Source organism: Rhinolophus sinicus, chromosome 9, assembly GCF_057876585.1.
Source record: "Rhinolophus sinicus isolate RSI-liver-muscle chromosome 9, RSI-T2T, whole genome shotgun sequence".
Lineage (NCBI taxonomy): Eukaryota > Metazoa > Chordata > Mammalia > Chiroptera > Rhinolophidae > Rhinolophus > Rhinolophus sinicus.
In genome coordinates, this window is record NC_142509.1 from 11286700 (window position 1) to 11845905 (window position 559206).

Below are 559206 nucleotides of genomic sequence, written 5' to 3' on the forward strand. Positions count from 1 at the left end.
TAAATTTATTATCTCTTCAAAAAAAAGTAAAGCAATTTTTGAAGTTGAAAGCCCACAATGTACAGCGGCTGACAGTGGAGCTGCTCTGGCAGAAGGTGGTGGGAAGGGTAGTGGGCAGAGCCTGGGCTGCCCTGCTCCTTCCTCACCCAAGGCGTCTTGGTGTGTCTTCCATTTGTTCTCTGCATTGGGACACCACTGGCCTGGCCCAATCTTTTTATTTCCTAGCTGGAAAACTAAAGCCCAGGGAGCCGGGCTCTCCTTCTCTGGGTCTCTCTTTCCATAGGACATATCCAGGAAGGGCTAAATGCACTCCCCAGAAGAAATAATACACCCAATCCTTTTGAAAGATTTATTTTTAATTAAAAAATAAAAGTTATCTTCACATATCTGTATTTCAGCTTCAAGGATGACAACTTAATGAAGCAAGAAAAACAAGGCTTATCAGTTCTTGAGTCACCTGACCATCTTATAATGGGTACAAAGGCACGCGTGTCTTCAAACAAACAAACTTTATTCAGAAACAATTCTAATAACTCAGAACTCCCTTCCCCCAACTCGCTTTTGCCCACCCTCACCACCCGCCCCCCAAAACAACAACCAAAACATTAAATTCTCTTTTAAAACTACAGAAATAAGTGCTGAGTCAGCAAGGAACCTGGGCAAGCTGCCCAAGTCCTCCGTGTCTCTCTGCTTTGATGACTGGCTGCCCAGAGGCTGGCAGGGAGAGAGCCAAAGCCATCCTCCACCACACATCAGGTGGGGCTTGTGCCCAGCCCCACAGCCATCACCCCAGCTGGGGCAGGCAGTCCCAAGGCACTATCTCTCTTCAGCAAGGGCATCCTGTGGCTAAAGCATCCTTTCAGGAAGAGAAAGGCCTAAGAGAAGCAAGTCTTCCTCAAATGCTTGCGATGAAAATACCACTGGATCTCTTCTCCCCCAGTTAACCAGGCTGTGGGAAGTTTTACTCTCCCTTTCTCCCTGCCTTTTCTCTTTCCCTTCTTCCCAGTCTCCCTCTCCCCTCAAAGAGTTTTATTTTAGCTTGATGGTGGGGGTTCTGAAGAGGCTATTGGCAACTCCTGGGGCTGGCCTGGGGGCTCTGCCACCTCTAAAGGGACATCACATGCTTTAGGTTTCTGTGTGTCACAGAGCTCCTCCTGTCCTTGGGAGGGCGCAAGGTGTTCCTGGCTCTGGGCCTGGCTGTTCATCTTCTCTTCAGCTTCTATCTCTTCTGAAGTGGGGATGGAGTTCTTCTTGGGACGACCTTTGGGTTTTGTGGGTGCTTCCTGCCCACCTTTAAGAACCTACGTGGGAGAGAAATGGTCATTAAGTCTAAGAAATAACTCCTTCCCACTTTACCACTCAACAGCATCTATACCATTCCTTCCCAGTGGTGACAGAGTTCAGCAAACAGTATTTTCAACCCATCAGCTACAGTCTAGAAAGACGCCTTCATCCTTCAAATGTACTTTTAGTCAATATCATATTTTAGCATTAAATAAAATGATCACACACACACACAAAATCCAACTTCAATAATAAGGAAAGAAATAAAATTAAAATATTAATGTGGTATCAATAAAGTTGACAAATTTAAAAAAAGACAATATTTGTAACAAGCAGGAAAATAAACACTTTCCATAGAGTTGAAGAAAGATATAAAGCAAGCAAAATAAGAATACCCCAAATGGCCTTTGCTGATTTCAAAGGACTTGCACATTTATTATCCTGATGTGACTTACACAAGAGTCCCATGAGGTAGGCAGGAATACTTTTTAAAATATTTTTATGCTACTTAGGAATATAACAGACACTTCTTCCTCCGCTGACTCTGAACCCTGGTGTAATTGCTGACTTTCTGGGCAGCTAGTGAGAAGGGTTTCAGGCGGACCTGGGTTAGCACAAATAATTAGGGGTGGGGTGTATTTTTGCTACTTACATACCTACCTTCCTCTTATCTTCCCCATTTGAACAGAAGCTCCTTGAAAGTAAATCCTGCTTCTATCCCTGGCTTTACACTCCAAGCATTTAACTTCCAACTAACCTTCTATACAGTCATTAAATATTTATTGACTACATCTCCTTCCTGTAAGAGCAGCAGAGGTGCTGAATTACAAGAATGAATGTAGTAACTTGATAAACCATAGTTCTTTTTTAGAAAACAGCTTTATCGAGATACAATTCACATACCATACATTTCATTCATTTATAGTACACGATTTAGTTTTCTTTTTTGTAGTATAGTCAGAAAATTGTGCAACTACATACCACCAGAATCCAATTTTAGAACATTTCATCACCCCCAAAAAGAAACCTCTGCCCATGAGTAGACACTCCCCATTCCCTGTTCCCCAACCATAGGCGACCACTATTCTGTTTTGTCTCTACAGAGCTGCCTATTCTGGACATTCCATATGTACATAATCATATACTGTGTCATCCTTTGTGACGGGCTTCTTTAACTTAGCATAATGGTTTCAAGGTTCATCCACGTTATAGCATGTACCAGTATTTCATTCCTTTTTATGGCCAAACAGTATCCATTGTATGGGTATACCCCATTCTCTTTACCATTCACCAGTTGATGGGCACTTGATCGACACTTGGGTTGCTTCTACCTTTTGACTATTGTGAATAACGCTGCTATGAACATGGGTGTGCAAATATCTGTTCAAGTCCCTGCTTTCACTTCTTTGGGGTATATGCCCAGAAGTGGAACTGCTGGTAACTCTGTTTAACATTCTGAGGAACTTCCACACTATTTTCCAGAGGAATTACATCATGTTATAGTCCAATTAGCAGCATGTGAGGACTCCAGTTCTCCACATCCTCGCCAATACTTGTTACTAAGCCTTTTTGATTATAGCCATTCTAGTGAGTGTGAGTGGCATCATTGTTTTTGATTTGCATTTCCTTGATGACTAATGCAGTTGAGCATCTTTTCATGTGCCAGTAGTATATCTTCTTTGGAGATATGTCTATTCAAATCTTTCGTCCTTTTTTAAATTTGGTTCTATTTTTATTATTGAGTTGTAAGAGTTCTATACATATTTTGGATACAAGTCTCTTAGACACAAGATTCACAAATATGTTCAACCATTCTGTGTGTTGTCTTTTCACTTTCTTGGTAATGTCCTTCATAACACAAAAATTTTTAATTTTGTTGATGTCCAATTTATTTTTTCTGTTGTTATTTGTGCTTTTGGTGTTATATCTAAGAAGATTTTGCCTAATTCAAGGTTATGAATATTTACTCATATTTTCTTCTAAGAGTTTTATAGTTTTAGCTTATACATGTAGGTCTATGATTCACTTGAGTTAATTTCTGTGTATGGTATGAGAAAAACTATAAGTCTTCAATAAACACCTCCTTTTAGCTGGGAATCTTCTCAAGCACTGTACTTTCTACCCAAACACACAGCTCTGAAGGGGACCTCTAACAAGGTATAGATGCTGACAGAATCCACCTTTCGGGAGAAGACATCCCTATATTTCTTTTCACATAAGTCACTATCTGATTTTGATTTCAATTCAGGCTGTTGACAGCACCTAAATGTGCCAAGATGGAACTTATATGTTGAAAGCAGCTTCACTCAGTATGAAAGAGATTATACAAAATTAAGTTGCCCCATGTATTAACCAAGTTATAAAAGGGCAGGTCTAAGGAAGCCACCTAATTGGCAAAAGAAAGTCCAGCCCAGCAATTAGAGAACACCACCCACACAGCTTGGATCAACCCCACCTGGCTGTTTTCCTACAGCACACACAAAAAATGCAAAACAATCAGACCATTTTCTAAATGGAATAAAACATTCCAGCGCAAGCAATAATTAGGAGATAACTACCCTCTTGGCTGCTTTCCGCACTCGACCTCTGGCCCCTTGCCTTCCAGCACACCTGAGACATGCAATTATCTCACAACCACCTCACAGCGGGAGCTGCACATTCTCATGCACCCTGTGGCTCTCCTCCCAGGATGCCATGCTCCCCAACCGTTCCTAGAGCCAATTTAGTTTCTTTGGTCCTGGGAGGCCAGACAACCCATTGCACACAAGGTCACATCTCTCGGAAAAACTAGCACATCATCTACTTTTCTTAGCCGTGCCTGCTAACAGCCCTCCTCTGAACTCTAAAACCAGGGATCCCAATGTCCTATTGCTAAGGAGGTCAGGACAAGGCCTTTGCTTCCTTCTCAAGCTGCTCAGGTGGGGGACAGGCCGTTTGACCGGAGATCTCAGAACACCAGTTCAGGGAGGGGCCTTCTACCTCCCCCATTATTCAGACAGGAACCTGAGCTGAGCAGACAGAAGTGGTTCATCACGGTCAGAGAGCAAGCCGAGGGCAGGGCCGGGACTTGAACACAAAACCCCTGACCATTCGAATCTAACACTCTTACCAGTATCTCACTGTGCATAATATGTGAGGGATACATAAAATGTGCCACTGTTATGTCTGGCTCCACTATTTATCTGCAATTACCCAATCTCCCAGAAGTCCCTATGCCATAGACTTATTACCCGGAGTGCTTTGTGCTCCTTTTTCTCAATCTTTATCTGCAGCTCTAAGGAAAAGTGAGAGCCATATAACTGATGACTGTTTCCACGGAGCTGAGATGCAAGTTTGGATTCTCTAGCATGAAACTCTTCCCAACACACTGTTTAGCAGACTTTCTCCACTTGAAGATGGAATGTTCCACTTACCACAAGCCCAGATGCTATGGAACTGACGGGGGAAAGCAGGTGGAATGAGAAAGGACAAACACTCAGGACTACTCTTAACCAGAGTTCCAAGGGCCTGGCTTATCTCTCCTTGCCTCCAAAAGTCTAGATTCTCTGGAGACGTAAATTTTGTGAATAAGTAAATAATTTTTAAAATAATAGTAACAAGAAGAATAGCAGCTAATATTTCTTGGCTAAGTTTTACAGGGATTAGCTCAATTAATACTACACCTTTATAAGGCATATATTAGGTATTTACTGATGAGGAAACAGGCACACAGAGGTTAAGTAACCTGCCCAAGACTACATAGATAGCAACGGGTAGCAATTTCACGGAACTGTTGGTTATCCGGAGACTTTCAGTGCAAAAGATGATGATGGAACATGGCATGTGGCCCACCCAACCCTGTGACTGGGCGAAGGTTGTATCCATCTGGATCCCCTCACAAAACAGAATTCTGTTTGCATTGTATTTCAGAGCTTTAAAAAAAAAACACTGAATAATTAGGCCTGTTGCAAAACACTGTGAGTCCTACTGGAACTAAAGCCAAACAGAAATGGAATAGAGGGTGAGTGTCCCATCTCATGTGCAAGATTAAATTTACCCAACCCGCTATAGGTTACAAATGCTGCCTGGTAAAAACGAGTCAGAGATGCTATCTTGGTTTTGGCAGCACTGTCATTGGCAGCTGTGCGAATAACTCTGAGAATCAAGTGCTAATCTTTTTCCAGTTCCAATTAGGTTACTAGCCTTGAGACATCTTTATTACCCAATTATCTTTTTCTTTTCCTCCCTAGTACTTGAAGAGATAGCCTTGAAAGAGTTTTACCAGGAAAATATATGAAGCAATCAGGATCCCAACAATGCCACGCTGTTCTGGGAGAGTCAGAACTCAGATCCACAACTGAACAACAGCCCTCACATTGTAGCTCCAGCCATTCTGAAGCACTTTGAGTGCCCCCCAGATACGCCCGTCCCTTCCTTCTGCCTGAGCCATGCTTCCCACCTTCACTTGGCACATTTTCATCATCTGCTAAAACTAATTCAGATGGCATCCCTTCTCTATGCTGATTCTGCACCGTGAATCCTTCTGCTATTGCCCTGGTCACTCTGTAGAGTTACTAGTTTACAGTTCTGTCTCCTCCACTTGACTGATACCTTTTTCTAATTTTATATTTTAATGGGTAGGTTCATGTCTTATCTTTACATCAGTTCCCTGGTAAAAATAAGTGCTCAATAAATGACTGCGGAAGTTATCTGAAAACTAGGCACTCTTGCGTTCTCAAGTAACCTGAATTTGGTTGGCCTGTGACATGCTCTCTGAGGTTAAATCTGCTCAGTTCCTTCCATCTTGTTCTATACAACATTGATAACCGTCAATAACCGGCCCACAATTGTGCCAGCAGCACAGTGGCTGGTGAAAAACAAGTGACGTCTGAGGCTCAGGCACACGCGTCGTCCCACAGGCACTGGGCGGTGCTGGCAGAGATGGCAGCCTGTCAGTTCGTTAATCATCTGACTCATGAAAAGATTGCTGATAACCAATTTCAACAATGCCTCTGCCACTCTGAAGACATTGATTTCAATGACGATGATTGACGAGGAAGGAGGTGGGTGGTAGAACTTGCACAGAAAGCAGTGAAGGGACTTACCCAAAATCAGCCAGGGAGGGGCAAGCATGGGAACAAGGCCCAGTTTCTAACTCCCAAGTCTGATTCTTTTAACGATCAATCCCCCAAAAGGTTTCCACCATAACTCTCATGGGTGTCTTAGGATTCTAGAAGTTTTGGAGTGACTATATATTTAATTGAATATATAATTAAATTCATCCTTCAATTACAACTTCTCCCTGCAACTGTCCCCAATACCTCTCCTCTGAACTCTTATGGGGTTCTAAATCTTTAAATAAACAACCAAACTTAATTATAATGTGCTCCCTAGATGCTTCCTGGACCTTGATTCTCCAACTAGACCATAAATTCCATGAAGGCAGGGTTATATTTTATTCCATTACTTCCTATAGTGCCTAGGACAAGCAAGGCATGGTTCACGAGACACTAATTGCACATTAGCTGATTCATGTAATATATGTTTGTACATGCAACTGGCATCTCTGCCTCACTGCAAGAGCACTTCGTGAGCCACGCCGCCTCCATCTGAAAATCATTCCATCTTCAGACTCAGGTCCCCCCAGAGGAAATTATGAGATTTGCCCAGAAATTCCTTTCTGGGAATAAAATAAATGCTGCCTTGTTGGCTTTTTTCTACTTTTCCCATTAATATTCATTTGTGATTTATTTTTTAATCATTGCTAACAGGCATAGCAAGAACTAAAGTTTTAAGAAAAAAATTATTAGACAAAAACATAAAATTGAGAAAATGTCTCGATATCTATTAAAATATCTATTAACTTCTTTTTTTTTTTTTTTTGGAAAAGTAGGTGGGAAGGACCTCAGTTATTGGGTAGTTGTGGGTAAACTTCACATTCCAGCCCTTGAAACACCAGAAAATATGGCTTGGGACCAGATGGGTTAGCAAATTAGAACGTCATCCAGGCAGGCGTGGACCACCTAGTCCATATGAGAGGAAGGCCCAGTAAGATTTGGCAAGGATATGAGAAAGGCCCAGGTCAAAGGCCCTGGGGTACCTGGTCTCTAAATAGAGCAGCATTTCTTCCCACCCTCATCCCACCCTGCCTTTTTCCTCTGGGCTTTGATCTTGTCCCATGTGGTTTACAAAACTGGAAATCAAACACTTAACCACTCTGGAAAATTTTGATTTCACAGTGCCTCTAAAAAGGGGGGTGGGTAAACTATGATGAAATTGAGCTCCTCAAAATGTAGATATCTATTCTTTTTTTAAGATATTTACTCTACTAAGTTCATTTAAAAACCAAAGAACAAGTAATTAGCTAGGCACTAGAGCAATATTAGGGAAACCATAGTCATTCTACCGTGTGCATGAGAGAGAACTAAGTGCTTGTTAACACGCACATTCCCACCCCTGTCCTGTGTCAGAGAATCAGAAGCCTGGCAGGGGCCCAGGGCTCTGCATTTTTACCTGTTACCCAGGTTCCTTTGATGCTCACTAAAGTTTGAGAATCACTGCATTAGAGGACGCACAGCTACCAGAACAGATGTGCCCTATATGTCATTATAAACAAAGAGCACTGACTTCTATTCTTAGCTATTGGTGGGAAGGGGAAGGAAGTTGTTACAGGTGGGGTTAAATCTAGCAACTGAGAAGCTTGTGGGCTTTCATTTTATTTCTAAGGAAACTGTGAAAAAGAATATCCTTCTGGTCAGGAAATCCAGGTCAGGAGGAATGGCTTGTCCTTCTATTCACACGGCCTCCCTCCCAGGCAGCACCATAAACGGCCTTCTAGTCTCTGGTGCCCAAACCACCAAATGGTCCTTCCGGCCTTCTTCCCAGCCCTGAAGGAAGAATTTGTCCCGTTACGATGAGCCCGTGGTTAGATACACTCTCTTCTTTCTTACCATTTTCTTCCATTTCATCCTGCGATTCTGATACCAAGTCTTCACCTGCAGTTGAGTAAGTCCCAGAGACTGGGCCAAGTCCAACCTAGAAAGCACAAGACACAAAGGAAGGATCAAGAAGAGAGGAAGGGCAATAGAGATGGGGTCTTGTCGACTGGTTCCAGGCACTGCTACCAAAACTTGGCTCCAAATTCTCAACTGGTCTCTAATTGCTTCACCTTAGTTATTTCTGCCTCCCTACTTCAACTGCAAGAGTAGAGTATGTCTTCTGCTTCTTTTATAATCACGAAAGTGCCTATCACATTTTTAATCTAGAACTAGGGTTCATCCATTGTAGCTGCTCTAAGTTGTTATAATGCCAGATTCCAAAAGAAACACTAAATCCGTGGCTTCTCCTGCTTCCCATTCTACTGCGAACCATGGTTCTGCATCTCTCCGTAGCCTTTTTTTTTTTAAATTTTATTTTATTAAATTTATTGGGTAATACAGAATTGTACATCTCCGTAGCCTTTTGAAGAGTTCTGAATCTCAAGCCATTCCTGGGAAGTTGGAGCAAATTCCAGCAACATGGCAACGGTTTCCTGAGTATCACAGCATCCGGACTACGTGCCAATCACCTGACGTGTGCTATATAATTTATTCCTTTCACAACGCTGTGAAGTAGGTATAATTATTCCCATTTTACAGATGAGAGATCTGTGGCGCAGAGAGATTAGAACCGCTCGGCAACCATAGCCAAATCCTGTCAGCTACTTGTTTTTCTAAATGTCTTACTGGAACACAGACACACTGACTTGTTGACATATTATCGTCTATGAGTGCTTTCGTATTATAACGTCTGAGTTGAGTAATTGTAACAGAGACCATAGGGCCCACAAAGCCTAAAATGTTTACGCTCTGGCCCCATACAATAAAACTTTGCTGACCCCTGGTAGATGGTCATAGAATAAGAGGTGGAGCCAGAATTCAAATCTACTTACGTCTAACTTGTACGTCTCCTCTGGTATACGGGCTCCCCTCCACTCACTATATTTTTTGTGCAAATTAGATCTGTCAAAGAAAAGCTCTTGCTCAGGCTTTCGTGGAGAAAATGCAGGGATGCTACACCACAAGGAGCAGCAAGCAACCTGAATGGAGCGTATGAAATGAAAAAGGGAAGCAGGCTTCCAACCTCAGTCCTTGAGACTGTAAGGGTTGACCTATGTTGATAAGAACTCCAGTGTGGACTTGTAAAGCAGCAAGTTGGGCCGAGCCCCCTTGATACAGCTTGAGCAGTGACCACCACTTACGAAGATTCCCCAGGTTTCTGAGGATTGCAATTTGTGGATCTAAGGTCTATTATCTCCCACAGGCCTGCACAGCCACAAGGCTGAGCCATGTGAGTTCTCTGCTGCAACTCTCTACCTGAGGGGTAATGAGCAACATCTCACCATCAGGAAGACCAGTGGGTACAGGCCATGAAGGTTCCAGGTGCTGACTCTTGGCACTCCCTGTTGCAGCTGCCCAGCCCCCTAAGAGCGCACGATTTAACTCTCCAGTAATAAAAACAGTCTTCCTTCAAGGGACTTCAGGACCTATCTTAAATTTGCATTCACATACACTTGGTTGTCCCAGTAAAAAAGCTACTGGAAGCTGACAGTTTTATCGAAAGCGATTAACAGACTGAAGCTAATAAATTCTCAGTGCCAATAGCACTCAGCTCTCCCCACTAACAAAGCACTGCTTCCTAAGCAGCCTTTCATTAAGAACCAAGGACCCAGGGGGCAATCCCACAGACTTCTGTTCTCCCTGGAGACAGGCCCTCCCTGGACTCCCACTGTGCCTTCCAAGCCCAGTTCACCTGAGGCCATCAGGTGCGTTTGTCAATGGGAGGTTCAGTTCACAGCTCTGCCACTGCTTAGTAAATGGTATTAGCTCACTTGGGAAAAATGCACCCTTGACTCACTCTGGCTACAGAAACACACTTCACTGTCATCAGTTTTCTCTCATTACCTGCCACCGTTACAAATTCTCACTTCCCTGCATATTCACTTAGAGGGGGTCACCTAGGAAACTGCAGAAACAAACAATGAGGAAGAGGCAGAGAGCTGTGGGAGGAGGGAGTGCTCATGGCCCTGGTCACGTACAGAGGTGAGGAACTTCGGAGTGGGCAGGTTAAAGCGGCAGCTTCGATGCTAGCCAAATGGTGTCCTCCTCCTCAGGCAAGTGAATCAATCCTGTGTAGGTCACCTGAGAGGTGCCTGGGCAGGTATCAGGAGTCCCAGAAGGTTTATTAGGAACTAACGCTGTTAAAAAAACTCTCTGACTTCTAGAAAATAAGCCTAAAATTTCACCCATGCACATTGAAGCCCTTTCCACATACCACCACACAATGCATAAATAATGGTGCCCACTCCACCTGCGTGCCCAAGTACATGAGGCTCTCCATTATATGCTGGGGGCATCAAAACAGTAATTTGATACCTAGAGATCCCATCTATTAACCCCCAATTCACAGACCCATCTCCACTGTCTGCCCAAAGGCACCCCAAATGCTCATGCCCAAAACAGAACTTACTCTTTCTCTGCAAAACGCACTCCGTTCTCAGCCTTCCAACTTCAGTTGGCGGTATCCCTAGTTACCTGGTGGCCCAATACAGGAACACGGAATTCTCAACTTTGATTTCTCTTTCTCATGGCAATGTCAGTTCTGTCCATTTCATCATCAGAATTGCTCTCCAATCTATTCTCTCCTCCCTAGTCCCACTGTCACCACCTTCATTCAGGTTTTCGGTGGCTGTCCATGGACTCCCTGGTGTCCCTGCTCCATCTCTTCCCTCGCTAATCAATCATTTATGGTGTCACCAATGTGAGGATTGTAAAATGTCAATCTGGCCATGTCGCTTCCAGCTTTTAACAGCGGCTGATAGGTGGTCTGAACAACAAAGTGCACATCCTTCAGCCAGGCATCTGAGGTTCTTTCTACCTCTGCAGCCTCATCTCCCACCATGCTCTATTCACACCTTAAACTGGAGATGTCCTGACCACTTGCAGTTCCCTCAACATGCCCAGTGAGCATGCTTCTGTGAGTCTGGATGGCATTCCCTCTGGGGAATGCCCTTTTCCTCCTGGAATCAAAGGTCTTCTGAAATGTTGCCTCCACTGAGCCACCTTCTCTAGCCCCACTGACACACTCAGCAACACCCACGTGCTCCCACTGCCCTCGGTCACCTGTCGGCACCAGCACCCAGCTCACTGTGTTGTAGTATTGCAGTCACTTCCTTCCCTGTGATCTCTTCAAGAGCAGGATTCTTTTCTACTACTTTGTGGACACTTAATCCCTGCCACAGTGCCCGGCACATTAGACCCTCAGCAAACAGCTAATGAGTGCTTAATTAATTGAATCAGTTAACAAATTCTCTTTTAGTCAGTTATTTGCAGACTCCTCTCTCACTTAAATTTTTATCAAACAACTACTAAATAGCTTAAGAGATACATCTGAGTTTCCTGCCCTTTCTCCTTAACAGGACTGGGGTCAAACCTGACATAGACAAGGCAATGAGTGAAAGAAGAGAAAAAGGACCCAGAAAACCCTCCCAATAAAAACAGAATCATAATGAGCTCAGCCATCTCTAGAATGAGTTTGAGGAACAAGATAAGAAACACACTCTTGCATACTTTGCAGTTACGATATTAAATTAAAGAAAGGGGGTAAGGTACTGAAGTCTCTGAGGAAAGCAGGGGTCACAGCCACCCTCATCAGGATCTCAAAAGGGTTTAAAGAAGGGGATCTCGTCCAGCTCCTCCTGGGTCTCAGTCAAGTGGTTCTCACTTGCTGTCTATCAAATTCACCAGGACATCCAACAGCCCCTTAACTGGAATGATCCCAGCCCATCCATCAAGAGCCAGGCAGCAGACAAGCCCAGCTGGAGAGTGAGGAGAAGACTGAGATCACGGATCCCAATTCCAGATCTAGTCCCACTGCATCTGATCCTAAGTGTACGTGGCTTTAAAAACCAAGCCTGCTCCTGGTTTGAGAGCCTGGGGAACCATCCACCAAACTTCACCTTGCTTGTTATACTGGAGTAGTTAACATATGGAGAGGCAGTAAGGAGTACAAACTCAGCAACAGGCCGGCTCCCATGGGCCAAGTGTGATGAATTCACACGGGCTGGGTTCTGTTCAGTGAAGGCTGAGATGATGTGAGCCAAGGAATAGATTCCTGCCACAGTGTGCTGCATCTCTGTTGACAGCCCTGTGCCTGCGCATCCCACTTCGAGAGCAAAAGGAGTCTCCCCTCCTCAAGGGCCTTAACTGCAGACAGTTCCCTCCCCGTGTCCTCACCTGTCTGGGGTGGACAAGTACTTCTGCTTCTGGAATTTCTTCTCCAGGCCCATGAGCTGAAGCTCCGTGAAGATGGTACGACTGCGGCGGGGCTTCTTCTGACGGGGCGTGGGCTGCTCCGCCTCCGACTCACTGCTGCCTAGAGCTTCGCCAGCTGGGGCCTCAGCAGAGGCAGCCTCAGCAGCTGGGTGGCGGGACAGTGCCTGGGCAATTCCTGGGGTGGCAGGGACCAGGTGGGAGATGACCGTGGGTTGTCGGGTAATCACCGAGAGGAGAGGATATGCACGGAGGGAAGCGGGGCCTGGAAGACAAACAGGGAGGCAGGTCACAAACAGAGCAGGGGTGGAAGGAGGACAGGGTCCTGGGAGGACCACTTGCTGAGACTGTTTGACCAGTGGGGCCTCCAGATCATAAGGAGGTATGAATGGAGGAAAGGGAAGAAGAAGCAACTCAAAGCCCCTAGTGGCTCAGTGGGCAGGACACGTGCTGATTTGCTCAGCCTGCTGTGTGAGATATCCAAGTCCCCTATGGCCAAGAAGAGGTCACTGCAATCCCTCTGGTTTTAAGTGACTCTTTCCCCTTTCTTTCTCTTTTGAACCCTTAAGTTCTGGTTTCCAAGACATGGGTCAACAGGGCTGAACACATAAAAAGAAGCAGTCAGGAAAGACCAGAAACACATACTTGAGAAAGTCAAAATAGATCTGTAACATACAAACTGCCTGCGAGCCACCTGTGGTCTTTATGAAAATACATGGTGGTAACTATGAATGCCTTTTGGCAGGTCTATACCTTGAATCACATTTTTCAGAGCTGGAAGCATGTTTAAAAGCTATTTAATTTAACTCCCTCATTTCAGACATAAGGTAACAGTCCCATAAAGGCTGAGTCACTTGCCTAAGATCACAGAGCTCAGAACAAGCAGATTCAGGAGACAAAGCAAGTTCTTCTGGTTTGAAGTCCAGTGCTCTTATCACCACATCTTGAAGCACATGGATACATCCATTGAGATGAGGAGGGCAAAAAAGATTTTAATTCACATGAAAACTCAGACACATTATGACTATCTGCCTACAGCACTGTGTTAAGGAGGATTCCTACGCTGGGTCAGAGCTTGGCTGAGGAAAGAGAGCTGAGGTTGATTAATGCTGTCTGCCATGGGCATGCAGGGGGCGGGGGGACACGGTAGCAGACGTACTAGTTATGTACCACTCCTGCTTTAGGAATTGCAAGGCAAGAATATTTTTCTGTCCAAGAATCTGTTACATCTTTAAAGTTCAAGTAAAAAAGCTCTTCCCAGAGCGGCCAGATAGCTCGGTTGGTTGGAGCATGGGCTATGAATGACAGAGATGCCAGTTCGATTCCCGCATGGGCCAGTGGGCTGCGCCCTCCACAACTAGACTGAAGGACAACTAGTTGGAGCTGATGGGCCCTGGAGAGACATATTGTTCCGCAATATTCCCCAATAAAATTTTGGAGAAAAGTAAAAAAGTTCTTCCCTTTCATAATTCAACAGTATCAGGTTTAAAATGTCCTGACCATTACCTATATAAATCATTTTACTCTCTGGGCCACAGTTTTGTCATTAGTATAGTGAGTAAAAGAAGATCATTTCGAAGAATTCTTCAAACTCTAACATACTGATACCACAAAAGCACCTCTCATCCCAAGCCAATCGTGGGATCTGATGAAAATCGAGAAGACTCGGGGCTGTTCTTTGGGACTCAACCCAGCCCTGACGACTCACTACAAGGGCAGGGCAATCACCAGCGCTAACAACACTCACACTGGCTCTGGGTTCAAACCACCCAATGTCACAAAGCACCTGGTGCCACTTGTGTTAACTCTCCTCTGGGTTGGCGTTTCTCTTCTTATTCACCGGTATGCTTCTGTTTTGGACCCAGTCATAGTTATTAAACAGATGACTTCTTTTGTTCTCTGACTATACTTCTAGTAAAGCTCAGCAGAAACCACAAAATTGTTAAATAATGAATCACCAAGGGCTACGACTTCCAGTAACTCTCCAGCCAATGTTAACACTTGAGGTTTTGTGTTGTGGATTCTTTTTAAGAAAAGAAGAAAAGCACCCGAGAATGATATTGTATAGCAAGAAAATGAGGATACCTGGGCCAGTGGTTTTGGATCTCCCAGTGTACATTATGAAATGCTACTTGATAAAAGTATCTGAAAGTTTCTTCCATAGGCATAGATGTTTCTCATCTCAAATCATCACTTTACTCCTTTAATTTTGCCACTTCTTTCGAAAGGAACCATCTTTCTATATTAAGTAGGCTAATTTATAATCTGGAAACCTGAGCTTATTAATACAGGAAATGACTAGTTACCTACCTGTAAGTAAGGTTTTTAATCACCAGATTTTCAACTTTCTCTTGAATTAAATAATTTTTTGCCTAACATTGAAAAATATTTTGGAAGTGTGGTAATATTTAGTGTTGGCAAGGATACGGGAAAATAGACATATTGTTGGTGACTGTGTAAAAGAGTATAATCTTTTCAGTTATTTTTTTTATTTTTCAAATACAAATAGTTGACATTCAAGATTATTTTATATTAGTTTCTGATATACAGCGTAGTGGTTAGACAATTATATAATTTATGACATAATCGCCACAATTAGTCTGGTACCCACCTGGCACTATATATAGTTATTATCATATTATTGACTATATCCCCTATGCTGTACTTTACATCCCCATGACTATTTTGTAACTAATTTGTACTTCTTAATCCTTTCACCTTTTTCACCCACCTCCCTAACCCCTCTCCCATCTGGTAACCATCAATTTGTTCTCTGTATCTATGAGTCTATTTCTGTAACACAGTCTAATCTTTGAGAAAGACAAATTAAGCAGTATCTATCAAATTACTGACCAGGCAATTCCACAATTTAAGACTTATTTGCTATGTGCACAAAGATTTATGTATAAGTATATTCACTGCAGCCTTGTTTATAATAGTGAAAAGGGGGAAATAACTTACATGCCTATTAAGCGGGAAATGGTTAAATTGTGGTACATCTATAGTATGGAATACAATGTAACTGTTAAAAAGAACTACCTATGTAAACTGATAAACTGCATATAAACTAACATGAGAAAATATCTAAAATATATTGTTGAGAGAAAATGATGGTATAGAACAATTTGCATTATCATTTTTAAAAATCTGCATGTGTGTCTGCATTTATACATGCATTAAGTCCAGAAAGTTAGTCATTAAACTATTAATGGTGATTATCTCTGGAGAAAGAATGGGTATAAAACAGGGTGACAAGGAATCTACATGTATTAATCTAATTCTGTATTCAGTCTTGCCATAAATGTTTACTGAGCACCTACTATGGGCTGTACTCTGATCTAGAGGCTGGGAATATAGCAGTGAAAAAATATAAAGTCCCACCTTCATGGAGCTGACATTTCAGTCGGGGAGGTAAACAACAAACAAAGAAATAAATATATAATGCCAGGTAGTAGTAAATTCTATACAGATAAATATAGCAGACTGTGAAGATGGGGCAGGTATTTTAGATAGGGGAGTCAAGGGAAGGCCTCTATGGAAAAGGTGACATTTCGGCAGTTAAGTGACTCAGTGGAGCCTCGTGAAGATACAAGGAAGAGCTCTCCAGGCATAAAACCAACTCATGCAAAGCCCTGAAGTGGGAATGAGCTTGTGTTCGAAGAACAGAAAAAAGGCAGAGTGAGCAAGGGGAGAAATCACAGGAAATGAAAAATTGGAGAAATCTGCTACAGTCAGATCATATAGGGTCTTGTAGGCTAGAGAAAATAATTTGGATTTTATTCAGAACATGACCAAACCATTGACGAGATCTGCTCTGGGGAAGGATGTGATCTGATTTACGTCTTTAAGATCCCTATGGCTAATGTGTGCAAGACTGTGCGAGAAAGTGTGCAAGCAAAGAGGAAGTTAGAAGGCAAGGCGATATTCTAGACCAGAGGTGACGATGGCGTAGGCCAGAGTGGGAGCAGGTGCAGTAGGGAGAGGTGGTCAGATTCAGGTGTACTTTACATGTAGGATTGAAAGAACTTGTTGAAGGACTGAACGTCGGCTCTGAGAGACAGTTGCCATGTGATGCCTTGGTTTTCGGCCTTAGCAACTAGAGGAATGACACTGCCATTTACTAAGATGAGAAAGACTGGGCTAAGAGCAAGATTAGGTGGGAAATTTTTTTTATAAGCTGACGATATCAAGTGCTGATGAGGACACAGAGCAACTGGAACTCTCATACATTGCTGGTGGGAATGCAAAATGGTATATATAGCCTCTTTGGCAAGCAGTTTGGCAGTTTCTTATGAAGTTAAACTGTATGTTACCATATTACCCAGTAATTCCCTCTCCTGGGTATCAATCCAAGTGAAAAGAAAACACAACAACCTATATGTAAATGTTTATTGTGGAATTACTAGTAACTGCCAAAAACTGGAAACAATCCAAATATCCCTCAATTGGGGATGAATAAATAAACTGTGATACATACATGCAATGGAATACTATTCAGGAATAAACAGTGAACAAACTGTTGATACCTGCAACATCCTGGATGAATCTCAAATGCATTGTGCTAAGAGAAAGAAGCCAGACTCAAAGGGTTGTCTGATTCCATTTAGAGGACATTCTGGAAAAGGTAAAATCAGGGATGGAGAAGAGATCAGCAGTTGAGAGGTTAAGGATAGGGGACAAATTTGACTACAAAGGGGTAACACAAGGGAACTGGGAGAGAGAGGTGAGTGAAGTGATGAGATTGTTTTGTATCTGAATTGTGGTAGTGGTTATACAACTTTATGCATCTATCAAAACTCATAACTAAAATAGAGAATTTTCCACTAAAATAGAGAATTTTCATTGAAAATAAATTTCTTTAATAAAACAAAAAATAGTCAATACATATTTTAACTGCTCCTTTTTTTTATTACCAAAGTAACACAACTTATTATTTAAAAAAAATTAAAACAATTCACAAATATATAAAGTAGAAGTCTCCCCTCACAGCTTTCAAACCCAAATCTTAGAGACAAACTTCATTAATTGGTCCTTTGTATAAACAAATGTACACATGTTCCAAATATAGTAATATGTATGCTAATCGATTGGCATACATAGTTACAAAGTGTTTACTTTGTAAAATACAAATATCACTTTGTTTTTTCTAAATGGATAGTCAATAATCGCCAAACCATATATGGACTAGTCCAGTGACTTAAAATGCCAGCTTAAGACGTTGTAAGTTCCCAAAGAAATGAAGTTGGGAAATTTTTGTTCATCAGAATTCTGAGAGACTACTGGAGAATTTTAGTCATCAGAATTCTGAGAATCTCCAGAAAAGCAGCCAAGCTGAGAAAAGAATTACCTTTCTGAAGGGCTGCCTCTGGGGAAGTGGTCAAACAGGGAAGGCAACTGGGGTGCTGCTACATGAATGTGTGGGTGTGAGGAGAGGAGGGGGCTAGTGGAAACCACATGGGGTCAGAGAAAGGATGTATTTTTAGAAGCTCCCATGAGTCTGCAACACTGGAGAGTTAGTAATGGCTACTTAGAAAGGATTTCTGGAAATCATTCTAGGGGGTATGTTGTGTAAAATCCATGAATATATGCTCATTTAAGAAAAACTAAAGATCTTCATGTTCCAGCCTCCTTGGTCAGACTTCTGTTGTCTTTGAATATAATTCTGTACATACACTGGGCCATATGGGTCCCTAGAAATAGTTGGGTTCTATTATGTATACATGTGTCTGTTTCTGGATTCTGTTCTGTTCTATGAAACTAACATATGAGCCTTTATAGGACCACTCCACTTTCATTATTGCGGGTTTTTAGAGAGTTTTGTTATTAGGTAGAACAAGTTCCCCCCCACCTTTATTCTTTTTACAAAAATTTCCTGACTATTGTCATTAATTTATTTTTCAAGTTGAATTTTAGAATCAGTTCATTAGTCTCTTAAGCAAATCCCACTTAAAACGTGATTAGAATTACACTAACCTTATAGATTAATTCAGAGAAAGACGATTCTTTTTATAATCCTGTCCTCCTGGTAAACTGAAAGCAATTGATGTTATTTTTTAAATGCCTTTTGAATATTTATGCAATTTGGTCCCATAAAGCTTAAACCTAATGAAAACCTTCACACACACAAACACACACAAAAAAACGTATGATGAATGATAGTGATTTAAGGCAACACCTTTCACGGAAGTGTGTCGTTTCAGGACTCTTGATGCAACACCCTGATGCAAATTCAGTGACAAAACTGCACTCTCTCCCACAGCTGAAAGGACCTTCCGATGCTGAAGGCACACACACAAGGCCATTGTGATGCTGATCAATGTTTGGGGGTGTGAGGACGGCCACTGTAAATAAATATAACTGCAGTAGTTGTGAGTTTGGGGTATGTGGTATGTGTCTCTAGGGTTAGGCAGGAACAAGCATGGCTGGAATAGGAGTCAGGGTAGGTCACGTGTGGCGCGAAGCATTGAGTCTCTGGAGAGGCAAACCAATGGGGCACAGAAAAGTGAGACAAAATAAGACTTCAGCCAGCTGCTTGCTGTCTTTTCTTGTTTTAATATATGACCTGATTTCCAACAAAACACCACTGGCTCAGAGCTTTAATTTCACAAAGCACTTGCACACCCCCATCTCCCAGTCACACAAAAGTACTATGAGATAGTCCAGCCATATTTTTATAGTTTAGCAAAAAATCAAAGTTAGGTTTTAAAACTAGGGGAAAATTTCTAAATTAGAGCCTACATTACGGGGTATTTTGGTTACTGAGGAGGCAGGTAATATATAACACTATGTATTAAGTATGTCTTTCTCTTTTCCTGAGAATTCTCACTATGTGAAAATGTTGACTGAAGACAGCTGCCTCCTACTCCTGGATCATGTACATACACTTGTGAAATTCAAGCACATTATCTGCTACTGGGAGGGAGTAATGACTGTAATAAACCAAAGACTTTGTTTAAACAAACATATTTTTGGTTGACAAAAGGAGTGTAAACATGACCGCAATGAATGCGTCTTCTCATAGTTGTTTTTCTTCAACCAATCCCCCTAACCAGTGTTTTACTGTAGGTTGGATATCATATAACTGTGCATATCATATACCTAGAAATAGTTCCCTGCCAAATGTTCAGCCATTTTGAGGATCTGTTTTTGGATCAGAAAACTTGAGTACATTAGTAGTAGGCTGATGCCAACGGACATGCGAGGGAGTTTGGAGAGATGTGGGACTTGGTAGGTTAAACAGCATTTTCCATTGCACTGATTCTGAAACTATGTAAGCTCATGGATATGAACATACTTGGGCCAAACAAAGACACATCGCATTGTTAAGTTCTTCATGGCAGAAGGCAGTCCTCTCCAGCTACAGCTGTACTTCAACTTCAAAGCAGAATCCCCAAAGAATAGATTTTGCTCCTACACATCTCCTGTTCCTCAAATGGACTCTTCACACTCACCCTTCCGGTTTACACAGCAAGGGCCAAAGGTCTGAGGGGATAAGAATCTCCAAGCTGCCTGCTTAACTGATTTATGTTCCAGGAATGTATGACCTATGTATCTTCAGAAAGCTTCCGAGGGACACAAGCAACACACATGAAGACACGGGTACAGATGTATTCAGCTAACCTGAAAGAGAGACTCAGTGGGGATAACTGGGTAGCTCTGGCTGTTTATTGGGGAAAGTCATAAAACCACGTATGGGAATTATTCCCATAGGCTCACATTCCTGCAAATTGCCTGGTAATGTTGGGTAGTGGAAAGAATAGGACCTCTACCAGTGACTCATGGAATGACCAAAGGCAGGTTACCAAACCTTTTCTTGGTTTCAATTCTGTCTTCTAAAAGAAGGGCTAATAATAGTTCTCCCTTGTAGGTTACTGTGAGGATTGAATGCATTATCTTATATCAAGCACCCTTTGGGCATTTAATTGCTCCTAGTTCCCTTTCCTTTCCTCCTTTCACTTTTGTTGCCCTATACTGCATGAGTGTGCAAAATTAAAAAGTGGATGAATTGTCTTATCTGTGAACTACAAGTGTATCTTCTTATCATCTGTGCATCCATGTGCAAAGCAAGATTCAGCAACATGAGAATCTGCCAGTTTTTCTTTGCTAAATGGAGGTCTTCAAATGCCCGTACAGCCAATGAAACTGAGAGCAGCAAGAGGGCTACAAGAAATCAGCGGAAGGGCCAATCTGGCCAGACATCCCCCTAGAGCTATCAGGACTCCAGAAATAACTGCTGTGGCTTTGAAGACATGTATAAAAAATTCACTGAACAGCATAGCCCTACCCAAAGTTAGGCATCAGCAAAGAAGGATGAATTTGGTGGGACACAAGATGGACCCAAGTCAACTTTTAAAATTGAAGGGAAAACAGATATGGGGGACGGGGGAAGGCTTAATTAATTTTCCCTGCCTTATGCTGAAAGTGGACTAAGGAAAGGCTGAGCTGTGGGTAAGTGGTAACCAGACATGAAAGTGCAGTCATTGTTTGTCTATATATGAGTAGATAATCTGAAAGCATTGGAAAGAAGGGGGCAGAGGGAGGAAAGAAAACATAAAAAGGCTCTGAGTGGCCTTTTAACTTTGTGATACACTAAGTTTCTAGCTCAGCAAGAGTTAATGAAATAGACGTAGTCTTTACAGGTTGTGGCTTTGTATGACTAAAGAAAAGAGAAAAATGTTTCAGGAGGCCAACTCAAAGGCTTACAAAACATCTTAACCATTAACTACCTCATTAAAGGGGGAAGGGCATTTTGATGGGTTACGTATAAATGAATTAAAAACATAGGGAATAAATTTATTTCAAAATTCACATGAGACTGCCATAATATAGACTCTGGAATGAGCATCTAGTTAAATAAAAAAATTAAAAAGGTTGAAAAATAAAGGGATGGAGGGGTAAATAACATTTTGGGGATTTGGAAAAATGAAGAAAGTTTGGAAAATAAGTAGAGCATATCAGAGCACCCCGGGTAGGCTAACTGTATCATCAGGGCATCTTTTCAGTCTTGATTTTGCAAAGAGACAAGCTCAAGTCTCATCACGTTCAACCTGCAATGTCGTCAAACTGCAGACACCCACAAAAACATCAGGCTACACTGGGAGCTAAGGGAACTCAAACAAGCTAGTCTGGCAGATAGGTTAATGGACTTTCCCATCCTGCTGAAAATGCCATACCATCCCAGTGTGGTCATCATTCAGCCTCTAGCCATCACCATTCCACTTCTCCCTCAGCCAAGAACACACTGGAAATGGCATTGTCTTTCTCCTCCTGGCCATTCTGCTCTGTACATACACCCACACCTGCTTTCATCCATACCTCATAATCACTCACTGACAGAAAGCTTCCCAGAGCAGCTGTTGTTCAGTACAAAGACCGAATTAATCACTCCTACCTTCATGCACCCACACCATTTTGTGTCCTTACTCACCCTTACTTAACTCAAACCTTGTAGTAAGAGCTAATTTGTTTACTTATCTATTGCTCACTAGAGTGCAAACTCTTTTAAGACAAAATCAAAAAGTGCCTCTTCTGAGTGTTTACCTCTACACCTTACTTGAACTGATTCTACCTGGAATCAGAAGATTAGGGCTGAACCCAGGGTTCTCACACCTTTGGGCTGTAAGTTCTTGCTTAAACTACACTTCCAAGCTTCTGTTTTTCTCTTCCATAAAATGGCAATAATAATACTTCTCCACAAACTTGTTGAAGGATAACATTGGATAAAGGTTATGAAAAACAGTATTTTTAAACAATGAAGAACTATACCAAAAAAGGCACTACTTTTTTTTTTTAAATTTTTTTCAAACACTCAAAAAGCACTAATTTCCCATATTTTAGAGATGCCTCTATTCACTAAGAAGTCACAGCACTGCTTTCTTTTGCTGACCTTTGCCTCATATCTTGGGCTTCATAATTTCGAGTTAAGGTCCTGGTGTCACAGGGACAGAGTCTGCACAAAGCTGACCAGGCAGAATCCTCTGGTTCCCTGTCACCATCATCAGTGAACTCTATCAGACAGCTACTTGGCACGGTGCTAAATGCTAGAGACAAGGAGAGAAACAATTCTTCATCTTCTCTGTCCTCAAGAAGCTAATTGTCTAATTGGGGAAATGTGACATTAAAATAAAAGGTAAAGAAGAAGACAAAGGAGCATGTGGCAAATGTTAAGTGGCATATGAACCAGTGGAATTTAGGAGATTGCTGCACTCTAGAGAGCACAGTGAATAGCTGTGAAAAGAGGAGGATCTGGGTTATGAGAGGAAAGGAAAGAATGGACTCCAGAGGCACTATCTAGGAAGAACCAACAGGATCTGGAAAACCACTGGATCGGGGCAGGAGAGGAGGGGCAGACTCACAGGCTCTAGGAGTAACTGCTGGAATCAGAGCACCTCTGCCGGGTGAGAATATTTGGGGAGAAAAAAATAAGGCTCATAGAGGCGTATGTAGTTTGAGGTAACAATCAGATGCCCAGGGATAATACCCAGCAGGCAGGGAGAGTCACAAACTGGTACCCCCCTCACCCCGGAAGGGCTCTGAGATGGGGATGCAGATTTTCACAGAACTAGAGATGAAGAGTTGAAAGTAGAATTCATCTTCTAAGAAGAAAGACTTAAGGACGACTGAGCCCTGGGGTATACCTTCATCAGTGGGGCTGGAAAAGGAAATAGAACCTACTAGCAAGACAGACATTGTAGCAAAAGAGTAGCGTCAATGAAAATGGCCAAAGAAAATTTCAAGAATGATAAACTTTCAACAGGGTTACTCACTAGCAAATCGTCTGACAAAACTCTGGAAACTTCCCCCCTTCTCTGACATTTCCAGACCCGTCTTCTTGATGTAAGAATCTCCTGGGGAAAATGTACATAACGTCAGAGCACTGGGCACAGTTTCTAAAAAAATACCCACAGATTACCTTTCTGCAAATGGCCCTGTGGGTCAATAGGTAAGCTCCTGATTACTCAGAAGGAGAATCGTCTGCCAAACTCAGAATATTTTATGCCAAAATGTAATTTTCTAAATCCAATTTAATTTCTTTTTTCTCTCTAAACATTCTAATCCCAGCTTAGATATAGTCATTATAGCTTTCCTGTAGTTGCAAATAATTAGAAACAAAGTGGGATAAAGAGAACAAAAATTCAATTCAATAAATTATGGAATATCTAGTGTAGTAACTGGGCCAAAAACAGTACATATGCGAGCCTGGTCATTGCCCGGCTCATGGTCTGGCCAGGATGGCAGCCAGTTAAGAAAGAAGTAATGTGCTAGAAAGAGCATTCAGCAAGAGGATTTAACCAAGTATAGGTGGTCAGGATCCCCCTGAAAGAGTGTCGTTTAAACTGAGATTTGAAGGATGAGGTTAGCTGAGATTCCAATCAGAAACAAATAGAGAATAAAAAGGAACAGGTAAAAGTATACGAATTTGCCAAACACTAGATGTAAAATAAAAAACAATTAAGCAAAACAAAAATCACAGGAGTAGAGAAAATAGATGAAAAGGTATTTGGGCTTTACTAAAGAATACCTACACAGACACTTCTACCAAAAAGACAAGCAGCCAACAGATATATGAAAAATGCTCAACTTCACTAGCTATTAGGGAAATGCAAGTCAAAACCACAATGAGATACCACCTCATACCTGTTAGAAAGGCTATTATCAACAAGACAAGTAATAACAAGTGTTGGAGAGGTTGTGGAGAAAAAGGAACCCTCATATGCTGCTTGTGGGAATGTACATTGGTGCAACCACTATAGAAAACAGTATGGAGGTTCCTCAAAAAATTAAGAATAGAATTACTATATGACCCAGCAATCCCTCTTTTGAGTATCTACCCAAAAAATATGAAAACATTTATCCGTAAATATATACGTACCCCTGTGTTCATTGCAGCATTATTCATTGTGTCCTAAACATGGAAACAACCGAAGTGTCCTTCGGTAGATGAATGGATAAAGAAGACGTGGTACATATATGCAATGGAATATTACTCAGCCATAAGAAAACATGAAATATTGCCATTTGCGACAACATGGATGGATCATAAGATTATCATGCTAAGCGAAATAAATCAGGCAGGAAAAGTCAATGACTTCACTCATATGTGGGATATAAAACTATAAGCAACAAATGAACAAGACAAACAAACAAACAAACAAACAAAATCACAGACACAGACAACTGTTTAGTGGTTACCAGAGGGTAAAGGGGGAGAGAGATGGTAGAAGAGGGTAAAGGGGTTCAAATATATGGTGGTGGAAGGAGAACTGACTCTGGGTGGTGAACAATGCAATATATAGATGACGTATTACAGACTTGTACACTTGAAACCTATATAATTTTACTAACCAATGTTACCCCAATAAATTTAATTTAAAAAAAAAAATAAGAACTTCTGATGTTAAACTTGGTTCCACTGAGTGGGGAGAAGTGGGACAAGCTCTCTGCTGGAACAGGAAGGCCAGTCATTAAACAAGAGCACTCTCAAACCAGTGTGTGGTAAGCACCTCCCCCCCAAAATATAGTCAATGATCAGCATATTTCCCTTTGCTGTGATGACCGGCATAATCCAGGCATTTTCATCAGGATGTCTCACTATGATGCAGTCATATGATTTCCATAGTTAAGTCTATTCTTAGTAAGCCCTTATTTTCTGATAGAAGTCTCCTCTTAAAGGTTATATAGCTAACAAATCAGGGGACGAGAACTATGATGCCAGAAGGATTCAAACTTTGGAGGAATCTACCCCATCAAAGAGAGGGGGAAAGCGAAGTTCTATTTGGTGGAAGGATCTTGTTAGATAGAATGAAAAACTTCCTCTCCCTCTCTCTTTTGCCCAAGCCACTAAAATCAAATGGCAGCCAGTGTATCCCCAAACAGTATTGAGAACATTATATAGCAGACATCAATATTTACTCGTGTTTGAGTCTAATAAGGGATAACAGTAATAAGGGATAATAGTATGAATAACAGCAATAAGAGTCTGCAACACAATGAATGTGAATCACGTGGACCATGGTATCCAGCGGGCCAATCAGAGCCAAAGACAGTTGCTCCCTACAGCAAGAAGGCTTTCCCCTTCCCTGCACTGAGCCAAATCCTGTCTGTTAAGTTCCCCTCTGCCCTTAATGCCTTTAAGTTTGCTTAGCCTTCAATCCATAAGGAATTCTCTCTTTCTCTAAATTTTCCTCATCTGTAAATGGTGAAGTTTAGATGGTTTTTAATTGTCCCTCTTTGGTACCAAGATGCAATGATTTTATGCGCTATTATACTAAAGACAGTGTGTCTCTCCAACATTTCTCAACACGATTGTAAAGTTTTTGCACTCTACCTCTATTTCCCACAGTGTACTTCCCATACTTTGCACAGGATATCAATTGAACAAATATTCGCTGAATTAAACAAGTGCTAAGAACAAGAGTATTAATGAATGCACACAAATCTTGTCCAGCACTGTTAAATCTTCTCAGTTTACAAGAGTGATAAACTATTTACTCATCTGATATCCCCATAGATGATCCAGTTTGTAACTATTAATATTAGAGGCAAAAGAAGACCTTTGCATAAATTTCACCACACAAAATCAAAACTTTGAGGCCTTGTGAATTGTAGCAACTGACACACTGAATAACAGAACACAGAGATTCTTTTTCCTCACCCAGCCTTTGATGGATGAGGCAGAGGGTATTAAACAAAGTCACACAAAAAGTCAATGTCTGAACTAGGACCAGAGCTCAGACCTCCAGAGGTAAGGCCAAATGTTCTGTTCTATATTGTCACTATATTGCCTTTTTTAGGCAAGAGCCACCAAAATGCTGAGCACTGTTTGGCCTCGGAAACTTATTTTCCTCCTCCATGTGTTTTTTTGTTTTATTTTTTGTTTTGTTTTGTTTTTTTCTTTTATGGTTACCTCTTTTATACTCTGCAACCCAGTGTTAAAAAACACTATGATTTTAATAATCTGAGAAGACATGGTAAATATTACCTTGGAAGTTTCTGGGCTTTTGAAATTTTTTTTTCAGCTTTACTGAAATTATTTACAAATAAAATTGTATATATTTAAGATGTACAACATGATGATTTGATATATCTAGACATTGTAAAATGATTACCACGATCAAGCAAATTAACATAGTCATCACCTCATATAATTGCTTTTGTGTGATGAGAACCCTTAAGATCTACTCTCTTAGCAAATTTTAGGTATACAGTACATTACTATTAACTATAGTCACCATTAGGTCCCAGAACTTATTCATCTTATAACTGAAAATTTGTACCCTTTGACCAATATCTCCCCATTCCCCCCACCCCTTAGCTCCCCGTTAACTACTCTTCTACTCTGAGTTCAACTTTTTTAGGCTGCACATATGAGTGAGATCATGCAGTATTTATCTTTCTGTCTGACATGTTCATTTAGTATAAGGTCCACCAGGTTCATCCGTGTTGCTACAAATGGCAGGATTTCCTTGTTTTTTAAAGCAGAATAAGGTACATACATATCTCACATTTTCTTTATCCATTGATATTTCAATGGACACTTAGGTTGCTTCCATGCCTTAGCTAATGTGAATAATGTTGCAATGAACATGGGGGTGCAGGTATCTCTTCAAGATAGTGTTTTTATTTCCTTATGCATATATACCCAGAAATAGGACTGCTGGATTATATGGTAGTTATATTTTTAATTTGCTGAGGAAACTCCATACTGTTTTCCATAGTGGCTGTAATCATGTGGTTTATTTTTTAAGAAGCTTGGAGTGTATCAGAGGGGAACATCTGATATATTAGCAGCCAATCCGAAAGACTGCTTGGAAATTTCTCTTAAATTGGGCTAATAGGCGCTTAGGAAGAGAGAAAAGAGGAAAGAAAGTAAGGATAAACCTCTGATTATATTACAACTCGGCTTGCAACATTGGCACTGATTTGTTCATTAAAATAATTAATAATAGTAATAGTAATAGTAATACCACCAACCTGAGGTAAGGGCCTTAGGAAGCATCAGTCTCTCCAAAAGAAGAGAGGCTCAAAAAGCCACTAACTCAATCTCATGTCTCTTAAATGCTACCTATAATATCAAGGCAATGGACAGATGGGGGGGACAAAAGAAGGAGACTTTGGAGCACCACCATGGGCCAGACTTTGTGCATGCGCACTGTGAGTGAGGGCACATACCTGGGATCTGAACAGAAATCTGTTTGAACTTAGCCAAGCTCTTTTAATTACATCATCCTGCCTTCCAAAATGTTAAAACACATTTACCAGGCGCTTTCCTTGCTGATATTCCACTGTTCCAGACAGTTGAGGTACATCCATACCTCATTAGAACCTTCTGCTTCTTCCAGGGTGTGCTGATGAGTTATGCACTGCTATTAGCTCATATTGCACAAGAAGATTTAATATGTATCTCAGAGCCCCCATAATATTCATGACACAGCACCCAATTCCCAAAAGAAAAAGGCAGGTAAAGGATATATATTTGTTTCCTGTTAAATAACATTAACTTTTCCCAATAGGAAGCAATATGTTTCAGTGTAGAAAATTTAAATCTATAGAAGTATATACACCAAAAAAATTTATGTATATTCATTCCCACATACAGAAAAACCAGTGACATACACAGCTTTCTGAAAGATGAAGGAGGTGCTATTGGAGAGGCTTTGCTCTGTCTGGAAGAAAGATGGCACTACGGTTTTAGTCTAGGCCAGAAAAGAGGACAAACAGTTGTGTTTCCTGGGGAACGGCTTGGGTTTAAACAACATATGACATTCTGAAATCCACCTAACACAGAAATAATGACCCTATTACCAAGACCAAAGAACTGAGCCAAGCTACACACATGGGCAAAAAGAGTTGTAGCCAGATGCCCAGGTATTTTCTCATTTTCCATGAGCCATTTCCCCATTGGCCATGTGAGAAGCAGAGCATTTTTATAGAACTTGTAACCATTATTCCTAGAGACATATACCAATATTGCTTTGGGTTTCCCCTAATTAGTCAAATTTATTTCCCCAGTTGCTAAAAAGTTAACAAATGCTGTAGAAGTGTAAATGCAATAAACAAATAAGTACTCTTTCTCCTCAGGAGATTCTGAGCTCAGGATTATAGGCTCAAAAATTGTTATTCTATCAACAGAAAATAAATAAGGTCAATAAACTGTAGTGTAGAATGTTACCAAGATTACTACAAACCACAGATTTTTAAAATAAGTATGTATTTTTAAAATTTAGAATCCCTTCTGCCTATTTAATAAGATGGAAATCAGAACAAGATTTTAAAATTTAATCAAAAAATTGAAAAGAATGAAAATGTCAATGTACTAATCCACATATTCCACTTTGTATGTACTACCCTGTTTCCCCGAAAATAAGACCTAGTCAGACAATCAGCACTAATGCGTATTTTGGAGCAAAAATTAAGACCCGGCATATTATAGCATATCATTATATTATATTATATTATATTATATTATATTTTTTATATTATTAAGACCCGGTCTTATATTATAGTAAAGTAAGACCAGGTCTTACATTAATTTTTGCTCCAAAAGACACATTAGAGCTGATTGGCCGGCTAGGTCTTATTTTCAGGGAAACACAGTATTATCAACTGAAAAGGCCAATACAAATGTAAGTGTTATTATTATCTGACAGGGGATCTCTGCACCAGCACACTCCTTCCCAGAACATCTCCCTTCCTACCATCAACATTACAAAACCCAATTCCCACACCAAGTACATCTACCAGCAGAGACTCACGTGATTCTGCCACAGGCCCACATTCCTCCGACAACTGTAATGTGTATTCATCTCTGTTATACAGATTTGGCACAGAAAAGAGGATTTTTGACAAGAGCAACTTTTAGGCCCCAAAAGAGAAGAACTGGAACATGCACTTTGCCCTGTAGGCACGGGCTCCTTCAATCGGGCCAGGACTCTCTTCTCGTGGCCCAACCCTGCAGACTCTCATCCCACAGCCCACTTAGGTCCTTTCAGGCCAGATCCTGCCTTCCCTCTCATCCATCACATGTGTGAGAGGGTGAGATGAGGTTGTTCCCGGGGAAGCGCCTTCCCTGTCCTGGGGAACAGAGCTGAGAGTCAGGGCACAGCAGTGTCCCTCTCTGATCTGGCCACGTCTACATTATTACCTCACAATTCAGCAGAGAACGAGCAGAAGGCAGGAGTGTTCTAATGTCTTTTAAGTACAGATAAAGACACTGGATAAATATACTCCTAGGACACTCCAAAAGCCTCCAAAAATAGCCTCAAGCAGCAGCCAAATTATACCAAAATCTCAGTGGAAACCATCCATTCCCAGAGCAGAGAAAGAACCACAGTTGGTCTTTGATATTTTTAGGCATGTACTGAAGCTATTAGAATCAGGTTCAAGTTGTCACTTTTCTTAGTAATTAAATATAAGCTAGTGGTGACAACTTGTTAACCCACTCATTTACTGATAGGGCTTCTACCTAATTAGGTCAGAATTCAAGGGGAAAATAATCAGGCCTAACATATCAACTCCAAGTATAGACTCTACAATTTCTTATTATTCTTAACTCGCAGGGATCTATAGAATTCTTAGTTTCAAAATTCTTTGGGTATTATAACTAAAGATAATCAATCAGAAACACAGCCAACTCATTTCTTTCCCAAGTAATTTCTGAAAAAGTTTCTGTAGGAAGAGGCTGTCCTGCCAAACTTCTCCATCCCAGCACCACCATTTCTCCTACTTCTCAACACACTAACATTTGCTGTCTTTCTTAACCAACATTCCCACCTTCGCCCCTAACCACACCCTGCTCTCTCCACAACAACCACTGAGTGTCACCCATCTGTCAGGGCTGGGTAAACAATCTTGGAAGAAGACACCAGCATGATTCCCAAACACAGAGATGAAGTGACAGAACCCACAGAATCACAGTGTGAAGATTTAAAAAGCACATTTGGCCTTATTCTCCGGACCAGCCCCTGGCCCTGAACCCACCTTGTAGACCAAATGGAAGTCCTTGTATTTCAAGTGCCCACATGGAGAACAGCCAGCCCATCTAATGCAACCCTTCCTGTAAAAGACAAAGATAAAACAAGGGGCAGGGGGTTCTAAGAAAATCCGTATCTCTGAAACTGGGTGGGTCTTTTTTGGCATGGACTCTGAGTAGCCTAAAATGGGAGCTAAAAGCCCAGGTGATGTCAGACCCCATAATAAGCAGTCTCAAAAAACAGTATCATTGGAACATGCAGGAAAATTAGTGGGACTTAAGCCACCCATTTACTTCAAAAACACCTACGGTCCTCTATGGCTTCAGACAGGGCTTCTAATGGCATGTTGGCATCTTTTCTTCAGGAGGATGGTACAAAGGAAAATTGGGGTGACGGAAGAGGAATTTATTAAATCAAGTCTTGATAAATTTTTGGCTAAACGTATCTTGCGCATTGAAGGATATGACGCCTTAGCTTACGACTCTCTGAACAATTTAGTCATAAGAAGGAGCCAAAGGTTTCTGGACCCAGTGTTCTGTGATCTGGGAAATGGTTTATAAGCAGCTGGTCTTTCTTGAGGAGCAGGAAGAGATGCTGAAGGTGATCGTAGACGCATTTAATATACAAGTTATAACAAATGGACTCAGCAGAGCAACCAATATTGCTTATCCGAAATCTCTGGACAGCTGTGGGAAAGAGCGCTTGCTGCTTGCAATCGTTCAAAGAGAGCATTTCCTGTGACATCCTCCAGACTTCGCTAAAAAAAAACAAGGGGAAAGGCTTTTCCTGATGCTTCTGGGTCTAAAAGGGGAAAAGGGCCGTTAGGAGAACTGGTGAACCTGACCCTACACAATGCAGTCACCGAAAACATCAGCGTCTGCGTCGTTAGGCACACTTAAAACTGGTCATTATCGTCATTAACACCATTACACATTTATTAAGAGCCTAACTGTGGAGCCTATCATCGGGAATAAACTGAGAAAGTTAAAAAGGACCCAAATCACTCTTGCTCATAAGGTTTATAATGGGGCAGGGAGGGGGAAATCATCTCAGTTGTTTTTTTTTTTAAAAGATTTTATTGGGGAAGGGGAATAGGACTTTATTGGGGAACAGTGTGTACTTCCAGGCCTTTTGTAACAGTGTGTACTTCCAAGCCTTTTTTTTCCAAGCCAAGTTGTTGTCCTTTCAGTCTTAGTTGTGGAGGGCGCAGCTCAGCTCCAGGTTCAGTTGCCGTTGCTAGTTGCAGGGGGCGCAGCCCACCATCCTTTGTGGGACTCGAGGGATTGAACTGGCAAACTTGTGGTTGAGAGCCCACTGGCCCATGTGGGAATCGAACCGGCAGCCTTCAGAGTTAGGAGCATGGAGCTCTAACCGCCTAAGCCACCAGGCCGGCCCTCATCTCAGTTTTAAATTAAAATATTTATTATTAAATTTAAAATAAATTAAAATTAAAATTACAGAATTAAATAAAGATACAAATGAGCAATATTGTCCTACTTATCATGCCTTAAAATGAAAAGCTTCATGCCCTGAAGGCAAAAAGAACAATAAGCCCATTCATTAACTGCTATCTCATTATTTGGGACTATGTTGACAGCCCTATTGTTCACTCTAATTATTTTTGGCCTAAACTCTTCAGCCATTATGAAAATCATTAGTAATAATGCATTTAAATTTCTCACACCTAGCTCAGGTAGCATTTTCCCATACCTAGGATACCTGTAATCAAGGCACAGGGTCTTCCCTACGCTAGCACATGACAACAAGCACAGTACAGTTACAAGCAGACTCTGATTCTCCCACTGCTGTCATCCCCATGTAAGGCTCACACATGGCTTGAAGACACAGATGTCAACACAGCATTAGGGAAGCCTAGGAAAAGGATCTGTGGAAGTTTCCCATCCAAGACTTGGAGAAGAGCTTCAATAGAGAAAGATCTCCGGTTGTTAAAGAGAGAGCTGTACGCCAGCTAGTAGCGTAATTAATACTACAGAAAGAAGGCAGGGGAATGAGAAGGTTTACTGGCATGCTGCGAATTATTACCAGAGTCCTACATTAGAGTCAAAGATTGGACTTATGTAATTCCTTTATCTCAGAAGCTCTTAGATAAGCCATATAAAATAGCTTAGTCACAGGGCCTAAATTAAATAATATTCAGAACTGAAATGAATCAAAGGTCATAGAATCTTTATAAGCCTACAGCTAATTTAGAACTTAAACTTAATTTCAGAAAAATCGCCATTTGCCTTTTTCTTAAAAGAAGAATATACCTTCTAAAACCTCCCTACCTTACTGTAATGTAAAGGAAATTCAAACTAGTATCACACCAAAATAACCCCGAAGGTAGATACTGTCCATTCCTACAGTCCCTGCTGTCACTGGACCTAAAGAACAGCACGCTTCCCCACAGTGCCCTACGCCTACCCCACACATTCTCGCTCCACTGTCACTGACCTTGTTCAGGCCCTTCAGCCTTTATGCCTTGACCACTGAGACATCTTTTAAACTGGTCTCTATGTCTTCAAGCTCTATGGTCTTTCTAAAAAATACTTCTCATCCTCGCACTGCCTGCCTCAGAAAGCCTTCAAGGATTCCCCAAGTGTCTAGAAGATAAAGTTAAATTCTAGGAAATGGCAATCAAAAACGCTGGTAAGACAATAGTTTAGTGGTTACCAGAGGGTAAGGGGGGTGGGGGGTGGGAGATGAGGGTAAGGGGGATCAAATATATGGTGATGGAAGGAGAACTGACTCTGGGTGGTGAACACACAATGGGATTTATAGATGATGTAATACAGAATTGTACACCTGAAATCTATGTAATTTTACTAACAATTGTCACCCCAATAAAAAAAATAAATAAATAAATAAATAAATAAATAAATAAATAAATAAAAAACCCTGATAAATTGAAGTGGGCCACAGTTCACCTTTCCAATCAAATATCTACTAAAACCTAACATGCTACTCAATATATTGTAAGAAACATACTTTGCCCACTCGGGCCTCCCTCCTCTGCTCACCCTGGTCCTATCAATGGTGGTTACAAGCCTAGCTCAACAGCCCTGGTCTTGAGTTTAACTCCACCACTTCATACCTTGTGTGACCTTTGACAAATTTCTTTAACCTCGATAAGCCTTGGGTTTGCCACCTGCAAAACAGAGATAATAATAACACATAGCTTACATATAAGGGTACTGTGAGAACTAAATGAGATAATCCACATGAAGTGCTTAGCATGGCGCCTTGGAAGAAGTATGTCCTCTGTTTGCCTTTCAAATTACAAAATTAAGTTAATTCTTTTCAATTCTTTGAGGCAAAACTCAAATTCCACCAGCAACTAGAAACTTTTTCCAATTATATCTAAGGATACCTCTTCAAACTCTTAATGCACTTGAATTTCCAATCATAATTTAGTAGCAAATAACTTTTTTTTAAGCTTGTCATTTTGTTTTTCTCTGTCTAAAATACAAACTTCGTGTTGTCTTCTGTGTCTCCTTCAAAACTTATTTCAGGGTGGGGGTGAATAATTGGCACTCAATTAATAGTTCCTAACTATCCCAAGCACAAAAACATCTCCCTATTCCAAGCTTGTCTACATGTGTTTTATAAACTACTTATGTGGCACACCTTATGTTATCACTTAAGTTATCAGCATTCGGTTTCAAGCTATCATCAAGCATCTTAAGGACAGAAGTCCTGTTTTATATCTGATTATTTTCCACAGGGACTCCATCCCTATGAATCTCAATCGCAGTTGTAAATTAAAATGACCTTGGGAGCTCTTAAGAAATATGAATTCCCAGGCCCCACCCACAGAGATTCCGATTTAACTGGCCTGTGGGGGGCCTGGTGATTCCATTGTGCAACCAGGATTTAGAGGTAACTCATCACCAAGTACAAACTACAAGGCCCAAAATTCTTATTGATTTACTGACTGGCATGCATATGGACCACAATGAATCCTACAATCTTCCTGTCTCTAAGTGAATGCACCCGTTTTCTCTGAACGTTGTCTTACATAAGCCTCATCCCAGCTCTCACTGTTTTCCACCTGATTCCACCTAGCCCATTAGCCCATAATTCAGTAACAGAATTCCCATATAAGCACAGTTCCCCCAAAGAAATACAGGACTATTTGCTGAGCATAACCTCATCATGTCCATATTATTCTCATTTATATGAGATCATCTCTGAGATTCTTTATGGATTCTCAGCTCAACATGGAGGGTCACTATAACACAACCACAGAGATTGTGAAATCTGCTGTATTACAGACCTATTTCAAGCTGGTCCAAGAATGTACATGGAAAGAATCTTGTTATAATGCAGGCTTATCTATAATGTAGCCATCTCTCCAGATTCTGGATAGTGATTAAACTCCCTTTGATTAGCCTGAGGATAGTAAAGGTCATTGCCCATCTCTTAGGGTTCACGTGCAGCCATATTCCATGGGTATTTGTAGAAACCTTTGATTAATAACACCTAAATATTTACTGAGCACCTGTGATATACAAAATAGACATGGTCTCTCCACTTAGGGAGCTTGTGAGAGAGAGAGAGAGAGCGAGAGAGAGAGAGAGCGAGAGCGAGAGCGAGAGAGAGAGAGAGAGAAAGAGGAAACAAGACAATAAACAATTAAACAGTCACAACTTGAGGTAAGTACTATGAAAGAAACAGACAGGTTGAGTGATGAAGAATATCTGGGTGAGGTTTGGGGGTGAGAAGGCTGAGATAGTTCAAGTCTCTTAAGAGGAGACCTTTCAGAAGAAATCTGAAGGTTGAGAAAAACCAGCCACGGAAAGAGTGTATCAGGTAGTAAAACAGCATATGCAAAGGACCAGAAACAAGAACAAGCTTGGCATGTTCTAAGAACAGCAAAGAGGATGTGAATGAAGCACAACAGGAGTTTGGAGAGACAGGCAAGGACCAGGTCAGGCAGGGTGAAACAGGCTTTGTAAGACCATCCACAAGCAATGCTGTTTAAAGGCTCCCTTCCAGGCCATGTTAAAGACTTCAGTCCTTGTCTTAGTATTCCTTTTTCAATATTTTTATCCAAAATTTGTCTAGAAACAGGAAAGGTATTCTTATCAAATCCTGTTATGTCACAAAAATGTAGTATGTCACTTGACAGGATTTTTAAAGCGTGGAGCGAGCTAAAATCAACACATATCAATACAGGAGTCCACCCTTATCCATGGATTCCCTTTCTGCAGTTTCAGTCACCTGCGATCAACCGCGGTCTAAAAATATTAAATGGGAAGTTGCAGAAATAAACAATTCATAAGTTTTAAACTGTGTGCTGTTCTGAGCAGTGTGATGAAATCTCACACTGTCCCACTCCATCCTGGCTGGGATGTGAAGCATCCCTTTGTCCACTGTATCTACCTGCCCATTATGTATATGCTACCTGCCCGTTAGTCACTTAGTGGCCCTCTCAGTTATCAGGTCAACTGTCATGGTAACACACACACACACACACACGTAAGTATGTTCTCACAAAATAAAGGGTAAATATGTGAGGTGACGGGTGTGTTCATTAACTTGATGGGGGTGATCCTTCCACAATGTAAGCATATAACAAGCCTTCACATGGAACACTGTAAGTATCGTACAATTTTATTTGTCAATTATACCTCAGTAAACCTGGAAAAAAATAACGGGCACAAGGCATAATAGATGAACGTGATTATCATAGTTTTATACCATCCATTTATTTTTTAAAGGACTTATTTAGGAGTTAGCATATGCAACGCACTATGCTATACTCTGCAGGTAACAAATATGTATTTTAAAAAAACACACACACAAAAATCCTCTTGTCCAGGAATTCATAATCTAGTAAAAATACAGGTAAGTAATATACATAGGTACCCACAGAGCAAGGCATTCAATTAAAAGTGGAATAAAGAATATAATCGTTCTAGAAATTCAATAGAGGGAGTGAAAACTTCTGCCTGGAATATTGAGAGGATGAGATGGAAATGAGCTACACTCTGAATAACAGAGGATTTTGATCAGTAGAAGGAGGAAATGCAAGCATTCTGGGCAGAGGGGACATTGTGACAGAGGCATAAAGATAAAAACATTACGACAGGTTAGGGAGGAAAAGTCACAGAAGATTACTAGAGACTAGCATCAGATGTGAAAAAGCGTGTCTATACTTTTAATCTCTGTTACCTTTTGAAAGTCGTTGTTTATTCTATGTTCTCCCCAAGAGCCTAAAGGGTATGTCTGAGCTTCCCATCCTATTATGTGTTTTACCAAAACGATTTTTATTTATCATCTTTAAATGCAAAGTTTCATTGTCAACTAGGAAACTGTTACATTAGTCCTGGGAATAATGGCCTAACCGAAGAGTGGCAATGAAGAGACAGACAAAAAAGAAAAACTACACAGTTTATGGAGATGGATCAGAGGTAGGGAGTAAAGGAGACAAACCAAGGATACTTCAGAGCTTTGTGCCTGGGAGCAGGCAAATGGTGATCCCATTATATAAACGATAGATGTGAAAAGAAAGACCTCCTTGGGAGGGAGGGGCACAGGAGAGGAGATGACTTTGGTTTCAGACTTATAGACTCCATCATCTAAGTGTAAACCCATCACCGCTGCTAGACTATCAACTCAAGTGAATAGCCTACTCTCTACCTATTAAGGAGGGCTCTTTTATTATACGATAGCTGGAATGTCTCAGAACTGCTCCATGTCCAGGGGAAAGAAATGCTTCTGCCCAAATGCTCTGAGGCTTTAAACCCCTCTGAGCATTAAGGGTCTGGATTTCATTGCATCGATGGAAATCTGTCTCAGATCAAGCGATGGTCACAAGGATGCACACTACGGATCAAGAGGATATATGTATGAATGTATATATAACCCACATATTTTTTGCATACTTCCAAATTGCATTGTTTATGCAGCTGTTCACAAACTCAGCTTCTCTGTTTATTTTTGTCCTTAGAGGAAACAGAGAAGAGGGTTCTGCCTATTAGGCAAAGGGAGATCAAAGAGTCCCCTGCCCAGCCTGAGAGGGTATTGCACTAAAGCCTTCCATCTGAGCAAAGATCAAAACGAGCCTGGTGCCCTCTGAATGGCTTCTCCACCAGCAAGCTTACAATGGCACCTGTTGGAATCCTCCTTTCACTGCTCACACCAAATGGACAGGCTTTGTGTTTTCCTGGGACTGAGACATGGAATTACAGCTAGACTCTGCAAAGAGGGAAGCATTTCCCACCAGGCTTAGTAGGACATTACTCTCACAGAGCAGGTAGCATCATTGCTGTTTTATGAACCAAGGGGGAGAAGAGCCAGGAAAGGTCAACTGACAAACTAAAGTTATCCAGCAATTTATAAGTGGACTTGGGAAGCAGACGGCAAACCCTCGCTTTCTCTCTTGGGCCAAGAATTAAAAATTGACGCCCTCTGCATTTTCTTTCCCTGTCTCTACTATGTGTCACCCTCTTAATTGGTTCTATCGCCGGAAGCAAGATGATAGTGACATCTATTCCCAGCACCATTTTGGTTGGCACAGGAGACAAACTTGTAACCTGCCCTTGTAACCTGTGAACAGGGCACTGTTCACCACGTCTGCCTCCTACAGTGCCCTCACCAATTACTTCAGGATGTGGCAATAGCAGGCAAAATTGTAACAAAAATGGCAGCACGTGTGGCGATGGGTCTTAATAGTTCTCCTTTTAGGAACTTCAAGGTGAACTGGATACTAGATTGTCTCTCATGGAAGCTTTGATCAAATCATTACTTGGAGTTGGTTCCTGGTTCAGCACCCTAAACCTTGTTCGGGTGCTGTCCTTCTCCCTGCTGACTTTTCTGTGCCTTCAGAAAAGTACAAGTTGCCATTTGATCCAAAATCCAGTTGCAGTGGTAGCAATCAAGAAACAGAGTGGGGGCTAAGTTACTGCTTTCACATCCAGGCACCCACAATTCCACATGAAATCTGCCGAAGGAAACGCTAGTCAGTGATGAACATAAAATGGGCAGTCATGTGTGGTAGGAGGGACACACGCTGCACAGTGTCCACTGGCCTGGGAAACACCCGTGCTGAGTGAGCACTGTGGCCAAAGGCAATAGGGTATGTTGGGAAATAATAGTCTAACGGAGGCTGCCATTGGAAGGCGGAAGGGTGAGAAGCCGGCAGCAACCTCATGGATAAACTGGGAATAACACCAGAGGCAGATCCAGATTTCACACAGACTTTAAATATGGCTCCTTCCAAGAAGACAATGCAGGGCTCACCTACAATTTCAATGATAAAAATTAAGTTTGCAACACTGCCCTGGTATATTCCCTTCTATTTCTTCCACCACCCACTCTGTAGGCAAGAAGTAGAAGAGAGGAAAAAATTTCAAAGTAATCTACCGACAGTGACTACCATTCCAAACAGTTAACTCCTGACGAGGAAACCCAAGGAGGCGGAGAAAGCCATTGGAGCTCGGAGCTCTGTGAAGCAGTGGAGACGCAGGAGAGGCCATTTCAACTCAAGGCCTACAACGTCTTATTCCAAGGTCTGGTCTTACATATATGCCAATTTCTCCAAATAGTGTATATTTGCATAAAGAGTGCTATCCTCCTCTGAACAACTTCCTTACTGTGTACTGTTTGAGCTCCTCACCTGGCCAGAATCACTTCCTTCCTGGAACATCTTATATTTGATAGACTTTAAGCTCCAGGTGGGTTTTTGTTGTTGTTTGTTTCTTTGTTTTGGATCTCCCTCAGTTTCTAGAATCTTATCTTACATTTAGACATTCAATTAGCAACTGATTGATTTATCCTTTAGAGGATCTACTAGGAACATGTCACAAAAAGAGTTAACTAATCAGTTAATCCTTTGATCACTAAAGTCTCAGTACTTACGAACATAGTGAAATGTCTCCTTTAACTTCTGAAACATTAAATTTCACAAAAGTGTTTCAGAATTAGCTCATTTTTCTCTTTATAAAGTCCTGTAAATGAGAGGGCACTATTATTGGCCCCTTTCACAGCTGGGGAAATTGCAGTTTTCCAATATTAAATGGCCTGCCTAGTCATGCACTGATTTTTACATCAACTCACCTAATCGTTCGTCCAAACATTTGTTCAGAGCGTATTATATTTATACAGTTGACCCTAGAACAACGCGGGGTCAGGAGAATCGACCCCTATGCCGTCAAACATCCGTGTATAACTTTTGGCTCCCCAAAAGCTTAGTTGTCTCTTGGTATCCACAGGGTATTGTTTCCAGGAACCCCAGCAGATACCAAAATCAGTGGATGCTAGGGTTCCCTACATAAAATGGCATATAGATCAATGCATATACTCGGCCCTCCACATCCACGGACTCCCAATTGAAAATAGCATAGGTATTTATTGAAACAAATCCACATGTAAGTGGATCATGTTGTACAAGGGTCAACTGTCCTAGTATGGGACACCCAAGAGTTTACATACCTGCACTTTCTCATTTACAGTCCTGGGGAGTAGAGATTATTATGCCTTTTTTAGAGATGAGGAAACAAATGCTCAGTGTCTAAATAATTTGTTCAAATTTACACACTTACTGCTGAGGGATTAAGAATGCAAACCAGGTCTGTGCCGTAAAAAGCTGTAGGTTATTATTAATATACAATGATGCTTCTCAAAGAAACCTTGAAAAACAGAGCCAGAACTGAAAGCCAAGCTTCACGACTCCAGGGCAGCAATCATTTCACTTCATCCCAAACTATTATAATTTACAATTGTTCATACACTTCTCTGTAAAGATATTGATGTCTTCTACATATTTGTTTTTTCTTTATCCATCTTCCATATCATAAACCTCAATCTTTCTACTTTCCTTTATGCCAAAAAAAGAATCAGGCGCTCTCATCTCTGCCGTGCTAAAAAAATGTTTTCTGGATTTTCATCTATCTCTAACAATTTCTCTCTTTACTATCTTAGCCAAGTTTCTTGCAACACTATATTATCTCTACTTTCTCATTTCACATTAACTCAAAAAGTTTCTGTGATGCTGTTTCTGTCCCAATTGCAGTGAATATATGTCCAGGTCATCAACAACCATTGCCACTTCTACATGCAGGTCGTGTCTCTGAGGTGTGGATCATGAGTCTGGGTTCCTAACGAGCTGCCAGAAGCTGCTGGTGCTGCTGGCCCAAAGACCACACTGCGTACTGCTGCTCTTGGACACTTTTCAGTTTTTAGTCAATTGCATCCCTCAGCTGCATCTAATACTGTTGATCACTTATTCCTTTTGAAATTCTCTTCTTGACACTCTTCTGATTTTTCTTTTCTCTCTCCTACTGGGGCTTTGCTTAGGCTCCTAATTCTCTCCTGCCCATTAAATCCCGGGATGCCCCAAGGCTCCATCCTTGGCCACGCCTACGAATGCCCTAGTTCACCAGCTTTTGTCTGTATGATGGCAAGAGCCTCCTAACTGGTTCTCCGGCCTTCAGCTGTCCCTGTCAACATCATCCTTCAAAACGATTCTCCCCAAACCCAAATCCAACGGTTATTCCCTTGCTTAAATGCATGCAGTGATTCTCCAGAGCTTATAGAATAAAAGCTCCATGACATAGGCCCCCTCCCTTTCCAACTTCACCTCACAGCACTTTCTCTTCACACTTGACATTCTATTAATACTGCCCTGCCCACAGTTCCCAGACATATACCAGGCTGTCTCAAGCCACTTTATCTTTGGTTATATTCCCCCTCTTCCCTGAATGCCCCCAGCCTCACCTCCAGGATTCTCATTCCCATGGCTAATTCTTATTCATCCTTTAAAATTGAGCTCTGGTTTTCTCATCCATAAAACCTTCCCAGCCTTTTCCTGCTACCTCCTACACAGAGTTAAATCCCTTCCTTTGTGTTTGCATGGTGCCTCCAGGCTTAATCTTTCATATTGCTCTACCAAGGAGTATTTAAATTGACATAATATGTTGGTATCCCTTTACTACTTAGTAAGTCCTTTGATAATTCATCTTTGTAGCAGCTCCTTCAACAGGGCAAAGAGTAGGCACTCAATGAATGTTTTTTGAGCTGACTTAAACCTCTATTTGTCCTCTGCCAAATGAAGGTGCTTACTAGATGAGCAGTCACTAGTACCTTTGGCTCTAAGGGTCTGTGGTTCTAATCAAAGAACCAGCTCTCCAGATTCAAGAAAAGCAGATGGCTTACAGTCGAGCTTGTTCTCTTGGCTCTCCAGAACCACTTGTCATTCCACTTTGCCCCTCTAGTTCAATCTGACAGTCTTCCCATGAGAACAGTAATCCAAAGAACAAGCTGCCTAACTACACTCCCAGAGAGCCTACAGTGCTGAGGCATTAGATGTGGCAAATGCAATACTGATGGGCTAATCTACTGGGTGGACGTGAGCTGATCCATGGACCATCATATCAGTAGTCTGTCATGATGTTCGTTGAGCAGCTACTGACAAAAGTGGTTACATTTTTTCTCTTTCTGAAAGTATCTATAGAGTTGAACTGCAATCCCAAAATAATAGGTTAAGGGGGTAAAGTCTTCTGTTATGATTTTCCCTGAGCCACTGTGTTAAAAGAAAAAAAACACAGTTACCCCTCAGCCTTCTTCTGAATACAAGAAAACTCATAGCCACCTACGCCCCTTCCCTCTCAAACCCCATCACAGCTCTCTTGAGGTTTTATAAGCCAAGTATTAGAACTGAAATCAAAGTCAGCTTTTGCCAACATGCTGTACTGTGTTCTTTACAAAGTGAACTAACACTTCTTGATCTCCTATGCAGATTCTGATTAACTTAGCTAACAAATGATGAATGAACCAGAATCAAAAATACTCACACATGAAGCTCTAAAATTCTAATGGGAACAGCAATGATGTATTTTTTAATTCACCTGTTGCAGTTAGGAATCTAACACTTTACAATGAACGTGAATGGTTAAACTCTCAAATTTACTTCAGCAAGCATTTATTGAACATCTGCTTATAACAGGCAAACAGGCAAACATTTGTACATAGGTAATCATATTTTGCATTTTCCTAAGTTTCCTATTTGATATTTAAGAACCTCCACGAACTTTACCAATGAGCATGATATCTCTGCTCAAAAAAAAAAAAAAGTTAAAAAGAAATTAAACAACTCACCCATGTCACTCTGGGGGCTCACAATAAAATTAAAAGTAAACTCAGTATATCCAATGAGCCTCCATTCCTGGTAAAACATAAAGCCCTACTTTCATCAAGTGGCATAGATAATATCCTGATTATCCAAGGCAACAATGATGAAGGGTGGGGCTGGGAAGAATGGATTTATGAAGCAATAATAAGTCATGATTCAAAAACACACAATTCCACCCTACTGGTTTGCATTGTCCTTAGGTTGTTTATGCAGGTTTACTTTTGAAATACAACTTCTAAAGATGCATTTCAGATAGTATCATTAATAGTCTATTACATTTCATACAACTATTCCTACAACACTATATAAAGATTGGTGATAAAAATAATTACCTGAAGGTCATGAGTTCCATCACAAAAAGTGTTCCATTATGTTCATTACAGCATTCAGGAACAGGAACTCCGTTTAGCATTGTTCTGCCTCTGCTAGAGCATTCCTCCCTGCCTGCCTGTTCATCCTGCAGTCTCACTTTAGAGGTTGCCTGCCCTAACTGCTACCTCAAGCCCAGTCAATGTCGGGCGCCCCTCAGCACACCAACCTTCCCTCATCACAGAATTTGTCATATGATGTTGTACTGGTGGCTTCATATTTACTCGTTTGCATCCCCCACGAGAATGAGGGCAGGAACTGTCACCAGCATATCTCCAGTCTCAGCACAACACCTGGGGCGGGAGGTTGGGGGGGGGGGTAAATGAATAATAACTTTTTAAATTAATGAACTCTAGTAGAAACAATAGTTAGTGTTTAGCTTTTCTTTGTTTTAATCAGAAAGTTTAATGTCACTCCAACATTTAAGGGTTACATTAAATTCACTAAGGTTTTTAATGTAGACATTGTAAGTTTTTGATAAACTTGTTTAGAATCTGATTTTGTATAAAATCCAAAAAATCACAGCCATCTGTTCAATTTCCTATGCACAAAAAGAGGCTAGCAAGCTCATTAATAGTTTTATTTGTAACGGGTCAGTAGTCTTAAATGATGCTATAAACATTTCAGGGCATTTTTCAATGTTTACTAACTTAGGCTAGATTCTTTCATGAAATGATGTTTAATCACAGTTATGTGTATTAGGTGACTTACTTCTTTCAGTTTCTTAGCAATTTTCATCTCCGAAAGTTTTAAAAGATCATGCAATTACTCTGATCATCAACTTCATGGTTCCTGAAGGTGACAAGACTATATGTCTCGATTATATGGAAGTTTAAGGAAGAAAGGAACGAATGTTGTATGACAAGGGGGTGTGAAGCTCCACGAGCTACGCTGGCACCTTGCGGGTAATTCCACCAGGTTTTCTCCTGGGGCAATGAGGGGCTAAAGGTTCAAGGGCTCTGGTCTTAGGAGGTGTAATCATTGTCTACAACTGCAAGTTCAAATCCCATGTCCTGTAGCACTCAGTGTCCTCTCAAATTCCAGCATATTCTATTACTCCAATTCCTTTTTCATGTTTAAGCCGTTGCGAGGAGTTGCTATGCACTGTTTAACAGCTGCCATTTAACTCCTGTCCCCCAACCAAATAGGTTACACTTTAGTCTTGTAGATGAACTTGAAATGAACCATTATTCCACATGGTGCAATACAATCAATATGAACTTAGAGAATTCAAGAAACAGTAGATACTTTTCTATAGATAAATAATGCCTTAAATTTAAGGATCCTAATGCTGGAGCAGACCATTCCAGATTATAAAGTCCATTAGCTAAGTGTAACAAGCCACATATTATAAATTCTTGAACCAAAAATTTAAACAGGTGGGTGGGGAGAGGAGCAGCTACTTCTGAAAACTGCAGGTGTATGATCAGGATGGTCCCTAGACAGGAGAAAGTTCGATTATGTGGAGAAAGCAGAGATGGGTTGAGCAAGAGAAAAATATATTGCCTAAAGTAAGAAAATCACTATAAGGAAACACTGGGCAAAGATAATTCTCAACAGTTTAGTAAATTTCAAAACCACACAGTTTTTTTTTAGCACCTACTATATGCCAAAAATATGCTAGATGCTAGAGACACAAAGAATAAGGCAGAATCTTGCCTGATGGAAGCTCAGAGCCCTACAGGAGAGGTGGTCAAACAAAAAGTTTCTGGTGGGGAGGGAGCACAGGGCAAGGGGGCAGCTGGTGAACGACGATGCTCAGCTGCTATGATTTTAAAAACTATTATTACTCTGGCTTCTTGCAGATGTGTCCCCTGCCCTTCTGATGTAGAAACATAAAGAAATATGTAGGATATATATTTATTGTTTGCTTCCATTTATTTCAGAGGTAAAATCCTTTGTCCACATGAGATTCAGGAGATTTAGCTCACTCAATCTCTACAGCAAACCCAGGAGCATTAGTGTTATACCTATTTCACAGTTGAAAAAGAGAGGCCCAGAAAAGCACAGCAGCTTGCCCAAAGTTACCAAGAGGGTGGCAGAGCTAGAAACTCAATCTATGCCATGCGACCCCAGTCCTGTTGTTCCTATGAGGTTTTTAAAACAGATTTTAAGCTTTCAGAGATTCTCCTTAAGGGGAAGAAAGTCCAAACCCACCCCTTGGCAGATGCAGAGCTCACCAGCTCATGAGGATTAGGGGAGTAAATTTCTTCCATGCTGAACCATGGCTATTTCAGGATGGGGGCAGAGGGAGAGGGCTGGATGTGGCACTGCAGGGGTGTGACAGGAGGACCAGGGGAGATTCCAAGAACATTTAAAAGCCTCACACCCAACCTTAAATGCATGGAACTTACTGCCCACTAACCCAGTCTAATCCAAATGACCTCATTAAGATCTCTCTTGCAAAGCTGCCGCTTCCTTAGAGGGAAAGCCCCAGGACAGTGTGTGGACAAGCTGTGGAAGAGATGCCTGTGCTATTCTTTGTTGACACTACAGCAGGATCCTTCCAGCTTAGTGCTTGTCTTCTAACACCGATGGGGCAGCCGTGTTGTAAGACAATGGACATATTGTCAATGTCAGAAACCAGGCTATAGAAACTAAATAAAATCTCTCCAGGGTCAACAGGGTAGAGAAAAGCAATTGTCAAAATCAAACCTCGAACTGTCTTAACAGATTTCATTAATAATTTTATTTTTAAAACAATACCAAATAATTTCAGGTGCATTGAAGCAAAAATATTATTATGAAAAGAAGCTTCTAATTTAGAAATGAAACTACAGATTCATATAGCTCTTTTAGAGCAGTGGTATTTAAAAGGCATAGCGGGCCTCACTGCGATTTTGGTTAAGTAATTTGGTTACTCTGGGCGTTGGTTTTCTTCCCAATCAAAAAAGCAAATGACCTCTAACTCTTACCTGCTCTAAACCTCTGTGCCTTTGCACAACTCTATAAATTATTTGAAAAGGTTTTTAAGGTATTTTTAAGTTGAAAAATGTTAAAAACAAAAATTTCTAAAATGTCTGCAAATAAACAAGAGTGTGGCAAAGACCATCTTATCTATATAAAGCAATAATTTTTGTTGCTCTGGATGATGAAAGCTTATTTCATGTTTAGAGAAGAAAGTACTTTACATTCTAATTAAAATTATTATTTTGAATTGTTTTATTTTATTACAATATTTATAAAACCTTTACTGTGAAATTGGGCAGATTTATTTTCCAGTTATTTTTACAAGAAATGCTTCAATTCATTTAGAAAAGAAAATATACAAATGATTATCAAGTATGGGAAAAAAATCATTAATAAAGCAATTAAAAAATAAACCCATTTAACATGTAGTATATTTCCCAAAATAAAAACTGCATTTATCTGTGCGAAGAGTAGATATAATTTTCATTACGACTGTGACTATTCTTTTCATAAAAAGACTAATTAAATGAGTCCTCCTGATCACTGGTCTTTTTAAAAAGGAATTTAACAAGAATGTTCAAAGCAGCAATATTTATAATAAGAACTGGACACAGCCCAAAAGTCCATCAGTGGAATGGGTAAATATATTGTGGTATATTTATACGCTGGATATTACATGGCAATGAAACTGAGTCAACTGCAGCTACACATAACATAGAAGATTCTTGGAAATGCAATGCTATGTAAAAAAATAAGTCACAAAAAATATATGCAATCTGATAACACTTGTAGAAAGTTCAAAAATGAGGAAAGCGAAACAAACATATGGTAAAACTACAGGAAAAAGCAGGGTCTGAACACAGAACTGCGATACTGGTTACCTCTAACAGGGAAAGGAGGGGGACAGAGACAGGGAGGGGAACAGGGCAACCTCAGAAGAAACATTTTGTTTCTTAAACTGTGTGGTGAGTATACAAGTGTTCACTATATTGTTATTCTTTATATCCTATGCAGATCTTCTAAATATTTTTATCTACTCAACATTTAATTTTTTTAAATATTAACAATAAGATGAAATTTATTTAAATCACATCCATCCTGGAACAGTACCTAAGGCAGTGAAGCAGAATGGATAAAATATTGTACTGTGTCTATCATTAAAAAAAACCAAAAAAACATATCCTAATCATTCTAGTGGTAGTTTGAGAACCTGGCAATAAAGAACTAAGTAAGGAAAAAATCTAATGAGTTTTAATAAAAGAAAATCAGAAATTAAAAATATATATATTGCTGAAGATCTACTGTGCTTTTAAAAATAAGACATTCCCTTCAATGAAATGGCAACAGCTATACACATGTCAAAGGGGTAGTAGATTGGGGGGGGAGGGTCATCACTTTGTGAGAGGTGTAAATGTCTACTACATTGTTTTGTACACCTGAAGCTAATTAAAAAAACAAAAAAGACATTCTTCAGGAGTCTAAGCTCCAAATTAGGCAGCAGACTTCCCTATGTGTGACAAAGTTTGGATTTCTCTTCTGCTCCTTCACCCATATATTTTGAGGCTTTATATTTTTATTAGCATTGCAGAAATCAGAGATTACTTCTTCTTTTTAGTTTCAGGTGCACAAGACAAAGTAATACTTAGACGTTTATTATATATATCCCTCACACTGTGTGAACCCCCCTCCCCACATCCACTATCCCTCTGACATCGCACACAGCCATTACATTTCCACTGTGTCTATTCCTAATGTTGCACCCCGCTTCTTGTAAGTATATACATACATATATATACATATATATATAATATATACACATATATACATATATATATATAAAATTATAGTTGGCATTCATTATTGTTCAGCTTCAGGTGTACAGTGCAGTGATCAGGCATCTACATCTTCCCTGAGGTGGTCTCCCAAACGGAACAAGTGTCCATCAGATACCCTACAAAATCTTTACAGCATTATTGATTACATTCCCCAAGTTAATTTTCAAAACCCCGTGGCCATCTTGTGGTTACTGACTGTTTTCTAATCCCCTCACCTTTCCCCTTATCCCCACCCCCCCACCCATCTAGCAACCGTCAGTTTTTCCTCTATGCAGAGATTATTTCTTAATGTAGTTGATCTCTACACAAACTAGAATGTTATTTACTGCTCTCATCTTCCACACTATCCCACCCAAGAAGAGGTCTATCTATTTCTCTCTGTTTCTTAATCTATTACATGAGGAGACTAATAGTATTTCACATGACTATGGTAGGAATTAAATAAGTTAATTCATGTAAGTGTTCAGAGAAGTTCCTGGTACATAATAAGTGTTTGCTGTTACATTTTTTATTACTGTCGTTTTGTGAACGTCATCTTTGACATGGAGTAAGAAAACCCATTGTATCACGTACACACATGTCTCTTAGAAATAAAATTTTACCTAGCAACGCCCATACTTTCTTCCTCTGAAGTCAGTCTCCCTTCCACTTGTACACACCCCTCTCCAAGTCCATTTTAGTGGTAAGGGCTAAGTCGAAAAGATTCTCAACCTAGTGTCTGGATAAATCCAGCAATGGATAAGAAGTTATAGCTGAAGCACATTAACTGCACATCTAATGGGCTTCATTAGCTCAAAGGCTGCCTTGGAGACTAGAAGCCTTACCCTAACCCAAGTGCCTAAATGAAAATAAGAGTGCTACTGAGGCACCTAGATAATCCTGCTTCATCCTTCCTGAAAGGCCTGGTAGCCCCTGACCCTGAATAGTTGAAAATTCCAACAGACACATACAGATATGCATTTCCACAGCAGAATGTACGTTAGCAATTAAGTGCTTTATCCAGCAATGCAAACTCTTCCCAGTGGGACTGTGGTAATATAATTGTGTTATAATAATAATAATTGTTACTATTATTACTTCTACTACTACTACTATCTCAAGGGACAGGCAACAAATTAAAGTCAAATAAGAAACATATAAAATGTCACCGAACCCTCAAACTGAAAAATGTCAGTAATTTTGATACTCCCAACCTCACATAAGTTGTCATCCTCAGATTTCCTCTGGAAAAACCAGTGAGGGTTAAAACAGCAAAGAAAAGTCCCCCAAATTCAATTGAATCACAACCAATCTACTGTAAATATTTCTGACCCCTCTTTCAGTGCAAAGAAATCTTGTGTTATTTCTAGAAAGGTTTAGAAATTTATCCTTAGAGCTAAGAGCCAGATCTCAATTTAAGGGAGTCTTTGCAAAATTCCCCACTAAACTCCCACTTTCAGTCCTTTCACACATCACAGGATAACAACAGAACTCTGGTCTGTGATGAATCAAAGGAGGTATTTTTGTGGCCTAGAATGACATCCTCCATTGTGGATCATTAATAACCTTACTTGACAACTGAGGAACGATGCTTCCAACAGTCTAGCTCAAGAGTCAGCAAACTTTTCCTGTACAGGGCCAGATAGTAAATATTTTAGGCTCCTGGGCCATACTTTCTTTGTAGAAACTACTCACCTCAGCTGTTGTAGCACAAAAGCCACCATAGACAACACGTGAACAGAAGGGTGTGGCTATATTCCAAAAAACTTTACAGACACCGATGTTTGGATTCCCTATATTTTTCATGTCACAAAATATTCTTCTTTTGATTTCTTTTCAACCATTTACAAATGTAAAAACCATTCTTTGCTTGTGGCAGTAGAAAAAGAGATGGTAGGTCAAATATTGCCTACCTCTGGTCTAGTTGCCTAGAAAAATACAGTAATATATGTCATTCCCTGGAGAATGCCAGCTTCCCTCACATTAGGTCTTTACAATATGTTCACCACACTTTTATCTTTTCAAAGCATTACATTAATACTCCTTAATCAGCCACTCCTCCCTAATACACAGAGGGGGTAGGTCTGTTTTATCAATAGCAGAAACTGAGGCATGGAAATGTCACAGAACAAGTCAGTGGAGGCCCCAAGAAGGCAGTTTTTCTGACAAGATTCACACTGGGACCTCTGCTCCCACACTGCCTCCTTACATCAGGTGCACACAATTTCCTGCATGGCACTGCACGAATACCATTACTGTATTATAATATAATAATAATGATCTTTTGTGACCCAGGATGACGAAACTCTTTAATGCATCATTAATATACATGATAATTAGGCTACATGTGTGGCTGGGCAGGCCATTACCCAATCAGAAGTCATTGGCTGCTGTCAGTTATGAGGAACGCCTCTAATAATAAGCACGTACTCACGAAGCAATTTCCAAAATGAAATAGTCCATTCTCATTTTAAAATTTGTTTTCCTACTGAGGACAACAAATGCTAAACAAACATCTAAAGATCCCTGCTTCAATAGAATAACTTGTTTGCTTACCCTAACTCTTCTTTGCCCGTTTGCCAACATTCCTTCTCACCTCCCACCTCCCACCCCCACCCATTCCTGCCCACTTCTCTCCTACTGGAACATTAACATGTGCACTTTGATTCCCTGAATTCATAGGCTTAATTAATAGAGCATTCTCAACAAGCTGGAGAAGATCTGTATCTCCAACTGAACCCTGTTTGAACAATGTTCTAAGGATCTTGGGGGACTGAGTTATACCTCCCTACACAAATCAATACCGCTCCATGGCAGCCATGATGAAATGCTCACATGACTTATCCCACCTGCTTCCACCTGGCCCCTCTCCCACCACTGAACCCAGATGAGGTTACCAGAGATTGCTTATAGGAATCTTCACTAAAAATGGTTGGGCAGAGGTAACACCCTGTTCGCCGGGGCTTCCTTCACACCATTTAAAAAGGAGAACTCCTCATCAAGAGAATTTTTCTCACACTATGAAACGGATTCACCAAGTAAAGTATTTCATCAACAGATACCTGACTTCCTAAGACATCAGTGACTAGTTGAGAAACACAATTCCAGGGAAAAAAATCCATGCAGAACCCCTGTCCATGCAGCCCTTTCCACACACGGTCATCATTACCACCTAGAATGCTATCCTAAACAAGCCCCACCAGCAACTTAAAAGCTGCAAAACAGAGGCTTCATTTGGAACTCCCCCTGAATCACAGGACCCAAACTGCTACCTTTTCCCACATCATATTCTCGTCTAAAAGAAAAGACTATCCCTAACTCTACTCTTCAAAGAAGAAAAGAACTTAAACTGTTGAGAAATCCTGCCACTTTTCTAGAACAGTTTTTGAGATGCACAGCTGCATGATGAAACATTTCCTAAGGGTAATTAATCCTGAGCAACTCCTGCAAAAAATAAAGCAACAAAGCACATTTTGTGATGCTGTAGTGTTGACCTGTTTATGCCACTCATTTATGAATTTACAAAATTCTGAATTCATATTATAAAACTGAAAGGTGTGGAGAATGAAACATACCTGTTCATGAAGACTCAAACTTAAACAGCTCACAGGCCACCCAGGTTGCAAGAGGCATTAAAAGGCAGCTCATATAATGACATAACCTACAAGAATGCTAACGTAGTTTTTTAAGGATATTTCATTTTTCTTGAGTTTACTTCACCAAGAATCGTCATCTTTCCCTAAAGGACTGTGCTTCATTCAACCAAGATGAGCTTATTATTATAAGATAATTATTTCTAATAGAAGCTATCAATTACTGAACACTTCCATGCCAGGGACTACACTAAAAGCTTTACATACATTATCTCATTTAACCTACATGACTAACCCTACTAAGTAGTTATTATCTTCCTTTTACAGATGAAGAAATTGAGTGTCAGAGAGATTAAATGACTTGCCTACGGTCACACAGACAATAAAATGCAAACAAACCCAGGACCATCTGACTCAAAACCTATACACTAGGATCACTCCACTAAATGGCTTCATATATTTGAGTCATGGCGTGTAAATTATACCAACCTCATCTTTAAGTTGTTATCTACACCATAGTAGTTCCCAAACCTGATTTTTCAATACAATCATAGACAAAGCATTTTAAAAAGAGATTCCCAGAAGTGCCCTAGCCCAACTAGATATAATTTGAAAAATTAGTCTCTTCTCCTTTTGTTTAAATGACACCAAACTAATCGCCAGAATTTTTTTTTCACTGAAATGAATAACAAGTATTTCATAAAAAATATTCCAAATCGTAATTCTCAAGGCATTTATTTGTGTGATACTTAGTTGTTAAGCATTTTCTCTCTGGGTCACAATAACGAGTGAATGAATGAATGAACGAATGAATGAATGAATGAATGAATGGGGATTCCATCCTTGACTATCCTAGAAAAGCTTTATTCAGAGAATCACAGTTCATGGATGCACACTGTCTCCAAAGAAGCCGGCTCCAGAGGCTATGAGATGAGTTAGTTCAGTGTCACGGACGCCATCAAGTCTATAATCTCCCAACTACATCACTTCCTCCAAAAACTGCACTGCTTCTTGGAATTCTTCTGGAATCACTCAGAAACCGAAATCATCACTGAGAGACTGACTGGCACACATTAAATGATTATAAATACGTATAAAGGAGTTAATAGGCTCAAAATAAAATCCTATGCAGCTGGCATATTCAATGGACCTTGCCATATACATATATATATATATATATATATATATATATGGGAGCATCCATGGCAAGGGACAGACTTGAGTGCTAATTCACATACTTTCATATGATTATAGATAGTATGGAATTATATATTGAAAGAGACAGACCTGAGTTCCAATTTCAACTCAGCCACTTACTCATGTAACCTTGTTGCTATCTGTTAACGTCCCTGAGTTTCATTCTCCTCACTTGAAAAGCCGTGGTAGTTCTATTTTATATAGTGTCTCCATTTAGTTTAAATGCCTTACTGTAGACAAGCACCTCGTGCCTGGTACATAATTACCATTTATAATTACTGTTATTTCTATTTTTCAGTGCCCTAAAAAGTGAAACAGATTCTGTTTATGCAGATAATTGTTCTAACTACCAAGGCCCAATGACCTAGTTTAAAACACACACACACACACACACACACACACACACACACACACACACCAATAGGATGTTCCTTTATGCTGTACGCTAAACTGAGGATTGAAAACAGGCTTCCAAGATACACAGCTGTCTAACATGCTAAGAGCAATAATGAGTTACCATGATATCCAGGGATTAAAAAAAAATTAACAACAGCCTGCCCCCACCAAAAAAAAAATCTCTTCTGGGCTGATTCACCAAATATTTCAACAAAATTTTTAGTCATGAGGAAAAAAGGACTTGGATTGGAGCCTTAATGAAATATAGCCTCTCCTCTCCTCTCCCCTCCCCTCCCCTCCCCTCCCCTCCCCTCCCCTCCCCTCCCCTCCTCTCTCTCTCTCTCTCTCTCTCTCAGAAGTGTGCTAAAAGTTACCATACATGTCCTAAATCCTCATTTGTCTTTTCCCCAAGTAGTTCCAAAATGAAGATCCAAGGTGGCTCTCTCAGGTTTGCTGCCAGTAAACAGGCTTTCCTGGGTTGCAGAAGCAACCTGAGTTACATCTTCTGCGTTTTATCTTCCTTATGTAACTGCATGGTGGCGCTTTGGAATGTCTTTGTTAATAAGGTTTCCTCCATTCACAGTCCCAGGCCTAGCTAGTTTCCTCACTTTATGAGGGATAAGATTTCCCTCAAAGGATTCGGGAGGCTGACAGACTACGACACAAGAGAAAGTTTCAGTCCGTTGGATTTGATCCCAGCCATCGTATCGTACACACCTACCTAGGTAAGACAAAATGCTCCTACCACCAAGGAAAGTCTGTTCACTGGCAACACATTTGATAGATCCACCGTCCTTTCAGTCATGTCCAATTTGGCCACTCTCTAGATGTGGTCATCAATTCCCGCTGACCGTGGTGTACTGCCAAGTGCCAAACAAAGTACAGTGACACTGGCTATAAATGGTCTAATAAGGGCCCTTGAGTGCCTTGATTTAGTACTTCCTTCTCTGCCTGTGTATGTACTTAGGCAGAGAGGGCTGGTTTGGGAAGGGGAAACCCTTTGGCCAACTCTTGACTCTACAAACTGTTTTACCCACACTAAGGAGAACTTCTGAAGGGACACAAAAAAACAGAGCTCCCAAAGGGCCGCATTTTTGTCAAAATGTCTTAAAAGTAATATTTCCAAATTGGAACTACATATTTTGCAAAGAAGAGAAAAATATCTTGGCTGTTAAGATAGGCTGAACACACCATCTGCCACTACGGTTGTCACTGTAATGTGGTCTAGGTTAACTTCTCCAAACCACAGGACAATTTATTATCCCAAACAGAGAGCTCTCTGTGTGATTACCATGGTGACAGTTCCCATCCCTTCCTAACAATCCCTGATACCACACATCAAAATTTTAAAACCAAATCATGGTTACAGAATACAAAGAGAACTCAGCCAATTTATACGCCGGTATCAACATTTTTCTTCCCTGCTAAGCTACATTTTGAAATTTTCAGATCTTTGGTATTCACAGCTGTCCCAAGACAATTTTTTTAAGTTGAATTGCCAATAGCAATGGACCACAGTCAAAAGCCAAGGGTGGTATATCATACCAGCAAATATTATAAAAGCAAGATGCAATCAACGGAAATTACTGTGATTTTAAACATTAAGAAGAGGGAAAACCCGTAATGACTCTTGCTTGCATGATTATTAAGGTATATTTGGAAAAACCAAGAATTTCCCAGCAAGTCCTTTGAGCCCTGGTGCCCACAAGCTCAGAGACCCTTTATTCATAAACCAAAGCATTACTGGAGGGGAACAGCAGTTATCTGGGTGGTAAATAATGTCCCCACCCAGCCAGGGTAAGTAGTGAGATCCAAATGCCAACTTCAGAAGCCACAGTGGCTCATTTAGTGAGTTGTACACGTGTCTAACTATAAAGTGTCCTCATTTCTCCACTGTGAGACTGTGTACAACAAGCTTTGTATTGAAAAGCTTCTGTTTCAGCATAAAAAAGCTATTAAGAATGCCATCAAAAGTTCCACAAAAATCAAGAGTTTCATGGATATGTGGGGGTCTCCCATACTATTATTTTTTCAATGTTTATATTATAAAAAATTTCAAACATACAGAAAAATACAAAGAATAATGTAATGAACATTTGTGTACCCATGACCAGACTTTGTCAAATCTTAATGCTTGGCCATATTTACATTAGGCCTTTTCTCTTCCTTAATAAATAATTACACAAGAAAATAAAAACCTGTGGGTAGCCTTCCCAATCCCATATCCTTGCCTCCCTGAACAATATATAGTATTAGTTTGCATATTTTCATGCATTCTGTAAGGGGTAAGTATCAATCCACAACTTGTTTTTTATCTCAGCATTATATTTCTAAAATTTATCCATATTAACATGAGTAGATCTGGTTCATTTTCATCACTGATAGGATTTCACTGCATGAAAAATATAGCCCTTATGATTTATCCTTTTTCGTTCTGAAAAGCAGTTAAATTGTTTTAGATTTTTCACTATCATAAACAAAGTAGAAATGAGTGTTCTTACACATGTGTCCTTTTGCACACATACAATGATTTCTCAGGGCGTACACACAGCAGTGGAACTGCCGGGTTGTAGGATGTGGTGTTGCCACACTGATTTCCAAAGTCACTATACCAAATAACACTCCCACCATCAGTGTATGAGAATGTCTCTTGCTCCACATCCTTGTCATCAACTGATATTGTCGGATTCTTTCATTTTTGCCTATCTAATGGGTATGAAATAGTATCTCATTTTAATTTGTATCTTCCTGATTACCAGTGAGGCATGACATCTTTTCATGTTTACTAGCCATCTAGATCTTTATGCCTATGAATTGCCCGTTTGCTACTTGCCTTTTTTCTTACTGCTTGTCAGAGACTTTACATATTCTGTAACTTAGGGAACGTTACTTAACATCTCAGCTTCCCATTAGTAAATCGGAGTAATAATACTTACCTCTTAGGGATGATACGACGTTGATGATAAAGCACTTAGTCCGGTGCTTATTACATGTTAGGTACTCAAAAAAAACAGTCACTATTTCTATGATTGTTATGAATATGAATAAGGCTCAGGATATAGAGTATTTCTAGTATTTCTCCCAAGTTTACAGTTCCCTTTGGAGTAAGTACTGCAGGACTTGGGAGGGGCAGTCTCAGCAACTCTCCCCACCCAGATGATTTCCCCATGATATGAAGACATAATATCAGTCCTTGGTTGTTTGCAAGTTACCATTAGGGAAACATGCAGTCAATTCCCCTACATATTGCTTAAACTAAACACTTCCGTCAATCCACCAGTGGCTGTAACCTCCTCTGTGAAACGACCATGAGCCTGAATTGGTGAAGTTAAAGCATAAAAAGAACTGTGGGAAGGCAGAGATGGATTGTGGAGGCTGGCAGATATGTCAATTTTAGGGACAGGACCTGTCAGGTATTCCTAAAATGGAAATACAGCCATAACTTAATGAGATTCCACTAGGCCCAAGACCACTGCATTTCCCCACATGTCATAAGTGATCCTGGTAAAGGAAAAGCCAAAGGACAATCATCATATCACTTATCACATACATAAGTTTTTTGTAATAATGACCAAAAGTACATTGACATCACCCAGGTGATAGCCAATCTTATTCAATGCACACTGAAAATACTTATCCATCCCCAATAAGAACGTGTTCCTAAGGACATGTTGGTAAGCTAGAGAGATGCAATAAAAAGGAATCACGTCAGCTACTCTGCTTGGACTCTTAACATATTTAGTTTGGTGCTGAGATCCTCCCAGATTGGCTCCTATTCAGTCGCAACTTGACCTTTCCTTGGAGAAAGGCCGGTTCATCCGTATGAACTCTGCCAGTGGAGTCAGAAAGCATATATAGCTGTCCTCCAGGCCTATCAAGTAGTCCTGACATCAGCTTCAATTGGTGGCTGGCAGGGTCCCTTTTCAGATGTACTTGTACATTATCTAACATTCAGAATTATCTCCCTCCATATTCAATTTCAACTGGCACTAAAGAAGGCAGAGATTTTCCTTACTGACTAAAGAAAGAGACCTATCCACGTATCGTCTTCAGAGCAATCATGTATGAGAGTCAACTGTAGCCCAAATATAATTAGACCATCTTCTGATATCTATCTAGGCGCAGTGCTTTCTTCCTTAAATGCGTGCCAAGTTTCCACGTTCAAGAAGTTAAATTGCCATATAAAAATGCCCTGGTGATGATGAGTAATTAGACACTGTAATGGAAAATTAACTATGTTTTTATTTAGAGCATTAATTTTAACAAGACATTTTTCTTCTAACTGTTATTAAGCTGCAATAAAAATAAATTAAATCCTGAGGGTTTGCAAAGGTTTTCTGGTTAAAAAAATTTTTTTGAAAACCCCTCTTCCTGGAACCAGAGTATTTAGTTTGCTACTACCGTATTTCCCCGAAAATAAGACCTAGCTGGACAATAAGCTCTAATGCGTCTTTTGGAGCAATAATTAATATAAGACCCGGTATTATATATTATATTGTATTATATTGTATTATATTATATTATATTATATATTATATTATATTACAGACCCAGTCTTACATTATAGTAAAATAAGACTGGATATGATATGATATGTGATACCTGGTCTTATATTATAGTAAAATAAGACTAGGTCTTATATTAAGTTTGTACAAGGTCCTGATCTGAACCCCGTTGTTAATAAACGCTAATGCCAATTCTAACACTGTCATCTGTGCTGTGGAGGAAGAAAGAACCATTCTGATCTCACAGGCCCCTAAAGCAGAGGCAGACACCAGCCAGGTGGGACAGAAGGGTTTTGCCTCATGTGAACAGTCTTCATCCAAATATTCTTAGTCCTTCTCTTATTTTCCTCCTCTTTGTCATGCTGCTTCCAAGAGAAATGCGCCACTTGCAGCAGAGTGGTTAGTGACCATTCTGTGGAAGTTCTCAGTTAGAAGAAGGCTAAATGAGCTGTGAGTGTGGGGTCCATCTCCAACGCCACAACAATAACACCAACTCCATGAGACCAGAATGGAACACAGCATTCCCCAGAAAAGAATGTAAAGCGAAGCTTAAATCTGTATGTCTCATCCAAATCCTTGCAGCCCTCTAACCATATTCTACTTAAGAGTTGGTCAACGGGCTTAGCCATAGGACCCGAATTAATTTTACTTGGGTAGAACAAGTGGCAAGCACGGTGGGGCAGGCTCACAGCACCCACGGAACTTCATGGGCTTAACATAAATGAGGGAACCTCAGATCCTGTGACCTACCTAGCTTTCAACGCTGTTCCTCTTCCTCCCTTACCTCAAAACAAAGTGCCAATAACACCTAAAAATGCTCCTGGGTTCACATTTATTCAGTCCTCCATAGTCAATGCTAAATGCCCAGCAGGAACCTGCTATATACAAGGCTGAATCAAGTGGCTTCAAGAGTTTAAAAAAAAAAAATGCTTTTTCTTCTTTTCCTGGTTCCTTTCTTGTTTTCGTTTTAGTCCCTCTTTACAATTTAAAGAACCTTTTACAATCTTCACTGCTTTTCATATAGATTCTTGTGACGTATCAAACCTAACAATCTTTTCACTTAGATTCCTGAGGTACGTTAAAAGTAGCAACTTTACACTGTCCACACTTGTATCACAAATTCTGTGTAAATTCATAGGTACAACCAACAAGCACACTAGCATATCTGTACGAAACTGATTTCATAAAAGAGCTACTATATATACAGTTTCATTTGAGTTGTATTTAAGGTGGTAAATATGACAATTTTGCTGGTGATGACACTCTTTAGGTGGAATTCAAAGAGAAAATTCCATATGGTAAGCAAAAGTATTAAACTGTCATAATGTTCCCCTATCCCAATTCCAAAATGCCCATCATACACTTGAGAGAACAAAGAAGGGCTTGTCAATGGTTCTACAGTAGTTCTGAGAAATTTTTAAATACCCCAACTATTAGTCAAGATTTAGAATAAACTTAAAAATAATGACTCGATAACAATGCCATCACCAAACAAGTATAAACATTTGTTGAATTAAATGATACTGAAGATTACAAGCATTTGGAGAGACATTTTAACTTGTGAACTAAATTTCTAATCACTTCCCCACTTGCTATTAGAAAAGTGAGAATCAGAGAAGAAACTCCTCATGTTAAAACTGACTTCTACGGAAGCCCTCAGCATCTGTATTCAACAAAGGACCTACAAAATTTAAGGAGTAATGAGACAACAGCTGAGGATCTCAAAAGAACTCAGCCGCAAATATATTCTGACCCTGGATGAGTCCTGTTTCCCCGTGCATCCCTCGATTTATTCACCCTTAGAATGGGGACAGGAGAAGCAGCTGTAATAAAAGCCTGTTTGCCTCTGGCAGAAATGCAAATGCTTGTTCATAATGATCATTTTCCCAAACCCAAGTTTACATTTCTCCATTAACATTCCAGTGCCTGACTCTCAGTTCCCAAGATCCTACAGGTTTTGGTCTCTGACTAAAAGAGAGCCGAGTTTGGGGCATCATTGGAGCCAATTCCATGAAGCAGTAACCAGCTCCCTAACTCCTAAAGAAGTCATTATACACGTCTGCACCTCATTTCATTTTTCACTGCGATGACACACAATCTTTGTGATAAAAGTGAACCCAAGGACACCACCCCAAAGAACTTGTTTCTCTTGGACCCACCAAAGGATAAAATGTTCTCAATGCTACCTACTAAGATAAACACCCTTCCCCAGATGCCCCTTGTAATTGGCTGGTTGACTGTTCCTTGGGTGTGACTGCACAGATTTATCCCGGGTGTATAACCAAGTTGGAAAAGTCTTCCTGATTTCTGAGTATTCTAACAAGAAGGAGTGTATAGCATGGACTGAAACTGTTTAAGCACAGATGTGACCCTAGTACTTCGCAAAAAAAGTATCTTCTATTTGGGGAGACTGGTCTATGATCACAGCTCTACAACTCCAGTCAGCTATTTAATAAGACTGGCCAATAAAGGTCACGGAGAGATTCAACAGAACCATTCTGCCAGAAAAGGGGAAAAGAATTAGACTATGGTTTTAGTGGAATAATTAAAAGTCATGTAGTGGTCACAGACTGTAAAATGTCCAAAGGTCTATATTCACTTCCCCCTAAATGTGAAAGTCTAGGGTAGTTCTAGGTTATAATATAAACTATAATAAATTATAAGTAATTAGCACAGTAGGTTGATTTCTCAGTATCCTCATATGAAAACTCTTAAATTGCTACATCCCTTTTTGTGTGAAGCAAGTTATTCATTTTTTCCAAACATCCCTCAAATTTAGAGACTCTGCCTATTTCTAAAGATCAAACTGAAAGAGATCCTTCAAAAGTTACTGTGCCGATACCCTATCTGCAATCTATTCTGCCCTGAGAAGCTGAGTTTCTCCAAGTGACTCTTCCTTTCCACCAAGAAACATAAATCACAGCCAGAAAAATCAAACAATGCACTCAAGAGTTAAACAGTATTTATGAGGTAGTAAACTGCACCTCATTTTTGGCCTTCAATCACTGTCAATGTTCTAATGTTTACTAGCAATCGTTACTGATTTCCAAATGGCAATATATTTCCATTCTGAATGGGGATTACTGTTACCAGATTTAAAAAACATGGTCTTGTTTTTGTTTAAATTACTTCTAAACATTTTCTACATCTCATTGATGGTCTGAATAACAAACTGTTTTCAAACGGAGGCTCTCTCTGGGCTTAGTTTTTAAATTTTATTTTAAATTTAATGATAAATGTTCCTTTAGTTTGGCTTAGAAGAAAAGAATTCCCCTTTCTCAATGTCTATTAGGCGATTTAGGAGATCTATTGGGAAACTTAAATTTAGAAACAGCTTTCTAAAACTAAAATTACCACATTTATAGTAAGAAAGGGCCTGTAAAACAAAGAATACTTTTTTTGAAGATGAGTATTCCGTCAGGGTTACTGTCTAATAATAATAAATTACTGTCAGGTGGTTATCTGCCTGATGAAAAATGTTTCCATTTCTCCGTTTACCTGAATTCATGCTCTTCTGCCTGAGGAGATTCATAAATTGACATTTAAATTACTAAATCTAAACAACATGGACTGCTTTACTCTGTAGAGGCTTTTTAAATGCTGTAGTATTCCTTCCACCCCAATTTTATGTACTTATTGTGCAGGCTGGTAATTTTTTTACCTTAGTTTTCATTATTTTACCTGACAAGTTTCAATTGTTGGTTATTTAAATCTTAAAACAGCAAACCAAAGGATGAGAAAGTCCAGTAACTTAAATCCAATTTATGCCTTTCATTTTATTTGAACTTTTTATGCATTAGTTCCACTAAAAGTGTTAAATAGTTATCTCTAGCCAGCAAACAAAGGAAAAAAAAATACGGTTTCATTATGGATGATGGATGCCAGAACTTATTGCTGTTTTTTTAATTAATAAAAAAAGACTAAGTTCATCCAATGTAAGATTTTGATCCTGAACATAACTGTTAAAAGCAACAAAAATGCTTTCAAAGTATGGTATTTGCAAAACCTTTGCAAAGTCACTAATGGGATTCCCATGATCTAATACATGTAAGGCTTTAACTGTAATCGTAAACCCACTGAAAGCTTAGGATCTGAAAGTGTGGACTATTGTAGCCAGTTTTATGGGTTTAATTCCACTGGCAAATCCCAGTTTCTGTATTTTAAATCTCAACTACAGCAAAATCACGACACATTTTCAAAAGAACAACATAAAGAAAGCAAGCGCTGGAATGAGAGGGCAAGAAAACCACTGCCAACAACCATATTCTCCCACAAACCATCAATGAACTTCAAAAGCACAAGGCTAAGCAAAACTCTTAGTTCATGGTATACGTGCAATTCACTTTTAATGCTCATAAAACATCACATGAACCATTTTATTTTCCTCTGATTTATTTCCCATACAAGGTTCAATAAAACACAGAACTTACTCAGCCTCAACTAATGACTGGATCACTGTTTTTGGAGGCTATTTATTATTCCTTTTCTGGCATGTTTTCTTCTATGATCCAATTTCGTGACTGCTAAAAGCCAGGAAAAGCTGCCTTCAAATCAACTCATTGCACAATTTCTCTAAAAACTACACTCTACCTTAAGTAGGTGTTTAGAAGTTGTTCTGTTTTGTCCTAGAAATCTCTAAGTATATAATCTTCCCAGGGTGCATTGAGATTTGTGATTAAAATGGATCCTCTCTTCAGGGATGATGTAGATGCCTGATCACTGCACTGTACACCTGACACTGAAGCTGAACAATAATGAATGTCAACTACAATTTTATATATACGTATAGTTACAAGAAGTGGAGTACAGCATTAGGAATAGAAACAGTGGAAATGTAATGGCTGTATGCAACGTCAGAAGGGTAGTAGGTGGGGGGAAGGGGACTATCACTGTGTGAGGGATATAAATGACAAATGTCTATTACATTGTTTTGTACACCTGAAACTAATAAAAAAAAGAAAAAAGAAATAAATAAAAATAAAACAAATACTTTAAAATAAATAAATAAATAAATAAATAAATAAATAAATAAATAAAATGAATCCTCTCTTTTTCTTCAAAGGGATTTGAGTTATTGTAGCAAACAATTATTTATGCTCACAAGATTCAGCCTACCTCACATATCCAACATATATGTAGACTATTCATCCCGGGTTTACACATGGCAGACACATGTGTAAAAATATCAACATCAAGGATATCTATCTTGTCGCTAAAATTTATTTGTTTCTTGTTTCACATACTTCTCGGTTTTTTAAATTCAGCATTACAAGTCTTGTTATGGACTATCAGGCCTGATTCCACCTTACAGACAAACAGACAAAATTTATTTTACAAAGGCATAATTGAGTATAGTATTCATTTTATAACCAATACATGTAGGAACAACTTAGTTTTAAAAGAACTTTACCGTGTGCATTTATACAGATATTTACTGATTGTTCTACAGGAATTATTAATTGAACCAACAGAAAATACAAGCTTTGTCCACTAGCAGCTCTTGGCCTGAATGTTCTAAAAATGTTTTTCAAAAACACTGCTACCTCTTCACTTTACCTTTTCAATGTAAGTATAATTAATGCATTTCATGCCACCCATGCAACAAACATAACCTCAAAGGTTCTTTTGGTTTGGAAATACTAAATTTTTACATTGAGTTGAAAGCACACTCAATAACTGTGATAAAAATTGATTCAACTTTTTGTTTTATTCGTTTTTTGTTTTGTTTTGCTATTTACGTTTGTATAGCCTAAATCCTCTCTTAATGCACTCGAAGTTTTTTTTAAAATACCTTTGCATTTTCTACATAAACCTATGACTTTTTCAATATATTTATTAAGTGCTCTTTATCTTTACTATTGGTATTAGCTCTGGTAGAGAAAGGAAACCAGATTTGAGGCATGTTTTTTATTATCATTGTTGTTTTTTAGTTACTTAAAACTAACGGGGGTTGACCTCCTCGGCTTTCACCACCACCGACATATTCCAGAACTATTTCCTCAAAAGGAGTTCCTTCTAAGGAAAGTTCAGAGCCTACAGGATTTTGTTGAGAACCTCAGGATACCGATTTACTTGTAAAATTCCAAGTGGAAGCGGAAAGAGGTTGGAATTAACTTAAAGTGAGAAGCAACACCACTTCCTGAAACAATGATTTAGGCGCTCAACCAGGTCAAGGGTTTGAACTTTCTGAGAACCATAGTGGCGCTGGGAAGAAGGCAGTGTCCGTCCTCCCGCTCCAGCAACCCGCACATGCGTCGCGCTGACTTCCCTTCATTTCCAACTTGGAGATCGACACCTTGAGCGGCCCTTGCCAGGCTGCAGACGCCTGTGCAACGCCAGGGGTTGACGAGCCTAGTTTCCTGCAGACGCACGGGAAAGGACTCCCCGGGGCCCTTCCTCTCCCCCTCAGATGGAAGGACAGAGGCGGTAAAGCGCTCGTCACCGGCGTGAGAGCCATCGCACCCCACCATTCCCCCAGCGGGACGCCTTACCGGTACAGGAATGCAGGGGCTTGGGTCGCACGATCAATGATGGGCACACGGAGTAGAGAGAAAGTTTCTCAAAGTAGTCGCAGGTCTCCTTGGAGAGAATCTCGTCGATCATGAAAGTCTTGTAGCGCCGCCTGGCTGCTTTGAGCTGGCCGGGCGAGCTCAGTCTCAGCTCCGCGTGGCAGTGCATGGTGAGCCGGATCAGCGAGGGCTGGCGTGCCAGTGGGGTCTCTGCCCGGCGCCTCGGCAGCGGGGGAGGTGGCAGAGCCCTGGAGGGGCGCGAAGGGGAGCGGGCACCCGGCGCGCGGGCCGCACGTCTAGATCCACCAGCAGATCAGCATCTTCGCCGCGCCTTTTTGGGACAGCGCAGCTGTCAATCAGCGCGCGCTTCCTGCGAGGCCGGGTGCGGAGTCGCGCCGAGGGGCGTCGGCGCCCAGCCCGCCTGTGCCACCCGGGCGCGGGCCTGCGCGCCGCGTGCCCGCTGCTCTCCTCGCCTCCTCCCTCCTATCAGCGTCTAGCGCTCCTCCGCCTGCCTCTCTATTTTAAGACACTCGCTTCAGCTCTCCTCCCCGCCCCCCTCCTGGGACGAGCTCCAGGTGTGTGTTTGTAGAGTGCGCGCGCTCGGGTGTGTGCGCGGTACGGAGAGCGCGCGCCGCCCCGCCCGTGGGCCTGGCCTCCGCCGGCCGCTGCTTCGGGCTGGTTCCCGCGCACCTCCATTGCGCGCGTCTCACCACCTTCCCAGCCCCGCTCCCGCCGCCCGCAACCCAGCGGGCCGACGCGTCTAGGTCTCCGGAGTAGGAGAAGTCGCGTCCTCACCGAGGCTCCGAAGGCTGCGAGCCACAGAGCTGGCGCCCCTGGCGACCAGTGTACCTTTCTCCATCCCTGTGTGGACCCCCGCCGGCCGTTTCCCGAGAACTACGGCCACCCTTCCGGTTCCCTACGCTCGCAGTCCGAGCCCAGCCCGCGCGCGCGGAACGTGGGGAGTTTGCGCCGGGTGCAACTTGACTGCCCCTCGGATATCCCAAAATATATGTGACCTTTGCCCTGTCCGTTATCCCAGCAATAAATTGTAAAAAGGGAAAAAAAGTAACCAACAAAAGCATGTGTTCTTTTTTATTTTTAAACTGCTTATAAACTTTTTCAGTTGCCGAAAGAGCCAGTGCAGCGCGATATCCGGCGCCTGCGTGTCCTTCGCTCGCAGGCAGTGCGTTCGCTGCATCTCCGAGCGACTGACACTCCCCGCAACGCGACTTTGGTTCTGAGTCCCTCGCCTCGCGCAGGGTTTGGGGAGCCGCGAAGACACGTGTTTGTTAGGCGGCTGACCTCCTTCCTCCCGGCGCCTACTATCGGAGGCCGTTCCAATCCATATCTTCAGGAACTTTTGTTTTCAGTTGTAATCGTTGGGCGAGGGGACCACCGCCCAACATCAGCGCCGGGGCGGCTCCCACTGCCCGTGTCTTGCCACCGCGCCGGCGGTCCGCGGAACCCGCCGGAGGCGCCGGGTTCCCACGATTTGTCTCCGATTTGGTGTGCGCGGGGCCGAGAGGAAAACGTGTAATAGGGAAATTAATTAAGTACGAAGATGGCCTTCTCCGAGACCGAGTTTGGAGCTGATGACATTTCCTCACTCGAAACTTAGAAGCGGCCCGAGTCACGACCGGCTCGCTCAGGAGCTGTTTGCCCAGGATCCTGAGTCCCCGCGGAAGCAAGTCGACCCGTGCCTGGGTGGGTGGTTGGACTCAGAGGGAAGGGACACAACTGGGACAATAATCGCTAGGCTTTTGGGAAAAATAGTAACAAACCGAATCAGAGCCAAGCATCAGACACCGCCCGCAAGGGGCCATTGAGGAATTTCATTCCCAAAGTGTCTGTGTGTACCCTGGAGCCCCTCTGTCCCTTCCTCTCCATTTATATTCGTTTTCCTTTATTCTCTTAATCTTGGAGCCTTTAATCTCTTAATCTTTATTCTCTTGGAGCCGCAGAGGTGGCTCCAAGGCCCGCCAGAACTGCGGCCAGGTGTCCCGGCGGCGGCGCGCGTTCCGCCGCAAGGCCCAGAGGTCGCCGCGCTGGGCGCCGGAGCGCCTCCGGCTCTGGTGGCCGATCCCCGCGGCCTGTCCGCTATTCCGCTTGGGGCCAAGAACCGCTCTCCGCTCAGCCCGGGCCTCGCCGCCTCGCGCCAAGACTGGGGTTCTCCAGGGCGAGGGCGGAGCGAGGACCGGCTGTGCCACGAGCCGGAGAGGGGTCCCGGGGGCGCGGCATAAGCGCCAGGACAGTCTTGGGTGGGGAGTTACATTTGTCCCTTGGAAAGTGCGGACTGTCGGCAGCGGCCGAGAAATGAGTTTGGCGAAATTTGAGCGCGGCGTGGCCGGGGGCCACCCCACCAGTAGCGCGGTGGACTCGAGCGCTCGCGGTCCAACCTCTCCATTCCACCAAGCGACTCTAGCGAGGGAGTGAGCGTTACCTGTTTGGACTGTCAGACCCCGCCGTGAGCTCGCGGAATGCGTGCGCTCGTAGCTACTCTCGGGGGGCCTGCCTTTGCACTGTCCTTCTTTTCCTCAACCTCTTTCCTCATCCTCCAAACTGTTTTACCCTCTCGGGCTCTTCCCTTTCCTTTCACCGCCGCTAACTCTCTACCTCTTCTCCCTCCCATTTCTCCCTTTCTCCCACTGTTCGCCGCACTTTCGCCCTCCTCTCCTCTGTCCAACTTTCCCCTCCCCCGACCCCGTCTCTTCAATCTTCTGCCCTCGCTTCTCTTCTCCCTATATTACACCCCCGTTTTTCTTTATGTTTTTTTTTTCCTTCTCTTCCTTTCCTTGCTCCTTCTCCTCTTCCTCTTCTCCTTCCCTCTCTTCAAATCCGGATCTGGAGCCACGCTCCTGTGCCCCTGAGCTGCGGTAGTCCCACACCGAAGGCTGCAGGCAACTCACAGGAAGGAACAGCGCAAAAGCACCAGCCTCCAGGCCCGGCTTGAACCAGCCTCGCCTCTGCGAGCGGCCAGGGCGCTCCAGCCTTCTCCTACCTCCCCCTCCCACTCCACCACGGGCACAAAATTCTCCCAGAATCTCCTGCAGACTGGTCCTTTGATTTGAAATCTGCAGTGTTTTAAAAAGCCAAAGATGGAAAACATTTCGATTCAACAAACCCTTGGATTTTACATCTTTTCTATTTTCTACCACAGTGGCAAACTATATCAGAGAAATCTGAGGGCACAAGTCCCCAGGTGTAACGGGGAAAGAGATTCCAGATCTTGGAGTCTGGAGCCTCCACCTCTCTGCTATTTATAATCAAAGCTGAGCTTCAGTTTTTCATTTGTAAATGTAATCATAGTACCTACTTCACAAGGTTGGCCTTTCATAATCCATGCCTTTACACAAGCTGTTCCCTTTATAGGAATGCCCTCGCACCCCAGCCCCTCCTTCCCACCTGGCCTGAAAAACTAGTCCAAGACCCTTCTCAAATGTCACCTCCTCTGTGAAACGTTTCCCCACTCCTCAAGACTGTGATTTCTACCTCTGTCTTAATGGTTCCTTTACTATCTTACTGTCTTTTGCATGTTTATTTCACCCATTGGGCAATGAACTCCTGGGGGGCCAGTTCCTTGTGTGTTATCACCAATACCAGCATACACCTGGCACAAAGTAGGTTGTCAGGAAATGTGTCATGAATTCATGAATGCATGAAAGCTGTGATAATCATATAATGTGTGTGAAAGACCCAAGCATGTGATGGGACTTCAAATCTTCACTAGTTGCACTGAATTTATCTTTCTCCTTAAATGTGTGTCTCCTCTCCTTCCTTGATATTTTTGGTTTTTCAGCAATATTATTTAGCCCAATTCTCATTTTGCTCCCATCTCCCTCTTTTCACTCCCTCTCTCCTGCTCTCAGACTGTGAAAGAGTTCTGTGGGAGGAAGCACACCCCAGCTGTCAATCACTATGTGGGGCTTTGGTCAGGAAAAGTCAGGGGTTTAGTTTCCAACATTAATGAAGTGGCTGAAACAGCAAACATCTGCCAAAAAGACTCAAACCTTTCCAGCTGCTGGAGACCCGCAAACACTTTCCAGCCTCCTGTGACTGTACCCAGGCAGTGTCTGTCTGCCCTTGTACTGGGGAGGAACACACACACACACACAGAGACAGAGAAACAGTCCAGTCTGTACCCAGCCGCTTAGGCAGGTATGGAAGGGGATAAAAATTCACACCCTCCAGGAGGCTTCAGGAGATCAGGCAGCTCCCCTCCCCAATCTGGCACCTGATTCCGGGAGAGAGAGCCAAGCCAGAAAGAAGGGGGCAAGAACACCTTTGCAAAGTTAGGATGCTCTGAGGACGACTAGAAACCAAAGAATCCCTGTTTCCCATTTCAGCTCACACCCAGTGACCCCACTCAACTAGAACATAAAATTTAATAAAACAAAATGGTTTTTAAAAATCCTAGAGTTGCATTTGAGTTGTACCTAATATCTAAGCCTAGGAGAATTCAGCCTGATTTTTTATTTAACTATATCCTTTTACAATCTTGGCCTATTTGTCCATGTAGATATTCAGAAGCAACCAGCATATAAGTCTTAATACACTAATTCATTCCCAACCATCTTTTCTTCAAAAGGGGGGGAGGGGAGAACAAAAGGACTTCTTACATGCTAGTAAAGTGTACTTAATAACTTGTATTTCAGTCGCTAAGTTTTGAAATAGTTTCAGACGTGCAAAAGCAAAATAGGGGAAGCCTTGTAAGTTAATATTCCCCTGGGCCCCAGGGCCCATGCCAAAACTGCTGTCTGCAGAGCCGGGCACGGCAGCCTTACATAACAAGAAGTTAAAGGAGGTGCACACGGAGTCCAGCTTATTTTTAATGACGATATTAATTTACAAAAACTGCTCTCATACATTGTAAAGCATCTTTTCAAGAGAAGGCACAAATGCAGTCCACTTGATAAATGGGCTTGGAAAGGTCTGGATAGGTCCTTCTATCCTTTCTCACATCATCTTTCTGGAGGAGGAAAAGTGTAAACTGGAAAAAAACATAAGACAATGGCTATGTTTACAGAGCACCGAACATTTACATGAAGAGTGAAAATGCAGTAAAACGTGAATGTTTCCAAATTTTTAGAAGATTAAAATTGTTTGTTTTACTGATTATTTCCTTTTTCAAATTGTGCTATCCTGACATCAAACAGCCCTATTTCTGCCAATAGCCAGTGTGCCTCAATTATCCCAAAGATATAGCCAGGAAAATAAAATTTAATCTCTCCTATCTTTGTCATAATGTTATGAAAATAGATATGGAAGTTTGGAGTTAACATTGAGTTTGCCTTTTCTTTCCACATGATGTCACTTCACTAATGAGAAAGCTGCAATGAGAGAGAGAAAACTTAAATATGCAGTGGGAAAGTGGAAAGAACTTCTGAGGTAGGGTTCTGAGATAGGGTTCTGTTCCCAGCCCGATCACTTAGTAATTTCCCTGACCTCTAGTTTTCAACCATAACATGTGGGTGATGATAGGCAACTCAGGTTTGCTGGAGAATCCCATGGAAGACTGTGTGCCTGGCACTAACTCAGGAAATGCAGTCTCCCCCCACCTTTACTTTGAGTTCAATAAAATAAGCAACTCACTATCAAAAACCATCACAAAAATAAAATGCATTTTTAAAAGCATCAGAGAGCCTCAGCTGTTTCAGATGTGTTTGGGGTTAGTTTTTGCTCAATGTTTAAAACCGAAGATCAACCAACAAACAAAGAGTGAGAGGAGCAGGCATAGGAACCGGGACTCTCCTTAACTAAAGTAAATGGCCCTGGTGACCAGAGTCCCTAAGTGCTACTTAACATCTGGCATATATAGCCACAGACTCAGCACATCTGCAGGTGTCAATCATTCTAACCAGCACTTCACAAGAGATTGGTTCACTTATAGTTACTTCTTTTGCGTGTACGGGGAAAAAAAACAAAAACAAAAAGGCATGATCTTGCAACTAGTTACTGGGTGACATCTCAGCCAAATCATTTCATAAAACACTTTTATTCTCTCCTTTGCCTCCAGCAGGCCTTAGATAGGTTTCATGTGAGTTTTTGTAGTCTTCCCTAACACAGGGCCAGTCAGCAACCCAGTGAGGCAGGATTTCAGAGATCAAGTGGTTGGTGAGTCGGTCATTCACATGGCCTATTATCAAGAACAGGAAGGGTCCTGTGTCAGCCAGCATAGGGAAAGACTTGTGGAGCCGGTCTGCCTTCTGAACACATGAAGGAAAAAACAACTCACAGAGAGCTTTGAATGATTAAAGAAATTTGGTGGCATGATGGTTATTAGGCTAATTCAGAACAATATTTACCAAGAACACTGGGTGCAGTGTGTCAGTCAGAGAATGTAATGGTGTCTGCTCTTCAGGTCCTTAAAGAGGACCTTTGTGCAAACTCCTGGACACAGATGCTAATCACCTACTTAGGTCTAAATGTAGAGGTATTATGTGTGTGTGTTTATGCGTGCCTGTGCCATGGTCTGTAAGCTTTTTGTTTTCTTTTGTTTTTTGAGGAATGAAGAGAGGGGTAGGAAAGAAGAATGGAAAAAGGGAAAGGAGAGAGATTTGAAAATCGTGTTTACTAAACAAATTAAAAAGAAATCCTTAATCTTAGAGGGGGGGGAAGAAAATAGAGCCACATGAGTTGTCTAGCCCAAATTCTCAGCCTAGGTTAGCAGGCATGGAAATACTATAGACTATGTCTTTTTCTAAGAAATAAACCACAATTGGAAATGTTTCTTACGATGATAAGCTTTTAAGAGAAAGTTGACCTCTATGAGCTATTTATAATGAATATTTTTATCATCAATAGAGATTACAACACAGCAAATGTGCTCAAAGCAAAATGAAGAATCAAAAAATATGGAAAATTCTGATATTAAACATTCTTACATAAAATGCTCAAAAACAAGAAAAATGCAAACATTTTCCAGATAATCCAAGTCGAATGAAATTTTGCTTAAATTTTTTCACTTGGGGATTTTTTATGCAGAGAACTATTTCATTTCACTTTGAACAGAAATATTCAAAGCCTCAAAGACAATTTTTATAGACTTCTACTGCTGAAACTTTTCCTTGCTTATGTTCACAAGTTATGAGGATGCTCAGATCTAAATAGACTATAAATTACCAAGTAAATGAATGAGCTGCTGCCAGTCTCTGTGCATTTCAATTACACAAGCAGCCTGCCCTTTTAAATGGGATTTGAAGTCATCACAGAACAGAGAATCCCCAATTCTATTGCCAGTCCACATCTGATACGTTTACTTAAGTCAATTTTTGAGTCTCTTAGATTATGTCTACATAAGCTGCCAAAACATCTGGTCATTTCAATCAGTTCAATAAAAGATTCTGCCAAGTCAGAGGTAAAAATTAGTCAAATTAGTCATTTATATAGGCAGAACAATGGGTTGTTTTCTCAGGGAAGACAGTAAGTGGCTAGAGCTCAAAAGCTTTTTGTTTCCTCTTCTGAAACCAGAACAGAGTCCATAGTTCTTGAAGGAGGTTGTGGTTTTTATCAATTAATGTTTGGAAGGTGTTCTGACAGATCTTCAGTACAAAATGTCATGGATAGGAAGATGACAGCCACATCTCTGAGACAATTCTGTGCTCATCTGAATTCTATGATCTCAAAGTTGGGACTACGCCAGAATTAAGCCAGACTGGTGTTTACTAAATGTTAAAAAATAAAAGTAGCAGTGCTAGAAATCACAGAATAATGCTTATTCCCCTGTAACTTTCTGACATTCCTGTGCACATGTGTCCTCACTTTAGGGAAATCTGACACGTGATTTGAATTACCAAATATCAGTAAATACAGCTTTTCATTTGACCCGCTGTGGCAAAACATGCTTCTATAAAATCAAAACAATCCTATCTTTTTATTTCTCCAGTCTCTTACATGATATCATCTATGGGTATTTGGAATTCATATCATTATCTTTATGGATCACGTAGAGATAGCCCCGAAGAGAAACAAATGCTCAAAGAAGGGGAGGGAGAGTTTCAGGATCCCAGCCCAACATTCTGCTCATATTACCTCATTTTCCTTTTACGTTAATGCTCTCACTCATGAACTAAAAATCCTCTGATCTGAAACGTTCTATAAAATGATTTGGTTCAGAAATCTGTATCAGAATGCAGGCTTTCACTTCAATAAATGCACTGGAAGAAGAAAACATTTTTATATTCATTTGGGAGCAACATTAAGTACAGATAACCCGCCCGTGTCTAATTTTTTACGGCTTTGTTCTCTGTGCATAGATTTGAAGTTTTTATAAAGCCATAGACAATTAGAAATAATTGTCATAACTGAATAATGTAAACTTTATATTAAGGTCTGAGATGACTCACCCTCCTACTGAACATACCAGGTACATGATCTCTTAGGCTGATGTGTGTGCATCACTTGTGAAATGTCTGTAGCTTAATTGTCAAGTGTTAATTGTTAATGAATTCGTTCTTGTTGTTTTTTAATTGTTTATCTCCTTCAGGAGAGAAAATAGCTCTTTACCTCAAGGATGAAGAAATTAAAAGAAATCAGTTTTCTAGGCAGGAAAAAAAATAATTATTGAGAAAGAGAAAGAGTTGTATTTAGAACTTCAGTACAAGGAGAATCTTACTTTCTGGAAAACTAGAAATTACAGCTAATAGCTCATACAGGGCAAAATGTCGGGTTCCCTGAAGGAATGACGATCATGTAGCCAAGGGGATGATTTTCCTTTTGACAATTTTTGTTTTGAGATTGGAGGCTGGGAGAATCAAGTCTTTTCTGAGATTAGGCAGAAGACTCTGGACTCAGAACAGCATACACTAGGGAGCTCAGAATGGGGGAGGGAGCAGAGGGTAGATCGCACTTGACTTCTTGTGAAAAGAACTAGAATTGTTTTCCATCTTTACGGACTGATTCTGCAGAGTTTGTACCTTCATTTATCCAGTATAATTTTAGAAAAGTAGATCTTATAGCCCTGAAGACAATGGCGTGGAGAACAGAAAGGGAGCAGGGCATGAGGGGGCACGTTGAAGAAATGAGAGAGAAAGAAAGCATGGGTGTCAGTGAACAGGATATGCAGATAGGGTCCTGAGAACCTCAAAATGATTAACAAATCTGAAGAAAAGTGTACAACCTTCAGAATACATACATGCGTGCACATAAACGTTAAATAGCCTACAAATAGCTTACTGTCCTGATGACAAACTACAACGTAATTTACAAGGTAATATTGTAGAATACAGAGACCCAAACAAAAGAGCCTAAATTAGTCACCCACTGTGTGTGCGAATGTAAACTGATACGAAATTTCTGGAGACCAGTTTTGCATTATGTCTCAAATTCAAAATCCAGCAATCCCAGTCAAAGAATTTAAACCAAGATTGCGGTTCTCAAACATGATTGTGCACATAATAATGTCCTAGGAGAGCTTATTTAAAAACTCCCAATTCCTAAGTCTCTTCCCCCAGAGTATTTTTGGTTTAAGAATTGACATTTTTAAACAAGCAGCCCTCTTGGTTTGGTTACTGTTTAACAAACAGGGTGCTAAAGAGATAAAAGTGGGAAAAACCATAAGAAGGAAATAGGTTAGTTGTAAAATTCCTCAAAATTGCAGAAAATGGGAAAATCTGTATTTCACCTTTCTGAACCTCAGTTCCCTTACCTTTACAATAAGTGTGCATACTCAATGCCATTGTTGTGAGATTAAATGAGAATTCAAAAAAATGGTTTAGACAGTGGCTGATAGACACATTGTTAAAAATTAATAACTGTTAGCTATTATTACTGCAACGTTGAGTGGGGAAAAAGGCAAATTTAAATAATAGAATGTATGATACAATTTAATTCTTAAAACATTGTTTATATATGTATATGTATATATGTGCATGCAGAGATGTTCAAATGTATGCTCAAATATTAACCATGATAATTTCTTGATAGTGGGATTTTGAGTGACTTACTTTCCTTTCTGTAGTTTTGAGTATTGTTTGAATTGTTTTAGAATTAACATTTACTATAGCCTCCCCCCAATATTTAAGTTCAAAAATAGAAAGGGTTCTTCAATAATATCTTACATTTGCATAACACTTCAGAGCACTTTACAGAAAATGTCCAAATAGCTTACTTCATGTGAGCCTCACACAGTTCTGTGAATGAAAAAGGAGGTGTCTTCTCATTTCTGTTTTACAGATGAGGAAATTGAGGATAAATGGTTCAGTTGAGGATACAACACACAGCTGAAGTTGCAGACTGGTCTCAAACTCAGATCTTTTGAGTGCAAGTTCACCATACTTTCTACTGGTTAATGCTTCCTCACTGATCCCAGTTATATCTTTCCCTCCAAAAAAAATGGGATTCCAGTTTTACAAATGTCTATTTTTCACTTAATCCTCCCCAATTTAAAGAAATGCTAAGCACTTGATAAAGTTCAGATAAACTGAATATTAAGAACGCTGATATGAAAGCATATTAAAGTCAGGAAATATCAAAGTTAGGTCTCTGATAGAAACCCTAACCGTGTCCTGCCGCTTTGGCTACTAGGCAATCCTCTAAATATAGACAGTTCCAATCACTTGTTAAAAGTTAACAACTTTGATGAGCAAGGAATATAAGTTGATAATTATGTAGAATGTGGACTGTCAACGATATTTCTCTGAGTTCTCACAAGTTTTTCACCGTCTAGCAATCAAGCCCAGGCATCTCACGGAGTTTTAGGGCCAAGCAGGTGGCCGAGCCTGGAATCAGGAGAGGATTCTAAGGGCGCGGCGAAGTTTGGTTTACAAGTGTGGCGGTCACTGCCCTCTACCGGATGAAAAGGAAGTTTGGCGTCTGTGCTGTGGTATCATGTCTCCCTCTACTGGCAGAAAAAAAATCGAAAACAGGCTTTAAGGAGGTGCTGAGTCGGTGCTGGTTACTGTCCGCTGGTCTCAGAACCGTATCTTGGCACTGACAAGCTCACGTGGTCTTCAGTAGATATCATTTGATGGGTCTTCAACACAGACATTTAAGTCATTGTACCAACCGCGATCAAGTTCTCTTAGGGGCTCCTTAATCTTAGTTCTGTGTCAGAAGTGTCGCTAGTTGTTAATCTTACCTAAAACAGTGAAGCAGATCAAGGGACACTCTAGATTTCAAAAGGAAGGCTCTTTGCTAGTGTTAGACCTAATATCCTCACTATCGCCGATTTAAATTCTCCATCAAAGATAATTTTATACAACTTAATTCTACTTCTGTTGAATAAGGGGTTTAACAGGGAGGATGTGAAAGCAGCACATGATAAAAGTAGAAAGCCTACAGCACACAATCACAAGACCCAGGACTGTGTCCCCACACCACCACCAAAGAGAATGCAGCTTTAGTCCAACCTAGGTTTGTGGATCTCAGCCATAAGTAACAGGCCTACTTTCCCAAGTCAGTTTGTCTCAGAGAGCTAATTAGTTTATTGTGCTAAATCTCGCGTATGTTCAGCAATATGTACATACGTTTACATTTTAATTATATATATTTTCCTACTTTTCTACTTCCTACATAGTTTAATATACCCAATTTTTATTAATTGGGTGCACTTACGGTACTCTGAATTTATAGATGACATCTGGTCTCCTTTAACTTAGGTTAAAGTTGAGGGTCTAAAAAAACAGAGTTGAGGATCCAACCAAAAAAAATGAAACTGCTAATATATGGTGATGGAAAGAGAGGAAAGAGAACTGACTCTGGGTGGTGAACATACAATGTGGGATATAGATAATGTATTACAGAATTGTACATCTGAAATCTATGTAACTTTACTAACAATTGTCACCCCAATAATTTTTTTTTTAAAGGAAACTGTAAGAGGCAAAATGTTAATAGCAGGATGAACATAAAAGAAGAGAAACAGGAAAAACTCATTTTTTTCCTACCAGGAGAGAAAGCCCTGACCCTATAAATTGCAAATTCAAAACTGCCATAGATTTTGCTATTGTCCCATCAAAAAGCTTGCATGTGACTTGCTGAAAGTACCACGAAGCTATGGACAACGATTAAAAAGATGGCAGAGGTGCTACATTCCTCATCACTTTAGCCAATCAGATAACTGAGTTTGGGGACATGATATTGTTCTATTTCAGGGCATTTCATACTACGTTCTTGAATGGCACAATTTTCTTCTAAACATTACACTATATTGGCTTAATTGTGGTAATGCATTACAGTTCTGTGGTACAGACAAATGTATACAAATTGAATACGGATATAATTTATCCTACAAATATTTATTGAGCATCCACTTTGCCCCAGGCACTGTGCTGGTTCAAAGAAATATACTGGTGCACAATACACACTCCCTGTCCTCAGTATAATAGACCCCTAGTGGAGACAGAGGATTCAACAGGCAGCTATACCAAGATATTCTGGGAACCATGGGAGCACGAAAAAGCACCTAACTCAGTTTTAAGAGGGATCAAGAAGGATTTTAGAAGGAACTGTCATCTAAGCTAAGACCTGAAGGAAAAGTATGAGTTAGCAAGGGGTAAAGGAACAGGAAGAGCACTCAAGGCAGGTGTGAAAAACATCCAAGGCCTAGAGCCAAGTGAAAGTGTCTTCTGTCTTGGGACCTGTGGTAGTTGAGTGTGGCAAAAGCATAGCTTTGGAAAAGCGAGTGTCAGGAGAGAGTGAAAGAAGAAAAGTAGGGCCAGATCATAAAGCATGTTTAAAGCTATGTTATTGATTTATATTTTATTCTGAACAAGAGACAACTGAAAGATTTATAGCGGGAGAATGACATAATCAGATTTGTGCTCCTGAAAGCCCTGCTCACAAAGTTTGTAGAGTATATATGGTATTAGAGCAGAGCAGGAATGGACGCGGAAACTAGTTAAGATGTTATTACATTAATCCAAGTGAGAGGTAATGGGCTTCTGAAGTAATGGAGATTTTTTAAAAGGAGAGATTGAAGTGCTCTTAAGAAAATAGAATTCATGAAACTCGGATTATTTTGATGTGACACCCATTTAATATCCACCTACTTAATATCCAAAATAAAAAGAACTCCTACCACAACAACAACAAAATGACCCAATTTTAAAAATGGGCAAAGGATTTGAACAGATATTTCTCCAAAGGAGATATACAAATGGCTAATAAACACATGAAAAGATGCCCAATATCTTTGGTCATGAGGGAAATGCAAATGAAAACCACAATTACGTATCACTTCATACCTACCAATATGGCTATAATCAAAGAAAAAACGGAAAATATCAAGTGTTGGCGAGGATGTGGAAAAATTGGGACCCTGTACATTACTGATGGGAATGTAAAATGGTACAGCTGCGGCGGAAAACCGTTCTTCCAAAAGCTAAACATAGAGTTACCATATGGGCCAGCAATTCAGTTGCCAGGTATGTGCGCAAAATAATTCAAAATAGGGATTCAAACAGATATTTGTATACAAATGTTTATTGCACATTATATTCAATAGCCAAAAGATGGAAGCAACCCAAATGTCCATCAACAGAAAATTAAACATATAATTCAAATATTATTCAGCCATGTATTTGAATGAAATTCTAATACATGTTACAACATGGATGAACTTTGAAAATATAAGTGAAATAAGCAAGACACAAAAGGACAAATATTGTATGATTCTACTTATATGAAACACCTAGAATAGGCAAATTCATAGAGACAGAAAGTAGATTAGAGGTTACCAGAGACTGGGGAGAGGGAGGAATGGGGAGTTATTGTTTAATGATTGCAGAATTCCTGTTTGGGGTGATTACAATTTTAGAAATAGATTGTGATAATGGTTGCACAACATTGTGAATGTAGAGATGGCACTGAATTATGCACTTAAAACGGTTTAAATAGAAAATTTTATATTATATATTTTTTACCACAATTTGTGAGAAAGAGAGAGAGAGAGAGAGAGAGTCAGGCTATCTGCAAATAGTTACCATAGCTATCTTCCTTTTATCTTCCATTCCAATTTGGATGCCTTTTTTTTTCTTGCCTGATTGTTCTGGCCAGGACTTCCAGTATTTTGTTGGGGAAAAGAAAAGTGGCAAGAGTGAGCATACTTGTCTTCTCCTGAACTTAGAGGAAAGCTTTCAGCTTTTCACCATTGAGTATGATGTTAGCAGTGGGTTTGTCCTACATTGCCTTTATTGTATTGAGGTATGTTCCCTGTATTCTCATTTTGTTGAGAGTTTTTCTCATAAACAGATGTTGAATTTTGTCACAGGTTTTTTCTGCATCTCTGAAGATCATCATATGATTTTTTTGTCCTTCGTTTTGTTAATGTGGTACATCACATTGGCTGATTTGTGAATGTTGAACCATAACTTTATTCCTGGAATAAATCCCACTTGATCATGGTATATGATCATTTAAATGAATTATTAAATTAGGTTTCCTAATATTTTGTTGAGGATTTTTGTATCTAGTGTATGTTCATCAGAGATATTGGCCTAATTTTCTTTTCTTGTGGCACCCTTATCTGGTTTCGATATCAGGATAATTCTGGAGTCATAAAATGAGTTTGGAAGTTTTCTCTCTCTCTCTCTCTCTCTCTCTCTCTCTCTCTCTCTATATATATATATATATATATATATATATATATATATATATATATATATATATATATATATATTATTTTATTTATTTTTTTTACGAGTTTGGGAAAGATTAGTATTAATTCTTCCTCAAATGTTTGGTAGCACTCACCAGTGAAGCCATCTGTTCCTGGACTTTTGTTTGTTGGAAGATTTTTGATTATTTGATTCAATCTCCTCACTAGTTTTCTGTCTGTTCAATTTTTTAATTTCATCATGATTCTGTCTTTGTAGATTACATTTTTCTAGGAATTTATTCATTTCTTCTAGGTTGTCCAATTTGTTGTCATATAATTCATAGCAGTCTCTTATGATCCTTTGTATTTCTGTGGTATCAGCCGTAATATTTCCTCTTTCATTTCTAATATTATTTATTTGAGTACTCTCTTTTTTCTTTGGTGAGTCTAGCTAAAGGCAGTCAATTTTGTTTATCTTTTTCAAGATAAACTTGGCTTTTAGTTTCACTGATCTTCTCTACCATCTTTTTAGTCTCTATTTCATTTATTTCTACTCTAATCTTTATTTCCTTCCTTTCACTAACTTTGGGCTTTGTTTGTTCTTTTTCGAGTTCCTTCAGGTGTAAAGTTAGACTGTTTATTTGAGACTTTTCTTGTTTCTTGAGGTAGGCAGTTACTGCTATGAACTTCCCTCTTAGAACTGCTTTTGCTGCATTCCATAAATTTTGATATGTTGTATTTCCATTTTCATTTGTCTCAAGGTATTTTTTTACTTCTCTTGATTTCTTCTTTGACCTATTGGTTGTTCTGTGGCGTTGTTTAATCTCCTCATGAATTTTCCAGTTTTATTTGTGTAATTAATTTCTAGTTTTATACAATTATAGTTGGCAAAGATATTTGATATGATTTCAATCCTCTTAAATTTATGAAGACTTGTTTTGTGGTCTATCTTGGGAAATGTTCCATGTACACTTGAGAAGAATGTGTATTCTGTTGCTTTTGGGTGGAATGTTTTACATATATATATATATATACATATATATGTGTATGTATGTATGTATAATAAGTTTGTTTCTATTTTCTTTGTTTTGTTCTTTAGAATCCACAAATAAGTGAAACCATATGGCATTTGTCTTTCTCTGTCTGACTTGTTCCACTCAGCAAAATACCCTCTAGGTCCATCCATGTTGTTGCAGATGACAAGATTCTATTCTTTTTTATGGCTGAGGAATATTCCATTGTATATATGTACCACCTCTTCTTTATCCATTCATCCACTGATGGACACCCAAGTTGCCTCCATATCTTGGCTATTGTAAATAATGCTGCAATGAACAAATGGATACATGTGTCCCTTTGAAGTAGTGTTTTGGGTTTCTTTGGATAAATATCCCAGAAGTGGGATTACTGGGTCCTTCTTTGTCTCTTGTTATACCCTTTGTTTTAAAGTGTATTTGTCTGGTATAAGTATTGTTATCACAGCATTGTTTGTTTGTTTCCATGTTCATGTAATATCTTTTTCCATCCCTTTGCTTTCAATCTGTGTGTGTCTTTCGATGTGAAGTGAGTCTCTTGTAGGCAGTATATTTAAGGGGCTTGCTTTCTTATCCATTCAGCTACCCTATCTTTTGATAGGAGCATTTAAACCATTTACATTTAAAGTAATTGTTGATAGATATGTAGTTATTGCCATTTTATTATTCATATTTTTATCTTTTTTTCTTATTTTTCTTCTTAAAGAAGTCCCTCTTGCATTTCTTGTAATATTGGTTTGATGGTGATGAACTCCTTTAGCTTGTTCTTGTCTGGGAAACTATCTGTGCTTCTATTCTGAATAGTAGCTTTGTTGGGTAAAGTAATCTTGGTTATAACTCGCTACTTTTCATCACTTTGAATATTTCCTGCCAATCCCTTGTGGCCTGCAAAGTTTCTGTTGCGAAATCATCTGACAGTTTTATGGGAGCTCCCTTGTAGGTAACTAACTGCTTTTCTCTTGCTGCTTTTAAGATTCTATCTTTGTTTTTAAACTTTAACGTTTTAATTATGATGTGTCTTGGTGTGGCCTGTTTGGGTTCATCTTGTTTGGGACTCTCTGTGCTTCCTGGGCTTGTCTGTCTATTTCCTTTGCCAGTCTAAGGAAGTTTTCAGTCACACATACATGAATATATATGTATAAATGATAAATGGGTTAATTAACCAGATGGGGAGAATTATCTCACAATCTATATGTACATAAAATCACCATGATGTATACTGTAAATATCTTATAATTTTACATGTCAGTTATACCTCCAATAAAGCTGAAATAAAAATTTAAAAAATATAGGTGAAGGATCTGACTAGACATTTCTCCAAGGAAGATACACAAATGACAAATAAGGATATGGAAAGATGTTCAACATCATTAGTCATCAGGGAAATGGAAATTATAACCACAGTGAAATACCATTTTATACCCACCAGGATGGCAGCTCTACCCTGTAAGTGCTTCTGAGAGTGCTAACAGGGTCTCACAAGTGCTCACAAATAAACTGGTCACTTTAATGCTCTCCACAGAACTGAACAGGTAATAAATTCGTGTGATGGGCATCCTACAAATTATTCCTCAGGAGGATGAATGGGACTATCTTGTGGAGTCAAGCATATTGTGGCTGTTTTCTTCTTTCTTAGAGTGATTTCTCTCCCAGGAAACGCCTTACAACTCTCCTGCATGCTATCTCTAGAGTACTGAATGTCTGATGGGTTTCACAACTAGTTCACCAGATATTCTTAATACATTTGAACCCCAGTACTGGCCATCATTCTGATTCTCGCCCAGGAGTTTCCTAAACCCATTTACAAGGTACTTTCTGGCTTTCCTGACGTGTTCAGTCAAACATGTTTCGGTTCCATTGAGACACAAACTAAAATGCCCTTACTCATATTACTTTTATTTGCTTAAATGATGGGTTTAATTTTACTCCTGTCTTTTCCAGAGCTGCATTATGATTGCTGTGGGTCCTCGGCAAGTTTGCTTTCATGGACTTCTTCCCCTGCAAAAAATGCTAAATATTATATTTTTAAAATATTAAAATTGTATTAAAAATTTGCATTGACATAAAGGTAAATATATGACCATTACAGAGTAAAATATTTTCTTCCACCTAAAAGTTCATTTTTTTCTTCTGATTTTAAAGGAAATTGAAACATTTTCCTGAGGTCTGTTAAAATAAATAATAATAATTTTTTAAAAAAAACAGACCAATCTTGAAAATTCCCTGAGCAAAGAAAAACCAGCTTAGTCATATAAGCAAAGTTTAATTTAACATATTTTGTAAGGTTAATTTGAGTTGGGTCATTTCTTTCTTGTGCTTCTGAAAATCATAAGCAAAACTTAACTGTTTCCCAAGGTTAATATGAGGTAAGCACGGACCAATTCCCTACCATTCAAGAAAATTCTAATATTGTAACCAATCACTGTGAAGAATAAACAGTCACTGCTTTCTCACTATATAAGCTCCTTTATAACAATATACCCCTGAGCTTCACTTCACGTTTTGGCTTGAGTGCTCCCAGTTTGCAAACTGTCTTTTTTGGAGTGTGCACAATAAACTTTTACTAATTACTACTTTGGTGATTCATTGGTTTTACTTCTGTTATTTTTAAATTTTTAAAATTTTTGACATTCCTTAAAAATATTGTGGATGCCAGGCACTGGGCCTTCTGTATCCAATATTAAGTTGGCCCTGGTCTGTCCATCTTTGTATCCCTAATTCCCAGTATGAGCCCAACCAATATTCAATACATTTTTGTGGAATGAGGTTAATATTCTAGACCAGCCTACTCCAAAAAAGTTGTTTTAAAACCAAATGAGAGAGTAGTTTCAGAAGCAATTTCTAAACTTTGAGTATGCAAATAAAAGGAATTTGGGGGAGGGAGAGAGAGTTGTTAATTTGGTGACTAGAGTTTAAAATTTCATGAGAGGAGGGGGAACACCAGGCTCCTAGCATCACTGAAAGGCAAAGCAGGAGGAAATCCAAAGACAATTTTTACCTCCTTCGGTGTTGAGCAAAGACTTGGACTTGAGTGGTTCTTACCCTTGAATTTGGACAGCTGTCAAGAAAATCCAGCAGGAAATGGGAAAAAACATGTATCAAAATACATGCCACATCAGACTGTGCAAGCGGAGCCATAGGCCCCGCCCCACCAGATGGCAGTATGTCAATGTAGAGTTGACAATGAATGACCTTGTTCTGATTCCAGAACAGAGGCACTGTTTGGATTATTACTGATCATTTTTCTTCTCATTGTCTAATGAGGACTTTTTTTTTTTTTTACCAAGAGCAAAGAATATAAAAAGAAGTACTTTATTGAAGTCCTTGCCCACAATGAGACTACAATCAAGATAGTTAAGACTTGTAAATAAAACAGTAATATTTATTAATAGTCTATGTACACAAGTTAAATCATCATCATCATCATCATCATTAATTACAAAATACCATTGGTATCAACTTTTCACTGGGTTGACCTTGGTGAAATTTCTGAGTCTTGTGGATAGCAATTAAGTCACTGGGTGAGGTTGTAAATTGTGTAGGCACAGCCTGGGATAATATTCATTCCAAGAGTAGTGCAAAGCTGGAGAAGTGCCATGGAGTTAGAAGCCTCGCCCTGCACCAAGCGCAGGTCCCAGTCTTCCCTCAGAAGATGAAGACTTGCCCAGAACTCCTGCCTGGCATCACAGCCTCCTCCTACTATCCTCTGGAGGCAGTGACATGAGCATGGGTCTCGTAGTGAGGATACCTGTATATGTTTGTTAGCGCCACTATAATGACCTACCACAGACTGGGTGACGTAATCAACAGAAACTTATTTCTTCATAATTCTGGAGGCCAGACGTCCAAGATCAAGGTGACAGCAGGTTGATCTCTTCTGAGACCTCTCTGTTTGGCTTATAGATGGCAGTCTTCCCGCTATGTCTTCACATGGTCTTGCCTCTGTAGGTGTCTGTGTCCAATCTTCTCTCTTTATAAAGACAGATTGGACTAGGGTTCATTCTAATGATCTCGTTTTAACTTAATTACCTCTTTAAAATCCCTATCTCCAACTATGGTCGTATTTGAGGTACTGGGGATTAGGATTTAAACATATGAATTTTGAGAGTACATAACTCAGCCTGTAACAACACCCAAATTCTCATCCTGGTTCTCCCACTAACAGACTGGGCAATGCTGTAATGCTAAGCAACTCACTCTTCGTTCCTCGGGCTTATTGGCTACAAGATAAGGTTGTTGGATTATTTTATCTCTGTGGTCTAAAAGTCTGTGATCAATACAATCAGTACAAGTCTGAATTTTGCAAGACCAGGAACAGGATGATTTCCAAACCAGCCACAAAAGACGATTGTCTCAGTGCATGGAAATAGACATGTGTATGCAATAGGTATTTCTATATAGTCTTGCATACATATAAACAGCTTTCTTCTACTTACAAAGGCCACCTTCCACATATACACATGCACTCAGTGCTTTCACGACAATATCAGAACAAAACACTAAGAATATTTTTTCTCCGTGTACATTGGTAATTTCCCCTTTATTGCGTCTTTGAAAGAACAAAAAAAAGTATTATATTTAAGGATCCCACAAGTAAGCAGTCTACTGGTAGTTTTCCAGTCACCATATCCTCTTTCAAGAGTCCTTATCCATGCATGTGATATTGTCTCCGTGTGGATTCTCCTGTCAGGCACCCATCCCTGTACAGCAAACAACTAGATCAAGGCTCAACTCAAATGTCACCTCCTCTATAAACTTCCTAGACCTCCCCAGAGAGAGTCACCTGCTCTTTTCTCTGTGCCCTCATAGCACATGGTGACCTTACCTGTGATAATAATAATAGTTGCCAACAGGTACATAGCACTTATTTTGTACCAGGCAGAGGTCTACACACTTATGTATAAGAACTCATTCAATCCTCACACGTACCCTATGAGGAACAAAGGTACTGTTATTATCCCCATTTAACAAATGAAGAAACTGAGGCACAAAGAGGTTAGTTAACATGACCAAGTTTACTCAGAAAGTGATAGAACTAGGATTCCAAACTACACTGTCCAACTGCAGAGGCTTAGCAAACCGTTAAGCAGTAAATGCTACACTACATTCATTGTTTTGGAATTGCTATTTGGTTACATTTCTGTCTCTCACTAGACAAAGACCATTTCTTATTTATCTTATTTCTTGCAGCCTAGCACAGGACGTAGCCCATGGTAGGTAGTCTAATCGTGAATAAATGTATTTGTCATTCAATCTCTCTATAATTTATTGAGCATGTAGCTCCTCGCACTTTCTCTCCTCCCTGTGTCTCCCCATTCCCATTCCACTCATCACCTGTAGCCCCTATTGCATCCTTTCTCCAGTCTGTAGTGCTCAAATCCAAGCAAACTACCAAGTCCATCTGTAGTCCGGTGGGGTTGTCTATGGGATTCGGCGTGGGATAAGAGATTGGTCCAGATGACTGCTAATAATTACATGCATATCTCAGCTCCAAATTTAGAAGTGTCCACCTCCCTCCCCTGTTCTCTTTGGCCCTCAAGCCACTAAGTTTCACAGAATAGAGGAGGGGAACTGTTAGGTAAGTAGGACACCCTTCCAAAGGGCCAGTCATCTAAAAAGTACCCTACACAAATGGGAAGTCTCTTCCCATAGCCCTGAAAACACACATTTGAAACGTGCAATTTTGTTAAAGAATTAAATGTCCTATGCTTCATACACAGAGAATAGGCTTGGTTTTGATAATACCTATTCTGTTTCTCTTATTATTAAAAAGTAGCTACCATTAACCAATGTCCAACCACTCTATTAAGGCCTTAACATGCATTGTGTTATCTAATTTTCACAAAACCTAATGAAGTAGGTTCTCTTTTTGTCTTCATTTTACCAAAGAGAAACCACAAGTTCAGAGAGTTTAAATAATTTATTGAGGATTCCACAGCTAGGAAAGGTCAAAATCAGGGTTTGAACCTCAGTCCAGAGCCAGAGTGCTTAACACTCCACTCTACAACCTCCTGTATCATTCTTAGTTTGCTCCTAATCTTTCTGCTTGTCTCTCATCTAAAAGAGAGCGAAACAGGGAAAGAGTGAAAGACAGAAGGAACAGGAATCAAAGAAATAGGAGCAAATTAAGATGGAAGGGAAAAAATGGGAGGTAGGGGAGAAGACATGGAGGAAAAAGAGGAAACAGAAAATGGGTGCTGAAGTTGGCTATGGCTGCACCCCATATTTGTAGTAAAGTTCAATGTCAAGTATAAAAAACATTGGGCAATCTTTTCCATTTGTTTTCAATAATAAAATTCTGTAAATGCTCTCTGTGAGGCTGTGCCCTAGCCAAAGGCTGTCCATCCAGACATGTCCTGTGGGCAGGTGAAAGACCCCAGTCCCTCAGAGTACCAGTCAGAGATTCTAACCAGCATGGCCAATTCAGTTTTTCTTCCTAACTCTGTGTTCGTTCACTTAGCAGGACCCTGGTAGCCACTATACCAGGCCTCAAAGTGTTTAGGCAAACATAGTGTATCTAATCACGACCTGGCCTCAATGACAAAGAACTATAAATTATCCCTCGGAGTTGCATGCTCCCATTCTGTCCCAGGGACCAGCTTTGTTTTATGTCAGAATGTGCCAAGGAGGTTACTTTTAAGGTAGGGCAATACTCCCAAATGCCCCTTCTCCAGATGACACCAGTGGGTAGATGAGACCAACATTTATTCATCAACAATCATCCAGGGTATCAAATTTAAAACAGCAGAATAATCTCATTCCACGCTCTCCCCACTCTTCCCTATCTCCTTGTGCACATCAGACAGACATACCTAGAGAATAACCAGAGACATAAAGCACAACAAGATGCAAACCAGGCTACTCTCTACTAGGATGTATTTTTCTCTTGAAAAATTTTGCACCTGATTTGGATGATGTGTTAGAAATGGGCCCTATATTCAGACTCTGTGTGGTCTTCACATTTCTCCTGGAAGGGGCAGAGCTGCTGTTCATTCAAAGCGTACACATTTGTTATAATCAGGGAGCTGGAGCTCTAGAGGAGAGATGAAGGACTGTGAGTTCTGGCACAGAAGACAAATTATCCAAACTGAAATGCCAGAAGCCCAAGAACTGGCAGTAGAACATTCACTAAAGGACTTACAGTGGCCAGCAACCAGCTGTATGATTGCAAGCAAATCAGCAACATCTCTTGTTCTTTCATCTGCAAAAAGATAAGGGTGGTACTCCTTGATCTCCAAGATGATCATCTAGCTAAGGAAGCCTGATTCTGCTGATCCACCCCAGGGGGTTTTCCCTGAAGAAAGAAGCACTTTCAAGAGAAAGAAGAAAGAGTGTAGCCAGTGAGTCCTCCCTGCATGAACTTGTGTGTGCTGACCCCGCCCCATGACTCCTCCCCACACTTCTTTCCTCATCCTAAGTGCCTGGCAAATGAAGGCGTTTTCAGAAGATTTTGACACTTCATAACCTGCCCTTTCTATATGCACCGTGAGTGGCTTTTGTATGTACCTGCAGCGTGGAGTGGGTGGGCATGGGAGGGAGGGAAGGGTGGGTCCTGGAGGAGGTGGGGAGGGAAGCCACCCCGCCTCACACCTTTATTGTTGCTGTTTACACTCAATGCTCTCAATAAAGAAGCTTTTTTTACAAAGAGGAGGAGGAGCAGGAGGAGGAGGAAGAAGAGGAGAAAGAGGAGGAAGAGGAGGAGCAGGAGGAAGGGAATTATAGCTTAACAGCTTTCTCTTGAAGAAAAACACCAAATTGGGTGGCCAGTTAGCTGATGGGTCCTGGAAAAACACACTTAAATAAATAAAGAGTTAAAAAAAAAAAAAAAAACACTAAATTCACAGTGCATTATTGTCGTGCGGGGAGGCCTGCAGGGTCTCTGGTCCCGCTCCCCACATAACGCAGGATATGGTGAGGCCAAAAAGGAACACCCACGGAGCCATAGGTAGGGGAGTCATACCACTACGGTCTCACTGGAGGCTGGGTTCACTGGACGTGCGACCTGCTGTCCGTTTTGTCTGCAACCCACCGACGACTCTCTTTCACTCTCCTCCACTCTCCTCGGCTCTCCTTCGTAGCCGCAGCAGTTATATTAGTGGCTAATGGCTCAATGGCTACAGCTGACGGCCAACCAGCCCCAGCTGATGGCCATCTACTACCCGAGCCAGCACCCCTCCACGTGAGGCTGAGAGCCTGTAAACTACTTTCTGGGGCTTTGCCCCCACACTCCACCCCTACAGGTTCTCGCCTCACAATCTACGCGACAAGCGTCTTCCGCGAGGGTCCCTGTGTCATATTAGCCTACTGACACCTATGGACGAAAAGAAATGGTAGTCTTAGGAACCAACAATGGCAAATCGCTTCCATCTGGGAGGATACATGCCAGCTTCTTGTCCTGGGAAAGGAGGGTCGCTGCCACTGGCACCTTTCCCAGTTTGTGGTACCAAACCTTTATGGCAGTGCTTGGGGTCCCTTGCATAGTTTCAACATGTAACAGAACAGGGGACCCCATAATAGGCCATAGTGAGAGCACATAGTTTCCTCGCAAAATCATCCCGGTATCGGGACCTCTGTATACTACAGTCACTTGAGGTGGCCACTCAGCCACCACCCCTGGCGTCACTTGCAAATCATGAGTCAAACCAGCCCCCCATGGGGCTATCAGACCCAACCACCGACAGTGGGGGCTTTTGACCTGCCAGGGCCAAGTCCATTGCTGCCGTTCCCCTGCTTTCAAGCATGTGGGTGCTGGCAGCAAAATGTTCCCATTTCTGCCGTAGCCTGGCTTTAACAGAGTCTCACTTGTGGTAACTTGTAATTGAATGGGAGCGGCCGTTCGATGTAGCAGAGCTTCTACTGGCGCAGGCCCTCCCTTCCGTGGTCTCTCATTCAGGACTCTCAGGACGTCCCATAGACGCAAGGCCCAGTCACGCATCGTGGGAGGGTGTTTTGACACCCGGAGACCTTGCTTCAAAAGACCATTATAACGTTCAATCATGCCAGCTGCTTGCGGATTGTACGGGGTGTGAAACAACCATTGCATGTCCATCCTGGCAGCCCAGCGCTGCACTTCTTGCCCCGTAAAATGGGTACCCCTGCCACTTTCAATGACTTGGGGGCGCCCATAGAGGGCGCACAGTCGTGTAAGGGCGACCACTGTATGCCGCTGATCCGCAGCCGGACAGGGCCAAGCAAACATCAACCCCGTAGCAGTGTCCACTGCTGTAAATGCATATATCGCATTGCGGGCCTTACGCAGGGGTCCAATGTAATCCACTTGCCAGCGAGTGAGGGGCACCCTCCCTCGCGTAATCTGCTGTGTCTCCCAGGGGAGCCTCCGCCTTTGGGGGCTGTCCTGGGCACAGACGGCACAGTCATAGCAGGCATCTGCTATCTCTTGCCATTTCAAAGGTAGACCCCATGTGGAAGACCCACATGGTTCGGCTTCCAGCGTGCTGTAATTTCCTATGTAGCCAGTGGGCCACATCAGTGGCAGGAGCCCGCTCTAACCATCGTACCCGTGCTAGGGCGTCTGCTTCATCATTACCTGGGGACACTAAGGGGGAGTGACCTGTGACATGCATTAAGGTCACCTCCTTTCTCTGCCCTAGGTCCCAGAGGTCCTGCCACATGGCTTGACCCCACAGTGGACGGTGTCCCACCAACCAGTTTTGGTGTTTCCATGTAGGCAGCCACAGCATTAGGCCCCGGAACACCGCCCAGCTGTCAGTGCAAATAACTAGGGGCCCAGGCTCGTGGCTGATCACCATCCACACAGCCCGTAATTCAGCCCACTGGCTACTCTGGCCCATCCCAGTATCAAACCAAATGGTGTCTGTTTTGGGCTGCACACCAATAGCCGTCCAAACAGCTGCAGCCCCTCGGCTAGAACCATCGGTAAACCAGGCATCCTCAGGTACTGGGGACTGTCCTTCTTTGTAGGGCGAGGGCTCCAAGTCCTCCCCTCTAGGCAGAGCACTTGGCTCAGCCTGGGCTACAAGCTCCACAGGCCCCAGGACCTGTTGTAGCTCTGTGCTTAAAGGGCTTGAACTAAGGGTGCTACGTTGCTCCAAGTAGGCACCCCACTTGGCGAGGGTGGTGGTCTGTGCCACCCCCGTTTTGGGTCCCTGGGTCCACGTACGGACCCACCCCTGGACAGGATACGTTGTTCTAACCAACACGCGTGCCGTTCCTGTGATGGCTTCTGTGGCCACTAGGGCTGCATACACAGCAGCCAGCTGTTTCTCTATTAGAGAGTAGCAGACCTCCGCTCCTTTCCATAATTGGGACCAAAATCCCACTGGCAACCGGAGACGCTCCTGCCGTTGCCAGAGGCCCCATCGTACCCCTCTTGGGTTACGTGAACATCAAGTTCAAATGGGCGGCCTGGGTCCACTACTTGCAGAGCCTGTGCCTGCTGCACTGCCCGTTTTGTGGCAATGAAGGCTTGCTCTATAGCCTCTGTCCAATCCCATGAGGCCCCCTTTTTTATCATATTGTACAAGGGCCTTGCCATTTGTGCTAAATGGGGTACAAACGCCCGCCAATATCCTAGCAGACCCAAATACGTCTGCAGTTGGGAGACCTTGGTCGGCCGGGGAAAGGCTTGTATCTTGTCAATGATTGCCTCAGGTATAACCTTTGTCTTACCCGACCACACAACACCCAAAAACTTGACGGATAAGCCAGGGCCTTGGACTTTTTCCTCATTCACCGCCCAGCCGCGTGACTTCAGGTGGCAGAGAAGAGATGGAGCTGCTTGCTCTAAATCAGAAACAGAATCTGAGGTTAACAGAATGTCATCAACATAATGAAACAAGGCCACAGAGGATGGGTGATCCCACTGTGCCAAATCCTGGGCCACAAGCCCGTGGCAGATAGTGGGGCTGTGCAAGTATCCTTGCGGAAGGACTTGAAAAGTCCACTGACGCCCATCCCACGTAAAAGCAAACTGCTCTTGACACTCGGGTGCAATGTCAATGGAGAAAAAAGCATTGGCCAAGTCCACTACATAGTGATATGTCCCTAGGCGGACAGTCAGACGATCCATTAAATCATGAATTGAAGGCACTGCAGCGTGCAAGGGTGGCATCACCTTATTTAACTCCCTATAGTCCACAGTCATTCGCCAGGTCCCATCTGGCTTCTTGACAGGCCATACTGGGGAGTTAAAGGGACTGTGCGTTGGCCTCACAATATGTGCCTTCTCCAATTCCAATATTGTACGACCGATCTCCTCCTGTCCTCCTGGCAGGCGGTACAGTCACACTGTAACCACATGCCAGGGTTGTGGCAACACTTGAGGAGGGTGGTGAGCATGCCCGCGTGTCACCGCTTTCACCACCCGGATCCGGAGACGGAACTCTCCTACCGACGTCTGTAAGCTGAGGCCATGTAGCACGTCCACCCCTAGAATATACTCCGGAACTGGGGAGACATAAACCTTATAGGTACGAGGAGGGAGCCTTCCTATACCCAGTGGTAAGGAAACGGCTTTCACAGTCACAGTTTTTCCCCCGTAGCCATCAATGCAGACTGCTGGTCCTGGGAACAGTTCTGGGTTCCCATAAACGAGACTGCAGTCAGCACCAGTGTCAACTAGAGCCAAAACCCTCTGTACATTCGAAGGGGACCAATGTATGGACAGTTCCACGTGGGGCCTCGGGTCCCTGCTCGTCCCCTCTGACCGGGTACCTTGGCCCCACCCCTAATCAAGCTGCAAGGAGTCGGCCTCAAGCGGCTGCATGAAGTCCTGGAGGGATACGGGTCGCGCTTTGCCCGACTCCTCCTTTATGTTTCTCCGGAATTGTTGTTCCGGACGCAACTGTTTCCAAAGTTCAAGCAGGAGTGCATTGGGTTGCTGGTCTATTTTTTCCTGATCAACCCCTGCTGCCACGAGATCACGCCACATCTGTGCGCGTGTTACTCTCTGAGGCCCGCAACCTCGCCCCTTTACCTTTGGTGTGGGCTTCCAGGTCTCAACTGTGCGGACCTCCTGTCTTAACTTCCTTCGCCTCCGGCTTTCAACATCCCCTAGGGTGGCCATGGCAGTTGTAACTTCATGGATCCGTCGCCCTACATACAGTGTAAGAATAGCAACCAAGGATCCAAAAGCACTCGCAGGTGCAGTGTCCAAAACCAGATCTCTCATGCTGGCAGTAAAAAGCTCGTCATCTGGGCCCTGCATGTTGAGGTTAAAAATAGCATTTCTCATACCCATTTCATGGATTATTTGCGTAAGTTCTGTATATGACTGCCATTGACTCACAGTGTCTGGCAGCTCGCCAGCCTGTTCCCATACGGTGCGTACCGCAGCCGTGAGCCACGCCATTAGAGAATGGTTGCCTTGGTTGTTGGCCAACCTATGGCAGTTTTGTAACCTTTGTCGCAGGGATGGATGCACTGTCACGAAGGCTAGCTTTTCCATCTCGCCTGGGGAGCAGAGAATGCTGTCTGCTCCCTCATCCCATAAACGTAACAGCCAAGCCGAGACTGGCTCTCCAGGGCGCTGTCTGTACCGCCTCCCCAGCTCCTGCAGCTCAGTGGGAGTGTATGGGGTGTAGGTAGTGAACTCAGTCACAGCTGGGTTGCCGGCAGCAACGCCCCCGGGGCCCAAAGGTTGCTCATGCTTTACCTTGTGCTTCATGATGGGCCAGGCTTGGGGGTTGGGAGGTACATTTTCTCCACTTGCTTCCTCTGCCTCAGAGTCTCCACCTTGGGGCCCCTGTTCTAACAGGCGGACCCAGGCTTCCAGCGCGTCCAACCGGGACACCTGGTCAGGCACCTGGGCCCTTGCATTAAGCACATTTTCCGTGTTGAGACTCAAAGCCGTGAGGAACATCCAGCCCACGCGGCCGGCTGTAGCCTTCTCCTCCTCCGGCAACCGCTCAGCCAGAGCCTGTAGGGCCCTCTCCACGCTCGCCGGAGAGCCGTCCATGTCCTCCCACCCCTCCTTGGGGGTCCAACTCCTGAGAACAGTGGCCACTGGACACCATACACTGTGTGGGGGCCACACATCCTCCTGCCCAGAGTCAGACGCCATTCCTACCTGGTCGGAATCTTGCTCACCGTGGCAGGTGTCTGAGTGGGTGGAGGCCTCCTTGTAAGCTATCCACAAGCTTCGGATCCTAAGGCCGCAGCAGACCAACAAAAGGAGGACACCGCCTTCTATGCCCAAGAAGGTGTGCCAGCTGGAGGCTCGAGTCTCCCAGGCAGACTGCGCCTCCCGTTCCCGGTGTCGCTCCTCATGGGCCTCCCGAAGCTGGGCTCTCACATGAACAAACCGCTCCACCATGCTTCGGTAGGTTTTGGCTGGCACCATACCCTGCTCGCTGCGCCATTTGTCGTGCAGGGAGGCCTGCAGGGTCTCTGGTCCCGCTCCCCACATAACGCAGGATATGGTGAGGCCAAAAAGGAACACCCACGGAGCCATAAGTAGGGGAGTCATACCACTATGGTCTCACTGGAGGCTGGGTTCACTGGACGTGAGACCTGCTGTCCGTTTTGTCTGCAACCCACCGACGACTCTCTTTCACTCTCCTCCACTCTCCTCGGCTCTCCTTCGTAGCCGTAGCCGCAGCAGTTATATTAGTGGCTAATGGCTCAATGGCTACAGCTGACAGCCAACCAGCCCCAGCTGATGGCCGTGCAATCACAGTTGATGGCCATTTACTACCCGAGCCAGCACCCCTCCACGTGAGGCCGAGAGCCTGTAAACTACTTTCTGGGGCTCTGCCCCCACAATTATCCTACCAACTGACTAGGAAAAGAAATACAGATGTGAAAACAGTTATTTATGTTTCAGTTTTTTACTAGTGAAAATTCTTGTCTACTATAATTAAATTGAAGACTGAATTTGCTTAAAAGGCTGGCATTTGAATAAAACTTCTAACATTATCTCTCTAATTTATCATTTTTATTCTTAATTTAATCATACATTTTGTGTGAGTACAAATGTAAAATACATTTGATCAAAATTCGTAGAACAGAAGCATATTAAAATGATATTTAAATAACATAATTTTTTCTTGACGACTAAATTCAATAACTTTAGTCTTAGATTTAATTGAGACGCTGCCACTTCAAACAAATTTTAAGCACCAGACTGTGGGTCAACTGAGGAAGAACTGTGAGCTGTGGGAAAGTTATCTTTCCCTCCCTTCACTGCCACACCCTGCCTTTCCTTTCAACAACCTGGATAGGGCAGGTAGATAGATAGAAATGAGCAGAAGGAGAGACTTAGCCTGGTTAGAAAGCCCCGTGCTGCAGCTCCTGTTTAGGCCAAGACCACTTGCAGCTGCCCTCACTTAGGGTACCAATGTCTTACTAGCTCAGCTGGACTCCAGGCTCACACACGTCCATAAATCAAAGGGATATATTGTTAGAAGGGGGGGGGGGGTGGAGAGAGTGAGAGAGACAGAGAGAGAGAGAGAGAGAGAGAGAGAGAGAGAGAGAGAGAGAGAGAGAGAGAACCCATCCTGCTTATCAGAATGTACTCCCTGCTCCTCAGGGCCATTATAATGAGTTCAGACAACCTTGGGAGCAAGAAGGGAGTATGAGGCACGCCAGCTGGGAGAATCAGAGATACTGAAAAGAGGGAGGTAGACAGTTCTACCCATAGAAACAAAAACTCGCACACAGTGTAAGGAGAGGTTGCTTCCCACTCCATGTCTCGGAATGTACTAGCTTTTACAAATAAACTTGCTTTTCTATGCTGCACAAACCTTGTCTCTTGACTGAATTCTTTCCTTCAAGAAAACAAAGAACCGAAGTACAATGTCATTCCCGGTAACAACCTCACTTTAATGACCTCTCAGGCCCCCTGCTCTCATTTTGTCCATTGGCTTTTCATGATCCCTCCTCTTTCCCCATTTCTCCACCTACTACAATTCCCAACATGGCTTGGCCTTTCCCCCAAACCTCCAATTCCCCAGATACTTCTCCATCCTACTTTCATGAAATTAGGCTGCCCTAGCGTCCATTTCCCGAGTACTACATTCCTCAAAATCTGTAGTCTATTGTGGCTCCTTCTAGCCTCTGAAAACTCTAAGTGCCATGTCCGGTGCATCAATAGAAAAAGACAGCAAGTGGCAAAGGAGGGGGTTACACAGGGATGCTCTGTCCTGGAAAGACTGGAGGGCAGTTCCTGGAGCTCACCTCTTAACCCTTACAAGGGTTATTAATGAACAGGAGTGGTTTCAGAGGAGAGTCCTCTGACATACGCCCATTAATATAAACTGATATTTAAAGAGAGTCACCCGGGCAATGAGCATTAAGAAAACTTACCATTTAAGAGAAAATTCAAGGTGTTAGAAATGTTGAACATGGAAAAGACTTAGGAAACCAAATATCACACAGGAAGAGGTATTGGACCTGTGGTTGTGATCCCAGAGGATGAAGTAGGAAGACTATCTGTAAGTTATAGAAAGGCAGGTTTCAACTTTATGTAAGAAAAGTATCCTAAAAATTTAGAAGTGTCTGTTAGTGGAATGGGCTAATCTGTGAGGTCAGGAGCTTGCCCTTTGCTGAAGATAATCAAGTACAGACTAACCTTTCACACTGAGGAATTATTTTTGAAATTTGTTCAATAACCACACATTGAACACTATCTATTGTCAAGCACTGGGCTAGCTTCTGGGATGTAAAGCTGAATCAGTTATGGTCTTTGTAGAACAGGAAAAAAATATCAACAAGAAACAACCCTATGAGTGGCCTATAGGACACTGGGCTCACCAGCCTATGATGACAAAATAAGACTCAACTTACTTTTATTTAAACTTTATTTAAGGAGGGCCCAGCTCACAGTGGCCCATGCAGGGATCGAACCGGCAACCTTGGTGTTATTAGCACCATTCTCTAACCAACTGAGCTAACCAGCCACTGTCAACTTTTTATATACTAAAATTATTTCAGCACCAATGCCCACCCGCCTATCCAGAAATTAGCCTTTTTTAAAGTGCCTCTCAGTTATTTCTTAGTCTTCTAGAATAAAACCTTATCTGGCCAAGAAAGGAGAAGAGAGGCTGTGGACAGAAAACCATGGCAATCACTCCAGAGCAAGCTACAGAATTACAATCACAGCTGGAGGGGGAAGCCATGTTTGGACCTTGGTGTGGGATTGGACGCTACTGGGTGAGGCTCATCAGGCGACATGGAGGGTGGAAAATCATTTCAGAAGTTAGTGGCTGAATAGATAGTTTTGATGTGGAGCTGGGCATGTTACTTGAACCCCAACCTTAAAGGGCCTGCTTTGCCCAGAAAACCAGGCCAAGAATGTTGACATTGCAGGGGAGAAATTTGGAAGTGAGAAAGCAGACTGTTGCCAAAGCCAAGGACAATCACTGACCCTTCTGTACAAACTGAGATGCCTCCCTTTTTGTGTGTGCTTCTTAACTGAAGTGTGCTGATGATGCCGTTCTGCTCAGGATCGTTATAGGAGCAAACAAAGAGAACAGACCATGTCTGAAGGTTCAAGACTAATGAGGACCAAACTCAGCACAGCAGAACCTACCAGAGACCAAGTCACGGAGCCTGCCATTTGAGGTAGCTCCTGGCTGCTCCATCACATGAGTTGACAATAGAATTTTCAGGAGAATCCGCTGGAGGCCTTTCTTTACGCATAAGAGTGACTTGATGAGACTTAGAGAAGAGGGACCAGCTCGTACTATCCACTCCAAGTTCATGAAGCTCAGTCAGTGGTTAACACAACCTCATTACTTCTTGGCCCTGTCTGCATTGCGCGTACTGGTATCTACTCACGTTCACAACTTAAACACCAGCCTAAAGGTCAGCATCGCCTCTGCTTATCTGATTTCCCTTTCCAATCTCCACATGTCTCCTGGGTCCAGACGCTGACGCAGGACAGATGGGATTCCTTCAGCAGAAGTGACTGCGGCTCTTTAGTGATCGGAGGTGGAATTTTACTTTACTGTTTGCAATGCAAACAGGATGCCACATATTTCAAGAACAACAGAATAATAAACCTCACAGAAATGCCATGAAGTCCTTGAGGAGGAAAAACAGCTTTAATTCCGGAAAAAAAGGCAAAAATATAATAAGGATACTACCCCAAAAAACCACTTAAGGAAGTGAGATGAATTTCTAACAGAGAGACTCAAGTAAAACCACTGGGAACTAGAATGGATGCCAAAAGGAGGTCCCTTGAAATAGTCACTATTGCAACATTAATATCCAGATGGCTCTCTCTAGGGCAGGAAAACACTGTTGGAGAAGGAAGTGGGAAGGAGAGAGGATGAGAGAAGCAACATTCACACCAGGCAAGGCAAGGGAAATCTGCATTTCATTTTAAACTGTCCCGGCCTCCCCACTGCTTGAGCCCACCAGAAAACAGAGGGAAGGAAAACAGTAACGTTGTGTAGCTGTGAATGTGTGTGTTCTCCTCTCTCCAGAGCTGTTTATCCAGTTCACTGGTGTTACCTCAGGACAGTGTATTCCAAAGGGGATCCTACCAAACACTGGAACACTCATTCTTCTTCAAAATGTTAATCTGTGTTATTCCTGGGGGGACGAGAAGGGGATGTCCTGTGACCAAACTACTTCGGAAACAGATTTATCAGAATGTTGAAGGCTTGTTTACTGCAGGGTTTCTAGACTGCTTTAACCTGCTAGTGTACACTGTGGCTTTCCAAATTAGGAAATAAGCGGCATTTCTCAAATTTCGATGAATGTGTACTACTCACAGGTGGCTTTCTGGACCTAGTGTTCAAATTGTGCCTTGGAACATTTCAAAAGCAGTATTTTACTCCTGTATCTGATCTGGCATTCAGTCCTGAGATCTGTCTCAGATTAATCTTTTCCTTCCCCTGCCACCCAACTACCCTAAACCCAGCAGTAACCTCCTGGCTGGGCTGCCCAAGTCAGGTTCTTCAACCTGAATTCCATTCTGCATACTACGCACTGCCTTATCCTTACCAAGCTCAGTTTAACTCCTCTCTCTGCCTCTGAGATCCTACAAAATCTGCACCATATACCTTTATTCTTACCCCAAAGAGGAATGAATATTTCTTGAGTGCTCACTACAGACATAGAACTGTTCTAAGCTCTTTATATATTAGCTCATTCAATCCTCTCACAACCTCATAAAGCAGGTGCTTCCTTTAAAAATTGACAAATAGGAAAACCAAGATAGAGAGAAGTTCAGTAATTAGCCTGAGGTCACATAGCTAATAAATGCAGGACCCCCAAAATAATGTACCTGCCAAAAAGGACTCCTTGTGGTTAATTGGGCTCAAATTCATTAGCAGAGTGTAGCAGCCATTGCTGACAGGGGCCTCTCACACATTTGGCATTTCAGGGGAAAGCCACAGACTGAACTGCCAGCCTCCTGTACTATGTTCCTGCCATCTGAGCCTACCCTTATAAAGGAGTTCCTGGAATAGTCTTTCAACTAATGAGCTGAGACCTGCCCCATCCAGTCAGAACTGCACAGTTATATCCTCATTTGCATCTTTGTTGACCAATCATAGAAGCTCCATAACAACAATCAGAATGTGTGATTTTGACCAATCAGGACAGTGATATTTGGAACAATCAGACTGCGCAAATGTGTATTTCTTATTTGCACATAAATGGACAAATCAGGGACTGGGGCAGGAACTTTCTCTATAAAAGCAGGCCTCCATGTTGTCTCCATGGAAACACTTTTGGTTTCCACCAGAACCTGCATTTCTCAGTTTGCGAAGTATTTATCTGAATCAAGTGTCTCCTCTTTCTGCACCCCAGTTTTGGGGCTTTTGTTGACATTAGACTGGTGGCAGCGAACTTTTGTTGACAGTATGAACTTCTGCAGCCCAGCTCCGTCAAAGACGTGCTTGCTCATAGCCACCATTCTGCAGACATCTGCAGTCTACTTGCCTCATTTCTACTTTTTCATGAAGTGTTGCCAACCTGGAATGCCCTCTTTCCTCTGCCTCATTCCAATGAAAATGCAGGATGACACTCGGTCACACCTCCCAGACTCCAGTAAACTCTGTGAACGAGTTTGGACTGTGTCCTTCCTAATAGCAACAGGGAGCCACAAGAGCATTTAGGAAGGTTTGTGACAGGATTAGATTTGTGCTGTTGATTTGTGCTCTCTCTAGAGTAAGAGTGAAAAATAGATTGGGTTAAGTTTAACAAAATCAGAGGATAGAGAAAAAGGCTAACACACATAGCATGTAAATGAATAAATTAATTTTCACAACTATGAGTTCAGTGCACTGCTCTCATCACCCCCATTTTATAGATGAGGAAACTAATGTACAAAGAGATCAAAGAATTTGCCAGTGTTTCCTAACCAGAAAGTGGTAGAACCAGGATTTGAGGTGAAACTATTTATTTCTGAAGCGATATTCTCTTAATATTTCCAAAGTGAAACTTACTGCCTCTCCTGAGTGTTTTGATACCATTCTCTGTACTTTTCTCCATGCTCAAAATAGTCCATAATTGTTTTTAAATGGACCAGAAGGGAACAGATTGGATGCAGAGAACATGTGAGGAGTCTGTTGCAGGTGAGCCACCTGGGGAGCCCTCCCGATGTCCTGAACTCAGGCAGAGGCAGGAGAGATGCAGAAAAGTGGACAGATTTGAGAACCATCGAGGACAGAGAATCCACCCAAACTGATGTTGAATGAGGTGTGAGATATAAGGGAGAAGAATGAAGAGTCAACCCCAGTGTTCAGGTTGGAAGACTGGGAGCTGTTCCGAGTTCTCATTGCATTGTGCAGGGACTAGTACAGCCGTCTCCCAGTTCTTCAACTTAAATTCTATTCCTTACACTATGGACAGCCTATCTTTACCAATAAAGAATCAACTTGGAATATTTACAAAGCATCCCATTATTACTTTTCTTTTTTAACAGAAACCTAAATTATCAGGACACATATGTTGTGTGCTAGACACAGGGCTAGGATTAGATGATTGATGGAGACACGGATAAAAATACGAATATCGAAATCTGTCTCCCAGAAAAAAACCCCACTCCATTGATAGCCTGGAAGGGTAATGGAAGACATGATTGCCTATTTATGATTTGAGGGGGAAAGAAATTCTCTCTGCCCCCAAATAATCCCTTGTTGATGCCTGAAACCCACCATTTGAGAATCCACTGAAGCTCTAAAAAGATCTTGGAGTTCACGTATGTAATCAAACATTCTAGTTTTTCATATGAGGAAACTGGGACGAGAGTGTGTCTCTCTCTCTCTCTCTCTCTCTCTCTCACATACACACACACACACACACACACACACACACACACACACACACCTCTGATAATAGAAATACTGGAGGGAAGGAGAGGCAACACTTTGAAATTCCTATTACCTTGTGAATTCCTGAGAGGCTTTCCAAAGTCTTAAAAGAAGGAATGCACAGGAAGCTTTGCTTCAGAGGCCACTGATATCTCCCCATAAGAATTCATTTCTCCATAGTAAACAGTTGGGATAGTGCTTCTGATTCTTTTCCAGGTTGTAAAGGGAATTTGTCCTCAGGGACACCATTGATGCCTCTGCTCAACCATTTGGGAGACAGTCTATAGACCTCTTTTAAACATTCAGGGGTGTAGCTATGCCTTTGTCCAAGCAGATGGGCCCCAAGTCATTGAATCATAAATCTTTAGCAAGAAGGACCACTATCTAGTTCAGCTCCCTGCCTTGAAACAGGATTTTATTATCCCTAATTTTACAAATAAGAGCCTGAATCCCAGAGAGGTTAACCGACTTGCCCAAGGTCATATCATTGGTAATGAGAACAGTCACTTAAGGCTATTACCTACTTAGAATCCTAGAGGCATAGAATGTCAGTGCTGACGTGATCTTATAAATACAGTGACCATATTTTCAGAACCCAAAACTAGGACATTTAGCCTGACAAACCCAGGTGCACCTACAGAGACAGCGAACAGATTATTTGAGCTGTTGCTGCCCTAGAAAAGGGGATTCGTAGCTGTGGTTCTTAGAGATCAGCCAATCTAATCCCCCTCATTTTATAGTTGAGGCAACCAAAGCCCAGAGAGGCTAAATGACTCGCTGGAGGTCGTAGGCAGAAATGTTTTCTGTTTTCTCAACTCTGAAGGTTGAGTCAACAGGGCGTGGGTTGAGGAGAGCAAGAAGGGGCCATTGTTCCAGACGGCTTTTCCCTGAGTGGACTGACCTAACTCCACAGTGCCTGCTTTAATTCAGAATGGGTGAACTGTCCCTGAAACTCCAGAGAAATAACAGCAGAAGCCAGATAAATCTCAGGGTCTTGAGCTCTTGCAGACGGGGGCAGCTAGGCCAAAAGGAATCTGGAGAACTAAAAGTAGTTCAGGAGAGAAACATTCTGTGGAAAGCAGATGATATTTTCTACGGTTTTCTTTTTTCTCCCAGAAACAGGACATTAGAACAACAAGCTATAAGCTAATAATAAGCTGTTTGGCTTTCTAAATTCCAATGTAAATCAAGGAAACAAGTCAAACTGACAAGTACTTAATAAGGATCTGCATAAGCCCTGGAATGAGTTAGGCTATATAAACATTTGTTATTAAATCTTCAATTTTCCCCAAACCCCTGCTTCGTGCACTGTTTGACCTCATTTCATATTTAGTAAGAGGAAAGGAGAAAGAGTAAGGAATCAGTTCAAGGTCCCAGGGCGAGTCCATTTCCTGCCAGTTTCTTTGGCCTGGAGGCCCCCAACCTCTGGACCTACACTCCTTCCCACATTGAAAAATACGTTTCATAGTGTCCTTTTAACACTGCAGTTATCCAAATTAGGACTCCAAGTAGCAGATGGAATCCTTCCAACTGTCAGCCTAACCTCTACTCTATGCAAATGCAGAACTACTCTGCAGATAGAGAAATTGCTTCCCGGAAAACCAATTTCCTCCTTATTGTCCTACGGGCTGCTGTGAGACACCCTGCTGTGTGGCATGGGCTGCTGGCCTGCTTGTTCCACTACAGAGAGTGAAAATGCAGAAAACATGTTGCTGAGAGGAGATTTAGAAGACGCATTTGAATGGGAGTTGTGTTCCCAAGTCCGCAGTTTAGAAATTGTTTTCCTGATGCTTTTTTTCCATCAATCTAGTTGCTTTGCACTCTCCAAGGCCCTGGAGCTAGTGTTCTCAAAGCCTCAATGCCTATGATACACCCGCTATTGTCAGGGTTCAACAATTACTTCATTCATTACTTCGTTCATTCATTTCCTCTTAATTTGTTTCCAAAGAACCGTAACCTGCCATTCAAACCCACCCTCTATTCTGCTGGCCAAGAATCAAGGCGGGTGGTGAATGGCTGGACTCTACAATGTGTTCCTCAACACTCTGTCCAAATTAGGGCACTTTTCTATGTCCACCATCCACCCCAACCTTCAACCCTGCCTTAGATGAAAGTGAATGACTCCGAACTTGAGAAGAGCTAATAAAAACCTGATCTCCCTGATAACATCTTCTTTAATTATTTAAAGAAAGGGACAGCCTGTTTAAAACCTCTTCCTGTTCCAGTTCTTTTGTTAAAACTCTCTTCGAGTTAGTGACAGGTTATGAAGCTGAGAGTAGGAAAGGGCTGGCCTTGCTGAGGGCGTACAGCAGGAAAGATGCTTTCTGGACGTAAAAAGGGTGAAGCGAAAGACACTTTGTTTAGATGAAAGGTATGCACACACTTTCTTTGCCAACCAAAAATGTCACCAAAGACTCCTATATATTTTAAAAATCAAAAATGAGAAGGTCAAGAGAATAGTCAAGTCTAACTTCCCTGGGAACTTGCTGGTACCTGTGAATGTTGTATAGTGAATTGGAGGCAGGTTTAAGGAGTGGCTCTGCCACTGAGTGGTGCGACCCGGGATGAGTTATTTAACTTCTTTAAACTTCAGTTTCTTCATCTGTAAATAGACATTATACTGGCTACTCTACAGGAGTGATTTGAAGGTGAAATGGGAATGGGGAAGCCATGTAAGAGTTTAGGGAGTGCCTGATACATAGTAAATACAGAGTAAATACAAATGAATTGGGCAATGGATGAATTGGGAAGAAAGAAAGTCAATAGAGTGACTAACTGGGCTGTTCTTACATTGTGTCTGGTGGATATATTTCCTTTATACCCTGGATTAGGCTTTTGAATGCCTCACCAAATTTAATAAATATGTACACTACATATTTAGGATTGGACACTACATCCAGTGGAATCTCTGGGTATTTTAAGTAGAGGTCACAAAAGGAAATTCAGATGGAAGCTGGACACGAGGAGAGAGAAACAAAAGGTGCACGCAGAACTGTGGGGTCTGCTCGCACGCTTTTGTAGAAAATGTGGGGAGTTCTGGAATCAGTTCCTGTTCCTTTCTTGAAAGAAGAAGTCCTGGGCAGAGGGAATGGAGGAGAGGGCTGGGCTGATGGAAATGGTCCAGAATGAGGCATCAGTAATAGGAGGAGAAACAAGGAGAAGAAAAAAAACAAAAACAGAAGTATGCTACCCAGTCTAATCCACAGCTGCCTTTTTCTGTCTGCCCTCGTCTCTTTCCTAACCCTTGTGTGTGCGTTAGACTGATGTCAGCAATATTTATGAAAGCACCTACCTGGGCAAGGCAGCGTCCAGGTATTGTGAAAAATGACAGGATGATTAATTTTATGTAACAGCACTTGGATAGAGCTTAGCGTGTGCTAGGCACCTTTCTAAAAACTTTTAAAATATTAACTTCATTAATTTTCAAACCAACTGAATAAGACGGGTTTTTTTATTATCTGGATTTTACAGCAGAGGAAACTGAAGCCTGATCATAATGGCTATATTTTTATAAAGTATCTACGAGGTGGCAGTGTTTGGATGTGTCTTAAACATAGTCCTCAGAACAGAACCCTATAAAACAGAGTTATTATTATTTGTACTTGACAGATAAAGAAACTGAAGTTCATGGAGATGGAGTGACTTGCTTGCAGTCACCCAGACACTAAGTGGCCTGATTCCACCATATTGCACCACTTCCTGGGTCTCCAAGACACGCTCTCTACCCTCAGGAAGCTTAGATGAGACAATGGGGAACCACGCAGTATCAGACAGATACAAGTGCCATAAAAATGTAGCAAGAATTTCGTTAAGTCTTATCCTTCCTTCCCTTTCCCATTACCACCACTTTATAGGATTGAAGCTCCTATTTGCTGTAGGTGGGGTGGAAATAATAAAACTTACAGAAAAACTTGAAATGAGACCGTCTCCCCACCTCCTTCCAAATCCAGTCTGTCACTGCCACCATTTTGACCCCTGCTCCTTCATCCCCCACCTCCAGCCACTCTCTGTCCTTACTCTTCTTTTATCTCTAAGTCCACGTGATTAAAAAGAATCATCTCTGGGAAAGGAAGGGACCTCAGTACAGGAAAGGAAGGGTGGCTGGAAAGAGTGAGAAGGGTGGGGAGCCAGGGGACACCGAGGATGGGTTCCTTGGGAAGTCCAACCCAGGCAGAGTAAGGACACAGCTGACGCTCTGAGGAAACTGCAGCGTGGCTTCCAGAACTTGTGCTTGGGATTTGCGCTGGCAGACGCCTTTTCCAGGGCAGGAAACCCTGCAGTGAGGGGGCAGGAAGGACAAGAGGATGGCAAGAACCTCTGAGCTGAGCAGTGGTGCCACCTCCCCAGCTCTCTTCACCTGGGCGCAGTAACTGAAAGTGCAGCGTTCAGCCCAGGCTACTTTGTGGGCTCTGAGGAGGCTGAGGGAAACCTGGCTTAGCAGGTTTGTGCTGGAGTAAAGCCCGGAGACTGCCCTGACCCAGGGCAGTTGTTACCTAGAACAGCTGTAAGTCACATCTGACCTGCTGTTTCTATTCCCTTCCCCCAACAGAGGGGCTTAGGTAATTCTGGGCGGACTGGGAAAGGGAACTTCTTAGCCAATGCTTGGTTGGGAATGATGAATTCAGATGCCCGGAAAGAAGACAGCACACAGCAGCAGGTGGGGAGTAAGCAGGGAGTAACCAGTCTATGACAATTGCCTAGAATAAACACTATTGTCTGCCACAGGCTTTTCTGTGCCAGCCTGGGCCTGCTGAGCTGGCATCATTTAAAGGGCCAGTTGCTGGACTAACAGAAGCAAGCAGAGATCAGTCCTGGAGGAAGAGATCATAGCAAAAAACCTGAGGTTCATTGCAGGATATGAAGAGGGCAGGAGCCTGTGGGAGTAGGAATGGGTCAGGAGATGGGAAGAAAGTCAGAGTCCAGGATGAAACCTGGGGATAAAGCCAGGTAACAGTTCAATCTCACCAAAGTTGGCTGCCTGGAGTTATCTCGATTGTTCAGTTTAAAAGAACAAGACCTGACCAGAAACCTGGCAGCCTCTCCCTAGATGTTTGGGGCCGACTTTGCCACACACCCACTGCTCTTGCATGCCCTGGAATTCACGTGCTGCTTGCAGCCACCCTGCTCGGTTTTTGTCCCTGTGATCCCTTCAATTTTTTACCCACCTCCTAAGTGCAATTCTCTATCGTGAGAAACTTGCATCCTTCTACTTGTATTATTATCTTCACTCCTCGGAAACTCAAACTGTGAAGACAGAAAGATTTCATTGCACGAAAAGCCACAGTTTACCCTCATTTCACCCATAGTGATGTAATCCATCTCCTACTTCCTGTGGGAGGATTTATGGCCTCCTCTCTTTCCCTTTAGACACCGAGTGTTGGGAAAACATACCTGGATTAAGGACCCAGTGCCCCCCCCCCCCACTGCTGTTGTTACCTAGAAACAGACCTGTAAAAAAATGTGCCATCCTGATAGGAATGGGGCTGATCGGTCTCCTGGGAAACTAACCGCACCCCACCCCCACGGAGGATATTTTAATTCAGGAATGGTAACTCAAATCTCCTTTAACAAAGTCCTCTCTTGATCACAGAGTCAGGTGGGAAATCCATCTGGAGGAGAGAGAGGAGGGCTCTCAGGGAAGACCAAGGAGATCTACTTGCTTTGTAAGAAAGAGAAAGACAGGGAGACTGAGACAGAGAGAAACTGAATGAGCCCGAGGTTGAGAGAGAGCGGGGAGGAAAATGAAAAGGAAAGAAAGGGAGAAGGAGGGAAAGGAGGGTGGGAGGGAGGGAGGAGGAAAGAGAGGGAGGGAGAAAAGGGAAACAGGGAAGAATACAGAGTAATAAAGCAGTGGTAGTAGCAGTGCGACACGATTATCACTTGTCTCTTTTTCCAAGTGCAATTTTCAACTGAGAGACAGTTATAGACAAATAGAAACTAAATAGGGCCCCAAAACAGCACGAGGTGGGGGTGGGGGAACCTAGTAGAAGCAGTGGGTTTATACTTCCTTTTACTTATTTTCCAGCCAAAGATCAATTTTATGTATTAGGAAGTGTGTGACTTGTTCCGCTGTCCTAGTATTTCAGCTCTCTTCTTTACATTTCTTCTAGTGATATCAGTACATCGTGGGAAAGGCGGCCTGAATGGATGTTTGTGTTTTCCTTGAAGGCAAGGGCCCACCTGCCCAGACTAATACAGGACATACAAACAATTAACAAACATTTCTATTTCGAAGACTTTCCCCGGCTCCCCGGGCTCCTTTAATTTGGTTTAATAGTAGCCTCTGTCATGACGTTCTTTGACTGATGCTCAGAGTCACTATTGGCATGTCCGATCTGGAAGCTGAGTAGCAAGTTTCCTCACTAAACTGCTTTGCAATTTCCCACCTACCAAGGTAGGGTACTGCCCGCCCATATAGGGGCTGGCACTAAGGTACTGAGGGAAAAGCAACTTCAGAGTTTTTGCTGGAAGTTCTAGTAGAAGCAGTCTCTTAAAGGACTTACATGCCGATTATTGTACTAAAGCATTGCACTAAAAGGAGAACACTAAATATGGTGTCTGATGCCCAAAAAGGCTTTTGGAAAAGTTTTCTCTGGGACAAGTGGGACTTTCCTTGAAAATAGACTCAGCCAATCAGATTTTTTGTTGATGATGTAATGCTCTGCAAAGAAGTTTTATTGGTGGGAACGCTCTTAGGTGTTGTGAGGGTGTAGAGTTTCCACTGCAGCTCTGGGAAAACTGTCTGTGGCTTCGTTTAAGTTTCTACTGAATTCCATTGTGCTGATATTTCCAACCAAGCTGAGCTTATATTTGGCACACATTAAAAATTGGGAAATCAAGAAACTTCCTTTTCCTCTGATGTCAAAAGCTGCTGATGCCCCAACGTCCACTATTTTGCCGTACATATCTTCTACAGAGGCCTTAGGAATTGACCAGCAGAGCATCAGTACACGACAGTGAGTAGGACATGATGCCACCATAGGTCAGGTTGTAGAAAGGATTCTTATGGGTGGAAAGGACATTAGGGAGCAGGCTCTGCGTGCTTATATTTCCATCTGATGAATTCGCAGGCACGCACTTATCTTAGGTCCGCTGTGCACAGAGATGCAGCACTAAAAATAGCTCAGAGCTTATCCCCTCCTTTCGAATGTGTCCTCCCAGCTTTAGTGCCCTTTCTCCCCGAGACAGAGCCCTGCTGTCTGCTAGTCTGGGCTGGAATTAGCACACTGGTGTCTAAGCAACTCAGGACCCCTGCTGTTGGAGGCTGCCGCTGGTACAGTTTAGCTCTGGCTACAGTTGTGTCCCTTGGTTACCTGTATCCAGGAGGCTAGGAGCACCCACCCTTAACCACATATTAAAAGGATGTCGTTGACTGATTCATGCTTTGTTATTTCAGATGGCAGGCTGTTCCTGCCCCCACCGCCTCTCCACATACACCACAGCATTTCCCTCTTGATAATCGGCTCTACCCTTACCTCTTTCAGGAAAACTCACAGGAGATCCACCTTGCTTCAATCCTCCCAACCCTTCAGTCGACTCCTTTCTCCCAGCTTCTACTTTTGCCATACCTCTTCCCAAATATATGACACTTAATTGTGGCTATCTCAAACTGTGTTAGTGACTCATGAGTATGTTTATGTAGTTCAGCTCTTTGGGCTTCTGCGTACTAACCGTATTTACTTTCCCCGCCCCCCCCCCGCACCCCCGTAGCATAGTAGAAACAGCAGTTGGTTTGGACTCGAGTGCCCTGGGAATAAAAATTGGGATAATAATACTTATATTGAAGGGACTTTGTAACATTGAATGAGATCTACTTGGTACATCAGAGGAGTTTGTCAAGTATTAGTTGAGTCTGAATCCTAGAATGTAAACTCTTTAGGCATTCTCCTTCATCTACATAGATGTTTCTGTTTCTCCCAGCACCTGGTTCCTCTGAGGACAGGAACATTTAATTAATGCCAACTGACATGCCCTGATTTTTAGAATCTGTTTTGGGATCCTCAACAAATGGGTAATTCTGGGCATCAACAAATGACAATGACAATGAGATAACACCGTCTGATAAAGAGCATCTGCCCCTGATGGTCCCCGTAGGTTGGAAGGGACAGAGTAAACTACGTTAGTGGCACATTCAGGGCCAATGCCAGCAAGATTGCAGTGACCACATTGTGATGCTCTTCCTTGTCATTAAGAAGGATCTTTCTCCAGCTATTTCCTCTTACTCCTCTGACCTGTTCTTGCCTTCAGCCGACATTCAACTAATTAATTCCAATGGAGGTGTTAACGGATAAGGCGAGCCTGATAAGGCATTAACTGATAAAGGCTTAAGGACCCAGCCTGACATGTTTCCGCCAGCCCTCCTATCACATCAGCAGAGCTGCTTCTAAAACAGTCCCAAAGGAAACCTTTCACTTGGGATGAAAGTGGATGGAGAGGCAGTGAGAGGTGTTGATCACCCCTAAGGCCAGTGATGCTGTGGCAGCTCAGAAGCGGAGGAATGAGAAGCAAGATCTTGCCTGCTGACCCCGACCCTTCTGGCATCTCTTAATCTGCTGCCAGGAGGCCAAACCACACAACTCAGTCTACTGGGCTTCTCTCAGCCTCTCAATCACCTCACTTTTCAGCAGCTTCTGGAAGGGTAACTTTCAGAAATCCATACAGACTCCACTCCGTCCTCTTATGTCCTGAGTATCAGACAGGGATACTTGTTCTGAAAGGCTTCCTGGTCCTGTTATACATAGTTCTCATTCTTGCCAGCAAGGTGCTGGCATGACCCTGAGAGTATGCATCCTTTAAATTTTACACTCTAAGTAGGTACCTCATTTGTATCCCCTGAATCTCAGCTCTGCAAAGTTGCTCGATGGGTAGATTTACACACACTCTTTATTTTTCAATTACTTTGGGACATTTAAAACACATCCCTAATTATTGCTTTATTTGCTCCTCACCTGAACCATATTAGAATTTCGAAAGAATTCCTAGTCCAGAGCTTTCCCTACATACCATGCAATCTCCAAACACTCAAACAGGCATCCACGCACGAGAGATACATTTGGCTACAGAGGTAAAAACTTCAAACTTAAAAAAATAAAAAGAAGTTCTGTGTGTTTTAAAATATCTTTTTAAATAGGCAAAACATAGGATTTTGGGTTTTCACTCAAGATCTCAATAAACCAGTGACAGCAGCTTGGTAAATAATGACAGGTTAGCCAGTCTAGGTGTTTTCTCCCATCTTAAATACCATCCCCTCTGTCAGTAACAGATGATGCTCATACACCTGGACACTACGAGGCCTAGTAGGAAAGGCTGGATGGAAGAGCCAGGTAGCTACATATGTACAAGGCTATCTTGGAAAAGCCTTTCTGAACTGCTGTTCAAATTCTGTTAGTATCTGAGTCCAACCTCACCAAACCTTTGCTTCAGGCACTGATGCTTTCTGTCCATATGCCCAACTCTGCTCCATTCCCAAGCCAGTGCAGGCCAAGGTTAGCAAGAGAGAAGCTGCCTTATCTTTCTGTCCTCATCCTGGTCTTCACTTTATCAGAGGTGAGGCCCTAGGCAACCAGATACCCCCAAAGCTGAGATCTCCCTTCCTTCTTTGCCTTTTGTCTGCATTTACTATTTTCCTGGTTTTTCTCATTTGTATTCCAGTTCTCCTTCCAGGGTAGTACCTGTTGTGAAGCCCTGTCCCTTAGTAGGACCCCGTCACAGTCTCTCTTGCTAGAAACTCTTGAGGAGCTGGACTCTTCTCTCACTCTGTTATCACTCTCATTCCAGCTACTTGCTGGTGTCCTGATCCAACCCTTCACATCACTTGGAATAACTGCTGCCTTCCTGATGTCAACCATCCATCCCCCCTGTGTCTCCACAGCTTGCCTCCATCTATGTCTGGAATGATGCTCAGTGTAGCCTTAAGTTTTCCGTGCAGCCCTGGGCCCTAATTTAGACTCCAGGCTCGTCTCGTGGGCCAGGAGTGCTGAGTTGCTTTCTATTGTCTGTCTTACCCATGGCCATTTCAGTCAGACTACACATCACAACCTGCTGTTTCTTGAGAGTGTGTATTTGAAGCGAATTGCTCAAATCCCACTTTCATCCCCACCCTACATTCTTGGCTTTCTACTCTGAATTTAATTCCTGCCTTTGGCACTGCCCAAATCTGGCAGTCTTCATAACTTTCTCCATCCTATTTGTACCTTGGCTCTCCTCCCCAATTTCTAGCCAGCTCACCCTTCTGCCTGGCGTTTGCATTGTCTTGAGGGAAAGTCTACACTGTACTTCTTAGTCTCTCAGAAATCCTCGCTCCTTCTCCTGGCCATCCCTTTCATGGCTCAGTCCACAAGCTTTGCTCTCTCTACTCCAGCTATGGTTGGACTGACATTTATGCCTGAAAGAACCTGAGGAAGGAAATAGCCTGAGGGAGAAGAGGACACCTTTCGTCTTGGCTGCATCCTCACAGCCAAGTCCATTGTTGACTATTTTAAAAGCTGTAGCAAGCATGCACATATTCTGTTGTGCGTGTATTTTTTAAAAATCAGTCCTAAAGTCACTTACTTATTTGCCATACTGTAAATTTTGATTTGGGGATGAGAAAGCATAATCACCATAAGTATATGTGGCAGAGACAGTGCTTACCAGATATCCCATATACTTCCCCACATTTCCCAGCCTCCCTTGCAGTTAGGTAAGAGCTATGTGCAAGTTCTGACCAAGAAACTATGAGTGGAAGTGTCTTCTCGATCCCTCTTTCCCCCTGCATTGACCTTGATAGCTACATGTTGAGATGGATCCGTGAGTCATCCAGTGGAGAGGTATCCCTGCTGATCCACATCAGATTTTACATAAAAAAGAAATATACCTTTGGTGTGTTTATCACTGAGATTTTTGGGTTTGTTCGTCATCAAAGCAGAGCTTAACATTACTCTGACTAATGAAATATAGAAACCTTAACCATGTGTAGGGATTTATTCCTGTTTCTGCTACCACCCAAAAATTGCCTTTTTAAAAACTTAAAATTTATATAAATCATGGATGTTTATTATGGAAAATTACAAAATACAAATAAACAAAAAAGAATGCTCAGGGAAAAAAAGAAGAAAGTAAAAAGTATCATATTAGCCAGAGATAACTATTGTTAACATTTTGGTGTCTATACTTCATATGTGTACATATAAATAAATAAATAAAATAAATGTATATTTATATATTGTTCTGGAATCTACTTTTTTATTTGACAAAATATCCTAGACATTTTCCCAAAGCAATAAATATTATTCTAGAACACACTCTTTAATCATTGCATAGCATTACATTATAGCCGTATCATAATCTATATACTGTTGGAGAGTCTATTATCCTCTTCTGCTAAATTGCTTCAGTAACATTTCTGCTCCTTTTCTCCTTTCCTGTTCTTCCCCTCCCACTCATAAACTGACTCTTAAACATCTACATTCGTGTAGGGCCAATGAGACAATCCAGAAGTAATTAAAATGGCCATGAAATTCACAAGGTGATATTTTTGGATGGGGAAGGAAAAAGTAAAGTTTTTACAATGTATTCATCTTCCTAATTGTTCTTATTTGCTTGGAGAAATCTTAATTTTTATTCTCTGAGTTGTAAGAACTGACTTGGAAAGGGTAAAGGAGATTACAGGATGAGTAGCAAGAGGAAACTGTTTAAGTTAGCATTAGATGTGGCTGCAAGAAACAAAAACAACAACAAACTTAAAGTAACAGTAGCTTACCAAGCATAAGTTTATTTCATTCTCATATGAAAGTCTGGAGGTAGGCATGCCTATATGGCACTCCACAGAGTATTAAAGACCCAAACTTCTTGTTTTCCTGAGCATTCTTTTCCATTCCCAAGGTCACCTCAAATGGTCAAATGGTTGCTTTAACTCTAGCTATCACATCTACGTTCCATCTAGAGGAGACGATATGAAGGAAGAAGAAAATGTTACTCCTTTAAAATGCATTTTTTTGAAATTGGACATACCATGCCTGCTTAGTCACTTGGCCACATATAGATTCAGGAGAGACTGGGAAATGTAGTCATTATCTTCAGTGTCCATGTGCCCAGGTAGAAATTGAGTAGTATGCTGTTGATATGGAAGAAGAGAGAATGGATATTGGGGGACAACCAGATATTTCTGCCATAAGAACCACCAGGTGATTAATACGTCAACAATTTTCAAAGGTAAATAATCCAATTACAGGTAGTTTTAGTTGAATAAAACTATTTCAGTCCCTCAAAAGGAAAATACAATAGACAACAATAAAATGTAATCAAACTCTTGCAATGAACAGATGGGCTAAGTCAATACACACTCAGTGCTTTAATCCTTACTGAGTTTCCGAAATCAGCCAACTCCTTCTGAATGAAGACGTGCTAAAGGAAAGCACAACTGATAGTCCCTTGAGCATCTCATTAGCACCTGGATTCACCAGAATGGTGCTATATAATACAGCAGGAGCTGAGAGCTGCAAGTTCCATCACACACCTAGGTCTAATTCCCCAATCCCTCAAATAAAGAAAGTGAGAAGAGTAGGCTATAAATATAGGCAAAGCAAGCCAGTCATCACCACATTCCCGTGCCTTTGCTCTGGTTGCTTCAACTGCCTAGAATTCCTCATCCATTTTCTATATGAAGAAATGCTCTTCTTCTTTCTCATTCTTTAAGGTCCTATTCAAATCCTTGCTTTTCAGGATGCCTGTTTCTTGACTCTTTAGTTTTGTGGTCCATTTATTCACCCATCAGCAAATACTGAATCTATCACATGCCAGGCACTATACTAGGCACAGGACAGGAAGTCTTTACTGGTGAACCAGACAGATCTGCCCTCAAATCATACATAACACTAATGAGATTGGCTAGTGTCGCACTTCCCCCCACGTGCTGGGTTCTCTGTCTAAACAAAGGATAAAGAGCTTCTAGAGAGCAGAAACCTGGTATTTTAATTACCAAATACTTAACAGAGCTCTTACTATGTGCCAGGCACTGTTCTGCTCTAAGTTCATTAAGTATATTGCTTCTTTTGAGTCATATAACAATCCCATGAGTTATATTCTCTTATTACTTTATTTTACAAATAATGGACTGAAGCATAGAGAAGTTAAGTGACTTGCCCAAGGTCACAAAGCTAGTAAATAGTAAAGCTAAAATGGGATCCAGGGAGTCTGGCTCTAGCACGCATGTTTAACTAATATGCCACGCTTTATTATTATTTACTCTATCTGTATTCCTAGCATTTAATTGGATGCCTGGAATGTAGCCATTATTCAATAAATGTATGTTGAATAGAAATGAGCTAGCTGAGACAAAGAAGAAATTGGACTGAAAGACCACTAAGATCTCTTAAAACTCTAAATTTGTTCCCCATTCACGTACTACATAATCCTTTAACTTCAGTCTGGAAGAGATCTTGAGGGATCATCCGATGGAGAGCTGGACTTTCACCAGACTTCATGGCCGAGAGTTCTTTTAGATTACCACGTCCTTTAAGAATCTTACATTTTTGAGGTTGAGTACATGATCCATGTTTTATAAATAACGTACCGTAGCAGGATAGATAGGATAGCTAAAAAGTTCCTTCATAGGGTAGGAAGATAAAGTACTTTCCTCTTGCATGGATAGTAGTTCTGTAGCAAAGAACATTTAGGTCACATTTCACTTCAATTTTAAGAGGCCTTGGACTATGTTCAGCACTGCTCATGTATTTGTAAAAGAGAGAACACGATAATGCTTCTCAGACCTCTAATTTTTGTAAACTTGGCTACAAAAAAATACATTACCCCCAATAGACTGCTTTAAATTACTTTTTCAGATTATACTATGGCATGACATTGTTCCCCAAAGACCTAATGGTACAGTGCCAGACTGTTGACCAAAGGCCAGCAAAATCCCCATCATCTGATCAAATGCCAGTTTAGGTCATTATACTTTGGCCCGTCTTCTCCTCCCCACAGCGTCAGTTGGCTACATTAGTCTTCACCACCCAACTCATGCTGCCTGGTAATCACTGAATTGGCAGGGCGGCCTTCTCTGGTGAGTAACGGTCAGAAAGGAGCCCTGAGTTGGGCTGAAACTGACTGTAGGGGAGAATATTGCTGGTAATGAGTTTCCCTAAGCCTAAATCAACAGCTGTATCATTTTCTCTGTAGGGCTGAAGCCAACAAGGAGCAGGACTTGTACCCTTGCGTTTGAGGACTTAACATGCTGTACATGGTTTTGACTATTGGCTTGACTCTGAAAGTTCATGATGTAATGATTTACCGTTTTGCCAAGTCAGGAATTGAACACCAATACTGTGAGATTGGTATCAAGTTCACAGCGAGTCCCCTTGCCAGCGAGCGAGCACAGTCGACCATCTACTACCTGAGTGTGGCTCCATGTGGGCATCTAATACAAGCGCTCCTTTAATTTTCTCACAGCGGAGTGAGATTCTTCTTCTTATCGCAGTTTTACGCATGAGAGAAATATATGTTCTAGTGCTATTCACACATTTAAAATATCTAGAGGTCAACAATGTGCCCTTTCCCTCAATGTTTATTTTGTGGAGAGGAGAGCTGGGGGCAAACAGTGGGTACAGAGAGGTGAGTTCATAGCACATGCCATTAGCAACGGTGTGTGAAGGCTCCTCGCTTGAAAACTTAATTTCTTCCCTTCATCCCCAACCTCTACTTTCATTCTTTTCCTCCATGAATTCTTCTAAATGATGTAACGTTTTATGTATAAGTGTTTTTTTATGTGTGCGTTATGTGTTTTTAATTTATACAAGTGGCATTGTACTTACATCTCATTCTGTTCCTTACTTTTTAAACACAAAACTACGTGTCTTTTTTTGTGTAATTTTATTGGGGAATATTGGGGAACAGTGTGTTTCTCCAGGGCCCATCAGCTCCAAGTCATTGTCCTTTAGTCTAGTTGTGGAGGGCGCAGCTCAGCTGCAAGTCCAGTCACTGTTTTCAGTCTTTAGTTGCAGGGGGCACAGCCCACCATCCCATGCGGGAATTGAAACGGCAACCTTGTTGTTGAGAGCTCCTGCTCTAACCAGCTGAGCCATCCGGCTGCCCAAAACTACGTTTTTAATATCCATCCATGTCACTAAATGTATGTCTAGTTCTGTGCTTCAAACTGCAGCATATTATTCCATAGTATGCATTCTTCACATTTCATGTATTCATTCCCCTAATTATAGACACTAAGGTGACTTTATATGTGATATATATATATCATATTTATATATGTCGAATTGATGTGTCGTAGCACATATGGAATCCTCACTTCACTAAGTACTGCCAGATGACTTTACAGGTGACTGCATCAGTTTACACTCCCACCAGCAATGCATACACATTCTTGATATTATTCATCCAAGTTTTATTTGAATTGATTTGAATTGAAAGTATTTGTGTGGTGAGACAATTAGTTGGAAGTATTAACAAAGAAAGGTAGTGAGGAGTTGGGTGAGTTATGGACCTCCTGCTCTCCTCCCCCAGGGATTTACCTCTCCCATTCCCTTATCCTGTCCTATTTTCCTTCTTCCTTTCAGATTGTTCCAGAACCTGCTGGAGGAAAATTTCTCTCTGAATCTTCTCCCTGAATTGCATCCTCCTCCTCCTCCTCCTCCTCCTCCTCCTCCTCCTCCTCCTCCTCCCAGTTTTCAGTGCACCTCAGAGTGCTCTCCCTGTTCTTGGCTGCAAGTATCCAAATTCTTCCCATTTTGTGAGGTCCAAATTAAGACCTAGTTGCTCCATGAAGCCCTTTCCAATTATCTAGCATACATGTGTCTCTGCTCATTTTGACTATCTAGCTTTCATCTGGGGGACTTGTTTTACATTCAGTTTAATTCTCTGTTATGTTCTATGTTTCCAGAGAGAGAAATCAGGCAAATGAAATGTGTAATGTTTAGCCAGCCTCATCCTTCCAGGAGGTCACTAGTTTTGGGCCTTCATTTCGCTTACACTCTCACAGCACCTATGGGAAAATCAAATATTCACCAGCAGTCTTATCTACTACTTCAAGTCAGTTTTCTATAGGATTATAGAATGAGTTCACTAATACAAGAATTATGTAACAAGCATTATTTCCGCAACGTATGTATCCAGGCAATCTTGTAAAATTCCTCTATCACTAGTGTGGGGACAGAGCCAGGAGATCAGTTTCCAGGCTCTCGGCCTCACGTGGAAAGGTGCTGGCTCAGGTAGTAAATGGCCATCAACTGTGATTGCATGGCCATCAGCTGTGGCTAGTTGGCCGTCAGCTGTAACCAGTGAGCCATTGGCCACTAATATAACTGCTGTGGCTACGCTAGCAGAAAATGGGGGCTAGCAAGAAGATGGTGGCTGAGCTAGCAAGCGCGGATTGCAGTTAGCAAGTGGGGTTGGTTGGTTGGCAGAGAAGCGGACGGCAGTTTGCAGATCGTGTGGATCCTGTTTCCTGTGTCTCCAACCCAGCTGCTAGAGAGACAATAGTGGTATGACTCCCCTATCTATGGCTCCGTGGGTGTTCCTTTTTGGCGTCACCATATCCTGTGTTCTTATGTGGGGAGCGGGAGCTGAGAACCCTCATGACACTCTGCATGATAACTAGTTATACATATCTTTATTGACTCAGAGTTTGTGATGTTAAAAAGTACGAGGCAGTTCCCAGGTGCATCTGTGGAACCCTCTGCTCAGCTTTAGCCTGTGTCCTAGTGGGTGTCATCAGTGATCTTTCAACAACCATGTGGGGACAGAGCCCCAGAAAGCAGTTTCCAGGCTCTCGGCTTCACATAGACAGGTGCTGGCTCAGGTAGTAAATGGCCATCAACTGTGATTGCATGGCCATCAGCTGTGGCTAGTTGGCCGTCAGCTGTAACCAATGAGCCATTGGCCACTAATATAACTGCTGTGGCTACGCTAGCAGAAAATGGGGGCTAGCAAGAAGATGGTGGCTGAGGCTGCAAGCGGTGCAGTGAGGGTTGCGAACAGTGTGGCTCCTGCTTCCTGTTTCTCCAACCCAACCGCCAGTGAGAATATAGTGATATGACTCCCCTATCTATGGCTCCGTGGGTGTTCCTTTTTGGCTTCACCATGTCCTGCGTTCTTGTGTAGGGAGTGGGACCAGAGACCCCGCAGGCCGCCCCGCATGACAAACCACCTGCTTGTTCCCTGAATAACCAGCATTCCTAGCAGAAAATGATCTTTTTCTCCCGCCCTCCCCCCACCAAAATTAAATGAATTGGGAGAAATACCCCTTCCTAACACTGTTACACTGCACTATTTTCCATTCTTAATTTTCACATAAAAACCCCATATTATAACAAAAATTACTAGTTGCTTAACCAAAATTGAATTTCTTCTTCTTTCTTATAACCAGAGCTTTGACATTATTTTGGATGGCATGGACCTACCTATAAAACTACATGTCCCAATCTGTTTGGCAGCTGGAATTTTGTGTGCCAGTTATTGCCATTAAAATGAAAGCCAAAGTTTCTTCATAAGACTTTCAGTAATAAGTTAGCTGACACTCCCCATTGCCCCTTGTCCTTTCTTCTTCTTCCTGCCTAGAAACGGGGTCATGATGCCTGGGTTAGGGGTGGAACAGGTGCCATTTTGGTATAATGAAGATGGAGAAAATATACTCTAAGGATGGCTGGATGGACAGATAGAAGGAGTCTGGGTCTCTGATGACATCACGGAGCTACCATGCTCACCCTGGACTGTCGCTCCCTGAAGGTGCTTTGTAATGTAAGAAAAAATAAAACCTCTAATTTGTTCAACTACTGTTGTTGTTTTTTTTCCATGTTATCTATTACAGTCGGTGTGGGGGCAGAGCCCCAAAAAGTAGTTTCCAGGCTCTCGGCCTCACATAGACAGGTGCTGGCTCAGGTAGTAAATGGCCAACTGTGATTGCATGGCCATCAGCTGTGGCTAGTTGGCCGTCAGCTGTAACCAGTGAGCCATTGGCCACTAATATAACTGCTGTGGCTACGCTAGAGGGAGGAGAGAGGAAAAAGAATGGGGCTAGCAAGAAGATGGCGGCTGGGCTGGCAAGCGTGGATGGCGGTTTGCGGACAGTGTGGATCCAGCCTCCAGTGAGAGTATAGTGCCGCCAGAGAGAATATAGTGGTATGACTCCCCTACCTATGGCTCCGTGGGTGTTCCTTTTTGGCCTCACCATATCCTGCGTTATGGGGGGAGCGGGAGCAGAGACTCTGCATGACACCCTGCATGACAAATGGCGCAGCGAGCAGGGTCCCCCGCATGACAGTCGGACTCAAATCTTGATTGTTGTTTGTTTGCCTTTGACATACCTCTTTTCCCGAAGAATCTTGCACTGGTTCAAAGGCAGCCTGATAGGAAAAAGTCTGATTATCCTGAAGGAAGGCCCAAGGAGTCTCTGAGTCAGACCTCTAGTGTCCACATACCACGCTTGAACACTGTGCCTCTCTCCCGTCTCATGAATTTTCTGTGGGTGATATGAGATATAACCCAAGGGTTTAGAGTTTTGTAAGGACTCTTTCTTCCTTGCTGGTGGGGAGTTCCTCCAGTGATAAATGCTGAAAATGCCACATACTTGCTTACCTGTCTCCCTTACAGTAAGGGTATGAGCATGTGCCCTAATCCTATCCAAAGAGATCTGGCAGTGGGCAGAGGGAGCATCTGGGAAACTTCTCTTATAAAAAGGGACCAATGGAAACAAATGCCCCTTCTTCTTCAGTGGGACTGTTGCCTAGATATGCTGACTCATCTTGTGATCAGTGACGTGGTGAGGATGGCAAAGAAATCAATGGAAACACTTGGGTCCTTGACAGGAGAGCTACTTAGAGGGTGGTATATCTTCCAGTCATACCACCAATCCTGGACACTAACTACTTTTGAACATCTGGTTAGTGTTGACCCCGTTTGAAGATATTCTGTTACTGGCACTTGAGAGAACTCTAAGTGACACAGGGGTGTCAGAATAGGGCTGGCAGTGCACTGCAGAGTTGCTAGACTTCTTTCTTTAAGTCAAGCTTCTGAATTCCTTCACCATGTATAGATCTATGAGCAACCTGCATTGCTGGTCGTTAAACATGCTTAGACAGGTCTGAATTGGCAAAGAGTATGTTTGAGGCTTTATGTTAGGACTCTGCTTTACATGCTCAAAGTGATTCTCATTCTAAGTCTTGACCTTCCAGTATTGCAGAGTTTAATACAATAACCACTGTGGGTGTGCTATTATTTTTTTAAATAGCAAAACAATTTGGATGCTTGATAAAAAGTATTTACAAGGGAAACCTGATTGTGACAAAAATCAGAATTATATTAAAAAATCTACAAACATAAATTGAACTACGTGTACGGAGTCAAACATAGTCCTAACTTTTATCACCTAATTGAAATATGTAAAAATAATTTGTAGGTTTTTAGAAGCAATTTATATCATTCAAACAAGACTGCAAAGGATAAATATTTTATTTGCTACAAGTGAGTATCTTATTTCTATTGGCCCATCCTAATATATCTCCAGATGAGATATTTGCTCCTAGTTAATCTGATGGTATTAATTTATGTTCTAAATCAGGTAGGGACTGTAGGATAAATAGGCTGAATATTTATTATTTCCATCCAAACTTTCAAATACACGTTTAAAATTGTTCTTCAGTCTCTTTTCACGCAATGACAGGCAGGAGAGCTACTTAGAGGGTCAATTCTGAAATGAACAACTCCAGATCTATCTACCTGCACAAAGCACTTGAATGAAAAGTGAAAATTTCAGTCAATCACTTGAATATGAGTTTCAGACTCATAGGCAATGCTTTGGAATGATTGAACTTTTTACTTCTCACAGAGATTTTGGCAAGATGGACATAGAGTCTTTGTTATTTTTCCTGAAGAAGATACGAAAGGACCAAGAGGAAAGCTCTGACTTATTATAGTTAAGGAAAATAAACCTATATCTCTGTATTACAACCACATATTGTTATCAAGAGTGTTAAGCTTCCTGAATGCTGAAGTGGTATTCCAAGAGGAAAGACTGCTAAATAGAGATTTGGGAATTATCTTTTAGAAGAGATTAATTAATTTAGTAGGAAATAGTGGCTTAGACTAGGGTTCTGAGTCAGTCAGAAACCAACTTTGGTCTAAATAAGAATCAGCTAAATTCTTTGTGTCGCAATTACTAGAGGGTTTTGACCCCAATTCAGAACACCCTTTCATTTTTATTCTATTAGTAAGAACCCTAGGGAGAGGGGTGAGCAACTGGTTTTCCTAATCTAACCCCCAGCAGCGACCCTGCCAATATTAAACAAGAGGTATAGGAGAGCATGTGACTGAAGAACACAGTCATAGAACCAGAGCAGAAAGGAATCTAAGGAGTGAAATCATTTTCATTTTCACAAATGAGAAAACACATCCAGGGACTTATTCTGGATGAAATCTCAGATTTCTCGATTCATTCAGTGATGTATTTCTCCAGTACACCCAAAGACTATGTGGGGACAGAGTCCCAAAGAGCAGTTTCCAGGCTCTCGGTCTCATGTGGAAAGGTGCTGGCTCAGTTATTAAATGGCCATCAGCTGTAATCAGATGGCCATCCACTGTGGCTGGGTGGCCATCAGCTGTTACTGGTTAGCAATTAGCCACTAATATAACTGCCATGGCTACGCTAAGGGGTTGGGTTGGTTGATTGGCAGAGAAGTGGACGGTGGGTTGTGGATCCTGTCGATCCTACTTCCTGTATCTCGCCCAGCCGCTAGCGAGACTGGGGTGCAGGAAGACGCCTCGATGAGGTACTGGCGGATGTTTGCTTTTGTGTCTTGACCAGCCGCCATCGAGAATATAGTGGAATGACTCCCCTATCTATGGCTCCGTGGGTGTTCCTTTTTGATCTCACCATATCCTGCATTCTTGTGCGGGCAGCCGGAGCTGAGACCCTGCATGACAGGCTATTAGGAGAGTAAAGAAAACAAAAACAAAAACAAAAGGAGATGCTGCAACTTTGTGTATCAATGATCTATAGGAATTTACTCCTAAAAGCACAGGAAAATAAAAAGGAATATTTTATAGACTTATAAAGACTTCACTAAAAATGCCAAAATATTCCCCCAAATAACAGTCTCACATGGGTGTGAAGGACTAATGCCAACGTCATGATCACTGTAAGAAACATCCTTCAGTCCTCCCAACCTTCAGGGTTCTGGCCAACGGTATTTAAAGACAGAACTGGGCTCAATGGGAGTCGAAGCATAGCATCATAGGGACTTTGGTGATGACTAGATTGGAAATGACAAGGCTGGGTGTAGGGGAAGGGCAAGAGGGGAGAGTCAGCTCGCCTTGACGGCAGCAGTTCTGAGAGAGAGAGAGAGAGAGAGAGAGAGAGAGAGAGAGAGAGAGAGAGAGAGAGAGAGAGAGAGAGAGAATCATGCAGGAACAAGCATGCATAGCCTAAGTTTCAAAGCTGGGACAGCTGGTGAAATGGATGTCAGACTCTCACTAATCTCACCAAGTTAAGGCACTCTCCTCCTATTTATTAAAGGCCTTATTTTAACAGGTAAGGCAAATTGCCCTTCCCTTCTTTTTGTTTTTCAAAAATTACCTAGTTACTCTCAAGTTTATTATTTCAATGACCTTCAGAATTTTTAGGAAAATCACCCCAATTCTGGAAATAAGGCAAGGGTGAGCAGCACATCCTTTTAATGTTACCTTAGGATTGTAGAGAAGTGTACTTAGTTTATTGCTTGCTGTTGATCAAAGTTCCCAGACTTAGTGAAATTACTTCTTAACTTGTACATTTTTCTCTGGTAGAGATGCAAATAATTTCTGTCTTGTGAAACAGATCATCTCTAAGATTTATGGCTTATTAGGAATTAATCTGTTGCTTTGTTTTTGTTTTTTTAAATCAAACTTGGCAATCTTATCTTACTTAGAATTTCTTTGTGAAATGGCTTCTATGTACTGAATTTTTCAAATGCTCTTGGATTCAGTTATAATTCTTGTTATAATCAAATAATGGTTTCCTCATTAATGATCTTTGACAAGTGTAAATTGTACATTTGTTGGATAGTTATGATGTTACCTTTTTGTAAATTATCCTTTAAAAGAATCAATTTTTTTCTGAGTATCTCTTGAAAAAAAATGTCATTGAGCTTTTGATTGGAATTCATCCCATTTCTAGATACTTGTGGTGAGTGAGCATTGGCATCTTTAGAATACTGAATGTACTACCCAAGAACTGGTCTTTTTTTGTTTCCTTAGTGTCTTATAGTTTCCTTCACTTAGACACTACACATTTCTGTTCAGTTTATTCTTCATATGTTTTTGTTGTTGTTAATGGGAATTGTTTACATTTTTATTTTCTAATTGGTTATTTTTTGGAATATAAGAAAGTTTTACTTGTGTGTGTGTGTTTATCCTATAACCTACCCTCTTACTGAATTCTTATATTATTTCTAATGCTTTTTTCAGTTTTTCCAGTATATGATGTTATGCTACATTGATAATTTTGCTGTCCCCCCACCCCCCCAGCCAATATTTATAATTCTTCTTTTATTCTTATAAAGCACATTTAGAACAATGTTGTAGAATAAACGACATAGTAGTCACCTTTGTTTTGCATAACATCATTGCACTTAGTTTGAGGTGAAATTTTCAAAAGGCACTAGAGAAAAAACATATTTTTAGTAAATTGACGCAAAGGAAAGGTATCTTTATATAGCACAATCTCCATTTTCACCCAGTTCCCTTCTCCTGTCAATATACCTCTGTGTTGAATCCTCTGTGTATTGAAGGCTAATAGGGAGCTCTGTTTCATACTTACATATCATACCAGCTTATTATATTAACTCAATATATAGCAACTGTAATGCTCTCAAAATTTACCTGGCATCTCAGACAAACAAACAAACAAACAACCCTGCTGCTTTGAGAGGTAAAAGAAGGTGCTTTTTAAAATTGAAACTGCACTTAGAGGAAGTGGTTGGAACAGGATGCACCATTCCTGCTGCTCTTTCTACCAGGGTGCCCTGTCCAGGTAAAGGGAGGGGGCCAAACAAACAGCATTCCTGTTTCTGCCAAATGGCCCTGGTCACTGCTTTGGCTTTGCCAAGGGCAGGGCGGCCACTAGAGACTCTGTGGAGCTGAAAGCTGAATACAGAATACTTTTCTGTGCCTCTTGCCTGTAGAGCAGGCTTGTCTGGCCCAGATCACACTTGAATAGATGAAAAGAATCTGTTTTTGCCTTGGCCTGCAGCCTGCAGTGGAGGCCACAAAGGCGCTTACAGACATACTGGAGTGTAAGGGCAGCAGAGAAAGGGGAGAGAAGACTTAGGAAATTTTAAGAAGAAATAAACAAATCCTCAAGAACATTTCCAGCTGATGTAGATTATGAGTTATTCAAACGGCCTCTTTGCTCTCATTTGGAGAAATGAAAATTGCAAAGAAACCAGCTACAGCTCCCCCGTGGTTTGCTGGAATCCTGTCTCCCAACCTCTTTAAAGAAATCTCAGTAAAAAGAAAGTTATCAGCTCTGAAAAGTGGGACCCTGGGAGATGAGAAAAACACATCGTGAGCAAGACGAACTTCTCCCTTGAAGCTTGATCCGAGAACTCAAGAGTTTAACCAAAGTAAGAGAAATGCCTGTTCATGCATGATAATGATGTTGGGAAACCTAGCATTGATTTTTATCAATGTGCTTTGTTTGGTGGGTAATTGTGAGAGCTAGTCCCTTTGTTTAAAAATTGTCTTTGGGGTTGCTTGAAAAGCAAGTCCTTCCTCTCTTTCTTCTCTGGTTAGAACGAATGAAATGGGATTCTCACATCTGAGAAATGACTGTGCCTCATGTTGCTGCCCTGGGAGCTTTGTAGAATCCAGTCCCAGGGATGTTTAGGAGAGACGTGTCTGTATCCCTAATCCGGGTCTGAACATGGGATTAGGGTCTGTGGGACCTGAGCTCAGGAAGAAGTTTGATCCTTCTAGTTATCAGACTGATTACTCTCGGCTATTTCCCAATGACAGGAAACACATGTTTGGGGAGAAAAATAAGTAGAGTATCATGGCTTTCACAGACGATCAGGTGAAACCTCTATATTTTCCTTCCAATTTATTTCCATCCTTGTTTCCTATGTGCTTGTTTCTGAACTTTGCTGCTGTGTAGGGTAGTGTTTTGGTATGTCTGGCATGTGGAACTGAACCCATGTGTTAACACCTGGAATGTATGTTAAAACACAGATTCCCTGGCTCCACCCCAAAACTATTGAATCAGAATATCTGGGAGGAATGTGCATACTTAATTATCTTAAGTTTTAAAAGAACTGGGGCTCTGAAGACACAAAGACCTGACTTTACACCATAGTGTTGCCTGTTACTGTGTGATCTTAGGCAAATTATTTAACCTGTCTCAGTTCTCTGGGCTGCAAAATAGGGGCAATACCTATTTGATATTGTTGTTACAAATACGAAGTACCACATGTTTAATTAATGTCCACAGTGTACCATGGAGCAGTGTAAACGTTCAAAATATGTTAGTGATTATATTTGCTATCATCTCAATAAAACTTCTTGAAGGTCAGAGTGTCCAGAGTGGCTGCAGCTCAACCACTGGTTTATACCTTACAGGACTGCTCCGTTGCCCTGCAATAGCCGGTCCTCTCACACCCTCTGCCTCAGTGAGCAAAGAAGAGCCAACTGACCTAAGCCCTTGTCCCAAGTATTAGCCAGGACAGTCTTCTCTGTAGCTCTTGTCCCCTCTGCTCCCTGCTTTGGTCTTCTCTCTCTGCCCCCTGGCTCTGTTCTGGCTTCCACATCTACTGCTTTGTTTAATTTGGTAGCTTCTTCCGCCTCCCTTTGCTGGCTCATGATGCTTGCCTCTCTCTAATCTGCATGTGAGCTGTATTTCGGCATTACTCACAATTTTGTATAAAAGACTCCCTCGTCCATTCTCTTTCCTGTGGATCTCCCAGTGTGGTGTGACTAGGTCGTCAGTCCCTTGTCAGAGGAAGGGAATCCAGACAAACTACATTATAAACCCTAATTCTCTGTGAGTAGAGACATAGAGCAGTAGAAGTAGAAAATAATTGGAGTATTTGCTTAAAAAGACTGGCCTCCTGGAGTTATAACATTTGGTCCTTACTCCATTTTTGTTTGTATTTCCTTTTAAACTCCATTCCACCCTTTTGCCTTTCAAAGCTGAACCGTGGGTTTGTGCTGAGCCTTTTCAAGAAAGAAGGTGTGCTCAGTAGGGTGTGTGAGAACAATTAAACCAGCATTGTGAGCACGACAGCTTTCAAGTCAAGGAGTTGGTTATTAACTGTTCAAAACTCGAAATGCCAAATATGTGTGAGTGTGAGTGGGTGGTTATGATTTCTCTCTCTCTCCTGCCCGCACTTCTTACACTTGTTAAGCTTCAGCAACTCGGTAATCTTCCCAAGAGAGGAGTATAGAAAGGAAACCTCTCTAGTTTAGTAGTCCTTCATAATGGTTGAGTGGAAATACAAGCAATACGAAAGAAGCATGAAGTAATAATGTTGCCATAGAATCTCAAAACACCAACTGTAAACCAATTCGTTCTTATACCTTTGTAATGGAGGGAGTCAGAGTTCAGGTGTGAGATTAAGGGAATGGAATCATTCAGTCATTTCCCCAAGGCTACTCTGTGAGTCTCTAGTGGAAACAGAACTTTAGTAAAAGCAATTAGCACGTCTTAAGTACCTGGCAGCCCTCGACATTGCCGACCCTCAGTCTTTAGAGATGGACCCCACTTCTCATAATAACTCTCTCTCTCTCTCTCTCTCTCTCTCTCTCTCTCTCTCTCTCTCTCTCTCTCTCTCTCTCTCTCTCTCTCTCATACACACACACAACTGCATAGAAGTAAGAACCTTCACTTCTCCGTAGACTCTGCCTTTTACAGAGTAAGCAGTATGTTTTGATAACACACCTCAGAGACATATTTCTTGGGATGAAGACAGTCCTGGATATGTGAATAAAAAGAACTATACCATCTCTATGGGGATTAGAGTATACCAGACCTAAATTTTGAAGACCACTGATCACAGTTATATTTCTGGGAAGTGAAAAAAAATTGAGGTCTTAGTAAAGTTAATACAATGAGCATAGACTATAAGGTAAATAAATTTATATTTACAGAAAACCAAATATAAAATATAAAATAGTAAAACCATGAGAATAAAAATAATGAATATCTGGATCAGGTATTGAGGGAATAAGCTAAAACTGAATGTATTTCCTATAATAAATTTAGGCAGTAATTAGTACCAGACAGCACTAACTGCTTTTCCAACTGCTCAGGATTTTAGTCAATTATAAAAATATAACAGTTCTACTGGAACATGGACTTTGGAACCTTTCTGGTTTGAGCAGCCAAGGTCTGGGGCCAAGGCCTGAGCATAGAACCAGTCTTTGAGACCCTCCTCAGGGCTTCCCAAGGAAAAAGGGGGAATAAGTGTTGGATAGTGTTTAAGAAAACACCTCTCCTGGGGTTCTCACTTTTTAACTAAACAAAATCCTTAAGCCAAAGGGATGGGGCATTGAGCATGGAATTCTAGGTATTAGCTAGTAGGTGAAGAAAGACATTCAACTCTCACAGGTCTGTGATGAACAAACAAATTTAGCAAGGATGACCCACAAACCATCATTAATCAGAGCCAAAAAAAAATAAAAAATCACAGCACTAGAAATGTCCAACAATAGGAGAATATTTAGAGGATGTATGGTATGAACATATGGTCATGTAAAGATAATGTAGGTAAATATTTGTTGACATGAAAAGTGAAAAAAATTGTTATGGAGTAAAGCAGATTGAATACATTATTTTCAATATAATCAATATAATCCTGTTTCTGTTAAACATATATATATGTATGTATGTATATATACATATATACACACATAAAGATATATAGGAGACATGTACTAAAATATTAACTGATTAGCTCTGAATTGTAGGATTGCTGATTTTTCCATTTTACTGCCATTTCTAATTTTTTAAACAATAAGCTTGGTTGTTTTATCATCTTTACTTTTTTGAATATAGAACACTACACATAATGTCTCTGAATAAAAATATTTTCATTTAAAATAAGCACAAAGGGCCATATTCCCTTTCACCTCCTACAGTAAGGAGAGATTCACGAGCAGCTTAGGAATTCATCAATTATTTATGTCTCCTATGTTCCAAGTGTCGAGTATAGGAATCCAGGCTAAATAAAGCTGTGCTGCATCCCAGGTTCCTCCATAGAGAAAACAGGAAATTTCCGTGGTGCCAGGCTACCAGGCAGATTTTCCAATGGCAGTAGGCTACTGTAGTTCCTTTCATTTTACCGCGGACACATATAGAGTAGCAAGATATTTTTTGAGGTAGGACAGACCTTGTTGCATCTCTCAGGTCACCTCACTGGATTCCTGCTGTTGCTGGCCACTGGGGTGGTCTCTGACACTTTAAAATTAGTTTCTGACACAGATTCCTAAAAGCATAGTCTGGCTTTTAAAAGTAATTTCTGAGAAACAGTCATTTCAGAAGACCCAGCTTAGATGTTGTGCACCAGCAGACAACAGTTTACGTAACAGTTTGTCTTTGTTCCTCTAGCCATACGTGACCTTTCCACTTCTTCCTGCTGACACCATCCCCAACAGAAAAATGCAATCTGCTTAGCCTAATGAGCCTCCTTCCCTCCTGAGCCTTAACAGAGAATAATAACAGCAGCTGCATGACTTTTACTTCATGTAAGTACTTTATTTACTTTTGTACTTAATTTATGCATCTGTCCAGTGTTTGCACAGCTGTTTGATGTCTGTGTAACCCATAGGTTAGCCTTGCTGATTTGATCTATCTTAAACACTAAGCATTGAGAAATGAAGGAGCTCCCAGTTCACTTTTCCTTGCCCAGCCTCTAGCATGGTACCATACAGATGAGATCTTAAGAGTTAGTCATCTCCTTGAAGATATTTTTCTCCCTTGGCAAAGAGAAGCGCCAGAATCTCCTGATCTGCTCAGGGAAAACATGATGGTTGACTTTGTTTTCCTAGCAAAAGCACACCATTATACTATCAAGGTGATGCTGGTGAGGTTTTTGTCTCTCCCAAAGGATTTGAGGAGAGTAGGATGTGAAACCTAGCATGGAAGCAGGGCTAGAAATTATGGAATGGATTGGGATGGAAAAATTGCTCTCTTATGGAGACTTAAGAAACTGAGAAAAGGCTGGGTATGTAAAATGCCAATGGTTTGGCTAATCAATATACCGGTCCTTAGCTTGAATCACAGTTCCTGCATGTGGATTTGTTTTTGATGCTGTCTTTTTTGGTGTGGGAAGAGCTGACTGCCCTGGGTATAGTTACTGGAGGCAGTAGTAGAACGCAAAAGCAAAATTCAAGGACACCCTAGTCTTCTACCCTCCAGCAGTGGAGGGAAGGAAAGAGGGTGGAAAGGGGTTTTTCTGTTTGGATGGGCTTTCTCCTGCAACGCACAGATGGCATTATTCTTAAATAATAGTCTTGTCCAGTTTTGTGTGACCTGGCCATCAACATATATTTATTAAAAAATAGATAACAAAGATCAGGTACAGGTTGAATTTCAGTCAGAATTTGACTGTCTCTGTGCCTCACTTTCTCTCAATAGTGCCTCATACTTGTTGATAAAGCCTTTGATTGGCTATTGAAAGGTGCTCCACAAGCACGAAAAACTTTGAATTACCTAAATTATAACTTTCTCAGCTGCTTGACCCTTCCTATCATGCATGTAGTCCTCGTTAACAAAATATTATTTTGCCATGAGTAAGATGGTTGCTGTTGCTTTTTTGTTAAAATCCATCAAGAACTAAAGAGAAATACTTTTTAAATTAGGTCATGACCCAGGAAAAAGAGTGAAGTAGGAAGTTTGTGTCTATTATCAGCTCTGCTGAAGACTGGCCTTTTATATCACTCTGAGGAGTAATGCTGTTTGTTTTCAGCTGTTTCTTTTACATAGAGAAAAAAAACTGAGTGAGGAACAGGGGGATAACATTTTGATAGGGTAGTTTTACTGTTTTGTCTGATACATTATGGTCCCCTAACCCCCAGCATTTCCAGGGATCATCCATACTTAAAGTTAAATACAAAATAACTTCCAAAGTCAAGTGCAAGTGATTTTTGAAAAATAAGAAAATGGTATATTGGTCTTCTCAAGTTGCCCAGGAAACCTAGTGTCTACTGCATTAAGTTTCAGAAACATAGGTAATTCTCAGCCAATATGTATTTTGAATACAGCAGGAAAACACAGATGTTTTAGACCTTCTGAGATGCAGTAAATTCTGGAAACTGGAAGCCATAAAAGACAAAATCGTGGGAGGGGAATTGCAGCGAGCACCCTGGGAAATCAGCAGCCGTGGAGTTGAATGACCTCCCTTTGATCTCTTGCTTTCCCAAGTCATTTTCCCATGCACTTCCTCAGCACTGGTTTCAGTTCCTTAGCTCTAGTAAAAGGCTTTGGGGTTGGGAGCATCACGCAGCAGCTGAGTAGAGTGCTGATTCAGGCACAGCTCTGAGAGAGGAGCAGAGCACTCACTGTGTTTGCAGTGAAATGTGAGTGTGTGTAAATGTATGTGTGTGAGTGTTTTCTCATGAGAAATGACAATACCTTACCACTGTCAAGGCCACCAATGGGAAATTGAGCTTCCTCCAAGTAACCTCAATTAAACATACTTTTTTTCGCTTGAACAACAGAAATTTATTTTCTCACGGTTCTGGAGGATGGAAGTCCAAGATCAATGTGTCAGCAAGAATAGTTTCTTCTGAGGCCTCTCTGGCTTGTAAATGGCTCTCTTCTTCCTGTGCCTTCACATGGTTTTCCCTTTGTGTATCAAACATACATTTTCAACAAAGCAGCATGTTTGCTGGAGAAATACAGCTTCAAAAAATCTCCTAGACCTGATTACCCTTCGAAAGATTGAGGATCTCATATATATAAATGTTATTGTTGCCTCTGTTAATTCTTTCAGGAGCCTCCACATAATTTTGCTTGGTCAGTGGAATCAACACTTTATACAAAAACATATTTCAACGCGATTCCTTTCATTTCCTGGGCGAAGTTCACATCTGACTATAAAATAGATTTGTGTTCTTCATGATGATGCTGATACAGACCTCAGACAGTAGGTGATATGCTCGGGTGACTGAGGTTGCTTTGCTGCCTCACACATTTTTTCTGACCATTTTAGAAATAGTGATTTTCTTAAGTCTTTAGTTGTATTTCAAAAATGTATTTCTTCCCAATTTTCAAAATGTTAAACAAAGAAATTTGGGAAGTATAATTATCACTGTTAATTCCCAAATTTCCTTTCTTCAAAAGTTTTTTCATAATAATGAAGTTATTCTACTTTTTTGATACCCAACTAAAGAAAGCAAGCAGGCCCATTTTACAGATGGAAACACAAAGATGTTAATTGAGTTGTTCAAGATCATATAGTGGGTCAAGACAAATAAGGTAAGGGATAACTAGCATCTCCCAAAATTTACCAAATTCCTTTCCAACACGGTAATTACTTCATCTGGGAATGAGAAGACTCTTCATGTAACCTGGTGTTAATTTTCTGTACCTTTAACTTCTATGTATCAAAACCTAATTGCAAGGTTAGACTATGAGTTTGCCTTGTAGGCATTACATTACTCATTTACTATGTAACTCTCTGCTGAATCTTGAGCTTTTCTTAGATTTTCAGTATACTTTGTTTTGATTTGATTTGCAGTGAATTGCAAATTATATAATTTTATAATTTGCTGTTGTCCCCACTTGTAATAAATGTAAAGATACATCCATAGCAATAAACAACAGAAAATAAGTGAGCATATCAATTCTGTACTCTAACAGTACTATTTATTCATTTATTTGGCAATGTGGAAAAAAATGGTGAATAAACAAAGTCCCTGCTCTCATGGAGAATTTATTTTAGTAAAAAAGGCAAATAATAAATAATCATTTACAAACACAATCATGTAGTGATAAGTTCAGTAAAAACCAAACAAAAACAAAAACAAAACCGAAACGGAATAAGGGGACAGAGAAGGCAAAACTATTTTAGATAGTAGTTGAGAAGGTTAATGTAAAAGCCAGGAAGAAGCAGCCCTCACTAGTTTAAGGAACAGAAGAATGCTGGCCTTGGAAGCTGGAACAGAGTGACTGTTAATAGATAAAGACTAGAAAGGTGAATAGGAGCTAAAGGGACTTGCAGGGCTGGGGAAAGGACTTTGAATTTTATTGTTGTGTGATTAGAAGCTTAGAGAACTGGAGAGTTTTGACCAAGGAGAATGACATTTTACTAATGTTTTAAAAGGAATTCTTTGGTCGCTGACTTGTGACTAGACCATGGAGGGGAAAAAATAAAAACAAGGAGATCAGTTAGACACCCAGGAGGGAGGTTATGGGGGCAGATGTGGGTGTTGGTGGTTAAGAGGGAGGAAAGAGATTGGATTCAGTATATGTTTTCAAAGTAGAACTGGGAGAATTTGCAGCTAAAATTAATGTGGTGTTTGAGAAAAAGATGTTTTTGGTCTGAAATGGGGAAGACTTTCAGGAAGCAATTTAGGGTTTCGTTTTTAATATGGAAAATGAAGAGTTCTGTTTTGGACACATTAAGTTTGAGATATCCAAGTAGAGATGTCACGTAGGCAGCTGGATATATGAGCCTGGAGTGCCGGGGAGAGGTCAAGGTTAATGATATACATCAGTGAATAAAGGCTATTTAAAGCCAAGGGCTGGAGGAGACTGCCCTGGGAGAGAGTGTACAAAGAGAATGGGAAAGGCTGAAGGTCAGAGCCCTGGGGCAGTCGACATTCAGAATTCTGGAAGAGGAGGAGTGACTCAATGGAGGAGACAGCCTTGGAGATACTATCTGGCTGAACCATTTAAGAACAGACATATAGACAGGTATACAGCTGATGTTAAGGTTTAAAGACTGGAAAAAAAAAAAACAGTTGTGGGAGAACAACAAAAGTTCTAAATTATCGTGATAGATACTAATGAACCAAAATGTGACCATCTCCTGAGAAGATAGGAAGTTTATCCTTTCAATGAATGCCCTAAGGATTTGTCACATCCAAGGAAAAGGACTACGGACTGCTTCATAAAATGTTGCCCAATAGTTTTTTGTTGTAAAGGGCTCAATGTTTCAAGAGGCTACTCCATGGGCATCCATATTAGCTAGAAGAATGCTACATAGAGACAACATGCCTTTTTCAAAAATCTATTTTGTTGTTCTGTTTTATGGGGACACAATATGGCACCGGCCCTTTGGGCAGGAAAAAAAATAAACAAGGCAATGTCAAATGTCACTTTGGGAAAATTCTCTATTAAGCCTGGCCAGGTCTCAGCAACTCATTTTTCTCAAGCCAGCTGTTGAGTATTCAATATGTTGAGTATTCAATATGTTGAGTATTTGGGGGACGAAAATAAGTTTGCTCTCTCTACCTTGCTCAGTTCCCAGGCTTTCTCTAAAACTCAAGGGTAGGTAAGTGTTGCAGTCGTCTGTGTGGCTGCCCTCCTTGCTGGCTCTACTTGTCTGCACCATGACTCTGCTCAAGTGCCTGGAGGGGACTGCAGTACAACAGATCTGAGATGCCAGAAGTGATCCCAGATGCTACTGCCGGAAGACAACAGTGCCAAGGCCGAGAAAAGAGGCCAGGCTGAGGCTTCCAACAGTTTCAGAGAGAAAGGGATTTGCCTTTTCTTTCCCCTCCTGCCCCTCACCTTGCGAATACTAAATCAAACCAAAGCAAATGGAGTTATTGAACATTATTTTACAGCTGGATAGGCTTTTTCTTTTTTAGGGAATCTTTCAATTTTGGGGATAAATGTATTGAATCACTAACGGTATTATTAGGACAGTGGTAATGGTTACAAACATCTGAAACAGCAAGTTCAGATGGCTGCAGAGTTGCCCAGAAGTCACAGCCTTCAGTTTATTTGTACGTTTAACAATAATATCCATTTATTCATAGGATATTTGGATGCTTCTTTCCAAGGAGAGGGTGTGCTGGCTCCGAAGGAGAGTAAAGGGCATCTGCACCCTTGAGCTTGCTCAGACACCTCTGAGACTTGGAATACACATGTGGAATCCATTTCTTCCTTCTCTTAACCAGATATAATACCAATAGGGGAAAAGTTACCAAAATGTTTTGAGACTCTGAAGTAAAATGCCTGTCATCTAATGTATGCATAGATTCTAGCTCCTTTATATATGTATTATTCACCTTCTTCATCAGCTGAGCATAAAGCATTTAACATTCAGTCACTACAGCTGAATTTTGCGGTGTGATGGCAAAACCTTGGGATGTAAAGGCCTTCCTTTCCATTCCGAAAAGAATACAGAATGTCATTATCTTACTTGAGATCAGCCAAGGGACTGGAGCCTTGGGCAAAACTTGCTTCCCATGGTGACTTGGTTTAATGTGAGATACTGACTTGCTCTTGACCTCACGGGAGGTTTCATGTTTAATGCTCACAGACAGCAGGAACAGCGCAAGCTGCTGAACCCCTCTGCATGCTTGCCCCTCTCTGGCAGAGGTGGCTCGCTGTGGCCAAATGGTGAACCCATGGAATGGTTGCAGGTTGGAGAAGAGTAATTTTTAAACTCTGGGTTTACATTGAAGTTGAAGGTCTCTAGCTTTCCTTATTTACTTTGCTGTTTCACCAGCACGCAGGAAGTGCCCAGTAAGACTCATGGATCCTAAGCGCACCTGTTTCCAGTAGAAGGTTACATCAAGACACATTTATTTAAAGAAGGCTTCTTTACAATTTCCCATGCCAGTTTGTGCCTCTATGCAAGTCTTCTCATTGTATTCCTTCCCTCGTTTTCTGCTAGAAAACATCTAGACTGTTGGTTTTTAAAGGAACTTTGATTATACTAAGCTGGCAAGAGTGGGATTATTGTACAAGATCCCTCCCTAATATCTCTCCAGGCTGTGGTGAAATCTTGCTTCGTGTATGTCCTTGAAATTCGGCTAAGTGTGGTCAAGGCCATGTTTTATATTCAATGACTCCCATTGCAATGACTAAATACTGAGTGGACCCAAATCACTGCAGTGACATTAGATGATGCAGTATTTGGCATCAGGTTTGAGGACTAGGAGTTAAATTATGTAGGTAATTATTCCCCCACCCCCCCAATATTTAGATACCAAATTAGTCAGGAGTGAAAGGTGCATATATAAAAGAAAAAAAAAGATAATAGAAAATGGTGGAATGTCAAGCTATATTCTGTTACATAGATGGTTATTTCAGGTGAAAGTGCTGCACAGCGTTTTGAGGCTGAACAAAAGGAACAGGGGAAGAACCAAGGTTACTGTCATCCACAGGCTGAGGTTCCCTGTGAACTCTTTCACTCATCTCCAAAATCTCTTTTCAGTCTGGCCCCGCACCTTCAGGTTTGCTACTTTCATCCTTTCTTGTCCTACCTCTCCCCTGCCATGTCTGTTCCAATCTTCTGGTCCGTAACTCTGAATGAAGAAGCAACCGAAGGAACTTTTAGGCCTCCCATTCCCAATAAAAAGCAATGAGTTGATTTTAGATCAAAATGCGCAAGAGATGGAGAGACGAGGATCTTCCTGACCTGCGGGGACGCTCCCTCTCTTCCCCAGCTCGGTGACAGTGCTCAGGGGTCAGCTGGGAGTGGAGAGAAGCTACTGCCGTAGTCTCAGAGGAGGTCTCTTCCCGGTGATACCGCGGCTGCGGCACGTTTTTCATTTTTGCACCGCAGCACAATGCAGACAGCCGAAGCAACCGACCGCGCCCAAACCTCTAGGGCACCATCTCAGGGCCCCTGCCGCTCCAGGCCAACCCCCGCGCACCCCAACAGTGCACGTGCACTCCCGGGACAACGGCAGGCGAGGCCTAGGCGCGCCCCCGCTGCCCGCGGCAGCGCGCGCGCTCCGCCCGCCCCCCTCGCGCGTGCTCGTGCCCGCGGCCGCAGCGGCGCGCCTCTTCTCCCTGCTGCGGGCGTCGAGGTGCTGGAGGAGGCGGAGGCTGGGCAGGCGGCGGGCTCTGGCGGGCGCGCGCCGGTGAACGGGGCGGGGGCGGCCTGAGGGCGGCGGGTGAGGGGCTTCTAGCCCGAGGACCGCGGATCCGGGCCGACTCCGCCGGGGCGGGCAAGCGTGGTGCGTGTCGGAGGTGGGGATTGTGAGGCCGCGGCAGGGAGCCCGGCGTCCCCGCCCCCGAGCCTGACGGGCGGCGAGGCGGGATGAGGCGCTGGCGCGGGGGCCGCCCGGCCGAGCCCCCGCGGCTGCCCTGGGCGGCCAGGCGCTAGGCTCGCGTCGCGGGCGGTGCTCGGCGACGAGGACGAGGAGGCGGAGGAGGCGAGGGCGGCGGGCCCGGCGCCCGCGGAAGGCAGACACGGAGCGGCGAGCGGGGCGCAGCGAGGCCGCGGCGGCGCGGCGGGGCCGCGGGGCTCGGTAAGGCGGGGGCCATTGGCGGGCCGGGGGCACCGGTGACGTGGGCCGGCGCCGCGGGGAAGGCTGCGGGGGCGTTGCTTTCCTTTTTGGAAGAAATTCTTTTTTAAAGTAAAGGTTCCAGATCTAATGTTCTTAAAAGACCATCTCGAGTTTCCCCCGTCCCCCCCGGACTCGTTGCCCCAGCCTCCCGGGGGGACCGGGCTTCGGGCCGACTGTCTCCCGCGCTCGCATCTCCCGTTGCCCACGGCATCGGCGGCCGAGGGACTCGGACGCGTTTCTGGCCTGCTGCGGTGCTCCCAGCCGGGGGCTCCAGGCAACCCCGAGTCCCGGCTCTGGGATGGCAGAGGGGGTTCCGGGGACACAGCTCTCCCAGGGGACCGCCGTGCGAGCTTTCCCCTCCGGTGCTGCCCCCGGGGTGCGTGGGGCAGGTCGGCGACATGTCCCGGGGGGACTCCCGTGGAGTTTTCCCTCTCATCTTTCTAATTGGCTGAAGTTACAGGCTATATATTGGATGATATTGGTGACTTAGTACCTCTTTTTCCCCCTTGAACTCCCCGCCACCCCAGTGTCGTGCCTTTCTCATTTTGTTGAGTAAGTATTTGTGTTGAAGGTTTTCGCAAACACATCACAAGAAACGGTAGGAAGAGAAAGTCAAGCCCGATTTCTCAGCTTTAGTCTACTTCTGAACCCTGTGTAACTTCATCTCTTGCTGAAGCTTAAAGAAGGTGGAGAGGAGACCCACAGCAGGATGCTTGGGATGCAGTTTAATAGTTAGCTTTTAGGAAATAGAATTGGGATAATTATAATTTTGATCTGCATGCAGAATTGCAGTTTGCTTTTAAAATGCTTGGGGCACTGCGTGATGCTACATGGATAGCTGGCAGCTGGGCCACATTGCGTTGTTGTCAACATCTCTTTTATTTTCCATTCTTTCAGAGTTTTATTTGGCACAGATTTCTTAGACCTCTTAAGTCCCTCTGAACAGGAGGGACTTACCTATGTAACTTCTGACACATAGGTTGCTTTTGTAAACGTTGTCTGTATTCATATTTCTACTGGAAGAAGAAAAAGCATGTGGTGCTAGACTACAGTGGCTCTTGGAGTCCAGAAAGATGTGCTAGGTTGATCCAGTAATTGGACTTGTTGCGATATTTTGGGGTAGTGGTGGTTGTGATTCATTAATATGTTTTTCCTTATTGGGTAAATTGAAATCTGACTCAGAATCTTGCCACTTGCTCCTTGGACTTGAGAGGGAAGGAAATAGAAGCTTTAATTGCTGCTACAGCTCGATCTCAAAGTTTTCATGTACTCATTGGTGTGGATTTAAAAAAAAAAAAATTAAATGGGGCTATTTGTGAAGATGGGGCGTTATGCTGTGATTTCCATTTTCAGTAATATGTAGAGTCTACCTCATTCTTAGAATTGGTTACGTGGTGAAACTTTATAGAATAAGTACCTAGTGTGGTGGGAGGTTGGAACTGTGCTCAAGCCAGTTATCTTCATACCATGGTCTCTATAGCAGGCCATGAAATAAAGCAGCACTTTGGACAGAGACTTGTCCAAACATGGCTGGGGTGGCAGCCCAGTTCACTCTATGGTGGTGTACATTGAGGTGGGTGACAGGGTGTACGTGGGCCAGAGGGGAAATGCTAGTTGGAGGAGCCTTCTTTGGTTATATAACTGTTTTGTTTTCTAGGGAGAGACTAAGAAACAGCCAGGCAGGCTCAACTGTCATTAAAGTCTTTGATGTTGGGTTGAATTCCAGTAGTTGTGTTCCTTTTATTTTCTTTTCCCAACCCCCTCTTCATTTTCCAGTCACCAGAAGCTATTCTGCAGTTGGGCTGAGACTTTAATGTCAGTACATCCATCTTCACTTCTTTCTCTCTCTCTCTTGTTCTCTCTTTAGGTGACTTATTCAGCAGTGTTTTCCCTTTCCAAGCTGGTCTGGGTGTATTTTCTGCATGGTATATATAGATTCATTGTTGATTGTAAATGCATTTAACAAATGTAAGGGACTAGCAACTGTTTTCTTCAGAAGACTGTGGTAGTCAAAGAAAAATGGCATGAAATGAACTAAATATTGTTCATTGTTTAGTCTCATAAGGAAAGAGAATGTGTTAGATCTCTTCCAGTTCCAGAATTTTGTGATTCCATCTCATTCTTAGGAAATCCATATGTAGTACCTACAATTTGAAACTTTGGAATTTTTGATTATTCTGAGGCAGATGTGAAGTTTATTGAGACTTTGAGCTTCTTTAAAGCATCAGTTCAGAGTATCAAAGAGGTCACAAGTTAGTATTTACGAATAAATCTTTTTAGTAAAAAAGTATTTTACATTTTTCTGCATTATTTAGGACAGAAGTTGGCAAAATTCAATCTATAGGCTTAATTTGCCCTGCTGCTTGTTTTTTGTATGGCCTACGAACTAAGAATGATTTAAAAAATTTAAATGCTTGAAAAAAATCAAAAGATTTCATGACATGTATACGTTACATGAAGTTCAAATATCAGTGTCCATAAATAAAGTTTTATTGGCACGTGGCCACACTCATTCCTTTATGGATTGTCTGTGGCTGCATTGGCAGTACCAACAGCAGAGTTGCGTTATTACAATAGAGACAGTATTGCTTGCAAAGCCTAATCTATTTTTTATCTGGCCCTTTGCAGAAAAAGTTTGCCAAATCCTGATTTAGGACTTTAATTTTTTTGTCTTCCTTAGCATGAGCGTTATTTCCTATCATAGCATTTTAAGGGGTTAACACCCCTGGCAAAGTACTGATTTTTGCTTTGGAGCCAGATAGACTTGTGTTATACTATAAATTTTGCCAGCTGTCGTATAAATTTTGATCCTGGACAAACTAACATCTTTGTGCCTCAGGTGCCTTCTTTGTAATCAGAATAACAATAAAATCGAACTTAGAAGGTTGTAGTGATGATTAAATGAAAGGGTATGTCAAGGCATAATGCAATATAAGATATAAGTGTGTAGTAGGCACTCAATATGTCATAGATGATGCTGATTATAAATTCTAGTCTGAACAATAGGCCTGAAACATTATACTGTGTCACCTTTGCCCCTATGTTATAGAGTTGTTTTCCGGGGTGGTATGCTATATGTTACCAAATTTTCTCCTTTACTGAAACTAGTTTAGATAACAGCTGATAATTGGAATAATATGAGAAATTTCCATATGTTATACTGCATTTTTATTAATTGCTTATTTAGATGATTAAGAATGGATGGAAAGGTAGTTTTTCTCTATTTTTTTGGAGATCCTGGTTCTTGACAATTTTGTGATACTATTCTAAGTTGGCAAACTGAATTTAAATACCACTTCTATTTTGGTACTGGCATTGTTTTTTTTGAGAAAGGTGTGTGAGAAAAACCTGTTTTAATTAGGCCAGTGTTAGGTAACTTTCCTTACAGGTGAATGACACTCTTATGTCTTCCTTATTGTTTGCATTAGCATCTTATAACATCCTCTTCAACTTGGAGTAATGAAAGTCAGTATCTTTTTTAAAGGTAGATCTAGTTTACTATCTAGAGACATATTAAGCTACTTTTGGAAGTTTTTGGTTTAAATTATTTTACAATTGAGAAATTAGCTGTGTTTTTCAACTTCAAGTGCTGGTTTATTTAACATTAATCTCAAACTAAGATTGAGCAAATAAACACAGGCCATTGTTCTGACTGAGTTAAAACAGAATTGTGGTCATTGTGGCTCTTGCAGTCCTACAAATTGTGTAGTTGCATGCGTTGGATGACGCTTAGATGCAGTGTGGTTGATCCAAGGGAGATGGAGGAGCACTGTCCTTGGTGGAACAGTGGGATGGAGGCCGAGCGGCTCTTCCATAAAATCATAGAGCAGCAGCACCTGGAAAACTAAACTGTCGGCTTCTAATGTAGCAACTCAAGAAAGGTAGAGGCCTATCTGAAGAGATAAAGGTTGAGAAGGAATATTCCCCAGTGTAGTAAAGATTTGATAAAATAGATGTTTACAGTTTCACAGTGTACTGGACAAGGGGGCCTCCGCTGGTGTTTAAAGGAGACTGCTTTAGGATAGGCAAAAGGAAGTGAGAAATAATTTCTCATACAAATATGTGAACCAGAATGTTCAGTGTGGAGGTAGAATTCTGGTTTTCAGAGATCCTATTGTTTGGCTTATGGTCATATATCCCTTTCCTACCTTATTTTGTATTATGGATTATAATATACATTGATATTAGAGGTTGTGGAGATGGAAAGCATTGAAAGGAAAGCATGTGTGATCCACATATTGTGGAAGTGTTATGATATGTTTACATTGTCTCTATTAGAAGAGGTAGGCACTACACTCTGGGAAAGAATTCTAAAATAGGTATTCCATTTTGTTTGCACTTAAAAGGTAAAATCATTATTATCTGGGATTCAGCCTTGTGATTATTGGGCAAGCCATTTAACTGCATTGTTTATATTTCTTTGTGCGTAGGATGGAAACGGTTAATTCCTGTTCCTCTTTTCATTGGGAAGATATGTGGTAAAATAACTCTTAAGATGAGTAGCATTTTCAACAACTTTGAATAACATATTATGTGAAGTCCAGTAATTACCCAGTTAAGCAAAGACAAAAAAATGAAGTAACCTTTAACAGGTAAAGGAGATTGGAACTTGAAGTCAGAGGACTTGTGTTCTTGCCTTGGCTCTGCTGTAAACAGTCTGTGACTTTGGACAAGTAATTCAACTCTCTGAACCTCATTTTCCTTGTGTCTAAAATGAGGGGTCAGACTAGAGGTCTGTAAGATTCTTGCTCTAAAATTCTATGATTCTCTGATTTTTTTTTAAATCAGGGACCATCCTCTTACACTTGACTAGTTTCCATTGATCTACCCAAGGAGAATCTGACAGTCCTTACTAGTATCTTTATATACGGTGGTCTTCCAGATTCAAGAGCAAGCCAAGGCTCCAGTAAGACGAGGGAAACAAAGTCTCTTTTATCAGTTAACTGAAAAGTATCTGCTGAGTACATACTGTGTATTTTGTTCTATGCTAGATGCAGTGGAAAATAGATATGAAATAAGGTGGCATTGACTGTCTGTGCTCAGGAAGTGTTCATTTCATTGGGAAGATAAACTATATTATGAAAAAGAATATTATAAAAGAGTAGGCAAGGGAACAGTGGGATGATCCCTTATCTGGCAGTCAGAGGACCCGGGATGTACTATTGGAGAGAGAGGATGCTTTGTGGTCTGAACATTTGTAAAATGAGCTTTATAGACTCCTTCCAAGCTTTGAAATTGGCCACATTCTCTTTGATGGCGAAACAGCAGCCCTGAATCAGCCTATCAGGAGACAACCCAAGTGAGAACTGCTTAACTCAGGCTAGATTTTTACACTCATTCTGTGTAATTCTGTGTTTCCCCAAAAATGAGACCTAGCCGGACAATCAGCTTTAATGCGTCTTTTGGAGCAAAAATTAATACAAGACCTGGTCTTATTTTACTATAATATAGTAAGTATAATATTTTACTGTAATATAAGACCGGGTCTTGTATTAATTTTTGCTCCAAAAGACGCATTAGAGCTGATTGTCCAGCTAGGTCTTATTTTTGGGAAATCATGGTACTAGATGGAAGGAAAGGGTTACTTTAATTTTCTGGAAATACACTCTAGGGACAACCTTTCTTCTGAAAAGCCAAGTATGTGAGAAGTGACAGGAGACCAAAGTGTCCCTGTTTTTAAGGCAATAAATTTGTGCCCTGGTCTCATTCATTTTTGCCTTCTTAAGCCCTTCACTCTGCAGTTATTTTCTTTCTTAAATTGTCATTCTCTTTTAGTATGCAAACATACATTATGCTTTGTTACTTGCAGCGGTGATGATTAACTGTTCCCCAAATGCCATTCTCTGTGGCTTCCTTTCAGTAATAGGACCCTCAAGTTTTACCTGGGCACATGGCTGGACTACTATTCCTAGCTTCTCTCTTACAGCTAGATGTGGCCACGTGACTAACTTTTGACTAAATAGATGTGACCAGAAGTGAGTGACGTGTGCGATTTCTTGGTCATGGAATTAGAAAGGGAGCTAGTTGCCTGCTACTTCTCTTTTCCCTGTTTTGCCAAGAAGAATACAGTCCTGGTGCACATTGTGCACCTTGCAGGTGAGAGCAACACTTTAGGGGGACAGGGTCAATAAGATGGCTCTTTGGATGAGCTTGTGGAGCAGAGCCATCTCCGAGCAATGGCCTACTCATGTGTCTCTGGATGGTTAAGTGAGAGAAGAATAAAATTCTGTCTTGTTTGAGCTACTAATACTTCAACTGAATCAGTAAATCACCCATCTTAGAACTCCTTCTCCTGCAACTTGTGATTCCCTTCAGCTGTTGCCCAGTTTCTTTGCCACCTTTTACAAGAGGTGTTTATATTTGCTGTGTTGACTTCCATTCTCTCTTTAGCCTGATCATTTGAGCTCTTGTTCTATTACCCGACTGAAGTTATTTGTAATCAAGCTGTCATGCCCTCCATCTTGCGAAAGCGGGTGATCAGTTCACTGTCTGCATTTTATTGACCTCTCACCAGTATTTCATACTGGCCTCCTACTTCCTCTGAGGTCTTAGCCTCTGTCTTTCTTTCTTTCTTTCTTTCTTTCTTTCTTTCTTTCTTTCTTTCTTTCTTTCTTTCTTTCTTTCTTTCTTTCTCTCTCTCTCTCTCTCTCTCTCTCTCTCTCTCTCTCTCTCTCTCTCTCTCTTTCTCTCTCTCTCGCTTTCCTTCCTTCCCTTCCTTCCCTTCCTTTCCTTCCTTTCTCTCTTTCTCTCTTTCTCTCTTTCTTTCTTGAAGGGTGCAGCTCACAGTGGCCCATGCGGGGATCAGGGATCGAACCTGCAACATTGGTGTTATTAGTACCGCACTCTGACCAGCTGAGCTAACCGGCCACCCCACCTCTCATTCTTTATGTCTTTTTGCCAGCTTATCTCTACTTCCAATAACTCCCCCCACCCAACTGTAAAATTTGGAATTTCTCTGGGCTTTCCTCAGGTGATTTCATCCATTTTCATGGTTTCAAATACGATTTATATGCTGATGAGGCTTAAATTCCTCAAAACAAACAAACAAACACCCAAGACAACAACAGAAAACTCTACTACTGATTTGTTTTTGTCCCTTGAGCTCTAGACTCATCTAGCTCCATTCCTTCACTTGGATGTCTGATAATCACCTCAAATGTAACATGAACCGTGCAGGACTAGAAATTACTCTCATTTATTCCTTCCTCCACCACCTATCCCAAGTCTTCACCGTCTCAGTCAGTGGCACCACCATTTACCTGGTTGTGCAGCCAAACCTTTGGACTCATCTTCCTCTCCCCCCCCCCCCCCATGTTACGTCTTGTCAGCTCCACCTTCAGAATATAAACTGGACCTGGCTACATCTCAGGTTTTTCACTATTACAAACCTAGGCTAGTCCTTTCTCCCCTGGAAAACTGCCAACAGACTTCCTATGTCCTCCTCACCCATCCCATACACAGGAGCTAAATATAATGTTGAATGTTAATCCGATCGTGTCACCTGCTTATTGGCTTCCCAGTGCACTTAACACTAAAACTAAAACTTAAACATTTTATCATGGAAACAGAACTTCCATCTCGGTCACTTACAAAGTCCTTTGTCAGTGGTTCTCAACTGGGGAAGATTTTTGCTCTTAGGGGACATTTGGCAATGTCTGGAGACATTTTTGGTTGTCAGGACTGGGGGTGGGGGAGTAGGGGAATGTGCTAGTGGCATCTAGTGGGTAGAGGCCCAGGATGATGCTAAACATCCTACAATGCAAAGGACAATCCCCAACAACAAAGAATAATGTAGTTCAGAATGTCTGTAGTGCATGATCTGGCTCCTGGCTTCCTTGCTAATTGCATCTTCTTCTGTTCTCTCCTTTGTTCACTGGGCTGCAGTCACAGTGATGTTCTTTTCCTTTATTTTATTTATTTATTTTTAGATTTTTAGCTAACATACAGTATTAATTAGTTTCCGGTATACACCATAGTTATTCAACATTTACCGTATACACCTAAAGTAGTGATCACCACTTTAGATGGTGGTCCAGCAACCATCTAACACTGGACCACGGTACCACAATATCATGACTATATTCCCTATGCTGTATATTACATTCCCATGACTCATTTGTTTCATACCTGGAAATTTTGACCTCTTATTCCCCTTTACCTTTTCCCCCCTTTAAAATTTTTTTCAATTACAGTTAACATTCAATATTATTTTGTATTAATTTCAGGTGTACAGCATAGTGGTTAGACATTTATGTAATTTAAGAAGTGATCCCCCTGACTAGTCTAGTACCCACCTGGCACTATACATAGTTATTACCATATTATTGATTATATTCCCTGTGCTTTACATCACCTTGACTATTTTGTAACTGCCAATTTGTACTTCTTAATCTCTTCACCTTTTTCACCCTTCCCCTCACACCCTCCTGTCCATCACGCCCATAAATCTAGTACCCATCTGATACCATGCATAGTTATTACAGGAGTACTGACTACTTGGTAACAACCAATTTGTATTTCTTAATCCCTTCCCCTTTCTAAACATGGCAACCACCAGAATGTTCTCTGTGTCTTATGAGTTTGTTTCTGTTTTGTTTGTTTTTTATTTTGTTCTTTGCATTCCACATATAAGTGAAATCACATTGCATCTGTCTTTCTCTGTCTGACGTACTCCACTCAGCACAATACCCTCCAGGTTCATCCATGCCCCTGCAGATGGGAAGAACCCATTCCCTTCCCTGGTGGAGCAATATTCCGTTGTATATACGTGTATGTGCCACCTCCTCTATCCATTTATCCAGGCTGTCTCTACATCTTGGCCATTGTAAACAGTGCTGCAGTGAACATAATGGAAGCAAACGTCCCCTCGAAGTAACGTTTGGGTTTCTTCAGATAAGTACGTGGAAGTGGGAGTACTGGATCCTTCTTTGTATCTGGTATCTTGTTATAGCCTTTTTTAAAAGTCTATTTTGTCTGGTATAAGTATTGCTACCCCAGCTTTTTGCTTGTTTCCATTTTCATGAAGTAACTTTTTCCATCCCTTTACTTTCAGTCTGTATGTCTTTTAATCTGAAATGAGCTGTATGCAGCATATGTAAAGGTCTTATTTTCTTATCCATTCAGCCACCCTCATTTGATTGGAGCATTTAAATCATTTACATTGAAAGTAATTGTTGATAGATACGTAGTTATTACCATTTTATTCATATTTTTACGTTTTATTTTTTTCATCTTGAAGTCCCTCTAAGATATCTTGTAGTTCTGGTTTGGTGGTGGTGTTGTTTTTCTTTCTTCTAGACTATTTTTTAGAGCAGTTTTAGTTTCAAAGCAAAATGGATCAGAAGGTACAGAGATTTCCCATGTACATCCTGTCCCCTTAAAGGCACAGTCTCTCTTATTATCATCATCCGCCAGAGTGATAACATTTATTATAGTCGATGAACTAGATTGATACACCATTATCACCCAAAGTCCATAGTTTGTATTAGGGTTCACTCTTCGTGTTGTATATTCTGTACAGAATAGTTTTACTGCTGTAAAAATCTTCTGTTCATCCCTGCCTATTCTTCCCTCACCTTCCCCCATCCTCAACCCCTGGCTACCACCAGTCTGTTTAATGACTTCACAGTTTTGTTTTTTCCTGAAGTCGGATAGTTGGAGTCATACAGTGTGTAGCTTTTCCAGATTGGCTTCTTTAACTTACTAATGTGTATTTCAGTTTCCTCCAGGTCTTTTCATGGCTTGATAGCTCATTATTTTTTTTAGCACTGAATAATATTCCGTTGTCTGGATGTATGACAGTTTATCCATTCATCTACTGGAGGACATCTTGGTTGCTTCCAAGTTTTGCCAATTGTGAATAAAATAGCTTAAGTGTCCATGTGTAGGTTTTTTTGTGGACATAAGTTTTCAACTCTTTTGGGTAAATACCAAGGAGCGTGTTTGCTAGATTGTATGGTCAGAGTGTGTTTAGCCTTATAAAAAGCTGCCAAACTGTTTTCCAACGTGGCTGTATCATTTTGCATTCCCACCAGCAACAAGTGCGAGTTCCTTTCTTACACTTGGGGTTGCCGGTGTTCTGAATTTTGGTCATTCTAATAGATGTGTAGTGGATAATGTTTTTTTTTTTTTTTAATCTCTTGAACAAGCTACGCACATACCTTCTTAGAGATTTGCAATAGTCATTCCTTTTGCTTAGAATGTATTTCCTTCAGCTCTTTGCACAACTGACTTCTTCCCTAGAGAGGCCTTTGTGAGTACCTGTAAACATGCAGCCTCCCAATCTCTCTCTTCTCTATGATCCCATTTATCTTCTTCATATTAGTTTATCATTTATTTGCTTATGTGTGTAATTAATCCCCTTCTTCATAAGCTGTTTGAGGGGTGGGGTTCTGTCTAGATACTTGGTGTATCTAGCTTTCCTACTTAATAAATAATTTATTGGTGACAGAGAGATGCCTGAGTCCATCATGGGAATTGAAGACAAGGTGTTCAGTGATAATGATAAATCAGAGGATTCATCTGGGAGCAGCAGGGAAGGTTATGATTTTCTGGAGGATGGAAAAAAAAAATCACTTGAGATCAAGCTGCTTTTGCCTTTACTTAGTGATTACTTTTGTAGAATGGAGCAATTCACCTCCATTTTGTTAGGCAGCAAAGGACAAGAAGAACATGACAGCAGGGACTTTTAGGAAAGAAAAGTTACTTCAGGGTTTAACTTGCATTTTGCCTTGTGTCTCATACCACTTGCTTCTGCACAGAGAGCTACATCTTCGTAAGACTGGTGAGCACTGCAGTTGTATAGGCCTCTAGGGAGTGTGTGGTTGTACCTTTCCCCAGTATCAGAATTCCTTCCACATTATCCTTGGAAGATAATCATCTACCCTGTACTTCTGTGTTTTCGGGTCTGAACACTCAGTTACTCATATGACAGCCCAACTCTTTTTAAAAAGAGTTCTGATTGTTTAAAAATTCCTCATTATATTAAAGTGGAATGTAGCTCCCTGAATTTCCAACACCACACAGATCTGCTTTATTTTTCACATGATAGCTCTTTAGCTGTCATGTGAAAAATGGTTGGTTCTTTTATCTTCCCATCAGCCTTTTTTCTTTCCAGAGTAAATGTACTCATTTTCTTCAACTGTTCCTCATATGGCAAAATTTTTAGATCATTTTCCAGGCCCATCCCTAACATTTTTGGGACTCAGGGCAAGAATACACATGGAGTTCCATATGCCATATTGTCTAAAAATCTACAAGGTATAAATGAGGCTAACTGATAAAGCTGTTCCATTACCTACCTTAACAAATAAAACTTTATAAGTACCTAAATGAAAGTCAGACAGAGAATTCTCAGATTCTCTTGCGTTCTGCTGCAGGACGTGGCAAAGTGCAAAGAAAGAACCTGCCTCCAATCCGAGAACCTCTTCTCAGTTCAGGCTCCTTGCTTTCCCTGTGTACATATGTGGATACTCCAGCCCATGCGCCTTTCAGACAGCAGCCCTTTGGCTATGTCTTGGGACTAGGGTTATAAATACTGATGGGGTTGTCTGCCCTTGGGAGGACCAACTCAGAGAAGAGGCCTGAGCAGACCCTGTAAGTAGGAGGAAATTCCGGGGTCCTGGTCGAGATGAGGGCGGGGGTGTGTAGGCTGCAGGTGGGCACACCTTTTAGGCCCTGAGAACACCTGCCTCCATGGTCACGGGTGTGGCCAAGAAAGAGGGAGGCCAGTTCATGGCCCTCCACAGATCCCTTTTGCTTAGGTCCAAGATATTACTGTTCTATCATAGTCAAACTCTGGCCTTGATTCTGTTTGCCAGAGCCAGTTACTGTGGAAAATGTTAAATTCCCTCTTATAGTGCTCCACATTAGACATGGTATTCTAATTAGAGCTTCTTAACTGGTGTGCCAGGCGATTCTCTGAATGTGTTACAGATGGGCCTGAATTACTGATTTCCTCAGTCCTCAGAGAGTGTTGTCAGTGACAGAGTGGCAAGACTCTCTAGGCTGATCACTACTGGCCAGCAACAGCGTGGTATTTTTTTGGTACAGGCACACTGGGGTATTATTTACCCCAGTGTGCCTGTACCAGTACAGCAATTTTCTGTATGTGCCATAAGTGAAAAAGATAGGGAAACCTTACTCTGGACTGATGTATGGTGACTATGCAGGTCTCACAGTATAAAGTGTTTTACATTTAGCTTTAAGAGCATTTTTTTAATCAAGATCATTATTTAGTCTGTCTGACCATGTTGGAGGTGTCAAAGTAGGTTTATGCCCTTTTTATTAATGAGGACGTAGATCCAGGTTAAGTGGCTTAATCTAGCTACCTGTTATAGTCTCAAGTAGGGCAGTTGAAACTAGAACTCCATTCTTCTTACCCTTATTTTGATATATTCTCTCTACTAACCCAAATTGGTTTTTTTCTACTTTTTTTTGGACAGCCTATCACCTCTGGTTCATTTAGGGCATGCAGGCAATTAAAATTTTTCAGTTTTTCTATCCCAACTTATGTTACTTCTTTATTGTTACTTTTTAGCCTGAAGACTCAACTTTCCATTTAATACCTATTAAATGGTATTATTTTTATGGGCATCAAACAATTGATCCAGTGTCTTGAAACTTGATTCTGTGTGTTTCCCATTTTGATAGCTCTCTTCCCTAGATTAGTGTCCTATTTAGTTATTACAGTGATGTTTGTCTGAAATGGTCCCCCTGAGTCGTTTCTAAAAGGTTGGATTACACTAAGACAGAAAACTGTGTAATACATTTTAGAAATAGTTCTTTCATAAGCCAGTTATTAAAAAAATTTCTGGCACTTACATGTAATTCACTTCCTTTTAATTTAATGCCCACTATGTATTGATCTTTACAAATGTTATTTAAACCTCAGGAAAGTGTGGTCACTTGCTCAAGTTACCCAACTAAGTGGTGGATTGATTCAGAATTCAAATCTAGGTCTGTTTGACCTCAAAGTACATGTGTTTTCCTCTATAAATAATGTGAAATGATTTGTAAACATTTAACTTGGGCTGGGAAGGGGATGATGTATATATAGTCTTACATTTAGAATAACTAATTCTCTAAAGTTACTCATGCGCAGGACAGTTTCCCCCTCCATCTGCTCCACAAGAATTATCTGGTGTAAATGTCAGTGTATGAGGGTGAGAAACCCTCCTCTAAGGGTTTTAAATAGTTAAGATTTTACTTGATTGTGTTTATATATTTAGCTGACTATCGTGGTAATAGGTATTAGAATATATGAGAGATACGTAACTCCTTGTGCCTTTTAGTGGTGAAGGTTAGGCCTTTTATGTTTTTATGCTTATTTTTATTAGAACTTTTGATTGGAAATAAAAAACTTGTGTAACATACATATGCAACTAAGCTGGCTTTTGTGTATTGACTTGCTAAGAATGTGACTTCTATGAGGAGTTGTGTTTATCAGTGAAAGCACAGGTTTGAAGGAATAGTTGCTTAGTATTCTAGTATAAGTTCTTTCTCTTTTTTCCTTGTTTTTGAGTTCCAAGGCATGACCAGAATCATTGTAGCATTTTCCCAATTTCTTCACAGTAACTTTCCCAGACTTGATTTTGTATTCCTTTGATTTAGGTTGCCATAACCATCTCCTTAAGTTTTATTACGTCAGTCTAACAGATCCAGAACCAACAGAGATTCCCTATTCTTAATACACTTATTAAACTTGTTTGATTTTCAGGGAACGCTTTTCTATTTTCCTCAATTCAGAATTCAGTTTTGCTAAATGGTAAATATCTGCCTTATTAATATTATCAGTAGCTACTGTTATTGCTAACATTAATATTATTAGTATGTTAGAAACTATTCTTAGCCCCTTACATGTATTACTTGGATTAATCATCACAATTGCTCCCATGAAGTACTCAGGGTACTAATTTTTTTTATTGTGGTAAAATTTACGTAACAAAATGTACTATCTCAACCATTCTTATTCTTAGGTGTACATTCAGTAGTGTTAAATATATTTCACATTTCTGTGAAACAGATCTCCAAACTTTTTCATCTTGCAGGACTGTTTATTAAACAACCATGCCTCATTTCTCCCTCCCCGCAGCCCCTAGTAACTGCCATTCTACTCTCTGTTTCTATGAATTTGACTATTTTAGATACCTCATGTAAGTGGAATTGTACAGTATTTGTTTTCTTGTGACTGACTTATTTCACTTAACATAATGTCTTCAAGGTTCACCCATGTTGTAGCATGTGACAGGATTTCCTTCCTTTTTAAGGCCGAATTATATTTCCTCGCGTGTATATACCACATTGGCTTATCCATTCATCTATTGATGGACACTTGGGCTGCTTCCACCTCCTGGCTATTGTGAATGTTGTTGCTATGGAGATGGGTGTACAGATATCTCTTTGAGATCCTGCTTTCAGTTCTTTTGGATATATACCCAGCAGAATTGCTGGGTCATACGGCAATTCTATCTTTAATTTTTTGAGGAACTGCCATACTGTTTTCCACAACAGCTGTACTGTTTTATGTTCCCACCAGTGGTGCACAAGAGTTTCAATTTCTTCACATCCCCATCAACACTTGTTATTTTCTGTTTTTTTGCTAGTAGCCATCTTAATGGATATGAGGTATTATTTCGTTGTGATTCTGATTTGGATTTGCTTAAGATAGTGATGTTGACCATTTATAAATATACTTGTTGGCCATTTGTGTATCATCTTTGGAGAAATGTCCATTCAAGTCTTTTGCCTATTTTTGTTTGTTTTTGTTTTTGGTAAAACTAGTGACACTGCGTTTTATTTGATAACAGAATATAAGGAACTGCCAGGATAGTCCTTAACATTCTGCCCTAACCAGGGTATCATTAACTTTCCAACATTGTTAGTGTAAGGTGGAGTACTTCTACCTATTTAGAGAATTAGAGAAAGGTTGAAACAAACTCTAAAGGTGAGTACTTTAAGAGGGAAAATGAGCTGGTTTACTTTTTGTTTCTTTAAAAATCCTAACCAGAAATACCCCCCATTTATAATGAAGACTATACACAGCAGCACCAAAAGGCCATTTACAAGAAAAGTTTTTCTTCAACAGAATCCACTTGAATATGTTGAAAAATGCATGTTAGCTAAAAGCTGTTCCCTAAGGAACAGGGCCATCTAAGTACCTAATTAGTATTTGCAGTTGTCAAGGGGTGGGGACGTGTAAATTTAGCAGCAGAAGACTTTTGTTTTGCCTGAAGGGAAAGTGATGGTGGCCAGAGGGGCCAGTTCCAAGGATGGGTTAGGGGTGGGAGGCACTGGTCTTGGTATCCCCCACATGCCTGTTCCGGTGGTACTCAAACTTGATTTGCACCCCACCAATCTTGTATTGGGGGGGGCGGATATCTGGGATCCACTCGGTGATGAAATGTGTTGGCTCCTTTTGGTCTGGGGAAGTGTTGCAAACTTTGAGGAAAGTTTTTAATTCCAGGGTTGCAGCACTGGTTGCTTTTCTGTATGACTGTAGGTTTCTGTTGTGCTCTCTACTTTCACATTAGGGCATTTAAACAGCTCATACGTCCCATCTCAGTTCTGGATAAACCCATGGGTAATTTCCAAGGGCATGTTGGGGGTATTTAACATTTGTTTAACTTGCAGGATATGCCAGGTATACATTTGTTTAATTTGCAGTTATATGCCAGGTATGCTTGGAAAGCATTCCCAGTGGGAAGGCATCTTTTCGAAGAAAAAAGCTGTGGTGGAGTTGGGAAACTGTTTGTTTGTACTTTCTATAGATATTCTCTGTTGTAAGGCATCCAAAAAGGCCTGAGGAATGTGGCACACCAGTGGTTCTGGTTTGCCATTAAACTGACAGTGCTTGGTTTGATGGATGCGTCCTGTGACCCTGACCAGCCAGTCTTGGAAGGATAAGGTCACTTGTACCTCTTCTAAAGCTAACTACAAGCCTGCCTTTTTAATGAAGAAGCAACCACAGTCTTTTTCAGGCCACTTTTCCTTAGATTACTGCTCCCTGCATCTTGAGGCAACAGTGAACTGTTCGTCTGTGCACCAGATACTTCACCCGTTTTTCTCTTCTTTGCCTCAGAGGCAGTGGGGCTCACAAGATGACACTGTTGATTCTGAATGGCAGCCCAACTGAGGCACAGTGATCTCTTTATGACGGCCGGAATAAAAATGTAGGAAGTCTGAGGTTGCTTGAACCAATGTCTCCTCACTGGCAACGGCACAGATACAAAGAGATGAATGCATCTCTGGGCTGCCTCATACTTGGAGGCATTCGACTTTTGCGATGTCAGTCTGGCAGGAGCCGAAGAAACGGTGCTCAGGCAAGCTCTTGGCATTGATTTTCAGCACAAAGGATGTATGCAAATACCCAAACTATGCTTCTGGCTTGCCTTGCATTCACCACTAAAATGTTTTTAGTTTTTCTCTGTACAAGGGGACCAGTGGGTTCTGTGGCCAATTGCCAGATGGTTTGCTGGGTTTCTGGGGAGGCCTGCATTGCATTCAGAACTGAGCTCTGCAGAGTCAGAGGGGCGGCCTCTGTTTGGCTGTTCAGTGCCATCTTGATGTGCTGGCACTGGTTTTCCACGATGCTCTGGGTGGCAGCTTTCAGGTATGAGGGGACATAACACCATCCAGAACTCAGCTGAGTGATGATCATGTCACCCACCGTCCGGGTTCTCGTCTCTGAAACACCTACCGTGATTCTCTGAAAATAAGACCTAACCGGAAAATAAGCCCTAGCGTGATTTTTCAGGATGACACCCCCTGAACCTAAGTCCTAATGCGTCTTTTGGAGCAAAAATTAATATGAGACCTGGTCTTATTTTTGGGGAAACACGGTAGCTCCACAAAGCATTGGTAATCGGGGTCCTGGTCTCTTTGCTGTAGAGCAGACCTGCAGACCAGAGCCTGTTGTGATTTTACAGCTTCAACACTAGGCTGCTTCCGTGCACCAAAGCGGATTATGGTTCTTACAGCTCAGTCCCTGGGTTCCATTGTATGTGCTGCATTGGGGACACTTTCTGATTCTCCTCAATGTGGCCTTCCTCAAACCAGGTGATGAAGTCCTTAGAGAGTTTGGTTCCATTTTTTCACAGGTCCCCGGTATCAGTTACCAGAGCATCCAGAAAACAGTATAATCTGACTTCATAAGACCTAAAAGGTGTTTCATTAGTTTGTGATGATCATAGAGGACAGGCGAAGACATAATCATTTACAGAGTGATTGCTGCTGCTTAACCAAAGTCTTGTGAAATTTAAACTCCATGGTATGGCAACGCAGACATTCGGCGTCCTCCTTGGCCAGCCAGTGGCAAAACTCTTGCCCAGTATTTCACAGTCAGACAAGATTCCCATTGCCCTAAGTCGAGATCTTGGCAGTCTCCTCTCTCTTCACCTGCTGTAGTCTTTTTCCTTTGCTCATTTTAAAATCAGGCTAGGTGGTTTTTTTTTTTTCCCCCCCAAGTCAAGTTGTTGTCCTTTCAGTCTTAGTTGTGGAGGGCGCAGCTGAGCTCCAGGTCCAGTTGCCATTACTAGTTGCAGGGGGCGCAGCCCACCATCCCTTGCGGGAGTCGAACTGGCAACCTTGTGGTTGAGAGGACACGCTCCAACCAACTGAGCCATCTGGGAGCTCAGCGGCAGCTCTGCTCAAGGTGCCGTGTTCAATCTTAGTTGCAGGGGGCGCTGCCCACCATCCCTTGCCGGACTTGAGGAGTTGAACTGGCAGCCTTGTGGTTGAGAGCCCACTGGCCTATGTGGGAATCAAACTGGCAGCCTTCGGAGTTAGGAGCATGGAGCTCTAACCACCTGAGCCACTGGGTCGGCCCGTTTTGTTTTGTTTTGTTTTGTTTTGTTTTGTTTTGTTTTGTTTTGTTAGAGAACTTTATGTATTCTGGGTATCGATCTCTTTCTTACTAGATATATGATTTAAAATATTTTTTCTCATTCTGAGTTGGCTTTTCACTCTGTTGATAGTATCCTTTGATGCGTGAAGTTTTTAATTTTGATGAAGTCCAGCTTATCTATTCTGTCATTTGTTGCCTCTACTTTTGGTGTCCTATTCAAGAAATCATTGCCAAATGCAGTGTCATGAAGTTTTCCCTTATGTTTTCTTCTAAGAGTTTTATAGTTTTAATTCTTTTGTTTGGATCTTTGATAAGGTTTGAGTTAATTTTCCTGTAATAGTGTAAAGTATGGTTCCAATTCGATTTTTTGCATGTGGATATCTAGTTTTCCCAATACCTTTGTTGAAAAGACTGCCTTTTCCCGATTGAATGGTCTTGGAACCCTAGTTGAAAATCACTTGACTGTATGCTAGTACTCATACTGATTTTATAGGTGATTTACATTGAGGTGTGACTGATAGACAGTATTAACACATTTTAAAAAGAGTTAACCCCAAAATAATCTGTATTTGGTGCAGTAAGATGAAGGAGGTTTTTAGAGTTGTGAGGTTTATTTGTGTGTGTGTGTGTGTGTGTGTGTGTGTGTGTGTATTCTCCCTGGTGAATAAGTGTCAGTAACTTCTCCCGCCTCCCCCAATAGGTTGCCAACTCCATGCACACAGCCAGTGATTTTCAAACTCTTTTAGCAACTAAACCCCTTTTGTCCCCCAAACAAAATCTTAGAAGGACCTCCAGTGTTCTAGTGATAACTAGTATTTTGTTAGTATATATTCATCTAAGAAATCCATGTATAATATTTACCTATTTTTGCTAATTGATGGTAACAAAAGTTTATGCATTTGTGGTTTCCAGTTGAAAACATATGCATGTTATGTTTTTTAACATTTGTTCCTGTTACATTTTTTTAAATGGGTAAAGATGTATGGGAACACCTTCAAATCAAATGTTTGCAGAATGCCTGAAGCTCTGCCGTGGATATCAGTGTGAAAAACCCTAGCTTACTTAAATATCTTTGAGGTTCAACTTGTGATGATGGAGAATCATTTTTCTCTGTGCAGAGTAAACTAGAGTGTTAAATATAAGAAGGTCTTGACTTTAGTGCTGAAATGTGGGGCTAATTGAATAGCCTAACTACTAGCCCAGACCGACTCTTTCACTTCTCTACTAAGGATCTAAGGATATATATCAAAAGCCACCTCATTTTTCTGTGCTTTAAAGTGGTTTAAACTTAGGCCAATTCACATCTTGTATTTTAAGATACTGAGGTTGATAAAAATACCAGAAATTTTGTAGTTATTCGTAAGAATTTTATTCTTTGAGATTTGATTTTACATTTTTAATATTTTAAAAATTTTCAGTTACAGTTGACGTACAATATTATATTAGTTCAGGTGTACAACATAGTGATTAGATATTTATATAACTTACAAAGTGATCACCCTAAATCTAGCACCGATCTGACACCATACATTCTTACTACGATATTATTTAAAAACAATTTTTTTTTTTTCTTTTTAACTGGGGAATATTGTGAACAGTGTGTTTTTCCAGGGCCCATCAGCTCCAAGTGAAGTCGTTGTCCTTCAGTCTAGTTGTGGAGGGTGCAGCTCAGCTCCAAGTCCAGTCACCGTTTTCAATCTTAGTTGCAGGGGGCGCAGCCCACCATCCCATGTGGGAATTGAACTGGCAACCGTGTTGTTGAGAGCACACGCTCTAACCAACTGAGCCATCGGCCTCCCCTCCTTTCACCTTTTTCACGAATCCTCCCAGCCCCCCCCACCCCCAGTCTGGCACCATCAAAATGTTATCTGTATCTATGAGTTTGTTTCTATTTTGTTTATTTTGTTATTTAGATTTCACATGTAAGTGGAATCATATGGTATTCGTCTTTTTATATCTGGTTTATTTCATTTAGCAAACTTCTTTATCCCGTCGTCTGAGATTTGATTTTTAATTTAAGTACTATATCAGCAGCATTTGTTAACTTTGTGATGGGAGATAGTAATTGTGGGTTTCAGCATTCTTAGAATAAGGTCTCCAAGACACAGATCTCTCTTAAAAGTTCTTTTTCCTAATGGAATGTCTCCCATGAAATTACTGTATTTATAATGAAATAGACTGTTTTAGAGCTGTAATCATTACTTAATTACTGTGCAATGGCAGTAATTTAGAGCCCAGGATGCTTGAAAATTGGTGTAGCTGGGTGATATTTTAAATTTAGCAACAATGAGAAATACTCATTTATTATATAAGACCTATTCAGGATATATAATACAAGCTTTGGAAAAAAGGGTTTTTTGGTTTTGTTTGAATGATTTCTTGTTTGCAATTTTTCTCCCCTTCCCAGCTTGAGATATTATTGCCAAGTTACATACCGTGTTTCCCTGAAAATAAGACCTAGCCGGACCATCAGCTCTAATGTGTCTTTTGGAGCAAAAATTAATATAAGACCTGGTCTTATTTTAATATAAGACCAGGTCTTATATTAATATAAGACTGGGTATAATATAATATAATATAAATAATACCAGTCTTATATAAGACTCGGTCTTATATTAATTTTTGCTCCAAAAGACGCATTAGAGCTGATGGTCCAGCTAGGTCTTATTTTCGGGGAAATATGGTAGTTCTATTTTTAATTTTTTGAGGAATTTCCATACTGTTTTCCCTAGTGGCTGTACCAATTTACATTCCCACCAACAGTGCACAAGGGTTTCCTTTTCTCCACATCCTTGCCAACACTTGTCTCTTGTCTTTTTGATGACATCCATTCTAAAAGGTGTGAGGGGTATCTCGTGTCTTTGATTTGCATTTCCCTGATGATTAGTGATGTTGAATACCTTTTCTTGTACTTTTTGTCCATTTGTGTGTTTTCTTTGGAAGAATTCTATTCAAGTCCTCTGTCCATTTTTTAATCAGTTTTTTTTTTTTAATGCTGTTTTTCTTTTTTGGTGTATTTAAAATGTAGTGTAGTGTATAATAATGAACTCATTTGGGAAAACAAGCAGGTTCCCATGTGTAGTTTCAGCTGTTCTCTCTTGTTGGGATACATTCTGACTTGATGTTTTAAAAACTTCCCAAAATGTATAAAACTGTATTTAGAAATGGTTTTAAAATGCTAGCTTTAGCCAGATTTTACAGCTCTTTATTTGTAAGTTGGGTTAAACTAATATCTCAGCCTTAATTCAGTAGATATTTACTACCTATTTATTGGAAATAGATTGGTAGGGGATACAAAGTAGGGGCTTTTTAAAATGCCATTTGTTATAAATTAAAAACAAGCATAAAAGAGCTAAAATAATTTAAAATATAATACAAACCTTTTTAGAAGTTGAGGAAAAATTAAAAGCTCAGGAGGTGTATTTGATTTCTAGTTTATGTCTAGCATGCCCAGTTTAGTCTTTCATAAGTAAACATTGTGAACATTTTGTCAGATTTTCATATTTTCTCCTACTTTGTGTATGAAAGGCAGACATAATTTTCCCATTGATAAAAAGCTCTATCTTCATTTTTCATATGGTGATATGGTAATGGCTAAACATAAACAAATTTAGTTATAAAAATCATAAGAATTTGAAGATTTTTTTTCCTTCTAACCACAGTAAAAAGGATTTCTGTCATTGCTAGTGGCGTATTGATTTCCTGCTAAATTAGATTCTAAGGTACTTTTTGCCTTTTTTTCATTGCACCATTAATATTCTGGGAATCATTTAGTGAGATGTTTAAAGTATAAATTATTCTGATTAACAGAACAAATTGTTTTATCAACTCTTTGCTCCTGGTAGGAAGCAGTTTTCATACATTTATTTCCTTAAGAGTATGTCCTTAAAACTATTTGGTGAATTCCTCATCATCCGCTTTCTTGGCATAAGAGAGAGGTTTAAACAGAAAATATGCTTGGTTTTTACTGGCTTTATTTCTTTTAACATTCCTGTTTAATCAAAATAGGGACTGTGGCTTCAGCATTTAGAGAACTGAATTCATTTAGCTGGAACTGTTCTTTTATCAACTAACCTCTTGAAAGGTAGGAAGGGAAGGTCTGAAACAGGAGAAAAGTTTTATAAAATTCTTCAGATTAGTTTTAGCTAGATAGTGATGTGAAAAATATTATGATATTCTTAATGTTTCAAGGTTATGGATTTTAGTAGAAGTAGAAAAAAGAAACTCTTGGTTAATGAGCATATAAAGGCACTAGGTGGTTTAGAAATATTTTTGAGTTACTGAATTTTATGTAACAAAATCTGGAATAACTTTTCCTTTTTTACTTTAGATCCTTTCTCTTCTGTCTAACCCTGTCCAGAGCCACTGTATACCCAATTTCAACAATATTTCTGTATTCCTATGATCTTTGCTATGAGATTTGTTCTTTTTTACTTTCAGCTGTATTTCTTTCCGCTGTATACTCATTAAAATAAAATAAAAAAAGAGTTTGGATCCATTTTGTCTGAGGAGTATGATGTTCAGCATAGTGTTGGTGGCTCAGTAAATTTTAAGTAGTATTTCCAGCCTTCTAGGAGCATTTGCCTTAGAAACAATTATGGAAAGTTTTCTGTGTGACGGAAACTGTTTCCTATCTTTACTGGTAAAGATCTTTTAGCATCATGCTTCAGTTGATTTGTGTTTGTGTAGTTCTCTGCTGCTAAAAGATTTTATTTCTAAGATGCTTATGTAATTTTACTTGTTGGTCAATTTTAGGGGGTAATTATTTTTGATTATTCAGCTATAATAACAATATTTTATTGTATTAGAATAGATTTTAGAGGTTGCTGTTAGCAGATGAAAGTAGTAGGAATTTACTTAAAAATTGGAGGTTTAAATGGGCAGTTTTAGCAATTAATTGTTTGACTTTTATACTTAAAGAATTATTAAAGATATAAAGGTAAAATTACTTGTATTCTAAATTGTACTGTATGTTATATATATATATTTAGGCTCTTTTTTATTTTAAAATAAATTTTATAACTTTGAGATTTCTTAGGTATATTTATTGTCGCATTTTAAAAAAGAATTTCTAGATTTATAATTCTGTATAAAAACCCATAATAAATTTCTTCACTCTTATCATGTATGATTTAGATAGAGAAAGACCAAAGGGTTTATAAAGTAATGTTGTAAGAAATATGATAATTATGACAAGAAATCATAACACCATTACTGGCAGTGATGTTCTTTGTGTTTGGCTAGAATCAACATTCATTTATGCCCAGGTAAATAAATTGTTTTATTCCACAAAAGATATTTAATAATTTATGGTTGAAGCATAAATGAAATACTATGGCCTTTCAGTTAAGTAATGCACATGCAGGCCTCAGCTGTAAAAGTTCAGTCAGTGTAGTTGTTGCAGCCGATGTCATTGAAGGAATGGGGACAAAAGTTTGTTTGTAACTACCATGGAACTGAGTATAAAGACGCCAGTGCCCTTTGAACTTCTGTGGCTGTGCATCTGAACAAGGAATTGTTTGAGGATGGGAAAAGCTGCCAGTAGACTTGGGATATGCTTTCTACGGAATTGTTGAGTGACCCTACTCCAGAAAAACAAAAAAGCAGAAACCAAAAAACAAAAAGCTTAATTGGAAGAAATTCTTTTTAGTCTCAGAAGAATCTCGTGTCCATTGAGCTAAATCTCATTAGATATTCATATTCCATGAGATAGTCTCTATAAAAATATTGTCTCCGTTTACAAAAATAGCAACATTACTGCCATTTTATGAATTGACAAGGCTGGTAGATGCTTGTGGTTCCTTCCTCTGCAATTCTTATCTTCTTTTGAAAAGCTGTCCTCCAGCTCTACTAGTCGAAAAGTCCTTCTGTGTCTGGGTCATACTAATTCCTTAGCTTTTTTTTTCTTTTACATTGTTTCAAAGTTGGGTATTATTCAGAGTGGAATCTGTAAACATTTGTAACTGAATGAGTGAATTAATGAATAAATAGGAAAAGTGTGGTGTTTTTGTGTGTGTGAGAAAATAGGAATAATGGCAGTTACGGTACTCTTGATACTCTTTTTTTAATTTCTCACAAGGTTGTTAGTCAAAATTTAGTAACATCTCTCAATATGAGAATACCATAAATACAGATCTAGATAAGATCTTTTGCAGATATAGAATAGCTCAACCTTGAGTTTACTTCTGTTGGTTGTACTAGCCAGTGTTCAGATTGGGCTCAGATAACAAGGTTTTATTTCATATGTGTTGTCCTAGGAAAGTATGAGGAATCAATACTACTATTACCATTTTGGAGAAAAGCTGGCTCAGGCTTATGTTGTTCAATTATGTATGTGATTAATTGTTGCATAGTTATATATTATTAATAAAACAAGATGTTTGTATTTGAAATTAGTGCACCGATCCACCATTTAATAGTGGTTGTGCTCGGAGGTGGTCCTCCCAATTAATACTGCATTTGTTCATTTCTTTTCATTTGCTTTTAGGTAGTTTTGTGCTGATCGTTGCTCAGCACCATAATTTGGTTTATCGGTTACGGTATGTGGCAGAGATCTGTGATCATATTGCTTAACTGGAGTCCTTGGGCTTGAACCTGTGACTTCATTAGCACCTTTGTCTATGTGAGTGATAAGGGATAAGGTGTGAAAAATTAGTATGGTGGTTATGATAAGAACGATTGACTTTTGAATAACTTTTTAAACGTGTTTATGTATGTATGGAAATACTGATTTACCAGAAGTTTAACACAAATTCTTAATTCATTGATACTTGGAGAATTTTATTCATCATACTCATATGAAAAATTACTTTGGAAGTTTAGCTTTGAGTCTTGACTTATCAGTTCCTCTTACGAAATATAACAATTTACTGGCAGAAGTTCTTCAGACTCTTTTTAGGTTTGTTTTAATATGCCTAAGATGAGTGAGGCCTCCAAGTGTTGTGATCCTCAGTGGAGATAGAAATGTAGAATGGACGGGACTGTAGCCATGAAGAGAAACATTTGATTGTCAGAGAAGATGGATGAAAGAGAGTGGAAGCTGGGAGCTGGATAGTGATAAAAAGAGGAAGATAGACTGTCCAAATAGCTGCAGATGAGCAGCCTTTCAGATCCCAATCTAAAGGAAATAAGAGTAGAATCAGAGCTAACAACTGCAGGCATCAGATAAACTTTATCCGGTAGAGGAGACAATCGTTAACTGTTGCAAAGATGAAAAAAAATTAAATTCAACTTCCTTGGATTAATTGATACATATATAGCTTTGGTTTATTTTAATTAAAGTCTTTTCTGTGGTATCTGTTGAACTTAGTTTAGACTTTAACATGACAGTTGTTTAAGAGAGAACAAGCAAATCTTTAGACAAAATAGAGAATATATTTGACACAATGCTATAAAATTGCCATGTAAGAGTGAGCTGACTATTCCCTTTAGAAAATCTTCTGTGAAATATGTTGTTACTATTTTAGACAAAAATAAGAATTTTTTTCGAATAGTGTACTCCATTTTATTAAAATGGATGGTTTATGCAGGGAAAAGATAAAGAGGAGGACTGAAAAATATGGGAAATACTGGCTAAGTGGCATTATTCACACCTTTTATATCAAGAGGAAAAGTTAGTGTTCTGATAACTAGATTTTAGCAGGAAAGTGCCACATTACTTGATTTTACGAAATGACAAATAATAATAATAAATTAAAAATAAAAATAAAATAGTAATTTGGATGAATGGTGAATAATGCTTTAGATCAGAAACGAGCAGACTGAGAATTCATTGTTTATTGTGAAAAAATTTGTCAGGAAATAATTATTCTCTTTAGGATTTAAGAAGTTATCTTTTTTCTTTTTTTGATTCATTATTAACTTACAGCACCTGGAAACAGTATTTTAGAAAACTTTATTCAACTTTTTTGTAATTTTCTTTATAAAAGATTAAAATTGAAATATGAAAGGAAAGCAATCTGAACATTGATCTATAGTTGCTAGCTGAAGAAATGGTGGCTGTAACTGGCCTTTTAATATGATAATGCCCTAACTTTTACATTTCTTCCTGTGGTAAAGAGTATGAAAGATACTTTGGAAAAATAGTTGCCAGAATTGTACCACAGAAAATTACTTCTATTACCATGAGTCACAAACTTGTAAATTGCTAGATTAAAAAAACATATTCAGTATTGGTAAACATATCATTAGTAAACTCATCATAGCTGTGGCAGAAGTTCCTAAATGCCTATATTTTATTAATTTCCCCTCTTCCTTTCTAATAAGAACCTTAAGTTTTGTTAGAAGCAGAAGAATGCCTAGCTAAAAAACTATATATTTCTTAGCTGCCTTTCTAGCTGGAGTAGCCATGTGACATAGTTCTGTCAATGAGAAGTAGGCAGAGATTTCTGGATGAGGGTTTTGGAAAACCCCTTTCCCCCATTTCCTTTTCCTCCTGCCTAGAAATTAAACATGATGACTCCAGCTGGACCAGCATTCTAGAGACCTTTAGAGAAAACCAAGAGATTTACAGAGATCTTAGCCAGCATATTCTTGAGCTGCCAGACCAACATCAGCAAGTGCCTTTCTCTGAACTACCATTTCATGAGAAGAATAAACCTCTTCACTTGTTTAAGCCACTGTAATTTGGATTTCCTGTTACATGCATCAGAACGTCATCTCTAACTGATAGAATAATTTACGTGCCCATTGTGACTTACTTCAGGAGATTTGGACTCTTCTGATAATAATTTAACAAAGAATTTTATCTAAGTTCAAATCCAGACCCTGGGATTTTTGGAATTATTTATTTTAGATTTGATTGGACCAGCTGGATATCCACCTGGATTGATATTGGTTACGGCTGGAAATTTGAAGGAAATGCAGGCATATTCATAAATAGTCGAGAATTTTCCACTGTCATTTCATCCACTCTTCAATTTCAAGTTCCTTGCGTCATCTGACTGCATAATCTGTATTGAAACTATTAGAGCTCCTTCTGAATGGAGGGGATTTCAGGTAGTTATAGCACAATTAGGATCATCTGGATTGATTAAGGACAGGAATCTGTCTGATGACCCGATCTCCCTCATATGTACCAAGGTTAACTATGGAGATTGTTTCCCTTTAAAAAACAACAAAACTTATTCAGATGTAATATACATACAGGGAAAGTACTCATATCATACATGTACAGCTCTGTGACTTTTCACAAACTGAACATATCTGTGTAACCAGCATCTAATCAAGAAACAAGTTCCTCTATTGTGCTTGTAGAATATTAGTATCCAGACTTCTAACAGCATAGATTAGTTTTTGCCTGTATTTCTATTTTATATACTCATACATAGAATCATACAGAATATACTCTTTTGTGTCTGGTTTCTTTTGCTCAGCATTTTCTGTGAGATTTATTCATATTGTTATATATAATTATAGACCATTCATTATTGTTGCTGTGCAGCATTCCATTGTGTGAGTAACTATTTCCCAGCTCATTTATCTCATCTGCTATTGGTGGACATTTGGATTGTTTCCAGTTCTTTTATTTTTATATTTTTTAAATTAAAAAGATTTTTTTCAATTACAGTTGAGTATTATATTAGTTTCAGGTGTACAACATAGTGATTAGACATTTGTGTAGTTTAAGAAGTGATCACCCTATACTTTTGACTATTCTGAATACTACCACTAAGAACATTCTAGTACATATCTTTTAGCAAGCGTGTGTAAATATTCTGTTGGGGATATGCCTTGGAATGGTATTGCTGAATCACAGGTGTCAGCAATGTATGAGAGTTTTAGCTTCTCTATACTTTCCTAGCACTTGATGTTGTCATTGTTTGTAACCTGCTCTTTCTGATGGGTGTGTATTTTGTGACACACCTGTTAAAGTCTTTTGCCCATTTTTTTCTATTGAGTTGTACGTCTTTTCTTATTGGTTGTAGGAGTCCTTTTTATATTCTGGGTACTACTCTGTCTGATATTTGTGAATATCTTTTCCTATTCTGTGAGTTATTCTTTTAGTCTTTAAGTGTCTTTTGAGGAATAGGTCTTGTTAATTAATTTTCCTTTATGGTTAGTGATTTTGGGGTACTGTTAAAAAATAACTGCCTACTCCAGTGTCACAAAGATGATGCCATTGTTTTTTCTATGAAAGCTTTTATTATTTTACCTTTTATATCTGACTATTTTCCCTTTATGTCTAGGTCTGATTTTCATCCAGAATTGACTTTTGTGTATGATATGAGGGGGCTTACAATACATTTTTTTTTTCATGTGGATATTTAGTTGTGTCAACACCATTTATTAAAAAGATTATCCTTTTCTTCACTGGACTGCAGTGCCAGCTTTGTTGTAAATCAGGAAACCAAATATGTGTGGATTGTTTTGGACTCTGTTCTATTCTGTTCTATTAGTCAGTTTTTCTATCCTTTTGTGAATATCATATTGTCTTAATTATTATAACTTTATAACAGATTTTATTAACTCTTTGTGTTAAGTTCTCCAGCTTTTTTCTTCTTTAAGATGGCCCTAGCTATCCTTGGTGATTGTCAACCGGTTAGGTGGAGTTAGTATTCATTTTGTATGCTTTATAACTTCTACCATATACATCCCTCAACCAACTGACTGAAATACTGGCTTAATACCCACTTAGCTATCAAGAGAATCCAGTTAGGACCTCTAACCTTTTAATGGATTTTCAGATTTATTGAGTAAACGAAATAATTTCTTGGTTTACACACGATCACGTTTAAAGCCAGTGCTTACTTTTAGCATAAATCACTGCAGTGTATGCAGTAATCAAATATTTAATTTAAATGTGTGTATTTAATTGCACTGGCGCTTAATTTTCTCATTTGTAAGTAATCAGCTGTTTTGTTTATTATGACCAGCTCTGTAGATGCCATGTTTGGGAATTAGCTTGTTTCAAAAAGATGAAACAGGAATAGTGAAATAAAAATAAGATGAGCCCATCTGGAAGAATTAATCATCTGTGCATGACATTTGAAGGCAGTGATCTTTGTTAGTAACAACGTGATATTGTCAGTTGGAATAAATTTCTCTCAGTACCCTGCCTTCTTTCTCCTTCCATTTCATGTTAGTTCAATTGGGGGAAATCATAAGGTTTCAGAGTAAAATAATAATTTTTCTTCAAAGTTGATCATTCATAACTTTACTAATTTTCTTTGGGGAGTGGGGACTAGAAAGGAGGAAGAGAAGTAGAGCGTCTTCTGGATACAGTGGTTACGTGTTCCAAATTCCCGTATGACACATGTCATCATACATGATGCAATATTTAAATTTGAGACTATCTGGAGAAATTGAAAATATATGATCACTACAATAACTTTGGGGAAACTTTTTTCTAGTTTCTAAAATAGGGGTCCAAATGATTAGAGCATGTGGGCCGCATGAGTATTTTTTTCCCCTTTCAGTTAATAAATGGTGAGTTTTAAAGGCTCTTGTTTAATTTAAAAATTGGAACTGGATGTGAATTAAGCCCATAAGGCCCTAATTACACCTATTTGCTTTTAAGTACAAATAAAGAATATGCCATTTCATTTATTGTGATTTTAATGTCAACTTGAACAAAAAAATTGCTTAATTATATCCTGTTTGAGTTAGAATGACTAACCAACCCTCATTTGCTCTGATATCTGGCAGCAGTCCGTTTATACAACCATGTGTTGGGCAGAAATTCTCCTGTGTTAGAGGGTCAGGTACGTATTTTTGCCTAAAGATCTCAGTGGCAGCGTTTATGGATCAGGTGTTTATTGAGTACATAGTGATTTTCAAATAACTTGTAAGCTCCAGGAATATAAAGACGAGCAAAATAGATGTGATTGCTGCCATCACAGAACTTTCTGACTAGAATTGTACGCCTCAAGCTTATAACTTGGTGTATTTGCATACTGGTGACAGTAAACAATTTCCCCCCAGATTTATTGCATTATAATTGACATACAATATTGTGTAAGCTTAAGGTGTGTAATGTGATGGTTTGCAACACACACACACACACACACAGACACACACACACACACATCAAAGTGTTTACCATATAAGACTAGTTAACATACACGTCATCTCTCATAATTAAGATCTATTTTAGCACCTTTCAAGTATACAATGCAGTATTATTAACTATAGTTACTGTGTTGTACATTACATCCCCAGAACTTATTCATCTTATAAGTGGAAGTGTGCACTCCTTGATCAACATCTCCCCATTTTCCCCACTCCCCAGCCCCTGGCAACCACCAATCTACTCTCCATTTCTACGAGTAAATAATTTTTTTGAATGCCCTATTCAGGCTTTCTACTCCAGTGAAGTATAAAATTTCTAGTACAGTGTGTTAGAATCAGATGGTCACATGTGGGCTATTTGCAGTCTATACAGAGCATATTCTGTCTGTAAGTTTTATGGCTGTTTCATGAGTACTCATGGCAAAAACATCCAAAACAAATGTGCACTGCATGTTCCTTATATATCACGTTCCCTGTCTACTACGCTTTTGCTTGGATTGGAAAATAGTGAGAATATGTAGACCTACCTATTCATAAACTATAGCCATGTTTGGTAACACAGAATATGGCCTTATCTATAGAGATGATCTGTCTACTTATATCACTAAGTTCCTGGTTAAGAAGCAAAGCAAGGTAATGAACACGGAGAAGGATCTTTATCTGACAACATTTGGATGATGACTCCCTGAGTGTCTAGGACAAGAGCAAGATTTGTACCACTTACTCAGAATTAGGTAGGTTTCATGCCCCTCCCTTCCTTGTTCTCTTTCTGTTTCCCTGTCTGCTAATCTTCAAGAGGTTAACCTCTGCATTCTTAATTTATTCTCTGGTGCTCCAATCCCTTCCCCCATAGCACATCTGGGCTTAATTTATCTATGTAGTTCTGCTTTGACACCTTTCAAACCAATGTCAAATGTGTGTCTGCCTCCCTCCATTGCCACTGCTCCTACCCTCGTTCTGATATTTGTTTTTCTCGTCCAGTTGCTGCAGCAGCCTCCTTGTTGCTTTCCCTGACTAAGACTTTTCCACGTCAGTTCATTCTTCCTCCATTTTGAAGTCTGAATAATTTTACTGAGATGCCCATGCAGGAATTCAGGGAGCTTCCCTAGGTGATATTCCCTGGTTGTGTTGAGTGTTGGGTCTAGAAAGAGGCTAAATAAAGCATACTAAGAAGAGAGAGTAGCATTTACAAAGGCTTTAATGCTTTAAATCGTGGCAGTATCATTCCATAAAGCAGGGGGCCTCCAAGAAAGATGTAGTTCTTTTAAAAGCTAATAGTCATTTACCTCTAGGCATGCAGCAAAATCAGTTATATTTATGTTGGTATATCCTAGCTTTAATTCAAATATAAATACACTGAAACCTTGTTTCTCTTACACTGTTGAATTTGAAAGGCCTGTTCTGCCATTTATACCTAAAAGCTTTTTCCTGTTAACACTTTCCTAGAGTATTTGATTCACTCTACCTTTTCATTTGGTTAACAGAAATAACTAATATGTAATGGTGATCAATGTTTTGCCCAGTTCATCAGATATCTTTGATGAGTTTGAATCCAGTGTTGAGGACGAAGTTGCCAGTTGAACTGTTAATGGAAAGCAGTATATTAGCACATGCAGCATCCTAACACAATACAGTTAGCACAGGTACCATCTGCCAATCAGCTGACCGTATTGCCTCTTAACCAGTTTTTTGACAGTAGATCCTAGTGATTTCTTCCATTGATAATTAAAGATTAGACATGACTACAGCCCAGAGTAAAGCTGTTAAGCTGGAAATAGACCAATTAGTGTAAGTGATGGTTAAGGTATTAAAGATGATAAAAATATACTGTGCATGTAAAGTTAATGTTAGTTTAGAATTGGTTCTGAAATATACATTGTCTCCTTTTCTGTGGTGGTGACAATGCTGGATGAGGCATGTAATCACACTTGCATGTTTGTGGCAGAGGTCCTTCATTGTTGTCTTTAACCTTCAATATTTTCTGCTCTGTTTCTTCAGTATTTTAGTGATAAATATATACAATTCATATATTGAATTTTTCAGTAAGATTATTAGACAAATTTCTGTCAAATGTATAATTTTAAAATGTAGCTGCATTTAAATATTGTGCTTAAGCAAATTAGATGTTTTCTGTGTTTTCATGAGTAAACGTTATCTACTAATTTTAAAAGTTTACTGTTTTTTGCCGTGTGTTTTTTACATTCAGAGGCACATTTTCTTAGGGAAACAGTTCCAAGACTTTGTGACGTAGGCTGGTAGAAAAATAATTCATTTAACAGAATTGTATTCTATAGTCAAGGTTATTGGAGCACTGTCATATTGCATTAAGAGCGAGATGCTTGATAAAAGGAGAGTCTATAAACCAGATAAGATATCTTATCACCATCACCTTTGGAGTTACTTAGTGGTGCCTCATCAAGATAGGATTGATTTACTCACCTATCTACTGTTTTAGAATTCTCTTAACCAATATCTAAGGAATCACAACTTGCTAGTTTAAAACATAATGTATTTTTGAATCTAAACCAAATTGGAGGTTCGATTTTAGCATTTAGTATAACTTTTTAATATTTGTTTATTGAATAACTAACTGTTTAAAGGTAAAAATAATGTAATGAAATTTATACACTCCTATGGGTGTGTGAATTATTGATTTTTCTCAGGGGCAATTTAGGAATATGTATCAAGAGACTTTAAGTGTTACCTTTGACCTAGTAATCTACTTTTAGGATCTTGTCCTAAGAAAGTAATATAAAATTGATAAAAAGATTTAACCAAAGATATTCATTGTCGTATATTTAGTGGTGAAAATTTGGTGACTCTTAATGTGCAACAAGAAATAGTTAATTGTTGTGTTTCCATATAAAGGAATGTTACTTAGTCATTATAGAGTTTATTTCTGACGACTAGTAACAAGGAAAAATCATGATATAAAAATGAAAAAAGTATGAGGAACTCTGTAAGAAGTTGAGCTCAGGAAACAACCAAAATGCCCATCGGTAGACGACTGGATTAAGAAACTGTGGTACATTTATACAATGGAGTATTACGCAGCCATAAAGAAGAAGGAAATCTTACCATTTGCAACAATATGGATGTACCTACAGAACATGTTAACTGAAATAAGCGAGACGGAGAAAGACAAATACCGTATGATCTCACTTATATGTGGAATCTAAAGAAAAGAATAAATGAATGAACTAATCAGAAACAGTCTCAGAGACATAGAGGAAAAACAGGGTTGCTAGATGGCGGGGGAATGGGGTTAAGGGGGAAGGTGAGGGGATTAGAAAGCACAATCGGTAACCACCAGATGGCCACGGGGATATGAAAGTCAATTTGGGGAATGTAATCAATAATGTTGTAAAGATTTTGTAGGGTATCTGATGGACCTTGTCTCATTAGGGAGACCACCTCAGGGAAGATGTAGATGCCTGATCACTGCACTGTACTCCTGAAGCTGAAGCTGAACAATAATGAATGTCAACTACAATTATATATATATATAATCAGAAACAGTCTCAGAGACATAGAGGAAAAACTGAGGGTTGCTAGATATAATATATATATATATAATTACAAGAAGCGGAGTACAGCATTAGGAATAGAGGCGGTGGAAATGTAATGGCTGCATGTGATGTCAGAGGGGTGGTAGATGGTGGGAGGGAGGTTGTCACTGTGAGGGATATAAATCATAAATGTTTAACTATTGCATTGTTTTGTATACCTGAAACTAATAAAAAAAAAGTTGGGCTCAAACAAATAATAGATAGCAATTAAAAACACAAGTCAGACCTGTATATGCAGATCTAGAAAAATCATAAAGTCACATTAAATGCAGAAAAGCAGACTGTAGAATAATACACACATACACACAGAAAAAAGTAAGCTATATATATAAAATTGCACTAAATGAACCATAATTACATTCATATATAGGCATGTATAGGCATAGGAAAAAAGTCTGTGTAGTCTGTTAATAACAGTGACTGGAATTGGAGACAGGAAAAGGTGCACTTTGACTCCTGCTTGTATTTTAACAATGAGAGGGTACTCATATATTAATCTGTAATTTGAAGTGAAGAATGAAAAAACCCCTGAAATTTAAGATTCTATTTTGTAAAGAAAAAAATCACTAAGATATAACCTGTGTTTATTTCTGGAAGGTAAGAGTCCAGATTTTTAAATTTTCTTTGTATTTTTCTGTATTTGCCAGAATTGTGTCAATTAACAGGTGTTATTTTTATAACCAGAAGAAATAGTAAGATTTTTAAAAAAGCTGAAACCACAGATAATGGCAGTTCAGTCTGGAGTAAAGATTGCTTTGATTCAGATCCTGGCCCTACCACTGACCATCCATGTGACTTTGGGGGGTGGGGTGACTGCTTTACTTTTCTTACAGGATATTTTTTAGAGATTAAATGAGATATGACATATGTAGGTTAGTTTTTACGGTGTCTGACACACATTTGGTTCTTAACATAATGTTAATTTCCTTCCTTGTTTTTGTCTTTAATATAATAGTTAAAGCTCTTCAAAACAGATGAAAAATATCATAAAACTATTAAAAAACCAAATATATTAAAAAAATAGATAGTTGAATAGCTTATGACATTGTATTTTCAGAAATAACTCTGCTACAGGATAGAAAGTGAGAATATTCATTAGAGCAAAACAAAGAGGTTTTCCATTTATGATTGTAGGAAGAGGCAGGTATGAAGCCTAACTGCTCTGTATGAACCAATTGTTAGCAATAACATACTTTTCTAAGTGTAGTTTAAAAAATTTCCCACAGGTTCAACCTGATTAGTTCTTTTAAATCTGTGTTGTAGATAAATTGCTATTTTTATTCATCATGACTAGTAAGAAATAAAAGTATTCAGGATTTCAGGACAGTAAGTCTTGTAGTAATTCAATATGTAAAATGAGATCTCTTCACTTATTTCAGAGGTTATATTTCAGTGGGTAAGATAATTAGGGAAAACAGACACCAACATAAAATTCTCAAAGCAGTTAGCGATTATATTCTCCTTACACACGTTTATTAGAAGTACAATAGAAAATACAGACACTTCCCTATTTTGCAGAGGAGTTATTATCCCAGGATTTCAGAGGAAGATTAATTGATATCAAACAGCCAATGAAGTGGCAAAGTAGGGATTTAATTCTAGATACTTTGGACTTCAGAACCACCAGCGTTGCTGTCTTCAGTATTGCTGCCTCTAGATGTTTTCACTAAAAGAAACAATTTTTTAAAGGGCTAAGAGGCTTGTGGATAATAAGTATTTCTGTAATTCCGTTTGTTTCCTTATTTAGTCACATTTCTCGAATATATTTGATGTCATTTCTGGCTATATTTCTTCCTGCAGTCTTTTCTCTTGAATTGCAGCCCTTCAAGAATACCACATTTTGAAAAAACAGTTTGGGATAGATTTTCATGTGGTAGAAAACGAGTGGACTTTGGGAAACCACTGTGGTGTGTGACTCTGAGTCAGCAGCAGGGTCTCAGCTGGCAGTCTGCAGTCAGGACCTGGCAGGAGCACCGCTCTTCTGAGTATCTACTAGGAATAAAGATCTCAGTATTAATGGCAATTCAGTGCTTTTCATAAATCTGTCAGATCCTTTAGACTCCATCCCTTTGAGTGCATTTCTACTCTGGTATATTTATTTTTCTTTATATGTTTTTCTTTTTTTTTCCCTAAAAAGCTAAAAATCTGGAATATACTGTCCTTTCAGTGAAACCATACCCTCTTTACCTTGTAGATTGGTCACTGGTCAATGTTTTTTGTGTCTCAATAGTATCTTTATATTTTCAACTTGCTGTGCAGTTGCTTCACTCATCATAGGGTATCTAAGAAATTTTGTACTACTTTTAATGAATCCAGAATGATTCTCTTTTGACTGTACCCCTTATCTAATGGAAACGTGTTAATCTCCTTATCTGATTTAGTATGTTACTGTTATCCTTGTACTAGTCATTTGTTGTAAGAGTTAATCTGAGTGGCGTTGTTGTCCTTTGCTCTCGGCTTGCTGAATGACTACGTGAGACAGGAAGTGGACTCCAAGCTCTAGGAGCGCAGAGAACATGTCAGCTTTGCTCACTGTATACTGTGTCTTACATGGCTCCTGGTAAACAGCAGGCACACAGTAAAACTGAGTACATGAGGGTAGCAGAAGAAACCGTGGGGTCATAGTTAAGTACAGCCGGAATCATCAGTCTCTTGTTAGGGGTGTGGGGCACAGGAAAAGGCGAAGGAAGATTCAGCCAGGTTGTTGCAAGTATATGGAGAAATGAGTAATAGTGATAACAATATTTTTGAAAATTTATGTTTTAGACTGTGCTGTGAGCTTTCTATGTAGCATTTTATTTAATCTGTAGAGAGTACAAACAACAACATGGCAAAAGAAATGAAAGGAGGAACGTGTTCTGGTATTCCCAGGTGAAGGGACACGGGTGACTTATGGGTAGATGTACGCACCACTTACAAAGGTGTTTTTTACAGGTGTTAGTGGAACGCTGTAGAATGATTTTCAATTAGATTTTGGTTAGAAGTAAATTTTTAAAAATTCAAATAATACTGTAATCAAAATATTGAGAACAAGACATAAATAAAAACACTCTGGATCTCATCCCAAGAAGTCATTCTTGGTGTAAAATACTGTGAGGTGGATATTACGGAATGGCAAGCTTACACAGACTTTGAAAGAAATAGGTCTTCCCTAGATGGTCAGATAGGCTGGCTGAGATAAGCTTTTAGTTTTCTTTCAATTGGATCCTATGACTTGGTCAGATTGAAGTAAGTAGTTTTGAAGGAAGATGTTTGTTTTTTTCACTTGCCTTTTATTAAACAAATTTCAGGTTAACTTAAAATGAAGACAGCATAAATGATTAAGAGAAAACTTTCCATTGACTCAGTTTAATTTTAGAAGTTTTGGAGGAACCAGTCTTTTGCATTCCTCTCCCACAAATATTTTGAGTTTTCTGTTAATTTGTGGGTAATACTTTGAAATATGAAATTCTTTTCCTATTTTGCTGTTGCGAGAGTTTTTAATCTTTCAGAAAGTATCTTGACTAGAATGCAAAGGTTGTGCTTATAAAGTTTGCAGTGTTTTAATATTAAGAATGACCTTCAAAATATGGCTGGAAAATTGCTGTATCAAAGCTTTTACATATAAAAGAAAGTATTTTTCTTCACTTAATATAGAATTGGAGATTAAATGAATTGATTTTTTTTAGATAAATTTCTTTGAAGGCAGATTAATAAAATTTGGTACCTTTTTCTTCTGAAGGAAATATTGTCGAAATAGTGTTTGCCTTCTCCTTTGATGTATGTTGTTTGTGAGGACTCTTTAAAATCCTTTAAAAAGTCTCATGGATTACACACTTTGAAGTCACCAAACAGGAAGTGTGAATTCCTGAGAAGATAAACCTATAAATGACTTTAATTAATCAGCTTAAAATCTTATGATTACCAGTGTCTAGCCTCGTGTCCAGCATTGAATGATAAATAGACTAGATCTGCACATCATTTTCATTTTTAATGTGCAAACACCCTTGGTCTTTCACTGTGGGTTGTTTACATGGGAGTGTGATAGTTTTCTACTCATTTCTGAGAATTGAGGAATAAGCATTTTATTGCTGTATTTTAATCTGTTGCGTGTCCTTTGTTAACCATTTGCTAGATGCAAAGCACTGATGGGTTTGTAGGGGAATAATGAATAAGAATTAGCTGTAGCAAATCAGTGTGTTTACAGTAGAATATGGAAGGCAGACCTGGGCGAAATGCTCCTTTTGAGCTGATAGTGAAGTCAGCTACCATCAAATTCTAAACTGAAACATTGATGTTATGGTATGCATCTCTTAAAAGGCTGATTTTAGTAGCACGGTTGATGGTAGTGATGAGTTTGAGGGGAGAATAAGATGAAGGATAGGCCCCTTTAAAATCCTATCTTAGTGTTTTGATTGGTCACCCTGGAAAATCAGTTTGATATGCCTATGGAGCAAGAGGATTGAATTAGAAATTGCTAGAATGGATCAGACCAAATGTTTAATCTCAGTATTTGATTGCCACCAGTGATATACAGTTAAAAATAGTTCTTTCTGTTACTGTGGGAGAGCATGATTTCATCTCTGACAGTACCTGAAAGGTTAAGTGTTGTCCTGTTTCTTTGAGCTGTGGTTTATAGCTTTGTCTCAATGTTTCCCAGATCCTTTTGGGTTTGTTTTATACCTCTGTTTATTGCATTTGAGGTATTGGTTTTCATAATTTTATTTCATGCAACAGGAAATAGAACTTACGTCTTTTTCTTGTTGATCTTATTCGTCATCAAAGGATCCTACCAGTATGATGGTTTTGGATTTGATGAACTCAAATCTATGAACCATCCATGCTTTCATAGATTGTTTTCTCCCAACCATTACCTTTTCAAAGTGAAGACTTTTATTTTTGAACTCCCTTTATTTGATGATACTTTAGTTGAACTTGTTTGACCCTGCATTAGTTCTCTGTGTGAAATTTAAACACTTTCAGTTGAAATCAGTACCAAAACTGACTTGAGAGCGACCCCTCCTTAAGTCAGTTTTGTAGTTCTTAAGTCAACTAACTCACCCAAGTTCAGGCACAGTATCTCTGAAAACATGTTTAAAAAACTGTGATCCCTTTGAAGGCAGGAATTATATTTTTTTGATTTATGACCAGGGACTAGTATAGTTCCTGGTCTCTGTGAGCTGTCAATAAAAGCTTGTTGAATAAATGAATGGCATATTGTCAAAGGTTTATTGAATATATGAGTTAGATTAATTGCTTGAATTGCTATTAGCTTTGTAAATACTATGAAATAACTCCTAATAAATTATTCAGGCATAGTATCTCTGAAAATGTCCGTTACGGCAATAGCAATAACTACTCCAAAGCACTAGTTATAAACCTTTAGTATACTGTTATTTAAAATAAAGAATTATGCGTATCATTCGTTGCCTACTTAAACTAGGAGAATGGGGAAATAATGGTGATGTACTAGGCTGACGGAGGCAGTAAAATTGTTACCCTCATACTTTGTTGGTGGCTTTATAAAATGGTTAATCCTTTTAGAAAATACTTTAAAAAGTAAGTATGAGAACCATTAAAACTGTTTGATTCAATGTTATAATTTTTAGAGTCTAATGAAGTAGTCCAAAATAAGAAACTGGCTACATATAGAAAGATGTTAATTGCAGAATTATTTGTACAATTGCAGACTATTATAGTGTTAAACCTTGAGTAAGTTAACTATCTCTCTGCCTCAGTTTTCTTATCTGTGAAGTGGAGATAATAGTACCTTCCTCATGTTGTGAGGAATAAATGAAATACACACACACCTATGTATATATACAGGGGATGCCCAAAAATGTATACGTATTTTAAGAAAGGAAAATACTATTAAAATTATGCTGATGGTAACCACTTGGAGCACCTCTTATAATTGCAGAAGTCATACGTGACTTGTATTCATCTTTTGTTATCGATACGTATTAATACAGTTTTTTCCTTTCTTAAAATGTGTGTACGTTTTTTTGGCACCTTCCTCTGTATGTACCTTAGAGTAGTATCTGGCATATACAAAGCACCCAAATTTGCCTGCTAAGGCTGTTTTGTTTTATTTTTATTGATGTATAGATCTTGTTTCCTGTGTCTTTTATGTAATTGTGCCGGGCATTATGTTAGGTACAATGGGAGATAAGTAAATAGAAGTTGTGATTCTTGTTTACAAGGGACTTAAAATTCATTTGGTGGCGAATACAGTATATTTCCAAATTTAGTTATAGATCAGTATGTGGTAAGTGACACAAGAAAGTTGCAAAATACTATGAGAGCTCTAATACAGGGAAGATTGCAGATTACTTTGGGTTTGTGGAGGTGGGATGGTGACATTTTCACTGAGCTTTGAAGGATAAATAGAGTTTTGAGAGATAAAACTATGAGAGGTGGTATTTCATGTGGCAAATGAGAAAAAGACACAGAGGTTGGAAAATAGGGCATGTATATAGTGGAATGGAATTATGGAAGATAGACTGAGGAGAGAGGAACATTCCCCATGTTCGAGTGGTTTGAATGCTAAGCTGAGGAGTTTTTATTTTATTCACATGACATTCATAAGTGATGGCTTTTGTGATCTGATAAGAGCTATGTTTTAGGGAGATTCAATAACTGCGAAATGATTCGGTGGAAGTAGGAGAGATGGGAAGGGGGAAAACTAGTTTTTTATTCATTCATTCAAAAAGACATTTGTTGCTTACCTCTTCTGTACCATGTTTTATGCTTTGTACTGAAGATAAACTGTTTCATATCTACTTGATCTATGAATGTTAGTAGTATTTCAAAACCGATAATGAAGACTGAAACTACCTGTTTCCCCGAAAATAAGACCGAGCCAGACAGTCAGCTCTAATGTGTTTTTTGGAGCAAAAATTAATATAAGACCCGGTCTTATCTAACATAATATAATATAAGACCGGGTCTTATATTACTTTTTGATCCAAAAGACGCACTAGAGTTGATTGTCCGGCTAGGTCTTATTTTCGGGGAAACATTGTAGTGTGGTTTTTGTAGGTAGATTAGATGTCAAATGCATTACAGAGGTGGAATGACAGGCTTGATAATTTTATGGATGGTGTAAGGGAGAGGTAGAAGTTAAAGACAACTTTTAGGCTTTAAACCTGAGTGACTTGGGGACCTATTGCGCTTGTTATTCCTAATGCACACTGGGAAATAAAGAGGATGAGCTACCGCACGTGGACAAATGATACTTTATGTTTGATTTGTTTTGTTTGAATTGCCAGTGAAATACTCAATTGGTACTCCCTAGGAGGCGATTGGCAATAGGGAATTGGAACTTGGGGGAGTAAGGACTGGGGGTGGCTAGCGATGGTAAGAATATAGGTTTGTAAATTGTATCCACAGAGGTGGTAGATGACGCCTGAAGTGAATTAAGTTGTCATGAGAGAATGTCTGGGTGTGTGTGCTGTTAGTGGGGGTAGGTGGGGAGCTGAACATTTTTTATTTAAAAAGAAGCATCCGTTTCAAAAAATTATATATAAAAACAATCTGGTAGTACAGGAGGTATATCCAAAATCTCACTACCCAGAAAAATCTTATACCCAGAAACAACTATCATTAATATTCAGGAAGATCATTCTAAATGTCTTTTTATGCATATTTGTAGATAGAAATAATTTTAGAAATCTATTATGTATTGAACAACATATTTTATTTCATATCCTGACTGACTACAACAGCCCAAATCCCTCAATTGTTTGTTTCTGACACTTGAATTCCTAAAACACTCTAGCCTGAGTCGCGCTTGGAGGAGGAACGCATTCTCGTGGCTGGGCAAGTGTGTGCCGGAGCTTGACCCGACAGGGATCCGAGGCGCCTTCCTCGCCTCGCCCTAGCCCTGGCCCTGCCTGTCAAAGGATTATAACGATAAGCTTCTTTTATATTTAGTTTTATTAACTAAATAATGCACATAGTTTTAAAAAGCAGGGCTGCCGTGAGACTTTTAAAGAAAAAACAGCAGTCTCTTGACCCTATGCCATCCCACCTAACTTCACTTCGTCTTGCTTCCTGTTCCTGTTCTAGAGGGGCAACCCTTTTCAACTCTAGTTTTTTTCTCCCTGATACTGTATTTACTGCCATATTTCTAAATATTATGCTTTTACTGGTACTTCTTTTTGTTTTATATCATATATAGATAACATCTAAATTTATTTTGACATCATCAAATACTTTTTTATTTTATCTTTTGCTGGAAAAGCAGTACCTTGAATTTAGTTTGTCACTGGGTTTTTTGTTGAATAATTCAGCCAAAATTATTATGCTGTGACTTTGAAAGAATTCTGCGTAAGAGCTTGTTACGTAGACTGTTTTCACTAAATCCAGTAGGATAATGAGTTTAGTTCCATTTATAGTGTAAAAACTGACTCTTAGCACTTTTCTGGAGATTTCATTTTTTCTTACCTTTCCACACAAAAGAAAATCTAATGAAGTGTAAGTGACTATGTGTCTATGTCCTTTAATTAAAAATTTTTCTAATATCTGTTTATTGAATGTAAGCTGTGTACTAGGTACTGACCTTTGTTTTTTGTATATATGATTTCATTTATTACTTACGATGCAGAGGTGCCAGTACCCCCATTGTATAGGTGAGGAAACAAAGAGTTAGAGAAGTTAAATAATTTGCCCATAGCCGCATTGGTGGCAAATATTGGAGCCAGAATTCAAACTTGGGAATGTCTGATTCTTAAATCCATATTCTTAACTGCTAAGTTGAGCTATACATTGTCTTCTGGTTTCCCCGAGTTCTCCAGGAATATTCTTTTCTACATCTTCTGCTGAAATGTTGCTTTTAAGTATAGTCTTTAACATTTACACAAAATTCACTTTCACAGACTCAGATAATTTCTCAGGTTGTATTAAAGATAGAAAAGATTTGTGCAGTGGTTACTTACGATTATAATGACTAAAAATATAAAAGAAAATATAAATCTCATGCTCAAGCATTTGGGGCTTGGGAGAAAAGAGAGGAAAATTAATACAATCAAATAGATTATTTACTTCTTGCTTGGCTCACAAATATTTAGTGCTTGTTTAAGTCTTGTGTTATGTACTGTGTTTCCCCGAAAATAAGACCTAATCGGAAAATAAGCCCTAGCATGATTTTTCAGGATGACATCCCCTGAACATAAGCCCTAATGTGTCTTTTGGAGCAAACCTTAATATAAGACCCAGTCTTATTTTCAGGGAAACACGGTATCTCAAGAGATTCAGAGATAAATCAAATAGCCTCTTCTCTCATGGATAAGTCAACGAAAAGTATACTGTAAGGTAATCTAAATATCCTATAAGAAGGGTAAGTTAGGTACTATGGGAATTTATTGAAGACATAAGGAAAACTTGTAGAAAAGGAAGTGACTTGAGATGAGCCTGCTGAAGGATGGATAGCCCAATTAATGGAATTATTCAGTAGAAATGTAGAGGCAGAAAATTTTGGGGGTGTGTTTGTGGAACAGCAAGTTTAGTTTGACTAGAGTTTCTTTCCCAAGTTCACGTAACTAGTAGGTGCTTGAATTGGAATCGGAACCCCAGGCAGTCTGACTCCAGAATCTGTTGTGCTAAATTGCTGTATCCTCACCTAGAAATTTGTCTAGTAACCCTTAAGACGAGAGCAGTGGTGGTTCTGTGAAGAGGTTAAGTTTGTTAGGAAATATTTACAGCGGCCCAAGTTTCCTGAGGGGTCACTGGAAAGATGAGAAGATAGTCAGCAGAGGGAAGACAGGTTAAAGGAGAACACTAAGGGAAATGGGGTTCATTTTGGTGGCAGTGATCGAGAGAGGGTGACAGGAGTGTGATACGTATGATGGAATCAGTCGGCCTCAGGGTTCCAAGTGGGGCTGTGCGAGGTGGATCAAAGATGACTTCACATTCTTTGCAACTCTTTAAAGGAGGCATTTAAATTATACTGAGAAAATTTTTCTTCTGTCATGTTATTAAAAAAAGTTACTTCTGATAGCACTTTGTGAATTTAAGTGGTAATTCAAGGTTAGTTTGTATTAATATTATAAAGATTATTTAGTATTATAAAAATCTGGATTGCTATCACTGCAATTTTTGTCTTTAAACTGTATTGCATTAGGTATATTTTCAAGAATGTATAGTTCATACATGGAAAAATAGAAAACATAAAATTAGATCAGTAATGAAATATTTCACAAACTTAATGGTGTCCAGTTATTTCCACTTGTATGAGGCAGTTATATGCTCCCTTCTGAGTAGGGGAGAGTTTGATTTTGTTGACTAGCCATTGCTAGCTTGTAGCTGGGGGAATGCGCTTGTAGTTTAGGAATTCAGTAATTTGGTTTAAATATTTGATGGGTATTAGTTATCTGAAAGTCAAATTTTAAGATAGGAATCATTGCTCAATAAAATTTAAGTTTTAGGCCTGGTTTTAGTTCTACATTTTATGTGCAGGAAATATGTAGGAAACGAAGATTATAAAAACCAGTCCCTTCCTTGGAATTTATAGTCTGAGAGGAGAGAAAACAAATTTGTACAAACAAGATACAGTGACAGTTGCCCAAGAAACTACAAAATGCTATGGGATCTCCAAGTCGGAAACATCTAGTTTTTTTTGAAAATTGTGTGTATATATCTTGTTGGTTTTTGGGAAAAAAAAATCATGAAGAGTGGCATTTAAGTTGGATCTTGAAGAGATGGCTTGGTTTCAACAAATTGAGGATGGTTTGATGGAGTAATGTGAGAATAGACAGGTGGAATAGTGTAGAGCATATTTGGAAAATGGCCAGCAGTTTATGTTGGCAACAATGTGGGGGTTTATTGGAGATAATGTTAAGGCTGACATGCTAAGGAGGTTGCACTCTGTTTTGTAGGTGTTTGAAAGCTCTTGGAAGTATTTTATTTGAGCAGGAACTGATATCATTCAAATTTTATTTTAGGAAGGTTATCTTAGGTGGATTAAGAGGTGATTAGTGTAATTGTAGTTAGGAAAATGGGCTCTGGAGTCTTCAGTCCTGGGACACCTCCTGGCTCTGTCACTCTTGACAGTCTGATCAATTACAAGTTTATTCATCTGCAAAATGGGGGTAATGATAATACTTGTAGAGCTGTTGTGATGAATAAATGAGATTGTGCAGTGGAGTGTTTACTGCATGTGTTAACACAGAGTAAATGCCCACACAGAAAAAAAAAATGTTAGCTATAGAAGAATATCATTCTGGGAAAAGGACAAAGGCTAGAGTTGGAAAGACCACACAGGATGTATGAAAGTCAGTCTGTACTATTGAATATGGTATATAATATACTAGGGCTTTTTTTTAAATTGTGGAGATAACATTTTATTGCACTATAGAAAAATCTTAACTGTGTTTTTAGTATGTGTGTGCTTAAAATAAATTTTATGAAAAGCCAGTTTGTTATTTTAAATTTTATCAGTCTGTGTATCAGAATAATTTTAAATTAAATGTGTGTGAAAGCACCTGTTGGTAACATTTACAGATATGCGATGGTGGTGGCAGAACATGCAATGATTAGTCAACTCAGCTGCCTGGGAAATGATTAATCGAAGAATGACCATCGCTGGATTTTTCACCCAGTGCTTCCTCGCTCTGCAACTTTTTTTTTTCTGATTGGGTCATGAGAACTGAGAAGAGGGTGAAAGGGCAAAGGTACCATATACTTTAAGTTAGGAATTATTTCTCATACGGTATAAAAGTTAGAAGGAAGAATCCTTTAACATAAAGGTGCTCTGTGTCCTCAGTTTGTAGGGACTATAAGTTTCATGATTATTTGGCTCATAAAATGGGAGGTTCACGATGAATTGATTTTATCCAAATTGCAGGAAAAATAGAACTATCATTGAGAAAATGAAAAATTACTTTGAGTCATCAAAAATGTTGAGGGTCAACTGTGACTCTACTTTTTCTCTGGCTCATACCCACTTCATCAGCAAATTCCATTGTCCCTACCTTCAAAATACCTGTATCTAGAATTGGGCCACTTCTTACTTCTTCCTTTGCTACCATTTTCGTGTATATCATCTTTACTGCATTGTTTAGAGCAAGGCGACAGTCCTAAAGCGGTCTCCTTGTTTGATTTGTGCCCTGCTTTGGACTAGCCTTATATAACATCCAGATTAATCCTTTTTCATAAAAGCAAGGTCGTGTTCCTCTTTTACAAAAACCTTTCAGCATCCCCCTATTTCAGGGGATCTTAGCACAACTTGCAAAGCCCTACATGGTCTTGCCCTATTTCTTGAGCCTTTTCTCCTGTCACTCCATTCACCCACCCTGTTGCGCTACACTAGCCATCAAGCTGATCTTGCCACAAGGTCCTTGCAATTGTGGGTAGCCCTGCCTAGATGGTCTCCTTTTCCGCAGATAGCAACATAATTTACTCAGCTTATTCAGGTCTCTCTGCACAGGTCACCTCCTCACAAAGGCCTCTCTGATCACCTTCTGTAAAGAAGCAGTCCTAGGCATTCTCCACGGCCCTTAACATGCTTCAAGTGCGTAACACGACCCAACAAATACCTCTGTTTTTAATTTTTAAAAATTATTTTTTTTCAGTTACCATTGACATTTAATGTTATTTTATATTAGTTTCAGGTGTGCAGCATAGGGGTTAGACATTTAGATAGTTTATGCAGTGATCCCTCTGATTAGTCTAGTACCCACCTGGCACTGTACATGGGTGTTGCCAACAAATACATCTTTTAAGAACATTCGTCTTCCCCACTAGAATGTAAATGCCAAGAGAACGTGGATTTTGTTTTCTGAAGTATGCCCACCAGCTAGAACATAATAAATGGCTAGTAAATATTTATATAATAGATGAATGATTTCTAAACAAAGGGAGATTTCTATTTCTTTAAATCTGAGATTTACTATTTTCATCAGTATTTATTTTCATCTGTGTACTGGAGCAGGCAAAATGAAAATATAAAATATTTATGAAAAGGAGCAACTAGGGAACTGAAGGATTATTATTTGATATCCAAGCAGCTTTTGCTTAAGATAGTACTTGGTGGCATAGAGAGAATGTATTCTTTAGAAGTTTCTTTTCCTGTAGCCATAAACTGTCTTTTTTATGACATTATCTATGCTTGAGGGCTGGCAAAACTTGTTTGATTCTTACAAATTTATTTAGTATTTGATTGATTTTGTGACTCTGGTTAACGGTGTGGTGTTAATCTTGTATGTTTTCTCTTCAAAATCACCATTTTTTAGGTCTTAATAGTGTCTATTTAGAAGTTTTCAATCTTAAAGCCGTTTTAAAAAAGATGACATGAAAAGAACCATTTTAAATTGGAGCCAGAGTGGCCATTCCAGAGGAACTGCATTGCTTACCTTGTTCTGTGAAACTTTGGACTGGGCCAGACCTTGGGACTGAGCTAAACCACAGTTGTTTCACAAACAATTATGTGTGAAGTCAGCAGGAAAGCAGACATCCTGATCACAAGGACTGATGATTATGGACCTTCTCTCTGAAGGAAGAATCAGTAACCAGTCATGTATAGCCAAGAGTGGCTCAGCTTGTCAGCACCAATGGGAACTTTTTTCTTCTTTTCATGTATTCTTTTCCTTTTTCTCATAAAAACAAAACAAGCAAACAAACAAAACCCTTGCTTTCACCCTGTAGTTGGGACACTATTTGGATTTCTGCCTGAATTGTGCTGCCTGCATTGCAGTTCTTTGATTCCAGGTAAAACACTTCTTGCCTTTCATTTCAGACTTTTAAACTTCAGATTGTTTGAAATACCAAATTTCAGCTCTAGGCTAAGTTTTGACAGAGGTTTAATAAAATCTCAGTTTCAACTATCAGAAAACTATATTGAACTTGAACGGCTAAGTGAAAAACACATAGCAAATACCAGAATGATCTTTGGAATTATGAGGAAACCCAGCATACCTTCGTGCATAAAACAAGTGTCTTGGATTTGTTATACTTAAATATGAATTCTTTCTTACTATCATAGTATTGTGACTTTGGACAAGTTATTTAACCTTTCTGAGTCTGTTTTTCTAATGAGTAAAATGGGTATAATATTACCTAGCTAATGGATAGGATTGAGGTATGACTTAAATAAGAAGATATTTGTATAATTTAGCTGGTACATAATAAATGGTAGATAATATTATATCGAATGTATATGTTTTTATATTTTGATAGTTGTGGTATATTATTTTAATTTTCCAAAGATATCTGACAATATTAGCTGACATTTTAAATCCATGCAATTGTCATGAAATCTAGTCCATTGGTTTTGCATTTTTATTTAAAACAGATATATTTTGAATTAATGTTATTTAAAACTATCAGAAGTTATGTGTATGAGAAAGTGACATAATTTCTGCTTTTAAAGTTTTAAACACTTCTGGGATGGCACGGTGGCTCAGGTGGTTGGAGCGCCATGCTCCGAAGGCCGAGGTCGATGGTTCGATTCCCACGTATGTCAGTAAGCTACACCCTCTACAGCTAAGATTGTGAACAACAGCTCTCCCTGGAGCTGTGCTGCCGTCAGCAGCTGGAGGTTGGCGTGAGCTGCCGTGACCTGCCGTGGGCTGCTGTGTGCTGCCTTTAGCGGCTGGTAGCCAGCGTGGGTGGCCGTGGGCTGCTGTGTGCTGCCTTTAGCGGCTGGTAGCCAGCGTGGGTGGCCGTGGGCTGCTGTGTGCTGCTGTGGGCTACCATGTGCTGCCATGAGTGGCCGGCGTGAGCTGCTGTGAGCGGCCAACTGACGACCGGCAACCCATTGCCTCAGCCGGGGGGAGCGCAAGCCTCATAATACCAGCATGGGCCAGGGAGCTGTGTCCTACACAACTAGACTGAGAATGGCTTGGGGTGGGGGAAGAAAGGGGAAAAAAAAATTTTAAACACTTCTAAGACCTATATTTTTGAAGCCTTAATTGAATTTAAAAATTTTAAGTTTTGAAAATACCATGGATATGCTTGGTCATCTCATTGATGTTAGTGTAAGCCAAGTGCACAATAGAGTTCAATAAAATAAAATTACATATTGAAATTTTTGAGATTCAGAGATCAGCTTTATTAGATAATCTTTTCATGCTTCTACACGCTATTTATGGTTAACATTTTGTGGTGTAGTTTTACTCCTTAAATGCTTTTATAGTCTTGCATCTCTCAGGTGAGATAACTAGCTTCATTCTATGAAATATAGATTTTTAATGAACCAAGAGGCAACAATAAGAAAAACATTATTTCTCCCGAGTCCTCTCAATATGATTTAAGAAGGCAATAAGATGTACATAATGGGCTTACAAAACCAATGTTGCAAAAATGACTGATAAAAAAAAAATCGAGTTGTTTAAAATTTACTTGATATGGCACTTAATGGCACGATTGTGGTCATTATCTATAGAAAATACTTAGAAACGTACTTTGACTCTTTCTTGATATCCTACCCCTCTCTAGCTGTATAATGAAGTTAAAAATATATGAGTCATTGGGTGAGAAATTGGAATAGACATCCAGGAAATAAAGGGCAGTTAACTTGAATGTTGCCTTGGAATAAGCTGAATGTGCAGTGTAGGAATTTTGCAAATTGTCGTAAGGATTTGTGCAAATGTAAATGCAAATCCTGGGTCCTTCTTATAGTTTGCTTTTTTTAGTACTGTGCACAGGGGTATAATGCTGGAGGCTACTGCAACAGAAGTACCATTTGAGGTACAGTGTTGTGCAAAAATATACGGAAAATAGTAGCAGGGAAAGCAGTCTAGGTAGCAACCACTGTTTGCTTAGAGAAAGTCATTTGAAAAAACTTGACTGAAAGAAATAGAGGTTGCAACTGTAGCCTACTTGCAGAATATGTGCTTTATCTGTGTGGAAATGATTTATCATTCCTTTATTTGATTTCTCTATATACAAATATAAAGGTGGTGGTCACCAGTGCTCTTTTTAGGCATTAAGAATAGGGACCTTGTGTTCCCATTCTACATAGCAAGTTATGCATTGTGTATAAATGTACTACACTGAAGAGAACATCAGTTACTAGGAGGTGGCAGAATGAAAAGGCCAGGTTCAAAAACATCATCTTTAAAGGAACTCTGAGGTACTAAGCAAGAAAAACTTATCCGTTGTAGCAAAACAGCAGAAGGTTACTTTATTTCGTCAGTTTTTGCATTAATACTCTGCCGACTATTACATGTGCTACTGTACTGTCAAGTAAGTAAACATGTCATCCCTGTTTAGTGGTGGTCCAGACATCAAAGACCTAATGAGAACTGATAACCAAAATCAGGAATATTTTGGAAAATACTAGGCATTTTAGTTGATCTGTTATCTTAACTGCTTTCAAACTAAATGCAAATTTCTGGAAAAAAGAAATAAGGACCTTGTAAACAATCCTAAGTTCTTATTTGTATACCTTCTTACTAAACTAGTTCAAAACCAGCTGATGGTAGGTTAGTAAGTCACAAACTTTCTACCGAGGTACACTTAGTGTCAAATGAGAGTTAAGTAGCTCTAAATTTCTTTGAAATTTCATATTTATCTTAAAAATCCACGTGACTTTTGCAGTACACACAGGATGATATATTCAAATTGATATAAATATAACAATTGACACCCCCCCCATGAAGATGTGCCATTTAAACTTTTTGTATTCCTTGTCACTTGCTATATAATACTTTAGTTTTGAGAAGTAATGTGCCGATGGTCAGTTTTTGATTTAATTATCTGGTTTAAAATTTAGTAATTTGAAATGCTCCACACTAGGAAGCACAACCAACATTTCACTTTTGAACACATGCTTTTGTAGATGTCGTTGGGTGTAAAGACAATTACAAGTTATTTTAGATGTAAATATTCAGTTATCTAACACTAAGGGGACAAAGCCCACTATTCTTATCAAAAAGCAGATATGGCCATGTTTTTCTTCAGTATGAACTGTCTCACTAGTGATTCAAAAGATAGACATAAATTGATGCTGGTTGTTGGTACAGTTTTGGTAATAATAGATTTAAATATTTTTCAATCTGAGAGAAAGGCTGATAGAAGCCAATCTAATTTATATATAGGTAAGAAATATAGCATTCAAAATGTGAAAAGAGTTGTTAACTCACTTGATGAAACCTAATTTAAAATTCTTAAAAAGCTTCAAATAAGATCTGTCAGAATCTCTGTACAGTGCACTCTTTCTCTGTAGACAGTATTTTCGTCATCCAGATTGTGAGTGTACAAAATTAAGATTAGAAAAATAGCTACCATGGAGTAGCTTCTCTTTGAAAAAACCACATTAAAAAGCACTGCTCTTCTGAGTATATTTGTTTTTCAGTATAGTCTTTTATTATTTTAAAATATAGAATTTTTAAAATAATATGTAAATACCTTTAGATGTTCAAAATTCAAAATAGAAGTTTATAATATTTACTCCTTGTGAATGCTTCTAGAGATTTTTTAAGCATTTGGAAGTGTGAATATAGTTATTATACACACACACTTCCTTTAAACTGAAGTTGTAGCATATTATGTATTCTTCTTTACCTTGTAAAAAAGTTTTTTTAAATTCTTTTTAACTTTTTTTTTATTGGGGAATATTGGGGAATATTGTGTTTTTCCAGGACCCATCAGTCGTCTTCAATCTTAGTTCCAGGGGGCGCAGCCCACCATCCCATGCCGGAATTGAACCAGCAACCTTGTTGTTAAAGAGCTCACACTTTAACCAGCTGAGCCATCCCGCCGCAGCAGCACGTTGTCTTCGATCTAGTTGTGGAGGGCGCAGCTCACTGGCACATGTGGGAATCGAACCGGCAACCCTGTTGTTCAGAGCTCGCTCTCTAACCAACTGAGCCATCTGGCCACCCACAAAAAAAGATTTTTTACATAACACATAATTCTGTGTCATTACTTCCAGTGCCTTTTGCATCATTCTTTTTTTTTTTTTTTAGGACTGCCTGCCTGGTATTCCCTTGAATGGCTGTATCCCAGCTTTTTTTTTTTAACCAGTGACTATTACACTTTAAGGTTGCGTTAATGTTTCAACTCCATAAAATATTAGTGTTGAAAATCATTTGTTTCTTGCTTTCAGACAGACTGCAGAGTTATGAAAAGAATAAAGAAGAATGTTGGGAGCTGGGTGAGGAAGGGTAGTCTTTAGCCAATTTTTGTTTGTTAAAGAGTTCATTTAAGTATGTATGTATATATGTGTGTGTGTATGTATGTATTTATTTATTTAAAATCACTTCCTTAGTCTGCTATCACACATGCCTGTATGTAGTGATAGCATTCTACAGAAAGGGCTTAAAAAACAAAACGTGAACATACCTGGGTAGCGTTCAGACATCTACCGGGAGAACCTTGTGTCGTACAGCCAGAGATCTGGGTTTGTATTCCCATTGAACTGGGAATGTGGGTAAGCCTGAAATTCTGAACTGACTGTATTTTTTTCACTTTATTCACTTTATATTGTTTTTGTGATTAAAAAAAAAAACCCACAAAAAACTAGTTGTAAACAGTTTAAGAAGTGGTTCTGTGTTCATTATTTTCTTGCTTTTCTTTTTAATATGGTTTTATTGCCTCTATATGTTCCAAAAAATACTTTATTTTTTCAAAAACTGCTTTTAAGTTTTATGAAAAAATCATGATGCTCTAGCTAATGTTTGGGATTTCTTCCACTTAATATTACAGTGCTAAAATTCATCATATTATTACTTGTCACTAAACTTGATTCACCTTATAATGTATGTGTATTTCATTCTATAACTGTAACCAAAATTTAACTGTCTGTTTATGGACATTTGGGTTGTTTCCCAGGTTTTGTTATTGTGAATAGTGCTTCTACAAACAATATTCTTCTACTTGTTTTCTATTGTACATGTACGAGAGTTTCTCTCAGTTCTATACCTAGGAACTGAGTTGCTAGGTTATAGCATATGTGAATGTGCCACTTAAGGAAATAATGCCAATGTGTTTACCAAAGTGCTTGCACAAGTAAATAAATTACTGTTTTTGTGTGTTGTGAGTATAGATAAGTTTTCTGCTCTCATGGGAATTACATTCTAGTTAAATAAATACACAAGATAGTTGTAGAATTATTGCAGTGTTATGCAAAGAATAGATGGCAGTGTTGGGAGCTGGGCGATGGATGACCTTCAGCTAGTTTTTAATTGTTAGAGGTGAACAGTGATAAGGCAAGTGATTTGGAGGGGTTAGTGTGATTGTGGAAGGCCTCAGTGAGGGACATTTGAGACCTGGCTGAAGAGGCAGCTGCTTAAAAATCTGGGACTCCAGGAGTAGTGAGCACCGAGGCACTGGGGAGGGAATGAACAGTGTCTGTAGCAGGAATAAGAAATCCACTGCGGTTGGGAGGCAGTGGACCAAGAAGGGAGTGAGAGATGGACAGGGCCAGAGCCTGACAGTGCAGTAAAGAGCCGTCAAAAATTGAAATAAGGGAGTGATATGAGCTTATTTAAAATTTGAAAATATCACTCTCACTACCATTTTGGTAACAAATATCAGCCCAGCATGGGCAGGGATGAAAACAGGGAGATCGATGAGAAGCAATTGCTAGTCTAGGTGAAAGATGATGGCTTAGACTAAGGTGGCGGTGGAGAGGAGAGAAATAGTGAGATTCAGGATGTATTTTATAGATAATGTGATAGGATTTGCTGATAAATTAGTTTTGTATTTTTAGGGCGGTAATAAGCTTTTACTTTCTAAAACATGATTTATAGTGGCTGAAAAATTTTTAAGAAGTTATTTGGAAGCTTTGTCTCTAATTTAAATAATTTGCTCAGTGATTTTAGTAGTGTTAATTGATTTTTATGGGATGTTGCAGCAAATGAGAAAACTGTTCCTGGGTCTAGCTCCAATCCTTTCCTGTACACTTTCTATCACTGTTCTTTGTTTTGTGGCCATAAACCCTGATTCTGTTTTTCATGTTGCAGTCCCTTCACTGGCCTTGAACGGGGGACATCTGTCCTTGTTCTACCTGCCACGTCTTGATGTTTGTTCTGCATTCTTGCTACTATACATCCCTTTGTAGGGATGCACAGAAGCTGTGTTTGTAGGATGAGGGCCATGCCATCCAAACCTGAAACTGTGCATGTAGGTTGGGTCAGAATTGCCTGAGGCCTTGCATATTTGGGTTGAGGAAAGTAGTTTAGTCTTAACTATCAGAATTTCTGCATAATTCAATTACTTTTGTTTGTCTAATTATAATAAGATACAACTTCATAAATTGATGTTAGGTTTAATCCCATCTTTTAATGTAGGCATCACATTTTAACCAGATTAATTTTTGTAAATCATATCATGTTGTACTTGTACTCAAAAGTCTATACTTTCTTATGACCAGAGACTCTGTACTCCAATAATATCACTTATTCCTAGTTCTCTCTCTCTCTCTTTTTAAATGTTACCATCACCCAGGAGCAAAATTTGGTTTTCTCTTATTCGAAGACTAAGCTTTATGGTCCTGTGTTCTTACCCACACACCTGTGATTGTGTCCATGGTGCTCTATCACTTTACCAGTCCTTGAATTACAGCAGATAGCAGAAAAATGGTACAAACCCACTTTTGCCACAGATGATGAAAATTTCAGAATAGATTATACATATTTACACATACAACATCAAGGGTAGGGGCTCAGGCAAGTATGGGGAAGAGCACAGAAAATGTGGGCTGAAAGTCTAGAGCAAGTCAAGTCATGGCAGGTGCTATGTTTGGTAAACTAGTTGAATTAGTATGGGGGAATGTTTGGGAAGGTGAGATTGTATTAGTGTCTTGTGGCTACTGTAACATGACCACAAATTTGGTGGCTTTAAACTGCGGAAGTTTATTCTCTCACAGATCTGGAGGGCAGAAGTCTGAAATCAAGATGTTGGCAGGGCTATGCTCCCTTCAAAGGTTCTAGGATTCTTTGGCTCTTCCAGCTTTTGGTGGCTCTAGGCATTCCTTGTCTGTGCCTGCATAACTACAGTCACTGCGTCTGCCTTTGCGTGGACTTTTCCTTTGTGTCCTAGTTTTCTTCTCTTCTGTCTCATAATGACAGTTGTCACTGGATTTAGGGTGCACCTGAAATCTGGATGATTTCATCTCAAGATTCCTAACATCTGCAAAGATCCTTTTTCTCAGTGATGTAACAGTCATTGGTCTCGATGAAAGGATATGGACATATCTTTTTGTGGGCCACCATGCAACCCACTACAGTTATCAGAACCTGTAAAGCCCTACTTACAAACCTAAAAAATGAAGGGAATGGTGAAGTGGGGAATCAAAGATAGGAACAACTACTTTTGGGGTTCCCCCCACTGCCAAAACCTAGTTATCAGGTCAGAGGCTTCCTTTGAAAAGAGCATGAAGTTCACATGCTGAGTAGTTCTCCCCATTCCACCCTGGAGAGATGGTTTTGTTTGCATAAAAGTTGTCAGATTCATTTAGGCAGCACGTTAAAAATAAGTAAACGTTTTTCTTTTTTGAGCAACTAGTAAGGAGATCTTAGGGAAGAATTTCCTAGAAAGCAGTTGTTTTTTAAACTATTCTTTCTGCAGATATTTCAATTACATTTCTTTTTCTTCATTTTATAACAGGTTTCAAAATACACAGAAAATTACAGAGAATAACAGCTCTTGTGTCCTTAGCCTAAACTTAAAATTTCACATTTTGCCGTATTTAGGATATATATTTTTAAGAGTAATAATATAGACACAATAGGCTATTCATTTTACGTATGTATTTTTATTAGAATTATTTGGCACAATGCTTTGACTGTATTTTTGGGTTTAGTTATTCATAATTAATATTTTTATAGTATGTGTAATGCTGGTGTCTGTAGGATGTTCTTTCAAATCAATGCTCAACTGGGTATTTTGAAGGGAGATAGTTTACAGTTCTGAAGTAACATGAATCAACTAGGTAACATTTGAAATGGATTAAATTGATTCTTAAAAGAAAATCTTATTTAAAAACTTCAAAGTTAGTTATCAAGTAATAATCTCTCTCTCTTGAACTATTGGAATAGCCTTATCTATTTTTCCTTTGCTTTTAAAATTTTTTTTGAAATATTTCAAACAAACAAAAAAGTACATAGAGGAACATAAATCAATATACCAGCTCCATTAATTCCTTATATTTTGCTATCTTGCTTCAGATATTTTTTTCAAAAAAATAATTACATATAAGTTGAACCCCTGCTATTATTTCCTTTTTTACCTAGAAGTAACCATTATCCTGAATTTTGTACATTATCATAATCATTCATGATAAACTTTCTATTAAGACTAACCAGAAATAATATAGAGAATTAGTATGTATTAAAACTTCATATAACAAGTGTCATATTTATCACTCTGCAGCTTTTTCCTCATTTTTGATTTTCATTCATGTTAACATATGAAGATATATTTCTTTTTAGCTATTGTGTAATATTTTCACTGTATGAATATGACACAGTTATTTCATCCATTATCTCATTCAAAGACATTTAGATTATTGCATATTTTTTGCTGACTATGCTGCATTGGACAGTCTTGTACGTTTCCTTGTGTACATGTGCGTAAGTTCTTCAGGGTATCTAAACATGAGTTGCTGGGTTGAAGAGAGTATGTGCAGCTTCAGTGTTAGTAGATTTAGACAAATTCATCTTTAAAGGATTTTTACTCAAACCAATTGTGTATTAGAATCTCTGTCATTCTGTATCCACTGCCAAGAGTTGGCTAGGTTAAGTATCATTTTATTATGGATATTTTGAAATACATACAAAAGTAGAGTGAATATGATAAATTCCCATGTACCTCTCACCTGGCTTCAACAATCTTTATTATATGATCAATTTTTTTTTATCCAAAGTTATTCCCACCACTCTGGATTATTTTGAAGCAAATCTCTGCCATGATACCATTTCATCAGTAACTATTTCAATGCATAATGCGTATCTCCAAAAGATAAGGGCTCTTTTTTAGTAGCATTGATACTTATTGAGCGTAGATATTTTTAATTGAAGTATAACTTTATACATATAATAAAATACATATCTGAAGTATACGGTTCGATGAGTTTTGACAAATGTATGTACTTGAGTAATTCATACCACAATTGAGAACAATTGAATCCCTCCAGCTGAAAGAGATCTATACAGATCTGACTCCTGTGGAAGAGAGAAGGAAGTAAAGACAGGTGGGTGGGAAAAGCCTCAGACTGTGCTGTAGTTCTGAAAGTTTTGTAAGGCCAATGGGGAGCTATTGATCAAAAGTCATCTGTCAGGGGAACCACATGCTTCCCAGGAACCGGCTTGCCTTTATGTCCCTGTGGCACTCAGTCATTGGCTAGGAGCAGGCCCTGAGAAGTGTGGTAGGTAAAACTCTAAAGAAGGCCCCCCATGATTCCTGACCCCAGGCTATTCAAACACTAATCCAAGTACTGTTGTGAAGGGATTTTTGCAGCTGTAAAGGCCCAAGTCAGTTGACCTTAAAATAAGGAGGTTATTTAGGTGGGCCCACTCTAATGACTGCCTTTTAAAAGAGTTTTCTCAAGCTGTGACCAAAGGGGAAGTCAGATAGAATCATGAGAAGGATTATGTATTCCATTGCTGGCTCAGAGATAGAAAGGGGACATGTGAAGAGGAATGTAAGTGCCCCCTAGAAGCTGAGAGTGGCCCTTGGCTGGCTGCCATCAAGGAAATGGGAACCTCAATCCTACAACTGCCGGGAACTGAATTTGGCCAACAACTTGGATGAGATTGGAAGCAAATTCTTCCCAAAGCTGACAGATGGGAGCTAAGTCTGGCCGACACCTTGGTTTAGGCCTCCTGAGGCCAATATCACTAATCTCATCAGAAAAGCTGCCAAGCTGTTGGTGTCAGATACAAATTTTCCAAAAATCTGACTTTACTTGAAAGTTCAAATTTCATCGTTTGCCATACATACTGACAGTTGTTTTTCTTGAAGTGACAGGCTCACTTCATTTTTGAGAATATCTGCTAAATGTCATACTTTGGGTAACCATAATTTGCTGAACATTTCAAATAAAAATGATATTCAATGAAAAATGAGGCTAGTTCATCTTGTATCTTAAGCACTCAAGTGATTTCCTCAAGACAACCATTAACACGGTATATTGAAGTCTAAAGTGCTTTTATGCATACTTCCCATTCACCATACAGAATATTAGATACATGGATTCATGGGTCAGGATTGAATAAAATTATTAACTTTTCAATTAAGTATTTTATTTATTTTTATTAGTTTCAGGTGTACAAAGCAACATACTAGACATTTATACCCCTCACAAAGTGATAACCCCCTCCCCAAGCTACTACCCCTCTGACATCTTACATACCTGTTACAATACCATTGACTATCTTCCTTATGCTGTGCTCCACCTCATGTGGCTGTGTGTGTGTGGTGTGTGTGTGTGTGTGTAATTATAGTTGACATACAGTATTATTCTACATCAGCTTCAGGTGTACAGCGCAGTGGTCAGGCATCTACACAGTCTATGGAGTGATCCCCTTGATAAGTCCAGTGCCCATCTGGCACCTACATAATCTTTACAGCATTGTTGATTATATTCCTCATACTGTATTTCATATCCCTATGACTATATTGTAGCTACTAATTTGCTCTTTCTAATCCCTTCACCTTCTCCCCCCCGCCCCCTCCCCGCTCCCATCTAGCCAGCATTTTTTTTCCCTCTATATATCTGAATCTGTTTCTGTTTTGTGTGCTGATTTATTCTGTTAGATTCCACATATAAGTGAGATCATATGGTATTTGTCTTTCTCGGTCTGACTTATTTCTCTTAGCATAATGTTCTCTTAATTAAGTATTTTAAATGAAAGTAGATTTTGATTTTTGTAATTGTGCGTGCATGTTGGTGAAGAATACAGTACCTTACTGCCACAGCTTAATACACGCTTTTGTTCATGGTTGCACCAACATTTTTACCCATCTGATTTTATACCATCAGGCAACATGGTGAAAAGGTAATAAGTTATTATGGAAATAGTTTTACCTTGGCCGATCCCTGTAAGGTTCTTGGGTATCCTCAAATATACTTTGAGAACTGCTGCCTCACATCTTTATCAGCATTTTATGGTCAGTTCTTCACTTTTGATTATCTGGTGGGTGTACAGTTGTATTTCACTGTGATTTTGATTTTCACTTTCTTAATAACTAATGAGAATTGAGCCTCCTTTTATGTGCTTATTGCAACTTGGAGATCTTGTTTGTAAAGGGCCTGTTTTTTGAAAGGACTCTTCTGGACGGGATGATGAAAGGAGACAGATTTGGAAGGCTGGGTTTTAGATCTAGTACACTTAATATATTTACTGGGCAGCTGTAAGTCAATTAGAAAAAAATCATTTACTATAAAGCTAGTCATTTTTGGTGTTTTTAAAACTTTTTATTGCAGTTTAACATCAGTTAACTGAGGTGCTTTTCACCTTTATTAATCTTTTGTTTTTTTAAGTTTCCTGATTTCCTGTTTTATTTATATTTGCTTATCTTTATTCTTTCTTTCTACTTATTTTGAATTTAATTTGTTTGTCCTTATTTTAGGTTATCAGTAGAAGTTTAGATGATTCATTTGAAGTCACTTTTCCCCCTAATTTCAGCATTTAAAGCTATAAGTAGCTCTGTAAGAGCTACTTGAACTGCATCCTACAAATTCTGATGTTGTGTATTTTCAACATCGTGTATTATGAATTATTTTCTAATTTTCTTTTAATTTATTTGACTCATTGGTTATTTATATGTTGCTTAATTTACAAATATTTGGGTCTTTTCTGTTGTTACTGATTTCTAGTTTCTGTTATAAGAAACAGTACTCGTAAAATGTCAGTCTTTGAAAATTGAGCCCTGGTTTACAGCGCAGCTTATGCTCTATCTCGATGTGTGTTCCATGTACATTTGAAAAGAATGTATTTTGCATTTGGGTGTAGTGTTTTATTATAGTAACTTCAATTAAATCAATTTGATATACTGATTATTCAACTTTTCTATATCCTTAATGTTTTTTGGTCCAGGAGTTTCCAGAGAGGAAAAGAGGTTTTAAATTTTAAATTATGATATGGATGTCTGTTTTCACCTTTATTTCTGTTGGTATTTACTTCATGTACTTTGAAGTTATGTTATTTGGAGCATAAACATTTCATTGTTATGTTTTCCTGATGAATTGACTTTTTAAAATTATTTGCAAAGGTCCCATTTTACCTCTGGTAATACTTTTTTTTTTGTTTTTTTTTAAGTCTGTCCACTTTTTCTTGTAGTGACTCTATTAATAAAGTCAGGCCAGCTTTTTTTTTTTTTTTTGGCTCACTATATTGATTGTTTATCTTCTTATGCTTTTACTCTCAACCTGTCTTTGTCTTTATTTTTAAGGTGTATTGCTTGTCAACAGCATATAGTTGCAGCTTGCTATTTTTATCCAGTCTGGCAATATCTGTATTTTAACTAGAGTGTTTAGTCTATTTGTATTTGAAGTACCTGCTAATTCCAATATCTGGGTTATTGCATGGTTTGTTTCTGTTGTCAGCTTTTTCTCTTTACTATGCTTTAATAATTTTTTGTAGTATCCCAACCATTACGGATGATGCATTGTAGAGAGCCTGTCTTCTGTTATCTTTCTCTGGGTATTAATTTTGCTTCTAGTAGACAGTTAAATTACTGACTGATCACACTGAACATTTGGTACCTTGGTTTTATACTATGTCAGGGTGGGCTGGTTGTGCCCTAGTCCAGGGGCTCTTAATTCTGGGACATAGTTTTCACTTGTAAGGTATGCAATGTAAAGCCTGAGGTGTTTACTCAGCAGTGTAACTTAGCTTAACTCAAATAGAAAATTCTGTTTCCCCTGTGGTGGGCAGCAGATGAGGTACTGCTGAGCCTTTATCACCCTTCCAGCTAGTGCTTTCCAGTGGGTTCCATGGAGACTTCGCACACATGAGTTAAGTAAGAGGATAGCCAAGGACTTGAAGAAAGCTTATTTTTAGAGGTAGGTTTCCTCCATAGCCCTCTCCTTTTTGGGATTTCCACCCTCAAGTTTACACTCACTTTGGTGACTCCAGACTGTCATTTGATAATCTCCAAGAAACAAGACTGTGGCTTTCTGCTTGAACTCTAGGCATTCCTACACTATGGGAACTGGGCTGCGCTCGCAGGGGAGAAGCTTAGCAATGTGGAGTTCACCCGTGAGTGTGTTTGCTTTCGAAATGGTGGAATCCCTGATCGTTTTGCTGGCTTTTTGTTGCTATTGCATACTCAGTTGGACAGAGATTACTGTGAAGAAAGTTTATTAGGATTTTATTGTTGTCAACAGCTGTGGAAGGCAGGGGAAGAGGAAAGAAGGAAAGGAAGAAACGGGTAGAAGGGGAAGTTGGGCTGTGATGAGGTCTTAAGAAAGGCCTTAGCTAAAGGGGCTTCTGAAATGGGATGGCCCTTCAGAGTTGTCTCCAGTTGGAGTGTCTAGGGCAGACCTTTATATCCCTTCATTAGATGTACATCTATAGTCCTTCAATTTTTCAAGTACTTTTCTTATATTTTGTCCACAATTGATGGTTCTTAACCTGTTGGAGATATACAGCTTGATGGAGAAATACAGGTTATTCCACCATTACCAGAACCAGAATGTTCCTAGGTTTTTAAAATAGAAAGTTACATATAGTATAAATTTGGTTTGCTGGTAGTATATTATGCTTATATTTGGCTTTGGGAAGACATTCCAGGTATTTTGCATTTACTTTGAACTATTTGCTTATTAGTGTATTTAATTGAACAAAAAAGCGCTTCTCAACTGAGGGAGGTTTCATCTGTAACCAGAAAACATAATTGTTAGCTACATGTTTAATAGCTGTCAAAAACGGGAGGATTTCTTAACATAAAACCACAACACAAGAGTATTTGCACAAGAACCATAAAGTATATGCTATATAACTATGAAAAATTATTTTATAGTATTGAATACTGTATTAAATTTTAGGCTCTTATTTGATAGATTTTTATATTTTACAAGTTAGCCAATCATTGAATTGCATTGATATGTAGTATTTGACACCGTTCCTTTTGACATCATTTAGTTCAAAGATACTTTAATCTTTTAAAAAACTTTTACTTTCAGGCACATACTTGTTATGAAATATTACTCATCAGAAATATTATTTTAAAAGTATTTTCTAGTTTATTTTGATGGCACAAATTTAGCTTGGAGAAGACAAATATACCTAAATTAAATAGTCGTTTGCTTTCCTGCCATATTCCTACCAAAATGCTTTTCCTTAAGATGTTTTGTAACCAAATTTAAAAAAAGTAAATAAAATAAACTGGTAAATATTTTATGGAATACAGTTACATCATTCATTACATGTTTTACTTGCATTCTCACTAAAAACTCAAGAGGGAGAGGTTAAGGAGAGTGAAAATGAAAGCTTCCTGACTTTTATCCAGGTCCAAAAACAGTTACATTTTTCAGTAGCATCTGAAGCATTTCCTCAAAGGTGTGGATGATGGATTTGGGAGAAAAAAAAAAGTGGTTTCTTTTTAATTATGTTTTATAAAATCTGGGTTTGCTAAACAGTACAGTGTAAAATTTTAGGTTCATGTTCTCAGTCTCTTTGGTTCAGTAATTATTTCTTTTACAAGAGTGCCACCTGATGTTCCAATTCTTTATTAACAGCTGGCTCCTATTTCATGGAGCAGCTTAAAATATTTTTGTTGCTTGTTATTTGGCCACATTAATGTTACATATACACATCTCTTAATATGGAAACTGTGATTACAATTAAAGTCAAGGTGATTACAATTAAAATCCTTAAGTAACTTAATTAAAAAAATACTTATTTTAAGGGATTCAAATACATGATTCCTTTCCTGTGGCCTCACACCTTGCTGATAGCCTCTCCACTACACTACCTTTTGTGCGCTTGCTGTCTCTACAGAGCTCCAGCCCTCAGTTGGCAGTGAATGTAGGCGTCATTGAGGCTGCTCTATGGTGATGGTGGTGGGGGTAGATTTTAACCATAACACAGATAAAAACAATATTAATTAGCTCTTTGGTAATTCAGTGTTGGATACTTGAGCCAATAGTATAAAGTTTAGGAAATATGTTTTCTTAAAAGATTACAAATTAAATTACTATAAATATGATTTCAGGAAAATTGTTTAAAGTAAAAGTAATATTCCTTTCAAATACTTATTACGTGTGACTTAATTACCAGGAATTTGCATTGGTTCATTTGTACTGATTCCCTAAGGCCTTCTATCAGTACACACTTTTCTAAATATGAGACCTCAGTAAGTTAATGAAGACTGTTTTGTAATAATGCCCAATTTAAGCCAAAAGAACATTATAATGAAAAGCCTGTATTTGACAAAAGTAAGAAATTAATACAATTTTGTTCTTTTTAAAAAAATTAAAGTTTATTGGGATGACAATTGTTAGTAAAGTTACATACATAGATTTCAGGTGTACAATTCTGTAATACATCCTCCCCCCCCCCCCCCCCCCCCCTTCAAGCTATTTCTCAGTCTAGTTGTGTAGAACACAGCTCCCTGGCCCATGCTGGTATTATGAGCTGTGCACCTCTGGTATTATGAGCCTTGCGCCTCCCCCCACCCCCCCAGGCAGTCGGTCGCTGGGCATCAGTTGGCCACTCACACTGGCACACGGTAGCCTGCGGCAGTACTCAGCAGCCCACGGCAGCTTACACCAAGCTCTTGCTACTCACCAGGTAGAGCTGTTGTTCACAATCTTAGCTGTAGATGGCGCAGCTCACTGGCCCATGTGGAATTCGAACTGGGATCCTCAGCATTAGGAGCATGGCGCTCCAACCACCTGAGCCACCGGACCAGCCCTGTGTCACCATATATTTGATCCCCTTTCCCCTCATCGAATACAGTTATGTTCTTTAAAAATACTTTAGATTTTAGATTTTCATAAATTCAAAGACTAATCCAGGCACTGCAGCATGATGTAAAGAACATGTGGCTTAAGTTTTGACTTCTCTCTTTCCTGTTTCTTTGTCATAGGGTAAATGATGTAATAAATTACATCCTTACTTTATTTTTGTGTGACTTGGGTATGGCCAAATGTACTTTCATAGGTGGTCATAACTGTTAAATAAAATGACATGTATTGCTTAACAGTTTATGGTCAGTAGTAGCTTAAGGTTGGTCAATTTGTTAATCTTTCTAAAGGACTACCTTTTGGTTTTATCAATTTTTATGTTTTCTTTTCTGTTCTCTATTTCATTTCTGCTTTGATATCTTTATTATTTCTGTGTGCCTACTTAGGGTTTACTTTTTTTTTTTTACTATGTTTGTAAGGTAGAAGGTTAAATTATTGACTTGAGATTTTTTGGTTTAAATACAGGCATTTACAGCTCTTAATTTCTTCTAATCACTGCTTTCACTGTATCCCATTAATTTTGGCTGTTGTGTTTTTCTTTTCATTTGTCTCACAGTATAGTTATAATTTTCCATGTGAATTCTTCTTTGACCTATTTGTTATTTAGGATTGTGTTGTTTAATTTTCTCTTATATGTGAACTTCTCACAAATTTTTCTGTTAATTAATTTCTAATTTCATTCCATTGTGTTTAGAGAGCATATTTTCAGAATACTTTCAGTCCTTTAAAAGTAATCAAGACTTGTTTTATGACTAACATATGGTGTATCTTGGAGAATGTTCCATGTGTACTTGAGAAGAATGAGTATTCTGATGGTGTTGGTAAAATACCCTATAGATATCTGTTAGGTCAAGTTGGATTATAATGTTGTTTAAGTCTTCTATTTCCTGTTAATCTTCTAATTGTGGGTTATTGAAATTTCCAGCTATTGTTGCATTCCCTGTTTTTCCTCTCAATTCTGGCAGTTTTTGCTTCATGTATTTCGGGACTCTGTTGTTAGGTACATGTATATTTGTGTTTCATCATTGACCCTTTTATCATTATAAAATGCTCTTTCTCTCTAGTATCAATTTTATTTTCTTAATGTCTTGCTTTGTTAGTATTAATATAGCCAGCTCTGTTTTTGGTAGTTTGTATGACATATCTTTTTGCATCCTTTCACTTTATATTTAAAGTGTGTCTCTTGTAGACAGTTTATAGTTGGGTCATGTTTTTTTTCAAAGAAACATTCTGCCAATGGACTGTTTAGTTGAAGTGTTTAATCCATGTATATTTAATATAATTACTGATAAGACAGAGTTTACATCTGCCATTTTGCTATTTATTTTTTATGTGTTTTATGTCTTTTATGTTCCTCTGTACCACCATTACAGCATTCTTTTCTGTTAAATATTTTCTAGTGCACCATTTTATTTTCCTTATCTTATATTACATTTTTCAGTTATTTTGTTAGTGGTTACTCTGGAAATTATAAAAAATTAATGTTTTAACTTACAGCAGTATAGTTTGAATTAATATTAACTTAATTTCAGTAGTATATAAAAGCATTGATTTGTATAGTTTCTTTCTCTTCCCCTCCTTTGTGCTGTTATTTCATAAAAATTACTCTTTGTACATCTGTAATGATTACCATATGCAATTATTAGCACAGGTTTGTAATTATTACAGATAGAAAAAACGTTACAAACAAACATACATTTATACTGTGTTTCTTACTTACCTACACAGTTAGCCTCACTGGTGCTCTTTATTTCTTCATCCACATTTGAGTTACAGTTTTGCGAGTTACAGTTTTGTTTTATTTCAGCCTAATGGACTCCCTTTAGTATTTCTCATGGGGCAGGTTTTCCAGCAATGAATTTGTTTATTTTTATCTGAAAGTGTCTTGATTTGTTTTTCCTTTTTGGAGGGTAGTTTTGGTGGATATAGAAGTCTTGGTTGTCAACTTTTCAATTATAAATTTATCTAGTGATTTTTTTCTGGAAAGCCTTCTAAAAACTGTTCTAAGCCAGAATCTTTTGACTCTTTAAAGTAAGACTTCATAGTTTTACATAGACTATTTTTGGTAAGCAATGTAATTTTAAAATTGTATTTATGTGATATTGGGAAAAGTATGTATCTGAAACATCAGTGTCCTTAGTTTGTAGAAGTTATTTTGTTCATTTTTATTTTTTGTATACCTTTTACCTTAATTAGAATGCGTAACATCATTTGTGTCAGTAGTTTTAAAACATGGCCTCACTACAGAATCATCTAGGAGGCTTTTGATAAATACTGATGCTATTACCCTATCCTTACAGAATCTAGTTTAGTTGGTGGGTCTCAGGCTTTGGTTTGTATTAAAAGCTCCTCAGGTAATTCTCCTGTGTAGTTGAGAACTCTTGTACCATTTGGTTCAATTTTATCTGTTAAATAGTTATGGAAATGAATAAAGATAAGTTGGAGCCAATATGTTACTATTATAGATTCTACATAAAAACAACAATCTGATTTTAACCTGTAAAGGAATCACCTATAAGTTGTTAACATGGCAGAGTTTTTGAGTCTTACTGAACTTAGGGTCGATCCTAGAAACGAGCATTTTAATGATTTGCAGATGATAGTGATGCAGGTGGTTCATGATCCATTTCATTAAAGCCAGACTAGATTCTAATCAGAGGATCTATATCTACTGAGTAATTTGCATATTTGCATATTGAGAAAACTTGACTCTGGAAAGGTAAACATTTAAATATATATTCTCTCAGATTTGCAGTATTGGAACAGTAATATGTAGCTATTAGAAAAATTGATGATATATTTGGTATTTGCATTAGAAACAAAGTAGTTCGATATGAAAGACTTATTAGGTGGGGTTAGTTATTGGTCACAATTCACAATTTCATTTTAATGAATCTCTGCCTAGGCTTATTTGGACCAGAGTCACTTTACTGGAGCTTTTACCTTATACCCACTTCTGTCTTTCTGTGAGCCTTTTGAAAAGGATCCTCCAGCATTCTGCCCTAACACTCAGTTAAAAGCCTTTATTGGGCATAAGATAGATTTCTCTGCTCTTAAGCAAAAAATACTAAGAGTAACAAGCTGGGTACATTTTTGAGTTAATACTCCCCTGCTAACACTGGATTGTTTTTTTTTTGGTTTTTACTTAGAAGTGAATGGTGACCTTTTGTTTTTTGTTGTGATAAAATAATTTTTACCTTTTTCTCTTATTCCCAAAGCTTAATTCACATATCTTTATTGTTAATCTCAATCATAGTTCTTTCTTATTTCCAATCTCATGCTATATACAGACCCTTTCTTTTGCCTTAAAATTCAACTCCAGTGTTTGTGTCTTTTTTCTGTGCTCCTATGAACACGCCAATGATGAATAAACATACTATAGGGACTTAAGCCACACTATCTCAGTTGATGAAATGATTTGCTTGCCTGATCTAGGTTTCTTAAGCAATTTGTGCAAGTGCTGTAATTTCAAAAGCCTTATGTGCCCAGAGTATAATTTCTTTTCATTGTTTGTCTATGAGCTTTAGGATAAAGAGATTTAGAAATGGGATTGCCAGGATTTTTTTGTTTTTGTTTCTTCATGACAAAGTGGTTATGGATTCCTGTTTGAGGCAGACTAAATTATGTGGGATTAAGAATGAGCATTGTGTGGATGGGTAGTTAATATGAATATTAATAATCTCTGAATTTCTGGTACTTAGTTGTAAGTAGGAACAAGTCTCTATTTTCCTCTTAAACTGTGGGAGACAATATTAATAGTGTCGTGGAAACATAAGTTTATGGTCTCACCCAGGGGTGTCCAAACTGTGGCCTGCGGGCCAACTGCGTCCCACAATCCATTTTTAATTGGCCCGCAACAAATTCCAAAAATATATTTAGTTTACTTAAATAAACCAGGTGAGGCAATACTTACGTCACCTCGAGTGAGTGGCCCGGCTGTTGGTGTATTTTACCGCATATGGCCCTTGGTGAAAAACGTTGAAAAAAGCTTGGACACCCCTGGTCTAATCCAACAAAGTTTGAGGTAAGTCTTAGTAATTATCTTTACAAATATATTAATGTTATTGAAATTATCTATCAAAATATTAGAGGAGTTTGAAAATTACTGGAGAAATGATATTTCGGGTTCAGAAGAATAGATTTTGGCCAACTAGTATGAGAGATTGCCTAAGAGCATGCTCTCTGCTGGTTTGTGAAACTTTAATTCTCTACTCTGTTATGCGTCTTATGTAAAGCATAGATTGCAATAACAGACCTCAGAAACATTTAGCTGAAAAATAGGTTTAAATTTCCTTGTTTTTCATTTGGAGGACAGGAATACTAGAAAAGCTATAGGAAAGTTACCTCAATCTGAACCCAATAAAACATTAAGAACAGAGGGAAAAGATATGCTTTATAAATCTTTAACCGTTTTTATATTTGATAATACAATTAAGTAAACATAGTGGATAAAGTATGAGAAAATATTTGTATATGTATGCCTATGTACATATAACTGAAATTTGCATTTATTTCTGGTAGGAAAAAAGTACAGCTTTTGAAATATAGCTATTTCTATTTGAAATAATGCCACAACTAAAAGGTGAAGAGAACTTAAAAAATTCAGCTGTCAAGTTCTCAAGAGCATCATGAGTTTGAAATCTAGTTGGATGTGTTTGTGAATTCAGTACCCCTTCCCGGTGTAGCCAAAAGACTGGTTGATAATAGGATAAAGGGCCGTCCCTTTTGTCCCTACTCAGTTCTGAAGTGTCACACACCCGTGTTCCTCAAGGGCTTGGCTGTCGCTCTCATTGGGTCTGCAGTGAAGGTCACCTTCTCCCTTTGCTCAATTAGGGTTTCTTCTCTGCACTGCAGATGTCGATTCCACTGGTACTTCTTAATAAACATTGCCAAATGAGTCAGAGTCTGCTTCCTGGAGAATCTAAGCTGCAGTATCCACCTTGTGTTATTATTAGGTCTTACGTTTTCATTGACTAGAATTGTAACCCTGAGTAGCCTTTATTACCTGGCATTAGGGTTCCTCTTGTGTTTCAGAGGCATGCTTTCAGAAACTATTTTCCTCAGGTCCTTTCTCCCCAAATCTGTCTTTCCTTTGGTATGTATTTTTCTTCTTTTTTTTTTCTTCTATCTTACCTTGCTTGCCTCCTTTTATAGTTTGGTTGTCACCACTTATATTGATATAAATTTACATCTGAGGACATCAGGGAAGGCTTCTTAAAGGAGGTGACATAGGTTAATTTAGGACAAAGAACTTTTTCAGGTGTGTAGGGGTGTGGGGATGTGTAGGTATAGTTGTGATGGAGGATGGAGTGCATTAAAGGTATAGGGAACCACCTCTGTAAAGAACTTGACACACCATGATAAGGGTGGAGAACTATAAACAGTTGCTGTGGCTGATTGACAGAAGATGCTGTGATACTGGACAGGTATACAAAGGTCATGTATACCATATAAGGAAGTTTGCAATCCACTTTTTAGCAATTGGATACTATGGATGAGTTTATATTTTCAGTATCAGCTTTATGATAAGTAGATATGAACGTTTAATTTTCATAGTGTATTTAAAAATCATATAATGATATTAATCAGAATTTGAATGAACATAAATTCCTCTTAAATGTTAGCAGACTTTAAAAGTAGATGTAAGTCAGAGTTGGTGTTGATATTTTACCTGAGTGTGCACAAAAACAAATTTATAAATACTATAGAGTAAGTATTTTGTTCAGTCTGTTGTGTACGTTGTCACATTTAATTCTGTCAGTGTCTAGGTGGTGTTGATTCTATTTTGCATATAAGGAAATAGAGGCTTACATTAAAGAGCTTGCCCCAGGTCCCATGGTAATCACAAAGGCTGGCTGGGATTTGAGCTCAGGGTTGGCACCCAAGCTAGTGCTTTTAACCACTTTGCAAAGCTGATAAGTATATGTGATAAGTATATTTCTGTTTCCCAGACAGGAGTATTTATTTAAAAGGTCAGAATAATTCTTGAGGATACATAGTATTTGTTTTCTTAGTCTTTTTTAAATTAAAATTATTCAGAAATCAGAAATAGAGAATAGATAGTACTGATTTTTCCCCTTTGTTTATTCAGTATACAGTATATTTCTAGTGAAGCTAAAAGACATTGCAGAAGCAATTGTTATGTGATTCATGATACATGAATTGTGGTGCATATGTGTACATGGTTATAAAAGTAGATAGCTTTAGAAAATGCTTGTAGATGGGAGATGTCTTTTATACTGAACTTTAAAAACACTAATGTTTCCCAGGATTTAACAATTTCTTACCTCTTGTGCAGTGTTAGATTTGGCAAGGTGTAACCCTGGGTATGACATGTTATGGGTACCCTAACTTGTACCACTGTTTTATATCAGTGTCTTCCATTAACCTTGTATATGGTTAGTGTTACTTACTCATGGCAGCTTTGTTTTCAGAGCATAGAAAGTTTTCCGGATTAGTTGAAGCAATAGCTAACAAAGGAGGAGTGTAGGTGTTGACATCAGAAAGGGTGGAATTCAGGGCAGAAAGGATTAAAAGAGACAAAGAAGGTTTATAATGATTAAAGGGTACACACCGATTATTTATGCTTCAAATAACCACATTGACAAACATAAAGTCAAAACTGTGGGAAATAAAAAATAGAAACATATTGGAAATAGCAGTAGACAAAAAAAAAAAAAAAAAGATTTAGGAAAATCCAATAACAAGGTAAATCTAATTAAAATACATTGAACTTTATACTCTAAAAACAACACACCTTCTTTTCAAGTTCTCTTAGAACATTACCCAAACTGGTCATAAATTGGGGCATTAAAAAACACTCAAGAAATCCCCCAAAATAGAAATAGTTGAGGCAGTGGTATCTGATCACGTTGTAATAAATGTGGAAATTAATAATTAAAAGAAGTATAAAACACAAAAACACTATCACCTGAAAATTAAAACTTTTAAAATAGTTTTTGGATCAAAGATGAAATTTGAAAAAGGACAATGAAAAAAATGTATTAAAATCTTTGGGATCTGGCTAAAACTATAGGGAAGATTATTTGTCATAAATATGCATATTAATAAACAAGAAAGCATTAGAATAAATGAATTACTCATCTAACTCAAGGAGAGAGAAAATACCAAAATATATCCAAAGAGAACAAAAGAAGAATTAATAAAGACTGGTAGGTTAAATTAGACGTTTTTTGTCCTTTTCCATCTGACTTATTTCACTAGCATAATACCCTCAAGATCCATCTATGTTGCTGCAAGTGGCAATATTTTTTAAAATTTTTATGGCTGAGTAGTATCCCTGTGTGTGTGTGTGTGTGTGTGTGTGTGTGTGTGTACGTACGTACACACACCACATCTTCTGTATCCATTTGTCCATCCATACACTTGGGTTGTTTCCATGTCTTGGCTATTATAAATAATGCTGCAGTGATCATAGGGGTATATATGTCTTTATGAATTAGTGTTTTCATATTTTTTGGGTAAATACCCAGAAGGGGGGTTGCTGTATCATATGGTAGTTCTAGACTTAATTTTTTAAGGAACCTCTATGCTCTTTCCTATAGTGGCTGCACCGATTACATTCTCACCAGCAGTGTGCAAGGGTTCCCTTTTCTCCACATCCTCTCCAATGCTTGTTATTTATCAGCCTCACAAATGAATATACATGTAAAAATCTTTCAAATATTAGCAGAATCCAAAGCTCATGAAAGAATACTACACCGTGATCAGATACAATTATTGCCGCCCTCCCACCCCCAGAATAAAAAGATAGCCCTTTTATAAATCACCATAGAAATAAATCAAATGAAAAAAAATTTCATTTTTTCATCAGTACTATAGATTTTGAGAAAGTATTTGTGAAAATTCTACATCCATTCTTGATAAAAGGAATAGATGGTTACTTGCTTTAACATGATAAAAATCTGTGTATATGTGTGTCTTATTTCCAAAAGGCAGCATCATGAACACTGGAAATATTATCATTAACCAGAATGAAACAATGATAATCAGTGGGAAAAAGGACCTCTGAGAAGAAAGCGTTGCTTAAGTTGACCCTTGAAGGATGAGTCTTTTTTACCAAGCAAATAAGTGAAAGGCTTTTCAAAGGGGAGGGACTAAACAGGTTAAAGAAAGACACAGTAATGCAGAAAAAATTGATGAGTCCAGGGAAATGAGTTTTCAATATGATTTGAGTGGAGTTCATAAACGGAGGTAACTTTTAAAAAGGAAATATTGAAAGGAAGACATTTGGATGACATTCAGGACATCAAGAGTAATATGACAACAGCTCTGATGACCATTCCAGAAAGAGTTCCAAAATCGCTTTAAAGGGTGGACTAGGTAGGTGCTGGCGTCAGTGCATAGCTTCCCAAGGGGAGTACTTGGAAGGTGACCATAGTGATATTCAGCATTGAGGGATGTAGCACTTTTTCTAGGATGAGTTTGCGAACTTAATTGTCAGACCGCGTATATTCTTGGGAAATTTTATGATTTCTTACTTTAATATCCAGGAGCTGCACTTAATCCATGGGTTAGTTCTGAAGTAACTGGGCAACGTGGAAGTAATCCTAGTTGCAAGTATCCTTGAAAACTTTGAATCCTTGAAAACCCTTTAAATTTACTGTAAAGAACAGAATAAAAACATCCTGTCTTCTCTAAATGCGTTATAGTTTTTTTTCTCCAGCAATGAAACAGATTTGCTTTTTTTTTTTTTTTTCAGTTGAGTACCAGGTGAAATACACTGAGTTAGATTTCTTAGAAGCTCTTTTATATTAAAAATTCATGTCTTTAAACTACTTGGAATCATACCCAGTACTGAATAGGTATTGCTGAATTTGCATAAATTAATCACATATGAAGCCATGCCACCCTGTAGCTGTTGCACATAGAAGTTGTAGTAGAGAGAGAGAAAATGGTGTATTGAGAGAAAAAGGTGGGGCGGGCCTCCCCCCAGGCCCGCCCCACCTTTTTCTCTCAATAGCCCTTGACTTTTGTTTGGGAATCCTTTCCCATCCCAGTCTTGGTTTTTTTAGGGACCAAGTAGGGACTCTACCTTCCTGTTGCAAGACCAGGCCAGTCTGCACAGTATGCTTTTTTGGACATGGTGATTGGTTCAGAAGCAGGTGAGAAATCTGGGCTGGCCCAATTAAACTGAATCACTGGTGGCTACCAGAAGAGAAGAGGGTGGAGGACCCGGCCACCCTCTGGTTAGAAGGGCTGTAGCTTGCGAGTTGTGAAGTGGTGGAAGGAGGCTGATCAGAAATGGGATAGGGATAGGACAACATGTGGATGGATGGCTGTGACTCATTGTCCTGGTGCATTCTGTATGTTCCTAAGCAGCTGAGTTCAGCTGGGTGCAGTTTTCTGCATTCACTTAGTGCCTGATTGACAAGCTAAGACCTGCTTGTTTTGGTTTAAGTAAAGTTTTATTGGAAAACATTCCTGCCAACTCATTTACTGTTGTCTATGGCTGCATTCCTTCCACAGAGGCAGTGTTGAGTCGTTGTGACACAAACCATAAAATATTATCTGGCCCTGTACAGAAAAATTTTGCCGACTCCTGCAGATGAAATCATGCATAAGCAAATACAAAATTCATGCTATGTTCAAATTGTTCCCTGAGATATTAATCACTTAGGAAAAATTTGCATTCTTAAAAACAAATGTTACAGCTGAATTGTCTGTACATGAAACCTAAGACTATAGCTAGTATCTGGAGAGCATAGTAAAGCTAACAAATGGAGAGATACCTTCCTGCACCCATTTGAACCCTTTAAATCTCTCTGCTTAAAGTGAGACCAATCCTTAGTAGGTATTTTCACTTATATGAGCCAATAAATTTCGTTTACGTTTAATCCAGTTTGAGTTGCGTTTTCACTTACAGTAATAGAGTTTAGATAGTACAGAGAATTTCTATTTACCCCATATCCAATTTTCCCTTTTGTTAACTTCTTACATTATTATTATGGGACATTTGTCACATGTAATGAACCAATATTGACACATAATTATTATCTAAGGTCCGTATTTTATTTGAATCTTTAGTTTCTACCTAATGTTCTTTTTCTGTTCCAGGATACCAAATTATGCTTAGTCATCATTTATCCTTGGACTCTTGTTGGCTGTGACAATTTATCAGCCTTTCTCTCATTTTGATGACCTTGATGGTTTTGACCACTATTGGTATGTTATTTTGTAGAATGTCCCTCAGTTTGAGTTTGTCTGACTTTTTTCTTATGGTTAGACAGGGGTTGGTTAGACAGGGGTTATGGGTTTTTGGGAGGGGTACTACTGCAGTTCTCTTAAAAATTGCTTCTAAAATTGCTTCTTGAGGAACAAGCATGAACAAGATAAGGTAAATATGAGATATTATTCGTATCTTCAAGATTTTTATAATTTTTATTTTAAAAAATCATTTAAATCAATATGCACCTCCCCCCCCCCCCAAAAGCTGAGAGTGTACAGTCTCATTCTTTACTTCTTCCTACCCTCATTTAATGTCTCAATTTATCATCACTATGGTATCTTCATGTAAGATTTGTCATTTTGGCTATCATAGACCACTGTGTCTTTGAGGTAAATCTGTTTTTAAATGGCTTACGTAGCATTATGAAAATAGTGCACTATTAAAAATGTTATCTGCAACATACAATTTAACTCCAGGTAAGGGGACCTGTCACATTTTTAGGAGTTTTAGTCTAATATTTATATTTCAGTAATGTAGAATTCATTACATGCAGCTGAGCTAAAGCACGCTGTTTTTAACATGTCCTGTAATATGTTATTTAATGAAAGTTCTAAGGATGCTGTGATGACATTTTGGACTCTTGCATCAGTTGCTTTTTTCCATTACTGTCACAGTACCTGCTGCCAATTGCAGGAAATTTCAGTACATTATTACATGCTGTCATTTGCCTTTGGCAACTAGTTCTGACAAATGGAAGATTAAAATTGATCTGCTATAGGTGGTAAACCACATCCTTTGTGTCAGATAAAATACCTCCTGAGATATTTTTCTGGTTTAACTGAAGCAGTGATTTTTTCCATTTTCAATGAAATGTGAGTTTTCTTGAGCATTGCAGCATGCTAGTGCCTTGTGGGATATTTCTTGATTACCCTGGATCTCAGTTTATATCATGTCAATTTCAAAACAGCCAAACTACCAAGTGTGTCAGAACATTTGCAACTTAGACAAATGAAAGCTCAGATTCTTTAAGTATACTGTATTTTATTTGAAATGTATTATTATGAGATATAAACCTTTGGTGAGACTTGGAGAATAAAATTAAGATATCATATACAGAGGGTGCCAAAAAAATTACACAGAGTTTAAGAAAGGAAAACTGTATTAAAATTGTAATAATATATATCGATAACAAAAGATGAATACAAGCCATGTTTGACTTTTGCAATTACAAGAGGTGCTCAAAGTGTTTACCGTCAACGTCCAGACAGTTCTAATTACGGTGAACAACTGCTTGAGCAACGTTAACCAAAGTGTCCACTTGTTTACATTTTTTTGGCACCCCTGATATATATTTTTTGAACAACTAGGTAAAGTTCAGCTAAAAATATTTAAGATCCAAATTAATTATGTTTTGGTAGCCCAAAGAGGTTTGTTCTTTATATGTAAAATGAGTAAATTTTTAGCCCTTAGATTCAAACTTTGTTGCCTTCTTGTACATACTCTGGATCACAAATATTTAAGTACATAAAATGCTATGAAGTTTTACTGGACGTTTTATATAAGCTGAACTTGCTCTAACTGCCACCTCAAATGTTTACAGTTGTATTATGTTATATACTATAATATTCTACCAACTGTGATCGATACATGCAAACATTTAAATAAATATTAATGGAGACATGAGCGAAAATTACATTGAGGTAAATTAAGCAGTATGGTTTGTAATAGTGTTAGTGATATTGGTACAGACTTCACGAGAATAAATTGCCCCCAGACCCAAGAATTCCAAAATAAAAAAGTTAACAGGAGATGGTGACTTTCCTTCTTTCGGGTTGCCAGAGCTCTGTGCCAAGAAAAATACAACTTCCCACATGTGCGTAAGTTACAAACACCATGGTTTCGCTTCCATTTCTTACAATGAGGGCCTTATTTGAACAGTATGTCAGGCAACTGGGTATAGTTAATAATAATGTTACTATTTCCACTCATTCAAGCCTCACATTAATCACATAAAGCAAATTCCATATTTGAATCAATCTGTTCTGAGGTATGGGATTAAAAAAATGACTATACAATTTTAATACTCTTCATTTAGGAATGCTATTTCTTTTATTGAATTATTGATCATTTTGGGGGGCTTAATTTTTGTTCTTGTTTCTTTCTTATGTAAATACCCGATCATTATATAGCTAGCTGGGCTGAAAGATAAATAAAACCAACTGAAGAACATCTAATGCAGATCCTAGGATCTGGTCTCTGGAAATTCGGCAGGTCTTTGTTGGGACGGAAGAATGTTTTAAAGCTACGCAAGTGATTCTGATGCTCAGTTAAGTTTAGGAGCCAGTCATAGCATGTTTGTGTAGTCCCTTCACATACGTTCTGAGGACCTCCTGGCTTTGGGCTAATACAGAAGGCACTGAGATGAGTAGGGCATGTTGTGTTAAATGCCTAATATATATACTTTTCTTCTGCTAAGACAGCAGATGATTTATTGTACACGTTGCATTCAGCCACAACTGAGAACAGAACTTGTCCAGGATGTTACAAGTCCAGAGCAAAGGACTGTTTTTACATGAGCAAGATGAGTCTCTCAAAAGGTGGCTGCGGGGAACAGATGGCGATGGATGTTGTAGATCCACTGAGAAGTTCTGGACAGCAGGCATGCAGTCCAGCAGTTTGTACCAGTGTCCCTGGCCTCTGGCTTTCCTCAGTGCTGCTTCTGTGGCTTCTGCGGGTGCACAAGCTAGTGGTTTACTTGGACCTCTGCCTCATCTTTCTTCTTTTGCGCTTCATTCAGCCTGTGCATTTGCTCCACTTGGCTTTCATGGCGTGGAGATTTCTAAGAAGATGATGGTAAGGCCGAGAGATGATACTTAGTATTTTTGGTGGTAATAGTTTTATTCTATAGTAAGACCTGAAAGATCTGACTGTCCATAAAGGCATATATACTAAATACTGATATTGGTTTTAAAACATTTTTTTATATAATGTTTTTGCTATAATGCGATATATGCATTTCTTCAAAATCTTGTGGTTTTAAAAATCATACACTAAAAATACAAGGTCTGGTAAAAGTAGGGATGCACAGATAACTCAAAATCTCTACAGCTTTGTATCCAGAGCACTGATAAAAGCTGTAACTGCCGTGATTATAATAGCACAGTTAAAAAGGTATGTCAAATTGTTAGTAAGTAAAGAAATATTATAGTAAAGAAAGGATTTTACCTTTAAAAGAGGGTGATGGTTGCTTAATAGAAAGAGGTGTAATGAAGGGTTGAGACTTGAATTACAGAGACAAAGGCAAAGTACGGAAAAATGAGGAAGTACCATGTAAAAGCCTTACCAAATTGAACTAACAATAAGGAGGCATGAATGGGCATCATGTACAGTATGGTGATCCCTGCATTTTGTTGTATTACAGTAGTGAACTTTGTGTTAGCTGGATGTACCTGGCTGAAAACATTAATGTGTGGGCAAAAATTGTTATATATAATTTGAATTATATTGACTCATTCCCTTATTTGCCAACCTCATATACACAAATTCATGGTACAGAAATGTTTTGTAGCAGTAGAGATCATACTTAGTGGCTATTGGGAAATATTTAGTGATTAAGTGTATAATGTCTGGAGTCAGATACCCAGCTTTACCCTGTCTCTTTGGGCAAATCACTTAACGTCTTTATGCCTGTCCTATATTTTGAAAAGCATTTTGAAAGTGTTTTTGAAAGTATTATATAGGAAAGCAGAAAGGAGATCCTTTGGACTGGGGAATAAATTGAAAATTTCTTAGTGGAGGAAATTTCTTCACCAATTTCTGTTTCTTCACCAATAACCAAAGAGGTAAATACCACTTAAAAATTGTGTGACCTTGGGCAAGCCTCAGTTTCCTCATAAGTAATATAGGAACCGTGTTGTTTCCTTGATCACGTCACTAGGTTTTTGTGGGTATCAGAATTACCGTGAAATACTCTGTGAAAATTTACCATACAGTTGTAAGGTAGAAAAAGGAAACATGAATTTCTAGAGTCTAGTTTACTAGCTGACTGCTCAGAATAGATGGTCTTCAAGATTTTTTCTAACTTTGAGAGTATCTGAATCTCTGAAATTTATATAAGTGCCAATTGTTTCAAGTTCTTTATGATCTCTGACACAAATATTTCTGTAGCCCTTCATTCTTTTCAGCAGTAAATAGCCACTGGCCAGATTCTTCTTTACTATCAGACGTCTGTACCAGATATTCAGGTTTGCAAATATTTCTCATTTCAGAGATCGTAGCCTAACAAAAGTGTCAACAACAAGCATGGGAATTGCCCCCATAACAATGCACAACCACGTTCCATGCAGAGTTGAGTATTGTGCCACCTTGGTGTCATTTCCAGAATGTTTTGAAGGGTGTTGGTACCCTTATGATAACCTAGACATGCTGGTTAATGATTTATGTGTGCTTCATCCATGAATTTTTAAGGAGTTTTGCAAAGTTTGCAAAGTTTTACTTTTTGCCTTCTTCCTTTTGCCCTCATACCGCCCTTAGCCGACCAGAGACTTCATTCCATCCAGTTCTTTCTTTCCTTTTTTTTTTTTTTAATTTTATTAGTTTCAGGTACACAAGACAAAGCAATACTTAGACGTTTATCATTTATATCCCTCACTCTGTGTGAACCCCCCTCCCCCCATCCACTATCCCTCTGACATCGCACAGAGCCATTACATTTCCACTGTCTCTATTATCCAGTTCTTTCTTTCCTATCCCTCTTTAACTTCTTTGTGCTGCCAATTTCAAATAAATTAAGTTCTAAATAACATAATTTCCACCTTAAGGTTTGAATGCTCAACAAGCTTGACACTGTCAAAGAATTTGCTTTTTTAAAATTGTTTTTAGTCAAAATAAATCTCAAAATAGGTTATGAGTTGTTGTTACTAATGAGTGTGTGCATATCCCTGACCTTTTTGGGGGCAGAAAAAAAGGATTGAGAATCTCTGTTTTAAAGCCATACTTGAAGAAACAGCCTTGGTATTTTTCTTCCTGCCTTTGGAAAACAATGCTGTAAGTGACCATACTTTCTTGTTGTATACTCACTTCCTGGAACACGTTGCACCTGTTTTTATTATTAAGCTCTTTAATGTTAGGCTATGTAGATATTGAAAGATTATAACGAATTCAGTTTTCAATGGTTTTTCTTCTCTTAAAAGTTTAGTTTCCTAATACCTGTATTTTAGATATGAAATTCCTACCCTTCCCTTGGTTTAATTTCTCTTTGTCACTTTTCATTTGCTTTGAAATGTGGCAGAGTGCTTTGGAAATAGTAAACTGCTGTGCTAGTCCAAGGTGATGTTTTTATTGTGCTGGCCTCTTTTTTGTATTTTATATTTGAAAATGATGGAATGGATGGTAGTCTCTGGATGGTTGGTTGATGCTGGCAGGAAAACCGGTGCATGAGGAATTGTCTTTTCCATTTGTTCATTTTAAGAACTCCTTCCGAATGTGTGCATATATTAGTTGATATTTGTAGAATCTCTACTGTTTTAACTGTTCTTTGACTTGGAGATTCTGATGCACTGGCGAAATAGTAACTTTTTTTGGGTGTGCAGGGAAGAGATTGTCTAGTTTTCCTTGGCAAATTTATGACACTTGGTACTAACTTGTTGGATTTCCAAGTTCATGAAGTTTTATTAATATTTATCCCTCTGTATTGCATTGTGTCATGAGTCCATGTATTCTCAGATATGCAGCCGGTTACAGGTTAAGTCTTTGAGCTTTTGATTCCTACCATCATTTAATCTCAAATGTTTAAGAGTTGGCGAACTAAGTTTAGTGTACTAGAATGGGATATTCCTGCATTTCAACTGTTTTCACGTAATTGGTAATTTATTTTGGGATATCAGTTCCATCCTGCCCAAGTAGCAGTGATTTGTAATGTTTCTGTCCTCTACTTCAGAGACATTCCATAGTTCATGCAGCTTTTATGTTGTCCTTCTAAAATAGTAGGAACTAATTAGCAGCAAGCATACTGGGTAGAGTCTTCGTATTAGTCATAGATTGTTTAGATGTGTGCAGGTATTGCCGTTGTCCTTAGTAGATCGTGTAGGAGGACGTAGAAATGTCATAGATGGCCGCAGAGGATGCAAGGGCCCATTTAGATTGGAAGTCAAACAACACTCAAAACCTCTTAATATGCTGTACCATGGATAGCTGCCTCATTTTCACCTGGTTAAGTCATTGCAAGAATATATTATCTATGGCCCTTTGGTTACTTTCTTCTTTGTGTTTTCTATCATTTTGCTATTCATTTGATTAATATTTTAATATTTTAGAAGGCTGGTAGCTAAGGCATAAAACATCAAACTAAGGCATCTAATATAGATAGCGTTTAAGAATCAATGCCTGTAAAGGAAATATGACAGCTAGAGGCACCTGTAGAATAACACCATTGAGAGGGAGATAATCAGCAAGATCCAGAATGTTAGAGATTATATAGGACCTGATTTCTTCAACAAATACATGATAGAAAAAGGGGGAGGGGGAAACCTTTAAATCATAAGCAACATGCGAGCTAAAATACCATGTATGAACTTTCAGTTTCAAACAAACCAACTCTTAAAAAAAAAAAAAGATTCCTGATAACTGCAAAATTTGTACACTGACTGGATATTTGTGATATTAAGGGATTGTGGCTTAATATCTTGAAGTGAGTTAATGATATTTTTGTAATTAAAAAAAGTTTTTATGAAAATTTTGATTCCTTTTCTAAAGGAGTTTAACATTTTTTAGTAGATCCCAAACCTAGATTCACGAAAAATCTTCCTTTTGTTATACCTTCCAGATTTTTAGCATCTATTATTTATAAATATTGTGTTACATAGATACTTTATATACTATACTGTTTCATTTAATCACTTCCATTGCAGTAGGCATGGTTATTCTGTTCAGTTGAAGAAATTGAACTGCAGAGATCTTAAGTAAATTACTTAAGGTAATAAGTGGCATAGAAGGAATTTGAACCATTTAAGCTTCATTAAATTAAAAAATATCCAACATTATTTCTAAAATGGAAACCATAGATACTCAAAAGTACTAATGTTGTTTTCAATTACTTTGCATAAGTAACTTGATTACTGGTTATAATAGTGAAACAGTAGCTTAATGAATTGTGTGTCAGTAAGCAGCTAGTTTACTTTCTAAACCTGCTGATCTTACCACAAGGGAATAGTGATGTAACTTGAAGATTCTGAATTGAAACTTAAAAAACAGTTTTATTATTTTGCAAATACTGTTTGAGACATCATAAAATGTGCTTTGCATATATTGTATCTTTTGAGAATGTCAAATGAAAATTACCACTAATAATATTAATGTCTGGTCCCAGCAAAATCAGAAGAAATAGGCAGATACGCAATTCCTAATTAATGTATCATTCAAATTTAAATATGTGTGTGTTTTAAAGAGCTACCTGTATTAACTTTTTGCTTCTGTATTATATTTGACTTTTCAAAAGATTTACATTATTATTACTTTTTGCAATTGACAAAATTTACCAGAACAAATTTCTATAACAAAAGATAAGGGGGAAAATACCTGTTTCCTGAAATAAATTTAATTGAGCCGTTAGGAACTTGATTCTCTTTTTACGAAAATAAAACTGAAGAATTACTGATACCAGGAATAGAAGTATACTTATTTTACATCGGAATAACATATCTCAGAGTAACGTTTAATAGTATGGGTTTAGCTTCTTTTACTGGAGGATAGGATGAGTGTGATTTGAGAAAAATGCTTATAATTTTAAAATGCTTTTAATTTTAGTAGTTGAGTGTTCCCCAAAACTTTAAGTAACTAGTTATTGTTGACTCCTACGTTTGCTCTTGCCACTCCCTGTGAGTGATAGCACGGGAGGAGGCAGAATAAGGCAAGGAGCAGGCAGCTAAAATTACTTCAGTCTCAGATCAACACAGATTGAGCTATCCAGGTAAGGGTACCAATAGGCAAAACAGTAGATTGAAAATACCCGATTTATTGGCATTTTTTTCAAGTAGTTTAGTTGGAGAAACTCTAGAAAGTTTATGCAATACCCTGAGCTTTTCAAGTATAGAGACTTCGTTCGTTCGTTCATTCGTTCGTTCGTTCGTTCATTCATTCATTTTGCATAGCTCTGTTTTCCCCTATTGATTTCATCCTAGTCCCTCCCACACTTCTCCCTAGATCTTCCACTTAGATGGAATCTAGTAAGATCATTTGCTTTCTCCCCTGGTTATTATTCATTAAATTTATATTTAGCATTTTCTTTGCAATATTATTAACATTAGGAGAAGGTCCAGTTAAAGTGGTGACCATAAGTATTACATATATGTATAGTTCAGTTTCTGCCAAGACCACAATTTTCTAGGGCTCTAAATTTGTGAAAGTAATGTATCTTTCACTGGGTGTAGCGTAGTCAGTCTAAATTCCAGCTCAGGAAACATTTCCTTTAATTCAACATTATATTAAAGGATACTCAACCATTATTATCTTTACAAGGCCTTTTACCAGATCAACTGTGGTATAATTAATTCTTAATTTACTGTTTCAAGACCTTTTACTAAATAAACTGTGTCATAGTTAATTCTTAGTTGACTGTATAGTTTCAATACTATACTTTGACATTAATTAACGGTGGTCCACTAACTTCCTTTAGTCCTATAGATTTACTCAGAAATACTTTTACTGTTGATTGGTCATTGAAAAACATGATTGATTCTGTTAAATTTTATTACTTTTTGCCAGTGTTTTCATTTAACTACTATATGTAGATGTTATATTTTAATGGTCTTTAACTCATTGCTAGAATTGCACTTATTTCAAACTTTACCTTTATATGTTAACAATTGTATAGTTTTGATTTATTTTATCTATAGATTGAAAGCAAAAATGAGTACTCCCTAAGACCAGCCAGGATTTCCTGAGATTTCTAGATTCTAATATGTCTATTTTACTATTTACCGAGTCAGCCAATGGAATGCTGAAGTTAATACAACTTACTTGTTGTATGTGTCCCTGGCTAGGTAGATGTGTGAGTTGTTCTCTGTAGCCTCTGACTACTTTAATTTTGTTTGGTAGAATATGTCAGTGTTGATACCATGTTCTTTCACCCCCATGTCTCTTCTGTGCAAGAGCACCTTGAGCCTCCTGAGTGTTGGAGCAAAGTATTATTGGGTTGGATTTTGAAAAGGGAAACAATGAAAGAAAGGGATGTGATTTATGAATTTAACAGTAAGTAGATGCAGTCTCTGCACTGATAATATGGATGTTAGATTTCTTTATTAATGGAGTGCAAATACCATGGATTTTGGTTTTTCATAGGTTGGGATGGGAAATACACAGAGAAGGGATTAGGTTCATATTAACTCCTGACCATCAGGTTGTAAGCCAGTCAGGAAAAAAAGGGGTTAAAGTAATCTTGGTCTTCAGGAATAGAGTCCCTCTTTCAACTTCATGGCCTCAGTGATTGACTCTGTTTTCTTCTCTCCTGCCTTTTGTTTCTGCTGGATTTTTGTTAGCTACTGAAGAAGGAAACAGAAAACAGATCACATATTGACTTGGAAGTTAAAAACATGTGTTAAAACTTCTGAGAGCAGAGTCAAAACTGTGAGAACAAGTCTTGGAAGGCCCACTTTGGTGCATATGTCAGATTGGTGGGAGGTTAGTCAGACTGTACTCAGTGTGCTGTGTAAAAATAGTGCTTACAATTCAGTTTTTCATGTTTGAAAGGGCTTGAGAAAGTGAGGTAAATCAACCACCATAATGAAAGAGCAAAATAAATGATTAAAGGGAAAGGTAGATAGGATTAATGAAAACACATTAAGAAGTTGGAATTGTTCAGAAGAGAAAGAAAACCTAGTTACTTAATATTTAAAAATCTGATTCTTTAATGAGGGATATGAAAGAGTATATTTAAAATTAGTTTTGTTTTTTTTTTTTTGCAAGGGTTATATGTGCATGATATAGTGAAAAGCTGTCTCCCTTTCATTCCTCTTCTCTAGCTGTATTTTTTCTTTTGGAGACAACGTCTGTCACTGGTGCTGTCCTTTTGTAGCTGTTCTGCACATATGTAATCGTGCATATTTCTGCCTCCTCTTCTTTGAAAATGTGAATTGCATTATTTCATATATACTATTCCACACCTTTACCTCTTTCTTCTTTGCCTTAATCATGTGCCTTAGGATTTGTATTGGGCTGCCTTGTGTTTCTCATTTACCCAGCTGAATAACAGTCCATTCTATGGATATTCCATAATTTAACTATCTAGTTTTATGTTAATAGGCAAGTGAAGTTGTTTTTGCTATTATATTTTGCGGTTATAAAGTTTACTGGAATGAATATTTCTATTCATCTCTTATTTCCACATATGAAAATAAGATAACTTCCTAGCAAGAGAATTACTGGGCCAAAAATATGTGCATTTTGAATTTTGGTAGAATTAACAAATTGCCCTGCACAGAGGTTGTACCAATTTATATTCCCACCGACAGTATATATTTATTTTCCCACATCTTGTTCCAAACATTTTGTTAAAACCTTTTAAAATCTTTGCCTGATGGATTAAATTAAAAAAGGTGTCCTATTGTGATTTTTTTGCATTGCTATTATGAGGGAAATTACTTTTTATTATGTTTTAATTTTATGTTTTATTATGTTTAATAATTTTCTCTTATTCTGTATGCTCTTGTTTATCTTTTGGATTGTTGAGTCTTAGATATTGGTGGGAACTCTTTGTATGTTAAGGGAATTAACTCTGTGTAATATGTTCCAAATATTTTTTCCTTGATTATTTACTTTTGACTTTGCTCACAATTTTTTGTTGTTGTTTTTTGGTTAGGAAAGATTTCAAAATTTGCTTGTAGTAAAGTGTATCAGTCTTTTATGGTTTCAGGGCTTCTTAAAATTATACTTAGAAAGGACTTTCCCACTGTGAGATGATAAAAACATTCTCATGATTTTCTTTTACGGTTTTATTTTTACATTTAAATCTTTGATCCATTGGGAATTAATTTTATTGGAGTGAAGAAGGGATTGCATTTAATTCCATCTCTTCAGAACCTGTGGAAGATGGTAGGGGATTTATGGCATAGAGAAATCTCAGTAATCCTTTAATTTTTAAAATTATTCAGGCCAACCTTTGCTATGGATTTGTCTTAAGTGGAAATTATTAGACTAGTCTGCAAGATGTCTCTGTGTTAATTGCTCAGGAGTTTTTCCAAATTAGCTGCTATCAAGAGCAGATCTATTCCCAAGCTTGAAAACAAATTTTGGTTTCTAGTAGGAATACATTTAATGACCACAGTCAGTAGATTAAAACTACAGAGTTTTGAAGTAGCAAAATTAAAATAGTAACACATTAGGTAAGTCATAATTTTGTAGAAAGGAAAAAAGTATAAATAAAGTGGGCTATTGGTTTCATTTCCCTTATTTTCAACTATGAAAATTCAAGGGTATCACAGTGGGTACCTTTTAAAAAATGTCTGGTCAGATTTAATAGAAAATCAGGGCTCAGCAGTTTGCTCCTACTCAGTAAAAGGCAGAAACCCATGAATATCTGACATGTCAGTGGTTGGTACCAACATCGCCATTTTCTAAGTAACATTTGTGTTGTTGCCAGAGTTATAAATGCTATACTTTTCACTCAATTCCCAGTTCCCAGCAAGTCATTTTATTGCTATCATTGGCGTCTGTAGTTTAAATGATGTGTAAAAATGTTGCACGCATTTTATTTAATGTAATTGTCAGCGTCTTTTAATTTAGGATATCTTTTTTTTCTTTAAGGCCATGGACAAGCCTGGCTGTGAATGTCCTACTTTGGATACCTGAGCAAAGGTGTATATGACAGTTATTACTGAGGGGAAGGAGAGATAGGTGTAATATTAGAAGGCATGAAGTTGGGCAGGTCCCCAGACTTACCTTCTCTGTAAATTGTGATCCTCCTTAACTGTGAGATCTATAACTGTGCCACTCATTGTAGTTGGCCCAGGACATTTTTACATATAGTGCTATCTTTTCTAGTTTTCTGTTTACTTTTCTTAAGTCGGAGATAGCAAAAGGATGTAAATAAGAAAAGCCTGAATTTTGGAAACATCTATTTTCAACTTACCTGGAAACTTTGAGAACAGTAGTGATTAAATAAATAATAAATAATTAGTGAAAAATCACCTTCATTTGTGTTCTGTGTTTAGTTATGTAGGTCACAGAGCCTCAGGCAGTGGGAGGGGTCTGGATGTCACAGGTGTAGCAGTGAGATGCACTGAGTGTGCTGTGTGATTTCCTGTCTTTACCCCAACTGTAATTAAACTGGTGCGTAATAGACTGTGGCCCAGCATGATCGCATATCACTGGTGTATCGGCCACACACCCGAGTGTACATAAATAGAGCCGAAGGAGCTGAACATCGGAGTTCTTTATTCTATGCCTTGAAGTTTAAATTATTTGAATACATGATGGAGACTGAAAGTGAGAGCAGCACTTTAGGAGATGACAGTGTCTTTTGGTTGGATTCTGAAGTTATCACCCAGGAGACTGACAGTGAAGAGGGTGAAAGGGAAGCAAATTTCAGGTAATTAATTCCTAGTTCTCTCTCTCTCACCTTTGTCCCTCTGTTCACTTCCACCCTCTGTTTTAATCTTTTCCAGTAAGACTTTTCTTTTCTCCGGGGGAAGGTTTGGCACTGAAGAGGACAGGTTTCTAGTTGTGTATAGCACCCTTCATTCCTCAACTTGCCCGGAGCTTGTAAAATGCTTCTAAATGACTTGTTGGAGCACCAGGAAGAGAAGATGTTAGACAGGTTTTGTAGTAGCATTTCAGGAATTTCAAGTCGAGACTCATAGTGAACTATTCCTACCCCTTCCTGCATCTGATTTGTACTGATAGGTTTGATCTGAATTTGAATATAGTAGATATTTCCTTCTCTTTCTCAGAGAGAGAGAGAGAGAGAGAGAGAGAGAGAGAGAGAGAGAGAGAGAGAGAGAGAGAGAGAGAGAGAGAGAATATGGGTGGCTGCTTTTGTTGCCTTATTGATGTGTATGAAACATTTTTATTAACTGCAAATTCATTATTTCATGGCTTTGATCCTTACTTGTCTCTGACCTTATATCTCACTCCCTATCTTCCCTTGCCTGTCTTCCTTGGTTTTGAATCTCTAGCTGCCGTGTTTGCCCGAAAGTAACACTTAGCTGGATAGTCAGCTCTAATACGTCTTTTGGAGCAAAAATTAATACAAGACCTGGTCTTATTTTACTATAATATAAGACTGGGTCTTATATAATGTGATGTAATAGAATATAATACTGGGTCTTATGTTAATGTTTGCTCCAAAAGACACATTAGAGCTGATTGTCCAGCTAGGTCTCATTTTGGGGGAAACAGTATAACTTTGTAATTGAAGTTTTTAGAGAATGCATCCTGATTAAGCAGCTGTCAAAGTTCAGTGGTATTGGTGAAGAAGGAGGATTTACTCAGCTGTGGAAACATTGCCATTTGTTTATTAATTCTGTGTACTGTTACAAATTTTAGGAGGCTTTATTTTGGCTTTTATTTTTCAAACAGGGTTAGCAAGTTAATTTTTGGAGGCATTAACAAAATCTTGTGAAGAACTTTGTGTTACGTATCATCACTGCCACCCACATGGGCAATTAAACATTTTTTATAATTTTACCTATGAGTACTTGGGTAGGTGAGCATACCATTATTTTCATCAGATCTTGTCTTTATATTTAATGTTCAAAAATAGTGTCTCCCTCTCTCAAGGCAAAGGATTTCTTTATCCATAGATTTTATTTTTAAAGTCCAGGTTAAATGACAAAACGGGTTGAATATTAGGAACTCTTGATAACCCACACTCAACTTGCTAATCACTCGTTAAAATGAATAAGAAGTATGTTTTAAATTTAAAAAGTAATTCAATGTTCGAAGGATCTATTTATTAGAAAATGTCATTCTTGTGTCAACTTTCTCCCCGTCATTTTATGTAGCTTTTCTTTTTTGAGTAAGCTACTTCTCTCCCAAGGTGTGCTGATTGTACTCACATTCCTTAGTTTCTAATGTGCTCAGTCTCATGAACAGTTGGCAGGAATAAAGTATTTATTTTGTTTTTATTAAAACTGTTTGACCAGGTGTTAAAATTGTGGAAGTTATTTGGGGGTATTTGTCAAAGGAAGAAACAACCTCCACTTTGTTGTTGTAATAGATTTGTGATCCTCAGTTAACTTGTTAGGGCAACAAGAGCCTGCCTGGAATTTTCTCTTGACAGTTAAATTTAAAAGCAAATCTGGCAACCACTAAACGCGGGGGGCGGGGGGTGGGAGATGAGGGTAAGGGGGATCGAATATATGGTGATGGAAGGAGAACTGACTCTGGGTGATGAACACACAATGGGATTTATAGATGATGTAATACAGAATTGTACACCTGAAATCTATGTAATTTTACTAACAATTGTCACCCCAATAAATTTAATAAAATAAAATTAAAAAAAAAAGCAAATCTGTATTACATCATCTATAAATCCCATTGTGTGTTCATCACCCAGAGTCAGTTCTCCTTCCATCACCATATATTCGATCCCCCTTACCCTCATCTCCCACCCCCCACCCCCCGCCCCCGTTACCCTCTGGCAACCACTAAACTATTGTCTGTGTCTATGAGTTTCTGTTTCTCATTTGTTTGTCTTGTTCTTTTGTTGTTTTTGGTTTATATACACCTGAAATCTATGTAATTTTACTAACAATTGTCACCCCAATAAATTTAATAAAAAAAAAAGCAAATCTGTGTAAGATTGAGCTTTTCTTTTTCTCAGGGCTATGTAACAGCATTTTCATCCTGAGACACTGAGGTAGTGTGTGCGTTGTTTTAGGAAACCACGATACCATCCGTAGAGCATTTGTCCTGTTTACAATGATGTTTCATATCTGGATATCATCATGGCTCTCCCAAACCAGTTATGTCTTTGAGATTTGGTTTTATTTTATTTATAAAAGCAACAAAGAGATCAGCATACACGTTTCATGTAGTTTTTCTCACTTATTCAGCAGTAAGACATGAGGAAATGTGGCAGCAGGGTGCTTTCACAACATCCACAGGGCTGTTCCAGCTGAAATGCCTAGTAGAAAAAATGTGTGTGGGCGGCAAAGGGGAAGGGTTGCATAGTAGGAGCGTTAGGTGTAATTTTGGGAGAACCAAACAGTAAACTCAGTATTGTATGTGACAGCGGTTTTTGTAAAATCAACTTAATAATTAAAAAAATGTACAGAGAAGTCTCTATGTTTTTCTTCAAAATCTATGCTAATACACATTAAACAAAGCTGTCATTATTGATTACATTCTCATTAATTTCCACTTGTACATTCATGCACACACACACACACACACACACAATGAATACAAAAGATTGTGCACTATTCCTTTTCTCCAAATAGCTTCTAAGCTAGGTTTTAAATTCATTCCAAAAAAAATAGCATTGTGTCATTTGAGGCACCAGGGCTAAGAGCGTGAAATCGTACCATACCTAGAGTGTAGGTTCGGGTACTCCCAGCTATTCTCAGGCTCAGGAGGACGTACTCGTAGATAGGTGTTAATGTGTATCCACTAGCTTTTATAATAGCATTTATTTTTGGACTTGTTTGGAGGAAAGGATATACTTTTTCTTACATTCTAGCACTGTGGAAAGTTGCCCAATCTCCTTCATGGTAGTAGTTCAGACGGGTCTACCATTGATTCGCACATCTCTCATTTTCTGATTTCTGATTTGTAGAGTGAAGTTAATGTCTTCATTTGAATCTCTAGCTGCCGTGGTAAAATAGTTCTTGGGCTGAATATTTGGAGCTGCTTGGAGACCTTAGAATAGAATAGTTCTCAGGGATCATCAAAGAAACACTTTATAAATCAGAAGGGGGAAAGTGAGGCAGAAAAGGAAAAATAAATGTTTTAATTATTTTAAGAAAGAATAATTTCATTTAGGAGTTATATGCAGTATACTAAGCCACATTAGTTATATACAGTATATTAGTTACCTGCATATCAGTCCTATGAAGTAAGACTTATTTTTTCCATTTTCCAGATGAGGAAATCATGACCACATTGGCAGTATATAGTAGAGCAAAAATTTGAACCCGGATATAATGACATTGAAAGTGCAAGACTAGTTTTATAAAAAAAATTTTGATGTATCGGCTGCTAGATATTATTCTCTGCTAAGCAATTACTTTTAGAGGCTATAGCTGATAATCTCAGTGCTGAAATTCTTTCTTTGAGGAGTTTTTGAGCACCAGTGATGTACAGATTATGTAACCAATATAAAAGTGAACGCATACAATAATGTAACCTTTTAAAGATACGACCTCTAAGACACCTAGGAATTATAACTAACTCACGATCATGAAAGGTTCTAGTTCTGTGGCAGCTGAGGGTAGAAATGCTTATCACATAATCTTGCTTCATCTTTCCTGATATCACATTATTGTCAGATACATGGCCTGGCCAAGTATGACATTTCGTGTGAAACAGTTACAGAGATGATATATATACTGCATAATTGACCCACATTTTTAGAACTTGTATAGCTCTAAAATCAGAGCCTGAAGATATCCAAATCTCTCAATCAGGGTTTCACTTGTATCTCCATTGTAGATTTAAGTTGACAATTGATTTTAAGTGAGATGAGAAACTCCTGACTTTAGTTTTACTAGATGATTTCATGACCGTATTTCAGTTTTCTTGGGGTCTCTGTAGGTTTATGGCATCTAAGGACTAATGTAGTTCATGCAGTTGATTGATTGGTTGGTTGCTTTACTCATTCTCTGCCTTAGTGGACTTAGAAGATGTTGCAGCAGTCCACATAGGTAACAAGGGCTCGGAATATGGTATTACATTTCCTCGTTCTTGTTTGACTTTCACATCTAGGATGGTTTACTTTAATGGCTAAATTCTTCTGGAGGCCCATAAAGCTATCTCACAACTTCTGTTTTTAATACCATGACTGTTCCTTTTTCTTCAGTAGAAATTCTTGATTTGGGGATTCTTCATCAGTTTTTATGAGTCTAGAAGGATATAGATACCATTAACAATTAACCACTGACATATATACCAATATCATACCCAGACCTTTTTTATACTTTCTGACTTCTCATAGGCATTTCACTCTTAATACTCTATTATGTACCATACCAAAAAAAGATGTGTGTTTTGTGAAAAAAGATTATATTTATATTACTTTATAATCTTTTATGTGTGATGTGAAGTATAGTTTAGGCACCCCCTCCCCACATATTCTTTCAATATTAAATATAAATTTCACCCAACATATTCCTGTCAGTGTCACAAAAATAATAAATTTAATTGTAATCAGCAGAGTCTGATATGAACATCACTTAATCTCAGAAAATTTTGTGCCCCATTGGAGTATAGCCATTAGTCTGGCTGCCTTCGTAATCTGTGAATGAATCTGTTTTAATCATGAGGCATGCTAGTACAAGACTTTCTTGGTATTTCAGTCTTTAAACTCTTTGCGGTGGAATCCAAGGTGAGCCTTTCTTATATTTGTCTGGACAAGGTTTTTGATGTTCAAAAAGGGACGTAGAGTGCAGAAACTATATAAAACTATATAAAAATTCCTAGTCATTAAGTTATTTACATAAAGTTAAAAGTTTAGAAACCTGTTTTTTCTTAACCTTTGTATTCAACTTAAATATTAGATATCAGTCAATTGTATGTTCAAACTTAGTAAATGAAAATCTCTGAAATGTTTAAAGTTCTGTTTATAAATATAGTCAGTTTTCTTTTAAAAAAAATGTATCGTGACTAGTCTACCAAGATTACAATCAGAACAAGCAAAACCTTTCTAGATATTTAATTGTAGAAGTTTTATTTTCCATTAATGATTAGCTTCCCTTTCCATGCTCTAATATCGTAGATGTATTTTCTCCATTATTATTTGTAAATCAAATAACTTCTTCCACCCAGGTGTGTTGTATTTTCCTACCACGATTCTCTTTTCTTCTCTACTTCTTTTTCTCGTAAGATCTTTAGAATACTTTTACTTCCTCTTTTTCTCAATCCCCTTCTTCCTGGATAAGACTTTTGATACTTTTATGTGTCACTATTCTACCTTACCCGCACGCTCGTTTTTTGTTGAAATGATGTAATATTTTTCGTCATTCATTCAGATTTAATTATATAGGCAGAGATAGTGGGTTTGTTTCCAGACTATGCATGAATGTGGATATCTCACTAACGTGAGTCACACGACTTTTTTGGTTTCCCAGTGCATATGAAAGTTAGGTTTACGCTATACTGTAGTCTGTTAAGTGCACAGGAGCATTATGTCTAAATAAACAATTAAAAATACTTTATTGTTAAAAAATACTAACATCTGAGATTTAGTTTTAATCTTTTTGCTGGTGGAGTGTCTTGCCTCAGTGTTGATGCTGCTGACTGATCAGGGTGGTGGTTGCTGAAGGTTGGGGTACCTGTAGCAATTTCTTAAAAAAAGGACAACAGTGAAGTTTGCTGCATTGATCGACTCTTCCTTTTATGACCGATTTCTCTGTAAAATGTGGTGCTGTTTGATAACATTTTACCCACAGTAGAACTTCTTTCAAAATTGGAATCAGTCATCTTGAGCTCTGCCACTGCTTTATCAACTAAGTTTATGTAATACTCTAAATCTTTTGTCCTTAGTTCAACAATCTTCACAGCATCTTCACCAGGGTAGATTCCATCTCAGGAAACTACTTTCTTTGCTCATGTATAAGAAGCAAGTTCTCACGTGTTTTATCACGAGATTGCAGCAATGCAGTCACATGTTCAAGCTCCACTTCCAATTCTAGTTTTCTTTTTCTTTCCACCACAACTGTAGTTACTGCCTTCACTGAAGTCTGGAACCCCTTAAAGTCACCGATGAGGGTTGATATTTTGATTTCTTCCCATGAATCTTGAATATTCTTAATGGCATCTAGAATGGTGAATCCTCTCTAGAAGGTTTTCAATTTATTTTGCCCAGCTCCATCAGAGGAATCACTATCTATGGCAGCTATAGCCTTATGAAATGTATTTCTTAAATAATAAGACTTAAGTTGAAATTATTCCTTGATCCATGGGCTGCAGAATGGCTGTTGTGTTAGCAGGCATGAAAACAGCATCGAGCTCGTTGTATATCTATCAGAGCTCTGGGGTGACCTGTTGCACTGTCAGTGAGCAGTGATATTTTGAAAGGAATCTTATTTTCTGAGCAGCAGGTCTCAACAGTGGGCTTAAAATATTGAGTAAACCATTTTGTAAACAGATGTGCTGTTCTCCAGGCTTTTTTGTTCCATTTATAGAGTACAGGCAGAGTAGAGTTAGCATGTACTTGAGTGCCCTGCTAGTTTTGGAATGGTAAACGAGCATGGGCTGCAACGTAAAGTCACCAGCTGCGTTAGCACCTAACGAGAGTCAGCCTTGTCCTTTGAAACTTTAAAACCAGGCATTGGCATCTTTTCTCTAGCTGCGGAAATCCTAGATAGATGGCATCTTCTTCCTATAAGCTGTTTCGTCTACATTGAAAATCTGTTGTTTCGTGTAGCCACCTTCATTAATTAGCTTATTTAGATCTGGATAACTTACTGCGGCTTCTACATCAGCACTTGCTGCTTCACCTTGCGCTTTTGTGCTATGGAGATGATTTCTTTCCTTAAACCTCATGAACCAATCTCTGCTAGCTTCAAACTTTTCTTTTGCAGCTTCCTCACCTCTCTCAGCCTTTATAGAATTAAGAAAGTTAGGGCCTTACTCTGGATTAGGTTTTGGCTTAAGGGAATGTGGCTGGTTTGATCTTCTATCTAGACCACTAAAACTTTCTCCATATCAGCAATAAGGCTATTTTCATTTTCTTATCGTTGGTGTGTTCTCTGGAGTAGCATTTTTAATTTACTTCAAGAACTTTTCCTTTGCATTCATAACTTGGCTAACTGTTTGGTGCAAGAGGCCTAGCTTTCAGCTTATCTCAACTTTCGACATGTCTTCCTCACTAAACTTAATCATTTTTTAATCATTTAAAGTGAGAGACGTGTAAGTCTTCCTTTCACTTGGAACACTTAAAGGCCACTGTAGCATTATTCATTGGCCTAATCTTAATATTGTGTCTCAGGGGTTAGGGAGGCCCGAGGAAAGGGAGAGAGCCAGGGTGGAGCAGTCAGAACACACACATTTATTAAGCTTTACATCTTACATGGGCACAACTCATGGCAACCGAAAACAGTTACAATAGTAGCATCGTAGATCACAGATCACCATAACAAAAGTGATAATAATGAGAAATTTTGAAATATTGTGAGAATTATAAAAAAACTATCACAGAGACATGAAGTGAGAAAATGCTGTTGGAAAAATGGCACCTATAGACTTGTTTGATGCAAGGTTGCCACAAACCTTTAATTTGTAAAAAATGTAGTATCTATGAAGTGCAATAAAGCAAAGCATAATGGAATGAGGTATGCCTGTATGGATCATTGCTCAGTGCTTATTGTTGTATGTTCTCCTTTTTTCATATTCCATCTTAATGTGTCTGTTTTCGTTCAGTTGCTATTTGGTTGATATTTTCTTGAATATTTTGTTGAGATAAATCCTGAGTGATGATGTACTCTGATTTCTTGCATACACTTAAATGTCCTTTTTTTCCCTTTTGTAGGTAACTTATACTTCTGTCTGAATGCTTGTAAGATTTTTCTTTTTATTCTTAGTCATGTATATTTTACCATCAATTCTTCAGCTTAGAGCTCAGTGACTTTAAATCTACATATACAAGCCTTTGTATTGAATTTTTTATTTCTATTAATTTAATCATTAGCTCTTTTCTATCGTAGTTATATTCTTGTAGGTCCTGTTTATTGCGTATTAGTTCTCCTTAAGCTACCCTTTCTTTCGTGTTACATTTCTCTTTACTTTTTTATTTTGTGATTTGGTATTTCTTGCATTTGTTTTGTAGGCTGCTAATTCCATCCTCTTTAACCTTACAAATTCAATTTGTACAGAATTAATTTTAAGGGTTCTTAATACATAGATATAACATATATACTGGCATATGCTATTTATATCTAGTAGTCCCCCCTTGTCACTTGGGGATATGTTCTAAGAGCCCAGTGGATGCTTGAAACTGTGGTACTACCAAACTCTATATACAGGCAACCCCCGTATAACAGTTCTATAACTTGGCTTCGCTGTAACACGGTTCGAGAATCGGGGAAAACCCTTGTACAAAATGGCATCCTAGAACACGGTTTCACTCAATAACATGGTTTGACAATTAGAGAAATCCCTGAACAACACGGAGCATAATAAGAGCTTTTAAGAGCAAAAAATACCTCATTCGAAATTATGGAAAGCCCTGAACGACACAGAACATAATAAAAGCTTAGTAGTGATGACAAAGAAAACATTATTTAATACATATTAATATGTTACACTTTTGGTGAAAATTGCTTTAATAAAGATTCTTAATCATAAAAATATAATGGTATGTTTTAAAAATTTTTGGAACCTAACCCCTTTTTTTGTACTAGTTCCTCTTTTCGTATAACACGGATTAGCATAACATGGCATTTTTTAAGAACCTAACACCATGTTATGTGGGGGTCACCTGTACACTGTGTTTTCTCCTGAAAATACATACCCTTTCACTTAAAGCAAGCACTTTACCGCTTCTCTTTGACATCCAAATTGCCAGTATCACTACTCTTGCCCTTTGGGGCCATTAATAAGTAAAATAAGGATTACTTGAACACAAGTACTGCGATGCCAGGGCATTTGATCTGATAATGGAAAGGGCGACTAAGTGACTAATGGGCAGAGAGCACTTATAGCTGGAGACACTGGACAAAGGGATGATATACTGCCCCATGTGGGACAGAGCGGGATGGCTCAGGATTTCATCATGCTACTCAGAATGACGTGCAATTTAAAACTTATGAATTATTTATTTCTGGAATTTTCCATTTATTATTTCAGACGGCAGTTGACTATAGGGAGCTGAAACCTCAGAAAGTCTACGGTAATAATACATTTAGGTTATTGTCTTTCTTCTTCAGTTTTGCAGCTTTATTCACCCAGTGCACATGTTCTGTTTTTTCTGACTGAACAGAATTTATGTTTTTAACTGCTAAGCTAAATATCCATCCTTCTTTGCCTCCTTCTTTAGTCGTCCCTTGATGCACATAGCTTCTGTCTCTTAGGTACAAACACCCACGTTAGGAGCCCAAGTCCTTCTAATTGGTAGTTAAATTTTTTTACAAGTAATTTTCCAGCGTTTATTAATTGCTTGTGGGCAACTGTCTTTTTGTTGTGGAGAGAAATAGGAGTGTAGTCTCCTTGAACCTCATTTTTTCTCCTTTGGTTTACCATTTAGTATGACCCCACTTGCTTTTTGTTTTGGGGAAGTTTATCAAGATTTCTGGCCTGCTGATCCCACCCATACCATTCTGTTAAGGATTTGTTTTTATTTAGCTTAGTGACTTTTCAGACACTTGGAGAAGGAGAGATCTGTTCCTCAACATATATGTAGTTTTGAATTGGAAGTCCATTGGTAGTTTTGTCATGGCTTTTGAGAGGAAACTTCTGAAGAAAGCACTGAGGCAGAATCTTGGTGTCTGTTACCCAGTCCAGTGGGCCTTTAGAGATGTGAATGGCTTGTTTCAGTGTCTTCTTTGAGCTGGAAAATGGGGTCTTTTAGGAGAAAAGGGTCTATCACATCTGGACTGATTGAGATGTGTTCATGAGTTTCAGTTTTCCCATCTTCAAAACAGGGTTAATGATAGTGTATCAAACAGTAACCAGTTAGAAGATATAATGAAAGAAAAAGTGCCATTTTTAAGATTAACAAAAAGGTAGAGTACAGAAACAAACTTAATAAATAACTTTAAGACCTATATGAAAAAATGTAAAACATCATTGAAGGACATAAAAGAAGTTTGGAACAAATGAAAGATATACTTTGTTCATAGCTGGGAATATTCAACATCATAAAGATATGAATTTATTATAAATTTAATGTGATGAAAAGAATACTTTTTAAAAAACCTAGACAAATTGATTTTGAAATAACTTGATCTTGACTTAAAAACTTGGCCAAGAGACTGTTTGGGGGATAAAAAGTATGGGTGGTGGATAGAGGACTAGTGCAACCCGATATTATGCTTAGAAAGTCTCAATACGAGTAGTTAAGACTTTGTGATACTGTCATGAATAGAAGGCATAATGGGTTAGAACGGAAAGCATAAAAATATACCCAAATACATAGAAAAATTTAGATATGATAAAGATGTCTTCTGCAAAACCAATGGAGATAATACGTACTATTCAGTAAATAGTTTTGGAGAAATCTGTAGAAAATAATATCGGAGTTCTACCTCATAGCAAGATAAATGGTAGATGATCAAAGATATAAGTGTATTAGATAAAACCATAAAAAATTTAAAAGAAAACTGGTAAATTTGAAAAAAATATTTTGTATCTGGTAGACATTTTGAACTATGACTTAAAATGCAAATCCATAAAAGAAATGGTTATGAAATTTAACTGAATAAAATACAAAATATCTGCATTATAAAAAAAAGCAAGGACAAATAATAAATTGGAAAAATACTTGGAACTCATATTACAGATAAAGGTCTAATCTGTTTAATGTACATATAAAGAACTAAAAATAAATAAGAAGACCAACAACCCAGTAGAAAAATGGGCTAATGTATCAAAAGAATTTTTTTCATTGTTGAGAATTTGTCTTTCAGAAGTACTTGTACATGTGTGGAAGTGACATATTTACAAAAGTATTGTAGCATTGTTTATAATAGTAAAAGATTGGAAATAATTCAAATATTCATCAATAGGGGACTGATTAAATACATTATGTCATATCTACACAGTAAGATATTGTACAGTTTTCAAAACAGCAAAGCAGGTCTTGATATTTCTGACATGGAAAGTTCTCCAGGAAATATTAGAAAACTATACAAGAGTGTATAGACAAATACTTTTTATGTGAAAAGTAGGGTGGTAATGAAGGAATAAAGTCGTTCTCCCATGGCTTTACCTAAAGAGTAGCATATTTATACATTGCTTTTATATTTTACTTTGGATATATTCTTTAATATATGAGCAATTATATGTGCATATGAATATATGTGTATATACAGGCTTACCTCGTTTTATTACACTTCGCTGATACTGTTTTTTACAAATTGAAGGTAAGACCCTCCACCAGCAAGAAAATTACAACTCACTGAAGGCTGAGATGATAGTTAGCATTTTATAGCAGTAAAATATTTTTTAATTAAGGTATGTACTTTTTTTTTAAAGACATAGTGCTGTTGCACACTTAGACTACAATGTAGTGTAAACATAACTTTTATATGCTCTGGGAAGCCAAAACATTTGTGTGACTTGCTTTATTGTGACACTCACTTTATTGCGGTGGTCTGGAACTGAACCTGCAATATCTCCAAGCTATGCCTGTATTTGTAACGGAAGCCTGGAAGAATATATAAGGTAGGAAGTTTAATGGGTAGGAATTGGGCAGATTGGAGACAGGGAAGGGAGGAATATTTTTCAACGTATACCGTTTTATATCTTTGATTTTTCTTTTTTAAATGACTGTAGATACATTTAAAAAAATTATTGGGGGATATTGGGGAACAGTGTGTTTCTCCAGGGCCCATCAGCTCCAAGTTGTTGTCCTTCAGTCTAGTTGTGGAGGGCGCAGCTCAGCTCCAAGTCCAGTTGCTGTTTTCAATCTTAGTTGCAGGGGGCACAGCCCAGCATCCCATGCGGGAATCGAACCGGCAACCTTGTTGTTGAGAGCTCGTGCTCTAACCAGCTGAGCCATTCGGCCGCCCCTCCAGCAGCTCATTGCCTGCAATCTAGTTGTAGAGGGCGCAGCTCGCTGACTTATGTGGGAATTGAACGGGCAACCCTGTTGCTCAGAACTTGTGCTCTAACCAATTGAGCCATCCGGCCACCCCTATATCTTTGATTTTTGATGAAATGATAATACTTACTAATAAATATAGTATATCTGGCATTGTCAATTGGAGGTGACCAAAACTCAGTTTCACTGGATTCAGCAGACTTCTGTTATCACCACCAATATAGCTGACTCCATTAGTGTAAGAAGTTCATTTCTTTATTTTCTGGGAATTCTGGGACTATTAGATTTAGCTAAGCAGTTAATAGTCTATAGAAACCAACTAGAACAGAGCTCTTATATTTTAAGGGGCTTTATAACCTAATTTATTGATATCCTCTGAAGGTAGGAAAATATATCACTACCTGTGATGATAGGTAATGATTTTTTTATCAGTTACAGACTCATATAGATACCTTGTAGCTTCAGTTTTACGGCTTCAGCCATATGTAAAATAAACAGAACACCAGACATACCACTTTAGATGATCTCAGAGCTGTTCTTCTCTCCAGTGGAATTGAGACATATTGTTCCACAGACAGACATAAAACTGACTTAACCACATTCTCTCTCTGGCAGAGAATAGATGCCTATCTCTATCTGTCAAATACCGCCATAATGTCAGACCATAAAAAGACTTTCCAGCCATTCCCCATCCCATGGGAAATAACTTATTGGCCAAAAGTGTTGCAGACCCATAACCAAACTTGGCCAAGAACGAGAAATAAACGAAAACAAAAATTAGGGGAATAAAAGGAGAAAGGTAAAGTTCTATTGCTAGTTGGAATTTACTCCAGGGATCAAGAAAATATGTACCTGGGACAAAGCAATCCCATAGGTAGGTCTAGGGCATTGTATCACTTGGACTTCTCTGTGGAACTTTAATACTACCAAGTATAATTTTTCATCAGTTATGAACAAGAATCTCATACAAGTATAAAGTGAGTGTGTGTCAATATTTAAATAAGTTTTGAATGAGGGAAGCAGCAAGATGGTAAGGCTGGTTCCCACAATTTGAGGAAAAGTGGTGGTTTTTTTTTTCTTGTTTTTTTCCCCCTCCTGTTTTTCCTTTTCGTTAAAAACATCCAGGTTCAACTTTGGAGATATTTTAACAAAAACTTGTAAATATAGCACTAGATTCTTCAGGTTTTATGGTTGGTAATCTTAACAGTGTGTCTTTTCTGTTAGAGATGAAACTGTAATCACTTTAAGGTAAAATCTGTTCATAATTTAAAGAGAACAACAGAGTCAATTAAATAAATAGATATTGTTTATGGAGTTGACTGTTATATGACAGTGTATATAAACATAATTTTTGTAGTATCTGCCAATAAACTTTCACTTTTATTCAGGTATAACTTGCATATCATGAAGACCACAGATCCTACGTATTGTAAAGGTTGAAGAATTTATATAAATGTGTATACCCATGTAATCACAACCCAATCATGCATGATATAGATTATTTCCAGCACCTGACGAGACCCTTGCCCCTCCTAGTCAGTGCCTCTCCCAGAGGTAATCATTGTTTTAACCTCTGTCACAATAGATTAGTTTTGCCTGTCTGAACTTCATGTAAATAAGATTATACAGTATATAGTCCTGTCCCTCCTCCCCCAGTTTTACTGAGATATAATAGACATAAGTTTAAGATATGCAACCTGATGATTATATACGTGTGTATATTGGAAACATTATGTACTCCAATGTCTGGCTTCTGTTTCTGAACATTTATGAGATTCATCAACCTGTTGCATGTGGCAACAATAATTCTTTTTCACTTCTGTGTAGTAATGGAAAATTGTCCGAATTATTTATCTGTTGTATTTTTGATGGGCTTTTTTTGACTTAGTAATTGTATTATACTAATATATATAAATACATTTGATGTTTGCATTTGACCTTATATTCTGCCATCTTGCTAACTTATTCTAATTGTTTTTGAGGCTTTTAGATTATGTAGATACCACGTCATCTTCAAATGATGAGAATTGTATTTTTTCCTTTCTATTTTTTTGCCTTTTGTTTTTTTCTTGCCTTTTGGAAAAAAACGGACTTAACACCTCAAGTGCAGTGTTGAATCAATCTATATGTATATGTGTGTGTGTGTGTGTGTGTGTGTGTGTGTATATATTTAAAAATCATTACATTAATAGGTATTAAATTTTACCTAGTGAAATGATGTGTTTTTATTCCTTTATTTAATGATGTGGTCACTTATAGGGATTGATTTTAGAATGCTAAACTAATTTTCATTTTGGACTAAAACTCACTTGGTCACTCTATAATTCTTTTTTTTTATCAGTGGGTTTGATTTGCTAATACTTTGTTCAGGAGTTCTGCAGCTATGTTCGTGATATTGACCTATAATTTTCCTGTAATGTCTTTATTAGTTTTTGTTATGAAGGCTGTCCTGGCCTCATGGAACAGGTTGGGAGGTTTTCCTTTTATTTTTATACTCTGGAAAAATGTATGTAAGATTGTTATTACTTATTCCTTGAATGCTTGAAATAATTCTCCAATGAATCCATTTGGGTGTGGAGTTTTCTTACAAATTCAATTTCTTTAGTAGCTGTAATAAGACTATTCAATTTTTTCGTTTCTTGTTTCAGTTTTGGTAAGCTGTGTTCTTCAGGGAATTTGTTCATTTCAACTAAAATTACAAATATGTTGGGAAAAAGTTGTTCTTGATGTTCTCAGAATCTTTTTAATGTCTGTAAGCTTTGTAGTTGTATCTCCCTTTTCATTCTTTATATTGTGTATTCTGTTTTTTTCAATGAATCTTCCTATAGCTTGTGCTTTTGCTTTGATTTTTCTCTGTTATACACCTGCTTTCTATTTCATTGATTTCTTTTTAAAATTTTTTTCATTTGTATTTATTTTTTGTATTTTTCAATTATAGTTGACATTCAGTATTATTTTATATTAACCTTTTTTTCTTTCGAATTTTCTTGGATTAATTTGCTATTTTCCTAGCTTTTTGTGATGGGAGCTTAGAACATTTATATTTCAACTTGTCATATTTTCAATAATATGCATTTAGAAGTATGAATTTTGCTCTGTTTTCATTATATCCCTCATATTTTAACCTGTTGTATTTTTATTATTTGTATGAAAATATTTTATAAATTCCATAGTGATTTTGTGTATTTGGCTCATGAATTATTCAGACATTGTTGCTTAATTTCCAAACATTTGGGAGAATTTCTAGTTATCAGTAATTGATTTTTAGTATAATGCTGTAGTTGTCACAAAACACTTCACAGTTGTGTATTTGTATTTGTAGAGATTTGCTTCATTGTTTACTGTATGGTCTGTTTGTAAATGTCTTGTATACACTTGAAAAGAATGTATATTCTGTAGTTGTTGGATTTAATGTTCTGTGTTAGTTTGGATTGGAACATTGGGTTCAAATCTCCTGATTTTTATGGTTTGGTTATTCTGTCAGTTACTGAGAAGTGTTTGTTAAAACCTGCAATTGTAGTTGTGGGGTTTTCTCTTTTCCTTTTAGTTTTTTCAGATTTGCTATATATTTGGAAGTTGTGTTAGTTGTTGTACATAGATTTTATTATATCACCCTGTTGATTTGACACTTTTATTATTGTGAAATGTCCCCCTTTATCTATTTTAAATGAATTTTGAGTCCATTTACTTGTTTTTTGAGATATAATTCACATACATGAAATTTACTCCTTTATCTTTTTTTTTTTTTTTAAAGGAGGGCCCAGCTCACAGTGGCCCATGTGGGGATCGAACTGGGCCAATCAACACCAAAATTGTTGCCAGCACCACACTGTAACCAATTGAGCTAAATGGCCACCCCAGAATTTACTCCTTTAAAGTATACAATTAAGTGGTTTCTAGTACAGTCACAGAGTTATACAACTACCACCACTATTTAATTCTTGAATATTCCAGAAAGAACGCTCTTACTCATTAGCAGTAACTCTCCATGTTCCCATACTCCGAGTCCCTGGCAATCTCCAATATACTGTCTCTATGGATTTGACTAACCTGTACATTCTGTATATATGGAATCATACAATATGTGGCCTTTTGTGTGTGACTTCTTTCATTTAGCATAATGTTTTTATGATTCATCCATGTGATAGCATGAATTAGTTCTTTATTCTTTTTTTTTTTAATGACTGGATAATATTTTATTGTATGGATCTGGTACATTTTGTTCATTTTTTGGTTGATGGGCATTTTGCTTGTTTCCACTTTTTGGCTGTTATGAGTAATACTGGTATGAGTATCCATGTGCACATCATTGGCAGATATGTGTTTTGTTTCTCTTGGTTAAATACCTAGGAGTAGAATTGCTGGATCATATGGTATGATTGTTTAACATTTTGGGAAACTGCCAAACTTTTCTACAGTGGCTGCAACATTTAAATTTGTACCAGCAATGAATGAGGGTTCTAGTTTCTCCACATGTCTGCCTACTAGCCCATTTATTTAAAAAATTTTAATAATATACTTGGATTGTAGATTACCATCTTGATTTTTTTATTTGCCTTGTTTATTCTTTCTGCTTTTATTCTTCCTTTCCTGCTTTCTTTCAGAGTAATCAAGTATGTTTTATTTTTCAAAAGTTTCTCCTCTAGCAGCTTTTTAGTTATACACCTATTATTCTTTTAGTGGTTGCCATAGTGATTGTAACATACATCTTTGACCTTAAAATTGAACTTATTTCACTTCCCAACCAATTGAGGACTCCTAAACTGTTTGCATGTAGTTTTCCTATCTTTTGTGCTTTCTTATGTTTATTATAAACCTCAGAGGATTTTTGCATTAGTGTGTTTACATTAGTTTTTACATTAATATTTACATATGTTTTTCTACTTTTTGTCCTTGTTTTGTACTCTTTGTGTATTTCTATAATTCTTTCAGTTGGAAGAATGCTACTTTTTTTTGCAGGTCTCCTAGTGGCATTTTTTTTTCAACTTTTGTTTGAAAATAACTCATTTTACCTGCTATTTTAATGGATGATTTTGTGAAGTAGAGGATTCTAGGTTGGCAGTATTTTTTTTCCCATTTATTATGCTGAAGATTCACTCCATTATCTTCTCATTTCTATTGAAATGTTCTCTCACTTTCTAACTATTCCTCTTTTGAAGTCAACTTGTTTTATTCTCTGGCTGTTTATAAGAATTTCTCTTAGTTTTTTAAAAATAGCAGTTTGAGTATAACATACATAGGGTTTTTGTTTTTTTTAAATCTTACTTGAAGACTTCTTCAGTCTGCAGTTCGATGACTTTCATTAGTTTTGAAAACTTTTGAACCATTATTTTTCAAATATTGCTTTTGTCCCTTTCTTTGATCATATTTCTTATCGCTGAGTTGCTAGTTTAGACATATTTGACACCTTTTACCAAGTCTATTGTGTTTTATGTATTTCTGTTTTCTTTTTTCTCTACATTCTTCAATGTGGATATTGCCTACTGAACTATCTTCCAATTCACAAATCCTCTCTTTAGCCATGTTCATTGTTCTCTTAAACTCATCCACTAAGTTTTTAATTTCAGATATCTTACTTTTCATTTTTAGGATGAACATTAGATCGTTTTCATAGATTCCAATTTTATGTTGATATTCTTTTCATCTTTTTTTATATGAAGATATTTTTTTTAACATATTCATCATAAATGTGTTTAGAAACTTAACAAAAATTTAAATAAATTCTCCTTACCAGCTTGCATATCTCTCTTCTATCCCTGCTTTGCCCTATGGAAGAAATTGATTGTGATTCAAATTCATCTTGAATATTAGAGTTTAGAAAGTTGTTGGTTGCCCCAAGACCTCAGTTTTCCGAATAGAAAAGTTATAATTTCATAGATTATCTCTTTTCTTCTCGTTAGGCTGGGAGTTATGCTTTTTACAGCTTTCTACATCATAACCATAGCCATTTAAAAGCTCCTTTCCAATAATTCTAAAATCTGAATCAATTGTATGTCTCTTTCTGTTTTGACTACATTTTTTTCAACTTTTATTCATTTTTTAAAAAAGCATGCCTTATAATGTTTATTTGTACCAGATAAGGTGGATGAAAAATATACAAGGGGACTGTAGAATATTACTTTACTCTGAAGAGAGTTATTTTTTCTTTTGTCTGTTCAGATCATGTTGAAACTTGGTTTTAGGCTTTGTTTGAGCTTGTCTATTGCTATTTACTCCTAAGGCATAGCTTTTCTGGAGTCTCAGTTGAGATCCCGGGTACGGTCCTCCGGCACCCCTTCCCCCTCTCCTCCATCTTGTCAGTGCTTGCTTGCCAACCTCCATGTCTTCAGCATGGCCGGCTGTGAAATAGAGTTGGCTCTTTAGTTGCCCATCAGCTGTTTTTTGATAGGTTTCTTGACATCTTTTCCTGTATGTTTGTATGTTGAGGAATCGGTTAACAACTTAAGGGGAATTTCCATGTAGATATTTTGGGCTCTTTCTTTACAGGTCTTTTCTGGGGGGGGGGGGGGGGGGGGATGGCGGCAGTTTTTTTACCCTAAATCCCCTCCTGCTTTGCAACCCCAGTGTCCAACCTCTGCCTCCTTAGCCATATTATACTACAATATTATGCTTGACCTGTATTTTGCATCATTGATTCAGAAAATCCTTTATACAAAAAGAATGATTAAATGTGGAATTCGCTTCATGGGTTTTCTTACCTCAAAGAATGTAGACCCAGAAATCCTACCTGTATTGATTGCTTTCCTGTGCCTTCTGACAAGTAATTTTGTATGTTTGGTCTAAGTATTCATTGTTGTTCTCCTTGGAAGTGCTAGTTTAATACACCATGCTCTGTAAATTGGAAACAGAAGTATTTCTTCTTTCATCCTGGAATTTTACTAATGCTTACTTAGCATAGTACTATAAATATTGATGGCTGTTGGAAATCTTCAAAGTTTCAACTGTGCTGAACAGATAAAATCAGTCCTTATATAATAGTTAACATAGACCATAAAGATTAACTAGTTATAACCTTTTGTCTCTGGAATAAATGCAGGTGTTTTGTACATCAGGAAAGATCTTAGAAAATTAGAAGAAATGGAGGAATAATACTAGCCATAAAAGCTCTTTTAACTAAACTTTAGATCTCATATAATTTTCTATTCTTTGAATTGTGATCATTGGAAAGTTTTCTTAGAAATAGAAATTCTTATCACAGTTTTTCATGTTTTGATCTCTAGGAAGATGAAGTCCTCGGTACATTCTGAAGAGGATGATTTTGTTCCAGAACTACACAGAAACGTTCACCCTCGAGAGCGGCCTGATTGGGAAGAAACACTTAGTGCAATGGTAAATCAGTTTTATGTGTATGTATGTGTGTATGTGTGTGTGTGTGTGTGTGTGTGTGTATATATATATATATATATATGTATGTATGTATGTATATGTATATTTTACTTAAGTTAAAGGAACTGAGGAAGCATTACTCACAGAAAAAAATTTTGTTGTTGTTGTTGCATTGTTCATTCGTTGATGAAATATATATTAATCTATTCCAGGCAGTGTTTTAGATTTTGTGAGCAGCACCCTGAATAAAACACAAATCTGTGGAGCTTATGTTTTAATGGGATAGGAGAAAAAGCAATTAATTACATAGCTAATATGTCAAGTGGTGGTATGTACTATTATAGAAAATTAATGCAGAGTAGTAGGGTTACAGAATGGTAGGGATAGAGTGTGAAAGGACAGTTGCTAGTTATAGAGGGTGGTCACAAAGGACCTCTGGGAGAAGGTGAGATTTGAGCGGACACCTGAAGGATATGAGGGAGTAAGTCGTGTTTATCTGTGAAAAGGGCATTTTGGGCAATGGAAGAACAAGTTAAAGATTATGCATAGGATTAAAAATTGTTGGAAAAACACAAAAGTAGGACAGGTTGCTTAAATAGAACTGGGAGAAAGAAGAAGAAGAGGTGAGAGAAGTGATTTGGATGGGTGGAGAGCAGATCGTATAGTTTCTTGTGGTCCATTATAACAACTTTGGTTTTTTTATGCTGAGTGAGATGAGAAACCACTGGAGGATTTTTGGCTGAGAAGTGACATGATCTGGCTTAAAATTTTAAAGGGAGTCTCTGGTTGGTTTCAGTAGGCTACAGGGGCAGGAAATAAGGAGATGAGTTAGAAGATTACTGTAATAGGGTACAGTGATGGTAGCTTGAACCAGGATGGTAGATTTGGCGAAAAATGGATAGATTCTGGGTACAGTTTTACAGATAAAGCCAACCATTTTTGCTGACAAATGGGATACAGAGAGTGAAATAAAGCTCTCAAGGATGAGTTCAAGTTTTTTGCCTTGATCAACCCGAAGAATGGAGATGCTGGAAATGAGTTTTGGTTGAGGGTTAGGTGGAAAAATACTATGCAGTATAGTTTTCCACATAAGTTTGAAATACCCATTTAATCTAATATAATTTCTTTGTAATTCAGGTCTATTAATAAGAACAATAAAATCTTTTTTGTGGAGAATAACCCTTTATTTAATCGTAGTTAAAAGTTAGTGTTTCTTATCAAAATTGAATGCAAATTGTTCACCTCTCAATACTCATCTGTAATGAGATTTTACGTATTTCATTTTTGAAAATGCCTTTTCAGCCAGATATGTACTGCCAAATACTAACATCAGTTTGTGAGCATATGATTTTAATTGGGCGTATTCATCATTTAAAAGGCATTTACAGAATTCTGTTAGATTTTTCTCTTCATATTTGCCTTTTAGCATAACAATATATGTCAGACTTCTAATTGAAGGTTAAGTAGAAGCTCTTCAGTTGCATAGTTAAATGAATTTTGCAATAGAGAAATTAACTTGCATTTGTAATATGGTCTGAAAAACCCTTTTGGAACTGTAGTTTGAGCTTGGAAAATACATTCTCTGTAACTTTATGTGGTGGTAGAGGTCTCTGATCTTGCTTCAATGCTTGATATTTGGGAAGTATGTATAGCAGCTCATGATTACTTGTGATTCTATGTAATACCGTAGTGTAACTTTCTCATATAAGCTATGGTTTGCCTTGTAATTTTAGAAATAACATCAAATCTGCAGCAGCAACTAATTAAAAAAGCCATTCAATAACAGAGATTCAGTAACAGAGGTTGAAAGTATATCCAGTTAGCCTTTTCTGTTCCACACATTTTTAACCAAAATTTGTTATACTGTATCTTAGTAGATTCTACTTCAGTTTGTACTGAATGAATGTTTGTTGAGTTTATTTGAGAGTGTTGTCACCTGTAGTTGTCCCACGTAGACTGTTCATAGAGGCTAATTCTTGAGCCTCTTTAAAGTCAGCATTGGCTCCTCAATAACTGAGCAATGTTGGTTACATTTATTGACTCATCAAGAGTCAAGGAAAACCACTTGGAATCATTTGCTTTTTTAAAAATTTACTATTGATTTTGGTCCCCATAACCTCAACTCTTCAAGCAACTGTTCTCATTGAAAAGGCTAATAGGCTTGCAGTTTGTTTTCAATGGATGCATTTCTTGGCTGCTATAGTCAAACATGATTTAATTGACCCACCTTTGGTAAAATAAATGGTAAATGGCTTTCCTTGTTTGGCTAACAAAGGAGTTACCTGGAAATTTACTTTGGATATAATCTTGTTTCTATTTTTGTGAAGAAATTCTGTGTGATGATATATTCTGTTTTAGAATTTTTGAATTTTTCAGATTGTTGCTTTCCTGTGAGTTGAGACTATTTTGATGAGTGCAAAGTTTGGTAATATTGATGTATATTCTATTCTTTTAGCACAGCTGTAGTGTCACTACTATAGTAAACATAATGTTTTGCCATCCAATTTGATAACAAACCTCACACTTTTCTATGCTTTAAAAGCATGACATTCAAAGTCCACTTATCTCTGCTTATTTTTACATGATCTGTACTAATGGGTAATTTAAAAGTGGTGGTATGGTGATACACGTGGAACTTGAAATGCTGTTGAGCTAATACTGCAATTTATGGTGTGCTGAGCAACAGTGTGAACTGATGAGAGTGAGTGCCACATAAAGTCTCTTTCGCAGCTACTCAGCTTTGTCATTGTAATATGAGAGCACTCATAGACAATACATAAATGAATATGACTGTGTTCCAATAAAAGGTTATTTGTGGGCACTGATATTTGAATTTCATGTAATTTTCACATGCAATTAAATAATCATTCTTTTGATTTCCCCTCCATACATTTAAAAATGTAAAAATTAATTTTAGCTCATGGGCTGTACAAAACCAGGCAGTGGGCTGGGTTGCCGCTATTTTCTTGACCCCTGCCTTATCATATAATTGTAACTCGAGATGTAAGACTTTCTTAAACCTTCCAGATAGAAAATCATTTTATTTTACTTCTCATAGTATGTTGTTCATATCTCTATTGTAATAATCTCATTGTAGTTAGTTATGAATGTATTTATCTCCCTTACTATATTGTGAGCCCTCTGAGGAAACACTGGGATCATCTTCTATTCGTTTTATTGAAGGATAAATTTAAAAAAGGATATAATCATGACCCTTATACAAATATAAAATGAACACACACCAAAGATATTTAACTCATTAATTAGTAAAGGAATCAGTTAAGTGTTATAATGGGTTCAAAGGAGAATTTAAAGAGCCTTACTGTTACAGATCAGTCATGCTATTGATGCAAATGGATGCAAAACTAGCAAAATTGTTTAGTTCCACTAGATACAATTTGCATTTCTATGGATGAGAATTACTTCTACTGTGAGTTTTCTACAAGTTAACTTTTACTCTGCAGAGATGTAAAATAGCCTAGGAAAAGACAAGCAAGTCCCAGTTCAACCCCTGTTGAATCAAGTAATCCCTGGAGGTGCCAGCATTCCATTGAAAGGATAGTCAGTAATCTCTTTTGCCCATTTTTAAATCTTACACAATTTTTATGACCTCCGTAAAAATCTACATTGAATTTATTGAATGTGAAGAAAGGTGGTGTTTGTTGTTAAGTTTGTTAAGTGCTATAATTCTCTTTAGAAAAATCACATTCCGTACTTTGCTAGGTTGCAAAAAGTGTACAGTGAGTAATGAAAAGGATATAAATGAGATTAGAAGTGTTATTTTACTATACTTTCTCTAGAAAACCACATTGATTTTACTGAAGTAAGAGAAAAGAAAGTTTGAGAACTTTTTCTTTTCCAATAATAATTAAAGTGAAATACCACACTGAGAATGAAGTTTATTATTAAGAGAAACCCTTATAAAATATATATTTTTTTAATTTTCTTTTTGAATTACAATTGACATACAATATTATATTCATTCCAAGTATACAACATCGTGATTAGACATTTATGTAACTTGCAAAACAATCACTCCTAAAAATCTAGTACCCGTCTGATACTATACATATTAATAGTTATTACAATATTATTGACTATATTCCTTATGCTATACTTTATATCCCAATGTCTATTTTGTAACTACCAATTTGTACTTCTTAATCCCTTCCCCCTTTTCACTCATCACACCAACCCCTCTCCCATCTGGCAACAATCAAAATGTTCTCTGTATCTATTACTTTATTTCTGTTTTATTTGTTCGTTTATTTTGTTTTTCAGATTCCACATATAGGTGAAATCATACGGTATTTGTCTTTCTCTGTCTGACTTATTTCACTGAGCATAATATCCTCTAGGTCCATTCATGTTGTTGCAGATGGCAAGATTTCATTCTTTTTTATGGCTGAGTAATATTCTATTATATATTTATATACATATATATGTATATAAATGTATATGTATATACACTCAATATATACTAATAACAAAAGATGAATACCAGTCATCTTTGACTTCAGCAATTACAAGAGGTGCTCAAAGTGGTTACCATCAGCATACTTTTAATACAGTTTTTTTCTTTCTTAAAATGTGTATACATTTTTTGACACCCTCTATATATAACACTTATCCTTTCATCTGTTGATGGACACTTAAGTTGCTTCCATAGCTTGACTATTATAAATAATACTGCAGTGAACATATGCATGCGTATGTTTTTTCGAATTCGTGTTTTGCGTTTCGTGTTTTACCCAGTAGTGGAATTACTGGGTCCTCCTTTTATCTCTTGTTATAACCTTTGTTTTAAAGCCTATTTTGTCAGATATATATAAGTATTGCTACTCCAGATTTTTTTTTTTCATTTCCATGAAATAACTTTTTTCCATCCCTATACTTTCAGTCTGTGTGTATCTTTCAATGTGAAGTGAGTCTCTTGTAGGCAGCATATGTAAGGGTCTTGTCTTTTTATCCATTCAGCTACCCTGTGTCTTTTGATTAGAGCATTTAATTTATTTACATTTAAAGTAATTATTGAGAGATACGTAGATATTACTATTTTATTATTAAATACTTTTTTTCCTGCTACTTCTAAATTGCTGATTTGATCCTCTGCTTCATGTAATTTGCTGTTAATTCCTTCTAGTGTATTCTTCGTTTCAGTTATTTTATTTTTCATTTTGGACTGGTTCTTTTGTATGTTTTCTGTCTCCATTTTTATGTTCCTATCTCTTTGTTGACATTCTCCCTGAGATCATTCAGCATCCTTACCACCAGTGTTTTGAACCCTGTGTCTGGTAGGTTGCTTGTCTCCATTTTATTTGGTTCTTTTTTCTGGAACTTTGTTCTGTTCTTTTATTTGGGACATACTTATTTGTGTTCCCATTTTGGCTGTCTTCCTGGATTTGTTTCTGTTTATGAGGTGGAGCTGCTCTGTCTCTTGGTTGTGATAGAGTGGCCTTATGTAGTAGGTTTCCTGTGGGCCTAGTGCCATATTCTCCTTGGTCACTTGAGCTGGGTACTCTACTTATGCCCCTTTTGTGGGGTATGTGTGCCCACTTGTTGTAGTTGAGCCTTGGTTGCTGTTTGCTTGTTAATGGGAGGGGTCGACACTCAGGCTGATTGGTTGTGAGGACTGGCTGTAACTACAGTGAAGGAGCTGTGGTGCAGGGCTGACCCTATGGAGCAGGGTGTGTTTTAGCAGGGCTCTGGTGCCTTCCAAATCCACCGTTTGAACGTGTCGTTTTGGAGGTGGTTGGGTGGTGCTCTAGTGTGGTCTGAAGCTGGCCACCAGGTGTGTTGTTTCTGTGGTCTCTTGCGAGGGCCTCTGATGCAAGCCAAGTTTACCTGCTACCTGTGACCTGCCTGGGACCAGTGGGTATGAGCTACAAAGTGATCTGCAGATGGTTGCCAATTGTGCTGGGCTTGGAGGTGCCTTTGATAGGCTAAGCTGTGAACTGAGGCTGGCTGCCACTAGTGCTGGGCTTGAGGCTGCTTAGCAAGAGGACAGGGCACATTGAGGCCAAAGGTTGCTTGTTTGGAGTCTGTGAACCTTTGTGAGATTTTGGGAAAATCCTCAGCATGAGTCAAGACAGGTCATTTGTGTGGCAAAGCCACTAATAGTGGCTTGGTTGGGTCCACAAGCTGAGTGGGGCACGGTTTCATGGAATCACTAGGGAAGGGTGAAAGGTGTTAGCTAGGTTGATGGAGACTTAGATATGGTGCCTGCCTTTGAGTGCAGGCTGGGTGGGAGGAGAGCTCAATAAAGGACCAGTGGCTTCTTCCAGCATTTCTATCTGGGAGAAACCTACCCTTCCAGCCCCCTCCCTTAAGCCAGATAATTCACTTCTTTCCAGTATGTCCCTAGAGCCTTTTGAGCCACTTGCTGAGCCCTGGAGCTCAGAGTGAGTGAGTCCGTCAGCATGTAAGTCTGTGCCTGGGCCCTTTAAGAGGAATGCCTGGGACTCCAGCAGCTCTTAATCTCACTTAGCCATAATCTCCTTTTCAAAGCCAAAAGTTATGGGGACTTCTCTTCCTCACACTGGAACCTTCGGCTGATGTGAGGCTGGATGCCTCACTACTCTGGGGGTACCTCCATAGCCAAGACATCCCTCCTGATTTTTAACCACCACAAATGGGTGTGGGACCAGCCCAATATGTTTCTTCACCCCTCCTATAAGTCTTGATGTGGCTTCTTCTGTATATCCTTATAGGACTTCTGTTCATCTAGACTGCAGGCATTTCTCAATGATTGTTGTGTAGTTTATTTGTAATTTTGATGTGGTCATAGGAGGAGGCAAGCACAGTATTTACTTACTTCACCATCCTGACTTAAGACCTTATAAAATATTTCTTGTGAACAATTCCATTTAATTAATTTTTGAGTTGCTTTAGAAATAAAAGGGCTTAAATGTTCAGCTTTTAATGATTTGTCTGACATAGCCAGAATATTAGGTTTTAAAAAATACATATTTTAAAGAAAGCCAGAAGTTTCTGAATTGTTAAGGATTTAAAAGAATTTATTGTCATTTTTGATTGTGATATAATTGATAGATAACATTGTTTGTTTCAGGTGTACAAACATAATGTGTGATGTGTATGTATATTATGAAATGATCACCATAATAGTCTAGTTAATATCTGTAACCACACATAGTTATAGATGGATTTTTTTTCCAGTATCATTTATTTTTCCCCAGAATCTGTATACAATTAACTGTAGCAAGACAGTGTTCAGTATTACTTAACCCTCCTTTACTTTAGGCTCTTTGAACTACCTCAGTATTTGTAAATGTGAGAATTCACGTTCAAGTAACTGAAAAACTAAAATTTGACATACCAACAAATTTACTCAATATTGATGTTAACTATACAAAATTTTATATGCAACATGTGGACTTTATTACAGAATTTGGCCTTTGTAAACTAGCTTACACATCAACAGTTACTCTTTGCTTATCTATCCTAACCTATTAAGTGTTGCACCAACAGACCCCTCCCATAGCTTTTTACTATGTAAACAGATGATTCCTCCCCTTAAAACAAGGTGAAACACCCCAAAGTTCCCATCCAGAACATGTAACACCAGAAGTAGGTTATGGGCAACTCTAAGTCTTACCTAAGTAGTACCATGGGAAGTTGCAGTGGTGACCAAAAGAACACACAGGTTTCTCATTAAACTTTGTTTTAATGGGTCTCAAAATTCTGTGACAGATTTTTGGTCAAGTTGTTTCCGTTAAAAAGTACTGATTTTAAAAACTAATAACTCAAAAACTGCCACACACAAAAACAAATGGTCCACAAAACATTCTCGAATTGCCACAGGGAGATATCAGTGGTGATCCCACGCTCGCGTTCAGCTTTCAGTTTATCCAAGACCCAGGCATACTTGAAGGAGCCCGTTCCCATCTCAGCAGCCTCCTTCTCAAATTTTTCGATGGTTCTTTTGTCGATCCCACCACATTTGTAGATCAGATGACCAGTAGTGGTAGACTTGCCGGAATCTACGTGTCCAATGACAAGGATGTTGATGTGTCTTTTCCTTCCCATTTTGGGTTAGATTCAGTGGTGGTTTTCACTACACCTGTGTTCTGGCGGCAAACCCATTGCGAAAAAGCTATAAATAGATTTTTGTGTGTGTGTGTGATGAAAACTTCGGATTTAAGCTCTTAGCAACTTTCAAATATACAATACAATATTATTAACTATAGTGACAGTACTGTACATTACATCGCCAGGACTTATTTTTGTAACTGGAAATTTGTACATTTTGACCTCTTTCGCTCATTTTACCTACGCCCAGCTCCCTTCCTTTGATAGCCACCAATGTGTTCTCTGTATGTATGAGTTCAGTTTATTTTATTTTTAATTTTTTATATTCCACATATAAATAAGCATATGGTATTTGTCTTTCTCTGAATTATTTTACTTGACATAATGCCGGGCAGTTCATTTATGTTGTCGCAAATGGCAAGATTTACTTTTTTAATGGCTCTGTGTGTGTGTTTAAATATTTCAGGATATTTAAAGGTTTTGCTATTATGTCAATGTGTTAATTTTTAAGTTGATTAGCCCCTGTTGCCCAGTAGAGAATTTGTGATAATTATACTAAAGGCAGTTGCTAATAATTTTTCCTAAATTATTTTAAACATTGCTCCTGAATAATTGTTTCCCTGCTGCTAATTGGTTCTCTCTGAGGAGGTATTTTCTAGCAGAAGTGAACTCTAAAGGCAACTCATTGGCTGCAAAATAACTAATTTTTTAATCAGTATCAGAAATCATGTTTTTTTGCTTTACTATTCCCATCCTATTATTCTCAGTTACCACAGAGAATTAAATAGGAATAAATATATAGCTTACTTCTGGGGCTTATGTAATGACTATTTGTATGATTTGTAAATTATCTAAGTATTTAAACTTACCTGCCTCCTTCTTTGATACCTATTTGTTTTTTTAGCACTTACACATTAGTAGTTCTAGATAACATATTGGAGGCAATAAATAAATAATCATATTACATAAAATCAACTTTATGTAATCTGTTTTTAATATAAAGTGTATTTTGTTATATCAAAATTCCTTTGGAAATATTCACACCAATAACTCAGTTTATTGAATTTCTTTTTGATATACAGGTGACCCCCGTATGACATGGTTGTTAGGTTCCTAAAAAGTGCCCTGTTATGCGAATCCGTGATATATGTGACAAAGAACTAGTATAAAAACGGGGGTTAGGTTCCCAAAAAAAGGAAAAAAAGCTACTATATTTTTATAATTAAGAGAAATATCTTTATTAAGGTGATTTTCTCCAAAAGTATAACATAGTAATATGTATTAAATAATGTTTTCTTCGTCATCACTACTGAGTTTTCATTACGTTCTGTGTTGTTTGGGGATTTCCCTAATTTCAATTGAGAATATTTTTTGCTCTTAAAAGCTCTTATTATGCTCCGTGTTGTTCTGGGATTTCTCTAATTGTCAAACCGTGTTAGAGTGAAACCGTGTTCTAGGATGCTGTGTTATATGAGGGTTTCCCCAATTCTCGACCGTGTTAGAGCAAAACCATGATATAGAAGTACCGTGTTATACGGGGGTTACCTGTACTTATTCTTTAATAATCAATTTAATGGTGCTGGGAAAACTGTACAGATACATGCAAGCAAATGAAATTGGACCACCTTCTTAAACCATATACAAGCATAAACTCAATGGATTAAAGACTTAAATGTAAGACCCTAAACCATAAAACTCCTAGAAAAAAACATTGGTGGTAAACTCTCTGACATTACCCTTAGTAATATTTTTACTGATATATCTCCTCAGGAAAGGGAAACAAAAGAAAAAATAAACAAATGGGACTACATCAAACCAAAAAGTTTTTGCATAGCAAAGGAAACCATCAACAAAATGAAAAGACATCCTACTGAATGGGACAAGATGTTTGCCAGTGATACATCTGATAAGGGTTAATATCCAAAATTTATTAAAAAAAACTCATACTCGTACAACTCAACGAAAAAAAAATCCAATGAAAAATCAGCAGAGGACCTGAATAGACATTTCTCCGAAGAGGACATACAGATGGCCAATAGACATATGAAAAGATGCTCAATGTCACTGATCATCAGAGAAATGCAAATTAAAAACCCCAATGAGATATCACCTCACAACTGTCATCATCAGAATGGCCATCATCAATAAATCAACAAACAAGTGTTAGCAAGGATGTGAAGAAAAGGGAACCCTTCTGCATTTTTGGTGGGATTTCAAATTGGTGCAGCCACTGTGGAAAACAGTATGAGGTTCCTCAAAAAATTAAAAATAGAACTTTTCCTTTTGACCCAGCAATTCCACTCCTGGATATTTATCCAAAGAAATCCAAAACACTAATTCCAAAATATATATGCACCCCTGTGTATATTGCAGCTCTATTTGCAGTAACCAAGACATGGAAACAAACGAAATGCCCATCAACAGATGATTGGATAAAGAAATTGTGGTACATATATACAATGGAGTATTACTCTGCCATAAAAAGTGAAATCTTGCCATTTGTAGTGACATGGATGGACCTAGAGAGTATTATGCTAAGTGAAATAAGTTAGACTGAGAAAGACAAATACCATATGATGTCATGTATATGTGGAATCTAAAGAACAAGATAAACAAATAAATGAAACAAATAGACTCATAGATACAGAGAACAAACTGATGATTGCTAGAAGGGTGGAAGGTTGGTGAGATGGGTGAGAAAGATGAATGGATTAGGAAGTACAAATTGGTAGTCACAGAATAGTCATGGGGATGTGAAATATAGCATGGGAAACAGAATCAGTAATATTGTAAGAACTATGTATAGTGTCAGAGGGGTACTAGACTTATTGGGGGGATCATTTCATAAATTATATAAATGCCTAACCCCTACACTGTACACCTGAAAATAATATAAAATAATAGTAAATGTTAACTATCATTTAAAAAATATAGTCACAGGATGGGGGGGCGGTCCAGTGGCTCAGGCAGTTGGAGCTCCGGGCTCCTAACTCCAAAGGCTGTCGGTTCGATTCCCACATGGGCCAGTGGGCTCTCAACCACAAGGTTGCCGGTTCGACTCCTCGACTCCCGCAAGGGATGGTGGGCTCCACCCCCTGCAACTGAAATTGAACATGGCACCTTGAGCTGAGCTGCCGCTGAGCTCCCGGATGGCTCAGTTGGTTGGAGCATGTCCTCTTAATCACAAGGTTGCTGATTCAACTCCTGCAAGGGATGGTGGGCTGCGCCCCCTGCAGCTGGCAGCGGCAGCTGGACCTGGAGCTGAGCTGCGCCAGCTGGACCTGGAGCTGAGCTACGCCCTCCGCAACTAGGATTGAAAGGACAGCTTGACTAGGAAAAAGTCCTGAAAATGCACTCTGTTCTCCAATGAAATCCTGTTCCCATTCCCTAATTAAAAAAAAAATGTATGTGTGTATACACACACACACACACACACACATATATACACACATACACACATATATATTTATATATAGTCACGGGATGTAAAGTACAGCATAGGAATATATACTCAATGGTACTCTAATAGCTTGTATGGTGTCAGATGGGTAGTAGACTTGGTGGGGTTATCACTTTGTGAGGGGTGTTAATGTCTAATAACTATGTTGTTTTATACACCTGAAACTAATAAGAAAACCACTTTAGGGATAATATACTATAGACTTAATAAATTTAGCTTTTCAGTGGTATTGGATGATTATTAGATTTTACTCCATTGTCTCTTGTTCTTTTGTAAGAAAGGCAGTAATACTTAGACTGATTAAAATTCTGTAAATATGTTGTATTAAAGAGATTTGTTGCATTTATTTCCTGTGGTTAAGCTATGTCTGAGTTTGGAAACTGGCAATCCTGTTTTTCTTTCTTGACAGAACAAATACTGTATTCAAATCTTGACTTTCAAGTTGATTGTGTGTATGTATATGCATATATATACATATATATGTATATATGTATATATATGTATATAGTCATACTGCTGTAGAGAGCACTCCTACAAAGTTTTTTCCTTGAGAGGCTAAAGATTTTCCCTTTTACTACTATATTATAAGCAGAAAATAGTACTAATATTATTTTTCATCATCATGAAGAAATGTTTATAACATTAGTCTAAAGCTGTTGTGTTCTCCCTCAAATTCTGAGTAGAAATAATAAAAGGAATATAATAATTAAGATTTGAGTCTGTTAAAGGCAAAACAGTGAAAAGTGGTGGAAAGTCACTATTTTTCACTATGACTTATTTTCAGATGTTTTTTGCTAGCCTTGTACATAAAGATGATTTTAGTCCCGACTTCCTTTCCCCACTCATGTTGTATTGGGGTTTTTGTTTCTTGAAGAAAAGAACATTCCTGGGCTACTATAATAGAGTACATGCTCACACTAATTGCGTTTTCATGTCCTTTGTGGATGCTTATTCAGTGAAGTTACTGTTGAATTTCTGTAAAAATTTCAGATCTACCTTTATTGTTTTTAAGTATTAACTACTCATTTTCCTTAGTTTGTCTTTATTCACAGTACAAATTTAGTATTACGATCTTATTTATTGTTGATCACATAAATGTATGTCTGTATATGGATATTATTTGGCTAATGTGCCTTTTCAAAATATGAGGGCATTTTATATAAAACAATCTATTTTGAATAATTGTTATTGCACTACATATACAGCTGTGTCTTCATTGTTTAGTAATGAATGCCATTGATCTGAGGTTAGGATTTCCTGCCCTTAGGCTTTGTTCTCTATTGCAGGAGGCTGATCTCTGCAAACTGCATTTCCTAGCCTCATTTGCCAGCAAACGTCTGCGTTGGTTTGATTATGAGAGGCACTGGTAGAGGACTGGAGGGAGGAAAAGGGAAGGAAACTGGTTATTTCTCCCTCTCTTTCTGCTTTGATTGGCATCTCCACTGTGGTTCTAACTCCCATCAGATATCTCATAATTTGGCTCAATGAGTAACAAAAAAATCCATTTTATTACCATAATATGGGTACATCCTATTATAAACACGTTTCTGTTCTTGTTCTTTCCTAAATTGACTGTAAATATGAATACCTAGTTTTGCCCATTGTAGTTATGCAGAATCTCATTTATTTATGATAGTTTGTTATGAATTTGCAAATGGTTGCTGTGGTTGCTGTAAGGTAGGTAACATGCAGAGGTGGAAGAAGCTAGCTAGCTTGCTTTCTCTCTTTCTTAGTAAAGCTTTACTCCTTTCACCCATAATCCCATTTCCCACAGTGGTGAGATTATTTTGGTATGTTTCCTTCATGAGTTCTTAAAATGGAGAGAGTTTTAATTTAACATCATATAAACATTTTCTATATAAACTTTTCCAAATTGTTAGTTTCAAAGAATATTGCTTTGTTGATACGTTCCCCTTTTGATTTATAATTGTAAACCCTGTACGATTTTATTTCTCCTTTTCCCCCATTTAACACAAGCATTCCACCTTATTATTAAGGTGCTGCAGTTGAAGAGAAAACTGAATGTTCCCCATTGTACATTCTGGCAAGTGTCGTAGGTAAAGGACTTGGTTGATTCGCTGGAAGGAAGACTGACTGGTGGACATACTATAGGGACACCTATGAAGGAGGAATAAAAAACATGGCTATGTAGAGAGAAAGGAATTAAGTTTTCCTTAGGAGAAAAGAATAAAGGTCTTGAGATCTGCAAAATGGGATATGGAACAGATTGTAGCATGCACATTGAAATACACAGTTGCGAGGGAGAAAGGAGAGATGGCTGTTGCACTGAGTCAGCTCTGTGCACCTCCTACCAGGTACCTGCCCCACCTATAGAGTTTGCCCTTTCTTTTAGGGCTCGCCTTCTCGTGAGTAACATACTCCTGTGAGGGATGCGTCAGCAGGAGCCTGGGGGGACTACTGAAGTAGGCCCACCCAGATGATTTTCCTATTTTGAGATCAACTCACCTGGAACTTGAATTACATCTGGAAAATGTCTTCCCAGCACTACTATGTTAGTGCTCGAATAGCTGGGAGGTAGGGATCTTGGCCATGGGTGGGGTGAGGGAGGACGTGGAAGGGGGGGGGTTCCCTCTTTACAGTTTTGCTTACCACATTGTTATATAGTTTTTCTTTGTTATTTATACTTCACAATATATTTACAATATAACATTAGAAATTACCAATATTCCAAAATTTTAAAACCACTAATACTCCATAAAAGTTATCACCTGGAAGAAATTTATGTATACAATGTGTTGTAATTGGTGTTAAGTGAAAACTCTTAATAAACAAATTTAATGACTAATACCTTATCATATGGAACATATTATTTATGTTGCATTAATTAGTAGGACTTTGATTTATATTTTTCACTTTGATTAATATCTTTATGGTGAATTTTGCCTTTTTTTATTATTATCTTATGGGGAATTACTTATCTAAAGAATCTGAAGATCCCCGCATTACTTGTTAAAAGAATTTTGTTAATTCATATTCTAGACAGTGATGTTTAGTGTCTTTAGTACAGTATCTTTTCAGTCTTAAACGTTTTTAGTCTTTCATATTTTGATAGGAGTAAAACTATTTCTTGTTATTTTTCATTAAAAAATTTGACAACCTTTGAACTTTTTCCTACCATACTCGTATGCCTATATTAGATACAATACTTTTTGTGATAAAAATTCAGTTTAAGTACTGCAACTAACACACTATGGTAATTTGCTTCTTTCTTGGTCTCGTTTTCCTCTTTTCAGTGGAATAGCTGAATGAAATTTCTTTCAGTTCTGTGATTATATATTGAAAACCTTACCATACCGTATTTTTTCCTTAGTTAAAAATCTGTAGTACCCATTAGCATTTTGCTCATACCTGTTAAGATGAGCTTTATATAGTGTTTTGGAGAAGATAGTCATACACATGGACAATACAGAAGACGGCATTGTGGTAGGGTGACTGTAAAGTAGCCAGCTTTATGGTTCTGTGTCAGAACACAGTGTTACACTACTGTTAAATCACTTCACAGTTACCCAGTCAGCATTAGAGCTTTACTTGGATTTGGGATCAAGAGAATAGGCATTTGAAAGATGCTGTGAAGATATGTGCCAGTGGCAGGAATAGTAGGGTATTTTTATTGGTTAGGGAGCAGTGAAGCAGACAGGATAAAACATTGCCAATTCCTGTTTTTGCAAGTTTTCAATATCAAATTATGTTTTCCTGAAGTGGATGAACTGTTCCCTATGTAGTTTAACGAGTTCAGATTATAGAGAAACAAATACGTTCCTTGTTGTAGATGCCACATTTTTTCGGACTGCATTCGCTTGTAACCAGTGAGGATATACCCTTGACTTCTATTTAGTTTGTGGTAAACTATAGGCCTTAGATCTTGTTACTTGAATTCTTGTCAAACAAAGTGTGCTCCCTGCCATGCTTATGTGATTGAGTTTTGAATATAAATTCAGGGCTTTAATTTTTATTCTTGATGAACTTCACAGTCATTCTAGTTTTTGGCAGCCTATTAAAGTAAAATCTCTTTGAACTCTGTCATTTGTAGTATTAATATCCTTTTCAGTTATCGTCTATCAATAAGTTTGATAAATATGTCATATGTTTTTGTCTTTTATAAAAATTTTGAGAAATTTAGGAATGAAAGTGCCTTGTGATCTGCTACCTTCCTGTTGCAGAGTAATTTGCAGTGTAATTGACACTTAACATTCTTGAGTATTTAGTCAGCTTCAAATTACTCTTAACTGTATTAATAATGTATTCACATTTTAAAATCCTATCCACAGGTATATCACAAAGGACTCAGCTGTATGCCTTGCTGAAATCAAATTTCAGTATGTCTTCTGCATTTGTCTGTTTTGTCATTCTAGCAAGCCTTACTTAAATACACCCCTTTATCCACCCCCAAAATAAAAGAGTAAGGATTTCTACTTAAATTTTTTGATTTACATTTCTATCTCTTATGCTGAAAACCTTAGTTTTTGACATTAACAATTGCTTGTTTTAATCATCTACGTTTAATAGTTTCAAAATAATGGAAATATTATTGAAAGCAGTTTGTTTCCTTCTATTTCTAGGATATATCTAACTTGGGATCTTTTACTTTGTAGTACTGTTATTTGAAGTCATTCCTCTCTGTGTGATTAAGCCTCCAGTTTAAACTGATTAGATTAATTTGTTTTATTTGGCTTTGGATTTTAAGGGATTGCCTTTTACGATATTGTGATTTATAAGAAATACATATTTGGTCATTCAGATTACCAAAATATATTTCTCATGTATATACGAGGTGTGATAAAAAAAATATGGTGAATGTTTAAAAAAAAATTATTGCAGTAAAAGACACATTGCCATTAACCCCCCCCCCCCCCCAAATACTCCCCCTCACTTGGAACACACTTATTCCATCATTCTTGCCACTTTCGGAAGCAGTTCTGGAAGTCCTCTTCGTGAGTGTCTTTAGTTGCGTTGTCATGGCTGCCTCCATGTCCTGAATCATTTTGACTTTGGGGAAGAGCCAGAAGTTGCATGGTGCCAGATCGGGTGAATAAGGTGGATGAGGACACACCGTAATGTTTTTATTTGGCAGAAATTGCAGTACCAGAAGCAATCTGTGACATGGAGCATTGTCATGAGGGAGGATGAAACTGTTTGCCCATTTCATGTTACTGCGTTGTTCGTGACTTATGATTTACAGCACACTTTAAAACACACCTTCTCTCAACCTTAGCTCATACCCGACTGACTATACCGAACAAGTTGAAACTCGTCACACACTGTTGTTAAGATTCAGCACTCCACTTTCCATATTGAAGATCTCTGCCTTTCCATTGGATGGCACGTGGCAGCAGCATTCACCATACTTTTTGATCACACCTCGTATTTGGTCTTTGTGCACAGTTCCTTGCTCACAGCTTCCAAATGCCTTGGAATTTACTAAGTGTTGAGAGTGATTAAAGGTGTCTTCTGTTATGTTGAATAGGTGAAGTTTGGAAGCACCTAAGAATGGGGGCTAGTTGCCAGGAGAACCAACCATGCCATTAGAGGTTTGAACTTTTAGTCGCATCTCACCTTCTGGAAGGGAAGAAGGGCTGGAGGTCAAATCAAGTGCCAATGATTTAATCACTCATGCCTATGTAATGAGACCTGCATAAAACCTGAAAGGACAAGGTTCAAAGAACTTCTGGGTTGGTGAACATGTGGAGATTTGGAGAGAGTGGTGTGCCTGGAGAGGGCATGGAAGCTCCTTACCCTATATGCATCTCTCCCCCATCTGGCTGTTCCTAAGTTATGTACTTTTTATAATAAACCAGTAATCTAGTAAGTAAAATGTTTTCTGAGTTCTGTGAGTTGCTGTAGCAAATTAATTGAACCTGAGGTGGAGGCTTTTGGGAATCTCTGATTTATACCCAGTCAGTCAGAAGTACTAATACAGGTTACAACCTGGGCTTTTGACTGAATTAAGTTGTCTGAATTAAGTTGCCAAGGAGGAGGTTGTTAGAACCTCTAATCTGTAGCCCATCGGTCAGAAGTACAGGTAATAGCCTGGGCTCATTGCTGGCTTCTGAAGGTAGATGGAGAGGGTAGTTCTGTAGGCCTGAACCCTTAACCTGTGGCCACCCTGATAGTGTGCAAGAATTGCTTGGTGTTTTGTGGGAAGGCTCACTGACCCCCTTTTCCCCCTTCGAATTGGGTCCAGGAACCTAATTTACCTTACCCTCCCCCCCCCCATTTTAATATAGTTTAGTTTTACAAATCTTTTTTTTAAAAAAGATTTATTTTTATTGGGAAAGGGGAACAGGACTTTATTTGGGAACAGTGTGTACTTCCAGGATTTTTTCCGAGTCAAGTTGTTGTCCTTTCAATCTGTGGAGGGCGCAGCTCAGCTCCGGGTCCAGTTGCCGTTATTAGTTGTAGGGGGCGCAGCCCACCATCCCTTGCAGGAGTCGAACCGGCAACCTTGTGGTTGAGAGGACATGCTCTAACCAACTGAGCCATCTAGGAGCTCAGCAGCAGCTCAGCTCAAGGTGGCCTGTTCAATCTTAGTTGCAGGGGGCAGAGCCCACCATCCCTTGCTGGACTCTAGGAATTGAACCAGCAACCTTGTGGTTGAGAGCCCACTGGCCTATGTGGGAATCAAACCAGCAGCCTTCGGCATTAGGAGCACGGCGCTCCAACTGCCTGAGCCACTGGGCCGGCCCTAGGTTTACAAATATTTAAAATATATATGTGGCCCCAGAATCTGAACTACAAAATAAGGCATTCAGGAAAATCTAAATTTAGTCCCAGTCTCTTTTGTCCCAAGCTCCCCCATAAACATTTCAATTGTTTTTGGGTTTATCCTTTCTCATTTTTTTAAGAATAAGAAAAGACACATAATTTTTATATTTATCATGTTTTTAGTTAAAGGGTAGCCTATTCTTATACCGTGATTCCCCACACTACTGAATAATACAGATTACTTCATAACAATAGATTGAAATATTCCTCGTTCCTTTTATCGATGTAAAAAACGTCCAAACCTGTCGTGTTGATTTGAACCAAACTGACGACAGTTCCTGGGAAACAAAATCTCAATGGATTGAGAAAGTACTCCAGACAATGGAAGTTTTGCAGCTTATTTTATGCATTAGAATCAAAGGAGGAGACATAAGGAGGGTTACATGAAATCCATTAGTAGTAGATTAAGGTATGTTTTCTGTATTTTGCATCTAGCATAACATACACGTATAGTTTGAGGACACAACCATACACCGCTTTGGTTTTCATAATCTGACCATGAGATAGATTCTCATTTACTGGTGTTATTATTATTGTTTAATATACTGTATATTATTTATATTAATATAATGTATATTATTATATAATATATTGTTTAATATACATCTACTTCCCATTGGAGGCACTGAAGTGTTATTCATTATTAATCTGATTCCAGCTAGTTGTGCAATTGGGAACTGTAACTTTAAGGTTTAAATGGGGTAAAGGCTCTAAGAACAGATGCATGTAAATTACAATTACTACCTAAAAATTTCCAGAGGCCAGGAGGACAGTAAGAGTTTCATAAGTAAATTTCCGGTGCCTCAGCAGCAGTTACAGAGGGTCATTTTTTAATAGCCACTTCAGTTTCCATCTGAAGTAATTAGTAGTCCTTATTGGGCTAGGGAATAAGCATGTTCCCGTAATTGGGTTCTACCATTTAGACATTAAGTTCCCTTCACAGTATTCCTTTTCCACTAACCTTCTACAACTTCCTTTGTCAGTCTCAGTTTGTCTTATTTTAGTCATTCAGAAATAACCAACTTATTAGGACAAATTACTTCCTTTAACTTCTTTCAAAAACACACACATTGCTTTCCTTCCTTCTGCAATAATGTTCCTTCTAAAGTTCAAAAGAGAAATCATACAAAGAGTATTATTCATAATACAAAAGTTATCTTGCACGTCTTCGGCAATTGTCAACAGTTGGCTATATAAGAACACAGTTTGAGAAAAGCCCAAAGGACAAGTATAACTATTATTACGACTAATACTATTAGCAGACAGGTAAAGACAATCAAACAAATGGTTTTTTAAGTGCAACATCAATTTGTAGGTATACAGGCCTTCACGATGTCTTGGGATAGCTGTCCGCCTTTGATGTTGGTGGCTTCTCATCTTCAAGGAGTCTGAAGTTTGCTATAGGTGGAAGCAAGTGTCGTTCAGGGGCAGATGTCTGTTGATGGTTAGGCACCTTTTTTTTTTAGTGAGAAATGTGATTCCCTGAGTTAACACCTTTAAGTTGAGCTGCACATGGATTAGTTAGTAATGCCTGATAAAGTCCTTTCCAGTGAGGTTAGAGAGTCTTTAATTGCTATCTCAAAATCTCCTTGTTATGAGTGGTTTTCTTTGAAGTCTTCATCTCCCAGAAAAACGCTTTGAAATGAATCAGTTACCAATTTATCAATTTCTTTAAGCTTGTTAATAATGCAGAATGTCTCCTTTTAGTAAGGTTGGTTCACATGTCCCTTTATCCAGATGCATAGGGTGACGAGTGACTATTTAATGAGGAGAAAGGCTAGGCTCTGTTATGAAAAGGAGATCTCAGGTTGAGGAGTACAGTAGGAAGAGTTTTTGGCCAACACAGATTAAAAGCTTCTGAAAATTTACCTGGTTGAGTTTTAATGGTACCATTTGTACATTCCACCAATCCAGAGGACTGGGTGATAAGCACACTGAAAATGCTGTAGAATAGGCCAAATGTTACAAATGGATTGCATCCTTTGCCCAGTGAAATGAGTCCCTCAGTCACTATGTAACTCATAGGGAATTCCTCAACTGGGAATTACTGTTTTCTAATAATTACCTACCATTGAGGCTGTTGCTTTCCTGCAAGGGAAACATAGTGACAAAATACACAAATTATAACTAGCACATGATTGTATCCTCGAGTTGGTGGCATTTGGATAAAATCCAATTGCCATACTTTAAATAGACCTAAAAGAAGTCCTTGGGACCCGTGGATTTTCCTGGGTTATATTTTGGACAGATAGCACATCTGCTATACACTTTATGAGCTACAGTAGGTGAAGGTTTCCAGTAATATTTTTTACTCCATGAAGTCATCTCTTCAGGACCCCAATATGTTAGCTCATGTACATGATGCAATATAGGTAATTGAGCCCCTATAGGTAAGATTGATTTCTGATTGGGTCCAAGGCATATCTGTTTGTCTGGGTCAAAGATTTCTCCTTTTTGCTGCCATATCCTCTTTTCTTCTTCTGTAGCTGTCCATTGGAACTGTAAAAGAGTGTCGTTTATTAATTTAATAGGAAGAAACATTCTCAGGCCTGGATAATTTGGCCACTTTTTGCTTCTTGTCTAGCTGCAATGTCAGCTAAATTATTTCCTTTTGCTTCCATGGTGGCAGCTTTACAATGTCCTGAAATTTTGATAATTGCCAATTGTTTCGGTTGCTGTATGACATCTAATAATTCTGCAACTGTTCTCCTTTCTTTATGGGCTACCCTGAGGAAGTTTCTGCTTCCGCACCATTCCAAAGTTGTGAGCTACACCAAAGACATTGCAACTGACAGTGTAAATATTGGCTATTTGATCTTTGTCTGATTGACAAGCTAGATCAATTAATTCAGCTTGTTGGGCAGATCTTATTCAGGTAAATAGAAACCTTCAGTAATGTCCACCATGGAAGTTATTGCATATCCATCTCAATAATGTCCCTATTTATTTTTCAGGTAAGATCCATCTATAAAACAAAGTAAGTCAGTATTATCAATAGAGTTTCCTGTAAATCATTCTTAGGAACAAGAAGGTGGTCAGTAAACAAAACACAATTGAGGGAGTCTTCATCCTGCAAAGAAGCTAGCAAAGATGCTGACTTAAGACTGTTATATCAAGTTAAAATAATTTTAGGTGAAGAAAGCAAGAGTACTTCATAAAAAGCCAGTCGAGTGACAGAATGTGGTGTTGAGTGTGATGAGAGTTCAGTGGAGATTCAACATAATGAGAAACATAAAGGAGAGCCTGTAACTCTTTCTTCCATTTGTTTGCATAACGTGGCTGTAGCAGAGATGGCTGTCATGCAGGGAGGGAGTCCTTTGCCTACTCGGTCCAATTGCTGAGTATAATATTCTACACGTCTATGATGATCTCTGTGTTTTTGAGTTAAAACTCCTAAAGCATTTCCTTTATTTCCATGTATGTATAAAAGGAAGAAACTTTATAATAAAGTTGTCCCAGAGCAAGAGCTTTATTATTATTTTTTTTTAGCTTTTTTTCCTCTGGCAGCTATTGTTTTATTAAACAAATCAATTATATTTGGACAGGTAACTTATGTGACTTTTTTTCCCTATATCTTTTGGTTTCAGAAGGGTACTGTCCAATTAAGTAATGTTAATAATCACAATAAAAGTGTTTACATTTATCCACAAATTCTGAGAAAGGGGGAAAAACCAGAACATTCACACTTAACCCAATGCGGTATATCTTTTTTAAAAAATATTTTTATTAAAATATATCCAACATACAATAGTATGTTAGTTTCAGGTGTACACCATAGTTATTCAACATTTAAGACGTGATCACCGTAAGTCTAGCAACCATCTGACACTGTACCATATTGTCACAATATTACTGACTATATTCCCCAGGAGCTTTAGATAATACTTCCTCTAGAGCTGCTTCAGTTTGTTTCCGTTCCATTGGATCAGGTCCAGTGGAATTGGATCAGGTTGATCTGATTATAATAGGACATATACAGGCTGGGCCATTAAGGAACAATTTGGAACCGAATTGTGACAGTGTCCACTCAGACCCAGGAACCCTCTAAGCTGGTTTTTTTGTTTGTTTGATTGTTTGTTTAAGTCTTTCAGGGTTAATTAGTAGCCCATTTTTAGATACCAGATAACCAAGGTATTTTACTTGGGGTAAACAGAATTGACGATTGCCCTTTGAGACCGTGTGTCCCTGTATTGGCTAATTACTGTGTTTCTCTGAAAATAAGACCTAGCCGGACAGTCAGCTCTAATGTGTCTTCTGGAGCAAAACTTAATATAAGACCCGGTATTATATTGTATCATATCATATATCATACCATATCATACCATATATATAACACATCATATCATATCATAAATACCCGGTCTTATAGTAAAATAAGACTGGGTCTTGTATTAATTTTTGCTCCAAAAGACGCATTAGAGCTGATTGTCCAGCTAGGTCTTATTTTCGGGGAAACATGGTTTTGTAATAGGTAAATTGTGTCCTCTTGGGAGTCTAATAATATGTCCTGGAGCATAAAAGTAAATCATCCATATTGGATTAGAGTGGAATTTCTAGGACAATTCAACATCATTCAAATCAGCCTCTAATATCTGAGAGAAATATGGATTCTCCATATATCCCTGGGGCGTTATTGTCCAAGTAAACTTGTGATCTTCCCAGGTGAAAGCAAAGAGGTAATTTCTGTCTTACAGGAATGAAAAAGGCACTACATAAATCTATCACTGAAAAATATTGGCAGTCTACAGTAATAGCCGATAATAGGGTATGTGGATTTGAAATCACAAGATATCTGTTTATAGCTGTTTATAGCTATGAGATCCTGTACAAATCTCTATCCTTTCCCATTCGGTTTCTTTATTGGAGGGATAGGAGTATTACAGGGCTCATATCTGGAATTATAAGCACCCTTTTTATTTATTATTTATTTTATATATATATATATATATATATATATATATATATATATATATATATTTTTTTTTTTTTTTTTTTTTTTCCCCCCAGGACTTTATTGGGGAACAGTGTGTACTTCCAGGACTTTTTTCCAAGTCAAGTTGTTGTTCTTTCAGTCTTAGTTGTGGAGGTTGCATCTCAGCTCCAGGTCCAGTTGCCGTTGTTAGTTGCAGGGGGTGCAGCCCACCATCCCTTGCGGGAGTCGAACCGGCAACCTTGTGGTTGAGAGGAGGCACTCCAACCAACTGAGCCATCCGGGAGCTCAGTGGCAGCTCAGCTCAAGGTGGCCTGTTCAATCTTAGTTGCAGGGGGCAGAGCCCACCATCCCTTGCTGGACTGGAGGAATTGAACTGACAACCTTGTGGTTGAGAGCCCACTGGCCCATGTGGGAATCGAACTGGCACCAGCAGCCTTAGGTGTTAGGAGCACGGAGCTCTAACTGCCTGAGCCACCGGGCCGGCCCCATAAGCCCCCTTTTTAAAAGTAATCTTGTATAATGGGCTCAATTCCAGCTTGTTCATAAAAGATATTGGTGGCTGGAGAAGGCCCAAAGTTGGATTGAAATGTCCTGTAACAAACCTTCAGTCCGTATCAAGATTAGTTTCCACTTACAGAGGTTCCTTTAAAATCATTATTTTCCCAATTGGTTCAGTTTCTGATTCATTTAGTTCTAAACACATTTTAGAACTAGGAGAGGCTATGTGAGCATCATTGGTTTCAAGAAAGTCTCACCCTATCAGGTGAATTGGAGCAGTTTTTACTAAGTAAAAATATATGTTGCCCTGTAACATTCCCTAGCTGGAAGAGAACAGGTTCTGAATTGAAAACAGACATTTGTTGATCAGATGTCCCTACCATTTGTACAGAAGCTCAGTGTGAGGGAGAGGGCAACTGAGTTGAGTAGGTTAAGAACAGATAAAATAGCCTTACTATCTACAAGGGCCTTAGTAGTGTCCCCTTTGATAGTCATTTCAATTTCTCCTAAAGTATAATATTAGTAAAGGCAAGGGAAAATGCACTGTCGTAGTCTTCGCAGCAGCCCTATGCTTGCTTTTGTTTCTTTTCTTTTTCTAAATCCCATTTCAGTTTTCTGCAATCCTTCTTGAGGTGATCTGGTTTTCTACAATAAAAACAGACTCCTCTACAGGAGTCTCCCAGCAAACCTTGTTTAGTAATTCTGTTGCTTTGCTCTCAGAAACCAGTAGGTATATTTATTGGGATAGGTCAGAGTAGCCAGGATCATATGTTCTAACAGTTCAATCTAATTCCTTTGTGAACTCATGAGGGTCCCAGAGAGGGTTGGGGAAATCTTTAGGTAGATTCCTTAATTCTGTTCTAGTCCAAGGTAACACATACAATCGCTAGTTCCCCTCTACCCGAGACTGGCTTTTTCTCCCAAAGGAAACTGCCAGAATTTCTGTTTTTTTCTCTCTCCCCTTATTTCTTGTCTATCCTGGTCTGGTTTTCTATTATGAGGGTCCTCTAAGTCATTAGGGAGCTGTGGTGGAGGAGCTGTAGAAGAGAGACTGAAAGGGGAGGAGGAAAGGAGAGTAAGTCTTGACAACGAAGTGAAAATTAATTTAGGTGTCAAAAGACCATCATTGCGGCCGTGTTAAGTTGATATCACTTCTAGTTAAGCCATTTCTAGAAGTATTTGCAAATAAAGGCTCCCTATGAATAATACATCTGCAGGAGCAATGGGGGCTGGAAGCTGGGGGCATGTTGGCCTTGAAGGCACGATTTCCCATGTTAGTTTTAGTTTTTCTTCTGAGATCTGCAGAGTCTGCACAAATTTCTAGGGATATTGTGTAGTGGGTTAAAGTGTGCTGCTCATGGGTTGAGCTCCAAGGGGCTGTCACCTCTCGAGTCTCTTCAACCCTCTTCCATGTCTCCCGGGCTGTCTGATACAACCTGAGGAGGACTCAGAGCGCTAGGTAACCAGCCTTTATGTGCACATCTTTGGATGATTCAATTATTTAATTACAATGTGTTGATTTCCCTATGGACCCCTGCTCATTTTGAGGGGTACCTTCTAACACCTTCACATAGATTCCAAGTCACTTTAAGAATACCCAGAATTCAAGCTGGAAGGAGTAAATGCCCCTTATTTTTGGAGCTGAACGAATTCAGACTCTCATTTATCTAGCAAAAGGTTTTATTTAGACTCAGAAAGCAATCATAATTGAAAAGCCAAAATAAAAAAACAGCCACCTAGTTTTTTCTTCCTGTCCCTGAGTTATCTCAACTCTTATCCTTAGCCTGGGTTATCTCAACCATTGACCTTTTGTGCCACTGTGAGGAATTTTTTTTTTTTTTTAAGGACAGCTCAAATAAAGTCAGGGCTTCCTAACTTAAAACATAGAGGTCCAGAATTAAAAAAAACACACCCTCAAATTCACCCAGTGCAAAATGGGGAGCCAGTGGGGCACACGGGCCCCTGCTGGTACCTAGCACTGAGTGCAGGTCCACGTGGTGATTGGTCCTGGGTGGGCTTCTTTGGAATCCTGTGGATTACGCCAAGTAAATGTTGACATAAACGTCCAAACCTGTAGAGTTTATTTGAGCCAACTGACAATTGCTGGGACGCAAAATCTCAATGGATTTGAAAAATGCTCTGGAGAATGGCAGTTTTGCAGCTGATTTTATGCATTAGAATCAAAGGAGGAGACATACAGAGGGTTACATCAAATCTTGGTGGTAGCTTCAGGGGGTGGGAGAAAGCAAAACAGGGAAAATAAAACAAAGAGACACATCTCTTACATTGGTGAGTACAGGATAGTTAATAATTAATACTTACAACACACAGAGATGGTATTCCAGAAATAAGAGAACAATGAGGGGTTCTCTGGTCTTCTGCTCTGGTGTGGTGGGTGTGCTCAGAGGTGTCCGGAAAAAGGGAATTACGCTGACATTTCAAAGGGTATGTTATCTTAGATGCAAAAAGACAAGACAGGCTCACTTAAGGTAAAGACTAACCTTTGTCAAGGAAGCTATAGATCTAGGACTTGAAAACCTGCCATGACTCACTTTTTGTTAGGAGTTTTTATGTTCAGACCATCTATGTGGTTAATTTTGGTCTCTGAGTTTGTTCAGGCCTGCCCTGCAGTCCTCCCCTGAGCTTGTCATGTTTAGTATGCGGCCTCTTTTTTGTCCATACTTTTATAGTGATGACTGTTCCATTGTGTGGACGCAACAGTTTTATTCAACCATCCCTCAGTGATGGACATCTAGGTTATATTCATTCTTAAGTTATGTTAAATAACAAAATTCAACTGAGTAGTTTAAAGGTCTGATTGACTTTTTTGAACAATTTATGAATCAATCTGATAGCATCCCCTCAAGCAAGTAGAAAGGAGCTCCGAGGAGCTCTACAAAATGGAGGGCTTTTCTAGGCAGAAGGGCTAGGGAAAACGAAAGTATGGATTAATTACCTCCTGTTCCTTTGGGTGATGGAAAGGGGCTATGTGGCAGATGACCTCATTGGTGCTGACCAGAAAATTCCAAATTGACTTGATAAAGTTGCATTCCTAGGAGAGACTGAAAGTGCAATTAGGTTAGGTATTTAAGTCACAATTTGGTGATGAGGTTTTAGCACAAGTGACTCCATTTTGGGCCTGTTATCTCTTTTTTCAGTTACCAGAGATAGTCCTGCAAAGAATGACCTTATACATATGGCACTTGTACTTCTGCCAATATAAGAAAATAGTAAAAACAAAAATTCCATATTATTTTGGAAAGATTTGTGACAGAGCAGAGATAAATGTGTCTTCAGTTTACTATTCTCAATGAGACGTCTTGTTAGATGTTATCACAAATAAGTATTGAGTTTTATTAGATAATTTTTCTGCATCTGTTGTAACAATCTAATAATTTTCCTAGTTGATTTTAATTATTATTAAGATTTAATTATAATAATACATTTTCTAGTGTTAATCTACCCTTACATTCCCAGGAAAAATTGAATTTAGTTGTACTTTTTAAAAATTAGTACAATGATTGATTTGGGTCACTATTTTATTTTTTTATTTAGTATATTTTTATACATTTGTTTAATAAATGACATTGGCCTACAATTTTCTATTCTCATGTTTGTTTTTCACATTTAATATTTTCCTAACATTTGTCATTGTCTCAGTAACATACAGAGAAGTCACAAATCTTATATGTAGTGCTTGATTGATAAATTTTCACTTGTTTTTCCTATGTGACCACCATCCAGCTTTAAACATAGAACTTTTCCTGAATTTCAGGGAGCTTCTTTAAGTACTTCTCAGTCAGTACTTTTCCCACCAAAGGCAACCATTGTACTTTTACATGAAACCCTACAATATATATTCTTTGTGTATATAATAGAATCTCACTTTTTATTTGTTTCTCTATGATGATGATTTATGTTTACCATTTCATTTGCTTATTGACCATTGAGATGTCTTTTTCTGTGATGTGTTCATTCAAGTCTTGCATTTTTCTTCTGGATTGCCTGTCTTTTTTAAAATTGAATTTTAGAGGTTCTTTATAAATTAAGGGTACTAGTTCTTTATTAGATATATATATTTCCAATTTCTTCTTTCAGACTCTGACTTGCGCTTGCACATGCTTAATGATTTCATTTGGTAAACAAAAATTCTTAGCTTTAGTGAAGTCCAATTCATTAAGAAATATTTTTGGTCATAAAAATGGCGTCGTGAGGTGAGCCTCTTGAAATCTCCCCTGGAATTTACAAAAAGTTGAACAACTATAACTCCACAAAGAACTCATTACACAGCAGACAGGCAAGACAAAGAGGCCCACTACTGAAATCATCTAAAGTTGGGCAAATTGCGTGAGCAGGGGAGGACGGAAGGGAGAAGTGCGGAGACAGGGATATGCGGGAGCAGGACGCAGACCTAGCTCGGTACTCTGAGCTCACTGCATTCCAGAACTACTGCAGTTGCAGGAGAGGGAGGAACTCGAACTGCTAGGGCTCTGCTTATGGCCCACAGGGCTGAGGTGACAGCGTATAACACGGCTGAACCCAGCGCTCATGGCAGAGACCTTGGAGCAAAGACTGAGGGAAGAAGGCTGAAAACGGTGCTTTAAGCCCTCAGTGCCAGCAGAGAATGGAAGCTTTAGGCACTGAACCTAACTGTCCACTCCCTACCCTCCCACAGCTCACCCTGCCCCTACCTGCCCCAATGCTAAAAGCAAAAAAATAGCAGTGTCAGATCAAAAGAACAGAATATTTGCAGTTCTGAGAACTGTGGTCCACAGACACAGACTCACAGCCTAACTAGTTCCCGCAAAGGGGAGGGAGCGGTGGAAACAGGACTGGCTGTGGTGGTGGTTGCTGCCATTGCTCTGCACCACCTCTCACAACCCACTGCAAACCCTGTCCCCATCTATCTGGGTGGATCCCTGCAGGAGTAAACAGAGCTGCTGAAACACACAGGCTCTGAATGTGGTGCAGGAAGAGCTTTGGAACATCAGAAGCTCTCCCCATACCCCCATGGAGGTGGCATCCTATGACTCAGGGGAACTGTTCACAGAGGAGAAGCCCGCCTTCCGGGGAATCCCCCCATTGTGTGAGAAGCCGGAATAGTGCAGAAAAAATATAACAATACAGTGAGAGAGAGAATAAAAGGCTGCAATCGGAGAGAAAATAAAACATTCTACCAACACCTACTGGAAAACAAAAGAGAGACCTCTTTCTTTCAACCTGTTGCAGAACCCACTCCTGTAGATGTCTAGGAAGAGAAATAATAAATCGTTAATTGCCATGAATGACCAAGGTAACAAGACAGCTCAGAAAGAGAATGAAAAGTGTCCAGCAGATGAAATTGGACATGGAAATATGTGACTTAAATTACAGAGAATTCAAGATTGCAGTTCTTAAAAAACTCAATGAGATGAAAGAAAACACAGACAGGCAGTTTAATGAACTCAGAAACGCAGTCAAAGAACAACATGAACATTTTACCAAAGAGATTGATATTTTAAAAAAGAACCAAATAGAATTTCTGGAGATTAAGAACTCAATAGAAGAAATTAAGAATGAAATAGCCCCTTAGGTAATAGAGTTGACCAGATTGAGGAAAGAATCAGTGACATCGAAGATAGAAATCTGGAAATGACATGGATGGAAGAAGAAAGAGACTCGAGACTTAAAAGAAATGAAAGAACTCTACAAGAACTTTCTGACTCCATCAGAAAGAACAATATAAGAATAATGGGCACACTAGAAGGAGAAGAAAGAGAGAAGGGAACAGAGAATATATTCAAACAAATTGTCGATGAGAACTTCCCAAACTTGTGGACAGAACTGGATCCTCGAATCCAAGAAGCAAATAGAACACCTAATTACTTCAATTCCAACAGGCCTTCTCCAAGGCACATTGTATTGAAGCTGTCAAAAATCAACGACAAAGAAAGAATCCTCAAGGAAGCCAGGGAAAAGAAGACGATAACCTACAAAGGAAAGCCCATTAGATTATCATCAGATTTTTCAGCAGAAACTCTACAAGACGGGAGTGGAACCAAATATTCAAACTATTGAAAGAGAGAAATTATGTGCCAAGAATAATTTTCCAGCAAAGATATGCTTTAGATATGAAGGAGGAATAAAGACCTTTCCAGATATACAGAAGCTGAGGAAATTTCCTAACACACGACCTGCACTACAAGAAATACTGAAGGAGGCTATTTGACCACCATAAACAGGGACAATTTGTGGCAACCTAAACATAAAAAGGGGGAGAGTAAAGGCCTGAACCGGAATATGGGAATGGAGAAAGTAGGCATACTGAAGAAAATGGAATATAAACTTAAGGGTAACCACTCAAAAAAAAAAAAAAATCCAGAACTGAAATATATACTGTTATAAAAGAAGAAACAGAGGGAAACATCATAGAATACCACCACACAGAAATAATAGACAACATCAAAAAGGCAAAGAAACAAAGGAGACACAGTCTTAATAGAAAACTAAAGATAGAATGATAGGAAATCCTGACATATCAATAATCACCCTAAATGTAAATGGACTGAACTAACTAACAAAAAGGCACAGAGTAGCAGTAGCAGATTGGATCAAAAAACTAAACCCAACCATATGCTGCCTCCAAGAGACACATCTCAGCTACAAGGACAAACATAGTCTCAAAGTGAAAGGGTGGAAATTGACACTCTGAGCAAATCGTCTCCAGAGAAAATCAGGTGTAGCTATACTGATCTCAGATGAAACAGACTTCAGGATGAAAAAGGGAACAGGAGACCAAGGTGGACATTTTATTATGGTAAAGGGGACTATACAACAAGAAGACATAACAGTCATCAATATTTATGTCCCCAATCAGGGAGCACCGAAATATACCAAGCAACTACTAACAGAAGTAAAGGGAGAAATTAACCAGAACACAATTATACTAGGGGACCTAAATACATCATTGACAGATATGGATAGATCATCCAAACAGAAAATAAATAAAGAAAAAGCAGCACATTAGATGAATGACACATTAGATGAAATGGATATAATTGACATTTATAGAGCACTTCATCCTAGAACATCAGACTATACATTCTTTTCTAGTGTACATGGAACATTCTCAAGGATAGACCATATATTGGGACATAAAAGTAGCCTCAGGAAATTTAAGAAGGTTGAAATAATCCCAAGCATATTCTCTGATCATAAGGCTTTGAAATTGGATATCAACTCCAAAAAGAAAGCAGGAAAAACCACAGATATGTGGAGATTACACAACATACTTTTAAAGAACAACTGGGTCAAATAAGAAATGAGAGGAGAGATCAAAAGATACATAGAAACAAATGACAATGAAAATATATCCTACCAAAATTTTGGGGCTTCAGCGAAAGCAGTTTTAAGAGGGAAATTTCTATCATTAAATGCCTGTCTCAAGAAACAAGAAAAATCCCAGATAAATAACTTCATGATACACCTGAAAGAACTAGAAAAAGAAGAACAAATGAAACCCAAGGACAGCAGAAGAAAGGAAATAATAAAAATCAAAGCAGAACTAAATGAAATAGAGAACAAAGAGACAATAGAAAAAATTAATGTGACAAAGAGCTGGTTCTTTGAAAACATTAATAAAATTGACAAACCTTTGGCTAGACTCACTAAAATAAAAACAGAAAGACACTAATAAACAAAATCAGAAGTGAAAGAGGAGAAATTATCATGGATGCAACAGAAATACAAAGGATCATCCAACAATACTCTGAAGGAGTATATGCCACCAAATTCAATAATCTAGAAGAAATGGACAAGTTCTTAGAAACATATAGCCTTCCAAGGCTGAACCATGAAGAACTGGAAAATCTAAGCAGACCAATCATCAGTAAGGAAATTGAATCAGTCATCCGAAACCTTCCCAAAAGCAAAAGTCCGGGACCAGATGGCTTCACTAGTGAATTCTACCAGACATTCAAAGAGGATCTAATACCGGTCCTATTCAAACTCTTCCAAAAAACCGAAGAGGAGATGATACTCTCTAACTCATTTTATGAGGCCAACATTACCCTGATACTAAAACCTGGTAAGGATAGCACAAAAAAAGAAAACTACAAGACCAATATCTCTGATGAATACAGATGCAGAAATCCTAAATAAAATTCTAGCAAATCGAATGCAGCAATACATTAAAAAGATTATTCATCACGACCAAGTGGGGTTTATTCCAGGGGCACAAGGATGGTTCAGCATACGCAAATCCATCAATGTGATACATCACGTAAACAAAGTAAAGGACAAAAATCATAGGATTATAGCCTATGATATAATTATATCCAATGGGTGCAGAAAAAGTGTTTGACAACATGCAGCATTCATTTATGGTTAAAACACTTAATAAAAAAGGTATAGAAGGAAATTACCTTAACATAATAAGGCCATATATGACAAACCCTCAGCTAATATCATAATTAACGGTGAAAAACTGAAGCCCCTTGTGCTATGCTCAGGAACATGACAGGGCGGTCCCCTGTCACCTCTTCTTTTCAACATAGTGTTGGAAGTCCTTGCCAGAGCAGTCAGTCAAAAGAAAGGAATAAAAGGCATCCAGATTGGGAATGAGGAAGTTAAATTATCACTCTTTGCAGATGACATGATGCTATATATAGAAAACCCTAAAGACCCCGCCAAAAAGTTATTAGAAACAATAAATGAATACAATTAAGTTGCCGGCCAGAAAATCAATGTACAAAAGTCTATTTCATTCCTCTATACTAACAATGAAATCTTAGAAAAAGAAATTTAAAAAATTCCGTTTGCCATTGCAACAAAAAGAATAAAATAACTGAGAATTAACTTAACAAAGGATGTGAAAGACGTATATGCTGAAAATTGTAAGACATTTTTAAAAGAAATTGAAGAAAACACAAAGAAATGTAAAGACGTTCCATCGTCATCGATTGGAAGAATCAACATGCCCATATCACCCAAAGCAGTATATAGATTTAATGCAATCCCCAACAAAATCCCAATGGAAGTTTTTAACGAAATAGAAAAAAAAAATCATCAGATATGTATGGAACCATGAAAGACTCCGAATAGCCAAGGAATCTTAAGAAAAAAGAACAATGTTGGAGGTGTCACACTCCCTGACTTTAGCTTGTACTACAGGGCAACAATAATCAAAACGGCATGGTATTTGCAGAAAAACAGACACACAGGCCAATGGAATAGAATTGAGAACCCAGAAATAAACCCATATAAATATAGACAGATAATTTTTGACAAAGAAGTAAAAAACATGCAATGTAGAAAAGACAGCCTTTTCAATAAATGCTCCTGGGAGAATTGAAAGCCACGTTCAAAAGAATGAAACTGGACTGCTACCTGTCACCATGTACCAAAATTAATTCAAAGTGGATCATTGACCTAAGCATAAGACCTGAAACAATAAACTGCATAGAAGAAAACAGGTACTAAACTTAAGGACCTTGGGGTCAAAGAGCATTTTATGAATTTGACTCCACAGGCAAGGGAAGTAAAAGCTAAAATAAATGAATGGGACTATATCAAGTTAAAAGCTTCTGCACAGCAAAGGAAACCAACAACCAAATAAAGAGGCAACCAACTGAATGGGAGAAGATTTTTGCAAACAGCGCCTTCAATGAGGGGCTAATATACTAAATATACAAGGAATTCATATAACTCAACAACCAAAAATCAAAGAACCCAATTCAAAAATGGGCAAAGGACCTGAAGAGAGAGTTCTCCAAATAGGACATAGAAATGGCAAATGGACATATGAAAAAATGCTCAACATCACTAATCATCAGAGAAAGGCAAATGAAAACCACAATGAATATCACCTCACCCCAGTTAGAATGGCTATCATCAACAAGACAAATAGTAGCAAGTGTTGGAGATGCTGTGGAGAAAAAGCCCTCATACACTGTTGGGGGGATGCAGATTGGTGCAGCCGTTATAGAAGGCAATGTGGAGATTCCTCAAAAAAATTACGAATAGAATTACCGTATGACCCAGCAATCCCTCTCCTGGATATCTACCAAAAAAATCTGAAAACATTTATCCATAAAGACGTGTGTTTCAATGTTCATTACAGCTTTATTTACAGTGGCCAAGATATGGAAACAACCAAAGTATCTGTCAATAGATGAATGGATAAAGAAGAGTGGTATATATACACAGTTGAATACTATTCGGTGGTACCATTTGTGACAACATGGATGGATCTTGAGATTATAATGCTAAGTGAAATAAGTCAGGCAGAAAAAGAAGAGAACCATATGATTTCACTGATATGTATTTAAAACTGAAAACAGCAAAAGAACAAGACAAACAAATGAAGGAACAAAAACTTATAGACATAGACAATAGTTTAGGGGTTACCAGAGGGTAAGGAGGCATGGGGCCTCTAGAATAGGGTAAACGGGGTCTAATATATGGTGATGGAACGAGAACTGACTCTGTGGTGAACACACAATGTGAGATATAGATAATGTATTACAGAATGGTACACCTGAAATTTATGTAACCTTACTAACAATTGTCACCCCAATAAACTTAAAAGAATAATTTTTTTGATTATAGTTATTATTTTTTGTCTGTAGTTTAAAGAAATCTTTGCTCACCCCAGTGTTGTGAAGGTATTGTATAGAAGAACATGTTTACCTTTTATATTTGGGTCTATTTAAAAATTGAATTTTCTGTGTGATATAAGATAGGGATCAGCAATCATTTTTGTCCTATAGAAATCCAGTTGACGTACTCCATGTATTAAAATGACTTTCCTTCCTATTTAATTGCAGTGTTGCCTTTATCATGAATCAGATCACCATATTATTGGCTGCTGCCTGAATTCTCTAACGTGTTCCATTGGTCCATTTTTCTATCTCGGGCAATACCACACTGTTTTAGTATTTATAATTTTGTAGTAAATTTTGTTATCTGGTAGAGGAAGTCTTCCAGCTTTGCTGTTCTTATCTTTCCTCTTCTGTGTCTTTTGCATTTCCATATATATATATATATATATATATATATATGTATGTATATATATATATGTCCTTAAAATTAGCTTACTACTGCATACAGATAAATCTGTAGATAAGTTTGCAGAGAACTGGCACACTGACAGTATTGTATCTTTCAGTCTCTGCAAATCAATGTGTATGTGTATAATATATTAATTTACATTTTCTTAAAGTTTGAAAAATGTAGATTTTAGTGTAGAGGTCTTTCAAATATTTTAGAAAGATACATTCTTAGGTATTCGATCATTTCTTAATGTTATAATTGGTATTCCTTTAAAATTTTAGTTTCTATTTTTTGTTGCTAGTAACTAGAAATGTAATTAATTTTTGTAAATGTACTTTATGCACAGACCTTGATAAATTCTATGGTTAGTTCTAAGAGTTTGTTAATTCTTTTGAATTGTATATATATGTATAACCTTTTGTTACTATTATTTTTTTAACTTTTCATATTGCACTAGCTAGGCCGTCTAGAATGATGTTGAATAGATGTGGTAATGGCATATATCTTTGTTTTGTTGATATGGAGGGAAACCTTAAATATTTCCCCATTTAGTATGATGTTTCTTTAGTTTCTTTCTGGACACTTTTTATCACAATGAGGATATTCTCTTCTATTTTTACTTTACTGATTTTTTTTTCATTAATGGGGTTTGGAAGTTTTTCAAATGCATATACTGCCTCAGAGATGATCACATGATTTTCTCCTTTCTTTCTTTCTTTTTTTTTGGTTATTGTGATGAACTATGTTGATTTGTTTTCAGTTGTTAAAGCAACTTGCATTACTGGGATAACCTACCTGATCATGGTGTTTTATCTTTTTTTATTGTTGGTTTCATTTTTCTAACTTTTTGTACTTAAAATTATTGTACTTAATATTGTACTTAAAATTATTATTTTATACTTCAAGTGGAATGTAAACACATTGAACCTATGTAGGTACCTTTATTTCCCCCCTCTATGTTGTAGTCTTTATAAGTATTAACATTGACATTCATCAAACAGGGTTATATTTTCTTTCAACTGGCACATTTTTTTAAAAAAGATTTTTATTGGGGAAGGGGAACAGGACTTTATTGGGGAACAGTGTACTTCCTGGACGTTTTTCCAAGTCAAGTTGTTGTCCTGTCAGTCTTAGTTGTGGAGGGTGCTGTTCATCTTCAAGTTGTTGTCCTTTCAGTCTTAGTTGTGGAGGGCGCAGCTCAGCTCCAGGTCCAGTTGCCGTTGCTAGTTGCAGGGGGCGCAGCCCACCATCCCTTGCGGGAGCCGAACCAGCAACCTTGTGGTTGAGAGTCCGCGCTCCAACCAACTGAGCCATCTGGAAGGCAGCTCAGCTCAAGTTGCCGTGTTCAATCTTAGTTGCAGGGGTCATAGTCCACCATCCCTTGTAGGTCTTGAGGAATTGAACTGGCAGCCTTGTGGTTGAGAGCCCACTGGCCCATGTGGGAATCGAACCGGCAGCCTTCAGAGTTAGGAGCATGGAGCTCTAACTGCCTGAGCCACTGGGCCGGCCCTGGCACATATATTTTAAACAGCTTAAGAGGAGATTGGTGATCTGTTACATTTACCTAATTATTTACCAGTTTTGTTGTTCTTCATACCATTAGGTCCAAGGTTTATTCTGGTATCATTTTTCTTTATATGAAGAATTTTCTTGAGCATTTCTTTCAGGACGTATCTACTAGCGATAAATTCTCTAAACTTTCTTTCATCTGTGTATGTTCTTGTTTTTACTTCATTTCTGAAGGATATTTTCACTTGATGTTGTTTTCTGGGTTCAGAGTTCTTTCAGAATTTTCTAACTGTTGTACTATTTTTGGTCTTGGCTTCTAATGAGAAATCCAGTTGTTTAAATCTGTATCACACTATATGTAATACATCTGTTTTTCTCTGACTGCTCTTAAGATATTTCTTTTTATTTTTGGTTTCAGGAGCTTGATTATGATGTTTTGGTGTGAGGTTTTCTTTGATTATCTTTTTGAACAATTTTTATTGCTGATCTTCCTGAATCTGTAAATTTATATCTTTCAACACATTTTTTATGTTTTCAGGAATTATTTTTCAGTTAGATTTTTTGTTGTTGACTTTTCTGACTTATCAGACATCAGCTTGGTTGGGTTCAGATTGAAGTTTCTATCTGGAGGTTTCAACATCAGTTCAGCTTCATAGACTTTGCTGTACTCTTATCTTTGTTGGGGATTTTGTATACACTGTCTGCTCTCAGAAGAAGCTTTTCCTGGTTTCTCTGGCTGAAAGGAAATAGTTCTTCAAGAGTTTAGCCTCTGTGCTATATACAGTTTTTCCTGACTGGGGCTGTTGTCATGTGTAAGTAGTTAGAAAAAAGGGAGAGAGAAGAAAAGGATTCTCCTCAGAGTCTTTACACAACAGGGTCCTCTTTTATTGTTTCTCTATTTAGAAGACTGAGTTTTCACTCAGGATTTTGTGTGTCCATGCTACCCCAGAAGTGTTGCTCTACAGGTCCGTCCGTCGGCCAGGTTGGAAGATAAAAAAGAGGAAAAAAACAAACCTTTTGGCTATTTCCCCCACATTCAGGGCCATTTTTCAAGTCCTCTGGCCTAAGAGTTTTGCTAGCCATGCCTATTACTTACACCCTGATTCAGCTTGTCCTTGGGTCAATTCCAGGAGGTAACGGGAAAAACTAGGAAGCACACTGCCTTTATATTATTAGTCATTCTTCAAGTTTTGACTTTGCTTCCCAATCTATGTGCTCTCATTAAATTTTTTAGAATTCTCAGGTAGTTGCATGTTTTTATTTTATTTAATTTTTTTCCTGCAGAGTTTTTATTGTAAATAGAGGAAGAGCCTGGGAGCCTCACATTGTTTTTTGAAATATTTTTGGCTGGATATAGAATTTTGTGTTACCAGTTATTTTAAAAAGCAGTTGGAAGTACTCAATCCAGGTGTTCTGCCTTCCTCATATTTAGTCCTGTGAATGTAATGTGTGTGTATCCTCCCCTACCCCGCTCCGCGCTTCTACTGAGATTTTCTCTTTATCAGTGGTTTGGCTGAATATGGAGTCCACCTTGTGTAGTTTGTTTTTCTCAAGGATTGTAGCCTCTTATGTGTTTTCTGTATGGTTGAACTTTAGTGCTTAAAACAGTTGGTTTACGCATTTTATCCAGCTTTTCTGATTGATTCTTGTCCTTGCTAGTGTCAAGTCTTTTGTGTAGTTTTAATGTCTGTGTTAACTGTTATCATAAAGTAAGTTAGAAAACAGCCTTCTTTTTGTGTTCTTTGAAATACTGTTCTTTCCTCATTCTTCATTACTTTCTTGGTTATAATTGTTCCAGACAAATGTAGAACCTGCTTAAGTTACACAAACATTTCTATTGACATTTTTCCTGTTATTTTTTTCCATTAAAATCCCATTTGTTTATACAGATATACAGGGAGTTATGGATGACCCAGGGGACCCCGCTCCACCCTTCATGCCCCAGGGAGGGGCAAGAGAAGGCCATCTCTCTCCATGGGTGACCTGGTGGGGGTGGAGGGGGCTGCCCTTGGGGGAGTGTTGGGGAGGTATGGGCGGGTACCTCGCCAGAGGGCATCACCTGCTCCCCAGACAGTTACTGACCCTGGAGGCACTGAGTAGTGTCTGGAAAGCTGTGTTGAGGGAAATCGAAGGGAGGGTGGTGGACCGGGTGTGCTTCTGGCTGGGCCAGGCCTAGCACTCACACTGGGGATAGCCTGGGTTCAGCTGGCTCCGTGGCTCCCCAAAAGACCCACAGCAAGGATGTCTGGGGTTCCTCCCAGCACAGTTCCCACCCAGGTCTGGGAGGATGGAGAGGAGGGGTCAGGGGTTCAAAGAGAGAATTTGGTACCTTCTGGCATGTTGGAAAAGCTGCTCCCCAAGGACATTCAGTCGTGGTTGTGCTACTACTAGAAGGCAGTTCAGAGACCAGGAGTGGGTATCAGGGCTAAGAGGAAACTCCCAGAGACCATCTTGGAGGGTGATTCCTGGAGGCAACTCCCTACGCTGGATGCTGGGGGAAGGGCAGACCGTGAGGGAGGGCCTCCTGGGAAAATGGCCTTTAGCACCACTAGGCTCCAAGGCAGGCGGGAAGAGGCAGGCCTCCGGGCCTCCACACTGAGGCTGGGAGTCACCTCAGTCCCACCTGCCCAGCCCTGATCCCTCGCCAAGACAGGGCCAGCTGGGCATCTTATGAAGACCTTGGCCAGGACGTTGGGCCCGCATTGACGATGAGGGCCTTGCTGGGGTGGCAGGCAACAGCGTCATCTCTTGCATGCGTGTTTTGTTGTCCAGCCTCCACAGACAAAGGGAGCAATCGTGGGTTCCCGACATCAGGAATATGCCATTGGGTTCCACGGCCAGGCATGTGATTGTCCAGGTGGGCAACCATGGAGTGCACGAATTTCCCTGTCCAGTTGCCCAGGAAGCAGATGCCTCTGTCATCATGGATGGTGATGGGAAAGGCTGGTTTGGATGAGTCACTACCTGGTTGATCTGGGTTGGGTCGCTGCTTCCCTGGGACTCCAGCGTGAGGAGGGCACTCTCAGCCTCCAGATCATACAGGATTATGTGGCCAGAGCGGAAGGAGGCCGTGATGTGGGCATGCTCAGTGCTGGTGATGGCCACTGAGGTGGGAATCCTGTGATGGCTGGCTGTGGGGAAGATATAGAGGCAGGTCGGGCTGCTGGTGCTGGGGTCCCAGATGTGGATTGTGCCATCGTCGTCGGAGCAGGAGGCCAGGCATTGGGTGGTGGAACTAAAGGCCAGGCCCCACACAGCGTTCCCATGGCCCTCCAGGATGTGGCTCAACATGCTCGGGTCGTAACCATTGTAGGGGTCCATGTTGAGGTCTGGAATCTTCCAGCTGTAGATGTGGGCATCTGCCCCACCACTGTGATAATACTGTTGTTGTCCATGGCTACTGCCAACATGGGCCCCTGTGAACCCAGAAGGCATGGATAGGTTCCACATGTAGTGCAGCATTCTTCCTGGCTGTGACAGCCTTCTGCAGGTTCCAGAGCTTAGGTGTGCCGTCCTCGGAAGCAGTGAGCAAAGCCTACTGGCTGTGGTGGAAGGCCAGGGAGCAGATGCCATCTAGTGTGAGCGGAGGGTGAATTTGGGATTCTATGTCCTCTTAAAAGCATCTTTGCTGTCAGACAAATCACAGCTGAGGTTGTTGTCATTGGTGACCGTGATATCTGCCAAGTCCCCTAGGCTTACCTCCCCATCCCCGACAGTGTCCATGATGAAAACGTCTGAGGAGAAGCCAAAGGAACCTTCATGTGGCTGGGGTTGGGGTGTGCCAGGAAGCGGGCCAGTCACTTTGGGGGGCAGCCCACGCACGTCCAGAAGGTTGGCCACAATTCCCTGGAGTTTGACCCGCTGGCTTTCCAGCTCGTGGTGGGTCCCCTCTCCAGCATATCGCCAAGGGTCCAGAGAGCCCTCCCGGTCCTCTCCTGAGCCCAGAAAATAAAACTCATTAATGGCATCTTCAGAGTCATCCTCCTCATCCTTGTCCTCTGTTTTGGGCACCAGGGCCTCGGATGGCAGCTTCACGCTCTGCTTCTTGTGCTGCACACTGCCCAGCTCATCGTCCTCATCGCTGTCCATTCTCCCAGCTCTGCAGGAAGGGAATCCGCTCGAGCACCGAGCCACCCAAGCGCTCTTTGCCATCTCTGCCTGCCGCATTCCTCAAGATCTGCTCCTCGATCTGTTTCACCAGCAGTGACTCCCAGCCCGAGCCCCCCAGGGTCCAGTGTGGCCCTGGGGCCCCCTTCACTGGGCTCCACAGCCCCATTGGTCTCTAGTGAGCGTCCCAGTAGGGACCACATGCGCTTGGACAACATGTCCAGCATGGTGTCCGTGTAGCCCACCTCTTCCACATATTGTTGGAGAAGCAGCCGTCCCTCCTTCCACACTGGCAGGCTGTTCTCCACGGTGATGGTGACGGAGTCCCCAGGGCCACTGGGGACTTGTTCTGACAGTCACAGTTTCTTCTCCCCCTGGTTTGGGTCTGCCCCAAACTTCGATTTATGGTATTTGGCCCTATTCTGCTTCAGCGCATACGCTACCATCTTGATCCGTTGTGCCAAGTCTGCCTTGAGATTCTCTTGCCCTTTCCTCTCTCCCAGAAGGCCACCTGAGCCTGTAACTCAGCACTCTTGGCCTCCCGGCGTGTCTTCTCCCCTTTGCCTTCTCCCCTTCTCCCCTTCGAAGCGCGCCCACTCGTTTTGGATAAAGTTCAGGATCCCTGGCAGGCTCAGGGGCTTTGGCCCCGCCTGGGGCCTGGTCTGCCCCCACCCCACCTCTCTTAGCAGCCAGGTCTGGCCGGCGGTGGGGGCAGCGTCAGAGACTGGAGCCGCCCCCCGTTACCAGGCCCTCACATGAGCCCAGGGGCAGCCAGAGCAGCTGGTGGGGGCTGCAGCCTTTCGCTCCTCGTCACGGAGGCCCCAGGCCGGCCCCTGGTGCCTGCTGTTTTCTTTTAATTTTTAATTGAAGTTTAATACACACATACGCTTTACCATTCTGTAGTAATGGGTAGATTTATTCATGTTGTTTACTGTGTTAATACCTTTTTCCCCAAGCACAGCATTTAATTATATAAATATACCATAATTTATTCAGTTATTCCTCTGTTTATGTGTATTTGTGTTTCCCTTTTTCTTGGTTCATAAGTAAAGCTCCTATGAACATTTATGTACATATGTTTTGTGTACATGTGGAGTATTTTATGGGGTCTATATTTGTGAGTGTTATTTGCAGGATCATGGGGTAGTTGTATATTTAATTTAGTGTAGGGATTAGCAAACAATTTTCCCATGTAGTTGTTACTGTTTTACACTTAAGTCAGCAATATATGAGTTTCAGTACGTCCATATTTTTGCCAACATTGGTATTTTAATTTTTTAAAACAAATTTGACTCTTTGGAGAGTATGCATTGTTATCCCATTATGGTTTTATTTTGCATTTCCTTAATGAGTAATGTCATTGAGTATCTATAATTAGATGGCCATTTAGTGTCCTCTTTTATGTAGTACCTGTTTAGATTTTTTTGGCATTTAAAAAATTGGGTTGTGAGTTTTTATTATAAGAAGGTTTTTTTTTCATATGCTAGATATGACTTCTTTGTTTTTATTTTGATATAGTTGAATTATTTTTTTCTCTTATAAGTAGTACTTTTTTGTTTCCTGTTTAAGGCATTTTTACTTACCTTAGATTTATGCTGTGTTTATTTTTAGAAGATGTATTAATCTTTATATTGAGTGAATTTCCCCTGTGAATGACTTTGTGTACTGTTTAAGAGAAGGTTAAAGGTTTGTTCCTATTTTGCATACTTTTAAAAACGACGTCAATCTGATTTATTGACAGAATACTATTCTTTTGAATTGCGTTGTTGCTTTTGTCACAAGTCTTGTTGTCTATGTATGGGCTTTTTCTGAACTTCCTATTGTATTTCATTAATTTCTTTGTTTATCCTTGCTCCAGTACCACACTGAAATTACTACTGCTTTACATTGAGTCTTGAAATCAGGAGTTGTAAGGCCTAGAACTTCCAGGTTTATAATTTTAATGGCAAGCTATTAAATATCTTGATATTTATATGCCAGACAAATATTACTAAATATGTTCTTAAAATATGTTCTTTGAAAAAATCTAAAAAGTAGAATCTACGAATAAAATGTATCATACACAATAATACAGATACCCAGTAATTATGCAACTTTTTCCTATTTCATTATTAAAAACAATGAAGTAATCCTGTCAAATTGATAAAGAGTGATGATATCCACTGTTGGTGAGGTTGTGAGAAAATAGGCACTTATGTACCTGGTTGGTGGCATTGTAAATTGGATCAGTGTTTCTGGAGGATTATTTAGCATGTCATCAACATTGTAAAGTATTTTTACTCATAAGAAGAGAGCTGTTAAAATGAAGAATTTTGTTTTGTTAACTATAGGTTTACATAGATACTGTTTATTAGCCAAGAGAACTTGACTCTTGCTTAAGAAAGTTATCCTTTTGATAAATGGAAAAAACTTTGATTAGAGAGTGAGGCAAGGCAATTGCAATATAATGAGTAAAAATTTAATAAAGTTCTTCAACTTGCTGTATATAGGGTGAGTCCGATGGAAGATTAATAAAAGAAATATCAGCAATTGGCTAAGTTATTGGGATAAGCTTAAAAAGAGTAGGTAGATTTTAATTGCATTTTGAAGATAGGGCTGTGTATATAGGGGTAATGGACATATTGGTTAAATTACACAGTGAAGACAAAAGGTGAAAAACTGAATATAGAAGAGTCAGGAGATAAAAATGGTTAACAACCTATTAATTTCCTAAACTGGAACATACTCTTTGTATCTGATACTTTTAATTTAAAGATGAATGCCTGGGTCTAACCTTCTGGAAAGTCAATTTTTTGTTAGAGAGTTTAAATGTAAATGGTATGTGCTTTTATGAAGGTATGTTCCATTGCCTCTTTTGTGTTTTAAATTTTCTGTTGATTAATGGTGTTGTTTCTGTGAAGTTGATATAAATTCTATTTTGGAGCATAATTAAGTGATGATTAAAACATGAATAAATTAGAAAAATTGCGTATTTTCTATGAATGAATGTCACTTAATATCTTCTAAAAGAGAACTTTAATCTTTGGTTTAGAGCAGTGGAATAAAATGACTTAAACTATGTGCTTTTAGTAGAAAGTAAAGAACATTTAGTTAAAATATATAGGTGAAAATGTTAGTTTATCAGGCAATAGAGGAATATTTTTCGAAGCTTTAAAGAATAAATGATAACACTTTTTATGTTAAAGTATACTGTATTTATTCATTTACAGAAATATACTGAGTGGTCAGAATGTCCTTGGACTTTTCTGGGAAAACATTGCTGTACAAAATACACATGGTTACTGGCTTATTGAACTATTGGTTCAAAATGTTATCTTGAATCCTTTAAGGCTTCACGGACCATTGTTTGGTTCATTTGCCAAATTATTGCCATTTTGTCTTTTTAGGCAGAAGTCCTATCACGCCCCTTTAGATAGGCTGTGAATTTATCTTTGGATCATGTTTCTACCTACAATCCAGTCAGTTGTTGTTGCAGAGGTGTGTGGTCCACAGTGTAAGTCCCTCATGTGGATGATAGGCTAGGTGGGTTTCCTCATTTTCTTCTTAGGTGTGTGTTAGGGACAATGGCCTAACTAGCACAGAGAGATTGTTTTCAAAATATTTTAATTTTCAGTCTACCAAAGTAGTGTTCCTTTACCAACTGGGTCCAGTGTACCTTTGTCCACTTTTTTATATTTTTAAGTCAATTTTAGAATAATTTATAGAATAAATAGTGAAAACCTCTTTATTAGAATTTTTAGTAAGAATTTAAGCACAGCAAACCTCTTTCTGTCAAGTAAATTTTGGTGCACAAACATAAAAGATGAAAGAATATTGTCACACATTATTTCAGCAAAACACGGTGATCCAGGTTGTTACAAAATACTGTGTGATAAAGTTCTTTCAGGTGAATGACTAACTAGATGAAAATACCACATTTTTTTTTGTTCACAAATATTTTATTCACTCATAATTCTTAAGTTGTACAGTGTTCATCTAGGATGTTATCATTAATCTGAGATGTCATTTACATGATGAATTTGACCACCATTATCAGAGTCTAGAGTCTGCTATCTGTCTTTCTGCATCCATCCTTTGATGTGTAAATGTTGTAAAATATCTTTCTTTGGCAGTTTTTTCCTCTTTCCTGTTATGGATTGAAAATGAAAAATAGGAATTCTCAAGTAGTTATTCAATAAAAGCGAAATGCCGACTACAAAAGTGGTGTGTCTTCAAGTTTTTAAGTACCTTCTTGAAATATGATGCAACCATTTGGACAACACAGCATAAAGACCGGATGATGATTTCTTTCACTATTCCATCACAATTGTGGGTCAGGGGTTGATAAGCTTCAATTTACTGGCTTCCTGTTTTTGTAAATAAAGTTTCGTTGGAAAATGATGATGTTCAGTGATTTAGATATGGCTGCTTTTGTGCTATAATAGAGTTGAGTTGTGGCAGAGACAGTGTGGTCAACAAGTCCATGACCCTTTAGGAAAAGTTTGCCAACCCTTGTTCTAGGTGATTTTCTCATTTTCCTTAACAAAATAAAATAGAATCATTTTTTATTTTTTCTGGCAAGGTGGGGAATAATCGATGAGTGATGATGAAGACTGATGAAATAATACCTAGGATTATGAAATAACTGTTTTAAGATAGAAAAAAAATAAGACCAAGATTCTATCCAGATTTGTAAAAGGGTCCAGTGGATCCATATGGTAATTGTAAGATAGAATGAGTTCTATTTCATTACTAAAAAATACAGTGATTATTCCCCCCCTTTGGAAGGCCTCGAGAAAGTAATAAAATGAATTCTATTAATGATTGATCATGACCTATCTACCCTTATAAATAATTAAACTTAGCAGTTTCAGCCATTATTAACTATAGTAAGTTTAACCATGCTAAGGAGAAAAACCTCAATAGCAAAAATTGGGTGATGATATATATATATATATATATATATATATATATATATATATATATATATCAAGGGTTAAATTCATGTAAGTTCAGACATTATTACATCATGTCTTTGAAAAGTCATGATTTTTAACATTTATCCGAATTGGCTTTGCTATTTTTTAAATAAGAAAACGTTTAAAAAAACCTCAGTTGATATTGTGAAACTCCTTTTTTTAAAATTGAGATATAATTGACATATAACACTATATTAGTTTAAAGGCACACAACATAATCATTCGATATTTATACACACTGAGAAATGATCACCGCAGTAAATCTAGTTAACATTTGTCATTATATGTAGTTACAAAAAATTGGTTTTGTGATAAGAACTTTTAAGATCTACTTTGTTAGCAACTTTCAAATATGCAGTACAGTAGTATTATTAACTATAGTTCCCATGCTGTACATTACATCCCCATGACTTATTTTATCACAGGAAGGTTGTACATGTTCACCCCCTTCACCTGTTGTACCCACTTCTCAGCCTCCTGTTCCTTCAACTGTGAATCTCTTTTCTATATCTATGAGCTTGGTTTGTTTTGTCTTTTAGATGCCACATATGAGTGGGATCATGCAGTATTTGTATTTTTTTGTCTGACTTATTTCACTTATGATAATGCCCTCAAGATCCAACCTTATCAAAACTGGCAAGATTTCTTTTCTTTTATGATTTTTAATGGCTGAATAGTATTTCATTGTATATATATTTAGCACATCTTCTTTGTGAATCTTCTCTTGACTAAAGTTAACTGCTTATTCCATGTTATTCTCCCCTATTGCATCATGTGGCATTGGCTATAATAAGTTTTTGTTGTTGTTTTGTTTTCTGTTTTTTTAATAATAAGTTTTTATGTTACAGAATCATAGCTAATATAGAATAAATGTGTTTTAAGATAGGTATTTGGATTTGCTGTTTATTTTGTTCAGAGTAAAGAGCTTTTGATTTTCATTTTCTGTTTTTAAAGTAATACAGCTGAATGTGACCCTAAAGTTAAAAAATCACTCTGAAAACTGTGGAAGACGAAGGAGTAAGCTTGAAAGTGTTACATAGATGTCACTTTCAAATTTTGGTGTACGAAATGCATGTTGTGATACCCTATTTTATTCTACCAACTCTCTGAGGGAAATTTAAGTTTGTGTTGAAACACATAATGTAATAGCTGACTTTGAAATTTTGAGTATACTCATAAGAGCATGAAAATTCTTATCACAGAAAATTTTTCATTATACATTCAAGTTAAATATTTAAATTAAGTGAATATTTTTTCCTTATTCTTAATAATTAAAACTCAAGTAAGTTATAATATTAAGAAGAAATTATTAAATCAGTATGTATTGCTGTTAGTACCGAGTCAGCAGAACCATTAAAATAGCTATAATCTGCTATTTAAAACATATTCATACTAAAGGAATAGTCGTAAATCTTTTGTCTTTATTATTTTTAAGGCAAGAGGAGCTGACGTTCCTGAGATTCCTGGAGACCTTAGCCTTAAGACATGTGGCACTACAGCTAGTATGAAGGTTAAACATGTGAAAAAGTAAGTATAATTTTACAGTAGATTTGAAATGAATTCCTATAACTAGAAATTAGTTCTTTAGTTCTCTTAAAACTTTTATTTAGATTTTGTACTAAGCAAGCTCTAGTCCATACATTAAATTATACTGTTAAGCCTTAATTTATGACTCAATAATTAGTGGAATAGTGACGATTATCTACTGGTCTAAAAATACACTTGAATTTTGTTCTTGCAACAACTTTATGTCATTGTCTGTGTGGTTACATTTGTTCAACAGAAACAACCCAAGTATGTTCTTCTTGGTACCTTTAATAAGTGTTCTCATTTATTTAGAAAAATCAAGTTTGTTGTTTGAGTTATGAGATTGCTGTATCTCAGCTTTGTTTTTGAGAGGGCCTGAAATGAATGCCAGCTGTTAAGATATCTGTTTCAGTTTCAAACAGAAAAACCATCTTTCACCTGGTAGAGGGTTAGATAGCTATGTTTTCATTGTAAGCAGAGAAAAGACAAAGATAAAAATGTTCATTCTGCATCCAGACCCACCAATCCAGGACTGATGGGCTGTGACAACATTCACAGGTAAAATCTGGCTTTGTATTCTGTGGTGGGAATGCTGCTTCTGGTCAGAAGCTGGCTCTTCTCAGTTTCCATAACATTTACCCAAAGCATAGTTTTTCTATTGGCATTGAGTTAGGTCATAATTAGGAGAGTATAGTGATGCTTTTTAATTTTTTCTTTTCTTTTTACCAGTGTACTAAATGTAATTTTCATTTGAGTCATTGTATTTTTGAGAAGTTTTGTGTGAGTATATGTGTGCTCATGCGCATGTGCTTATTAAATAGTTTTGCTTGCATGAGCTCCTAAACCCCCTTCATTTTCTCCTTAGGCTTAGTAATTGTGATGAGTCCAGTATCTGATATCTCACTTATTTATTTCATGTACGTCAGGTTATCCTTCACTAAAGGTCACTTTCCGAAGATGGCAGAATGTGCACATTTCCACTATGAGAATGTTGAGTTTGGCAGCATACAGGTATGTTTGAAATATTTCCTACGTACTGAATTCAGATATGTCTCTATCTCTATCCCTATCTCTCTACATATCTATAGCTATATCCATATATCAGACAGTTGAATCTTAGAAGAAGTTTCTTCTATTGATTTATTTTTCTATTGCGTGATGTTAAAACATTTATTCTCATATTTACTAATACTTGATTTCTGATGACTCCTATTTTAATCATATAATAGAATCAATGTAAATCTCAGAATTTCTATCAGATTTCTAGACAGAGTTTGCCACTGCTTTATAGCATGAACTATTCTAGTTGTTACCTGGATTCTTGGGTTAGGTTGTAGTAGTGATGGATAAGTCACAATCCGGGTGAAATGGAGTAGGGGTTAGGGGTAGAAGTGCTAATGGATCCCCCCCCCCCCATTTTTTCTTATTGTGAAGTAGACCGTGTGTGTGTGTGTGTGTGTGTGTGTTTGTGTGTGTGTGTATGTGAAAACACATGTTAAGAGACAGAAATTTCCTGTGTCCTTCCTGTGTTGTGTTTGCCTTCCCTACCCCAAGGTTATTTACACCATGACTTTCGTAATAGTCCTTATCTTACATTTTTTAACAGTTTTACTATCTATATGTACCCCTAATTAATGCGATATTTAGGTTAGTCTGTTTTTGAACTTTATATAATTGAAATTATTCTAATTCATTTAGCAAATATTTACTGAGCAAGTACTAGGAACCAGGCACTGTTTTATGTGCTTTGGCTACATTAGTGAACAACAACAACAGAAATCAAAAGACCCATTCTTAAAGAGCATAGAGGATGGCCAAGAAGATAACAGCTATGTTAAGAAAGAATAAGACAAGAAGGATCAGGGGTACCGGGGGTAGGTTGGAATACCAAACCAGGTTAGGCTTTATTAGTGAATGTTTTCTTTCTCGCTGCTTTCATTTAACATGAAAATTTCATTGGGAAATTTATGCCTGTAGATGTATGTATGCTGTTATAGTTTGTTCAGTTTGTTCACTGCTGTATATTAATTCGTAGCATGCATCTATCAAAAGTAATTTATCCTTTTTTTGTTTGTTTGTTTGAAATTTGGGTTGTTGGCAGTGTTTCGTTATTTTAAACAGCTTCTCTGTGAACATTGTGGCACACAAATCCTGGTGCATATATGCAGGAGTTTCTCACAGTGTATACCAGGGAGTGGGATTTCAGGGTTATAGTGTTCCCACATGTCCAACGTTACTAAGTAAAGCCAAACTACTTTTTAAAGTGATTTGCAAATTTATACTCCCACAAACGATAAATGAGAGTTGTTGCTCCACATCCTTGCCAACTCTTGGTTTTTTGATACTTGTTAATTTTCACCAGTCGGATGGGGACGTAATTCTCTCTCACTGTATTTTAACTTGCAGTACCCTAATTTCTAATGAGGCTGAGCCTCTTTTCAAATGCTATTGGGCAGTTGAGATTCCTGTTTTTTAAAACTCTAGATCAAGTCTTTTGCTCATGTTGTTTTATACATATGCTTGTATTTTTCTTATTTATTTATAGGGAACGCGTTAGTTTTGGATGTTATTCCTTTCATATTGCATCTAGTTCTTCACTGTTTTTTATGTGAATGAAAAACACCTTCTCCCACATTGTAGCATGTTTTTTTCACCTTTTTTATGCTGCTTTCAGTGTACAGGCATTGTTTATTTTATTCTTTATTTTGTGTATTTTATGTAGTTGTATGTATGTGTAGACCTTCTGGCTTGTAGTTTTTGTCATAGTTAAGATTTTCTTTCCTGCTCTGAAGTTATGAGTCTATTTATTGTCCTATATTTTTTTCTAAAGGTTTTATAATTTTGACTGTAACATTTAAGTTACTCGTAATTAATATTTATGTATAGTGTGAAAAGGAGTGATGTTAAAATTTTTTGAACCACTAGTGTGACAACCAGTTAGGATGGATATTAACCATAGCCCTGGAGCTGAGTGCCTACTTCTGCGCAAAGCATTGCCCCTCTAGTTGTGTGGATCATTGGTGGTCCAGTATTTCAGTATTTTGTGTGTGTGTGTGTGTGTGTGTGTGTGTGTGTGTGTGTGTGTGTGTTTACCAGGCTATTATGTAATAAAGGAGATGATAAAGGATACGGGGTAACAGCCAGATGAAGAGATACATAGGATGAGTTCTGAGAGGGTCCCGAGCGCAGGAGCTTCTGCCCTCGTGGAGATGCAGTGTAGCACCCTCTGCACGTGGATGTGGTCACCAGCCTGGAGCCCATAGTTTAGGGATTTTTATGGAGTCTTCATCATGTAGCTATGATTGACTAACTCATTTTCTAGTCCGTCTCCTGTCTCTGGAGAGTGTGTGGTGGGGAGTGAGCCTGAAAGTTCCAAGCTTCTAATTATGGCTTCGTTTTTCTGCTGACCAGTCCCTATCCAGGAGCCATCCAGGAGCCCACTGTCACCTCATTGGAACAAAAATGTTCCTACTACTCAGAAAATTATAAGGGTTTCAGAAGCTCTTTCAGGAACTGGGGTCAAAGACAAAATAGCAACAGGAACTGGTGGCGGATTATATATATATATATATTATTAAAAATTTATTTTTCAGTTACCATTAACATATTGTATTATATTAATTTCAGGCGTACAAAACAACATAGTGATTAGACATTTATATACCTCACAAAGTATTTATCACCCCAATAAGTCTATTACCCTTCTGACACTGTCGATAGTTATTACAATATTATTGACTATATTCCCTTTGCTGTACTTTATATCCCCATGACTATTTTATTTTCAATTATAGTTGACATTCAATGTTATTTTATATTAGTTTCAGGTGTAGAGCATAGTGGTTAGACATTTATGTAATTTATGAAGTGATCCCCCCAATAAGTCTAGTGCCCACTGACACCATGCATAGTTTTTACAGTATTACTGACTGTGTCCCCCATACTGTACTTTACATCCCCATGACTATTTTGTCATTACTAATTTGTACTTCTTAATTGCTTCATCGTTTCTACTTAGCTCCCTAACCCCCTTCATATATGGTAACCATCAGTCTGTTCTCTGTATCTATGAGTCTGTTTGTTTTGTTTCTTTATTTATTTTACTCTTTAGATTCCACATATAAATGAGATCATATGGTATTTGTCTTTCTCAGTCTGACTTAACATAATACCCTCGAGATCCATCCATGTTGTTGCAAATGGTAACATTTCATTCTTTTTTATGGCTGAGTAATATTCCATTGTACATATGTAACTACATCTTCTTCATCCAGTTGTCTGTTGGTGGGCATTTCAGCTGCTTCCATATCTTGGCTATTGTAAATAAGCTGCAGTGAATGTAGGGGTACATACATCTTTTGGAATTAGTGTTTTAGATTTCTTTGGATAAATAAATACCCAGGAGTGGAATTGCTGGGTCATAAGGTAGCCCTATTTATAATTTTTTGAGGAACCTCATACTGTTTTCCACAGTGGCTACACCAATTTGAAATCCCACCAACAGTGCACAAGGGTTCCCTTTTCTTCTCATCTTTGCCAACACTTGTTGATTTATTGATGATGGCCATTCTGACAGGTGTGAGGTGATATCTCATTGGGGTTTTAATTTGCATTTCTCTGATAATCAGTGACAGTGAGCATCTTTTCATATGTCTATTGGCCATCTGTATATCCTCTTTGGAGAAATGTCTATTCAGGTCCTCTGACCATTTTTAAATTGGATTGTTTTTTTGTTTTTGAGTTGTATGAGGTTTTTTTAAAAATAAATTTTGGGTGTTAACCCCTTATCAGATGTATCATTGCCAAATATCTTGTCCTATTCAGTAGGATAGATGTCTTTTCATTTTATTGATGGTTTCCTTTGCTATGCAAAAACTTTTTGGTTTGATGTAGTCCCATTTGTTTATTTTTTCTTTTGTTTGTTTCCCTTTCCTGAGGAGATATATCAGTAAAAATATTACTAAGGGTAATGTCAGAGAGTTTACTTCCTATGTTTTCTTCTAGGAGATTCATGGTTTGGGGTTTTACATTTAAGTCTTTAATCGATTTTGAGTTTATTCTTGTATATGATGTAAGAAGGTGGTCCAATTTCCTTTGTTTGCGTGTATCTGTCCAGTTTTCCCAGCATTTATTGAATAGGCTGTCTTTACTCCATTGCATAGTCTTTGCTTCCTTTGTCATGACCATACAGGCATGGGTTTCTTTCTGGGCTCTCTATTCTGTTGCACTGATCTATGTGTCTTTTTTTTTCTCCTCATGCTCTTTTGATCAGTATAGCCTTGTAGTATAGTTTGATATCAGGTAGCATGATACCTCCAACTTTGTTCTTAATATTACCATGGCTATTCAGGGTCTTTTGTAGTTCCATATAAATTTTAGGATTATTTGTCTTAGTTCTGTGAAAAATGTCATTGGTATTTCAATAGGGATTGCACTGAATCTATAGATCACTTTGGATAGTATGGAGATTTTAACTATATTAATTCTTCCTATCCACGAGCATGGTATGTGCTTCCATTTATTTGTATCTTTTCAATTTCTCTCTTCAATGTCTTATAATTTTCTGAGTACAGGTCTTTCACTTCCTTGGTTAAGTTTATTTCTAGGTATTTTATTTTTTTAATGTAATTGTAAGTGGGGTTGTTTTCTTAATTTCTCTTTCTGATAGTTCATTATTGGTATATGAAAATGCAACCGATTTCTGAATATTAATTTTGTATCATGCTAGTTGATTGAAAACCGCAGCTGAGATGTCTCTCCTGATGCTCAACCACCACCCATTTGATGTTTGGTGTCAGCCTGTTTCACATCGCTGCCCCTCCTACCAGTATCGACATGACCTGTTCTTTATATTCTTAGTTATAGGGATTCTGTTCAACTAGACTTCATATGGTTTTGAAAGTTGGTTGTTCTACAATTTAGTTGTAATTTTAATGTGGCCATGGAAGGTGGCAGGGATGGTGTTTACTTTCCGCCATCCTCCAGGCAGTCTTCCAGTTTTTTTGTATTTTAATACTGTGACACCCACCAGTCTTTTTGGGAAACAGTCCAATTTTATTATTATTTTGAAATATGACTTGCTTTATTAGAGTTCTCTAGGGAAACAGAACCAATTTGTGTGTGTAATTGGAAAGCAAGAGTGAGAGTGAGAGATTTATTTTAAGGTGTTGGCTCATGTGGTTGTAGAGACTTGGTAATTCCAAAATGTCCAGAGTAGGCTGAAGAACCAGGGAGGAGTTGAAGTTGTAGTTTAAGTTCAAGGGCAGTCTGCTGGCAGAGTTCCCTCTTCTTCAGTGGAAGTCAGTCTCTTTTTCTATTATAATTTGTAACTGATTGGATGAGGCCCACCCACATTATGGATGATCATCTGCTTAACTCAAAAGCTGCTGAATTAAATGTTAATCTTATCTGAAAATAACTCCACAGAAACTTTTGGAATAATGTTTGATGTAAAGTTGACACATAAAATTAACTGTCTACCCTTTGCCAACTTGGCACTGCTTAAACAACTCTTAATCTCCAAATAGACACAATAACAAGATGATACTTTTTTAATTAAAAAAAACAAAACACCTTTTTTTTAAATTGGGGAATATTGGGGAACTGTGTTTTTCCAGGACCCAATAGTCATTGTCCTTCAATCTAGTTGTGGAGGGTGCAGCTTAGCTCCTAGTCCAGTCGCCATTTTCAATCTTAGTTGCAGGGGGCACAGCCCACCATTTTATGTGGGAATTGAACTGGCAACCTTGTTGAGAGCTCGCACTGTAGCCAGCTGAGCAATCTGGCCGCCCCACTGGCAGTTCAGCAGCAGCTCATTGTCTTCAGTGTAGTTGTGGAGGGTGCATCTCAGTGACCCATGTGGGAATCGAATTGTCAACCCTGTTGTTAAGAGCTTGCGCTCTAACCAGCTGAGCCATCTGGCTGCCCCCAAAGTCATACTTCTGCCTAATGTGATCAGCTGTTTTTTTAATACAATAAAAAAAAGCACTTTTCCCAGAAGAGGATGCAAAGTCCTTGGATGATGTTTACTCTTCTTGCTATCCCATAACTTAAATACTGTGATGTACAGTTAAAAATACTTAAATACCATGGTATGTCTTACGTTATATAAGGCAAAAAGGGAAGAAAACAAAGCTGTATCCTACACACACACACACACACACACACACACACACACACACACACACTCTCTCTCTCTCACACTCTCTCACACACTCATAACAAAATAATGAGGAAATACTCATAAGCAATTAGAGTCCTTTTTCTCTGTATCTGGTCATGTAGTTGTAGATGGTGTTATAGCAGCCTTCTTCCACTAACTCATTCCATATTGTCTTTGCCCTAAGCAAGAACCTTTGCTGGTTGTGGTTCTTTACCTGGTGGGGTGACCTAAACCTTCCTTCTGGGTCTGTCTGTTAATAATCCTCCCGGAATTGGCTTCTTATAATTTCCCATTGAATTTAATCACAGCGCGTGATACTAAGAGATACCTTAAGGGATCTCCTATATTTCAGATACACTCTTTCTTACCTCCACTGTGAAGTAGCAGTCCAGTATCACCCCCGATAATCAGGACTAGTCACACCAGCCAACACTCTAACCCCCGTCTTTGGCCTGTTGATTTAGAGGCATAAGGAGCCCAAAGTGGCTGAGTAGCAGTCTTAACTTCCCGTTCAGTGGAATCATTGTGTATCTTCTGGTGGAAACATTTCTTCCTTTGGAACTGAGACCTTTAGGCCAAGACAGCATATAGACCTGGGGAAAGGAAGCACAAATTTGTGAGTCACCACGAGTAATATTGAGTGGTGCCACTCCCATTTCCACCCCTTGAGACCTGGTTCTCCAATCTGATAAATTTGAAGACACTAAGGACTATTTCCAGCAGTAAGGAGAGCATGGATAGCCCATGACATGATGGGGCAACAGAGACTCTCAGAACACCAACCACCATTGGATTCTCAGAATCAAATGCTTATGAGACAAACTTCTTGGTGACCATCTGTGTGATTTCTTTAAACATTTTGGTCAAACTAATGAGTATAATAACATTGTCATTTCTCTGATGATTAGTGATGTTGAGCATATTTTTATGTGCTTTTTGTCCGTAAGGTGTAAGTTGGAATATGTTTTTTAATCTATTCTGGCCATCTCTGTCTTTCAGCCATCTCTGTCTTTCAATTGGAGAATTTAATCCATTTTATTAAAATGACTGATAAGGAAAGACTTACCTCTGTCATTTTGCTATTTGTTCTTCATATGTATTACAGATTTCTTGTCCCTCATTTTCTGTGTTTTCTGTATTTCTATCTTTTGTTTTTAATTGATTTTTTTTGTAGTGTAATATTTAAATTCCTTTATTTCCTTTTGTGTACATTCTGTAGCTGTTTTCTTCGTGGTTACCATGGGGATTACATTTAACATCCTAAAGTTATAACACTCTAATTTGCATTTATACCAACTTAACTTCAATAACAAAAGCTCTGTTCCTGCACAGCTTGCTCTCACGACCCTTTTGGTTGTTGATGTAATACAGTTACATCTTTTTATACATTGTGTGCCCCAAACTATAAACTAATAATTATTTTAAATACATTAGTCTTTTAAATTATGTAGAAAACAAAATGTGGAGTTATAAACTGATGTTAACAATACTAGTTTTTAGACTTATAATTTTAAAAAGGTATGTCTCTTAAATCATGTAGAAAAGTGGAGTTACAAACAGTTGTTACAATAAAACTAACCTTTATAATTGCCTATGTATGTACTTTAACTGAGGTCTTCATTTCTTCATATAACTCCTACTTACTGTCAAGTGTCCTTTCATTTCAACTTTTGGGGCTCCTCTTAGCATTTCTTGCAGAGTAGGTGTAATGATAATGAACTTCCTCAGCATTTGTTTATCTGGGCATTTGTTAATTTATGTCTAACTTTTGAAGGATGGTTTTGCTGGATATAGTATTCGTGGTTGACAATTTTATGCTTTTAGCAGTTTGGATATGTTTGCCCACTGCCTTATGGCCTTCAAAGTTTCTGATATGAAATATTCTGATAATCTCATTGAGGATCCTTCATATGTGACTAGTTGCTTCTCTTGCTGCTTTTAAGATCCTCTCATTGTATTTGCCTTTTGAAAGTTTGATTATAATGTTTCTTGGAATGCGTCTCTTCAAGTTCATCTTACTCGGAGTTTGTTGACCTTCTTGGATGTTTATATTCATGTCTTTATTCATATTTGGGAATTTTTCAGCCATTATTTCTTTAAACATTCTCTCTGTCCCTTTTCTTGTTCTGGTACTCCCACAATGGATATGGGATGGTGTCCCATAGGTCCCTTAGGCTCTGTTCACTTTTCTTTCTTTCTGTTTCTCAAACTGAGTACTTTCCATCATATCTTCAAGTTTGCTGATTTTTCTTCTTCTGCCTGCTCAAATTTCCCCTAAGTTCCTCTTATGAAATTTTCATTGCAGTTGTTTTACTTTTAGGTACAGAATGCTCTTTTTTTTTTTTTTTTTTTTTTAATTTTCTAGTTCTTTGTTAATGTTTTTATTTTGTTTATACCTCATTTTTTAAACTTTCTTTACATCTGCCTTTAGTTTCTTGGGTGTCTTTAAGACTTGTTTTAAAGTCTTTTTCAAGTATATCCACTGTCACTTTTTTTTTAGGGAGAGTTCCTGATGATCCATTTTTTTCCTACGAATGGGCCATACTTTCCCATTTCTTTGTATGCTTTCTGGTTTTTTGTTGATTTAAACTTGACATTTCATTGTAGTAACGTACATATAGCATACAAAGGCAATTTTAATGATCTTTCCTTTGAGTTTTAGCATTGTGTGTGTAGTTGACTTCTCTGCATCTTCACTTAGGTGACTCATAAGCATCTTAAATTTAGCACGCCTAGAACAGTCTCCTGAAACCTGCTTCTCCTGCTGTCTTCATCATCTTGGTAAATAACCACTCTGTCTTTCCAGTTCCTGAGCTCAGCGAAAATCTTGGAGTCATCTTGGACTTTTCTCTTTCTGTTACTCCTCATATTCAGTCCATCAACAATATTCTTGGCTCGGTCTTTAAAATGAATCCAGCATCTGACCACACCTACATGTTTCTCTGCTGTCACCTTAGGCTATCTATTATCATTTTAGGGTTAATATTTATTTATTTATTTAAAATATTTTTGGGGGGTGAAGGGGAACAGGACTTTATTGGGAAACAGTATGTATTTCCAGGACTTTATTGGGGAACAGTGTGCTTTTCCTGGGACCCATAAACTCCAAGTCAAATTGTTGTCCTTTCAATCTTAGTTGTTGTGGAGGGCACAGCTCAGTTGCAAGTCCAGTTGCCATTGTTCCCACATGGGCCAGCAAGCTGCGTCCTCCACAACTAGAATGAAGACAACGAACTGCCACTGAGCTCCCCGGTGGCTGGATGGCTCAGTTGGTTGGAGCGCATGCTCTCAACCACGAGGTTGCCGGTTCGACTCCCGCCAGGGGTGGTGGGCTGCGCCGCCTGCAACTAAGATTGAACACGGCACCTTGAGCTGAGCTGCCGCTGAGCTCCCGGATGGCTTAGTTGGTTGGAGTGCGTCCTCTCAACCACAAGGTTGCTGGTTTGACTCCCACCAGGGATGGTGGGCTGCGCCTCCTGCAACTATGGTTCCAATACATCTTTCCTGCCTTTTATTCATGATTCTGTCTTGTATCAAATTGAACTGTTTGTTTATTAAATGAGCCATTTATTAAATGATCTTTCCTGTGTTTTACCCTTTTTCCCTATCATATATCAAGAATTTTGCATATCCTTCAAGGCATGTATCAGATCTTAACAAAATTTTAAAAAGCTTTCCTGATCTACTTCTCTTTCTGCCTCCAATCCTCAGCCGATGAATTGGTTTCTTAATCATAACACATTGTATGTTTTACTATTGATATAATTTACATGACAAAAAATTTCACATAACTTAAAATTCATCATTTTTTTATTAAGGTAAATTCATGTAATACAGAATTTACCATGTTAACCATTTGTAAGTGTACAATTCAGTGGCTTTTAGCACATTCAAAATGTGCAACCATCACTACAGTTGAATTCTAGAATGTTTTCTTTACACCCCCCCAAAAGAAACCTCATACATTTTTAGCAGTCACTCCCTATTACCCTTCTATTCAACCCTTGATAACCTCTAATTTGCTTTCTGTCTCTAAGGATTTGTCTGTTCTGGATCGTTCATATAAATATAATCATACATTATGTTGTCTTTTGTGTTGGCTTCTTTTACTAGCATAGTATTTTTAAGATTCATCCATGTTGCAGAACTTACCAGTACTTTAGTCTTTTTTATGGCTGAATAATGTTCCACTATGTGGCTATACCGCATATTGTTAACCATTCTTCATGGTTGTTTGAGTTGTTTACAGTTTTTGACTGTTATGAATAATGCTAATGTAAACAATCATGTGTGATTTTTTTTTTTTTTTTGGTGTGAACATGTTTTCAATTCTCTTGATATATATTATATGTCTTTTTGAATATATCCACCCTAGTGGGTGTGACTAGATGGATGTTTGCTTGTTGGCCATTTATGTATCTTCTTTGGAGAAATGTTTATTCAAGTCCATATTGTAATTGGGTTGTTTGTCTTTTTATTGTTGAGTTGTAAGAGTTCTTTATATTATTCTGAATGTTACATCCTTATCAGATTTTGTATAATTTGCAAATACTTTCTCACATTCTATGGGTTCTTTTCACTTTCTTCAAGTGTCCATTAAAAGACAAAAGTTTTTAATTGAATGAAGTCAAATTTATATGTCTTTTTTTCCTTTTTTGCGTGTTTTTGTTGTCAGATCGTAGAAACCATTGACTAACCCAAGATCATGAAGATTTACACCTATGGTTAGTTTAAAGAATTTATGGTTTTAGTGCTTACATTGATATCTTTGATCAGTTTTGAGTTAATTTTTGTATATAGTGTGATGTAGGGGGTCCAGATTCATTCTTTTGTATGTGGATATCCAGTTTTCCCAGCACCATTTGTTGGAAAGACTATTCTTTCTCCCTTGAATGGTCCAGGCACCCTTACTGAAAAGCTGTTGACCATCTGATGTATAACTTTTTTTCTGGACTTTCGATTCTATTCTTTTCAATTATATGTGTTCTGTGCCAGTGCTGCAGTATTTTGATTACTGTAACTTTGTAATGTGTTTTGAAATTGAGAACTGTGAGTCTTCCAACTTCATTCTTCTTTTTCAAGCTTTGGCTGTTCTGGGTCCCTTGCATTTCCATGTGCATTTTAGGATAAGCATGTTCATTTCTGTAAAAAGGCAGTCGACATTTTTATAAGAATTGCATTGATTATGTAGTTCAATTTGTAGAATATTGTCATCTTAGTATAAAGAATTTATTTTAAAAACATTTAACCTAGTAGAGTGTGTCCCAGAAATTTAAAGGTGTCTCAACAATCTATTTCTATGACCAAAGTAGTTCTCTGTACTAATTTTTAAGGATAGCTTATTCATGCTCTATAAAGTGTACCGAAATAAGAACATGACATGGTACACTTCTCCTGACTCTGTGTTGTTATTTTTCCTCTTCACTTTGTCATATCCCCTGTTTATTTAAATTTGAGCTCACAGTTCATCTACCTCATCTTAACCAGAAGGAAAGTTATCTGTCGTCTAGTGTTCTAGCGTATCCAGGAGCTGCACTTCCTTTTCAGTAAAGACAAGGACAACAAGACCAAGATGAACTGACAGTCTCTCTAGTGGTAGAGAGAAGAGAGTGTGGTACATGAGAACATACCACCAGCTGGTCACACCCATTCTACACCACACCAGTAGTGTATAACCATTTGAAACAAAAGCCGTGATAATTTTACTATTCTCACCCCAATCAAAAAGTTAAGTTTTCCTTCAACCAAACCAAATAAAAGTATAAGCCATACTTTTCTGTACATTCTGTAGTAATACTTTCTCTTAAGCCAAGAGAGTTCATTATCATTTGCAGGGAGCATTTGAAATAAGTTCACATAGTGAGTTATTAGTGCTGCTGTCATCCAAGTATCTCATTTGAGATGGTCCAGTCCGAGAGTTAGGTGTATAAAATTGGTTGAGCGATGAAAACATATATCCTATATATTGGGGTCACATTACACATGTAATTTACTTCCACAAATTTGACCAAATATGCTCATAAAATAGTTTTGTTGAGTCTTAAGCTGTTAAGCATCTGAGATGTTACTCTGCTTATATGCTAACAAATCAGCCTGCTACAGTTACTTTCTTTCTCTCCCTCCGCCCCCGCCAAACATGAGGTCTCTACATCAGCGATTAGACCTTTCATTTACTTGCAGAATAACTGTATTCATGCCCAGTTCTATATTGCGAACCACATATACCTTAGGTGTATAGTGGGGTTTTGTACCACAAGAGACAAACTCTGAAATTATGAAACTTGGAGCTTATATAGCAGAGCTGACACTCTGTCCTTTTGCCTCTCTGCATGTGGAGAGAGGGACCTTCGCTCTCGATTGTAAACAAATCCTCTCTGGGGAAAAGAGAAATGGTCTCTATTTCATAAATACCCTGGGATATAAATGTGGCTCTGGGGAGAGAGCAAACTTTTCTCTCTCTGGAGGGCTCTACCTGTAGGGTTGCTGTTCAGTCATCCTTTAACCCAGGTGCTAAAACTATGTGCTCAGAAAGTCCTGAACATACAGAAATGCAAAAATATTCATGAAGCATTGTTTCCTGACAAGTATACGTTCTGGAGTGAGCTTCTATAAGTTGGGAGATATGATTCTGCTGTTCTGTCATTTAATGTCATTTCCCATGTATTCTTCATGCAGTGAAGTGAGTGTTATTCTAGTGTCTGAAAATGAGCAAATCAGTTACTTAATCTGGTACTCAACCTAGGAAACAGTGCTCTATTCTATTTCTGGAAGGAAAAACAGACTATTAGGCTTATTAAGATGCATATTGGTCTCCAGCTTTTTCCAAACAAATTTGAAGTGCAGTTTTGTCTATTTTATCTAAGATGTAATTCTAATGTAGAGGTATTCGTCCACTGTGCATTCTCAACTTAGGTGTTTTAAAGTATTTTCAGTGATGAATATTAGGGTGTTGACAGTGGGCATGAGTGGACCACATAATATTGTGGAAACAAATTAGTTTTCATGTTTCCACATCTACTACAGGCTACAGAGGTGATGGAAACTGTTTACAAATTCCAGAGGAATGTCACAGTGAAATTGCAACTGTAATAAAACTATAAAAGATGAGAACTCTTTCTGTGCCCCCATGCAATCTGTTGATTAGGCTTTGATAAATGTTTTTTTATATGGGTGGGGTGATGTATTTTTACCCTGATTTACACCACTGATTCCCATTCTCCATGTAGAGAAAGGACTTTTCTGAATATTTGAAGGCTTTCTGAGTAGAGTTGTATTTTTAAAGATCCTAACAACACTAATTGCAGATTGGTTTCCATGGTAATAGAAAAGTGAATTCAATATAGGAAAAATAACTCCAAAAATAGATTTGTAAGAAATCTAGAAGTATGGGAAATGGAGATTCTATTTTCCATTCCTTAGAGACAAAGGATTGATATAGCATTAAGTTGAAGTAAAAATAATTTCAGTAATTACGTTCATGTCATTTTATAAGCAAATGTAGCGTAATTGTTCATAGTGTACATATATTTCTGGAATACGTGGTTGAGGTATTGTATGAAACACTGATGTCTGACTTGTGCATAGGATGTCTTAAAACCCCAAAACAACTCATTTAGAATGGTTTTATTGAATGCCTTATATGTGCTAGATACTTATTTGAGTATCATTGATGAAGATGAGAGATTCTTTCCTCAGGGGAAACAAGCAATATACCATTAAAGGTAAGGTAAGAAAAACGTAGTACATGTTATAAGAATGCTTTTAGGTGTTCAAAAGCAAGAGAGGTTATTTCCTGTGGCATTCAAGGAAGATTTTATTGAAGATTGAATAGGTTTTGGATATGCAGAAATGGAAATCAAGAGCATTTAGAGAAGGAAAACTAGCATAGACAAAGGTGCCTGGAAAGGAAGGGGATGAATGGATTAGAATAATTGTGGGAAAACGTGGTTTAGAATATATTTGGTGAAATGGCATTCTTCAAGTTTCATCTAAGGTATTTGGACTTGATATTTAAATTGTTTTCTTAGTAGGAATTGAGAAAGTATTGAGGGATTTTGAGAAGAAAGTACCATGATCAGTGTGTAAGGGAAATGGAGAGAGACCAGTTAGAAGACTACTATAATCATCCAGTCTGCGATCATCTAGACCAGGGGAGTCCAAACTTTTTTCAACAGTTTTTACCAAGGGCCATATGTGGTAAAATACACAAACAGCCCGGCCACTCACTCGAGGTGAAGTACGTATTGCCTCACCTGGTTTATTTAAGTAAACTAAATATATTTTTGGAATTTGCTGCAGGCCAAATAACAATGGATCGCGAGCCGTAGTTGGCCCGTGGGCCGCAGTTTGGACAACCCTGATCTAGACCATTTGTGTGAGGCCCAGAACCAGAAAAGTAGTAGTGGAGATGGGAAAAGAGGGACAGGTGTGAGAGGCAAGTTTTGGGAGACAGTGGATATGAAGGAATCAAAGGCTGAGAGTAGAGCTTGACCCTGCGTATATAAAAAGAAAGGCTGTATGGAGAGGCGCAGTGGTAGAGGAATCTAGGATGATCAAGTCTGTCAGCTGTCTGAATGGTTATGTTATTTATTTACTTTGGGAATTAAGGAGGAAGAAAGGAACATGCGGCAAAAGATAACAAACTCAGTTTTGAAAATGAGTATTCTATTCTAGTGAAACAATGTTTATTCAGTTATGTATAAAATAATTAGTGATCCTTAAATTCCAGATACTTTTCAAGATGTTGGTGTAGGCTAATATACTTATCTCATTTTTCCTTATATATTATGGTAAAATATCTGTCAAACGTGTATTACAAATATTTTTATTCTAGTTGGTAACTCATCTTTCCACTTGGTTTATGGTGTCCCCTTTGCGATAACTTTAAAATTTTGGATGTAGTCAATTTTATCAGTCTTTTATTTTGTGCTGTTCATGTTTTATTAGGTTGGTGCAAAAAATAACTGTAGTTTAAAAAGTTGAAAATAATCGCAAAACCTCAATTACTTTTGCACCAACCTAATAGCTAAGAAATTCTTCCTTGCCTTGTGGGCATAAAGATATTTTCCTATATCTTTATTCTTGCTCTTGTTCTTATTCTACATTTTAAACTCGATTTTCACACTTCAGTGTTTAATTTACCTGGAATTATTGTTTGGATATCTATTTTTAAAGTTATCTTAGACCATTGACTAATACTAGCAGTATTTTGTTTTCCCAGTGGTTAATAAGGTCCAATCAGTCATCTATCAGTGTCTGAATATGTGTGTCCGTTATTTGTCTGTCTTTTGTGATCCACAGTCTGTCCCTTTGACAGTATCACACTATTTTAATTAATAGCTTTCTGTTTGCTTTTGTATAACAAACACCTCAAAACTCAGTGACCTAACATGACAACCATTTTATTATTTCATGATTCCTTGGGTTGACTCAGATGGGGTAGTTCTCTGTTGGTTTCCTTTGGATTCTCTCATTCACTTGCAGTCATGTGATGGCAGCTGGGGCTGGATGTTTTTGTTTTTTTTTAATTAAATTTATTGGGGTGACAATTGTTAGTAAAATTACATAGATTTCAGGTGTACAATTCTGTATTACATCATCTATAAATCCCATTGTGTGTTCATCACCCAGAGTCAGTTCTCCTTCCATCACCATATATTCGATCCCCCTTACCCTCATCTCCCACACCCCCACCCCCCACCCCCCTTACCCTCTGGCAACCACTAAACTATTGTCTGTGTCTATGAGTTTCTGTTTCTCATTTGTTTGTCTTGTTCTTTTGTTGTTTTTGGTTTATATACCACATATCAGTGAAATCACATGGTTCTCCGCTTTTTCTGTCTGACTTGTTTCGCTTAGCATTACTCTCTCAAGATCCATCCATGTTGTCACAAATGTTCCTATATCATCTTTTCTTACTGCTGAATAGTATTCCATTGTGTATATATACCACAACTTCTTTATCCATTCATCTATCGAAGGACATTTTGGTTGTTTCCATGTCTTGGCCACCGTAAACAAAGCTGCAATGAACATTGGAGCACACGTGTCTTTATCTCTAAATGTTTTCAGATTTTTTGGGTAGATACCCAGGAGAGGGATTGCTGGGTCATATGGCAATTCCATTCATAATTCTTTGAGGAACCTCCACACTGCCTTCCATAACGGCTGCACCAGTCTGCAAGAATTACATTTAATCTATAGGTTACTAGAGGGATAATTATTGCACTTACCGTATTGAGTTTTCAAACCTATTTGGATTATTTTTATCTTCCTTTACATCTTTAGGTAATGTTTAGTGATTTCCTCTATATTCTGCAGCTTTTGTTTGGTTAATTTAAGTACCTTATAGTTTTGATTGCTGTTGTGAATGGGATATTTTTAAATTTCAATTTAAAATTAGATTTTATCGATTATTGAAATTATGGTGATTTTCTTCACAGTTAAAAAAATCACTTTTAAAACAGATTGATTGAGATATATCTCATATACCATAAATTCACCGATATAAATTATGCAGTTCACTGTTTTTTTAATATATTCACAATGTTGTGCAACTATCACCAAAGTCTAATTTTAGAACATTTTTTTCACTCCAAAAAGAAACCCTGTACCCCTTATCAGTCATTTGCTTTCCCTCCCAAATCTGCGGGCCCCTATTCCTCCCCCTACAGCTCTGGTAACCACTATCTACTTTCTGTATTTATGGGTTTGCCTATTCTGGGTATTTCATGTAAATAGAATCATGCAATATGCAATCTTTTGTGACTGGCTTTTTTCACTTAGCGTAATGTTTTCAAAGTTTATTTAAGACATAGCATGCATCAGTTGTTCATTGTTTTTATCATTAAACAATGTTCCATTGTATGGCTACACACTGTGTGTTGTGCATTTTTAATTTTGCATTTTAAATTTGATACTTCTGAGAGATTTTGGCTTTTGGGAAGATGAAGTAGACTGGTGAGTTTTCTTTCTTTTTAAATCATTTCATATGTACAACTCAATTGACATTAAATACATTCACGTTGTTGTGCAAAAATCACCATTTATCTCCAGAATTTTTCATCAACACAAACTAAGGAATACAATGATGATTGAAGACATGAAATAATCAGTGTAATACACCACAGTAACTGACGGAATGAAAAAAAACACCCATGTGTATCTCTGGTAAGGGAGAAAAATCATTTGACAAATTTAGCACCTTTTCATTATGAAAACACTCAACAAACTAAGAGAGTGAATATGAAAAACCCACAGCTAACATCATACCAATGGTGAAAAACTGAAAGCATTTCCCCTACCATCAAGAGCAAGATAAAAATGCCTGATTTTACCACTTCTGTTCAACATGGTGTTGGAAGTCTTGGGAAGAGCAATTAGACAAGGGAAAAAAAAAGGCATCTGGATTGGAAAGAAAGAAGTAATATTGTCTCTGTTCATAAATGACATAATGTTATATGTACAAAATTATAAAGGTTTTACAAGAAAACGCCTAAAAATAATAAATTCAACAGTTACAGAATGTAAAATATATCATGTAAAATATAAAATGTAACATATCAGTTATGTTTCTATAACAAGGAAGAATCTGAAAAAGGAAATTAAGAAAATAATTCAATTTACTGTAGTATCAAAAACAATAAAATACTTAGGAATAAACTTAAGAAGGTGAATTACTTGTACTCAGAAAGCTGCAAGAATTTAAAGAATTCCTGATAAATGTAGTCATTCTGATTTCATGGATTGGAAGACTTAATATTGTCTTCCAATCCAAGATGGCAGTACTATGCAAAGCAATCTAGATCTTCAGTGTAATCCTGTGAAAATCCTAGTGACATTTTTTTTTTTCCAGAAATGGAAAGCACATCTTAAAATCATGTGACTTCTCAAGGGACCCTAAATAGCCAGAACAATCTTGAAGAAGAATAAAGTTGAAGAACTCATACTTTTTAATTTCAAAGCTTACCACAAAGCTAACAATTAAACAGTATGGTTCTGGCATAAGACAGACGCATAGACCAATGGAATAGAATAGATAGCCCCAAAGTAAACCCTCAGATTTTATGGCCTGTTGATTTACAATGAGATTCCAAGTCCATTTAATGAAGGAAAAGATAGCTTTCAACAAGTGATGCTGGGAAAACGATATCCACATGCAATAGAATGATGCTGGACCCTTACTTTAAACCATGATACAAAAATAAACTGAAAATGGATCTAAGATCTAAATGTGAACACGAAATCATAAAACTTAGAACAACATCTTCATGACGTTGGATTTGGCAAGTGATTTCTTTGTGACACCAAAATTAAAGGCAAAAAATATATATAGATAAATTTGATTTCATCAAAATTAAAAAGTTTTGTCATTAGAAGACATTATCAAGAGTGAAAGACAACCGGTGTAATGGGAGAAAATATTTGCAAATCATATATCTAATACAGGATTAATATCTGAAATATGTAAAGAGCTCTTACAACTACAAAAAGCAAAACAAAAAGTTCACAAATGGGCAAAGAACTTGAATTGACATTTTTCTAAAGAAGATGTGCAGATTGCCAATAAGCATGAAAAGATGTTAATTATTAAAAGTAGTGTATTGAAGTCTCCTACTATTATCATAAAGCTATCTATTTGCCCCTTCGATTCTGTCAGTGTTTTCTGTATATATTTTGGGGCTCTTTTGCTTGTTGCATAGATCCCCCCGCCCTCCGCCGCACTCCCCGGTTTTATTGAGGTATGATTGACAAAATTTGTACAGGGTTCCCTTGCTATCTGAAAGTAGAGCTTTTCTACGAAACCTTTTGTAAGCAAAAATGGCATAAAGAAGCAATTACCATTACTTTTTGTGGAAAAAATTTTGATCGTTCCCAGAACCAAAAATTCATTGCCCACACAATATCATTATTTCATTCATTCACCATGATCAAAACACTTAATTACATCCAGTTTTACGCTAAGCATTACAGCCTTGTTGAAGCTCTCAGTTAATTTTTTTCTGTGCAGTCATTATGTGTTTTAGCTGTATGATTTTTTATGGTTTCTGTTTCTTTGTTAACTTCTCATTTTGTTCATGTATTATTTTCTTAATTTCATTTAGTTGTCTGTGTTTTCTTGTATTTTATTGGACTTCTCTAAGATGATTATTTTGAGTTCTTAGTCTGTCAAGTCATAGATCTCCATTTTTTAGGATCCAGTATTGGATTTCTTTTTTTGATTTTTTTTTTTTTTTTATTGGGGAAGCTGAACAGGACTTTATTGGGGAACAGTGTGTATTTTTTCAGGATTGTTTTCCAAGTTGATGTCCTTTCAGTCTTAGTTGTGGAGGGCACAGCTCAGCCCCAGGTCCAGTTGCCGTTGCTAGTTGTAGGGGGCGCAGCCCACCATCCCATGCGGGAGTTGAAACAGCAACCTTGTGGTTGAGAGGACACGCTCCAACCAACTGAGCCATCCGGGAGCTCAGTTCAAGGTGCCATGTTCAATCATTAGTTGCAGGGGGCGCTGCCCACCATCCCTTGTGGGAAATTGAACTGTCAACCTTGTGGTTGAGAGCCTGCGCTCCAACCAACTGAGCCATCCGGGAGCTCAGCTCAAGGTGCCGTGTTCAATCATTAGTTGCAGGGGGCGCTGCCCACCATCCCTTGCGGGAGTCGAGCTGGCAACCTTGTGGTTGAGAGCCCACTGGCCCATGTGGGAATCGAACCCGCAGTCTTCGGAGTTAGGAGCAGGGAGCTCCAACCGCCTGAGCCACGGGGCTGGCCCCTGTTATTGGATTTTTATTTGTTATCTTTGGTGGTGTCATGTTTCCCTGATATTTTATTATCTTTATGTGCTTGCATTCCTGTCTGCACAGGTGCAGAAGTGGTTGTGTTCTAGTCTTTACAGGTTTGTTTTGGTAGGGAAAGACTTTCATCAGTCAGCCCCACTTGTGGTTTTGAGTGGGCCACCTGGTAGTGTCTGCAAGGAAGGTGGGGCTTGCTGCTGGGGTTTTTGGTGGATGGGCTGCTGCCTATTGTCTGAGGTCAGATGGGGTCTCTGGCTGGACTTCACAGTCAGGCAGGACCGCTTTCTAGGCTTCTTTACCTATGGCTGTAACTTGCTGGGCTCTATAATCATCACTGGTCAGGTCATTTGTGCTACAGGCTATATTCCCTGATCATTCGGTGCCTCTGAATGAATTGGTGTTCAGGCAGGGCTGCAGACTGGGCTCCATGATTGGGTGAGGCTTGAAGGCTGTTCTGTACATTTGGGTGGGGTCGCAAGCTTGGCTTTGTGACGGTAGGTTGGGACCTGTAGGCCATGCCATTCACATATGTGGGGTAACTGGCTGGATTCCCCATCCAGGCAGGGCTGCCAATCAGGAGTGATCACTGCCCAGATTCCCAGGCTGGGCAGGGCTGCAAGCAGTGCCTTGCAGTTGGGTGTTGCTGTAGTTCGTCATAGCAATTGGTTAGGGTCACTGACTGTTCCGTGGTTGGCTGGTCTGTTGATTGGGGACTCAAACGATGTGAAATAATGATTGTGTCCCTGGTCTTACATGCCACCATTTTGGCTCTGTGGTTGGGTTGAGTTGCTGGCTGAGTCCTCTGGTTGGGCAAGGTCACCAGCAAGAACACGGTGCCACTTCCAAGATTCATTCACTGGTAGCTCTGTGCCCTGTCCCCCTTTGTTACTAGGTGACTTCAAGGGGCATACCTCTGCCATTTCCCCGTTGAGGCAAGACAGAGGTGGGCCTCCTGAGGTTTGCTCCCAAATACTGGGGAAGCCAGATATCCATCTTGGGCTTTAAAAAAACCCACAAAAACAAAAGAAAACAAAAAACCTACTGGAGAAATATTTCCAGGGAGTCCCTCTTAGTGTGATTCTCTGCTGGCCCGAGAGAGGCAATGCAGTCAAAGTGAAACCACTTCTCTTACCCGTCAAATACAACTTTTTTCAATTTTTTTACTCCAAGGTTTGCTGTGGCCTTACCCCATGTGTTCTAGTATTTTCCCAAAGGCGTTCTTGTTAATGGATAGTTACTAATCCTTATTTTTGTGAAGGGATCTGGAGTTGGTATTCTCCTATTCCTCCCTGTTCCTGGTATCACTCCTCATGTGATCTCTTTATGTCTGTCTCTTTTCTTCTGAAATTTCCATAACGCACGTTTTGTTCCTCTTGATGGTATCCTACAGGTCCCTTATGCACTTTTCACTTTTTAAAATTCCTCTTTCTTTCTAATTTTTGGACTGTATACTTTAATTTGTCCTTTCTTTATGTAAGCTAATTCCTCTTCCTGCCCAAATCTGCTGCTGGTCCTTTTTAGTAAAATTTTTGCTTTAGTTATAGTTATTTATTTGTCATCCCTCAAATTTGTGTTTGAGTCTTTTTTTTCTTAGTTCTTTTCATTGATATCTCATTTTTTATACATTGTTTTCCTGCTTTCCTTTAGTTCTTTGTGGTTTCTTTGAGCTCTTTGAGTGTATTTCAGATGGTTCATTTGAACTGTGCTAACTCCTATATCTGGATTCTCAGGGGTAGTTTCTGTGGTTTTATTTTTAATTTTTCTTGTGAATGACTCATGTCTTCCTGTGTTCTTTTGTATGTGTTGTGATTTTTTGTTGTTGTTACATACTGAACATTTGAATACTATAATGTGGTAATCCTGGAAATCAGATTCCACCCTTTTCTATAGGTTTGCTGTTTTTGTTCACGAAGGCTGTAGTTGTCTGTTTGTTTAGTAGCTTTTCCAGAGTGTTTTTACAAAGTCTTTATTCTCTGTCATGGCTGCTCACTAAAGTCTCTCTTCTTTTAGCTTGTGTTCAAGTAATGGTTTTTCAGGGAATTCTTGAATGCTAGGAGTTAAAAATAAAACAATAAAACAAACAAAAAGCCACTTTCTACAGTCTTTGCACATTGCTTTTGTGTTAGGACACTCATTCAACACTAAAGATTAGTTAGAGGTTAAAGATTAAGATATTCTTATATCTTTCGTGTGTGCGTGTGTGTCCCATGCTGGACATGTTCATGGGTTTCTAAATGCCCCAGAATACACAGGCACTTTCGAATACCCTAATTTCACAAAGAACCTCTCCCCTGAGCTTTCCTTCCTAGGATTTAAGCTATTTTATGTCTTAACTATAATCCTTTGCTGCAGGTGGCTGCAGGTTTCTTGTTTAGTTTACAATATATTTTTTAAAATGTTGCTGCTTTTTTCCCCAGAGTCAGTTCCAAGTTCAGTGAAGCAGAGGTTTCTATCTTGCGTCAGTTTTTCAGGTAGTCACCAGATCAGGACAGCTAAACACAATAGTTGTACTCCTATCTTTACTCCTTCTGGCCCGTGGACCACGGTCCCACACTTGGGAACGAGGGCTGCCATTTTCAACAGTGCTGCTGAGTTAGGGAGGTGTTGGAGCAAGAGCAAGTACAAATACTACAATGTTTTCCTACAGTTTTTAAGTTGGCTTTTTCCTGATTCCGTCTTCTCATGGTTTTTTGTTTGTTTGTTTGTTTGTTTTGTTTTGTTTTTTGTAAGTTGATTCTGAGAGTTTTTGCTTGTTTCTCCATGTTTCTGTGGATGGACTAGAATTTGGAGCTGCCTATTCCACCATTTTGTTGACACCATTGACTATCTTCCTTTGCTTTTAATTTTATTTTTCCTCCCTGTCTCCTTGCCTTAATTTGGAAGTTTGCTCTTTCCTTCCCCCTTCTGCCCTCCAGTTCTGCATAGGAAGATTCATTTTACTTCTATTTTTAATTTCTGTTTCAGTTATTAGCATTTAAAATTGTATCCCTTTCCTTATAGTTTAGAAATTACATGTGATTTTTCTATTCTTTTAATGACTACCATTAAAATTTTAACTTGAATACATTATTTTCAGCCTAAAGTTTATTAATATATCTATTCCTCTCAAGCAATACCAGTACTTAGAGTGTTTTAACTGGGATCACTCTTTGTCTTCCATGCGGGTGTTGCCCAGGATTATAGTGCCATCTCTTTATCTCCTATAATCATTTTTTTGTTATACAGTTAAAATTTGTTTAGATGAAATACTTATTTGCTAAATTCTTTGCTCAGTGTTTCTACTTTACATCTTGGTTTTTTTCCCTGGAATCCTTTTCTTAAGTACATGTTTTAGAAGGTTATTTTATTGCGAATTTGTTGGTGGGAACTTAAGTTTTTATCAGAAAATACTATATTTTTTTGGTCTTTTTTTTTTTTTTTTGGTAGTTTTTTGGTATGAATAAATGTAGGTTAATTTATTTTCTTTTTTCAGAACTATTAAGATATTCTCAAACTTGCTTTATCTGTTATTGTTGTGACTAGGTGTTTTATGTTTATTTAACCACTTATCTCTTCTGGTATTGTTTATTTCTTCCTACAGTTCTGGGTTTTTATATGGTACCATTTCCCTTCAACCTGAAGAAACTGTTTTAACTTTTTTTCTTGCACTGGTCTATTGGAGACAGAGTCTGTCAGCTTTTGTCATTTGTAAAAGAAACTAAACTTTTTTTCTTGCACTGGTCTGTTGGAGACAGAGTCTCAGCTTTTGTCATTTGTAAATGTGCTTATGTTTCTTAAATTCCATAAGGTTATTTTCATGGGATATTGAATTGACACTCTTCAGCACTTTAAAGATGTTTCTCTTCTGTCCTCTTTCTTATGAGAATTCAGCTGTCATTTATATTTTTCCTCTTTATGTAATGTTTTTTTCTTTGCCTATTTTAAAGAGTTTTGTCTTTATTTTTGTTGTTCAAAAGTGTGATTATAATATGCCTAGTATTGGTTTTTAAAATTTATCCTATTTGGGGTTCATGAAGTTTTCTTGAATTTGTTAATTGATATCTTTTACCAGTTTTAGAAAGTTCTCTTCTGATGTCTCCCCAAATATTTCTCTGCTTTATTTTCTCTTTAATTTCCTTCTGGTACATGTGGTTGTCTGGTGATCTCTCAGAGATCTCAGATGTACTGTTATTTTTGATCATTCTTAATGTTTTTCTCTTGGATACATTCTAATGATCTGTTTTCAAGTTCACTGATTGTTTCATGCACTATGTCCAGTTTGCTGTTAATATCTGACAGTTTTTATTTCTAGCATTTTAGTTTGAATATTTTTATAGTTTCAGTCTCTGGTAGATTTTCCCATGTATTCTTACATACTATCTTGTCAAATAAATTTTAGAAATTTTATCATAATTATGTTCTCTTTGTTATTTCATTTTCCGGGTCATTTCTGTGTCCGATTTATTATTTCTTCTCTTTACCATGGATCACAGTTTCTTGTTTCTTAATGTGTTTTTCATATGCCAAATATGTAAAGTCAATAAATATTTTTCTCCAGAAACGGGCTTATCCCTTCTTCTTTTAGTCTGTTAGATAGTTATGTTAGATTATGTTAGTCTTATTTGATTGGGGGACTGAATCAAGTTGACCTATAGCTTATGTAGATCTGGCCTTTGTGGCAGCTTTAGTTTGCTTTTATCATTACTTTTAAATATTTTGAGTGTAAGTTCAGGAGGTTGTTTTTTTTCGTTTTTGTTTTTTCCCATCAGGGAGAATTGAAAATTGGTGAGATGTCTGAAGATCTTTTTGTGCTTTACTGCTAAGCCCACCAAGTTTCTGAACTGGTAGAGCGCACATGCTCTTTATCTCTGCTTTGCCACCTGGTTGCTAGTTCTCTTTGCTCTCCAGTCCTTTCTCCAGCTTTCTGTGCCAAAGGAGAACTCTGTTCTACCCCACATCTTGGTGTATAACTGCCCTGGGTTGTCTCTGTGGGGTTTTCCTCAGCTTTTCTGTGCCACCAACTTCCTTCAGTTGTTGAATGTCCTGAGTGCCTCAGAGATGTCTGTCTCAGCTCTGCCCTATCTCAGCTCTGCCCTATCTCAGCTCTGCCCTATCTCAGTTTTATTGGCCTGAGGCCCATCGGTAGCCGTTAGCTGCCTTGTGCTTGGGGGACTGCACAAGCTCATCTCTGTCAGTTCTGCAGCTCTTCACCAGTCTTAGGTGTGCTACCTTATGCACTTGGTGAGTACATGCGGGAATCAGTTGGTGGGTCCATGTCTATTTTAAGGTAGTCGTTGAACTTTAGTTTATTACTCCAGTCCACATGCAGCAACTCAGGGGTTGGCTGGTTTTACCTTATCTTGCCTAAGGCAGAGTCTTTATCCTCTTCTATCTTTGCCAGGCATCCGGGCACATCCATGAATCTCTTTTGTCTCATGAAAGTCTTGTCGCCTTCTGCAACCTAGTTCATATAGGTTTCACCCTTAATTTTTATTTTTTTGACTTAAAAAAACTTATGATTTTGTAGGTATTCTGACTTATTTTGTCTAGTGTAGAATGATCGTTATCTCTTGTAAACTCTTAATATCAGGTGGTATTTTTTTTAACACTTAAAGTGACACTGCTTTATAAAACAATATATCTTCATCAACCTTACATTTCTTATAATATTAACTGTAATGACATAATATTTATTAAGTACTCACCGAGTGCCAGGCACCTTGATGAACACTTTAAATGCACTATATCATTTAATACTCACAAACTTGAGAATAGGTGTTATTATATCATCCTCATTTTTCAGTTGAGAGATTGAGTAAGAAGGTCAATATTATACAACCAGTTAGTGACACTTTTGACTGAGGGTTTTCTGTCTCTGGAGCAGAGGTTGCAAATTCACATCTCTAGTTAGGGCAGGTACTATGTATGATAAATGAGTACATTGAGTAGGGTATAGAAAATAACAAAGGAAGCAGCATGATGAATGAAGGCTAACATTCAGCCTAGACACTGGTGAAAAAATTAGAGTAATCAGTTCTGTGGCAGAGTTCTTGGAGAACACATGCCATATTTAAAGGGGTTAGTCACTTCTCAGCTTTAGCCAGTTGTTGCCCATATGAGAATATGGGTCCAAATTTCAGATTTCCTGATTTTTCAATAGAAGTCAGAAATCTGTATTTTTCATATGAAATCACTCAGTTTTTAAATAAATGTTAGCTGATGGTTCAAATAAAATCCAATGTTTAGACCTATATGGTGAACCTAAAATAAAACATCTGCAGAGCCAGCCTGTTTTCTGGGCTGCCAGTTTGCAATCTCTGTAATAGAGCCTGAGCTCTGTTAAACCCGTTAGTCACGCTGTCTCTCAGTGCCCACCTTAATGCCTTCCTTTTGCCTGTGTGCTATAAATTAAAGAAGTGAACACATGCTCTGGAATGAATGTATTTTATTTGCTGCTGTTATGCTGTTGTGTTGATTTAGATATAAGCTACAAAGACAATTCTTAGAAACACATTTTTTTCTTTTTAAATAATAAAATCCTGATTTCTTCATTTATCTGCCTTAAACGGTAGCGTTCTATTATGAAGCATATCTTACATTAAATTGATGTGAGGGTCTGAGTATTACTGAATACTTAGTTTATTCTTGTTCCTCAATACTGACTCCCTCTCTTCTTCCCTTGCTTCTTTGATACAGCTTTCACTTTCAGAAGAACAGAATGATGTAACGAAAAATGGCTGTGAATCTAAAGAGCTGGTCTACCTCGTGCACATTGCTTGTCAGGTAATTTTGTGGATGTGTTCTCCATTTCACATAAAATTCAATTAGAATTATTTTAAGTTCACTATTAACTTTGTTTCTATCATGTGTTTTCTCACATTGCTTAATAGAATCCACAGAAAGATACCTGTACAATTTTGAAATGAAATTGGACTATGAATGACTTAAGAAAGAGAAATTAATGTGTTCAATACAGTACAAAGTGCAATGTATAGTTTAGTTTTACAACTGCATATCTTCTCTCTGCATTTTCAGAAAATTCTTAAGGCTTTAGACATTTGTAAATGGATAACAGTGAATATAGTAACAGGTGTTTTGTTTTATTCTTTCTCCCAGTCATTTTGGTATTTATTCATGTACTCAAGAATTGAAACAATTAAAAGGTTCAGTTTTGTAGATATTTAATTTACAAACTTAAATGAAAAATGTTCTTTTACGAGTAAGTGAAATATATTACTTATTGATGATAAGATTATAAGAGCACACGTAATAAATGAACAGATGAAGTTGTCTCTGTCTCAGATGCTCACTTTTCTAACCAAGACGGTAAGTTCCACTGTGTAACAATAGGATCTGTGCATGTTGTAAAAGTGTGCTGTTTTTTGATGCATAGTGTTAGAACTTTTTTGAGGGTAATTACCATGACTTGCTCATAATGAGATTTAAAATATGTCATTTGTTGCGTTGTTTCCTCCATCAAGTAAACAGTATAATTTACTTATTCTATGTTCATTGAGCCTTCTTCCTGCTTTTGAATTGGCCACTGTGAAGCAAATGTTTTCAAAGGAAACTTTCTTATATACAAAATTTTTAGGTTTTTTAGGGGAAGAGAGAGTAAGATAAGGGCATTTATGGTTTTTTCCAAAAAGTATTATTCATGTACCTGAAGTTAAAAATTAAATAATCTGGAAAAGTCTAATGATGATCTCATGTGGGAAATATTTAAGTTCTCAGTTTTGGTGACCATAAGGAAAACCTTTCAAAATTAAATGCTTTTATTTATAGATGTCAGAATATGATACTGAAAATTGAATTTAACTTGCATATATAATAAGTAAGATGTCCAAAGTTACATATTTTTCATCCATGTTTTGTTGTATGTTAGCACGGTTCCTTTGAGGAAGTAGGCAGCTCTGAATCACTAAGTTTCATGTCATATTTCATAAAATTCTTCTATATGGTGAGTTAATTTTTAAGTGAAAATATCAAGTGCTTGTATGATGAAGCTTTACTGAATAGAAGAATATAAAATATATCTTCTTTATCTAGAGTACATGGTTGGCATGTTGTAATGAATTTATTAATCCCTCTACAGCCAAACATCTTTTCTTCTCACCATTAATTTCCATATGGTCTAACAATTCAACTATTTTTATTCTCATACGCAAAACACAATGTCACATATGTCTGTGCTGTTTTTTAAAAATGACCTTCAAAAGTTAACTGGTACCATGCATTAGAATGTATAATTGTTACTTGATTATGCTTCCACGAATAGTAACCTAGATAGTTAGGCTATTTCGTTGTTGTAAGTATCTTGTCAAGCTGCTTAGAAAATTTCAGACTACTTGGGATACTATTTACAACATGAAAGTAGTAATTTACTGCATTGTAATAATGCCATCGCATTTCTCTGCCTCACCATAAGTAGTCATTGATGCATTCCATTAGATTACCTTCTGTATTCTTGCCATATATGTCAGCCATTAACTATATTAAATGAGAATCATATTTTTTATAGCTAAGAGAGACTCTCAATCATACCCTCTAATTTTGCAAATGAGGAAATTGAGGCCCAATTTCTGAAGTGGCTTTTCCTAAGCTATATGAAATCTTAGAAGAAGCTACTAAGGACTTCAGTTTTGTGATTGCCAGCTTTTCCTGCATATCCTTGGAATTCGTTGTCTACAACAAATTTGAGAGATTGCTTAGTCTCCAGATAAGATCATTATTACCTACTGATGTAATCAATCCATTCCGGAAACTATTTATGCACATATTTCATATCTTGCTAATTTCTAATTTTTAATAATGTGCTCTTAAAATTCTTTTTAGCCAAAATTCTTGGTCCTTCATCTTAACCCACTCTCTTCCCTTGTTCTTTATTTAGAAAATGGCCAATTAAATTGTGATCTCTTTCCTTTCCTTAGGTTAAGTGATACCAATTCCTTTAGGTCTTTTCTTTAAAACTTTTAATTGTGGCTTTGCCCCTGCCCTTTAAAGTTTTAATTTTTTTAAAAAATTGTGAACCCAGAAATGTAAACCATGTCTTTCATAGTGAATAGATCCAAATTCAATAGGCATGTTTTGATCATTTAATGTGTAGTACATGGATATTAGGACATGCAGTGTATCATTTAATTCAGACAACCGTTATGTGAGGTAAATAGACTGGTTTACATTTTACAGATGATGAATCTAAGACTCCGAAATGTTAATTAAAGAGAAAGACCAGGATTTGAACCTCAGTCTAGTGTCTTTATCTATTCTTTCACCATTTTCTAATATGATTTCTACTTGGTTGGGTACTCTGAAATCTGCAAGCACATCCCAAATGTTAATAAAGAACTATAGAAATGCACTGAAACTAACAATCTAATTTCTTTGCGTGACTTCAGTGGACAGGGCCTAGGTAGCATTCATATATATGTAAAGATACACACAGAGTGAACTATAAGTGGAAGTCCCAAATCAAGAGCCCGTGAGGGAGAGTCCAGGCAACTGGGTGTAATCCTGGGCCAAGAGACTATATAGTGTAAGTGACAGTAAGAATATTTAACAGTTGGTATAGCATGGGCCCAATGCAGTTGGAACAGATACCTTGTCATGCAAACCTCAGTTAGCCATATTGGTGTGCCTCAGCTGAATATTAACCATGGATAAAACAAGTATCTGGGATGCCTTGAAGAATAGATTTTTAATGCCTGCCTGAGCCCTCAACTTCCTCCCTTATACTAATTATTATTTAGGGTAAGTTGTCTTAACCAATATAGGCATGTTGTGCCTCAGGTGTTCTCTCTGTTATCTTTTTATTCTATTCTCCAAGTAAACAAACTGGAAAAAGAAGTGCTATGTAGAAAAAACAAATCAGCTAGTGTGGTAAAGAAACACTTTTTTCAGTATGTGTTATGGTATTTATCTGGGTGGGAATACTTTTTCTTTTCTGAAAAATCATACTAATTTTTCCTCTGTATATCTCCTACTTTTCAGAAAACATAATGTATTTAGTTTGAAATCAATTAAAATGAATGAAAATCCTAGGAAATTCAGGAGTATGTCAAGGTAGAGGAAAAATTTTTACTGTCTCAAATGTTGAAAATTCAATAATTCTTAAAAGACCAAAGTTAGATAAGCCTTGACACTAATTATATTGAGTCCCACTACATAGAATGAAGCATTTATAAGTGCAGTGTCAATGGTAGTGAGTCTTAAAAGCATTCTGTATAGCAAATAAGCAAACATCAACTTTTAAGTGTTAATTTTAAATGGCAAATTTAAACCTAGCTGTTGCAAGAATTTATTCTAACATTTACTGTAATGAAAATCCTGTTCTGATTTTTCCCTTCTGTAAATATAGTTATGTTAGTGTAAGAATAATTGTTGCTTAATAAAATACTTAGTGTTATATTATTCCATAGTAAGCTTTAGAGTAGTTGAAATTAATGTTTCTTACTGAAGTTGGATTGTATTAACTACCTTTGTATTTTGACTAGAATTTATCAACACAATTGTTTATTTTTTCTGAAGATCAAATTTGTCATAAATATTTACAGTAATATGAAGGCTCCATTATGTCCCAGTTGGTGAGGTAAACAGTTGGTTTTAGGGGAATGCTTTCCTACCTCAAAATATCTCCTGTACTCTGATGCTTGAGATTCCACCATCAGAAATGCATTCCTCAGTATTAAATATCTCTTCCATTCAGTCCATTTAGAAAATGCTGTTACTAAAGAGGTGGGGTTGCATATTAACATTTGTAGAGCATCTGTGTATGAACAAAATACACAGGCAGATTGCGAACATCCTTACTTAAACCTCGTCACTCTTCTGCGAAATGTAGGTGTTGCTGTTCCCATGTTATAAATGAGTAAACTGTTGTTCATACCTGTTAAGTAACTTGTGTAAAGTATCTAGGCTAAAACCATGCTGAGATTCCTACTGAGATTTAAATCAGGTCTCTCTTTTCACTGCACTTCACCATATAGTTAAATATATGATTCATAGCATTAATTCTTTTAAAGATAATTTCCCCATGATACGTGGGTGAAGACTTCTCTAGAATTTGGCTTTTTTTTTTAAATTGGGGAATATTGGGGAACAGTGTGTTTCTACAGGACCCATGAGCTCGAAGTCATCGTCCTTCAGTCTAGTTGTGGAGGGCGCAGCTCAGTTCCAAGTCCAGTCGCCATTTTCAATCTTAGTTGCAGGGGGCACAGCCCACCATCCCATGTGGGAATTGAACCCGCAACCTTGTTGTTAAGAGCTTGTGCTCTAACTAACTGAGCTATCCGGCCGCCCCTTGGCTATCTGTTTTCATCTCTATTATTACCAAGCTAGAACAAGCTGCTATCTCTTGTTGGACCATTGTGATAGCATCTGTGTTTGCACCCTATCATAGAATATAACCCTCTAAACTGCCAAAATGAAGTAAAATGTAAATTGTAACATGTTACTCTTAGGTTAAAACTCTACAATAGATTTCTACTGTGTTTAGAGCTAAACCCGAACTACTGCTTACCAAGGCGTGTGAGGGCCCTACACTATCTGGACTTATCTACCTCTTCTGCATCATGTCATGATGGATAATCTTCTCACTCCTATGCTCTGGCTTTCAGTTGTTTCCTAAAGACCCTAAGTTCTTTCCTGCAACAAGGCATTGAACTTTGATCAGCCCGTAACTATTCACACTGAGCACTTGCTGTGTCTGGTGTTTTTTCAGATTTCAGGACATAGTTTAGATATCACATCCTGAGACGGGCTTTCCTGACCACTCTAAATGAAGTATGGTCTTGCTTATTTCTTTATTGTACAAAAGTACTTTATTTCTGTATTTACGTATTTTGAAAAGTATTTGTTTCCTCACCAGAAATAAATGCTGACAAGTCAGAGGTTTGATGGTCCTTGCATCTCTGATGCCTTCTCCAGTGCTTAGTACTATTTAAGTGCTCAGTAATTACCTGGTGAATGCATGAGAGAGAAGAACAAATTTTTGTCTCAGAAATTTGATCCTATATATACAGGGATATTCTTTTTCTCTTATTCTCCTTCTTCAGGCTTGTCAGGAATTGTTGATTTTTGTTAACCCTTGAATAGCAATAGTTAATAGTAATAATTACTAAGATTAGAAATTAGTCGCAACTTACAATTTAGGCAGATGTAAATAATGAGTTGTTTGTTTTGTTCTTTAAAAAATAATTGAACTTCTAAAATACTCTGATCATCTACATTATTCAGTCTATTTGGAACTTGGATGATTAAGGCTATTTTTTTTACATACGAAATTTAAAGTTCTTTAATATCTGCTAAAAATGAGGTATTTTGCTATTTTTAGAATTTTACTCAGTGAATTTAACACAGTTTTGGATGATTTGCAAATTATTTAATTTCATGAATGAAAATTTATAAAATGCAGACTTTTCCTGGCACACAAGCATTTTGAACAAGTTGAAAGAAATCAATTCACTGATATATGAGGAAGTGAATTTTGAAATCTAGTCACCAGCATTTACTTGTGGAGGCTCTGAAGATTACTGCATTTATGTGATTGGTTGTTAATATGTATTTCGGTGAGCAAGACTGCTTAGATAGAAGAGAATGTGATTACTTTTTTAAATTAACGAACTTCACAGTTTTAGGTTCACAGCAAAATTGAGGGGAAAGTACAAGGTTCCCATATACCCCTTGTCCCCACATATGCACAGCCTCCTCCACTGTGGACTGCCCCCACCAACGTGATACATTTGTTACAATTGATGAGCCTATGTTGACATACCATTGTCATCAAAGGTGTACTCAAGGTGTACATTCTACCGATTTGGGTAAATTTGTAATGACATATCCACCATTATAGTATCATATAGAATGGTTTCACTGCCCTAAAAATCATCTGTGCTCCACCTATCATCTCTCACTTCCCACTAACTCCTGGTAACCACTGATCTTTTTACTGTCTCCATAGTTTTGTCTTTTCCAGAATGTCATATGGAATCATACAGAATGTAGCCTTCTCAGGTTGGCATCTTTTGCTTATTAATATGCATTTAAGTTTTTTCCATATTTTTTATAGCTTGATAGCTTGTTTATTTTTATTATTGACTAGTATTACACTGTCTGTGTATCACAGTTTATTCATGCATTCGCCTGCTGAAGGGCATCTTGATTGCTTCCAAGTATTGGCAATTATAATTAAAGCTGCTGTAAACATTTATATGCAGGTTTTTGTGTGGACATAACTTTTCAGTTCATTTGGGTAAACACCACGGAGTACATTTGCTGGAATCCTATGATTAGAGTATGTTTAGTTTTATAAGAAACTGACAAACTGTCTTCCAAAGAGGCTGTACCATTTTGTATTCGTGCCAGCACTGAAGGAAACTTCTTGTTGCTTCACATCCTCGTCAGCATTTGGGATTACCAGTGTTCTGAATTTTTGTCATTCTAGTAGGTGTGTAGTGGTATCTTGTTTTTACTTGCATTTCCCTGATGACATATGATGTGGAACTTCTTTTGGTAGGCTTATTTGTCATCTGTGTATCTTTTTAGTGAGGTATCTGTTAAGGTCCTTGACGCATGTTTGAATCAGTTGTTTGGTTTCCGATTTTTGATCTTTAAGAGCTCTTTGCATATTTTGGATAACTATCCCTTATCAGACATATCTTGTGAATGTTTTCTCCAATTCTGTAACTTGTCTTTTTATTTTCTTGACAGTGTCTTTGACAGAGCAGGAAATTTTAATTTTAGGAAATCCAGCTTATCTATTGTTTCTTTTACGGATCATGCCTTTGGTGGTATAGCTGAAAAGAGTCATCACCAAGCCCAAGGTCATCTATATTTTCTCCTATGTTATCTTCTAGGAGTTTTATTATTTGCATTTCACTTTAAAGTCTGTAATCCATTTTGAGTTAGTTTTTGTGAAAGGTGTAAAGTCTGTATGTCTAGATTCTTTTTTTGTTTTGCCTCTGGATGTCCAGTTGTTCCAGCACCGTTTGTTAAAAAGACTGCCGTTTCTCTATTGTATTGTCCTTGCTCCTTTGTTAAAGATCAGCTGACTATGTTTAAGTAGGTCTATCTCTAGGCTCTCTATTCTGTTCCATCGATGTATTTGTCTGTTCCTTAGCCAATATTGCACTATGGTAAAACTTGAAGTAAGACATTCTGAGTCTCCCAGCTTTGTTCTTCTCTTTCAATATTTTGTTAGCTATTCTGCATCTTTAGCCTCTCCAAATAAACCGTAGAATCAGTTTGTTGATATCCACAAAAATAACTTGTTTTGATTGTGTTTTGATTGTAATAGCATTGTGAATGTATAAATCAAGTTAGAAAGAACTGACATCTTGAAAATACTGAATCTGTCTACCAGTGAAATCTCTTCATTTATTTAGTTCTTCTTTGATTTCTTTTACTGGAGTTTTGCAGTTTTCCTCATATAGATCTTGCACATATTTTGTTAGATTTATACCTAAGGATTTCATTTTTGGGGGTGCTAAAGTAAATAGTACTGTGTGTTTTATATTAAATACCATTTATTCACTGTTGGTATATTGGAAAGCAATTGACTTGTATATTAACTTTATATTTTGCTATTTTACTGTAATCATTTGTTATTCCAGGAGTTTTTTTTAAATTAAAGTTTATTGGGGTAACAATTGTGGGTAAAGTTACACAGATTTCAGGTGTACAATTCTGTAATACATCATCTATATATCACATTGTGTGTTCACCACCCAGAGTCAGTTCTCCTTCCATCACCATATATTTGATCACCTTTACCTTCATCTACCACCCCCCAACCCCCTTACCCTCTAGTAACCACTAAACTATTGTCTGTGTCTGTGAGGTTTTGTTCCCTCATTTGTTTGTCTTGTTCTCTTGTTGTTTTCAGTTTTATATCCCACATATCGGTGAAATCATATGGTTCTTCACTTTTACTGTCTGACTTACTTTGCTTAGCACTTTTTCTGTCTGACTTATTTCAAGATCCATCCATATTATCACAAATGGTACTATTTCATCTTTTCTTATGGCAGACAGTATTCCATTGTGTATATATACCACATCTTCTTTATCCAATCATCTATCGAAGGGCTCTTTGGTCGTTTATTCCAGGAATTTGTTGGTTGATTTTTTTTTTGGCATATTCTACCTAGATGATCATGCCAACTGTGTACAAAGAAAGTTTTAATTTTTTATTCCCAATCTGTATATCTTTTAGTTCTTTTTCTTCTCTTATTGCATTAGCTAGGAATTCAGTACAGTGTTGAAAAGCAGTGGTGAAAGGAGACATCCTTACCTTAGTCCTGATCTTAATTGGAAAGCTTTAAGTTTCTGAACATTAACTATGATATTAGCTGTAAATTTATAATAGATATTCTTTATCAAGTTGAGGAAATTCTCTATTCCTAGTTTACTAAAAGACTTTTTATCATGAATGCATATTAGATTTTGTCAAATGCTTTTCTGTATCTGTTGATGGGGATCATGTGAGTTTTCTTCTTTAGCCTGTTGATATGGATTACATTAATTGATTTTTGAATGTTGAATCAGTCGTGCATACCTGGGATAGATTCGACTTGCTGGCGGTGTATGATTATTTTTGTATGTTGTTGGATTCTATTAGCTATTATTTTGTTGAGGAGTTTTGCACTGATATTCACAAGAGATATTGGTCTGTAGTTTTCCTTTAATTTCCCATCCTCACAGAATGAATTAGGAAGTATTTCCTCCAGTTCAATTTTTGAAAGAGATTATAGAGAATTGTTATAATTTCTTCCTTAAATGTTTGGTACAATTCACAAGTGAACCCATCGTGGCATGTTGCTTTCTCTTTGGAAGATTATTAATTATTGATTCAATTTCTTTAATAGATATAAGCCTATTCAGATTGTCCATCTGTTCTTGTATGAGTTTGGAAGGTTGTGTCTTTCAAGGAATTGGTCCATTTCATTTAGATTATGAAATTTGTGGGCATAGAGTTTATAGTATAGGATTCCTTTATATGTTTATAAGATCTGCTGTGATGTTCCCTCTTCATTTCTGATGTTAGTAATTTGTATCCTCTCATTTTTTTCTTACTTAGCTTGGATAGAGGTTTATGGTTCTGTTGATCTTTTCAAAGAACCAGCTTTTGGTTTTGTTGGTTTTTCTTTGTTGATTTCCTACTTTCAAGTTCATTGATTTCTGCTATAATTTTCTTTGTTTCCTTGATTCTGTTTTTTTGTTTGTTTGTTTTAATTTGTCCTTCTTTTCCTATTTTCCTTAGATGGAATTTTAGACAATTAAGTTTTGATCTTTCTTCTTTTCTAATATATGCGTTCAGTGCTATGTGTAGTCCACTGAGCACTGCTTTCACTGCATTTCACACATTTTGATACTTTTTTTTTTTTTTTTTTTAGTTAAAAGTAGTTTAACATTTTTCCTGGGTTTTCTTCTTTGACCCATGTGTTATCTAGAAGTGTCTTGCTTAGTCTCCAAGTATTTGGGGACCTTCTTATTATCTTTTTGTTATTGATTTCTAGTTTAATTGCATTGTGGTTTGAGAGCAGACATTGTTTGTTTTTGGAGTTAAAAGTAGTTTAAAATTTTTAGTTAAAAGTAGACATTTTAACTAAAAGTAGTTAATGTACACATTTTATTTAACAAATTCAGGCCATAGAATACTTATAACTTAAACCCCCTCTATATACTATATACTTATATCCCAGGGGAAACGAAGTAAATGCTTGGTTGGAAATGTTTTTCGGTGACTTCTTTATAAAATTTTCAGTTATCTTTTACTTTTTACATTAGGATTGTATCTAAAGAGATCATCAGCAAGAGACTCTTTTGCATGTTGGTTTTGCACCTCATTTCCTGCCTTTATGACTCCTTTAATTCTGCATTCTTTCAAGCATGATGAGCTGTTAGATCTGATCCTCCAGTGATGTGAGGAAGTTTTTCTGATCCAGGAAATGTGACCTTTCTGAATTTCTTGAAATTCTTTAGTTGATACAATCATCATTTGCACTGGATGCATTTCTGGAAACATGGTTACTAACTACCAATGATCTAAAAATTCAATCATAGCACCTTCCTTGGAAGCATCTTAGCATCAGCCTGAAGCTTGTCATTGTTAGACGGTTCTTCTTTAGTCTTATCATTGTAATTCTTTCTTGAGCTCATATTTTTTCTCAATTTCCTTTTATGAAGATATATTATTACTGTCTGGGTTTCTTTCATCATTACAAAAGCCATTTGTTTCTATATCCAATCTTAGCCGTTTTCTAATATTGACATTTTCCTCTGGTTTTTGAACTTTATATTCAATTTCTAACTCTGGTTTTGTGTTCTTGAATAACTGTTCCAATACGTCACTTCCTATGGCTAAATCATCAATTTTCCTTTTTTCTTATCTTATTTTTCTGTACAAAGAGATTTATGGGCAGAATTTGTCACAGTGGATTTTAAATCTGTATCTATGCTGTAAATAGGTTATCTGTTTTTTTCCCCATAGGCTCATTCTGAGATACATGCTAATCCTTATTTTTCCATATTGAGGGTGTAACAGGTTGAGTTTGTTCTAAAAGAGAACAAGACATTGCCATTCTTGCTGATTTCTATGAAGAAATTTCATGATTTTCTTTATTTCTTTCCCTTTTTTTGGTGGATGGCTGAAAGTAGTTTTTGATGGAGTTGGTCTGCAGCTGCTGGGAAGCCCAATCTCTTGTGTTGACACCCGGGAACTTAGCTGGTGAACACTGACAGTTTGGGATTTTCATTATAACCAAAGTATTTGATACTGCAGTATTATTTTTTAGAAGATTTTTATTAAAATATAGCTAACATACAATATTATATTAGTTTCAGGTGTACACCATAGTTACTCAATATTTATATACATAAAGAAGTGATCACCATGACAATCCAGCAACCATCTCACTCCATACCATCTATCACAATATTGCTGACTATATTTCCTGTGCTGTAAATTATGTCCCCCAGACTTACTTGTTTTATACCCGGAAATTTGAACCTTTTCCCTTTTAAAATTTTTCAATTACAGTTGACATTCAGTATTATTTTATATTAATTTCAGGTGTACAGCATATGATTTGACATTTATGTAACTTAAGAAGTGATCCCTCTGACTAGTACCCACCGAGCACAATACATAGTTATTACCATTTTGTTGACTATATTCCCTATGTTTTACTTTGCATCCCCATGACTTTTGTAACTACTATTTTGTACTTCTTAATCCCTTCACTTTTTTCACCCAGACCTTCAAAGTTCCTCCCATCTATCCACCCTAATAAATCTAGTACCCATCTGACACCATGGCCTGGCCATGACTACAATGGAGGAACTGTTGTGCAAGGCCTGACCCTACAGAGCAGGATTCTCTTTAGCAGGGTTCTCGTGCTTGCCCAGTCTGCTCTTTGGGTGTGTCATTCTCGGAGGGGGCCAGGTGATGCTTTGGCTCAGTCTGAAGCTGGTTACTGGGTGTACCAGCCCCAGGGCCTCCTGGGAGGGTTCCTGCTGCAGGCCAATTATAGCCTCATCCTGTGCCCTGCCCAGGGCCACCTGGCATGGGCCACAAAGCAGTCCACCACTTGCTCTGGGTTTGTTGGTGCTTTGGGAGGCCATGTCACAAACTGAAGCTGACTGTGTCCAGTGCCAGCCTTAGGGCTGATCAGCCAGAAGTATGGGACACACCAAAGTCAGATGATCCTTGTGTGGGTTTTGGGAACCTTTGAGAGATGGGAAAGTCTGCTGCATAAGCCATGACAGGCTATTTGTATGGAAAAGCCACTGGAAGTGGCTTGGTTGTGCCTCAACATTGGGTGTGGCCGGGACTCAGGGAATCACTAGGGTGGGGGGAACAGTATTAGCCAGGATGATGGAAACTCAGATATGACAACTACTGGTGTCTACACGCCAAGAGTAGAAAGGGCTCAACAAAGAAACAGTGGCTTCCGCCAGTTCTTCCGTCCAGGAGAAAGTTGCCCCTCCATCCCTGTTCTTGGAGCCAGACAATTCAATTTTCCCCAATATATCCCTGGCGTCTTTCAAGCTGCTATCCCAACTCTGGAGCTGAGAGACAGTCATTCCCTCAGTGAGTAAGTCTGTGTGTGGGCCCTTTATGGGGAGTACCTGGGACTCCAGCTACCCTTGTCTCACTCAGCCACAGTCTCCACTGGTTTTCACATCCAGAAGTTATGGAACTTCTTTTCCCGGCACTAGAACCCTGGGTTTGGGGGCCCGTTGTGTGGTTGGGACCCCTTGCTCATCGGGGGTGGGGGGAACCTCTGCAGCTGAGATATTCCTTCTGTTTTTAATGGTCACATGCGGATGTGAGACCAACCCATTCTGTGTTCTGACCCTCCTACCAGTCTCAAGGTGGTTTCTTCTGTAGGTCTTTAGTTGAAGGGCTTTGGTTCAGCTAGACTTCAGGCGATTGTCAGTGATGGTTGTTCTGTTGTTTAGTTGTAATTTTGATGTGGTTGTGAGAGGATGTGAGCACACCATTTTTCTACTCTACCATCTTGATCGGAAATCCAATACTGCAGTATTATTATTAGAGTTTATTTTGCTGGGTTCCTTCACAGTGGATGTTTCTTGTGAAGGCATTTTGAATTTTTGTTCCATTCTGGAGATTCTGATTTCTTTTGGCCTTTCACTCAAATCCCTGACACTGTATTTAAAATTCAAATTTGTTAACATTTGTTTTATGGCCCATAGTGTGGTGCATCTTGGCAGTGATCCCAGTGAGCTTGAGAGGGATGTTGTTGGATATAGTAATCTATAGCTGTCTATTATATACATTTAATGTTGAGTTCAAATGCTGGATCTGTCCATTTCTGTTTGAGGGATGTTGAATTCTCCAACTGTAATTCTCCATCTATTTCCTCTTGCAGTTCTATCAGTTTTTGCCTCACATATTTTGATTCTCTGTTGTAGATATATACACATTATGGATTGTTGTCTTCTTGGAGATGTATCCCTTTTATTATTATGTAATGCCCTTCTTCCCTGACAACTTTCCTTGGTGTGAAGCTGGGTCTATGTGAAATTAATGTAGCTACTTCCATTTTCTTTTCATTAGTGCTAGCATTGTACATCTTTCTCCATTAAATTTATAAAATTTATAATTTATGTAAAATTTATAATTTATATAAAATCTTCATATTAAAATTAAAAATTTACTCTCCAAAACTGCAGTTAATATTTCAATCAATATGGAAAACAACCACTGACCTTTGAAGATATATTATCTCTTCCTTGGTTGAAACTGGTATGTTTAAAAGTAATCAATAAGAATTTATTTTTGTCCTTTTATTTGCTGAGCTTTTGGTGACCAGTCATTTGTTCCGCTAAATATCCTGAGATTTTGTTTTGAATCTTTGTTCCCTAATTGTGATATGTTCAGCCCAGAAAAAGTGTGTTACATTAATAAAGAATAGTAATGGCTAACATGTGATGGGCCAGCCGCCACAAGTCGATAGGTTCCCGAATGGGGGAGTGGGAATGAATAAAAGACACTCTCACATATGATGGCGATCACGGACTTCAGTGATCCTGAAGACACTAAGTTTATTTTACTGCACCCATATAAGCAGTTTGAGCACGTGCAAGTATGTATTAACATAACAAATGTAAATTATTTAACTTTCACATAGAGGATACAACATTCACCGAAACTCTCACAAGTAATTATCTTATCAATTGCCCTGATAGGCATCAGCCTTCTGTGTCCAACTGGCCGCTCCCACCAAATTCCTCAGCAGCTTACAAGCTCAAGCTCCCCTCAGGTGCAGGCAGAGACAATTGCCTCAGGGGGAGGAAACAGGTAGCATAAACCGAGCCATTCTGTAAAGCTCAGTGTTTCCTGTAACCATGGCTCCCCACACTAACATGTATTGAGCCATTTCTATTACCTGGTACTCTATTAAGCACTTCATATTAATGTATTTCATTTAATTCTTAAACAGTCAGGATTCACAATTGGGACATTATGATCCTAGAGTCTAGTTTTTAGCTGTTTCTTTATTTCACGATTTGGTAAAGCTATAAGGCTTGCTGTGCTGTACCTAATGGTATCTATAAACATTTAAAAAAATAGTACAGGCCAAATCAAAATCAGAAGATAGAATAGATAAATTTAAAATACTGTGGATGATGGCAGCAAGACCTTATCCAAATGCAAATTTAAATGATTTAATATGACACTTATTTTAATCCCTGCTCTTTCACATACTTATGTGAGATTTTGAGCAACCTACTTAGTCTGATTAGATCCATAGAGAAGGAAATAAAATCTTATGTTACTTCTTTTGACAATACACTGTAATCTCAGGTGAGAGTCCCAAACGTGGAGTAGATGTTTGCAGTACAGTATATAAATGATAAAAGAGGATCCCCTCCAACATATTAGCAAACAAGCAAGCAAAGAAAAAAAATCTCCTATAAACTAATAATTAAAAGCTATCATTTAAAAATTTTTCTTACAATTAGGGTCACGTGTACAAAGCAATGTAATAGTTAGACATGTACACCCCTCACGAAGTGATAATCCCCTCCCCCAATCTACTACCCTCTGACATCGTATAAAGCTGTTATAATTCTATTGACTATTCCCTATGCTGTACTCCACATCCTGTGACCATATATGTGTGTGTGTGTGTGTGTGTGTGTGTGTGTGTGTGTGTGTATATATAATTATAGTTGACATTCATTATATTCAGCTTTAGCTTCAGGTGTACACTGTGCAGTGGTCAGGCATCTACACTATCCATGAAGTGGTCTCCCTAATAACACAAGTGTCCATCGGATACCCTATAAAATCTTTACAACATTATTGATTATATTCTCCAAACTGTCTTTTGTATCCCCGTGGCAATATTGTGGTTACTAATTTGTGCTTTCAAATCCCCTCACCTTCTCCCTCATCCCCATCTCCCTCCCATCTAGCAACCCTCAGTTTTTTTGCTATATCTCTGAGACTGTTTTTGACTAGTTTGCTCATTTATTCTATTCTTTAGATTCCACGTATAAGTGAGATCACATGGTATTTGTCTTTCTCTGTCTGACTTATTTCACGTAGCATAATATTCTCTAGGTCCATCCATATTGTTGCAAATGGTAAGATTTCATTCTTCTTTTTGGCTGAGTAATACTCCATTGTATAAATGTACCACAGTTTCTTAATCCGGTCTTGTACCGATGGGCATTTTGGTTGTTTCCAAGTCTCAGCTAGCGCTGCAATAAACATAGGGGTGCTTATATTTTTTCAAAGTAGCGTAAAAGCCATAATTTTAATGGAAAAAATGAACTGGTTTTTGGTTAGGAATAGGCAATTCACACCAAATTGGTATTATCACTCTGGAGACCAGTTTTGCAAATTTGAAGTAAAGTTGATGGTGGTCATACATTATGAATAGGAGTTTCATTTGCAGACAGCTCCTGTGGAGAATCTCTTGAACATCCATCATGTTTGAGACATGAAAATGTTCATTGTAGCACTTCATGCAAAAATGCCACGTGTGAAATACTCCTCTTTCATAGGGGAATGAAAAAATAAATTGGGGTTTTATTCCTATGATAAATTACACTTCAGTATTTATCTAATAATAAAGCTATCTGTATCAACATGGAAAAACATGAACATGATGTGAAGTGAAAATTCCTGTTCAAAAAGATGTGAATCATATGATACAATTTATATACAGATTCAAAACAATAATGTACATTATTTATGGATATATTAATATATATTAAAGATATGAAACATGCATGTATGCATAATAACAATACACATCAACTCCATTTCTTACTTTTAGAAGAAGAACAGGAGAGAGAATGGAGCTTTATTTCTGTAATAATTGATTCTTTTAAAAAAAAAATCCAGCTTTAAAACCAAAAGTCAACATATGTTTAATCTCTGTGATAGAGACATAGGTATGTGTTAAATTAGTTTTTGTACTTTTCCTGGTATTTGAAGTGTTGCATAATTTTTAATGCGTCTAAGTGTGAAAGAAAAAATAATTGCCACTTCGTGATTAGAAGTTTGTCTTTATTTTTTCTGCCTTTGTTGTTTATTTTTATGTTTATGTTTATTTTATTTTTTTTGTCATCCCAAAAGAACAAGTATTTAACTCTCTGTGGTCATTCAGGAAAGCTTTGGTAGAAGGCATCTATTGAATTGAGAATACAAGGGAGCTTACTTTAGCCAAGAGTAAAAGAGTGACTTTCCAGGGCAAAAGAAATACCACTGAAAAATCATGGAGTCAAGAAAAGGAAAATACATCTCATAAATTGAAGAAATGGAAGTAATTGAGCATAACTGGAAGCAAAGAAAGGGTATGGAGGAATAGCGATTGTTATCAGACTATCAATTTAGACAGGACTCAGGTGACCAGGTGATGAAAGCCATGATATGTGCAAATATGTTTGGACTTAATCCTGTGGATCAATGGTCCCCAATTTAGTCTGATTATTAGAATTAATTGGATCCCATTCCAGATTGGTTGCACTAGCATATCTTGGAATAGGGACTTTAAGAGTAGCATACTGTTCCTCAAAAGAGTTTGCCTCATCTAGTCTCTTATTTCATTCTAACAACCCCCTGAAAGAGAAGATCTACATAATGGAGAATTGCTGTCCAAAGCAGGATTAGACAAGTTTATCATGTTAGTTTTCAACATACCTGTGTTTAGAATTCACCTTTCCTGTGAAGTGATACCTTCTGTTTCTGCCCCATTTGGCTGAGGCAAAGGGAGAAGAACTACACTAAAGTGTTGTCTTCCATTCTGAGATGGTTACGCTGGAGGCTTATTCTCCTAGTCCCTCCAGATTTTTATGATATGAAAGTCTCCATACAAACCTAGATTAAATTGCAAAACTAAATGGTGTGCATTCGGGACATGTTTATCCTTGTTGACCATGGCAACTTTTTAAGGATTTTTGGCAGTGTGATTTGGTAAGCTTTGTGTTTTTGCATTATAGGGGAGGGGAACAGGGGAGAAGATAAAAGGCAAGGAGCATCAGCAATATTCCAAGTATAAAATCATGTCAATCCTTACTAAAGCTGTGGCTATAAGGAAGTGATAGATTCAAGGGGAAATTAGAAGATAGTATGTAAGTTTTCATTTTTAGTGATTTTGTGAGATTGGGCAAGGAAAGGAAGAAACCCTGAGAAGTGAGGAGAAATAATGGGTTCTAGGTAATATATACATATCACATCCTTATAGATGAAGACTTAAGTAGTCCTAATTTTTTAGTATATTTTCAATCTCAGTCACAGAAAATGTTGGTGATAACTAACCAATAACCTGATTTTATTTGTCTTTAGTTTTTGATAGTATTCTCTCACCCAAAATTATTTTATGGTTCTTTCTGTGGGTTTAAGGTCAAACGCTCTCTTAACCGTCTAACAGTTATTCCCAAATAGAGCCAGTGGACTTTGATCAATGGTGGGAAGAGGGTTAATGGAGAGTTATTTGCCATTATTAACCTTCTAATGTAATATAACTTACTAGATTGTTTTGGAGTTGAACTGTTTACTATTAAGTTAATAGAAACTTTTTGTTAGAAATTATAAAAACTCAAGAATGAAATAACATTTCAGAATACGGCCTGATTCATAAGCATTTCCTAATAGAGATGAATTATAGAAGTCTTTTTTTCTTATCCGTAGGGCAAAAGTTGGATTGTTAAAAGAAGTTATGAAGATTTTCGAGTGCTTGATAAACATCTTCATCTATGTATTTATGACCGACGATTCTCCCAGCTCTCAGAGCTTCCCCGTTCTGATGCCCTGAAGGACAGTCCGGAGGTAATCACTATATATAAATTAGCAGAAATTTTTGCCTGTATACTAAATAAAAGCTTACATTGAACATTCAGGATGATTCCTGGGATTATTTAATTATTGCATGACTGAGAAATTAATAATGCTATGTGGGATGTTTAATAAAGGAGACTCAGTGTAAATTTTATAAGGAAAAACCTCATATCATAATATATAAGTGGGCAATATTTATGAGTAGACCAGTCTCCAAAGAGAGTATATAATATGAAAGCAAAAATATGGAAAGACATTGACTTCACCAATTATCAAAGAAATGCATATTAAAACAATGCTGTTTTTTTGTTTATGATGGCAGACTGTGTCTATGCATCCATCTCCACTCCCGTAAAAAAATTATAGTAAAAATATAAAAGATTTACATAAGTAAAAGGGAGGAGATTTTTTATAACATCAAGAAATAAAAAGAACCATTAGGGAATCAGAATTGTGAGGAATATTTGAAAGTAGATGGGATAGGACTTTTGGTGGCATGAAATATAGAATAAGATGCATGTACAAGAGGACTGCAGAAGATAGATAAACTAGAAATCTTATATATAAAAACTCATGCACTGCCTGGTGATATTTAGCTCAATAATGGACTGCATATATGACAGAAGTCCCATAATATAACGGAGCTGAACTTTTTTCTGTTGCCTAGTGACACAGTAGCCATCATAACATCATAGAGAAATGCATTACTGAAGTGTTTGTGGTGATGCTGGTGTAAACAAACTTGTGCTGCCACTCATAAAAGTATGGCATGTTCAATTATGTACAATACATAATACTTGATCATGATAATAAACAAATATCTTAATGATTTATGTATTTACTATAATATGCTTTTTTTCTTTTTCTTTTTTTAATAATATACTTTTAATCATTGATTTAATGTACTTTTTCTACTTAAAAAAAGTTTGCCCCAAAACAGTATGTTGTGTTATGCTGGCAGCAGCCTCATTCAGCTCATGTTTACCTTGTCTCTTGATTGCATCATTTTCTCTTGTGTTTGATTTAATCTTGTTTTGTTTTGAATAATAACTTGTTGTACAGGTTTGTAGCCTAGGAGCAATAGGCTATAGCATATAGCCTAGGTGTGTAGTAGGTTATACCATCTAGGTTTGTGTAAGTGCACTCTGATGTTCACACAATGACAAACTTGCCCAAGGATGTATTTCTCAGAACATATCCTTGTCAGTTAAGTGGCACATAACTGAACAAAATAACTGAGAAGAGCAAACAGAGGGCTTTGAGGAGCATGATTATTATCTTTAGAGAGAAAGTAAGGCAGTCACATTCATGAAATGAAAGCAGAGTTTTACAAAAATAAAATAACCAGAAGTCTTAGAAATGAACATATCATCATTTAAATTAATTTTAATGATTGCAAACCTGAGTAGCTGGATTACATTCAAAATAGACACCAATGAAGAGAGAATTAGTGAGCTGGAAGATCAAGCTTCATAAGATTACAGCCCCAAAAGGGATAAAAATATAAGTTGTGAGAGAGTAGTTGGGAATCATGGAGAAGAGATCCCACTTCCCTGTCATTGGAGTTATCAGAGAAAAGAGTAGACGGAAGTAACTAAAAATTAATATAAGAAAATCCCCTAAAGCTAAAGAAAGGCATGTTTTCAGATTAAATGGGCCCATTTAAGTGCTAATATAATGAGTGAAAAGACACATATCTAAAAACATGTAGTGAAATTGCAAAATGCCAAAACAGAAAACCCAAAAAGCTTCTAGAGAGCAAAAAACAGATTTTCTCAAAAGAACAAGAATTGTGTTGTCGTTAGACTGATTTGCAGCCAAAACGGATGCTTGAAAACAGTGCAAAATATGTTCCACATCCTGAGGGGAAGCCATTTCAAATTTATAATTAATTCCAAGGCAATTAACTAGGTAAGGCAAAGCAGTGACATTATCGGTCATGTAAGAACTAATACTGCAACAGAGTCTCAAGAATGTCTTAAAACCATAGATTCTTTTCTATTATAGAAAACCCAGAACACTCGATCTCCATTTCTCATCTCTGTCCTCTATGTTGCATTTTTCTCTCTCGTACTGTCTCAGAATGTGGTCACTACCAACAGGTCCCAGGTTTTTAGCTCTTTTAAGACAGCAGCCAGATTGAGCTGAAAATTTGTATTCCAGTTCCTAATTCCCGCAGTAACTCTTTGTTAGGCCATCTCTTGTTCCTTCACATTCCTGGACTAATCAGCTGACCCATGGTGTGGGATCATGCATGAACATGGCTGTCCTGTCATAGCTGAGTGCATGGAAGATTACAGTAAGTCAGAGAAAGAGTTTCAGAATAGCTGGAGGAAACTGGGCAGAAAAGCCAATTATAGCAGAAAAGCTATAATAATCTTTTACATTTTCGTTACAAAAATAGAGACAGAAAGCAATAAAATTAGAAACTATAAAATGGTATATATCCCTTGATGAGAGGCTAAAAGTTAAAATTCTACACAAGATGGAATTACTATGTAAGTGCCGTAGTTTCAGTTCATGGAACTGTTAAGCCTCTGAAGAATTCTCTGCAGTATTAAAATGCTGAAAAATCTGTAGATTTTTCCCCTTAGAAACAACCAATTTACAGTAGTTCCTCTGAGAGAGAGTATAGTATCTTTTCTCTGACTTAACCACTGAATCTTCTTTTTCTCTTTAGTCCGTCACTCAGATGCTTATGGCTTACCTGTCCCGCCTTTCCGCTATTGCTGGCAACAAGATCAATTGTGGACCTGCCCTTACTTGGATGGAGGTATTATATAATTCACCTCTTATTAAAGTTTATTTTTAAATTGTCTACTTAACAAATTTAATGTTAGTTTGATTTTGATAGCTATTCAGTTTCAAGCATTGAAGAAATGGAGTTTATTCATCTTCTGGAAGGACAGATATGTGACATATTAAATATTTTTCATGTCAAATCTTTATTTGATAATCTAGATAACTAATTTTAATATTGTTTTATGAATTGCAGCAGTACCTGTTATTTTGGTGTTTAATGTATTATTGTATACATTTAGACAGGTATATGCATATTTTCAATTGACTTAGTAGTTGAAAATATTTTTCTATTGTTTATGAACAAGAGACAATGAACCTTTTAAAGGATCTGATTTAAGAATAAGTCTTGAGTGACTTCCAGTCAAGATGGTGGAGTAGGTAAACTCTGTGCTCGCCTCCTCTCACAATCAGAGTTAACAGCTAAATCATAGAACAGTCATCATTGAGAACCATTTGAAGATTAGCTAAACAGAATTCGTATAACTAAGGACATAAAGAAGAAGCCACATCAAGACTGATAGGAGGGGCAGAGCCACGAACAGACAGGTCCCACACCCACAGTATGGCGATTAACTATTGGGAGGGATATCTCTGCTAATGGAAGTCGTCTCTGAGGAGTGAGTGTTTCCTGCCCCACACAGAGTTCCCTGTCAGAAGCATCAGTACTGGGAAGAGGAATCACCATAACATCTGGCTGTGAAAACCAGTGGGGATTACATCTGTGAAAGATGAAGGAATGCTGGAGTCTGAGGCATTCCTCCTAAAGAACCCATGCACAGACTCCTTTGATCAAAAACACACTCACTTTAAGCTCCAGCACAGGGGCTGCAGCTTGAAAAGTGCCAGGGACATATGGGGAGGAGCTAAATTGATTAACTTCAGGGCAAAGGATGGAGTGGCAGATACTGGGGCAACTCTGTCCCTGGAGAGAAGTGCTAGCTAGCAAGTGACATTTTTCGTTTGTTGAACTCTACTTCTACCCAGCCTTCCCAACACATGACAGTGCGAAAGCTGAACTTTCCGTGAATATGGCTAATATTGTTCACCTGGCCCTAGTGATTCCCGGAGACCGCTCCCAACCCAACTTGGCCAGCTGAACTAAGCCTCTTCCAGCAGGTCCTCCACACAAGCAGTCTGCCTTTTCTCATGCTGTGGATGTTCCCCGAATGTCTCAAAGTTCCACAAATCCCAAACGAGCAGCTGCTGTCCTCAGTATGCCTTGGAGTTATTGCTAACAGTCCTCAAGCCCAACACAAGCTGTGATCAGTCTGAACTTGCATTGTAACTCACATCAGGTGTCTCCATCCTCAAGTCTAACGTAAGTAGTGGCTAGTCTTGGCCTGAAACAAAGCTTCAACTAAGTGGGCACAAGCTGGGCACAACTGGTGGCTGGTCTCAACTCACATCGTGTTGCCCACCAAAGGGTCCCAAACCTTGCAGCTGGCCTCAGTATAGCATAGCATAGCCTCTTGCAAGCACCTCCAGGTCCAGCACAAGTGGCAACAAACCTAATCCCTAACAAAGGGATTAGGTCACTTTGTAGTTTCTACCGAGAGGCTCAGCACAAGTGGTGGTTAATATTGGCCTGCATCAGAGCCCCTCCGAAGAGGCTCCAAAACCAACACATCTGGTGTCCAGCTTCAGACCGCACCAGAGTACCACCCAACCAGCTCCTCAAATGACACACCCAAAGGATGGACTCTAAAGGATGGCATTGGAGTCTCTCTAAAGCTACTCCCACTCTGTGGAGTCATCCCTTGCACAGCAGATTCTCCACTGTAGTCATGGCGAACCCTCACAGGCACTTAGCTTGAGTCAAGGTCAGCCCTACCCACTGATGTACCAACAGTAATCAAGGCTCAGCTGCAACAGGACGGCACATACAACCCACACAGAGGTCACCTCTGGAGCACCCAGCTCAGGTGAACAGGGAGACTGCACCATGGATCCTATAGGACAACTTCTACATAAGGCCACTCTGTCAAGACCGGTAGACATAGCAGATCTACCTAATACACAGAAACAAACACAGGGAGTCAGCCAAAATGAAACCAAAAGGAAAAAGAGTCCCAAATGAAAGAACAGGACAATACTCCAGAAAGAGAACTGAATAATATGGAGATAAGCAATCTACTAGATAATAAAGATTAAAAGACTTGTTATAAAGATGCTCAATGAACACAGTGTGAGAATAGATGAAATCAGTGAGAACTTCAACAAAGAGATAGAAAACATAATAAAGGAGATTAAAAAAAAAGGTAAAAACAAGCCAGTCAGAAATGAACAATGAAATGCAGACTATATTAGATGTAATCAACAGCAGATTAGATGAAGCAAAGGATTGACTCAGTGATCTGGAGAACAAGATAATACCCAATTAGATAATTGGTATTGGATAATACCCAATTAGAACAGTGAAAAGGAAAATAATTTTTAAAAAATGAGGGTAGTTTAAGGGAACTCTGGGACAACATCATTCACATCATAAGAGTGCCAGATGGGAAAGAGAGAGCAAGGGATTAAAAACCTATTTGAAGAAATAATGACAGAAAATTTGCCTATCCTGGTGAAAGAAGACGGTATACAAGTCCAGGAAGTTCAGAGAGTCCCAAACAAAGTGAACCAACACCAAGACACATCATAATTAAAGTACCAAAAATAAAAGACAAAGAGAATCTTAAGAGTAGCAAGAGAAAAGCAGTTAGTTACCTATAAGGGAGTGCCTGTTAGACTGTCAGCTGATTTATCAACAATATTTGCAGGCCAGAAAGGATTGGCACAAATATTTAAATTGATGAAAACAAAGATGTACAGTGAAAATTGCTGTACTCAGCAAGACTATCATTTAGAATCAATAGACAGATAAAGAGCTTCCCAGATGAGAAAAAGCTAAAAGAGTTCATCACCACTAAACCAGTACTACAAGGAGTGTTAAAGGAGCTTCTTTAAGTAGATAAGATTAAAAAATATGAATAATAAAATATAAGAAAGAAAAAAGGTTTCACTGACAAAGGCAAACATTTAAGCAAAGCAGTGGATCAACGAACTATAAAGCCAGTACAAAAATTAAAAGCTAAAAGAGGAACATCGTATGTATTACAACAGCAAATTAAGGGATACACACACAAACACACACGAAAGAAAGAAAAAAATATGACAAAAACATAAGTATGGCAGTGGTGAGTAAAAATGGTAATGATTTTAGAATGTCTTCAAACTTAAGCAATCATCAACTTAAAATAGACTGCTATACACATAACTTGGTATATATGAAGAACATGGTAACCTCCATCCCAAAATCTGTTGAGGTATCAAGAATAAAAGAGAATGGAATCCAAACACAATACTATTCAAAGTCATCAACATAAAAGCGAAAGGAACAAGAGAATAAGAGAAAGAAACAGGAAACTACAAAAACAATCAGAAAATAATAACATGGCAATAACTACTAACCTATCAATAATTGCTTTAAATGTAAATGGACTAAATACTCTGATCAGAAGACATAGGGTAGTTGAGTGGATAAAAAAAACCCAAAGACCTGAGCATATGCTGCCTACAAGAGACCCACTTCAGATCAAAAGACAACATAGACTGAAACTAAGGAATGGAAAAAGATTTCATGTAAATGGAAATGAAAAAAAGCTGGAGTGGTAATACTTATATCAGGCAAAATAGACTTTAAAACAAAGGCTATAACATGAAACAAAGAAAGACATTTCATATTGATAAAGTATTAATCAACGAGAGGATATAACTCTTATAAACATTTATGCACCTGGTGCTGGAGCCCCTAAATATGTAAACCAAATATTGATGGACATAAAGGGATATTAACAGTAAAAAACTAATAGTAAAACACTTTAACATCCCATTGACATCAATGGATAGATCATCCAGACATTAAATCAACAAGGAAAGAGCAGACTTAAATGAAACATTAAACCTGATGGACTTAATTGAGTTATAGAGCATTTCACCCAAAAGCTGCTGAATATACATTCTTTTCAATTGTGCATAAAACATTTTCCAGGATAAACCACATGTTAGGTCAAAAAACAAGACTCAATAAATTTAAGAAGATTGTAACCATATCAAGCATCTTCTCCTATCACAATAGTATGGAACTAAAATAAGTTATTAAAAGAAAACTGAAATACATACGAACGTGTGGAGTCTATAAATAATATGCTACTAAACAATAAATGTGTTTACGCATTTGTAAGGAAGAAATCGAAGGATGCCTAGAGACAAACGAAATTGAAAATACAGTGACCCCAATCTATGGGATATAGCAAAAGCAGTTCTAAGAGGAAAATTCATAGCAATATAGGCTTACCTTAAGAAACAGCCTAACCTTACATCTAAAGGAACTAGAAAAAGAACAAATAAATGTTAAAGTGAGTAAAATGAAGGAAACAATAAAGGTGAGAGCAGAAGTAAACAAAAGAGAGCCAAAAAAAAACAAAAAACAAAAACAAACAGTGAAGCCAAGAGCTGGTTCTTTGAAAAGTTAAGCAAAGTTGATAAACCTTTAGCCCAAATCATCAAGCTAACAAGAAGACTGGCCCAAATAAAGAAATTAGAAATAAAAGGGAAGTGGGAACTGATACCACAGAAATTCAAGGGATTATAGAATATAGTATGAACAATTACTTGCCAACAAATTGGGCAACCAGCACGAAATGGATAAATTCCTAGAAACATAGTTTTCCAGGACTGAATCAGGAAGAAATAAAAAATCTCAACAGACCTTTAAATACTAATGCAGTCAAATCAGTAAACAAAAAATTATCAACGAGCAAAAGTCCTGAACCAGATGACTTCACAGGTGAATTTCACCAAACATTCAAAGAATAATTAACACCTATCCTCAAACTATTCAAAAAAATACAAAAGGAGGGTAGGCTGCCAAGCTCATTCTACAAGACCACCATAACCCTGATACCCAAACCAGAGGAAGACACTACCAAAAAAAAAAAAAAAAAAAGAAAAAGAAAATTATAAGTCAATATCCCTAATGAACATAGATGCAAAAATCCTCAAAAAAGTAATTACCAAACCGAATTCAGCAATACAGAGAAAGATGATATATCATGATCAAATGGGATTTATTCCTGTGATGCAAGGTTGGTTCAGTAACCACCAGTCAATTAACATGATACACCATATGAACAAAATGACAGATAAAAAATCATATGATCATATCAGTAGACGCAGAAAAAACATTTGACAAATCCAGCACCGATTTATGACAAAAACTTGCAGCAAAGTGGGAATAAAGGGAACATACCTCAATATAATAAAAGCCATATACAACAAACCCACAGCTAACATCATACTGAATGGGAAAAAGCTAAAAGTGTTCTTGTTAAGATCAGGAACAAGACAAGGATGCCCACTTTCATAACTGTTACTAAACATAGTATTGGAAGTCTTAGTCACAGCAATGAGACAAGAAAAAGAAGTAAAAGGCATTCAAATTGGAAAGAAAGAAGTAAAACTGCCATTATTTGCAGATGACATGATATCATCTATAGAGAACCCTAGATTCCACCAAAAACCATTAGAACAAATAAATGAGTTCAGTAAAGCAGCAAGATAGACAATTAATATTCGGTAATCAGTTACATTTTTTATACACTAATAATGAACTATCAGAAAGAGAAATTAAGAAAACAGTCCCATTTAAAATTGTATCAGTCAATCAATAAAATACAGAGGAGGTAAAACACCTGTACTTGGAAAACTGTAAGAATTGAAGAAACTTTGGTCAAGATGCCAGAGTAGATATATGCTGTGCTTACCTTCTCTTACACCACATCAAAATTGCAACTAAACTACAAAACAACCATCACTGAGAATCACCTGAAATCTTGCTGAGCCAAAGCCCTACAACTAAGTACATAGAGAAAAAGCCACCTCAAGACTGGTAGGAGGGGCAGAGATGCGGAATGGGCTGGTCCCACACCCATTAAGATCAGGAGGGATATCTCAAGTGCAGAGGCTCCTCAAAGCAGTAAGGGGTCCCAGCACCACACCAAACTCTCCAATCCAGGGTTCCAGTTTCAGGGAGAGAAGTCCCCATAATTTCTGGTTGTGAAAACCGGCAGAGATTGTGGCTGAGTGAGACAGATGGCAGCAGGAACCCTAGGTGTTCTTATTAAATGGACTGAGCATGAACTTACTCACTGATGTCATCCCTGACTCTGAGCTCCAGTGCTGGGACATCAGTTGGAGAAGCATAGGGGACAGACGGTGGCGAACTGAGTTGTCTGTTTTCAGAACGAGGGCTGGAGGGGCAGCTTGCTCCCAGGCAGAGAATCTGGTGTAAGCCATCATTTCTTTGTTGAGTGCTCGCCCTTCCCAGTGTGCAGTTGCAGGTGGCCACCATATCTGAGTCTCCATCAAGCTGGCTGACACTATGCATCAGCTAGGCACTGATGAGTCTGAGACCCCACTACACCCAAATTTCACGCCTACTCAAACCACTGCCTTGGCTCATGCTGCAAGCTTTCCTAAAATCTCTCAAAGGCTCACAAAACCCAAACAAGCAGCATCTGGCTTCAGGTGACCCATACCTCTGGCTGAGCAGCCCTAAGTCCGGCACTAGCAGCGGCCAGCCTTGGTTTGTAGCTTGGCCTCTCGAGGCACTTCCAAGCATTGTGCAGGTGGCAGCCATCTGTGGATTGATTTGTGGCTCCTGCCGGGTGGCCCTGGGTGGAGTATGGGCTGCACCTGAACTTGACCTGCAGCGGATCTCCTCCCAGGTGGCCCTGGAGCTGGTGCACCTAGTGTCCAGCTTCAAAATGAGCTGGAGCATCATCCAGCTGCCTCCAAGGACAACACACCCAATGGATGGATTGGGCAGGCACCAGAGCCTTGCTGAGATTCTGTCCTTGTGCAGGGTCACCCCCTGTGCCAAAACTCCCCAGGCAGTCCTCACAACCAATGAGCCTGAGGGTCAATCCCTCCCATTGACATGCAAACAGCAACCAAGGCTGAACTACAAGAGGAGGACACACACAACCCACACAAGGGACACACCTGGACTGCATGGCTCAGGTGACCAGGGAGACTGCACCACTGAACCTCACAGCACACCTACTACATAAGGCCACCCTACTAAGTCTGGGGGACATAGCATCTGTACAAAATGCATAGAAACAAACACAGGGAGGCAGCAAAAATGGGGAGACAAACACGTCCCAAATAAAACAAAACAAAGCTGCAGGAAAAGAACTAAACAAAATGGGGATAAGCAATCACCAGACACAGAGTTCCAAAGCTTGGTTATAAGAGTGCTGCTCATTGATCTCTGGGAGAATTTCAACAGAGCGATAGGAAACATAAAAATGGTGATAGAAAATGTAAGAAAGAACCAGTCAGAAATAAAAGACTACAATAACTGAAATGAAGAATACATTGCAGGGAATCAACATAGAGTAGATGAAGCAAAGGATGGAATCAGCAATTTACAAGACAAGGTACCAGAAAACACCCAAACAGAACAGCACAAAGAAAAAAGAATAAAAAAAAAAAAAGTTTAAGGGGCTTCTAGAACAACATCAAGCTTACCAACATTCACATTATATGGGCACCAGAGGGAGAAGATACAGAGCAAGGAATTTAAAACCTATTTGAAGAAATAAGGATGGAAAACTTCACTAACCTGGTGAAGAAAATAGACATACAAGCCCAGAAAGCACAGAGTCCCAACTAAGATGAACCCAAACAGGCCCATGCCACAACAGAATTAAAAGGTAAAGACAAAGGGAGAATCTTAAAAGCAGCAAGAGAAAAGCAGTTAGTTACCTACAAGGGAGCTCCCATAAGACTGTCAGCTGATTTCTCAGCAGAAACTTTGCAGGCCAGAAGTGATTGACAGGAAATATTCAAAAGTGATGGAAAGAACCTACAACCAAGATTTCTCTACCCAGCAAAGCTATCATTTAGAATTGAAGGACAGATAAAGAACTTCCCAGACAAGAAAAATCTAAAGGAGTTCATCATCACCAAACCAGTGTTACAAGGAACCTTAGAGGGACTTTTTTAAGACCCAAAAAAAAAAAGTAAAAACATGAATAATAAAATGCAATAACTACATACCTATCAACATTTATTTTAAATGTAAATGGATTAAATGCTTCAATTAACTGGGGGCTGAATGGATAACAAAAGAAGTCTTTCAGATGTTGCCTACAACAGACTCACTTCACATTGAAAGACACGCAGAGACTGAAAGTAAGGGGATGGAAAAAGATACCTCATGAAAATGGAAACAAACAACGCTGAGATAGCAATACTTATACCAGACAAAGTAGACTTCAAAACAAAGACTATAACAAGAGACAATGAAGGACTCAGCAATTCCACTCCTGGGTATTTATCCAAAGAAATCGACAACACTACTTTGAGAGGACATGCTCATCCATATGTTCATGGTGGCATTATTTACACTAGCCAAGATATGAAGGCATCCTGGTGTCTCTGAATGATTGAATGGGTAAAGAGGTGGGACATATGTAAATGGAATATTACTCAGCCATAAAAAACAATGAAATATTGCCACTGCAACACCATGGATGGACCTAGAGGATATTGTTCTGAGTGTAGTAAGTCAGACAGCCAAAGGGAAATGTTATATGATTTCACTTGTATGTGGACTCTAAATTACAAAATAAACAAATAAAACAGAAACGAACTCATAGATACAGAAAACATTTTGATGGTCACCAGATAGGAGGGGGTTAGGGTTGCGTGAAAAAGGGGAAGGGATTAAGAAGTACAAATTGGTTGTTACACTGTAGTCATGGGGATATAGGATATAGCATAAGGAATATAGTCAATAATATGTATGGTGTCAGATGGATACTATGTTTATTGGGGTGGCATATGGGAGGGTTTGTGGACAGGATGAAAAAGGTGAAGGGATTAAGAAACACAAATTGGTAGGATAAAATAGTCATGGAAATGTAAACTGAAGCATAGGGAATAGAATCAATACTATGGTAATAATTGTATAGTGCCAGGTGGGTACTAGTCAAGGAGATCACTTCGTAAATTATTTAAGTGTCTAACCACTATGCTATCTATACACTTGAAATTAATATAAAATAATATTGAATATTAAATGTAATTGAAAAATTAAGGGGTTAGAAGATAAAGTGGAATAAGATATTCAAAGTTTCAGGTATAAAACAAATACTCGTAAGTGTGGAGGATGTAATGTACAGCATGGGGAATATAGTCAGTAATAATCTAATAGCATGGTATAGTGTCAGATGATTGCTGGATTTATCATGGTGATCACTTCTTTCGGGATATAAATGTTGAATAACTATCATGTGCACCTGCAACTAATATAATATTGTATGTTAGATATATTTTAATCAAAATCTTTAAAAACAAAAACAATTGAAGAATACATTTGAAGAACATTCAAATAAATGGAAGGCTGTGTGGTGCTCCTGGACAGGAAGAATTAACATTGTTAAAATGTCCACACTACCCAAAGCCACCTGCATGTTCTATGCAATCCTATCAAAATACCAATGGCACTTCTCACAGAACTAGTACAAATAATCCCAAAATTTGTATGAAACTACAAGAGACCCCAATGGCTGAAGTAATATTGAGAAAGAAGAACAGTTGCAGTTATTATACTGCCTGGTATCAAAGTATACTACAAGGCTCTGGCAGTCAAAACAGCATTTTTCCTGGTCAGACACATAGATCAATGGAACAGAATAGAGAGCCTATAAATAAACCCACACTTGTATGTTCAATTCATCTTTGACAAAGGAAGCAAGAATATGTGATGGTGTAAAGACAGTATCTTCAACAAATGGTGCTGGAAAACTAGACAGATACATGCAAAAAAAGAAAAGTTAAACTAGACCACTTTATTACACTATATACAAGAATAAACTCAAAATGAATTAAAGACTAAATGTAAGACGTGAAACTGTAAAACTCTTAGAAGATAACCTAGGCAGCAAACTCTTAGACCTCACTTAGAAACTTTTTTTTTTTTTGTGGGGGGTATGTCTCCTTGGGGAAGCGTAACAGAAGCAAAAGATAAATAAGTGGGACTATATCAAGTAAAGATATAAGCACAGCAAAGGAAACCATCAAGAAAGCAAAAAGACAACCTACTGAATGGGGGGAGATATTCCCTAATGACACATCTGATACTGGGTTAATATCCAAAATATATAAAGAATTCATACAAGTTAACACCAAAAAAACAAACACTTAAGTTAAAAAAATGGGCAGAGGACGTGAATAGACATTTCTCTAAAGAAGACATACAGGTGACGAGCAGATATATGAAAAGATGCTGAACGTTACTAATCATCAGGGAAATGCAAATTAAAACCACTATATCACCTCACATCTGTCAGAATGGCTATCATTAATAAATTATCAAAGAAGTGTTGGTGAGAATGGAGAGAAGGGAACCCTCCTGCACGGTTGGTTGAATTGTAAATTGGTGCAGCCAACATGGAAAACAATATGGATCCTCCTCAAAAAATTAAAAATAGAATTACTATATGACTCAGCAATTCCACTGCTGGGTATTTATCTGAAGCAATCCATAACACTAATTAGATATATGCATCCCTATGTTCTTTGCTGCATTATTTTACAGTAGCCAAGATATGAAAGCAATCTAACTGTCTATTGGTAGATGAATGGATAAAGAAGTGTTTTATATATGAGTATATACAATAGAATATTATTGAGCCATAAAAAAAAATCTTACTGTTTATGACAATATGGGTTGACCTAGAGGGTATTATTATGCTAAGTGAAATAAGACAGAGAAAGACAAATATGTGATTTCACTTATATGTTGAATCTAAAAAACAAAGTAAACAAAATAGGAAAAAATAAGTATATCTTGGGTTATATAGTGTCCAGTAAATCTGTTAGGTATTTTTCCATAATTTGTATATGCAGAGTTATACTATTCTGTCTTCCCATTGGAAGTCGGTAAGATAGGATGAAAAGTAGAAAGAATGTAGAATTTAGAGCCAAGCCAAGTTGCATTGAGATCTTTGCTCTTTCATTATTGTCTATGTGGTCTTGGAGAAATTATTTAATCTCTTGTAAATTACATAACATCTTCATTTTTAGCATCTTCATCTATAAATGATGATAATGATAAATATGTTTTAAAGTTATGCAGATTAAATTAAATCATATGTTATATGTATAGCACAATGATTGGCATATATTAAGTACTCAAGCAATGGCAACACTTTTTTAAAAGATTCTTTGGGTTGTATGTAGCTTCCCTAAATCAAATTGGATTATCTCCTATAGATAGTCAAGAAACTTTTGCAAGTCCCATGTCTTTAACCATCTCAAAGTACATTTTTTGTTGTTATAGATTGATAATAAGGGAAATCACCTTCTAGTACATGAAGAATCATCCATTAACACTCCTGCTGTTGGTGCTGCCCACGTTATCAAGAGGTACACTGCTCGGGCACCTGATGAGTTGACCTTAGAGGTAAATTCCTAAAGATGCTGTGTTAGCTCAGTGTTTGCTATCTTTCCAGCCTCATCTTTAACTGTTTTAATCATTTTTAAATTAAAAGCATCAGGTTTTTCATACCCCATCATCTGATAGCTTGGCATACCTGTCTGTCTGTCTGTCTGTCTGTCTGTCTCTCTATCTATCTATCTATTTTTTAATAGTTTTATTTTTATTAATAACATTTGATTGGCCAAAATTTCTAAATGTTGAAGAACTGTTAGTGACCCAAACTTTTCCTTTAGTCAATTTCCATGGATATGCATTCTATTCCATTATCTCAATTTTTAAAACAACTTGTGTTATCCTTTTCCTTATTTATTCCTATAATTCCTTAAAGAAAATTTAAAAATCATATATGTAGAAGAAAGTGAAAATCACCTGTAATCCCATTGTCCAGAGACAATTAAAATGTCAAGAATTTTCCCCTGTATGTAGTTCTTGTTTTTGTGTGTGTTTTTTTAATTAAATTTATTGGGGTGACATTGTTTAGTAAATATGGTGATGGAAGGAGAACTGACTCTGGGTGGTGAACACACAATGCAGTATATAGATGCTGTATTATAGAAATGTATACTTGAAACCCATCTATTTTTATTTAAGTGACTATAGTCATCCTTGAAAATTCAGCTTCAGTGTCTCCCATTTCTTCTAGGAAGTCATCCTTGATCTCCTGCCTCTGCTCCACGCAAATACAAACCCACCCAAAGTCTAGGTTGAATGTCATTCTGAAGCATTCTCATGGCTTATCTCTGACATATCACTTAATTACATTCAGTCATAATTTTTCTGTTTGTCTCTATGAGCTTCTTGAAAGCCAGGTCTCAGCCTTCCCCCCCAACCCCACTGTGTTGTTTTTAGTACCTAAAGAAATGATACCCAGTGATACTTTTTTCTTATTTGTTCATAGATTGAATTAAAGGACAGATGAGAAGAGAAATGAATGTTTTTTTACTTTTAGATGCAAAAGGAGAATTAATTTTCTTTTAATATTGGCTAATGATAGACAAAAACCAAAATGCTGACACTTATTCAATTTAATAAAAAACAGTATACATTTTTACTGTATAGAATTTAAACTGTTCTCATACTCAATTTTTAGGTTCTGTACACAAAGGAATGTAGATCTTGAAAGATACCAAGTCTGTTAGCAAATAAGGCTGTGAAGATGACTTTCCTGACTTGAAAAATTAATTGTGAATGTACAAAGAAAAATTCTTAAAGCAATATTGTATACAGTAGTAACATTCTTCTGAAGTACTTAACTATGTTTTATTAGAGATCATCACTTATGAGTATTTTGATAGAAGATAACTTTCATTAAATATGTTATTAAAAACTATTATTGTGATTTTATATTTATTATTTTGTAAAAATTTGTATAAACACACTAGTTTGAGTTTTAGAGTGAAGGTCATAAGGTAGATAGTGGAAATGTTATACTGTACTATCGAAAGAAGTGTAATTGTCATCAAATTTTACACTTACTAAGAATAACCCATTAATTGTAGACATCTTATACCTTTTCTATATGATAAAGTAATGTCAAGTGCTCAGCACAATAGCTGGCATATAGTAAGTGCTCACTAAATGTGGTATTAATAGAAGCTACTGTTGCTCTACATATGAGTATTTAAAACTGTCTTTTATAAGTGTATCTATTCACTTTTAGTAACAGCAATAACAAAATTCTAACAGAAGTGTTGAGGAAGCCTAACCTTCAAAAATCTTATGCGGTAACTCTGGCTTTCTGAAGTTACTATTCATGTGATAATTGGATCACAGTCTTTGTACTACTTTACTTTTTGTAGACCTTTCCTTAACAAATGGTTAAGATTATTAAATTCTTAATAGAAAGAAGTACGTTATTATGTTTTTCCATAAACAGTTAGCCAGAGAATAAAATAGTACTTAACCTTTTTGTTACAGTTCACATTTAAATTCTAGATATAGCAGTTGGTTTAAAAGTTGACTAAAATCATTCCACTTTAAATTTGTTTTCCTAGGTGGGCGACATTGTTTCCGTCATTGACATGCCCCCCAAAGTATTAAGCACATGGTGGAGAGGCAAGCATGGATTTCAGGTAGGCAACGGAGAATTAGGTGTGGAAAAGTTCAAAAAAACAGTTTTTCTTGATTCTTCAGTAATATTTTGGTTTTCAGCATATACTGGCAATGAACTTTATCATCAGAAATTTTAACTGCAGTGATGGAAAAATGTAGATAAAATTCAACTTGGATTTTCTGTTTCAGTTACTATTGTGGTTATTTTAATCTCCTCCTTCTTCTCTAAATGGTGATATAGCCAAAGTATGAGGCCTGATGACCACTTGGAGATTAGCAGGCCTGTGACTCCACCTTGCTTTTAATATTGTTTTAAATCATAATTTATATATGTTTTCTCAGTACAATTGTCAGTTTGATCAATATTTTTCTTTAAAAATTCATTATAACTATTAATGTATACAATGTGCTACTTGCACAGCAACAGAATCTAATGCAGTCTTATTTCCTTTTCCATATATTGCTAAATAATTTGAGACCTGATAAGTACATCATTTAGATTGACTAGCAGTAATTTCCATAGGAAATAAAAATTTCCTTTAATCTTTTAAAACTAGAAGAGCATCTAAAAATGCCTTAAGATTGTATTCTTAATATATAACCTGTTGTTTTTAGTCTATTTTTAAAAGTGTTCCTAAAATGCTGCATAAATAAAATGGTTATGCTATATAATTGGAAATATTAGTAATGATTATATAAGTATCTTGAGCTTTAACTGCATATTAAATAAAAACTATTAGGCTTTTAATGTGGGTGAGCTCCAGGTCACCAACACAGTATCTGTCAATTCAGCTACACCAAAGTTTCTGAAGACAATGGCTTCTGAGCCCAAGCAGGTTATAAATAAATTTCAAATAGAATCTGGCATCACCCTGAAAGAATTCTAACTTCATACTGTTGGGGTAATTTACCAAGATGGCTTCAGAGTAGACTAACTTTACACAGAACGTTTAAAAAAAGACACATTTATTCAGCATCATGATCAGACTATTAATACATTTAGCAATCCAACAGCCTGGGTGCAAAAAAAAGGAAAAAGAATCTGTATTAGTACCCTTTGTTGGAATGCTTTACACTTTCCACAGAACAGAAACTAAAATAACCTGTTATGCAATTAGTCACAAATACAGTCCTCAAGTTTTTTCGCCCATACACATGAACATTGTCTAAAACATGCCTTCTTTGTAGCAGATAGGCCCTGTCACCACTGTGCTTGGCTGAGTTCACAAAATCTGTTGTAACCTGTGGCTTTCCTGTCACTTCTCTGGCTCTCTTGTCCTGCTGAGCTTTGTTTCCTGACAATAATTAAAACCCCTGCCACTGCCATAGGTACTGCTACTGCTGGAACCGCCATAGCCACCTTGGTTTCGTGGTTTGGTAAAGTATTGGCCAGCACCATAGAGGCTAGAGCTTCTGTCTCCAAAGTTTCCTCATTTCATGGGTCCAGAATTTGAAGATTGATTGTTGTAATTGCCGAAACCAGTGTATCTTCTGCCACCTCCAAAATTGCTTCCATCATTACCAAATCTGTTATCGCCATCTCTACTGCCACCATATACTCCACCATTGCAACTGCCGCCAAAGCCACCTCGACGACTGAAGTTTCCTCCCCGACCAAAGTTGTCATCCCCACCAAAACCACCTCTCGACACACATTGGAGTTTCCAGAACTACTTCATCCTCTTTGACCGGATGAAGCATCATCCATCTCTTGCTTAGACAGGGCTTTCCTTACTTCACAGTTGTAGCCATTCACAGTATGGTATTTCTGAATGACAGTCTTGTCTATAGAGTCATGGCCATCAAAGGTTACAAAAGCAAAAAAGTTTCTCTTCTTGCCACTGCCTCAGTCAGTCATGATTTCAATCACTTCAATTTTCCCATGCTGTTCAAATAATCTCTTAGTTGATATTCTTCAGGGTCTAATACCACCAACAAAAATCTTTCTCACAGTTAAGTGGGCACCAGGTCTTCAAGAATCTTCTCTTGAGACAGCCCTCTTTGGTCCCACAACTCTTCCATCCACCTTGTGTGGTCTTGCATTTATTATGGCTGCATCCACTCCCTCCACACCTCCACAGTGGCATAGGTGACAAACCCAAAGCCTCTGGAGCGCTTGGTGTTTGGGTCTCTCATCACCACACAGTCTGTGAGCATTCCCCATTGCTCAGGATGGTTCCTCAGACTCTCATCAGTTGTTTCAAAGCTCAAACCTCTGATGAAGAGCTTCCGCAGCTGTTCAGGCTCTTTGGGAGACTCTGACTTAGACAAGACGACTGTGGGAGGGGAGATTTAGTGATGCTTAGTCAGCGGCATCCACAGACAGAAAGGCACGCTAATGTATTCTTAATTTTAGTTATTACATTCTTTATTTCTAATTCTTATCTTTTCTATATCCATTTTTATGTTTCCCATCTCTATTTAAGTTCTCCCTGAGATCATTGAGCATCCTTATAACCAGTGTTGTGAACTCTGGTAGATTGCTTGTCTCCATTTTGTTTAGTTCTTCTTCTGGAACTTTGTCATGTTCTTTCATTTTGCTTGTGTTTCTTTGTCTCCCCATTTTGGCTGCCTCCCAGGATTTGTTTCTATGTATTAGGTAGGGCTGATATGCCTCCCAGTTTTAGTAGAGTGGCCTTAGGTATTAGGTGTTCTGTGGGGCCCAATGGTGCAGTCTCACTGGTCACCTGATTCAGATGCTGCAGGTGTGTCCCTTGTGTGTTTTCTTTGTTCTTCTGTTACAGTTGAGCTTTAGTTGCTGTTTGCACGTCAGTAGGAGGGATTGACGCTTAGGCTGATTGATTGTGAGGACTGGTCATGATTGTAGTGGAGTAGCTGTTGTGCAGCGGCTCAACTTACGGATCATGATTCCTTTAGCAGGGCTCTGGTACCTGTGTAGTCTGCCCTTTTGTGTGTTGTTTGTAGAGGTGGTTGTGTGGTGCTCTGGTGTGGTCTGAAGCTCATCATCTGCTGTGTTGTTTCTGTAGCCTCTTGGGTGGGGCTGTGTTGCAGGCCAATGTCTGCCACTGCCTATGCCCTCCCTGGGACCACTCCATATGAGCTACAAAGTGATCTGCAAATGGTTTACACTTATGTTGGGCTTGGAGGTACCTGGGATTGGCTAAGATGTGAACTGAGGCTGGCTGTTACTATTGTCGTGCTTGGGACTGCTTAGCAAGACCACGCCAAGACCAGATGCTGCTTGTTTGGGGTTTGTAAACCTTTAAAAGATTTTAAGAAAGTCCACAGCATGAGCCAATTCAGGTCGTTTGTATGGAATAGCCACTGGAAGCAACTTGGTTGGCCACACAATTTGGGTGGCAAGGGGTCTCAGGGAATCATTAGGGTGGGGCAAATGGTGTTAGCTAGGTTGATGTAGACTCAGATCCATGTGTCTGCGTGGTGGTTGGGGTTAGAGCTCAGCAAAAAAAACAACAACAGTCGCTTCTGCCAGTACTTCTGTCTGGGAGAATGCTGCCCCTCCAGTCCTTGCTCTGAAGCCAGACAACTCAGTTCCTCCCCTTATGTACCTGGAGCCTTTTGAGCGGCTGCCCAGCACTGGAGATCAGAGTGAGTGAGTCTGTCAGCAAGTATGTCCGTGTGCAGGCTCTTTAGGAGGATCGCCTGGGATTCCAGCTGCCCTCTATCCTGTTCAGTCACAATTTCTGCTGATTTTCACAGCTAGAAGTTGTGGGGATTTCTCTTCCCTGCACTGAAACCATTGCCTGGGGAGTCTGGTTTGCAGCTGGGACTCCTCACTCCTCAGGGGGACCTTCACAACTGAGCTATCCCTCCCTCGTTTTATCCACCACATGTGGGTGTGGGACCAACCTGTTTGGCGTCTCTGCACTTCCTACTAGTCTTGATGTGATTTCTTTTGTATGTCCTTAAGTTAGAGGACTTCTGTTCATCTGGACTTCAGGTGATTCTTAGTGATGGCTCTTCTGTAGTGTAGTTGTAATTTGGTGTCGTCATGAGAGGAAACAAGCATAGTGTTTACCTACTCTGTCTTCTTGACTGAAGAGCTGTGCTCTGAATTCTTAATTGATATGAATAATTGGTGTCTTTGATTAAATATAAAACTAAGTAGAAGACTGGGGTTATCTTTTTTCTATTAAGGGGTCAGTTCTACATGTTCATGGAAATGAGCTATAAACTTAGGGTCTCAAAGATGATTAAGAAATAAATTTGGCTTTAAAATGACAGTTATGGTTTGGTCGATATTGTTATCTTTCTTATAATTTTAGTGAAGTCACTTGCTTTCTGTCGACTTTAGTTTCTTCTTAGAGAGTTCAACTCATAATCCCTCTAGTTCTTCTCACCATTTTAAACCTATGATTGTAAAAATGGTAGCTGGTTTTCCCTTCTTTCATGTGACAAACATGTATTATATATAGATTCATCTTTCTAACTCTCTTATTTAGATTCACACAAATAAGTTTATTGCCTAAACAATTTTTTTAAACAATTAGTATAAATTAAGTACTTAAAAATTAGTTTATTGCCAAAACATATTATTTATAATAAATACAGGTTTTTAAACTTCAAGAATTGATTTATAATTTATAATTAAATGGTTTTCACATAGATACGCTGTTTTTCCATCCTGATTGGTCTTAGAAAGGCAGTCATATCTGTTTAAATCATGTTGGATTATACCTGTGGGAAGAGGAATTGATTTGGGTTGATGGGGACCCTCATAAAACCAGAGGCGGGTCTTTAAATGTCTCTCACAAAACTTCATGTAAGAAAGGAATCTAATACTTCAAGGAAGGAATCCATACAATTCATTCTTCCTTGCTGTTCCTAAACACTTAGTCAGTTTGTAAGTGCACCTTATCGTTTATTGCAGGGGTGGTGTGAATGGTCAGGCATAAATTGAACATGTTATGTGAAAGTATTATGAGGCACTCTATACACAATGTTTTCTTTAATCTTCACAGAACTTCATGGTAGTTATTACCCCCATTTTATGGAGAGGAAACAGTTTCGAGAGGGTTAATAAACAGCCAAGATGCCAAATCAGTAAGTGATGGAGTAGGGGCTCCTATCAAGTCTGCTCAGTCACATTGCCTGAAGAGCGCTAAGTAGAATTTCTACATTTACTCTTATCTTATTAACTTTCTCCACCTTAGTTTTCTGCCCTATAGAAAGGAACATCCCTTCTTTCCAGCCAACAAGGAATGTTGTAAAGATTAAGTAACTATGGACTGCAAAGCTTTCTGGTTTACTGGTGGAAAGATTGCTGTCACCAAGTGTTAGGTTTTCATGTGGCAATTAATACATTGTATATATAGGGAAAAACTCCTCTTCAGGCTATTTTTGATGAGTTTTACCCTTGTTAAGTATTTTTAAACTGTGAGCATATGCCCATCCTATATTCTGTTGAGAGAGGGAGATAATCATAATTTAATCTAAGTACAGCAAGTCCTTCCTCACTTCACATGGTCAATAGGTTCTGTGACTTTATTTGAAACAATGTATAACAAAACCAATTTTACCATAGGCTAATTGATATAAACTGAGTTAAGCTCCTACTATCTCATCAACATTATAACAAAACGATACAACATTGAATGAAACAATGTTATTTGAGGACTTGCTATATATGATAATTGTAGGTCGGATCCTTTTAAAATCCTGATTTTTAAGTTTGAAATAACTGGGACAATGGTTTAGTTCATTGGTTTTCATTATTTTAAAAAAAATCCAGTGGAATTGTTAATCAAACAGAACTTATATAGAACCTCAATGTGAGAAAAAGTAACGGGGGAGCTGCCCTGGTTAGTTTAAGTCAAGCACCCTGGACCTTGTGCCCCGTGAGACATACCAGGTTAACCTCTCTTAGACCTCCTACAACATCCCAGAGGGGTCTCAGGAGAGTGTGTACCAGTAACACTGCTGGGAAACCACTAGCTTGGATTACTACTAGTAGACCTTAATTTATGTAGTGGATATATTAAATCAAAGGCTATTTTATAATTTGAACTTTCAAAAATTAACATTTTAGAGGTATTAGAGAAACTTGTTCTTTATAAGAATATTTTTCATGTGACTCCTTTTAGAGGATATTTTGGTTTTTAAATTTCTCTAATGTAAGTTATGTCTGAATTCCTGGTATTTCATACATTCTGGTGTAGATGGGTGATATATATTCAGAATGCGAAGAATAATCAATCATCCATAATTTTTGTGAGATTTTTTAATGTTTCTAAGGTTCTTCTATTCCTTCACTTGACTGTTAAGTGATATATTAGTTAGCTAGGGCTGCCATAACAAAATAATACAGACTGGATGAGTTAAACAATAGAAATGTATTTCCTCAGAGTTATGGAGGTTGGAAGTCCAAGTATTGACAAGGTTGGTTTCTTCTGAGCCTTCTCTGCTCACCTGCAGATGGCAGCTTTCTTGCTGTGTTCTCACATGCTCTTTTCTCTGTGTGCACCTCCCCCCACCGATGTCTTTGTCCTGTTTTTAATCTCTTCTTGTAAGGACACAAGTCAGATTGGAACAGGCATATACCCATTTAGCCTCTTTAAAGACTGTATCACCGAGTATGGTCCCATTTTGAGATACTGGGGGTTAGGGCTTCAAAATACGAATAGACGCCAACAGCCCTAGATGGCTAAGTGGGTGGGGACGCCTGTTGGGCAGGCTTGAAGACCCTGCACACAGGAGGCCACTCTCACACAGACTTGATACGGAACAGGGTCCTACCTGAGCCAGGCTGGCCCCTAGGCCAAGGGCAGGCAGAGCTTAGGGGCATTGGACATGACTGCTGAGAGCTTGATGGCCTCATGAGAAAGTTCCCCTGAGAATAACTGCTCTGCCCTCCTGCTATCCTCGGGCACTGAGAAGGCTGGGCAGCATCTCAGGAGGGGCCCTTCTTGAATCCTAAGGCTGGTATTGGGCCCTCATTTCATGTATGGCAGAAGGCCCTCTGCACATTGGGCATTGTGCCCTGAGGCAGGACAAATTGACAGGCAGGCCTCGGTGCTCTCCTTAGGGCCTCTCAGATGAGTAGGAAGTTCAGAGCCCAGCAGGACTCCCTGGGAGGCGTAGGAGGGCTTCCTGGAGGAGGTGCCTGTGGAATGCAGAGTCTTGTGTATGTCTTCTGAGGAGAGGATGGGCACATGACCCAGGCAGACGGGCCAGACATGGAATAGCCATGTGACTGGTTAGCCAGCTTGGTCTGGTCACACAGATGAACTCTATAAACTTGCCTTTGTCAGTAGACCATGAAGGAGGAAGCACAGAGACAGGAATCCTGTCTTAACCTAATAGTATAGGAGGAGATTAGGACTGGCCTTGGGGTAGCTTGGCTGGTGGTCTTCCTGGGGATCAAGACCATTTAAGTAGACTACTCTTAGGAGAGGGAGTGAAGGGGAGCAAGAACATAGGCCGCTGCTTCCCAGGATGGAGGCCAACTCCGAAGTGGCATGCCCTGAGCACTGCTGGAAAGCTTTCTGGAAACGTGGTGTCGTGTTGGTATGAAGGCCCCGTGTGTTGTCTCCACTTGCAGGTCTGCTCAACTTGATGTGTTTTGACATTTTGCACGGACTCCACTTTTTCTTTGTCTCTCAGTCACGTGTGTGCTTATTCTCTCCTTTCTGGGCTGCCGATAGGGTGTGACTAGGTACAGGTTTCAGTGTGGAAGGCGTTCCTTTACATTGCTAGGAACTGATGTTTATAGTTGCTGGGCTGTCACTTTGTTTTATTTTATCATTATTTAAAAAACTAATTGATGGACCTTAGATTTTAGTACAAATTTATAGAGTAATTGAACAGACAGTACACAAAGTGTCATATAATAACCCCCGCCCCCCAGCACACATGCACAGTTTCTCCTGTTGTTGACATCTTGCTTTATAATTCATTGAACAGAATTGGCAAAATGCTGGTCTTTATCAACCATCAGCTGATTCGCAGAGTTTACCTACAGCACAGAGGAAGCAATGTTTCTGAAGAGTGGTCTGAGGAACACGTGGGCCAGAATCACATGGATAAAAATAGTTGTCAGTTTCACATCCGCTCCACAATGGTTGAAACAATTTTGGGGCTTGCTTTTAGTTACAATTAATAAGCCAATATTCATACATTATTAGTTACTATAGCCCATTATTTATATTTAAGTTCACTCTTTGTTATGTATAGAGCTATGGGTTTTAACAAATATTTAATGGTATGTATCTACCATTACAGCTTCATACAGAGTAATTTGCCCTAAAAATGCCCTGTGCTCCACTTATTTATCCCTCTCGCCTCCTAACCCTTGAAAACCACTGATCATTTACTGTCTGTGTAGTTTTTCCTTTTCCAACACATCATGCTGTTGGACTCATACAGTATGTAGCCTTTTCAAACTGGCTTCTTCCCCTTAGTCATATGCATTTAAGATTCCTCCATGTCTTTTCATGGTTTGATAGTTCCTTTTTTATCACTGTCTAATGTTCATTGTTATGGATGTGCCAGAGTTTATTTTTCCACTTACTTGTTGAAAGTTATCTTGGTTTCTTCTAGTTTTGGGCAGTTATGAGTAATGCTGCTATAAATATAAACATCCACATGCAAGCTTTTTGTGTGTATAAGTTTCAGCTCCTTTGGGTAAATACCAAGGAGCGCAATTGCTGGATCAGATGGTAAGACTATGTTTAGCTTTGTGAGAAACCAAATTGTCTTTCAAATTGGTTGTACCATTTTTCATTCCCACCAGCAGTGATACTGCTCTTTCTCACCAGCATTCCCTAGTTCTCAATTTTTTTTTTAAGCCATCCTAATAGGTGTGTAGTAGTATTGCATTATTTTCTTAATTTGCAAATAAAGTCAAAGGAATATCATACTAACATACTAAAGGGTGCTATACTCTTCATTCTTCTATTACCAATAATTTTTTCTATTCTCCCTTCGCCACAGATTCTCAAGCTTGTATGTGTTTAAGAATCACCAGGGGAGCATGTTAAAATATAAAATCCCAGGACCTAATCCCCAAAATGCTGTTTCAGTGGTTGTGATTCTGACCCAGGTGTTCTTCAGACTACTCTTCCAGAAATGGTGCTTACTCTGTGCTGTAGGTAAACTTGTGAATCAGCTAATGGTTGATAAAGATCAGCATTTGCAAGTTCTAGTCTATATATTGTTTTAGCCTAGATCATAATTTAGCTGTGGGAACACAAGGATTAGTTCATCCATGTGTTTAAATTATACCATGACTCTGTTTCTTTTCTTAAACTTCTGGGAGTAGGGAGTGTTAAATTACATTAACTATAATAATTTGAAATTCTGAAATTTGTTCTTTATTTTTTGTCTCTTAGAGAGTATTAGATCTTTGACCTTTGTTTCCTGAGGTGTTTCATCATATAATGTACTTTAGAAAAAAAAAAAAAGAAAAAAGTGAAAAAACCCAAAAAGCAGAAAAACCTCTTTGCTTTCTTAATCTTCTTTTCTAAACTAAATTGCACCTGCTTTTGTGCCTATCTGTAAACTGCTGTTGAGAATGTGAGGTGAAGTGTCTGGAAAGCCTTTTTTTCTTAGGTTAAAGGTATTACACAAATATAAAATGCCGATATCTTTGAGGATTATTTGTTTGTTTAGTGCAGTGGTTCTCAGAGTTTTGTTTGGGAACCACTAGCATCAGAAGGTGCTGAGAAACATATTAAACTAGATATTACTAATCAAAATCTCAAGGGATAGAGACAGGAATCTGAATTTTATCAAGTTTCACAGATGATTAGTAAGCACAAAATGTGAGAACCAGTGATCCAGCCTCCCTTTGTTTATCCCGTGCACAGATAAAACAAAAAATAAAACAGTTTAGCAAATGTTCTCCCCCCACCCCCAGAAAATCTTCCTTAGGACTCATTTGGGATAAGCTCATCAATCTAATGGGCAAAATACCATTTAGAGATTGGCAGAATTTTATACAGCTCATGTTCTCCTTGTTCTGCACAAGAGATCAAGGATCAGCTATTTTATTTTTCAGTTCCCCCAAAATGTTATGTGAATGTTTCTGTGCACAAGTATCAGAGTAGCAGTTCTTGGACAATAAACATTTTCTTGCCTCAGGAGTTTAATGTGATTTCAAATAACGTATTTTCAGAAAAGTGTTCTTTATCGAAAATGGTAGATATTCAGCAACCTTGTTCCTTGTAGTAGTTTAATGGAGAAGGCAATCTACATGCTTATTTATATAAAGACCATTATATTTAGGTATGGAATCCAAAGTGGCATCTTTTTCATTACTCAAAATTAAATAGCAAAATATTTCCATTATTCAGTAATGGGAAATCATGTATTGTTATTTTTTAGCTATAATGTTATATAATTTCAAAGGAAGAAGGGAGTATGCAATACTACAAATAAAAGAAATTTGTAATACTTCTTGAGTGCTTTTTATGTGTGCTGTTCTAGGTGTTTTAACCTTTAATTCTCACAAATCTATCAATAAGATACTACTACTATCTCTGTTTTACTCATGAGGAAACTAAAGCATACAGGGTTTAAACAACTAGCCACTTGTTATTCTGCTGTTTAGTGTCAGAACTTAGGTAGAAACCTAAGAGTTCTGGGCAAAGAACAAGTCATAGTAGTAATTTAATGAACCAGTTGTGGCATGGATATCTACATGCCTCCAAAAAACTTTATTTCTTGCAACCATCTGGAAAAATTAACTCAAAATGGGTCATATACCCAAATATAAACCTTAAACTATAAAGGCTTCTAGAAGAAAACATAAGATAAAACTTTTGTGACTTTGGGTTAGGCAAAGGTTTCTTAGATGTAACATCAAAAGAACAATTGATAAAATAATAAGTTTAATTTCACCAAAATTTAAAACTTCTGCTTTTTAAAAGGCATTACTAATAGAATAAAAAGACAAGCCAGAGAATGGGGAAAGATATTTGTAATGATTATATCTAATAAAGGATTTGTATCCATGAAATATGAGGAGCTCTCAAAATTCAGTAAGAAACAGAACTCACTTTAAAAATGGGCAAAAATTGGAACAGACACTTCAGCAAAAAGATATATGGCAAAGAAACACACAAGAAGGTGCTCAATATGAACAGTCATTATTAGAGAAATGCTAAGATGAAAATGAGGTATTGCCACATATTTGTTAGGATGGTGAAGATATAGAGAAATTGGAATTCTCATACAGTGCTGGTGGGAATGTAAGATGCTACAACCAATTTGTAAAACAATTTGTCAGTTTCTGAAGTTAAACATGCACCTGTTACATAATCTAGCCATTCGACTCCTAGGTGAGAAGAAAGCTTACATCTGTACAAAAAGTCATACATGAATGTTCAGTTCATAGCAGCCTTATATCTATTAATAGCCCCAAACTGGAGACAACCCAAATATCTTATCAACAAAAGATTAATGAATAAATAAATAGTGGTGTCTATATAATCGAATGTTACTCAGGAATAAAAAGAAATGAATTACTGATACATACAGCAACATGAATTATCGTCAGAATAATTATGCTGAATGAAAGAATGCAGACAATAAAAGTGCATTCTGTATGTAAAGAGTGCATTCATATAAAATTGTAGGAAATGAAATGCAAAGTATAGTAACAGACAGTAGATCACTGGTTGCCTGGTGAGCAGGGATGGGGGTGGGCAGGCAGGTAGAAGGAGACATTACAAAGAGATACAAAGAAATCTTTGTGGTAGGTAAATATATTCATAATCTCCATAATGGTTAAAGTTTCATGGGTATCAGACCTTATCAAAGTGTGCATTTTATTTTTTTTTCAGGACTTGAGTTTTTATCATGGGGAATCCTTGCATAATTTTCTTTTTTTGATTTTTATGATAATGCCCCTCACAAAATGATAACGCTGGTGTCCCACATCTACTACCCCTCTGACATCTTATATAACTGTTACAATACCATTGACTATATTCCCTATGCTATACTTTACATCGCGTGAATGAATATATAATTAAATATAGTTGACATGCAATACTATTCTACATCAGCTTCAGGTGTACAGTGCAGTGGTCGGGCATCTACACAGTCTGAAACGATTCCCCCTGATAAGTCCAGTGCCCATCTGGACCTTACATAATCTTTACAACATTTCAAAATGTACTTTTTAAATATGTATAGTTTAGTTTGTCAATTGTACCTCAATAAAAATGGACAAACAACTTGCAGATGCATCTTTAATTTCTCATGTAGCTCATGCACTTGTTAGTTTCTGTCTGTTCTACCTCTGTCTTACAGTCATATCCTTTTCTTCATTCTTCATGCCATTTTCATGCTATGTTTGCAAATTCCTGAAATGGTCTTCTGCTTCTTGTCTTCCCCCATTCCATCTACCCTGAAAGTGTACACGGCTACCAGAATTTTCTTGCTGTTCCTGTCTCTCTTCTTAGAATTTATCACTTTTGTTTCGTTCAGAAGAAACATCCAACTCCTGTCATGATACATAAGACTATCCATGATCTCTGACCCCATTATACTGTTCCAGTCTTACTTTCCACTACTCTGATGTTTCAGACAAATTTAACTATCATTTCTTTCCCATTAACAAGTTGCTCTTTTCATCTACCTCTCCTTCCACTTATAATGTTTTTTTCTATCCTCTTTTTATTCATTCCAGGGAGGAAAAGTGAGACAAAATAAATAAAATTTTAAAGCAACTATAATTTTGTCTTATTTGCTATTTCATTGAACTAAGTGGGAACGGAAATTCCATCTTGTTTGTTAGTTATTTGCTATATAATAAGCAACTATTCTGAATACTCATTCTCAGTATATTCCATTGGCCACTCCAGTTTCTGCCATCACCCACTTCCTGCCTTCACATCCAACTTAGACTCTGTTAGGACCATCATTATTACATGCACCTATCACTAATATATCCTCACCCATTTTCTTCTCTTGTATCACTAGTGGTCTTTGTTTGGCTTAATGCAAAAATGGATACTTCATTACTCCTCTTACTTAAACTCTTGTCAGTATTTGATTTATTTCTTCCTGATACATTCTTCTCTTCGCAGACGTGACACAACACTTAGACCTCCTCCTACCTTCTCAGTCTTCTTTTACAGCTCATTCTCGTCTATTAGACCTCTGCAGGTTTGGGTTGGACTACCTTCTCCTTCTACCGTCTTTGTTCTAGACTATCTTACGCAGTCTCTTAGCTTAAAATACTGTATATATGGCCAACTCCCAAATTTATATCTTGAGCCCTGACCTTGTTTCTGAGTCTCAAAGCTGTGCATCCTACTAAAAGAACAATGTTTTTAAAAGTGGAAACTAGGGAGCTGGCATTTAAGGTTTCATAGAAACACAGATAAGGCAAAGAAACCAGCAGCAATGTGGTGTTTTAGGGGGAGTGAGGAGAAGGGGAGATATAAATAAGAATATCTTTAAAAATCCAGTACAAGAATTGTTAGGCCACAAGTAAATGGAACCAGGAACTGGGAAGTAAGGAATTGAGGAAATTTGCTTCCAGTTTTTGCTTCTTTCAGTCCCTAGCAGCTGCTGCTTCTTTCTCTCCTCCCCTCCATTCCTCCCTTCCTTTCTTCCTTCTAAAAGATATTTCTTAGTTTTAACAGCTGAATGGAGATGATTAAAGATCTTGACTTAGTTCCAAAATCTTAGGAGACAGACTAATTGACTCATTAGCTTGCACTGAGATGGTCTCGGCAGGGGCCTGAAGGTGGTGGACAGAGACTCTAAAGAGGAGTGGATTCTCTAAGAAGGTTTGGGGAGTGGGGAGGAAAAAAATGGCATTTATAGGTGAGAGACTATGAATTTGTCTTGGTTTGAGTCTCTTCAGTGACGTCATTTCTCTCCAGCAATAGAGAAACATACAAGTAGGGAAGTATATTGACTCAGTTTTGGTTTGCTGGATTGGTTTGGCAGAATGTTAATATTGCAAAGCAAATAAGGGTACTTATTTTTTTTTGAAAGTTCAAATGATCAAGCACAGGGTCCATACTGGGTATATAAAAAAAAAAAGTCATAGGTTCCCTAGGGGAAAAATACAGAAAGGTAGGGATGTAATGTCTCTGAATTTGAATGTCATGTGTTGTGGAATAGGAAGGAACACTACAAACCTGGGAGGATAAGAATCTGTAGTCAGAAAATAAAAAATTGGAAACTAAGGCCAAATGGTTTCAATTGAAAAAATCTGTGACATAGTCCTGGGCTTGATAAAAAAATATATATATATTTTGTTTTAATACCCAGAAGTGGGATTACTGGGTCCTTCTTTGTCTCTTGAGATAGCCTTTGTTTTAAAGTCTACGTATTTTGTCTGGTATTTTTTGTTTTCGTTTCCATTTTCATGAAGTATCTTTTTTCCATCCCTTTACTTTTAGTCTGTGTGTGTCTTTTGATCTGAAGTGAGTCTCTTGTAGGCAGCATACAAGTATGTATGGGTCTTGTTTTCTTATTCATTCAGTCAGCCTATGTCTTTTTTTTTTAAATAAATTTTATTGGGGAACAGTGTGTTTCTCCAGGGCCCGTCAGCTCCAAGTCGTTGTCCTTCAATTTACTTGGGGAGGGCGCAGCTGAGCTCCAAGTCCAGTCTCTGTTTTCCATCTTTAGTTTCAGGGCATGCAGCCCACTATCCCATGTGGGAATTGAACCGGCAACCGTGTTGTTCAGAGCTCGCGCTCTAGCCAACTGAGCCATCCGGCCATCCTATGTCTTTTGATTGGAGCATTTAACCATTTACATTTAAGGTCATTGTTGAGTGAAATAAGTCAGACAGAGAAAGATAAATGCCATATGATTTCACTTATATATGGAATCTAAAGAACAATATAAATGAACAAAAAACCCCCAGAAACAAGCTCATAGATACAGAGAACATTTTGAAAATTGCAAGATGGGACGGGGGTGGGGGTTGAGTGAAAAGGGGGAAGGGATTAAGAAGTACAAATTGGTAGTTACAGGATAGTCATGGGGATGTAAAGTATAGCATAGGAATATAGTCAATAATATTGTAGTAACGATGTTTAGTGTCATAAGGATGCTAGATTTATTATGGTGATAAATGTCTAATGTCTGTGTTGTACACCTGAAACTAATATAATATTGTATGTCAAATATAATTGAAAAATAAAACAAATTATTTACAAAATTTTGTTATGCTACTAGCCCTAAAGTTTTATTAGCCATAAATAAAATAAGTAAACCATTAAAATAGAAATTTTTAGAAAAGTCAGTGATAAACACATTGTAGTTATGTTGAAATTCTTTTTTAGGTTTTGATTGGTTGCCTCAAAGAGACCATAGTTAGGATTAGGCTCCATCGCTAAGCAGTGAATCCTTTACATTCCCATTGCTACTAAAGCTCCAGGCTTTTTTCATTGTGGTCGCTTCTTATCTAACATTCCATCTAAATTGTTTCAAAATATTTTTGAGAACATTCATTTTTGTAGCCAAACCTATACTCTTGATAGTGTGAGCATATTCTCAAGGTAGAAGATCAGAAGAATCAGGTTACACTCTGTTTTCTTTATATCTGTTCTTCCTCAAGCCATATACTTATCAAGCTGCTAGAAACCTATTCCCAGGAATTATTAGAGGTAGGGCAGGCACAGGACCAAGTGTATAGAAATAGATTAGTGATGAGCTGGAGCCAGTTGCAAAATTTTTAGGAATTTTATAGGGCAGTTGTTAAACACAGCCATTATTAAGCATATACATTTACAATTAATTGTTATTAAAAACAAAGGTAATACATACTTGAAGATTTTAAAATAATGTAGTATTGTTATCTATGCTCTGGAGGTTATTTACACTTAGTGTACTCTATGGTATAAATACTACGTAACAGGCTACTCTGCATCTCTTTTTCAACTCTGCATTCAGTTGTCTCACATCAGTAGCATGAGACCAGCCATGGTGGGAGTATTTATGCTGTAAACACTAGCAAACTCTGTAAATCAACCACTTTCCTCCTGAGGAGCCAGTTGTTAAACATTTCCCAGCACACCATAGTATATAATAGCATCTCTGGCTTCTCACTTTATCTCAGAGACTTGGGAGACAACTACTAAATTGAAGATCCTCTCTTCTTGTAAGCCTATTCCTAACCTGTTCCAGCCTTATTGTTCTTTTCCTTCTATTACTATATTTTTATTACCTGCTTACTCCTCTACCCCTATGGGCCCTAGATACTGGTCTTTTTTCCCCTCTCATTCATCTTCCTAGAGTTGAATCTCATTTTGACCCTTGCCAGAATACCCAGTTCCCCTCTCTCTTGCCAGTCAAATAAATTAGAGCCTTAGAAACAGCTACTGCTGAAGAAAGAATAGTAAATGAAACAGGATGACATAGTTCATGATCATATTGCAGAGTTCCAATCAGTTTTAATGTTTGCCATTTTAAATTTATCAGAATTATTTATATTTGGTGAAATATTAGCTTAATGTGGTATCAGAGAAGTATAAATGTTTATTAGTTATATTTTCAGGGTTGGTTACATTCTTGTATATTGATATTGAACAGCACATAGTTTCATTTTTTTATGTTGGCAATTTTTTTGTCATATACTTTATTTTTAAAATTAAATTATTGAGATAACATTGGTTATTAACATTATGTAAATTTCAGGTGTACAACATTATAATTTGATATCCATATACTCTATTGCATGCCCACCACACAAAGCCTGTATCCTTTCATTACCATGTATTTGACCCCTTTAACCAGTTCGCCCCACCCTACTCCCCTTTCCCTTAGGTAACCAACATTTTGTTGTCTGTATCTATTAGTTTGTTTTTATTTGTCTTATTAGTTCGTTTAATAATTTTTGTTTTATATTCCACATATGGGTGAAATCATGGTTTTTGTCCTTTTCCGTCTGACTTATTTCACTTAGCATAATACTTATTGTATTTGATCCATTCATGTTGTTGCAAATGGGAATATTTCATCTTTTTATGGCTGAATAGTATTCCATTGTGTGTGTGTGTGTGTGTGTGTGTGTGTGTACACACCACATCTTCTTTATCCCATCATCCATTGATGGGCACTTAGGTTGTTTCCATGTCTTCGCTATTGTGAATAGTGCTGAGGTGAACAAAGGGGTACATCTTTATGAATTAGTGTTTTTGTATTGTTTTTGGTAAATATACAGAAGAAGAATTGCTGAATCATATGGTAGTTTTAGTCTTTATTTTTAAAGGAATCTCCAGATTGTTCTCCATAATGGCTACACCAATTTACATTCTCACCAACAGCATAAGAGTTTCCTTTTCTCCACATCCTTTCCAACACTTGTTGTTTCTTGTCTTTTTGATAATAGTGATATCTCATTTTGGTTTTGGTCTTTTTGATAATAGTGATATCTCATTTTGGTTTTGGTTTGCATTTCCTTAATGACTAATGATGTTGAACATTTCTTTCATGTCTGTTGGTTACATATATGTCTTTCTTAGAAAAGTATCTGTTCAGATCCTCTGCCCATTTTTTAATCAAATTGTTTATTTTTTTGTTGTTGAATTGTGTGAGTTCTTTATATATTTTTGATATTAATCCCTTGCTGGAAGTAGCATTTGTAAGTGTCTTTTCCCATTAGGTCAGTTGCCTTTTTGTTTTGTTAATGGTTTCTTTTACTGGACAGACCTTTTTAGTTTGATGTAGTCCCATTCGTTTATTTTTGCTTTTGTTTCACTTGCCTTTGGAGACAAATTCATTAAACACCTCTGAGACCAATGTCCAGAAGCTCAGTGCCTATGTTTTCTTCTTCTATGTATTTATTGTTTCACATATTGCATTCAGATCTTTAATCCATTTTGAGTTAATTTTTTTGTGTATGGTGTAAGATAGTGGTCTAATTTTATCCTTCTGAATACTGCCATTCAGTTTTCCTAGCACCACTATTGAAAAGACTTTCCTTTCTCCATTGTATATTTTTGTCTCCTTTGTCATAAATTATTTGTCCTTATATGTATGGGTTTATTTCTGAACTCTCAATTCTTTTCTATGATCTGTGTTTCAGTTTTCCTGTCAATACCATGCTGTTTTGATTATTATAACTTTGTAGTATAGTTTGAAATTGGGGACTATGATACCTCTGGATTTGTTTTTATTCTCAGGATTGCTTTGGTCATGTGTGTAGTTCCATACAAATTTCAGGATTTTTAGTCTAGTTCTGTGAATAATGACACAGGCGTCATAGGGATTGCACTGAATCTATATTGCTTTAGGTAATATGGACATTTTAACAGTGTTAATTCTTCCAATCCATGAACACAGAATATCTTTCAATTTTTTGTGTGTGTCTTCTTTAGTGTCTTTCAACAATGTCTTGTAGTTTTCAATGTACAGGTCTTTCATCTCCTCTATTAAGTTTATTCCTAGGTATTTTATTATTTTTGTTGCAATTATAAATGGGATTGTTTTCTTCATTTGTCTTTCTGATATTCTGTTGCTAGTATATGGAAACACAACAGATATTTATATTTGTATATTGCAACTTTACTGTATTTGCTGATTATTTCTAATAATTTTTTGGTGGAGTCTTTAGGGGATTTTTATGTATAAAATCATGTCATCTGCAAATAGTGCCATTTTCACTTTTTCCATTCCAGTGTTGATTCCTTTTATTTCTTTTTCTTGTCTAATTGTTCTGAGTATACTTCCAGTATATGTTGAATAACAGTGGTGGGAGTAGGCAGCCTTGTCTTGTTCCTGATTGTAGAGGAAAAGCTTTCAGTCTTTCACCATTGAATATGATGATAGGTGAGGGTTTTTCGGATATGGCCTTTATTATGTTGAAGTACTTTCCTTTCATTACCATGTATTTGACCCTCATTTTTGAGATTTTTTAAAAATCATAAATAGGTGTTGTATCTTGTCAAATGCTTTTCATGCATCTCTTCAGATGATCATATGATTTTTATCTTTTGTTGATGTGGTGTATCATATTTATTGATTTGTGGATGTTGAACCATTTTGCATCCTTAGAATGAATCCTACTTGATTGTCGTGTAAGATCTTCTAATGTATTGTTGTATTCTATTTGCTAGTATTTTGTTGAGGATTTTTGCATTTATGTTCATCAGAGAAACTGGTCTCCAATTTTTGTGTTTGTGTGATGTCCTTGCGTGGTTTTGATAACAGGATAATGTTGACCTTGTAAAAGGTTAGGAAGCATTCCCTCCTCTTCAATTGTTTGTAAGAGTTTGAGAAGGATATATAGTAAATCTTCGAATATTTGGTAGAATTCACCTGTGAAGCTATTTGGTCCTGAACTTTTGTTTTTTAGGAGGTTTTTGAATACTGTTTCAGTTTTCTTACTAGTGATCAGTCTATTCAGATTTTCCAGTTCTTCATGGTTCAGTTTAGAAAGGTTGTGTGCTTCCAAGAATTTGTCCAATTCTTCTAGGTTATCCAATTTGGTGGCCTATAACCTTTCATAGTATTCTTATATAATCCTTTTTGTTTCTGTGGCATCAATTGTAACTTCAACTCTTTTATTTCTTTTATTCAATGATTTTATTTGTTTGAGTCTTCTCTTTTTTCCTTAATGAGTTTAGCTAGAGATTTGTCAATTTTATCTTTTCAAAGAACCAACTCTTCATTTCATTAATTTTTCAATTGTCTTTTTATTATTTTTTATTTCCATTCTGATTTTTATTATTTCCCTCCGTCTACTAACTTTGAGCTTCATTTGTTCTCCTTTTCTAGCTCTTTAAGGTGTAATGTTAGATTGTTTATTTCAGATTTTCTTTGTTCCTTGAGGTAGGCTTGTATTGGTATAAACTTCCTCTTAGTACTGATTTTGCCACATCCCAGAAATTTTTTATTTCTTCCCAGAAATTTTGATATGCCGTATTTTCATTTTAATTCGTCTATATGTATCTTTTGATTTTTTCTTTTACTTCTTTGACATAGTAGTTTTTCAGTAGCATGTTGATTAATCTCCACATGTTTGTGATTTTTCCAGCTTTCTTCCTGTAGTTGATTTCTAGTTTCATACCATTTTGGTCATAACAGATGCTTGTTATGATTTCAGTCTTCTTAAATTTATTAATACTTGTCTTGTGTCCCATCATATGATCTATCCTTGACAGTGTTCCATGTGTACTTGAGAAGAATGTATATTCTGTTGTTTTGGATGGGAAGTTCTGTAAATATCTACTAAGTTCATCTGGTCTAATGTCATTTAAGGCTAATCCTTCCATGTTGACTTTCTGCCTGGATGGTATATCCATTGATGTAAGTGGGATATTAAAATGCCCTACTATTATTTTTATACCATCAATTTCTCCATTTAGGTCTGTTAATAATTGCTTTATATATTTTTATGCTCCTAGGTTGGGTGTATATACATATGTGTGTGTGTGTATACACACATATGTATACATATGTATATGTACACACACATATATATATATATATATATATATATATAAATAAATAAATAAATGGTATGTTTTCTTGATGGATTGTCCTCTTTATCATTATCAAATGTCCATCTTGTTCTCTTACTGAAACCTATTTTGTTTGATGTAAGTATGACTGCATCTGATTTTCTGATTTTCTCTGGATACCACTTGCTTGCAGTATCATCTTCCACACTTTTACAGTGAGCCTGTGTTTATATTTGTAGCTGAGATGGGTCTCCTGATGGCAGCATATAGTTGGGTCTCATTTTTAATTCATCGTACTGTTTCTGTGCCTTTTGATTGGTGAGTTCAGTCTATTTACATTTAGGGTGATTATTGATATATCAGGACTCACTACAGCCATTTTTTCTTTTTTTTTTTTCTGATTGCTATCTCTATTGTTCCTTTTCCCTTGTGTTTCTGTCTGATATTTTAGTTTGGTTTTCTATGACTTTTTTCAATTTTTCTCTTTGTTTTTTCATGTTTCTTGTCTCAGCGCTGAATTTGTTTTGTGGTTACCATGAGGTTTGTATAAAATGTCTCAGATAATATAATCTTTTTTTTTTTTCTGATAGCGTGTTAGCTTCATGTTCCCATACAGTTCCATCCTTTTCCTCTGCCCACTTTACTTTTTTTATTGTCATAAATTATCCCTTTTTATGTTGTGTGTTTATTACCAAATTGCAATAGCTATTGTTTTTAATGCTTTAGTCCCTTTAACCTCTGTTATAATTAAATGTTTAATTCCCTATCCTATAATAGAGCTGCAAATTCCTGCTTCTGTCTCTTTGTCACCTTACTCAAAGTTTTGTTATTTTTGTCTTTTTATTACAGGTAAAAGAGATCTTTTCAACGTTTCGTTTAATGTAGGTCTTGTGTTGATGAATTATCTGGGTTTTTGTTGTTTTTTTTTTTTCACATTTTGGTCTAGGAAAGTCTTTATTTCTTCTTCATATGTAAAGGACAGCTTTTCTAGATACATTATTCTTGGCTAGTGGTTTTGGTCTTTCAGTATTTTGAATATATCATTCCACTTTCTCCTGGCCTTGTAATGGTTCTGCTGAGAAATTTGATGGTATTTCCTTTGTAAGTTACTGTCTTTTTTCCCCCTGGCTGCCTAGAGAATTTTTTTTTTTTTTAATCGTTAACTTTTAACAGTTTTAATATAATGTGTCTTAGAGAAGGTCTTTTTGTGTTGAGACAATTAGGTGTTCTGTTAGCTTCTTTTACATTAATGTTCAGTTCCTTCCCTAGGTTTGGGAAGTTCTCCTCAATCATCTTTTTAGTAGGCTGCTAGTTCCCTTCTCCCTCTCTTCTCCTTCTGGGATACCCATTATTCTTATGTTACTCTTTCTAATGGAATCACATAGTTCTTATAGAGTTCTTTCATTAAAAAAAAAAAAATCTTGGTTTTCTTTCTCCTTCTACCTGAATCATTTCTAGGTTTGTATCTTTGAGCTTGCTAATTCTCTTCCATATGGTCTTCTCTGTTCCCAGTCCTTCCTAATACATTCATCATGTCATTTGTTGAGTTCTTCAGCTCCAGAATATCTCTTTGGTTCTCTTTTAGAGTGTCAGTCTCTTTGGTAAAGTATCTTTCTGTTCATTAATTTTATTCCTGAGTTCATTGAACTGCCTTTCTGAGTTTCCCTGTATGTCATTGAGTTCCTTCATCACTGCAAACTAGAATTCTGTGTCATTTAAATCACAATCTTCCTTCCTTGACTTTGAATTTAGTTTCTGGATAATTATCATTTTATTTCTGTGTTACCATGTTACCTTGGTTGTTCATGGTACTTGGTGGATTCTTCCTCTGCCTCCACATTTAAGGTAATGGCACTCTTGTTTAGATACCATTTTAATATTATCAATGCAGCAGGTTGATAATTAGAGATTTTTCTTCGTTTTCCAGTAGATGGTGATCAAGTTTTCATTTTCTCTTACCTGTGCTACTTGTGCTTGAGTGGGTTCTGATGGGGAAACATCACTGTGGTTGTGGAAATTGACACCTGGGTGACCGGGATGCTGGGCATTTTTGCTATGTTTGTGTCACCTCCATCTGGGGGCACCCCTGCCATGGTGGGGGATGTGTTGGATGGAGAAGGAACCTCGTGCTGTTCCCTTGTTCTTTATGGTTGCCAGCACTGCAGTGCCATAGCCTAGGGGCCATAGCATCTCCTTTGCTCCTAGAATGTTCCTTTGCAATGCAAGGGGTGGGTTATGGAGCCGGCATATACACACCTTTTGCCCCTCTTACCCTCCGCTGGGCTGTAGTGTGGGGACTGCACCCCAATTCCTCCATTGCTACCAGTTAGCTGGGGCCACGGGGGGGGGGGGGGAGGTACCAAAGTATGTCCACGGCACCATCCCTGTCCTTCCCCTTGTCCTGCCTCTTCTATGCATTTCAGTATGCCCACATTCATGTGTACCTGTGCATGGATTTCTCAGGTGTGTTTGTATATTGAGGAGAGGAAACTTTGTTGGATTAGAGATGTCTAACTTGTAAATTTAAGGGAAAATAAAAAGCCGTCTTCTCACTCCCCTATGGATGCTGACATCGCTCCCGGTGATGAAATTTTTTTTTTTTTTTAAGGAGGGCGCAGCTTATAGTGACCCATGCCGGGATCAAACCAGCAACTGGCCACCCCGATGGAATTTTTTAATATTAAAATATACTCTCTTTGCCTTTCACAAATTTATACAATCAAGTTTTTTTAATTAAAAAAAGAAAAAGCCTTAATGGTTAGGACTTCTTTGGACTTTAAGAAACAGAAAAGTAAACAGAAAAGGTAACTGATTGTTACTGTTGAGTCAGCAGCTTTGAAGATGTCAGGCAGAAGCCTCTAAGATGCTCTTGGCCTTTTTTTCAAGGTCAAATGATGGCTCCTACAAATTCAAACTTGATGCCTGCATTCACAGAAGAAAGAAGACAGAATAGTTGCAGTAGAGACATGTTTACATATGTCATTGCTACACCTGGAGCCAAGGAGTCTGGAAAAGTGAATATTTATTTTAGCTAATGTTTAGTAATATTACACTTTATAAAAAAGGAAGACAAGTGAGCATGGACTAGAGTTAGGCATTACTTAAACCTACTGTAGACCTCTACATAATACACAATAGTATTTTCCCTTATATTTAAACCTAATAACATTGAGACAAATTTGAAAGATAAAAGTGTAACTATTATTTATTATAAGTTCCCCAATAAATAATACAATATTATTTATTGTAAGATATTTACTAAGCTTTGTTCAGTCTTTGTGAAGAAGTGATGGGAAATTAGTTTTTATTTGCTGAAAGATATTTGAATTTAGAAACTAGGCTAGGGGTTTTCCCACAATTATTGAGGCATCTAATGTTATCCCCATTTTTACAAATTTAAGAAACTGAGATAAAGATTAAGCAATTTGCTCAAGATCACAAAACTTTGATAAATGGGTGGGCCATGTTTAGATCCTGGTCTTTTCTCCATAACAAACTGCAGAAAATGTTTATAAATTGAAATTAAGTAGACTTTTATGGAAATAATGATATTTGATAGTGAGGAAACTTAAGTACACACATGCAAAAGGTGGTAAGTGTTATGTGTCATGCCCATTTAGTGGAAGAGGTGGTGCCCTCTAGGTCTTCTAGTAGCCAACATACTGGGATAGTAATGGCTAACATTTGAGTGCTTACTATATGTATTTTGCTCATAATGCTGTATTTAATTCTCATAACAACCCTTATGAGCTAGGTACTATTACTATGTTTAGATGAATATACTGAAACACAGAGGCTCGGTTACAAACCCGATCTAGTAAACGGCAGACCTGGAATTGAACCCAGGCACTCCTGCTCTTGAGGCTACACTGTTAAACATTCACCACACACCCTCTCATAATAACTGATTTGTTTAAGAGAGAATGAGAAGGATTTTCCAAGTTGATTCATATCTGGTTCTAAATCTTGGAAGAACTGTCTAGTTAAATAGGAAGTTCAGTAAAATATGGTATAGAATTTCACCAAAAACAAACCTTAAAGTATCGCTTTGGGAGGCAATGCATTAGGGACCTCAATAATCTCAAATTCAGATCTTTGAAACAAAACTGATAATTGTTAATAACCCCCTTTCAGCTCATGATAACTGGTTACATCTTTATAATTTTAAGAACTACCATAGATTATTGATCCAGAAATTGAATTGATAATACAACAAATGAGTATGTGAAAATAATCCCACACAGATGGAAGTTATACAGCTCAGAACTTCATGATGAATCATACTGTTGGAAGACCATTCCATTGTTCCCCAGAGGCTCTCAACAGAAGGATGTACAAAGTGATGTAGTTTTAATGTTTCAGCTTTAACATCTGCTGCACGGCAGCTCAATAATATTACTGTCTAAGGAAACATCTATAAATATTGATAAAGATTTCCCTTTTACTTTTGATTCCAGGCTGTTTATCTGTGTATTCATTCTGTTGACTGTACTGTACAGTATGTCTGGGTGATTTGGGTGCAGTATTTTCTTAGGATTCAACTTTCTTAGGATTTTACCTAATGCCATGAGTAATTCTACCAGGTCAAAGAGTTGTGTTTTTCAAAGCCAGATTCTTTCACCACTGCTGAGATTGGCTTTTTTTTTGTCTCTTGCTTTCCCAATTATCCACACACTACTAGGTCTTTAACAACAGTAAGAACCAGAATTTTAAATGAGCAATTGTTTAACCAATTTATTTTAGTCTTGTTATTTTTCGTGAAACCTGTCAGATAATGAAAATTTATAAAATATTTGAACTTGGTTTAGTGTAGGTTTTTTAAAAATCATAGGGAAGATAATAAATATAAAAGTTGGCAGTAGAGATGTCAACACAACTAGATTGATGTTTCAGCAGAGAAATTATTGAGATAAAAATTATACCTACTGGCATGCATAGCTTGGTATCAGACAAAATATTTTAATTGGTATAAAAAGTGTGGGAAATTAAAAGCTAAAACTAAAAAAGCAGACTTAGATATTTGGACAAACAAAACACATAACTATGTACTCATAGCAACAGATTGTTTTATTATTTGTTTGTATAATTGGCATTGTCTGTGATGTTGAATCTTGGAATGACAGAATGATTGGGGAGGGACTGTGGAGTACATTACTGGAATTAAATTGGCAGAGTTCACACACTGGTCTGTTCTCTGGTTTTGAATCCTCTCTTTGCTGCTTTTCTTCCTTAGGTGGGACTCTTCCCTGGACACTGTGTTGAGTTAATTAATCAGAAAGTTCCCCAGTCAGTGACCAATTCAGTGCCAAAACCAGGTGAGTGCACTTTTTCATTAGTGTGGTTATTTTATCAACTGCTTAAAGATACAGAATTTTTCTTCCAGACAAGTATATAGCTTGTTTTGCTGTTCTTTGTATTTAATGACATAATGTGCATTCTTAATTTTATATGTTTGATTTTTAATATATTCTTACGTCTCTATTGATCATTTCACAAAGGTTTACATGCATTTAAAATTTTCAGCAATTTTAAAGAACTACTTGCTCCATTAAGCTTTGTCATTTTTGTTACAATTATATAGTAGGAATATAGCTTATAATCAATATAATGACAAAAGAAAATAGCAGTTTTAAAGAACTGACATGGAGATGGTATGATTAGCTGAAAATTAATAGTTGAAAGGAATGTATATTTTATCGGTGCCTGTGATATCAAAACTATTTTAAACAGCATTTCTTATTACTTATGCAGTATATTTACAGTGCTATATAAATGTGTGGAGTCGTTTACAAATAAGAAAGGCAATGTTACAGGGGTTAAAAATCAAGAAAATGGAATTTTTTTTTATTGGAGTGATTTAATCTTGGCAAATTCTACAGAATATCTAGTCTGAAACTTTTTAATGTAATATAAATTTTTCAAAAGAAAATAAAAACAAAGACTAAAAGATTTTAGAGGGAAGAGGAAGTAATCAAATTTATTTTTCCTAGCTGTATTACATTCCCTTTGGTTTTCCCTATCATACTTTTTTTTATCCCTCTCTCCCCATCAATAAAATAAAAAGAGAAAGTTTCTGGGCCTCAGAATTTATTTGTACTGTTTTCCTTAATGTATTTTCTAGGTTTAGAATCTATGTGTAAGAATTAGGAAAAAACAAAGTTTATTCTTTCCTTATTTAGTATTTTCCCACGTCAGCCCCCAAAGCATACATCAAACCATCTTTGCTTGTAGTATTTAGGTAAAAGCAAAGGGTAATAACCCCTCTCAAAGCTTATTTCTTCATAGAACTGTTCCAATTTGTCCCTTAGGAATTAAAAATTTTAGACAGACTACCCTTATTGTTCAGTAGAGAAAAATACTTCAAAACAGTGTTCTCTGCAGTTGTACTTGAGTCAGGACTCTCTCATTTCAAGGCATTTTTATCCTCTGTTAAATCCCCCTTAGTAGGGTAAACTTACTTAAAAGACTTCCTCAGTGTGTACTTGGTCAGTAAATGTTCATTAGTGGTTCTGATGACTGTAGATTTCTTTCTTTCTTTCTTTATTATTTTTTTTAATATGGCATCAGTAATTTAAAAAAAGGATCCCATAACCATGAGTAGACATTGCCCCAACCACTCCCTCCCTGCTCTAAGCAGCTGCTAATCTTACTTTCTGTCTCTGTAGATTTCCCTATTCTAGATATTTCACATAAATGGAATCATGCAACGTGTTGTATTTTGTAATTGGCTTCTTTCATTTAGAATAATGTTTTGAAGGGTCATTCATGTATCAGTATTTCATTCTTTTTTATAGCTAAATGATATTCCATTGTATGGCTATATTATATTTTATTTATCAATTCCCTTAGGAATTAAATTGTGTGTTTTTTCCATTTGGGGCTATTATGAATAATGCTACTGTGAATATTTGTTTATAAGTTTTTATGTGGATATATTTTTATCTTCTAATATATCTAGGAGTAGAATTGTTGGATCATACGGTAACTCTGTTTAACCTTTTGAGGAACTGCCAGAGGGGTTTACAAAGTAGGTGCACCATTTTACAATGTCACCAGCAATGTATGAGAATTCCAGTTGCTCCATATCCTAGTTATTGGGTTTTTAAAAAAATTATTATTGCTGTTTAGTGGGTATGAAGTGGTATATCTTTGTGGTTTTGAATTTCATTTCCCTGATGGCTAATGATGTTGAGCGTCTTTTTATGTGCTTATTACTCATTTGCATATCTTTGGAGAAATGTCTATTCAAAGCCTTTGCCTGTTTTTTAAGTGCTTTGTTTCTGTTGTTGAGTTTTTATATGTATTCTAGATACAGATTCATTATCACATAATATGGTTTGCAAATATTTTCTGTGGGTTGTCTTTCCGTTTCTTGATGGTATGCTTTGAAGCATGAAAGTTTTTAATTTTGATGAAGTTCAATTTATTTTTTCTTTTGTTGCTTATGCTTTTGGTCTTATCTAAGAAGGCTTTAGTTAACCCAAGGTCAAGATTTACTCCTAAGTGTTCTAAAAAAATTATAGTGTTAGATCTTGTATTTTAGCCAATGATCAATTTTGAGTTAATTTTTATGTGTGGAGTGAAGTCCAACTCTGTTGGAGATCCAATTGTCCCAGCACTATTTGTTGAAAAGATTGCTCCTTTGCCGTTAAATTGGCTTGACTCACTTGTAGAATATCAATTGACTTTAGACACATGAATTTATTTCTGAACTATCAATTCTATTCCATTGATCCATTGTCTGTTCTTATGCCAATACCACCCTCTTTTTTTAAATTAAATTTATTGGGGTGACAATTGTTAGTAACGTTACATAGATTTCAGGTGTACAATTCTATGATACATCATCTATAAATCCCATTGTGTGCTCATCACCCAGAGTCAGTTCTCCTTCCATCACCATATATTTGACTTATCCTCTTCTACCATTCTTCTCCCCGCTTACCCTCTGGTAACCACTAAACTGTTGTCTGTGTCTCTGAGTTTTTGTTTCTTTGTCTTGTTCCTTTGTTGCTTTCAGTTTTATATCCCACATCCGAATGAAGTCATATGGTCTTGACTTTTTCTGTCCACTTACTTTGCTTAGCATAATAATCTCAAGATCCATCCTTGTTGCAATTGGCAACTGTTACCTTCTAGTAAAATTTGCAATTGGGAAGTCCTACCTTATTCTTATTCAGCATTGATTTGGCTTTTCTGAGTCCTTTACAATTCCATATGAATTTTAGAATCAGCTTCTCAGTTTTTATAAAGAAGTCAGCTGAGATGCTGATAGGGATTATATTGAATCTGTATATCAATTTGGGAAGTATTACCATCTTATCAATGTTTATTAAATCGTCTAATTTATGACCATGAGATGGTTTTCCATTATGTAGACCTTCTTTAATTTTGTTAAACATTTTGCAGTTTTCAGAGTATAAGTTTTGCATTTCTTTTGTTAAATCTATTTTTCTTCTTTTTGATGGTAGTATAAATAGAATTCTTTTTTTAAACATTTCATTTTCTTATTCATTGCAAGTGCATAGAAATACAATTATGTTTACCTTAATAGTTTTTTTTAGTGGATTCCTTGGGATATTCTATATACAAGATCATGTCATATGTGAATAGAGATGTTTTTCTTTCTTTCTTTCCAATCTGGATGTTTGTTCTTTTTCTAACCCAATTGCTGTAGGAAGAACCTCTAGTATATTGTTGAATAGAATATTCAAGAATGGGCATCTTTGTCTTGTTCCTGATCTTAGGAGGAAGCATCCATTCATTCATTGTTAACTAAGATGTTAGCTGTGGGTTTTTGCAGATGCCCTTCATCAGGTTGAGGAAGTACCCATTAATTCTTAATGTATTTTGTGATTTTTATCATAGTAAAAGGATGTTGGGTTTTTTTTTAATACTTTTCATCCATCTATGGAGATTATCATAGGTTTTGTGGTGACTATTTTGAAGTTATTAAATTTTAATTTAACATCAAAAATATATTGTGATTTTTTTTTTGGTGCATTGTTTTTATACATTGCCTCTGTATAAGCTTAACTTTTACTAGTTAGTAATCCTCATCATTGGTAATTTTGCCTCGGATATACTGTAAACTGAATTTTTAAAAATTAGCTTAATGGTATTAAACTATGTATGTCAATCAAATACTTTCTCATGTTTTGAATGAGAAAGTAACATTTCTAATTGTGGTAACCTCCAGCAGCTTTTAAAACTTGAGAAAGTTAATCAGTTATTGATATTTCTGGAAAACAGTTTTCTATTAGTGGACCTGTATGGCATTGTTAATTCTAACTTAGTAATGACAGTACCTCTTCAAAAGCTAATCTTTTGTCTTTTGTGAGCAACATTGCAGGGTTGGCATAGGGAAATGTGCATTCTTAATACATTTTGTAAAGGGCGATGTGAATTCTATCAACCTCAGGCTGTTTCACACTTTAAAACTGTCTTTGCCTACAGTATAAACAACTTGAATGTTCTATTTATTTTTAACATTGCCATCTGTCACTGTTAAATGCCAAATCTGAAAGATGCAGCTATAGTCTGAAATGTAAAGCTCCCTATATTATTACACAACAAGAGCAATAGGAAAAATTTCCCTTTGGAGCTCTTCTTAATGCTCTCAATATGTTCAATTATTTGTATATGTAAAAATAAAATTAATGAGTCAACTGTGTTCTGCTTGGAGTTTACTGAGCAGTTGGATCTATTTATTAATTTCTTCAAGTTTTAGTGTTCTCAGTTATCTCTTATGAAATTTCTTTTGTGCAATTCTCTGTCCCTCCTTTCCTATACCTATTAGTTACATTCTTTGATACTGTCTTACACATCCTGTCTTTCCAGTTTGGATACTTTCTAGTGACCTATCTTATAATTTACTGATTCTTCCCTCTCTGTAGGTGTCTCTTAAGCCCATCTAATAGGTTCTTCAACTGTCATGTCACATATTTCATTTCTAGGATTAACATTGGGTCTTTATTGTAGTTTCCATTGGTGGAATTCTCCATTTGATGTTAACCACATTTTTCTGGAGAGAAGGTGAAGCGAGAAGAAAAGCAAAGCTTACTCTTGAGATATAAGCTTATAAAAATGAAAGACTAGAGAATTTAGGCAAACCTCCCCTCTGAGAAGAGTTAGAAAAGTTGGACAGAAATATAAAAATATTTCTTTGAAGCACTGGAGAATTAATAAGACAGTAAACAATTACTGAGTAAGGAGAAGCAGAAGAAGGAAATCCAGAGGAGTGACCCCAGTAGATGGAAATATTATTCCCCTAGTGTATCTGCTGATGGAGTAGAGCAAGTCACAGTGCTAGTAGGAACAAAAATTGGAGTTCAGAGTGGAGTAGGGCAGATTTGCTGATAAATGCTCTAAGCTTTGAGTTGGAATTTTTGTGGAAATTGACAACTGATTCTAAAATTAATATGGCAATGCAGAGCCAAAAGAACTCAAAACAATTTTGAAGAACAAAAATAGTGGGAAACTTAGTATACTAGATACCAAGATTTATTGTTAAAACTGTACTAGTTAAGATACTGTTATCAATACAAGCATAGACAAATGGATCAGTGGAACAGAGTAGAGTCCAGAAACAAGCCTGTGTATATACAGATTCTTGATTTATGACAAGGGTAGCATTGTAGAGTATTGTCCAAAAGACATTCATTTCAATAAATGGTGTTAGGTCACCTGGACAAATACATATCCGATCCTTATTTAACCCCATACACAAAATCCTTGCCAGAAAAATCATGGATTTGTATATGAAAGGTAACACAAAACTTTTGAGAGTTAATACAGTAGAATATCCTCATGACCTATTTTCGTGATCTTGGGTTAAAACATAAAGCAGTAATCATAATTGAAAAGCTTAATAATGAAAGTTAATGAAACTTAAGAATATACATATTCAGAATATGCTTCACCATAATACGTTATTAAGGTAGTGAAAAAGGCAAATCACCAAGTAGAAAGATATTTGCAGTACACATATCTAACAAAGGTCAGGTAACCAAAGTATATAAAGAATCAAATAACGAACGGATAACATGGTTTTTTTAATTGAGTGAAAAGTTGAATAGGTACTTCACAATAAATATCCAAAATGCTCAATTAGCATATAAAATTTTCAACATCATTACTCTTTAGGTAAATGCAAATTAAAACCTTGTTGACACCCACCAGAATGGTTAACACTTAAGAAAACAGTACCAAAAGTTGGTAAGGATATAAATCAGTGGGAATTCTCATACACTGCGGTGGGGGTGTAATGTGGGACAATCATTGGTTATGAACTCTATGGTACATATGTAGAGTATTCATAGCCACCTCATTCCTAATTGTGGGGGAAAAAAACTAGAAAAATTCAAAGGCATATCCATAATGGAATGGGGAAATAAAAGCATGTTCTTTCAGGAGGATTGCTCTAAACCAATGGAATGACATGGATTACAGCCATATGCAACAACATGGATGAATCTCACAAAAATAAATGTTGAGTGAAAGAAGCCTGATATACATGCATACTTACACTGTAAAATTCAATATATACAAAGAGAGAGTTCATCTCAGAAATCAAAACTGTTCTGTGGTGTTAGAAGTTAAGATAGTGATTATCTTTGAAGTGGACAGAGGGGGCAGGTGATTGCCATGGAGAGGAGAGAGGATTTTGGAATGCCTTTAATGTTCTGTTTTCCAGGTGGTAATTATACAGCAATGTAATGATGTTGAGCATCTTTTCATGTACTTATAGGCCATTTCTATATGTACTTTGGAGAGATGCTACTCAAGTACTTCGTCTTTTTTTTACACTTTATTTGTTTTGACATTCAGTATTGTTTTAATTTCAGGTGTACAGTACCGTGGTGAGACATTAATAATTGTAAGAAGTGATCCCCCTGACTAGTCTAGTACCCACCTGGCACTATGCACTGTACAGTTATTACCATATTATTGACTATATTCCCTATGATTTACATCCCTATGACTATTTTATAACTACCAATTTGTACTTCTTAATTCCTTTCCCCTTTTATTATTCATGTTTTTGATCCTCATTGTTTTCTTTTTCTTCTTAAAGAAGTTCCGCTAACATTTCTTGTAATACTGGTTTGGTGCTGATGAACTCCTTTAGCTTTTTCTTATCTAGGAAGCTCTTTATCTGCCCTTTGATTCTAAATAATAGCTTTGCTGGGTAGAGTAATCTTGGTTGTGGGTCCTTGCTTTTCATCACTTTGCACATTTCATGCCAATCCCTTCTGGCCTGTGAAGTGTCTGTTGCAAAATCAGCTGAGAGTCTTATGGGAGCTCCATTGTAGGAAACTAACTGGTTTTCTCTTCCTGCTTTTAAGAATCTCTCTTTGTCTTTAACCATGGGCATTTTACTAACCGTATTTTGCTGTGTATAATGCACACCCACGTTTTTGGCCCAAACTTTGAGGGGAAAAGAAAAACTTTCATATTAATTTTTTGATTCAAATTTCATGTGTTTACATTTAGGTACTTGTTTTTTTTTGTATTATAAAGGATTTTAGCATTTATTTTCTAACATATTATGATACATAAAAGAGACTTTATGTAACAAATAATTACAGAATACAAGAACATATACAAGGTACAAGAAATTTTAGGTACCGGTAACACATTTACATACTGGTAACAAATTTATAATATTTACACATCATAGAAGGTCAGGAACTTTTCGTTGTTGCAAGTTCATCATAAGTTCAATAAAACCAATTATCATATTCTAGGGTATTATTTTGCATACAGATGTTGTTGATTTCTAGAGTTACACTTTTAATTCATAAGCATCAATAAAAGAATTTAAAACATTTATATAGATACAGAATTAGTACTACCCATGTATAATGCACATCCTTATTTTTCCCTCACAAATTTGGGCAAAATAGTATGCATTATATATGGCAAAATACAGTATGATGTGTCGTGGTGTGGGCCTGTTTGGGTTCATCTTATTTGGGATTCTCTGTGCTTCCTTGGCTTGTATATCTATTTCCTTCTCCAGGTTAAGGAAGTTTTCCATCATTATTATTTCAAATAGGTTTTCAAGGACTTTCTGGTACCCCTTTAATGTGAATGTTGGTATGCTTGATGTTGTCCCAGAGGTCCCTTAAACTCTCCTCATTTTTTTGGGCGGGGGGATTCTTTTTTCTTTGTGCTGTTCTATTGGGTGTTTTCTACTACCCTGTCTTTGAAATCGCTGATTCTGTCCTCTGCTTTATCTAATCTGCTGTTTATTCCTTCTAGTGTATCGTTTGTTTCAGTTATTATAGTCTTTATTTCTGACTGGTTCTTTTTCTTTTTATCTCCATTTTTACGTTTCCTATCTATTTGTTAAAGTTCTCCCTGATGTAATTTAACATCCTTATATTCACTGTTTTGAACTATATATCTGGTAGATTGCTTGTCTCCATTTTGCTTAGCTCTTTTTCTGGAGTTTTGTACTGTCCATTTATTTGGAACATATTTCTTTGTCTCCGCATTTTAGCTGCCTCTCTTTGTTTGTTACAATGTATTAGGTAGATCTGCCATGCCTCCCCGTCTTAGTAGAGTGGTCTTATATAGTAGGGCAGTCTGTGGGACCTAGTAGGGCAGTCTGTGGGACCTAGTAGGGCAGTCTCCCTGGTTTCCAGAGCTGGGTGTTCCAAATGTGTCCCTTGTGTAGGTTGTGTGTGCCCTCCTGTTGTAGATGAAGTTTGGTTGCTCTTTGCACGTCTGTAGGAGGGATTGACCTTCAGGCTGATTGGTTATGAGGACTGGCCGTGACTACAGTGTTGGAGCTATTATGCTGGGGCTGACCCTAAAAAGCAGGGTTCACTTTAGCAGGCTCTGGTCCCTGCCCACTCTTCCCTTAGGGTGTGGTCATCCTTGGAAGTGGCCAGGTGATACTCTGGCTTGGTCTGACGCTGGCCACCAGGTGTGCCAGCCTGGGAGGGGACCTGCTACAGGCCACGTTTGACCAATGTCTATGCTCTGCCCGGGGTCACCTGCAATGAGCCACAAAGCAGTCTACATATGGCCGCCTCCTGCACTGGATTTAGAGATACCTTGAGAGATCGAGCTGTGAACCAAGGCTGGCTGTTGCTACTGCCGGGCTTAGGGCTGCTGAGCCAGAGGTATGGGACATGCTGACACAAGATGCTGCTTGTTTGGGTTTGTGACCCTTTGAAAGATTTTATGAAAGTCCACAGCATGAACTAAGACAGGTTGTTTGTCAGGAAATGCCATTGGAAGCTGCTTGGGTGAACCCAAAATTTGGCTAGGGCAGGGTCTCGTGGAATTATTAGGGTGGAGCAGATGAAAAATGATAGCCTTTTGATGGAGACTCAGCTATGGTGTCTGCCTTTGTCTGCATGCAGGGGGAGGGGAGGGCTCAATAAAGAAACAATGGCTTCTGCCATCTTTTCCATCTGGGAGAAAACTGCTTCTCTAGCCCTCTTCCTGCAGCCAGACAATTCAGTTTCTCCTATGCAGTATGTCCCTATCCCTGGCACCTTTTTAGCTGCTGCCCCAATGCTGGAACTCAGGGAGAGTCCATCAGTGAGTAAGTCTGTGCATAGGTGCTTTAAAAGGAACGCCTGGGACTCCAGCCATTCTGTGCCCCCCTCAGCCACAATCTCTACTGTTTTACTCAACCAGAAGTTATGGAGACTTCTTTTCCTGGCACTGGAACCCTGGACTAGGGAGTCTGGTGTGGGGCTGGGAACCCCTCGCTCTTCTGGGTGTGACCTCTGTTGCTGATATAGCCCTTCCGATTTTTATTGGTCACACGTGGGTGTGGGACTAGCCCATTCAGCGTCTCTGCTCCTCCTACCAGTCTCCAGGTGGCTTTTTCTGTATGTCCATAGTTAGAGGGCTTTGGTTCAGCTAGACTTCAGGTAATTCTCAATGATGGTTGTTCGTAGTTTAGTTGTAATTGATATGGTCCTGAGAGGAGGTGAGCACAGCGTCTGTCAACTCCACTATCTTGACCAGAAAATGCTTTTGTCATATTTGAGTTAGTCACTTAGAATTTTTAAAATATATCTGTCTCTTATCCAAATGAATATTCTTTGCAGTATTGCTTTAATACGCAAATGTTTGAAGTCACATTTCAAAATAGATATGATACTTCTATACTGTGAAAAGTACTCTGCAACTGTCAAAAAGAATGAAAAGTGTCATATATGCTAATCTGGGGAATTTTTTTCTGTGATGTATTGTTAAATGAAAAAGGAAATCACAGAACAGTAAATTCATAGAAGAGGATCTGAAAGGATACACAGCTAACTGGAAAGAAGAATGAAGATAGCAGAAGACATTTCACTTTTCTCTCTTTTCTTCTGTATTAAGCTCTTAAAATGAGTATGTATTACTTTATAAAATGTAATACATAGAAAAAAAATAGATTATAGTCTCCCCTTAACTCCAGTCTGTCTAAATAGATAATTTCCAAGGGTCCTTCTTCATGCAACCACTCTATAAAATAGGTATTTTTTGATGCTAGCTTTAATGCAGATATTTCATTTAATTTATATACCTGTGTGAAAAGCAGCACAGTTGAAAGGACAAGAGCACAGGCTCCAACCTTGAGCTGTAATCCCTGTTCCACATTTTTCTGTCTGTTTGCTTGTCATTTGGCTTTTCTGATTTTTAATTTGTTTATCTGAAAAGTTAGGCAAGATTCTTTTGAAGATTAAGAATAAGACATTTAAAACCCCTGGGTACTTAATAAGCTCCAGCTGTTATTATATATCAATTTGTGTTTGTCTACTATGTTATGTAATTTACATTCAAAGGGTCAGAAACTAGATTTATTTAGTTTATGTAGATACTTAGTTAATATATTATTTTTTGATATAAATCTATACAGAGGCATACCATTGAAACAAATTAATTACAGTATTTTTCATGGGATGGTGGTGGAGAAGGGAGTCTCTTTGGATGGTCACTGGAATAGAGTTTACATCATAAAATTTTGTCTTCTTTTGATGATAGGTGAATTTTTTGGTTAGCAGACATAGAAGTAGCTGAGGTTTTCATTTTGGGGGAAGATTAGTAATTAGATGTAATGCTGGTGAAATCCTTATGTTAATTTAAGAAGTAATTTATAAGGTAATAAGTTAGCCTGTATTTTTAGCATAATTTTGTAATAAAAAATTGTAGTATTCTTTTAGGAAACTTGTCCTCTAATATCTTGCTTTTTTGTTCATTGTTTTTTTGGGGTTTTATTAGGCAAAATTGCAAGTATTAGGTTGGTGCAAAAGTAATTGTGATTTAAAAGGTTAGAAATAATTGCAAAAACCGCAATTACTTTTGCACGAACCTAATACTTGCAATTTTGCCTAATTATAGTTTTTTACGTCTATTTTCTTTCCTTTTTTTAAATTTTTTATTTAGCTTCTCAATTGATTCTATTTTCTATCTTTGAGATTCCAGCACTTTACTCTTCTGTTACCATGTTCCTTTATATGTCACTTTTGTACGAAGTGACCAACATTCTATATCAAGTAAAATAGGTCCAGGTTTTTATTCATCCTATGTGGAATGTTGTGTTGAATATTCTTCCCTTTGAACATATGCTTACTTGTATTTTGGAGGATGATACTTTAAGAATGAGGTATTAGAATCAGTACCCTAGGAAACATCGATGTAATATGCAAAGGAGTATCAAATTGCTAGAATGCCTAGGGAAGTTTTCTCTCCAAATACACTGCAAGGCATAGATCAAGATAATACTTTCTCTCAAATATATGGTGATGGAAGGAGAACTGACTCTGGGTGGTGAACACACAATGGGATTTATAGATGATGTATTACAGAATTGTACACCTGAAATCTATGTAATTTTACTAACAATTGTCACCCCAATAAATTAAAAAAAAAGATAATATTTTCTCACAATGCATCAAGGAAAAACAGAAAATTTATAATACTACATGGTTGTAAAGTGCTTTAGAGTTTATGCATACTTGTATTTACATTATTTAAATTGCAATTTGAATCTTGATATAATCCTCTGAAGTATTGGGGGTATACCTCATGGAATGTATTTCTGTCTCCCACCACACCCCTTTTTTAATAAGTGGAGCAACAGACTCAGAAAAGTTAAACTTGCCTGAGGTTTCTCAAGTAGGACGTACCAAATGAAATTTCCTGATATTGAATAGTAATCATAGCCAACACTTACATAGTCTTACTATGTGCCAGACTACTCTGTGCCAAACACTGTACCAAGTACTTGACATAGATTAACTCATTTGTGACTAATTAACTCAAAACCTAGAATTCTTCCCACTATAGTACACTGAATAAAGAGAAAGCTTACTGTTCTTTTCTCTCAAAACTTACATTTATTTAATATATTTTGCTTTTATTGCAATAGGAGTAAATAAAAATGTATTTGGATTTCCTCAAGGCCTATATGAACAGAGCAGAATAGAAATTAGGGGAAAGACGGGTTAAACCGAGGATGAAAAGAAGTGCTTATAGGCAACTACTTAATTTGTTAATTTGTTTCAGTCATCATCTTTCTAATGCCTAATTAAAAAAAAATCTTTCAGTCTTTCCTCATTACGTATAAAACATAACTTCAAACTCTTTTATTATGGCATTTCTAGCTGCCCTCCTCTTCTATTCTCCTCTTCTAGTCTCTTTCCCTGTGTGCTCTGCTGGACTCTGCTTGTCTGTTCTCTGAACACATCATGTGCTTTCATAGGTTTCATCTGCTCCTACTGTTCCTCAATCTGAATGCACTTCTCCAGAACAATGTCAGTGGATTGAAATCTTCCTTTCAAGACCCAGGCCCTAATCTACTTTGTCTATGAAAACTTCCCAGACTGGCTCTCTCTAACCCCTATTAGTCAAATTTAACAGTAGCTGTTTCATTTGCTCACTAAATTGCAATCTCCTCACAAATGTCTCATCCATCGTTCTCTCCCTCAGGAGCTGCACGTACAGTGGATGTACAATGAATGTTGAATTACTCTATCTTAATAGTTACTACTAAAATAAATTTGTTGAATACAACTTTTATTTTGTAATCTCTGACTTCAGAACACTTCAGTAGTTTCTCTCAGTACCAGAATTATATGCAAAATCTTTAGCCTAGAATTTAAAGGTATTCATTACATAATAGAACGAACTTATCTTTGTAACTGATTTTTTCCCTTTTATTATCTATATTTGGCATCAGTAACATGTTTCTTACTCTTCTTTCATTGTGCTTTGGGTTACTCCTTCCACCTTGCTTTCTCCTGCCTGAAATGAATTAACTTTATTCTTTGCAAAGGCTCCTTAGGCCACTGCTTCACAAACTTGAATGTGCATTCAATTTGCCTGAGAGATAGTGTTAAAAGCTGTAGATCATGATTCAGTAGATCTAGCATGGGATCTATGGTTCTGCATTTCTAATAAGCATCCAGGTAATTTTTTGACACCGGCCATGAGACTAAGTTTTTTGAATGACAAGGGACTACATTTCAGCTTATGGTAGCTATTTTTTGTGTCACTCATTTGGAAACACTGAGTTGTCTTATTTTGAATTTGATACTTCACTTGTTTTTTAATTTTATTTTTTTAATTTTATTGGGGAATATTGAGGAACAGTGTATTTTTCCAGGACCCATCAGTCATTGTCCTTCAATCTAGTTGTGAAGGCTGTAGCTCAGCTCCACGTCACTGCCGTTTTCAATCTTTAGTTGCAGGGGGCACAGCCCACCATCCCATGCAGGAACTAAACCAGCAACCTTGTTGTTGAGAGCTCGGGCTCTAACCAACTGAGCCATCCGGCCACCCGATATTTCACTTTGTGTGTTTTTTCCCTCCACCAAGATTGTTTTGCTTGTGGGCAGATATTCTATTCTGTACTAATTTGCATCCTTTATACATAATGTTGTTTGCTCCAAAACAGTTGATTGATAATTATAAACATGAACAGTTTCCACTATAGTTACCAAAAATGTTTCCTAAACTCCCATATGCCCTTTAGCGAGTGCTAGGAGTAGGCTCTAATCAGGTTCCTCCTTGCAACTAAGTAAAGCAATTTTTCCATTTTTGGTCATTTCCAGCATTCATTCGTTCATTGATCAGAAATGTATTGAGTGCATACTAAGTAATAGGGCTAAAGCAATGAACTCAGCAAATAGAAATAATTGTCATTTTGGTGTTTATAGTCAGTTATGAAGACAGGGAGAGAAAAAGGTAAACTAGTGAAATACATAGTGTGATAGATGATGCTATGGAGAAAAATAAATCCTCGAAAGGGGTTTCAGGGGAGAAGTGTGGGATGTGGTTCATGTGAGGTTGGAATTTCAAAGGAGGGTAGAGTGGTCAGGGAAAAGGCTCATTAGAAGGTTACTTTTGAGCAAAGACCTGAAGGTGATGAGTGTTAAGACAGAGCAATTGTAATGGTGGCACTATATAGCTTCTATTTTGAGATTTGTGTCTCTGGTATAATTCGAATTAATAAGTGTAATTTTGGTTGGAACTTTTTTTTTTTATATTTGGTTAAACTCTTTCCCTATACAAGATTCATTTTTATTTTTAGTTTTTATCTTTTTTTGTATGACGAATAAAATTTTTTAAAGTATTTTTTAATTTTATTAGTTTCAGGTGCACAAGACAAAGCAATACTTAGACATTTATCATTTATGTCCCTCACACTGTGTGAACCCCCCTCCCTCCATCCACTATCCCTCTGACATCGCACAGAGCCGTTACATTTCCACTGTCTCTATTCCTAATGCTGTACTCCGCTTCCCGTAACCATATAAATACACACACACACACACACACACACACAAACACACACACACGTGTGTGTGTGTGTGTGTGTGTGTGTGTGTGTGTGTGTATATATATATAAAATTATAGTTGGCATTCATTATTGTTCAGCTTCAGGTGTACAGTGCAGAGATCAGGCATCTACATCATCTACATCATCCCTGAGGTGGTCTCCCTATAAGACTAGTGTCCATCGGATACCCTACAAAATCTTTACAACATTATTGATTACATTCCCCAAATTAATTTTCAAAGCAGCATGGCCATCTTGTGGTTACTGACTGTCTTCTAATCCCCTCACCTTCCCCCTTATCCTCACCTCCCTCCCATCTAGCAAACCTGAGTTTTTCCTCTATGTCTCCAAAACTGTTTATGATTAGTTCATTCACTTATTCTTTTCTTTAGATTCCGCATATACGTGAGAGCATATGGTATTTGTCTTTCTCTGTCTGACTTATTTCACTTAACATAATATTCTCTAGGTCCATCCATGTTGTTGCAAATGGTAAGATTTCTTTCTTCTTTATGGCTGCGTAATACTCCATTGTATAAATGTACCACAGTTTCTTAATCCAGTCATCTACCGATGGGCATTTCAAGACATGTTTCCATGTCTTGGCTATTGTGTATAGTGCTGCAATAAACATAGGAATGCATAAAGATTTTTGAGTTGGAGTTTTGGATTTCTCGGATAGATACCTAGGAGTGGGATTGCTGGATCATAAGGTAGTTCCATTTTCAGATTTTTGAGATACCTCCATACTGTAGTGGCTGCACCAATCTGCATTCCCACCAACAGTGCACAAGCGTTCCCTTTTCTCCACATTCTCGCCAGCACTTGTTGTTTGTTGATTTATTGATGATAGCCATTTTGACTGGTGTGAGGTGGTATCTCACTGTGGTTTTTATTTGCATTTCTCTGATGGTTAGTGAGGTTGAGCATTTCTTCATATGTCTCTTTGCCATCTGTGTGTCCTTTTTAGAAAAATGTCTCTTCAAGTTCTCTGCCCATTTTTTAATGGGGTTATTTGTTTTTTTGGAGTTGAGTGAGTTTTTTATAAATTTGAGATATTAACCCCTTATCAGATATATCATTGGCAAATATCTTTTCCCATTCGGTAGGATCCCTTTTTGTTTTATTGATGGTTTCCTTTGCTGTGAAAAAACTTTTTAGTTGTAATCCCACATGTTTATTTTTTCTCTTACTTCCCTCGCGCGAGGGGATATATCAGTAAAAATCTTACTCCGGGTAATGTCTGTGAAGTTTCTTCCTATATTTTCTTCTAGGAATTTTATGGTTTCAGAGCTTACATTTAAGTCTTTAAGCCATTTTTAATTTATTTTTACATATGGTGTAAGGAGGTGGTCCAGCTTCGTTTTTGCATGTCTGTCCAGGTTTCCCAGCACCATTTATTGAATATACTGTCTTTACCCCACCGTACATTCTTGCTTCCATTGTCGTAGATTAAATGGCCATATAAGCATGGATTTATTTCTGGACTCTATTCTGTTCCATTGATCTATCTGTCTGTTTTTATGCCAGTACCATGCTGTTTTGATTACTGTAGCCTTGTAGTATAATTTGATGTCAGGTATCGTTATACCTCCCACTTTGTTCTTATTTCTCCAGATTGCTGAGGCTATCCGGGGTCTTTTATGGTCCCATATAAATTTTAGGATTATATGTGCTATTTCTGTGAAAAACCGTCGTTGGTAGTTTGATAGGAATTGCGTTGAATATGTATATTGCCTTAGGCAGTATGGACATTTTAACTATATTAATTCTTCCTATCCATGAACATGGTATGTGTTTCCATCTATTTGTATCTTCTTTCATTTCTTTTTTCCGTGTAGTTTCTTTCTTCTTATAATTTTCTGACTACAGATCTTTTACTTCTTGGTTAAATTTATCCCCAGGTATTTTATAATCTTTGGAGCAATTGTAAATGGGATTGCTTTTTTAATTTCTCCTTCTGATGTTTTATTATTGGTGTATGCAAATGCAGCTGATTTCTGAATATTAATTTTGTATCCTGCTACTTTACTTAATTCATCTATCAGCTCTAATAGTTTCATGGCGGAGTCTTTAGGGTTCTCTATATATAGTGTCATATCATCTGCATATAATGACAATTTTACTTCCTCCCTACCGATTTGGATGCCTTTTATTTCTTTTTTTTGTCTGATTGCTGTGGCTAGAACTTCCAGCACTATGTTGAATAGAAGTGGAGAAAGTGGGCAACCTTGCCTTGTTCCTGATCTTAAGGGGAATGGTTTTAGCGTTTCCCCATTGAGTATGACGTTAGCTGTGGGTTTATAATATATGGCCTTTATGATCCCTCTATTCCCACTTTCTTAAGGGTTTTTATCATAAATGGCTGCTGGATTTTATCAAATGCTTTTTCTGCATCTATTAATATGATCATGTGATTTTTATTTTTCATTTTGTTAATGTGGTGTATCACATTAATTGATTTGCGGATGTTGAACCATCCTTGCATACCAGGGATGAATCCCACTTGATCATGGTGTATGATCTTTTTAATGTATTGCTGAATTCTGTTCGCTAATATTTTGTTAAGGATTTTTGCATCTATGTTCATTAGAGATATCAGCCTGTAGTTTTCTTTTTTTGTGGTATCTTTGTCTGATTTTGGGATCGGGGTGATAGTGGCTTCGTAAAAATTGTTTGGGAGTCTTCCCTCCCTCTGGATTTTTTGGAAGAGCTTGAGGAGAATAGGTGATAATTCTTTTTTGAACGTTTTGTAAAATTTACCTGTAAAGCCATGTGGTCCAGGGCTTTGGTTTGTTGGGAGATTGTTGATTACTGATTCAATTTCCCTGGTGGTAATCAGTCTATTCAGGTTTTCTGTTTCTTCTTGAGTTAGCCTTGGAAGGTTGTACGCCTCTCGAAAATTGTCCATTTCTACCAGATTGTCAAAGTTGTTGGCATATAGTTGCTCATAGTAATTTCTTAAAATTTTTTCTATTTCTGCGGTGTCTGTTGTCCCTTCTCCTCTTTCATTTCTGATTTTATTAATTTGGGTCCTCTCTTTTTTTTAATGAGTCTGGGTAAAGGTTTGTCAATTTTGTTTATCTTCTCTAAGAACCAACTCTTGGATTCATTGATCTTTTGTATTGTTTTTCTGGTTTCTATTTCATTTATTTCTGCTCTGATCTTTATTATCTCCTTTGTTGTGCTCCCTTTGGGCTTATTTTGCTGTTCTTTTTCCAGATCCCTTAAATGTGAAGGTAAACTGTTGATTAGTGATGTTTCTTGTTTCTTTAGGTATGCCTGCAATGCTATGAATTTCCCTCTTAGGACTGCATTCGCGGCATCCCATAGATTTTGGGTCGTGTTTTCATTTTTGTTTGTCTCGAGATATCTTTTGATTTTTTCCTTGATCTCCTGGTTGACCCATTCATTATTTAGTAACATGTTATTCAGCCTCCATGAATTTGTGTGTCTTCCAGTTTTTTTCCTGTTGTTCATTTCTAATTTCATAGCACTGTGGTCAGAGAAGACAATTGGTGTGATTTCAATTTTCTTAAATTTATCAATACTTGTTTTGTGGCCTAACATATGGTCTATCTTGGAAAATGTTCCATGATCGCTTGAGAAGAACGTGTATTCTGCAGCATTGGGGTGAAATGCTCTGAAAATAATCGATTAAATCCAAGTGGTCCAATGTGTCATTTAAGGCCGTTGTTTCCATGTTGATTTTCTGTCTGGAAGACCTGTCCCTTGTTGTCAGAGGTGTGTTGAAGTCCCCTACTATGATAGTGTTATTGTTGACCTCTGTCTTTATGTCAGTCAATGTCTGTTTTATATATTTAGGTGCTCCTATGTTGGGTGCATAGATGTTTACTAGGGTTATGCCCTCTTGTCGGATCAATCCCTTTATTATTATATAGTGCCCATCTTTGTCTTTAAAATTTTCTTCATTTTAAAATCTATTTTGTCAGAAATAATATTGCAACTCCAGCTTCTTTCTCATTTCCATTTGCATGAAATATCTTACTCCAACCCTTCACTTTCAGCCTGTGTGTGTCTTTTGATCTGAGGTGAGTCTCTTGTATACAGCATATAGAAGGGTCTTGCTTTCTTATCCACTCAGCCACCCTATGTCTCTTGATTGGAGCATTTAATCCTTTTACATTTAAAGTGATTATTGATAGATACATAGTTATTGCCTTTTTAAAATTTGTAGTTAGATTGTTTTCATCTTTCTTCTATTTACAGAAGTCCTTTTAGTATTTCTTGCAATGCTGGCTTGGTCGTAATAAATTCCTTTAGCTTACTCTTTTCTGGGAAGCTCTTTATTTCTCCATCAACTTTAAATGATAGCCTTGCTGAATAAAGCAATCTAGGTTGTAGGCCTTTGTTTTCCATCACTTTGAGTATCTCCTGCCACTCCCTCCTGGCCTTCAATATTTCTGCAGAAAAGTCATTTGATAGTCTTATGGGAGTTCCCTTGTATGTAACCCTCTGTCTTTCTCTTGCTGCTTTTAGGATTCTCTCTTTGTCTTTCACTTTTGCCATTTTAACTATAATGTGTCTTGGTTGGACCTGTTTGGGTTTATCCTGGTTGGAACTCTCTGCACTTCCTGGGCTTGTATGTTGGTTTCCTTCATCAGGTTAGGGAAGTTTTTGGACATTATTACTTCAAATATGTTCTCAATCCCTTGCTTCCTCTCTTCACCTGCTGGTATTCCTATGATGTACATGTTGTTGCACTTGATGTTATCCCAGAGGTCTCTTAAACCATCTTCATTGATTTTTATTCTTTTTTTCTTTTTGTTGTTCCATTTGGGTGATCTCTGCTAACTTGTCTTCTAAGTCGCTGATTCGATCCTCTGCTTCATCCAACGTGCTGTTAATTCCTTAAAGTGAGTTCTTTATTTCAGTTATTGTATTCTTTAGTTCTAACGGGTTGTTCATTATGATTTCTCTATCCTTCTTTATGTTGTCACTAAGCTGCTTAAACAATCTTGTCATCAGTGTTCTGATCTCTGTCTCTGATAGGTTTGTTACCTCTGTTTCATTTGGTTCCAATTCTGGAGGTTTCTTCTGTTCTTTTATTTGGGACATGTTTCTTTGTTTCCCTATTCTGGCTGACTCTCTGTGTTTGCTTCAATGTACTAGGTAGATCCCCTAGAGTTCTTAGTTCTTGCTGGGTTATCTTATGTAGTATGTGTCCTTTATATTTGACTTGCACTACTTCGTTCTTCTCTGCGTGTGCTCCAAAGGTGACTCTTGTGTTGTGTATATTGTCCTGTTAAAGAAGATCTTTAATTGCTTTTCACTTGTGAGTAGGTGGGGTTAACGCCTAGGCTGACTAGTTGTGAGACTTGGCTCTGCCCACCGCAGGGTTTCTGCTGTGTGAGGGTTGATCACTTAAATGTGGTTTGGCCTCTATGGGCTCTTGTGCCTTTAGAGTATTCCCTGTGGCTGTGTCACTTGTAGGTCAAACCCTGTAGCACTCTGGTTCGGTCTGGAGTTGGCCTCTGGGTGTGTTGAATCTTGTGCCTCTTAAGCTGGGCCTTGGTAGGGCAATTTCAGAACAAAGCAAATCACCAAGCACAACAACTACAACAACAAAGAAAAAATCAAATACATTCACATGTAAAAACAACCGACAACCCACACTCAATACAGGCAAAGATATCAAAGATATAAAGACAAAACAAAACAAAAGAAAAAGCAGTGCCAGTCTTGGCTTAAGCCCACGAAGTAATCCCCAGGTTGTCCTCTGCTGTACCAAAGAGTCCTCTATGTATTGTGCAGGCAGAGCTGGTCACCTGGTCCCCAGAGTGACGTTGGGACTGCAAATTTAGATGCGTGGGGCTGAGGGGTCTGGACGGTAGTTTTTACAAAGCCAGTGCAGTTTCTGCCCTTGCCTGCACATATGCACACTGAGAGGAGCACCACCAGCCCTGTGTCCAGTTCTCCTGAGTCTTAGGGCACTTCTTCCGTGTGTGTGTGTGTGTGTGCGCGCGCATGTATGGCGGGCTGGAGATTTCTGAGCTTCTGAAAGCTGTGAGCTGCGTCTGCAGCTTACCTCTGATTCCTGGGAGTGCCTCCGCCAATGTAATTGCCTTGCCCTAGGCAGGCCAGTAGGGGTGGGGGCTTGGGATGGAGGGGTCTTCTCTTTCCCAGCCCAGTTGTGTCACACTCTTCCCGCAGGCCAGAAAATGTGGTGATTGGGGGCGGAGGAGGCCCCTCTCTCCTAGTCCAGCAAAAACCACACTCCTCCCAGCCTCCTCCCTGGGCTAGAGCTACGCGCCAGTCTTCCCAGAGCCCGAGCACCAAGGCTCCTCTGCATTCTGACACTACTCCTCAGTTCAGGGGCCAGTTCAAGTCTGTGGAAGGGCAGGTGTAGGATTGGAAGAGCAGGGGGAGGGGCCCAGGTATGGAGTTTGTGTCCTTTGTCCGGCCTAGGGCCCAACTGGAGGTATCAGCTGAGGTTATTGCCTCAAATGCTAGATATGCTGCTCCCTCGGCGGGAGAGATCAGCTGTGGGACGCAGGGAAAGAGCCCAGCTCCTGGCTTTTGTGTTCTCTGGGATCCCATCCTGGGATCCCCTGCGTCTCTGCAGCTGCGGATGTCAGCCGGGTTTCCACCGCCGCAGATGCTGGCCGTGTCCCCACAGCGGAAGGTGCCAGCCACGTCTCCTCTCCGCTCCCTTCCCTCTTCCCCTGCTCACCCAATTTTCCCACCTGCAAGTAATCCTTGCTCGAGTCTCTTAGCTGTTCGGCGTGATGAGCAGAGAGTCCTTTGATGGGTGGTAAATGTCCTGTTTCTGATAAGATCCGGAGGAGAACTCAAAAAGTGCACCCCGCTGCCGCCATTCCTATGACGTCACTCTGGTTGGAACCTTTGAAAGCTTTCTTCTCTGTCTTTGCTTCCCACACATTTAATATGCAGACCAGTTTCAATGTTTCTGTTCACCTCAGCCCAGTGCAGGTCTTGTGACTTGGGATAGGTTTTGCATCTGTGGGATCCACTCCTGGCTCCAACTTAAATCAACATAACATCTGCAAAGGTTGCGATAACCAGCTTAACTGCACTTTCCCCCACCCCAACAGACAAAGCCAAAATCAATAGAAAATTCTACTACAGGCTGAAGCAATTTACATTCTGGTTAGAAAATATAAAACTTGAGACCAATCAGAGACTCGATGCAGTAGTTTGTCGCAGACTCTGCCCAGCTGACCCTTCTTTTCCTTGAATAAATCTTCCTTCTGTATTTCTACCTGACTCGTGAATTCCTTCGTGGCCGTGAGCCAGCAGACACAACAGTGAGGAGGGGAGATATGCACATACCTGGGGGGAGATCTTTCCAGAGAGGGAACTGCCAGTGTAAGGATACTGAGCAGTAAGGATGTATGTCTGGCTTGTTACAGGATCAGCAGAAAGGCTAGTTTGACTAGAGAGCATGTGAAGATGTGAGATGAAGTCTAGAGGTGAAAGAGGATCATATTTTGTCGGGGGTCTGGGTGCCACTGTTCAATTTTGGCTTTCATTTAAAATTAGATGGGAAGACATTTGAAGGTTTTAAGCAGAGTTGTCGTTTGACCTGACTTTCCTTAAAGAATCAGATTTGTGGCTGTGTTAAGGAGAGGAGAGGATGGGTAGAAGAACAGAGCATGGCAGTAGCTGTTGTAATGAGCCTGGCAAGAGATGATGGTGGCTTAGACCAGGGTGGTGGCTATAAATGTGGTGAGAAGTAATCTGATTCTGGATGTATTTTTGGCTGTGAAGCTGGCAGCATTTGCAGACATACTGTGAAGTGTTTGAATAATTCAGGTAGTTTTTATAATAGAATGATCGGAATGTCTTTTCATTGCCTTTCCAGTGAATTGTGCTGTCCACCGACCCCCATCCACCCAGATACATACAGTCCTTCACAGTAAAGCCTCCATTTTGTTAAGTACAAGAGAAAAACAAGTGATCTCTCCTATGTCATGAACAGTCATTAGAAGGCAAAGTACAATGCTTTTCAGTCAGCCATAATTTTTAGCTTTTTATTTGGAAATAAGTATAGAAGTTGCAAAAATAGCAGAGGTCTCATATACTTGTCAACAAAAAACATCTAGCCTAAGAGAAAGCTTAGGAGTTTATTTGAGCCAAACTGACAATTGCTGGGAAACAAAGTGTCAACAGATTGAGTCTCAACAACCCCAAAATAGCGGTTTGTAACTTGGATGGATAAAAAGTAAAACGGAGCAACAGGTACTTCCTTTATGTAGGTGGGTGCAGGATAGTTAATAGTTCGCTTTTTACAGCGCATAGAGATGGTAATCAGAGGACAAGAATGATAATGAGGGATTCTGTAGTTTCCTGCTCTGGTCTGGAGCAAGGGATTACTGACACTCCAAGGATGTCATCTTAGGTGCAAAAAGACGATAGGCTGGCTCACTAAAGGTGAAGATTGACTTTATTAAGGAAGCTTTAGGCTACAGATGTGACTTCCCGCCGTGGCCTACCTTAGTTATGAATTTTTTTTATGTACACGTCATCCTATGTAGTTATTTTCAGTCTCCTGAGCTTGTCAGGTTTAACCTGTGGCCCCCTTTCCATCCTCATACTCTAAGAACTCAACTTCCCTCGGTTATAACATCTCACGCAACTCATTGTCAAAACCAGAAAGTCAGTATTGTCACTATTCAGTGAACTGTGCATAGATTGCAGACCGTCCTCCAATTTCACCAGCTTTTGTCCACACTCACTTTCTTACCGTGGATCTCTGTATGGCGTAGAGTAGCCTTTTGGGTTTCACGCGAGAGTTAGTATTTTTAATTATGTAATTCTCCAGCACTCAGGCAGACTACTGTCGAATTTACTTACTCCTATCTGTGCTTGTAGGTTAGGTAATATGAGGAGGCTTACGAGTTGTGCTACTCCCAAAATGGCTTTGCTACAGCGTACGAGTAGACTTCCAGTCTCCCTTCTTCTTTCTTTCTTTTCTTCCTTTTCCTTTTTTCTTTCCCTTGCCTTCCCTTGTTGTCTTTTAGTACTAACCAAGGAAACGGTGGGAGGAGCAGTGCTTTTAATTTAAATTTTAACAAAAGAAGGGTGACTTTGTCTTCTCCACTATGAATACATTTTAAGAGCCTCATTTCCTATTTAATAAAATCCGTAAATCTACAGCTGTTCCATTGGTAAAAATGAATGTGTTTTGTTCCTGCCACATACATATTCTCTATGGTCTTTCATGTTTTAAAATCACATTAATTCATGGTTTTTCTTATTGTGGCCTACCATTTACCAACAATTTTATATTTAGAACTATGTTCAGAGAGGAAGGAGAGAATAAATTTGATCAGTAGCAGATTTTGGCAAGGCCCATGACAAATACTCTCTGGGTGTCTTGAATCCAACAATTCCTGCTTGTATGACCTTGGCAGTTGCTTAATCCCTCTGCCTTGGTTTCCTCGTCTCTAAGATGGGAATAATATTCGCATCAACTTCATCGGGCTGTAATGAAGACTGTTTATAAAGTATGTGGAATCATGTCTGGCACATAATAACATTATTTTATTTATTAAAAACAGGTATCTGAATGTCATTTTACATTGGTATTAGTAAAAAGTCATTTGGGACAGAAAATATGTTAATCTTCCAATTCATTTATTTCTACTAATAAATGAAAGCAACCATGAACAAATAATTCTAACAGATTCACACAGTACAGTACTATTATTTAATATAAATATTGAATCTCTTCTACTTATTTACATAAGTAGAATTATAATTTTAATACTTGGATAGTGTATAAAGGGGGAGGCCATACTCAGGAAAATTTCTTTAATTCTGGATTTTCAATTGTGAAAAAAACTTTTTTATTTTTTCCCTTAATAGATGCTTAAGAGATTGTTGTCAAGATTTTTCACACAGAGGCAGTACAAATTGATAGTTTTTTGTTTTACATGTTAGTAGAATAATAATTACAGGTCATTATCAGCAAAGATTTGAAAGGATATGTTTTCTTAGCCTGTTGCTGCTAGTTTAATGATTCAACCTTTTACTGGTAGTACTTCCTACATGATCAATTACTTTTCTTATTTATTTGGCCTTTTTAAGTGCCATCATTTTTATTGGATACACTGTCTCCCTTCTAGATAACAAACATAAACAACCAAATAGTAAGTAACTTTTAAAAGATTAGAAACGTAATTACATATCCAGTTCATCCTGGTGTTTTCTGAGCAGGAAGTATTCACCTGTGTGAAGTTGTGGGTGGAGCTATACTGGTGAAGCCTGTTTTGCAAGTGTGAGCTCAGGCTGGGGTGTTTTTGTGGAAGCGCAAAGCAGTTCGTGCTGAGAAGGAAGGATTAGCTCCTGGAGGCGAGAGCGCTTGCCTGCGCGCACACACCAGCCGGCTCGGCTTGATTAGGGACCAAAACCAGACCAAGAAAACTGCTGAAAGGGGGGCCTGAAAACAGAGCGGGAGGCTAAAAGTGGAGATTTGACTTGGAGTTATCCTTGGCTGGAAAAGGTCTGAGCCGGTGTGATTATGATTCGTTCTGTACGCTTTCACACGGAATCCAGAGCTGTTGTATCCTGTGGGATTGACTGCTAAGTGTAGTCATTTGAAACAGTCTTAAGTATTGATCCTAAAACCTGTGCCACAGCAAAAGGTAAGGCTATCTCACTTATTTATTTAAACATTTACCTCCAACAACATCCAGGATATTTCACCAAGATTATTTTTACATTATACTTGTGTTCTTGGTTGCTTTTATGTGCATGGTTACGTTTTCAATTGTCCAGAAATTGAATAACTGAGCTTTAATATTTGTCATGTTTGTGCACAGATCATTATTTTTGAAGTAGATATTGGGCAATGTGTCTCTTTCCGAGTCAGTTTCAGGAACTACCAGGTTTTCTATTTGAAATCAGCTTATATCTTAATGTTTTGTAGACCTTACTAGGTTAACGTACAGAAGTTGTCATGATTAAAAGAGCATACCTTTGTTTCATGAGCCACCAGTATATATCATATATAAATACTTTTTTCCTGGTGAGTTAATAATATTTCAATTATTGACTAATAAAAACAGGTGGGATTTACTAAATCTGATTTACTAAAAAAAATTCAGTAGACTGTATAAAGAAGCTGCTCAAATTAGCACACGGAAGTAACCCTTCTGCCCTTTTACCTTTAAGTATTGTGTGGTTTTTTTCCTCATTGGCACTGGTCACGATAACCATCTCTATCCATAAAATGTTTGCATTAACTTTTTCCTCTTGCAGAAATTTTTTTACCACGAGGGTAGTAGTTAATATTTATATGGTTGCTTCTTTAGTAAGACCTTTTCATTTTAAGATAACATGAAGACCATAATTGTCTCTCAATCACAGATCAACCCTGTTAAGAATGTGAACATTTTTCTCCCAGGAATGTTCTACTACTATTTAAATGGTATCAGTATTTTTATTTTTAAAAGAATAAATGGGAGAATTTCAAATTTTAGAGCTCTTTTTCATTGTCAACTTTTAAAAAATGCACCTGTTGCTCATATGATAATGGTTTGAGACCATGACCTCTCTTTTTAAAAGTACTGTGTAGTACTGTATGGTATTCAGTAGAAGAGAGCAGAAATCTAGGTTTTAGGTTAAAATTACATTTAAGACAATTACACGAGGAAGAACTAGAAAGTGGATCCCGTGTGTATGTACCTTCCCGAGTGATCTCAGCCCTGAATTTAGGAAGTACAACCAGATTCAATTGAACCTAGTTTGGAAAGCCAAAAGGTTTTGGTTAGCTCTGTACCATAGAGGATTCTAAAAGTTTTCAGACCAAAGGTAAAGAGAAATTACAATAATGAAAATAGCTCCTGTTTATTGACACTTACTGAGTTAGTGCTTGGCATATATGATTTAATGTAAGCATTATAATAACCCTGAGTGATATGTAATATTATTGTCATTCTCTTTGTGTATTTGAGGGAATTGAGACTGAAATAGGTGATTTGCTCAAGATCTTGCAAACTGGGAAATGATTAGAGAGTAGATTTAAACCCTCACGGTCTATCTGTCTCTGAAGCCCACATTCTTATTTCCCCATGCTAAAGGTCAGGTCTTTTGGAGGGCAAAATTCTAAGACTTTGCCTTTAAAGAGTTTTCACCATCAGTTCTGTGCTCTCCAAATATAGAACCCTTCCCCTCCAGCTCCTGGTGTGGGTGGGAACCCAACCCACAGAAGCAGAAACCACCTATGATTATATCAGTGTTCTACAGCAAACTTCATGGCTTCGTAAAGTGCAAGAGATTATATGACATCAACGTGAATATGATTACATTTTGATCTAACAGAAAAAGAATTTCAAGAAAAGAGAGTTTTCACACTGTTAAGATTAATTTTCAGATTTCTAGAAATTCATGTGCTTTTGTTCATCTTACCTTTTATGTTACTGAATCCCTAAGAATGTATAGTTATTGTATTTTAACTTTATGAGAGAATATATAAATCTCCTCCTGAGATAGTACTAGTTTTTGTAAACTTTATATCAAACAGTACTCGTCCATCTTAGAAAAATAAGAGCCCAGATTATTTTAAAACCCTTAGTGGAGATACTTTCATAGTCTATATGTTACATCCTATTCTAGTGTGTTAGAATCCTTCAGTGTCAGGAATTTATATCCACCTCATGTTTCCTCCTACTCTCTGCTAAAATGCAAATCATTTTGCTCTGTATTTAGAAATCTAATTAGTCAGAGTCTTTTATATAATAACTGAGGTGGTAAAGTCACCAAGTTAAAAAAACTTTTTTACTTAGTTTTTGTACAAAGTTGAGGAACAAAACCAATGACTTACTATTTTAATTTGTAATTTATATTTTAAAATAAAACCCAGAATCAGTTTTAGCAAGAAAAATGTATGGCTTATTTATATCTCCCTAAAAATCACATAAGCTGAATTTTAGACTTCTTTGATATTTGTTACTGAAATGTATAACTCCTGGAAAAGTAAATATGTATTGCAAATAATAAGAGTGTTTTATCTTAACCTGACCATTTTCCCAAGGGAACTGTGATTTTTCAGATCTAACATATGCCCACTCTAATTTGTAACTGTTCAGGTACTCTTCTAGGAAGAGCAGCCGCTTTGGTTTCATTCTTAATCCTGAGAAAGAGATACATTTTTACTCAAATACCCAAATAGTTTAGTTGTGTCATTCCTTAGAGTTGTGCTGGATAGTGTGAAGAAACAATTTGTTGCCTGTTTTCTGCTTCTCTTTTTCCAAGTGAATTGGGCTTATCTCTTCTGTGTCTGAAAGGTTCTTCTCTAAAATTTACTGAAGATTTATTTTTTAGATCCCCAGTATCATCCATTTGCATTCCAGTTAGTAAGGCTGTTTGAAATGCCTCTTCTCTCTCATAAATAAATGGAAGCCAGTTTGGCTTATGTAACTGTTAGTAACTTTCCAGTTTTTCAAGCAAGAGCCATTACTGTCTGCTATTTTTAGTTTAGCATTGCATGTACATGACATTTCTCAAATACCTGATTTCCTCCCTTTGAGTTTGGAATGTGCAGATAACAGAACTGTTGCAGTCCTCCATATTCTAGAACTTCATCCCTGGGCTGGTCCTACATATTTTCTCTGTGGAGGTAGTCTCTTGCAGCTGTTACATACATCAGTTAGAGAATTGTGTTTTTTCTCTTACTTTCAAAATTGTTTATGATAGATTGATCAAAAAAGATTCTGTGCTTGTTTGTTCCACAGTAACTTCAACATATATTAAGATTTAATACTCAAATTCATCTAAAGATTTTCTTGGACATCTACATGAGGGGGTGGGGAGAGATGAAATCCAAGGTTGTAACTGCTGTATTCTCCTTTAAAAATTAGATGTAAACTCAGTAGTTCCTGGAGACAGTGAAGATTTTGCATTTTGAGTATCAGTCTGGTAGAATATAAGTTTTCAGAAGTTCAGAACATATAGATAATATTTACCTTTTTTCTCTTATTAGAGTGAATTTCTAAAACCTAGTTCAAAAATTAATCTCTATAAAGCATATGGCATTTTCTGGTAAAAACAGCATTACAAATGGCCATGCTGTTCACCAAGGACTTTCAAGCAATAAATCAAAGAAGCAAACAGTAGTATATTATATGGCATGGTCAACAACTGTGAATGGCTTTAATAATTAAAGATAGAACAATTACGCATCAAGTTCTGGAAATAGTTATAAGCATGTTGTATAAATTAGTTATATATACTGCTTTCGTGGAGAAAAATATTTAATTTTAAATAATTTAAAAAGTGCTAAACCTAATATACTATGTATAAAACATAACAATTACAATGATCTTTTGATCTTAAATTTTTATACTAACCCTTTCCAAGACAATTTAGAAAGCTTAATTTATTTTTTTGACACTGCTCTCCAATAAAGTTTTAAATGATGTCCTTTTTACCTCCTGATAAATTTTCCTAAAGCAAAGGCATTTTCCACAGTCTTTAGAGCTTTCTATACTGTTCTAACTTTATACTTGCTCAGTGTTGCATGATTTCTCAGGTATTTTCATTGAAACCTAGAATTCATAAATTACTTGCTTTAAATTCTGTTTTTTCATGTTATTAAACTTCAGCAAGTTATTGGCAGAATCAGAACTAAAACCCTGTCTCCACATTTTCACTTGCTCATGCCTGCCCAGTAATTGGCATGATTGGATTGATGACCTTCATCAGACTATCTGTTTTATTATTGGAAAGCATAAAAGCTGTTAGCTACTAGGCCATTGGTTCAAGTATGTATTTATAAATCTTTAAATAGTGTTGCTAATATTTTATGCTTACTGGATATTTTTTCCATATACAAAACTATATATTTAGACATTACAGGATAGTAACAAGTAAACTAAAGAAAAGGAATTGAAATATGAGTATTAGGTCATGTTGATAATTAGAGCTGAATACGTAGAAGAGAGGAAAGGTATAAAGTGTTATTATTCTAATAACCTTTATTACATTTAGAAGTCATTACATTGAATGTAATGGGAGATTAATTAGATTTTATTTAATATATCTATTCTTGTGGCATAAACTATTAAGGACTAAATTCTAGTGATCAGATACTGGTTCATATTTTGAGTTTAAATCATTTAGAGTGTGATGCTAACACACACTGAGTTGAAGTTAGTTAAGCCATGTAAAGCACTGGCACATAGTAAACACTCAATAAATGTTAGTTAATATATAACTGTTGTTATGATATTACTGTGGTTTTTAGATTTTCCGTCAAATTTTGTTGGATATCTGGTTCAGGATTCAGTTTATCTTTATCTTCATATTGTCTTTGTAGGACTGGGAACAGGCCAGTGGATGGAGCCAGGGAGAAGGCAGGTCTAATACAAGATTCACCAAAAGATTTATTGAGATAAAAATAGAGTCAGTGACAGAGTTTCTTCGACATGTCCTTATTCCATCAAATAAAACCTTACTCAGAGTTTGGTTTGTAAGGAACTCCTTACTCTGATTTGAAGGGTGTTTTTTTTATAAGACCAAAAAGCACATTATCAAAATTATTCAATTATATTTTCAGTTACTGGCTTAAAGACCTTTCTTTATGTCATTTTTCATCCTCAAGGCATTATTTATGTTAAAGATCTTTTATACTATACAAAAGGAAAAGTTATAAGAAATTCTATATTTCAGTTACTGGAAAAAGTGTTTTTAGTTCAGTTAACTAATGTTCGAGTCACATGTAAGAATCTTGCTCAACTATCTAGAAATTTTTCTCCAAGTGGTTTGTAGAGTTATTACTCTAGTGAATCCAGCTTAATTTTGAGTCCGTTTATTTTCAAGTAAAAGCTTTGTTTGTTTAGTTTAAACTAATTTATATACTCAAAGCTATAAGCTATATAAGAATGATATCATATTTTTCCCAGCATGAGTGCTGACTAAACTGGTTCAAAAGCTATGTTTCTCAGTTGCCCAAAGATCCTTTCAGGACATACAACAATGCATGTTAAAAATGTTAATTTTCGTATCTCTTACCAATATTCCTTTTAATAAATTTGAAAATACTAAGTAACACAGTTCACTTTAGCTATTAAGACTAAGTGTAAATCTGTGACATACTTCTTTGCTGCTGGTATTTAAGGCACCAGCAACCTATTATAATTTTTGTTTTTAGAATTCTTTTTTTCCTACATTTGTACCCTATAGCATTTTTTTCCTACATTTGTACCCTATAGCATTCTTTTATGTCTGTGCTCCTTTACTGAAAGTCACTTCTAATATATTTACAGTATTCCTGTTTATTACAATTTCTAAGAGGGAACTTTGCCATGGCATAAGACTTTAGTTTTTTTTTAATTTGCTACTTGCCTTCTCAAGTCTCTTGCACTCATTTACATCCCTGCAAAGGACATAGGAAGTAGGAGTAAAGGAGACTCCTAAGTGTGAAGGCAAGGCTCTTAAAGGTAGGTATAAATTTAGTTTGCCACATTCAAAACTTAAAAATTAAACAAAAAAACTAAATGATCATCTTAATACATGTAGAAAAATTATTTGATAAAGATCAACACTTGTTCATTTTATATATCTTAGAAATTAGGAATAGGGAATTTCTTTAATATATTTAAGATTCTAATGCAAAACCCCAAGATTTTAGTCTTTTTTCTTTTTTAACTTTTGTTTATTTGTGTTTTTCCAGGACCCATCAGCGCCAGGTCAAGTAGTTGTTTCAGTCTAGTTGTGGAGGACATAGCTCACAGTGGGCCATGTGGGGATCGAACCAGCAACCTTGTTGTTAAGAGCACCATCCTCTAACCAACTGAGCTGACTGGCACCCAAGATTTTATTCTTAATAGTGAGACATAAACAATCTATTTAAAGCTAGGAAGAAGATAGTCATTTACTGAAGGTTTAGTGATATTAGACAAAAAGAAATAAAAGGATTGGAAAAGAAGGAGCAAATCTGTATTCTTGGATTGTCTACAAATACAGAAGAATTTATACTTAATTTATTAGAAGTAATAACAGAGTTGAGTAGGGTTGTTGAATAAAAAATAAATAATACAATAACAATAATAGTACCTGACATTTATTAAGATTTTTCTGTCCAGTACTACGTGTTTTATACTCTTATGTAATTCTCACAACAGTCTAGTTAGGTAGTTACTATTTTTAACTTTTTCATAGATGTGGAAAACGAAGGGCTGAGAATTAGGTACTTTGTTCACAGTCATACAGCTTGAAGTTTCAAGGCACAATTGGAACCCTGGCAGTCTGACACATCATGCTAATTGCCTTTCTATATACTAGTAATACATGATTAGCAAATATAATTTAGAAAATAGTACCACTTACAATAGCAACAAAAATCATGACGTTCCTAAGAATATCTATAACAAAAGTATGTAAGACCTTTATGGGAAATTATTTGAAAAATTTATAGAAGGACATAAATGAATCTTAAATAAATGGAGAGTATACTGTGTTCATGGATGGGAAGACTCACAATCATAAAGAAATCTGTTGTCCTCCAAAATAATCTATAATTCAATACAGCTTTAATCAGATTTCCAGAAGATTTTTTTCCTCCTATAATCGAGACAGGCAGATTCTAAATTTCTTATGAAAGAGTAAAGGGCTGAAAATATAAAGGCAATTTTTAAGAATAAGTGGAGGGACTTATTTTTCCAGATATTAGGACTTATAAAATGCTAGAAATTAAGAAAGTGAGGTATTGATGGAGAGATAGACTGATAGATTTGAGACAACTCTGACTTCTCACATACTATCCACACATTTTTCATGTAAGAATCAGCCTTACAAATCAGTGGAGAAAGGATTATTAAATAAAAGGTAATAAAATTGTTATGCATCAGGAAAAAGGTAATACAATTATATCTATCTCACTCTAAACACATAAAAAAGTTCAGTCAATTAAAAATCTAAAAAAAGTGAAAAAGTGTTAGGGAAAAAAAGATTTAGAAGAAATAGGACTATATATTTCTGACCTTGGGTAAGGAAAGATATCTTAAAGCTTGGAAAACATACATAAAGACAATGCAAAATTTTATAGATTTGTCATATTCTCTTAAACGTTTCTGTATTATCAAAATAATGAGGACTTTTTAAAAAATATGTCTACTTTGGGCTCTAATACTTCTTTCTATTAGTTTCTTAGCTTTTACTCACCCAGGACAATTGTGACCCCAGGCCTGTTTCTCCTGGTTGTGTTTTTCAATTAGTTTGTCCTGAAAACACTCTCTAAAGACTTATATTAGTACAAAGCTAAGCAAGCTGTATGTAGACCTTTTAAATAGTAATCAGGTTAAATCTAAGTATAATGCAATAGGCTTTTGGTCTCAGCATTTTTTTTTTCTTTCTTAAAATTCAGTTTTTAGATATTCTTTGAGAGCCGAATTTTTTTGTTGTTACATTAGTATGTATACAAAAACAGAGTGAGAAGAAAATCAACTTGACACTGCTTAGAGAAAATTTTTTCTCTCTGTATTTATTGGTATGAATAAATACATTGTTATACTTTAAATAAAAACAAGTTAATGCAATTTCTTATGAAAATTCAAATCTTTTCATATTTACTTAGCAAAGTATTTCTTCGTTTCTTTTTTTTGTTTCATGTTTCACCTCTGTATTTTTGTGATTATCATGAGGTTTTGTATAAAATGTCTTGTAGATAAAATAATCCTTTTTCTTCTGATAGCATCTTATATATTCATTTGCCTGTACAAATTCCATTGTTTTCTCTTCCCCTTTTTGTTTTTGCTGTCACAAATTATCCTTTTATGTTGTGTGCTCACTTCCAAATTGAAGTAGCTATAGTTATTTTTAATGCTTTTCTTCCCCTTTATGTTATAATTGTTTAACACCCTGTGCTTTATAAATTGCAGTTTTCTGCTTCCATTTGTTTGTCACCTTACCTCAAGTTTTATGTACTTTTATCTTTTTGTTTCAGATAGAAGAGCACCTTTCAACTTTTATGTAATGCGAGTTAGTGTGTTGGTAAATTCCCTCGGCTTTTGTTTGTCTGGGAAAGCCTTTATTTCCCCTTTATATCTAAAGGATAACGTTGCTGGATAGAGTATTCTTGGCTGATGATTTTATCTCTCAATATTTTAAATATGTCGTTCCACTCTCTCCAGCCTGTAGAGTTTCTGCTGAGAAATATGATGTTAGCCTGATGGGGTTTCCTTTACAGGTAACTTTTCCTCCTCAGCTGCCTTGAGAATTCTTTCTTTATCATTGCCTTTTGTCAGTTTTGTGTCCTGGAGGTCTTTTTGTGTTGCGATAATTAGATATCCTGTTAGCTTCTTGTACTTGAATGTCCAGTTCCTAGCCCAGGTTTGGGAAGTTCTCATCTATTATTTCTTTGAATAGGCTCTCTGTTCACTTTTCCCTCTCTCCTCCTGTGGGATACCTGTTATCCTTATGTTGCCCTTTCTGATGGAGTCAGATAATTCTCATAGAGAGAGTTCTTTCATTTTGAAAAAATCTTCATTTTCTTTTATCTGAATCATTTCTAGTTTCTATCTTAAAGCTTGCTAATTCTCTCTTACATCTGGTCTGCCCCGTTTCCAGTGCTTTCTAATGTATTCTTCATGTCATTTATTAAGTTCTTCAACTTCAGAATGTCTGTTCAGTTGTCTTTTAGAGTTTCAGTCTCTTTGATAAATTATTCATTCGGTTCATTAAGTTTGTTCCTGAGCTCATTGAACTGTCTCAGTTTTCTTGTATTTCATTGAGTTTCTTCATGAGTGCTATTTTGAATTTTCTATCATTTAGATCACAATCTTACGTGAGTTTGAGTTTATTTTCTGGAGAATTATTGTTTTCTCTTTGAGATACTGTGTTACCTTGATTATTCATGGTGTTTGATGTGTTGTTCCTCTGCCAGCGCATTTGAAGTAGTGAGCAACTTTCTTATTTAGGTGCCGTTTTGATTTTAACAAATCAGCAGGTTGATAATTAGAGGTCTTTTCTAGTAGATAGTGGGTGCTATCGCATATTTGGTTTCCTCTTACCTGCTCCCTTGTGCCTCTGGGATCTCTGTGCCCTGCCTCTGTCTGTGTCTTTGTAGAGGTGGGGGAGTGGGAAATGCTGCCATGGTAGTGGGAATCATTGCCCGTGTAACTGCGTACCCCTGCTGTTTCTGGGTCACCTGGGTCTCCCAGCACCCCACCGTGGTGGGGGGATGTGACAGTTGGGAAGGGAGCCAAATTTACAAGTCCCGCATGCTGTTACCTGGTTCCCTATGGCTGCTGGCACCATTGTGATGTATGCAGGAGGCTGGAGACTCATCTCTCCTGCTGCTACCAGGCTTTCCCGTGGTATGAGCACTGCTGTAATCGAGGGAGAGAGCCATAGTTTTGGTTGTGAAGCCTGCTGCTGCCCCTCTTACCCTCTGCTGGCTGGGCTGTGGTGTAGGGGTACATCCGACTCTTCCGCCACTACCATGTGTGCTGGGGCTGGGGGTTCAGCTCAGGTACCTGGGGAGGTGGGGTTTTGGGTTGCGTCCCTTTCACATTCAGCCTTCCCTAAGTGTGCTAATGCACCCACCTGCAGATGTACTGCTGGTTGGATCTTTCAGGCGCCTCTGTGCTGAACAGAGGAACCTTTGTTGGGTTATAAATGTCCTACTAGATGTAGATTGAAGGGAAGATAGTTACAAAGGGGTCCTCTCCTTCTGCCATCGTGCTCCGAATATTTCAAAGTATGCAGCACAGTTAGAATTTGGGAGGTTGTAAGAGAATCTTAAATATCATGTAGTCCAGTTGCCTATACTTCTGTTCCCCTTTGTTAGATTTCCACCAAGTGGTCATCTAATCTGTTTGACAACTTTGAGCAAAAGAAGGATATTGTGTATAGTTGTGAAAATCCGTTGGAAACGCTACACATTACACTCATACTTTATTATACCTTAGATGTAATCAGGACAATCTCAGTTATTATGCATCCCACCCTTGCCCTCTCATTGTGTCTGCTTGACTCTCTGAGTTTATTACAGATCTTAGAACTTGATGCATATGATCAAATAAACCTAATCCTCAGGCCATTATCTGGCACGAATTATCTTTCTTTAATTTCCTGAGAAATTAATTCAAACCCAGACTTCTCTCAAATCAGTCTAGGAGATTTCTGAGACCCAATTTCAAGAACTCTAGGTGAAGTATTATGAGAAAGTAACAGTTCTTTGGTTTTGCAGGGAAAATATTATCTTGTGTAATTAAAAATACCCAGTGCCTCACTTCCGCATGTCAAGGTTCACTATGACTTACTGAACTATATGTTTTTAGTGTATCCCTATAAACTGGTTATTGGTGTCATAAAGGTTTGCCTTGGGAGATAGTAAGTTATGTGTCATACTGCTAAAGCTTTTAACTACTAGAAAGACTGGTCTGGTTGAGTTTGTCTCAGGTTTGAAAAAGATTGCAGGTGTAAAATCTATCATGTCTAAATAATATGGAAGAAGTTAACATTGTGGCACATGTTGCATTATAACTCTTAGAATATGGAATTTGAATATAAAATGGTATGGTTTGCTTTTTCTGAGTATTGTTTTGTGTTTTATTTTTGATGTATTTTATCTGTGGAAATGCCATTGTTATCATTTTTGTTTCTCTAATCTAGCATATTTGGTAGACCTTAGTCCTTCCGCCCTTAACACTGCATTCCAGTGTTTTTCTGCTGAAATTTTTTGTAAGTACTTAACTACCTAAAACCAAACCTGTATTCTACCTTAACTGACTAAAACCAAATTCCCATTCTACCACCCTCAGTGGAAGTCTTTTGATATTATTGACAGTATTTCAGACTTCTATTCCTCAAAAAGTAATTTTACTAGTTTACTAGTTTGTTATAAAAGGCAGTGGGTGGGGGACAGTGTAAGTGGCTAAAATAAGCTCATTTGAGTCATTTTGTTGTTTAAGAAATGAGAAGAAAATATACAGTGAAGACAAAATTAATATGAAGAGACATTTATATTTGGAAGTGTTGTTAGATCTTCAAATTTGAATATAACTAAATTGAATGTTTTTATTAGTTTAAATTTCCAATGCAGTGAAATTTACCTGTCTTGACAGGTAATTGATTATTTAATTCCAGCTGCCAGAATTTTTGATCACAACTATCTCTATCACAGTGGATTAGAATTCCATTTATAATGACAAAATAACAGCAACACTAAAACTGTACAACACAGTTTTAATCTTTCTTTGAAGACTTAGAAATCATTTAAGACTGTGTGTCTTAAGTATGAATATTCATTATTTCAGTGTCTCAGATTGGAATATAGATGGTCAGGAAAGACCACCCCCATCACCTCTCTCATTACAAGTTTAGATTTAAAGTTCCCAATTCATTTAGTAAATTTTGGGGAACGCTAACAGAAGCAAGTTGGCCACACAGCGAGGAAGCCAGGTTGCACGTTTATCAACACAATTTTCCAGAACGCTCAAGTGCCAAATGGGCACACTGAGTTGCTAATGACATGTTCCACTGGGCTTAATGTGTCATATTGGAAACCTCACTTAATTGACTCATATGTCATTATTTAGGAGAAATAAAGTCTTTAACATGAAAAGATAGCCAAGTTTCTTTGTTCTTGAGCCAAATCTTAGCACACCAAAAGCAGAGTCAACGCTACATAGCTTCTACAAAGCCCAGTTCTCCACAGGCTGCTTTCTGATTAATGTGATTTTATTGTGTATGAGAGTTTGGTTGGAGGATCATAATTATAATCAGTTTCCATACAGCTATCATTAAATTGTGAATGTGTATTTTTCTGGTTAGTATGTAATTAATTCCAATCATTAATTCCAGATATGATATTGCTCATTGATGTGAAAGGAGTAAACGTATTTCTCTCTCTACTAGTGAGGTTCCCAGTTCACTGTGACAAACTACTCATGCAGTATTTTAAATGTTTTAGTTCCATTTGTGCTGAAAATTCCCTCCCTCCCTCCCTTCCTTCCTTCCTTCCTTCTAGGAAGTGTTATCATGGACTTAATGGATTTTTATTTATTTGATGTTTCACAATAAGTTACAGTCAATCTGTGTGATGTTTGAATCTTTATGCTGTCCCGTATCTGCCCAAAGGAGTATGTTCAACTCAGTCCTGTTGGCATAGCTCCTAATGGGTGTGAGTGTTGCCCTTTCTGTCACCACAAAATTTCCCAGTCTCACCTAATGTTTTACTGTCAATTTGCAAACAGACATTTCTCTAAGGGATCCTGGTTTATTTTATTAGGGAATGATATTTAGAAACCCAGATCTGAGACCAGAGGTGTTTATTGCAACTGTAGTGTCGTTGTTTTTAAGCCTTTTCAGTGGCTAGAGCTGAGGGAAAATGTGTGTGTACAGTAATGCGCCACTTAATGCTGGGGATCCATTTTGAGAATTGCATCATTAGGCAGTTTCACCATTGTGCAAACATAATAGAGTGCACGTAACACAAGTCTAGATGGTATAGATTACCATACACTCTATGGTATAACCTATTGCTCCTAGGTTACAAACCTGTACAGCATGTTACTGTGCTGAATACTGTAGGCAGTGGTAACACAATGGCATTTGTATATCTAAGCATATCTACACATAGAACAGTTACAGTAAAAATACCATATAAAAGATAAATGGTCTACCTATATAGCGCACTTACCATGAATGGCCTTCGCAGGATTGGAAGTTACTCTGGGTAAGTGGTGAGTGAATGGGAAGGCCTAGGGCATTACTGTACTCTACTGTGGACTTTATAAACACTTAGGCTACACTAAATTTATTTTTTTTTTAATTCAATAAGAAGTTAACCTTAGCTAATTGTAACTTCTTTATAAGCTTTTCAGGTTTTTTTTACTTCAACTTTTTTGTAATACCACTTAGCTTAAAACACAAACATTGTGCAGCTGTGAAAAAATATTTTCTTATATCCTTATGCTATAAGCTTTATTCTGCTTTTAAAGTTTTTCATGTTTTACTTTTTAAACTTTTGATAAAACGAAGACACAAATGCACATTAGCTTAGGCCTACACAGGGTCAGAATCATTAATATCACTGGCTTCTACCTCCACATCTCGTCCCACTGGAAGGTCTCAGGGACATTAACACGTATCCAGCGGTCATCTCCTATGGCTATAAATACCTTCTTCTGGAATACCTCCTGAAGGACCTGCCTGAGGCCCTACTTGACGAGGTGTCACTCTTTTCAGAAATATGACCGTGATGGTTTGCTTGGTTGTTTCTCCTTTTAATCACAGATTTGCTTGTGAGCAGATAATGTACCATGAACATTCCTCTCTATTAATGAAAACCTGTTGGTGTTAAGGTCTGTGTTTTTAAACTTTTTAAGGAGCTTATTGTGGTTTGCAAAAGCTTCCACTAAATTCTTTACAGTGAATTTTCTTGGGGGTTCTTCTTATGGGACCGCCCTGGTATATGTGCTTTGTCATTGGCATGACTATCTTTTAATTTTGGGTTCTTGTTCACATTTCCAACTCATTGTTAATATTACCGTCCTTTTTTTTTTTTTTTTTTTTTTTTAAGATTTTATTGGGGAAGGGGAATAGGACTTTATTGGGGAACAGTGTGTACTTCAGGATTTTTTCCAAGTTAACTTGTTGTCCTTTCAAGCCCAGCTGTGGAGGGCACAGCTCAGCTCCAGGTCCAGTTGCCAGTGTTAATTGCAGGAGGCGCAGCCCACCATCCCTAGCGGGAGTTGAACCTGCAACCTTGTGGTTGAGAGGACGTCCTCCAACCAACTGAGCCATCTGGGAGCTCAGCGGCAGCTCAGCTCAAGGTGCTGTGTTCAATCTTAGTTGCAGGGGGCGGAGCCCACCATCCCTTGCGGGAGTCGAGGAGTCGAACCGGCGACCTTGTGGTTGAGAGCCCATTGGCCCATGTGGGAATCGACCTGGCAGGCTTCAGCATTAGAAGTGCAGAGCTCCAACTGCCTGAGCCACTGGGCTGGCCCCCAGTATTACCTTCCTTTTTGACTATTATATTCTGGAGATTACTCCATATCAGTAGGTAAAGATACTCCTTAAAAAAAGAAAAAAAGCCAAGCAGTAATCCTCTGTGCAGATGTATTATAGTTTATTCAACCAGTTCCCTATTAACGCACATTTGGGTTTCTAATACACCCTGGGGTTATTTTTAAAGTAACTTTTCAAGATGTTTAAACCGTTCTTGTGTTCTCATTGTGTAAAATCCAAGCTGTGTATTACAGCCTCTAGCATCTGGCCTTCACATCTCTCTTCAGTCTCAGTGCATACCACCGTCTTCCTTGCTCAGGACGCTCACATCTTCCACCTCAGATGTGACTTCATCAGACCTTCCTGGCCACCCTATTCAATGTAGTTTCTTCTTTCTCGTTGCTATTAGTTCACTCTCTTCATTCCCTTACTAGCAGCTGAAAGCAGTATGAACTTACCTTGTTATCTTAACTTGGACAGTATCATACAGTGGCTTGGGTTTTGAGCCAGACCACCTGATTTTAAGTCCTGGTTATGTGTCCACGGACATGTAGCACACTGTGGTGGAGTTTCTTCAAAATATGGGGACAATAATAGTATTTTCCTTATAGGGGTCAGTGAGAAATGAATGAATGATTGATAAATATAAACAGTTGCATAGTTGCTGGCACTTACTAAGAATAAAATAAATGCTGGCTATATTAGTATTATTTAACTGTTTATTCATTGTCTTTCTCCCCTCAGTAAGCTCTGTGACAGCAAGAACGTTGTCTCACTTGTTTCCCACTGTAATATCAGGAGTTGGAACAGTTACTGAGATATAGTAGGCACTTATGTATTTGTTGCTAAATGAATAATAGTTAAAACTTAATTCCCATTCCTTTGTAAACTTCTTGGAAATCTGAGACTAAAAGAATGCTTTCTCATATACATAATATGCAGCTGCCAAATTCAACAGATATTTTCATCAAATTCGGCATCTAAATATGAATGCCTACTATTAACATGTATCTTGGAAGTTCTGGCCAATTATTACAACCTAAAACAGAACTCAGAAATTATTCCTATCAGAAAAAGGATAGAATGACCATATTTTTGACACAATTGTATATCCATGAAATCCAAAAGGATCAACTAAAGTCCTTCTAAAATTGAGAGTTTAGTAAATGATCAGTTTCGAGCTAACATAAAGAGATTATCTTCAGGGCGGCCAGTTAGCTCAGTTGGTTAGAGCGCGGTGCTCTTAACAACAGGGTTGCTAGTTCAATCCCCACATGGGCCACTGTGAGCTGCGCCCTCCACAACTAGATTGAAACAGCCACTTGACTTGGAGCTGATGGGTCCTGGAAAAACACACTTAAAATTAAAAGTTAAAAAAAAAAAGGTTATTTTCTAGCATACCAGTAATTACCAGTTAAGGCCATACTTGAAGAAAAGCATTATTTTACAAGAGCAGCAAGAAAATGTAAAATATCCAACAGTATCCCAGAGAAATATGTGGAATGTATACTTTCATAAGGAAAATTTAAAAACTTTACTGAGAGATAGAAAAATGAAGAAAAATGAAGATATGCCCTGTTTCCAGGTGGAAATATTGAATATTGATTGTAGAATTTAAAATTCTTTCAAATATATGAATATACAAGTATATAAGTGTACTGTTAATACATTAAGGATATATAAAAATGCATGTTAAATGATTGTAAGCCAAACTCATTTGTATTTTTTTGTAAATCTTGTCAAAGTTATTTTAAAGTTTATGTAGAAAATGTTTGAAAGTAAACATAAATGGTTTGATGGCCCCTCTTTACCGATTCATAGCACACTATCTCCAAGCAACTAGGGTAGAATAAAAATTATACAAGTCCAATAACTTTTAATATAGTAATACTATGATATGTGTGACATATTTCTGAAGTTACCCAACTGTGCTATAAATGTCTCACTAGCAGGTAAGGAAGCACATCATTTAAAATTTTTTTGTTTACAGCATTTAATTTTATAGCAAGGAATCTCAGACACAAGAGAGGTTGTAGTTTACCTTCTATGTCAGAGATAGCATCAAAATTATACTGATGATTCTAAGTAAAATTTTAATAATTGATATAGAAAAAAAGTAAATTTCCTATTTAATCTGCATACAGTCTAGGATGACTATTTTGTCCCATTTTGCCCAGGACTTTCCTGGTTTTAGCATTTGAAGTCTCATGTCTCAGGAAACCTCTCAGTTATGGCCAAACCAGGTACAGTTATTCACCCTCGTACAGTTTATTTAAAAAATGCTTATGTCTGTAAATAATGTTTCCTATAAAATGAAATGGATGGCAAACGTCTGATCTGGTCCGGAGTAATCCTTCTAGTGGTCCATCTAGGCCACAAGTTACTGTCAGCATACAGAATTTCTACAGGAGGCTTCATCAGTTCAGGGGATTTAAGATTTAGGTTCACTCAATCTATATAGTAGGATTCAGTAAGGCTTTCAGTAATCATCTGCAAACTGAGTAATAGGATTGAGGCCATATGGTTTAGCCTTCCATCCAGCAGCTAATCTCTGAGCTTCTGATTATTTGTTGTATGTTGACTTTTAGAATTAATTTTCCTTGCAGGATGCACTTCTCAGCAAAAGTCATTTTTCTAGAGATTTGTTTGCTTTTAGTTCCTTCACTGTTGTCTTTCTAATATGTCAATCCATGGAAATACTTTATTATTGTTAATTTACTTATCTCTTGCCTTCATCTACAAAAGATTTAAGGTGATATATTTAATATACCCTAGATGACTGTTAATAGAAGATTTAATGCTTTTTTATGTGTGCATGTTTTTAATTTATAACAATGAGTTGGACAAGTGTGTTCTGTATCATAACGGCATTGTCCTCTTTATAAAATGAAAAAGAAGTTGTTTCTTTTTTCTGTTTTACTTTTCACATTACAAATGCCATGAAAATTTCTAACCATGAAGTAAATTATTTAAGAAATTGGCTAGAAAGGCAAACCACATTTACATTGTTTTAAGTCTCACTTATTATAAATCTCTACAGCAACATATTAGAGTAAGATTCAGGTACCAGTCATAATTCTGTAGCATCCTTTGGTATGCATTGGGAAGATGGCTGATTTACCAAGCTTGATTTAAAAGTCACGGATTACAGTACTTAAATTTGCTCACAGTCCCATCACGTACGATCACAGACTGGTGAGAAGAAAATACAAAAATAGGATATTATTTATAAAGGAACTGTTTACTAAACTTCAGTTGAAAATTTCCTGCAGAATATACTTTTAATAGATTATTTTGCTGTCAGCCTGTCAAGATCTCCATTTCTTTTCACACTAAGTAAAAATGTAACCTCTTACCACAACTAAGGTATTTTCTCTGTCTTACTATTTTTCAGTGTCTAAAAAGCACGGCAAGCTCATTACTTTCTTACGCACATTCATGAAGTCTCGTCCAACAAAACAGAAGCTGAAGCAGCGGGGGATCTTGAAAGAGAGGGTCTTTGGTTGTGACCTGGGGGAGCACCTTCTGAATTCCGGTTTTGAAGGTAAAAATAACATTCATAATCTTATAATTTCAGCTTCTAACTTCTCCATATTGACTTTATATAATCAATAACGCAGTAGATTAGGCAAATAATATCTGTTCCATTTAAGTTCAGCAGCGTGCATTGAACATTCTCACGTACTTATCTTAGTTCTGGAGATAGCTGAGAGTAAAGAGAGGTCTAAGAATGAACTTTGACATCAGAAATACTGCTGATATTTTTAGGAAGAGTAAGACATTCACACAAAGGCTACAATAGCACTGTTAATTTGCATTATTTTTATATCTGTCCAGACAGCTTCCTTAGCCAGTTTTCCCTCTCACATGTTATTCCAAAATATTTTTAATTTCTCTTTTGAAGAAAACAGTCATAGTTTTGAGACTATAGAGTACCCAGACCAGTCCCCTAATGTTTTTAGCTGAAAATTTAAATTTTCTCTATAAATTAAATTCTGACTCAAGAATTCAGAGGTTAGCTGAATGGATGGAGGGGATAGGAAGAAAGGTAAAATGGGGTTTTCCTTTGATTTCTGAAAATAGTGCTTTCCTCTACTAGTTCTTTTAGAGGTGCTGGACTATTAAAGAAGTGCCTGGAGTACCTGTAATGTTGATAAGTACCAGAAATAAGTGATTTGTGAAGTTCTGAATCCTGGTCAGAAATACCCATTGTACTTTTTAAGACCACTGATGAAAACTAGTGTAAATACCAATAAATATCAAGTTTAAATTAAGGCCTTACTCAATGCTTAAAGAATACCAATGTATTTATAATATGAATGTAGTGCAAACTATATCATGTTCGTTTAGAAAAGACACAATATTATTTTAAACGGGTGTTATTCCCAAACTAATATCAACTTATTACAGTTACTAAAAACAAACAAAAAACCAGCAACAAACAAAAAACCTGAGGATTATTTTTGGAATTAGTAGAATGCGCATGGAACAAAATGAGAACATCAAGAGTGTTGTAGAGGGGGGAAAAATCAATGATCGATAGGGAACATTTAGCTTTACGAAATATTAAAACTCTATTCAAAACTAGAATGTTATTAGTGTAGAGAATGAGGTATAAATGAAACAGCTTAAAATGTTCAGAAGTGTCATTACTGTAGATAAAAATCCACTATTATAAAGTATGGTTTTAAAACCAGGTCATAAGTAGGAATTGCTTATTAAATAAATATTAAGAGAATGAAATAGCAATTTTTGAAAAAAAATTCTTACATATACGACACTGAAAAATTCCAAATGTATAAAAGAGTTAACTGTTTTAAACTCATGGAAATGCTAATATGATATGATTTTGTTTTGAGGTCAAAGATGAATAATAGCTTTCTCATATTAAAAAAAAGCAAAGGAAGATGTGGTCTCAAATATATAATTTCCATAATGAAAATAACAAATGTAAAGGAAAGGTACCACAGACTGGGGAAATAATTTTTTTGGGGATATGATGAAATGCACCGAATATAGTATATGACAATATCATTCAGATTTATGAGAAAATAAAGCCCCTGAGTAGAGCAATGGAGAAAAGATACAAACATAATTTTCACAAGGAGATAGTAAACAACATACAGAAAAGTGTTTATGTTCATTTGTAATCATGGAAATGTATCTTTAAGCAATTTTGAGGTACCATTTTATATAGATAAACATTACTAATATAACAAAATTGCTCTTCTAAATTATGATAATGTTAACCTTAATCAAATAGACAGCCAGATACTTCTCCAGCAAAATTGGTTCATTTGGGAACAACAAAGAATTGCAGTTTGGGGCATGTGTCTAATTGAGAACCACGCCCAAGTCCAGAGAAACAAAGGAGAGGAATGCTTTTTTATGCACTTGGGAGGGTCTTTTCTAAGTCTAGTATCCATTTGAGGAAACTGAAAGTTCAAAGTATACTGACTTTTCATTGGCTGAGTTATGGCAGTCTCCCATTGGCTGAACTGTTACTGGGAAGGAGGAATCTTTTCTTCCTCCTGCTGAGGTAGTAAAGTATCACTTCCTGTGTTAAAAGATCAGTTCCTGTTAGAGATGCAAGGTATGTTTCTTCTTGTAATGTGCAGTAAGTGACGCATGCATAAGAGCTCACTATTCTAGCCTCCCAACTTCATTTTAAATAAGATGTTTGTTTATTAATTTTCACAATATCCAGTGCTATTAAAAATAGCAGTGATTTTTACCTGGAGGTAAAAATTGTTGGTTTCAGGTAGCTCTGTAAATTATTACCTTTTTGAAAAACATTATTTGGTACTTCGTAGCAAGAGACTTTATAGTGTTCTTTTCATGTTGCAATTCTTAGAGATTTGAGGTTATATTTCAATAGAAACAAAGTGTTCATTATAGCATTATGTATGAGAGCAAAATAATTGAATACTCAAATTTTAGGGAAATTGTTCTATATTGTGAGGCTGTTAAAACTAAATTTGAATGAAGTGGAAATTTGAAAAATGTTATATATGTAAACAGTAAATTTACCCTTTTGAAAGTATACATAGTTAGGTGATATGTAACGTGAATACAGTTATGGTGGAGTGTTACATATAGAGAATATCTTTGTGCTTTTTTTCTTAGTTTTTTTGCATTTTTAATTAAAAAGGAGAAGAACACTAGAAGAGTTTAGAAATGAATTTAATAATCTTGGAAGAGAAAACTCTCTGCTAATGGCTGACCCAGAGGAGAGTCTATTGAAGTATTTGGAAACACAAAAAATATTAACTCGTGACGTTAGAGTATAATTGTAATTTGACAAACTTTAAAAGGCAGAAACCTTGAAGACCAAAGCCAGATACATTCTAGTTGGTACATTAAAATAACTTACTGTTTGATGGCATGGTGAAAAATAAATAGATATTCATATGAAAGATAGTCATTCGAATATGCAAATGAACATTAACAGGAAAAGGGAAACTGTTGAAGTTTATTAACTAAAATTTTAATTAGGAAATAAAATGGTTTTTAATATTAAATTGATTTATTAGTTTGTATAGATTTAATAAATGTGTGAGGAATTAAAGTTTTTTTAAGATTTTTGAGACTTCGTATATACTGTATATAGTCTATAACTACAGTTATACCATCTATATATAGACTATTTTAAAGTCTAAATTAATTCAATGAATATATATATATATATACACACACACACACACACACACATATATATATACTATTTGAAAGTCTAAGTGAAAATAATTATAATAATCATGAGAAGGAAGAATGATATATTGACATATATACGTAATTGTGAGGAGAGATGAGATATACATAGAAATGTAATGTGTATAATCATTATTTCTCATGATTTTTCTGTTGTACTTTGGAGTTTAGTGTCCTTACTCTATATAAAATAGATTTTATACCAAATTTTCTAAGAAGGAAGCTCATATCAGAACAATGTTTTACTATGTGACTCATTCTCTGAATTGTATTCCTGGTGAATAATCAACTTTATAGAGAGATTATCCTGTTATACTTTGTAAACTTTTGAGCACCTCCCTGTTGGAGCAAGTGACAAACCTGACCTGTTTCTTCTATAGAAAGTGTTGTAAAAAAAAAAAAAAAAAAAAAAACATGTAGGAGCTTGACAAGGCATTTTAAAAATTCTTTTATTTGTGATTCCTGGTGCCAGAAATCACTCAGGATGATCCTACAGACCTACAGTAAACCACAATGCTTATAATTGAGTCGATTAAAGATAATATCACAGTTATCTATAGAACTGATTTTTTTTTAAAAAATCTGTCCACATAGTGATTTTTTTGTGGCTAGATCAGACTAATGTCATTTTCATGGGTATCCTTAATTTTAGAGTCAAAATGTTTTTTTGTTATCTTGGTTTCTTTTTGTATTTCTTTTTCATTTTGTATTTCTTTTTGTTCATCCTTGCTTGGATATGATAATATGAGGGAGTGTTTTACAGTTTGTTCCGCTATGATCATTAGCTTTCAAACATCAGTTCAGCAGGTTTTAGTTGTACTGAGAAGTTTGTGGTGTGCTTCTATTCTTAGTAGTATGACAGGAGAAAATGGATGCCTGAAAAATAACAAGTTTAGTAACTAGTTTCATGCATTCCATAACTATGGTAAAATCTGTTCCAGCGAAACAAAGTTTTCAGGTGTCATTGATTTTTTTCATAGGACTTGTTTTATTTGCTGCACATGTTTGAAACTGAATTTCCTTAAAATGAGATTGCTTTTTTTAAAAAAATGAGAACTTTATAGAAAACTAGGTAAAACTATATTTGGTACATAATATAAAAAATATTTAAAACTCTGTTGCCTGAACATATTTCTGTGTTTGAGGTTATTTGGCCCTTTCAGCAAGAGGTATTTTTGTTTGTTTGTTTTGGTTTTTGTAACTATTATAAATATACAGGTATTTTATAATGAGAGCACACTAAAAAAAAGTAAGGCTGAAATAATTCCTGAAATTAATCTTTTAGGTAATCATATTCTCCTAACCAAAAATCATGATGCGTTTTCTAATACCACTCACCAATGTACTCCTGGCCTGGAAGCTACCACCCTGAGAATGGACCTTTACTTTTTGATCTATATCACAGATTGCTTGCATGATGCCTGGCATATAGAAGGGATCTAATAAATCATTGATGAATGAGTGAGTGAGTGAATGAATGAATCAATGAAGAGAAAAGAACAAATGAAACTAGAACTGTCAAGAAAAATCAAGGACCAATTCTTGTCATACTTATATTTCTTTTAGCCATGATTCTAATCTTAAGGGTCATCAGTTTTAATGTAAACATTTACTTCTTATTATATTGTCATATAATGATAAAAAATATAGATAAAAGTGAACCAGAAGTGTTTTACTTGGAGAGTGTGGAAATAATTCTTAAAGACATATCACTTTTTGGCAGAACTATTTTGGAGTTTCCTCATGTTACGTTTCACTGGGTCATTATTTAATGTGCACTAGAGTGGTTTATTAGATGGTTTGGAGGGAAAGGTGGCTAATTAAGATGTCTTTTTAACTAAGATTTTTTCCTAATATATTGGGTTATTATGTTGATTTCTTATATGTTAGTAAATAAACCATATCTTTTTTTTTAACTTCAGACACCGTTCTTCAGTTTCTTCTCTCTTTTCTTCAAAATGAAAGATTATGCTTTTTCTCTTTAATTTTGCTATCTATTTTAGTTAAATGTCTCATTTGCCTCTCTTAAAGTTCCAAGTAATAGCAGTGTTTAGTTACATAATTTCAGTTATGAAGACTCATTATGTGATTGTTTTGTGAACATGCCATCCTTTTACTTAGGGAACATAAAATGTAAAGAAACAATTCAAATGTTTTCATTGAAGTATTATGTCTGTAGAGGCTTAGCCATATTACCAGAGAAAGACCTCTAATTCCTTGTTTTCAAGTTTTGCGTACTTTTGGGAGCACATAAGCAGGTATGAATATCTAATATCACATGGTTGTAAGAATCCCAAAAGCTATCTATACTTTTTAATGGATGGTAGCGTATTTTTATGAAAATTCTATAATGCATGCTAGGAGAGCCTGATAGTACAGAAATAAAACCCTGTGCTCTTTACTTATACAAAATAAAACCTTTTGTATACCTAGGTTAACATCCTAATTTGATGCATACATGATCAGAGGTGTCTTTTAAGAAAAAAAATTGAAGCTTTGTTTTCTTTTTTTGCTTTAAGAAATTATGTTAATTATCTCAGTAATCTCTAAATATACATATCCTTTGTGATAGAAATTTTCCAGCTCCAAATTTTATTACTATACCTCTAGTTTGTAGGATAGAAGCCTAAGGCACTTGAGATTATCATTGATGGAATAATATTAGAAATAGGACTCAAGCTCATAAAGATATTTTATATTTTGCATATCACTGTGACATAGAGATTGCCTATAAAATCAAAGTCAATTCACAGAAGGTACCCAGCAACTCTGCCTGCCCTTCATCTCTGCTACATAAACATACTCCCTTTCTTGTTACTAAAATTGTTGAAAGTGTTTAGAGATAGAAAGCAAACAGTTGAAAATAAATACAGTTTCATATGAAAACTAAGATCCCTCTTCTGCTAACTTGGTCAGAAAACTGTCAGGCTCACAGGGTACCTGTAAGTTAATTGATTTTCTAGTTGTGTATATTGTGTCAGGACTGCCTCTGGATTTTGAATATACAAAGATGCGCAGAGCATGGATTTTCCCATTAAAAGCTTCACTAAGAAGGGGTAATTTGTTTATTTGTATAAACAAATAAATAATAATTCAAAATGAAATTGTTCTGTGGGCACCTAGGCAGCTACCTCTACTTGGAGATATTCAAAGCTTGTTTAAGAGTGATTGTTCATTTGGATTTTGAATAGTAGCCAAGAGTTTTCTATACGAAGGTGGTGGTAGAGGGAGACTCCGGACCAAGGAAATTGTACCTGGAAATTGAGGGACTTAAAAAGTGGCTGGTTTATATGGCAAAAGATGAAACTTCACTTGGTCTAGAATTGAGGAATATGGAAACACAATAAATAAAATAAATGCAAATTGTGAAGGATCTTATATTCTAGGCAGTATATTGCCAGTTAAAAATTGGCTCTGTACTTCGACTACTTGATTTAGAATCTCATTTCTGTCCTTTGTTTCCTGCTTATCCTTGGGTAAAAGTTCATCTCTTACAAGACTCCATTTCCTCTCTATAAAATGGTGATAATGAGAGAACTTTCCCCATAGGATTTCTGTGAGAATTAAATGAGAGTATCCATTATAAAGCACGTAGCCTGGTACATATTATATGTTCAATAACATAACTGCTTTAAAAAAAATTATTCAAAGCTAAGGAGTTTAAGTTTAAATGTAAGTTATAGGATCTGACAGGATTGAAAGGATAGAATGCAGAAAGAGCAAAAAAAGGCAGGAAAACCAAGGAAAAGTCTATTGTAATAATAAAGGATTGATATACAGCAGCTCCTGGAATAGCATTTCTTTCAATGTCATTTCGTTGTGACATTGATGAGATGCCACCTTAGGAACCTAACTCTTGTGTGTATCAATCAGCCTATGGTACAATTGGTTTCATTATACACCCTTTCACTTAAAGTTGCAAAATCTATCAACATCCTTAAGTAAGGAGTTACTGTATACTATAAGTGAAATACATTAGTTAAAACTATCTTATTAAAATATCTTAATTGTTTCACTCACCACTCTGGATGTTTCATCCCTAGAATAGTAGTTTTTTGCAGACTAAATAATATTCATCCAAGTGATTCTTTTTGGGATTTTAACTATCAAAAGAACAGTTACTAAAGACTGTAAATTCATCAATCTGCATTGAAAAACAAAGTTCAAATTTCAGCTATTTAAATTTTTGAATGGTTATAAATTTTTTTATCATATACTTTGAATATTCTTTTGTAGATTGTAGGCCCAGAATAATTGTACATTTATTTCAGCTATTCAGTGAGGTAACCAGAGAGAATACCTTTCTTTTCTTTCTACTTATTGTTAGAGTGCCCTTTATGATGAGCTGGTTAATATTGTTAGAAGGTCAGTAATTATAAAGTACAGATAGGCAGGAAATTAAGATTCCATCTGCTTGAAGTTGCTTTGACCTTTGCATTATGTTGGTGTTCTGTTTATTGGATAAAATTAGAAGTCACATTAACTATGAAAAGATAAAAGAAACTTTTTAAAAGTAAAAAATTACAGTACTTACAGGCAATTGTCTTGTTGGGATAAGCATTTACCTTCGCATATCCATTTGCTATGTATGAAATACAGCTGAACAGCTGTATTTTTTTTTTTTATTTAATCTGGTATGGTGTTAGGACTAACAGTTCACTTTACTGTTGGAACATGATCTAAATGAGTCTACTGCAGAAGGTTTTAGACTATCCTAATAATGTAGGAACTCTTTCATTTACCTAAATGTAACAGGATAGAGCCAGTTTTGATTATTCAGGAAGCGGTTATCTATTTGAGATGTGAAATTAAGCAAATATGCCCTCATCATTTTTTTTGTAGTAGATTAATCTCTACCCCTTAAAATTTTAATTTACAATTTTTTTTTTGCTTATGGAAATTTAAGATATTCTCATTTTTTTGTTGACTTTGTTTCTGCTGGATACTCCCAATTTAATCCATGTCTTTAAAAATTCTCTTTAGTACCCCAGGTTCTTCAAAGCTGTACAGCATTCATTGAAAGATATGGCATTGTGGATGGAATATATCGTCTCTCTGGCGTTGCCTCCAATATCCAGAGACTACGGTAAAACCTTATATGGCATTTTCTTTTTCATTCCTATTGTAATTCATTAAAATGAAATTATTTCAAAATTAAGTCTCTTACATTAATGACCATAATTTTCAGTAAGATGGTTTAGAAAAAGTAGGAAATAATATCTATGTTGTTCTCTTTATATATTTTTCTAAATGCTGTTTCTTCATTTGTAGTGTCAGAAAGCTATGTGCCCTTAACCCCTTCAATACTTGTATTTTATCTCTTTACAGTATTTCAAGATTTTAACAAATTGAGTTTGACCCCATGACAACAGTGAGATGAAAATTTACACCATAATAGAATTATTCTTTAATTTATAATTAAAATTGAGGAGAGGGAAACTTCAGATTTCATTTGACTAGTTCTGTAGTGTATGCTCAGGTGTGCATGTGTTAAATATTTCACATTCTCATTACCTTCTCAGACAAAACAGTGGTATCCTTTACACCAGCAAGAGAAATTTTATTTTTACTCAATCTCTTAGATTGAAGTCTATTATTTTTTTTTGATTGGGGAATATTGGGGAACAGTGTGTTTTTCGAGGACCCATCAGCTCCATATCAAGTCATTGTTTTCAGTCTAGTTGTGGGGGGCGCAGCTCAACTCCAAGTGAAGTCATTTTTCAATCTAATTGTGGAGGGCGCAGCTCACCGGCCCATGTGGGAATTGAACTGGCGACCTTGGTGTTATGAGCACTGTGGTCTAACCACTGAGCCAACCTGCCGCTCTCTAGTCTGTTCTTAGTACGTTATTTTCCTTTATTTTTCACTGCGGTGCATGGAAATTGACACTCTATAGGGATTTTAATATTCTAATGGACCACAGAGCTCTTCTGTATTTTCAAGAATACACATATGGAGAATACTTAAATTGATTTTTGTCCTAAAAAGTTTCAGTCTTTAGTTTCTTGTGCAGCAAATCTCATATTCATATTGTCCACATACACTAATCCTCTAGGTTAATAAGTGGTTTCATGCCTGTAGATTAATATTAATTAACCTCCAGGAAAGTGAGCTTAATTTGTCTTAGTATTCTGAGCACAACTTTTAGTTCACTCACTTTAATGCTACAGACTTTATTATCTATTAAAATGAGATGTTAGCTGGGAATTATTTATATTGTTTCGGGCCCTCTACAATAAGGCATTTCTGAACCATACTTCTTGTATCTGAGGAATTTCTGTGCATGCTTGTTCATAGAATACCTGCCACTCATCCCTAGTTCCCAGAATTGCTAAAATACTGGATATTCAAACCATTAGGAGTTAGGAGTCCTGTTTTCAGATCTATGTGTTAAGAGCTGCTCATTCATATGCATTGCAGAGATTGTTGTCCATTTTAATATTAAACCTATGCCCTTAATTTCCACATAGACAAGAACTTGCCTTATGATCAGACATCCAATTACTGCTGAAGTCCAAATATAACTTACATGAAATACAATCATTTGAAGAAAACATTAACTCACTGAGATAGAGGTTGACGCTTTGGGCTTTTGCTTTCTGTTTTAAAGTCATATACTTGCTTTTCCTTTATAAAATAATTGTGTCTTTCTTCTGTCTTTTTTAGCCATGAATTTGACTCTGAACATGTTCCCGACTTGACAAAAGAACCATATGTTCAAGACATTCATTCCGTGGGCTCCCTCTGTAAGCTCTATTTCCGAGAACTCCCAAACCCTCTGCTCACCTACCAGCTGTATGAGAAATTTTCAGTGAGTACAAGTCACTTTTAAATCAATTCTGTTTGGAGTTTTGTTGTGGTTTTGTGCAAAACGTGTGAAAATTGATTTGATCATATAAGAAATAATTTTATGATTAAAATGACTGAAAGGAAACAAAAAATCAAAAAGTATTCATTGCTAGCTAGTCCATAGTCTTTGCTGTTTTCATGTTTGCATTCTTTCAGTTTCTGACTTTGAGCCACTGATCTTATCACCTGTAATAATTGGTTACCATAAAGTTTTTAAAACAATTATCATTTAATAGATTTCAATGTCCGTATAGTGTGGAAACACAGTTTACTTTCTTGATACTATATGGTGTTTCCTCGCCGTTTAGCATCAAAGAGTAGATAGCGTGAATTAGCTCAGTGAAAACTATAAATTGTAAGTAAAGAACTTTCATTTTTACCAACAAAACCCACTAGTTTATTTTGTATTATGATTGTTACAGGATGCTGTTTCAGCAGCAACAGATGAAGAAAGGCTGATAAAAATTCATGATGTCATCCAACAACTCCCCCCTCCACACTACAGGTAAACCTCATGTTGTAAAATACTAGGCAAAAGTAGATGTCAGTTCATGTGTAAAAGTGCTTTTGGTCTTTGGGTTTCTAATTATTTAAATTTTCTTGGGAATACCAACTATTTAAACTTCCATTTCTCTGTATACTTTTCTTTGTATTCCCAGGGTCTGGCCCAGGGCTTGGCATCCAGTAGGCATTTAATAAATGTTGGATAGGAGGATAGACAATGAATGGTTGACTAAACCTATTCATTTGTGTGTTTGTTTTTTTGAGAAATAGAAATATTGCTGAAGGTACTAGGGTGTATGCCCACTTGTGTGAGTACTTGTGAATTGCTTGAATCCAAAATATAGACACACTGCTGGGTGCCTTGTTTCCTTTTTTCCAGCCCTCTTGTTTTTCAAAAGGTGTTCAAGCCACATAGAACCACAAAATCTAACAATCGTCTCAATTCTTCCTCATGAGACTTTCAGATGATCAGTGCACCTGTTTTTTATTTCAGTTTGTTTTAGGTTTTGTTATTGTTTATTGGTTTTGTTGTTGTTGCTACTTTTTAAAACCCAATTTAATTTGTATGTTGCTTTGCACTCTTAGAAATATTTTTGCTTGTATCGAGAAGACCAGAATGAAACTGGTGAGAGAAAGAAAACATAAATTATGGGTTATAGTATGCAAAAAAGTAAAAGATAAAATTTTTAAATTTTAGTTATTGACGAAAAATTAAATTCAGTCGGTGTTTTAGTAATATAAAAATTAAGTAATTTTTAAGTGCCAATTTTTTTCAAAATCATATTGTTTATGTATATACCAGGGGTACCAAGAAAAAATATGCACATGACTTGTATTCATCTTTTGTTATCATATATTATTACAATTTTAATACAGTTTTTTCCTTTCTTCAAATGTGTATATATATTTTGGGCGCCCTCTGTTTATCAAAAATCTGCATTAAATTTGGCACTAAATCACTGAAATTTTTTTTTTTCCCCAAGTCAAGTTGTTGTCCTTTCAATCTTAGTTGTGGAGGGTTGTGTTCAGCTTCAAGTTGTTGTTCTTTCAGTCTTAGTTGTGGAGGGCGCAGCTCAGCTCCAGGTCCAGTTGCCGTTGCTAGTTGCAGGGGGCACAGCCCACCATCCCTTGCGGGAGTCGAACCGGCAACCTTGTGGTTGAGAGGACACGCTCCAACCAACTGAGCCATCTGGGAGCTCAGCGGCAGCTCAGCTCAAGGTGCCGTGTTCAATTTTTAGTTGCAGGGGGCGCTGCCCACCATCCCTTGCGGGAGTCGAGGAATTGAACTGGCAACCTTGTGGTTGAGAGCCCGCGCTCCAACCAACAACTGAGCCATCTGGGAGGCAGCTCAGCTCAAGGTGCCGTGTTCAATCTTAGTAGCAGGGGGCAGAGCCCACCATCCCTTGTGGGACTCGAGGAATTGAACTGGCAACCTTGTGGTTGAGAGCCCACTGGCCCATGTGGGAATCGAACCAGCAGCCTTCGGAGTTAGGAGCACGGAGCTCTTAACCGCCTGAGCCACCGGGCCGGCCCTAAAATTTTTAATCAACATTAAAAATTACACATATTTTCAGTCAGCACTGTCGCTATAAACACCTGATATTCAAGAGCCAGAAGGTAGCTTAGCATTGAGTCATTGTCCTAGTAATGTAGCCTCTGAGGAAATTAAAGAGCTCTTAAGGACCCACAACATATATACGATAAAGTCTCTTCTTACTGGTGTTCTCTTAATTCACCCACAAGTACAGTTCTCTCTGTAAAATGCAATGACCAGTGTTCAAGGCACAGTACGTTTTACTGGCTAGCAGGTTTCTCTGTGGTATTGCTGAACACTTCAACTAACATCATTTGAATTACAAACTTATCTAAAAGCAATTTATAGTGCTTCTATAACTGTTCATGCAAGGTTATTTTAATTCATAATTAAGTTAAATGCTGTCAACATGTATAAAGCACAGCTCTTTTAAACAACGATTTTTGTTTCTTCTATGAAACCTCAGTTGAATTCTTTGCAGGGCTTGATAACGGTGAGCTGCCAAATGAGGGAGAAACAGATACTGTGATTAGCAAAGAACAGTTGAAACAAAATCTATAATTATCAATAGTATTCTCATAGAAATATTATGAATATTAAAGGAAAAGTATTTAGAACAAGGCCTGTTAAGAAGTGCTATTTATATGAGTTAGTTACCATTATTATCTGTTAATATATATCCATGTATTTGCTTCATTGTTTTATCTATACATACACACACATAAACATAAGTGTATATCTCACACACATACTTGTATATCTCCTATATTGATATGTATAGTTTTTCTTCTATTTTATGTTTATCTACTCTAATTATATTTATATTTCCCCTTCTATCGTATATATTGTCCTTTATTATATACAGATATTTTATAGGTAGTTCCACTACTAATTACATATAGCTCCTTTGATATCTATTTGATCTTTTCTATTAAACATTACATACTTTACCTGCTATATATTATATATTGTACATACATCCTACTATATGTTTCATACACACACACACACACACACACACACACACACACAGTATTACCTATTTTATACATAACCCTTCTAAAGCACAAGCTTCTTGAGGTCATGAATTCTGTTTTGTTTGTCACTGTAGTCTCATAGAATGCACAAAGTAAATGTATTGTATGTACATTTTATGTATTTTGTACACGACATTTTTATACCTTGCTGATATATATGTGTATTTATTTATGGTGTGTATATCCTAATATCCTCTGTATCTCCTAATGTATATTACCTACTATGTATGTCCACTTGTTTTGTATATATTGATTACTATACACACATCTGCGACTCTACGTTATATATAATTCCTCGTCATATATCTCTTGCTATGTAATGTGTTCTTATACTGTAGCTTCTTCTACATGATTTGTGTATCTCCTACTTTAGATATCTCTTTTGATTCAGACTTTTTAAGATTTTAACATTCACATTTCCTAATTCCTTAATTAAGGGTTCTTAAAAAACAAGATTTTTAAGTGTTCTTTCTTGTGGATGACCCATATGTCATTTAACCTTTCCCCTAATTTACCTATAATCTATTTACATGATCAGGGGTTTTCCCCCAATTTTAAACATTACTATAAGGACCATCCATTTAAATAAATATTTTAGGGAATCTAGATTATTTTTTAGTATAAAGACCTGACAGTGGAATTTTTAGAAATTAAAAGGTACTAAAACTTTCTTCCCCACATACAGCAATTTCCAAATTGTATTCCATGAGGTTTTATGCAATTTGCACTGTGCTGAATATATATGAAAATGCTCATTTTATGACACTCTGAGTAAAATTCTCCATTAGCTTTTAAAAGCATCTTTATAATTAGATATGTGAATAATAAAATGGTATCTTTGGTTCTCTTAATTTGCATTTCTTATAAAATACATTGCTGAAGTACTTAATCTTTCCCTTCTTTCATCTACCTCCCCCACTCCTAGTGAAATTTTACATTGTGTTCTAAACACATTTCTCAAGCTGCTTACCTCTACATTGTCTCCAGGCCAGCCCCACTCCTATCTGTCTTTCCTTGTTTAACCATATACAAGAGGGACAGAGAATTACTGTTTTTTACCACACAGAAGCTACAGTAGATTCTGGTAAATGAGATATGCTGACCCTGATTTGAATCCCAGCACCGCTTCTCTGTGTAACCTGGGCGAAACCGTAGCTTTCTTTTCCAAAAAACGGGGAATGGTAGGTAGCACTGTTCTTGTTTGGGCTGTTGTGAGATTTAGATGAGATTCTCTGTAAAAGCATCTTGAACAGTGCCTCTAGCTGTCATCTTCCTTTTCTTTTCAAATTCATGTTAGGCTCATCTGTATCTTTGAGGCTCATGTGTTGACCACAGTTTAACTTTCTTACTGTTTCAAATAATAGTCTTAAAATTCTGTTTCCCATTCATTGTTTTTAATCATTTAAATTTCTGTACAGTTAGGTAGGGACACTTTGAGAGATGTGGTAGCTGATAGGTAATACATTTGTATGTGTAGCTGATTTAATTTACATTTAAGCTGATCATACTTTATTTCCAAAAATACTTTGCCCTGTTGTTTTATATCTAGCTATACCTCTCTCTCTCTCTCTCTCTCTCTCTCTCTCTCTCCCTCTCCCTCTCTCTGCTTCCCTCCCTCCCTCCCTTCTGTTCTCCCTCCCTCTCTCCCTTCTTCCCTCCTTCCCTCCCTCTATGTGTGTGTATTTGTTTAAATAAAACAAACAAAATATATAAGATTAACCAAGATAATTGAGATTTGGAGTAGGTTTTCTATTCTAAAAGCACATTATTTGTTCAAATTATCTCCTCCTTGGTGCCTACTGGAATTTTTCTTTTAACTCTTAAGGCTTGGGAAACATTGTTGGTTTCTTATGTAGAAGAAAAGTTTAAATCTTTACCTGTTAGCTTGCCTGCTGCAAGTAGAATAGCATAACTTCATGATACCATTTGTCTAGAAACTGGCTTTTGTGGAGGATTCACTTCACTTATGTTCTTGAAACTAGATGTCTGACAGCCAGGAATAAATATTCCTAAAGATTAAAAAAAAATGTTTTTTTAACTAAGGAAGTCTGTTTTCTCAGAACTAGTCCCGTCAGAAACTTTGATTTCTTGCTGTATCTGCCTTAAACTTTTTTCCTTAGTATTCTGTAGATGTAATTATTATATATAGAATTTCAAACTCATTCTTCTCACAGTTCTGTAGTAATACTAATATTCAGACCTAATAGGCAGCACAAAAATTTGCTGGCATTTGTATGGTTCTTCTTCCATTTTGCCATTGAGAACTTACAAATTCATTAATGGAGCTTTTAGTGCTTTGTACTGCTACATAATATTTTTTTGTTAATATGTTATATTTCATTTTGCAGAACACTGGAGTTCCTAATGAGACACTTGTCTCTTCTAGCTGACTATTGTTCCATCACAAATATGCATGCAAAAAACCTAGCAATTGTTTGGGCTCCAAACCTACTCAGGTAAGTTGCATTTGACTTATGACTTAAATAGAAGCAGTCATCTTAAATAAAAGTCGAATTCGTCAGTGTTCCTTAAGGACAATTTTTAAAAGTAACACTGATATGTTGTTTTTATGAGCATCTTTCCAAAACAGGCAATTGGGGCGTAGTCAAGGCATTGTCAAAGCATGCTTTCTTCTTCTGGGTTGTCTGGGATTTACACGTTTAAAAAAAAAATGCCCTTTGAGACTGGAACTCTTTGATGGTCACATTGTTTTCCCCACAGATCAAAACAGATAGAATCTGCCTGTTTTAGTGGAACAGCAGCTTTTATGGAAGTGAGAATTCAGTCGGTGGTTGTTGAATTCATCCTCAATCATGTAGATGTCCTCTTCAGTGGGAAAATCAGTGTGGTCATTCAGGAAGGTGCAGGTATGGCTCCCACGGATTTTGTTCACTGCTAGGAACATGCTACAGGAATGGAAAATTGCACTTTGTATCTCAGTTTAATAATAAATCTGTCTTTGGTAGAAAGCAACTAATTTATGTCTGTTTCCCAAAATGCACAATTTAACAGTTATTTTATGTATACTTAGTGAATACTCCGTAGTAGAGCTTTTATGGTCAAAGTTCATGACATATTAAAAAATACATCATGTTACCTATTATCGGTGTACGTGAAGGTGTAATACGGAGTAGCAGCAGAAAGATTCCTTCCAAAAATAAAAATATCTGAATGATGCTGGGCAAGGTCTTAAGAAAGGAAAATAGTTAAATTATGTAAGAATTCTAAATATATACAAGGAGTGCCCAAAAAATGTATATGCATTTTAAGAAAGGGAAAAAAAAACTGTATTAAAATTGTAATATTCAATATATACCGATTAAAAAAGATGAATACTAGTCATGTTTGACTTCTGCAATTACAAGAGGTACTCAGAGTGGTTACAATCAACATAATTTTAATATAGTTTTTTTCCTTTCTTAAAATGTGTACATTTTTTTTGGCACCCTCTATATATATGTGTGTGTCACTGTTAACAAACAACTTGGCGTGTCACCTTCTATTCCTCACTTAGTATAAAGCTGTTATTTTTGCCATTTAAAAACATAATGAAGAAAATATAAAACAACACAGGTAGATAGACAGATAAATAGATTAAGATACACACACCGTATTTATACTTTTTCCTCATGAAGAAAAGTTTGACTCTCTTCATTGTTTCTCTGTTTCCAAAGCTTCTCTATCAAGACCCAAATCTCTGCTGGTTTCCTCTCCATCTGCCAAGCTGCTGACATTGGAGGAAGCCCAGGCACGAACACAAGCTCAGGTCAATTCTCCAATTGTGACTGAAAATAAATATATTGAAGTAGGAGAAGGACCAGCTGCACTTCAGGGAAAATTTCATACCATAATTGAATTCCCACTTGAAAGGTAAAATTCATTAAATCCTCATAAATGTGATTGCATGGCTATGTATGCTTTTATTTTACTTTTACTTTGATATTTTAGTTACTATATTGATTCTGGGCCAGTCCCAGAAAAACCCGTTCATTTGACTATGGATGATACTTCACAGGGAATGATAAAAAGGATTCTTGAAAAGCATTACAACATCATGTCATTTTAAAGAACAAGAAAAGTCAATTGTACAGGGAAAATTGTTAGGAAAAATAATACACTTCCACTATATAGGGTGTGATTTTTCTCTCTGAGATACATTGTTTAGAAATTTGTTCAGAAATAAACTGTTGGAGCATCTTATTCAGAAGGTAATAAATGGATAATGACTTATTTGACATTGGTTCCACATTGAGTTTAGAATAGACCAGTGCTTCTCACAGTGTGCTCCCAACTAGCATCACCTGGAAGTCACCAGAAATGCTAATTCTCAGACTCTGCCCCAGAACCACTGAATCAGAAACTCTGGGGGTGGGGTCCAGCCATCAATCAGTCTTTTCTCCAGCCTTCCAGGTGATTCTGACGCATGCCAAAGTTTGAGAACCACTGCAGCTTACTCTCTCAGTGTCCCTTCCAGCTCTGAAATTCTCTGTCTCTAAAGAGATGATAACATGGTTTCTGTATCTTCTTTATTAAGATATGGTAGGAAGGCTAATGTATGTAAGTTAATTTTGGTGTGTCCATTACTCTTTGGCTATTATACATGAATGTCAGGATTTCAATTCCCTGGATTGGGTAGTATTAATAAAACTTGAGAATTTATTCTTTACATATTTTAGTATACCTCTCTAACTTCCTTTCACTTCCCATAACTAAAATATCTTGACAACAAAAAGTTAGAACATGCTTTTACTTGGTCATTCTGAGTTTGTCTTCAGCTACTTGAATTTATATTTAGGTCCATAATTGTCTCAAAAATCTCTTTACAGAGTAGTAATCAAGAGAGTAGATACTGTGATACATGTGGACCTGGTTTCCAATCCTGACTCCCATTATTTACTAGTTTTATAACATTAAGAATTTAATACATAGTGTCATAATTTCCTCAGCTGTAACCTATGTAAGTAAAGTAGCTAGCACAGTGCCTGGCATTCAGTATATATTAGTTATTATTTTTAAAACTTGTCTTCATTTTGGGCTTAATTCTCTTTACTCCCATGTAAAAGCATTTCCTTTAACTTTTATTTTTGGAGTTTTAATATTTCCTATTCCTAAATATGTTTTATTCTCGCTTATGTCTCAAATTGTGAGGTTAAATCTAAATATGAAAATCTGTATAAAAATTGTTTTTGTGAAACTAGTTACTAATATTGAAATCCATACATTTAATTTCCGTTTCGTGCTTTATCTATACAGTTGAGCTGCACTGTGTAGAGTATGCTATATGAACGGTGGATATGAATTATTTCAGCTGTGCCTCTCCTGGCTGTTTGGTTCTTTCCATCATTTGTTCATTTTCTATAAGTAAAGATAGCCCCTTGGATATCTTACTACAGATTATTTTCTCTCATAGAAGGAGACCTCAGAATAAAATGAAAAAATCTCCCGTGGGCAGCTGGCGTTCCTTTTTCAACTTGGGGAAATCATCATCTGTTTCTAAACGAAAGTTGCAGCGTAATGAGAGTGAGCCTTCAGAGATGAAAGCCATGGCTCTGAAAGGTTAGTACATTCACACCTTCCTGTGTGCTGCTGCTGCAAGATCAGTTTGCACGGTAGGTTCACACTTTCCCTGCTGTCGTGACAGCTCTCCTCTTACTCTGGATACAGACTCAATGTATTGTTATAATGTCCTTCAATATGCTATGTCCACGGTCGTCCCCAAATACGTAAATTGTATGTAAATATGTAGAATACCTACTTTCTTAGTGGAACAATATAGATTATATATTTTATGAACGTGGTTTAAAATTCATAACATATTTGTAGCATCATTTGTATATTGTTGGTAATAAAAAACTGCTGTAGTGTTTAAATTTATTAATCTATATTTTTACAGATATAAAAAATGACAAAACCATGTTTCAACATTCCTTTCAAGTTTTTAACTTTTATAACCAAAGAAGTTATCTTTTCCCTAGATGACTCATTAATAAGAGTATCTTATTGGGTCAAATGAATCTGTTACTGTTGTTGAAAATACTACTCTTAAAAATAGTTTAAAACCCATGTTCTACTGATATTAACAGCTTCTAAGTCTAGAAAGGATAGCAGTGTTTTCTTCTCAGTAATATTGCAAATACAATGTTCAGTTCATTGAATTCCTCATTCATTCAATTTGCAATCATGTATGCTAAGCATGTGCTAGATACCATATTTCCCCGAAAATAAGACCTAGCCGGACGATCAGCTCTAATGCGTCTTTTGGAGCAAAAATTAATATAAGACCCTGTCTTATTTTACTGTAAGACTGGGTCTTATAACATAACATAATAAATATAATATAATATAATGTAATATGATAATATAATATAATATAGTATAATATAATATAATATAAATAATACTGGGTCTTATATTAATTTTTGCTCCAAAAGATGCATTAGAGCTGATTGTCTGGCTAGTTCTTCTTTCCAAAGAAACATGGTATTTTGGTAGCAGCCTCTGCAAGTAGAAAGAAAATTAAGACACTACCCTGCCATCAGAATCTTACTTGGAAAGTCATATGTGTAAGAAAATTAATTTCATGCAGAATCATAGCTATTGAAATAGAGATTTGTGTGAGATAGTTATGGTAGGAGTTATTAGTTCATGTGGGGAGAGGAGCTGATAGTCAGAAAATAATAACCTTTGACTTGGGTTTCAAGGATAAGTAGGGATTCCCATTCAGGAAACGGGAGCAAAGTGTATGTTCGTGTGTGAAACAGGGAACTATAAAGAACTTGGCTGGGTAGCATGGTACAAGAAGAGGTTCAGATCATTAGGGGGCTTGTATGCTTGCCAAAGAGTTTTGGTTTTCGTCTTACATTCCTTGGGAGTTATTGAATGGCTTCAGCGTGATGAGGTTTGGGTCTAAGAAAAATGACTTTGACAACAGTGTAAGGAGTATATGGAAAGAGAATAAGGCTGAAGGCTGGACAGACACTAATAGGAGACAGTCACCGTCATTCAGGCAAGAAACAGTGAGTGGCTGGAATAAGCAATGGGAGTGGGAAATAGATTTGAAAGATATTTCGAATCTACAGTGCTGCGTGAGCAAACGATTGTGAAAGATGAGAAAAAAGGAGGAGCGAAGATCATTTTCAGGTTTTGATTAAATAACGAAGAAAAATACTGTGTTTACGTTGGACATAGTGAGTTGGAGACGCCCAAGAGATGATGAGTAGTATGAGTCTGGAATTTAATAAAGGTGTTTAATATAACTAGAAATACAGACTGAAATCATCAGCAACAGCTAAGAGTGAAAATCCTAGAGATAGATTTTGGCCCAAGGAGAGTCTGTTGAGTGAGAGAAGCAGATTGGGCTGAATCCTCAAGAAAAGCGGTGTTTAAAGGACTGGAAAAAGCAGTGTTGTCATGACAGGAGAGTGAGAAGAAATGGTTGGAAAGGCGGCCAAGGAACAAAAGTGATGAGTGCTGTCACTAGAAATGTGGAGGAGGGGCTTGGGAAGAAAGTGTCGTCAGTGTTGAACGCTGCCCAGAGGTGAAAGAGAATGAAGATATTTAACAGATTCAATATGTATAATTAAAGTACATATGTTGGTTTCTTAGGGCTGCCATAGCAAGTTGCCACAATTGGGTGGCTTAAAACAACAGAAATTTATTTCCTCACAGTTCTGGAGGCTAAAATTCTGAAATCCAGGCATCAGCAGAACTATGTTCCCTCTTAAGGATCCAGGGAAGAATCCTCTTCCAGTGTCTGGTGTCACTGGAGTTCCTTGGCTTGTGGTGGGATCACTCCAATCTCCGTCTGAGTCTTCACATAGCATTCTACTGTGTCTCTCTGTGTCCTATCCTCTTAAAGGGACACTAGTCATTGGATTTAAGGGCTCATCTTAAATCCAGCATGACATCATACTGGTCTTTAGGAAATATAAAAGGAAGATGTTTTTAAATTCATCTCTATTCTCAAGTTCCTGATCCATTGGAAAAGAGATTTTTTCACATAGGAAACCATTTGAGAACAATACAACACATTATATAATATGATGCTAAATTGAATATGATTGTCAAAATGTACAGCTAATCACTTTTGGAAGTTTAAATATGTGTAGAGAAAAACACTGCTTCTTTTCACTACATGTATAACAATGAATAAAATTTCACACTATTTGGTTTTGATTCTTAAGGTGGCAGGGCAGAAGGAACCCTCCGTTCAGCTAAAAGTGAAGAATCTCTTACTTCTCTCCATGCAGTTGATGGTAAGATTAAAAGCATTAATCGTTTTATTCTATAATTATTTCATAAAAGAACACAACAATTGAGAATGTTTTATAAATACATGCTTAATAGGCTGTAGACCATCATTTCTTAAGAATTCTAGTATCTGTTTAGTATTGTCCATTAATGTTTTAATATGGTACCAGTTTTAAATTTCTTCACTTTTGACATGATCCCTATTTAATTTGCATAAGAATAGGAGAAATGTTAACCATTTATGTTTATTAGTGCACAGGAGAAAATTGTATTATTAGTATTTCTTTCTTTAGATTTCACAATGAGAGCACAATGTTGCAAAGCCTAAAATTAAGCAGTTTTGATATTCAGACCGGTAGCCTTGTCCTAAAAATGGCTTAACCTGATGTTAAATTTCGTAGATCAGATTAATTACAGGCCATCCTCATTATCTGAGGATAGTTAGTGTCAGGAGAAGACAACTTAAAGTGAGTCTGCTTAAATTGGGGACCAAAATTTTATGCTAAATAGTGCAAAAAGGTTTGACTCTAACTTGAAAAACAAAAATTAAAAAATTACAAATATAAGTTTGCTTTACCTTCTGTGTACTAATATTCAGGTTATAGTTATAATGGTGTACTAATTTTTAGAATGAACAAAGGATTACTTCAATGTTGACTTGGAAGGAAATAAAACTTTTTTGACAAAACCATGTAATAGCAAATAGGACATCCTTTACATCATGTTTGGCTTGTGCAGCAGGATGTAAGGAAGGCCCTTTTTACAAAAATAATCAAGAGCTACATTGACTTCCCAAGGGCTTTTCTTAATCTGTTGATGTTCAAATCATGCTCTTTTGAAGAATCCTGGGATGTCATCATCCTGGTCAACTTTCTCATCTTCACTTATTAACTCTTCTAACTGCCACGTCCTTCCTCATTGACCAGTAGCTGTGCTTGTGATTGAAGAATTCCTTGCATATCACTTTAGTTGGGTGATTAACACCTTAGGGGTTTTCCAGGATTTTCCATTTCACAGCGGATAAGAGAATGCTTCATGAAACAGTGCAGTGGCTGGGTAGATGCTAGCAGTGGGCAGAAAATAATATATATATATTTTTAATTAAATTTATTGGGGTGATAGAAAATAATATTTGAGTACAGATTAATTTTACAAGTGGCCAATGCATCAGTGAATGTATTTATGTTAAGACCTTTTCTGCCTCTTTATAGTACATTTTCATGGGCAAGTCTAATAATTGTAATCAAATGTTGAGATAGAGTACTTTTACCAGTTGGATGTTTAGCAATGTCATAAAATTATGTAATACCCACTTTTGAGGACTCTACCTGAGAAACTTAAAGCCTATTGTTAAGGAAAAATATGAAATAATTTTTGTTAAGTGTCTGAAAGGAATCTTTTACTAAGTATATGTTAATACTTTATGGGATTATAGAGATTTTTTTAAATCAAGACCTTTTTTTTTTTAGAAATTTGGATGTTATGAGGATTTTTTTCCTACCAAAAAACAAAAACAAAAAGCTTTTGCTGCTGTATATCCAAAGTACTATTTAAAGTGATTAATTCTACCTCACAAGTCATATATTGGGTCAATGATAAAATAAGACAAAAAGAAACAAAAAACTTGCCTAAAGTCACAATAAGAGTCAGTTTTGGACTAGCAATAGAATCTAGGAGTTCTGAGTCCTTTTTCCCATTGAAACCATCAACTGCTGCATTTTCCCTATGATTTTGTTAACTGTGTTTGTTATTTAGCATTTGGTGTGGGAGTTCTATCTGGGTGCCCTGAGAGAAAATGAGAAGTAACATTTTCTTACCCCATATGTACTAAGTAGGTGATTTGTGGTATCATGATCTTACGACAGTCATACTTAATATTGTTGTCCATTTCACCAGGTGATTCCAAGCTATTCCGACCCAGAAGACCGAGATCTAGCAGTGATGCACTGAGTGCCTCTTTTAATGGAGAAATGCTGGGGAACCGCTGCAATTCCTATGATAATCTGCCCCATGACAATGAAAGTGAGGAGGAAGTGGGGCTCCTCCATATTCCAGCTCTGGTGTCTCCTCATTCAGCTGAGGATGTGGATTTGAGCCCACCAGACATTGGAGTAGCCAGCCTGGATTTTGATCCTATGTCATTTCAATGCAGTCCTCCAAAGGCCGAATCGGAATGTCTGGAGAGCGGTGCTTCCTTTTTAGATTCATTAGGGTACTCCAAGGATAAACCAAGTACCATTAAAAAGGATACGGAAGCGGGTGGAAGCCAGTCTCAGACGCCAGGAAGCACTACAAGTTCTGAACCTGTCTCTCCTCTTCAGGAGAAACTGAGTCCATTCTTTACCCTGGACCTGAGTCCAAGTGAAGAGAAATCATCTAAGCCAACATTCACTGAAAAGGTTGTCTATGCTTTCTCTCCAAAGATTGGACGGAAATTAAGTAAATCACCTTCTATGAACATATCTGAGCCAATTTCAGTGACCCTTCCTACTCGGGTGTCAGAAGTCATTGGTACAGCCCCAACTCCAGCAGCCCAGACTGCATCTTCTCCAACCTGGAACAGAAGTATCGACGAAAGTGCTGTCGTAAATAGATCCCCCACCCAGGTAGGAAAGATGAAAACAAATGAGAGAGAGGCCCAAGAAGGATGTGAGTCTGAAGCCCAGCCCCTGGACCAGGTGGCTTCTGCACAAGTAGAATCTCCAGGGAAGGAGGAGCAGTCGGTCCCAAGCAGTCAGAGTAAGGCTGTGCCTTCTGGACAGACTCAGACAGGTACCATTTGTTTTCCTCCATTCTTTCTTTAAGCTAAGAGGGAGCTGCAATCCTGTGTGCCACCTGTGCCTTTTAAAGGAGAAATTCACTCCACAGCTAGCCTTTAATCAAAGAGAATGTGTTTCTTGGTGGTGCCCATGGCTCAAAGCCCTAAATTAAAATCAATCAAACAAAATCCCCCGAAGGGCCAGTTGTCCTGCTTCCAAGCTCCATAAAGTCCCCTGTCTCTTTGGACAGTCAGAATTCGTGGATAATTCTTGCACAGCTTCGTAGCTCTTGATTCTGTTTTCTCTTCTAATAAAATATCTGTATTATAGCCTTACAAGTTAACCAGCCAGCCTGCACCATCAAATGTAAAAACTATTCTTAACCATCTGCAAGCACTTGAAGCTTGTTTTCTAAGCAATCTTTTCTGAGCCAGATGAGGGACCTGCTTTTCCCCCATCTCTAGCAATTCAAGAGGAGATTGCGATCTTTAAACACTCTCTTAGTTTTCCTTCTGAACCAGATGTGTTCTCTGCAGCATTTGCATGTGGGATAGAAGATCATGGATTGCCGTTTTGAAATATGGAAGGCACCTATTTTTTAGTGATCAAATGGGGAGTGTTTGGCTTTCCGTACAGGATAACACAAGCTACCTTTTCACTCTCATTTTTTTTCCCAATTTCCCACCAGGAGCAGTTACCCATGACCCCCCTCAGGATTCCGTTCCTGTCAGTTCAGTCTCACTTATCCCACCACCACCGCCTCCGAAAAATGTTGCCCGCCTGTTGGCACTGGCCTTAGCTGAGTCTGCACAGCAAGCCTCAACTCAGTCATTGAAGAGAACAGGGACTTCCCAGGCTGCTTATACAAATTATGGAGACGTAACAGTGGCTGCAACTGAAGATAAGCTGCCTGGTTCTTACTCTAATGTTACTCTAGATAAAGCCTGTTTCCCAACTGATAGGTCTGCAGAGCAGTTCCACCTCCAGAGCAGTGCATCTGGGGACTGTGACCAGCCTATACCAGCCACGGCAGCTGTTGGGGATCATACCCATTCCAATGCCACTGAGTCTGGGGAGCAGCTCCAGCAGGCAGACTTCCTAGGGAATCAACCTCATCAAACCTATTTATCTGGGGACCCAGAAAAGTCCAGAATCACTTCAGTTCCATTAACAGACTCTAAGTCTACTGATCACATAAGTTTCCCTGAAGACCAGTCTGGGAAGACCAATGTGCTGACTGTCTCCTTTGCGGATCAGGACCAATCTCAACTTCATTTCTACAGTGGCGATCAGCCTCCTCCTTTTCTTGGTGCAAGTGTGGATAAGCCCCATCACCCCTCAGAACTTGCCGACAAATCTACACCTTCTAATTTGCCTAGGGACAAAGTCTACCCTCCTTCTGGGTCCCCTGAAGAGAATACCAGCACAGCCCCCATGGCTTATGTGACGACTGCTCCAGCAACAACAGAAATGAGCACCAGGGAAGCCAACTGGGATGTGGTTGAACAACCCACTGCAGCTGACTTTGCTGCCACCACCCTTCAGCGTCCTCATAGAACTAATCGTCCTCTTCCCCCACCTCCTTCCCAGAGATCAGCAGAGCAGTTACCAGTCACCAATGTCGGATTAAATAATTCCCACAAGGTAAGACGGGGGGGGCATCAGTGAGTTGAAATACACTTTTTCCAAAGGTATGTCACTTTTCATCAGGGTTGTTACCTTTCAGTCCTCTGCAGGCTTCCATGAAACGTCCTATTTGAGGTTAGAATGTGCCTTTACCTGGATGCTGGTTTTTCTCTAAGAAAGGAATAGTTACACAGTGACTATGGTTTATCTATACCTGCCATCTGCCTAGAGCACCTAGGTAGTTTCTTCATAGCAATACCAAGAGATCAGGATCAAGTGAGTCATACTGGGCTTTCGGTGTCAGGGTTGCATCATTTTGTTTTTTCCCATCTCCATCACTGACTCATTGTGACTTTGGGCAAGTCATTTAACCACCGTCTGCCAGTTACTCACATCTATGTAATGGAAGTGCTTTAATCTCAAGACATTTCTAAGACTTTCGGCCTTGCAGACTTTAGACGTGTGAGGTCACAGTGTTTTAGGACTTTTTGTTATTTTCTCAATGCTAACCAGGTTGTTCTGTAGTCAAGCACCTGTTTGGGTGAGAGAATATTGTATGCAGAACGGTTTCTTCCTAATTTTCTCATATTTTAAAAAAAGTGCCCTAGGTTTTTTGTGGTCGCCTTGAACTAAAAGTACTTCAATATTTAGCCTTTAGTGGAGGATGCTATTTCCAGCAGCTGCTTCTCAAGGACGCCATTTTTGCAGGCTTGTGGATCATGTGGGGTCTCTGCTTCCGCAGACAGGGGTGGGGAGTGGGGGAGTAGAAGGCAGGGATGACAGGAACTGAATGAGTCGAATGTCACCTTAGACAAGTCCCTTTATTGTCCTCTAAATTTGGGACCTCACAATGGCTCACTGTGTGCAACTGTGAGTCACCTCAAAAATCTCTCCAGATAGAATCAACTCTCTTTGTTTAACAGAATGTTCTTGGTTTTGAGCCTGAGCTACACAGATAGACTGTGTATATATTTTTAAGCTTGACTGTTATTTGACTAAACCTCTGTTTTGGTCTGTACATTAAGATAATGTCATAGGCAATTTAAATGTTATCTCACATTTAAAACCTGTCATAAATTAGAGCAGTTCTCCAAAGATGGTAATGGCTGTTACACCAGATAGCAACATAGGCCATTTCCTGGCCGGGGGGACAGGTTGGCCTACTGTCCTGTCCAAGGTGACTGCATGGCTTAGGAACTTTCAGGCTGCTACCCAAGTAGCCTCAACTTGTGACTTACAAATTTAACAGTGTTTGGTTCCATAGAGGAGAGCATAGAAAATAAACTCATAATTTTATCATTTTTCAATAGGTTCCAGGAGTAGTTCCAGGTCCAGAGAGGCCACCTGAACCCAGAGCTGTGGATGACCTTGCTCCTGTTCTTGTGAGTGACGGTAGTGCAGCTGCTCCGTGTCCCATTTCTGCTCCTGCTCTCCAGCCAGGCCTCCCTGAAAAGGTGTGGGAAGGTGCCAGGGCCCCACCGCTGCACCTGCGTGCTGAGTCTGTCCCTGTGCACACTTCCTGTGGCTTTACTGTGCCAGTTCCCCCCACCAGGACAATGGAGAGTAAAGTGGCTGCCACCATACACTCCAACATTGCAGACGCAACCAGTAGTTCCGGTTATCATCCCTTTGTCACTGCTTCCTCAGCCTCTGTGGATGATATTTTGCCTTTACCACTTCCTGTCCCACAACCTAAGCATGCATCTCAGAAAACTACTTATTCCACGTTTGCTAGGCCTGATGTCACCACTGAGCCCTTTGGTCCAGAAAACTGTTTGCATTTCAGTATGACTCCAAACTGCCAGTACCGTCCCCAGAGTGTACCTCCACATCACAGTCAGTTGGAACAACACCAGGTGTATGGTTCCAGATCAGAGCCACCAGCCTCCATGGGTCCTCGTTACAACACATACATGGCCCCAGGACGAAGTGCATCTGGACATCACTCCAAGCCATGCAGCCGCGTTGAGTATGTCTCTTCTTTGAGCTCATCTATCAGGAGTGGTTGTTACCCTGACGATATTCCACCATACCCTACCATCCGGAGAGTACAGTCTCTCCATGCTCCTCCACCTGCCATGATTCGCTCTGTTCCCATTTCACGGACAGAAGTGCCCCCAGACGATGAGCCAGCCTACTGCTCAAGACCCTTGTATCAGTATAAGCCATATCAGTCCTCCCAGGCCCGCTCAGATTATCATGTCACTCAGCTTCAGCCTTACTTTGAGAATGGTCGCGTCCACTACCGTTATAGCCCATATTCCAGTTCTTCTAGTTCCTATTTCAGTCCCGACGGAGCCCTGTGTGACCTGGATACTTACAGCACCGTGCAGTTGAGGCCCCTTCACCGGCTGCCCAATCGCGATTTTGCTTTTTACAATCCTCGGCTGCAAGGAAAGAACTTGTACAGTTACGCTGGCTTGCCTCCACGTCCCCGGGCCACCGTAACTGGCTACTTTTCTGGCAATGACCATAATGTAGTAAACATGCCTCCAGCTGCAGATGTGAAGCACACTTACACCTCATGGGATTTTGAGGACATGGAAAAATACCGCATGCAGTCCATCCGGAGAGAGAGCCGGGCTCGGCAGAAGGTGAAAGGGCCTGTTATGTCCCAGTACGATAACATGACCCCAGCAGTGCAGGATGAGTTGGGTGGGATCTATGTCATCCACCTACGCAGCAAATCAGATCCTGGGAAAACTGGACTTCTCTCAGTGGCAGAGGGAAAGGAGGGGCGGCATCCAGCCAAGGCCGTCAGTCCCGAGGGAGATGACCGCTTCTATAGGAAGCATCCAGAGCCAGAGTTTGATAGAGCCCATCACCACGGAGGACATGGCAATGGACAGTCAGAGAAACCGTCCCTCCCGCAAAAACAGAGCAGTCTCAGGAACAGGAAGCTTCATGACATGGGTTGTAGTCTTCCTGAGCACAGGGCACATCAGGAAGCAAGCCATAGGCAACTGTGTGAATCCAAAAATGGGCCACCTTACCCCCAGGGAGCTGGCCAGTTAGATTATGGGTCCAAAGGGATTCCAGATGCTTCTGAGCCTGTCAGCTACCATAACTCTGGAGGGAAATATATTACACCAGGGCAGGAGTCTTTAAGACTGAACCACAAAGAGGTGAGGCTCTGCAAAGATCTGGAGAGGCCTCGGGCTAGGCAGCCTCCTGCCCCAGACAAACACTCCAGAGACTGCTACAAGGAGGAGGAGCACCTCAGTCAGCCCGTAGTCCCACCCCCTAAGCCGGAGAGGAGTCACAGCCTGAAGCTCCATCACACCCAGAACGTGGAGCGGGACCCCGCTGTGCTGTTCCAGTACCAAGCACACGGCAAGCGCCAGAGCAGCATGACTGCCGTGTCCCAGTACGACAACCTGGAGGGCTACCACTCCACGCCCCAGCCCCCAGCCCAGCCCCAGCCCCAGCCCCAGCGAGGAGGCTTTGGAGGAGGACCAGTGGGGACGTACGTTCCCTCTGGCTTTCCCCACCCACAAAACAGGACATACGCTACAGCTTTGGGTCAGGGGGCCTTCCTGCCCACAGAATTATCCTTGCAGCATCCGGAAACACAGATCCATGCAGAATGAGCCCTGGGAGCAATAGAGTTGAAGCAGCCTCTGCTGGACAGTGGACTGTTCTATTTTTTTCAGTAACCAAAAAGATTTAAAAAAAAGAAAAAAAAAAAGCTACAAATCCCCTGACCACATTAAAAAATATAAGAAGAATAAATCACCATCTTTTTTCCTTCCTGTTTCATTACCACCTCTTCCATCTATAGAGACAGTCATTTTTGTCATTAAAAGAGATCTGAATGATTGTAAAGTACTGTTGAAAACCTAGTAAAGAAATTTGTCATAGAGCATACTTGCCATATAGAGCTGATTTGTAAGAGCCTGAGGACTGCCTTTATCTGAACTTGAATTTGACTTTGTCCTTCTTAGTATTAGCTGTATAGTGCAGTACAGTTTACATCTGTCTATTTCCTAGGAGGCTTTTGCATTTTCTGTTGCATTCCTACTGACTTTATCAGTAGCCATAACGCTTGCCCAGACTGACACTCCATTTTTCTCACATCATTCTCCCTGTGTTAGCAGGGTCTTGTGTGTGAAATTAGAACCGAGAAAAACTTCTCCATGATCATTCAGATAAGTCTTATTGGACATTTAGCAAATTATAACTAAAAAATAGAGGAATTACGACTAAGTATTTCGTAAAGAGTCGTACAATGTCAGACCATTTAGACCCAGGCTGTACCATGTTTTTCACATTCTTATTTTTCATAGCTGTTTCTCACGGTTCAGTGAACAGGCTCCTCTCACTGTGGAAGGGATTGTTAACAGTTAGAGTTACAGACATTTCTCAGGTGGAAGTCAGTGAACACAGCACCAGAAAACTAGGTCAATGCTTTGAACGTGTTGCCTGCCTTCTGTTAGTTCCTTTCTAAATACTATTTGGTAAATTGTAATCCTAGTAAAACATTTCACACCCCTTTTCTCCTAAAGCAACTTTTTTCATTAAGAAAAACCCAGTATGGTTTAACTCGATAAACACATAATTTATCATGATTACAAATTTACATTTTACTTTCTGTTTATAAACCAGAGTGTACAGGTTTCCTGGGAATTCTTAAAGTAGCTACTTATTACCTGTGAGTAAAACAAATTTCCTGCAATAACCTCTTCGTACACAACCCTATTTTACCTGTTGGAGTTTTGGGCAGTAAATGTTTCCATCATAAAGAATTAGTTAGTTGCTGTTTGTTCACTCTACTTCTGTAATCACAGTCTACTGTAATTGCCATCTACACCAGCGTTTCAGGTATAGTTCTTACAACTCTGTAGACATGGTAAACATGTTCAGTACCCAGGACTTTCGTTTGAAAGTTACATTCCTGATTAGAGTTGGAGCAGAAGTCCCTAGACTAACTCCACTCCATTTTCTCAACTCTCCCATAACATAGGAGTATATGCCAGTCTAGCAAGGCAGTCCTCCATTTACAAAACAAGTTTAGGTGGTCATTTCATTCCATAATTCTTAATAATACTTGATTTTTGTACATTCATGTTTTAAATGCTCAGTTTGTAGAAGACACTTGGAGAATTTCATTCCGTTTACTGGATGGTTGCTGCTCTGGCTTTTTAAAACTTGGAATTAACTTTTATTTAGAGCAAAGGAGGAAATCTTTTAAGAAGCTAAATTGATGCTGCTATTGTTGCTGTGAAATTGTATAAAGATTAGGAGTCATGCCAGCTCTTTTCTTTATTTAAAAAACTCATGTGATTGCATTTTAAGGATTTATATTTAGAAAAAGAAATAAAAGTTTAAAGAAAAACACATTTATTTATATGTGGAACTACTCTATAATATTTTCTTTTGTTGCCCCAGAATTGATCAGAGGGATTCAATAAAGATCGTGGAATAAATCTAGAAATACCAATTTGTGTAAAGGTCTGTGGAAATGTAGGCCTCTGCATTAAAAGTGCAGGCCCAAATGGTACGTAAGTCACAATGCTGGGAAAGCTGGCGGCATGCCTCCATTTAGCGCACAAACATCAGGTGCCATATGCAGGAATTTGGTCTTTGGTGAACACGCAGCACTAATTTCATTTTTTTACCTTAACCATCTTTTTGTCAAGTTAGGCAACCAGTGCCCCTTTGAGATCACGTAAACCCTGTGAGTTCTCACCAGCAGCATGACGATTAGGAAGAGGAGCTGACAGGGACATACAGATGGCTTTAGTAACAGAATTTTTTTCAGTATTTGGTAAACTGTAATTCTAGTAAAACATTTCAGACCATTTGTTCTATAGCAATGTTTTATTTTTCCATTAAAAAAACAATGATGTGGCTGAAGAAGTCCTATCCAATTTTAATATTTGTGGATTTGTCATCACACACATTGCTTATTCCTGAAATTGAAGTCTGTTTTATAAATACTAAGGTTAATTCCTCAAAGCAATTACTTTATTAATGTTTCTATGGGCTTAGAAATATCAGGTAAATATTTTGAATACAGAATAGTGACTCATTACTGGTATAAGTGTGAAACACAAACTTTAGGTAAAATCTGGAGTTGTTTCACTTAATGTATGTAGATACAGCCTTAACTTTGGATTCAGTTATTTGAAGGACTCTGCCTGTATCTTTCCCTTTCTGATGTTGTAGGGTAGAAATTGGATGGCAAATCACTGTGAGCCAGGTTACCTCAGTATAGTTCACCTTGTGAGTGACTTCACAAATAGAGTAATTAAATGTTACTATTTCAAATTTTGACATGGAGCATTATGATCAAGAAAATGGAGCTGCCTTATGCATTAAACCCATAATTTTATTCTATTGGTATTTTCATATTCATATCTCCAGATTTGGTCTTTCTAGTAAAATTCTGATGGCACAGTTCAATTTGATTGAAATATACTCCCTGGATGTCTAGCCAGAGACTTTGTTAACAGCCCCAGAGGTTCCATTTTCTTATTACTGAATTTCATCCGAGCCTTACTGCTTACTGTGTTCAGTTTCCTTTTAAACATGCAATCCCTGGGATGGTCCCAAGGATAGGGCCTACCTGCACATTTTTATAATGGTAAAGCATTTTTAAAAGTTAGGGTCAGGTTGAAAATTTCTAGGACTAATTCTGTACAGAAGAGGGACCATTAATGTGAGCGGGGATAGAGTAGGTTAACACATTTGAAGCAGCAACATGCATACAGTGTAAATGTGAAATTTGCCCCTTTAGTTAAAAAAGGAGCCTGCCAAGTTCCTATGTCTGTTCCCAGACTTGTCAATCACCCACTTGACGTGTTGACAAAGTATTGTCTGTCTGAGCAGTGTGTGTAAGGAAATACTAAGGAAAGCAAAAGTGTGTCAGAAAGTTACTTCCAAATGGTTAGAGGCATGTGATTTTCAGTACTGTGTGTTTCGGGAATGTCAGGAATCGTATATTTTAACTGCAAGGTAATGTCAGTGTACACAGAGGTCTTTTTTCCTTTTCTAATTAGTATTGTTAGTGTTCAAAGAATAAAAATGGTTATTTTACAGTTTAGATTATAAGGTAGCAAAACCTGATTTTTCAACCATGACCTGCATGAGAGAAGCATCCTAGGAAGTCTTAGATCATATTTTTAAGTTCTTAATTTTAATTTATATAGTGGTTTTTTTATGTTTTAATATTTTTGTGAACTGGTGTAAATTGTTAATGCATATAAGCTTGTGTATTTTTTGTAAATAGTTTTGTGATTTATTTCTTGATCCATATGTAAATAGAGTATCATTTCTTCAAAATTTACTTGAACCTGAGTTGTGGGTTTGGGGTTTTGTTTGTTTCTTTGTTTTGGTTGGGGGTGGGGGGAGAGAAGGGATTTTGTACTCTGATAATCCAGATGGAGAACTCTGGTTTAAAGCAAATGTCCCATTGAAAGCAATTCAAATATCAACAAAATTATTTCAGGTTAAAACAGACTTCTCTGTGTGTGTTTCCTTTTCAACCTAATATCAGCCACAACTAGAACGGGCAATTGGGGGATATTCAGACCCAAAGATAAGTGTTTGTATGACACAAATTATTATTGCAAACGGTATGTAATTTGATGGAAGGGGTTTAATGTCTCCTTTTTATATCTATTTGCCATGGTATGTTGCCTGGCCAAATTTTCCCCGGATCAAACAATAATCTTAGAACTGCAGAGGCCTTTTGATCTTACTGGAAAGTCTAGGCAGACATCCTACCGGGGCTGCCCTGAGGAATCGTGCGGCTGCTGCCACCTGGCTCCCGAGCTGGCAGTTCAAGAAACTGAGTTGGCTTCTTAATTTCAGGACTCTCCAGAAGGGGATTCTGAATAATATCCGTATTTCTAAAGATGCCCACAAAGTACCTTCAACATCCTGTTTACTTTTCAGAGTGAAATTACCAGAAAAGAATCATCTCTTACACTTGTTCACCTGTGGCAGGCTGCTTTGTGGCAAACGGAGATAAAATATTTTTAAAAAGACAAGTGCTACATCACTCAGCTAGCTGCCTGATGGAATCCAGAGTGTACTCCTGTGCCAGAGTTCTCAAAAAGAAATTTCAACCATTATTTTTTGAAGGGAAAAAAGTCACAATATTCAGTTATTGAAGTCCTGGTTTTCCGGAGAGTCATAAATTACAAACCATTCTTCATTCTAAAATATTAAAGTTTTTCCCTTTTTTGCCAGTAATAAGGAAAGTTGCCTGTTCAGTACAATGACCCTGGTAAACTAGCCATCTTTTAGATACCTGCACAACACACTAGAAACCATAAGCAAAGATGCATCAACTGCTTTCAATAAACACTCCCAGACCTGAACAAGTGTTCCCATGGAAACTGCTCAGAAGGGATTAAAGGAAAGACATGTATGACGATTCCACTGTTTTCTATTTAATTTTCTGGGACTCATTTTCATACCAACTATTTTGTCACCAAACTTCCATCATACTGATGAAAATATTGTGTGTGCCTCTTAAAATGTGTTTATCATGGAGTAATTGGTGACAAATACATTGATGGTGTTTGAGATTTTAATAATCTGGTTCTATATGAAAAGGCACATTTTAAAGTAACGTCGACTCCCCATTACAGGAAAGCTTTGGACATCTGCAACCACCTGAAATAAGACATTTTAGTTGGCCGTGTTTCTCACATGGTTGAGAGTGTACCTCTTAAAAAGAAAATTGTGAGGTTTGACTTTTATTTTAAATAATTAAAATGTTTCCAGAATATATTTCAGATCACAAATTTTGCTGTCAATACACCCAAAGAATCATTTATATACATACCTATGGATTGCTGCACTGTAATATCAGGATACCCTTGGGGACACATGGAGATTTAAAAAAAAAATGGCTTCTATACCAAATGATGTACCCCTACTGTTCTTTCAGGTTCTTGCATCATGTTTTAATTTTTCTATATCTTTTTTTCTAACACCACTTTATGCTATTGTTTGTGAACTACCTGTAAAACCTTCCTCTTCTCTAAATAACCATTCAAAATAAATAAGCTTGTCGAAATGGTGAACAAAAGAGGTTCTGAACCTGGGGCTCAAAGATTTGGACTTAGTGTCATCTATTTTTCATTACTCAGCCTCATTCTAGTAGTGCTTGAGAAGCCAAGTTTCAGAGGTCAGATATTGTATATAGATGCTTAGAAGCGAGATTGAAACAAAGACTAAATTCTCCCTCCATTTGACACTTCGTGAGGAAACTGGTTAGACACAATGGCATTTTCCATGTTAATAACTGCCAAGTATTTCTCCCCACAGCAGAATGCTAATTCATAGAAGACATTGAGTGAGTCCACACTTAACTCTAGTGGGAGGAAAGAAAAGAGTCACATAACACATACAGCTTCCCCTGTCATTAAGTAATTTAATCAGTGTTCTTTTTTCATTTCCTGAAAACATTTTGAAAAGCATCCTGAGATTGCTGGGCCACGGTTCATGTTTCAAACTGGGCAAGTGCTTCTCAAACTTTAGAATTCATATAAAGCACCTAGAGAACTAGTTAAACGATTCCTTGAGCAAACACCAGTCTGATGCAGTAGGTCTGGAACTGGACTCAGGAATTTAAATTTCAACAGCCACCCATGTGATTCTGATGCAGATGGTTGAAAAATACTTATCTAGACGGCATATTTCAGACTTCTCTCCAAGAGAATCCATCTCTAGTTCACTTAACTACCACTTTTCCTCATTTGCTCCTTCATTCTCCATCACTTTGGTCACACTAGCACAGAAATGTACCCTTAATTTCTCTGTCCCCAGTGTTTGAATATTAAGCCCAGATTCAATGTTTATAACAATCACAGAAATTAGGGCTAATTGAGCTGATAAGCAATATAAGAAAACATTCTCTTAAACTGGTTTAAAAATAAAAGAGCCACTGATGACTGACTATAGATAGTTTTGACTCCACTTACGAGGTCTGACAATTAAGTTCACGAACTCATCCTAGAAAAAGTGCTACATGCCTCATTGCTGAATATCACTATGGTCACCTTCCAAGTACTCCCCATCGGAAGCTATGCACCGATGCCAGAGTCTAGGCCACCCTTCAAAACAATTTTGGAACTCTTTCTGGAATGGCCATCAGAGCTGTTGTCGAATTACCCTTGATGTCCCAAATGTCATCAAAATGTCTTCCTTTCAATATTTCCGTTATTTTCAGGTAAGGAAAGAAGTCATTGGGGGCGAGATCAGGTAAGTAGTGAGGGTGTTCCAATAGAGTTACTTGTTTACTGGCTAAAAACTCCCTCACAGACAGTGTCGTGTGAGCTGGTGCATTGTCGTGATGCAAGAGCCATGAATTGTTGGCAAAAAGTTCAGGTCGTCTAACTTTTTCACGCAGCCTTTTCAGCACTTCCAAATAGTAAACTTGGTTAACTGTCCAGTTGGTACAAATTCATAATGAAGAAACCCTCTGATATCAAAAAAGGTTAGCAATATTGTTGCTACAGGTTCACGAACGTAATTATCAGACCTTGTGTATTTAGATAGTTAAGTCTTGTGAGTGAGACATTTAGGCTGGTTAGGAAGTATAGTTAATGCATATTTACTGTTCAGGCTGTCAATTCTTTCAAATACTGTATTCATGGAAAGCAACTTAGAACCAAGTGATGTGCTCTCTTTTATCACTAAATTAGGTAAAACTTCTACAAGCACTACTAGTGTATAATTATTTGATTTTAATTTTATGTATTTTTACCAATTGTGAGCAACAGTATAGCAATGTTTTTAACAGCTACTGATAACTGACCGCTGACTACTGTCGTGCCAGTCACTGTTGTGAGCATGTTAACATCGATGGACTCATTTGTTCTTCATGACCCAGGGGTTTATAGATGAGCCCATGGCACACACAGTCACACAGCTTGGTAATGGGTCTGGAGTTCAGACCCAGGGACTCCTGACAGGAGCTTATGCTCTCATAAAAGCAGGGTTTAAAGTTGGATAGTCGAATCCGGACTGCTACTTCACCAATTCTAAAGCCCTTACTGAACTTGTAAAACCCTTACGAAGCCACGGCTTTCTCATCTCTAAAATGGAACTTACAATAGTACCTACCGCTCATGATTGCTGTGAGGACTAAATTAGATAATAGATGTTTCTAAAGGGCTTAGCAGGAGAGCAAGTACCCAGTGAAAGCTATCCAGTGTTTTTACTTGAAATGGTACAAGACCACACAGCAGTTAAAGAGAAAGGTTTATATTGTGCTTTTTAAAGAAAAATGGAAAAGTTTTCCACAGTTGACATGTATCTTGCAGGAAGACAGCCTTGGCAAGTAGAGACGCGAGACACAATGTAGTGGTTAAAATGAAACTTCACACTGAAACAAGAGTATGACATGGTAGTGGAGAGGCCCTTGCTTTCAAAAAATGCTTTGCAGTTATTCAGTGGAAACCTTCAGGTAGCACTGATTATGACGACTGAACAATGTCGACATTCTGCATTAGAGATACGTAGCCTCCATTTCCTTCCATCGAATGTGGTAACTGCAGTTCAGGGCAGCGGACTTACGAAAACCTGAGAGCTGTGCCTTCTGTGGTGAGGGGAGTTGCTTTCTGCAGATGTGCCTGACTACTGCCCTAACACTCATGGGCTTATTAATACACACTGTGGCTGGAACAGAAGCAGCGCTCCGCGTTGCTGCAGAAGAAATAGGAGGGAGGAAACGAGTATGGTATTTTAGGGAAGAGTTGCTATAAAGAGAGATGACTTTGTCTCTCCGTTTTTGAATAGTGAAACTTACGGTAAATAATGAGGGCCTTTTCACTGTTCTTAAACACACATACTTTGTTCCTGATCCAAGATCTGTTAAAACGCTTATCCTGAGAAGAGTGCAATGATTGCACTGATAGTATTAACGATTTATTGCTCAATTATCATATACCAGGCTATTCTAAGTGTTATACATATGTTAATACTAACTCAGTCTTCCTAATAATGATGTGAAGTATTAATAGTATTATTACTTTTGTTGCCACTTACAGATAAAGAAACTGCAGCCTAGAAAGTTTAAGTAATGTGCCCAAGTTCATCCCTCTGAGGTTAAGTGGGATGCAGGACCAAGCTCTCTGACTCCCGGAGCCTGCAGTTTGTCTCACTCTGCTGCCCAAAGTGGATCTCCAAAGATCTTGAAGCCCCTAACACAGGAACGGTGAAGACACTTCATTTGCAGGAAAATCAAACCCTGCCTATCAGGATAGGCTAAGTTTATGCTGTAGTAACATCAAAATCTCAGTACCTTAACACACAAAACGGTGTATTTCCTGCTCAAGCAAAGTCTGCTGCAGGTCCAGGCGGCTCTCCTGGGTTACAGTCCTCTGTGGCCACTCAGCCAACTAGGCTGAAAGGGGCTGCCCCATCCACTGGCTACATCATCTGAAACATGTTCTGGGATGCTGTGGCAAGAAAGCAGGCCACTGTGCAAGTAGTTTAAAAATGTGACCCAGAAGTAATACAAGTCGTCCCTGCTCCTAGCTCATGAGCCAGAACTAGTCTCAAGGCCCTGCCCCACCAGAAGGAAGGTGGCACGTTCAGTGTAGTGTACTGTGTGCCTGGAAGGCGAACCCAAAGGGGTAGCAGAGAACAGCATTTCCGTCTGCCACACCACTTAGCTTTCTACTCAGATTCTTCCACTTAACATTAATTACCGACAGTCACAGCGTGGGGAAACGGTGCTACAACATGGTCAAAACCCCCTGACAGAAAGTCAAGGAATAACAGTTCTTCGGACAAAAAAAAAAAAATCGAGGGGCAGTGTAGGGCTGGCAGATTGCCTGGTGAGGTGTCACTTTTGAGTGTTCCACAATGGTTGCAAGAAATTGGCCCTGCACCCATGAATTGCTGTTCATATATTGGAGAAAAGCTTCTGGAAGTAAACAGAGGGTGTGTCTTGCTCTAGTCCCAGAGAAATGGAGGAAGGCTTGCAAAGGGGCACGTTTGAATCACATAACGTCACCCTCCTCCTGCCCTGTCACTGGCCTCATTGCCTCCTCATTCTTCCATCTCAGCCTTTGCACTGACTGTCAGTCCTTCTGCCCCCTACTGCTCAGGTCCCAGATACATTTACCTGGCTTGCTCCCTCACTTTTAGTCTTTTCCCAAATGTCACCACCTTAGAAAAGACTTTTCTTTACCAGCCGGTCTAAAGTAGCATCTCTTGTTACTCTCAATCCACTTACTCTGCTTTCCTATGGTATATGTGTAATCTCTGTATCTCCTCTAGAATGTGAACTCCAAGAGAAACAGAACTTTGTCTTGGACACTGTTATGTCCTAGTGCCACAAGCAGGTCTATAGAATAACACGTGTATGGGTATTTGTTGAACGAATGAACTGATGGGTCTGTTATCCATGGTAACACAATGGGAGACATGTGCTAGGACACCCTTTGGTTGGGTCCTGGAGCATAATGGGTTCTCTACCTTCAGCAGCAAGAATGAGCCCACCATCACTTTTTTGGTCTGCTTTCTTTTGTTACAAGCACGTTTGGACTACTGGTGTTGGCTGATGGCGCCCAAAAGGAAAACAGGTAGGCTTAGATGATCTCAAATTCAACTGCCAGAGTGATTAGACACTGCTAGGATTAGAAAATATTTTTAAAGGAGGTCAGTTTTGAAAAGTGTTTGGAAAGTGGTAACGGGGCGTTACTTGGAGGAAAGGAATGGAGATATTCTAAGTGTCCAGGGAAGACTTTCTTCCCACACTCAAATCCACCCTAAAAAGCATCTTAGGGTGTGGGCCTGAGAAGATGTAATGAGCCCTTTTCTTCTAGGCCATAACAACTTTGGAGGGGAAGAAAAAACTAAGGCTTGGATAGTTTTCAACAAACATATAGTGACCTATGTACCAAGGATGGTAGAATGCAAGAAAACATAAATGAGTTAGTCCCCGAATGATGTACTTTTCTAAGTTACATGAGTTTTAAATGGGATAGATAAAAGTGTAGGAAACAATCTCATTGAAGTTACGTAGGCCCTACAGGATCAAGTTACTGGGACTCCAAGACCCCAGAAGCCTCAAGAACTCTGGGAGTCATTGCCATGGCTCTGGATTTCGCTGTTGTCTGGCCCCTCCTTTCCCTTTGTGGTCCTGTTGATGCCACTTAGCAAGTGTTTTACATTGATTACGGTGGGAGATGGTTCTCGTCCTACCAGAGTTTATGATTATTAGGGTGCCAAAGGATATCTTGATTCTTGATTTTTATGACCCTTCTCTTAAGAAAAGAAAAAAAACACCTAACTAAAACATGTAGGAGTAGCTTCCTTAGGGCTAGGCAGAAGCTTCGAGCGTTAGACTAAAAAAATAATTTGCTACATTGGTAACAAATGGGTATTCCAGGATAGCATACTGATACCATCACTCTCCTGCTTTAAGGTAATCTCCTTGGCTTTCTGGGACATTTCCACCTTACAAAGATAGACGCCTTTTGTCCCCTATCTTAGAGAATGTGACGCTTGTCCAAAGCCCTCCTTACTGTCTGAGAAGGTACCTCACCTACGCTGGCTCCTTCTGAGTTTCTCAGCAACATATTCAGCTAATCTGTAACCCACATTACAGTGAGAGAGAGATTTGGGAGGAGGGTGACAAGCGTGAGAGTCAGCCTAAGTATATGCAGAGCTCTCAGGATAGGACTTACACTTGTTCTGATTGACCCTAAATGGTGGAAGCATTCAGAAATGGGTAACAGGGAATCCCAACTGAATCATTGGATGTGTAATTTGAAGTCCCTCCCAACCCTTGGGCTGTGTTATATTTGTGAAATCGTAAGGACTGATGGCCTGTGCCATCTGGAGGTCATCTGGGGACCATCTGCTCTACAGCCCAGTGAGAGCACTATGCTCTCCACCCGGAGAACTCTTCTTCCCTTGCCCCCATTGAGGCATCTGCCACATCCAAAGACTTCCAATATCCAAACTATTCAGTCCAGCCCTGAGTTCTCTCTGTTCTCTCTTCCTCTTTCATTACAGTTCAGATGACACTGGCCTTTCCTTTTATTCCCATACCAAATCTGTTCCTATCCCAGGTTCCTTGTACAAGGTGTTCTCTCTGCCTATAATGTTCTTCACACGGAGGCCACTTCTCACTGAAATCTCACTCCACCAGACCTTCCTTGGTGACCCAGCTGGAGGAAGCCACTCAATCACATCATCCTTTTAATTCTTTAAATACCACTGGTCACTCAGAAATTATTCTTATTTATTGGTTTATCTATTAATTGTCTCTATCTCTTCGCTAGTTTGTAAGGTCCATGAGAGCTTGGCACATGGTATGTACTCACATAGATTTGTTGAATGGATGGATGAATGAATGAATGAATGAATGAATGAATGAATGATGTTTCAGAAAGAAAGAGGTCATGGAAATAACTAGAATAAACTATGTTATTTTGCCTAAGCTCAGCCCCACAGGAAAGAGCTGTTCTTTGTCACCACAAGGAGTCTCTTCAGGCACTATGAGACGACATGCCTACTGCATAGAAACTGGTATTTTGAAGAAGCCACCAGATGGTGCTGTTGACACTTTTTATCCTCAAGGGTTCCTGTTTAGTGAAAGGTTCACTTAGGCCTCCCATGTGATTCAACAGGCTACTGCTTTCTTCCTCATCTCTTTTCACCGTACTTTTACAAAAGCCGTTTAAGGGCAGTGACCTGGCAGCAAATACTGGGAGCTGATAAGAGGAGCAACTTTTTTGGAGCCAGCACTGAAAAGAGAGGGTAAGATTTGAACTGTGGTACCCAGGACTTGGATAAAAATGCCATCTGTCCGAAGAACTCTCGTGGGAGTTTGCTTTCATTATGAGGCTCCATAATTTCTAAGGATGATTTCATGTTTCTAAACTCTCAAACATTGTTTATTCCTAGTTTAAGGAAATGGTATAAAATATTACTTTGGCTTGTCTATTTTCATTTGCTAAGTCCAGGTACGGCTTCTGAACCTCAGCAGAGCTTCTAAACCTGGATGCACATCAGAATTCTTTAATAGGCAGAGAACTTGCATTTTTAGAAGGGACTCTTCAGAAGATTCAGTGTCATCCATGATTTAAGAGCCATTATTCTTGGAGAAGAGCTATCTCTCCAGTCCCCCATCTACAAACTTCCAGTTCTGCCCACTACTCCTCTGCCTGTCCAAGGCTTAACCTGACCCTGGTCTGTTGGCACCCAAGTTTTGTTTCACGATCTTCATTGTTAATGGAAGCTTTCCCAGCCCCGTCCTGGAAAGACCTACACCATTGTACATTAAAGCCTCTTAGAAGGAGTATTTAAGTTGCAGAACATTTTGCTCCCAGAGCATTTCCTCAGAACACATTTTAGGAAATATTGTCTCATTGAATATGACCTGGACTTGGTGTCAGGAATATTTGTTCCTGGCCACAGCTTTATTAATGACAACATGACTCATTTATTTATACCCACCTGATTCCACACCACATTTGAGAAATTGGCCATGTGACTTGGCTGAGTCATTCCTTCCCTTGAAGCCTTCATTGCCTTATCTGTAAATGGGGATAGTAACTGCAGTCATGACCACGTCACAACTGTTGAGGGACAAGTAAAGTGATATATGAGAAAGTGCTCTGACACAAGGGAAGCAGCATGTAAGTGAAAGGTGGGGGTATGTCCAGTAGAATGTCAGAATTACTCCAATACCTCCACAGAGCGGGAGGTTTTCAAGCTAGCATATAAATTTATAACTCTTGTTATAATAGCTATCACCTGCAAAACAAATTCTCTGGAATAAAAATCATTCAAGTAATTAGTTTTGAAAGGCAAATAAGATAACAAAGCTTATGAAACATCAGTTCCCATTCATTTTCTACTTCCTACTGCCCAGAGACAACCTTTGTCAACTCTTTTAGGTGTCTCTTCTGCTATTTACCACCCAGTTTCTAAATAATGCACTATTTCTTGATTTTTCGATTTTAAACATCATGTATTGACTTTCCATTAAGGATGAGGGGAATCCACTTTTTCTGGTGCTGTGCCTGGTCACTGCCCCACCCCTGTCCCAACAACACATATATATTATTTCATTTCCATTTTTCTATTGTAGTTATTGTACATTCTAATCAATATCTAATATTTTCTATGTAACTATTAATTCAGCCACAGCCTCTGCTGTGGAACTGATAATGTTTCTGTTGTTTTTCTTCTTGGAGGTGGGGAGTAATGAGCTCTCTCCAGGAGCCCTTCCTCCTCCCACTCAAATCTAGAGTGGTAGCCTTCACAGCTGTGATTACTGTGGGACTACCCTTGACCTCTCTCAGGCAAGAATAACTTGGTTCCTTGACCCCATCTTCCTGTCTTATTTTATTGTCTCTCTGTGATGAAAAAAGGTGCAGGAGAAGTAATTTTTGTAATCTTTCACGTCTGAAAAATCTTTTTTTTTAAACTCGCTTATTTTTTATTGGTTTGGTATCCAAATATAAGATTCTAGTCTGAAAATCAACTCCCCTTATGCTTGGGATGATATTGCTTTTTTTTTTTTTTTTAAAGATTTTTATTAAAATATCGCCAACATACACTATTACATTAGTTTCAGGGGCACACCATAGTTATTCAACATTTATATACCTAAAAACGTGATCACCAGGATAAGTCCAGCAACCATCTGACACCGTACTGTGCTATCACATTACTATTGATTATATTCCCTATGCTGTACATTACATTCCCATGACTTATTTGTTTTATATTTGGGAATTTGAACCTGTTATTCCCCTTTACCTCCCCTCCCCTTTTAAGGTTTTCACTTGCAGTTGACATTCAATATTATTTTATATTAATTTCAGGTGTACAGCATAGTGGTTAGACATTTATATAATTTAAGAACTGATCCCCTGACTAGTCTAGTACCCACCTGGCATTATACATAGTGATTACCATATTATTGACTATATTCCCTCTGCTTTACATCCCCATGACTATTTTGTAACTGCCAATTTGTACTTCTTAATCCCTTCCCCTATTCCATCCACCCCCAACCCCCCTCCAATCTGGTAACCATCAAATTGTTCTCTGTACCTATGAGTTTGTTTTTGTTTTGTTTGTTTGTTTATTTTGTTCTTTACATTCCACTTATAAGTAAAATCATATGGCATTTGTCTTTGTCTGATTTACTACATTCAGCACAATACCCTCTAGGTCCATCCATGTTATTGCAGATGGCAAGATTTTATTTGTTGCTGAGTAATACTTTACTGTATATATGTACCACCTCGTCTTTATTCATTCATTCAGGGACACCTAGGTTGTCTTCATATCTTGGCCATTGTAAATAATTCTGCAATGAACTTATGGATGCACATGTCCCCTCGAAGTAGTGTTTTGGGTTTCTTTGGACAAATACCAGAAATGGGATTATTGGGTCCTTCTTTATCGCTTGTTATAGCCTTTGTTTTAACATCTGTTTTGTCTGGTATGAGTATTGCTATCCACGCTTTTTGTTTTTGTTTCCATTTCCATGAAATATCTTTTTTCCATTCCTTTACTTTCAATCGGTGTGTGCCTTTCGATCTGAAGTAGCCTCTTGTAGGCAGCATATATAAGGGTCTAGTTTTCTTATCCATTCAGGTATGCTATCTTTTGATTGGAGCATTTAATCCATTTACAATTTTAAAAAGTAATTGTTGATAGATATGTAGATATTCCCATTTTATTATTCACATTAAATTTTTTTTTTTCTTCCTAAAGAAGTTCCTCTCACATTCCTTGTAATACTGGTTTGGTGTTGATTAACTCCTTTAGCTTTATCTTTTTCTTTTTTTTTCTGTCTTGGAAGCTCTTTATCTCTCCTGTAATTCTGCTTTGTTGGGTAGAGTAACCTTGGTTGTAGGTCTGTGCTTTTCATCACTTCACTTTAAATATTTGGTGCCAATACCTTCTGGCCAGCAAACTTACTGTTGAGAAATCAGCTGACAGTCTATGGGAGCTCCCCTGTCGGTAATTAACTTCTTTTCTCTTGCTGCTTTTAAGATTCTCTCTGCCTTTAATCTTTGGAATTTTAATTATGATGTGTCTTGGTGTTGGCCTCTGAGTTCATTTTGTTTGGGACTCTCTGTGCTCCCTGAGCTTATATGTCTATTTCCTTCACCAGGTTAAAGACATTTTCCATCACTATTTCTTCAAATAGGTTTTCAATTCTTTGCTCTCTCTCTTCTCCTTCTGGTACCCCTACGCAAATGTTAGTACACTTGATGTTGTCCTAGAGGCCCTTTAAACTATCCTCATTTTTTTGGATTTTTTTTTCTGTTCTAATCAGGTGTTTTCTGCTATCTGATCTTCCAAATCACTGATTCAGTCTTCTGCACCATCTAATATACTGTTGATTCCCTCTAATGTATTCTTCATTTCAGTTATTGCATTCTTCATTTCTGACTGGTTCTTTTTTTATGTTTTCTATCTCCATTTTTATGTTTCCTGTCTCTTTGCTGAACATCTCCTTGAGATCATTGCACATCCTTAAAACCAGTGTTTTGAACTCTGGTAGATTGCTTATCTCTATTTTGTTTAGTTCTTTTTCTGGAGCTTTGTTTTGTTCTTTCATTTGGCATGTTTGTCTCCCCATTTTGGTTGTCTCCTACTGTTTGTTTCTGTGTATTAGGTAGGGCTGCTATGTCTCCTGGTCTTATTAGAGTGGCCTTATGTAGTAGGTGTCTTGTGGATCCCAGTGGTGCAGTTTCCCTGGTCACCTAAGCTGGGTGCTCCAGATGTGTCCCTTGTGTGGGTTGTGTGTGTCCTCCTTTCATAGTTGAATCTTTGTTGCTGTTTGCACATCAGTAGGAGGGACTGACCCTCAGGTTGATTGGCTATGAGATCTGCATATGACTACAGTGGAGGAGTTGTTGTGCAGGGGCTGACTCTATGGAGCAGAATTCACTTTAGCAGGCCTCTGGTGGCTGCCCAGTCTGCCCTCTGGTGTGTCTTTTGTGGAGGTGGTTGTGTGGTGCTCTGGTGTGGTCTGAAGCTGACCACTGGGTTTGTTGGTTCTGGGCCCTCTTGGGAGGGACTCTGTTGCAAACCAAGTTCAGCTGCTGCCTGTGTCCTGCTGGGGCCACTTGTTATGAGCTACAATGTGATCTGCAGGTGGTTGCCACTGTGTGGAACTTAGAAGTACTTGGGAAAGGCTAAGTTGTGAACCGAGGTTGGCTGCCACTAGTGCCAGGCTTGGGGCTGCTTATAAGAGGTACTAGGAATGCAGAGGCCAGATGCTGCTTGTTTGGGGTTGTGAACCTTTGAAAAATTTTGGAAATGCTCAAGCATGAGCTGAGCAAGACAGGTTGTTTGTATGGAAAAGCCACTGGAAGCAGCTTGGGTGAGTGCACAAGTTGGGTGGGGCGTGTTCTCAGGGAATCACCAGGGTGGGATGAATGGTGTTAGCCAGGTTGGTGGAGACTCAGATATGGTGCCCGCCTGCATGAGCATGTGCCCGCCTAGGTCTGGGAAGGGTTTAACACAGGAACAATGGATTCTGCCAGCACTTCTGTGTGGGAAAAAGCTGCCCCTCCAGCCCTCACCCTGGTGACTTTTGAGCTGGTGCCCCAGCTCTGGAGATCAGAAGGAGTGAGTCCAGCTGCAAATAAATCCATGTGTGGTCCCTTTAAGGGGAATGTCTGGGACTCCAGCAGCTCTCTGTCTCACTCAGCCACAATCTCCACTAGTTCTTTTTAGCTAGAAGTTGTGGGATTTTCTCTCCCCAGCACTGAAACCCTAGGTTGAGCAGCCTGGTGTGGGGCTGGGATCTCTACCTCCTCAGGGAGGACCTGTGCAGCCAAGACATCCCTCCCAGTTTTTAACTACCACACACGAGTGTGTGGCTAGCCCATTTTGTGTCTCTGCCCCTCCTGCCAGGCTTGATGTGGCTTCTTCTGTATATCCTTAATTGTAGGACTTCTGTTCAGCTAGACTTCAGGAGTTTGTAAACGGTTGTTGCTTTGTAGTTTAGTTCTAATTTTGATGCCAACTTCATTCTTGAAGGATATTTTCACTGGATATAGGCTGGCAATTATTTCTTTCCATTGTCTTTTGATTTCCATTGTTTCTATTAAGAAGTCAGCTTTAAGTCAAATTGTTACTCCTTTGAAGGTAATCTGCTTTTTTTACTCTTTCAGGCTGCATGTAAGATCTTGTCTTTTTCTTTACTATAGTGTACTTAGATGTAGACATACATGTTACATATATATATATTTAATGTATTTGGCTCAGGGGTGTGGAAGTTCTTACATCTATGACTTAATGTTTTTCAGCATTTTTGTAAAGTTCTCAGCCATTATCTCTCAAATATTATCTCTGCCTTGTTTTCATTCTCCTGTCCTTGGATTCCAGTATATGTGTGTTAGACGCACTATATCCTCTCTGTCTCTAACTGTCATGTTTTCTATTATTTTATCTCTCAATGCTTCATTCTGGATATTTTCTTCTCACTAGTTCATAAGTTCAGTAATCATCTTTTCAGATCAGTCTATTATTAAATACCTGTACTGAGTTTTGCAAGTAGACTTTTATGTTTTTTAGTTCTGGAATATTCTTTAAAATTTTTTTTTCTGGTACTCTGCCAAAATTCTCAGTATTGTCTTTTGCCATGATAAACACACGTGCATAGATATTTTAAAGTCCATGTCCAATAATTCCTATTTCTGTAGTCCATGTAAGTGTGTTTCTGTTGCCTTTTTTTTTCTTTTAGCTTGTTTTCGTACTGTGTGCTTGTTATTTCTTATTGTATGGTGAACATTATTTTTGAAAAAATGTTTGCTAAAATAACTTAAGGATTAGAATAATATCACATTCCTCCAGAAAGGATTTATGCTTGCTTGAACTATGTGTCTAGGAATGCCAACATGTGGAGTTACCTAATCCAGTTTCAGACACTGAGATATCCTGAAGCTGAATTGCAGTCTCCTTGAGAGCAATCTACTTCTGTTCACTTGGCTAGTGTGTAGATTTTCAATGATCCCAACTGAAAGAAAGTGGCTCTCCCCTGTGTTGGTAAGCTTTATACTCTAATCCAGGTACACTAAACCCTGCTTTGTGCCACTCAGCTTTTCAGCCAACTCCTTTAGAATAAACACATACCCCAGAGGAGAAGTGGCCCCAACTGCTTGGCTTATCAATCTGGGTCTCTGGTCTCTCTTCTAGATTTTGTTCCCCAGTAATGCCTCATGATCTTGTTAGCTCACAAATAAGAGCTAAGGATGCATTCAAGAGAAGTTTTTAAATGTTTTATCTACCTTTTATATTTGTTCTCAATAGGAGAGTTATTTTAAGTTACTGAGTTCTCCATTAACAGGAGAAGCCTTCTTAGGACTTTTAGCAGAGGAGCTCTGATCACAAGCATTCATTCTTTAACGTTAAATTTCAGACATTGTTCAATAAGCAGGAGTTGTATTTGAGAATACCATTGATGGAGAGAGAGGCATTTGATTTGGTATGTGAGCACAAGGGTTTGAGGTAACTTTGGACCACAATCGGCCTTCATTTGCAGCCCTTTGGCTCATAGATTGACTTGGACAAGAAATTTTGTTTTTTTTTTCTCTTTAAACAAAAAGCTCTTAATACTATGGATCTCGTAGGGTCCTTTCAAAACAAATTGTGTCTATATGGATACATTTCTCTTGAAGTTATAAAAATGTGGTTTAAATATCTTCTAAAAGAGAATAAATATTAAGCCCTAAAACATATTTTAGATTTAGACTTTCAAACTTAGGCAATTTGGAAAATAACTGAAAATATTTTTGTGACTAAAAGAAGCTTTTTTGAGCTCCTTGTCATTACCTGACTCATTCATTTAAAATGCATCACTGGGCTTTCACTGGTTTCCTATGCTAGGGCTCCAAGTACTGGGAGTATGCATTTCTTAGCCTCAGAGAATTTATAATCTAGCTAAAACCAGACAGGTGAAAATCATCTAAAGTGATAAATATGCATAAGATCATGTAATGAAATGTACATATATTATAGAGCCTAATAGTAAGAAGGAACATTTATGAGTTATTCTGCTTCACTGATTTTTTATCATAAGCTCTCACAGTAGTTCATAGTTGTTGATTGCCTTGGGCTTCCTCTGAGAAAATCAAAAGTACATGTGTGGTCTATATAGCTTCATTTATTAATAGCCACTAGGACCTATGAACTGAAAGGACTATAAAATAATAGGCAAGGGAGCGGGTACAGGAGTCAGACTGCCTGGGTGTGAAATCTTACACATTGACTAACCTTGGTTAATTCGTTTGACGTCCCTATCCCTCTGTTAACTGTTCTGTAAAATAAGGATAATTGTACCTATTCCACAACATGCTTGTGCAGAACAAATGGATTGAGATCAACAATGCACTTGGAAGGAATTCTGGGCCATGGTAAAGCACTCAATGTAAGTTCTTATTTTTCTTAAGGTACAATCATGGTTAAACATTTACTTGGGGGAATTGAAGTATAAATAGGAAAATGTTTTGTGCATTATTAGCAACAACATGCACATAGAGAAGGAAAAGGGGAAAAATCCATTTTGTTCCCAACCAAGAGACATTTAAATAAATATCCCTTCTGTTCCCACTCAAATGTAAGGTGGAGAAAACAGTTTCCACTTATTCTTCCAAAATATCTTTTTTATTTTTCTTGCACTCATGCCTGAAAGAATTGGCTAGTGACATTTCTTACTGAAGTCAATTTCACTGAAAGAATTTTTACTTTCTCAGCATATGGGGACTGGGGCGTCAGTGAAGAGGGTTTGTTTATGCCCACATCACCTAATGGTATACTGTTCTCCCACCCAACTCAGTCCTCTTTCCTACTGTCTCTAATTGGAACATTTAACTGTGGTTATTGCATTCATCTCACTTTGATGATTGAGTATATTTATTAAATAGCCTGGGATGATACTTGAATAGAACTGTATTTACCAATCACTACCCACCAAAACATTCTGTCTTGTTAAAATTTAAATTTATCTAAAATGGACACAAAAAATACTTTCTCTAATAATAAGCTCCATTCATTGGGTAACGTCTCTTCTGCCTAGACATTTAATGTTGATATTACTAAAGATTTTGTCCTCAGGTATTATCTTGGCTCTCACATTCTCCCTGGGAAATCACATCTATGCCAAGAATTTCCTTTTCTGCTTATTTGTATCTTTGCTCAGAACTTCCTCCTGAGCTCCAAACTTGAATCTAGTTTCCACCTGAATGGCTCCCATCTGGATATCCCACTGGCCCTTCAAACTCAACATGCAACTAATAATTTTTCTCCCCAAGTTACAGTTCCTTTGGAGTTCCCTGATTATCCTTTATTGACTCAATCACTGAAGCCAGACACGCTAGAGCTGATCTCTTATTTCTCTAGCCCCACTACTAGTAGCTTAAGGCGGATTCTCATCATTTCTCACCTGGAGTATTATCATCATAACTTGTTAGGTCTCTGTTTTTTAAATAAAGTGCAACAAAAGTGACCAATCTGATTATGTCATCCATCTGCACAGGTTCTTGAATTAATCTCTCAAGCAATAGTGCCAGTGTTTTTAAACTAAAGTGTGCTTAAGAATTACCCAGGCATCTTGTAAATATGCGGAGTCCTGGGCCCGCCCAGAGATTCTGATTCAGTAGATCTAGGAATGGGCCTCAAAAATTAGCATTTTGAACAAACATGTCATCCTGCCCTGATAGAGATGGTCTTTGGATCACATTGAGCAGCACTGTATGGAAGGATCATTCCATCCCCTTGCTATGGCATGCCTGCTCATCATTTCTCAGTAGTACTCACGTATCTAACCTCATGTATGTCTATTCTTCCATTCATGTCCTAAATCCCAGCATTCAGGGTCAAGGACCAGGATGGCATTAGGCTAGGAGCCCAGAATGCCAGGATCTCAGCCCACCACTCGCTCATTTTCACTCTGAAGATCTAAATGAAGAAACTCTACCCCGCAAGCTATAATAGGCAAAAGTAAGAAAAGGACCACATTATTAGTAGCTCAGGCTATGCTCAACACCCTTGAGTTCATGGTTCTCTTATAAAAACTGAAATACTGAACACGGCTTAGCAGAGCATAAAGGAAAGAAAACAAGATGCCTCACCTGAGTCCACAGTGCCCAAGTCTACAAAACAGACCCCGAAGTCATTTTCCCAAGTGATGAGCATGGCTGGCAGGAGCTCTGAGAGTAGAGAAGGATTGTCGGCCGAGTCTGTCTAAGGAGACACGCCTCATAAATGTGCACGTATTGCATGGAAGCACACAGTTTAAGAGAAGTACCACGCACGGCTACCAGTGTTTAAGTGACAGTAATTGTTCACTAGTAAAATGTGGCTAAGTAATTACTCCTCCCTTACTTTAGGGGAGGGGTCTTGGAAGGAGTATTGGGAAAAGGCTGGGAGTCTGGGAAGAGGGCCGAAATTCCCTCCCTCCCGACACCTGTAATTCCCAGGTTATTGGAGGAATGATGGAATCAGAACCACTCATGGACAGAGTCCATTCTCCTCACCATCAGAGACTCTTTGGAATATTAGGCAGAAGACACATTTGGGCAAAAATTATTCTTTGCAAAATTATAATTTCTGATTCAGGACTGAGACAAGGAAATATGAATTCTATCTTTTAGAGAATATAAATTAGTTTTTAGAAGCAAATGGGAGTGTTTCTCAGGGTAAGATGTTTTGTCTGGTTTACTTGAGTCCCAGTTTTCTAGTCAGTGAATGTTCATCACATCAGGTTTCCTTGCTCTATAATAAAAACACAGCCAGTGAGAAACTACCCAGGACTGGGAAAAAAGAGCTCCAAAATATGAGCATCTTTCAAGGAATTGTGGAGGTATAAGAAGAAATTGTGCATCTGAAAATTGGAAACATGTATTAGGGATAAAAATTAACATTCTGCCCGTGATAATATCTTTAGTGGATGATGCTTCATTCAAAATCAGACAGTATGTAATTTTACTAACAATTGTCACCCCAATAAATTTAATTAAAATAAATAAATAAATAAACAAACAAACAAACAAACAAACAAACAAACTGGGGGGGGGAAAAATCAGACATGTCTCCTCTCCAGGTAGGACTTGGAATATCACTGGGTAACCAGAAAGCACATTTAAGCTGATCCAGAACTAGGATCCACACCACCAGGCAGCCCCGTTCCTGGGGAAAGCTGAATTTCATCTTGAGCTTAGGCCATCTTTTCTGGTCTCATTTTAGCTGGGGTCTGATTAATGCCTTTTGGTCAGGCCTGGTGGTTAGGATGAGAAAGTCAGCGGGGGGTGCCAAAGATGAGTGCCAGCTCCTGAGGAAGGCTGAAGTGTTCGAGGCAGAGCATGGAGGGTTTGGAAAACCAATCTGCAAAGTAAACACATTAAACAAGTTCCAGAGGCTGATGAGAAACATGCCTCAGCTGGTCTACCTGTGCCTTTGTGAAGCTTTACGGAGTGCCGTCTTGTCCCTCAAGAGAGGCCTATTGAAAGCTAAGGAGGAAGAGGTGAAGAGTGTTAAAATCCGCTTTCTGGAGAGAGGCCCAAGTTCCAGTACACACGTGAAAACGACTTGCACACAGGCAAACCTGCCCAGTTCCAGACCTCCTGGCAATGCTGTGCCTTTTGTCCCTGTTTGCCCACCGGATGCCTCCCCTATCCCATCACTGGTCTGAATGGAGTCAGGCATGCCCAAGCCAGCTCCCACGACTGTCAGCTTGCCCAGAACAGGCAGGGACATTCCCAACCAAGGGCCCACAGGCCTCTCCAGGGAGAGCTCCAGCACAGATGAGCTTGCGTTCAGAGAGACTGAGCTGAACTGGGCACATTCAGAAATGGTCCCGTCAGACCTGCACCCCCTGGTGATTGAGGTGAATGCAGGAGACAATTTCCATGGGTCCTCTACATTCTAGGAAGGAGAAGAGGCTAGAGGAGAAGGGAGTGGACAAGTCCTGATGCTTCATATTATGTCTATATTTCTATAACTATATATCTATGGCTATACTGCAGCCACCATAATTGTACTCTTACTCTGCTATCTCATCAAACCCTCACAACAACTATGTGAGGAAGGTATGATTATTGCCACTTGCAGACCAGGTCTAGAGAAGTGACTCCATATCAGTGGTTCCCAAACGTTTGCATACATCAGATTCACCCGAAGGGCTTGTCACAACAGAGAATGCAGTTTTTGATTCAGTAGATGTGGGTCAGGGGAGGGGTGTCTCTTCATGTTCCAGTCACGTAAATAGCGCCTCCTTCTCCTCCCAGCTCTGCTTTTGGAGCAAAACTACTCTCCACATGTGTCAGTTGGTACCCTGTCAGAGGCGTAACCACATATATTTTGTACAGGGAAAGTTTAATATAAAATATTAACTACTTTGAGAAGATTAGCTACTGAGATGGAATGAAACAGAACTCTAAAGAACCTCCCAAGACTGAGGTAGAATATTGCAAGGCGGCTCCCCCCCCATGCCTAGATTTCCCACGTCTGTGGAGACAGTGTGACTTCAGCCCACCAGATGGTGAAGAAGTAGACTGGCTTGCTCCAGACCACAGCGGCTCCTCAGCTGGCAGACTGTGGGTGGAGAGCAAGGAGGACACACACGTGGGGACTGACAGGGAATCATGGACCAGGGCCGGCCATACCTCCTGGGGTGTCGGCAGGCCAGGAACCCAGGCTGGGGCTGGCATTTCCTGGAAGTGAGCACCACTGGGTATTCAGCCCACACACCCCTGGCAGCCAAGGGCAAGCAGAAATAGAAGCATGGACCAAGGAGAGAGGGCCCTTGCTCCTGCAGTGTCCCTTCAGTGCCCTCTCCCACAAGATTCACAGCATGCCTGATGGCAAAGGAGAAATGTTTACAGGGCCCACTTTCATTATCATGGAGTCAGGCATTAAAAGGTGCATTTAGGGCTGAGAGGGAATACATTGGAAACTGCACACACCAGGCGTCCACTTAAACTACAATGTGAATGGTCTTTTGGAATTGAGAAGCATGGTGGCCTTGTGTTGGAAGGGGATTAGTGAGATATTCCCTGAAATACTTTCTGTTCTGTCTTGGAGAACTCATAGAAACTGGCCAGAGGAAGGAGAGAGATGGCACTGCAGACAGAAGGAATAGTTTGTAAGAGTGGGGGATGATTAACTTTCCCAAAAAGCTATTCAGGAGAGAGAACTGCAGATGCTGAGCTTTTCAAAGTTTCATTTCAGCAGAGAACATCACGTCCTTGGGCCAAAAGAGAAAAGAAAGTTGTTGTCACTCTTTCCCACCCCCTCCTCCACAGGCTCTTGCTTCCCACCCCACCAGCTGCCACTCCTTTCCTCTGGCTCTGCCCCCCTCACATTTCCCAAGACTCCAGGATGTGATCTGGGGACCTCACAGGAGGTGATCCTTTGCCCCTCTGTACTTCCTTCCTCTCTTGCTTTGGCTCATGGTGGGTGAAACTTCTGATACTGCGGATACCACAGCCAACCCCAGCCACAGGCACCTTCCTGCAGCAAGTGCCCACTGAGGATGCGCCAAGACCCCCGACGCCTGCTGTCCAGGGTGCTGGTGCCCACTGGCATTCCACTGACTGCTGCTTCTGCCTGAGACAGTATGCTTATGTCTGTGTCGGAGAAGGGGGCCCAAAGCAGCAGCTCTCCCTCCTGAGCCCTGGGAGCCGGAATGGAAGAGAAGCAGGGTCTTCTCTCCCCTCCAACACCAGCTCAGGGTCTTAACCAAAACTTACCCATTGCACCATCTAAGGGTGGGTTCCCTTCCAGGATCCTCTTAGTTTCATTGTAATAATAGACCAGGGATGGCAAATGGGTTTCATCTCATATTAGCCTCCAGATGTTTTGGGCTGGTTGCTCAGGGCACCATGTGAGGATCCTCTGGGCAGGTCCAGAACATGGAGGGAGAAGCGATGATAAATTTGTACGACAAACGGAAGCTGTACCTCTGAAGTCCTCCTTGGGTAACCCACTGCCTCAAGCTGTGTGCAGCCTGAATCCCATCACAAACACAGCTGGAAACCCTTCCTATGCCTACTTACCTCACTTTTCCTACAAAGAATGGAAGGGAATAAAGCTTGTTTAGACATGAAAATTTTAACTTTTAAGCCAAGTATATGAGCTGGAAACACTATTTGTGCAGCCAGCTCTAGCTACTGTAGGAACAACCGAATTCTCCAAAAGAAGCGGCTGTCTTTTCATTGCACAATCCCGGTGGCACGTTCCCGGAAGGGTCACCTAGGTGTCTTGACCAATTATCCCTCTGGAATTAAGGCGGGTCGTAGCAGGACCTCTTAGAGAACCAGACAGTTCAGGGCGGGAAAACGAGTCCCTTAGGTTGGGTCTGGATTCTGAGGCTGTGCAGCAACACGTGGCCCCGAGGCAGCGTCATGGCACCTCTGCTGGCTGACGCCTGACAAAACACCAGCGCTGAACCAGAAATGAACTCTGGGGACTCTTGTTCTCAGTGGCTGGGAGATGGGGATAGAGGCGCCAGCTCAAGCTCTTAGCTCCAGACCCCTCCCCTGCAGACCATCGGTGGGTCCCCGGGCTTTCTGCAGTGATCGGGAGGGGGCAGCTGCGTCACCTGCAGCAGGAGTGAGGACTGGATGGCAAGCCCCACTGTCCTGGGGACAGCTCTTCAGAGGAGGACTGCCTCATCACTGAGCCTCCAGAGCCCCAGGGTGTGGAGACTGTTGGGGGCTGCAGTGCCTCCCCCAAAACAGCTGGAAGACGGAGTCTCCTGGAAAGAACATGAATTTTGAGTGCCATCCTGACACTGAACCCCAGTTCTCTCACATTTTCCTGAAATGTGGCACTGGGCAGACTCCCTCTGGATTTGGTTCTTCCACAATCAAATTCAGAGAGAACTTCATAAGATTACGGGAAGGATTTTAAGAAATGATACACGTAAAGAAAGTACTTAGCTTAGTGTTAACCAAATTGGCTGAACTGGCAAATTTGTCTGATTGGAAATGGGGAAGGTAGGAAGGAAGATCTCTACTTTTTTTAAAACCTGAAGTGTGTGGCTCTGTTGGTCTTAGCTTCTAGCTTGGAACGTATATTCCCTGCTGCTTCTGGCTCGTTCCCTGAGGGGTCTGGGTGGCCTTCAGTGGACTCTCTGCTCTTAGCGCCTTGGTTCCTTCCAGGCGGCTGCTGGAGACCATGGGCACTGAGGCACATGTGTCGAGAATGAGCCCTGCAACGTGGGTACTGGCTTTAGACGAAACTCTTCCCTGGAGGCCTGGGCGACTAGGAACTTGTGTGGGAGAGAGAAATGGGAAGGAAGCCACCAGGCAGCCCCCTAAGTGGGGAGGGCCCACAGGGAGCCGTGGGAAACCAGTGAGGGGGAGCTCCCCTGGACTGAGGAGGGCCACCGAGAGGAGAGCAGAGGACAAAGAACGGAGAAGCCCTGGGCAGAGGGAGCAGGAAAGTGGGAAGTGGAGAGAGCGGCTAGCATCTTGCCCTCACCTGTTCAGGCCCAGGATGGTGTCCGGTAGTCATGTGAGATGGGACCTGTCTGTCCCTGAATCTGAGAGTTTCTAATGGAGGTTCTCAAGGAAGTCGGGCCTAGAGGGCAGGGGTAGCTCGCTCTTCCCCAGCCTGAGTGCTTCTCTATTTATCAGTGACCCTTGACTTTAAAGAGTATTTTTAGCCTTGGTGTCAGAGACAAAGGGACTGTTGGGAATCCTTTTTTAAGAGAAATGATTTCAACAGTTGGGAGCTGTGCATACCTTTCCTTGCCCCCGGCTCCCTCTGACTGCATCTGGCTATCTCACAGTGTTTGCTGGCATTCCATGGAGCTCCCCTTCTCCTCCACCCCAACCTGGTGCAGGGTGCCAGGCCCAGGGCTGGATACCTCCTCATGAGGCACGTCCTGGGGAGGCTGCCTGACTGGTGACCCTCAAGCATGCTTCCCATCCAGGGGGAGCAATGGCCTTCCATGGGAGGGCATTTGCAGCGTGCCATGTCTTCCATTTGTCTCTCCAGAGCGGCTTGCCCCTGCTTCCCAGTCAGCTCCCCTGACACTGACTGCCCATCCTGCATTGGTGAGGTTTGGCCAGTGGAAGAGCTAACGATCAAAAGGTGGGGGGAGGAAAAGATGGTGGCATTTGCTGGGCTCCCTCCTTGCTGGGTCGAGTGGGCTATGTCCCTCTACAGAGGCCAAAGTTCCTGGCGGGTGGACTTCTCCATCCTGCTCTCCGCCCAGGTTCAGGCCCCCTTCCCTCACCTTGACTCTTAATTCCAGAGACTGCACCATCCCTGCTTTCCTTTTGCTCATGGCTCTTTCATGGAACTCTCCTGGTTACCCTATTTGAAGATGCCATCTGTTTCCAGCTGAGACCAAGACTAGTAATGGGGGGAACCTTCTCCAGAATTCTCAGGGACTTTCTGGTCCCTCTTATGAGTATGAGCTCTGAAGCCAGGCTGTCGGGATCAAAAGCCTGTCTGCACCCTCCCCAGCTGAGACTCCGGGCAAATTGCATTACTTCTCTAAGCTTCACTCACCTCATGCCTGAAATGAGCACAATAAAGGCAGGTCCGTGGTGACTTCTCAGGAGGATACATGAAGGGGCACATGCTGAATGCTTGCAAAGATGTGGTGTCTAACCTGCAGCCTTCTCCCCTGCCTCCTTTGCTCCTGGCACCGACCACTGCCTTGACCTCCATTTGGGCAGCTGGCACTTAGTTTCTGGGTAGGTGTGTAGGGAGTTCCAGTTCAGGCAGGCAGATTTCTGCTCTCCATCTGGGCCCCAATGAATAAATAAATGTTAATCATTAATATGATTTCCTTCCGGAGAGTCATAAGATTTTGCAGCTGGAAGCAGCCTTAAAGACTCAGCATAGCCCACACTTTGCAATTGTGGAAACGGAGGGGTTGTGGCCTTCCCTAAAGTCACCTGGCTAGTTACTGACAGGGCTCCTAACCCCACCATCTTCACCCTCACCCGCAATCACATACAAATGGCTTTCAGTTTGAGTTTGTAAAAGCATCTCTAAGGTGTGTGATTACAGCTCAGCCCTGCTCTTTCACTCTGGGTAGATAGACCTCCCCCTTGGTGATCCAAGGAAAACTGCAAGAGGAATAAATGAACCCTAACCTTAACAATCATCACGATTACCCCCCGGCTGCTGCCGCCAATTCCCTCGTTTTCTGCAGATAGGGTCTCTGCGGGAGTGAGCTTAGTGCACTCAAGCTTCAGATGCTGGGGTCCAGAAAGCAGAGCTGGGGCTGACGGGACACGCAGAGCTCTGCGGTGATACCTGGGAAGGGCAGGCCCAGGTGCCCCTGTCCGGCTGGAGAGAAGCTTCACACAATTCGGATCCTAATAAAAACGAGGTGACCACGTAGACTTGTCTTTGCCAGTGACCCCGGGACGACTCTGTTCTCGTGGAAGTCCCGCGGTCTCTGAGTCCTGGCCCTGACTCCCCGCCTCGCTGTGACTCATTAGCAGGGTCCTCAAGGTTTGTCAACCTGTGCCCAGCTCTGGGACTGGACAGGCCTGATGAACAGCTTCCGGGAAGGACCAGCCTCCTCTCAGTCCTGGGTGGCTAGAAGGCAGAAAGGTCTTTTCTTGAGAAACAGCCGGGGCCTTTGGAAGCAAGGACAAGTTCATGGCCGGGTGTTAAGCAAGGAGGTGCTAAGGGGAGAAGCGGACAGACACGCACAGAAAGGAAAGCATGGTGAGGAGAATTCTGGGCGGAGGCTGGAGCTCCAACTTTGTCACAACTCTGCTTTCGGAGCAGATCCTCCTCAGAGTAGCAGTCCTTGACTCCAGAAAGTCTTTTCCTGAACCTAATAAGAAGATGAGAAGATGACACACTGGAAGCTTTGTGGCTCTGAGGAGGGGAGGACACAAGGGACGGTCATTCATTCCCAGAGCATGTAGCACATTTCCTGAGGCCCAGATTCAGGGCTGGGGTGGGTGAGACTGAGAGGAGCCAGGCACACGCAGCCCCCAGAGCCTGGTTGCTGGGGTGGAGGCCGCACAGCTGCCCACTTCCCCCTCCTCAGAACTTGTACACACGGCAGCCCCAAAGGTCTGGGGGCCCCAGCACGTCAGGCTGAGGGAGGCCATGTGTTTCATTGAGGAGAAGGGGAGGAAGAGCGCCCAGCTATTAGCTGTCTCTGTCTCCACTCTTCTTTGCTCTGATGACCTTGAAGAGCCTTTTGTTCCTCCTGTCCCAGTTCGGTTTCTATGGGAACCGGTGTGGCAGCGTCATCAGGCTGCTGAGGTGAAATGCCCCCAGGATGCCATGGGTCCCTAAGGGAAAACCTATCGGAAAAGAATAAACCATTCCAAAAATTACCCTGCAGGGCACCTCCTCACACTCTGTTTCCATTTTTCTCCTAAGTTTTAGGTGCTTGGTTTTGTGTTCTCAAGTTCACAGAGGCCGCAGGGGAATAGTCACTCTCTTCCACTTTGTCTGGGTCTTTGGTGCTCAGCGACTGTCCTGTAGCTGGTTGGTGTGTTATAATTCCTTATGGAATGAACTCATGGGCCAGGGCTGTGATCGAATGAAGTAATTTGATGTCCTCTCAATAAATCCAGGTAACCATACAGGGATCTTTGAGTTCAGGCTTCTTTCCAAATTTGCCATCACACAAAGTGACTTCATGACAGAGTCATGAACTGCTGTAGATATATTTTATTGGAACTTCTCAAAAAAGCTGATGGTATACTGAGGAGTGGTCACTTGCAGCCAAGTTGATAGATTGCCACTGAACTTTCTGGAATGGGCTGTGGGCTGCTCATCAGGATCCTGGACAATGGGACATACATGGCATGAGCAGTCTCCTAACTTTTGTGCTTATAACACTGTTGAGAGCATGGACTCTGGAGCCAGTCTGCCTGGGTTCAAATCCTACTGCCTCCACTTAGGACCTGCATGAACCTGGGCAGAGCACCTAGCTTGTCCGAGTCTCAGTGTCCTTATTCATAAAATGGGACAATAACAGGTTCTATCTCATAGATCTGCTGTATTAAATAGATGAATTCACGTTAAGTGCTCAGAACAATACCTGCCCATATTAAGTCCTATACATCTTATTATTACCATTATTATCCTATGTTATTATCATTTTGAGATACATTTCTTTCCCATTTTGACACCTCTCTGAAATCCGAAGATTCCTTTCTTCTGTCCTGTTAATACATTAAACATGGTGTGCTTTAAAATGGACTGTATTTCAGATTCAACTAAATTCATTGTTCTTGTTATTATCCCATCTCTAGCACATGTCTGGTCAAGAACAAGAACTGCACATACCGTTGGAAAGACTAAATTCTCTCCCTCCTAGGTGTCTCTCGATGCCTTCCTTTCCTGGAGTTACAGTGCCATTGGGATCATCAGTGTGCCTGCAAGTGACGATCAGAATAGGAGCTCAATTAGGCAGATGACCAGCCACTGACACTAGACATGTGATCATCTTGTTTCCTTCTTAGCCACCAGGACTGACGTTTCACCTGGCTCTTCAATGTTGGATGGGGTAGGTAGGTTGCCTCATTTTGCACCATTCTGACCACAGAGGGAGTTTTGTGTCTGTATTAGTCAGAGTCCTTCTCTGACTAATAGAACCAGTAGGATGTATATTATATATGTAAATATGTATTTACGTGTAATATATGTGTGTATATATTCATATGTAATATATTACAATAATATATTTATACATATGTATATAAATATACACATCTATATGGTGGTGCCAAGAAAATGTATACAAAGTGGACACTTTGGTCAAGGTTGCTCAAGCAGTGTTCGCTGTAATCAGAAGTGTCTGGATGCTGATGGTAACCACATTGAGCACCTCTTGTAATTGCAGAAGTCAAACGTGACTTGTATTCATCTTTTGTTATCGGTATATATTGAGTATTACAAATTTCATACAGTTTTCCTTTCTTAAAATGTGTATACATTTTTTGGCACCTTCTGTATGTGTGTATGTATATATAGTAATATATATGTGTGTATATATATAGCTGCCTCTCTCTCTATATACACACACACACACACACACGTATATATCCAATTGGCTCCTGGGAGTATGTGGCTGGCAAGTCCAAAATCTGCAAATATGCAGCATAAGTTAGCAGGCTGGATACCCAGGAGGGAGCTGATGTTGCAGTTCAAATCTAAAGGCTATTTGCTGAATTCCTTCTTGCTCAGGGAGATCAGTCTTTTGTTCTATTCAGGCCTTCAGCTGATTGGATGAGGCCCACCATATTATGATGGGCAATCTGCTTTACTCAAAGTCCACTGTTTTAAATGTTAATTGTATCTAAACATCCTCACAGAAACATCCAGAATAAAGTTTGGCCAAATATCTGGGCACCTTGGCCCAATCAAGTTGACACATAAATCCACCATCACAGTGCCTTATGAGGAAGATGTCTAGAGTGAAGGTGCTGCATTTGTCGAAGATCATCATTACCTTGGGGAGACACCTCCCTGTGAAGTCCTGCTGGGCTGGGCTAAACTTCACAGTAGTGTTTTCTATTATCCCCACAACTATCCTGCACAATAGGTGGGAATACCTTAATTTTTGCAAATGAAGAAACAGAAATCAGAGTTTGATTGACTGCTTAGTTTAAATGATTTCTTAGTAGATAACTCTGAAAAAGTAGAGGCTATATTATTCAAATACAAGTTTATCTTTTTTATGTCCTGCTTCTTGAGGATGATAACAAATATTATTAATGTTATTATTATTTTATTAGTATATCTACCACATGCTTACTATGTTTCAGGCACTGTTCTAAGCACTTTACATATATTAACTTTCTTAATATCCTAACCATCACCTAGAATTCTGAAGACAGATGTGATAAGTCATTTGAAGGTGTGAAATGCCTGCAGTCAACAACGCCTGGGCATGGACACCAGGAGGGCTCTGTGCTGCCTGGGGCCAGTTATCTCACTCCCACCTGCCAATCTTCTTTCCTGCTATTTTTACTGAACAACTGATTAATGCCTGTTCAGGGTATACATGGTGTTCACACCTCATCAGTTCTTAGCACCTTCTAATGGCTTCTGGGATTAGCTCCTATCTTAGTTTGGCACGTTTGATGAGGAGAGGAGGACATATACAGGAACAGCAATGCTGTCAGCACCTCCGGCTCTCCTAGGCACACCATCCTGTACTTTCGTTTTGCGCCTTCTTTTAATTGCCAGTGGCTCAGTCCTACCATCCTCATGCGAAACATGGACCTAGTTAGTAAGACATCTGTCTCTGAACATTCACTCAAAGGTTGAAGTCCTGATGAGCACAGGGGAGCTGCCTTTCTCCTTATCCTGACTCCTGTATGGAGATATCTTTGCAGTAAAAAAGCCCATTTATTTTGCCAGGGCTTGGTATTGAGGGAGTCACGATAAAAGAAAGGAAATACGACCTTGATTGACGGGCCAATTGGTAAATGAGACCTCTGGGACATCCAGAGGACATGAGTGTAAGCGATGAGCACTGCTAAGATCACAGGCATTTGGTGAGATAAGCAGCACCAAGGGGAGGGTTGGGTAGGAAGGAAAAAGGAGTGCTGACTTCCTCTGGGCCATGAAGGATAAATAGGACTGTAAAGGGGCAAAAAGAAAGGTGAAGGAAGTCAATTAGGAAACCCAGGAAACAGCAAACCGTCCCACGGAGAGGGGTTCTCCATTGCGGTCTGGACAATGTGCTCTGCATTTAATCCTTCCCATTTTCTCTGGGATCATCTATTGATGATTCCTTCACTGTTGCGCATCTTCCTCTTTCTCCTCTTTAGGAGAAAGCATTTCATATTTCCTGTCAGCATTTAAACATGCTAAGTCTCTAGCATCTTAAAACAGCAGCACACAATCAAAGCTCTAAAACCATTTTCCCCACCCCATTTCTCTCCGCCACCCACTGCCCTAGTTCTCGCCTCTGTTTCAGAGCCAGTCTCCAGAAGGAGTTACATGGCATTCATCTCAATTTTCTCACCTTACACACCCCTCAGCCCCCAATAAGCTGGCCTCTGTGCCCACAGACCGCTGAGAAAACTTTGCTAAGGAACATTTCTCAATCCTCACCACACTACCTCCTAGCAGCACACAAGACTGTTCACCACTCTGCTCCTTGCGTGCTCTTTCCTTTGTTCTCAGTGACCTCAGACAGGTTCTGCTAGTTTGTCTCCTACCTGCTGACTGTCCTATTCAGGCTTCGTTCCCGACTCAACATTTTCACTTGGATGTACCGCAGGTACTTCACATCCAACATGGAAAAAGTAAGATTTATTTTTTTCCAAGCCTGATCATTCTCCACTATTTTCTCTTAGTAAATGTTATCACTATTCACCCAGTTGCTCAAGCCCAAAACAAGGGAGTCATTCTTTACATCTATTGCCCTGCTCTCTCCACTTTATTTATTCCTTACCAGGTCTGTCAACGTTACCTCTTGAAAATCACCTGAAGCTGTCCACTTCTAACATTGTGATGGTCAATTTTATGTATCAACCTGACTGGCCAGAGTGCCCAGATTAAACTTTGTTTCTGAGTATGAAATTAGCATTTGAATCATGGACTTAATAGATTGCAGTACTCAATGTGGGCGGGCATCACCCAATCCACTGAGGGCCCGAATAGAACAAAAAGCAGAAGAAGGAGGAATTTATCCCTCTTTTCCTGCCTCACTGCTGAGCTGGGACATCTCCTCTCATCTACTTCTGCCATTGGACTGGGATTTACACCATCAGGTCCCCTCGTGCTCAGCATTCAGACTCAGACTCAGTTACACCATTGCCTTTCCTGGGTCTTCAGCTTGCAGAAGGCAGATTGTGGACTTCTCAACCTTCAGCATTATGTGAGCCAATTTGTCATAATAAATAAATACTCCTACTGGTTCTGTTTCTCTGGAGAACCCTGACTAATACAGATTTTGGTCCTGATTGTGTTTCTAGAGGAATAGAATATTAAAGATGAATTTTCTGAATTGGTTCTGGACTTTTTGGAAATGGCTCATAATCTAATTAGATTTGAAGACGCTAATGATTTTATTGCTACTGTGTTTCCCCGAAAACAAGACCTAACTGGAAAATAAGGCCTAGCATGATTTTTCAGGATGACATCCCCTGAACATAAGCCCTAAAGCATTTTTTAGAGCAAAAATTAATATAAGACCCGATCTTATTTTTGGGGAAACACGATAGTAGTAAAGAGAATGCTGATAGTCCATGACATAAACTGTTTATAGAGACATACAAAATGCATGCATTGGATTCTCCTAATTAACCACTTATAAGAAGCACGATGCTGGGTGACTGTGTATGTGACACTTGAAGATTTTTGGAAAACTGATGAATATAATGACATTGGTTGGTTGCTCCTAACATCACTGGACAAAGTGGTGAAAGAAAAGGATGAGCTCAGGGATTTGAATTCCCAGCTGAAGCCCCCAAATAAATGACCTAACAGTTTCTACGTGTGCCCTGATGAGACGCTTATTTCCTGGAGCTGCAGGGCTGAGATGGCTGGAAATCAAATGCAGAATTTCATCTTGTGAGTGGCTGACTTACAATGCAACTTGAACTCCCAGCCTTGCAGGGTATCTACTGTTAAAGTGAGGGCATTGGTTAGGAAGGAATGGGATCTTGTAAGTTGAAATGGGGACGTGTGGGAAGAGCCTGATAAAGCTGAAGACATTAAGCCCCTGAATTCTGATGAGTCTTTACCAGTGGAAGAGGTCTCTCCAACCTCAGTGGAAGTGGTTTCCCACCACCAGTGGTAGCAGCTTTTGTTTAATGTAAAGGAAAGGATTCAAAGGTTTAAGGAGATTAGAATATTTGAGTGGATTGTCATTTAAGACACACTCACCCACACTAGGAGAGTCCAGAAGACGTACCTTTCACTGTCACTGTGAGGAATAAATTTGTGAGGGAAGCCCTGGCATCTTTGAAGAGCTCTGTGATCGCTCTTCTCTGTAGGCCAGACCTCACAGCGGGAACTGCAGTCACTGACCTGGGAAACCTGAATGCAATGGGAATAATTGGGTGTCAGGGTGGCAGGGCCCAGATGGAGGCAACCACCAAAGGCAAGATGGGCATAGTTACCATAATGGACAGCAGAATCAAAGCAGCAATCATAATACTCTGACTTCCACAGAACTGCGGCATTGGCGAGTTAGTCCTGGTGTCCCTAAATTCTTACTCGATCTGCATAAGAACAAAAGTTTTCAGTCAAGTGCACAAAAGTCTAACCTGAATCATAAAAACCGAGAGTCATGGCCCCTTAATCAATTCCTAGACTTTGGCCAATTTATAGACCCAGAACCCCTTGAATGAAGGGGAAACTGGGTCACATACCATCAGGACCACCTTGCACTAGGAATATAAGTACCTAAGTTTGATGTCATTTATAGAAGACGATGGTGAGACCCAATCCCATCCCCTTGGTCCATCTCTGGGTTTTCCACAGATGCAGTATACAGTCCCCATTCCTGCTGATGAAGCCCCACCTCGTGCCCTGAGGGCTGTTGTTTCAGTGCAATAAGAGCTTGCTCAACTGGTGTGCAGGATAGCCCAACACTGAAATTCTGCTGATTTAAAAACTCCAAAGCAACCCTCAACTGATGAGGGTAAAGACTTGGTGTACAGTCCTCCAGTTTCCATCGGTAGGCCAATTATGAGCCAGTTAGGTCTTCTAGGAAGACTATGGCAAGCTACAATTAGAAATACAAGAGATTCATAGAGGATGAAAGATAAATGGGAGACTAAGCAAAAGTGGGTAGAGAGAGCCTTCAGGTCATAATGCAGGTCTTACATCTATGAAAGAGGGAGAAGGAGGGAAGATGGGGCAGGAAGATCCTCATGCTGCAATACAGCTTGGAGAAACTCAGTGAACCTGAAGGAGGGCTCCAGCACAAGATCGCCCAGCGAGGAGCCCCGCCATGCTCGTCTCTGACTGGCTCTGCTTGAGAAACATGTGGCCTTGGTTTGGAAAGCTGAGGTAGGGTCTGAAGGCACCTGCAGCTGGAGGTTGTCAGCTAATTGCATTCCTGTGGTCAGTTCTGTCATGAAGGGAGATCATTATCTCCTTTTGCAGAGGAGGTTAAGTAATTGATACTAGGTCATAGGCAAGCTGTGGATCCAGGGCTTGCTTTCAGGTTATCTGGCTTCAGGATCCATAAGCTTAATTGCAAACCTATGTGTCATTGAAGAAGTGATTGTGCTGTCAAACATGATGATCAAACAGAGCAAGATTGGGTTCTTGTTGATAGCAGAAGTTAAGGTATTACTTGAATTCTTAGCTGCACCTGGGACAGCACCAATAGTCTGAAGAGGCCAGGTTGACTCCTAATGGTTATGAGAACTGCAAGATAACAGTTCCACAGTACATCTGCAATATACCTGAGGCCATCTGCGTCAGGGACATTTCAGAGCTCTGGGAGCCCAAGGCGGTTGTCATGCAGTGTGGCATGCGGGATCTCAGCTCCCGCTCCCCACATAAGAACGCAGGATATGGTGAGACCAAAAAGGAATATCCACGGAGCCATATATAGGGGAGTCATACCACTGTATTCTCGCTGGCGGCTGGGTTGCAGACACAGGAAACAGAATCCACACGATCTGCAACCTTCTGCCCACTTCTCTGCAATCTGCAACCTGCAGTCCGCCGTGCTAACTGCAATCCGCGCTTGCTAGCTCAGCCACCATCTTCTTGCTAGCCCCCCATTTGCTGCCAGCATAGCTACAGCAGTTATATTAGTGGCCAATGGCTCACTGGTTAGAGCTGATGGCCAACTAGCCACAGCTGCTGGCCATCCAATCACAGTTGATGGCCATTTACTACCTGAGCCAGCACCTTTCCACGTGAGGCCGAGAGCCTGGAAACTGCACTCCTGGCTCTGTTCCCACAACGGTCTTTCCCAGTTCCTTTCACTCATACTAGTGGCCACCATCAGTGCAGAGTCCAGGACCCCACTGCTTCTTTAGCTGCCATGCACCACCTCCCCATGTCCCCTGCCCCTACAGCAGCACTGTGCTCCCAGGGCCAGGCTGCCCTGTTGCTCTTGACCATCCTCTTTGGGGCCAGAGCTGAGAACCCAGTTGTGGGGACAGAGCCCCAGAAAGCAGTTTCCAGGCTCTTGGCCTCACATAGAAAGGAGTTGGCTCAGGTAGTAAATGGCCATCAACTGTGATTGGATGGCCATCAGCTGTGGCTAGTTGGCCGTCAGCTGTAACCAGTGAGCCATTGGCCATTAACGTAACTGCTGTGGCTACGCTAGCAGGAAAGATGGGGGCTAGCAAGAAGATGGTGGCTGAGCTAGCAAGAGCAGATTGCATTTAGCATGGTGGATTGCAGCTAGCAAGTGAGGTTGGTTGGCAGAGAAGTGGATGGCAGGTTGCAGATAGTGTGGCTCCTGCTTTCGTGTCTCAAACCCAGCTTCCAGTGAGAATATAGTGGTATGACTCCCCCATCTATGGCTCCGTGGGTGTTCCTTTTTGGCCTCACCATATCCTGCGTTCTTATGTGGGGAGCGGGAGCAGAGACCCCGCAGGCCTCTCCTGCACGACAAATGGCGCTGTGAGCAGGGTCTCCCACATGACACAGTGGAATGGTGAAGGAAAAAAAGGGAATAAGAGGGACTGAGGAAAAGGTGTAGCAGACCAGGATGCCTTCATTAGTAGCTGGCTAAAGGGCAGGGTGAACATGGGGGGAGAGGAGGGTGGAAAAAGACAGTTGCTTTCTCTACACATGACCCCCAATTTAAAGGAAGAGGAGCTAACATTTATAGAGATGTCACTGTCAATGGGGCCTTCTCATAAAACCTCATGTAATTCTATGACTGCCATGAGGTAATTACCACTGTTCTACTGCAGAGAGGCTCAGAGGTTGAATCTGAGTCTGTCTGATCGAAAAGGCTTTTTTCTTTCCAAGAGAGTGTGAACACTCAAAGTTCAGACAAAAACGCTCCCTGCTTTAGCACTTCCTGCTGCTTGCCTGTGTGTTATCTGAAGATAATGGTGATATGTTGTCATGCAGGGAGGCCTGCGGGGTCTCTGGTCCCGCTCCCCATACAAGAACGCAGGATATGGTGAGGCCAAAAAGGAACACCCACAGAGCCATAGGTAGGGGAGTCATACCACTATATTCTCTCTGGCGGCACTATACTCTCACTGGAGGCTGGATCCACACTGTCCGCAAACCGCCATCCACACTTGCCAGCCCAGCCACCATCTTCTTGCTAGCCCCCATTCTTCTTCTCTCTCTGCTAGCATAGCCACAGCAGTTATATTAGTGGCCAATGGCTCACTGGTTACAGCTGACGGCCAACTAGCCACAGCTGATGGCCATGCAATCACAGTTGGCCATTTACTACCTGAGCCAGCACCTGTCTATGTGAGGCCGAGAGCCTGGAAACTTCTTTCTGGGGCTCTGCCCCCACATATGTTAATGTAACAGTAGGATATTAGTATTTGTGCATGGTTTTCTAGTTATAACTCTAATTGTAAATTCGTGTGTAAGGCAATGTTCATTGTAATCAACTCAAAGGTCAGTAAGAAAAAAGTGAGCTAAAGAATTATGAACTAATGATGGCTACAGATCTTGGAGGGGATGTGTGTGTCTTGTGTATGTGCACTGTAAATGTGTGAGTGAACCATTACCATCTATTGGACATTTTCATGAAACTTGGCTGAGGATTTTGCTATAGAAACTTGAAGCACAACTGTCTTGAGAACGGAGGAGTAACAATAAATGGATACCCTGGAAATAAAAGGCACCAACACAGGACATACAAAGGCCATCCTAAGTGAATAAAATAAAATGAATAAAGTGGAACTATTTGGGATGGTTCATTGAAACTGCCACCCAAACTGCTTCTGGATTATCTTCCAGAATAGGCTATTCTAGGCATAGTGGATACAAATTAAAGGAGATGGGAGGGAGTGAGGGGCAGTAATATACTGTGTTTCCCCAAAAATAAGACCGGGTCTTATATTAATTTTTGCTCCAAAAGATGCATTAGGGCTTATGTTCAAGGAATATTATCCTGAAAAAAATCATGCTAGAGCTTATTTTCTGGTTGGATCTTATTTTCAGGGAAACACAGTTAAGATTTTTTTTTTTCTGGCAGTATAATTTTAATATTCTCACAAAATCTTTTTTTCTCCTTATTTTTAATAATTGTTTTATTTTTCAATTAGCTTTGATATACAATATTATATTAGTTTCAGGTGTACAACATAGTGATTAGATGTTTATTTAACTTACAAGGTTATCATCCTGATAAATTTAGTAATGACCTGATTGATATCATACATAGTTATTACAATATTACTGACTATGTTCCCTATGCTTTACATTCCCATGACTATTTTGTAACTATCAATTTGTACTTCTTAATCCCTTCCCCTTTTTCACTCACCCTCCCTAATCCCCTCCCAGCTGGCAACCATCAAAATGTTCTCTGTATCTATGAGTTTGTTTCTGGTTTGTTTATTTTGTTCTTTAGATTCTGCATAAAAGTGAAATCATATGGCATTTGCCCTTCTGTGTGACTTACTACACTCAGCACAATACCTTCTAGGTCTGTCCATGTTATTGCAGATGGCAAGATTATATACATAATGGAATACATAATACCATTATATACATATGTACACCTCTTCTTTATCCATTCATCCATTGGCCACCCAGGCTGCCTCCATATCTTAGCAATTGTAAATAATGCTGCAATGAACATATGGATGCACATGTCCCTTTGTAGTAGTGTTTTGGGTTTCTTTGGATAAATACCCAGAAGTGGGATTACTGGTTCCTTTTTTGTCTCTTGTTGTAGCCTTTGATTTAAAGTCTATTTTTGTCTGGTATAAGTATTGCTAGCCCATGTTTTGTTTTTTTTAATTTCCATTTTCATGAAATATCTTTTTCTTTCCCTTTACTTACAGTCTGTGTGTGTCTTTCGAGCTAAATGAGCCTCTTATAGGCAGCATATGTAAACGTCTTGTTTTTTTATCCATTCGTCACCCTATCTTTTGATTTGGAGCATTTACTGCATTTACATTTAAAGTAATTGTTGATAGATATGTAAATATTGCCATTTTATTACTCATATTTTTCATTATTTTTGCTTCTTCTTCCTCTTAAAGAAGTCCCTTTAACATTTCTTGTAATACTAGTTTGGTGGTAATAAACTCCTTTAGCTTTTTCTTGTCTGGAAAACTCTTTATCTATCCTTTGATTCTAAATGATAGCTTTTCTAGGTAGAGTAATCTTGGTTGTACGTCCTTGCTTTTCATTGCTTTGAATATTTTCTGCCACTCCCTCTGGCCTGCAAATTTCTGTTGAGAATTCAGCTGACAATCTTATGGGAGCTCCCTTGTAGGTAACTAACTGCTTTTCTCTTGCTGCTTTAAGATTCTCCCTTTGTCTTTACCTTTTAATTCTGTTGTGGCATGGGCCTGTTTGGGTTCATCTTGGTTGGGACTCTGTGCTTTCTGGGCTTGTATGTCTATTTCCTTCACCAGGTTAGTGAAGTTTTCCATCCTTATTTCTTCAAATAGGTTTTAAATTCCTTGCTCTTTCTCTTCTCCTTCTGGTAGCCCTATGATGTGAATGTTGGTATGCTTGATGTTGTCCCAGAGGCCCCTTTAAAGTCTCCTCATTTTTTAAAATTCTTTTTTTCTTTTTGCTGTTCTAACTGGGTGTTTTCTGCTACCTTAACATCTAAATTGCTGATTCAGTCCTTTGCTTCATTTAATCTACTGTTGATTCCTTCTAATATATTCTTCATTTCAGTTATTGTATTCTTCATTTCTCACTGGTTCTTTTTTATGTTTTCTATCTCCATTTTTATGTTTCTTATCTCTTTGTTTAAGTTTTCACTGAATTCATCTATACTTCTTCTAAGTTCATTGAGCATCCTCATAACCAATATTTTGAACTTTGCATCTGGTAGATTGCTGGTCTCGATTTTGTTTAGTTCTTTTTCTAGAACTTTGTTTTATTCTTTCATTTGGGACATGTTTCTTTGTCTCCCCATTTTGGTTGTCTCCCTGTGTTTGCTTCTATGTGTTAGGTAAAGCTGCTATGTCTCCCAGTCTTAGTAGAGTGGCCTTATGTAGTAGATTTGCTGTGGGGCCCAGTGGTATGCTCTCCCTCGTCACCTGAGCCGGGTGCTCCAAGTATGTCTTTTGTATAGTTTGTGTGTGTGTTCCTGTTGTAGTTGAGCCTTTGTTTCTGTTTGCATGTCAATAGGAGAGATTGTCCCTCGATCTGAATGGTTGTGAGGACTGCTTGTGATTACAGTGTAAAAGCTATTGTGTAGGGGCTGATTCTACAGAGCAGGATTCACTTTAACAGTGCTTTGGTGCCTGTCCAGTATACCCCTTGGGTGTGTCACTCACAGGCAAAGCTGGGTCATGATCTGGCTTGATCCAAAGCTGGCCACTGTGAATGCTGGTCCTAGGTCTCCTGTGATGGGCCCTGTCACAAGCCAATTTCAACCATAGCTTGTGTCCTGCCTGGGGACACCTGGAATGGGGCACAAACCAATCTGTAGATGGCCACCACCTATGCTAGGCTTGGAGGTGTCTGGGAGAGGCCAACCTGTGAACTGAGGCTAGCTGCCACTAGTGCCAGGCCTGGGCTTCTTAGCAAGAGGCATTAGACATGCCGACACTGGATGCTGCTTGTTTGGGTTTTGTAAACTTTTGAGAGATTTTAGGAAAGTCTGAAGCATGAGCCAATACAGGCCATTTGTATGATGAAGTCACTGAAAGCAGCTTGGGTGGGTCCACAAGTTGGGTAGGGAAGGGTCTAGGGAAACACCAGGGTGTGGTCAACAGTGTTAGCCAGGTTGGTGGAGACTCAGATATGGTGGATGCCTGTGTCTGCACACTGAGAGGGAGGAGGGCTCAACAAAGATATTGGATTCTGCTAGCACTTCTCTCTGAGAGAAAGCTGCCCCTCCTACCCTTGCCCTGAAGCCAGACAACTCAGTTACTCTTCTTTTGAGCTGCCACCCCTGCGCTGGAGCTCAGAGTGAGTAAGTCCCTCAGCAAGTAAATCTATGTGCTGGCTCTTTAAGAAGAACTCCTGGGACTCGAGCTGCCCTCTGTCTCATTCAGCCACAATTTCCACTGGTTTTCACAGCCGGAAGTTATGGTGACTTTTCTCTCTGGCACTGGAACCCTGGGCTGGGAAGTCTGGTGTGGGGCTGGAACCCCTCACTCCTCTAGGGGGACCTCTACAGCTGAAATATCCCTCCTGATTTTTAACCACCTCATGCGGTTGTAAGACCAGCTCATGCTGCATCTCCATTCCTCCTACCAGTCTCCAAGTGGCTTCTTCTGTATGTCCTTAAGTAGGGACTTCAGTTCAGCTAGGCTTCAGGTGATTCTCAGTGATGGTTGTTCTGTAGTTTAGTTGTAATTTTGATGTGGTTGTGAGAGGACATAAGCACAGTGTTTACCTACTCCACCATCTTGACCAAAGAGCCTCTGTAGAAATGGAATTTTATATGAACTTTTGATAATCAAACTTCTCTGCCCAGGGTTAATTTCTTATTTTCTCCTTTGGATCTAGCACTGGCAGAAGAAGCCAGTTGTTTCATTCCATGCACCTATCTGCCCACCAGCTATTTCATAGGATTTAACTGTCTTTTCTCCAGTTTATATGAAATGCAAATCTGTAAGGAGAATATGGAAATTCACTCTTTTAAGCTTGTTACATGTCATACACCACAATAGAAAACAATACGATGATATCAAGTTTAAAGGAATGCTTCAAAAATGAAAATAAGGTGCTTAAATGGGCAGTGGAGCGCAAAAGAAATTGCAAAGATACAGAGTAAAAAGAACTAATTAAGAGGAATTCAGAGCCATCTAGATCAGGCGACATGTAAGAAAGAAAGAAAAATAGGCCGTACTCAGAGGGAAGAGAAGAGGACGTAAGTGTGAAACACAGAGATTCGCTTGTTTGAAGATGGGTTCTCTGGTTTGGCCATCCTGGGATGCTGGCATGCTTGGGAACAGGCAGGTGGCTGCAGTGGGAGCTTTGAAGAACTCGCTCTGCTTAGGGGGCAAATAAATGAATGCTGCCTCATGTTGCTTGGCTCTGCTGTGTTTTCATCTCATGACTCTTCCATGGGGTCCAAAACCAAACCCATGCCAGTTTCCCCTCTCCACGACCCCCACCAAAATTCTATTCCACTCCAGTGTGGCTAAGCTCAGGGAATGACCCAGCCATCCATTTGGTTCTGCAAGAAAGAGGCTTGTGCATCCACCCTAATATTCCCATCTCCCCAGGATCCCATCGTTATGTTAATTATTGCTCTTGTACTTTCTCAAATCCATCAATGTATCTTCAGCTCCACTGATGCCTTCTTTGTCCAAGTTACCATCATTTCTCACCCAACTGGCCCCTTAAAATATCCTCTTGACCCTTTCAATTTATTCTGTTCTCTTAGCCAGAAAATTATTTTTAAAAATGCAAACCTTTCAGTGGCATTCCATTGCTGTTAAGATAGCAATCAAAGTCTGTATCACCATGGTAGCTTCGGTGCAGCCCAGGTCCTGCTTCACGCCTCCCCCCGCCCCCGGTTCCAGCCCCTTCCCCTGGCTCGCTTTTAGATCTTTCAGAGCATCATTCCCCCCTTCTCACCCAATCTGAATCATTCTCAAAGCAATGCCCAGTCCTGGAGGGCCTTTCTTCTCCCCGACTCCTCCTGATTAAGCCCTTCTCATGGTTCAGATTTCAGCTCAAGTGCCACTCCTCCAGACCAGGTAAGGTTCCATGCTTTTCATACTTTCATTGCCCGTATACCTCTAATTCAAAGGACTGGGCAAAAGTGTAAGCATAAGTTTACACTACTCATATCTGCAAATTGATTAGATTAATGCTTGTTCCTGACTGGAAGATAAGCTCCTGAAAGACAAGAGCTGTATCTCTTTTGCTCATTGTTGGAACTCCAGTCCCAAGTACAGTGCCAGGTGCATAGTGTTCTTGTTCCCTGGCATTGGAACTCACTGAGGTTTGCTCAATGACGGGAGTGTGAGTGAGAACCCTGGACTGCATGTTCTGCAGAGATTCCCTCTGTGGGCTGTGAGCTTCCCGCTGGGAAATGCTGCCTCTCCCTGGCTGTCCGCAGTGATATGGACAAGAGAGGGCTTCAGGAGAGCCTGCAGGACCGCAGGTCTGGACGCCAGAGTTTTCCAGGTCTGTGGATGAATGACTGTGATTCCTTTTTTTTTTTTTTTCCCACTTGCAGCATGAAAAAAAATCCTGGAAACTGTGTTCACAATTACAACACAAGAAAAAGGGATGCATAGATCTAATCCATGCCTATGACTTAGCCAGGAGGAACTCAGAAAAATTCTCACAATACTGACTTATCCTCTGCATACTGTGAACTCTGTACTCATCACAGATGGCAAATGACTGATGGTACACGAGGTTAACTGTTGCTGGTTTACCAGTTCTCCAGAGATTAAAGTGAAGAGAGTAGTACGTGTGGAGGATATAAAGGTTTTGCCTGGAATTGGTACTGTCTTTTAATGGCACATTTTAAATGTATAAATCATTAATCCTGATTCAATGACAGATTATTGCTTTTATAGACAATACCTTCATTTTGAGTCTTTTCTTTCAATAATTTTTCATGAATGTATCCAGGTATTTTTATCTGGTTCTTTCCTCTAGTACCCAACAACATGCACATTATCTGTGTCTATAAAAAGATTAAGATGATTGGTCAATGAGACGAGTCAGAGCAGTTCGCAACCTGCCATCCAACTTGGCTCTGGGATCCCACAGGGCAGAGGCCATGTCTGATTCCATTCAGCTTCCCCAGCTCCTGGCAGGATGCTCAGAACACAGAAGGTGCTGAATAAGTGAGTGAATGGTTACGAGTTATATATGGCCTGATAGGGTGGCCTGAAAGGACTGCTGGGCACAACCTAATTCCACGCTCTTGAACTCTTCCATCCTGAAAAGGTTTTTGTTTTTTAAATACAACCTTATTGTCATATACATACCCTGTTTCCCCGAAAATAAGACCTAGCCAGACAATCAGCTCTAGTGTGTCTTTTGGAGCAAAAACTAATACAGCACCGGTCTTATTTTACTATAATATAAGACCGGGTCTTTAATATAATATAATATAATATAATATAATATAATATAATATAATATAATATAATATAATATAATATAATATAATATAAGGTATAATATAATATATAATATAACATAATACCAGGTCTTATATTAATTTTTGCTCCAAAAGATGCGTTAGAGCTGATTGTCCGGCTAGGTCTTATTTTCGGGGAAACACGGGAGGAGGAAGGAATAATGACTTGAACCGGCTTGGGGGATACTATACTTGGAAGAGCTTTAGAGGGAAAACTCAGAGGGCAGTGAGGCATTAAGCAGTGGGAGGGAAGTGGGGAGGTAGGGTAGAGTGTGAGCCATCGAGGGGGTCCATGATTGGAATGGGGAAGAGAGATCATGAAGGGGAAAGGAGTTGGGAAGCGGGTGAGAGCTGGACTTCTCTGATTGTCACACTACCAATCACAATTTTCAAGATGTTGTGCATATGTCATACACATCAACAGCTTCTCACAGAATGCAATTTCTTTTTTAATGTGGAAACTTTAAAGGCTTTGAAAAGAAACTAGTTTTCTCTTGCAGATACTGCCTGGAAGTGTTGCAATGAAAAGAGCCTGCTGCCTATTTGAAACAAATGTGGAATGAGCTGTCAAGGTCAGTGCTATACAGCAGGAAGTCTTTCTGGATATTCTTAAGTTGCCCGAGCGTAGCATGACAACCAGTGCCGGCGGCTCAATGAGGCTGTTGCCAGGCAAAGGTGGGAAATGGACATGGGGAGTGGCTTGTGGCACTTGTAAGAGTTCTCACACAATTCTATCAGCGTCTTGACATGCAAGAGCTGTGCAATAATACCTGGAATGAATTTGCTCAGAATGATTCAGAAATAGCCCTGCGTGTACAACTTGGAAATATTTATAAAGAAGTATTTAGAATTACCTGTGGCTTTTAGGCCTTGGAGACCAAGGTTGGGTACAGCCAGACTGAGAGGTTCAGAAGGTGCCCCAATGTGGCTGATAACTTGTGCCCCCTGGGGAATGAAAGGGCCACGCATCTGAGACCACACGCTCTCAGTGTAGAATCGCATAGTGTCACCCCTCTGATAAAACCCTTTCCACTGCTTCCCAGTGTACTTGGGACAAAGTCCACACTCACAGCCATAACTCCCAGTCAGACAGTGCCTGAGCTTCCCCTGATGCCCGTGCTGCAGCCTCCCTGGCCTTTTCTTTCCCCTTCTTCCACCTGAGGACATTTTTGTTGTTGTTAAATTTTATTGGGAAATATTGGAGAACAATGTGTTTCTCCAGGGACCATCAGCTCCAAGTCGTTGTCCTTCAATCTAGTTGTGGGGGGCGCAGCTCAGCTCCAAGTCCAGTCGCTGTTTTCAGTCTTTAGTGGCAGGGGCGCAGCCCACCATCCCATGTGGGAAATGAACCGGCAACCTTGTTGTTGAGAGCTCGTGCTCTAACAAACTCAGCCATCCAGCTGCCCCTCCGGTAGCTCAGCGGCAGCTCGTTGTCTTCAATCTAGTTGTGGAGGGTGCAGCTCACTGGCCCAGGTCGGAATCGAACCGGCAACCCTGTTGTTGAGAGCTCGTGCTCTAACCAACTGAGTCATCTTGGTGCCCCCACCTGGGAACTCTTAAATACACACTGTTCCCTCGGCCCAGAGTCAATCCCTCCCTCCACTTTGCCTGATCAGTTCATCCCTCCTCACGTTTTATGTCTCAGCTCAGTGGCACTTCCTCGGGGAGGCCGTCCCTACGTCCTTCCTCAGGTACACCCCTGATGTTCTTGACCTCAGTACCCTGTTTGTTTCCTTCACAGCCCATATCACAAACTCTAATCTTCTCATTTTTTGGTGTTCTTTTTCCATCTCTCTCCCCACTCCCCAACAGACAGCAAATTCCTTGGAGGCAGGGATCATACCTGTCTTGATCGCATCAGAATGCATGGCACCCATTCCTGCTTCTGGCACGTAGAAGGTGCTCAATAAGTATCTGTCGAATGAAAGAATGTGTAGGGAAATGGAGACACTGAAAAGTCAGAGACCTTTTGGACTTTGTGTGGAGCTGGCCCCGTGATTTCTGACATGAGATGGCTGTTGGAACTCCTAATATGGGTCCACTGGGCCTGGTGGGAATGGTCAGGATGGATGGCTGCTGGACTGATGGCCAGGTTCGCAGCTACTGTGGTTTCACTGGGATTCTGGGAGACAAGTAAAGAGAAACAGCTCCCCCACAGGATTCTTTCCTTTTACACGAAAAGACCATGAGGACCCCTGAGGATGGGGCATGCCCATTGGGCAGAATTCTAATCTGGTGCTTAACCCGAAGAAGAAGGAGGAGAGGGCCCTACCAACACAGTGCCTGAGTGGGAATGACAGGGATGTAAACAGCCACGTTTCTCTCCATCAGGGTGCAGTCCGGGTTCAGCAAACACACTTCCCCTCTTTCCCATCTGCTCCACGGACCACACCCAGCTGGACTGTGAGAGGAACAGATGGTGGGTGAATTCCTGAATGACCATGCTGATAACTTCTTCAGGTTCAGAGAGAAAATGGTTACCACTGTAAAGGTTTCAATCACACAGGGCTGACTGCCGACTCTTCCATGAACGTGTTTATTTAAGAGTCAATTTGGAATGTGACAGTGACAGTCGTGCGTGCACATAAAGGGATTCTAAATGTATCACCTGCTTTCTTATTACCCGCAGCCTCACCCCACTCAGCCCTAGATTTCTTCACTTAGGCTTTTGCCACTTGGTAGAGGGATACAGCTCAAAGTGTATGCTAATGTATCCAAATTCTCATTAATTCCTCCTCTGTGATTTAGGATTTTTGCCTCAATTAAGGGAGGCAAGGTTATTTTAGTAGCAGCTTTGAGTGAAAGTAAATGGTCTGTTAGAGGAAAAAGTCAGCAACATTTCTGTTTCTGAAACTTCCTAGATATTTATTTGCCATGAAGAAGTCAACATACTTTATAGCTGGCATCTAACAGGCTCTGTAGGGACCTCCAGGATGTGTCTCTCATACTGGTCTTCTGACTGGCACAAGCAAAGTCTGGACCTTTTAAGTCAGGGTGGGTTTGCTGAGGGTAATGTTCAGATTTTTGTTTTTTATTAGAAAGGTGTGATTGTTTTCCTTTCCCAAATTGCAATCCAGGCTTGACTGGCAAATGTGTCCACTGAGGGGCCCACCTCTTGCCCTCTGACTTCACGTCTCCCTTCTGATATTGAACAGTATTCGTAGTGTCATCTGCGGCCAATAGGCTTCCCCTCAGACAAACAGACAACTGCTCCCAGAACCTCCTGGCCTTGGCGTATGGTTATATTTTACATTACCACCACAAAGGCAGCTGGGAGGCTCTGCACCTGCTTTGGCCTAGGTCACAGGCACTAACGGCATATGCCTTGTTACAGACTGAATGTGCCCTCTCCAAATGTATGTGTTGACACCCTAAGCCCTCATGTGATAGTATTAGGAGGTGGGGCTTTCGTGAAGTGACTAGGTCATGAGGGTGGAGCCCTCATGAAGGGGATTAGTGCCCTTATAGAAGAGACCCCAGAGAGCTCCCTCATCCCTTCCACCAGGTGAGGACACAGTGAGAAGATGGCTGTCTGTGAACCAGGAAGCAGGCCCTCACCAGACACCAAAGCTGCTGGTACCTTGATCTTGGACTTCCCAGCCTCCAGAACTATGAGAAATAAATGTTTGTTGCTTAAGCAGCTGGATATTTTTGTAATAGAAGCCGGAATGGATTAAGACATACCTGGTTACCATGGGTGGGCCACTTAGCCAGACATGGGAAACCTCCCACACGCATCATTGCTGTGCTGCCTTTCACAACTTAAAATAGTGCTTCTTTTTCTAAACCAAAGTCTTGGTGAGCTGTCTTATCCTTTTGGAGTGGTTTAAGTGAAAGCTCTTCAGTTAACCTCATTTGTAAATCTGAGCTGTTCAAGTCCCATTGGGTCAGCTAGAGCAGAAGAGACACCAATCTGAAATCCTCTGCTACTAATGACATTTTCAACAGAGACTTTTGGCCTTAACTTGCAAAACGCTGAAGTCTTTTGCCAATATTCAACATCACAGCTTCCATGGCCCTTCTGCATTGTTCGGTAACATCGATCATTTTGCCAGTTCGTGCCATGAACGCTGACTGCCAGTCCAGGGGCTCCCTACAGTGGTTATTTTTAGTTACTCATTTCTTAGGTAATGTATATTCTGAACCTTTGGCATTAGAGAATATGTGAAAATTATTTTCGGGAGAGGGAACAAAGGACTAACACAAGAGTCACACTGCTTATGTTCCCTGCATTTCTTGTACCCATGCCCACACTTTGCCCATGGAGGCTGTGCCCTGACTCCTGGTCCAGCTCTCCTCATCCAGTTTCCTCCTCCTCACCTTTGCCCACGCTCTCACCGCAACACTAGTCTTGATGTTGCTACTGTGTTTTCAGACTGATGAAAACAACACAGACAGGCTTGCTTAAACTGGCTGTAAATTTCAATGGGAAGCCAATGGCCATCTACTTAAGATGAGAAAGATCAGTAAGATCAAATCCACTTTATTGGATGAATGTTTGGCAGTACAGTGATGTTCTTTTTAATAAGAAGGCTGAGAAATCCTACACAGGGAGAAAGATTTGACATGGTAGTTTAAGGAGATGTTAGTGAAAACCAATCCAAGCAGAACAACTGGCTTCTTCCTGAAAGTAATAATTCCCCATCTAATCTCTCTTCATAGCTCATTAATTCTCTAGGAATCAAAGAAAGGTGTTTCCCAATTATGCTGCCACAAGAGGACCTGCTGGTGGATGGAATCTGAAGCCCTCTGGCACATCACAGCATGGCATGGCACGGCACACAAACTGGCCGTCTGAAGAAGTGCGGGGTCCTTATGTTTGCTGCCCAAGCTCCCCAAGATGCCCCAGAAGTGGGTGTTAGGCAGGATGACAGCTCGTCTGTGTTTGCTTGGGGGGCACTTGGTGCCTATCATCTGTGGCCTTGAGCAAACTAATTAACCTCTCTGAACCTCAGTTGAATCATTGGTAACAAGGGGTTTCTAAGAGCTTTTCTGCAGTGTTTTGAGAATTATATGCAATCACCTAGGTGAAGTGCCAAATCCACCACTGGGCACATAGTAGGTGCTTAGTAAATGGTGTATGTGCAGAGATGTATTCAGGGCATATTCTTAGAAGACAACAGGCCAATTGTTTTTGTGTTTAGCAACTTCAATACAAAAAGTTCAAGTTTCTATGGCTCCAACTCAAAAGAGACACATGGTTGAGGCCTGCTGGAAGGCAGGGCATAGGATAACCAATGTGAAAGAACGTGCCCAGTTGTTATAGATCACAAGCAGAGAGGTTTCTCTCCAGACACACAAGGGCTTTTTCTCCTCCACCAAGATCAACTGCTCAAGCCATCATCTCAAAGCAGCAGAAGGAAATGCCAGGAACTGGGTTCTGACTGCACAGCTAGGGTAGCGTCTGAATCATTGACAATGCCCATTCTACCTGGCCTGAGAACAGGGTCCTTTGGGCAATGATGTCAACATCTGTCAGATGTCAAATTGATGGGCAGAGGAGAACTAGTGGGAACTTACCTTCTTCTGAGTTCCTGGGGCCTTTTCCTTACAGGGGATGTTTGTTCTCAGAAAGGAAGGACATAAATGCTAAGGCAGGAAGTTAGCTCCCAATGCTTTTAGCATCTGATCAGGGAATAATGCTTTGGGATTTTGGAGATGTTGAGGCCTGTGGGAATTACCACTGACTCCACCTTACTACGTGGCTGAACAATGTGTGGCCCATCATAAGTGATGGGTGGGCTTTGAGCTATGCAACTCAGTGCTATGACCCACAGTGGCTTGTGTGCAGGCACATTGTTTGTAAAGTGACCCACTGAAGCTCGGGACCTCATCAGACTTTACAATGAGTAAGTCCATGTTTATACAAGCACTTCCAGAAAACGATTCGAACATTTCAAGCTTTAGTTGGATCAACTGGTCACGAAGAAGGATTTCCTAGAGATATGAATGGCAGTCATCTTGCATTTGCGTTTCCATGAGAGAAAGCAGCTAATATGAACACTTAGGTAAGCATGTGACTAATCCCAATGTACGTGGGCTCTGGCCTATCAGCGAGCTTTAGAAGAGGACGACTTTGATCTCTTCCTCTTCTGTAGCCTTTACAGTATCTTCCTCTTCTGTAGCTTCTGTAGTTGGCCAAGAGATGTGATTTCGATTCATGGAGGCACCGCAGAGTTAGAGAATGGGAGAGGGGCTTGCTTGGTGAGTTGCGGGATGTTTAGAATCATGAACAGAGGCAGTTGTGAAACAGGCCCCAGGCCCCAGGCCCCAGTCCAGCTACAAGACTACTTTCCTCTGTGGTTTCCCTGTCCTTGCTTAGTTGCCTGAGGGCTGTAGCTTGCAGGCACTGATCAGTATGACTGAGCCAAGTTTTAGATTCAGCTGAGGGCAAGGAAATAGTCCTGCTCTGTAAGCCTTGGATCTGGCCAGCTTTGGGTGCGTACCGGGGCAGTGCAGCTGTAGCTCTTCTCACCCCAAGGCATCCAGTCTCAGTAATGGACTCCCTGCCTTAGATTCCTGATTGCATACTGGGGTGCTGTAGGTGGTCTGCTTCCTTTACCCAAGGGCAGGATTCCAGCCCGTTCCCCATCCCCTCCAAGACCTTCTTCACCACAGAGGGATGCCTGGAACCTCAACTCAGCACCACGCCCCTGGAGAAGACCCCTGCTTGCTCACTGCTTCCCTGTGCCCACCTCTCAAGATCCAGCCACGTGCCCCAGCGCAGGGATCCCCTGCCCTGAGGGTGGCCGTCCACGAGTGACTGTCCCCATCTCAGGCTGCCTGCCTTCTCTTCTCATCTGTCCCAGAACCTAGAAGACCAGCCTGGGGGGACCTGGGCCTGAGGTCCACACACATTCCCCTTTGCTCTACCCTAACTTTCTGCCTCACTGTGGCTTTGGGGCAGGAAAATGCTTCCATTTTCAAAGGCCAGTTGAGAGCTATGAAAATGGTGGGTGAGGCTTCCATAATTCTGTGACTGGGGAACAGAATTCTCTCTCCATGTCTAAGTCAGTTAATCTGAAGCCTCTCTGTCTCCACATGTACCAGACAGGCTCCATCCATCAACATGAGAACATGCACTATCCATCTGTCCATCTGTCCGTCCTCTTTCTATGCCATCTATCCTGGAAATGAAAAGCCCTCTGAAGCTGTCAGTTTCAAGGCTCTTCTCTGCTTTTTTCTCTCTTAACATTCACCCCATCCTGATTCTCCCGCTGATTCCCCTCACCCCATGTTTGCCAGTTGGGAGGAGGCGGTGCTCCCCTTCCCCTTCCTGGGCACCATTCCTGCTCTCCCAGCCCAGCTGCCTTCTTAGACCTGTGCCTGCCGAAGGGGCTTCTTGGCACCAGCTGAGAATTTGTCCAGCCTGAGCTTGAAGGTGAAGCTGCCTCTGGAGTCAACTCTCCCTTTGCGTCGCCTCCCCTAATTCTCAGGGTAACAAAGATGTGCTGAGCTCTGAAGTCAGACACCTCAGCAACAATAGGTGCCCATGCTTATTTTAAAATTGCAGTTGCTTGCCTTTCTCCCTGTTTCTCTTCCCTCTCCACAGTCCCTGTTTCAGCACTGACTGGCTCACCTTGCCCTCTGAAACTCAGCTTGCGTTCTACCTGGATTCCCCACAGTCTCCCTGAGACTGTGTAAGAAAACCACAGTGAAGGTTAGAAGTGCTTTGAGATTCTTGGGCCCAAAGTACAAAAAAGAGCCAGCTTCTGGGGTTCTGCCTGTGGTGGAAGGTAGAGAGTACAGTGTGACTTAGGGGTGGCCAGGAAGTGGCTGAGGCAACTATCCACGTGCTCAGAGGTGCTCTGTGGTCCAGGCTGCCTCCTAAGAGTTACTTGAAGGAGATCAATTATCCAGTAGGTTACATTTGACCTGTAGAACACAGCAGAGGAAAAACACACACACTTCCCAGGTATGGACAGAGATCATCAAGGCCTTGTACACAGCAGCTCTCAAAAAGTCACTGGTCTCAGATTTGAAAGGCAGTGCCTGCGTGACTTGGATCGACCATTACCCACGAAGTCTGTGAGCTCACTCTAGGATGGGGATTTGAGCTTCCAGGAGGGCAGAATCTCTCCTCCCTAAAGCCATGATGAGCCTTAGGGTGGTTGTAATGAGAGGATGGGGTGACAGCTCTCTCTAGGTGTCAACCTCCAGGGGGGAGCTGCCAGTTGGTTTGTGAGGCGTAAGAAGGGAGGTGATCCTTAAGTCTTAGGGTCAGATGTCAGAGGTGTGTGTGAGGACAGAGGCCACCCTGTAATTTTCAGTGGGGAAACCCATCCAGGCCAGGCCCTTAGCCAGCACCCACAGAGGCTGGAAGGGAAGAGACAGCATTGCTGTGGGGGCCCAGGAAACAGGCCACCTGTTTGGAGAGGCCCTGAGCTGGGAGATTCCAGGACTGGATATACTGTTCCTCCCCACAGAGCTCTGATGGGTTCTGGGCACCCCAAACACCACACTCAGCTAATTCAGCCCCTTCACCCCTGGCTCTACAGTGTCTGAGTTCATAGAAGTCAGTGAAGGGAGGTTGTGAGGAGATTGCAGCCCTTACACGGAACCCCTGGTTTCCCGGGACCCACTTAGCCCCTCAGGCTCGTCCTCTCCATTCTGTTCAGCCTCTGCATCCAGCTCTGCTTTAGCGCAGCTTCCTGGCAGGGGGGTGCTGGGGAGATACTGGAAGAGCCGGCCTTCCCGCTTCACTTCTGCCAGCTCCTTGGCACAGCAGCTGGGTGTGTTGGTCTCGTAGGTGTCATGGAAGGTGTTGTAGTCCACCTCATAGAAGCCTTTTTCCAAGGTGAGGACTGGTGTGAACCGGTGGCCCCAGAGCACTTCTGTATCCATGTAGGAGCTCCGTGCTTGGCAAGTCATGCCTGGGGCAATGGAGGGTACATGTATTAGGACTGGCCACAGCCATCCATCCATCCAACTGTCCAGTTATCCATCCATCTGTCCATTCATCCATCATCCATCCATCCACCCACCTGATTAATTAGGCATTTGCTGAACATCTACTTTGTGCTAAGCGTGATGGAGATATAAAGCTAATTAAGAAACAGTCCTTGCCCTGAAGGAGCTCAAGGTGTGATGAAGGCAGAAAATTAGAAATGCGAGATTCTGACATAGGTTCCTAGAGACTGGAGTGGATAATTCTGGAATAGCTGGACCTAGGAACATGGTTCCTGAAAACAGCATTAAGATCTGGAAGATCAAAACAAGAAAAGAGGTAGGAAAATGGTTTGAACAAAGATAAATTCAGAGAGTGAATTCAGAGAAGCTGACAGGCATTTCGAACACATGGGGATTGTTTTGGGTAGACACATATGCGCAGAAGCTTCTCTCTCTCTCTCTCTCTCACACACACACACAGAGACACTCACACACAGACACACACAGAGACACACACACACACAGAGACACACACACACAGACACTCACACACACACAGATACACACACACACACACACACACACACACACACACACACACACACACACAGAGCTTGGTTCCTTGATTTGAGCATGCTCCAATGCCTCCATTCCCTGTCCACTCAGCCCTGACATGCCTGTGTTATTTTTAGGTGTTACTTTCTCTCCAGAGAGGGAGGGCAGCTTTGTTTATGGAGAAGGGAGCCTCTGTGCTTAGAGTCACAGGAAAGCAGCTTTCTGATATTTAACCTTCTGGCCAAGGAAGGTATGAGCAAGTGCTCGTTGGGAACTGAAGGAGAAGCTCACTCCAGCTTGGCCTTTCTCTGGTGGGGTCTCATACAAACAAGTCCACGTTGAAGGCTGCTTCCCCTCCCTTTGTGCTCTGTGCTGGGCAACCTCAATGCACCCCACACACTGTGGGCTCATAGCTTGCTCTCTGCTCTGGGCGTGGGGATGCAGGGCTGTCTGGGTCAGGCCTTGCCATTCAGTCCTTGCCCCTCATTGCCCAAAGCCCAGTCTCAGCAGAGTTGTGGAGGCTCAAGCTGGGCGCTGACCAGCCTAGATGCAGGAATGTCAGATGTCTACACTTTCAGGGCTTCACTAAGAGCTGGACAGTACCTCTGTGGGAGCCTTTGGGCCAAGCCTCTGGAGCTCTTCCTGCTCTTCTTCCGTCCCTGCTCCTGGGATGTGGCAGTGGGCAAACGTATAGCTAGAAACCCTACCTGTGCCCCTTGTAGTCACCTTCCAATGCATTTGTAAAGGACAGAAGCCCCTCTAGGTGCCAGGCACTGTGCTTTAGAATACGTTACTCCATTTAATCATTCAATTCCCCCAACGATCCTGTGAGGTTATTATCCTCATTTTCCTGACAAGTTAAGCAACTTGCCCCAACTCACACAGGCAAGTTATGGCAGAGCTGTGCAGTCAAACCCTGGCCTGAAATCACAGCAGATGCTGGCCTCCATACTGTAGCAATCAAACCATTGAGATCATTGAGATCACAACAAATGTGGGTGGGTGGTCTCCTTCCCTCGTGTCTTTGGTCTCCCTGCAGTCCCAAGGACAGCAGCAAGGGTAACCCAGGTCATGGGAGGGGAGGTCAACCAGATGGGGAAGGTCAACTGCAGGCCACTGACTTTGAAGGAGACCAGATGAAGGAAGCCCACTGGGCAGTCTCAGCACTCACTCTCTCCGCTTCAGGTAGCAGTGAGGGTAGCCAGGTGAATGGTAATGTACGGCCTTCCTGTTTGTCCCCATGTGTCTGACCTGACCCCTCCTTTTCGGCCTTGGAGTTGAGCTCTTCCCCCAGAAACTCAGCCTGTGGTCTGACCCTGAGCCTAGCACCAAGGGTGGTATGACCTGTGAGCGCCTGGCCCGGCTGGAGGAAGCTTCCAGCATCCCGACTGTCCTTGGCCCCAGGGACTCCTGTGGCTGCCACCATATGCTGCCTATACAGGCTCTAGCCCAGCAGATGGTCAAGCAGCCCAGCTGCACCAGCCCCTGGAGCCCATTTGCCACCCCCCAACCAGGTCCTCCTGGCCCTGCATGGGAAGGTCTGTGGCTGCCTTTGTCTAACTCTCCCACCTAGTAACCAGCTTCTGAAAGGTGAAGAAGGCTTGTTTGGCCACCTTTGTGGCAGGCTCCTAATATTTATGGGCTGTGTGGTGTGGTAGACAAAGCTCTAGATTTGTAAGTGAAAGACTTGGGTCTGGCCACCTCCTGTCTACGTGAAGCTGCCCCATGCAGCTTTCACATCTGTAAAGGAAGACTGAAGCCAGCCCTGAGGTGTTGTTGCAAGAATTAGAAAAATACATATCATTCCAAGCCTGAGTGAGTTTTCTACAAGTGCTTAGCCTACTCAGTGAAAAAAAGAGAAAGGGAGCAAGAGGAAGGGACTAAGAAGCAGGGTGCAGGGTTTGCTGAGGGCTCTTCTCTCCAGGAGGTCCAGCGAGTGGTGGGCGTGGGCATTTGGGCTTCTCAGGCCTGGCACTCTTTGGAGGCCCACACAGAGCTCTGCCATGAGTGAGGAATGGTGGAAAGTCTTGGTTGCCAGCTGCTTGTGAGAATTGGTAGCTGAGCAGGGAGGTGCCAGGCTGGCCACAGAGAGGTCACGCCTTGGGCATAATTGAACTTGGATGCACTGTTTTCTGCATGCCCAGTGATCACCGAACCAGCCTTCCATAGGGGAGCCGGGGGTCAGGCTGCTCTGGAGAGTGGCAGCAAGAAGAGCTGCTCCCACAGGTCTAGGGCATAGGTCTCTTCAAAAAGAGGTTTCTGTGACACTGGGAATCCTTAAGTTTGGGAAATTCTGCTCACTGTTCACCCTCATGAAGCAATTCACAACATGTAAGACACCGTAAAGCCGTACCATTAAGAAACCAGGTCACCTTTGTCTAATCCCATGTTTCCCAAAGTTATTTGATTGCACAACTCTTTTGGGGTAAACACTTACCTGCTCCAGGATGGGAAGGGGCAGGTGATGTAGCCTGTTGGAAACAAGAGCTGGCTTTCGGGTCCCCCTTCCTCGATGTGCATCTTGACTCTCAACCTAGTAGCACTTCTCTTGGACAAATAAATTGCCTGTCTGTGCCTTGTTTCTCAATCTGTGATGTAAGGAACTCTATCTCAGAGGGCATGGGAGGACACTAAATGAGGTATATGTTTAAAGTTTAGAATCCTGCCTGGAAGTTGGGAAAGTTCAGTGAACCTTGTTACCTGCTGTTATTACTCCATCTTGAGTACCAATACTCCTTAGATCACGACTTAGGGGTTGGGCTCGTTGACTGTGCCATCTCAGGATTCTCAGGCATGAACTTTCATCCTCTGGAATCCCAGTAACCTAAGCTACTGCGTGTGGTAAGGCCCAAGGAGGATGAAGTGTCTTACCTGTTGCCTCCACCATCCCTTCTAGAATGACCACGATTTCAAACTCCTCCTGATCCAGCTGGGCCCGAGACATCTCCCAGAAAGGGCTCTTCTCATTGATCTCGTGGGAGATGATGAGTGGTGACACTAGGAAGAGACGGTCATCCCCCGTGTCAAAGCCCACATTAATGTCAGTCTGGTTCAGGGGGATGAATTCGCCTTCTTTGGTCTGCCGGGACTTGATGAGCTTGGCGCGGATGGAGGCCTCCACGATGTGGGAGTTGCGAAGGTCACCCACTCGGAACATGAGGCAGAGCTTCTCGTCCCGCATGGAGATGACCGCGTTGTTGGAAAACATGAGCGTCTCCGCTCTCTTCTTTGGCTGACTGATCTTGACAAACATGCACCCCACCATGAAGGCATTGACGATGGAGCCCAGGATGGCCTGGACCAGGAGGAGTATGATCCCCTCTGGACACTTCTCTGTGATCACCCTAAAGCCGTACCCAATGGTGGTTTCAGTCTCAATGGAGAACAGGAAGGCAGACACAAAGCCACTGAGGTTTTCAACACAAGGAATCCACTCTTGGTCACCAACATGGTCCAAGTCACCCCGAATATAAGCAATGAGCCACCAGATGAAACCAAAGAACAGCCAGGTGATGGTGTAGACCATGGTGAAGACCAGCAGGTTGAAGCGCCACTTGAGGTCCACCAGCGTGGTGAAGAGGTCACTCAGGTATCGGTAGGTTTCCTGGACGTTGCCATGGTGGACGTTGCACTTGCCGCTCTTCTCCATGTAGCGCTGGCGGGGCTTCTTGCCTTCTGCCAGCAGGCGGGTGCGGTCTGTGGCAATGGGGATGTAATCTCGAGCCTGTTTGGGAATCTTCTTAGGGTCCCAGGGAGTGCCTCCAATCTCCATATCCTGGTTCATAGCGTTCCTAGAATCGCCAGCCATAGCTGGGATATGCTGAGTTGAAAAAGACATCATCAGTGAAGAAGACTGCTCTGATTCCCAGAAACGCCAGACTTTGACGTCACTCCCACCTCTGCGCGCTCAAAGGCCTCACATCTAGGATACAGCAGACAAGACTGTGGGCAGACTCAAGGGAGGGACTATGTTTCTTCTATTATTGGCTTGTATCCCTGGTGACTAGTATAAGGTCTAGCATATAATAAAAGCTCTAGAGTTGTTGAATGAATAAATGAACAGTTCCTAAGTGCAAAGTATACACTAAGTGTTAAAGGATTTCAAGACATCTCAGAGCAATTTTAAAAAATAACAATTGCAACAATTTATTAAATGCCTACTGTAGGCCATGCATTATACATGGACCGTCACTGGTATCCACCACAACAACCCATCAGAGTTAGATCTCATAATCTCCATCATATAAATACTATATTGTTTGCTTATGCCTCATGCTAATTTCTAATAATCTCTTTCCCTCCATTAGAATGTAAGGGCCACAAAGGCACACGTTTGATCTGTTTTGCTCCCTAAGCTATTCCCAGAACCCAAATCATAGCCTGGCACATTCTATGTACTCAAAAAATACTTAGTGAATACATGAGTAAATAAATATGAAAACATTCCAAAGAGGTCAAGTGACACCTGGGCTACCAAACAAGTAAGTGGCAGAGCTGACATTTGAATTATTGCTTGTTGAGCCCAAAGCCTGTGCTCTTTCCTTTATATCCCCTTTTTATCAGATCTTAGCAGCAGACAGAAAGGAAAACGCAGCATGGATCTAATTCACCGTTTGGTCACTCTTACTGTCTGGGTGGGGAGTCTGTGGCTGTCTGAGCACTAATATAACAAATTGTTGTGTAGACCCACCATTAAAAAGTTTGTTTTCAGTAATTCCCTGCCCTCTAAAAAATTGTGGTGGGCATGATATTAATACTCCAAGATTTTCAAAAGACTATAAACTTATACATGAAATCTAAAAATGAAACCAAACTCATAGATACAGAGAATAGATTGGTGGCTGAGGGGGTGGGGAGGGGGTGAAGGGGTGAGTGAAATGAGTGAAGGGATCAAAAGGTACAAACTTCCAGTCATTAAGATAAATCCTGGGGATGTAATATACAGCATCATGACTATATTTAACCTGAACGTTGAATAAAGAGGAGCTCTTAAAAGTTCTCATCACAAGAAAAAATATTGTAACTGTGTGGGAATGGATGTTAACTAAACTTATTGTGGTGATCATTTTGTAATAGACGCATATATATAATCATTATGCTGTACACCTGAAACTAATACACCAATATATGTCAATTATATCTCAATAAAAATTAAAATTTAAAAAGGCTGTAAAATGTTTTTGAAGTATATACTGCACTTTAAAGCAATACCCAGAAACCTATAGTACTCCGTCTGTTTTTCTGCTATTCTGCTCATACCCATTTAAATGCTCTGAGATACTACTGAGGCTAGAAAAGACCACGAGAATCTCTGCAGCTAATAACAGCAACATGAATTTCTGATCATTGCATGAGACAGGCACTGTGCTAGGAAATTTATATCCATTAACTCATTTATAATTCTTACAACAAAGCTATTAAACACGTACTGTTATTAACTCTCCAATCTTCTGATCTGAAAAATGAAGCTCAAGTAAGTGACTGATTTAGGTTTGGATCTCGGTGTATCTGGCTTCAGCCTGAGGGCTCACAGCACCCACCATACGATGGCCTGCAGAAACTGAAGTTCTATGGCTTGTGCTTAGACTGATGAGCTGCTCCCTCAGGAAAGTTCTATGAGCTTCTGATCCTGAGAGAAGTCACCTCCGGGGATGTTATCATTCAGCCCTTCTTTGTCATTATAAGTAAGCTTTTCTTGATTTCCCAGGTTCTTGCCTTCCCCGGAAATTGTGTCCCTGATAGAACAACTTGGGTGAATGTTCTCTAAACCATTGAGCCAACTGCCTCACTGACTATACGAGGAAGCTTTCACCCACCATGGAAAGTCAGATGATGCTGACAGACCTTTTCCTCTGCTGCCTGGGTGGTTGTGGCAATTTCAAGGTAATCTTTAAAATATTGTATTGAAGGGTCACAGGAAGGGCTGTTTGTCTCAGACATCCGATGCCCATTTCCCACTCTGCACAGGGCCACCTGCTCCCTGCTCCCTGACACGACAGTTACACAGATAAATGAGGGAAGCACTTGGTGCTGCTTTGCAGGATCCCAAGCACAATTTTGCTCTGCCCCTAGGTGGGAGACTTCCTACTGAAAACTTGATGGGAGATGCCCAGAAACTGAGAAATGCTTCGAATCCCAAGGCCCTGTGTGCCCCTGGGGACCTCAGCTGTTAGAACCCAGATAGGGTCTGGGAGAAGTGCTGCCATGGACTCCCTGAACACCTGATGTTAGGCAGGGCAGGAACAGTGCCCTCAAGAGTGAAGTCCTTGGCCAGGGTACCTGGGAAAGTACATCCTCCTGCCCTCCGCTCTTTTGCGAAAACTGCTTTTTGCTGATTTTCTGCACTGTTTCCTTCTTTATTTTTTAACATACTTTCATATGTTCTTGTAGGAGAAGGGTTTGTGCTGTCCTGGCAACAGAAAAAGGTTTTTTAGGACACCTCAGCCCTGGTTGGAAAACTTCTTGTACTCAGCTGAGAGGAAAGGGAGGTTTACTTGCAATTTGATACTGGCATATATTTTCTAAGTGCGCTGGAATTGTCTGCAGAAGCAGTTCCTCACTCAGCTCAGGTGAGATCTGGATTCCAGCCCAGCTTCCAACAAACTCACTCTGTGATCCAAAGAAACAGTCCTAACTGTCTTTGTCTCAGTTTATTGCTATAAACCTCAGATAATATTTCCTGTTCATCCAACCCTGGGTGCCATTAGGGGGATGTCTGAATACAAACATAAATATAAGTATAAATGTAAATATAAATATATATATTCAACTCTCCTTGAACTGAAATGTAATGCAATATCCCATTAATGCCATTTTAAAGATGAAGAAAAAGGCCTAAGCATGTATGGAAATCACCGCCCCTGCCCCCAGCCACCACTCCACCCCGCGGTGGAGGATTTGCAGTGCAGTCTTGGAGCTGAAAGGCTTGGAGCCTTTACTAACCAGATTTCTTCAAAGGGCAAGCAAAATGCCCATCCTAGAATTCCTAGCCTCCAGTGCTGGGAACCCACTAAGTCAAAAGAACATTCAGGGACAATGAAGCTTATTTAATGAGATTTTCAAGATCCATTCTATTAATTGACACATCTATTCAGCAAGCATTAGTTGAGGAACTATTATAGCCTAGCTCCTGTGCCAAGAGCTGGAGATAAAGCAGTGAATAAGATAAATGCATATATATTCATCCTTTGTGTAGTTTATATTCTATCACGGACCCTTTGAACCCGGGGGTCTGTGCAGAACTGCCTGTGGAGAGACAGGCAGATAGAAAGATGTGGCCTGGCTGAGGCAAGCCAAGTACCACAGCTGCTCTCTGCAGGACCAGAGACACGCACCAACTTGAGCAGATCCTGTTAAACCTCAGCAAGCCCGTCACCACTCTTTATCTTTTCTCCTAATGGGAAGCTGCAGTGAGACGCGATTAAAGCTCTTGGGAAAGATGGAGCTTAAAGTCCAACAAAGTGGTTTAATCTCTTTGATATATAAACACAAGTGGAGAAAGAATCAAAAGAGGCAAGATCAAAAGAAGCTGTGTTTTAAATGATACATTAATGAATGTGACATCCATTAATGAATGGACTTCTGTATTAAGAATTCTAACCCCTCTCCCCCAGTGAAGAAAACTGTGTGTCATGGAGATGCTCTAGAAAGTCAAGAGTCATGGACACGGAAGGTTGATAGGAACTGCACTTGGGGAGTCAACAGGGTTTTCTGAAGAGAGCACTGGGCTGGGAGTCTTGTCTCAGGTTCAGTTTCCCTGCTGTGAAAATGGAAACAGCAGACATGCTTAATGATCTCCTCTTTTCTCTCTTAAATGTGAGGGGTCAGTCTTCATTTTCTAAGGTTTGGGATATGGGATGAGATTGGAAGAAGATTAATGGAGAGGATATACTCAGATCTCACACTGAGATATTTGTATACTGTTCTATATAAATCTAGATGGTTGTACTGGTTGTTAAAATATAGAAATATTTCAAACAGGTTGTTGAATAGGCTGCCCCAATGCCTTCAGAGATCTTCCAGGTTAGCAGGGGGTATTAAAGGTATTATCAATAGAGCATGTACTAGGCATAGAAAGGCCACATTCTAAGATGCTCACAAGATTCTTGCCCCCCCTCCCAGGGATAATCTCCCTGTATATGCCTCCAGACTTTGGGGACAGGACACTCACGCCTATGATTAGGTTATGTTATGGCACAGGTGACTTTAAGAAGGGGAGATTATCTGGGGTGAGCCTGACCTAATCAGGTGAGGGACTGGGCTTTTCCTGAAGCCGGAGATTGGAAGCACGAGAGGAATTAGACGACAGGGAAATTCTCCTTTGCTGGCTTTAAAGATGGAGAGGGTGATGGCACAAGGAATGTGGGTGACCTCTAAAAGCTAAGAGTGGCCCCTAGCTGACAGCAACAAGGACATGGGGTCCTCAATCCTAGAATCACAAAGAACTAAATTCTGCTACAACCACAGGAGCTTGGAAGAGGCCCGGAGTTCCAGAGGAGAAGGTGGTTGGCTGACACATTGTAACACCCTGAGCAGAGTCCAGTTGTGACTGAACTTCTGACCTACAGAACTGTGAACTAATAAATGGGTGTTGTTTTAAGCCACTACGTTGGTGGTACCTTATTATGGCAGAGATAAAGCACCGTCTAGAAAGGGGAACCAGGTAATGAAGAGTCAGGCAAACGGACTCTGGCATCAGATTGTCTAGCTCCTTATTATATCTTGAGCCCAGGACTTTTGGGGAAGTTAGTTCCCTAAGCCTCAGTTACTTTATTTACAAAATGGGGATAATCGTGCCAACCAAAGAGAGTTGCTGTGAAGATTAAATGAAAGGTGCATGTACAGTGCCTGCCTTATAGACGATCTTTTAAGTGGTAGCTATATTCTTATTACTATTTTTTATCTATGGGCAGGGCTGGGAATAGGGAGGAGATGCCCACCCCAGTGCTTCAAGCAATTCAAGGATGAGGAAGGAGAACCACCTGGTCCCCAGGGCCGACTGGGTGTCAGCATTATGCTTCCATGGCTTCGTGTCATTTGCTCCTACAAGGGTGGGACTGTCTTCATTTCACAAAGGGGGAAACGGAGAGAGCTTGAATAACTTGCTGGTAGTCACACAGCTAATGCGGTGGAGCTGAGATCCAAACACAGCTCCAGACTCCGGTGTCTGCACAGAAGAGCTGTCCTTAATTCTCCCAGAGGACGTCGTCAGCTCGCTCCACCTCGGCGCCACCTGGCTGGGAACCTCTTGATCCCTTTCCCCAAGAAGCCAGGCATGAAGAATTTTCTTAGAACTTTTGCTTTGGCGCTTGCACACTGAAGCAGAGACTGCCCTGGAGCTCAGATCCGAGCGTTTCTCCTGCTCCATGACCTGCCTCTCCTCCGCTCCTTGCTTCCTGGGTCCCTGATGAGCCCCCACCCCGACCGTCCCCCCGCAGGAGCCTTGGGGGAGAGGCGTAGGGGAGGCAACTGGGGAAACGGAGACCCGACTGCGACTGCGGCAGGAAACTGGTTTTGTCCCGGACCACAGCAGGGACCAGCGAGTCCTGAGCCTGGAGGGGGCCGGGGAACCTAGCACGCAGAGGGGACAGGGAACCCCGAGAGCGGAAGCCTGGAATGTGGAATCGGGGCCCTGGTCGCCCTGCCGCGAGCTCGGCTTTCCATGACCCCTTCTCTCAACAAGCTATCCCGGGACAAGTGCCGCCCCCGCCCCAAAGGAAAGGGCAGCTGTAGCTGCTCTTCTGCCTCTAATCCCGGGACAGCTCCCCCTCGGGGAGGTGGGGGAAGACGCGCAGGCACATCGCCTCCCCCAAGCCGGGGATAGACACAGCGCTGAGACGGTCCAAGGGGGTCTGCGAGCAGAGACAGAGGCCCTGTCTCTGGGGACCGAGCGAGGTGGCCGGAAGCCAGTGTCTGACCCTCTCTATGCCAAAGAGGCGTCGCCAGCGACCCCAGCCACCCAGAGCCTGTGCCCACACCACACGGATGAGGAGGCTCCTCCCACGGGACCAAACCTGGTTTCCCAGCTTTCCACATCACTAACCTTACCAACAACAAACAACAACAACAAACTCTTTTTGGTGCATTCTGAGGTTTAATGGCAAAGAGCTCAGTAGTAATAAATCTTTAAAAACCCATCAGGTGTGTTATTTTAAAACGTCATCATTTTGCACCTATTCTTAACAAATTAGGTGGAAGCCTATTCTTTAATTCCTGGATATTTCATGGTTTTACTTTTTGAACTTGGGTTCAAAAAATATCTAGGTGATTGTACATGAAATGTTAAGCGTGAAAGCCCATTGGAAACTGTGACACAGATTAGTTCTGTCAGTCAGTGAAACCCCCACGAACAGCTACTGCAAGCTGGCTCTATGCTGAGCCCTGGGGGGTGGGAGGAAGTGGAAGAGCACTTCACCAGCCTTCCTGTGCTTTCCATTCACAGAATCTTGTTTCCTGCAATTCTGATTCAGTAGGTCTGGGGTTTCCAGTGTGGACAAAGAGGGGCCACATACTAAACCTCACAAGCTCAGGGCGGGTCTGCATGGCGGGCCTTACAAACTCAGAGACTGAAAGAAGCCACATACATCTGAACATAAAAATGCCTAACTGAGCCTGTAGCTTCCTTGACCTAGGCCAGTCTTTACCTGACGTGAGCCTGTCTACTGCCTTTTTGTATCTAAGATAGCATACCCTTGGAATGTCAGAGTAACCCCTTTTTCCGGACCCCTCAGGGCACAACCCACTCCACCAGAGCACAAAACACCTCATTGTTATCTTGTTCCCTGAATGCCATCCCTATGTGCTGCAAAATGTTAATGATTAACTCTCCTGTGCCCACCAATGTAAAAGAATTATGTGCCTCAGACAATGGTTTGGTGGTTGCCAGAGGGTAAGGGGGGTGGGGGTGGGGGGTGAGAGATGAGGGTAAGGGGGATCGAATATATGGTGATGGAAGGAGAACTGACTCTGGGTGATGAACACACAATGGGATTTATAGATGATGTAATACAGAATTATACACCTGAAATCTATGTAATTTTACTAACAATTGTCACCCCAATAAATTTAATAAAATTAAAAAAAAAAAGAATTATGTGCCTGTTTTACAAGTACTTTTTATCCATCTCAGAGATTTCCCCACTTTGCTTTCTCCCTCCTCTTTAATCTACCACCAATGGATTTCATGTCACCCTCCTTACGTCTCCTTCTCCTGTGTATAAATGTATAAAACAAGCTGCAAAACTGCCATTATGTGGAGCAGTTTCTCAATCCATTGAGATTTTGCTTCCTGGCAGTTGTCGTCAGTTTGGCTCAAATAAACTCATAAAATTCTGTACAGGTTTGGATGGTTCTGACATCGACACCAGCATCTGCATTTTTTCCAAAGAGCTCCCAGTGATGTGAATGCTGCTGCTCCTCAATCCAGCCCCCAGCTTGGGTGCAGGTTGGAATCAGCTGGGAGCTGGATGCCACGCTGAGGCCTATGTCCCAGCCCAGAGAACTTGACCCCAGGGGGTTCTAACAAGCAACCTAGACTAAGGACCACAGCTCTGTTTTCTGCCTTCAGTGAGCTCATGTATGCCAGCAACACAAAGGCGACAATCAGGGCAACAGAGAGTGACAGAGAGACCAAGGCACAGTTCTTAATTCTGCTTGGCCAGGGTGGATGAGAAAGAGTCAGGAAAGCCTTGGTGAAGGGGGGGGGGTGAGCCTTCCTGACCTGAGAAACTGGGGAGCAGACAATACTAATAGTCAGGTATGGAGCACCCATTATGTGCCATCTCTGTGCTGGGTATTTTTTATGCACCGCCTCATGTAATATGCAAACAAATCTATTAAGTCCGTCTTAGTAGCCTCATTGACAGATCACAAAAGAAGAGTGATTTGCTTAAGGCCACTCTGCTTTTAAGTGGCAAGACCAGGTATGTCTAACTCCAAAGCCTCTAAAAGCAGCCACCGCTGCCTCTGAGGTTGTTCCTCCTGGTCCCTTGGGGTTTGACCTGGTCATCAGTGGTTCTGAGCCTCCGTGGGGGTCAGGCCTTGAAATACATAGCGCAGGAGACAGCCAGCCGACACATCCTGCTCTGTGTCAGGAAACCAGTTTATGATATATGGCTCTGTGCCCGTTGTGCCCTGGCTGTACAGCAGAGCTGGGACCATCCCCCTTTCCTCCTGTTGGGGCTATATCCTCCACCCACTCTTCTGCTTTCCTCCAGAGCTAAACGTCCCCTGTTTATGCTTACAGCTGCTTCTTGACTCTTTTTAACTACAGCAATATTTGCTCCCACAGGTCACTAATTGCTCCAAGGAGACAGGGTGTCCACATGTCCCAGCTAACATCTGTTGTTCTGGAATAATCACTGAGTGCCCTGTTCAATCCCAGAAGAGTCTCTGTTTGGACAATATGGTCCCTTATAAGGCAGAGACCACTAACCAGCAGCCACCAGTTTCACTCATAACAATTCATGGCTGGATTTTCCTCTATCTAAGCTAGGAGGGGGCACGAATACCTTGTCACTCGTGAATATTTTAGCTTACTGGGGTGTGCACACTGTAGTAACCAGAACCTATGACGTTGGTACCAAACTCTGCTGCCTTCAAAGGCAGATGAGTGAGGTCAGTGAACAGACCTGCTGCTTCTTTCAACACAGACACACTGCTGATGCTTATTGACCAGATGATGCAATTTTTCCTGTTTTCATTCAAATATGAAGTCTTCTCACACTTTCATTTTTCATATTTTTGAGAGAGAAAAAGATTTAAAAAGGGAGAATTCTCTTTATTTTAGGAAAAGCAATCAATTATATGAACACATGGTCAAAGCAATCAAAACTTGCTCTGGGTTTTGGGGACCAACAGGGAGTGGTGGGACTGAGGTTGAGCTGAGCACACATGAAATCGTAAAGGGGGCCACAGTGACTCAGTTCCAGCTAAATAAGCTCTAGCCATGCAAGAACGTGGAGCTAGTGCTGCACGATCTTCCACTTTCTTTCTCCAGAAAATCTAGAAATGAAGGCTTTTAAATATGAAATTTCTTTTGTTAATGTCACCAACTAATTCAGCAATTTTGAAACACTGAGCTAGCCTAAGAAAATGTATCTGTGAGTCAGATTCATTCTGTCAGCTACCAATTTATGCTTCTGGGCTCCTGAGTCGGAGAGAGTCTTTCCTCACATGCACGTGTTGGGTTGTACTTTGAGTTACACTGAGCGTGGAGGTAAGAGGTTGTGGCAACGTCAATACATTCTCCTCAAAGCTTTCCTGTTTGCACTAATGAGTCTGCCACGAAGGAAACCAGGAGGCCAATCTGGGACTCACACCGTAGCAGAAGCAGAGGTCAATGATTTTCTCCCTCTGTTCCCACCAGCCCCGTGTCTATGTCCACAGTGTTGTCCCCCCACCCATCCCCTCCATCATGCAGGTGGCTGCCATGACACGCCTGTTCTTACAATGCATCTTCTGCCTAGCTGCCATTTCCAACTGCACCCCCTGTAAGTATGCTGCAGAGATCAGTCTTGGGTAAGCATTACAGTCCTCCATTTCACTGCCAGTAGAAGTGGTTCTCAGTTGGGAGAGATTTCTGACTATAAATACTTCAGAGAAGGTGGCGGGAGCTCCCTCTCCAGAGGACAGTGGGTTAGGTCACCTCCCAAGCGGTCACTGGCTCAGATGTCATGGATGCTGAGTATCAACAATTAGGGCATCCTGGGAAGATAGGACTGCGGAGCTTTGCGAGGGGGGTGGCGGTAGACCACATGTGCTGGTTTTTATGCCCAGAATGCTCCTCATGTCATGGACTCATGAGGGCTCGAGCAACGCATACTCCTGCTAGCTCTGTTTTAAGCCGAGTTCCCAAGAGGGAGGATTCTGCTGAGGTCTGCCATAGCTAAAGGGAATTTTGGCACCCCTCTCTCTGGAGTGCAACGGTGTTTCATGGCTGTGTGAGGAGGAAAGTGTGCCAGGAGCAGGGGGAGGGGCTTTCAGTGGAACATGGAGTCAGGGATCATGTGGATGGAGGAACAGGCTGTGTCAGATGGGACACTTCCTTACCCTTGCACACCGTGTTCTTGATTGCTGAGCTGCTAAGGCCTCTGCCAGGGAGCCACTGGGTAAGGCGGGTGAGGAAGTCTCAGGGGATGGGGGCCCTGCTGCATCAGACTGCTCAGAATGACTTTCCTGGGGGTGTCACAGGTCTTACTTCCCCAAGCATCCCAGGCCCCCGTCCTGGGGCTGCCTCTGCCCCTCCAAGAGGAGCTCTGGAATCTGGTCCTCAGCGTGAGTGGGATTATAACTTAGATCAAAGTCAGGGTGGCAATGTGAATGTAGGGCTGAAGTTGTTCCCAGAGTGACTTAAATGTTCCTAGTTTTCACTCAGAGACACCATGACCAGAGCAAGCTCTTGGGGAAAATCTACCCATCTGTGCCGCTTTCCCTGTGCCCTTTGCACTCTGTTTGCTTTTGTTTTAAACATATGTTCAATGTATTTCCTGCAGCGGCTTCTGCTGACTTCTTGTTTTTCTTTGCAGAATAGCCCCAGAAGTGACATTTCTGTATGTGCTACTCTGCACTAGCTGCCTTATCTATGTTATCTCACTTAATCAGCTCAGCCACACTGTGGAGTGAGTACAATGTGCCCACTGTACAGATAAGGAGACTGAGACTCAGAGAAGGTAGATAACTGGCCCAAGGTCACATGGCTAGTGAGCAGCAGCACCTGGCTTTTGAATGACACCGGCCTGACTAAAGAGCCCATGCTTTCCCACTCTCCCACTCGATGCCCATCGAAATCCAGAGCACTAAACAGAGTGTGACCTTGGTCCTGAATTATAGTCCTGACTCTCCTGGGCCTGAATTATACATTTCTCCATAGATCCCAACCCTGGGTCTCTATCCTATGTAGGAAATGGAACTATCCACAGGAATCATAATATCAATGAAATAGCTGCCATTTTATCAGAAATATCCTACCCTGCCAAGAACCAGTATAATGGTCCCCTTACCTGAACTGTTACAGGTTAAGAGCGGGTATGAGGTAGGAAATAACTCCAGTATTATTATTAGATGGAAGTATTATGGAATAATAATGATAATTTGCCTCTCTGTGGGGTTCTTTCAAAACTCTTGGATTGGCTCATGAGACCCCTATTATATTAGTCCCACTTCATGGTTGGATAGTTGTGGCTTGCCCAGGGCACACGGTGCTGGTCAACTCCCAAGATGATGGCATTGTAGACACAGAAATAGAGAAGGTGAAGTTTTATGTAATGTAAAACACTGAGAGATTTAACAATAAGTCTAACTGGTGGCCCTGATTTCTGGCTGGACAGTGAAGGGGGCCAGTAGGTGGCACAAAGGGCATCAGGTGAGCCTGGGACCTTCAGAGCCTTGGGCAGCTCATACGAGGGGAAGGTAATGGGCAGCTCATTAGATTGCATCCTTGGAGCATTCTCCACCACAATTCTAAGGAGGTAATAAACCCCTGAGCATTATTTTATGGTATCTGGAGAGAAACATGCACCCTACTAGAAGCGCTATGGACTAATCCCATGCTTACTTTGTCATTAAAGAAACAAAACTATTGGGAGTTCACAATAAAGATGAAAGGAAAAAAAGGAGCATTAAATGGTGCTTCGCTCAGGGTTTTTAAAGGAAGACAGAGTTCTCATCTGAAGTGGGAGCCGACAGATCTGGCATTTGCTTGTGGAGTTCAAATCTTTGGAAAAATGAATACAGAGACAAAAAGATCATTTTTTATGGTCTTTAAAAGATCCATTTGAGTATATCTAAGTGAGTCCAAATATACTCAGCAATTATTAAAATGGCAAAATTAGGTTTAATGCAAGGTATGGAATGTAGATTTAAAAGGCTTAATCACATGTGAGTACCTTTCAAGCAATTTAACATTTCATGCGTAGCTAATTATTGAGCTATGCATCTATGGAACAGGCTGCAAGCTTGTGACTAAGGTTCTCAACTTATTTGGCTCTCATTTGTTTAAGATGAAATACTTCATTTCCCTCCTTGGAAGGCTGCTGTGGGCCACCCATGGGGTCCTTACATCCATCCACTCATCTCAATACTTAGCCATGGCTTACTGGCCATGATCCAGATTTACCTTCCAAAACCCCTGTAGAAGATGTCTGAAAAATCATGAATAGAAGGGCATGCAAATCAAATTAATTTATTTTACATTTTCCCCACATTTGTATCTGTCTATCCAGTATTTTTCCTTTTTAAGCCTGCTATCTCTTTGAAAGCAAGCAGCACAGTTATAATACATTCTCTTCACTGCAAACCTGCACTGCGAGTATGTAATCTGCATTAAATAATAAAGGAGATTAATAATTAAATCAAAATGAAAAACCACTTGTTTCCTCTCTACAGCCCCAGGGACAGATTTCCTGGGCTGGTGCCAATTTATCAATGACGATTAGGGAATATGAGATGGGTATAGTGAAAGCAAGAGATGTAAATATGAAAATACTTATATACAAGTAAAAAAAATAACGGGGGGGCAGAGGGGAGGAGATGTGATAGACGGCAAGAGAGCCAGTGAGACAGGGCCAGAGACACAGGACATAATAGGTAAAATCCTAATAATTATAGCTAAAAACTATTGGAGTTTCCATATATTAGATTATATTCTAAAAGCTTTATATGAATTAACTCATTTCATTGTTTCAGAAAAGATATGAGGTAGGTTCCCCTAGTTTATGGATGAAGAAACTGAGGCACAAGGGATGGTGTGTAAACTGCTAGTGTTCTTGATCTGGATTTGAACCCAGGATGACTGACTCTGGAGTCACACTCTAAGTTGAAGGAAAACAAGGAAAAGCGAATACCCCCAAATCATCCAATAAACAGGAATGAGACAAATATCATGGCAGAATGAATGAAACAGGAAAGCCAGCGAGATAAGAGAAGACTAGAGTGAAGGCAATTAGAATAGGGGTTGAGAATGAAAGAAAATTAAGAAAACAACAGATGAAAAGAAAAGACAATGAGAGAAGTGAAAGCAAATGTAGGCATCAAAATGAGAGTTGGGAAGAACAGAAAGAACAGTTAAGAGAATCAGTCAAAGAGAAACAAGTCATTGAATACTTAGAGCCAGACACTTCTCATTTGCTGTCTTATTTGACCCTTTCTATGCCATTTCAAGGTAGTTATTATTGTACCCATTTTACAGAAAGTAAAATGAAGGTCTGAGAAACTAAGTGATATGCTAAGGGCACAGAGTTAGGTCATGGCTGATAAAAAGGAACTGCTGTTAACTGTAAATGCTGATGGAAGATTTCAAAGAATATCTAAATAAATGGAGAAATAAACTGTGTTTATGGATAGGAAGATACACTACAGTAAAATGTCAGTTCTCCCCAAATTGATATATAGATTTAATGAAATTCTTATCAAAATCCCACATGATTTTTTTGTAGATATAGATAAAATTATTTTAAAATTTATATGGAAAGACAAAGAAACTAGAAGAGGTAAAACAATTTTGAACGAGAATAAAGTGAACAAAATCAGTCTACTCAATTTTAAAACTTATTATATAGCTACAGTGATCAAGACTATGTGGTATTGACGGACACATAAATCAAAGAAACAGAACAGAAAACCCAGAAAGAGACCTTTGCAGACAAGAGGTCAGGCAGTTAAGTTCACGAACTCATTCTAGAAAAAGTGATACATACCTCATTGCTGAATATCAGTATGGTCACTTTCAAAGTACTCCCCTTGGGAAGCTATGCACTGATGCCAGTGCCTACTCCACCCTTCAGAGCAATTTTGGAACTCTTATTGGAATGGCCATCAGAGCTGTTGTATTACACTTGATATCCTGAATGTCATCAAAATGTCTTCCTTTCAATATTTCCTTTATCTTTTGGTAAAGAAAGAAGTCATTGGGGGCCAGATCAGGTGAGTAGGGAGGGTGTTCCAATACAGTTATTTGTTTACTGGCTAAAAACTCCCTCACAGACAGTGCCATGTGAGCTGGTGCATTGTCGTGATGCAAGAGCCATGAATTGTTGGCGAAAAGTTCAGGTCGTTTTCGTCTAGCTTTTTCACGCAGCCTTTTCAGCTGTGTGAATAGTAAACTTGGTTAATTGTTTGTTCAGTTGGTACAAATTCATACCGAATAATCCCTCTGATATTAAAAAAAAGGTTAGCAACATCATTGCAACAAGTTCGCAAATTTAATTGTCACACCTCGTATGCCCAACTGATTTTTGACAAAAGTGAAAAAGGAATTCAGTGGAGGAAAGACAGTCTTTTCAACAAACAGTACTAGAGCAATTGGACATCCATAGGCAAAAAAAGTGAAACTTGACCTAAAACTTTATACAAAAATTAACTCAGAGCAAAACATGGGCTTAAATGTAAAAGATACAACTATAAAACTTTTAGAAAATACATATAGGAAAAACTTCAAGATCCTTAGACTCAAACAAACAGTCCTTAGACTCAAAACCCAAAGCCTGATTCATAGAATAAAAAACTGATAAATTGGACCTCATCAAAATTAAAAGCATCTGCTCCAAAAAGGCCCTGTGAAGAAGATGAAAAGACAAGCCACAGAGTTCTAAGAAATATTTGCAAACTACATGTTTGACAAGGGTTAGAATCTAGAATATATAAAGAACTCAAAGTTCAAAATTCAGCAGTAAAACAAACAATCCAATTAGAAAATGGGCAAAAGACATAAAGATCTATGGAAAGAAATTAGCACATGAAGAGATCATTAGCCGTTAGGGAAATGCAAGTGAAAGCAACAATGAGATATCACTGTATATCTATCAGAATGGCTAAAATTAAAAATAGCGACAACACCAGTGATGGCAAGGATGTGGAGAAACTGGATCACTCATACATTGCTGGTGGGAATGTAAAATGGTACAGCCACTATGGAAAGCAGTCTCTTAAAAAAAACCACACTAAACATTTAACTATCACATGAACCATTAATTGCACTTGGGCACTTATCCTAGAGAAGCAAAAGCTTATGTTCACACAGTACACAAATATTTAAAGCAGCTTTATTCATAAAAGCTCCAAACTGGAAGCAACCTAGATGTCCTTCGAGAGGTGAATGGTTAAGAAACTATGGTACCTCCACACCATGGAATACTATACAGCAATTCACACACATCCACACATGAATCTCCAGAGACTTCTACTGAGGGAAAAAAGCCAGTTCCAAAATGTGACAGATCGTATGATTCTATTTTATATAATATTCTTGAGCTGACAAAAACTGTAGAAATAGAGAACAGACTAGTAGTTGCCAGGGGCTAAGGAGGGGACAGGAGGGGAAGGAAGTAGCTGTGGCTATATAAAAGGGCAGCAATGAGGGATCTTTGTGGTGATGGAAAGGTTTTTTCCCCCAATTCCCCCTCCCCCCTCACCTCTGGTAACTACAAGTCTGATGTCTTTTTCTATGTCTTTGTTTTGTTTTTGTTTTTCAGATTCCACCATAAATGAGATCGAACAATATATGTCTTTCTCTGTCTGAGTTATTTCACTTAGCATAATACTCTCAAGGTCCATCCATGTCATTGCAGTATTTCATTCTTTTTTATGGCTGAATAATAATTATATATATATAATTCCATTCCATACATATATCTAATTCCATATGGAATGAAGAGGTCATTAGCCGCTAGGGAAATGCAATTGATAAAGTGGACGAAACATATATATATTTCCATGCCTTGGCTGTTGCCAATATTTCTCTTGTGAACATCGTGGCGCAGGTATCTCTGACATAGTGTGTTCATGTTCTTTGGATATTTTCCCACAAGTGGAATTGCTAGGACATATGGCAGCTATATCGTTAATTTTTTGAGGAATCTCCGTACTGTTTTCCATAGCGGCTGCACCAACTTACATACCCACCAGCAGTGCACAGGTCCCTTTTATCCACATCCTCGCCATCATTTATCTCTCGTCTTTTTCATGATGGCCATTCTAACAGGTGTGAGGTGATACCTCATTGTGGTTTTGATGTGTATTTGCCTGATGATTAGTGATGCTGAGCATCTTTTCATTTGCCTGTTGGCCATTGTATGTCTTCTTTGGAAAAATGTCTGTTCAGATCCTGTGCCCATTTTTAAATTGGATTCTTTTCTCATTTTTTGCTATTAAGTTGTAAGAGTTCTTTATATATTTTGGGTATTAACTCTTTATCAGGTGTGTAGTATGAAAATATTTTTTCCATTCTTTAGGTTTTCTTTTCATTTTGTTGAGTGTTTCTTTTGCTGTGGGAAATTTGTTTTATTGCCAATTTTTAAAAATAGTATAACTATAGTTTTGCAAGCTGTTACCATTGAGAGAAACTGGGTAGAGAATATAGGAGCGCTCTGCATGATTTCTTAAACTACATGTGAACTTATAATTATCTCAAAAGAAATAAAAGAATGAATGCAGCAGAAAAGGGATTGAACTAGAGAATCAGTAAAGGGCATTTATGGTGAAGAGAATGAGTGAGAAAAAAAGACAAACGCGAAGGGGAAAAAAGGGGACAAACTATAAAGAAAAAGGAAGAGCAAAAAAAGAAATAAAATATGACTGAGTGTGAGCATTTAAGAGAAGAAATTGGGAAATCCAAACAGATGAAGAACAGGACCAGGGCCGGTTTCCCCAGAGCTCACTCAGGGCCGTGGAGCTGGGCTCTCCAGTTCCCTCCTTGGGCTCCCTACTCTTTTCCACCATCTCTGCAAACCTTCCTGTTTTCCAAGCCCCTTTGGAAAGACTTCTCTGGTTCTCACTGGCCCTCCTTCTGTCCTCCTTCCATCTCTTTAATGGCACTTATTGCAGTGTTGTAATGTATTCACAAGCACGCCTGCCTTCCCCAGTTCAGAGAGAGCTATCCAAGGTAGGGCCGGCAGGGTGTGTATATGACCTAATCTTCATCACAGGTTTCTATACAAGGTCTGGCCTGTGGTAGGAGCTCTGTACACAGTTTTGGAGGCATATATGAGTGATTTTAAGTTCATCCAACAAAGGGAACTTTCCAAAGTGACTGAGGCAGCCTGACTGGGGACTGGGAGGCCAGCATAGCCTGATGTCCAGTGAAGTCGCTCTGCCATAGCCCATGTTAGCTGGCTGTTATTCCTTTGTCTGTAAGGGTCTCTGGGACCCGGGCACCTGTGGGATCTGTTGTCCCCGCTGGATGGCCAGCTTCCTGGAGCAGAGGCAGCACCTCACCCCTGGTGCTTTCACAACCTTCCTCCTGGCCAGGCTTTGAGTATCAAGTGCTCAATAGCACATGTTGGGAGGGGAGCAGACTCTGAGGGCAAGGCACAGGACGCAGGTTTGTTCCCAGATGGCAATTTCTCAGCCCTTGCTTTTCCCCCCTTTTCCTTTATGAGCAGCAAGTGATAAAGTAGGATGATGGCTTCAGGGCCTGCCTGATTTTAAGGGAGGAAGCCTGAAGTGTGAGAAAAGACGAAGGGGTGAGCCGCACAGCCAGCCACAAACATCCAAGTCACAGAAGATGAGAATGAGAGACTAAAAGCTTGTCATGCTCTCTCCTCTCACCCCCACCCCAGCCTCTGGCTGCCAGATGGATTGACCCTTGGTGACCAGGAAGTGCTGTTGTCACCTGCCGAACAGATCAGATTATCCCTGACCGTTGCCCCGCAGCCCACTCTAGTCTGGAATGATAATGGAACTTAACATTTATGCACCAGCCTGGATCTCCAGGGTCATGTGTTAAAGGTTTGGCTCTGACATTTAACTTAACATGGCTGTTGGCAAGGGTTGCTGCCAGCCTGTGTTCTGTTGACTAGAATAGCTCACTTATCAGAATGTCAAGGTAGGAGGAACCAGATAAGCTATGGTGCCTTGGCAGGGCCACCATAGCAGCCAGGGTCTCAGGAAAGGGAAACTGTCCCCTCTGTTTTAAATTATTCCGGTGAAAGCCATTCCACAAGTCTCCTAGAGAAATACAATCAGGTATTTTTTCCCCTCAAATGTCTCCCTACAATTTTTGTATCTGAACTCCCATTCTTCTTGTCTTTAGGAAAAACAGGAAAATAACTCCATGGCTGACAACTGTCTTAACAGAGATCTGATGATGGCCCCTCTCTTAGAAACACTGCCAGCTCTCAGCGGCCTGTCTGTAGTTCAAACACAGTGAAAATGGCTCCTTCCAACTACCAAATGGATTGCTGGGCCCCTCCTTCCTCTCCATCACCCTCCACCCCACTACCTAAATAATCAATCTGTATTACTCAGAAAACGCAAGCTTTTGCTAACGTTCTCCTAAGTGGAAAGCATAACCACATTCCAAGGTTTTCAAAAATTAATTATTCCTGGCAGATGCTAGGTGATCAAATAAATGGTTGTTGAACTGATTTAAAAACAAAAAATAGAAGTAGACATGGTTTTTCAGTACTTGAATGCACAGTACACCTTTCGTCGCTTTGACCACAGAAGGCATAGAGGACTAGGTCCTTTTCAGAGCAAATGAGAAGTAGAGAACGGGCTATCTAGTTATCTCTTGTCTGCTGTAGGGTTAACTTCATCACAGGTGACCAGAACTGCTTCTGGACAAGAAACCCAGGCAAGTGCTTGCAGAAAGTTCCAAAGTGATCTTGCTGCACAGTCTGCCAGGGGCAGTGAGGCTGAGATAATGTTAGTGACAGAGTCATACTGATGTTTCTGCTGGGCCCCCTGAGCTCTGCACTGCTCAGGATGTGCCCTGAAGACTCAGGGGTGCCCAGGTTGGGGACCCCACTGGGACTTGACTTCATCCCCAGTGAAGGCAGCTAGCTTCCCACAGCCCCTTCTCTGCTCACACTTCCTCCTGCTCCCATGGCTGTTCTGCTTGTGGGATGGTGTACACTCATTCTCTGTTTACTCAGGGTGTGCTGCTTAAATAAGAAGCACCTCCTGTGAGGAATGCCAGCACTGTGCCCTGCCTTTTGGAGAGGACAGGAGAACCTATGTCTGAGTGATCCCCCTTCTGTCGGCAAGCTAGAGTGAATGAATCTAGGACACAGTTTGGGGAGGATAGGGAGCATTGTGCTTTTGTGAACCATGCAGACAAGTTCTCTGTGTGAGCTTTTGTCTTCCAATGGTGGCTCTGGTGCTGTTCTAATCATTTATGCTGTGGAAATAATTTATTATCAATGTCATAATTAATGAACAGAGCCTGACAAGTAATAATCACTTGCTAAATGCCCCCCTCCCCAGTTCCTTCCAAGCTAAAAGAATGGGGTTTTGTTTGTTTGATTGTTTTCCCCTAGCCTTAGGTGGTAAGTCTCTACCCTGTGAACTTAGGTTCAGAGTGTTTGGGTACAGGATTCTGTAGAGAGTCAGGATGACGGGAGGTAGAGGGAAGAGTCGTGGGAAAAGCAGTGGAGGGGAAAATAAACAAAAACAATCTCATCACATACATAAAACGCCTAATGTCACATAGTAAGCATTCATTAAGTGACAGTTCCTTGATGTTAGTGCAAAGAAACACACACCCTGAGCCTGAGTACCCCACTGAAGGCGCTGCCTTAGGCCTCTAAGTGGAGTGAGGCCACCTCAGGTCACATCAATAGTTTAAGGTCGCAGTCATGCTGACCAAGAGTTCTGTGTCGGAACCCAACCAGGGGCCCTTTCTCTCCAACCCCCACATCACTGGCTCTTGCTTCAGATTCTACGAAGCCCCAGGGCCTCATTCAGCCAGCTGATACGATTTATACCTGGGTTTGAGAAAAAGGCATGGATTTGGGAAGGCCAGAACACCTTCCAGGGTTAGTGTTTGACAGTGGCAAGATTCTGGGTTTGAAGTCAGAGGACAAGGTTTAGAAGTTAATAACTCTGCCATTTATGAGTAGTGCTCAGAACTCTCTAAGTTTTGGTGTCATCTATAAAGCCAGTGGAATGACCTCTACCTCAGGACTCGTGTCCAAATTAACTCATATGAATGTGTCCAGCTCAGTACTTGATTCCATAAATATGAGCTTCTTTTCACTGCCTCTCTCCCCCATGGAAAAATGCTTTGTGAACTACAAAGCACCTATGATGCTTAGCTTAGTGATGGAAAAAAAGGTCTGCTTTGGAGACACCCTGGTGGGAATCTCACTTGTAAGCTGTGTACCTCCAAAAGTTACACATCCTCGCTAAGCTGCAATTTCTCACCTATAGACTGAGGATGATAACATCTGTTCCATTAAAAGGATCAAAGGAGAGCTTCAGCTCCTTCAGAAGTACTGGGCACAGTCTGACACAAAGCAAACATTATGTGCCCACTCACCTTCTGGTGTTGCCGGACTGGCCTTACCTGACCTGAAATTGGGAGTCAGGCCCTGAGCCTTTGAGGGCCAGAGGTGATCTGGGGAGCCCACACTGCATAAGGGCCGCAGAGGGAAGCCCTGTTTGAGGGTAGACACAGACAGCTCTTCAGGGACATCCGTGGGTTGGGAAAATGGGAATAATGGCCAGGCCATGCCCTATTCCCTCTCCCTGCCCTTGGTGCCTTGACCCCCGGCCTTTCTGAACAGTTTGAAAGATGTTTAAAAAGAGATAGGGAGGCATGCAGGAAGTGACTGGGCAACAAGAGGACAGAAATAGCAAGGCCGTGCATCCAATTTGGCCAGACTTTAAAGAAAGCAAGATTAAGCTAAGGATCTAAGGTTGACAGCGCTCACCACCCCACCCTGGCCCTCTACACCCCACCTAAAGGCAGAGCCACTTCCACTTCCCAGGGGAACGATGCTCCTCCCCCCTCTGCCTCTCACAAGACCAAGGGGGCTTTCCAGGAGACCCTAAGGAATTCCTGCTCTAGTACCAGAACAGAGATGTTGATAGCCTTACAGCTAGCTCTCTGGAGGCAAAACTACCCTGCCCAAGGCAGCCCTCCCACGATGGAGAATTCAGATTTCCTGGCTGAACTTTGGACCCACCCTAAGCCCTTTCCTGTCCCCACCAGCTCCTAAACAAGCTGGTTTCTGGTCAAAGCTGGCTGTTAGGGGTACTGGGCACCTTGAGAATGCCGTCCTACCTTCCAGATCTGGTAAGCTGGGGGAGGAATGGAAGAGGAAAACAAAACAACTTACTTGTTGCAATCGGAGCTTCCAAGTCCCACTGATGCTAACTTCTGGGGTGTCCCTTAGAGGCGGGGCAGGGGGCTCTCAGGGCCCTTGAGGGGACTCACCAGCCCCAGCCATTACAGCAGCCTCAGACTCTGCCTAGAGCCTCTCCCTGTCGTGGGTTCTGTGAGCAGAGGCTTCTAAGCCATCCTGTCCCTTCCTCGCCAACCCCTCAGTCACTCCCTTCTCCAGCGAGAGCAGCGGGAGGCTCTCTCTCCGCTCTTCTCTCTCTCTCTCTCTCTCTCTCTCTCCCTCCCCCCCACCCCCCTTCTTCGCTCTCCCCTCCTTTCTCTCTCCCCTCCGCCTTCTTCTGTCCCCTGTTCTCCTCCGCTTCTGCCCCTTACTACAAACGGATCTCTGTGCAATAATGTGTAATAACCGATTTAAAGGGCCACAGGCAAAGGCAGAGGGGGTGGAGGTGGGGTGGGGGCGGGCTTCCCACGTGATCCGGGGACACCGTCAGTTTTGAAAGACTCGGATCCTGGAAGGTGGAGAGAGAACCACAGCGAGGGAAGGGCGGGTGGCTCTTCACTCCCTCCCCCAGGCTTGCGCCACCTCCCGCTACACTCGGCAGCGGTACTGGGTGTGCCTCTGGTCCTGCAGCTGCAAAGGACGGAGGTCTGTGTGCTTGTGGATGCAGGTGTGAGCGCTCGCGTGTGCATGAGTGTGCGTGCCCGCAGGTGCAGGTGTGAGCGCGCGCGTGTTTAGGGGGTGCGGCGGTAAGACCGAAAGAAGTAATGAACGAGGAGGGCAGAAATCTTGGATCAGAGCCTGGGAGGGGCTGCTCAGTCACTCCTCGGTGCTTTGAGGGAGGTTGGCAAAATTTAGTTGCTTTCTTTAGCTGAAACAGAGCAGGTCGGAGGTATGCCTTGGGGAAGTTGGGAAAGCCACGGTCTGGGCACTGCATCACCACCCTGATGACCCTGGCTCCTGTGGGTATTGTGAGGCTCTGGGGTACCTGAGCCCTGGCGGGAGTGGAGCCTGTCCAGAGACAGGAATCAGATCTGCTAGGACCCTGGCTCTCTGCTCACCGGCTAGCCGTCCTCTCCAGAATCATGTGGCCTGTGGCTGAGTTTAAAGAGTGGGAAATTCTCCCTCCACTCAAATCTCCGCACAGCGCAGAGGCAGAGACTGAGCTGAATGCACACCCTGCTGGGCAGAGCCAATGCCCTCCCTTTTGGATTCCTGCCTGCCTTGAGGAAAGAAAATGGCATGCATTTTTTCTTTAATTCAAGTGATTTGTAGGAAAGGCAGCTGCAGACATCACAGAGCCTGCAAGGGGAGGGCTGCTGTCTGCAGAGGGTGGACAGGCTTCCCTGAGGACTGGTCCATTCAGAGCACCCTTCCTAGCCTGTGGCATTACCTAGGGCACCTCTCTGTTGCCCAGCCTTTTGGGTTCAACACCCCTGCCTTAGGCCCTGAATGTGTCTCTGCTCTGTGGCGGGCAGGCACACCTGATCAAGCCTGAGAGACTAGTGTCCACCAGACTGTAGGGCAGGGACACCGACAGTCTTGTTCTCTGCTGTGTCCCCAGCACCTAGCACAGGTGCTCAATGAATATCAAGTGAGCCTTGTCAACAACAAGAAAATAGTTTATTAAATTATAAGGGGACAAACGCTTGTCACTGGGACAAATGCTTGTGCACTAAGCCTATCTTTTCCTGTAAGCACAGCAACATGACAGCCACATAAAAGCTTAGTCTTATGATGACAATCTGGGGCTCCTTTTTCCATGGTGACCAGTGTGGATGAGAAAGAAGCCACATACTAAACCTGACAAGTTCAAGGGAGGCCTGCATCATGGGCCTTACAAACTCAGAGACTGAAAGCAACATAGGATGGTCTGAACATGAAAATTCCTAACTAAAAGGTCATGGTGGGGAGTCACTTCCTAGGCCTGTAGCTTCCTTGACAAAGGTCAATCTTTACCTTAAGTGAACCTATCTATTGTGTTTTTGCATCTACTAAGATAACACACCTTTAAATGTCAGAGTAATCTCCTTTTCCAGACCTCCAAAGGCACAGCCACAGCAGCAGAGCTTGAGACTACAGAACCCCCCTCATTGTTATCTTGTTCCATCGAGTATCATCTCTATGTGCTGTAAATGTTAATTATTATCTATCCTGTACCCACCAATGTAAAAGAAGTATGTTTCTCTCTGTTTTAATCTTTATCCAACCCCAGGGATTCGCCCCCTTTACTTTCTCCCACCCTCTTAATCTACCACCAGTGGATTTCATGTAACCCTCCTTACATCTCCTCCTTTGTACAAATCTATAAAACAGCTGCAAAACTGCCATTCTCTGGAGCATTTTCTCAATCTGTTGAGATTCCTTAGCATAAAGACCATGGGATTTCTTCTGTCCTGATGGGGGAAGCCTGGCTGCCTTTGAAGCAAAATGTAGGGTGGTCTGGTAAATGTCGTTTTGTAGGTATTCTCACAGAGATGGGACCTTGGACCAGGAGACAGAACACTTGGGTCCAGTTCTTGGCCTGGACCTGAAAAATGAGAAACACAGGGGTTCTAGCCCTGACTGGTTTTTGCAAATTTAGGTGAGCCTAACTTTTCCATGCCCAGGTCTCTCAAAGAGCACAGGTGACATTTGAGGGTAGTGGACATAATCAAAGAACTACAAGTGGGGGATACGGGGTCTTGGAAGATGCTAAGCTTTTCATTGTGTGAAAATTGATGAGGCGGTTGAAAGCAACTGAAAATTTGTGTGTTCTCATGTTAATTAAAGCACAGAACTGCTTCCTCTCTCCATTGTCATCTGCTGCGCTTACCTTCCTTCGTGGAGCAAAAGATGAATTCACAATTAAGTTTTCTCTTTAGAATATGACACACAGGAAATTATTTTTCTCCTATTTATAGAAATTCCATTTGCATTTATGAGGCTGGTAATGTCTCATAAATATTTTCTGCCAGATAAAATATTAATTAAAAGAGTTTGTTGAGTACTCTGAAGTCCTAACCAAAACTCTTCTAAAAAAATATTTTAAGTATCTTCTCTCATGTCAGGAGAATTCCTCATACATTAGTTGTGTACGTTAATAAGTCCATGTCCAAACAGCAGATATGAGTCAATTAATAAATATTAATTTGCAAGATTTAAGGATACAAAAAGGTGTGAGAATAGTATAACAAATAATCATGAAGCTATCATCCATCTTACAAAACACAACACAACATTGCCAACACTGTTGAATCTGCCCTGGATTACCTCCTCTTCCCTCAAGAGAAAATCAGTAAGTAGACTGAATTTGGTGTTTCTCTTTCTCATGATTTCTTTATGCTAACCCCCACCCCTCAACTTTATACACACATACATCTATTTAATCTGAGTATTGACCATATATAAGTGTTTTTATATTCACAAAATCTTTTGATTGATTAATTAAGGCCTGCTGTTATGTTTAAGACACTTTGATAGGAGCTGTGAGAAAAACTAGTATTATGGTGGGCTTTGATTTAAAATGCCTTACAACCTAACTGGGAGGGTCAACCTATGTGCAGGGGAAATTAGCAGACAAATTCACAAGTTGGAGTTTTAATTCATGGATGTTAATTGGATGGGCTGGTGGTGTAGGATAGTACCAGCCAACAAATCTTGGTGAGTAGGAGCTGAAAGCTGACATCTGACTCTAGAACGAAGGGGCATTGGGGGGAGCCAGGTAGTAAGACCAGGACTTGAATATGAGGGGTTTGGTGTATGAAAAACATCCTGGAGAGGCAAAGCCCAAGCAAGTCAGGGATCTGAAGTAACGGGCGTTGGTGCTGGGGGCTAAAGAGAGGTAATGTGGAAGGACGTGATGATGACAAGTGGCTCTGATTAACTGAGCGCCTACTATGTGCTGAGTTCTACTAAGTGCTTCACATAAATAAAAGGTTTTAATCTTCTTAACAACGTGGTGAGGATAGTAGTATTACCATCATTTCTCAGATGAGGAAACAGGCTCACACAAGTAAAGTATCCTCTCATTGGCACAGTTATTAATAGCAAATTTCAGAGCCCAGTTTTGTTAGATGCCAAAATCATATTTCTAACTGTTATGGGCTGAACTGTGTGCCTACCACCAGCTCCTCAGATTCATATGTTGGAGTCTTAATCGTCTGTACCTCAAAATATAGCTGTATTTAGAGATAAGGCCTTTAAAGAGGTGATTAAGTTAAAATGAGGCTGTTATAATCGGCCCTAATCCAATCTGTCTTGTGTACGTATGTACGTATGTATGTATGTATGCATGTATTTTTCAATTATAGTTAACATTCAATATTATTTTATATCAGTTTCAGGTGTACAGCATAATGGTTAGGCATTTATATAATTTATGAAGCGATTCTCTGATTAGTACCCACCTAGCACTATCTCGTACATAATTCTTACAATATAATTGACTATATTCCCTATGCTATACTGTACATCCGCAAAACTATTTTGTAACTACCAACTTGTACTTCTTAAGAAAAAGAAATTCGGACACGCAGAGTGACACTGGAGATGTGTGCACTCAGAGGGAAGACTATGTGAGGACACAGTGAGAAGGCGGCCATCTGCAAGTCAAGGACAGAGTTCTCAGTAGAAACAACCTGCCGACACCTTGATCTTAGACTTCCAGCCACCAGAACTGTGAGAAATAAATGTCTGTTGTTTAAGCCCACCAGTCTGTGGTATTTTGTGATGGCAGCCCTCGCAAACCAATACACAGGGCATGATGGATGTACCTCTGCATCTCAGAAGGACCTTGCGTCCCAGGCCATCATCGAATGTGGACTTATACTCTGCAGATGAGAAGTATCTGTTGAAGATTTCTGTAGGGGAGAATTGTGAAAGTCATTTTTGTGAAGATTTCCCTGGAGGTGGTTTGTATCTTACTCATGCACTTATTAATTTCAATGAATAATTACTGAGCACCTGTTTGTGACCTCCACAATTGCAGGGACCATATTTGTGTGGTTCACGTCTGAGCACCAGGCACTCCTAGTACTAACCACAGTTTGGGTACATAATAGGCCATCGATACATATTTGTCAAATGAAAGGAGAGTTAGGGGCCAGGTTCCGGGGATAGAAACAATGGCAAGACAAACACAGAGCTTGCCTTCAAGGAGTTTAGAGTGTGGTGAGGATGTTTGTCAGTGTATAACTAGTTCCACAAAGTAGTCAGTTAAAATGGAGCAGAGATTAGGCAGTGCCACCCAATAGAACTTTTGCAATGGAGGAAATGTTCTATATCTGTTTTCTATTATGTGGCACGTGTGGCTATTGAACATATGTAAAATGTGACTACTGAGAATAAGAAATTGAATTTTAAATCTTATTTCATTTTTATTTAAATAGACACTATGGCTGGGGGCTACCATATTGCACTATCCAGAATTAGGGGCAGGGAGGACACTCATGGGCTATGCACTGGTGCTGGCTTGAGCTGATGACAAGGACAGTGGAAGACAGAAGCTCACGACTCAGGGTGGTCACAGTCCAGCGGCATCAGCACCAGCCCCCGTGGGTTCTTGTAAGAAATAAAGAATCTCAGGCTCCACCATAATCCTTCTCAAAGAGAAGCCTCAGTTTAACAAGATCCCCAAGTGATTCCTATGGAATCTGGGGTTTGAGAGAAAACACAATGTAGAAGACACAGCTGAGAAAGACTCAACAGACCAAGGCCTGATAGGGATACGGGAGAGCCCACCCCCCGCCCCCCTGCCACTATAAGAATTCTAAGTCTCCTTTTCCCTAGTTTCTTAGCTCCCTAGTTCCTGATCTTAATCACCTTTCAAATCAGCCTTTTTATCTTAAACAGAAGATTGTTCCTAGCCTGAATCATAGGAAGTCGCCTACCCCCTGCTCCAGGCCATTCCAGGCCCAGCTCCTGGGTGAATAACGCCACTTGAAGGACTGGTTAAACCAGAGAAAAAGGCCACAGACTCCAGGAAGCTAAACAGAATTTCCATCACACAGTCACCTTGGGTCAATAGCTTTGGGTCCTGCTTCTTGGGCCAATACTTTTAACTCTGTTTAACAAAAATCTATCTCTCCTCATCTAGGGGCCGATGGGATACAAATGATGCCCACCAAGACTTCCAGTACATTCTGACCAAGAAAGGCAGTGTGGTCTCCCCAGGCGGATCTCGAGACCACTTCCTCTCATTTAAGATCAGATAGGGTGAGAGTTCCGTGAATCCCTGATAGGCAGGGAGAGTGACCACATTCAGCAGGAAGCAGATACAGAAGAAGAGATCTCCTGTCCCTCAGATGCCCATAGAAATTTATGGGGCTCACGTCTTTCAAGGGGGACCCAAGGCAGGCAGTTAGAGACAGGAATTGGATCTCTGATACACCTGAACATGTCAGGTAACATTCCTGCACGTCCAACATAGCTTACGAAGGACGACCACCCAGGGGCCAACCCGGTGGCTCAGGCGGTTGGAGCTCAGGGCTCCTAACTCCGAAGGTGCTGGTTCGATTCCCACATGGGCCAGTGGACTCTCAGCCACAAGGTTGCCAGTTCAATTCCTCGACTCCCGCAAGGGATGGTGGGCTGTGCCCCCTGCAACTAACAACAGCAACTGGGCTTGAAGCTGAGCTGCGCCCTCCACAAATAAGATTGAAAGGACAACAATTTGAAGCTGAATGGCACCCTCTACAAGTAAGATTGAAAGGACAACTTGACTTGGAAAAAGTCCTGGAAGTACACACTGTTCCCCAATAACCAAAAAAGTCCTGTTCCCCTTCCCCAATAAAATCTTAAAAAAAAAAAAAAAAAAAAGAACGACCACCCAGAAGACCTCCCCTCTCTGCTCAAACCTTTGTCTTATCCACTATACACATCAACCACTATGAGGAGGCTAAAGGATACAGAATACCTAACTAGATTAGAGCGGTCACTCACACCTGCGCAATAAAGGCTACAACAACCTTCACCTTACCTTAGCCTCATTATAGCATCGTTATAATATACGTATGACCGGAAGTTCATTAATATCATTATAACAGACTGAATTCTGGGAAGGAACATGCGCAGTCTAAAAAGATGAGGTAATAGCTTCTTGTCAATTACAGGTGCCAATCATGTGGTCCTGGAGAGGAGTAGCCCATTCTAGAAAAAAAGAAAATAAAAACTCCAAGTCCTCACCAGTGGGCGCCTTTTGAGCCACTCTGTTGCTCAGGCCGGCTTCTATCCCTTTGGAGTGTACTTTCACTTTTAATAAACTGCTCTTTCATCACTGCCTTTTGGTATCCCATTCAATTCTTTGTTCAGGATACCAAGAACCTGGACACTGTGCAGAGAAGGGTCTGCTCTCTGGTAACAATAGCATCTGGGGAAAGGGAGAAAAGGAGAAGTGGATGGCGTATCGCTGAGCTGCACTAAGCTCCCAGGAATCCCCAGGGAAACTGAGTGTCCATGTTGCCCCTTCCACTTCCCTCCAGCCAGCTCTGATCACAGGGTGCTGGGGGTTCCATTACCGGTCTCTCTCCTCTACTTGCAACCTACAAGTTCCTTGAGGGAAGGACTTTGTTTTTAAAAATCCTTCAATTGCCAGGGTCTGGCCTCATGCATCATGCCTTTCACTCCATAAATTCTTACTGCATGCATGCATGCTTGGTGACAGAAATAAGAAAATCAGAAGGAGCAGGTGGCTTGAAAAGGAGAGATTCAGAGTTTGATTTTAGACACTAACTAAAGGATGGACGCATCACCTAAAAGGAATTGTCTGAGAAGAGGAGGGAATGGATGCCTGGAGTTGAGAAGGGAGCCAGGGAAAGAGGCGTAGTTTTTGGAGTGCCATCCCCTGAGAAGAGAAGCCTCAAGCTCTGCGGCTAGTTTAGATACCTATAGGGGAGTGGAAAAGGAAGAAGAGAGGCCAGAGCCGGCACCATGCTCACATCTGAGGTGAGGGCTGAAGAGGATACAGAAGGGGACAGAGAGCTGTGATCAGAATGGCCGGAGGGTAGCCTGGCCAATGTGGTGGCACCATGTTGAAAGGATAAGAATGGCAAGAGAACAGAGTGGTCAGTGTACCAGATCGTTCATGAATACAGATTTGTTGAGTAGTACTTACTGCATATAGACTTGTGCTCAGCACTGCAGAGGGTAAGAAATGTGTGCCCACAGTTTCTGCTCACCACAGTTCCAGAAAAGTCAAGGAAAATCGGGCTAAGATATAAAAAACAAAACAGAAACCCCCCACCGATCAGACTATCAGGATGTCATTGCATAGTAACTTCAGCATGTGCTAAACATACTCCCTCTTCATGCCTGACTGCCATGCCTCTGCCTCTGCTTCCCGAGTAGATAAGCATTCCACCTGTCACCTGAGGATCCCCAATCCACTTTTCACTGAATTTCATTGATTTCCAACATTAGCAGCAACTGCAGCTTCAGCTTTCCTAAAACAAACTTTCGATCCCTGATTTCCCTCTTATTTATGAGTCCAGGCCTAGGTGCCTGAGAGAGACATTTACACAATTGGCTGCACAGTTGATTTTATTGAGCCAACATCTGTGCTTCTAGAAGGTGGGGCACTCAACAGTGAAGACAGCTGAATATTGTCCCCAGAGTAGAGCTTTCAATTATTGCACCACTAGGAGCAAATGATTTTTTCTTCTCACTCCGTGAAGAGGGATAGTGTTTGAAAATGAAAGAAAATAAACAACTTTAATTCCTTTCTAACTTTATTGATAAAAATCTCACTTTATTCTGTTTTGTAGAGAACGCCATAGAAATCCTGACCAGCAAGCACTTGCCCTGCCTTGGCAGTTTCCACGAGTGGCCAATAGCACCATCTAGTGGTCGAAAGGTTTCTCATTAGGTAGCATGCGTTATTTACTCATTCGTTCATGTTTATCTTTAGCTTTTGTTTTATTAAAGTAATATGTGTGGATATTCAAAGCATCACATTGTTCTAAATAGTTTGATAGAAAAACAGTCAGGCCTTCTTTTTCCCCCTCTCCCAATCTCCAGAAGCTTTTTTGGCTATTTTTCCCCCCTTGGTCTTACCGTCTATCTCTAAATGCCACGCCTGTAGTAATACTTCTAGATGCTTCCATTTCAGAAGCTATCACTAAAAATGGGAACTTAGCTCTCTTTTCTCCCTCATCCCTACCACACATGCATTTCCTTCCCATTTCCTGTTCACCCAGTGGAGTTATATAATCATTTTTGTTAGATAAATATTCAGGTTTGAAATTATTTTGTCTACAAAATTCTACTATAGCTAATCCATGCAGTAAACCAGACTCCATTTTCTGTTTTGCATGAGTTTTTGTTTTCCCTGGAGTCACTAATTTTCTTAGCTGTTTGCTTAGTTTTCTTTTCTCTCATCACCAATCTCAATGAAAAATTTTTGACAGTTTCAATCTCTTCTCAAGATGTCCAGATACATCAGGTGTCCTATTAACTTCATCTCATGGAAACATCTCCCTTAGAGTCTTCTATTCCCCCTTGGTATGGAGTGGTCTGCCTGGGTAGGGCTGGCTTCCCGGCATCTCTGTCCCTTCGCCTCTTCTATACTGCATCCCCTGTTTCCTGTGTCTCCCATGTGTTTGTTTCTTGGTTTGCTCTCTCAGCTTTGGAGGAATATATTCCACAGCTGTTTCTTGGGAAAAAGAGCATACGAGGTAAATTTTTTTGAGACTGTGTATCTGAAAATATCTCTATTCTACTTGATTGACAGCTTGGTCAGGTATAAAATTCTAAATCAGAAATCATTTGCCTTCAGAATGTTAAAAGATTGTCTTTATTTTTCTTCTACCTTTCTATAATATTGAGATGTCAAGAGCCAGTTTCATTCCTCATCCTTTTATCTTTTCTGAAAATGAGCAGGATCTTCTCTTTGCCTGTAGTGTTCTGGAATGTCACCATGAAGGGTCTTGGTGTGGGACTATGTATATCCACTGTGTTGGGCGTTAGGCAGAGCTTTCCATCATTGCCTTCTGTTCTGGAAAGTTTTCTTGTCATGTTTCTTTGATGATTTCCTTCCTCTTATTTTCTCCATTTGCTCATTCTAGAATTCCTGTCGCTTAGATGTTGAATCTCTGAAACTTCTCATTTCCTTATCTTTTTTCTCCCAATTTCATCTCTTTTTGTTTTTGTTGTATGTTCTGGAAGACTTCCTCAACTTTTTCTTACAATCTTCCCATTGAGATTTTGGGTTTGCTATCATATTTTAATTTCCAAGAGCCCACATTTTTATTTCCTTAAGATTCATTTAGTATTATTTTTTTGGTAGCATCTTTTCTATTTGAAGTTTTCTTCTCCCTGCACAATCTCTGTTTCCTCCAAGACGCTTTTTCATGTTTGTTTGTTTTAGCACCTCAGATATCTGGTAACCTACTAAGAGGACACTCTGGGAACCAGAGGACGGGGCTTGACAACTGTCAGGCCCCCTGGAGGATGCTCTGGCTGGGCCATTTCAGTTTCTGATAGCAGTTTCTCCTTTTTGGGGAATAGTCAGATGCTTCAGGAACAACTCTTTCAATTTTCTCCTTTGAGGGTCAAGGCTTGACTTCCTGCCTCTGGAATCAAGTTGAAAAAGAGAATTGGAGGCTTTACATCTCCTATGGATATGTTTATTTAGTCCTCATTTGGAGGATATGATAAGCTCATCCTTGATGGTGCTATGTGCCCCTCCATCCAAAAGTCCTTTGCTTTACCCTCTCCAGAAAACAAATCTCCAGTCCTGTGCTTGGCAGGGCCAGAAGTTTGTTGCCTGGACTAAGTCAGGAAGAGGATCTAGTAGTCCTTCCTAAATAGACTCACTCAATCCTTCTTCTTTTCAGCTGCTTTGTTCAGCCCCCACAGGTAGAGGTAGTCAGTGCTACAGGTAGCTAATCCTTTGGGGATTTGAGGTATAAATTATGGTGGTTCCTGGTTTGTTTGTTTTTTCCCCCTGTACAAGCATAGGATGCATCTGCTTTCTGATTTTCAAAAATGTTGTTTATTGTCTCCTGTCCAGTTCTTCTTACCCTTGAGGTTTAATGCCTTTTGAAAAATGGTTATTTTATTGAGATTTCAGAAGAGAGCAAAAGTAGAAGCATTTCTTTAATTCACCATCTTTCTACTTAAGTAATTCATTCAATTCTAATCATCCATCTACAGACATTTGTTGACCCCTCACTGTGCAGTAGGCTCTGTGCCAGGTTCTAGATGCACAATGATGAATAAGTCCATATTCCCTGCTAGCAAGGATGCCTACCCTTGTGGTAGAAGATAAATAAATAGTGACACAAGCTTATATAGAAATAGCACATAGCTAATGGTGATGGTAGGGTGTCTCCATTGAGGTCAAGTTGGCTGTTTTCCAAGAGACCCCAGAAGGTGATGTAGCTTACAACATTTGCAAAGGCCTCCTTGCAAATTTACTCACCTGATTTCAAGCACAACCAGTTCCAAGAGTCTGCATTAAAGTCCAGCTTCTCATGAGGTAGCATGAGAATGCTAACTCATTAATTTACAATGAGCACTATAACTGTGCTGGGAAGTAGATTCACACGATAGCATGGTCAACACATCTCTCTCTACAGGGAGAGAGCTAGATGGGAAGCCACGTCATGATTGCAACATGGCTAGGTGAACCTGGAATCCAAAAGGCATTGATCGACTGGGTGGTTATTGGTCTTGCCTACCGCACAAGAAGGAAGGTCATGTTCAATGGACTGGCATCTTAAAATGAGGTTTGCCCTTCCCTAGAAAATGTCTAAATCCCAGTGCACCAGGAGTTTTCGTTTGTTTGTTTGTTTGTTTGTTTGTTTTCAGATACATCGGTTCACTCTGTGAGTGAAGACCCAAAGCAGCTGGGCTTTGTCTAGAGCAGGTTCAAATTCTCTCCTCCCTGCATCCCCCTCTTTCTGCCCACTGGTACTCCATCCCACCCTTAACACTTTGGCAAGGTCAGATTTCATTGGGTCAGGGCACGTGTCACTTACTAGATGGTAGATTCTGAAAGATCTGACCTAAATCTGTCTGGGGGTGGGCATACCTGGTAGGGGACTGAAGACTCTCCTGAGGTCTGTGGAGCTCTAAAAGGGTCTCAGGAAAAGACCACCGTGCCTCCTTTGGTAGTAACTTTAGAAAATACTTACTGAGCAATTGTCCCTGGAAAATCAGGTTCCCTTTGTCTCCAGAAAACCTGGTGGTCATTTGCCTCTGTGTCCTTTTGGAAAGGAGGAAATCAAGCCCCAAAGCTGTTGGTGAGAGTGGCCAGGTGGGAGCTTTCTTTTCCATTGAGGATTTGAAGGCCAAGGCTGGAGTGGGCACAGGGACAGGCCTTCACGGCACCTGCTGAGTGAGCCAGGGAGGATGGGCGAGCACAGGAGGGGAGTGGGGCTGCACAAGTGGGGTGGAGAACAAGAATTGCTCATGCCATGTCACTCCTGTTCCAGAATACCAGGACAGCTGGGGAAAAGAGAACAAGAGTATTAGAACAAGGCCCAGTCACAAGCCAGGGTCATCACTCATCCTTCTCTGCAGCTACTTCTCCTTGTTTAAATGACCACATGAGAAAATGTTCACAAAAGTGTTTTCCAAACGATGAGGCATATAAAGGGAGGTAACTGTGATGGTTCCTTTATACGAGGTCTGACAATTATATTCGCGAACTTCGTTGCAAGGTTGTTTTTAATCTTTTTTTATATCAGAGAGATTATTAATTATGAATTTGTACCAACTGGACAAACAGTTAACCAAGATCACTATTTGGAAGGGCTGAAAAGGCTGCGTGAAAAAGTTAGATGACCTGAACTTTTTGCCAACAATTCATGGTTCTTGCATCATGACAATACATGGCACTGTCTGTGAGGGAATTTTTAGTCAGTAAACAAAGAACTGCATTGGAACAGCCTCCCTGCTCACCTGATCTGGACCCCAATGGCTTCTTTTTTTCACCTGAAGATAAAGGAAATATTGAGAGGAGACATTTTCATGCCATTCAGGACATCAAGAGTAATAAGATAACAGCTCTGATGGCCATTCCAGAAAAGGAGTTCCAAAATTGCTTTGAAGGGTGGACTAGGTGCTGGCATTGGTGCATAGCTTCCTAAGGGGAGTACTTCGAAGGTGACCATAGTGATATGAGTTCATGAACTTAATTGTCAGATCTTTTTTTTTAAATTAAATTTTATTGGGTTGACAATTGTTAGTAAAGTTACATAGATTTCAGGTGTACAATTCACCACATAGTATCAGTGAAATCATATGGTTCTAGACTTTTTCTTTCTGACTTATTTCGCTCAGCATAATAATCTCAAGATCCATCCTTGTTGTCGCAAATGGAACTATTTCATCTTTTCTTATGGCAGAATAGTATTTCATTGTGTGTCTATACCACATCTTCTTTATCCAATCATCTATTGAAAGACACTTTGGTTGTTTCCATGTCTTGGCCACCGTAAATAGAGCTGCGATGAACATTGGAGCATATATATCTTTATGGACAAATGTTTTCAAATTTTTGGGGTAGATACCCAGGAGAGGGATTGCTGGGTCACATGGTAATTCTATTCTTAATTTTTTGAGAAACCTTCACACTGCCTTCCATAACGGCTGCACCAATCTTCATTCCCACCAACAGTGTATGAGGGTTCCTTTTTCTCCACAGCCTCTCCAACACTCATTATTGTCTTGTTGATTATAGCCATTCTGACTGGGGTGAGGTGATATCTCATTGTGGTTTTTATTTGCATTTCTCTGATGATTAGTGATGTTGAACATTTTTTCATATGTCTATTGGCCATTTGTATGTCTTCTTTGAAGAAATGTCTATTCAGGTCCTCTGACTATGTTTTAATTGGATTGTTTGTTTTGTTGTTGTTGTTCAGCTGTATGAGGTCCTTATATATTTTGGATATGAGCCCCTTATCAGAGGCATTGTCTGCAAAAATCTTCTCCCATTCAGTTGGTTGCCTCTGTATTTTCTCGATGGTTTCTTTTGCTGTGCAGAAGATTTTTAATTTGATGTAGTCCTATTCATTTATTTTAGCTTTTACTTCCCTTGACTTTGGCGTCAAATTATAAAACACTTTTTGAACCCAAGGTCCATAAGTTTAGTACTTATATTTTCTTCTATGCATTTTATTGTTTCAGGCCTTATGTTCAGGTCTTTGATCGATTTTGAGTTAATTTTGGTACATGGTGACAGATAACAATCTAGTTTCATTCTTCTACACATGGTGTTCCAATTCTCCCAGCATCATTTATTGAAGAGGCTGTCTTTTCTCCACTGTACATTTTTGGCTTCTTTGTTAAAAATTATCTGTCCATATTTATGTGGGTTTATTTCTGGGTTCTCAATTCTATCCCATTGGTCTGTGTATCTGTTTTTCTGCCAATGCTATACTGTTTTGATTATTGTAGCCCTGTAGTATAAGCTAAAGTCAGGGAGTGTGACACCTCCAGCATTGTTCTTTTTTTTAAGGATTACTTTGGCTATTTGGGGACTTTTGTGGTTCCATACAAATCTGATGATTTTTTGTTCTATTTCTTTAAAAAATGCCATTGGATTTTGATGGGGCTTGCATTAAATCTCTATATTGCTTTGGGTAATATGGTCATTTTAACCATGTTGATTCTTCCAATCCATGAGCACGGAATGTCTTTCCATTTCTTTGTTGTCTTCTTCAATTTCTTTTAGAAATGTCTTATAGTTTTCTGTGTATAAGTCTTTCACATCCTTGATTAAGTTTATTCCTAGGTATTTTATTCTTTTTGTTGCAATTGCAAAAGGAATTGTTCTTTTTATATCTTTTTCTGAGATTTCATTGTTAGCATATAGGAATGCAATGGACTTTTGTACATTGATTTTGTAGCTGGCAACTTCACTGTATTTGTTTATTGTTTCTAATAATTATTTGGTGGGGTCTTTAGGGCTTTCTATATACAACATCATGTCATCTGCAAAAAGTGACAATTTAACTTTTTCATTCCCAATTTTGATGCCTTTTATTTCTTTCTCTTGCCTGATTGCTCTGGCTAGTACTTACAATACTATGTTAAAAAGCAGAGGTGGGAGAAGGCGCAGTGAAACTGGAGTGGAGTGAATGACCAGAGCACTAGGAGCTGATTCACAGAGTGATGTCATAGGAATGGTGGCAGCGGGGCGCACTTTTTGAGTTCTCCTCCGGATCTTATCAGAAACGGGACATCTATAACCCATCAAAGGACTCTCTGCTCATCACGCAGAGCAGCTAAGAGACTTGTGCAATGATTACTTGAAAGGTGGGCAAATTGGGCGAGCAGGGGAAGAGGGAAGGGAGCGGAGTGGAGACGTGGCCTGATTCTGAGGTGGTGAAAACGCGGCCAGCATCCGCAGCTGCAGAGACACAGGGGATCCCAGGACAGAACAGAGAACATAAAAGCCAGGAGGTGGGCTCTTTCCCTGTGTCCCACAGCTGATCTCTCCCACCGAGGGGGCAGCATATCCTGCATTTGAGGCAATAACCTCAGCTGAGACCTCCAGCTGGGCCCTAGGTCTGACAAAGGACACAAACTCCATACCTGGGTCCCTCCCCCCACTCTTCCAATTCTACCCCCGCCCTTCCAGAGACTTAAACTGGCCCCTGAACTGAGGAGTAGTGTCAGATTACAGAGGAGCCTTAGTGCTCAGGCTCTGGGAAGACTGGCTTGCAGCTCTGATCCAGAGAGAGGGAAGAGTGTGATTTTTGCTGGGCTAGGAAAGAAGAGACTCCTCCACCCCCAGCCACCACCTTTTCTGGCCTGCAGGAAGAGTGTGACATGGCTGGGCTGGGAGAGAGAGGACCCCTCCATCCCCAGCCCCCACCCTTTCTGACCTGCCTAGGGCAGGGCAATTACAACTGCGGACACACACCCAGGGATCAGCAATAGGCAGCAGATGCAACTCTGGGCTTTCAGCAGCTCAAAAACCTCCTGCCCACCACACATGCACACACACACACACACACACACACACACACACACACACACGGAAGAAGTGCCCTAAGATTCAGGAGAACTGGACACAGGGCTGGTGGTGCTACTCTCAGTGTGCATATGTGCAGGCAAGGGCAGAAACTGCACTGACTTTGTAGAAACTACCATCCAGACCCCTCAGCCCCACGCATCTAAATCTGCAGTCCCAACGTCACTCTGGGCACCAGGTGACCGGCTCTGCCTGCACAATGCACAGAGGACTCTTTGGTACAGCAGAGGACAACCTGGAGATTACTTGGTGGGCTTAAGCCAAAACTGGCACTGCTTTTTTTTGGTTTTGGTTTGTCTTTAGCTCTTTGATATCTTTGCCTGTATTGAGTGTGGGTTGTCGGTTGTTTTTACATGTGAATGTATTTGAATTTTTCTTTGTTGTTGTGCTTGGTGATTTGCTTTGCTCTGAAATTGCCCTACCAAGGCCCAACTTAAGAGGCACAAGATTCAACACACACAGAGGCCAACTCCAGACCGAACCAGAGTACTACCAGGTTTGACCTACAAGTGACACACCCACAGGGAATACTTTAAAGGCACAAGAGCCCATAGAGGCCAAACCACATTTAAGTGATCAACCCTCATGCAGCAGAACACCCTGCAGTAGGCAGAGCCAAGTCTCACAACTAGTCAGCCTAGGAGTCAACCCCACCTACTCACAAGCGAAAAGCAATTAAAGATCTTCTTTAACAGGACAATATACACAACACAAGAGTCACCTTTGGAGCACACGCAGACGCAGAGGATTGGATTAAGAAACTGTGGTACATTTATACAATGGGGTATTACACAGCCATAAAGAAGAAAGAAATCTTACCATTTGCAACAACATGGATGGACTTAGGGAACATTACGTTAAGTGAAATAAGTCAGACAGAGAAAGACAAATACCATATGATCTCACTTATATGTGGAATCTTAAGAAAAGAATAAGTGAAGGAACTAATCAGAAACAGTTTTGGAGACATAGAGGAAAACAGGGTTGCTAGATGTGAGGATGGTGCGGATAAGGGGGAAGGTGAGGGGATTAGAAAACAGTCAGTAACCACAAGATGGCCACAGGGTTTTGAAAATTAATTTGGGGAATGTAATCAATAATGTTGTAAAGATTTTGTAGGGTATCCAATGGATACTTGTCTCATTAGGGAGACCACCTCAGGGATGATGTAGATGCCTGATCACTGCATTGTACACCTGAAGCTGAAGCTGAACAGTAATGAATGTCAACTACAAGTTTATATATATATATATGTATATATATGTATGTATGTATACATGTATATGTATATACTTACAAGAAGTGGAGTACAGCATTAGGAATAGAGACAGTGGAAATGTAATGGCTCTGTGCGATGTCAGAGGGATCGTGGATGGGAGGAGGGGAGTTCACACAGTGTGAGGGATATAAATGATAAAGGTCTAAGTATTATTTTGTCTTGTGCACCTGAAACTAATTAAAAAAAAAAAAAGCAGAGGTGATAGGGGACAGCCCTGTCTTTTTCTTGAACATAGAGCAAAGGACTTCAGTTTTTCATCATTAATTATGATATTAGGTTTATCATATATGGCTTTTATTATGTTGAGGTATTTTCCTGTCTATACCCATTTTATTAAGTTTTTAAATCATAAATGGATGTTGTATCTTGTCAAATGCTTCTTCTGCATCTATTGATATAGTCATATAATTTTTGTCCTTTATTTTGTTTATGTGGTGTATCACATTGATTTCTATATGTTGAACCATCCTTGTGCTCCTGGGGTGAACCCCAGTTGGTCATGATGTATAATCTTTTTAATGTATTGTTGCATTTGATTTGCTAGAATTTAGTTTAGGATTTTGGCATCCGTATTCATCAGAGATATTGGTCTGTAATTTTCCTTTTGTGTGTGTGTTATCCTTACTGGTTTTGGTATCAGGGTAATGTTGGCCTCATCAAATGAGTTAGGGAGTATCGTCTCTTCTTCAATTTTTGGAAGAGTTTGAGTAGGACAGGTATTAGATCCTCTTTGAATGTTTGGTAGAATTCACTAGTGAAGCCATCTGGTCCCAGATTTTTGCCTTTGGGAAGGTTTTGGATGACTGATTCAATTTCCTTACTGGTGATCGGTCTGTTCAGATTTTCCAGTTCTTCATGGTTCAGCCTAGGAAGGCTATCTGTTTCTAAGAACCTGTCCATTTCTTCTAGGTTATTGAATTTGGTGGCATGATGTTCTTGGGTGATCCTTTGTATTTCTGTGGCACCCGTGGTAACTTCCCCTCTTCATTTCTGATTTTGTTTATTTGTGTCTTTACTCTTTTTATCTTAGTGAGTCTAGCCGAGTGTTTGTCAATTTTATTAATCTTTTCAAAGAACCAGCTCTTTGTTGCATTCATTTTTTCTATTGTCTTTTTGTTCTCTATTTCATTTAGGTCTGCTCTGATTTTTATTATTTCCTTTCTTCTGCTGACTTTCGGTTTCATTTGTTCTTCTTTTTCTGGTTCTTTCAGGTGTAATGTGAGGTTATTTATCTGGGATTTTTCTTGTTTCTTGAGATAGGCCTGTAATGATATAAATTTCCCTCTTAAAACTGCTTTTGCTGCATCCCCCAAAATTTTGGTAGGATATATTTTCATTGTCATTTATTTCTGTGTATTTTTTTAATCTCTCCTCTTATTTCTTCTTTGACCCATTTGTTCTTTAAAGGTATGTTGTTTTATCTCTATGTATCTGTGGCTTTTCCTGCTCTCTCTTTGCAGTTGATATCCAATTTCAAAGCCTTGTGATCAGAGAACATGCTTGGTATGATTTCCATCTTCTTAAATTTGCTGAGGCTAGTTTTATGTTCCAATATATGGTCTACCCTTGAGAATGTTCCATGTAGACTAGGAAAGAGTATATAGTCTGATATTCTAGGATGAAGTGCTCTATAAATGTCAATTATATCCATTTCATCTAATGTGTAATTTAGGGCTGCTATTTCATTATTTATTTTCTGTTTGAATGATCTATCCATAGCTGTCAATGGTGTATTTAGGTCCCCTAGTATAATTATGTTTCGGTCAATTTCTCCCTTTAGTTCTGTTAGTATTTGCTTGGTATATTTCGGTGCTCTTTTATTGGGGACATAAATATTGATGACTGTTATGTCTTCTTGTTGTATAGTCCCCTTTAACATTATGAAAAGTCCATCTTTGTCACTTGTTATCTTTTTTTATCCTGAAGTCTGTTTCATCTGATATCAGCATGGATACACCTTCTTTTCCTGAATACCATTTGCTTGGAGTGTCAGTTTCCACCCTTTCACTTTGAGTCTATATTTGTCCTTGTAGCTGAGATGTGTCTCTTGGAGACAGCATATGGTTGGGTTTCATTTTTTTGATCCAATCTGCTACTCTGTGCCTTTTTATTGGTGAGTTCAGTCCATTTACATTTAGGGTGATTATTGATTTATGAGGATTTCCTATCATTTTACCTTTGGTTTTCTGGTAGGACTATGTCTCCACTGTTTCTTTGCCCTTTTGTTGCTGTCTATTTCAGTGTGGTGGTGTTCTATGATTTTTATTCTTTTTTATGTTATATATATATATATATATATATATATATATATATATATATATATATATATATATATCAGTTCTGGATTTTTATTTGAGTGGTTACCTTAAGTTTATGTAAAAGAAAGTTTCATATTTAGAGTATTCCATTTTCCTCAGCACGCTTACTTTCTCCATTCCCATGTGCCAGTTCAGACCTTTACTCTTGCCCCTTTTATGTTTTTGTTGTCACAAATTATCCCTACTTATGCTGTGATTTCTGCACTGCAATACCAAATTGTCTTTTCCCTCTTTTTTAAAAGTGTTTTTTTTTTTTTTTTTTTTAATTTCCCTTCTTTACCCTGTATGTTATGTTTAAGTGTATAGTGTCTTATTTGGTGTAGGGTTTGCCATTTCCTGCTTCTGTCTGTTCATAATACTACTCACGGTTTCGTATTCTTTTGCTTTTTTGTTTCAGGTCGAATGGCCTCCTTCAGTATTTCTTGTAGTGCAGATCATGTGTTAGAAAATTTTTTTCAGCTTCTGTATGTCTTGAAAAGTCTTTAATCCTCCTTCATATCTAAAGGATATCTTTGCTGGATATAGTATTCTTGGCTCATGGTTTCTTTCTTTCAATAGTTTGAATATTTGATTCCATTCTCTCCTGGCTTGTAGAGTTTCTGCTGAAAAATCTGATGATAATCTAATGGGCTTTCCTTTGTACGTTGCCATCTTCTTTTCACTGGCTGCTTTGAGGATTCTTTGTCGTTAACTTTTGACAACTTGAATACAATGTGCCTTGGAGAAGACCTGTTGGGGTTGAGGTAATCAAGTATTCTATTTGCTTCTTGGATTTGAGGATCCAGTTCTTTCCACAAATTTGGGAAGTTCTCATTGTCTGTGTTTTTGAATACACTCTCTATTCCCTTCTTCCTTTATTCTCCTTCTGATATGCTCTCATATTGCTCTTTCTGATGGAGTCAGAAAGTTCTTGTAAAGTTCTTTCATTTTTTTTTTTAAACTCTCAAGTCTTTCTCTTCTTCCGTCTGTGTCATCTCCAGATTTCTATCTTCGATGTCACTAATTCTTTCCTCCATCTGGTCAACTCTATTACCTAAGCTGGCTATTTCATTCTTCATTTCTTTTACTGAGTTCTTAATCTCCAGAAATTCTATTTGTTTCTTTTTTAAAATTTCATTCTCTTTGGGAAAATGTTCATTTTGCTCTTTGATTGTGTTTCTGAGTTCATTGAACTGCCTGTCTGTGTTTTCTTGCATCTCACTGAGTTTTTTAAGAACTGCAATCTTGAATTCTCTGTCATTTAAGTCACATATTTCCACGCCTTTAAGTTCATGTTCTGGAGACTTTTCATTTTCTTTCTGAGCTGTCTTGTTGCCTTGGTTATTCATGGTGATTACTGGTTTATTGTTTCTCTTCCTAGGCATCTGCATGAGTGGGTTCTGGTAGGAAGAGGTCTTTTCTTTTGTTTTCCAGTCGGTGTTGGTGGAATGTTTTACTTTCTCTCTGCCTGCAGCCTTTTATTCTCTCTCATGCTATAGTGTTATATTTTCTCTGCGTTGTTTCAGCTTCTCCCACAATGGGGGGATTCCCTGAAAGGCAGGCTTCTCCTCTGTGAACAGGTCACCTGGGTCACAGGGCACCACCTCCATGGGGGGATGTGGAGAGCTTCTGAAGTTCCAAAGCTCTTCCTGCACCAGTTTCAGAGCCTGTGTGTTTAAGCGGCTCTGTTTACTCCTGAAGGGATCTGCCTAGATAGGTGGGGACAGGGGAGGGGTGGGTTGTGAGAGGTGGCCCAGAGCAATGGCAGCGACCACCAGCACAGCCAGTCCTGCACCCAAGGCTCCCTCCTGTTCACTGGAACTAGTTGGGCTGGGAGTCTGTGGCTGCAGGCTGCAGTTCTCAGAACTGCAAATATTTTGTTCTTTTGATCTGACACTGCTAGTATTCCACTTCTAGGCTGGGAGGGTGGGGGTAGGGTGTGCTCTGGGAGAGTGGGGAGGGGTCTGCTAAGCTCCAGTGCCTATGCGTTCTGTCCTTTGCTTGGCAGTGAGGGCTTAAACCACCATTTTTACCCATCTTCCCTCAGTCTTTGCTCCAAGATCTCTGCTGTGAGTGTTGGGTTCAGCCATGTTACATGCTGGTCCCTCAGGCAGGACTGTGGGCCATAAGCAGAGCCCTAGCAGTCTGAATTCTTCCCTCTCCCACCACTGCTGTAGCTCCAGAATGCAGGGAGCTCGGAGCTCCAAGCTCCCTGCATCCGCACGGCCCACATCTCCACACTTTCCCCTTCTCTCCTCCCCTGCTCCCCCAATTTGTCCACCTTTAGATGATTTCAGTTGCATGCCTCTTAGTCTTGTCTGTCTGCTGTGCAGGGAGTCCTTTGTGGAATTATAGTTGTTCAATTTGTTGTAAATTCCAAGGGAGATTTCAAGAACCTCACCTCACACCACCATTTTTATGACATAATCCTGTTTGTTATTGTCAGATCTTATAAACAATGTCAAGACCCTTTTCAAGAGGAGCATTTACTGCTGGGATTCTCTTGCTGGAGGATGGGCACAGCCCTGCACTATAGTACCCAAGCCAAGTTCTGTTTGTGCTCGCCAGTCTGCAAAGAGCACCCAGCCACCCCAGACCTCCATGTCCACAGCTCTGTGGTCCACAGTACCAGTGGAGATGGCTGTCTCTACCTCTATGTCACAGTTGAGAAGAGCATGGCATGGCTTCTGCTGTGCGTCGGTAGAGGACTTAGAACTGATACCAGATTTCCTGGTCTCTGGTTATATCTGATCTTAGTATTACACATAATAATAATAGTAGTAATGATGTTGATATAGCACTTAGTAACAACGAGGCACTTTGCCACAGTGTTGTATAAAGCAACTCAATTTGTCCCTTTTACAAAGGAGGAAGCTGAGACTCAGTGAAGTTATGTAACTTCCCTAGCGTCACCCTGCTATGAAGTGGCAAAGGCCATCTTAAACCCAGATTTTCTGACTCCAAGTTCAGTGTTTTTCCTACTACCCAAGCTTCCTGAGGCTGTCACGCTGACATTTAGGGCCCTTATTCTAAAACAGGTGTCCTCCCTCAAATGAAATCCTCATTATGTAGCACCGAAAGTCACAGTGGGGCCCAAGAGAGAGCGGGGATATTGGCTGGAAGGCTAGTGAGACCCGCTCATTGGAATCCAAATTTTAGATAGTCCAAGAGGGTCCAGGGTTTATGATTTGTCCTTTAGGGACTGTGGATCTTGAAGAGTGTCCCATAACATTAGGTCTGACATTAGGATTTTTAAGCGTCATGGTCAGGGCTGGTCACCCTGGAGGGAAAACATCTCTCACATCAGTTAATGTGGCCCAAATGGCCTCAACTTCAAGGTCACTGGACTGGCTCTGGGTACTGTTCTTTGTGATTATAGAAGTTGGCAATTTCCAGAGCCTAGGTTTGTGTGCCTGAGTCAAGAAGCTGACCCTCGTGAATATGTGAGCCTGAGAGAAAGTTCCTGCCAAGTGTCTGCACGAGGGGAATTTGCTACCTGCCCCCTCCCCTTTCCCTGAGCACTCAGTGAGCACAGAGGGTGACCAGCTGGGAACGTGTGAATGGATTTGACTTGACTTCTGATTTTATGGGGACACATGTGAACAACAGAGAATTTAGAACAAAGTGTCTGAGACACTTAGGTGAGAAACCCTAGAAAACCACTGGCCAGTCTGGTTGCAACATAGGACTAGGAGCCCCACAGAGCCCTTCCCTCTAGCTTTCCAAACATTCCCAGCATGACTCTCTGCTCCTCCGCTCTGTCAGGTCCTCACCCTAGACCTGCTCCGCAACAGACCACTATGAAGGGCAGGGAGACCCACCACCCCTTCCTCCTCTGGTCAGCTGTTCTGGCTTGAACTTCATGTGCTGTGGGGTTCCACAAGCCTGGGCGTGACTGAGACAGCGTGAGGGTGCTCCCCCAACAATCTAATGGCAGCCACAGGGATTGCAGCCCTAAGGGAAGAACATCAGCCAGACACTGTCACCAGGCAGCCACCCTTGGTCTTTGAGCACCTTGTGATAGGTCCACTCAGCGTTGTCCTTAACTCAGGCCCCCATGGGTGTGTGTGTTGGTCCTAGCAAGGCTATCTGGGTAACTTTCCAGCCCCTTAAATGAAAAGTGCATCCTCTGCTCATTTTGCCAAAACCTGGCACAGTGTCAGGACCCCTGTGTGACACCCCCAGTGAAGAAAGGCATAGGGAGCTCTGTGACTACGACATCACCACCGGGGTACCAGGGCAGCAGAAAAAAAAAAAAAACCTACAGGATGTTACATGCAACTTGTGCCTTGATCTTGAACACACCAGCTGGCAACTCCTAGAAAAAAATTTCTTTTGCAGGGAAACGAGCATCCTACATTAGCAGGCTGTGTAAGGTAAAGGAAAGAGGAAACTTGATTTTAGTCATTCATTTATTCTTTGGACAAGGTTTCAAGCTTCTTAGCTTTAGAGATTGAAGAATTCTGGAGAGGTAATGATAACTTGGACGAGAAACCTGTTTCCCAGGAACCTCAAGTCAGCAAGGGAAAAAGCTATGCTTGTGGATAAAAGTGACCAGAAAAGTGACAACCAGGACTGCAAGGATTAGGTGCTGCTGGCTCAGGGATCTGGGCTTCTTGGCTGAGCAGCCCAGGAAGACAGCTTTCTGGAGGCAGCTATCTTCCCTTCTGCTCGTGTGAGACAGTGGTCGGCAAAGCGGTGAGGTGGAGTCTTCAGAATGAAAAGCAAGTTTCCGTGATAAAGCCACCCCTGGGGCCTGTGGGAAGTCTTCCTGCCCTATTTGTATTCATCACTTCAGGTTCCAGACAGCCTCTCAGTCCAAAGTGCTAAGACAACCTATATATATTACATCTTTTTCAAATATTTATTTTTATATAGTTATATTTTTTAAATTCATAGTAAATTGCCCACATTTGTTTTTTTTTTGCAGGAGTTCTCAGGTTATAAAAGGAATCAAACATTTCAAAAAATAAGAGAAATGTAAAAGAAATTTGAAAAAGGAAAGAGGGGGCTCTTTGTGACCTGTGTTTGTAATTTCATTATCAAGCCCAGAGTGCTCTCCCCCAGGCGCTGGGGAGAGGGGATCTTAGGTCCTCCTGGAGGCTTATCAAGTTTCCTGCCCAGTTCCTGGATGTTCAAAGACCAGGAAGGATATTAGGGGAGTATTTTGTCTTTGTGATTTGCTTAGTGTTTGCCCCTCCATAGCAAAGTGGAATCAGGGTCTTGGATCTGAATTCTGGTTCCTCTACAGATGATGAATCTGTGTGGTTTTCTGCAAGTCAGCTGAACGCAAGCCCTTCAAGTGCAGGCTGGGAGATATATGGATTGTTTGACACTTGTAAACAAAACAAAAGCCACCTCTAGCTCAACATGAATCTCCCCATGCATTCTAAGGGGGCATGAATCAGAACATTATGTCTAGAATGAAGGGGGTGGTGGTCCTGTTCCACTTGGGCTGGTTGGAGTGTGCCTCTAGAGTGCTGTGCTCCAAAGGCCAGGCTTTTAAAAGAAGACTATAGGCAGTCTGGAGTGTTTGGGTGGATGTCATTGAGGGGGCAAAAGCCTGGGAAATGTGGGCAAGTCAGAGGTGATTTCTAAACTCCATTTCAGTGTAGAGGTTTTGTGGATCTACAAATCTCTCTTTCCATTCCAAGAAGGCAACTGCTTTGGGAAAAGTGGGGCAGGGTACAATGCTTTCCAGACTTCTGGTTTGGTATTTAGTGATCAAAAATGCTGAAAAAGTTCACATAGTAACTGAGCCTGGTCTCAACGCAGGTTTCACTGCCAACACCAGGGCCCTTTTGGAACAGCATTCGAGACCCTGCAAGAACGGATCTTGCCAAGCCTCTGTTTCCTCAGGATTAGAAAATGAGGATTAGGAAAATACATCTCTGACTGCTTCCTTCACAGAAACACAGACAAGACAGAACAGCAAAATGCCTGGGAACTGCAGAGCTGAAAAGGCATTATTGTCCTTACCTGAGGACCTCACTTCCGTGTCTCACTGCTGTGCTTTTCATGAGTGAGAGCAGACTCTCAGCAGAGGAGATGGTGGTGGGACAAGTTGTGGACCCAGGAGTCCTGACTCCAGTCTCTTTAGAATTCTAGCATGAACACTTGCCTGCTGACTGCAGACATCTGAGAACCCACAGGGTTAAAAGTACAGAGCCCTGGGAGGGTTCCCTTCTCAGGGGAGGGACATGAAATCCAGTCATGGCCATTACACAGAGTCTACCTGAAGAAAACAGCCTGCAGCCATGTTCTATTTATCTCAAAAGGCTGGGGAGGTGGAAAAACACTGCTGCTGCTTAGCATTGGTGAAGCATTTGCTTCAGGGAAGTAACTAAACTCTATTCCTCCTTCCAAGCATTTCTGAGAGTCAAGAAGGCCTCAGGGCATTGCTGAAGAGTGGCAACTCTTTCTAGAAAGCCTGGCAGAAAGAGGAACAGGCCCAAGTCTGAAGCCTCTTGACACCTCTTCTTTGTTTAATGGCTCTTCCTGAGTGGCGTGAATGGCAGAGCTCCATAAATAACACATGTGTGTCTGTGTATGTGAGATTTGGACTTACAGGATGTGTCCCCACAATGTCAAAAATATACTAGAGATGTCAAAATGTGCAATCATTGATGTAAATGTAAAATTCTGAGTTAAACATGGTAAAATTCTTACAGATATAAAATCCAAAAAAAGAAAAATGGCAAGCATCATCTTGGTAGAGACCTATCACTCTTGCATTCCCAGTGTCTGCCCCCTCCGCCAGAGCTATGATAGTCACGCAGTTGGACATAGATTAAAGGTCAAAATACCAAGCACAGCACATCCTTCCGCCATCTTGTCTCCACCGGCCCCTCTTCTGCCTCATCTACCAATAGGCCTTCTCTTAAACCTACATATCTTCCCTTGAATAATCCCCAGATCCCAAAGCCACCTTTGCTCTCCAGCCTCCAAACTATTTCTCCTTAGCTACTCCCCACCTCCCACAACCACCTGGTGCAATTCTGTCCTTCTGATAGCGTCCATCTCTAGGAAGCTTCCCAAATGTTTCCAGTCAGAAATAACCTCTTCTCCTCTTCATTCATAACACTTCCGTTGCATTTGTACCTTATTGTGTGTGATGGTCTTTTCCTCTACCAAAATGTTAAACTCTCCAAGGGCAAGGGCCATGTTTTATTCATCTTTGTAACTCCCCGAAGTGCCTGGTGCTGGACTTGTATCTAGGAAGGCCCTCAGCAAGCTTTTAATGAGTACAATGGAATTTTCAAAGTCCTCCCTTCATTCAATTCTATTTCTTTTTTCAAAAGTGTTTTGACCTGGAATTTCACAGAATCATATGCTTTCCTCTTCAGTGGCTAGCAGTGAATGTTTCAGAGGAAGAGCATTTCATGGAAGTCTTCCTCAACATCTTCCCATTGTGAAATCTGTGTAACAATGCTCTTTCCTTTCTGGCATCTCAGTGGGATTATCCAGTTGTCCTCTGCAGCAAACATGTTCAGATTTACCACCATTCTTTCACCAGACACTGATTCTCAAGAAAATCTAGGCCCAAAGATGAAAGAACACGTTTCAGCAGAGTCCCTCTGTCCTGTGCCATTTAGGAGCTGGAAGGCCTGGAGGGTGACGTGTTTTGCTTGTTGTGGCATTACCATTGTTACACTTCCCAAATCAAAGAAGGGCTTTCCAAGGAGTCACCACCCAGGAGTCCCAACCGAGGCCTGGGACACAGGAAATCTCTTCCCTTATGAACAGAGTGGAGATGGCTTGTAGGTTTATGTCTAGATAAGATTCCAACTTCGTTTCACTGTGTTGGAATAACATGTGGATGGGCTTGCTTTACAAAAAACCTGAAATTTTGATGACAAAATCATGTGTCAGTAAGTCTTGAAGCAGATACTGCTCATTTCTTCCTCTCTGGATGGGACACATGGGGCTGCCGAGAGTGTTGTCCACATGGCCAGTAAAGACCCCCTCCCCCCTGTGGAACTAGAGACAAGAAGAGGGAAGTGTTGTCTACCAGGAAAGAATCACAACCCCATAGCCCAAATATGAGTGCTAGCCTTGGAGTGGTATTACCGAGAAGGGCCCCTGCCCTCAGGCAAACGTTGAGAGGGGCTGTGTGGGTGAAGACATAAGGAGACACCCACATGCCCCTGATGATGAGGTGGTCAGTGGAGGATGCAGCCTCCTTTCCCTCCACCTGAAAGGACAAACTGTGTACAAACACGCCCGAGTCACTCAGCATTAGGTATTAGGAACCACTTTCAGATCCTGCGGCTTTGGTAAAAGGTATTCTTTTAATGTTTACTTCCTTATTTCTAAATGAAGGGCTTATACTGCTATACACTGCTTTTTCCATGTTAGACACTGTGTACTGACATTCTCATCTGGGAGGTTAGCTCTCCCACACCCTGTTCCTTCTACACTTCCCTCCTGTCCATCCTCTCTGTAAAGCCACGTCAAATATTATATTAGCTCAAAACTCAATGCTTATGTTATTATGACTCTCTAAATATAGTTACAGTTGAGACAAGTAGTGTATTATTTTCTTTTCTTTATAAATGTTTCTATGTAGTAAAGTTAATGATTTTCTCATTTACTTGATTCTCTGTATATCTATTACTGACTCATTTTGAAAATCTCCTTCAGAATCATAAACCTATGGTTGTTAACCTACGTCGGTGACTCTGTCCCATTTTCTCTGAGAGGCAGCCATCCCTCTGGCCTGGCTGTTCTTGGGGACACTGGGCAGATATCCTCCAGGCTAGCCCTTCACCATCACCCAGGCAAGCCTCTTCACATCTACCTGTGCTTGGTCTTTGTGTCCCCGATTTCTTGTATCCCTCTTTCTGAATGTCTTCCCTCTATTTTGGCAATTGCATCTTCGAGTAACTTCCTGGAGAACAGTCCATGAGAAATAACATTTGAACCTTGCATATCTGAAATTGTTTTTATTCCACCTGCACATTTAGTTGCAGGTCAGATTAGGCCTAGAATCATTTTCTCCTGATGATTTCAACGGGGATATATTCCACTGTTTTGTAGCATCTTATGCTGCTGTTGGGGAATCAGGTGCCATTTCAGTTCAAAATCATTCATAATCCTTTATGTGTACTGTATTTCTCTTTCTTTATCTGTTTTTTTTTTTTTTTTTTTTAATTTTATAAAATTGCCTTGATGTGCGTATTTTAACATTTTTTTGTTCTGGGTTCTTAATGGGCCCTTTCAATTTGGAAACCAATGGCCTTTAATTCTGAGAATTTAATAAAATATATCTTTATTTTATAATTCTTCCCCTCTATTTTTTTTTCAAGTCTTTCTTTCTAGACTCTTATATACTACTCTGCGTCCTCCAAGAAGAAGATGCCAGGACAGAATCAAACATATAAGGATTCTGTTAAAGGTGATACCCTTGAGAGAAAACAGGGAGGGTCTGGGGAAGACTGTGAGGCAAGTCTGACCCATGGTGAAGGAGACAGAGAGGGAAGGTTGGAGGTGGCACATCCTAGACTGCTGTCCTGTAGCTGAGAGCACTCCCACCCCATCCAGGACCAACCTGCCTTGGTGCCAGGCTTCACTGAGTCAGGGGCTGGAGCCGTCCATGGGAGCAAAGCCTTGGGGCAGAGACTGTGATGGATTCCAGCAGGCGTAGGCTGGTGCCTCCGCCTGCTCTGCTCCCCATACTTGGAGGTTGGCTGTGTCCATCATCATGGCGGCCATATCCTAGCACGTGGATGCTAAGTCTCTCCTGCATTGACCCTATACTTTACTTATCTCTGTTCTCCTGTCCTTAATCCTTAGAAAAGCACTCTGGGAGGTTTTCTCAGCTTCGTTTTCCATTGATTTTATCTGCTCTAATATTTTTAATTTTCAAGTGCTCTTCTTTTCTAGCCTTCTGTTCTTGTGTCACATCTGCAATATAATCTTTTCTCTCTGGAGGTAAGTGTGGGTTTGCGAAATTTATTTTGCTCCTACTCTGTTACTGCAGGTTCCCTTTACATTTTGTCTTGATTGTTCTCTTTCGTGCTAATGTCTGATGACCCTTGGCTGCCTGTTGGCACTGAAGCTCTAGAGAGGCTCATGGGAAGCTGTGAGGGAGGGGGTGGGTCTGGTCCTTTGAGTTAGGTGATGCCCAGGTGTCAGTACCGGGAGGTCTTTCCTCTCAGCTTATTGAGTTTACCCTGAGTGAACCCCACCAAATTCCCAACCCGCCCTACTCCCCCAACCCTCCCCACCTTACCTTTCTCTTGTGCAGCTGCTGTCATACACCTGGATGCCGAGTGGAGGAAGGGGGTCATGGGTCTCCCATTCAGTGGGCAGATTTTCACACAACTCTCTTCTGTTTCAAGTACAGTGCTTCACCCCTTCCCTCAGCTACGTTTGAAGAACCCCAATCCATATTCTCTGTTTTTCTCTAGAGTAAACCTCAAACCCTAGGATGGAGAACTTATTTCCTACAAAGACTTACAACTAATTGCGCTCTTTCCAACCCCATACATCAGCCCCCTTCAGAGGTACCTAGGCTGCCCCACCCCTGGGCCTTTGAGAGCTTGCAGCTGACTTCTCCCTAGGCAGGCACTTGGATTCAGCTCTTGCTGATCTGCCCTGTTCATTTGTTTCCCACCTTCCAACACTATAAAAATCCCTTGACTGCTGTTGTCTCCTTTCCTGTTCTCTTTGTCTTTGTGGATTTTCACCTTTTTAAAAAACTTCTTTACTCTCATTTTTGTTGAGTTCAGGAGGGAGCAAAAATAAACATTTGTTTCGTCCACCATATTTTCAACTTAAAATTCTTTTAAATTTTATTTCCGGATTCTCCAAATGGTGAGTTCAGTGCTTTGAAAAGAACCTGTATTGTGCGAGAAAGTGTACAGTGAGAACTGCTTTTTTTTAACTAACCAGAGCAGGAGCAGGACAATGCCAGCCTCTGCTGCATCACGTAAGGAAATTGTGTCCCCCTCACAGATGATCACGTCAGTGAGGGAATGGTTAGGACGAGCCTGCTCGTCACAGGTGGGCCTGGCTTGGTGAGCCCAGAGACGAGTGTCCTTACCTCTCTGTTGTACATTGATGGAAATAACGCCAATCCCAAAGGTTGTTAGGATGAAGCGAGGTGATGTGTGCAGGGCACGTAGCACAGACTAGGTTGTTTCCCTTCTGTGCAGACCAGGAGGAACTCGCCCTGGCCACGTTGCTGTGGCTGGCTGCTCTCGCCCTGGTCTGCACCCACTCTGCACCCATCTTGCACCCACTCATGGGCCCCAGAACTTGGTTCGGCTTTGCCACATCCTGCCTGCTGTCCCTGTCATCATCTCCTGTGCCTGTTCAGGGTTCTAGCCCCTCAGAACTCGTTCTTGTGTGCTTGGGATACCCTGTCTTCCCCGGAACCTGACAGGCACTTCTAAAGGCCTATTTATCCAAATTGCTCCTGTCAGAATATTAGTCATGATAGAAGAATGTCTGAAATGTTCCACAGTTCTTTAGAGAAAAACACTCCATGGACTTGGTCCTGACGCTCAGGTGCAGAGGTGGGAGGCTCAGGGTGCTTTAAGGAGTAAATGCTGGCAGATGCCAGCAGGGTCAGCCCAGAGGCCAGGACAGACCCAGGGAAAGAGGGGAGAGGCACTCTCCTCACTGCACAGGCTGCAGGCTGATGAGGTCTCACTCTGTGACAGCAGAGGTGGGAGAAGCAGCAGTTGGGTGAGACAGGAGCAGTTTCTCCACGAAGACGGTGGGCAGGGGAGAGAATAAGAAGACGAGTTACGTTGGTTTTATGGA

The 559206-nt window shown here is 39.2% G+C and overlaps 3 protein-coding genes, 1 long non-coding RNA gene and 3 pseudogenes across 9 annotated transcripts; 2 read left to right on the forward strand and 5 right to left on the reverse strand.

Moving 5' to 3' along the window:
- Positions 1-335: 335 nt before the first annotated feature.
- On the reverse strand, positions 336-64539 carry BARX2 (BARX homeobox 2). Its single transcript, XM_019713043.3, has 4 exons — positions 63956-64539; positions 12537-12837; positions 8214-8298; positions 336-1301 (listed from the first exon to the last, which is right to left on the reverse strand). Exons 1-4 carry the CDS (start codon positions 64140-64142, stop codon positions 1035-1037), a joined length of 840 nt encoding a protein of 279 aa, XP_019568602.1. The 5' UTR covers positions 64143-64539; the 3' UTR covers positions 336-1034.
- A 58520-nt stretch (positions 64540-123059) lies between these two features.
- Positions 123060-453347, forward strand: ARHGAP32 (Rho GTPase activating protein 32). Of its 5 annotated transcripts, XM_019713045.3 has the most exons (24): positions 123060-123371; positions 127349-127485; positions 240798-240906; positions 287667-287758; positions 288275-288316; positions 288685-288769; positions 315383-315469; positions 333357-333494; positions 336184-336276; positions 347704-347826; positions 349857-349934; positions 375505-375586; positions 418403-418552; positions 426703-426805; positions 428386-428530; positions 428991-429073; positions 433992-434099; positions 434365-434510; positions 435318-435513; positions 437054-437199; positions 439827-439898; positions 441790-442665; positions 443341-444296; positions 445589-453347. In XM_019713045.3, coding segments are annotated over exons 2-24 (6192 nt in total). In that variant the 5' UTR covers positions 123060-123371; positions 127349-127483; the 3' UTR covers positions 447869-453347. The 5 variants fall into 5 exon arrangements, with proteins under 5 accessions (XP_019568604.3, XP_074177862.2, XP_088656951.1 ...); XM_074321761.2 differs by lacking the exons at positions 123060-123371; positions 127349-127485 and adding an exon at positions 134821-135177; XM_088800825.1 differs by lacking the exons at positions 123060-123371; positions 127349-127485 and adding an exon at positions 221114-221244.
- LOC141569257 (uncharacterized protein C2orf42 pseudogene) lies at positions 150418-152302 on the reverse strand (annotated as a pseudogene).
- LOC109435281 (striatin-4 pseudogene) lies at positions 279566-282169 on the reverse strand (annotated as a pseudogene).
- On the reverse strand, positions 350907-352179 carry LOC148757279 (heterogeneous nuclear ribonucleoprotein A1-like; annotated as a pseudogene).
- A 38497-nt stretch (positions 453348-491844) lies between the features above and the next one.
- Positions 491845-496167, forward strand: LOC148757280 (uncharacterized). The gene is made up of 3 exons (XR_016022354.1): positions 491845-492419; positions 493893-493964; positions 495205-496167. It is a non-coding gene; the product is annotated as an uncharacterized LOC148757280 (long non-coding RNA).
- Positions 496168-497859: 1692 nt separating this feature from the next.
- On the reverse strand, positions 497860-528278 carry KCNJ5 (potassium inwardly rectifying channel subfamily J member 5). 2 transcript variants are annotated; one of them, XM_019713050.3, is made up of 3 exons: positions 527892-528278; positions 505708-506656; positions 497860-502265 (listed from the first exon to the last, which is right to left on the reverse strand). In XM_019713050.3, the coding sequence occupies exons 2-3, from the start codon at positions 506642-506644 to the stop codon at positions 501943-501945; spliced, it is 1260 nt and encodes a 419-aa protein (XP_019568609.3). In that variant the 5' UTR covers positions 506645-506656; positions 527892-528278; the 3' UTR covers positions 497860-501942. The 2 variants fall into 2 exon arrangements, with proteins under 2 accessions (XP_019568609.3, XP_088656954.1); XM_088800828.1 differs by having other exon boundaries at positions 505708-506758; positions 527892-528190.
- Between the last annotated feature and the right edge of the window lie 30928 nt (positions 528279-559206).

Bases quoted from the DNA above. Each gene is read 5' to 3' on its own strand.
- ARHGAP32 (XM_088800825.1), top strand. From the start codon at position 221,126: ATGATGGAGACTGAAAGTGAGAGCAGCACTTTAGGAGATGACAGTGTC. The intron at 288,317-288,684 runs GTAAAATCTGGC...CATGTACGTCAG, and splicing joins GGCTGTGACAACATTCACAG to GTTATCCTTCACTAAAGGTC. The intron at 442,666-443,340 runs GTACCATTTGTT...ATTTCCCACCAG, and splicing joins TTCTGGACAGACTCAGACAG to GAGCAGTTACCCATGACCCC.
- BARX2 (XM_019713043.3), bottom strand. From the start codon at position 64,142: ATGCACTGCCACGCGGAGCTGAGACTGAGCTCGCCCGGCCAGCTCAAA. The intron at 8,299-12,536 runs GTGAGGACACGG...TGTGCTTTCTAG, and splicing joins TACTTGTCCACCCCAGACAG to GTTGGACTTGGCCCAGTCTC. The intron at 1,302-8,213 runs GTAAGAAAGAAG...TCTCCCACGTAG, and splicing joins GGATGAAATGGAAGAAAATG to GTTCTTAAAGGTGGGCAGGA.
- KCNJ5 (XM_088800828.1), bottom strand. From the start codon at position 506,677: ATGATGTCTTTTTCAACTCAGCATATCCCAGCTATGGCTGGCGATTCT. The intron at 502,266-505,707 runs GTAAGACACTTC...CCATTGCCCCAG, and splicing joins AGGGATGGTGGAGGCAACAG to GCATGACTTGCCAAGCACGG.